The following is a 487,587-nucleotide window of genomic DNA, read 5'->3' on the forward strand; positions in this document are numbered from 1 at the left end:
TAGGTGCTATTGTAAGAGACATGATTCCTAAAGGGCAACATCCTTATAGTGTCTTTCAAACTCTGTCTCCCTGCAGCATTTTTCACAAAAAGGTAAAAGACTTTGAATTTTTTCCTTTATGAAAAAAAAAAGTACCATATATTTCTGCTGGGAATGGCAGTATTTAAAGACTCTCCCGCTGGTCATTAATCCACAAGGAAGGCCCTTTCCTTGATTGTTATTGTTCCCATAACTGCTTATCTGTTCCACACCAGACAGGTGTTCAGTATGAAACTAGGAAGTGCGTCAGACAGAGATATAGCATGACTTGCTGTAAGTACTCACGTTTATTAAAAGCAGCAGGAAATCTTAGCTGAGAGAAGAGAAATCATTTGCAGCTGTCCCTGGTAACAGCATTAACCTGTGTGCAAAAATCAGATGAGATTTTATTGCAAGGATGGTCACAGTTTGGCCCAGAAACTATTTTTCTCGGGGAGCTATACAGTGCAGCCTGCAGCTCCTTTCATCCTTCAAATCAATTTGTGTCCCCTGAAGACTTCAGTGACCAGCATGCAATTCTCCATCTTGTTCCAGTAGCCAGGTCAAACTGCATGATGAGACCTATAGTCTTGATGGACCTCAATGCCAAGCCAGACACCATAAAGGAATTAAGTTACTTAGGGCGAACTGAGATCTCTTAACTTTAGAGTGGAATGTGTTTTTTTCCTCAGGGGAAAATGGTATTTGAAAATTATTATATTCTTCTATCAACTCCTGGCTGTTTGCAAGATTTCCCCCCATTCTCTTCCTACTTAGATAACAAGAAAGGGCTATAGAAATTAGGAAGGATGTTCCTCTCTGGAAGGATCCTTGGAATCTGGAAGAAGTGAAAACAGGTAGAATAAATGTGTTCAAAGTAAAGTGTGTTTAGCATCCCATAATCTGGGCAAAGTAGGAAGATACACATTATGGATCCCTGGTATGCCCATCCTAATATTCTTTGTTTCTAAGACTCTTTTTCTTCAATTAACCAGGGGCTGCGGCCCATACCATTGTGGAATTATTAATTGATTAAAGTGGTTTCTATTACTACTTTTTTTGCCAAATAGTTTCTTGCTCCCCTGCCCTCCCCCTTCTGCTAATTTCAGTCTGCTGCTTCCCTTTACAGTCCATGTACCTATGCAACAATCTGTCTGTTTTCTCTTTGAAATGCAGCAATCATATCTGTGCTATTGTAGAGACTGCTGGGAGATCCAAAACCATCCTGGGAAGGAGAGATTGACAGGCAGCACCTTTTTGGTTTAGCAGGCATGTCACTCATTGAGAGGAAAAACGTATCTATTATGTTCTTCTACTCCAAGCACATACACAATTGCAGTATCCTGCATGTCAGTTCTTCTGCAGAGGATTGCTTTGGGAATCTTTTGATGTTAGCTAGAAATGGCCAATTATTTATTATGACCAGAAATAATTTATTTCTCTGGCTCACACTGGTATTTCTCTCATAAATGCAGATTCCTGAAACCTAGTTCCTGCCTGGAGAGTTCAGAAGATGTCCACATAAGTCCTTTCCTTTTTATATTTCAGTAATGTACAATCCAAATTCTACGCATGTGTGAATATTCATTGTGCATCTCCTGTAAACTGTTTTTAATTAATCAAGCCATGTACAGGTATGGCTAAGGAACAGAAGGTGACAATAACAGGTTGCTTCATTGGGTTTGGAATTTGTTTGTTTTTGATTATCTGATAACTGTTTCTCTAGTGAGAAAGCATTTCTGGGGAGAAAGCATGAAAAGGGACATACATGTGAGACACTCAGCTGTGCAACCTTTGATCCTTGCATGAAAGGAGAAAGCTGGAATAGATCTTGATTGCACAAAGAACTGGAAAGTCCCTATTACCATCATACTGCTGCTGTTCAGACCCTGAGTGGTATTTTCTTCCAGATTCTGTTTGGCAGATTCAAACATTAACATAATGACACTGCTGTGTTCAATCTGTAATCCCAGGCATGTTAAACATGACTGGAAAAGCATTAATTTAATTTTTTTTCGAATTAAATAAATTTAATTTTAGTATAATATAAGGGCTAGGCTCTGACTAAGACTATCCAACTGCAAAAGGGTGCAAGGAAAAGTTAGAACACCCTTACACCTCTGTGTGAGCTACCCTGACTGTGGGTCCAGCCATTCAGTAGTAAATCAGCAATCCAGGCCCACTGCTCTGCGCCTTGCTCAGAACAGGTGGGAGTGGTCAGGCAGGAGCAGGGAGTGGGCAGAGCTTTTCTTCTGCAACTTGCAAGCCAGCACAGCTGAGTCAGCACGGGTGGTGTCACATATGATATAGGCTAGCTACAGCTTACAGCCACCAGAGCAAAAGGGAAACAGGGAGGGAACTGTGACTCAGTTTCCCCAGCAGCTCAGCCACCACCTCTTGCTCACAGTTGTGCTTCAAGGCACATTTGAGTCTAAACAGACTATGGACCTGATTTTACTCTCACTTACACCAGAGTAAATTAAAATTAACTTTACTAAAATCAATGAAATTGCAGTAGAGTAAAGCTGATATTTTGGGGAGAAGAGTCAGGGGATGTCCTGACTGTAAGGCCTGATTTTTACATTGCAAACATAATTATGATTATTGCATATACAACTTATATGTGCAAATGAATGGAGTTTTGTGTGTGAATTCCTTAAAATCATGGTTTAGAATTAAAATAGTAATAATTGTATTTTCATTAGACACATACATTTAATTAATTGCACAAAATTAGAGATGGGTCCCAACAAGATGTGAACTTTTCTCTACTTTGGGGGCATCTGGATCTGGGATTCTGGTTTGACCTAGTTTGGAGATAGAGATCTTCCAACATTTAATATAGAAACTTTCTCAAAGTCCATGAATGTCTGGATCCACAGTTTTGAGTCAGACCCCTGCCTTTTCTGAACAGGACATTTGAAAACCATTTCCTTTGACAGTTAGCTGTTACCATTAAAGAACTGAGCTAAGAGACTGTGGTTTCCCCTGCAAAAAACTGATATTGTAAACACATCACATAAATTGAAGAAGTGCAGGAAATGGCTCTTTTTCATGTGCTTCGGGGTCTCCTTATTATTAATAAGCTATCTAATAAATCAGAGTCTTTGCCTGATAGTTAGAAACCTATGAAAACATATGCCAGTACCAATGAGGAAAGTGCAGCTGATCATATAATACTATCTGCCAATAGACGTTTTTTGTAAAATACTCCCAGAGACTGAAAGCAACAACAGAGCCCAGGACTGATGAGAAGCATAACACACCACAGCCATCTCAGCATGCAAAACGATTCAAGACAAGGAGAACCCAAACATACAATCACTGGAGCCTAATTTTGACTTTGCTTAGCTTAATAAATAACTTGATTATATTTCTAAACTGCAGAGTGTGCAGACCCGTTAGGTGCCTGAAACAGTTGGCCTGCAATGAAATACACCCTTTGGCACCTAACATTGGCACCAACAGTTGTTGGTCACAAGCCATAGCCTGCCTATGCTTTACTCTGAAAGCAGATGAAGGCTCTTCCTGACATGAATCGCACATTGGGGTATATTGCATTGCACCTAATTAAGACAACCTGAGACCTCATGACTAGATTGCTTTTCATCAGTGCTGTGTGACATACACGTGCTAGAGATGTGGAGAAATGTGGCCAATACACTGAAGCAAATGGTGCAGGGTCATTTCAAGGTGAACTTGGGAGTAAAGAACCTTGGGGATGAAGCTGTGTCCTTAAGGGCCACTTGGTGCCACCTGACAGAGGGCCCAACATATTGTAACTCATATGAGGCTTGACACACTCATTAGTCTCAACACACTGTTGTCATAATATGTAGGGTGACCAGATAGCAAGTATGCAAAATCGGGACGGGGGGGGGGGAATTGACACCTATATAAGGCAAAGCCCTATAAAATTGGGACATCTGGTCACCCTAATAATACGTATCTTAAAGGTGTCCGGTAAGGTATCATATGTCAACTGGTGATACACTGGTCCTGAAAAATCATTGCATGATGTATGTATAGGTTGAGTACAAAGAGTTATATATGTGGGCTGGAAATATGTTCTTAAAATGTGCTTGGGAGGCAGCGCATAAACCCAGCCTGCCCTAGGCAAAGGAATGTATATTTACCTGTCTGACCAGCTTGATTACTGGCAGAGGACAAGGAAAATACATTTACACATATGGTAAATAAAGCTATCAAGTTAAGAAGCAGCAGTTTAGCAAGAACACTGGGGGTCAGAGTCTGGAAGCCAGGAATCCTTCCAGGGTCTTGAGGCAGACACAATGGACTTTGAGTAATATAAGGAGAGCAGAGAGACATTATTTTTATCCATCACTTAGCAAACAAAGGGGCCAGCACCCTTTGATTCCATAAACATTGGGTCTCCTGGGCTGGAGATGTGGGTAACAATGTACAAAAACTGCTTGGGCAAAGACTGTAACTTGCTAAGATTAAGTTTTAGAAAGCATGTTTTATTTTGTTTGTAACCATAACTCTCTCCTTTTCTCTTGCTTAGTATCACTTAACTCTCTGTTCTTTGTTAATAAACTTATTCTTCCATTACAAAACCATCTCAGTGCTGTGTATTAAAGTGTGAGTTTTCAGCTAACCTAACAGGCTGATGTGCCCTTTGTGAGTTTGGAGGCAGCAAACGTAACAGTTTCTCTGTGTGTCCAGTAAGAGGGACTGGACACTGCAAGGAGATGTTTCTGGGGAACTCAGAAACTGGGGTTCACTGGTTGTTATCTGCAAGGCAAAGTTTAGACTCGCAGAATCTTGAAGAATTTGTGAGCACGCAGACAGGCTGGTGTGTCAGAGAACCTTCACAGCAGTAATGCTCTCACTCTTGTTAAGGCAGGGGGGTAACACAGTGCTCCTAGTTCTGTGTGTCTGAGCAGGATGTCTCACCATCGGTGGGGGAAAATGCATTATCTTCAGAATTAGGACTTTTAGACTTCTGCTCTGGCACTTCATTTTCAAAATTAGTTGGAGACTGCCACAAAGTCAGGTGTGATATGAAAGAAAGAAAAACTACTGCAGTATTGAGAATGTACAAGATGGACGTAATAAGGTCTGTAGGCTTTGCTGGAGCTCTAGGCATGGCTAAAGAGTATGAACCAACAGCTGTGTATTAGGGTAGGCCTTGTTAGAATAGTAATGCTGGATGTCAGCTAACCAAGTAAGCACATTCCTGACCTGAGAGGATGGTGCAGAAACACACAGAGTTCTCAGATAATTACATAAACACATTCTCAAAAGATGATACAAGAACACACCGACCCCTCGTAATGATAAAGAGAGGAATGACAGGATAATGGATGAGGATGTTTTGTTCAAACTACCAGGCACAAGGATAAGGGTGGTAACTAACAGCATCTGGAGTGTAATACATAACTTGTTTGTATCAATGAATAAAAGGAGAAATCATAGGAGGGGCATCTTTGTACTAGTCTGGGGACAGAGTCCTAGTGTGCTGACCTAACTAGTACCTTGTTGTGAGCATACATGAGTTAGTGTACCTGCAGCTCCTATGGGGTACTACTACAGTGGTTTGTCAATAATAAACCTGGCTGAGTGCCTTCATCACTGAATCGAGCCTGGAGTCTTTCTTTATGATTAACGTTGATGTCTACTGAATCAACATGCTGCACTCTCCGCTAGTATAGCTAACACTAGAGGGCCAAGAAAAGCTACACTAGCAACATTAACAACTATGAAGCACTAACAACAGGGTCTGCTATAGTCAGATCAGCTTATAGAAGCTTCTTAAAATATAATTCGGGGGATTTGGAATGTGTACAATACACAAGCTAAAACTCTTCCTGGATCACTGGGTTTTGAAAGCTATGTTAATGGCATTAGATGAGTTTCTCCCACTTAATTGGCAACAGCGTTTCAGTTTTTGCATATATGCACCCAGTGTCATAATCACTTGACCATTCTGAAGGTCATCCTGCAGTGTTCCCAAACTATTAGAAGCTGAATGTTATATATGCTAAAAAGACGATTTCCTTAAGATTTGCCATACAGTCTCAGTTTCAGCCTCTCAGCTCAATGACAGAACAATCTGGATAGTCTAAATATACCCACTTATCTAATGGGTCCACCTGTATCAGAGTATAAATCTTATAGCTGGGATCATAATTAATCAGTGTGGAATGAACAGGGCCAGCCTTGCACACCAAATTTATTTCTTACTGTGAGTTTGGGTCAGCAATCCTCAGGTACTCATCTAGGTCACACTTAAAAGTTGGTTCTGTTGTTAGAGATGTTTCTGGTTTCAACAACATTCCCTGTGTTAAGTTTAGGACATGTCACTCAAATGTGTAGAATCTTTCAAAACTGCATGAACTTTTTCAGTGTGACGTTTGTAAATAGATCTGGTCCCCTTATGACAAATTAGTTTTATGAGAAGCAGACTTTGTAATTTTGAAAAGGTGACATTTATATATACAAATACTCAAATGTGTGATAGCATGTATGCTGACAGGAATGCTTGAAAACGACCCAGATGCCTCTTTGGAGACCCTTTGGAAATGTATTCCTGTATAGTAAGAAGGCCATCTTGCCAAGATATTTGTTGAGAAGACAAACAACAAATGCAATTCAGAAGTATAGAATTCACTATAAAAAAGAACAAATGAGTATAACTCTATTCTATTCTCCTTCTTAAGCCATGCCCATCTCCATGGTATCTAAGCACTTTCCAAAAATGCATTAAGCAATGTGACTAGTATCTCTCACATCTGGTTCTCTTTTTCTACCTTCTCTAGAGGGAAAATTATGTGAGAATTTTTTTAATGTTTATTTATTTTAGGCAAGGTTGAAGAAATTAATCTGGCACTTTGATGGACAGAAAAAGGGGTCATTCAATGAAAATGAGAAGTGACATTCAAAACTGATGAAAGCAACTACCTTTTTACATTATATGTAATTAGTGAACTCATAGTCACAGGATACTGTTGAGGCTAAGAACTTAGCAAGATTCAAGATTCCATATAAATTTGGAAAATTAGAATATGCAGCGTTATAAATAGTTAATGCTAAAATTTTTAGAAGGGATATAAAATCTCATGCTTCCAAGTTTATGCTAATCTCTAATTATTAGGGATCCTTTTGGGGCAGATTATCCCACATCTGACTGTTTCATAGTTTCTTGAACTGTCCCCTGTAGCTGGCAGCTGTTGGAGACATTTGGACTATGGGTCTGATCCAGTCTGGTAATTGCTATGGTTTCATGTTCCTATGTTTGAGGTTGTAATAAGATGGTAATGAGGACTTGAAACGTTAACTGCAAGACATACTAACATAAAATATCAAAAAAAACAAGGGATTCAGGTAATATTAAAGAAACAGGTATTTTTTTGGAGATTGGGTTGTGATTTTTGTTTATTTCATTATTTTGACTCTATGTTACTAGTTAGTCAAAAATCACCTCCTGTTTTCATTGCATAAATATGAGGAAGGCACAGTTTAAGATGATGGATACTGGCCCAGCTTAGCTTCGAAGAACTGTGCTGTTGTCTCTGTGGTTTTCTTTGTAGTGTATGTTCATCAATTGCTTTCCCCCAGTCCTTTCTGCAGCCTCTATTGAGAGCAATGACATTACAATCTCGACTCTCACAACATCAATATTCTTTTTATACCCTTTCCTATGCTTGTTAAATCTTTGCCATCAAAATGGAGAAACTGTCGAAACAATGGATTTCTCTGCAGTGTTTTTTGTTCTTGTTATAATCAGTGTTATAAAAATGCGTTATTTCATGAGTGCGTAATCACAGGTATCGTCTTGTTCCCAAAGTATATTATTATGACAACAGCAGAAAAATAGCACCTATAATATTCTATTTCACTGGCATACTGAAAACTATACAGGAACAAACTGAACACAGACTGTTTAAAAAGTTGGCTGCCACAACCCTCCAGAGATGGTGGAGCCTTTTATCCTTTGCTATAGGTTCCAACTTTCACGGATGGTTGGACAAATGCTTTTTTAAAAGTGGAAAATAAATTTGCTCTTGCTGGTGCTGTTCAGTCTTTCAGAGGCTCTCCATTTATTCACCTCTTGCTCTTTCTTTCATTTCTTTTTCATGGTGGGGTGCAGTATGGATCAACTGGGCCAAGTTGACACACGATGGAATGTCCAAAATGTTCCTAAATCATTCAGATGCTTTGAAAATCCCACTCAGACTCCTTCAAATTATGATTTTATTATTTGATTATGACTTAGGTCTTCTACATATTCATCTTAATTCCACACCTGAAATTTACCAATATCTTCAGAAACTCAGTGGTTAAGAAGTTACTAGGTTTTTGGACTTTAACTACACTGTTTTATTTTTAAACAGCAGGCTTGTATTGCTCCAGTCCAAACTATTTTGGTTACCTGTAGTTCAGACACCTCATTCAAAATTATTTATGACTGACATAATTTCTTGCATCATTAAAATGTCGTCATCTGAAAGAAGGCTGACAAGGCTCAGTCTGTCTCTCAATGAAATCTCATAATTGGCCCAGAGTACACATGCTTTAGAGCTGTAATTTTGTTACCACTATCAATGTTTATCTCACAATACATTTTGTACTTTGTTTTAGTGGCTTGCTTGGCTTCCTTACATTTGCCTGGAAGCCCTGGGCAAAATCCATAATAGCTACTAATGGGAAAACCTCAAATGTTTGACTATGCCCCTTAAAAATCAGGATGTCTTTTGGACCTCTTCTTTTCTGCACTTTTCATTCTTCCAATTCCCCTCTCCAGTTACAGGGATCTGATTTTGAAAATGTTACAAGCGCAGGGCTGCACACAATTACGGCAATGGCATACCCAAATTGGGTGTTGATTTGTGCACACTAAGTGGCCAGTTGAATGTTCAGTTGCATGTGTAACTGCCCAGTTTGCTCATACAGGTGCAGTAACTGCATTTGCAAATTAAGCACACAGCCATTGGCATGTGATGTGATGAAAATCAAGGCCTTTGATTTTAAATTCAAGTGTCTATCTGAGCTCTTTGCTGTGGTTTATTCCCTCTGACAAAGTATCTTTGGCCACAAAAGCATATTATGTATTATATTTGTAGTAGGTCTGTCACATAATACCCATTTTTCTTGTGTTGTTAATTTAAAAACTAATAAGGCATTGCTCTTTCAAATAAGCCACTGGTTTCTCATAGTCTGTACCCATATATCATTTGTTCAGCAGTAATTTATTATTTCTATAGAGCCATCAATGTACATAGCAACTTACAATCACCAACTATATGACAGGAGAAAGATTTCAGTCAATCACAGCCCAGAACAAAAATGCCATTGCTCCAACAAAAGTGGATATATTTATTAGCATTGGACTGAATTCATTCGTGGCATAACTACAGTCACACTATCTGGAGTGGTTCATGACTGTGAGTGCCAACCTCAAGCCAGACTGTCAAAAAGCAGGGCAGACGCACCAAACTGGTCATATGTTTTATCATTAGATTTCACCAACCCAGTAACAAATGTGAACTTCCAAGGTATTACAATAGTCTTCTAATGGCACCACAGACTGTCCTCTTGGACATTCCCGTCTATCTTGCTACCCAGGCAAGCTGGACTTAGTCATAAATGGTCACAAAATATTCAGGTTGCTTCCAGTCCCAAGAGACTAGTTGCTTACCCCAGATCAATTTGTACCTTAGATCTCGCACCAAAGACAACACTGGTAACCAATCCTACAATAAACTAATTAAGAATTTAATAACTAGGTAATATAAATGAAAGAAGTATTTACAGGTTAAAGCAGGCAACATATATACAAAAATGAGTTCAGTCCATTGTTCCAAAAGGTGACAGAGATGTAGTAATCTGTCAGCACTGAATGTCTTTTTAGGGCTAACCCAGGTTGACCCTGGGGAATCTCTACTTCTTGTTTCTTAGCTCCAGCCATGGTCAGAGTCCAAACAGGGATTTTTATCCCCTCCACTCCAGAATCCAAACTGATGGAATGAGTTCATCCATAGGTCTCTCCTTCCTGTAGAGAGTTAGGAAAGCAATCAGCAGGGCCCCTCTCCTTTGATGCTACACAATACCTCATTTGCCTTCAATGGACCAGCTTGACCGCGTTACCTTAACTAATGTTTCTTTTTCTATTTGGTGAGTTACACAATTACAGAGGTTTACAATGCAAACACTCAATATGACTTTATATCTTGGGTTATAGAGATTATAAGTGAAATCAATACATATAGCATCCTACAAGCATTTTGTTGAGTCTAAACACATTCTTATTAACTTAGCATTATCAAATAGATAGATATTAGATGTTAACACACAGGCAAGCAAGACTAATTTCAGCTATACCTTTGTAAGAGTTCAGTGAGGCCTGCAGCCTTGGCATGGACTGGCACCTGGTCTACCAGCATCACAACTACATTGATTTCAATGGCTTTACAACAGGGATGAATTATGTGCCCAAATACCACCATTCTTTATTGACACAGACCACTTTCTCAAAGAATTATTCACGGTTTATTTCTGCCCTTTCGCAATTAGCCATCAAAACTTCATGGTACAGCACTTAGGATAGACTCAGAGACTTCAAGGCCAGAAGGAACCATCATGATCATCTGCTAGTCTGATCTCCTGCACATTGCAGGCCACAGAACCTCACCCATCCCCTCTTGTAATAGACCCCTGACGTCTGGCTGAGTTACCGAAATCCTCAACTCATGATTTAAAGACTTCAAGTTACACAGAATCCACCATTTACACTAGTTTAAACCTGCAAGTGACCCATGCCCCATGCTGCAGAGGAAGGCAAAAAAACCCCAACTCCTGGGTCTCTGCCAATCTGACCCAGGGGAAAATTCCTTCCCAACACAAAACATGGCAGTCAGTTAGACCCTGAGCATTTTGGTAAGACCCAACAACCAGACACCGGGAAAGAATTCTCACTAGTAACTCAGAGCCTTCCCTCCCCTCCATCTAGTGTCCAGTCACTGGGGATATTTGTTACTAGCAGTCGCAGATTGGCTACATGCCATTGTAGGCAGTCTCATCATACCAACCCCTACATAAACTTATTAAGTTCAGTCTTGAAGCCAGTTAGGTTTTAGCCCTCCCTGCTTTCCTTGGAAGCTGTTCCAGAACTTCTCTTCTCTGATGGTTAGAAACCTTCATCTAATTTCAAGCCTAAATGCTAGCCTGGTAATTGGAAGACCTTGGTTCAATTCTATGATCTGGCTCAGACTTCCTACATGAGCTTAGGCAAGTTACTTCGGATAAGTCTCTACTGCACAGACTCTGTTGCAGGCTAGCAATCCAAGTTCATATTCACGGTCCCTCGTGAGCTTGTACTGGGACAGTGAGCCCGCACTGAAGCCTGTTTCTCCAAGCCTTCACTACGATTGTTACCCCTGTAGCTAGATTAAAGTTAGCTTGGATATGCCTACCTGCTCTACAATTACACCTTAATCTGTGGTGTAGATGTACTGTTAGTCTCACTGTGCCTCATCCCATCTTTAAAATGGGGATAATAGCACAGTGTGATAGGAATAATGTTTGTGGAGTGGAACTATAGTTTTACTTTGGTGTTTAACCAAGTACAAAAGCTATTAATTTCCTATTATACTCCCCTACTACAATTACTATCTTAAGTAAGTGACCCCCAAAAATCATGACAGTGCACAGAAATCTACTGGACAATGCTGTTCCTTTGGACTGGTCTTCTAATGGGTTGTCCTTATATTAAATCTAGCACTGTGAAAAAACCATGATTTCTTTTCAATATTAATTTCCTGCTAATTGCTATTTATATTTTGAATTCCTTCCCTATTAAAATTTGCTTTGCTGATGAATTGTTTATAGAATCACTCTGGATGGGTGAAAGCAAAAGTCAAGACTCCTATATTCTGCTTTTGGAACAAAGGAGCATTACAATATCTTTCAGCTGGAGGTTTTTGTCCATCTAAAGAGGGCTACAATACATAAAGGGCATGCTTATCCAGCCTGCTTCTTTAGCAATGAGATATCCAGCATCTTGTCTTGTACAGTGAAGTTCATCACTATCTGTCTGACTTTATTTGATTAATGTAAATGATTTACCTGCAGCAGTCAGACTGTTTGCCAGGGTAGTCATTATACAGTGACAGAGATTAGTCTAGTACTTAATCAAAAAGAGCAGTGATTGATACTCTGTCAGGTTTGGTCTTTAATCAGTGAAGCTTTCCTCCAATCATCAGCCATTAAAGACTCTCATTCATCTGATTACTTTAGGGCCATTGGACTTTAAAAAAAAAGAAAAATAAGCTACAGAATTTTTGTCACCATAATCAGAAATATGACAGCTGTTGTTTTTCAGCTTTTTGTGACTCCACAAGAATTTATATGGGAGTGGATGACTCTGGGGTTGGCAGTGGGACACAGAGCCTTTTAATTCTACTGTAGACCACTGATTGAACTTAGCCTCAGGTCAATAGCGACCAAAGTCAGAATGATCTGATGGTTCTTTGGAGACATATTTGAAATGAGATGGTGGTCTCAGCCCAGCTCCCAGAGGACAGCAGTGTTGCCAATAATTTGGTCACCTTTTTACTCATGTTCCCAACATCTTTACAGACGCAAAAAACAACACACCAGCAGAATAACCCCAGGGAGGAACTTGACGCAAAGACTATATGCCATGTAAAAAGACAAAGTTTAAAAACCCCTTAATGAAAAGTACCTGTAATAAATTAAGTATATAAATGTATGTAGCAGTGTACACATTCACTGCTTGCTGAGTCCTCCTGCCTTTGATGAGTCAGGCCAACTATTTGATCCTCTAGATCTCCATCCCTTGCAACAATAGAAGGACTCTCTAGTTTCTTCTTCTTCTGAGCTTCTAGTATTGTTGAACTTTGGCTATATAGTCACCCCAATACCGCTGCTCCTCAATCCAAATTTCCTCCATGTCCAATTCCTCTGTCAGGAATTGGAAGATCCAGCTCCACCCTTCTTTGACCTCCAATATCACATCACTATAAATCTACCTATTATCACCTCGTGACCATCATCTATCTCCGTCAACCTCCTTCTGAAATGTTTGCTTGGGCTGTCATTTCCTCTCATATGGGCCATTGTAAGTTTAGGCGGAGTGAACCAATAGAAAAGATAACTTTTCTATTTCTTTAAGAAGGAGATTTTTAATTTAATGCATGGCACATAGCAAGAAAGCCAGCACACACATTATTTCCTGTGTCAGCTTGCTCTGCTTACCAGGAGTTTTCTTATTCAGCAGGAAAACAGTGGAGGTCTCCCATGCTATATGCCATGAAACTATACAAATTCCCAGCAACTCTTCAAGAGCTTCCAGTTTCCCAGGCACTGATGAATTACGGTATCAGTCGAGCCTAAATGGGACTGTCAGGTAGTGTAGAATAATTACAGAGAAGTGCCCACAAAAGGGGAATACAAGTGCAGTTGCCATGAACGGTGACATATAGTTTGGTAAATCTAGATTTCTATTTAGAACCCATATTGTATCAGTAGCATACATTTTAAATAGTTCTTTGCTCTTGGAAGCATTTACATGAAACACAAAAATGTTATAGGCCTGAATTTTGCTTTTGTGCACTGAATCATGCTGGGGATGGGTGAACACCCGATGGTCCCCAGCAACATGGGGAATGGCACTGAATATGGAGGTCACACCTTAAATGGTAAATGCCTCTAAGGATCCCAGCGGGAACACAGTGTTCAGTGGCACTTCTGTTTCTCTCAGGACTGGAGTCTCCTTTCACTTACATCAGTGCAAATCAGGAGTAACTCCACCACAGACAATGGAGTTGCACAGGTGCAAAACCAGAGTGTAAAGAGAGCTTGTATTCATCACCAGCTCAAATTCCACTAGACTTACGTTGTGAGGGCTCTTGGGACTGGATTAGCAGGGGATGCTGCTGGCTAAGTGTGAGGTACCTTAACATTGGTGCAGGGTTCGACCCCCAAGAGTGGAACAGCATTGTGTGCTCTAGCTTGGGTTTGAATACAGTGATGGAGCTACACAGGATTGCCACACTGGAAGAGGTGGGGCTCCTCCAGATCAGGAGTGTGGTAGAATTGAGCTGAAATGTTTGGACAAGTGTAGACTGTCCTCACCCCTGGTGCTTGGCAGTGTGTGGGGGGTAGGGCAGCAAGGCCATGGCCATACACACTGCAGAAACACTCCCTTTCTAATGCTGCAAGCTATGTTAACCTCCCTTATAGACCCTCAGTGCAGCCAGCCAAAGTATTACTGCTGCTTTCCCTGGCCCCCTCCACAGGTGTATTGGGAGGAAGGGTGCCTTGTACTCTCCCCATTCTAGGACACTCATTCAAGTCCAGCAATAATTTGGCTCAGAGAGTGCACGGATATATATAGCAAACAGGCATTTCCCTAGCAGAATATGAGTTACTATTCTTGGGTCTGTGCTAATGGAGAAAAGATGTTTTGGCACCCCTAATACAGGTAGGTTTGGGGCTTTAGAGGGGAAGGGGGATTTGACCGGGGGGTGCGGGGGCAGATCCAGCTGTAAGATTGGAGCTGATAATTTTGATATATGGCAGATAGAATTTATTCACACCAACTGTATTCCCACTGCTGGGATAAAAAGGTGATTATGTTTAGAAAGGAAAGCATGATTCTTCTATCATTGTAATTGCCCAAAACAATGAATATAAATTGATTTGAAGAAACCAGTAATATTTCTTTCACCCAGAAAATAATATAAGAAATGTGCAGGTCCCCTAGGTGCTATCATTTGGAATAAAGAATGGGCAGGATGAAAACTGAGTGAGTGGCTCTGCTGAATGGTTAAGGGATAGCAAACTCATTCGGTGCTAGCTGGCTGGTTGAACCCAGACCGAGATAGCAGTGACGAAACATTATTTCCTCACGATACTTACTTGAGGATCTCTGTGAAATGAAACTGATGAGATTCAGTCCAGCTCCTAGTGGGCAGGGGTCTGATTCTGTGCTCCCTTACACAGGTGTGGATCAGGAGCAACTCCACTGAAGTTAGTGGACTTATGCTGCAATAAAACTGGTACAGAATCAGAATCATCAGCTGGAAAATGCTGAAGTCAATGGAGCTAGGCTGATTTATACCAGCTGATGATCTGGCCCCCACGCCTACCTGTAAAAATTAAAACCCACTACAAACGATTATTATTATTTATTTGTATTGCAGTAACATCTAGAAACCACAAGCATGGACCAGGACCCTTGAGCTAGGTGCTGTACTAACACAGAGCAAAAAGACAGTCCCTGCCCCCAAAGTGTTCATACTCTAAATATAAGACAAGAGGCAACAGATGGATACACACTAGTGAGTGATAGTAAAATCCTCGTATTTTTCTGTCTCTAATATCCCTAGACGTATTGCATCCATGTGAGGATATGAAGCAGATATGCAGGTAATGCATGGGACGCTTACATTACAGTTGTCAGCACTGTACTACTGTATAGATATATAGAAGACTTTAGTCTCTAGGCTTGTCAGGCTAGGCCAGATACAGCACCATGCATACAGTCCATGTTCCACTTCTACAAACTCAGTGAGGTATTTTTCTCTAAGGTTCTCTACTTCCTATTAGCCATCAAATTGTTACTGCTTCCCACTTCTCAATCAGCCAGGGCCAAAACATAGGATGTATGACAATATTCAAAATGAGGGACACAAAATAATTATTTATGCAGGAAACTTAAAAAGCTGTGGGAATCCTCCCTTTCTTGTAAATAAACACTTTCTATAACCTCAGTCTTATGATTCTTTATTATTAATAATACCTTGTTCTTTTATAGCACTTTACATCAGTAGATCTCAAATCACTTTACAAAGGTTAGCATCGTTATACAGCTGGTTAAAAATTTTCCAACTGAAAGTTTTTATTTCAGGGTGGGGTTGCAAGTGTTTTGGAGGATTGGATTAAAATTCAAAATGATCTGGACAAACTGGAGAAATGGTCTGAAGTAAATAGGATGAAATTCAATAAGGACAAGTGCAAAGTATTCTACTTAGGAAGGACCAATCGATTGCACACATACAAAATGGTAAATGACTACCTAGAAAGGAGTACTGTGGAAAGGGATCTGGGGATCATAATGGATCACAAACTAAATATGAGTCAACAGTGTAACACTGTTGCAAAAAATGCGAACATCACTCTGGGTTGTATTAGCAGGACTGCTGTAAGCAGGTCACGAGAAATAATACTTCCTTTTTATTCTACGCTGATTACGCCTCAACTGGAGTATTATGTCTAGTTCTGGGCACCACATGAATGCAGGGGACTGCACTAGATGACCTCTCAAGGTTCTTTTCAGCCCTGTGATTCTCTGATTTATTGAAATTTCATGTGGGAAGTATTGATTTTGTGCAAAATAAATATTTTTAAACTAATAGTGATAAAAACATTTCACTAATGTTGAAATGTTCTGTTTTTATATTTTTGGAATGGAATATTTTGATTTTTTTGTTTTGAAATAACTTATTGTTTAGAATTTTCTTTTATATTATTAAAAAGATTTAAAATACCAAAACTGAAACATGATATTTCAGTGTTATTGAAACAACACATTTCAATTGACTCAAAATATGGGGTATTTTTTTTCAGATATTTCATTTGGTAGGAAATTTTGAAATTCTTCCTTTTCCTTCTGTTTCAGGACAGAACACATTCTGAAATAATGGAATTTCCAGTTAAATGGAACACACAGCTCTAATTTCTAAAGTAAATAATTGTAGAAATAAAGTGAGGGGACATCAGGTTTGTGTGGAAGGTAAATATCTTTGGCACTAAAATGAGCACTGTCTTAAGGGGAGGGACAACTGAGAGGTATAGATTACTTGAGAATCATGAATGATAGCAAAACATTTAGGCACAGATTTTTCAGATGTATGCACCCGAGTGCACAGTACTTTAGAGAATGATATCCTTGATACCCATGTGTAAGCCCAGGGCTGCATGCGCATATACTTGTATTGCATGCCATGGTACAAGCCCAATTTACATGTGCACAGTAGCCCAATTTGCATGTCTAAATTCATAATCTGTAAAAGTGCACACACATTTAAGGTGCAGTAGCAAGGTCTTGTGCCTTAGGGGCACATGCATGTACTATATGTATCACAGTGTACCCTTAAAACGGAGAGGTTTAATCACAGGGCACATGACTAGGAGCAAGCATGTGACCTACAGTAAGCCAAATCTCTCTGAGACAGGGGGAGCAGACTGGAGAGATCCAGGGTGACCTCTAATAGCCAGGAAGGCAATAGTAATCCATTCTACCCCATGTGATGGCAGGATTCATTTTATTATCCCTCTCCAGATCTAATCCTTAAAAATATCCCCAGTGATATTGGTATCACAACTGTCCCTTCCATCTTATTTCATTGCCACAATTTAGTTATAACATTTTCCATACTGTTTAAACTGCATTTATCCCTGGTGCGTTTCAAGCCCATTATTTCTCATACCATTGGCTGTATCAGCCTATTTACCATATTATGCTTAATATGCAGGTAAAGAATGGAATAAATTCAGAGTTGTGTTCTCCAGTATTCCACTAATTTTTACATCAAACACTTTACGAAGAAAAGCGATTTTAAATAAGAGCCAGTAAGAAGAGGGTTTATTTTTCTTTAGGAGATGTTGTAACATACATGGTTAAAAATAGCATTAGCAAATTTTTCCTTCAGCCCTCCAAACACTTTGGCATTTATTGCTATTGGCACCAAATCTGGGCTTATTTTCTTTATGGCTGACACTTACATTTATGAAGTTTTAGTAAAATGCCTCTGAAAGAGTAAAGACTTCATAGCATTCCAACATGCTTGTTAGTAACTAGTTGAGCAGGGTGAACAATTTGCAGTGGGGCCCTGATCTCAGCTAGGTCCTCTTGGCACTAATCTAATAAAAATAAACAACAATAATAAATGGGTCCAATTCAGCAAAGCATTTAAGCACATGCTTAAATCCCTCCCTATTAAGCAAAGCCACCAGAGTGAGATATTCAATAATATTCAGCACTGGTTTAACTGCTTCCATCAAAATCAATGGTAAAAATCCCATTGACTTCCGTGGGATGAGAGTTAGGTCGGTGCTGAGTGCTTCTGAATCTGGGACAATACTAGTACTGCAGGCTACAATTAACTCAATGTTAGGTGGTTGTATCAGGAAATACCAAATCTGTAATTTATTTTGCTGCAAATAGAATATGCTGAAATTTGAAAGGAAAGGGAGGGATAAACGTCATAAATGTCAAGGCCACCTAGACTTTCTGGTATCAAAAAATCACAAAAGAATCCAACTTTTTGAAAATTCTCTCCTGTTTTGTGGTCCTTCAAATGCCACCTTTGTACATGGACAAGCTGATAAACATTTTTGTAAGCAGACATGCATTATGTATGGCTGCATCAGTGACACTCCTACTATAGTCAAGATAATTAACTAGCTTGCTAACCCTGGTGGAAAGGAATGTTTGTGGCTTTCAAATAAGAGTGTCACTGAAAAGGGGAACTGAGTAATTTTAAAAAAAGAAAAGGAGTACTTGTGGCACCTTAGAGACTAACAAATTTATTAGAGCATAAGCTTTCGTGAGCTACAGCTCACTTCATCGGATGCATTTGATGCTGTAGCTCACGGAAAGCTTATGTTCTAATAAATTTGTTAGTCTCTGAGGTGCCACAAGTACTCCTTTTCTTTTTGCGAATACAGACTAACACGGCTGCTACTCTGAAACCTGAGTAATTTTAGCATTTGATCTGCAAATGAGATAGTACTCCAATTTTATTACTTCTTCCGACCAAACAGTGAGTTACAAAACAACACAGAAGAGTTATGGAAATCATTTCAGTTTAAAATAAAGGGCCAAATTTCAACCCAGGGTAAAAGGGATATAGCTCTCTGATGTCAGTGGAATGTCACCCACTCACAACCAGGTCTGAATTCAGACCAATAAGATTTTTGCTCTTTCAAAAAAAAAAGGGGGGGGAGAAAAGAAAAGAAAAGAAAAGAAAAGAAAAGAAAAGAAAAGAACCACCACACATCTGCAAGCCGATTTTGGGACTTGCAATTTGGTGAGAGGACTTTAGCATATAAAATAACCTGACCCACACCTTCTGAGTTTTGCTCTTCATTATGTACCATGCAATTAATTGTTGAACTCTTACCCAACAAATCAGTGGGACTTACAGATCACACATACCTTGCAACATGCAGCATGACTCATGAATTCAGGATCAATTTTGCAGGTCTTCACACCTCACTATAAAGACTAGTCTCAGCATATTTTATCAGACAAATGTAAGGAACCTTAAGACAAGTTAAGTTTCTTGGAATTGCTGAGAAGATGATAGATTATGATACGGTGGGGCATCTACCAATGTACAATCACAAATTTTCTTTTAAACTGAATAGATAAATATTGTATCTACTGTGCATCCTGGGACTGGTTTTCTAACTCATGTGGTTCTAGCAGAGAAAGAATAAAAATGCCTTAACAACTTCCCCTAAAAACCAGCAACTCACAGGCATCATAGAAATTGCATTATTAAATCCTGTCATTCTAGACAGAGGCGTCTGTTCTTGGTACCCTGATGGATTCCTAATAAAAGTGAGGTGAGAGACTTTTCCACAGCTCCATCCTAAAGCACAGCAGGTTAGTAAATTATTGCTTTTAAGTGCAATGCTATGTGACATAGTTTGGATTGGAGTTGTTGGATCTTGCACAGTAGCAGTAATGCTAATGATGCAAAAAGAAAAGGAGTACTTGTGGCACAGTGAGCTGTAGCTCACGAAAGCTTATGCTCTAATAAATTTGTTAGTCTCTAAGGTGCCACAAGTACTCCTTTTCTTTTTGCGAATACAGACTAACACGGCTGCTACTCTGAAAGCTAATGATGCAGACAATCTTCTGAGTTTGAGAGGAGCTTTTCAAGGAAAACTCAGGATTTTCATTGTGGCCTGAGGAAAAAAGGTACAAATTGAAATCTCAGGGCACCACAAAATATAGCTACATGTCACTGACACCGTAAAGCACTAGTTTCACTGAGGAAATAATTGAGGTTACTGCACAGTTGGACTGTTAGTTTTATTGATTGGGTTTCTGCATGCATTCTAAATGCAAAGGAGGTGGGTTTTTTTTGTTTGTTTAAAAATTACTGGGGACAAAATTCAGGATAACATATTTACAACTTTAAAAATATATACATAAAACAAAAAATGACCCTCTGTTGTTATTACTACTCATAATTTTTGAAATGTAGTAGTCATTAAGATGCACACAATAACAAAAAAAGTGAGGAAGTATATAAAGGAAAAGTTTCAGCTTGATTTCAGATCACTTAAACTTGGGGCACAATTATGCTAGTACAAATACAGAGTCAGAGGAGCAGGCTGTTCATTGCGGAGATGGGAGGAGGTGGCGGGCATGCCATGGAGTAAAATCTTATGCGTTCTGACAAGTCCAGAATTTTTGTAAGTGACACTGTCATTGTTTTTCTAAAAGATATTGCCAGAATGAATAAGTTATAAGCTAGATACCCAGACACCACAGACACAAGAAGAGTATCCACAGACAGAGCCCAAACTACTAGTGCAGTTTAATAAAATGAGTCAGCACCAAACAAAAGGGAGAACACCAAGGACATTAAAAAGCAGAGTTTCAAACACATACAAAAGATTGATGAGGCCTTATTTCCAAAGTCAACTTCAAAAGTGGCACCCAACATTTTATGAATGCATGTTTAATTAATGTTATTTCAGTTCTGGATGAGATCCTTACTTCCCCCTTACTTTATGCCAGGTGAAAAGGACCAGGGGGTGAACACAGGATCTAAAATCTCCGGATCCAGCTGGAGAAGGATTTGCCCAGTGCAAGAACTGAGGAAGAGAGCCATAAGGTTGTCTTTAGAGGATCCCCTCATAAGCCCTGGCATAGGAAGCAGGTGGGGAGTATTGGGAGCAGATCCACAGTTTATAGCACTCAAGAGATTCCAGGCATTGGTGCAGGCCATAGGCAGCCAAGGACAGGCTGTGTAATTATCACAGCCACCTTCCACCCATGGCAGTCTAAATTACATTAGGGGCCACTAAACAATACAGAATCATAAAGGGGCAAAGATGGCTTAAAGCCACTTTAGCCTCCTCCTCTCCACCTGGACTGCTAATTCTGTGTTTCATCTCTTAGAGAATCTCACCCTAAGCATTTAGCCAGCTAACACAACTGAGCTGAATGCACAAATGCAGTCTTTGCATGCACAACTACTTGTGAACTTAACACTTGAAAGCACAATTTTGGAAGTTGACAAATTCTGTGTCCTTAAATTTTGACAATTTCAAAGCAAATGGATGGTATGTATTTTGGTAAATCATGAGGACATTTTTCTGTGAACAACTGAGCTCCAGTTGATGCTAATTTTACCATTTTCTGCACTTTAACACATTTGTATTACTAGTGTAGAACATTTGAAGCTTGAACCTGCAAATACTGTAGTCAGTGGGAGTTTGGCCATTGCCTTAACTAGAGCAGACTCAGGCATTTAAGATACACAAAGGTTTGGAGAGTCAAGAGAAACCTGCTTTCATGGTAATACCAAAACTGGGACTAGAGTTCAACTGGACTATAACTGGTTTTAGTTTCATGAGCACAATACGCATGTGTGTGTGTGTGTGTGTGTGTGTGTGCAGGTGTGATGAAGTCATTGGCTTTGGACAGGTTGAGTATATAAATTAGATGAGGATACTGATTTGTCAGATGGGATAGTTCTTAGGAAGAGGCATCAGAAAGGGTGCCTATGTATGAAATCTCAGCTTCTTTAGCAGTTTGAGAGACTCAGATGCCTACAGCACTTAACATCCAGGTTAATGGAAGTTTTGGAGCTCATACATTTCGAGAAGTGATTGTGTTTCTAAGAGCAGGAGGGTCTGCAATGTATGACTTGGAACTTGGAAACTAAGTTACAACTGACCTAGGAAAGAAGACGAAGAAAGATATAGTAATGCTGGAAGAATGGAAAAGAGGGTCTGAGTTTTCATTGGCTAGTGACATTATGACTATCATTGCCATCTTCTGGATCATGACTAAAAATATATGTATTAATTTACCCTTGTTCTAATTGGTATCTAGATACTTACAGTAAACAGTCCCCATAACAGTAGTATTTGAGCACCTCCCAAACATTAATGAATTTAACTTCATTGTAGTGTTGTGGGAAGTACCATCATCCCTGTTTTACAGATAGGGAACTGAGAATTTCAGTGATTACCCAAGGTCACCCAAGCAGCCTGAGGCAGAGCCAAGGATAGAACCCAGATCTCCTAAATCCCACCCCAGTCTCAAACCACAAGTCCATCCTTTCTCTCAATTATGTCAGTTAAACTAGTGGCAATGGGGCAGCAGTCAAGGAGACTGTAAAGAAACCAGAAAAAAATCCAGGAAGAAACATACAGAAGAAGAAGAAATGGCTAGACAGGGAGGACATAATTAATGAACAACTAGCAAAAAAGTAAACATTAAAAAAAATTCAGAAATAGCTGAGATTGGAGATCCTGGAAGACCTAAGCAATAGATATAATTATAGCTCAAACCTACAGGGCTATGAAGAGAGCAAATAGATAGCAGAATTTCGTACATACCATCTGAGCAGAAGGATTTTAACATTGAGATGGTAAATTGAATCCCAAAAGGTTTAAAAATTTATCAGTGCAAATAGGAAGATTTCAGCTAGCTAGACACAACCTGAGATTGGCAGGGCCAGATTCTTATCTATGGATACATTTACATTGCAGCTAGGAATGTGCTGCTTAGCTTGCGTAGACAAACTCACATTAGCTTTGCTTGAGTTCGCACATTGAAAATAGCAGTGTAGCAGGGGTAGCACGGGCTCGCTGCCTGTTTACAAACCCACCTGGACCCCGGGTACCTACTCGGATGGTTAGCCTGAGCTGCCGCCTGTGCTACTCACGCTGCACTGCTATTTTTAGCACACTAGCTTGGGCACAGCTAGTGCACGTCTGAACTCCAGTGTAGAGAACATGGCAGTGTAAGTCCCCTTTACAACGCTCTGGCAGTACAAAGGGACTGCACAGTGACTGGAAATATAAGGCTTCTATACACTGCCAGAAAATTATAAAGGGGACTTAGTGTAACTGAAAATCATGTCCTTTAAGTAGTAAGAACCTCATGCTGCAAAATAAGTATGTGGCTGTATCATAGGATTCATTACTTAGGATGTATCCAAATACAGGAGTTTAAGAGTTCATTCTGAATATAAGAAAAGGAGTACTTGTGGCACCTTAGAGACTAACAAATTTATTTATTTATGCTCAAATAAATTGGTTAGTTGCTAAGGTGCCACAAGTAATCCTTTTCTTTTTGCGACTACAGACTAACACAGCTGCTACTCTGAAATCTGAATATAAGAGAATCTGACTAAGCAGCTAAAGAATTAACTGGGTAGAAATTAGACCTAGAGAGAGAAACCAACACAAATCCCAAAGAGCAAATTTTTCCACAGAGCAAATTTTGGTAAGATGTGGGAAATGGTGAAATGAAATGAACAAAGCAGTCAAAGTGAAAAGAAAGTACATGAAGGTAAATTAAGGACTGCCCTAGCCTTATGTATCCCACAACCAACAATAAATATACTAGGATTTAAAAAAAGATCAATATTTATGAACAACAATGTGCAAAGAGTAATCAAGATTATGAAAGAAGCTGTGGGGAGGTATAAAACATAAGACAGCAAGAACTGGAGAGGTGACAGAATGGAGCCCAGAGTATAAATATGATAAGAAAGACTAAAGTGGAGAAAGAAAGCAAGATTGCACGTACAATTAAGATAAATAGTAGCACATTTGTCAAGCACATGAAGAATGAGATGTCAATGAAAAGGGGAATAAAACCCTTGAGACATCTAGCATAATTTATCAACAGCACAAGATAATACTGTTAAAATATAATTACTTAATTATTTGCATCCGTGTTCACAAAGGAGGATTTGTAGAGAACTATCAGACAGACATATCACCCATTGGAATAAAACAAAACTCTGAAGGAAGTCATCTATAAAACCAAAACATATGGACCTCAATCCTCAGCTCTGGCTGCACCGCAGACAGCACAGGATCTTATGCAGAGGGCAAAGGTAGCTATAACCATGTTTGCCCTCCTCCAAAGTCCCCGGCTGCTGGGAGCTGATTTGGCCTCCAGTGTAAATTAGAGCTATCTCAGGGTTGCTGTAACTTAAGGCAGACTGCAGCAGATCTCAAGGGGACATTGAGAGAACCAGATATCAGAGTGCATTAGGCCCTAGCCACATCCCTTCCCACCTCCTATTCCATTAGGAATAGGATGGAGTGGTATAGAGTCAGATATACCATCTTTACCTCATCCAGGATTCCCCTATGCCAGGGGAATCTTCAGCTAGCCAGACACTTAGACCAATTGAAACAGTGCAATGCAGCCTCATTGGATCCCAAAATCTGGCCCATTAAGAGTCAAAATTCCATATTCAAGAGGAAGTCACCAAAAAGCAACAAGAACCTTTAAGAATCTACATGTTATTCCTCTTTGGGATCAGAAAATGTACCAAATAGTGTGGTGAAATCTGAGTGTAGCTCTGGTGTTAACATGTTAATTTCACACACATCTGGAAGGAGACCAAACTGTGATAACACGAATTTCCAATATTATTAATGGAGTAAACACTTCCTCACTCCAAAATAACGTTATTTTGTTGTGAGTGTATAAAAGTTACAGACGCAAGTAAATAATTTGCAAAAAATAATTTATCAAATTATGATCACAGAATGTCCACAGATTGTTATTATCGTATGCTTATTTGACAGAATTTTGTATAATTTTCATTCCCTCTGTGGCAGTGGTGGGCAACCTGAGGCCTGAATGCAGCCCGTCAGGGCAATCCGCTGGCAGACAGCGAAACAGTTTGTTTACATTGACCGACTGCAGGCACAGCCACCCGCAGCTCCCAGTGGCTGCAGTTCGTCGTTCCCGGACAAGGGGAGCTGTGAGAAGCAGCGGCCAGCACATCCCTGTGGCCCACACCACTTCCTGTAGCTCCCATTGGCCAGGAATGGTGAACCATGGCCACTGGGAGCTGCGGGCGGCCATGCCTGCAGATAGTCAACGTAAACAAACTTGCTTGCAGCCTACCAGTGGATTACCCTTATGGGCCACGTGCCACAGGTTGCCCACCACTGGCTTAAGTGCTTTGCTGAATAGGGAGGGACTGCTGCAATGGGGCCTTCAGCTCCTAAGGACTCCAGAAATATTATGCCAAAAAAGGGGGGAAAGGGGATTGAGGAAGGAGGCAGGAAATTCAAAATGTTTTCATGAAGAAAATACCATGAATATAATGAACATAAATAAATGAAGCAAATAACATTTAAAAATAAGCATTTAAAATAAATGATTCTATTCAGATGTTTATATGAATAATAAAATGTATTAATAATTCAAAATGTCACCATAAGAAGATAATAATTACAAAAGAAGAAGAAACAAGTACAATTATACCGCAATAGGTATTTCAAAGAGTAATTGGATATATATTTTAATAATATTTGAAGAGGGCGCAGGTAAAGCATTCTATCATGTATCAGGCTTTTATATTTAGCTGAGGGTTCCCTCTCCTCCCATCAGAAACAGTCCCTGACACTTTGAATTCTTAGGGTACAAGACAGATCACTGTTACTCTGACAGTCACAAAAAGAAAAGGAGTACTTGTGGCACCTTAGAGACTAACAAATTTATTTGAGCATAAGCTTTCGTGAGCTACAGCTCACTTCATCGGATGCACAGTTGCTTAAGGACTTGCTCTCTCCATTGTTTATTTTGCAGGATGCTAATAAGCCCCACCATTTCCGGCTGCTTTCTACCCCCCTGTTGACTGCTGATTTTTAAAGCTTCCTTCTTCCCCTCTTCCAAAAAATCTACATATGATGCCTGGAAAGTGGGGCGCATCTTGGCCTTATTAGATAACACAAGAGGAGGGTGAATAATCCAGCAGTGAAGAAGTGTATTCAAAGGAATAAGGGGAAAAACATCCTCTTTGGCAAGAAAAGTGTCTCAAATGCAGCACAGCAATAAAGAAGCAACTTTCTCCCTCATACATCCAGTGCTGATCTTATTGCTGTAGTAGGGACAGAGGGTGGTGATTGTTTGAAGAGACCACAATTAAAGTGAGAAGCTGCACAGTTGTCTTTGTATTAATATATCTTCCTACTTAGTTGGGAGCCTAGTTAGATGAACACACTGGTGCCCTGCACATACAGGAGAGAAACAACAGAATTTGAATCTTTGGTAATTGCAAAATAGAGTAGGCAGGTTTTTAATGCTCAGTGACATTTTTATTTCCTCCTATGCCTTAGGGACTTTAGTTATCCCTATACATAATAGTATTTACCTACCTCACAGGGTGTTTAGAGCAGTGGTGGGCAACCTGCAGCCCACGGGCCAAAAGTGGCTCATCATGGTAATCTGCTGGCGGACTGTGAGACAGTTTGTTTACATTGACTGTCCGCAGGCACGGCCCCCGCAGTTCCCAGTGGCTGCAGTCTGCCGTTCCCAGTCAATGGGAGCTGCGGGAAGTGGCAGCCAGCATGTCCCTGTTGTCTGTGCCACTTCCTGCAGCTCCCATTGACCAGGAACAGCGGATTGCGGCCACTGGGAGCTGCGGAAGGTCAATATAAACAAATTGTCTCACAGCCCGCTACCGGATTACCCTGATGGGCCACGTGCGTCCTGTGGGCTGCAGGTTGCCCACCTCTGGTTTAGAGGATCAATTAATGTTTCTAAGGCACTTTGAAGAACTAAAGTACTATCTAGTCAGAGTACTAATTATTGTTAGTATTGCAGTACCTGGGTCTTATGAAACAACAGATCCACTATAGGGAATTACACATTTTTAAAAACATAAGTGGTGTTAGATCTCTAGTTTTTCCTATGAAAATAGTTTAGAGTGTACATGTAAGAAAGCTGTCAGGGCTATGCAGTAGGGAAAAATAATTGACCAATTCAGGTATAGTTTCTGCACCTGATTTACATTTCTGTCCATTTACCTAGCATAAATAACTCACCCATAAAAACATACGTGCATCCATTCTGGTATATTGATCTTCTCCTTTTCTACTGAGGGACTCCCAAGCTGTAAGGCTGGGATGATCTGTGATAATAGTTTCAGGCTAGGTAGGGTGCAGTATGTTTTTATACTGTATAGAAATGAAGATGTGAGGCAGTCTGTAAATCTGACATGCTCTTGGGTTATGAGGAAAAATTGAAAAGGGTTGAGCAGTGTCAATTATTTAGTGCTGACTGCAATGCTCTTGGTATAAATGTAGATGATACATGGCAACTTTGGCAGGAGATGGATTATCAAACAGTTCAGTGGTCACACTTGTCCCAATAAGGGTTCAAATATGGTCCATAATCTCTCATTTGCATTATAGATTTAACAAGAGGATGTCCAAAGGGAGATTTGCACCCAAGACAAGTTTAGCAAAGTTCCTGCTCCCCTCAACCACAGGATGTTCCTTTTTGGTTCTCCAGGCGGGGCTAGCTACATACAGACCTCAGGAGTCCCAGTTTGTGGAAATGTGGAAATGTGCAGGAAAAACAAAGTGGACCAGATACTCTTCCCACACCATTTGTATGCCAAGACCATAATAAATCAACTCCCTTTGGTGGAATAACTCCTGATTTACACTGCCATAGCAGAATGGAGAATCAGGCCTCAGAGCCTGGCCATGAGACTCTGTAATAGATTAAAAGCCACTCAGCAGTCTGGTCACCTTGTGGCATACTGAAGTTTTAAGAATTTTTAAGTCTGAGAGGATTCATTTTAATACGACAACACTCTCCTTGTGAATTTAAAATAGAATTTTTCTCACATTTTTCATGTTTCATGCATTCCCAGGCATGCAGACATTTGGTTGCACAGCTTTTCCCTGTAACCCACAGTTCCTCAGGCAATGGAAAATGCACTGATGCATGTGCATATCCCAGAATCTGATTTAGCAGCAGTTTCAATGGGAGTTTTCTTGAGTAAGAACTTCAGGATTGGACCCTGCAAAGGAAAGAGTCTTCATTTGAAACATAAAACACAGCCTCTACTGTACAGCTCAAAGGATGCCTTGGGGTTGCAGTTCTAGAAAGGACTCTTCCTACAGATGTATTCAGATTTCTCTTGAGTAAAAGAGACTGGTCACAGTGCTTCCACTATCCTCCTGGACTTGTTTGAGCACTGCCCATAGAACTGAAAAATCCCAGCTTCTCCACAGTTCTTGTGCCTTTTGCACTAGGATTTTACCACATAACACCACAAACAACAGACTTCCCCATTCACCAGTCTGAAATTAGAGTTCTGTCTTTATGAGGAGCTAATGTTCAGCTATAGAACAGGCTTCTATTGTAGACTGGTCAGGGAAATGTCAGACTTCTAATTTTACCCTTACTTTTCGAGTAATTGGCTACAGGTCACAAAAGGTTATTGTTCTTTATTACAACTGTCATCAAGACTTCAGGTAAATAACATTCCGTCTGATACCCTCAAATTCTAGGGGAATTTGGGATTGACCTTGGGTAGAAATCCTGCATTTCTGAAGCAGGTCTAACCTTCTTATTGGAATCTTTCTCACAGAGAAGCCTATGATGTACATTGCAGCTTTATTTCCGTCTGAGGCCGCTGCTTCTTCAGCTGGCATTTGGGTGTTCGGCAATTTAAGTCAATTTCCCAACAGCATGAGAAATAGGGCCTGATCCAAAGCCTAATGAAGTCAGTAGAAAGACTTCCATTGACTTCATTGGGCTTTGGATAGGGTTGCCAACGCTCCAGGATTGTCCTGGCGTCGCCAGGAATTAAAGATTAGTCTTTACTTAAAGATTATGTCTTAATGAAATCTCCAGGAATTCCTCCAACCAAAGTTGGCAACCCTAGATCAGGCCCATACTGAAGAATTAGGGAGAAAAATAATATGCAATGAAAACACAGTCCAAAATATTTGGCAGAGTGCAGAGCAAATGGATGTGCATTCATTCATGCTGTGTCTCTCATTAACAGATATACAGCTAGTTGCATTTAAAGTGCTATTGGTCCTACATTTCTTTGCCACCTTGTAAGCTTTATTACTGTTGGGTCAGATTTTTAACTGGCATACACTGAATAGCTCCATTGATTTAAATAGGACTATACCAATTTACACAGGCTGGGGATCTGGACTATTATTTCTAAAACAGATTAAGGCCCCCATTTTAAAAAGTATTTAGGCATTGCTGCATCAACATTGCAATGCCTTACTGATTTAGGAGCCTAAATCTCATTTTCGTTTAGGAGCCTAAGAGTATGTCTACACTGGAAACTTCAAAGTGCTCCCATGGCAGCACTTTGAAGTGCGAGTGTGGTCACGCACAAGCGCTGGGAGAGAGCTCTCCCATCACTCCAGGTAATCCACCTCCACGAGGAGCCTGTCTACACCAGCGCCTTAAAGTGCTCAGACTTGCTGCGCTCAGGGTGATGATTTTTCATAGCCCTGAGCCAGCAAGTTAGAGCGCTATAAAATGTAAGTGTAGACATACACTTAATCCCATCAACTGTCAATGTACTTCAATCACTTTTGAAAATGAGCTTTAGGCTTCTAAGGGTACGTCTACACTATGAAATTAGGTCGAATTTATAGAAGTCTTTTTTTAGAAATCGTTTTTATATAGTCGATTGTGTGTATCCCCACACAAAATGTTCTAAGTGCATTAAGTGCATTAACTCGGTGGAGTGCTTCCACAGTACCGAGGCTAGCGTCAACTTCTGGAGTGTTGCACTGTGGGTAGCTATCCCACAGTTCCCGCAGGCTCCGCTGCCCATTGGAATTCTGCATTGAGATCCCAATGCCTGATGGGGCAAAAAACATTGTCACGGGTGGTTCTGGGTACATGTCGTCAGGCCCTCCCTCCCTCCCTCCCTCCGTGAAAGCAATGGCAGACAATCGTTTCACGCCTTTTTTCCTGAGTTACCTGTGCAGACGCCATACCTCAGCAAGCATGGAGCCCGCTCAGCTCACTGTCACCCTATGTCTCCTGGATGCTGGCAGACACGGTACTGCATTGCTACACAGCAGCAGCAACCCATTGCCTTGTGGCAGCAGACGGTGCAATAGGCCTGATAACCATCATCATCGTGTCCAACGTGCTCCTGGCCGCCTCGGTAAGGTCGGTCAGGAGTGCCTGGGCAGATATGGATGCAGGAACTAAATTAGGAGTGACTGGACCAGGTCATTCTCTTTAGTCCTGCCAGCAGTCCTATTGTGGCGAGCAGGCAGGAGATGAGGATGGCTAGCAGTCCTATTGCACCATCTTCTGCCGAGCAGCCAGGAGATGTAGATGGCTAGCAGTCCTACTGCACCGTCTGTTGCCAGCCAAAGATGTAAAAGATAGATGGAGTGGATCAAAACAAGAAATACACCAGATTTGTTTTGTATTCATTTGCTTCCCCCCACCCTACCACCGTGAAATCAACGGCCGACAATCGTTTCAGTAAGGTCTGTCAGGGGCACCTTGAAAAGTTTAATGGAGATTCAGTCCTGCCTGAAATACCAAGGGAGAGGGATAGTTCAGTGGGTTGAGCATTAGCCTGCTAAACCCAGGGTTTTGAGTTCAATCCTTGAGGGGGCCATTCTGTGTGACAGTTGTTTTTCTTTCTCCTTGATGTAAAGCCACCACCTTTGTTGATTTTAATTCCCTGTAAGCCAACCCTGTAAGCCATTTCGTCAGTCGCGCCTTCCTCCATCAGAGTAAAGGCAGACAATTGTTCTGCGCCTTTTTTCCATGCAGATGCCATACCACGGCAAGCATGGAGCCCACTCAGATCACTTTGGAAATTAGGAGCACATTAAGCACCACGTGCATTATCCAGCAGTATATGCAGCACCAGAACCTGGCAAAGGGAAACTGGGCGAGTAGACGATGTCAGCAGGGTGACAAGAGTGATGAGAACAGGAACACAGACTTCTCTCAAAGCACAGGCCCTGCCAATGTGGGCATCATGCTGCTAATGGGACAGGTTCATGCGGTGGAATGCAGATTCTGGGCCCGGGAAACAAGCTCAGACTGGTGGGACTGCATAGTGTTGCAGTTCTGGGATGATTCCCAGTGGCTGTGAAACTTTCGCATGCGTAAGGGCACTTTCACGGAACTTTGTGACTTGCTTTCCCCTGCCCTGAGGTGCAAGAATACCAAGATGAGAGCAGTTTTTAAGTTTTAAGTTTTTCACAGTTGAGAAGCAAGTTGCAATAGCCCTGTGGAAGCTTGCAACGCCAGACAGCTACCGGTCAGTTGGGAATCAATTTGGAGTAGGCAAATCTACTGTGGGGGCTGGTGTGATGCAAATAGCCAACGCAATCAAAGATCTGCTGATATCAAGGGTAGTGACCCTGGGAAATGTGCAGGTCATAGTGGATCGCTTTGCTGCAATGGGATTCCCTAACTGTGGTGGGGCCATTGACGGAACGCATATCCCTATCTTGGCACCGGAGTACCAAGCCGGCAAGTACATAAACTGCAAGGGGTACTTTTCAATAGTGCTGCAAGCACTGGTGGATCACAAGGGACGTTTCACCAACATCAACGTGGGATGGCTGGGAAAGGTACATGACGCTTGCATCTTCAGGAACTCTGGTCTGTTTCAAAAGCTGCAGGAAGGGACTTTATTCCCAGGCCAGAAAATAACCGTTGGGGATGTTGAAACGCCTGTAGTTATCCTTGGGGACCCAGCCTACCCCTTAATGTCATGGCTCATGAAGCCATACATAGTAGTCCTGGACAGTAGTCAGGAGCTGTTCAACTACAGGCTGAGCAAGTGCAGAATGGTGGTAGAATGTGCATCTGGATGTTTAAAAGCATGCTGGCGCAGTTTACTGACTCGGTTAGACCTCAGCAAAAACAATATTCCCATTGTTATTACTGCTTGCTGTGCACTCCACAATATCTGTGAGAGTAAGGGGGAGACATTTATGGCGAGGTGGGAGGTTGAGGCAAATCGCCTGGCTGCTGGTTACGTGCAGTCAGACACCAGGGTGGTTAGAAGAGCACAGGAGGGTGCGGTGCGCATCGGAGAAGCTTTAAAAATCAGTTTGATGACTGGCCAGGCTATGGTGTGAAAGTTCTGATCGTTTCTCCTTGATGAAACGCCCCCACCCTTGGTTCACTCTACTTCCCTGTAAGCTAACCACCCTTGCCTCCTCCCTTCGATCACCACTTGCAGAGGCAATAAAGTCATTGTTGCTTCACATTCATGCATTCTTTATTAATTCATCACACAAATAAGGGGATAACTGCCAAGGTAGCTTGGGAGGGGTCGTGGAGGAGGGAAGGACAAGGCCACACAGCACTTTAAAAGTTTAAAACTTTAAAACTTATTGAATGCCAGCCTTCTGTCGCTTGGGCAATCCTCTGGGGTGGAGTGGCTGGGTGCCCAGAGACCCCCACACTGTGTTCTTGGGTGTCTGGGTGAGGAGGCTATGGAACTTGGGGAGGAGGGTGGTTGGTTACACAGGGGCTGTAGTAGCGGTCTGTGCTCCTGCTGCCTTTCCTGCAGCTCAACCATACGCTGGAGCATATTAGTTTGGTCCTCCAGCAGCCTCAGCACTGAATCCTGCCTCCTCTCATCACACTGCCGCCACCTTTCAGCTTCAGCCCACCACCTCTCCTCCTGGTCATTTTGTGCTTTCCTGCACTCTGACATTGTCTGCCTCCATGCATTCGTCTGTGCTCTGTCAGTGTGGGAGGACAGCATGAGCTCAGAGAACATTTCATCGCGAGTGCGTTTTTTTCACCTTCTAATCTTCACTAGCCTCTGGGAAGGAGAAGATCTTGTGATCCTTGAAACACATGCAGCTAGTGGAGAAAAAAAAAAGGGACAGTGGTATTTAAAAAGACACATTTTATAGAACAATGGGTACACTCTTTCACAGTAATCCTTGCTGTTAACATTCCATATATATAGCACATGTGCTTTCGTTACAAGGTCGCATTTTGCCGCCCCCACCGCGTGGCTAGCCCCTCCCCCCTCCCAACCTCCCTGTGGCTAACAGTGGGGAACATTTCTGTTCAGCCACAGACAAACAGCCCAGCAGGAACGGGCACCTCTGAATGTCCCCTTAAAAAAAGCACCCTATTTCAACCAGGTAACCATGAATTATATCACTCTCCTGAGGATAACACAGAGAGATAAAGAACAGATGTTGTTTGAATGCCAGCAAACATACACTGCAATGCTTTGTTCTACAATGATTCCTGACTCCATGCTACTGGCCTGGAGTGGTAAAGTGTCCTACTCTGGTGGACGGAATAAGGCTGCCCTCCCCAGAAACCTTTCGCAAAGGCTTTGGGAGTACATGCAGGAGAGCTGCGAATGCCAGGGCAAATTAATCATTAAACATGCTTGCTTTTAAACCATGTATAGTATTTTAAAAGGTACACTCACCAGAGGTCCCTTCTCCGCCTGGTGGGTCTGGGAGGCAGCCTTGGGTAGGTTCGGGGGGTACTCCAGGTCGAGGGTGAGAAACATTTCCTGGCTGTCGGGAAAACCTGTTTCTCTGCTTGCTTGCTGTGAGCTATCTACAACCTCATCATCATCATCATCATCATCATCCCCAAAACCTGCTTCCATGTTGCCTCCATCTCCATTGAAGGAGTCAAACAACACGGTTGGGGTAGTGGTGGCTGAACCCCCTAAAACGGCATGCAGCTCATCATAGAAGCGGCATGTTTGGGTCTCTGACCCGGAGTGGCCGTTTGCCTCTCTGGTTTTCTGGTAGGCTTGCCTCAGCTCCTTAAGTTTCATGCGGCATTGCTTCGGATCCCTGTTATGGCCTCTGTCCTTCATGCCCTGGGAGATTTTGACAAATGTTTTGGCATTTCGAAAACTGGAACGGAGTTCAGATAGCACAGATTCCTCTCCCCATACAGCGATCAGATCCCATACCTCCTGTTCGGCCCATGCTGGAGCTCTTTTGCGATTCTGGGACTCCATCATGGTCACCTCTGCTGATGATCTCTGCATGTTCACCTTTGCTGATGAGCTCTGCACTCACCTGCAGCTTGCCACGCTGGCCAAACAGGAAATGAAATTCAAAAGTTTGCGGGCCTTTTCCTGTCTACCTGGCCAGTGCATCTGAGTTGAGAGTGCTGTCCAGAGTGGTCACAATGGAGCACTCTGGGATAGCTCTCGGAGGCCAATATCGTCTAATTGCGTCCACAGTACCCCAAATACAACCCGGCAAGGCCGATTTCAGCACTAATCCCTTTGTTGGGAGTGGAGTAAGGAAATCGATTTTAAGAACCTTTAAGTCGAAAAAAGGGCTTCATCGTGCGGACGGGTGCAGGGTTAAATCGATTTAACGCTGCTAAATTTGACCTCAACTCCTAAGTGTAGACCAGGGCTAAATTAGTTAAGCTTTGCAACACTTCATGCAGCAACACTTAATTAGATTTAAAAATCTGGGCCTAAGAGCCTTCCTCTCAAGTAAAATATTACCTCCCATGGCAGCCAATTATACACAAGAGAGAAATAGGAGTGCCTGCCCTTGTGTTAAGTATCTCCACTGGTCTGATCAAGTTAAGTCAGTTGTGAAACTGATCTCTGGAGCCTTGAGTCAAGCCAGGAGACCCTCCACCAGGTCAAGGCTCCTAGGCCTCTACAGCTCATAAAGCATCATTTCTGGCAGTAAGAAATTTCCCCTATGTTTATATCAAATATGTTGTTTATTATTCTTGTTTCTCAAATTCTAATCATCACATATGTATTTTGAGGTCAAAAATGCCATTTTTAACAGCTCAAATGGGACTCTGGCACTGCAGAAAAAAAGGAAAAAAAACAACTTGGTCAAAGTCATTTCTCACTTTTATTTCCATTCCTTGGGGCAGGATCTGCCAGCTTTTGGGGCCTTAAGGCTTTCTTCAGAGTAGTTTTTCCATGCCGGAGAGAAAGCGCAGACTCTAAAACTCAGCCATCCTTGTCAGGGAATTACCCATCTCCTAGAACTTTGTAGGAAGGCAAGGGCAGCAGCAACACCAGAAAGACTTTTTCAGAAATTGTTATCAACAGGAGCATGGTCACTGAGATTCATTCTCACTGTGTGAAATTCATTCTCACACAGTCTTTTCCTCTGTAGTTTGAAGCACATGTAACAGTACTGAACTACAAAGACTTTCTCCTGGGACTGTCACCAACATACTCGTTCACAATGCATATAATGAGTATGAGGCTGGAGTCAGTATTCCTAAGTTCTAGCTTTAGCTCTGTTACTGGCATGCTGGCAGCAGTGTTCCTTCTAATTTCTTACGTCCATGTGCGGAATTAATTTTGTTATGTGCACCAATATGGAGGTGACACATCACCATCATATTGGTGCACATAACAAAATTCATGTGGGGCTGAGGGGTTCGGAGAATGGGAGAGGGCTCAGGGCTGGGGCAGAGAGTTGGGGTATGGGAGGGGGTGTGGGCTCTGGGATGGGGCCGGGGATGAGGGGTTTGGAGTGCAGGAGGGGGCTCAGGGCTGGGGCAGAGGGTTGGGGTGCAGGGGCTCCGGGGTGGGGCCAGGGATAAGGGGTTTGGGGTGCAGGCTGCCCTGCGGCTGCAGTGGGGAGAGAGGACTCCCCCCAGCCCTCTCTCGCCATAGCAGCTTGGGGCCAGGGGAGAGGCGCCTCTCCCTGGCCACAACTGCTCCGGCAGAGCTGGGCTGAGCCGAGGGAGGGGCTCCTCTCCCTGGCAGCTCCAGCAGGCCTGAGCCTGGTTGGGCGAAGGGAGGAGGGGTTCCTCTCCCCCAGCCACAGCAAGTCTGGGGCAGGTCTGTGCTGGGGCCAGTGGGGAGGGGCGCCTCTTCCCGATGCGGCAGGTCCATGCTGGGGGGGAGACATTTCTCCCCATCACAGCCCTGAGCTCCTGTGCAGGGCTTAATAGGCAGCTGCATGGCCATACAGTTTAGAGGGAACTTAGATGCTGTGTGAACTTGAGGAAGTCACTTCGCCACTCTGGGCCTCGGTTTCCCCATCTGCCACAGTAGGACTAGAAAAGTGTAACTAATCAATATTTTTGAAACCTTGTGAAATTCCCAAATGAAAGATACTAATACAAGCCTAAGTAAGGGTCCTATACTTAAACCTGAAATTTGCTTTTTGCTTGCTCACTGAGGTGCAGGCCTTGTTCCGACTGAAGTAAAGGACAGAACTTTCTTGAGCCTCATACAAAATGTTTAGCTATGTTAGTAGGAATTGTGCACAATAGACTTGTATGGTTTTTACTGAATTTCAGGTGATGGCCATCATTGCTGACTGAAGCAAGAAAGCACTCTGTAAGAAAACAAATTAATAAAATATTGCTGGGACTGATATAAACAGGTTAGACCTGAGCCCTTCCTAAAACCATGAGAGGGAACAACTGAGACAGCCCCAGCTCCAATGGGGATTTGAAGATTTTTCCTTAAGTACCACTCAGGGCTGCTTTTCCCCCTACAATCTCGCTCCTTTCCTTGGGTTCTCCATATTATGAGGGCAGTCCACAGGTGTCACTTGAACTTGTTATGGAGAGAGATATAGTTATTGTTTATTTGTATTGTAGTTGCACTCACAATGCACAGTACTCACACATACATATATCAAGCCACATTCCCTGATTTATTAAAGTATCAAGGCCACAGAATTTCATAGCCCTTGATGACGTCTGCACTTCTGGAAGGTAAATTCCATGGAAAACAAATGTAATGGGTGCATAAAATCAGTGATGTTGGCTCTGGCCTAAAGCTAAAAAAAAGATCATAGATTGCATTGAAACCTAATTTGGTTTTGGTTCTTTTTATAGCTTTTAAAACTTGATTAAGCATCTGAGTCATAGTTTAGTGTTAGATAATGAATACACTGTAGAGCTATATATTTGCAAATGGCTCAGTTTATATCGATATACAGTATATACTAAAGGTACCATATATGGATTTTCCTTGGGATGCAGTATTTTAAACCTGGAGATTAGGGTCCAAGAAAAGCCTGTAATAAATCAATGGAGTGTAATGAAAAAGTCTCCTTTTGTCTATGTTTTGCTTTGTACCATAATAAAACTAATTTATTAGACTCAATTGAATGTTAGAATATTTTTTTAAGACTTGACATATACAGCCTATACTGCACTCTTGAGACTGAACTTTCATTACTTGCTCTCCCACTCAGTTTGAACACTGAGACTGAAAGAGTAGCTGTGGGTTTATGAAAGCTTAGGATGCCAGGCAATGAGGTAACTCCTTTTTTATGCACATTGGGGAAATCCAGTGGGATTTTAAACATCGACCATATACTTATTGAGATGGCAGTCATAAACCTCTGGAATGGGATTTTACATTGGCACTACTAGGGTGTGGGGAAGTTTTATAACACTCCACAGCCATTTAGCCACCTCTGGAAGCGGGAGCGCAAGATGAGACTTGGTTTAAAAAAAGAAAGCAACAAAGTCAAATTCATTCCTGAAACTTCACTGGAGTTACAGGCCCCATTACATTAAAAAAAAAAAGATATTCTTGGAATAACTGTAAAGGGAAGTTGGTGCTACATAATAAATTTACCTCTTTAGTTTTGAAATGTAATATTGTGCCATGCATGTAAAAATAACAACCTAATTAGGTAACAATTTCAGTCACCTCTTGCACAATTAATTATAGTTTATTTATAAGTGAAAAGAAGCTTTCTTAAAAGCAATTTGTTTTTGTGCAAGTCCAAGCTGAATAAATGTCATATATTATCGGATGGGATCTTACTGTTTCCCAGATCTTTAGTGGTCCCCAGGTTGATAACCAAAGGAGACAAACCAGCTGTCATGCTTTGAATAGTGTTTTGGAATATGCTGAAATCATAGAGGAAGTTTGTTAGTGTAGCACTATATCCTATTCATTATCTGCCAGCTGAGATATTGCAGAGTTTGCATTTGTTGTCATGAAGATAGATGGCTACTAGAAAGAATCTATTACAACTTTACACCATTCCAATCTGCACTGTCCCTCCTGTCAGCTTACTATGGAGCTATTTCCACAACAACTGCCAAAGAATTTATTTGTATCCTTTCTGAATACACAACATCGTTACCTCTGCAGCCAAAACAACCATTTGACTGAAGATCCTTCTAGCTGACAAATTATTACACATTTAAGAAGGGCAGTTTAGAGTTTACATGGCAACAGTTCTAAGTATTTTCCCTTTTATTTCTAACCTGCTAGCTGATGGGGCCAGGGATGGAGGGGAGGATATTTTTTGCATTTAAAATGTTCGGTGTTACTATTGCACTCATATTTACATTCCCATTTTGCGCACTTATTGAAGTTGTGCATTTCAACCTGGTAAATTCACAGGCAGTCAGCTAATTAATTACATTTGCAGTCATATATGCAGTTGCACATATAATAATGGAAATGGCATGTACAAATTACACACAAACATGTGCATTTTTACATGCCTTTGTGCATGCCCGGTTCTAAACTCTTGAATCCAATGTTATTTTCTTAACATATTAAAATTCATAAACATGGAGGTTTTGCTATATATTTTTTAGCAACTGGTGATTGAAGTTATTGTACTAGAAAGCGAGATTTGAGTCAAGCAAAGAACGTACCCAGGCAGCGACCAAGCTTCCCCACATAGCTCTGCCAATGCACCCCAGTGCTGATTTTCAGCTCCCCCCTTTCTACTGGCCTTATGTCTCTGTAATGCCATAAGAGTTCTTCTGCACAAAGCCAATTTACTTTGTGTAAGAGAATTTGGCTGTATGGGAAGAATTTTGGAGCAAAGCCAGAATACTGCACACCAGACCACAGAGGGTATTCTGGTGCCCAAATCACCGTGTAGGCTGCCTACGCTCCTCTCTCTCTCTGAAAGGAGACACAGACTGTACTATGCACAGAGGTAATCTAACTGTGATATGCAGGCAGAGTAGGAATTAATGTGCTGCCTGGTAACAGTGGTGTTAGGGGTTTTAATGTACTCAATCCTTGATGCTCATGGAAATGTTTTCCCACTCCAGGGAACCTAAACACGCCCTGAATAAAAGATTAAAACAACATTAAACTAATATCATCACTGTTACTGAGCACACTGAATTCTGTTCTACCTGCAAAGGACAATTAGATCAGAATAGCTTTTAACATTGCAATTTCCTTCTCCACTCAGATGTAGAAGATAAGGAGGTACCACTACTCAGACAACAGACAGGCATAGGTATCCTTGGGATTAACAAAAAGGATGGCATTACACAGCCTAAGCCCTGGCATCCATAGCACAGACTCCTTTCCAAACAGCAGAACCCCTCATAGCCTTGATTTGACTCTGGCCAGTGGATGTAACTTCTCCTGTTAAACCATTCTAGCCTTGAACTTAAATATCTAGCCACCCACAGCTGCTGATGATTTGTTGTCACTTTATCCCGTTTGTCAGGGTCCAAATGTGACTTTTAGAGTCAAATTCAGCCCTGGTGTAAAGTGACCTAACTTGATATCTAAACAGCCACGGAAATCAACATCGGTGAGGTAATAACTTTTATTGGACCAACTTCTGCTGGTGAGAGAGACACGTTTTGGAGCTACACAGAGCTCTTCTTCAAGTCTGGGAAACAACTCTGCATACTGAAATCAATGCCAGTCAGAATATATAAATGTTATAAACAGCATAATAATGTATGAGAGGAGCCAGCCAGAGACTCCAGCCAGTAGGACCAGAAGCAGCCAGAACAGGGCCCTTTGGATATTCAGAGAACTTTCTACCGTTTGACTGGATTTTCTGTCCTGTGCTGTTAGGCTGTTTGCACCACCCTCCTCTTCCCTCACAGTCACTGTTACAGATTTAGTCAAGCTCCCTTTCCTGGATGCTCACAGACTGTGATGGGATTCAAATGTTGAATCCCTGTAGGCTTTAAGCTTCCGGAGTCTGTTCAGAGTCCAAACACTACCCATAGCTTAGCGTATCTAGGCACACCTTTGGGGTGCACATCCTCTGTCTAGGCCCTCCTCTTGAGAGCTGAGACTTCCACAGTCCAACTGCCTAGCCTCTGGGACCAGTACTGACAACCCCAGTCTCCTCCATAGCTTAAAAACACCCTTTTTCAGAACTCCAGCTGTGTGGGTGTTCTGGGCCCACAGGTAAATCTTCAAGGGCACACAACAGGTGCAACATGACACACAGAGAGACTTTGCACAGGATTCCAAAACTCTATTTCTCCTTACAGATGAACTAGAGCACAGCTCATATACAACACAACAAACACCCTGAATTAAATGCCCCGCAGTCTAGCTCACCCTTTGTCTGTGTTCAGGAATGCAGGATTGCCCCTGCCTCATCAGGCTCCTGACACAACTTCCCTCTGCTTGAGGTGGTGACAATCGCTGAAGACCCTGAATAGATCTTCTCCTGGTCTTCTATAATCTTCCAGCCCTTCTGTCAGGTGATCTCCTGATAGGTTGCCAGGCATCTGGTTTTTGACCAGAACGCTCAGTCGAAAAGGGACCCTGGTGGCTCCGGCCATTAAAAATCTGGTCAGTGGCACAGCAGGGCTAAGGTTGGCTCCCTGCCTACCCTGGCTCTGCGTGGCTCCTGGAAGAGGCCGGCATGTCCCTACGGCCCCTAGGTGTAGGAGCAGCTGGCGGGCTCCACGTGCTGCCCCCACCCCAAGCGCCAGCTCCACACCTCCCATTGGCCGGGAACCAGAATTAATAAATTGTACAGATTCCCTTGTATCCCACATACCTCCTGGATGTGGTGTTCTGTCCCCTCTAGTGGAACTGAGACCACTTAGAGATTAATGAGTCTACTACAGCCTTAACTAAGAGCCATGTGGCTTTTAGCTCATGCAGTAGAGGCTCCAGAGGTCCCAGGTTTGATCCTGCCCGCCGACCACCGGGGTCTGTTGGTGCTAGATCCTAAATCAGGGCACTCTTCTCCACAGCTGCCAATCTTACCCTTTCTGCCCTGCCATGTCCACCTCATCTTCCTTTTCTTTCCATTCAGCTTATCTCCTCTCCAAAGTAACCCCAACCCCCCAAAAATCGAGGAACTAGCACTCTGTTTACTCTGCCTCGTGCATGCAGTTGTGGTGACTATGCATGCAACTTTGGCATGCCTCTGGCATGGAAGTAGTATGTGAAAAGTACTCAGCTGTCTATGGGGGTTCCAAAGAATGACAAGGTCGATGTACATTGGCCACCTGAGCTGCAACCCAAGAACTGCTTTATTATTATTATTATTATTATTCTGCTATTGAGAAATATTGTTTTAACCTCTGGGCTATATAAAATTACTGGCCATGGTTACTCAGTCTGATTATTGACATTTAATTTATACAAAACAAAGAGCAGGATGAAATACTAAATGAACTGGCCCCACTGAAATCAGTGGCAAAACTCTCCTTGTCTTCAGTGGTGCAGGATATCACCCATAATCATCTTCTGACTCAGTGAGCTAAAGCACCCCTCTCCCTTTGGGCCCTCATGGCAAGCAAGGTTAGCAGGATGCTCCAGCGCATGTTGGTGCAGCTGGCAGCCTATAATCAGTGGAGAGCCTTCACTTCTATCACTTCTCCTACTGGTGTGACAAGTATGCTAATCTAGAGGGAATCAGCCTATTTCCCATTGGGTTTAGGGAGTTTAAGCAGGATGATGCCTGCATCATTAGGCAAATGTCTTTTTTCATTTGTACTCTGTGATGGTGATGATGACTACAATGTAATACCGGGCATTTATATAGCATTTTTCATCCATGAATCTCACAACACTTTTGTAAACTAGCAACCTTACTCAACAGCCTGGGGAATTATCAGCAACATCCAAATCAGTCTTTACCCTTTCCCTCTAGGTTCCATTTATTATCCAAAGCATCCACAAACTCTCACAGGAAAACAAAACTTCCAGCTGCAGCTTTCTACTCAGTCACAATGCCCAGAGTTTCCCATACAGCTTCTCTCTTCCTCAGGAACTAATGCAGAAGATCGACCAACTGACCCACTCCCTGAAGCTTCATGCAGCTCTTTTATAGGGAATAGCTATCTTCTTCTCTGGTAGGTCTGATTAGTGACCAGGGCCCCAGGCCTCTGGGCCTTAAAGCAGGTTGCCCTCTTACAACTGTATAAAGGAAAATAAGTATCATTATCCCCATTTTACAAATGAAGATACTTGTCCAGCATCACACAGGAAAATAAAGGCAGAGCTGGAAATAAAATCTCCATCTCCTGAACCATCAGTCCATTGCCCGAGTCACTGGGCCATGCGCCCTCAAATAACATTCACTTTATTAAATAATGCACATGTACCCTCTAATGAATTATTGACACATTTTAGAAATCTAATCTAAAAAAATAAAACCAAAAATCTTTTATGGAGTAACCAACGGCCATAAAATAGAGGGCTGTACACATTACCACTAGAAACCATATTGTTCAAGAGTGTAATTAAACCCATAAAATGTGCTTTGTTTATTTATTTGTATTTTTACTATTGCAACACCCTAGTGCCCCCTGGCAATCTTATAAAAAAGTAATAAAATGATAATACCACCTACACTTCTTTAAGCAGCGCTTTTCATGAGTAGACCTCAAAGTGCTTTATAAGCAAGGTGTCTCATTATAGTCTTTAGTCATAACCACTCAAATTCATGTCTGTATCTTTATAACTATGTTTGGCATGTCACTGCTTTTCACTAACCATGTATTTCAAAATTATTACCTAAAATAATGTTTAAATAGTTTAAAAATGTATGCACTCTGTACTTTGGTACGTTCCTCGTATTTGGTTTGCTAAAGTCTGGATGAACTGATGAAAAAAGGTTTGTATGCTTCAGAGCTGCCAAGAGATATGTTGAATCTTCTGCATTATGGGATGGTTAAAGCTTATGCTCTAATAAATTTGTTAGTCTCTAAGGTGCCACAAGTACTCCTTTTCTTTTTGCGAATACAGACTAACACGGCTGCTACTCTGAAACCTGTGATTATGCAAGGCACTGAATTTAGCCGTATAGAGTGGAAATCTGTCAACTTCATGAAAAAACTCGCACAGATACAGACAGACATCATCTTCCTCTCCAAATGCAAACAGATGGACATCATACCGAAAGGACTGAAGGTAAAAAATCCATTACAATCTACATACCACACAGACTATGCTGACAGCTTGTGCCACACACTCTCAAGGAAACTGCGGAACCACCTGATCAACATCCTCTACAGCAAACAGGGAAAGATTAAGAATGAGCTCTCAAAACTGGATACTCTCATAAAGAACCAACCTTCCACACAAACTTCCTCGTGGCTGGACTTTACAAAAACTAGACAAGCCATTTACAAAACACACTTTGATTCTCTACAAAAGAAAAAGGACACTAAGCTATCTAAACTACTATATGCCACAAGGGGCCACAAAAATGGTTCCCGTAACCCACCCAGCAATATTGTTAATCTATCCAACTATACTCTTAGCCCAGCGGAAGAATCTGTCCTAACTCGGGGCCTCTCCTTTTGCCCCTCCACCCCCCACGAACATGATACAGTTCTGTGGTGACCTAGAATCCTATTTTTGACGTCTCAGACTCAAGGAATATTTCCAACACACCTCTGACCAACATATTAACCCACAGAGACCTTCCTGCCAACACTACAAAAAGAAGGATTCTGGGTGGACTCCTCCTGAAGGTCGAAACAGCAGCCTGGATTTCTACATAGACTGCTTCCGCCGACGTGCACGAGCTGAAATTGTGGAAAAGCAGCATCGCTTACCCCATAACCTCAGCCATGCAGAACACAGTGCCATCCACAGCCTCAGAAACAACTCTGACATCATAATCAAAAAGGCTGACAAAGGAGGTGCTGTCGTCATCATGAATAGGTCGGAGTATCAACAAGGGGCTACTAGGCAGCTCTCCAACACCACTTTCTACAAGCCATTACCCTCTGATCCCACTGAGAGTTACCAAAAGAAACTACAGCATTTGCTCAAGAAACTCCCTGAAAAAGCACAAGAACAAATCCGCACAGACACACCCCTGGAGCCCCGACCTGGGGTATTCTATCTGATACCCAAGATCCATAAACCTGGAAATCCTGGACGCCCCATCATCTCAGGCATTGGCACCCTGACAGCAGGATTGTCTGGCTATGTAGACTCCCTCCTCAGGCCCTTCGTTACCAGCACTCCCAGCTATCTTCGAGACACCACCGATTTCCTGAGGAAACTACAGTCCATTGGTGATCTTCCTAAAAACACCATCCTAGCCACTATGGATGTAGAAGCCCTCTACACCAACATTCCACACAAAGATGGACTACAAGCCGTCAGGAACAGTATCCCCGATAATGTCACGGCTAACCTGGTGGCAGAACTTTGTGACTTTGTCCTGACCCATAACTATTTCACATTTGGTGACAATGTATACCTTCAAATCAGCGGCACTGCGATGGGTACCCGCATGGCCCCACAGTATGCCAACATTTTTATGGCTGACTTAGAACAACGCTTCCTCAGCTCTCGTCCCCAATGCCCCTACTCTACTTGCGCTACATTGATGACATCTTCATCATCTGGACCCATGGAAAAGAAGCTCTTGAGGAATTCCACCATGATTTCAACAATTTCCATCCCACCATCAACCTCAGCCTGGACCAGTCCACACAAGAGATCCACTTCCTGGACACTACGGTGCTAATAAGCGATGGTCACATAAACACCACCCTATATCGGAAACCTACTGACCGCTATTCCTACCTACATGCCTCTAGCTTTCATCCAGATCATACCACTCGATCCATTGTCTACAGCCAAGCGCTACGATATAACCGCATTTGCTCCAACCCCTCAGACAGAGACAAACACCTACAAGATCTCTATCATGCATTCCTACAACTACAATACCCACCTGCTGAAGTGAAGAAACAGATTGACAGAGCCAGAAGAGTACCCAGAAGTCACCTACTACAGGACAGGCCCAACAAAGAAAACAACAGAACACCACTAGCCATCACCTTCAGCCCCCAACTAAAACCTCTCCAACGCATCATCAAGGATCTACAACCTATCCTGAAGGATGAGCCATCGCTCTCTCAGATCTTGGGAGATAGACCAGTCCTTGCTTACAGACAGCCCCCCAATCTGAAGCAAATACTCACCAGCAACCACACACCACACAACAGAACCACTAACCCAGGAACCTATCCTTGCAACAAAGCCCGTTGCCAACTCTGTCCACATATCTATTCAGGGGATACCATCATAGGGCCTAATCACATCAGCCACACTATCAGAGGCTCGTTCACCTGCGCATCTACCAATGTGATATATGCCATCATGTGCCAGCAATGCCCCTCTGCCATGTACATTGGCCAAACTGGACAGTCTCTACGTAAAAGAATGAATGGACACAAATCAGACGTCAAGAATTATAACATTCAAAAACCAGTTGGAGAACACTTCAATCTCTCTGGTCACTCGATCACAGGACTAAGAGTGGCTATACTTCAACAAAAAAGCTTCAAAAACAGACTCCAACGAGAGACTGCTGAATTGGAATTAATTTGCAAACTGGATACAATTAACTTAGGCTTGAATAGAGACTGGGAATGGATGAGTCATTACACAAAGTAAAACTATTTCCCCATGGTATTTCTCCCCCCCACCCCACCCCACCCCCCACTGTTCCTCTGATATTCTTGTTAACTGCTGGAATTAGCCTACCTGCTTGTCACCATGGAAGGTTTTCCTCCTTTCCCCCCCCCCTGCTGTTGGTGATGGCTTATCTTAAGTGATCACTCTCCTTACAGTGTGTATGATAAACCCATTGTTTCATGTTCTCTGTGTGTGTGTATATAAATCTCTCCTCTGTTTTTTCCACCAAATGCATCCGATGAAGTGAGCTGTAGCTCACGAAAGCTTATGCTCTAATAAATTTGTTAGTCTCTAAGGTGCCACAAGTACTCCTTTTCTTTTTGCGAATACAGACTAACACGGCTGCTACTCTGAAACCTGGGATGGTTATGGAAGTCAATTGCCATTCAGATGTCCATCCGTCTTGTGCCAGGTGAGAAAGCAACATGGGTCTGTCTCCTTTGAGATAATAAAAATGAAGTTAAACTTTTTTAGTGGTTATAAGATTCCAGCATTTTATAGTTTATCAAACCAATTTCTGTATCTAGAGATCCTGCGGATAAAATTTATGTATCAAACAACAGAACTGTGATTACTACACAGTAACATTTTCTGAAACATGACCAAGCTGGCTTCATGTGAAATAAACATAATCCTCAAACAGGACAAGATTTCAGCAGTTGTCAAATTGCACTACAATTTTAACGAGAAAATCAAACACATTTTGAGTTCTATTTTATTTTTATCCTACTGGTAAGTTTTGCTTGTTGCATTTGTGTTTATTCATAACTTGAAGCAGCCTACTAGGGATAGGTGAGGAGTACTGAAATCACTCCTGCTATGATGGCAGGGGATGGACTGGATAATCCAATACAGATCTCACCCAAATGATCACTTGTGTTTTATGTTTGAAAATATTAACATGTGGTAACTTTGCTGGGATTCTAAACAGCATCATTGCAAAGCCATTTTAGCATATGTTTGTTTCTAGGTATTGATATAAATTATTTTCCTTTTTGGAGGGCTCTGTGCAAAACACTTCCAGATTAATTTTATTTACACCAGAATATTAAGTATTTTTTGTTGCCATTTCTCAAGTTAAAATGGATAACAAAATTACTAAGAGGTGCAGTTTTGTGGTCTGGTCACAGGACTAGGAGCCAGGCTCTCCCGAGTTCTAATCTTTACTATGATAATTGCTCCATCTGCAACCTTAGACGGATCATTTAATTTCCCCGCCTCAATTTCCCCATCTGTAAAATGGGGATAATGTATACTTATTGATCTCACAGGGTTGTTGCAAGTATTTGGTCACGTTCATAAAGTGTTTTGAAGATGAAAATCATTATGGCTCCAGTTTATCTTCACATTCAAGTCAGTTACAACTTTAATCCTTGGATGAAGACCCCAAAGAACGGTCAACATTGCTAACAAAATGAAGGAAAACTGAATACCACAAAATAATAAACAAATAAAATCTATTTTGGAAAGCTAAATAAAATGTCAGGGTAGGCATGTGAAGCATAGACACCTGTAGTAGAGGTAACCAATCCAGAGGTCCTGAAAATATAAGCATTTAAAATAATGAAAGAAAAATCTTACAAAGTTATTACTATACCCTTGTGAACGTCACTGTAAATCTTATGCAATGAGCAAGTCAGCTTAAACCAAACCAATAGAGTAGAAATTCTTCAGAAGAAGGGTTTTACTTATCTGCTGAATTAGTTTTAAAGAATCTATCTACTTTAGGATTCATACCATTTCAACTAGAATAAATGTTCTTGGATGTTATAGATTAAGGAAGGCTGCATCAAGCTTCAACGGTGCTAGAAGCTAAAGGACAGGCCTGCCACAGTGCATCAGAGGGAGCCATAAAAAGTGCTAGATTGCAGGCACACATTCAAAAGTAGATCTTGCAAAGTTTACAGGATCAGTTCAGAGTGGGGCTGTGTGGATAACTGATTTTTCAGTTCTCCAGCAATTCAAACAAACAAACAAAAAATGGGGAGGGGTCAACCTGAAAATGATTTTTTTTTAACATCATTTTTAACAACATTTAACATTGATTTTTTTTTTCGAAAAATGGGGGGAATCGGTGCCTTTTAATTTTGAGTTTTCCTTTTTATTTTTATTTTTTAAATTAAAAGTAATTTCTAAACAAAAAGTTGTTTCATATAGAAAAGTCAAAACATTTTGTTTAGAAAATGTTCAAATGAAATGTTTTTGACTTTTCTGGAATTTCTTTAGATTATTTGCAACTGAAACAATCTCCCAAAATCCACATGAATTTACAAAATCTTTCAGTTGGCCCAAATCTGTATCTCTCTCCACAAAAGGGTTTGGTAGAAAATTTTCACCCAGCTCTAGTTCAGGGCTTGAAGTGTGCCTTTAAATAAAGCCATTTAATACCTATGGGGAAAAGAGAAAGGAAAGTTTTCAGGTTAAATATTTACCGGAGATGAGACCAGACCAAAATCCTGGATTCAAAGATGCCCGCTTCGATGGGTGGAAATTTCAGAGTGGGACTATAATGGAACTGAACTTTACAACTCAGCCATGAGCCTCTCATGTTCTTTCCCCAATGTGTGAGACCTAGGAACCAAACTGGTTCCCCCTTGTACTTATCTCCACTCCTTCTTCCACCTTTAACTCTGTCCCCCAGGGTGAGCAGGAGCTGCTTTGAGATGGGCAATGCTGCTTGATTCAGAGTGATATATACCATGCACCTGGGACTCAGTTCTGACACTAAGGGTATGCCTACACTGCAATCAAAAACCCATAGCACCAAGTCTCCAAGCCCAGGTCAGCTGATTCAGGCTCACAGGGCTCAGGCTGTGGGGCTAAAAACAGGAGCTCAGGCTAGAGCTGAGACTCAGAGCCTAGGCTCCAGCCTAAGTCTGAACATCCACATTGCAAGTTTTAGCCCTAGTTCTGCCAGCCTGAGTCAGCTGACCTGGGCCAGCTGCACCAGAGGTATTTTATTGTAGTAAAGGATGCTGTTAGTCACCTGAAGGAAACTTTAGAGGGGCCACAATTTAGTGTCTTGCTGCTGGGCTTTTCTCTTGTGCTGCTCTCACACACCTCTCCATTGGAAAAATATATATCATTTGGGATATTCAGTCAAGCACAAGAAGTTGAATCAACATTATTGCTCCATAAGGAGCAGTGCTTAAAGTGGGGGGTGGAGAGTCACAAGGGTTTTCACACCAGGCCAAAAATATTTCCATTTGAGCCAAGTTGCTGAGAGGTGCACTGTTTTACCAAAGCTGCCGTTCCCAGGTTAGGATACAATCCACATATACTTTTTTCAGACCACTTTAAGCACAGACAAGAAGCGTATTTTCTTAACAATAATATGGTGTTTTCAAGGGATTACGCTGGCAAACTGTCCCTTTGCCTGGGGCCTAATCCTGCAAGACGTTGATGCAAATGGGATGTGGGCACATGCAGCACTTCACAGGAGCTTCCCAGAGTTTTACAAGATGGGGCTTTCACCTGAACCACTGCACCACATGATGGCTGCAAATGCTGATACTGAGCTAGCCAGTCATGCACAGCTATGCAGAGAAGCAATCACATCTTGAATACATTTCATTACAGAGCTTTGAATGCATATTTATTACAAATGAACCTTTCTGCTTGGTTTAAAGAAAAAATGGTTATGACATGAGTGGTAATGGAGCACATGAAATAAATGGACCTCCAAAACAAACATTTTACATGTGTTTATGTTGGATGCCAGTATAAGATCACAATAATCAGCGAGTAGAATTAAAAAAGGAAAACATACAGAAATAAATTATCCCCCAACTAATGCCATGAATAGCGGGAGTAAAGATGAAAGTGGCAGACCTGCTGTGTAGTCAAGAGCCTGCTCCGCCTGCTCCCAGTGAAGTTAGTGGGAGATTTGCCATTAACTTCAATGGGACCAGGATCAGACATTGAAAGAAAAAACGTCTGCTAGCAGTAAGGACCAGTGACATGTAAAATGACTCATCAGAGCAATAAATATCCTTTAATTTCTGGAGCATGATGATTCAAAGAAAACTTAATATAGCTATGATAGAAATAGAGATATGTTAAAACAAGAGCAGTTTATCTGATTACCTTCTTTTCCTCCACTTCACAACTTTGGGTGGTTCAAATAAAATGAATCTGTACAAAGTCACCTTTTATTTGAGTTTGCAAAATAAAACTACAATTAACCAACATTTGCAAACAAACAAGCCAAAATGAAAAAACCTAAAAGCACCCTCCTATTTTTGCCCATCTCTCCAGTTTCTAGTTAAATGGATATAACTAACACTCTGTTTTGGAGTCATTTGGCAATCTAGTATCAGATTTTCAGGGGCACCACGTTAAAACATTTTAACAAAAGATTTGTAAGTATGCTGAGTATATCCCCTCCTTCCGTAACAATTATGACAGATCAGATGTAACCATTTGGGTATAAGGACAAAATATGCTGGATACGTTTTTTAACTATGGCTTCCAATAATGCAGGCGCATTTTTGTAGTTGCATAGAATGGTGCTTGGCAATTTTGTTCCCACGGTTGGTAGCACTTGGGCATCAACTTTCAGATACTTGATATGCAGGAGCAAACAGACAGACAGTTAGCATTTAGTGTTACCATTTGTGCCTGCAAAACTATGGGGTATATGTTATTTCAGGTGCAAAACTCCACTCACAAAGTGCTGAGGCTTGTGAGGCCTAAAAATCAGACACTAAGTCCAGTGGAGAACAAACTGTCATGAAAATGATAGAGGAAACAGTCTAATAAATGAGTAAAGGATTTCAGAGTATGGACAGATATAAGAGCTAAGAGCTACATGCAGAGATCTGAGAGGAAAATGTTGCTCCATGTAAGTAATCTCCAATCACTATGGTGAAACAGACACTGGAAGCCTACTTTTCTATATAGGATTTCCCTACTGGGGAGGCATCGGATGTGTGGTACATGGGACAGAAAGAGTTAATAGGAAAAGTCTTAGTGTATGCACTTTCTTTTCGTGATGCATTAAGAAACATATTCTTTCAGTATAAGGATATGAGCATGTGACTTTAGGCAATACAAACATGTATTGTGTATGACAGAAATCCCAGGGGACAGAACAGCATACAAATAGGGATCACATCTTGCTTTATCAACTCAACTATTGACTGGCAAGAAAACTTTACAAAAGAGAAATAATTTACAATAGATTGGAAGCTGTTAATTTAAACTGCAGAGAAGAAAAATGTGGACCTGTTATAGGCAGAAATACTTCCCAACAAATCCTCATCGAAAGTTCAAAAATGTGCAGCAGATTCTGATTTTCTTCCTGTAATGTTTGGAAGCCAAAGACTTCCATGATTAATAAACAGCCATGTTAATAAAACAGAGGAGTCAATTCATTGCTTCACTGCTATTAGGCCCATAAGGAAAAATATAGAATTAAAACCATCCTAAATTTGTCCCTTTGCCAATTTTGGATCATGCTTTTGGAGCAGTCTTGATCTCAGAACTGGTTTAATCTCTCAGGTTTTTTCCTCTGAAATTTCAGTTTTGCTTTCCCTCCTAAATTTTGTTGCTAGACAATCAATTGAAAATTCAACTGTGCCATGTTATAAGATCTCATGTGGATCCCTTTATTTTCTTTTCAGGTACTTATACTGTGCTTATCACCTGTAGTACTGGAGCACCTGTTATCCACACTCTTCAGGGAACTCATCAGGAGCGTACATTGGATCTGATCAAACAATGTAAAAAGACTTCACAAATCAATTAATGTAAGAGAATTTCGATGTGGCCATGTTTGTAATCCTTCCATGTTCATGCTTCTACACAGGGCTGAGTAAACCACTGGATCAGGAGCCATGTAAATGGTTCATCCAGAGCTCATCACTAGCACATACAAGCTGGCTAGAGAGATTACTCATTCACTCCTCCCCCACCACCATAGAGATTGAGGGTTTTATTCTCTGAAGCTTTCCCAATTCCTGCTGGCCCAGGAGCAAGGGACCAAAGCTCAACTCCTAAATTTACCTGTTACCAATACAACACAACACACACAACCCTGCAGTTTTCTGAATATATTATGTGGCGTCTTTTTACCAGCATAACATGGCATTTCTGCCAAACCACAAATAAGTGAAAATCAGCTGTATTAGCAACATATGCCAAGTCTAGAATTTGCATCAGCACATGCTATTAGGAGTTTTTGGTGGTAACTAGCCACCAAGGAGAAAATCAAGAGTTCTTTACTCTTAGCCATAGCAGCCAGCTATCACTATTGAATGTGACCTGCATGTTCTGATTTTATAGGGACAATCCTGATATTCGGGGCTTTTTCTTATATAGTCGCCTATTAACCCCCACCTCCTGTCCTGATTTTTCATATTTTCTATCTGATCACCCTACCTGCAAAGGATAGTTTAAGAGTAGCCTATTTTGCTTCTTTATAACAGATAAAGAGGACTTGAAGAGATTTATTATAAAAGTGGGAGAAGTAGCCAAAACTCAGATATTTTCCATAAATTATTTACATATGCAGAGAGATATTATATACACAGACTTTATATATAAACAAACCAGATTCATATCAACATAAATACTACTACAAACCAGAGGGGGTTTTTTAAAATAAACTGTTGAACCTATTTGGGCTGGTCAGGAATCAGTTTGTGCAACTAATTACCATGCATCTTTGCTGGAAGTTGAACTGGGCACATGTTTCCACAGTAAGTTTTTTCCCCCAACTCACATCAAATTGCTGTTGCAATAGAGTACGAGAAGCATCCTGCCAGCTCGTTAAGTTGGAGATGTCCTTTCCATGCTATGCTTTACACTATGCTGTAAATATATTTGCATTAGAGTAAAATGCTTCTCAGATTTAGATACAGAAAACCATTGGATGGAGAGGTAGAGTTATCGGGTAATTTCCTCTATCCTATCCTTCAATACAGCTCAGGATGGTCTTGCTCTGATGCAACTTTTGTTTCTACATAGCAGCAAAAGTCTTTAGCTAAAAAAGCCAGCGGTATCCCTTTTCCCAATATGCTTGACTGCCTATTCTAAAATCGATTTAGTAATTAATCATTCTCTATATCATTTCTATATACCTACTGAAAACATACTAATGTACCAGCTAATCCATGGGTTTAGGATTTCTAACACCCTTTGTAAAGAAAAGTAACAAGACAGCAATGCAGATCAGGGAAGTTCAACTTGTTTTTGTTCTAGCACCTAAGCTCTCAGTATTCCCACTGTTAACTCCCCCCCAAACACCCTCTGTGTTCTCCATTTATGTTTACCTGCTACCCAATTAATTCTCTATCAGCAATGCATACACCTGTAATGGATTTAACTTCAGTTCAGGACCCCTTAGCCATTAATCCTCCACATTACAACCTTGATTGGAAGTTTTAGTTCTGTGGTTAGGCTTCTAATTGGCCACGTTCATGAACGCTCAACATGAGTATATGTTTAAAGTGGTTTCATTAACATGCAGTTCTTTTACCACAGAAAGAGGGCATTTTGTCAAATACCTATAAGATGTCTTTATATACATGGGGTGAAATTCATTCCAATGCTGTTGTGTAAGCCCCTTTGCCCCATTTAGGGCCTGATTCAAAGCTCACTGAAGTTAATATAAAGACTTTAATGAGACCAAGCATGTGTTGAAATGCTTTGCTGATCAGGGCCTTTGTCAAGCTCTTAAATTCTATGACCTGGACAGCTTTGCACTTGCATAACATTTTTACAATGAACCATCAGCTATGGATTCTTGAAAGATAGGAGTCATCCAGAAAAGTATCTGATTGTAATGTGATCACAAGCATATAAGCTCAACAACCAAATTTGAAAATCTGCATGGCTTACTCCCCTCATTTCTCAAAGGCAGATGCACATTGAGAAGAGGGAGGAAGGAATCTACACTAAGAACCAACATCCTGAAAACACTATTTGGTTTGATGCATTTTTTCCCCATTAGAAGTGTCAAAGAAGCAGAAAGACAAGGAGAAGGAAAGCTTGGAATGCTCAATGTAATACTTCACAAACCCAACAGCCACAATCTCAACACTATATTTCATGAGTCAAGTTATGCTAGAAAAGTAAAGCTGCCTCTAATTATTGTGCAGCAGAAAAAATCTGGCAAATTATCTTTTTCCTGGATACAGGGAAACATGAACATTCCTTCCTTTTGGAAGAAAGAGTCTGCATTGTTCTTTCCCCTCTAACCCTGCTGAAGCATTAAGACCTCTCAGGAGTTCAAGCCTGCTATGACTTTATTGTTGCCATTATACAATACGCTTCCTGATATAATGGCATGATAAGGCTCACCAGCAAGTCAGCTCTTTCAAATTAATGCTGAATTGAAGGAACATATAAATAATGGTTCAGGAATGAAAGAGTTACTGGAAAAACTGACTCAGGGCTTATATGTTTCTGAAACTTGAAAAATAAATTACTTCTCAGTAGAAGGAATTTCACTTTAGCTATCTGGCATGCTGCTATTTAATTTTTCAATAAATAATTCAAAACAGTTCTTTATACTGAAGTTGCAACAAAGGTAACTTCTGCATAACAAATTGCTTTGATATTCAATTGATGATGAAAAGAGAGATGTATAACAGGATCAAGGAAAATCTTGCTTACCTGTGGCAATTTCATCTCATTTCCTGTAAATGGAAAGATGAAGTCATGCTCATTAAAAAACAAAAACCTGACGTGATTGAGAAGTATCAGAATTTAATGTGAGGCTCTTGTAAACAGCAATTCTGACCAAGAGGGGGAAAAAATCCTAACAACTTTTTGCTGAGAAAGATGGGAAAGGTTCTAAAAACAAAAAAGGTTGCAGAATAAACAGCTTATTATAACTTTATTTATGGTACTAGAGACATGATTATAAATCTAAAGTGAAATTACTACTGTAATATGTCTGTGCAACTGTGTCTAGTGGTTGTATAATTTCCATTAAGCTAAATGTTTTCACAATTTTAAATCTTTTTCTTAATGGTTTTGAAACAACAATTGCATTTTATTTGTATTAAATGGCTCTACATTCAGCGCCAGCTTCAACATTGCTGTAATGGAATATGTGGAGCTCTTAAAGGGTGCTTAAATGAAAAACACTCTAAGTTCAATGTGATGTGCATATTTCTTAGTGATGATAAAAATCTCACAAAAGTACAGTGAACACAATGACCCGTTAGTGTTTCAGTAACTAATGTGTCACTGCCAAGACATTAATCCTAATTCCATGGTGACTCACTGTCAGCAGAGTTTTGATAAAACAATAAGCAGAAACAAACAAAAAACCAGATGAGAAAAAGCCAAAAGGAGCATGAGCCAGATTTCCAAAAAGCATGCATGCAAATGCATAGTCATGCATGCACACTTTTGAAACTTGTCTCTGAAAAATTAAAATTACATTTACAAATAATCTGCAGGTCCACAGTAATAGGCGTAGGTCTATGATGAGACCTTGTATCACATGATTAGACAATGGGTCTGGGAGTCAGAATTCATGGAGTTCAGTCTCTGCTCCTGAATCTGTGAATACTTGTGCAAGTCATTAAGGCAAATATTGACAAATATGGAAGCCTAAAGTGATGCACCTAAACATGTGGATTTATTTTCCATGAGGCGAGCAACCAACAGTTCCACTAAAATCAGTGGGGGCACAGCTCTTTTGAAAATCAGTCCAATTATTGAGCCACCTAAATATGGACATAGGCCCATAATTAGGGGCCTACCAAATTCATGGTCCATTTTGGTCAATTTCATGGTCATAGGATTTTAAAAATCGCAAATTTCATGATTTCAGCTATTTAAATCTGAAATTTCATGGTGTTGTAATTGTAGGGGTACTGATCCCTACAATTGTAGGGGGGTTGCTGTACTGCTACCCTTACTTCCGCATTGCCGCTTGCGGCAGTGCTGCCTTCAGAGCTGGGCAGCTGGAGAGTGGCAGCTGCTGGTCGGGAGCCCAGCTCTGAAGGCCGAGTTGCTTCCAGCAGCAGCGCAGAAGTAAGGATGGCATGGTATGGTATTGCCACACTTACTTCTGCACTGCTGCCTGCAGAGCTGGACCCTCAGTCAGCAGCCACCATTCTCCAACTGCCCAGCTCTGAAAGCAACATAACAGAAATAAGGGTGGCATGTTATGGTATTGCCACCCTTACTTCTGTGTTGCTGCTGGCGGGGTGCTGCCTTCAGACTTGAGTGTCCAGCCAACATCTGCCGCTCTCTGGCAGCAGCTTTGAAGGCAGCATAGAAGTAAGGGTGGCAATACCGTGATCCCCCTAAAATACCTTCTGACCTCCCCCCCCGCCACTACTCCCTTTTGGGTCAGGATCCCCAGTTTGAGAAATGCCAGTCTCCCCTGTGAAATCTGTATAGTATAGAGTAGAAGCACACAAAAGACCAGATTTCATAGTCTGTGACACATTTTTCATGGCCGTGCATTTGTAGGGCCCTACTCATAATGTTAGGCACTCAGTTTTGAAAATTTTGATCCTCACCATTCAGAGCTTCAGTTTATCAGCCTATGAAAGGGAGGGAATAATAATTTCTTTCTTCAAATGTATTTCCAGTTGTGCCTCTCAGGTAGAGCTCTGTAGGTGCTGGACACAGTTAAAATCAAAATAATGAAAAGTATCTATTAAAAAAATGGAAAAGGCAAGCCTCCTGAAAGGTCATCTCAACCCCCGAGACAAGGACCATTTACCATATTGCTTGTTAAGTACCAAACTGCCTGCCATAAAATGTAAAGGCTGTGCAACACAGCTGAGTTAATATTTCCATCTTAATCTTAACTTTCATATTTTCTGGCTTCTTCTGGATTTTAACTGAACAATGGCACCAGTGTTTCACTAACACATTTTTTGGCATTTGGATTTGATTTCCAAAGATGGCCTCTAATTGTATCGGTGTAATTTTATACCCATAGAAAATAGCACCCGTATCTTGGCACCCGCAACAAATTGCAGGTGGAAATTATAGAATTTAGTCATCTAACTACTTGACTGTACTGGCAATATGGTGCTTAGATACTACACATTAACGAACATAGGGATAGTCAAACAGATTGACAGAGCCTGTCATTTGCAGGCATAATTAATGGAAGGCAGAAAAGTGCACCTGTGAAAAGGTGAGACTGAGTTGGAGCCCATTAAAAAAGTTAGCCCAATATGTCCAAGGTTCTTAGGCCCAGCCCATTGTTCAAAAATGCCTTGTTTTATAAAACAGCAAGTCACTGCGACTCTTAGTCAATCACTGCTGACAATATGGAGTTCATGCAAACCATGTTCAATGGATGCAGAAAACACCTTCATATAAATCAAGCATATTCAATGTTCAGAATGAGCTGCAGAGCCGGGGAAAGAAAGGCTTTCTAGAAAACAGGGATCCCAGAAGTCAACTTATTACTATTTTTGTAAAGACTGGTATTTAATTCAGGTTGCAGCAGGAATAATTGCCTTTTGCAGCTGTATGCTGAGAGCCATTTTTATTCACTGACTGCCTAGCTCAGGAAAATCTAGATTCTCTAACAAAATAAAAGCAGAAATTTTGAGCACTGATTCAGGCCATTATGTTAATATTTATTATGTTGATTTCTTTAAGATTTTTTCAGTTGATATATATCAAGTGATTTGCTACCAAGTACCTTTAGGGAAATCTAGCCCAGGAAATGAGATCAGAAGTCTTCCTAAAGTCACATCTAGTGAGCATATTGTATATATCCAACATGTTTGTTGAAGTTTGAGAAATAATGCAGGCAAATGGCCACCAGGAAGTTTAGACTTGAAATTAGACGAAGGTTTCTAACCATCAGAGGAGTGAAGTTTTGGAATAGCCTTCCAAGGGAAGCAGTGGGGGGCAAAAGATCTATCTGGCTTTAAGATTCTACTCAATAAGTTTATGGAGGAGATGGTATGATGGGATAATGTGATTTCGGTAATTAAATGATCTTTAAATATTCAGGGTAAATAGGCCTAATCCCCTGAGATGGGATATTAGATGGATGGGATCTGAGTTACCCAGGAAAGAATTTTCTGTAGTATCTGGCTGGTGAATCTTGCCCATATGCTCAGGGTTTATCTGATCACCATATTTGGGGTCAGGAAGGAATTTTCCTCCAGGGCAGATTGGAAGAGGCCCTGAGGTTTTTCGCCTTCCTCTGTAGCATGGGGCACGGGTCACTTGAGAGAGGATTCTCTGCTCCTTGAAGTCTTTAAACCACGATTTGAGGACTTCAATAGCTCAGACATAGGTGAGGTTTTTTGTAGGAGTAGGTAGGTGAGATTCTGTGGCCTGCATTGTGCAGGAGGTCGGACTAGATGATCAGAATGGTCCCTTCTGACCTTAGTATCTATGAATCTAAATACTGTTACAAAACCATGTCTCCATATAATAGAGAAAGCAGCCCTTGTGGGCACAGTGGGATAATACAGAGTTTTGGAGAGAAGTCTTTGGAACTTCACTGTAAAAGAAAATGCAACATTGCGTCTGGCTTGTGGCCACTAAGATCAGAGATACAGATAATGCAGTGTGGGTTCTGGGAAGTAACTCCTGTGATTTCAAATGTGTGCCTAATATGTGAATATAATATTCCTAAAAAGTCAGTGTACGTTATTCCAATGTCACTGCACAGACATGTGTATTGCTATGAGCGAGGTGAAGCCTGGCTATAGGCTGAATTAAAACCTCATTCAAACTGATGTGTGAATGTGCCCTCCATTTAGGAGAGCATAAGAGACAGTTAAGGGACCACACCTAAAACAAGGTCTAATAAAGTCTGCCCAGAAACAAGCACCACATAAGTGCAGGGTTCCACTAGCTATTGTGAGCAGGTATGTGTGTGAGAGAACACACAGAATCTGAGAGCAGACAAGAACACAAACATGAGAGAGGAGAAAAGCAAGAAAGCCAAGCAGCAGTCTGTGAACACAGTGTGATCTATCCTAGGAAAAGCTAGCTAGCTAGCTAAAAGAGAGCTTTTAAGTCTGTTGGCTAAAGAGGCTTGGAGCTCTAAGCTACAAAACTGCTCCTTTTGTACTTGATTCTTCCTGAGTTTAGAGAAACAGGACTTTGAATATTGTTTGTGAATAAACAAAATGGTATCAAAGAGTTTACTAGACTCCATTGATTTCCAAGTGGAACATCCCCAAAATTTGACTAACCATTCAGGTCAAAAAGGGGCAACAACATTCTTTAGGTCTTTGGGGAGAGGCATAAGGGAAGACCAGGAAATGTCTTTCTTTTCTCTGACCATGTGTTTTTATCCCTGAGAAAGAGAGATTTTTTTTTCTCTTGAATTGGAATCTGATTCCAGCACTGCCCAAAACACAGAAACTTGGAGGGCTTGCAGAAGCTTGGTCAAAGTCACCGAGTTCTTATTTTGTGGGAATAGGGAAAAAAAGGCCTGCTCCTGCTCTCACTGAAATCAGGAGTTTTATCATTGGCTTTAGTAAGAAGAGTGTTGAACCCAAAGACTTAAATCTCTCCTAAGGGCAAATATCTTCCATGACGTCCACAAGTAATGAACAGGAAAAAAATTATAATGTACAGATAATCTGTCTTCTGGGCTTCTCAGTGTATCTTGTTCTTTCCTTTTCTTCTGCTAATATTATAAACTCTTCAGAACAACATTTGCCTTTTTTCAGTATCTGCTGCCATGTTGTTGGTGATTTACAAATGCATTATTTAGGAATTACACACACACAATGTTAAAAGAACATTATTTAGTTGCAAAATCAAGCATTCAGGAGTTAGGAAATTTTTATTTATTGCCCATCCAGCCTTGATTCATCCCTCTTCTGTGACCACCGTATGCACTGAATAAGGCAGGGGTCTTTTGGGGAAAAAATGTTATAACGTCATGACAGATTGTATCACAATGGGGCACACAGGAGCAGAATTATGGTTAAATGGGCAATCATAAAACTGGCATTTCCTAATTTTCAAGTGCTGGATTTTGCAGTCTAGCTAATATACTAGCTTTAACATACTTTATGTGTGTGTTTTTCTAGGTTTTTTTGGTTTTGTGCTTAAAGAAAAAGGTAAAAATAAATTCTAGACCATTTTATCAGCAAGCCTTGAACCCTGAACCCCCAGCACTACAGTATAGACTATGGGTATGTCAATACTTTGAGCTGGGGGTGTAATTCCTGGTTTGAGGAAACGAGCTAGCATGTTAAAAACAAAGTGTACTTGCAGTGACAAGGGCTAGCTGCCCCAGGTACATGGTTAGCATCTCAGGCAGATGTGTACTCACAGCAGATAGCCTCTCCCTATGCTCCTGCCTCTGTGGCTACACTCTAATTTTAGCATGCTCGCTAAGTCGGAGCTAGTGCAGGTATGTCTCCTCAAGCTGGGAATTGCACCCAGCTCGAAGTATAGACATGCCTTAGGACCGTTTGAGCTACAGAATTAATGTTAGCTGGCAGCAGGGGCATAATATTTTCACCCAAAGGAACAGGTAGGTTGCTGGGTTTAGGTGTTGGTTCCAGGGGAAGTTGGGGTGAAACCCAGCCTGGCCTGACTCTCTTTCTCTCTTTTCCCTTGAGTTGGGGGAAGCTCCTGCCCTATGTGTTACCCCAGAAGGGGGATTGGTGGCTAGTGACATGCCATGGGCCAGGGAGTGGTTAGTCATAGAGTTTATTGCCAAAAAGGACCACCAGATCATTCAGTCTGACCTCTTGCATATCACAGGCTACCAATGCTATCCTGCACACTAAACCCAACAACCAAAATTAAGCCAAAGTTTTACAACCCCAGGAGACTAGACTACTGTGTGTCACAGGCAGAGAATAGGTGGGACCAATGTGCACCAATGCCTGATGCCCCCGCAATGGAAGGGACATGATAAGATATACCCAGATAATCTTGGCAAGTGACCCACACTCATACACTGCACAAGAAGGCGAAAACCCCCCAATGTCACTGCCAATCTGACCTGGGGGAAAATTCCTTCCCTTAGATCCTGAGCATGTCGGCAAGAATGCATCTGAGAGAGAGAATGCTCTGTACTACCTCAGAGCCCTGGCTCTCCCAGTCCAATGTCCCATCTCCAGCTGTGGCCATCCCTGATGCTTTAGAGGATGGAGATCAAAAAACCCTAGGATGCTGAGTCCTGCCCTCTACCTTCGAAAGCAACTGCATCATACAATAGCATTCATAAATTTGTCCATCTCTCTCTTAAAACTAATTGTGTGCCCCCACAACTCATTGGGAGGCTATTCCAAAACCTCACCCTTCTGATGGTGAGAAACCTTCTTCTAATTTGCAGACTGATTTTTTTTCATGGCCAGTTTATATCCATTTGTTCTTGTGTCAAGTTGTCCTTTAGTTTAAATAGCTCTTCATCCTCGCTGGTATTTACCCTCCCCACCATAGGTATTTATAGAGAGCAACCATATCACCTCTCACCCTTCTTTTTACTAATCAAAGTCTTCCAGTCTACTCTCATAAGACAGGCCATCCATTCTCCAACTGTCCTAGTAGCTCTTCTCTGTACCAGTTCCAGTTTAAATTCCTCTATCTTGAACACGGATGACCAGAATTGTACATAGTATTCCACATGAGTCTTATCAGTGCCTGTACAATGACATTAATACTTCTCTATCTGTACTGGAAATGCCTCGCCTGATACATCCTAGGATTGCATTTGGCTTTTCACAGCAACATCACATAGGTGGCTCATAGTCATCCTGTGATGGACCCCCACACCCAGGTCCCGTTCCTCCTCTGTCGCTTTGAATTGATGAGCCCCCAGCTTGTAGCAGAAATTCTTATCAATAAGACCTTAAGAACTTTTACTATTGAATTTTATCCCACTTGTATCACTTCACTCTTCAAGATCCCAAGATTATTCCTTGAGGAACTCCACTAGTAATATCCCTCTTGTCTGATAATTCACATTTCAGAACGACTTCTTGTCTTCTCCCCTTTAGCCAGTTCTTTATCCACCTCACTGGTTTTGTACTGATCTTCCCTAATTTAACTAATAATTTCCCATGTGGTACTATGTCATATGCTTTACTGAAGTCTAAGGATATTAGCTCTACTATGCTTTCCTTAGCTAAAAATATCCGTTATTTCCTCAAAGAAGGAAAGAAGGTTAGGGGGCTTCTCAAAGAATCCTTTATAATGGAAAGCGCTAAGCAATCTAAATATAGCTATCTGCTCCCCCTGTAACAACAGTTTACATAAATAGTCTAACTGATCTATTGTGCCCACATTTTCAGAAATTTGCTCATATTTGTTTGTCTAATTTGCATACTCAGTTACTGCAATTGCACATGTAGTCCCAGAAAACACAGCAATAAATGCATCTAGTTAACTATTTGGAAATATACTTATCTGATTTGCTTGCACACTTACAGTAATTGCACATGAAAATCTGACCCTTAAATTTCTAAGGAGTGTGTATGGGGGTGAGAGAACAAGTGTGCAGAAAACTTAGCAATGTGATTTTTCAGGACACAACCCTGTGAGGCATATGAATCGAGCAGTTTCGCATGTGATATAGTATTTGAGATTATTACTCTGCTTCTTGAAACTTGTTTCATTTGGGCTGAAAGTACAGAAGTGTCTTGCAGGCATAAAATAGTAACTCAAGGATCCAAGGATTGACATTCAGATCAATAATGCTGTCTAGCACTGAATCTTACTGTAATGCTAAACATTTCCTAGAACAGGGATCTTTAAAACACGTGTTAGCATCAATTAGACACAGTGGCACAATTTTAATCTTGGCTTGTAGCAATACTCTATTGATTGTATTTAAACACCCTAATGGAGATTGTGAAAATATTCTGATAAATAAAGATCCAAAGTAGCTTCAATATGATATGAATTATTCAGAGCTTTCACACCCTAAATGTAAAGCAAATTGTTTCTGTCTTTCATGGTGCTTTCACAGATAGTCCCTTCAGTGTCATTTACCCACTTAACCAAGGAAGTCTAAGTGTCGATAGCCAGGTAATATATCTAAGTATCTGCTGCCCTTGGGAGTTCATTATAGTTATGACTTGTCATATCATATTACATTACTTTCAGATGGTTACTATATGGGTAGCTTAGTTGTACAGCAGTAGCACAGAAGCTTTTTGAGGTAGAATAGTAAATGAACCAGAACACTTTTAATGGTTGAGCCAAGTGATGTTTTGGTTTGTCAAAGACAAATGACATTGTTTCACCACACAATCTGTATTTTACATGTATTTTAGGTCACAGCATAAAATCCAGGAGATGCATTTTCAGCTCTATTTACTGAAAAATCCTTGGATAAGGTTTTCCACAACATACAGTTTTCTGTTAGAAGAAAATTCTATCTTGATTTTAAAATTTCCAGTAATTGAGAATCCACCATAAGTTAGTCCAATAAGTAATAACTTTCACTGTTAAAAATTTTCACCTGATTTCTCATATGAATTATCTAGCTTCTACTTCTAGCCACTGGATCTTGTTATACGTTTGTTTGCTAGATGAAGAGCCCTCTATTATCAAATTTTTGTTCTCTAAGTAGATACATATAGACTGTAATCAAGTCACCCCTTAATCTTCTCTTTGTTAAATTAAACAGATTAAGCTCCTTGAGTCTTTCACTATAAGACATGTTTTCCAATCCTTTAATTATTCTTATGGTTCTTCTCTGAACCATCTCCAATGTATCAACGTCCTTCTAAATTTTGGACACCAGAATGGGACACATTAGTCCAGCAGTGGTCACATCAGTGTCAAATACAGAGGTAATATAACGCTCTACTCCTACTTGATACTTCCCTAATTATACACCCAAGAATTACATTAGCTCTTTCGATCACAGTGTCACACCGGGAGCTCATGTTCAACAGTTTATCTCCCATGAATCACAAGTCCTTTTCAGAGTCACTACTTCCCAGCACAGACTCCCCCATCCTGTAAGTATGGCCTACATTCTTTGTTCTGAATTTTGCACTTGACTATATTAAAATACATAGTGTTTGCTTGCACCCAGGTTACCAGGTGACTCAGATTGTTCTGTAACAGTAACCTCTCCTTATCGCTATTTTGACAATATCCCCGATCTTTATGTCATATACAAATTTTACCAGTAATGTTTTTTACAGGTCATTGATAAAAATGTTAAATGTCCGCACAAGATCCTGTGGGACCCCACTAGAGACACACCCACTCAGTTATGATACCCATTTACTATTACATTTTGAGACCTATCAGATAGCCAGGTTTTAATCCATTTAATGTATGCCACGTTGATTTTGTATTGTTCTAGTTTCTTAATCAAAATGTTGTGCAGCACCCAGTCAAAACTACCTTACAGAAGTCTAAGTGTATGACATCACTATATTACCCTTATCAACCAAACTTGTAATAATCAAAAAAAGATATTGTGTTAATTTGACAAGATCTATTTGCCATAAATTCATGTTGAATGGCTTTAGTCCTATTGCATTCCTTTAATTTTGTATTAAAGAATTACGAAAACAAAATTAATCAGGGCTCAAGGCCAGATGACACTGGTATATAATTTGGTGAACTCAAAAATTAGGAAAATGAAGGATTAATGGCATTAGCTATGCCAGGCTATGCACCAGGCCTATGTTAACCAATTTTCATAAGGTCCGGGCATGCAAATGTGTCTAATTTGCATACATAATTCCAATTCTATAGACAAATCACAGTGACTCCATGCCTGAAATCTGTAATCTGGCCCATGTGGCAGGTGGGGTCAATATTCCTGATTGCTGAGCTGCACTAAATATCTTTACACTTACCCCCACTCCCACATACACACTCAGTTCCGGACCTCCTCTGCTAAGCAGAAACTGTACATTTTTTTTTCTCCTTTATTAGATCTGGAAGGGATTAGAAGAGCACAGTTAGGAGCTGTAACTTAATAAACCTATATTTTCCTTTCTGTAACTGAGTCCCAATCAGATATGAGTGCTATTCTCATATGAAAACAGCATGAAGGGCTCTGCACCTTATGGCATATGGGACCATCAGAGAAGGATCTACACAGTTCTGAAAAGCTTTGGGCACCTGCCTACTCGAGTATTTGAGACTGTACTGTAAATTGCCTACTGAACCAATGCTTGGTGCACCTTGGCATTATGCTTCGTGAAGGAGGTAGATACTCACTAAGTATCCAAGTTACAGTGCAGGTAAAGTCAATATAATCAGCTGTAAAAGAGCACAGAAGGCTTCTGATTCTGCCTTTATACCATTTTATCATTGGCCAAATGTACTTTACTGGAGCTCTAAGCAATTAGAAGAGATTCTAGTGACCACTGTGTGATTACTTAGTACAGTGTTTGACTAAAATGAGTGTGTCCTAAGGCCTACAGCTCTTTCTGCATGCATGTGGAACTACTCAGCTGAGTTTCATGCTATATCTGTAAGAGAATCAGATACAAATACAGCTCAACTCCAGCATGAAAATTCCAGGATGAAAGTTGCATTATGCATGCTATGCCTGGGGTCCATTTTTCTGAACCGTGTAGTCTGTCTATATAGCCGTAGAAAACCATTAACTATTTGAAAGTTGCGAATATAAGTATATACACACCCTCAGAAAGCTAGCAGTTTGCAACAAGCCAGAATACTAAGGGCTAAACCCACATGGTGTTTAATTAATTGCCAAGTGCATATTAAATCTCCTTTTTTATCTGTTGTTGCTCCTGCATACAGGTAGAGCTACTAAATATCCATAGTAGTAGCATTATTATTGCTTCTGGGGATTTTTTGTGCTGGGCATTTGAAGTCCCATCCTCCTTGAGACAATATGCTGATAAGCAATTATCTTGGCTGATACTTTTTCAGAGATTTCAGAGTAGCAGCCGTGTTAGTCTGTATTCGCAAAAAGAAAAGGAGTACTTGTGGCACCTTAGAGACTAACAAATTTATTAGAGCATAAGCTTTCGTGAGCTACAGCTCACTTCATCGGTGAGCTGTAGCTCACGAAAGCTTATGCTCTAATAAATTTGTTAGTCTCTAAGGTGCCACAAGTACTCCTTTTCTTTTTTCAGAGAGATTCAGTGTCTGTAGGCAGAGGGTGAAATTATTTTCTTTTTTTTTTTAATACCGCTGCCTTTGATCTGATTTGCTTTGTTATGTAACAGCATCGATCTTCACCTTCGGTAATGGATGGAGAGTTGGTGTGGCAGGATAATATGACTAACAAACATGTTACTTGCACTGAGATTGAATGTTTTGCAGTATCCACTCTCTTGCAGTACCTTTGTCTTTGAATTATCCAGAAGGAATCTGACAGCTTCTCTCATTTGGAAGTGTTTTTAATTAAAGAAAAGGAATTTGGTTTTTCCACTCTATCTCATTATTTTTGAGCTCTCATTTATTTAAAAGGTAATGTGAGAGAAGATGAAACAAGTGCTGCAGAAACTAAGATGTCTTACTGCAATGGCACTAACAATTCTCACAGGGGGAAAAAGCTCAACCTGTCAGTCACTGCTAATACATTTTGACAGGAAAGTTTTTAACTAGGATTGATACCATGGGACACAAACATACTCCTTGCATTTAATTAAAAAATGTCATTAGACAGCTGCTTCCCAGCCTAGACGATCTCAGCTAAACTCCTAGCATCTCAGGATTTTCTAGCTCACTCATCTAACAAAGAGAGTTTGACCATCAGTGCCTATGGACCACAAGAGTCTTGACGTTTATATCAAGTGCAAAAATGTGTCGGACATACACAGACACACAGATAATTAAGCTATGTGATGGGACAATTGCACTTGAGTATTTGGCCACCAGTTATACCTGGTAGCCACTTAGGCAAGGATTGAAACATCATTTTTGTCTCTGAGACCTGAAGCTGAAAGGCAGAACATGTATTCAATGAAAAACAAGAGTAAAAAAGGGATGTATTTAAAAATTGCAATCCAAGGGAGAGTGAAAGATAGACAGAGTGGTAATATAGATAGCTCTGCTAATGATATGTTTTCTGATATGGCTTTTTCTCACTGGCAGATCTGTGAGTGACTGCTGCTGTGGAGCTCACTGGCCAGCTCTCACACACAAGTCTATGTTTCAGTAATTGGGACTTCTGCTTTAGCTTAGGTTTCAGAGTAGCAACCGTGTTAGTCTGTATTCGCAAAAAGAAAAGGAGCACTTGTGGCACCTTAGAGACTAACAAATTTATTTGAGCATAAGCTTTCGTGAGCTACAGCTCACTTCATCGGATGCATTTGAATGTGTCGCATTAGGAATAGGCTAAATAATAATCTTGAAAATATTATAAGACCATTGTATCAGAGGTAACCCTCATCTGAAATACCGTGTTCAGATCTGGTTGCACCATCTCAAAAAAAGATACAGCAGAAAAGAAAAGTTCAGAGATGGGTGAATGACAGTGTTTAGAACAGTGGTGGGCAAACTATGGCCCGGAGGCCACATCCAGCCCTCCAGATGTTTTAATCCGGCCCTCAAGCTCCCTCCGGGAAGTAGGATCCGGGGCTTGCTCCACTCTGGTGCTCTAGCCGGAGAGCAAGGTCAGGGTCTTGCCGCATTCCACACAGCTCCCGGAAGCAGGGGCATGTCCCCGCTCCGCCTCTACGCGTAGGGGCAGCCAGAGGGCTCCACACGCTGCCCCCGCAGCTCCCATTGGCCGGGAACTGCAACCAATGGGAGCTGCAGGGGCGGCACCTGCGGACAGGGCAGTGCACAGAGCTGCCTGGCCACACCTCTGTATAGGAACCGGAGGAGGGACATGCCGCTTTTTCTGGGAGCTGCTTGAGGTAAGTGCCGCCCAGAGCCTGCCCCCCTGAACCCCTCCTATGCCCCAGCCCTGATCCCCCTCCCGCGTTCCGAACCCCTCAGTCCCAGCCCAGAGCCCTCAACCCCTCATCCCCAGCCCCACTCCAGAGCCTGCACACCCAGCCTGAGTCCGCCCTCTAACCCCCAATTACATGAGCATTCATGGCCCGCCATACAATTTCCATACCCAGATGTGGCCCCCGGGCCAAAAAGTTTGCCCACCCCTGGTTTAGAAGCCTGGAGAGATTTATGTATGAGGCGAAACTTAAAGGATTGGGACTATTTAGCTTAGAAAGGAAAAGAAAAAGAAGGAATACAGCAGAAACTTCCAAGGTGCTGAGCACGTACTTGGAAGTCCTGAGAGTCCTTAAAGTTCAATGAGCACTGTCATGTAGGTCAGGACTGTAGGTCTGTGGGAATTGAGGGCACTCAGCACTTCCCAAAACTGAGCCTGCAGATTCACAGTTCATCTTTGCTCTGTGATCGTGGAATGTGCTCTACCCTTTGTTTATTTCCACTGCTCTTTCTAACTCTCTTTCCTCTTCAGCATGTTTATTGCAGCTTTTATTTGTCAGAGCTGATTTTTTTGTTTTTGTCTTCACGGCACTATTCATCTGCTCAGCTTTAACTTTAGTGACTGAGACAGCCACAAATCCACCTTAAAAAAAAGCCCAAAACACATCCTTTTGGAGGAAGAGGAGTGAGTGTTTGTTTATTATTTCCTAAAGCAAATACATTAGGCCATTCAAATGCAGTTCCTCAGCGAGACTGAAAGGCTCAAGAAACAGAAGTTCCTAAGTAAAGGAGCATGGGGTCTTCCAAGGGGATAGCTATATTCTGAGGACATTTAAAAGGCCATATTATCAGCTGGTGTAAATCAGCACAATTCAATTTACTTTGACTGAGCTATGCTGATTCACACCGGCACAGAATCTGGTCTTCCATTTTCAGGAGGACAGTAAGAGAGATTTTTCTCTGCCATACATGTGAAAAGTGCATACACAAACCCAATCAAATGGGGACAGGATCATATATGTGCATTTAATCCCACAATCAGTTTTACTTCTCACAATTGCTAGACCCTGTCCAATAATGTTAACCTCTCTTGTGCTGGATGAGATTAACACACTTAGAGAACTCATGTTTTAAAAACAGCTATGAAGCACTAAATTGTCTTCAGTGTACAGTAAGGGAAACTTGTATAGTGTGTGGATAGATGCGCTTCTGGTAATAATTCTATTCATAAAAATAAATTTTATCACTCCTAATTACAAAAAGAGAAGGGAACATTTTGCTATACACAGCAATGGCAACCTGAAGAGAGAAAATGGCATTACAAGTTTCACAAAGTAATTAAGTTTCCTCCTGTGAGTTTCTTCCTACATTGCAATGGCATTTGCATGAGCAGAGCCAGGATTTTGCCATTATCTCCACTATATTCCTTGACCTGACTACATTTATTCTGATGTGAGTTTTAATTTTTTTCCATTTCTTGTTTCACAGATCCTACAGGAAGCCTGTTATGCAGTCACTCCTGTGATCCTCTGAAGTCTGATATTTGGTCTAGTAATTACATCAGACGGTAACTGACACCCTTTCAGAAAAAATTACAATGAGAAGAAACCAGAAGCCAATAGGCAGAATACATTTAAATATTAATTTGCAAATCAAAGTTGTGGTGACTAATTAAATTACTTTCTAATTGTGAACACCACACTTTCAGACTTTTTTTGAAAATGAAAAGAAATGAAAAGGTTGGATGGATGCCAAGCATGAAATTTTCCATTTAGTTTCTATTACATTTTAATCAGTATGTGCTGGGTTGCTAGGGACTTCTTAATTAACATTCTATTGCTTTCTCATATATGAATGCAGTACATACTTTTAAGGTTACCCTTTACAGATCTTGCCAGTGAGATTTCCCTGCAGATGTTTTTCCTGGTTTCACATCATTTTCACAGCTGTGCTACTTCCTATACAATGAGCTCTGTAAACCAAAATGAATCCCAAAACAAAATGCTGAAGAATGAGAAATGCAAAGCCTCACTTAGAAAAATAGCTTCCAGGTCAATACTTATGTCATTTGTCGAAGCAACAGAGAATATGAGATCCACAGAAAAGAGATTTAAAGCTTCAAGTCCTGACTGACAATTTTGCAACACAGTCTTTTTCATAACAGACAAAGGAGTAGATTTTCAGTGTGTATATATATTTGTACATGGAGCCTGATTCTGCTGTTACTTACACTGATATGAACCAGAATTAACTCAATTGATTACTGAAGTTACACTGGTGTAAAACTACTAAGTAGAGCTGTATGACATTTTTCAGCTGAATCTTTTTGGGGGGAAATGTAGATTTAGCACCACCAAAATGTTTAATGAATTTGTGTTGGTTTTGCCAAATTGTTTATGTAAAAAAAAATCCAAAGAAGTCTAAACATTTTCAGTGATTTCAAAACAAAATATTTCCATTTTTCAGTTTGCAATAACTTCATTTAAAATGTCCTTCAATATAATTTTTTTAAAAGATGAAAAATGCTTGAAACTGAAAGAAAACTTTTAATTTGGGGATCAAACAAAATATTTATTTTCACCCAAATTATATTATTATTAATATTATTTTACTTTTTGACTCACCAAAAATGAGTCTTCTGCACACAGAGCACTTGTAGAATTGGGCTCTTATTTTGGTAGTCTAAATAATTCTTGTTTCATGAAACAAAACAATAACAAACCAAATGAGAAATCTGGGACCACTTCTAAGTTTCACTGAAGGGAGATCAAGTAACAAATTCATGTGCAGAACCTCTAACACTGCACAGGGCCAGATCACATATCATGTAGTATCCAAGTACCACAAAAGTCAGTTACCTCCATCTTCTTCTGTGCTGTCTAAAAGAGTACTACTTAAGAAAAGGACACCAAAGAAGATCAGTGAGATGTGAGTGAGTGGGCTGATAACATACTTGAAAAAAGGAAATGTGAGCCAAATCCACCCCGGTGACATTCACTGCACATTAATTTGGCACTCAGTCAGTGTGTACAGATGGTTGCAAAGGCCCCAACACAAATATATTTAGAAGGAAAATTGGGTTTCCTAAACTGAAAGCTAAGGAGCTGTGTCATAGGTTTTCTAGTAAATGAAAGTTGCCTTCTGTTGCCTTTCCTGTTTTCACTTGACCCTTCATATGAACCATCCAGGGCCTGTCATTGTTGAAGCAAAATACAATTTTCAGCACAAAGCTTTGAGCATCTGAGCAGATGGTGACCTTATCCCTGAATGTCGTTCACCAGGCCATGTGCAGCAGGCTTTCACTTTAAAATTTAATGGAGATGACCATAGAGATGTAGAACAAAGTGGTTTCGAACAGGCATAAAGCAAACAAGGGATGTGTCTAAACCTGGCAGATTTGACAGGCTGAAAAAGAAATAGCTTTTGACTTGTTCTTAATACTTCTATTGGCTTCTCAGAACTAAAGAAAAATCCCCCCTGGCAATTTAATATATATAGTGCTAGCAATGTCAAATTCTCAGCTTATCGAACTGGCAATTTTTTTCTTACACGCTGTGGCATTCTTCAGATGATTACATTAAAATGTGCATCTTAAGGGGGTCCTGCAAATTCTGAAGACTAAGTAATTTTCACTCTTTAGGGTTTTAGACTAAAACACCTCAGTTAGAGACAATAAAAAAAACCCCGTCAGTCCTCTACCCTGTTGCCTACCTGGTGGTGAAGAGGCTAGTAATACTCACAACAGCACTCCACAGTATTATGGGGCCAGATCCAGTCCACACCTAGGCCTGAAGCAAGTCTTTAGCAAACCCCAAATCATTGTCAATTCTAAGATGGCTTTGTGCCACATATAGGCATGTCATAGTTCTCTCTGGGTACATTTGTTTCATATTTCCCTGAAGGTGGGAGTCCCAGCAGATGGGACAGGGATGTTGCTACCTGCATGACCATTTAGCTCTGGACTCATGCCCGCAACGCTACGCGATGACTGGAGAAGAGTATCGGCTGCCAATGGACATGGTACCAGGAGCTGGGAGTCCTGGTGTCACAGGTGAAGAATACAGATCACACTATGATCACTCTGAGAGCTAGAACCATGCTAGAGAGGACCCTGAAGGATGCCATCTGCTGCCAAAACATGAAAAACCTGAAACCGAAATGGACCAGGGCAAGGCATTCGAGATGATGTGCAAGTGGGATGCCAGCAATCACTTCCTCCCCGTGGGAGCTTCACTCAATTTGCTGACTGGAGGTTCATCCACAGGACCCGGTTAATCAACTGCGTCCCACTGAACGGAGCCGTCCGCCACAGGAATCAGGACAAGTGATTCAGGAAGTGTGGCTACGCCAACAATACACTACTCCATGTCCTGTGTAGAGGCAAGCATAGGCACCAACTTCTCCTGGCACTGGTGGGTGCTCGACCCCCTCATCCGCACCCTGACTCCACCCCTGCCCTGACCCCATTCCAACCCCTTCCCCAAAGTCCCTGCCCCAAACCCGCCCCCTCCCTGACCCATTGGACTCCTTCCCCAAATCCCTGCCCTGGCCCCGCCTCTTCCTCGTCTCCTCCCCGAGCGCGCCATATTCCCGCTCCTCCCCGCTCCCTCCCATAGCTTATTATACCACGAAACAGCTGTTTCGTGGTGGCAAGTGCTGGGAGGAGAAGCTGGGATGTAGCGCGCTCAGGGGAGGAGGCAGAGGTGGAGCTGAGCTGGGGCGGGGCAGGGAACTTGGCTGCCGGTGGGTGCAGAGCATTTTTCCCTTTGGTGCTCCAGCCCCGGAGTACCCACGGACTCAGCACCTGTGGCTGCAAGCCCCATTCGAGAGCTTGGCAACTGCAATACAACGCCATCTAAGATTGCCTGGCCAGAGCCATTCCGCCACCCATGGGGAAGGTTGTTGTTAACTCCACCATCCCTGGAACCAACAGAGAACTGCGACAGGACATCATCATCACCAAGAAGGATTGGAAGAAGATCGTGGTGGATGTCACAGTGCTGTTCGAGAACAGGATCCCAGCCTTCCACAATGCCCGAGCTTGAAAGGTAGAAAAATATGCCCCTCTGGCCAAAACCTTGAGAGCTAAGGGTTACCAGGTCCAGACACACACACTGATCGACAGAGCCCTAGGCGCATGGGACCCCAGTAACGAGCGAGTGCTGAGAGAATGAGGATTCAGTCAACTCTATGCTCAGCTTATGTGGCAACTCATGGTGTTGGATGCTATCAGGTGGTCGAGGGACATCTACATAGAACACATCACTGGACATTGGCAATATCAGGAGGGATGAGCTGGAGTTCCGATGAGAAGCACAGTCAGGAAAGTAACAAATACTTTCCTCATGGATTGTATTTCCTAAATGGACAACCAACCTAATTCTCAATTACTGAGGGATAATCTCCACTCATTGTTATATTTTGCTTTCCACAACCAAATTTCTGTACAATTTTTCATGAGTGATGTACCCAAGTATTCAAATTCTAATATCTAAACTATTGTTAAATCTATTCACCTAAATTTGGGTTATTGCTGATTATGTATTCTATGTACCATATGACTTTTAAAAACTAACTTTATATTTGTGGATAATCTAAGCACTATACCCAGATGTACAGACACTCTTTTCTCAACCTATGTATTATATATTTTTAACATTTGCTTTAATAACATTTTAAAATCTGTTTCTAGAAAAAGCGTTAATAGTGTATTGTTAGCAATCAGCAATCCCATCCATAACTGCTTTGTGCGTATCCGACCTTACAGAGGCCTTATGTGTTGACACACACAGCACAGGCTATGTGAGTAAACTGGAAGTTAGAGAGCCAGAGAGGACCAGAAGTCACCTACTACAGGACAGGCCCAACAAAGAAAACAACAGAACGCCACTAGCCATCACCTTCAGCCCCCAACTAAAACCTCTCCAACGCATCATCAAGGATCTACAACCTATCCTGAAGGACGAGCCATCGCTCTCTCAGATCTTGGGAGATAGACCAGTCCTTGCTTACAGACAGCCCCCCAATCTGAAGCAAACACTCACCAGCAACCACACACCACACAACAGAACCACTAACCCAGGAACCTATCCTTGCAACAAAGCCCGTTGCCAACTCTGTCCACATATCTATTCAGGGGATACCATCATAGGGCCTAATCACATCAGCCACACTATCAGAGGCTCGTTCACCTGCGCATCTACCAATGTGATATATGCCATCATGTGCCAGCAATGCCCCTCTGCCATGTACATTGGCCAAACTGGACAGTCTCTACGTAAAAGAATGAATGGACACAAATCAGACGTCAAGAATTATAACATTCAAAAACCAGTTGGAGAACACTTCAATCTCTCTGGTCACTCGATCACAGACCTAAGAGTGGCTATACTTCAACAAAAAAGCTTCAAAAACAGACTCCAACGAGAGACTGCTGAATTGGAATTAATTTGCAAACTGGATACAATTAACTTAGGCTTGAATAGAGACTGGGAATGGATGAGTCATTACACAAAGTAAAACTATTTCCCCATGGTATTTCTCCCCCCCACCCCACCCCCCACTGTTCCTCTGATATTCTTAAAAAGAAAAGGAGTACTTGTGGCACCTTAGAGACTAACAAATTTATTAGAGCATAAGCTTTCGTGAGCTACAGCTCACTTCGGCTGTAGCTCACGAAAGCTTATGCTCTAATAAATTTGTTAGTCTCTAAGGTGCCACAAGTACTCCTTTTCTTTTTGCGAATACAGACTAACACGGCTGCTACTCTGAAACCTCTGATATTCTTGTTAACTGCTGGAATTAGCCTACCTGCTTGTCACCATGGAAGGTTTTCCTCCTTTCCCCCCCCTGCTGTGGGTGATGGCTTATCTTAAGTGATCACTCTCCTTACAGTGTGTATGATAAACCCATTGTTTCATGTTCTCTGTGTGTGTGTATATAAATCTCTCCTCTGTTTTTTCCACCAAATGCATCCGATGAAGTGAGCTGTAGCTCACGAAAGCTTATGCTCTAATAAATTTGTTAGTCTCTAAGGTGCCACAAGTACTCCTTTTCTTTTAGAGAGGACTACAGCGTCCACCTATGTCTAGTAGCCTCAAGAATCCTCATGACATTCTGTACAACTGAGTCTTACCTCTTGTTTTATCATTAGGGACACTGCAGCTATCTTAGGCCTGGGCTACATAGAGTTTTTATACCAATATAATTATTTTGGTAAGAGGTGTGATTGTTTTTACCAAAATAATTATATCAGTACAACCCCTAATATGGATGCATTTATCATGGTGTAAAGGTGCCTTTTACACTATAGCTTATTCCCATTCCCCCAGGGATAGAAATACTTGTAAAAAACATCTTTATATTGATACAACTGCATCTACTCAAAGGGGTTGTACTGCTTTAACTATACCAATATAGTCTAAATCAGTGGTTCTCAACCAGGAGTACGTGTACCCCTGGGGGTATGCAGAGGTCTTTCACGGGGTACCTCAACTCATCTAGATATTTGCCTAGTTTTATAACAGGCTACATAAAAAGCACTAGCAAAGTCAATACAAACTAAAATTTCATACAATGACTTATTTATACTGCTCTAGCTCCTATACACTGAAATGTAAATATGTTTATATTCCAATTGATTTATTTAATAATTATATAGTAAAAAGGAGAAAGAAAGCAATTTTTCAGTAATAGGGTGCTGTGACAGTTTTGTATTTTTATGTTTGATTTTGTAAACAAATAGTTTTTAAGCAAGGTGAAACTTGGGGTTTCGCACGACAAATCAGACTCCTGAAAGGGATACAGTCGTCTAGAAAGGTTGAGAGCCACTTGTCTAAGTGGTACAACTTTTCCAGGTACACAAGCCATAGTTTTGGCACACCAGAGTCCAAACGGGGCACATCTGTCAGGCATATGGGTTGGGGACCATTTATGGGGCCAGTTGGCAACATGTGATATCCAGAACCACATGTGTCAAGCAATATGTTAACATTCTTCCACATAGCACTTCCTAAGCCATCCTGTCTTACACTGGCTAGATACATGGATGATTCTACTTCACAACTACATCTTTTAGCCATAGGATTTCGTTCTTAGTTTAGTGACCTTCTGGGATCCTATCTACACAGCAATTAATGGGATAAATGGAAAGAGTATCATTCCCTCATGCTGTCCAGGTAGTTACATATGGAGGGACAAATTTTCAGCTTGCCACAACCCAGCTTCCAAGTTTGCAAATATAAACCAAACATTTACACTAACAAATCTATTTATGCTTGGGTATCTAGTTAGACCAATTTGCATGCAGATGTGTAGAAGAAACAGCTGAAAAATTGTCCCACAACATTTTGAACTAAAATGCTGCAGAATGTTCTGCTGTAGCATTAAACAGGTAACATGTTTCAATGTCTTTAACTGAATCTTTAAATTTTGTGAACTAGCCGTTCTCTGCTCTGGCAGACATGGCTGAAACTTTTCAATAGCAAATAAATAAAAGATATTTTTAACAACTGAAACAGGGCAGCTATGGGTAATCAATCCTTTTACAGTGGCAAGTAATTCTAAAACCGGATTATTCTTCTAAATGCCCTTCTGTTAATTGCTCTTCTTGGAACAGTTTAAAAAGGCATACTAGTTAGCATCAAATTAAATTGATCACGCTGCTTCGTATATCGTATAACATAATGTGACAGGAGTGACACCCCACAAGAAAATGTTCAGTTTTAAGTGTCTTCAACTGAAAATGTAGCTTGCAAACTTTCAATGCCCCAAAGAGTAGAAGGATTACAGCTGGCAGTGTTCTCAATTACTTTATTTGCATGTGAAAAGGCACAAATTCAAATTAATTATACTGGAGACACAAACCCAAGATATGGATATTCATTTCTCATTAGAAAGCTTTGGCCTTTTTTTTTTTTTAAGATTCTTCACATCAGTGATGTGTAAGGAGTGGCAGAAAAACATCTTGCTTAAACAAATAGATAAAAGTAGGACAAATATTAACATCAAAATTGCTCTGGTGTGAAGGGCCTTGTTCATTCCAATACTACTTAGACAAATAGTCTGCATATCTCTCACTCTGCCAGATGCTCACTTGATTTCCCATAAACTTATGGAACTATTAATAAAGAAGCCTATTTAGTCATAATTTACATAAAAATAAATAGAACATCAAGAAATCTGCCTATATTTTGCATAAAATGTTTGGCCACGCACCAGCTTCTTAAAGAGTCCTCACATCCCTTTTCCCATCTCCATCATAGTTCTGGTTACATACAAAAGACCTAAGCCGTAACTAAGTTTGTATTCTCATCTACCCTATCAATGAACTACATTGCACATTCATTTCAGTCAGTCTCCAGAAGGATTGATTTTTTTCAAGGGGGTAACTCTGGAACCTTTCACCAGAGCACGCAGCTTCAAATAATCTTATTTCTCCAAATATTTCTTGTACAAATCTAGAAAACAATAAAGCTGCTATTTCTCTTCCTCTGACTCTTTACTCCCTCGCCCCACTCTCTGAAAGTTCCACAAAAACATTATGCTTCTGCCACCTGCTCTGATCCAACCGTCAGTCTACACAAGGGAGACAGACTAAGCCAATACCTCAATGCTTTTATAACCCCTTAAAAAGTATCTGATATCCTGTCTCTTAGGTATTTTACATGGGCTGCAGGTGAAGTTTTGGAGAACAAATCCACTGGTTTGTTTGCACTCCTGAAGAAGCTTGGATGATGATTCTGCTCTCTTTCCCTCCCAAAATGAACTTGAAAACAGATGTGTCCAGTGCCAGTAAGAAGCTTGTTGGGAGAAAAGTAATGAAAATAAAACAGAAATCTTGGTAGGTCGTTTATTGTAATAGCTCCTCCTCTACCTGCTGGGATTAGTGGTTGAATTGACCAGGAAGGCAGAAATGTTGAAAGGTGAGATTCTCTGCTTTGCTTCTAAGAGGCAAAGTGCAAAATCCATAGCCCAGGACAGGGAGCTTTAAGCCATCTTTTGTAATGCTTGGTGGCCAAGGAAGGGCAGTCCAGAGCCATAGTCAAGGGTATACCAGTGATCAGGGAGCTGGCAGGTCAATCTGTACCAGAGGCAGTCCAGAGCAATGGTCTGAGTTTTCACTGGGGTCAGTAGCTGGAAGATCCAATGGAAATGGCCGGGTCAGTGGGTTGGGGAGATAAGGTTGGGCGAGGCAGCAGGACAACAAGACAGGGTAAGGCAGAGCAGCAGCACAAGGCGGTCTAGGCAGCAACCAGCAGGCAATGGCCTGTTGCTCAGACAACTTCCTCTTCCTATTGGGGCCTTTATACAATCCAGGTACCCACTGAGAGTCCTGCCTGTCCATCCAATTGGGGCCTGAGGTGTGTCCACTGGTCAGGGCAAGCAGCTCAGTCATTGCTGTGGCACAGTGGCACAGGATGCCACCTAAGACCTAGTAGGCCTGGGGTCCTGACACTTTTGAATCCACCTGATCCAGGGATATTCCAGAGGCTGGAGAGGCCTGCAGCAGAATTGAGATACTCAGTGTCTCAGTTATGGCAGCATCCCCAGGCTGCTGAAAATCTCCACAAGCACTGTGGTGCTGTGGCCCAAATCCTGACACACCCCTTCCAGCCCAGTCCCATGCCTAATATGCCTTCTGTGCCAGGACATGTGAGGTGGTCCTCAGGAGGCAACCTTACTGCTGTTGTCTGTAGCCCTGCACTGGGGGGATCTTCTCCCAAATAGTTATAGGGCTTTGAGAATCCCTTTACAGCCCTTTATCAGAGGGGTAGCCACGTTAGTCTGGATCTGTAAAAGCAGCAAAGAGTCCTGTGGCACCTTATAGACTAACAGACGTATTGGAGCATGAGCTTTCGTGGGTGATTACCCACTTCGTCTGATGCCTTTTATGCAGTATAAAGGAGCCAAAAAAGGTAGGAGAGGATCTCTTCCTAAATCTTTTTGACTCTGTTTCCAGCTCTCCGTAACTTGTTGGTTCCACTTTGCAGATGTTGATATGAATATTTTCTTCTGTTTACAAGTTTCCATCCCTGGATCTTTCTTTTAATGTGGTGTTCAATTGGACCCAAACTCTCAAAGTAAAATTCATTCAAAACCATCACACTTTCCCTTGTTTCACATCAAGACCACATGAAACCACCAGTTTTGCACAAATTCAGTGGAAAGCCATCAAATGGCTCAGTTTCATGAATCAAGGGAACTTTTTGACAAACCTGAGCTGAGTTTAGCATTTGTATCAAAAACCTAAAACAAATACGTTTCTCTGTTATATGTTTCCAGAAAATATTTTTTTTCATTTGTAGTTTCTGTTTGTCCTTTTGGGCTCTGGTTATGGCACACAATCACTGCATCAAATTTATTTAATACAAACAAACAGAATGCAGCCATAGTTATTTAGTAAAATTCTCATCCCAAGTTTTCCAAACTGGGACAAAATTTTCAAAAACGTGCCTAAAGTCAGGCTCCTAAATGCATATTAGTTTCTAAAATAAAAGTGGCATGATTTTTTTAGACGTGTTGAGCCCCACTACCTCAGAGGGATTTTGTGGGCACTCAACACCTTTAAAAGTCATGCCACTTTTAAATAGGAGCCTCCATATGGATTTAGGAAACTAACTTTTAAGTATCCAAGTTTGAAAATTTTGGCCCTAGTATCTTTTCTTTCCTAACGTGTTCTCAGTTTATAATCCACTGCAAATTGAATCAAGTTATTATTATAAGGCATGATGATGGGTATGTTCCACAGCTCTACATAAAACTCCATGCCGCATGGTAGGATGCATCCAAACCCCACCCTCAGCCTGAATCTGAAAAGGAGAAATATTGACTATCACAAATTATGTGAAGTGCTGGTTAACCTTTTCCAGAATTAACATCATTTCCTTTGGGACTGGAATGGAGCCTGTCATAAGTAACAGCTTTTATCCAGCACAGTAGATCTCATGCAGTCTGGCAAAGGTTCTTCTTTGGCAATTAATTCCATGTTTTATTCATCCCAGAATTCGAGCAGAGTACATTGTTGACCACATTATGAAGCTCCAGTATTGCAAATAAAAGGTGCTTTTTGCATACCAATCAGACTGTTTCTTTTCAGATAAAATGAATTTTGCTCTGTATTTATCTCACTAATTGCATTCATAGCATTATAGACAAAATATCTTGCACCTCAGATTAACATTATGCAAAAAGCTAATCTCTGCAAGTTACTAAACCAAAAGTGCACCATACGGCACCTCCTGAGACCAGAAAATACATGGTTAGAATTGCCAATCCATATAAATTAGATTTATCAGGAAAAAGAGCTAAGATACCATAAACTATCTGAGAATAATCACTTCGGCCCAGGTGTGTGCTGTAAATTCACTACTTAGTATAAAAGTAGGACAGCTGACAAGCATATGTTGCTGAATTTATGTCCCCACAATAATTATAAAAATGAAGAGACAGGAGTCTTCTTCCCACTTGAGTTATATTAAAGAAATAATGTAATATTCCCTGGGACTGTGAGTGCACTCCCACCTGACTCTCCCAAATACTTCTAAGGCTCCGTACAGTTCATAAGCAAGGTTAGTGGGTTTTCATTGCCCCACTGCAACCTGAAAAATGGAAATCAACCATAAAAAAAGTTTATAAAGTATGTCTCAACAGCCAGACAGGCTGGCTGTTGTAGAGACAGTTACAATTCAGGGGCCAAGACTTCATTCAAGCAAAGCTCCCATTGACATCAATGGGTGTTTTCCTTGTGGCTGTTCTGAATAAAGATTGCAGGACTGAGCCCCAGGTTGAATGTTGAAGTTTGGGAAAAGTTGATAGTGTACTTTATGTAGCTAAGCATTGCCATGGATTTTTAAGTACTGGTTTGTGCTGTAATTGGTGTTCACAATTCTACCTCCTTCTCTATCAGCTTAGTCAGTGTGTAAAGCACACTTAGTGTGTATCTGCAACAGAACAAAATGAGAGTGCCTTAGAGACAGTGTTTTCATACTAAAAATTCTTTCATTTTTAATTCATTGTAAAGGTTCCTGATTACTGAGATGACTCAGGGTTGGTGCATCACTATTTCACAGATCTTATTTCAAAGTGTCAGCTATTTAGATTCTTGAAATGAAACAGTGGCAGATAGTGAGCCAAAGGTATCCTTTGTGCAGGTCTAACTGTTTCCTGTCTGGCGGACTCTGTGCCACCATGTGCCTGGCACCTACATTTATGCTATGAATGGCAAAGACAATGGATACCTGGGGGATTCTGGCACAGACAATATCAGCAGAGACGTAAGGAGATACATTGGAGAAGGTGACAGTGGTGGGTCATTTGTGTAGATAGACCAAATGGGATTTATAAAACTGCCCACCCTGCTGGCATGCACACAAACCATAAACTGCACAAGTGAACTGAAATTTGCATGTGCATATCTGCATGTGTGACACAAATCCTAACTTGCATTCACAAAAGTTTTAAAAATCTTTCCCTTAATTATGTACTGTTGGGAGGCCTTTTGTCTAAATGTAAATCTTGTAATGAATGAATTTATTTAGGTAAGTCACTTTTTACGGCACTCATCATTGACCTAGTATCTAAGAGACTCACAATGTTAATGAATTTACTCAACCAAAACCTCTGAGAGGTAGGGAAATATGATTATCCTCATTATAGAGTTGGAGAAGCGAAGCACAGAGAGATTACCAGAACTGTCAGATGTCACTTAGGAAGTCTGTGAAAAGCTGCAAACAGAATCTAGGTCTCCTGTTTCCCTATCAATTGACTTAACCACAAGGCCATCCTTGAGGAAGCAGAATAGGCAGGGAACCTAAGATCTCTCATTGGCAGTTAAGTTTTGAGGAATATTTAGAGACTTACTAGCAAATTCGGTATGGATTGAGCTAATGTAGCTAAAGGAAATTGTGCTCACTTTCCCCAATGTTGAGTTTTTCCCACAACAGGAAATAATTTCATTGACAAAATACACAATCAGTTTGCATTTTGTATTTTTATACAGTATTTGTATTTATTTTTATCTCTGTGCAAGCTTATTCCATAATAAGCCTCTCTTTTGGGTAAACAACATTGATTCTGCCTCATTAATGACCCAAATGAAATGGAACATTTCTGTTCAGGGGATGCTCAGTGGACTGGAATCACTAACAAATGTTCCTCTGCAAAACAGAAATGTGTCCAGTCCTCCCAAAGCAAAATAAACCACTTTAATCACTCTGGCATTGAAAGAAAGAAAGAAAGAAAGAAAGAAAGAAAGAAAGAAAGAAAGAAAATACATTGTCCAAAAAAATTATCATTCAGCCCATTTGCTTTAGAGAAACCAGGGGAAATGTTATGAATATTGGTCCGTTTACCTCTGATAAGCTAATTAATGCAAATATCACATATATATTCCATCCCATCTTCACAGATTTTGTTTATTTGTTTTATTAGTCTGAAATCCTATTTAATATGCATTTGCTTTGACAAAGAAACACAAAAGGTGAAAGAAATGGAGGTGCTTCTGGTTCTAAATCAACTTTGGGATGTCTACTGTAGCCTCTTATGTACAGTCAGTTTTGAGTAATTCATTAGATATACTGCACTGACTTCAAAATGTCATCTCAGTAAAATGTAAATGCATTGTGATCTTCAAGGGAAAATTTTCTGTGCCACAGAATATTTTCTCCACCATGCAACATTTAGGAAAGACTTACAAATGACAGAAATAGGCACATTTGGAAAAGGGAGCTGGAATTGCTTGTATATCAACATTGTCTACAAGAATTTGAAGGGTTTAAACACTAAGGAGAGAGTTGTCTCTGGTAGGCCAAGAGATATAAATTGAATGTATAAGGTCAGTGGAGTTAAACCAAAGAAAAATTTGGACCAATAGGTGAACTTTTCCCCTCTCAAACTTTATATCACACTTTCTGTCATGCACTTCTAGCCATTTACTAGTTCCCAAGTGTTGTATGTTGCTGTTAATATTGGTTTCTTCCTTCATATCTACCTACTCTGTAGTTTTGGAAGTCAGTCTGAAATGTATGGAGCATTTTATGCTGTGATTAAATGCGTCCATCAGATCATAACCTTCATACTAATGAAGCAATAGGAATATCTAACTCTAATATAGTGCTTTTAATCATTAGATCTCAAAGCACTTTACCAAGGAGGTAAGCATCATTATCCCCATTTTATAGAAGGGTAAACTGAAAGACAGAAAGGTTACATCACTTGTACAAAGTCAGCCAGCAAGCCAGGGTCTGAGCCGGAAATAGAACATATGTCTCCTAAGTCCCAGTCAGTGCTCTATCCACTTAGAAACACTGCCTCCCATCTCTGCTTTAAACTAGTGATTCACTGCCCTTGATATCCTGGCAGGTTACCCACGCAGACTGCAGCTATGCAAAGTGAAATATGAGTGAAATATCCTTTTTCATGATTCTACTTACAGTTTAAATGGCGTAGAAAGCATGAAAGGTCAGGAGCAAAGTTATGCCAGAAGGATTTGAATGTTGAAGGGGGAGCTAATGCTGTGCATCATTTCAAGGTAAGCAGCAGCAGGCAGTGTATTGGGATTTTGTCAGGAATGGCACATTAATTCGACATTACCAGAAACCAGCCCTGGATGAAACTAAATGGATCATAAAAAGATTAATAAAGGAGTGTCCTAAAGATTAAGAACCTACTATTTTCTTTTCAGAAATAAAATATTTAGGTTTAATAAAATGAAAATATTTAAGTGTCTTTTCATGTACACTTCTTTACATTATCTTACAGTTCTTTTTCCCATGGACCGTATGTGGCTGCTAAGAGGCTTGGTAATCAAGATCATCAGATGTGCATAGGATTTTTTTTTTTTTTTTTACTACAGGACAGTGACAGGTTTAGGAAAAAGCTAATTTAAACTTCATGGTGTCCATTCATTTTGATCCTCCCAGTAACAGCTGGGTGAACTTTTCACAGTGAAGAGAACAGTTTAACTAGTGAAATTCATCCATTTTTCCCCTCCACAAATAGTTGGTATACACGCTTGATTTTTACAAATTTTTAATTATTCAATCATTCCATGCAAATAAATTTCAGCCTAGAGCTGGGAGAATACAACAAAAAATATATTTGTGAACATTCTTGAGAATAGAACCCACTGATGAACTTTGCTACTATTCACAACTTCTTTTATTTTTAAATATTAGGCTGAGAGGTTTTATCTGCAAGAATATTCGTGAAAAGCAAAAGTTATGTGAATACTAGAGTAATGATACAAATGCTCTCACATCCATTCTGAAAATATTTATTATTTAATTCATAAGATTTGTTGAACAATTATGAGTGTTTAAAAATGTGTGTCCAGATGGTCCTTTGAAAGATATTTTCAAGTATTTTATACAGATTTTAAAATTATTTTATTCTCTCTCCTGGATGAAACCTTCTTTGGAGCTTAAATAGAACATTTATTTCCTATTGATTCTATCTTTTTGTATCAGCAGAGTGCTAGAATTAGGGTGACCATACATCCAGTTTTGGCTGGGATAGTCCCTTTTTTAAGCCCTGTCCTGGTCGTCTTTTTTGGCAAAAGTGGGCATTTGTCCCATTTGCTCTTGCCAACTGATGATTAGTTGGGCACAGAGGAACCTTGGGGGAGCAAGTGGCAATGCTAGCCCTGCAGGGGAGGGAGAAATGAAACAGGGCTCCAGCAAGCAGCAACACCAGTCCCACGGCGTGGAGGTAAGTGGGGATATATTCACTTAGAAACAATTAATCCAAAGCAAGGTGAAAATGTGCAGTTGTTATTGGAAATATGTAGAGTGAGCTGAGTATCATTTAAGTACTGACGGCCACAGGTACTTGCAGAGACTGCAGGTGGAAGGCCACTTAGACATACCAGTCCACTGGACATCTCACCACCCATAAATAGGACCATAAACCTACCGGGGTTCCCACCAAACTTGCTCAAGTGAGACTGTCCCTCAAGAAGCCTATCAGGGCCATCCCTAGGATTTATGGGGCCTTATGCAGTATTATTAAACTGGTGCCCCTATGCTCCACTGAAGGCAGTCCCCAGCCGGCGCCGCTGACCCCAGTGTGTCGAGGGGGCACAGCCATCACCTCCAGAAGCCCCCTAATTTCAGACACACACTGAGCTTCCTATGCAGCAGATGCTGTGGCAGTGGCTCAAGGCAGGCTTCGCGCTGTTACATGGGGGTGGCATCTTGCCTGAGCCCATGGTCCTCTTTCAGCCCCTCACCACGAGCATTTTGATAGGAAGTACCAAGCAGTAATAACAACAACAATACAAGTGTATGTGTGTGTGTGTGTGACAGAGTGTATGTGTGTATGGTGTGTGAGAGATAGCCAGGGCATGTGAAAGAGACACAGAGAGAGCCTCTGTGTGTGTGTGTGTGTTTGTGTGACTGTGTGTTGGGGGACTGTGTGACAGAGCGTGTGTTGGGGATTGTGAGACTGTGTGTGTGTGTTTATGTGACAAACTGTATTGGGGGACTATGACTCATGAGAGGCAGAGTGTATGTGGGTGTGAGAGCCAGTCTGTATGTGAGAGAGACAGTGTGTGTGTGTTAGGGAAGTGTGAGAGCCAGTGAGCACATTGTCACTTTAAGTCCCCGCCTCCTTCCCTGCCTCCCCCACTTGGCCTGGCTTCCCCCAGCTGACTCACATGGAAGTTTTGCTCCTCCTGTCCTGGCCCCAGCCCAGCCCCCGCCGGAGACCAAGCAGTGCAGGTAGGCAAGATCCAGGGAGGGACTCTGCTCTGGGCGGTGGTGGGCCGGGCCACCACGCCAGCAGTAACTGGCCGTGCTGCTCTGGGCTCCCCGGGGCTGGCATGGCAGAGCCAGAGGCTGATGCCCTCAGCCAGCCAGCTGAGGAGCGAGGGAGGAAGGAGGCGGGGTTTGGGGTGGGGAAAAGCCCGCCAGCCCAGCACGGGGGAGGGCTAGAAAAGAGAGGATTCCAGCCATGGCCAGCAAGAAGAATGGTGTCCCAAATTTTTGGGTGCCCTACACAGCTGTGTATGTTGTGTATGCCTAAGGACAGCCCCGGAGCCCATGCTCCATTCCCTTCACACTCACATAGTGAACATTCTTCTTCTCTACGAAAGCAGAGTCATGATCATTCTGGGCACATCAGACCCCATCTACACAAAAGAGTCCCATGTCCCCAAATGTATGTATCAGGGGTCGGCAACCTTTCAGAAGTGGTGTGCTGAGTCTTCATTTATTCACTGTAATTTAAGGTTTCATGCGCTAGTAATACATTTTAACGTTTTTAGAAGGTCTCTTTCTATAAGTCTGTAATATATAACTAAACTATTGTTGTATGTAAAGTAAATAAGGTTTTTAAAATGTTTAAGAAGCTTCATTTAAAATTAAATTAAAATGCAGAGCCCCCCAGACCGGTTGCATCAAGAGTTTATTCACAGATTCCCAGGTACAGAGTTGAGACCCTGATAGGTTATCAAAGCTCAGAGATGATTTCTAGTATTCTTACAATATCACCAGTTTGGATGGGATTCCTCCCTTTCAACTTATCTTTCCTGTGTCCTCCTCTCTCTCTCTCTCTCTCTCTCTCTCTATGAGAGAGAGAGAGAGAGAGAGAGACTGAAAACAAGTTGTGCAATTGTCAGATTCAGATCAGCATCTCCTTATATGCATGTGCAGAGCCAAACACATCATTAGTGCTCAGCAATTCATAATAAAGAAGATATAATAATGATTAAGGGTGCAGTTCTTCTCTCAGATCTGCATGGTGAATCTTGCCTCTGATATTCTCCCAATGAGGGCGAGGCACATGTAAGGAGATAAGAATATAGGAGTCAAGACCTGGCATGTGGATCAAGAGGAGAATTTTGCCAAAAGAGTCTATTATTTTCTGTCCAGAGGGGTAAACCTTGTCTGACAAAATTGCCTTGTACACTGTTAGGTTTGCATTAAAGACAGTAAATCACATTTACAATGTAATGAGTTGAGTGGATTTAAACAACCAGGGTTAGGCAGTTATTAAAGTGAATAACTTGGAACAATTTTTTTTTGACAAGTCAAAATCCATCTTCTTAAGCTCCTTTTTTCTTGCACATGAACACAGCTGTGACACTGAAATGGTAAAAACATCAATATAACATAAGCCAGCCTCAGGGAACTAATGCCTGGAATAATTCAGGGGACCAGACTTGACATTCTGTGCTCAGTCTGGAGAGGCTATCTGTAGAATAACTTGGCTAGCAAATTTGGGGGAGAGAAAGGGGAAAACAGCACAGACACTTATTGTGGTGCAAACTCCCCATCATGAGATGTTTCTTCATTCCCTCCTACCCCCTGCCATCACCAAGATTCTAAACTGGGGTCTCAAACTCAATTTACCTTAGGGCCAGCGCCAGTCCTCAAATCCTCCCAGCGGGCCAATAACGTGACTGAAGATGGTGTTCAGAAAAGGAAACATTTATATTGTATTTTTTATTTTGAATTTCTTAGAAATAATAAATCTATCATACAACTTTATACAATTCTTCATCTGCCAGAGAGTTTTTAGTGTTTGCCAGACACCTGGCAATGCTTCAGTTCTGTCAGTTTCTTGATGTTTGGCCTCAGTGACTGAGCAGTTGAAACCTTCAGAATTGCAGCGAGGTGTGCATCAGAGAGTTGTGTTTGGTATTTTGACTTGTTTATATTCATTGTGGAAAAAAATGATGCTGCCTCCATGGCTGACTCTGCCCGGCAATTGATGATGCTGCCTCCATGGCTGACCCTGCCTGGCAACTAATGATGCTGCCTCCATGACTGACTCTGCCCGGCGACTCGTGATGCTATCTCTGACCCTCTCCCCTAGCCAATGGGAACTGTGGGGAGTGGTCCCTGCAGCAGACATTGCAGGCAGCGTGGCTGCACGCGTCTCTTCTCTGCGGGCTGCAGTGGGGAGGTTCTTGGGCTGCAGATGGCCCTCGGGCTGGGACTTTGAGATCCCTGCTCTAAACAACTCCTGCTCCACAAACATTCCCTCCCTCATTCCTCCTTCCATATTTCCACTTTCTTCTCCCTTTACACCAAATAGCCCACCCTCTCCTCACCCCAAAACACAGCTTCTCCTCCCCTAGCCAAGGTTCTTCCTAAGCCAGAGTTCCCACCCTACTGCCCCCCATCAAGGTCCCACAGCACACAGCCTCAAGTGTATTCTCTTCTTCACAAGGTGCAGTTTCTTCCTCATACTTGAGCCCATCGCTTCTCTGGAGCTGGCTCAGGCCCCCATGTGCTGTGCACCCAGAACCATGAAGGAGGTCAGGGAGAGAGCTCTGACATGAGAGTCAGCCCATCGAAGCAGGAGGCTCAATTGCAGCTTCCTACTGCCTACCCCGCTGACCAGAAAAATAGGCATATATAGGGCACCACATAGCTCATGCTCATAATCCTAGTAATTTGGTATAATTTACACTCTGTGGAGCCAGAAGATGTAAATTAAATTTCCCCAGCATGTAAGGGGGAGCTGGTAACCATCATTATATGACCTTACACTTTCTAGGATAAAGGATTCTTGTGACCCACCTCAGCTGTTTGCAGCAGGACTTTGCTATGTGTCAGGGCAAATGCCCTTGGGGCTACAGAAAAGTTCCTTTCTTATGTTCCATGAAATTCCATTCAGATTTAGTGAGATGTTAGGTGTTAAAAATCACCATTTCCCTTCGCCCAATCAAGACAATTTTGGCCAGTGCCAAAATCACTGACCATCCTTACGCCAGGCACATGCTACCACCAAAGCAGAAGCAGTAGTAGCATACACTGCACTGGGAATGCCAGGGAGCTGGCAGAGCAGCTGAGGGGATGTAGCTTAGAGAAGAGACCACAGCTGAGTCCCTTCCCTTTGTAAACCCACAGACTCAGCATATTGCCCCAGTGATCCAGTTACTTCCCCATCCCCATCCCAGGGGCACCATCTGGGGAAGGAGCTCCCCCAACTCCTGGGCATGGGGTGGGGGGAAAATATGGGCTGGGCTGCATTCCCATCAACCAGCCAGGTGCAGTGTGGGACATGGGTCACTTGCTGGTTTGACTAGAATAAATGGTGGATTCTCTGTAACTTGAAGTCCTTTAAATCAAGATGTGAAGACTTCGGTAACTCAGCCAGAGGTTGTGGCCTATTACAGGAAGGGGTGGGTGAGGCTCTGTGTCCTGCAGCGTGCAGGAGGTCAGACTAGATGATCATTATGGCCCCTTATGGTCTTAAAGTCTATGAGATCCAGCACATGTCACCAGCAGCCAGTCACCCCTCTGAGGCAACACATGAGGCAGGAGATCCTGCAACTCAAGGCGCAGTGGAGAGAAAGAACCAGATTAAGCTGGGATACCCCTTGACTGGTCCCTCAATCCAGCAACCCATCTCCTTGCTCTCGAAAACAACTTTCTCCTACTGCCAGCTGTTGTTAGATCTGCAGATCAAGAAGTAGTAGTTTGTGTTGCAATGATGAGTTCCCAGGGTTCAAATGCTGATGCAGCCAAGTGGAGGGGTTGTTACAGCTGTACGTAATATAATTTATTTGAAAAAGAATGTTATCTCTGTTGCAAAATCAAGCACTCACACATTAGTACTTGCCAGATTTATGGTTGCCTGTGCAACCGTAATCCTGCACTCTTGCACATATGCGTTACAATTCAGTCTTTAATTACCTGATAACATATTATTTTTTCCAGAGGACCCCGCCTCAGTCAGTGCACAGATGCACAAATGGGCAGAATTCAGGTTGCGCACACCACTATAAATCTGGTATTTCCTAACTTTTAAGTGCTTTACTATGCAACCTAAATGACATTCTTTTAACATCGTTTTTTGGGTGTACCCTGCTCTTATACAACTATAGAGTGAATGTACATAGCTCTAAAGGAGTCTACTTTATAGTGTATTGCCAGAGCCTTTCTCCACTGCCAGAGTCTTTTCCTGCGATAGAGAAAGGCTCCAGCAGCTGGGAGGCAGCAATACACTACACAGCTAAAAACAGAAGTGTAGCCAGGAAGGCATGACTTGGGTGAGTGGAGAGTTGCATAGGGTACGTACTCGGCTATATGACCACACCCTTCAATGTCTGCATGCTACTCATCTAAGTTGGGCCTCACCATCTATACCGTTACTTAAACCAGTGCCAAAGGGGCTACCTGAGTACATACTCTACACACCATCGAAAGCAGCATGCAATGCAGATGTAGCCTCAGGAAGTCTAAATAAGTAAATAAATTTAAAGGTGTCTAAGAAAGTCTTAGTTTGGATAACATATCCATTAATGGCACCAGAAGAATGAGCAAATTACATAAATTTAGACCCCATCCACACTTGTTTAGATTCCCATTGAAATTCACCCGATTGGTGCTGGGGAGAGGAAAACCTGCAGGACTGTCTGCAAGGCTGCTTTAACAGCTGGTGCCAGTCAGCCTGGGGAGCTTAGGAGATCTAAAAGCACAGCAAGCTGGCAGGGAGGGAGGAAGCCTGCGTAACTCAAACTCTTCCTGCAAGAGAGAAGAGGAAGAAGCTGTTATGCCCTTCCACAGCACCTTTCATCTCAGGATCTGAAAGCACTTTAACATTAATTATACCTCACAACACCTCTGCAAGATAAGGGCAGTGAAATGCATAAATTTCAGTACTGAGCTATTTGTCCACCATCACAGACTGAATCAAGTGGCAGATTTGAGAATAGGTGGCACTGGTCCTGTCAGCTTATCCCTGCTCAAATCCCTTTGCTACACCTTTTTCCTAATAACCTGGCACACAGATGAAAGGAACCACTTGTATCAACAACAGCACATCAGTCCCTTGTGCACCAAGTTAATAGTCAATAGCTGATAGCTGATGAAGGAATAGAGCTTTTCCATCTCTAATATCTATGACTGACATTCACTGATCAATCTTCTAATCAGCCATCATGAGCTCTCTCTCTACAAATGTTTAATTGAAACAACAATCTCTTTAGATTAATGGGAGACATAACATATTGCTTATTTTTTCATGCCATTTTAAACAGTTAATGTACTAGCTCTGGATTCAGTGGCTCCTTTGCACAAATGACACCTATCTGGTTTCATGCAAGTTTTGCATTCTTCCACATGCAAAGCCAGATGGCTCAATCAATCACTGCCTGGCAGGTGGATTCTACTTACAAAACGGGGAAATTCCAGCCTTCTTGACAGCCCTGATGTCCTACTATCTCCACCTCTTGGCTTGAAATTTATCACAGGTGAGCGAAGAAAATCACACTCGAAGCCTGTGCACAAAGATTTTTTGCATTTTTCAGAGTAGCAGCCGTGTTAGTCTGTATTCGCAAAAAGAAAAGGAGTACTTGTGGCACCTTAGAGACTAACAAATTTATTAGAGCATAAGCTTTCGTGAGCTACAGCTCACTTCATCGGATGCATTTGGTGGAAAAAACAGAGGGGAGATTGATATACACACACAGAGAACATGAAACAATGGATTTATCATACACACTGTAAGGAGAGTGATCACTTAAGATAAGCCATCACCAGCAGCAGGGGGGGGAAAGGAGGAAAACCTTTCATGGTGACAAGCAAGGTAGGCTATTTCCAGCAGTTAACAAGAATATCTGAGGAACAGTGGGGGGTGGGGTGGGGGGGAGAAATACCATGGGGAAATAGTTTTACTTTGTGTAATGACTCATCCATTCCCAGTCTCTATTCAAGCCTAAGTTAATTGTATCCAGTTTGCAAATTAATTCCAATTCAGCAGTCTCTCCTTGGAGTCTGTTTTTGAAGCTTTTTTGTTGAAGGATAGCAGTTTGGCCAATGTACATGGCAGAGGGGCATTGCTGGCACATGATGGCATATATCACATTGGTAGATGCGCAGGTGAACGAGCCTCTGATAGTGTGGCTGATGTGATTAGGCCCTATGATGGTATCCCCTGAATAGATATGTGGACAGAGTTGGCAACGGGCTTTGTTGCAAGGATAGGTTCCTGGGTTAGTGGTTCTGCTGTGTGGTGTGTGGTTGCTGGTGAGTATTTGCTTCAGACTGGGGGGCTGTCTGTAAGCAAGGACTGGCCTGTCTCCCAAGATCTGTGAGAGTGATGGGTCATCCTTCAGGATAGGTTGTAGATCCTTGATGATGCGTTGGAGAGGTTTTAGTTGGGGGCTGAAGGTGATGGCTAGTGGCGTTCTGTTATTTTCTTTGTTGGGCCTGTCCTGTAGTAGCTGACTTCTGGGTACTCTTCTGGCTCTGTCAATCTGTTTCTTCACTTCAGCAGGTGGGTATTGTAGTTGTAGGAATGCATGATAGAGATCTTGTAGGTGTTTGTCTCTGTCTGAGGAGTTGGAGCAAATGCGGTTATATCGTAGAACTTGGCTGTAGACAATGGATCGTGTGGTATGATCTGGATGAAAGCTAGAGGCATGTAGGTAGGAATAGCGGTCAGTAGGTTTCCGATATAGGGTGGTGTTTATGTGACCATCACTTATTAGCACCGTAGTGTCCAGGAAGTGGATCTCTTGTGTGGACTGGTCCAGGCTGAGGTTGATGGTGGGATGGAAATTGTTGAAATCATGGTAGAATTCCTCAAGGGCTTCTTTTCCATGGGTCCAGATGATAAAGATGTCATCAATGTAGCGCAAGTAGAGTAGGGGCATTAGGGGACGAGAGCTGAGGAAGCGTTGTTCTAAGTCAGCCATAAAAATGTTGGCATACTGTGGGGCCATGCGGGTACCCATCGCAGTGCCGCTGATTTGAAGGTATACATTGTCCCCAAATGTGAAATAGTTATGGGTGAGGACAAAGTCACAAAGTTCAGCCACCAGGTTGGCCGTGACATTATCGGGGATACTGTTCCTGACGGCTTGTAGCCCATCTTTGTGTGGAATGTTGGTGTAGAGGGCTTCTACATCCATAGTGGCTAGGATGGTGTTTTTAGGAAGATCACCAATGGACTGTAGTTTCCTCAGGAAGTCAGTGGTGTCTCGAAGATAGCTGGGAGTGCTGGTAACGTAGGGCCTGAGGAGGGAGTCTACATAGCCAGACAATCCTGCTGTCAGGGTGCCAATGCCTGAGATGATGGGGCGTCCAGGATTTCCAGGTTTATGGATCTTGGGTAGCAGATAGAATACCCCAGGTCGGGGTTCTAGGAGTGTGTCTGTGCAGATTTGTTTTTGTGTTTTTCAGGGAGTTTCTTGAGCAAATGCTGTAGTTTCTTTTGGTAACTCTCAATGGGATCAGAGGGTAATGGCTTGTAGAAAGTGGTGTTGGAGAGCTGCCTAATAGCCTCTTGTTCATACTCCGAGGTGCTGTCGTCATCATGAATAGGTCGGAGTATGAACAACTTGTCCTCACCCATTACTATTTCACATTGGCCAAACTGGACAGTCTCTATGTAAAAGAATGAATGGACACAAATCAGACATCAAGAATTATAACATTCAAAAACCAGTTGGAGAACACTTCAATCTCTCTGGTCACTCGATTACAGACCTAAGAGTGGCTATCCTTCAACAAAAAAGCTTCAAAAACAGACTCCAAGGAGAGACTGCTGAATTGGAATTAATTTGCAAACTGGATACAATTAACGTAGGCTTGAATAGAGACTGGGAATGGATGAGTCATTACACAAAGTGAAACTATTTCCCCATATTATTTCTCTCCCCCACCCCACCCCCCACTGTTCCTCAGATATTCTTGTTAACTGCTGGAAATAGCCTACCTTGCTTGTCACCATGAAAGGTTTTCCTCCTTTCCCTGCCCCTGCTGCTGGTGATGGCTTATCTTAAGTGATCACTCTCCTTACAGTGTGTATGACAAACCCATTGTTTCATGTTCTCTCTGTGTGTATATCAATCTCCCCTCTGTTTTTTCCACCAAATGCATCCGATGAAGTGAGCTGTAGCTCACGAAAGCTTATGCTCTAATACATTTGTTAGTCTCTAAGGTGCCACAAGTACTCCTTTTCATTTTTTGCTTTGGCATATCAGCTTAAGGAAGACAGCCAGAACAACTGTATGAACTATGCATTTCTATTTCTCTTTATTTTTGTTGTTCATTGTCAATTTTTTAATTACCCAAAGTAATGCACATTGGAAAAGATAATCCCAACTATACATATAAAATGGTGGGGTCTAAATTAGCTGTTACCGCTCAAGAAGGAGATCTTGGAGTCATTGTGGATAGTTCTCTGAAAACATCCACTCAGTGTGCAGTGGCAGTCAAAAAAGCTAAAAGAATGTTGGGAATCATTAAGAAAGGGATAGATAATAAGACAGAAAATAACATATTGCTTCTATATAAATTCATGGTATATTCAAATCTTGAATATTGCGTGCAGATCTGGTTGCCCCATCTCAAAAAAGATATATTGGAATTGGAAAAGGTACAGGAAAGGCCAGCAAAAATGATTAGGGGTTTGGAACAGCTTCCATATGAGAAGAGATTAATAAGATTGGGACTTTTCAGCTTGGAAAAGAGACAACTAAGGGGGAATATGATAGAGGTCTATAAAATCATGACTGTTGTGGAGGAGAAAGTAAATAAGGAAGTGTTATTTACTCCTTCTCATAACACAAGAACTAGGGGTCACCAAATGAAATTAATAGGCAGTAGGTTTAAAACAAACAAAAGGAAGTATTTTTCCTCACAATGCACAGTCAACCTGTGGAACTCCTTGCCAGAGGATATTGTGAAGGCCAAGACTATAACAGGATTCAAAAAAGAACTAGATAAGTTCATGGAGGATAGGTCCATCAATGGCTATTAGCCAAGATGGGTAGGGAAGGTGTCCCTACTTCGTTAGGTTTCCACTTCTGCTTAAATGAAGCAAGATTAAAGACAGGTTAAAACAACACAAGAAGCGAGAGTCTCAGGCTGAGCTTTAAACCACTTTTCCACTCCCCTGATCCTAGGTTCACAAAAGACTATTTCAGCCCCTAACATAATTTGATAAAGCCTATAGGCAGCTCTAATGTATGCCATCTGGAACACTGGCTTCACCCTCTCCTGTCCCTAGCATACTCCTTATGCTGAGAAGAGGGGAAAAGCAGGTGGTGTCAGGTCAGCACAGTTGGCTGTATACCAGCTGAGAATTTTCCCATGTTCAGAGAATTCTCAATAGCTCCTTTAGGCCTGATTTAAGATCCCTTTGTGCCACTCTGGCAGTGCAAACAAAATTTAGTAGAAAGTGAGTATCTGGGCCAAATTTTACTTAAATAGATCATTCTTAACAGCATCCTGCTGTTAACCGACAAATTCCTCACCCACTTCAGGAAGGCATAGGTTGTGCAGAACGCTGATAACAGGCATCATTCTTCTAGCTAAGGAGGAGAGTGTCATTACAATGCGTCCGATCAACAGCAATAATACCAGTCCCCATGCAGAAATATCATGAGAGCCTTTTTCTGTTCCGTCACACCTCTATTTATTATTATTCCCTTATCAACATGCTCAGGCTCCAGAAACAAATGAATATATTGTTATAAAATATTTTTATAAAACTTACACCATGACTAATGTAACTGACACATATTGTGTATTTGTCAATTGGCCAGAGATTCTTAACAGATATAATACATTGAATAACATTGCCAGTTTTTTTATTTTATTTTTCAGCGAAGAGACAGTGCAAAGTTAGGTGAGTTAACTGAAAATAGTTTAAGACATGTATATGCAGTGTAGTTGTAGCTGTGTCAGTCCCAGGATATTAGAGAGACAAGGTAGGTGAGGTAATATCTTTTATTGGATCAACTTCTGTGAGAAGACAAGCTTTTGAGCCACACGGAGCTCTTGGGAGCTCCTGTCTGTCTCACCAACAGAAGTTGGTCCAATAAAAGACATTATTTGACCCACCTTGTCATTCTAGGACATGTATAGGCAGGTAATATCACATTTCTGATTCTGCTGTAGAAAGCATTACATTCCTCATTCTGCAGCTAACTCAAAGGAAGCAGGCACAGAGTGTAGCCTGTTATTCCCTTACTTAGACTGCTCAGGCAAAGAGCCACAGCATCTCAAAGCTGCTTTCATTGTCAGACTAAAACTAGAGGTGATTTATTAGACATGCTGGTGGCATAGGAACAGTACAGTGTATCCCCAACACATAAAATCCTGTGGTTACCACGCAGATAATAAACTCACTCTTTGCACACTTGACTTGGCATAGAGAGAGCCAAGTCCTGTAGCCTAGTGGTTTTAAGTTTTTTCCATACCATGAAACCACATTAGAACAGAAAACGTTTGCTGCTGCTGACACAGTTCTGGATCTCCCCTCTCATTTATCCATAAAGCCATGAAGGGGGATGTGTTCACGACACCCCTGGAGAACCTATGGTTGAAGCCCGCAAGCAGGCCTTATACCAGAGAAACTCTCATTGGACTCAATCAGAACAAACTTCCACAGAATAAAAACAGGGACCCAAGTCACACCCTTAAGGCTTGTTTCCACTAACCAGGGGATCGACATGCAGCAATCGATCCACTGGGGGGTTGATTTAGTGGGTTTAGTGAAGCACTGATGGCTCTCCCGTCGACTCCGGTACTCCACTGGAATGAGAAGCATAAGGTAAGTCGATGGGAGAGTTTCTCCCGTCGACCCAGTGCAGTGTAGACACCGCAAAAGGTTGACCTAAGATATGTGGACTCCAGCTACATTATTGTCATAGCTGGAGTTGCATAACTTGGGTCGACTGAGCCCCACAGTGTAGACCTGCCCTTAGATTCTGCACAGGAATGCCCTACATAGAAGGAGCAATGGCCACCTCTGCAGCACTGTCCCTTCTTTCCCCAGATGATCTGGATTTGGCCAGGTTAAGAATTTTTCAAATTTGACCACTCCAACTGCATGGCAGCCTCTGAGGATTAACCCACACGTCTTAGGTTGACAGTAATCAGAAGAAATGCCCAACGGTAGCATACAGGTTTTCTCTGAAGAATCCAATTCCCTCTGAGGAGGATATTGTTAGCCGGTGTCCCTGAAGGTCCATATGTTGGAGGCAATTTGGGGAGGAGGGGGAGTTCTCAGCAGGAAAACTTATTTGTCACCTATCCTGAGCCCCATCATTAAAGATGGCCCAACTATCTGTAGTGAGCAATATATATGACACATTTAGACTGTTTTTTCTGCTGAGCTGACTGCAATTTGATGTTGATATTTACATATTTTCATTATGCATATTTATTTGATGAACATATTACAGTCTCAGGGTGTTTGGCAAATGGTCACCTCCCAATGTTTTTAAGTATTCGTTAGTCTTTGTTGTGTGGTTGGTCACCTAAATCACATGGTCTAGTGTTGGTTATTCCAGATTGGATAATGGGAACTTTAAAAGCCGAGGATAAGCACTTTTGGCATGAGTAGCTAGTATTATTGTTCTCATGTGAATATAGACATTCCGATGAAAAACAGACTTCCTCCCCTAAATTTTTGGTGAACAAAAACCTATTTGCATGAATCCACATGGAAAATGAACAAAAAGGGTCCAAATATGACTGAATTGACAGCATTGGAGTGAACATTCACAAATACTGTTTCGCAGTATTTACCCACTATCCTTATGTTAGTTTTATGAGGACAATTTCCCTACTACAGAACTGTGAGATACCGAATTCTGCTCTCATTTAGGAATTGTTTTGTCCTCCCAGGCCCAAATACACTGGGTTTATATGGTGTGTAAATCAGGGCAGACTATTGCCCAAGTTTTTTCATTTTTCAATGCCATCCTATTTTAAACAGTAGAACTACTTCAATCTGCATTAACTAGCATTGGAGTCTGTGCATGAATATCTATGCATGTTCTTCAAGTTAGCTCTGCCAAAGCCAACTTGCCAGCTAGCACTGGTCATTCTGTCTCCATTAATATGAGTACATCGGCTAACTCATCTGGATGTTACATCCAAAAATTAAACTTTTGGCTTGAGCTGTCCCTTCAGTACAATCGTATTAGCTCTCTAATGTTTATCTAACTGCTTGACAACTCTTTAGACATGAAGATGGAATTTTGCCAACCAAAATTTTGTGTTTCATCCTTAATATAGACATTTGCTTTGAAGTACTCCACATTTATTGAATGAACAAATGAACTTGTTTATGTGAAATATTCAGGGAAAATTTCCACATAATTTCAGTTCATAATTGTTGTTTGTTTTCAGACTGCTACAGCACATCACCGGGATTAGATTGATACATTTAGAGGGTCTTCAATGTGGTACTTTCTTTATACATCTTAGAACAGTGCTTACTTAGGACGGTAACACTGAGGGACTAGGAAGATTCAATTAATGAATGAAATGAGGTGAAACCAAAATTTTCATGTCTGGATGCCTTAAGTGAAGCACTTATATTCATACTTAAACATCTGATACATCAATATTATTTTTTAAAAAGTGACTTTACTTTCAGAGGTACTGAGCACCCACAACTCCCACTGAATAACCTGTTTGTCAGTCAGTGCTCAGCACCCATGAAAATGAGTTTACTTCTATTTAGATACCTTAACATGGAGTTAACCTACTGTTAGGCATCCAAGTTTGAGAATTTTGTCCTTTCTCTATAATGCCCCAATCCCAAAAACACTTCAAGTGACAGAAACTACTCACAGTTTATAAAGGTAAGTATGTGTGTGACTTTCTGGTGAATAGGGAGACAGGAGGTAATGAGGAGAAAAGACAATCCTGTGGGTAAGGGTGAAATTCACCCCATAAAAGTCTTATACACCACTTACATCCCACTTAAAGGTCTCCTCCTGCTCCCATTGAAGTCAGTCGCAAAACTCCCACTTGCTTCAGTGGTTGAGGATTAAGCCCTTAGTCATTAAAAAAGGGGTAAATGGAATGTTGGCCTTTTGTTCTGGCCCTCTGCATAGAGGTTAATTATATCACCCACAAATCAGAAGTTTATTTAAAAATATATATTGTTAATTGATTTTAACTATGAAAGGGAAAAGGCAGCAATTAATCAAAATTATGAATTCAGCACATGCCATGGCACAGTATCTATAAATCACAACTAACTTTTTTGGTCTAGATTGTAAAACCCAGTAGCATTGGCACCAGTGTGAGAGCACATTGTTTCTAGTACAGTATTGTGTGCTATTCATACCACCTTTTCCTGTTTAATAATTCCAGCACTCAGCACAAAACATTTATTTTTACCTATTGCCTCTGCAAGCTGGGCTCGATTTATCTTCTGTTTATTAGGTTCTTCTGGTTTTGATGGGCGAGCAGTAAAGTGATATAAATTCATTGTGCACCGCTGAAGTTCATTTTCATTTCTTTTGATTGGGCCATAACATAATTCAAGAGTGAATTTACAACCCCCCCAAAATCAGGGCTGCCAAAACAAGAAAGTCACATCACAGACCATGGAGGAGCAACAGGAGTGTTCAGTTCTTGCAAATTTTCCCCACTGGGAGGAAAAGGTAGCCTGGCTGTTGGTGACAGATATGTACTGTTCCTTCTTAATAACTTCATATTGATCTGGTGACATTTTATTTTTAACACACGTTTCGGTTCCTTGAATTTCAAGTACAATGTTTTCTTCCAATTTTTAATGTTAAAATACATAAATCAATTGTTGAGCTAAGTCAGCTACTGTCTAGGCCCTTTAAACCCAGAGATACTGCAGCACAGCATCACATTCTAAAATGCCAGAGGAGTCTGTTCCCATGTATTCCATGAAAATGGAGGGAGGGAAATCTGTCAGTCTTCTGCCACCGAGGATGGGTTCCAGCCAGACTTGAAGTCTCATCAAAATGTGGGAGTAACAAAAAAAACAGGTCCCTCCCAACCACGACAGGAGTTGGCAAGTACAACTGTCTCTCAACAGATCAACACTTGAATAATTTCCTACTATATAAGAATATTATTTCTGAATATGTTTCATTTGTGATTTGCACATATGTTGACTAATTCCAAGTTTCTCTCTACCAGAGCATGCTTTGTTAAATTTATGAAACCAGCAGCAAGATTAATTGCACTACTGTTGTATAAACTGTATATTTCAAAAGTTTTTTATTTTCAAACTCAATCAGTGTGACAAGCTGTATCTTTATGTTCACCCTTTTTACAAGACTATGATAAATTTTGTACAAGATATGCCTTGTGAGCTATCATTTGAAAATACATAATTTGCTGATCATCATTGTCCTGGTAAAATATGTGTGGCAACCGTAAAGTTATAAAATTCTATTATAAGACATTGCTGAGACATGTTCCAAGTTTAGAAAAGTAGGCACAAACCAGTTTCTCAGAGACAAAAGCCAAACTGATGCCTCAGCCAGGTATCAACAAAACCAAATGGATTACCATCTGGTTAACCAGCCATTCTTTGGCAGGAAAAAGGGTGTGAACAAGAAATGTATATTTTGGCAATGAAACAGTTGGAGGTTCCCATTCACACATACCTTCTGTCTCCTGAAACTCAGCTGGAGATGATAGTCAAAGAAAAAAAGAGGACTTTCAGAAAGGGGAACAGATGCCCTAAAATACTCTTCCCTTTCTATCTGCCCATGGCATCAACAACACCTCAAGGACAAGGAAACTAACACTGAACTGGAGGAAGGATCCTGTCTGAAAGGATTCTTCCACCCTAGTTTCTCATCGCAGTCTCATTGGCCTCACTAACCAGTCCCAGTCTCCGCTCCACTGGCTTCTCATCTGAGTACCAGTGTTCTTGCACAGCAAGTCCTAGTCTCAGCCTTCAGGATGCCCCATCCTAGTTCCTCCTCACAGCTTCTCATTTTATCTATCTCACTCCCCCACCCCGGCCTCCAGTCCCCACCCCACCCCAATCTTCCTCCCCGGGATCCTCATCCAAGTTGTGTCCTCCCTCAACCAGCTACTTGACCCATTCTCTTTGCCCAGCCAGTGCCAGTTTTTCCCCAGCTCCTAGTAGATCCATCTATAGACTGCTCTAACTTACATCACTGGATTATGTGCCATTCATTATGCCAATGGAAAATCAGTGAATGCAGCTATACCTTGCCTCCTTTCTGCCTCCATACACCAGGGATGGGGAGGAAGCAGTTGGCCCAGGGCCAACCTCATCAGCTTTACACCAACATGTTCCCCTCGACCAGGGGCATTCCCTGTGGGACCCTCAGAGCCAAAATCTAGACCCTTTGCTCCACCTAAGTGGTACAAAGGAGCTAGCTCATAATCTGGAATCTAGCCCCATATCATTTTACACTTGTTATTCCACAAACAAAGGGGCCATATTTAAGTGTTGTTTCAAAGTGCTAGATTTTGCATGGGCTGCAGAACTGTGCAGGGCTCCCTCCTGATTCTTCTGCATTGGCTACCCAGATCTCAGGCCTGGGCATTCCAGAGTAATCAGCACTACGGCCCAGATTGGATCAATGGGTGTTATGTACCTAAATATCTTTGAAGATCTGGCCTGTCCATTTTCTCCCTACTGGAGTAAGCTGGTAGGGACAGGCCAGAAATATTTGATCCTCAATTGCCCCCACCCACCCACGCATATAATCTATCACAAGATAGCCCAGCAGTAGATTACTATCCCCTCCCCAAGCTGTTTAGCACCTCAGTGCTTTGTTTCTCTTCCTCTATGTAAAGGATACCATGGAATTTGCTTCTACCAGCATGTTGTTGAATCCAGTATTGCAGATGGGCCTGAAAAAAGAGCTGGATAATTTTGTGAGCTCTAGTCAAATGTACAGCCATGGAAGACAATGATGAGGGTATTCAAGCCTTATGGCTCTGGAAGGACTTCATGACCTGAAGAATTTTTTCTCCCTTCTTTAACTTCTATTACTTAGCGCTAATGATGAAAAGGAGGAGAGTTCGTGTTCTGGTTCACTTGTTTGTTTGCCTTCCTCTGGAATGTCAAGAACTGGGCACCGCCAGAGACAGAAGATTGCACCAGATAGGTCAGTGGTCTAATATCCTGCAACAAATCCTGCATTTAAGAAATCACAGAACCACTTAGGTTACAAACAGAAACAAATATATTACTACTACAAGGGAAGTGCTTTCAGACAGACTGCCCCCTTTGTGATAGCCTGGGGATAGGTATCACCCCTCCCTTCCTGTGCCAGCATGCCAAGCTTTGGAACAGTGTCTCTACTTTTTCCCTATCCATTTTATTTCTGTTTTCCACTTCATTTTTTTTTTGCATCTTACTTTTCCTCTTTTTAATTATTTTTGTTCTTTTCCTCTTATTGCCTCCTGTCTCCCTATTCACCAGAAAGTCACCTGCTGCTCAGTGGGTGGCTGCAACATCATCCTACTTGCTTGCACAACTGAGCTGAGACACAAGCCTGTTTTCCCAGCTTGTAGCCCTAGATGCATGAGGTGTTCCTGTGGCCGGCTGTGCTAGGATTGGTTGCAGGATTATGAGAAGATAGGCAGGTTTCAAGGCTGCCCACCCCTTTAACCCCCACTTTCAATGCGGAGTCACCAATGTCCTTAGCCCCACTGATTCTGCCCTGTGCCCCGTTAGATTAGTCTGGTTCCCCATCCCCTCGCCCCCAAGAATGCCTGCCCTTCAGTCTGGGAAACTGTGAAATCACCCTTAAAATGACAATATTTGCCAACAGCTCCAACATACTAGTTGATGGAGTGGTATATGGTTTCTCTTACACCAAGGACAAGAAATAAGTGCCATGTTATAACTTTCATCCTGCCTAGCTCACTCCCCTCCATCCTGTACCTTCTCTCCACTCATTGGGCCACATCTAAAACACAGACCATAAACTCCTAGGGACAGGGACCATGCCTTTCCATGTCTTCTGCAACGTGCCAGGCATACTCTTTGGCCATGATAAAACAATACCCAACAATAACAATAGGAAGTGTTGGTAAATGGTGACTTCTTAATAGTCGGTGGAAGTGTGCAAATGAAGAGGAAAAATGTGCTCAGTATTGAGAGAGGCTGCTCAGCTCAGTGTCAAAGCCAGCCAGCTCCCCTTCAGCTGGCAAAGAGACTGCAAGTATAAAGTCCAGCTTACAAGGGTCTTTTGGGTCTTTGGCAGCCACAAACAAAAGCACTCGGTAACATAAATCAAAAAGAATTATACAAGTTCCAGTTCTCCTGAGCGCGTAATAAAAGCCCCATCTCTCCCGGCTCAACTCTTTGTGCCAGAGCCAACGGTAGCAAACCACCAAGGAGAAGAGAGAGGAAATACTCACTCCCCAACCCTCGCCCTTTTATATCTTGGTCATCTTAATTGATCCCAGTAGATTCCCTCATCACTGAGTTCCCTCAACCAGTCTCACCTACTGGCACTTGCTTCCAATTCCTGGAAGCTGAGGCAACAAGTTCCGATCCTCTTGCTCCACAGAAAGATTTAACCCCCTTCACAGCCAAGCCCTGTGTGGAGTTCCAACTTCCTGTCACAATCACTAACTTGGTTCCAATTTAAAGTAGGGAACTAGCCTGTTTATGTTATAGATGCAGGCAACTTTTTTGCTCTATAGAGGTTTCTCTTTGACTTTAACTTGTTCGGACTGGACTTATTTATTCAAATAATTTGAAAAGCTAATATTATTAAATAAATCTTTTCCATTCATCAGTCTAAGTGGCTGATCTGTTTGGACATAACTGAACCATGCTCTCTTTATATGATGGAACTGCTACTTGGCTCTCCCCATGTGCAATTTCTTCTTCAAAAAATTTGCTTTTAAATAGGTTGTTTTTCTTTGCTCACATTGACTCTGTCATGAAGGTAAATGCACAGCTAAACTTAACACACATTTTCCCACGGAAGAAAGTCATTTATCATCGCAAGAACTATAGCTGAACTAAGAACCATTAATAGCAGGCTAGCCAAGTGACCTACATATGGCAGGACAAGACCGCAGTCAGCACAGGAGATTCTACAAATGCAAAGCAAGCATGGTTTCACTTGGTTTGAGTTGCCACTTTGGTCCTCTCCCCTTCACATATCAACAAATTTGCTCGCCTCCTTGTCTGAATGTATTCTGTTATCGCCTGACAATAGTGTGATTGCGCACCACTAAATGCATCCTTACACTACTATGATTACGTGCCATCAGAAGGGGCTGAGAAGTCACTGAACATGTGTCAGTATCAATAAATTAATTACACTTTCTCCAAGTGGCAACTCTAGAAATGACATGAATACAGTGAATTGCACTGCCCCACCCACAGGAAAACACAGTCATGGCTTGGGAAAACACATTCCCTTCTCATGTGCCACCAATAGAGTGACCAGATGTCCCGATATTATCGGGACTGTCCTGATATTAGGGGCTTTATCTGATATGGGCAACCTATTACTCACCCTCCCTCCTTTCGTCCTAATTTTTAACACTTGCTATGCGGTCACCCTAGCCAACAAGCCCTGTTCTCATCATGTGTCAGCAGTCTCCTATGACCACAGGCATCTGAATCTATCAGGACCCCAGTAACATCTGTGATGTTATGTTATCTGGATACTGAGACATTCCTACTCCTCTATAACTGTACTCATCCATGAAAAACTAATGATATGGCAGAAGGCACCATGTGGTGCTGTTACACAGTCTTCCAAGTTCTTTTCCTTAGCGTGCGAGATAATGTTCAATACTGGGAACATAAACTGTATGTTGGCTTTGTTATACAAAGTTCTGGGTAGAGGGAGCTCTGCAAGCAGCAGAAGAGGTTTGTCTCTGCCTTGGTCTCTGATTGGAGTCAATTTTTGAGGAAGAGTTGCTCCCTAGCAACTGGGCAACAGATTCCTGAAAGAAGGAACTGCCTGCATGCGGTTTGTGACCACTTCTGTTCCATGACTCATGTGTCATGTAAAACAAAACAAGTTACATTTGGAATACACCCAGTGTATGCATCATTGATTTTTCCTCCACTGGGAAGCCGACGTGCAAGGCCCTGAACATTTGCTACCACTTGGCAAAGGGGCCAACCCTAAATTGAAATAGGGGACTGGGCTCAACCAAGTTATATTGAATTATTATGTATTATTAATTATTTATATTACCATAGCGCATAGAAGCTGGGTTTGGTTTAACCTGCACCATCATGCCTATATTGAAGCACATACAGTAACTCAGCAGATGATAGGGGCCAACAAGAGTCACTTTGATACAGTATGTCAAACTAACTCCATTTTGCTTCTTAGATCAAAATGGTGCACACTCGATCTTATATATAACCAAGCATTCAATACACATCAGCAACCACTGGAAGATACCTAACATCCAGATTTTGGAGACCCCTCCAGTGGCAAGGCACAGATGTTTTAATTGCTGGACTAATGTAAAATGTTTGAGGTATGTCCTAGTAGAACACATCTGGTGTGCTGTAGAATGTGTAGGATGCAATGTAACAGTCTAGCGATCACAATGGAATGTTAATATAACAATGTCAATGCAGCTGCTACAGTGGTGGATTAACAGTTAATACAAAATCACCTGCCTCATGGGCCAAGCAATTCACTAGTACAACACAGAATATAAACAAACGCCCGTGAAATGGGAAGCTGAGCAGGCTATAAAAGAGTAACATATATTAACTCCCAACATACAGGAAGGCCCAGATTTTTTTTTTAAATCGTGTGGGTAATTACCAAAATTGCATGCAATATATGATAGATAGAAGTCTGAATCTTTGGCCTAAGTATGCTGGTGTGACTATAGTGTGCTCTCCCTGCAGGTGGCATAATTTAAAAGAACACTATCCTTCAATAGTTTTAGCATACATCAGGCAATCACTATGCAGCACTCATCTGGCACTTCATACTGAGTGTTTGGAGAGGGGCCCATAATTGTTTTCAAATCAGTGAAGCCTGCAAATGACTCCTGTGGTTCTCTCCTGTTGCTTTCTCCCCTCCTCCATCCATCACCTTGGAATGTCTCCTGCTCCCTCATCACTGGACAACATTTGAATAGTAGATCAAATGCTCAGAGCATTGAAGTTTTGTATATTTTCCTGAGAATTGCTGGTTTCCCCTCCCAAGCGTGTTTTCATGCTGCTCAGTTTGGCATCAAATAAGATCTTTTGCTAATTTGCTAAGGCCAATTCACCTGTAAGAATTCGGAACAAAATAAGATGACATTAGTGGCCTGTAAATATACTTATTCAGTTCTCACAACCTAAGCATGTGGTCAGAACCCACATGGGAGACCTTCAACGAAAAGAGAAAGTTACTCACCTTGTGCAGTAACAGAGGTTCTTCTAGATGCGTGTCTCTGCGGGTGCTCCAGTTTAGGTGTCGATGCACCCCTGCGCTCATAACCAGAGATTTATGGTAGCAATGCCCGGTTGGGCCGCACATGCACGGTCCCCATCTGGTGCCGCTTCAAGCGGTTAACTGGCACTGTACGACCAACCCCCCGCATGTTCCTTCCCTACTGCAGGGTCTGGTTGATAGAACTCCGAAGCAGAAGAGAGGAGGGAGGGTAGTGGAGCACCCATGGGGACATACATCTCGAAGAACCTCCGTTACTGCACAAAGTGAGTAACTTTCTTTTCTTCTTCGAATGGTGTCCCTGTGGGTGCTCCATGTTAAGTGACTTCAGAGCAGTGCCCTCCGATGGAAGGAGGGGGCTTCGGAGTTGCAGTCATAGCAGATGAAAGCACCATGTGACCAAATAGGGTATCAGAAGATGTGTGTTGTTGCAACGCATAGTATTGTGTAAAAATTGTGTGGTGAGGTACAGGTTGCAGTCCTACAGATTTCCGCAATAGGGATGTTTTGAGAAATGCAATGGCGGTTGAAAGAATCCTAGTAGAGTGTGTACAGATCCCTATAGGGGGTTGTCATTCATACTGGAGATAACAGAGTTTAATGCAATCTGATATCCATCTGGATAGGCATTGTTTGAAAATGGCATTGCCTTTGGATCATTTGGTGATGGAAACAAACAGTTTTGGAAACTTGCGAAAATATTTTATTCTGTTGATATAAAAGGTGAGAGCCCTGTGAACATCCAAGAAGTGTAATCTGGATTGTTGACTGTCTGTATGTGGTTTTTTGGGGAAAAAATGTAGGTAAGTATATATTTTGGTTAAGGTGAAAGGATGAAGCCACCTTAGGTAAAAACTTAGGGTGAGATCTGAGAGATATTTTATCTTTGAAAAAGATTGTATAGGGTGGGTCCATCATGAGAGCAGCTAGTTCTCCCGCCTGCCTGGCGGATGTAATGGCCACTGGGAATGCAACCTTCATAGAGAGGTGTAGTAATGAGCTTGTAGCTATGGGCTCGAAAGGGGGCCCAGAGAAGGTGTGTAGGACTAGGTTGAGGTCCTATGGCAAGGTAGGTTTTCTCACTTCTGGATAGGAGTTGTAGACACCCTTTAGGAAGCACTTAGTAATCGGACATGTGAAAACAGAGAATCTGTCAACTTTATGATGAAATGTCATGATGGCTGACAGGTGCACATGGATGGAACTCATGGAGAGGCCCGTTTGAGTTCCAGTAGGTAATTTAAAATAAGAGGTAAGGAGGCGGACACAGGTGTACTCTGTTTGCGTTGGCGCCATGATTCAAATAGTTTCCACTTATGTCCGTGTTTTGGGTAGTTGTCCTACAGCTGTTTAATAATATGTTATGTACTTCTGAGGAACATATCATTTCAGATCCTAAGAGCCATGTAGTATCCAGGCTTTGAAATGGAGTTTTTGGGGATCCAGATGGATGATGCAGCATGCATCCTGTGATAGAAGCTGAGGCAGAAGTGGGAGTGTGCGTGGGGGACAGATTGACATGTGGAAAAGGTACGGGTACCATGTTTGTCACATCCATGTGTGGGCTACTAGGATCACTCTGGATCCGTCTTGTTTTATCTCGTGGAGTTCACAGACTAGGACAGGGTGGGACAGAAGGCTTACAGAAGTGGAGCATTCCACTTAATGAGGAAGGTGTTGCCCAGAGAGTTGCGACCAAGTCCTGCTCTGGAGCAGAACTGGGAGCATTTGGAGTTTTGTGTGGTTGCAAAGAGGTCAATTGTTGGGAACCCTCACATCTGAAAAATATCTCGGATGACTCGTGTGTTCAACTTCCATTCGTGGTCTTGATAAAACTTCTTGCTCAGGGTGTCTGCTGTGCTGTTCTGGCAGCAAGGTAGGTATGATGCTACAACATGGACGTTGTGTTTGATGCACCACTGCCAAAGATGCATGGCTTCCACACATAGGGAGTGTGACCATGCTCCTCCTTGCCTGTTTATATAGAACTTACTAGCTGCATTGCCTATGAGGATCTGTACCATTTTGTTTTGGACTAATGTTAGGAAAGAATAACAGGCAATTCTAACCGCTTGTAATTCCAGCAGGTTGATATGAAGCTGGGACTCTGCTGGAGACCAGTGGGCCTGTACAGAATGTGTCTGTAGGTGTGTCCCCCAGCCTAGGAAGGATGCGTCCATGGTGATGGTGAGTGCTGGTGGATTCTGTAGAAATGGCATGCCCTTGCAGGCGTTTTCTGGATTGGTCCACCATAACAGGGAGTCCTTGACTGCATTGGGCATGGTGAGGAGTTTATGCAGTGCCTACGGGGAACGCAATTTGTCCATAACCAGGCTTGAAGACAGCGCATTTGTAGCCTTGCATGTTGGACGATGAAGGTCGTGGCAGCCATGTGGCCTAGGAGTTTTAGGCAAGTTCTGGCACCTGCGGACTGTTTCGCACTGTTGAGATCAAGTCGGTTAGAATCAGAAAGCGTTTTGTTGGAAGGGAGGCAGTTGCTCCGAGGGAATTGAGATCTGTGCCAACAAACTCCAGGCATTGGACAGGTGTTAGAGCGGATTTTTGTAAGGTTATTTGAAGTCCTAAGGAGGTTAAGAGATTTATCGTACGTTGGGTGGAATCTATGGCTGTCTGTAGTGTTGGTGCTTTCAACAGGCAGTCGTCTAAGTACAGGAATATCATTATTCCCTCTCTGCATAGGTAGGCCGCTACTACAGCTTGTACTTTGGAAAATACCTGTGGCACCATGGAAAGGCCGAACTGTAGAACTTTGTAATGGAAGTGGTCCTGTGCTATTGTAAACCGTAGAAATTTCTGATGTGAGGGATGGATAGTTGTATGAAAATGTATCCTGAAGGTCAAGGGCTGAGAACCACTCTCCACTCTCTAATGCTGGGATTATGTTGCTTAGAGTGACCATTTTGATCTCTGTGTTTTTACAAACTTGTTGAGTCACCGTAGATTGAGAATAGGTCTCCAACCTCCTGTTTTTTAATGTGTGAGAAAGTACTGGGAATAGAACCCTTTCCCCCTGTACTAGGTTGGTATGGGTTTTACTGCTCACAGAGATACAAGATGGTTTTCCTCTTCTCGCAGTAGATATTTGTGAGAGGGGTCCCTGAAGAGGGACAGGGAAAGGGGATGGAGTAACCAGTTTTGATGATTTCTAATACCCATCTATCCATAGTGATGGATTGCCAGATGGGGTAGAATGGAAGTAGGCAATCTCCAAAAATTTTGCCAGTTGTAGATGGTGCCAGCATTGAGAAAGATTGGATTCTCGAGCCCTTGACCAAAGCTTCAAATCTGTTGCCTAGAGGTTGATGGCTGAAAGCTAGTAATTGAGGAAGTGGATTGCCGTCTCCTCTAAGTTCTCTGTTTCTGCCCCCATTGATCATAGTACCTACTGCATTGTGTATACGGAGGGGGTCAGAATCTTTGAGGAGTTTAGTAATTGGTCTGCCATCTCTTGTGCTGAGGGGTATGGATGCCCAGAGACGTCAACGTGGCCCTCGAGTCTTTCAAGGTACGCAATGATTTCTCCATTTTGTCCACGAAGAGTTTGGAGCCTTTGAACAGTAAGAACTTCTACGTGGACTGTACTGGCTTTGGAAAACCGGAGAGATGAAGTCAAGCGGTTCTCTGTTACTACAGATCTTGCTGTGGAATCAGCGGAGTCAAGGGCAGCTTGTAGCACTGTTCTGGTAATAAGGTGACTCTCTGTGATGAGTGCTTTGTACTGATCCTTTTTGTATTCTGGAATAAAGTTTATAAATTCTGAGAGACTTGCATAATTATTGTGATCGTACTTTGCCCTTAGGGCCTCATAGTTGGCAATTCTTAATTGTAACGAATAAGCTTTGTGGCCGAACAGGTCAAGCCGTTTCCAGTCTTTGTCATACAGGGTGTTTCTATAGTATTGTTGCCTACCCCATTCGTTGACCACGTCAATAACCAGCGAATTTGGCATTGAATGTCAGAAGAGGAATTCAGTGCCTTTTGCTAGCACATAATATTTCTTATTAAACCTTTTACAGGTAGCTGGAATCATTGCTGGGGTTTGCCAGAGCAACTTCACGGGGTCCATAATCGCATCATTCATTGGAAGGGCGATTTTGGAAGAAGTGGACATGTGTAGTATGTTCACTAACTTGTGTCAAGATTCCTGGACCTCTCCCTGAGAGATGTCCAGTGAAGTAGCCACTCTCTTGCAGAGATCCTGAAACTGTTAGAAATCGTCCACTGTGGTGGGACGTGGAGGCACAATTGTGTCATCTCGGAGGATGATGAAAATTGAATATCAATTGGGTCCTCTGGGTCTGAGAATTCCTCCTGTTCTTCGGGGGTCCTGTGCCTGTGGTGTTAATATGGGTTGTTGATGTGTACCAGTTATGGGCAGACCTACTGCTTCTGTTGTGGGTATGGAGCCCATGGCTGCCACAATGGCCATTGCAGTTGGAAGGTCGCTGTGGGCATCCAGGGTTGGCCGTACCAGGGTTGGTTCGTAAAGTTTGCCAGGAAGCCCATGCTTGGTGGGGCACTGCTACCATAAATCTCCAGCTACGAGTGCAGGGGTGCATCAACACCTAAAATGGAGCACCCACAGGGACACCACTCGAAGAAGAATCCAGGGTTTTGCATGAAATAGAGACAATTGTTCTGTAGATGGGAACCTTCTCTCCAAGTCCAATCTGAACCAGTGCCCCACATGGTATTTCAAGTAAAACATAGGACAGTCTACTCTTGTTAGCTTTTGAGCCAAACTCAGTATACACCTTGAGCTATATTTGTCCTGCTGGAAGGAATCACACACCAGGGAGGAATTTGGTCCATTATGTCGCCAACTGCTATGACATTTCAGTATCTGATTTTGCAGATGATTCCTGAATACAAACTATGTCACTGAGTCACTGTGTGGCAGCTTATGGTCAAAGGGTCAATAAAAAGATTGATTAAAGGGGTGGGTCGCGGGGCGATGACTCACTGCTGCAGCGCCTCCTGCTGGTTGGCCAGGGAATTAGCTCTTTTCAGCCAGAAACACCCTCTGCCGGTTGGTGTCTCGCCTGCCGCTGGCCCCATGCCCCTCCCAGACCTGGTGCCCTTCTAGTTTAGGGTTCTGCCCCCTGACAGTACCCCCTCAGTCTGAGTCTCCACTCCCCAGGGGAACCCCCAACCTCCTATCCCTCCCTTGCCTCAGTGGCTACTGTCAGTCATTATCTACCCCCACTCCCTGGGGCAGACTAGTCTGTACCACTCATCATCGGCAAGGGGGGGTCAGACCAGGTGCCTCTGTCTGGGTCTGGGCTGCTCCTCTGCAGCCTTAGTACCCCTTTGTGGGCCCTTACCTAGGCCTGCAGCCTGGGGCTCTGCTAGGCTGGAGCTCCCCAGTTCCCTCTGCCCTTCCCCAGCATTGCTCTGCCCTGGGTACCCTCCTCAGCTTCCCAGGAGGCCAGATCCTCCTATCTCCATGTAGCTAGAGAGAGTGTCTCTCTCCTTCTGGCCCAATACCCTCTTATAAGGGCCAGCTGGGCCCTAATTACACAGGCTACAGCTGTGGCTGTTTTCCCAAACAGCCCAGCTTTTTCCCTCTCAGCCCTCTCCAAGGGCTGTTTTAAGCCCTTCAAGGCATGGTGGGGGGACCACCCTGCCACAGGGTGCATCTTTGCTTCTCTGTTGTTTCAGAATCTTTTTTAATACACTGCTCTAGATCTGGTTGCTCTGTCTCAAGCATAAGATATTTATCGTTTGTACTGTATTGCTGAGATGTTGCAATAAAATAAGCATTTATGCAGCGTATCCTGCAACAACATTTTGTTATGTTGGCTTCAGTGATCGTTCCATAGTGTTTAACCCTAATGATTTGCATTGTTGTGTGTGTGGTGCCTTGGGGAGGAGGAATTTGGTATTGACAGCTCTGAAGAATCAAATTCTCCCTCTGTCCACAAAGCAGGTATAGCAGAGGCGGTGGCAGTGCAAGACTCAGACAGCACACACACCCTGACCCCTACCAATGTGCCTAACGCCTGACCTGGATAGAAGGCACTTCAGCCTCCTTGGTCCAGTAAGTCCTTGACTTTTATGCTGAAACTGTCATCACGGCTGCCAATTAGTGGCAATGCAGTTGAGCTGGTGGTTTTTGTGGGTGACCAAAGGATGAAAGACTTTGTCGCCCATTGCCAGTCTCCTGTGTGAGCTAGTCCTACCTCTCCCACCCACTTCTGATGTACTGTACAGATGTAATCATTTTAACTGGTCTCTGTTAGTGCAGCAGTGACAGTTCCTCACTGTTGACCTGCCCTTTTCTCTACGGCTTCAGACAAATGGCAGCGATGAGCTTCAGTCACTCTGAGACCTGCTTACCCTTAAAAGAGGTGTTCATTAAAAGATTAATATAGATTTAATTGATAAGTTGGATACTAATTGACACATGGGAGAGGGGGCTTGTTTGTCTGTTTTTGTTACATTTACAAATACTCACATTGGGACTCAGACACACTAGAACTGAGCCCCAAGTTCAAGATGATGGGCTGAGATTGTTTACGTCTCTGGGAAGTTGGCAAACGCCCCTTCCCACCCAAGCTGGCATCCCTTGGTCCTCCAAACCCCTCCCTCCAGGGCACTCTCCTGCCAACCCCTCCTGGCCACAAGCCAGAGGAACCCACAGAGGTGTCTTGAGTTCAAAAATGGTCTAGGAGGTTCAAGGCAAAGAGGACACAGCTGGGGCAGACAGAGAAGACCCAGCAGGTAATTATAAAAAAAAAGATATGATAATGACGCAAGAATCAGGTGTGGGGGCAGCAAACGGGAAGGAGAAAGATAGAGAGAGAGAGAGAGAGATGTGGAGGGAGGGCAATGACTGTGAGAGAGTTCCCCAAGCCTCCAAGCCACCGTGCAATGGGTTGGTTCACTTCCAACCTGCAGAGTTTGTTTTATGATTCCTTTCAGAAAACACACCCTGCAAAGACCGCATCATGCAAATTAGGACCCACTGTCTATTCCTCAGGTCTCAGCATTTCCGTTCCACTTGAATTCCATCATCTTGAAATGTCTTTTCATCCCAAATCAGAAAGAAAAGTTAAAATTATGAAATCTCCTGTGAAATGAAAATTCTTAAAAATTTAGTTTAGGAAATATTGAAACAACCTTTAGTTTTCCCTTTTATACTATATTATTTATAATTTATAACATAACATAATACTTTTACATTATTCTCACTGAAGCTGGTGGGTGTAACTACTGCCTGTTATTCAAGATAAATGTAAGTAACGATCAAGTTCCTTTTTGGAACCAGATAACTAAAACAATAGGAGCCACCACACAAAACACAGGCACGTGGCAAGATTTCTGTAGAAGCTGAACTATGTGGCCACCAAGGAATTTTCTTGGAGACTGACAGAGCAAGCGTTGGGGCTGGGGCATTGATTAGTGGAGCTGTGTGTGTTTGCGTGTGCAAAAAGCAGCAGAAATGGACAGAAGTACACAGAGAAGGAACAAAGAAACTGTAGGCACAGCCAGAAAAGTCCTGGTAGTGTGACCTTAAGAAAAAACCTAAAAAAAAAAAGATCATTTGGGTCCAGTGCTGTCTGAAAGGGGCTTGGAACTGTGAGCAAAGAAACTATATCTCCTGTTAGATTCTTGCTGTATTCAGGGAAAGATGACTTTGTACATTCTGTCAAAATAAACAGGATTGCAGCAAAGAAATACCAGAAAAATCATTAATTTCTCCTCCTAATGGAAACAGCACACGAGACCCTGAAAATTGACTAACAACTGAGGTCAAAAAGAGGTAAATATTATATTATAAATTACAATATAAAGTCAAAATGATAAAGTCAAAGTGAACGACCTTATCAAAATGCTGTGTAATTTTCATCAAAATTTTTGATGAAACTGACACGTTCCTGCAGAATGTTTTAATTTCATTGCATCTGCATTTCTTGATTTCATTGGAAAATTTCTGACCAGTGCTACTTAGAACCGTTTATAGTCCTTAAGAACAGAGCCACCAGATCTAGAGCGGTGTATTTAAAATTATTTTTAAAAAACAGAGAAGCAAAGAAACACCCCAAACAGTATCTTGTCCAGAGATAAGAGAAATGTGAAGAGAACCTATTGATATTTTTCTTTAAACCAAAGTTGGTGGCTTTCCCGAATCCTCTCCTCTCCTTTCCTGCTCCTACATTAACACAGCCTTCACAGTGAAAAACCTCTCACCAGCACTCATCACATAATAGAACTCTGTGTACTAAACCAGTCAAGCAGGATGTAGGTTCCAGCAATTTTAAATAGATCTCCCAGTAATATGCTAACAGAATTTATTTTCTAGATATTACCCAGCTTGCCAGAGATACCCAAAGTGCCCCTTAATTACATGCAAAAAAAATCAGAGCCTGTTTTGTTTATGTACATGGAAATTTGCCAGAGACAAGGTCTGAAGTGATTCATTTCATACCTCAAATATTTTATGAAGTGAAGAATCTGTTTCTGAAAGAGATTAAAAAGTTATTTCCCTTTAGGTCTATCTGCTCGTGCTATTGCAGGGCTGGGAGGTGATTAAGATGAATGGATGGGATAACAGATACTCCTTTATGAAGAAGCAGCATATTTTAGTGTACTCAGAAAAATACAGAGAAGTATATTGTCCCTATGTATTTCAGCAGCACTTGGAGAAGCTTCTCCTGACACTTGCTGCAGGTGATATGAATAAATAATACTGTTAACACAGGGTATGGCAATGCTGCATTACAGCAATTTTATTGTTGTACTGAGACTTTTGGCAATTATTTCCAATACGCCCATGTCACCTGGCTAATTCCTTTGGTGTACTCTATGCCAAACGTATTTCCCAACAATCCTACCTCTCTATATAGTAATACAGCCTTTCAATTGCCCTTGTTAGCAGTAATCTGCAAACAAAATGCTGTATGACCAAACAATCTCCAGATCAATATGTCAATTATGAAAGAAAACTGTCAGGCTGACCTGATTTTGTCATCAGCTGAGCATCATTTCCATAGACTTACATTAGTATTGTTAAATTTCTGATTGATATCAAAAGCGATCGTTTAAAAATTAATCCTCTCTCAGTGTAAGAAGTTCTTAAATCCCTACCCAAATAGAGCTCTCTGCCAGGCTACAGCTAAAGGGTGCTAAGTTCAGATGAGAGGATAGATGGTCTTATGGTCTAGGCATGACAGCAGCTGGCAGGAGACCTACGTGGGCTCTATACCCAGCTCTATAAAAGGTGGATAATACTACTTAACCCAACTCCCAGTGGTACTGCATGACTTAACTAATGTTTTCAAAGTACTTTGAAAGTGTTGAATAGAATATGCAACATGTTATCACTGTAGATATTTAAGGGAGTCTACAATGGCAATGCTAAAGCGCTACCGCAGCAGTGCTTTAACGTGGCTTGTGTGGTCGTGGCAGAGCACGGGGAGAGAGCTCTCCCAGCGCTCTAAAAAACCCACCTCTACGAGGGGCATACCTCTACCCACCTCTACAAGTGTGGCTCCCAGTGCTAGTGCACTGTCTACACTGGTGCTTTTCAGCACTGAAACTTGCTGCCCTCGGGGGGTGTTTTTTCACACCCCTGAGCAAGAAAGTTGCAGTGCTGTAAATTGCCAGTGTAGACAAGCCCTAAGTTAAATACTTATTGAAATCTTACCAAGAGACTCCAGTTCAACTAATCAAACCAATTAGCCAACATGAAAAGAGATGATTAGTTATGAAGTTGTTTGGAATGACACTATTATCCAACACCAGAGGGGTAGCCGTGTTAGTCTGGATCTGTAAAAGCGGTAAAGAGTCATGTGGCATCTTAAAGACTAACAGATGCATTGGAGCATAAGCTTTCGTGGGTGAATACACACTTTGTCAGATACATGTAGTGGAAATTTCCAGAAGCAGTTATAAATATGCAAGCAAGAATCAGGCTAGGGAGGTTAGTTCATCCTCCCTGATTGAATTAACCTTGTTATCCCTAACCTGATTCTTGCTTGCATATTTATACCTGCCTCTGGAAATTTCCACTACATGCATCTGACAAAGTGGGTATTCACCCATGAAAGCTTATGCTCCAATATGTCTGTTAGTCTATAAGGTGCCACAGGACTCTTTACTGCTTTTGTTATCCAACAGTTTTCTTTGCCAGACCTCAGGCACATCAGCACCTCCTATTGTACCAACACACTATATAATTATAGAAATGTAGGGCAGAAGGGGCCTCATGAGGTCATCTAGTCCACCTTCCCTGTGTTGAGGCAGGATTAAGCATACCTAGATCATCCCTAATAGGTGTTTGTGTAACCAGTTCTTAGAGACCCTCAATGAAGGGGATTCTACAACCTCCTTAGTTAACCTGTTCTAACCTATCCTTATTGTTAGAAAGTTTTTCCTAATATCTAACCTAAATTTCCCTTGCTACAAGCTAAACTCATTACTTCTTGTTCTATCCTCGGTGGACCTGGATAATAATTGATCACTGGACTCTTTATAACAACCTTTTACATATTTGAAGATGGTTATGTCCCTCCTCGGTTTTCTCTTTTCTAGACTACACATGCCCATTTCTTTCAACCTCTATTCACAGGTCATGTTTTCTAAAACCCTTATTTTTTTGGCTCTCCTCTGGACTCTCTCCAATTTGTTCATGTCTTTCTTAAAGTGTGGTCCCAAACTGGACACAAAATTCCAGCTGAGGCCTCGCCAGTGCCAAGCACAGCTAAACAACTGTCTCCTATGTCTTGCACTCTTGTTAATACATCCCAGAATGACAATTGCCTTTTTCTCAACAGCATCACATTGCTGACTCATATTCAGTTTGTGATCCACTATAGCCCCCAGATTTTTCTTCTGCAGAACTGCTGCCTAGCCAGTTATTCCCCATTCTGTATTTATGCATTTAAGGAAGAAACCCATAGGTTTTTTCCTATGTATTTTAAAGAGTTTTATTTTAGATAGATATCAGAGTTTCTGGCCCAATAAGAGTCAAAAGCCCATAGAACGCTCTGGAATACCATTTGCCAAGATTGCTCTGTCTCTTTTTGCTGCAGGCACACAGCCATTCATTTGAGTTCAGATATTTGGCAGGACAGAGCACAAAATGCCATTCTGCGCAGAAGAAGCTGAGTAACATCACAATACATTTGAGTTTGCTAGGTTAAGTATGTGTATGACTAGCAAGACACCAACTTAGTATGATGCTGTTTGAAGTTGGTCATTTGCTTTTGCTTTTCTGGACAGATAGGCCCCTTCTTCTACTTCTCCCCAAGTCTTTGAAGACTTTGGGTCTCCCATTTCAGCAACACCATACAAAATAGTTTGCTAATACCACAAAAGTCTGAACCATTGTAAATGAAACAAAAATGAATCTCTGAGGTTCAAATGCAAATTTCAAGAAAACCTGTGGATTCAGAGCTCACAGATTCTGTACCAGACTCTATTTTTACACTGAAAATTTGTGAGCACAAATAATTACAGATGCAATCTTGTACCCACAGTTATCAGTGAGAGCAATCACAATTACTTTCACATATAATTATCTGTTTTATTAATGCAATCAGGTATTTCAGCATACAAATGATCTGAAGGCACCAAAAATAACTGAGGGTAGTAAACTGATCAGCAATAATTTGCACCCTAAAATGCAAGCACAAAAATGACATTCTAGTTCAAGCTATCCTGAATATGTGGTCCTAAATAAACATGATTTGGGTTCACAAGGAAAATAAAGGATTACAGAAGAGACACCTTCTCAAAACACTGAATCTTCATCCTGCTGATAGGAAAAGTTGTTTTTCATTTAATTGCATGAAAAGGACAAAATTGTCCCTCGAGAAGAAAAAAACGGAAGAGTTATGGAAACAAGAGGCAGAGCACTGAATAAAGGTCACTGAACTGCAAGAGAAGGAATGGGCAGAGATGGAGATGTGTGTCCACAAGAGGTGACACATTTTAGGGATTGTCTTTGTGTTCCGTGTTTGTACAGTGCTTGGTATAATGGAGTCCTGATCCATAACTTTTTCTTCTTATAATAGATTCACTGTAAGGAAAGCACAGGGGTACTTTTTATTGTTAAATTTCAACTTTCCAACCTGTTACTCTCCTGCCCTTCAGTTTTAATCAGTTCTCTCCAAAATACAGCCTAAGTAGCTGGGCTAGGCACCAGGATGAGGATGGATCTGAAGAGAGAAGGAAAATGATTGCTACGGCACCCCTAAGGAATACGGTACTTATCCTGCTTTGGGATGAAATATAAAATCAAGGTCTGGACTTTTTGTGGTCAATTAAAGAGCCTATAGCATATTTTACAAAAGTCATGGTCTTAGCCCCTTGTTCTGCCCATAATCCAGCTCTGGTAATTACATTCAATCTATTAAATTTGCCCTGCAATATCAGTTGAATGCATTGCATTCTTTGTTTTCTGTCCTAAACTGTTGTGTGGACTATTAGACAGTTGCAATTATCCACCGCAGAGGTGGCTGTTTTTAAGTGGTGGGTAACATGATCTCCATGCAGAGTCTGCATATCACAGCACTTCTCTTTAAAAATACAATATTTATCCAATTACCACACAATGGCATCAGAGATACCCGTAGCACACCAAAATTTGGAACAGGAAATAACCCTAGAATCCCAACACCACTGTGTGGTGACTATTGATAAAAACTGACTTTCTGAAGGTGAACACTGTATATCATTTTAAGTTGGCATGGTGTTAAGGTTCTCTGCAGGATGAGAAATGCTACATCATCATTACATTTGTTCAATAAAATTGGAAAGTGGACAGGCTTCATTTCACTTAATTATTAACACAATTGTGTTCTAGATCAACAGATGGTAATACATATAGAACCTATGAGGCTGTCAGACACAGAGTCAGTATGTTTGGAACACAGCCGAAGAGCGAGAATTTTCTGTACCCAAATGCTCATCTATTTTTGTCTTTTTAGAGGGGGGCAGGGGCAGCCTGTTTAATTTGCTGTGAATTTTAAATTATTTTTCTTTCCCCTTTGTGTTGCTATCCAAAAACAAAAAATATATATATGTTTATGGCAGAGCTTCACTCACAGCTTGACAAGGAACATTTAAAGAATAGATTTTGATTTTTTTTTGACAAGTCACTAGGTGCAAAGCGGTTAGTTTCCCACAGACGAATTGAAACCCAAGGATAATTTATTTCCTGACCATTTTAGGCAACCAGTGACCTGAAAATAACCTGATCAGTAGATATTCAAATGTATCCACAACATCATTTGCAGTGGACATCAAAAATGGCTAGAGCTCTTATCAGAAGAGGTGGAGCATGACGTAGAACAGAGATTGCTCTTACATTAAATACAGATCAACTAATTATAATTTACTGTTTAGTAACCGTGACACAGAGGCCTATTTGTGGTTCATTGCTCTGTGTCAACAACTCTTGTCAGGTCTGACATACTCACCACACTAGTGTAATGATATTTATTTAAAAGGTGGCATGTAGTATATCATTTGAACTCTAATAACACAGTGGTCAGTAATGTCTCTGAGAAATGCTTGTAACAATGCTGTAGACGAAATTGTGGATACACTCTTGATATTATGTCCTGGAGACTGTAAACAGACAAAATGATAAAACAGCTTTCTTCTATATAAAGGGGAAAGAAAATATAGTGGCAGATGCCCTGTCCAGGAAAGAGGGCTCTGATCTGCTATCTCTGGGTCAGCCAGTGACTAATCCTCCTGCAGCTCTGTAAGGAGGGAGGTGTGACCCTAAGCACCCCTGTGTTCACACCCTACACACAATTTTAATAATCTTTGTACAAAATATGCCTTGTGAGGTATCATTTGAAAATTAGTAACTTGCTGAACACTAATATACTTGCATGATGTATGTCCACGGTGTTAGTTATGGATATATGCTGGAATTATTACTAAAGTATGTTTAAACCAGTCATGGCAGGGAGATTTGGTAAACGGGTCTGCCCTAGACAAATAAATATGTTTGCTTCTCTGACCAACTGCCAGAAACAGTGGAAGCTACACCTACATAGAAATCAGCAGGGGGATGGGAAGACTTCAGGAAGGGAAGAACAGCATGAAATCATCCTGCCACTTGAAACAATTTCACTGAATTTTGGAAGATATAAGTAAGGACAGAAACCACCTTTGGCATCCATCACTAGGCAGACACAAGGGAACAGAGCTTTTGCAAACTGAGAAAGATGGGTCCTTCAACCAAGGGAGGAGCTGAAGTCTCTGGAAACTAAATATAGGAGAGAAACCTGTTTAGGCAAAGGGACTGGGGGTGTGTTGGGGTCAACCTGGAAGTAGTAACCCAGGCTGGTGGATGCCAGAGTGGAGCTATAGACAGGCTGCTGACAGGGGTCAGAGCTGCTGAACCAGGCTGTCTAGCACACAGACTCTTCAGGGTGTGACCTGTATGCTGTAGGCTGATTGCAAGCATCCCAGACTGAGCGCTACAGCAAAAAAGCATTGTAAGACACCCAAAGTTGCAGGGCAATTGCTGACACAACCCCTTTCTGGACTGGATTGGACTCCAAACCTCGTGACAGTAACCCAGAGTCATTTATTCATCACATCCTACACTACCTAGCATGTGACACTGCGATGTGTCACTAAGAAGCTGTATGGGAAATATACAATACTACTAATACTCTAAAATATACTTATGTATATTTGATATTTTTGCACAAATATAGGTATATTTGCATTACTATTTGTGGCTGTAGAAGAGACCAATGAAGGGCTAGACTTCTCAGTGGCTTAGGAGTGGGATTTGGAAATTTTCACCTCTTGGCTTCAGATTCAAATACAGCCTAGATCATTAATGAATGAAAGCTCTTAACAGCTGATGGCTATTACTTGACTTATTCTGTCTCAATAGACAAGTACCCACACCACAACTGGCACTAATTAGAACCCATATTGTGACCATTTTAGCAAACCGAAGAACTGAAGGGCTGGAGACCAGATCAGTGGTGAAGCAGTTGTCTGAGTAAGGATCGCAGCAGGGTAAGGTCCGATATGAGTCCCTATACATATTGTATTGCCAACCCCAAGCCTTCAACTATCAGGAGACAGGCACCCTAAAATCATTAGTATGGCTTAAAAATCATGAGATTTACAAATAATAATAATACATTTTGGGTTTTTTATTTACCTTCTGGTTTATGAGTCTTCAGGGTTCATGTTTTCAAGCTTTTTCATAGTTCTTTACCATTCTTCCTTAGCCGCTTCTCTCTCTTGCTCTGTCTCAAATACTATCTTACTCTCACAACAGATGGGCCTGAATCCATGTTTCCCCAGCTAGCACATCAGTGAGTATGACATAAACCATCATGTGATTTTCAGAGGTGATGCTTCCAGGGGATAAAATCGCAACCGGAGATGAATCAGCACTAACCCCATCAAAACCCCAGCAACAGGGAATGTAAATCCAAACACGGATCCAGATTCAAGTTTCGCAGCTGGGATCTCTCTGTACACTGAGCTAAATCAAGCACCCCTACAATCCCTAACACCTATCCCCAACTTTGGACTGTTGAAAACCCACATTCAACTTCTGCAGCTAAGACCCAGTCAATATTAACAATACTAAACTTTCATTTCACATAGACTTTGATAGGCCCCATCCAACGTATCTTAATTTGCAGGCTTTTCCCTTTGGATAGTGAACATGCCTCAGAGGCAGCAGCTAGAGAGACAAGCAAAACCAGGGATAGGTCCAAGATCCAGAAAACAAAGCAAGTCATAGCACTACCATCAGCCATCTACTAACTAGAGCCCCAAACGCTTATTGAAGCAATTCCAGTTGAGAGCTAAACACACTTGAATCCCAGATTGAGCATAGGACTCCTCAGCTGTTTGTAAATTTATGTATGCAAATATTCCAGGGTCTGATGGATCTAGGAGCCTGATTCTCCATTCAGGGTATGAGTAACTCCCAACTAAGTCAACAGAAGATCGGGTCCATGGGCATTAATGTGCATAGCAATTCCTGTGCAGGACATTGAAAAACAAGCTGTTGTCATTGAGATATGTTGTGATGAATGGGCCTAATTAGGGTTCACGCTAAGTGTGAGCTCAACTGTAAAAACTGTGAGAAACTTTATAAAGCAGCACAATAACGTATAATAATAAATATTGATGAGAAAAGATACAAAAAGGGAGACAAATACTGAATTAGTCTAAGCAAAAAGGCCTACTGATAACATCCAAAAACTATGTTCATATCACGACTGATAAACAAGAACAGTGAAGGACTGGAAATCAATAAACCAAATTTGGCGTGTCAGAAATTAGGTCTAATAGATAGACAAAATAATGAGGGGATGGACTAGTCCACCCAGCATTCCCTTTGGGGTTCTTGAAAAGAAAATACTTGATGGGGGGGGATTAGCAGAAAAAGAAGCCGTCTGCCAACAACTGTTGCAGCAAACTCTACCATCATAGCTGCCTTCCCCACTATTTCCTGGAACCCATGGATCTATTGTAACATCATTGGGTCATCTTCATTCTAATCCTGAGAAATGTCCTGACTAGTGTGGGCCAGAGAGGAGGACCCAGATGACATCACCACCTCAATCAGCTTTGGCTAAATCCTAACCACCACTTGGGATGTGAGACTGTGTCATACATCTCTCTCCTTGTGTGTTCTTTTCCTTCCCCACCTTTTCTCTTCTTTTTCCTATCCCTCTTCTTTTTTCCTTCTATCAAATGGGAATCTGTCTTAGCCATCTAAAACTTTATATTTTGCAGCACTGCTGTAAGCCTGTGACCAGAACAAGGCAGCTAAATGCAATGCCCTAAACAGCCTGATGCTGGAACAAGTTTGCTAGGTCTTGGAGTGGCTGATAGACCATGTTCTGGGCCTGTGTTTCTCCAGCAGTGAGGTTACACAAGAGACTCAGACTCAACAGCAGAGACAGAAGCTGCATTTTCTGTCTTTGTTTTGTGTGTGTTCACCTTGATTTGTCTTTTAGGAGACAGGACTGGATTTTAACAACAGCAACGGCAACAGCTCCAGCCCATCTCTACTAACTGTTTCTCCTCCCACCCTCTCCCACCCCAGGACAGTTACTACTATCTAAAAGACTGATAAACAAGGATTGTGGGTTTTTTGGGTTTTTTTTCTCCTAAAAACTCTCTTCCACTAAAGGGAAGAAGGAATGTCATTAAAAAGATAACCTTACTTAAAACTTAACATTGCAAATGCTTTAACTGTTTTCCTTTCTTTTCTGTATCTTTAATAAAATATTTAAAAAGGATTTTTAATAGTATTTGCCATGGTACTAAGGTGGCTGAGATCTCTGTATACCGAACCATGTTTAAAACAGTTTAATATTGGACAGTTTCAGGGCTATGTTAAGACACTGACTCTTTGGGCCCATATATTCCATTTAAATTAATTCAACAGAGCCTTATCCCCATGAATCATTTCCATTAATAAGCTCTCTCTTTTGTACTCCAGTCTGTCTGGAATACTTTCTGCTTCCCAACTGAACAAGCACTCTGTTACATATGTGTAATCTGTGTGGCTTCACAAAGTCCACTTTTGGAGTCCATCATCTCAACCCCTACATTTGAGACACTTGCCAGATGCACATGCAGTGTGTCCCTACTCCCCCTCCCCGCTCCCACCCTAGTCTTCACTGCAACAGTTAGTTCAAGTTACTGCAACTGAATTACTCCACTTGAGCTAGTTTAGCTCAGGTGAAAGCAGTCTCATTGCAAAACCACACTGGAGCTACAGAGTGATTGGATTAGCCTCTGATGAGTTGTGCGGACTCAAGCTATAGCTGCATTCCCCCTGCATTACTAGCTCGGGCATCAACAACACTCGAGCCACAACCCAGACCCCCTGACAAGCCAGCTGGCTTGAGTATGAAATAACATCTAACTCAAGCTAGATATTCTGGTGTGTGGATGAAAGTTGAGTTAGGGGCAACACTCGACTTACAGCGTGAACTAATGCTGCAACAAAGACAAGACTCAACTCTCCTGGATAAACACCCATTCCATGAAGCCTGCCAGCACTAAACAGCCCTTCTTTGGTTGTTACTTGTTCATGGATTTAGTCTATGAACTCTCTAGAGTGAGAATTTTGAAATGACACTTAAAGGGCAATACAAATAATAATAGTTTCAAAATCCACCTTTAGTTGTTCGTGAATTCATAGGAATTCAATACATCAGGCCACAGTCCTTACATTTCCCACTAATGATGCCAGGTGAAATGTATCCCAGTGCAGAGGGAATAAAAATGCTTTATGCTCCATTTAAGCTCCACTTAAGCCCTTCACCTGGGATTTAAGCAACACAGAGGTCCTTGTGTGGGTCTTCATTTGATAGATAAATAATAATTGTTTGCTGGTTGACTTCACTGGTAATGAAACAAAAAAAGAATCTATATTCATGGAAGGGGTTGATTCAGCTCAATGCAAACAAACAATATGCACCAACAAATATGATGAGTTTGTGTGATTTTAAAAAAATGTAAATATATTAGAGATGAATGCCAGCTACAAAATTCAAACCCAGATTGAGTGTTCATAGACCCCAAAGTTCAGGGGCTTTGGATGAGGGGTCTGCCTCGGCTCATTATAAAGATAATGACCAGTTGCAAAATTGAGATCTGGATCCATGTTTGGGTTTTCAAACACCTGCAAAGCTCAGTGATGATCCAGTCCAGGCCTATATAATATATGTATACACAGATCAAGGGTGGCCATGAGCCCCGGGCAAATGGCCAATGTAAAACATTCTGGATGTTCCTATTTTATGCAACATGATGAAAACAGAACCCTCAGAAGAATCTCTGTCTGTTTTGGGCCATTGACAGGCAATGAACACTGGTTTTGATTTAAGTGGGTTTGTGAGGGCTTGGGAGGGGGGAATAAAAGGAAAAACAAAACAAGTTAAATTGCAGCCCAAGTTTGAATTACACTATAAAAACAGAAAAAAACCTTCTTGTTTGGACTTTAAAAGGTACATTGAAGTTTGACTATAGCATTTCTAAAGCCTGAAAAAACAGAATGCTCCCCAAACTGATAAGAAATAAATATTATTCAAATGCCAAAGTATTTGTGCAGTACCTGCCAGGTTGCCTTTTCCATAAACATTAACACAGAATTTGTGCCAAAAGACAAGACTCTGAGACACTCATAAAAGGACAACAGTTTAAAGCAAAGCAGTGAAGTTCAGGAAACAAAGGAAGTTAATGGCAGTTTGGACCTTAAATTAATGTTGATTTTTTTAAATGTGAAGAAGCATCTCTTGACATGAGTAGATATTAATCAGAAGCACATGCTTCCCTCTGCTAGGGAAGAAAATCTCAGATTTCATACTTAACAGGGAGTTGTTTGCAAACAGTAAGATATACTTTCTAATTCATACTGAAGGAGAATTTTGAATCAATCTGATTCAGAATGGTACTGACTAATCTTTCAGACTGCAGAGAAATTCTTCAGAGGGATACCCCTGGAGAAAATGGATTAATTATACAGAGAAAATTCTCAACTAGGTCATTTTAGAGTCTCTCTCACACATAGAGATTTGGTTAATTTACCAAAAATTATCAGCCATGATATAAAAATAAAGATACAGTGCAACACATTTTATATAGTAAATATACCAAATGGGTTTTAAAAATAAAATTGTACACTCTGGGCCTGGTTTTGATACACTTACTCCACAAGCAGTCTTACTGAAGTCATAGGAGTTACAAGTAGAGTAAGCTGCTACTTGGCATGAGTAACAATATTACAATCTGGCCCCTTAATAATAACAGGAGAGAGAAATGAACACACGTGGTCAAGGGCAAAAAGATGTTTTAAAATTAATTTGAGAAGCTCTGGAGGCTTAGAGAGTGATACAAGAAAGCTGTTCAAGGCAGTAGGTGCTGCAAGGGAGAAATTTCTTGTATGAGCAGGAGCCGGAGCATGTGAAAGGACAGAATGGAAGTCAGGGATATTGTAGAGAAGTGGAAAAAAACTAGAGATAGATGCAGTGTCCATCACATGAGTTGGGGCAAGTCTGTAGAGAATTATGAAAACAAGGAGAGCAGTTTTGGATTAGACAAAAACAAAAAGCTTCCTGCCCCCTAAACCTGCACTAACTTTAATCTTTTCAGACTGAAATGGAGGTTTAAACTTCAACTCACCGTGGAATAAATAATCCCTAGAGTGAGATAAAAGCCCTTCATGCTTAAATGCTTTGGACAGAACCTGGGTCCAGTCATCTTCATAAATGTCACAGAAACTTGCTGTCTAAACAAGGTCTGCTTGAAGCTCCATGAATTATTTCTTGGCTAAAAGCTTCCTCGTTACCGTTAAATTAGATTATTCTAGGATGCTGAAGAGATTTTTTATTTTTTAAGGAGTGACACTGAATTATGTTTTTACGGTGGAAACATCAGAACAAAGGATATTGATATAGTAAATTTAACAAACTATATCCATGAGAACAAACTGTTAATTGGAGTATCAGCTGCATCCAGCCCCATCCTTTCAGTGTAATGAGCCAATCACTTAGGCATTTAAAAATCTATTTAAACTTGTTTTAACTGTTTTGATGGAGACAAGTGAAGTGTGAATTCCAAAATGTTAACAGTGTTAAACAATTGGCTAAAACTTGAAAAGAATCATTGACCACTGTGTTATGACAAATAGATCCAAGTGGATGGGGCGGTGGTGGGGGGAAAGCCAAGTTCGAGAGAATAGTAGGTGGCAAGAGAAGTTAATGGCAACAAGCCAAGTTTGACTATAAGTCAGCTTGGAGTGATTGATTGATTCATTTTAAAAAAGCTACTCTCCTCAGATCAGCAGGAATAATGCATGTGGATTTTGTTTGTTTTTGTCTAACCCCAGAGACCTGGTCCCACAGTTGTCTTGGAACTGACATGGAGTAGATGGTTGGAACCAATAATGTACAATCTATGTTTTCATAGGGTCTTTGTAGGCCATGAAAATAAGACGAGTTGAGAGTATCTGCAAAAGTCACTGTCTCTCTGTAGGTCAGTTGTTCGAAAAAACATGCATGCCATTTGTTTCCTAGCCAGAGTGAACGCATCAGAAAACAAACTGAACCACATCATTTTGGTCAGTTCCAAAAGCCATTGTTTTCACGCCTCAAGTGACTAGAAGAGTTAAGTTTCTTAAAAGTTCAGCTACCTGAATCCCCTCTTTTCTAGGTATCGCCAGACAATTTGCTCTGCATATATGAAATAATAAAAACCTTGCTAGCCTGCTAAGCAATGTACAAGCCCCCCGAAAAGTCATCTTTAGACACAGCCACTGACAAACTTGTTAGTTAACAGCCAGAAGCAACACCAAAGGGAACAGCTAATGCACTAAGAAGCCTGTCATTAGCTGTGATAATGCCCAATTCTGTGAGGATTACAGCAGTAATAAACCACATTCAGTGATTTTACAATACCAATAATATATTAGAAAGTTAAGCACTGTTTGGTGGCTAGAGTACTGAGCTACACAAAATCTCAGTCAACATTGTACAGGTAACGACCTATTTTTCTCTCTCAAGGCAAGAGAAGATTTAGTTCTGGCTTTAATAATTCATACACAGCTGGGTTAAAATTCTCATTTACCATATTTCTGCAGTTACACTGAATACACTCTTACAGTCACAAACTATAAGTGGGAAAGCAAATTATAAAACCCAAACACCTGACCATGAGTGAAATTGAAATGAAATGCAATTCTTCCAGTGGTTAAGGTCTGATTGTTAGTAATTCTTTCCATTTTCTCCTGTTAACTGAACAGTTTCTAATGGATCTGAATAGTTACCTGATCTTTTGACTCACTAGAGTAAAAATCACCGGAACAGAGGCAGAAGGACTGCACTGTGTTGAACAATAAAGGTGGCATTTTCAAAGCCCTCTCAGGGATGTGTAGGATTGTAATAGGAATTACACAATCAAATCTAGGCTCGAATTTTCACAGTTGTCAAGAAGTCTAGTCATGTAGGTTGCAGATACTGATTCCCATTGATGGCAAAAAAGTCTAGTATTAGATGTCTGGAAACATATCTTCAATAACACACAAACTGGTTATAAAGGAGATGGTTTCAAATAAAGGTTTAAAACATCATATAATGTACATTTTTTTAATAATTAATGTACTAAGAGCAACTTACAAAATCATTTCTGCCTAGTTTTCCATCTGGCTTCTTTGGGAGTTATGTATTAACATACATAAACATAGTGTTACAGTTTAAACTTAGCACCAACAAAAATATCATTGTCAGCAGCTTCCTTTACTCTATATCAATTCAGCACGTTTCCCCCCATCTATCAGCAAAGAGCACAAAGAGCTATGAAAATATAGCAAAATAAATTACCCCTATCAATTTAAGTTAATTTGTTATGGCTGGCAACACCAATGATGTACACTAGGCAACTGCTAGGTTCAGCTTGAACAACTGATTTTCCATGGCAGGAATAATGCAGTGTCTCTCAGTCCCTGGAGCTCTATCCCTGTCAGCATGACATCTGTAATGACCTTCTACCTTTACTAATACAACTTGGGTATAGTGATGGATTAAATAATAGCAACAGCTGCCTGTTCAGACATGCAATGTGTTGAAGCAGTGCCACCTTTTGGCACTTTGGAGACATAGGTCCACATTGTCCGCTACACCCAACTTCAACTGAGAGCAGCAAATGAAAGCAGCTGAAAAGGAGCTTGTTACAGCTCCCTGATCTAGGGGTTGTCACTAAACCGACCTCAGCCCTAACATAGACTAGAGCAGCCTAGGAGCTTCTCTAATTTATGTTGATTATGGCCACACAAGGGCCTATACACCAGCCAAGGATAACCAGAGAACAGTACCTCCTCACCCCTCACATATCCTCACTCCAGGGGTTGCAGGGGGTGGGTAACAAAGGAACTGACTACAAGCTCTACAATGGGGAAATCCTCAACTGGGGAGATTGGCCAATATCCAGTTCTTGGAGTGGCACAAAAGAGATGCTCCTTTCCTTCCCTCACAGTATCTCCAAAACATTTGAGCCTAAAGTTGAACTTTCCAATGTACAATGTTTAGTTGGGTTCAAAATTAGTTTACCCACCACTAATGACTGCTCTTTATGGCAGTGAACATTAATGAGAGGGATAAAAAAATCAGGGAGATTACCAGTAACCATGGCTATTTGAGAGTTGTGGGGAAAATGAATAGCCTTTTGGAACCACAGCGCTTTGGCTACAAAAATTTGTTTAGATTATTGTCTAAAATATTTAGACAGCTTATTTCCATGACTTCCAGTTGACCAAAATCAAGTAAACTGATGCCTTCCAAAACTTGGAAATCTTTGGCACATCTCAGTTAAAACAACTGTTTAGACATGAAATGGGTGTCACGGATAGATTGGCAAATTGGGCATGGTAAGGATTTGCCTCTTGTAAACTTTCCCCCAACATGACTCTACTTAATGACACATGCTTTTATGTGGGTTGTGTGGTTTGATTTTTAGGGAGAGAGCCAAGGTTTTAGAGCCCACAGAAGATGGGGAATCATTTTGAGAGTGAACAACACATGGTTTTTATTGGCTTCACATTTCCAAAGCTAGAGTCATTGTGAGTCTCTCAGCAGAGGAGGTTGGAGGGAGAAAATTATGAGACTCCAGAATTGGAATATAGAAAATTTAAGTTATAATAATCATTTTAATTTACCTAGCGCCTATCTACAAAATCCTGTATCACAGACAATTTACAATTAAACACACACAAAATGACAGGACTGAAGGCGGCATGATTCAGACTGCAGCAATTAAAGAATATAATAATAAAAATAATAATAAATAAAATAGGCTGATATCTTCCATTTGGGTATCTTATTATACAGGAAGCACACAATCTTGCTTGCTCCTTTTATTCTATAAGGATTCAATTCTGTGAGGTGCTGAGTGCCTTCTGGGATATGCTAAGCAGCCTTCACTCTAACTGAAATCCTGCTGACTTGAGGACTTTCAGCACCCTAAAGAATGAGGTCTTAGGTAGATATACATTTATGAACATGAGGGCTAAAAATCCCTAACACAATCAAACCAGACAACCAATCATATTTCTGCCTGAGGTGCCTAAAACATAGGATGTGGATGTAGAGCCTGATCCAAAGCCCCACTGAACAGAGCTGAAATGTTTTTCCCAGATCTCCAAAATTTTCCCCATCTTGAATAATGATGAAAAGTCAAAAATCTTGAACATTTTCATGACCTCCCCCCCACAAATTCAGATCAATCAAAAAGTTTTGTTTCCATTATTTCCAAATGGTTCATTTTGATTTTGACTTTTGACTTTTTTTTATTTTTGCTGTAGTTAACTTAAATTTCTAAACAAAAAGTCATTTAGAACCAGGAAACCAGAATATTTTTTTGTTTAGAAAATGTCAACAATGAAACATTTAGATAATTTTAAACTTTTCTAACAAATTTTTGAGTCAAGAAATTAGTTAAGAAGACCTTTCCCACAAGAAGTGCAGGTTTCAACTAATCAGCATTTTTTGACAAAAAAAGTTTATTTGAAAAATTGCCAACCAAGGAGCAGTCGAGTTAATAGAAAGAGTCCCACTGAATTCATTGGGCTTGAGATCAGGCCCCTAGTGTTTATGAAAGAGGCCAGACTGAAAACCCTGACTTGAGTTTTGTTTATCCACAGAACAAACACAGTGCAAGCAGTAGCATATAAACTTAACCCACTCCATGCCCCGCTACCAGTAGGCCTCAACATTTAACTGGAAAAGGTGAAAGGAGAGATCAGTCTTGGTAGCGCATTCAGCCCTTTACCTCTCTGCTGTGGCTATCAATTACTGCCTCATGTTGCGAGGAGACGTTTTAAACTACCAACATTCAATTGAAACAGTTTTGCAACAAGTTAAAAAAATGTATTTGTTATTTATTCCAGCCACAGCTATGCTACTACAGCTAACTAGGCCAACTGGCTTTGCAGATCTATTCATGAGGTTATCCTATAAAATAAACAAACCAGAAGTGTCAGCAATCCTGATACTGTCTTGACCCTTTGGGTTTTCATTTGGTCATATTTCACGGTGTGTACAGCAATGTAGTGAGAACAATCATCACTAAAGGCCCAGATTAGGGTGAAATTCACCAATGCACAGAGGGGCCAGCATAAGCAGAAGTCCCGCTTAAGACCTCAGAATAGGGGTGCACAGAAGTCTTGTGCTACTCTCTTCATAATGGTGAATTTCACCAATAGTGAATGCATTTTCCTAATGCAAGTGCAGTAAATAAGGCATTTGGAAGATATAACAGGCTACAATCCCAGTTGATCTCCTATATTTTTTTAGATTAATTATTTTTTTAACTTATCTAACTTTCAAGTGCATATAAACTTCCCATCCTGTAAAATGTGGATTTCAGTCAAGCATTCCCTCCTGAAAATTCCTGTACAATTTAAACAGGGTTCTACAGAAATTATTCTAAAAACCTATATATTTTTTTAAATCTCACAGAATGATCTTATTCTGTATTAACACAATCCTATAGAATCCTCTATCAAGGATAGAGTTATCTATTAAATACTATAGGATGTGTCAAAAAGGCTACAGAAAGCCTGTAATTTTCTATTCAGTTCTATCAGACTTTCCCATAAGGGTCTCAGCTAAGTTCTCACTGTGCAAGACCTGGTCTTTCCCATATCTTCCTTCTCTCTCTGTACTGATTCATTTCCTCTCTCTACCTCTCCCCCCATGCTCCACCCCACCACCTTTGTCCCTTGTGGCTGCAAATTATCAGCTCAGAAGCAAAGAACACAGGCCTTGCGTATATAACCCACAACAGAGTTGACAGAGCTCATGCAACATGCACAGGAGAGTCATGTTCCTTGGCTCGATGAACGGTTTTTGGGCAATTGACATGAAAGTTGGCCTTGCACAAGGGTGTACATGGTTTCAGGAAAGGGTTTCTGGCAATTTTCAAGATGTCAGCTAGCTTTCCAAACACTTACCTCATGCTTCCAGCCTTTTACCACCTATCCCTGACACAGGCCACAAACTGAGCGCTAGAACTGCAGCAAAAGAAACTTTAGAATGTACAGATAGACTCAGTCTGAATACCCCTCATCCACTCTCCAGCTGAAAGGGAAAGGAAATGTGTGCTTGAAAACACAGTGATGTGCTCATCAAAGTTTCCACCACATCTTCCCCCTCATGGATAGGGGCTGTGTCAAACTTTGCAGAGAGCAAAGGCCAGGAGCCATTGCAAAGCACTAGGCAGCATGGAAAAAACAGGCTTCATCTTGGGGTCTCTCCATCATGCACCTCTGGTGTGGCCTCCCACCTAGTAGCCCCTTTGCACTCTACCACTCTTCTCCACACACTTTGGGGTACCGTAAAAAACACTGAAAGGCAGTTAACACTGACTAGAACCATATTGACACCTGAACCAATTTCTGTTGGGAAAATTGCCAGGACACAGAGTAGCATGCTGTGTAGAGGCGGCTGCTCTTTTGTCTCTTCCCACCTGTATATATATTTTTATACTTATCTATTGAAGGAGGTCAAACTGTTATACCAATAAAATAAAAACCAGCAGGATCTTATTAAAGGGGAAAAGGCAAAATACCACATTTATTGTGAATACAGAAAAAATCATAGTAAGCAGTTAGTTATAGCTATAACATTCCATTCAATTTCATATTTATTCACACATTCATTCACACACACACACACCCAGGTTCTGCAAGGTTGTTATCATAGTTACCAGCCTTAGAGTTGCTCATGCCAAGCCCTGGCCAGGTGGCCTGGACATGAGGAGGGAGCAGGGCCTTGTCAGATGCTCATCTGATGCTCCTGGAAGTTGGTTTGCAGAATCAGACCCCAAAGTTCTCACTTTCTAGAGTCCATTTTTATAGGAATTTCTTCCTATGCCAGTCTATGGGAATTGCTTCATCATGTTGTTGCTGAATCAATCAGCAGATGGCACATTCCTGACTGCTCCGTGCTGCCAGATGTTGTTATCTTGTTCTTTGGTTCTCCCATTCTTGAGGCTGTTCGGTAGATTCCAGTCTGCCCTCCGGGGGTCATCTGGTTATTTCCACTTGATGCTTTCTTCAGCCGATGGACACTGGATTCTTAGGCTGGCACCTCCCTGATCATTCAGTTATTATCCACACCAAGCATTCATCCACATACATCCTCTATCTCTATTTTAATCACAATTGTTAACAAAGCGAGATGAATACAACAAAAGGGCGAGGAGTCTCTGGGTGCTGTTTCTATTGTTACAGAGTATTGCTTTGAGTCTCTCTCTGTGTTAGTAGTTGTTGTTACATAGAATTGCTTTGAGAACAGACTCTGTCTTAGAATGTACTAACACAATTAGCAGCTTGCAAGTTTCACACATAGAGGGAGAGAAACAGTACCAAAAACCAAGAGACCTCTTAATTAGTAATACCCTGGAATTTATACTATGGGGAATCAAATTCATTTGATACAGAACTTCTTTAATATGATCCAACAAAACCAGAAAAATCACAATCCTCCCTTCTGCCCTTATAATCTATGAACATAACCCCCATTACTACAGGAGTGCCTCAATCCTTAACATATTGATCCCCACAGTACCCCTCTGAGGTAGGAAGTGCTATTATCAACATTTTACAGAGGAGGAACTGAGAGATTAAGTGACTTGCCCCCAGTCACAGAGGAGGCCTGCGGCAGAGCAAGGAATGGAACCCAGGACTCCAGAGCCCTAGGCTAAGGTCCTAACCACTTCAGTTCTCTGCCGTCCACTGCTTTAAACCCCTTCTTGTGACTCACGAAGATGGGACAGCATGGTCATTGCAAGCCTGGAAGCAAATGGAACCAGACAGCAGTGTGTCTCCTCCCCCTTTGCTTCTGCATTTTTTCCACGCTAGTTACCCGTTCTTTTGCTGCCCTCTTCTGGCAGGAAGAAGGTGAGCATTGGCCTGATTATTTTTATGGAAAATATTGTTTAATATTTACAAATTATTTTGAAAATCTTTTTTTAAATGTGAAGTGAGTTTCTAAGCTAACAGAGATCTTCAAAAATTAAATCTGCAAATACTTGCTGGAGTCAAAAGTGAATTTGCTCTCCCTATGTCAGGGCCCCTCTGAAACTGCTATGACCATGCGGCAGGAGCACCCAAGCACAACCCAGACAGATTCCCATTCTCTCTCCAGGATACTCAGATTTTTCATCATCTCTGATTAATTTAAAGATTCTGTTCCACTTCAAGGGAGGATTAACAGATCTTTGGGATCCTAGCCCAGAGTTCAGAGTGGTCCAACGCCCAAGCCAGGCACAACGTCTGGTAATGAGTCAGAGCAGAACAAGGGAGAAACTAGAGCTGGCATGCCTCCAAGTTGATAGCTGCTGGTTGGAGGGATGCCTGTTGCTAGGAAATCATAATTAGGACCCAACGGGTTATGGAAAGAAAGGAACTACACCAATCCTAATCTACAGCACTTTTTACCTGAGGGAAGGGCAAGGCAGAGCACCTTCACAGCCAATTGCTACTATAGAAGAGGAGCCAGGGTAGTGGGAACAAGCAAAGCATGGATGCAGGTTTTTCCTTTGACCTGACAATATCAAGCCATGCCAATTATGCAAAGGGATGACAGGAACAGGTTGTGGTAGCTGGGTGACTGTCATGTGACTGAGTCAGCATGGTGACCACACCCAACCTCACCCTGATCTCACCTACATGGGTGTAGACCAGGTGTAACTACTTCAAAGCCAATGAATTATATTCATGTGGGATCAGAATTGCGCCCACTACCTTAAAGAAGTTGAGGAAGTATGAGCTAGCTGAAAGCTGAATGGACAGCACTGAGGAAGACAAACACACCAGTGGCACCCGAGGATGAGAAAGGAAAGACTCCCAACTGCAAGTCATCCACAGTTTGATGGCAGCTGGCCAGAGAGGAGGCCATCTCCATGGAGAGACTGTAGAGCAAGCACCACTCCTATCCAATATGAGTTAAACTTCAAAGAGTCAGAGGAAAGTCAAAGAGCCTCTCTGAGCTAAGGGACAGTATATAGCAATGTTCCTTCTGAAGTGGGGATCTGCTGGGGGTGACTGAGGAGTCCCAAAATTGTGATGGATTTTGGTCCCATTTAGCCTTAATCCAGCCAGGCTCATTGTACTGGAGTCACTTAATAAACAAAGTTATTTTCCCATCTCAGTCTTCAAGTCCCACTATATTGTGACCTCTGAGCCTGGCCTTATTTGTTGGAAAACCATTTGGACTAAACTCTCAAAATGATGTGCCTGAGTTATATATGCAAAATGAGCATTTGCACACCTACTCACAAGAGCAAGAGCACTTGAGCATTGCACACTTTGAATACTGTGCACACTTGAATATTCTCAACTGGTTCAAAAACTATTGCTGGTCTAAACAAAGAGATCAAGAATGAGTACCTGGAAATGGCCATTTCAAATCCTCACCCAGGGCTTCATCTCCTCTAACCTTGCCACTCTGCTAGAATCACTTTCCCATCATGGGGTAACTATCTGCCACAGCATACATGCAGAATCATAGCTGGCAGTTAACTGCATGGTGGAGCACAGAATGTGATACACAAGAAGCCATGATGAATAGAACACGTGACCTCTTGGTTCAGTAAAAACCCAGGGAAATTAAAAACATCTCAATTAGCTCAGTCATAAGAGGGGATGCATGAACACATGCGCAGGCCTGATATACTTCATCCAGTAGAGACATACAAGTGCACACACAAGTTGACATATTCCAATGACATGGCACTGCTGGCACACCAAAGAATTCCAGTCACCTCTGCACTACTTTAAGATACAGCTCCATTATTCTTCTATCACAGTCCTCCTTCTTTATGGAAGTGGTCACTTCACCTCTTGATGTCTATAGTTTATCCCTATAAAGCTGCAGCAAGTCCCATTGCATATGCCTGCCCATTCTTTGTAACAGATGAGATCACAAAAGGTGAACTCAGTCATTTATTTCACAAAGCAATTTCAATGGCATTTGAATCCACGCTTACTGGATCTGTCTTCATATATGTAAGTCTGATATGCATAGGAGAAAACAAAAAACAAAACAAAAAAAATCCCCCCAGCAATGGGTTTAATATCTAGGATGCATCATGTGTGAGACAGGACTTGATCCTACATTCTGACATCCTCTTTTCATTTCTTTCCCCAGTATTGCTCTCCACTGTAAATAGAGTTCTCCATATGGAGTAAGTGTCAGATAATTTAGAGCAGCTCTCCAGATGCCAATAGCATTTTGATTATCTGGAATCTCTATTGATTTTCCAGTGCAAAGAAGAGTATGTGTGATCTGCACAGCAACTAGACTCACAGTGATGGGCACCTGATTTTGAAGTAAGTATCAGCATGGGCTGTATCGTTCCCTTTCCTGGCACTGTCGTCATCTTCAGTGGAGCACTTTCCACTGATGCCTAAGGGTTTAGCCAGGATGATGCTGGCTCAGGATTCTCTCACTTCCATTATTTCCTTATTCTATACAGCCCTGAGAAACTTCTATAACAGCAATCCCCAAACTGTGGTCTACAGGGAGCTAACCTGCCACATGGTGCCTCCACATTTCCATAGGATCTCCTAGAGGTCTGTGAAATCAGCTAGAAAGAAGGAAGAGGTGCCAGTTCAGTTGCTACTGCTACATAAAAATCAGAGGAAAGGAAACAGCCAAAAGCTGCCCTCAGAGACTGAAGCCAGTAGTAGAACTGGTACTACTAGATACCAGTTGGAGCTGCCAACCAGCAGTTGGAGAGAAGAATCTTCTAAGGGAGAACGAATCGAGGCAGCCAGTCAGGAAGTGCATGCCGGGAAGACACCAGATAGGAGTGGGAGCTTACAATACATGAAGAGTAAAAGGAGATCATGTGATTAACTTATTTTCCCAAGGATAAAGCAGTTGTCATATTAAAGACAACATACTATGACTTCTTCATAACCACAGGCCTGTTACATGATCATGCATGTGAGACACTCGCTATTATGAAGTACTCCGCATTATGCAAGTTCGAGAACTCCTGGCTCTCTTGTTAGACCTCGGCTCTTGGCTTCTTCTCTCAACATTGAATCAGGATTGGTCTCCCATTTGCTCTCAGTTAAATCATCCAGGAAGCAGAAGCCAGAATTAAACTACAGGAATGAGCAGGACTGGTTCTGACACTGTCTTCCTGGGTAGCCTTAATCAAGACATGTAACCTATCTGCCTCAGTTCCCTCATCTTTTAAATGAGACTGCTGCTTACCAGCCTCACTGCAGTGATGCTAGATTAATAATGTTGTTATTAAGGCTGTGAGTTGCGGCTGGGAGGGAAGGTAACAAGACACAGCTATAGACTATCCGTGCCTTACTGAATAACCATGTGGTCATCTTATTGTCCCTTTCCTCTTCTCTCCCCTTTTCCTCCTCCTCATGTCTATTTGTGACCCTCATTTGAGTCAGCTTGCATTTGGACTGTATGCACATTAGGGCCAGGGACCATGGCCCTAATCCACTTTGCTCTGACATGAATATTTACACCCTTCTAAAGCCATTGACTTCACTGGAGCTAGTCCTGGTTTACACAGGTATAAGTGAGATCAGCTACAGACTCAGTGCCTTTACCAGTTTTGTGAGACACCCAGCAAAACAAAAATAAATTGGGCCACCTGTGCCCTAAGCAGTTCGGATGTACAGAAGGGCTTTGATGTGTTGCCTGAAAGGCCTTCAGTGACCTTGTCAGCAAGATCCATTGCAAGGAGGAAGAGGAGTCTCCTGGGCTCCCCTTGTCCTCTTGATAGCATAAACACAGTTGCCTCACTCTCACATCTAGGAGAGGTGGTCAGTAATTTCTAACATCTGGCAGTTTTCATGATTGATCTCAGTTTGTTTTGTCTTGGCTAATCAGCCCTGGGTACTTCATTTAAATTCTGCTCTTCCCCGTGCACATCTGACAAATCATGGTGTGTGTATTTTCCAAAGCTTTTACAGTCCCTTTCCCTTCCCTTGGCATGCATAAGTTGCATTTGAGGATTTCACTCAAACCATTGAATGGAATGTAGTCCCTTCTTATGTCTTTCTTTCCTGTTTTCCTTGGAAACCAATGCCCATGGCTGATACAAATCAGCTGGTCAGCAGTTTCTGTTATGTAGTAACAATAGTTCATCTTCTCACTCACGTTCCAGAAGAGCAGAATGGTTAGTTTTATTCTGAAGTTTGCCTTGTCTGGTTTGGGATACCAGTAATCAGAATTGAAATGAAGAGCCCTCACAGAAAGAAGGCGATGATTTTGAAGCCTTTCTATCATCTCAAGGTCATTTTCTATCAGGTTTTTCAACAAGTCCCCCACTGCTTTTCACAGAACATTTCAAACTGTAACTCCAAAGGGATGAAATATGATTGGAACAGTTTTCTGAAGATTCCCCAGCAGCTCAATGCAGGCTCATTTTTAAAGAAGGGTTTTTAAAGCTTCTGTTTAAGCCTTCTACGAGTGCAGAGGTGGGCAAACTACAGCCCGCAGGCCACATCCGGCCCGCGGGACCATCCTGTCTGGTCCCTGAGCTCCAGGACCTGAAGGCTAGCCTCCGACACCTCCCCTGCTGTTCTCCCTCCCCTGAAGGCATGCTGCCGTGCAGCACCGCCCTGAACAGTGGGGCTGTGTGCTCACGCAGGGCAGCGTGGCAGCGTGTCTGGCTGTGGCCAGGCAGTGTGGCTCCCAGACATGCTGCTCTGAGCAGCATGGTGGGGGGCCAGGGCCGGGGGATTGGATAAGGAGCAGGGAGTCCCAGGGGGCTGTCAGGGGACAAGAAGCAGGGGGCGGTTAGATGGGGGGGACAGTCAGGGGATGTGGGTCAGTCAGGGGACAGAGAACGTGGCAGTTGGATAGGGCAGAGGTTCTTGGGGCGGGCAGTCAGGAGACGAGGAGCATGGAGGGGTTGGATGGGTGAGAGGTTCTGAGGGGGGCAGTCAGGGGGCAGGCAGTGGGAGGGGCAGATAGGGGGTGGGGGCTAGGCTGTTTGGGGAGGCACAGCCTTCCTGGCCCTCCATACAGTTTCGCACCCCGATGTGGCCTAGGGCCAAAAAGATTGCCTACCCCTGTACTAGTGTGAGACACAGAGAAAATGCTGCTGGAAATATATTTTGTCTGGCAATGTTATACAGCACAAAAACACTCAAGGCCCAGTTCCACAGAACTTACTCATCATGTGTGAGCCCAGTTTCAGTAAGGTGGCAGAACTGGGCCATAATAAGAATATGAAATAAGATAAATCACCTAAATCACAGGCCACATGCAAGGCAGGGAGAGAGAGAGTCACAAATGCCACAAAAGCAGACAAAGAAGGAAGTAGAAATCCAAGGTCAGCAGAGACGCAATTGTACTGTGACCCTGAGAGAAAGCTGAGAGAGCTTTTGGGGTTGAATGATGGCTGGAAAGACAGGCTTGGAATACTGAGCAAAGAAACTGTCTCCTGTAGTTTGACTCCTCCTGCGTTCAAAAAAACAGGATGACTTTGTGTACATACCTTATAAATAAGCAGGATTACATCAAATAACTAACTGACTATAACCCATTTCTGCTCCCAATGAAAATAATCTGCAAGACCCCAAATATTGGCTAAACACTTTGGTCAAAAGGGGTAACAATAATTTTACAAATTTAACCTTTTTCCTGTTAGCAAATTAGCCATGAACAAAGTGATTTTTGCACAATGTTTGCTATTTGAAATTGTTCTAACACACTTTACGTTGAACACATTTCCACCTATGGGTTCCTCGCAAACTATTGGCTTAGCCTAGGTCTTCAGCCATTTGCTGTTCCCTATTCATGGTGTGTGACTGGTCACCTAAGTCAGAAAGTTTGGTTTCTGCTTCCAAGTTGGACAACTGAAATTTTCAGCAACAGGAGAAGAGAAATTGATATTTTACGATTGCTGCGTGACTGCTTCCAATCTGAACATAGTAGCCTAAGGGTGGCCAAACTTATAGACCTTCCGAACCACATATGACAATCTTCAGAAGTTCAAGAGCTGGGGCACACCTGCCAAGGTGCAGTGCTTCAGCCCTGTGGGAGGCACCTGCTGGGGCTCAGGGTTCAGCCCTGCACCCTGGCAGGTGTGCCTGGATCTCCAAGACCCCCCCCCCGATGGGCAAAAGCCTCACCCCCACTGCCCTGCTTCAAGGCAGAGGTCCCAAGCCCCCCCCCCCCCACACACACACACACTCTAGGAGGTGGAGAATGGGTGGTTGTGGGGAGCTCTGCGAGCTGCACTTTAACGGTAGAAGAGACACACGTGGCTTGCGAGCCACGGTTTGGCCACCCCCACAGTAGCACATGTATTCACAAGACTTACTTTCCATAAATATCGAAAACAAAAAGGTACAGAAACAAAGTATGAAGTTTCACAAAAAGCCAATTTTAAAAGGTAATGACTACAGACAAAGTAAATCTGTCTCTTTAGGGTTATTTTAATGTTTTGCGTTGATAAAACTTTAACATTCCATTTTAATTTATTCATATATTTATTTAAATAGGGAACATTGTTCTTAATGTGAATCCAAGTACAGGCTGATAATATGTATGTGGCATCTGAATAAGATTAATGTTAGCATCTGTGCCTGTTTACATTTGGTTCTTGTGTTTAAGTGAATACATTTTACAAGTTAAATCACTGGACTAGTGTGCACACCCATGTATGTGCATGTGTTAAATTTTAAGAAGAGCCTGTTGAGAATTTGATTAATTTTTTTGATTGGAAAATGCCAATCGATCAAAATTGAAACTTTTTGCTAAAACATATCGCTTCAATGAAACTTTCATCAGGAAGGTTTGTCAAGTCCAGGATGGAATTTCTGGTCAACCAGACAGTGAAGCCCACCTCAGAAGTCACCTGGGATGTGGGAATCCCATATTCAAGTCCCTGTTGCCTGATTCAGAGCAGGGCTGCTCCGGGTGGGGTTCTCTCTCCGTTAAAAGTTTTGAAAAGTCTTAATTTTTCCCCAATACAGAACAAACAAAACACCAAAACTTTGACATTTTTCACAAAATCTTGTTTTCAGCCCAGCTCTAGTTTAGAGTGATATCTGATCAAATCAATACCTGTGACTTTAAGGCATTGGCCCACTGGAAGTCACACAGAGCAGCCTATATCTTCTTACCACTCAGGTGAATAAAAGGACTGCATTTCTGACTGGTTCCTACACATAGGGGACAAAAGGCGAGAAAGGTTCTTTCTGGGTTAGTCACAATCAGCCCCAAAATATTTCACTTCTGAATTCTGCCAGATAAGTCATAATATCAGTACACAACTTTAACAGTTGCTTCGAGAAATATCATAGTAACCTGGCAAGATTCAATGTGATCCTTTACTGAGGGCAGACTAAAAAATATTACTGGAAAAATATTTTCAAAGTCACATTCATGAATATTCATTGAAATCATATTTTAATTTGCAATTGGAATTATTTGTGCAGCACTGGAAGTGCTAGTGTACTCCTTCAATCAGGGAACAGACCAATACCGTCTAACTTATCTGACAAATAACTGAGAGATATAGCTTGAATGCTGAATCTTCCCCATTAATCCACTGAGTGACAATTTCAAAAAGATATACACTGAATAAATTCAAATAAACACTACATTTGTGGCAACATCATTCTGCTAAATTTGTTGAATACAGTATTTGTGATGAATTACCTACTCACCATTGCTTATCAAGTGTAATAAAAGTTAATATCTTAAACTCTTAAAGCTTTTCCACTGGATCAACAAACATCTGTCACAGCATTCAAGCATCTCCACACAAGGTTCATACAAAGCATCCTTTGCTGAAAAGATACAGGCAAAACCCCAGCAGTCCCTAGAGAATTCTGTCTAGTTTGCTTTCAATATTCTTCCTGCAAGTCCCCATCTCTGGAAGACAAAGGAGGGGAAATCTTCTCCATGATGCTAGTGTGAATGTAGCCTAGGCCTTTGTGTCTCCATGGAGACAATGTAAACACATCTGTTTTCTTTTGCCTTGTGATGAAAGCATCCTACATAGAATTCATAATCATAGGGATGAAAACATTATTTCATTCTGGAACATTTCAGAAGCTGAAATCAGAAATGAAGAGAATTCTTCTGCACAATGAGTGGACGTGGTTCAATTTAGCTCCCCCCAGTGATCAGTGTCACCAGAAGAAAAGACTCACAAGCCCAAAGTCACAGTTTAAGATTTATCGGTTTAAAGGATCTTATTTGAATTTAATGTTTGGTAAAGAATACTAGATATTCAGCTGATGTCAAGAGGGAAGAGAGAGAGACTCAACTGTGGAAAATTAAAGGCTATCAGGTGTACTGTGCCCTTCCACCACTCTGAAATATTAATACAAATTTAAAATTCTCCTGTAATTGCCAGGCACAGTTGCCCCTTTGTGTGACATTTTCAGATGAATGCATCTGAAGGCTTCTTAATAATTTCAATTCTGCTGTATTATAGAAGAAGTTTTAAATATAATCTGTAAAAGAAGCATCAGTTCACTTTTTTCTTATGCATTTCTTTCCCAGTTAGTCACATGCAATTATTTCAGACAAGTTTATATAGTTAGCACCTTATATTATGTGACTTGAAATTTCTATGAGATATGCAATGGATTATTACTGGTCTAAGTTAGAGAGGAAAGGGCACAGTATTATGCCAAATTTCAGGGCCTGGTAATTACATCCCTTTTCCTTTGAGTTTCCCCCAAATCTTCCATTGAATATCGTCTTTCTTTATACACTTTTCAAAACAATTGTGGATGCCACTTTGTACTGCTACATGGTTAGTATGTTCCATTCTAGAGGGCGGAAGCAGGAGTGTATGTGCATGTGTGTAACTCCTGTTTATCAGTTTCTCATTTGTAAGGTGCTTTGGGGTGTTTTGAATGCAGGCATTATCACAGCTAAACATAAAGTTATTACTTTCATCTTTCTGTAACTGAATACTTCTAATACTCAGAGAAAATGAAGACAAAGAAATATTCTTCTTTCCATGGTCTGTGTGAGCCCCTGAATTAATGAGATTGTTAAAGAGTAAGTACTTCTTAATGACAGATTTCAGAGTAGCAGCCGTGTTAGTCTGTATTCGCAAAAAGAAAAGGAGTACTTGTGGCACCTTAGAGACTAACAAATTTATTAGAGCATAAGCTTTCATGAGCTGTAGCTCACGAAAGCTTATGCTCTAATAAATTTGTTACTTCTTAATGTTTACCATTTCAGTTGCCTGCTATTTTCTTCCTTACTTAAGAAGCCCATAAAATGACTGAAGATGAGATTTTGCACAATTACTTTTGTAGCTCTAAAAGGACAGAAATCTTGCAAATCTTTTTGCTTTACAAGTCAGGCAAGTTGCAAAGTTTGACAGGCTAAGGAAACTAAATCACTCAGACCTTCAGAACATTTCCTCTATTCCGCTCTCTTCCCCCGCCCCCAGCTTCTTTCTTAGATAGTAGATGTATCATATAATTAACATAAGCAAACTTGTCATCTAACATAGCCAAGAGAGTGATAACCAATAGTGAAGCAGAGACTCTAGACTGCAATAATAGATACTCTAGGTAGTAATAAAGTGTACATTAGCGGCTTCTATGAGAGCTTTGACCCTTCAGTTTATAAGAAAAAAAGGATATCCTGGCTTCCCTCAGGTGCATTTCTATATGCTTTGCATCAGTTTTAGAGGTGGTCTCATGCTATATCTTGTCAAGGAAGCTAAAATCAAATATGAATAGCTTCACATAGGGAAACTATATTTGAACACTGCAGGGTGGAGTTTTAGCTAGGCCTCTGATCGGCTTCCACTCAAATGGATCAGAATTTCATAAAATCTGTACCTGCACTTTATGGGGTACATGGTATAAATAGGAATGGTCCCATTCTGTTGATTTCAATAGATCCATGCTGTTTTACACACCTGTTTGAAACCTGGCCCTGTGAGTGCAAGCCCTTGTTAACTATATCACCTTGAACACTAAGTAGTAAACACTGATGTACTTGGGGCCTGATCCAAAGCCCAATAAATTCAAAGGAAGTCTTTCCAATAACTTGGATGGGTCTTGGATCAGGCCTTAAAGTATTAGCATCAGGGCCATCCTTAGGATATATGGGGCCCTACGCCCAACAGCAGCCCGGGGGGCAGGGATGAGGCAGCAAAGGATACCAAGACGTCCAGCCCATCTCACGATGGCGAAGAGTCACAGTTTCCCGCAGAGACCCCCATACCCTCTCCCTCACGCAGAATGCGCGGTGCTGGCGCATTCAGCTGCGAATACAGCCCCTACCTAAGGACACTGCAGCGCGTGCCGGGTATACAGGAGCCAACCTGCTTTTACCTGCTGTCATGGGCAGTGGGTGAAGCTGCCGCTTGGGGAGGCTAGCTCCCCAGCCCACCTCTTCTGCCTGTGGACCAGCCCATACTCCACACCAGGCCCTGCCCCCACTCTGCCCAGGCCCCGCCCTCTCCCCACTGTCTCCCTCCTCTCTTCCCTCCCCCACCCTGCTTACCCCCTTCCAGCCAAATCCATGAACCGAAACAAAGCAAACTACATTTGAAAAAAAAAAAACACTCTTCTGCAATTTTTTTCTAAAGAAAATGGAGCATGTTTTCCACTGCATGCCAGATGGTGAAGACTGGACATGCAGAAGGTACCTAATTAAAAGCACTAAATTTGGGAATAAAAAATGTCAGTCACAGGTTTTTTGATATGCCCTGAAGTTTGTCAGATTTATTTGCAAAAACTTTGTACTAAGGACAAGTCAGCTGTCTTGCTGAATAAAACATTAAATATTATGGAATACATGATGCAGCTCTTCTCTGGTTTACATTTTCTTAATCAGAATTTCTAAGCTGATTTTATATTTTAAATGTATTTTAAGTCTTCATAAAGTAATCATTTCAGATTACTACATATTTAACTCACTGAAACAAAGACATTATTTTAAATTAATCAGTCACAGAGGTTTAGTGTGTTCACTGCTTTTAGAAAAAGGGAACACTAATTTACTTTGTGTGATCTCCATAACAATAAACATGTTCATGAAACTTTACCAACTTCAAAAACAAAATGTTTCCAAAGATTTTAGGCATAACAAAGGATTTTATATCTTATTAAGGTACTGATTTTGCTGGAGGGTTCTCTTAAAACTAGTTCATCAGATAGTCAGAAGTAAAGAAAGGGAAACTCTTTGTCCAACTATCTGGAAGGAAAGGAGTGTTTTTCCTTTAAGGGCTCTCTTCAATGGGGGGCAGAATGGTGGTGAAGAGAGAAAGGGATGGACAGAAAGGACAGGAAGACTTTGTAAGCAAGTTTTTTTTTTACTATAGTAATTAAAATTAAACTTATTTTAGATAAGGGTGGTCTTTTGAAGGATTTATTTAAAAAAAATATGTCCGAAGATCCAAGCATTTAAGGCTAAAGATGATGCATCTACTGCGATGGGTACCCGCATGGCCCCACAGTATGCCAACATTTTTATGGCTGACTTAGAACAAAGCTTCCTCAGCTCTCGTCCCCTAATGCCCCTACTCTACTTGCGCTACATTGATGACATCTTCATCATCTGGACCCATGGAAAAGAAGCTCTTGAGGAATTCCACCATGATTTCAACAATTTCCATCCCACCATCAACCTCAGCCTGGACCAGTCCACACAAGAGATCCACTTCCTGGACACTACGGTGCTAATAAGCGATGGTCACATAAACACCACCCTATATCGGAAACCTACTGACCGCTATTCCTACCTACATGCCTCTAGCTTTCATCCAGATCATACCACTCGATCCATTGTCTACAGCCAAGCGCTACGATATAACCGCATTTGCTCCAACCCCTCAGACAGAGACAAACACCTACAAGATCTCTATCATGCATTCCTACAACTACAATACCCACCTGCTGAAGTGAAGAAACAGATTGACAGAGCCAGAAGAGTACCCAGAAGTCACCTACTACAGGACAGGCCCAACAAAGAAAACAGAATGCCACTAGCCATCACCTTCAGCCCCCAACTAAAACCTCTCCAACGCATCATCAAGGATCTACAACCTATCCTGAAGGATGAGCCATCACTCTCACAGATCTTGGGAGACAGGCCAGTCCTTGCTTACAGACAGCCCCCCAATCTGAAGCAAATACTCACGAGCAAGCACACACCACACAACAGAACCACTAACCCAGGTACCTATCCTTGCAACAAAGCCCGTTGCCAACTCTGTCCACATATCTATTCAGGGGATACCATCATAGGGCCTAATCACATCAGCCACACTATCAGAGGCTCGTTCACCTGCGCATCTACCAATGTGATATATGCCATCATGTGCCAGCAATGCCCCTCTGCCATGTACATTAGCCAAACTGGACAGTCTCTACGTAAAAGAATGAATGGACACAAATCAGACGTCAAGAATTATAACATTCAAAAACCAGTTGGAGAACACTTCAATCTCTCTGGTCACTCGATCACAGACCTAAGAGTGGCTATACTTCAACAAAAAAGCTTCAAAAACAGACTCCAACGAGAGACTGCTGAATTGGAATTAATTTGCAAACTGGATACAATTAACTTAGGCTTGAATAGAGACTGGGAATGGATGAGTCATTACACAAAGTAAAACTATTTCCCCATGGTATTTCTCCCTCCCACCCCACCCCCCACTGTTCCTCTGATATTCTTGTTAACTGCTGGAATTAGCCTACCTTGCTTGTCACCATGAAAGGTTTTCCTCCTTTCCCCCCCCTGCTGCTGGTGATGGCTTATCTTAAGTGATCACTCTCCTTACAGTGTGTATGATAAACCCATTGTTTCATGTTCTGTGTGTGTGTGTGTGTGTGTGTGTGTGTGTATAAATCTCTCCTCTGCTTTTTCCACCAAATGCATCCGATGAAGTGAGCTGTAGCTCACGAAAGCTTATGCTCTAATAAATTTGTTAGTCTCTAAGGTGCCACAAGTACTCCTTTTCTTCATGGGGAAATAGTTTTACTTTGTGTAATGACTCATCCATTCCCAGTCTCTATTCAAGCCTAAGTTAATTGTATCCAGTTTGCAAATTAATTCCAATAATTTAGGCTTGAATAGAGACTGGGAATGGATGAGTCATTACACAAAGTAAAACTATTTCCCCATGGTATTTCTCCCTCCCACCCCACCCCCACTGTTCCTCTGATATTCTTGTTAACGGCTGGAATTAGCCTACCTTGCTTGTCACCATGAAAGGTTTTCCTCCTTTCCCCCGCCCCTGCTGCTGGTGATGGCTTATCTTAAGTGATCACTCTCCTTACAGTTTCAGAGTAGCAGCCGTGTTAGTCTGTATTCGCAAAAGGAAAAGGAGTACTTGTGGCACCTTAGAGACTAACAAATATATTAGAGCATAAGCTTTCGTGAGCTACAGCTCACTTCATCGGATTCTCCTTACAGTGTGTATGATAAACCCATTGTTTCATGTTCTCTGTGTGTGTGTGTGTGTGTGTGTGTGTGTGTGTGTGTGTGTGTGTGTGTGTGTGTGTGTGTGTGTGTGTGTGTGTGTGTGTATATAAATCTCTCCTCTGTTTTTTCCACCAAATGCATCCGATGAAGTGAGCTGTAGCTCACGAAAGCTTATGCTCTAATAAATTTGTTAGTCTCTAAGGTGCCACAAGTACTCCTTTTCTTTTTTCACTTTTAAGTTACTAGATCCCCTCTGGAGTAAGAGTCACCAGGCTGCAGCGGCCAGCTGTGGGAGCTTGCAGGGAGAGTCAGAACAGGGATAGGAAGAGCTGTGCAGGTGGACACTAAGACCCAGTGGTGCCCCAAATTTTCAGGTGCCCTACGCAGCCATGTATTCTGCGCATGCCTAAGAACGGCCCTGGTTGGCATTCACACATACAGAACCAATAGTTAGATTGATGCTTTTATGTTTTAATTTTCTGTAGTTAAAACACCTAGCAACAATGGTGGTAAACTCTACAGAGTTAAACTTTACTCCATCTTCTTTGCACAGTGTTCCATCTCCTCCACTATATTCAGTTCAAAATATTTTATCTCCCCTTGGTGACAGTTTTTATTAAGTGATATATTCTGATTTATATCCCACTCCATTTCCTTCTAATTTTGTTACATGCTTCATTCAATTTGTTATATAGCCAGCTCCACACAAATAAACTAAGGTTTATTACCATGATGTCATCTTAATGGATTTAAATACATCTGAGAGAAGAGATGCTTGCAGAAAAAGGATCAGTTTCAATCTCAATATTTTAAAGTGCTGGTAATTAATGAAGAACAGTGATATGGGCATGGTAGCCCTTTTCCAAACCATGTACAACTATAAATCACCAACACACTAATCAGAGGTGCATTTGGGGGAGGGATTTTTGCCTTGCTGGCAAAATAATGACAAGATCATTAGCAAGAATTAAAGTAACCACATGCAAAGAAAGAAGCCCAAGCAGAAATGTACTTGCACAATGTTTTGTATAAAAATATTTGCAAATGATGAGTAAAGTTAGCCTGTCGGTTATGGTGCAATATGAACAATGACAATGTCTTTTCCACTGAGTAGTTTGACTCGCATCCCAAGACACTGCTACAGCAAGGAGTGCTTAGGATTGCTTTGCTTGAGCCATAGGAAGCATGCACTAGACTTTCTACCCCACCCCATTGCACATGCTGAGATGAAAGAGGCCTTTGTTCAAAATGTCCAGAATTTACCCTAACCTGTGTTGACTGGACTCGATGAATGTTCGGCATCCCAGCAAAGCTACATCATGTTGTGCTAAAGCAATCATCAATGGGGAAGTGGTATTTCCCAAACAATAAGAGATACAATTTTCTGGAGCACTATCACTAATGTATAATGCAGTGGTTCTCAACTGTGGTCCGTCACTTGTTCAGGGAAAACCCCTGGCATGCCAGGCCTGTTTGTTTATCTGCCACGTCCACAGGTTTGGCCGATCGTGACTCCCACTGGCCGCAATTTGCCATTCTAGACCAATGGGGGCTGCGGGAAGCTGCAGCCAGCACATCCCTCGGCCCGCGCTGCTTCTCGCAGCCCCCATTGGCCTGGAGTGGCGAACCGCAGCCAGTGGGAGCCGCGATCGGCCGAACCTGCAGACACGGCAGGTAAACAAACCAGCCCGGTGTGCCCGGGGCTTTCCCTGAACAAGCGGTGGACCACAACTAAGAACCACTGGTATAATGCTTACCAGCAATTAAACTACAGAGGTCAAAAAATGAGCATTTACTTGCAGTTAAAAGTACTGGACTAGGAGTCCATACATCTGGGTTCTGGTCCCTGCTCCGTCACTCTCACTGTGTGACCCTGAACAAGCCATTTCTCCCTCTCTGTGCCTCCATTTCCCAGTCTATAAGTTGAGGGTGATTATACATACTGAGGACTAGATTCACAAAGGGACTTTGGTGCCTAACTGCACTTTAGGTGCGTAAGTCCAACACTTATGCACCACTAGCATTCACAACCCCCCCCTCCCCCCCAGCTACTACCTAACTCTGTAGGTGCCTGAAGTCTCTGGATGCCTTAGTTTCCACCATTAAAGTCCCTGAGGTGCCTAAATTTTGGCTGCAGGGCATGCACACAACTGCTTCAATCCTGACACCACCCAGCGCCTAATTCATACCTATGCCCCAGCAGGATTCTCACACTGTCCTTGCCTATCTTGCCTGCAGGCCTGATCTACAAGGCATGCTCAGAGCATGCCTAAACTCATACAAAAGACGACAGAGCAGGTGAAGGATTAGAACTTGGGTCCACCATATTGCCCTCACCACTGGGCTATTCTGGAGCAGCTGTCTCCATCTCTCCTGTTGAAGCTGTCCCATGGTGTATAACTACTTAAAACAGTCATTTGGCCACAGAGAGTGAGAATGACTTTAAAACCTAGTGGTTAGGGAGCTCACCTGGGAGTTCAAGTTCACATCTCTGTTCCACATCAGGAAGAACCCAGATCTGCTGAAGCCTGCGTCAGAGCACTGAAAGTTATCAGAGGGGGAACTGGCACCTCTACCACCCCCTCAGTTGTATTTAAAAAACCTGGCTTAGGCTCCTAACTCTAGAAGAGGGTTCATGGCTGTGAATCCCAAGTGTAGATAGGCACCTCTCTCCAGCCTGTAATTAGGTGCTTAAGTCCCTTTGAGGGGCAGGGTTTAGGCCACATCCCTCCTTTGAATTTTCTATTGGCTAGTTTAGGCATCTCCCAGCTAAGTGTGCTGGTGTTTGTGAATCCCATTCTTAGGGGACCTAATTCAAGGTTTCAGAGTAGCAGCCGTGTTAGTCTGTTTTTGCAAAAAAGAAAAGGAGTACTTGTGGCACCTTAGAGACTAACAAATTTATTTGAGCATAAGCTTTTGTGAGCTGCAGCTCACTTAATCGGATGCATTCGGTGGAAAATCTCCCCACTGTATTTTTCACCGAATGCATCCGATGAAGTGAGCTGTAGCTCACGAAAGCTTATGCTCAAATAAATTTGTTAGTCTCTAAGGTGCCACAAGTCCTCCTTTTCTTTAATTCAAGGTTGTGAATTCCACAAGGTGGCAGGGCACCTAGGAGCATTGCAACACCTTTGTAAATTTAGCCTTCAACTTCCTCACAGGAGTGTTGAGAAACTAATCCATGAACATTTGTTTAAAGCACTTTGAGATTCCCTAGATGGGAGTTTCTATAGAAGCGGAAAGTTTATTGGGGGAGATTTTCCTCTGCCTGGTACATTGTGAAGACATTTACACCTGTGCAAAGTGAGAATAAAAGGCTACAGAGCAGATTTCTCCACTCACTTTTACCAGCACTTGCTATTCATCTTTGGTTTACGTAAGGACTGTGACAATTAGCTTAATTTTTGCTATATTTTAGCAAAAACTTGGCCAGTGGTAGTAGATAGGAACACATCTTTCTTACAGAGCAAAATGGTATTAATTGTTTTATTTATTTTCCATCCCTAGGAATTTAATTTTGCTACCACTAAGTTATAGATGCATGTCTGAAGAGGAGCCAAACTAATATCAGAAGGTTATAGTACTCACTTGCAATGATTTAGAGATATGCTAGGATCAAAACTCCCTGAAGAGCAACTTCTAAAAGGCAGTGTTTCCACAAGTGATTAATTTTTAATGTAAGATTCTCAAAACAGATTGTAAAATCGAAGGACCTATGCCTTCAGTTATAACTCAGGGAAAAATTTCCATTGGCTTGGGCTCCAATATTCTTTGAAGACCCTCCATTTTGGAAGGGTTTGGCCTAATTCTTTCAGTCCCATGAGCACTGCTTTCTTGGAGGGAGGTGGAGGCTTCTGTTACTTCTGAGAATGGAGACATTAAATTTGCTGATGGTTCATGATTCAGCAGAGTATACTCCCTAGCCGTAGGCTTCCCAGCAAAGCATTCAAAGTTCATCAAAACCATTATGCCGCAATTCTAACATAAATCTATCTTTCCCCCTCCACCCCACCCCTTTAAACCTGTTATTTTCTTTCATGAGTCACAGATAGAAACCACACCTTGCTTCCTGCATTGAAAGGAAAAAATACCTAGATCATCGAAATGCAAGTTTTTATGAAGAGCATCCTATGTTAATTTCAACCTGATCCATAGCTCCCTGGAATCAATAGAAAGACACTGACTTCAATGGCCTTCCAATCAGGGCCTAAGTCTTCAAACTGTGAGCCCAGCATGCAGGTAATGAGACAGCAAAATGTGTTCTGTATGTTTAGAGACAGGCAGGCAATCAGACAGTCAAATGTCTAGAATCAGACAGGCAACAAGACTAGCAGAAAGCACAGGAGCTAACAAGGAGAATCCCTTCAGTTCAGATAAGAGGCATGAAGTTTGTTGTTTGCCAGTTTACTGCTACTAAGACAGGTCTTTAAAGCAAGCTGTTGCTTGAACTTGCCTTTAAAGAAAAGCTTACCACATTACAAAGGTTTGTAAATGAGTTTCCATGAGCTGCAGAAGCCTGAACAGCATCCCACTTCTTTCTAATTAGCATAAAGAAAAACTGGAAAGTGAGATTTTGCTAGTCCAGCTTCAGCACATAATACACGTTTCCTTTTCCAGACAATAAAAGGCACCTTATGAGCAATTCATACTTTTGTCAGAGTGCTGGGTTTACTCATTTAAATGCTTCCATTTAATTGCATTTCATTTGCGGCTGCCATTGTTTTTAACCTGGTTAAAATAAATATTGGAACTTGAGATAATAAAAGATGTACCAAATACTTCACAATGAGAAGCTCCCAAACAAGAAGCCATTCAAAGACATTTCCAATCGCATGGTGGTAGTTTAACTTTTTTACTGGCCCGTTCTGGATATGCATGATGGGCTAAACGGTTCCAAAAACATTTCACAGAAATGCATACAGTACTACTACTTCAGAGGTAGATGATGAAAGCTGAAGTCATTAGTCATTTCACAACTTGTTTGGGTCAGCTGTGGCATTTTATGCCTTTCAGAATAGTTAGCGAAAGGATTTCATGACAGGGCAATACTTAGTGCGAAAAGGGCACAGTAATTAGTTTAAGGCAGGGGTCTCCAAACTGCGGCCCGTGGGCCAGATCTGGCCCAGGGCTTCCATTTGTCCGGCCCTCCAACCAACAGGAGACAAGCGAACCGTTGAGTAGGCACTTCGAGCAGGCAGGGGGAGGTGCCGCCGGCAGCAGCTCACGCGGGAGGGGAGTAGTTCAGCTGAGCTGTGCAGTGGGGTGAGTGCCTCTGGGAGCCAGTGTCCCCCCAAAAGTGAAGCCAACTTAGGGGAGAGTTGTTGCTGCAGCCGAGCAGGCACGGACCCCTGCCTTAGAGTAAAAATACAAGCCAGATGCTTGATTACATCTCCAATAAATGGAGTAAAGAAGATGGAAATTAACAATTTCATAATGGTTAAATTTTAACTACAGCACTAATAGAACCAAACAGTCCCAACCCACTGAGTAGTATAGTGTTGTTTTTTTAACAAGTTTGCATATATTTAATTTCTTTCACAGCCGCTTCGGCCCGCAAAGCCCCTTCATAAATCTAATATGGCCCTCGTCTCAAAGTTTGGAGACCCCTGGTTTAAGGCATGGAAAGAATTTGATTTTATGTCAGCTTTTTGACTGCATCATAAAAGGGGCTTGTAAGCATTTGTTTTGACAAAAATACAGTGGTGTAAAATTATAGTTGGGTAAAAGCTCATGAAAACTTGTGCTCTAATAAATTTGTTAGTCTCTAAAGTGCCACAAGTACTCCTATTCTTTTTGAGGATACAGACTAACACGACTGCTACTCTGAAACTTGATTTACCTTATGTTTCTGTAGAACAATTCAAAAATTACAATCTCTCAGACACCCAGTCTGGTATATCCTCTGTCTACTTATCTGTCTATCCATCCATTTCCTGTTTGCCGATTTTTATTGATAAACTAATGTCTCTCATTCTCAGGCATCAGGCCCTGGATTCCCACATCCAGGACGCGTAGTGACTAGTTAGCATTTGCTGACCAAGCTAATTTTTCCTGCTTTTGAGCCATATCTGCCTCGCCTAGGCTTCTGGGCATTCACCCAGCTGGTATTCTTGGACCATATTGACTGTTATCCTTTGTTCAACTTTGCTGGCAATGTATCAACACAGATCTTGGGCAGGAGTTAATCTACTATATAAATATATATACAGTGGAATTCTTCCTTAGGCAAAGTCACTATTTTCACAGAGCAGCTTTACTTTAAATGAAAGTTTCACTGGAACTGGAAGTGGTATTTGCTCCCAGTTCAGGACATTCATTCTACTTAAATTGCTAGAAATGGAGTTTCCCTGTAACCAACTTCACTATAAATGGCTTCTGAGTAACAAAGTTTTATTGTATATACTGTACATCATCAAAATATTTCAGGTAGAGCTGGACAAAAAATTTTGAATTTGAAGAAATTTGAAATTTCAATATTAAAAGTTTGAAAAATTTAGTGACTCCTTCTCACTACCATTTTTCAACTGACTGTAGAGTTGGTAAAAAAAAATGTAACTGGAAATTTTTGAATTAAAGAAAGGATTCCCTGTCTCCCCATAATCTCTAAATTACAAAAGTAAGTATTTTACAAACAGGGAAGACGCACAGAGAGGGGAAAAGACATAGCCTGACTCTGAGAAAGAAACCAAAATTCCAGACAAACAGTCACCTGTTCTAACTACTAGATGAAGTGGATGCTGCCACTCATGATTTGCAGAAATCAAATTTGGAAAATTTCAACCCAAACAGTGAAAGTTTGATAAAGTTATAAACACCTGACAACAGATTCTTTTTGATTAGGCAGCCTTCAGTATAGGCACACCACAGTGCTCTCTGCCTATAATATTTTTGTCTGCCAGTTTCAGAATCACTGGGGCAGACTGTGAGTGAAATCCTGGCATCACAGAAGTCAAAAGGCATTCCTATGTTTTCCTCTATATGCCATGAATTGGTATTTTGTGTGGCTTTCCATAAAATGAATAAACCACCTTAACCTAATTTAAAAAAAAACTATGGGATGGCAGAAACCATCTCATGACTATCTCTGATATATTATCATTATATATTATTTAGAGGATGGCGACATCCCAAATATCCTAGTTCCTTTCCAAACACAGAATATGTCCACACAACCTAACAAAAAAAAAAGTAAAGTAAAGTAAAGTAAAAGAAAAGAGTGAAGAACTTTATTGCTAGCCTCCAGCTTAGGACTGAGAATGTCTTCAAGTTCCAAATGTAACACCTTGTATATCATCAGCATCCAATTAATAAAATATAATAAATACTACTGATCAATGTGGAGTCTTGATACACTGATACTGATCTGGGGATTGGTGATGCAGCAAGAGAGCTGAGTTTTGTGAGCCCTTCTGGAGAGGTGATTTTACAGCTGTTTCTCACCAGCTGCTGTCTGTATGAATCTTTCCCCGTGTGGCTTTCTAGCAAGTGCTCTGTGATGTCTCCATCTGGCAGCCTATATTAAGTGATTATAATTTCTTGTGTGAAAGGGAGTTTCCTATTCAAATCCAAAACTGCTGCAGTGATGATACATTCAAAGACCTGAACAGATCCTTCAACTGTTAGAAGTAGGGATTTGGGTCACTTTCTTTCAGCACATCTTTCTAGCTTCCTAATGGGCAGTATAATTTGGAAGGGGCTTCTCTGTTGCTTGGGGTGAAAGCCAGAGACGTTGAGTTACAGCTTCAGCTGGTGTAAATCAGCAAGGTGATTTACACCAGCTAAGGATCTCACTCATGGGCTCCTGTTTTATACTAAATATATGGTCAGTATTACTAAGAGTTCAGACAAATAAATGAAGTCTAATGTTGACGTGTAGTTACTGTACACACAAAATTGGGTAATTGTGTGAATACGTGGCTAGTTCTGGTCATTTGTGTGTGAAGTCACGGCAACTATCCAATTGCATGCCTAGAATTTTCAAAAGTCTGGTTAGTACATTGTGTAAGAGATATTTAGAACAGATATGCCTTGAATAATTAAAAACTACTGATTCCTTCTGGCCCTCAAAAATTAGAAAAGCTTTCACCTCTGATTATCCAAAAATAGGACCCACCTATTTACTTTAAGAAGTAAAGACAATAAGAAAATGCTCACATCACACCATATACTTTGTCTAAGGATCCACACATCAGCCAAAGTCAGGTGTTTCTCTCCGCAAGAACGGAAACTAAAATGGCTAAATTAGAGTTCTGTTAACCACCTAGACAAGAATCTCTCATAATTTGTTTATGGATTAAATCTCTTTCTCTCTCCCAACCTACCTAAAAAGAATGCCAAATTACCAAGCAAGAGTCACCCCCTGATTTCCAATGCAAAGTGGCCCACTGCACACTGTGAGTGGATCAAGATATGGGTTGGGAAGCTGCAGGCTAAGCAAACTATAAATGACTGGCTGTAAGATTGAAGGGCAAATTCAGCAAGCTACCTGGTATCCCAAGAAATCCAGGTCACAAGTTTTCACCCCAAACTATACATTGTTCTCCTTGTAAATCAAATATACCATGGATAATCTTCTTTCACCCCAGATTAAAAGCTGCCCATGTCTTTGCCATATGAGCCAGATCTACAGCCTTCTCTATGGGGAAACTATAGATCACCCAGGATCACAGAGGACATCTGCAGCAGGAGCCAGGCTGTGAACCAAGACTTCACAAGTTCCAACCCAATGCATTACCCATTTTTCTTCCTAGCACTTTGGAAGAAGACAGACACACATGCCAAGCCCTGGAAGCAGATATGTCAGGATTCTGGGCATCTTTTGTTCTCCCATTCCTAATGTTATGCAGCAAAAAAAAAGCTGCTCAATATATGAACTAAATCTTTAAAAAGGCCTATAGTGCCTCCAGGCACAACATGGTGTATCCCAGGGAGTGCGTCATCTACGCACTGAAGGGTCCACAAAGAGGGCATTTTGACAGAGGAAAGGAGAGCATAACTGACAGCTGACATGGGCACCTTTAACCTATACCAGTCAGAAATGGTGGCTAACACAGCACTCATTGATCCGCTCTCTGTGGAATCCCTGCCAGTCATGATCCCATGCTGCATATCGTAGATTCATAGAGTTTAAGGTCAGAAACTTCCATTAAATCATCTAGTCTGACCTTCAGTATATTTAAGGCTTTTTGTTCACAGTTTTTCAGAAACATTCCCACGTTTTACAAAAGCTATTATTTGGTTTCTACCAATTTTCACCCAAATTCAAGTACAAGAAAAGTTCTAGAACTCCATGGACCAGGTTCTCCTCTCCAGAAGGAACGATGGTGCTTTGGTAACCTGGGTCCGGCCTCTGGGGGACTCCCCTGCATTAAACTGCTTTCACTTTTCATATTCTTACTTTTCTCTGTTGCTTTTTTCTGCCCTCCCATCTCCCAATATTAACTCATATTTACCCAGAAAACTGTGAAGTTAATTTTTTGCACTGATTTTCACCCATTTTTTCATTTTTTGTAATAAATATCTATAAATTCTCAAGAAATTTTAAAGAAAATATAAACTGAAAGCAAAGATCCTTAAGAATATCACAGTGCATTAGACATTATCTAGTTACACCTGTATACAGCCCCAATAGCTTGTGTCTGATTAAACATCAACACCTGCACCAGTTTCCAGAATGTGATTTCTGCCACTACCTTTGCAATGTTTCCATCACTTGTCATTGACCACATCTGGCCATTATACTCAGCTTGTGCTGTCTGTGAACCTATCACTTCATCCTTATACCCGGGGGATGGCTGCCAGCAAGATGCACTCCCATTTTTCTGCACTTCTGGAGGACTGCTTTATGCACATATGGAGCAACAGGGTCCTAGCAGAAGGCGTGGAGGGGAAGGGGAAAATGAAATAGAAAGAGAGAACACATGCAAGAAAGAGTATACACAGAACCAGTTTATCTACCAAACCATCTGTTTACTGTGCTTAAAGTGATACAAGGCAATTTGTAGAGTAAGATCCCTCCATTCCCCACCTTTCACTTCTTTCAGAGTATATAATCATCATTTTAAAATACTAAGTCCTTAAGGAGTGGTTGTATCACTGCTACAAAAGCAGAGGGGAAAAAATACATTCAGACAATATAGCATCCCAGAATTCAGGCTTCAACTTTGAACAGATGTTGTCTGAACAGCTAGACTCTGGCAGGAGTATCAGTCTGGAAAATAAACTAAAGAAACAGATGGATCTGCACACTGGTCAAGCAACCCCTTCAAAGGCATGCCAGCTGCAACACATGTAAGGTGAACCATGAACCAACATCTGTGCTGCACACTTCTGAGACTAGTTAAGGAACCAGTTTGAAGCTGGATGTGTGAAGCTGGGGAAGGACGCTAATTCTGTCATGCCACACTTCGATCCGACCCTGCCCAAATTAATATTGACATAATGTGTTGCTGGCCACCAGAGACTGTTCTGTGCCAGAAAGAATGCTATTTCAGTCATACCAAGATGACACCTTGTGACCCAGAACAAGTGGTGACCTTTTGGTACAAGGTTCTAGGTGATGACAGTGATTCAAATGGTCAGATACTCCAGGGAGGGCTAAAGTAAAAGCCACACACAAATATAGGAATTGTCTCCTCAGAGAAGTTCTAAGATGATGGCAGACTGAATAAACACACACATAGGCAATGCATCCTTATGTAATACCATTGGATGCAGTGTAGTTACATCAGGCATGAACTGGACCCACAGACAGGCTGCTCTTCTCAGTTCAGGGAAGAGGTTCACAATGGAGAACTGTGATAACAGAGCTACTGCTTGATTCAGGGAAGTTTAAAGATGGAGATAAATCAGAGGCTGCTGAAGTGTATAGCCAGGCTATCGGCTATTCTGGGGAGATAGATCTCTGTCAATCTCTCCAACTGAAGTTGCTCCATTTTGTATAAACAGTGGGCCAGAAAAAGGGAGCGAGAATCACTTGATAGCATGGTGATTAGGGCACGCACCTGGGAGGGGAGAAACGTGAGTTCCAGTCCCTCCTCCAATGAATATTCATTTATACAAGGTGGAACAGCTTCAACAGAAGAGACAGAGAGACCCACCCTCCAGAATACCCTACAGCCTGGCTTCTAGAGCTCTCACTTGGGGGAAGTGGAAATCCAGAGCAGATTTCAAAGCTGGGTGCCTGCATGCCAGGTGAATGCCTTAACACTACTGGAAAGTAAGGGGAGTGGCATCTAAACCCCCTTTGAAACATTTCAGAAATGTCAAAATAAACTGTTACCACGTTTCCTAAATTGCTTCAGTTGAAATGAAAAACCAACAAGAGGGAGGGATAGCTCTGTGGTTTGAGCATTGGCCTGCTAAACCTGGGGTTGAGAACTCAATCCTTGAGGGTGCCATTTAGGGATCTGGGGCAAAAAAAATTGGGGATCGGTCCTGCTTTGAGCAGGGGGTTGGACTAGATGATTGCCTGAGGTCCCGTCTAACTCTGACATTCTATGAACAGCGAACAGTTTGCTGAAGTTGACATGAATTCACAAAATGTGTCAGTCAATCCAAATCTGCATTTTTAGGTGAAAAGAAAAATTCTGCCCCCCTCAACGACAAAGTGACTGCAGAGTCCTGGAAACTGCATAATGCAGCCACTGGGACTGACTAAACTGCTCATTTGGAAAGAAAAAAAAAGGAAGTGAAAATGTCTGGCTATTTGGGTAAAACAGACATGTTTGATAGCTTAATGGAGGACTGGCCCATCTATATCAAAAGACTGGTATGGTATATAATAGCTAAGGGTATAAATGATAAACAAGTGACAGTTTTACTTAGTGTAGTGGGGACTAAAACACAACCTGCTGTGTAGCCCAAGAGCTCCTGACAAACCCACAGACTCAGACTTTAAGTGGAAGTTCTACAAAATCACCTATCTTCAAAGCCACTACTGATTGGAGAGCATTTCTGCTTTTATAAATGGAGTCAACAAGAAAGTGAAACAATTTCCGAAAATGTGACTAAATTCACCAAATGTGCATTGCCAGTTTGGAGAGAGTTTAAATGATGGTTGGTGTGTGGTACACAGAGTGAAGCCATCTAAAAATAGCTATTGACTGAGGCTGATTTGACCCCAAAATGTGCATTAGATGCTGCTAAATCAAGACAGTGATAAAATATTACATGATGCTGTTGTAGCTCCTTGGTATCTGTACAACAAATAAACTGGGAGCTGAGCAGAAAGCAGAACATGGATAACGCTTAAAAAGAGTGTATGCTTTCATTGTGGCAAATGATCTCACAATGCAAATGATCACTGGCTCAAGGACAACCCCAGCAGAAACGGCAGCAAACTGGGGCACACACAGAACATGTGCTTTTCTCACTTAAGAGGGCATACTAGTGGATTTTGGATCCATCAACTTGATGATGACAACATGGAGTATACTGAGAATGTTATAGCATCTGTACAACTGTTTAATTTAGAAGACAACAAACAACAAGTTATTTGGATTTCTTTACCAGTGGAAGGAGAAAGACTTAAAATGCAGCTTGATAGAGTCTGCTGTGTCTGTAATTTCATAGAAGGATTATCAGAGATTACTTAAAAATGTGAAGTTGCAGAAGACTGTAGGGCTACTAACAACATATATAGGAGCAGTCCCCGGGTGTTATTACATAGAAGGTAAGATAACTGTAAATATCACATGCTAAACTGCTATGTCATGAAGCAAGGTGTCTTGCATTCCGTGGTAGAGAATGGCTGAGAGGGGTTCGGCTAGACCAGCAAAGCATCACATGGCTGCTGGTTTAAAAAAAGTAATGAACATTGTCCCCAAACAAAACTTAACTGAACTTTTTAACAAGGAAGCTTATGTCTTTCAGGATGGTATTAAACATATAAAAGCAACAGCTGTACTTGAAGAGGAAGAAATTCCTGAATTCTGCAAAACTCCTTCAGTAACATATGGGCTATGGGCAAAGGTAGATACAGAACTTCGGCACTTACCCAACTCTGGAATTATATCCAAGATGAAATGGAGAGAGTGGAACACCCTTGCAGTGTCAGAAAAAGAATTAGGCTGTCCGTATTTGTGGGGGTTTCAAATATTGCAGTATCCTTTATCTAAAATAGAAGATGTATTTGCATTAGCGAGTGTCAGTTCCCCAAATCAGTCTTATTGCCAATTTTTGTGAATTTTGTTGCTGTGTTTAATATGAAGGAACCACACAGGAACAGTGGGGCCCAAATAATTCCATTTACTAAATATATACAGTGTGCAAGGGCTGTCTTCATACCCAAACTGCTAATATGGCATGTTTCTAAACACAGAACAGTGAGAGCCACTAGAGGGCTAACTAAATTTTTAAAGGTTTCAGAGTAGCAGCCGTGTTAGTCTCTATTCGCAAAAAGAAAAGGAGTACTGGTGGCACCTTAGAGACTAACAAATTTATTAGAGCATAAGCTTTCGTGAGCTACAGCTCACTTCATCGGATGCATTTGGTGGAAAAAACAGAGGAGAGATTTATATACACACACACACACACACACACACACACACACAGAGAGAACATGAAACAATGGGTTTATCATACACACTGTAAGGAGAATCCGATGAAGTGAGCTGTAGCTCACGAAAGCTTATGCTCTAATAAATTTTTAAAGGTATGCTACCCAAGTCTTATACCCTATGTTCCCCCCCATTTACAGTCATTCCACTTCTTCCTTGGCACTCTAGATGAATGCTGCTCTCTTTCCACAAACAAACTCAGCTATACTATTTGGTGTCAAGTAGTAATCTGTGCTTTAATTGAGTTCCTGTTTCCACTATCTTTTTCTGCAGATTTTTCCAGTGATCTTACCTAAGCTCTTTCTTAACTTGTAATCATGACCAGCACTGGTGTCCGGTATTATCCAGTGAGGGATATATACACTCTGGTAAGAAATTCTTGATAGCAGAAAAATAGTATCATAGAAAGGTAAGGCTGGAAGGGACCTCAAGAAGTCATCAAGTCGAGCCCACTGCACTGAGGCAAAGCCAAGGAAATTTAGACCATCCCTGACATGTATTTGTCCAACCAGTTCTTTAAAACCTCCAGGGATGGGGATTCCACAACCTCCCTTGGAAGCATATTCCAGAGCTTAAATACCCTTATAGTTAGAAAGTGTTTTCTAATATCTAACCTAAATCTCTCTTGCTGCAGATTAAGTCCACTACTTCCTGTCCTTCCTTCATTGAACATAGAGAACAATTGATCAATGCTTTATAACCGCCCTTAACATATCTGAAGACTCATCAGGTCCCCCCTCAATTTTCTCTTCTGAAGACTAAACACACCTATTTATTTTTACCTTTCCTCCTAACACAGATTTTCTAAACCTTTTATCATGCTTAGACTCTCTCCAGTTTGTTCACATCTTTACCAAATTGTGGCACCCAGAACTGGACAGAGTACTCCAGCTGAGGCCTCACCTACCAAGTAGGGTGGGACAATTATTTCCCATGTCTTACTTCTGTTAATACATCCCTGAATGACACACTCCAAAATATTAGCCTTTTTTGCAACTGCATTCCATTGTCGACTCATATTCAATGTGTGATCCATGATAACTTCCAGATCCTTTTCAGCAATACCACCACCTAGCCAGTTATTCTCCATTTTGTAGTTGAGCAGTTGATTTTTCCTTCCTAAGTGAAGTATTATCCAATTATCCTTATTGAATTTCATCCTGCTGATTTCAGACCAATTCTCCAATTTGTCAAGGTAATTTTGAGTTCTAATCCTGTCCTCCACAGTGCTTACAACCCCTCTCGGCTTGGTGTCATCCACAAATTTTATAAGCATACTCTCCACTCCATTATACAAGTCATTAATGAAAATATTGACTATTACCGGACCCAGGATTGATCCCTATGAGACCAAATAAATATATCTACTCAGATTGACAGCAAACCATTAATAACTATTCTTTAGATAGGATAGGATAGGAAGGACGACCTATCACCCTCACAGATCTTGGGAGACAGGCCAGTCCTTGCTTACAGACAGCCCCCCAACCTGAAGCAAATACTCACCAGAAACCACACACCACACAACAGAACCACTAACCCAGGAACCTATCCTTGCAACAAAGCCCGTTGCCAACTCTGTCCACATATCTATTCAGGGGACACCATCATAGGGCCTAATCACATCAGCCACACTATCAGAGGCTCGTTCACATGCGCATCTACCAATGTGATATATGCCATCATGTGCCAGCAATGCCCCTCTGCCATGTACATTGGTCAACCTGGACAGTCTCTACGTAAAAGAATGAATGGACACAAATCAGACGTCAAGAATTATAACATTCAAAAACCAGTTGGAGAACACTTCAATCTCTCCAGTAACTCGATTACAGACCTGAGGGTGGCTATCCTTCAACAAAAAAACTTCAGAAACAGACTCCAAGGAGAGACTGCTGAATTGGAATTAATTTGCAAACTGGATACAATTAACTTAGGCTTGAATAGAGACTGGGAATGGATGAGTCATTACACAAAGTAAAACTTTCCCCATGTTATTTCTCTCCCCCCACCCCACCCCCCACTGTTCCTCAATTGTTCTTGTTAACTGCTGGAAATAGCCTACCTTGCTTCAGAGTAGCAGCCGTGTTAGTCTGTATTCGCAAAAAGAAAAGGAGTACTTGTGGCACCTTAGAGACTAACAAATTTATTAGAGCATAAGCTTTCGTGAGCTACAGCTCACTTCATCGGATGCACCTTGCTTGTCACCATGAAAGGTTTTCCTCCTTTCCCCCCCCCGCTGCTGGTGATGGCTCATCTTAAGTGATCACTCTCCTTACAGTGTGTATGATAAAATCCATTGTTTCATGTTCGCTGTGTGTGTATATAAATCTCCCCATTGTATTTTCCACCAAATGCATCCGATGAAGTGAGCTGTAGCTCACGAAAGCTTATGCTCAAATAAATTTGTTAGTCTCTAAGATGCCACAAGTACTCCTTTTCTTTTTGCTAATACAGACTAACACGGCTGCTACTCTGAAACCTATTCTTTGTGTATGGTCTTTCAACCAGTTGTGCACACACCTTACAGTAATTTCATCTAGATCACATTTCTCTAGTTTGCTTATGAGAATGTCAGGTGGGACTGTATCAAAAGTCTTACTAAAAATCAAGACAAGTCTAGTGCTTTCCCCCACCCACTAGGCCAGTAACCCTGTCAAAGAAGGAAATTAGGTTGGTTTGGTATGATTTGTTTTTGACAAATCCATGTTGGCCAGTCCTTATAACCCTATTATCCGCTAGATGCTTACAAATTGATTAACAATTTGTTTCATAATAATTTGATCGTTTCTATTCCAGTCCAAGTGGACTATATTAATCCTTCTGGGAGTTTCTGATACTCAAACAATAAGAAAAAAATCTTAATATGGTGATGATTCCTTAGGACCATTTAACTCCTGAGAAAAATGCTTTATTACATCACAAGGACACAGAATATGCTTCCTTTGCCATGGCTCTATATTCAAGGAGATATTCCCCTAATTCCCTCTCTCTCTATGATCTATCCATCCATCCCAGCTTTTATACCAAGTACTTGATATCTGAGTGTTTGATCTTCAGATTTCTTCTAAAAATTTTTGCACCAAACTAAGATACTAGATGTTTCTTGTTCTTAGAACCATACAGAAGGGGAAAATCCTCCCTCTCCTGAAAATTAACTTAAGACTCCTGACCAAAAAAAGCCTGTAAACGTATACAGATTAGGTGGAAAAGCAAAAAAGATTAAGACCCAGATCAGCAGCTAGTGCAAATCCATTCAATGGAGCTGTAGCATCACACATGCTGTGGTTCTGACCCTAGGTTCACAATATTTGGCCCAGCTCCAAAGTCCATTAAAATCAGTGGGAATTTTTCTGTTGATGTCAACAGGTTTCACATCAGGCCCTTTATATCTATCAGTCTTTTTCTCCTAGGACATTGAGGTGCATTACAAATAACTTTATGGGGTATAAACATAGCTGCTTAAGATTCTAATGGGAGTACTGTACCTGGTTTTCATAAAAACTGCACCCCCATATTATACGTTTCATTTAACTCCATTTATAGCACAATACCTAATTCAGAACAAAATGCTATGCTCCTAAAAAGATTTTGCATTTTCTCTCCTTCACCTGCTGAAGGACTGATACTCCTAGAAGAATTCAGCTCTATAAGATAAGTGTTAATACATTATTTCTCCAGGGCCTGAAATTTGAATGTAATGTGAACTGAATAAAATCATTTGCTTTTTATCAGCATGGTCCATGAACCCTGGTTTGACGCCAATACGTGACTCTAAGGAAAATGAGTTTAGCTCCAATGCCCTAATCCTGGCGTAAGATCATAAAATCACCACACACCACTCAGCACTGTTTAGCAAGAAATGACTGTCTCTATAGTAATAATAAAACAATGAATTACAGTCCCTGTCCCCTCAAAAGATGAAGGCTCCTGCAAGTTCAGGTAAGGTCCATGATTACATCTGGATTGTCGCATTGCAGAGGCTACACAACAGTGAAGTTCTGGCATTGCTAATGCTTGATTTCCCCTTGACAAATATCTATTTTAAATAGAAAAGACAGCAATCTTTTTTATGAGTAACAGACTCACTCTCAATTACTTTGGGGTAATTCCAGTATAAACAATGGGGTTATTCTAGATTTACACTGGTGTAACTGAGCTGAATTCCATGGTATAGTTTACACCCTTTATTTATATACAGTCATGTACACTCAAATATAGGAACAACTGCCGAAGTGGTTAATAGATGAAGTGAGCTGTAGCTCACGAAAGCTTATGCTCTAATAAATTTGTTAGTCTCTAAGGTGCCACAAGTACTCCTTTTCTTTTTGCGAATACAGACTAACACGGCTGCTACTCTGAAAGAAGTGGTTAATGTGTTCTATCTTACAGATGCTAGAGATGGACAAGACAGGAGCCAAACATATACTGAACAATATTTCTATTAATACTAGTTCAAATTTATTGACACAGTTGCTTCCTTGATGTTTCCTCCTCCATTTTGTGTTCACTTTCTGTTAACATGCAAGCAATTGGATTTCACTAGTGCAGGGAAAGCATATCTTTAAACGTCCACTCAAATGCCCATGGATAATGAACTTTCACATCAGAAATGCGATCATAAGAGTAAAACTCTTCCAATCAAGAAGCAAAAATAAAACTATGCAGCCAATCACAACTTAGCTCAGATTTTGGATTTTCAAATAGCAAATCAGAGAGTAATTGTTGTTCAAGACAAATTTCATTGAATAATCTTGGATGACGAATACATTTGAGAAAATTGCAATCTGTTCACTCTTTTACACCCTGAAAAGAGAAATGAAACATTTACCGAGGTCTGTACAGTCTGTCTAGACTATCCATCCACTTAGGGCAAAACTCCACAGAACATTCTCCATTTCTCTCTCTGGTGCAATTTTAAGTGTCCCAAATTCCATTCCATAATGTAAATTTTTGACAGGTTTCAGAGTAGCAGCCATGTTAGTCTGTATTTGCAAAAAGAAAAGGACTACTTGTGGCACCTTAGAGACTAACAAATTTATTAGAGCATAAGCTTTCGTGAGCTACAGCTCACTTCATCGGATGCATCGGAGCTGTAGCTCACGAAAGCTTATGCTCAAATAAATTTATTAGTCTCTAAGGTGCCACAAGTAGTCCTTTTCTTTTTGTAAATTTTTGAGGAACTTTTGCATTGATTTCAAAGAGCTTTTGATTAAACCCCTAGATATTATGGACATGAGTGTTAAAGAAAACCTTAAAATAATCAGAATGACCAACCGACCTCTATTGCTGGCCGGAAATTTTCCTATTACTCAGCTGGATACAATGAGCCAAATTCTGCTTTTGGCTTCAGTGTAAGTGTAAGCAGTGCAAGTCTGGAGCAACTCCACTGACTTTAGTGTAATTACTCTGGGTTTCTGACTTAAGTGGAATCACTCCTGATTTACACAAGCATAACAGAGCAGAATTTTGACCAACATACTTGTAGTTGTTTACTGGCTCGTCTACAGATGTTGCGGCAGTTTATCTTAAAATGAGATTTTAAATTATTTTGTTAAACCAGTGCAAAAGTCTGTGGGGATGCTCCAATTTTGGTTTAAACCAGGTTTAGATTAATTTTGATTAGGAACAGGCTTAAAGTAAACAACTTTTAAGCTGAAATAAATGTGTCCACACAGGGATTTGCGCGGTTTAAACTAAACTGGTGCAAGTTTGGGTGTAGACTAGGCTTGTGGTGTTTATGACTGCCAATTGAATCTGAATGCAATGATTCAAATCTGGTCCCAGCTCTCATTAAAAAGAAGCTGATTTTTCTATGAACCTTGGGCTCCTGATAAAGACATGATGGGGCCTTCAAGCATAACCTTTATTTGTTAATAAAAAGATGTGAGGTGAGGTCCAAGAAGGCATAGCAGGGAGTTCACGTGGTGATATTATACAAAATGTATTATTTAATGTACTGGATTAAAATGAATGTTTACTCATCTCAATGATGTAAGCACTCAAAAATGTATCAATAAGTATGAATATGTAATTATCATATTATTAATATAAATTAATTTGTGTGGAGTTTACATTAATATGCTGTAGAAATTTCTGTTTCAAAAAGATTTACTCAGGATCTAGTGGTACCCAACATCACCTCCACACCTTCTTGTGCCATAGCTTGGTACCATGTCTTGTTTTCCCTCTTTTCTCTGTTTTATCATATTCTCCTCCCACCCCAGCCCCCAAATCTTGTTTCGTGTTTGCTTCTTTTTTACTTCTAACTTTTATTCATTTTAGCTCCTCTCTGTTTTGGCATCCCCTGTTCATTCCCCACACAGCAGAAGGCCAAATGCTGCTCAAAAGTGGGAATGGAGAGGGGTGTCCATTGATGCTTTTCTAGAGCCAGAACACATGTTCTCAGAGATCAGGGTGTGTTGTGAGAGGCACAAAGCTTAAGCAAGTGAACTTCTTTCTTAGTCTGTAGCCATGCATGCATGAGCTGCTGATGTGGCCAGCTCTGTTAGGGATCGCACAGGAGCAGGGAGCTTCAAAAAAAGCTTTCCTACATTTAAATGAAGGTATAAGAACAACCCTTGCTAAGATTAAACATGTTGGACCAATCACATGCATGATCAATCACCAGCCTGCCAATACACATGCATGAATAGGGAATTTGTGCATGGACACAGCTAGGCATGGGCAAAACCTCAAAGATGCATGTACTTTTTTGTATGTATCCATATAAAAGTGAGTAGTCATTGAGGGTGTATCCTGGGAAAGAAAGAAAGAGGCAACACTATCCATTAGCATTATAAACAAGAAATTACAATGCAGTAGCACATGCTACAAACAGTTCCTTACATATTTCAATTCTTTGGACAGCAAGTGCCATATCGTTCATGCTGTAACTCCATCAGCCTCACTGGAATTACATCAGGGATACATCTGGCTCCCCAACACATTACATTCCTAGTTGTCAGGATCCTGACAAGGGCAGTCAGGACCAAGGGTCACAGCACGGTCACAACTGAGGCTGAGAGTAGCAAAGAAGTTCTTAGATAAGTTCCAGGCCAGGGTTGACACCAATGATTAGAGTCCAAGTCACGTTTAAGGGTCAGGAGGCGAGGCCCAAATCAAGCCAAGGTTGAAACCAGGAGTTCAAGACCAGAAACCAGGAATGGTCATGGCAGCTACAGGAGATCTGCACTATTTTCTGGGCACGTTCTGGAATGCCTCTTGTGTTTATTTAGGATGGGGAGTCAATCAGGAGCCATGAAATTGCTGCCTGTCAGACCCATTGAGGCGGGACTTCCTGTGGTCTGTGTCTGCAGTAATGTCGCAGGTAGCAGAGCGCAATCTGGTTACAGAGTAGAGGTGTTTAATGCCTGACAGTTCTGCAGGCATCGAGACCTCCTAAGCCTTACGCTAGCTGACAACAGAAAAGAATTCCACAGTGTTCAGCTCAGATATGGATGTGGGAAAATACAGAATATTTTCTTTCAAACAGAAATCTAGGTAGAATTTTGCCATCTGAAGAGAGACTGTTCCTGTATTGCCTTTGGGAACAAGTTGATTTTATATTCAAAAACATCATCAGAGAATGTACCTATTGATTTAGGTGAGTGGAAAAAGGAGCAAAACTACTTTTTTTCTTTTAGCTCAAGTAAAAAAGGATGAAGCATTTAGCTAGGAGGTTTTTTTGTCAGTAGATGTTTCGGATTCATGGAGCACACCAGTATTACTGCACTGTTAAATCTCCTCAGATACAAGGATAGGGCATAATGTAGTATAAAAACTCAAAGTGAGAGAAGAAAGAAAAACAAGGAAAATTACTAGATAGGACGTTTGAATCATTATTATAAGACAGCAAGGCAAATTTTTCAAGTAAGAACCACAAATTGTGTGCAATTGCACACTTAATTCATGAGTGAATTTATTGTGATTGCCGCTCAAATCACATCATTATCCACATAAATGTGGCCAATAGGTTATTAGCATACTCCATTACCTGATTTGTACATTAAATTTCAGTGACTGAGCGTGTGTACAAATTAAACACATCACTGCACTCACTTTTGCCACATATGACTAACTAGTTTGATAATCTAGCCCAGTGTAACTTTACTGTAATGTTTACACATCTGTGATGTAAATAATGTATGAGGATGAAATAACACTACGGTGCATGTGGACAGAACTAAGTTTGGGTGTAAAAGAGAAGACTGCCCTCATGATAGTAGGACAAGCAGCAATTACTTGGAGCTAAGGATTAAATTCTCACATGAAGATTGCATGTGGCTGACACTAAAATTAACAAATATCAAATAAAAGAATTAGGCCCCCAAGGAAAAGATTAGGTCAGATGCTAGGAAAAAACAGTAAAGAGCGAGGACAGATGGACAGTAGAAGAGACTCCCCAAGAAAAGGTGGATCACTGCAGGTATGCAAGAACAGTAAGATTTTAGTAGGAATTATATTGGCAATAGTCCTAAAAGCATTTGCAGGGAGAAAGGATGGGATGCTATTCATGATTCTGTGCAACAAGGGGAAGCTGAGAGGTCTCTCTCTAAATTAGGGTGACTGGGGTTATCAGTTTATTGTAATTATCAATGATAGTGATGTCTCATGTAAATCACATCTAGGATCAGAGTCAAGATACCTGAAATAAATGTCCTCCGTAGATACCCGATTTGTGGCACTCACTCTGGATACTTTAGAAGAAGACAAAAAGGCTGCACTTAACTTTTGGCATTCAATCTTAGGTCTTCAAATTTTACAGGGCTGCTATGCTGAACTATTGAGCTAGTCTTAGTTACAAACACCAGACACTTGATTGTATCATGAAAACACAAAAATGCTTTCCGAGTTTTTCTAGAAACAGGAATTATGGATTAAATCCAACAACTAATGAATATATCTGCTCTGACCAAATCCAAATGGCACCTTATAAACATTTCCAACCCTGGCACAAATATCTCTAACAAAACACACATTAATCCACAAGCTGGTTGATGTGACTGAGCCAAGGGTCTCTGAAAATGTCATTTTCCTGGCACCCATAGACAGTTTTTATTTTTCCATCCTATTGACCCCGTTGTTGGTTGATAGGCAGATTATGTGGCTCACAAGGTTCTAAGTAAAATAGGCAACTAAGGTTTGAAGTACCAGCATGCTGAATTGTTGAGAAAATGAGCAGCCCACTGTACTGGTCTGACTACTGGAACGGGAGCCAGGAACTCCCGAGTTCTAATCATGGTTCTGATACTAACTGGTTCTGTGGTCATGGGCAGTTTACTTAATCTCTCTGCCTCTGTTTCACCATCTTTAAAATGGAGATGATAATTATCTACATCACTGAGAGGGGTGGGTTGCAAAAGGGGATTGAATAACTGGCTGAAACAGCCAGTAGATTCTGCTAAGCAGTGGCCAGTTGGCTCCCTCCCTACGGGGGCAGGGGCATATTGAGGATGGGGAAGGAGGGATCAGGGGCACGGCCAGAGCATGCTGCACCCTGAAAATCCCTGGCTCACAGAAAGTCCTTTGGGGGCTGCTGGAGAGCTGAGGCTATTACAAACAATGATCTCAGGACAGGCAAACTGTAGTGATCTCCTGGTGGCGCTCTCTTCTCTGTGATGTCCAACAGGGACTGGCGAACTAGAGGATTGATCCCACTAGCTCCAGTGAGGAATAAAGGCAGTAAATAAGAACAGAGTTTCCCTTTGGCTGAACTCACAAGAGTCATTGCAGGATCACCTGTGAGATATGTTATCTTTCACCTGCATCAGAAATCCTGAGTATCCCAAGAATGTGAATGGATGCACCTGCCATTCCTCCCATGATGCTATGCACAACCACAGGCATCTACCCACACAGATTCTTTGACCCTGCCTTCTGTAATATGTAGCAACGTGTGTGTGTATATGTGTTTGTGAGAGAGAGAGAGACTGTGTGCATATATATATACACACACACACACACACACACACACACACACACACACATTATTTTAAAAATCTAAACCAAAACAATCTACTGCAATATACTTCTCCCCTTGGGGAGAGAATGAGAGAACAGACATGGAACAGATGCTAGTCACATTGCTTAATGCACGTCCGATACTGTGGTGGTAAGTGTGGTATAAGAACATACCTAGAATAGCATGCATTCAATTGCAGGATCAGGACCCAAAACTATTTCATTAGGGCCTAATCTAAAGTTCACTGAAATCCATGAGAAACTTTCCCTGTTCTTCATTAATAGCAGCCGGTGTTTCTTCAGCTGCCAGTGAAGATGGATTAATGAGCAGAGGGCAGGTGAGGCTCCCAGGTTGAAGAGCTGAAAATGCCTTGTAGCTGTAGCATATACCATGTCTATGAGATTGATGGCTTAGTCTTCTACCGTTATGTAATATGTTAAAAAAAAATAAAAGAGTGACAGCCTCCTGCCTATTCGTAAATGTTAGTATTTTGTTAAGGAAGAAAACTATCCACTCAGATACAAGTCTGATGCATGATGGCAGCCTCCATCCTGCAGTAGAGAGGCTCCAAATTAGTCTTTTTTGTCATGTCAGGGTTGTACATCTGTTTGAATGTTGCAAACATTTATGAATATTAATAACCATTTGTTCCAAAGAGCTGTAAATCAGTTAATTAGGAACCTGTCATCATGTTTATATTGTCCTAAGGAAAAACCAACAGCAGCAGCAGCATATGAAATTAAGCTAGCATTTAGTTCATGAACACCATTTACAAATAAATTACCTGGCCTGCTCACATTAGAGTCTGCACATAACAGAAAGCAGCATATATTTTCTCCATTACTCATATTCTAATGGAGTGATTACAAGAACTGAAAGATATATTGTCCATTGATATTCCATTAATAGTGTTGTGGGGTGTACATTAATGTGCAATCTCTGAACCAGGACTCGATCCTTCAGAAGGCTGAGCAACTCCTGGAGATGCTGAGCACCATCTGCTTCATCACCTTGTAGGATAGAGACCTCAATCATTATGAAAACTAAATTACATATAAATAAATCATATACTGAAAAACAACAGGACTCACTGGCAAATATGTAATATTAGAATTCTCCTTTCTACAGGTCCTCTCCCAATATTTATTAAGCTAATAATTTAAATATTTTATTAAGGCAAAGTACTCTTCCACCCACATTCGCTGTTATTTTTCTCTCCATAAATAATGATGTTTTGCACCAATTACCCTCGGGATATTTTGCATATTTTCAACTACCTCTGTTTACAATGAGCCTTACAAATATAGCATAAATGAGTTGGTGATATCCATGTGATAAATTGCAGAACCATGCAACAAATGTCCTTTCAAACTCCTCATCTGCATTCTGCCCAATAATCATATCTCCTGAGATCTGTCTAAAATCTCAAACTGTGTCATATTGCTGTCATTTCTTTAAAAAAAACCCCATAATATAATTTCTTCCCTGCCGATGTGAAATTTTCTCAGGAAGTTACCTCAGCCTAAAACCTAGCACAGGAAATATTTAATCCTGGACTAGTGAGAGGCTGAAGGCCTCGCATCTTGTAAATCCATATGATCTAGAAACAGGAGACCTGTCATCAGTGTAATGCCTCCTGATTTACATTATTTAACAGGGAAGAATCACGTCTAGCAATTATTACTACTAATAGCAAAGTGAGACTCCCATATTTCCAACAGAATTCATAGAATTTCCTTCTAGCCCTGATAGAGACCAAGATACCTGAACCTGGTAACTAAGGTACCTGGCTAAGAAGCAGGGATATATCAAATGGAGCCATTACATTTTTAAAAAGACACCCTTCACTTTTTTGTAAAACATGTTTTTTCCCCCACTCATGTGGAAGACCTGTTTAGCTCACCCATGTTTTATTCACTCATGAAAAATATGGCCACCTCAAAGTCACACTTATGAAGTCTTTTTACTACTCATTCTTGTATTCTCTCTATATATGGAGCCTGGCCAAAAATCTCTGAAGCCAATGACAATCTTTCCATTGATGTTAGTGGGTTTTTGGATCAAACCCTTAATACCTACAAATGCAATGTCAAACAGGAGGGTCAAACATTAGTGTAATTTACTTTTCAATATTTGAAATGCCTATCTGTGTGTTTGATCCCTCCTAGATTTTCAGACATTTCTACTTGAATAAGAACACACAACCCAGCATCCATGTCCTTCCTAATCTGCAAGGAAATCACTCCTGGTGCTGCTCTAACAATGTCATACTCTGTGGCCATGAAAAGGAATGAGATGTCACGGGCTCAGCAATGTGATGTCAATGCAGGATAAAACAACAGGAGGAGAGAGGCTGGTAGGAGGGGCACTCTCTGTGTGAACATAGATAGTCCAGTATGGAAAGTGATGGCAAAGATATGGCAAGATATCAGACAGCAACACTGACCCATTTTACTTACTGTAGACTGAGCAGTAAATTAGGTGTTGTGCTGGATTTCAAATTGATTTAGACTTGAATGTGTTCATACCCATTTTTATTTGTTTTCCACAAACCCTTGTGTGCACTGGATTGTGATATTAAATCCAGCAGGTATCAAAAAAAGCCTAAACGGATTTTGAAAGCATCTATGAAACTAGTTGCAAAGTTTCAAATTCTAGGCATTAGCTCATGGAGAATGCACTCTATAAAGCTATAACTCATCTTTCCACTGCATTCTGAGAGCGGTAATGCAGTCCATAGAGGGAAATAGAGGAGCAAATGTCTTTTTTTCTCCTTGACTGCAAATGGGACATAAAAGCAATAATGAGCTCTGCACAAGGTATTTCCCAGGAATTAATGACCAGTTGAGGTTAACGACCGCTGCCTATGCTTTGAACTATCAGCTATCCTAGCTAGTCATCCATCCCATGCCCAGTGCCTCAAAGGTAATTGCTTAATAGATAGGAAAGCACCAACACCACAGAAAATGGGCAGCCTCATACTAAATGGTAGAGCCACTCTGAGAATATTTAAAATGTAGGAGTCAGCCTAACGATACAGAGATTACATTTCCCTGCTTTCTCTTCTACCTTTAAGTCATTCTCCTGCCTTAGTTAGAACAACTTGGAAGGGGAAATAAATCAGAGGAGACAAAAAGCTGCAGCAATGAACCAGCAGGTCGTAAATAAATTCCTCCTGCCCCCACTCCCAAATGCCAAACACTTTTGTTTTCTTTTTTTTAAAATCATTACTCACCCTGACATGAATCCTAATTAAAATTTTACACAGTGTGTCTTTTAATTAGCCGTGGCTGGAGTGGTGAAAGCTATCAATATTTAGCAGGATAATTGTGTGAAATGACTTTTCAAAAATGAACAGCAGGCATGAATCCACTCAACAGCAGGAGGTTATTCAGACACACACTGTGCAAGATGGGGTGCCTCAGATAATGTGCAAGAGATAATAATGCACACAGGGAGTGACACATGCTGCCATATTTTGTGCTTCATTGGTTTTCTGCGAATAACATTTGGCTCTTGTTGCACTCAGGACATCAGGGTTCACACAAGCTGCAAGCTGGTGATTTTATCTTTATGTTGTTGATTTATTTTATCTTAAATAGAGGGATGTGTTTAATAACAGTGCACACAAACAAAAGGCTGAGATGTAGCTCCCTGTATGACCTAGTTTCATTATGCGATCCACGGGGTAAAAAAGAACAGCTCAATAGCACAGGATTTTTTTTTTTTTTAGCTCTCTCTACGCTGGCAGAATAGAAAGTGGTAAATGTATTTCTGTTTTGTGTTGCACAGAGTAAATGCATCCACAGCTTAATTTTACAACAGTTTCACAACTGCTTCTTACAGCCTTCCCTTTTTCTCCCCCCCTTTTTTTTTTTTTTTTAAATTTTTGGCTTTTCCTTTTTTTGTTCCTTCACTTTTCTTTTCACAGAAAAACTAGGTTAGGCAAGTTAATATATAGCAGTTTAGACAGTTTCAATTTATTAATGATTACTGCTAGTGTTTGTAATTGTGCCTATTATGGAATAGCCACCTGTAAATATTTACTACATGTGCTGAGAAATAGTTCCGCAAATCGTGCAAAATGAAGCTATTTTTGAAGCTGTTTTCACATTGCAATCTACTCATAAACACAAATCCTTAATATTGTGTGCACCCACATAAGTCCCAAAATGCAAATATCCTATTTGTGCAGCCACATACAAACTCCAACTTGCAAGCAGCATAAGAGTTTGTGTGCATTCAAGTTGACTCTGTGCAAAAGCATAAATGCACTCTTGCAGACCTGAGAAACAGCAAAATCTGTGATAGTGAAAGTCCATTTTCAGGATGAAATTTCCGAACTGAGTAATCCAACTACTACACAAAATACAGCATATCCTTGGAGGTGAAAATCTATTTTTCCACATCAAGCCTATCTGGGGAGTCATTCTTCAGCCACCCAGGAGAAAAATTAGAAGGGCCCCTGCGCAGCTAGGCCATGGTTGCTACTAAACTCCTGGCCCTGTACTAGCATCCACAGCTCTCTTAAGTCTCTCCCTGCAGGATTTATGGCAATGGTTCCATGCAAGCCAAACCATTGTCCATGCCAACTCTGCAGTCCACCTGCAAACCCCATCTATATTTCTATGGAAAGAACTACCATGAAGCTCCACAGAACAAACTAGCCTACAGTGTCAGCTGGCACAGTTTCTCCACTTCATGTCCCACCTCTTTCTATGTTTTGCCCTTTCATAGCAACAGAGAGGCTAGGAAGATTTGTGCACAATGTAGCATTTCAACAGGGGCATTAACTACATCTTGATTAGAGCACATTATACAGCATCAACTTCTAAGTGTCACGGAAAGATGATATTATTTGATCCAACCCCTACCCATCACTCTTGACTCAAAGACCAAGACATTCAGTCACAGTTTATATCATCTCAAATACACTGCAGGCAGGGTCAGGAGAACAGAACAATTATAAGTCTGCTAATGGAATCAGATTGATGGAAATAGCAGTTTCCAAACAGACCAGTAGGAGAGATGGATCTTCCTGGAATTTAACGGAAGGGTAACACACTTCAGTTTACAGCATTACTGCCACTAATGGTGCTGCACCACTGGGGAATTATGGCTATGAAGCCCAATCCACAGGTTACTAATGTAATAGGAGACCTTCCAATCACATCCATTAGCTTTGGATTTGGCCTCAAGATGGCCATTGTGAACACAGCCCAAGAATCCTGAATTCTATTCTCGGCTCTGCCAGAGATTTGCTGTGTGACCTCAAGCAGTTCATTTCCCATCTATGCCTTAATGTTTCTCTGTACAATGGGGATAATCATTATTCTTGTTGGAAGTGTTGAGAAGGTTAATTCAATAAAACCTGTTAAGCTCTTTGAAATCCATGGATGAAAGATACTATGTTAGCGCAAAGTTTTTTTTAAATGATAAATGACAATTAAAGTGTACAAATTAACAAGTAGGGGATACACAAGAAATGTCAGAGGGGCAAGAAATGAAAGCTTTGGGGGTTTTGTTGGTAGTCCAAAAGTAAATAATAAAGATAAACAGCAAGAGAATTATAATTTCCTCTTAAAGAGGACTGAGGACTTTTTCCCATTTACTTGAAATGAGAGAAAGGAGCTTGTTATTTTTACTTACTGAAATTTACCAAAAACACTAATTAGAAGTTCTTGCCTGGGTCAGAGGAGAATACACCCAACAAAGTTGTATCCAAAAAGGAAGTGAACATGTTTAAAAAACTTATAAATTATATGGAACATATTGTTTAATTTTCCATCATGTTTATTTGTTTTTTTTCCTTGAATGAAATCTTTTTCCTTTCAGGCAAAGCTTCCCCTGCTCCCCAATTAAATCAATTCAGCATTTATAAGGAAGTGCTAAGCGTGATGTTTATTATATCCTGTAAAACATCATCTTCCAGATAATATTAGTTTCACTGAAGCCTTACAATTCAAATCAAGGCTAATTTAATAAATTCCCAAGGCAATCTAACCTGGGTGGCAAAACTTTTCTATAATAGTAGACAATTAATCCACTTGCTTAACTAACTTTGCTTATTGATTTTAAAAGGCAAACAATATTTGCCCAATATTTTAATAATCTGCTAATTTAACTACTACTTTATATCTTTATTTGTTCTGTTTGGTGTATAGATGCCATAACACTCTAACACCACTATGATGGGCATGGTATAATAAAACAGATAAGAAATATTATGATGTTTTTCTCTTGGTTTTCCAATGTGCAATACCTCCATAGGGGAAAAGGGTCATGAAAGCAAAAGAGAAAGGCTTTCTTATGAAGAAGGCAGATATAGTGAATTTAGCATAAGCAGGATGACATGATTGATAGTGGAGGGTAGACAGATGTGTGTGGGAGTCACTGGTTTGACACAAGGTAACAAAGGTAACAATAGGAATACAAAAAGAAAAGGAGGACTTGTGGCACCTTAGAGACTAACAAATTTATATGAGCATAAGCTTTCGTGAGCTACAGCTCACTTCATCGGATGCATCCTCACGAAAGCTTATGCTCAAATAAATTTGTTAGTCTCTAAGGTGCCACAAGTCCTCCTTTTCTTTTTGCGAATACAGACTAACACGGCTGCTACTCTAAAATAGGAATACAGGTAACAGTAGAATGTGGAGGAGTACTTGTGGCACCTTAGAGACTAACAAATTTATTTGAGCATAAGCTTTCGTGAGCTACAGCTCACTTCATCGGATGCATGAAGTATGCATGGAGTAACTGCTGACAGTATCACAGGTGGACAGACAGTGGAGTAGCTAATAGCGCTGAAAGCTAGAAGGTATCAGGATTGGCAGTAGACAGTGGTAGTAGCAGTGATAACAGAAGAACATGGTTACTGCAGTCTTATGGTACTGAGAGTGGAAAAAGAACAAGGTTAACAATACTGACAAGTTAATATTTGTCAAGAGTTTTTAAGACGAAAATGGCTTGCTATTAACATTATTACTCCATGTAGTTGTAGACTGAAAACATGTGGGCACCAGAAACTTACTCCCTGCATTAAAAATCAGCAACAGAATGAAGTTCTCTTTTCCATGATAGAGCCTGTTAATATCTATTACATATACCAAGGGGTGCAGCCTACACTCCTACACAGTTTGTAACTTTCTGTCCACCCAGAGCTCCTGCATGCCCCCACCCTTACTCTCCCATTTCCTACAAAAATAAAGTAGAAAAAAACCTACATGTGTTAATCTACCCAGAACCAGGAGCAGCTGTATTACATGAAGAACCCCCCCCCCCAAGATCATGTTACATATGCACATCATTTACAACATATTAATCTTGCTGCCAGTAAAACTAATTGCTTAAGAATTAAGTAGGGAATTTCTGAAGGAACCTTCCCCTTCATGTAAATGAAAGCACTGTCATTAAGTGAGCTCTGCAAAAGATGCAGTAACTGAAGGGACATTTGGATTAAATCTGAACATAAAGTTGGACCTTAAGGGAATAAATCTTTCACAAGTGGGAAAGGTAAAAGAACTACTGCAGTTCGTAAACCGACAAGCTCTCTCTCTCTCACCAATGTTAATGGGAAATGGGTGTCTAAATCTCTTAAAATTTCTTTTAAAAAAAAGCACAGGCTAAAATAATAGGGCCTAGATTTTCAGGCATGTTAGGTACACAGTCCTGGAAATCTGTGTGTGCAGTTATCCTTATCTTGTTCACTCAATCTCACCAGCTGTGTGTGCAAATCAGTCATGCAATTGGAACCCTAGTTTTTTGGGGAACCAGACTTAGGATAGGCAGGCACTCAGCAATGAGAGTGTGGAAATTATTCTTTCTGAAAAGAAAAATAAAGTGCAAGTATCTTCTTTACAATACAAATACTTTCTAACAAAATGGTCGTTTAAGGTTAGTATCACAGCTAATGAATGTAAGAAGCATATTCATGCATCATGCAATACTGGATTTTGATTCCACTTTGTTCGATGGGTTCGATGCTATTAATTAATTGAAGACAGATTTGTTTCTCCTTGTTTTTTAAATATGAACATGCCTCACCACAATACTTGTTAACTATCATTGCTGCCATAATCACAAACCTTTGCACGTGACATGGACCCTTATTAGACTTTTACTAAGAAACAAATGTATTACGATAAATATTCCAGGCACAGTCTGCAGACCTTTATTCCAGGGAACAAGAGGGAGAGGGAAGTGAATTAATATGTATGTCAGCTCCCACTGCCAGTCTGTTTGCATAAATGCTCAGAGGGCACCACAGGCCTGACTTCAAGGGAAAGATGGTTGGGCAAGCAGGCAGTTGTCTGTGAAAACAGACATCAGACTGGGGTAGAGGGAACCGATCATGGAGAATATAAGAGAGATGGAATCACTAGTGTGTAAGTAATCTGGAGCACCCACTGGGGAATCAGAAACTACTGTGGGCAAGAGGAGAACTAAAAAGCACCAAAGAGCACAGAAGAATCTTCACTAGGAAGAAAGAAAAGCCATGACGCCTTGGGAAAAGAAACCAGCTGGCCCTATTGTTGTAACCTTACCTTTTATTGTAGCTACAAGACGTTCTTAAACCTCTTTTCAGGCACTGATGGAGCAGCTTCAGACCATGAAAGAGAAGAGTAGTTAGATGCAGTCATGCCACCTGGGCCTTGCCAGTCTCGGGGAACAAAGGGGACTAAGCCATGAGCAATACTACAGCTGCCTCCAGCGTATGAGAAGATCAGGCAGTGTTTGAGAATTTGGAAGATTTCATAACACTCACAAGGTAGCAGAGGCCAGCTGCACAAACATACACATACACACACACCACTCCAGACCAGAGATGGTACCTCTGGGATATTTGAAATCTAGATCCAGATCTTGGTCTGAATTTTGCAGCCTGAGCCCAGCTCTATTACAAATACAAACGTTTTTGGGTAACGCCGACAGTTCAAGAGTAGCCTGCAAGCTACTGCTCAGTAGAAAGCAAAGAACTCAGATGACATCAGGTTGGATCATTTTCTGTTTTCCAGCTTGTCCGACATATCATAGCCCAATTACTTTTATAGCCTTTTCAGAAATGGTCACTGAATTTGTAATCCTTCCAGTGAAGAAAAATATTACCAGGACCCGAGACTGCTGGAAAAATCATAGAAACCAAACAGGATTCAGAAAGGAGTCTGGCTCTTGTTTTAAAAAGCTCCAAAGTCTCAAGCATTTGTGGATACTAGTACCCAAGAAAGTCATATTTAAATATGTCTAGTTCCCTAATAAAGATTGCCTTTTCAAATTCCACCAAACATTATCTGAAGGATTTTTAAACAAACATTCATTTTTCAACAGTCTTGCTAAGAGCAAGTTTTCAATTTTTATAAGCTACCTTTGATACAGTCTTTCATTATGCAGGATTTTAACACTCCACACTAATAAGCAATCACTATATTGATACTCTCATTGTACAGTAACACTGAATGCTGTGAAATCATGTCATTAATATCAATGACTGTGAAATGCTTTTCACCAGTATGTACAACTGTACAGCCAGGCTGTGTAGATGGTTTCCTATGTTATATGAACATGTGTGCAAACATTACTTGACACTAATTGTAATTAAGATAAATGGAAAAGGAGATATTGAGATTCAGATAGTTCTTCTGATAGGCGTAAAATTGTTTGGTAATTGGAGAAAAACACTCATTGCCTTCTGGGTCAATGTAGTGAGAGCATCAGGCCAGAGAGCACTGGTGACACAGCTCTGCAAACCGTTTGTCATGAAAACACAAATCATGCAAAAATCACTTGGGTTGGACTTCATGACCAACTAACAACTCAGGCCAAATTTTTCAGAAGGTTCTCTCAGGTTCATGAGACTATTTGAGCAAACTAAGTCCTAGGGCCAAGCAGTTGTGTCAGACTTCCCAGTTTCACTTTGATGGAGAATCGGTAAAACACAATGGCTTTGATTGAGTTTCACTGTGAGAACTGGGTTTACTCAAACCTGACAGTGAAACCACAAGACTCAAAGATGAAGTTATTAGTATGAAATCATGTGAAATTGCTGAGTTTTATAGCAGATCCTGGAGTTTTTTGGCAATGCTCAGTCTGCCAGAGGGTTCATTTTGAAGAGATTTGTTTTGTTTTTTAAATGGACCATATTTCTCTCATTTACCATCATGCAATCCCCACCCCCACTGAATCTATTCCTTTTCCCACCTCCACTTTCCCACTCCCCACTTAACACAGAGAAGGATTTTAGGTCCATCGTGGAAAGGACATTGAGAAGTCAGAAAATTTTTAAAAACCACTGTATTGATTATGGGCTTTGGGGAAGGGACAAATAAAAGTATGAGCCTTGGGGATAAAGTGATTGAGAGATAAAATATATATCACCATATAAATATTCTGGAAGAAAATCTGAAACAAGGGAAAGGAATGGACAGTTTCCTGGAGTGATATGTCAAACAATAATGATAAATTATCTATAACAATCAAAGGGAAATTCCGGGGCAATAACTGGCATTGGCAGATGCATCTTCATACAGGAAATGGGATCCATTCAAGGAAGATGAACCAGGTTTTCTTACATAAGTGCATAGGACTTGGCTGAGGTTTGAGGTTTCTGTAGACAGAGAAAGTATATGAAGAAGAAGCACCACGAACTACCAAACACCCACAATTCTCATGCTGAGCTGCTACTGATTTAAATTTGCAGTTCAGAGTTGTGACAGTTGAGTTACTTTTTGGTCCCCTCCTCCCCATCACAAAATGTGTATTATACCTTCAACTTGCATAGCAGACACACTGAATTCCTTTGACTATCAGTTCTCTGCTCTAACTTCTGAACCTTTTAATTTTTTACAGTTTATTCTTGTTTGGATGCACTTCCTGAATTCCTCAGAAAGATAGGGTCTACCTCCTACTTTATGTTGCACCTTATTCTCTTGCACTAGTCTTTTATCAGGCCAAACTTTCCATTATTTTTAAGTTTCTCTACTAAAAGGCTGTGGATGGATCAATAATCCCATCAGTTTAGAGACTGAGCCAAACTCCCTCCTTCTGTAGCAGCATAAAACATATGCTCTCCCAGTGTATGCTGTCCCAAGCCCAGCTAAATATTCTTCCTGAATCTCCCGAATTCCTGCCAAAATCTCTTCTACAGGCCCTTAAAGGGATGCAATTGAGAGATCACTTGCAGTGAAGTACTGACTTCTGTTGCCAGTTTTTCTGCAGCCAACTGGATGACTATAGTGGTTCTTCGTCTGGTCCAGGTGCCAGAAAATGAAATTTAGACAAAGTGATAGTAGTGTTATTATTTCTTTCCGGCATGTGTTGTGCATGTCCTTAATGTCATGCTTTAGGTCTGGGAAGTCCACAAGGACATATCAGGCTCATATGCCATAGGAATTAGATTTCTCAGATTATTTTATTAACAATCCCTACCTTTATCTCATTGTCAAAGAGAAAACAATCCTTTCATCCTTTGGCTTTTTGTCTTTCTTCTCTTAATCACTATGCCTACTAGTGAATAGAAGAATTTGAGGAAAGGTACTTATATGCTTCACCTTTCCTCAGGAAAACCATGCTACATGAGAGAGTTCACAGGGCAAAGTTCAAACAAAATATGTACTGAATTTCCCATCCTCTTCCCTGACAACAGCAGTGAGGTTGTTATCAAAGAAACATACCAGCCCCACATTTTAATATACCCTGTAAAGGAGTAGGTTCCCTAAGCACCTTCTCTACTTCTCTAGTGATTAATTAAATGCTAGGACTTTCTTATACTCAATGTATGTGCTGCCAAGCACAGAATGCACAATGTGCTCATGCCACTCAGCATATGAAACTAAACAGATTGCCCCTCTCTTTCTTCGCTTAAAGGGAACCTTTACTACTTTCCAGTGTAGCCCCTTTGATGACTGAATCTAACTGTATATCTGGCAATCTCCTCTGACCTTTGAAAGTTCAACTCACTAATTCTTCTTCTTAAGATACCTTAGCTCTAACAACCACAGCAGCTCTGTACAAAAAAAAAAAAAAAAAAAAAAACACAGAAGTATGAAAACAGAGTATTAAGTGGATTTGAGAACAAATTCCTGCAGACGGAGCATCCTGGACTCACATAGGTAAACCGCAGCCATCACTATCAAAAGCCTATATAGCCCCATGACCAAAAAAGAGGGGCAACGGTGGGGGTTAAATATTCCCAAGGAAGTAGTGCCCAAACGGTGCTTCCTGTGACTGGCTAAAACTTCACCAGGATAAAGTCACTTTCAGAACTGGACTCTAGATCATTCAGAATCACCCAACGCTATTGGAATGAGGCATTCTTCCCCCTTGCCACATTTCTGGAGCAGGCACACAGCCACCTTGCTATGTTGCCAGAGCAGGCATACGGCCTAATCTGGTTTTGCATGCCAGGAACACCATTCACTGAATCTCCTGCAGAACAAGGCGGGTTGTGCTACATTTTCACTTCCACCATCAGTTCAGTCACTAAATGACATTAAGTGAGATGCGCAGATGCTTTTTAAATTGTAAGTTATGAAAGGCTGCTGGCATTCTCAAATTAATTTTGTAAACCAGGGAGGCTTGTGCTGCTTTTTCTGGAATATTACAACCCTGCAGGTCTTTGTTCGGCATTTTTTTTTAAGGCTGACTTGCCATTTTGAATGACTCAAGGACACAAAACCAATGCAAAAGCGCTGGAAGCCTCTCCTACTGAATCAAACAGTAGCTTAACAATGTTTTTCCAAAGGGGCCTCACTTAGTTCACATTGATGCTTTTTATCTAACTGCATGCTCTGTATACTGCTCTCCCTTTTGCTACTCTCTTTGGCTCCAATTCAAAGAGGGAAAGGCACAGAGGCCTTAATTTAGCACAGCACATACACATGGACAGGCCAGTCCTTGCTTACAGACAGCCCCCCAACCTGAAGCAAATACTCACCAGCAACCACACACCACACAACAGAACCACTAACCCAGGAACCTATCCTTGCAACAAAGCCCGTTGCCAACTCTGTCCACATATTTATTCAGGGGACACCATCATAGGGCCTAATCACATCAGCCACACTATCAGAGGCTCGTTCACCTGCACATCTACCAATGTGATTTTTGCCATCATATGCCAGCAATGCCCCTCTGCCATGTACATTGGTCAACCTGGACAGTCTCTACGTAAAAGAATAAATGGACACAAATCAGATGTCAAGAATTATAACATTCAAAAACCAGTTGGAGAACACTTCAATCTCTCTGGTCACTCGATTACAGATCTAAGAATGGCTATTCTTCAACAGGTTTCAGAGTAGCAGCCGTGTTAGTCTGTATTCGCAAAAAGAAAAGGAGTACTTGTGGCACCTTAGAGACTAACAAATTTATTAGAGCATAAGCTTTCGTGAGCTACAGCTCACTTCATCATCAATCTCTCTGGTCACTCGAGTGACCAGAGAGATTGATGATGAAGTGAGCTGTAGCTCACGAAAGCTTATGCTCTAATAAATTTGTTAGTCTCTAAGGTGCCACAAGTACTCCTTTTCTATTCTTCAACAAAAAAACTTCAAAAACAGACTCCAACAAGAGACTGCTGAATTGGAATTAATTTGCAAACTGGATACAATTATCTTAGGCTTGAACAGAGACTGGGAATGGAAGGGTCATTACACAAAGTAAAACTATTTCCCCTCTGCCTCCCTCCCGCCACCCACTGTTTCTCAGACGTTCTTGTCAACTGCTGGAAATGGGCCACCTTGATTATCACTACAAAAGGTTTTCTTCCTCCCCTCTCCCCCCTCCCCCGCCCCATTGGTAATAGCTCCTGTTAAGTGATCACTCTCCTTACACTGTGTATGATAACACCCATTGTTTCATGTTCTCTGTGTATATAAATCATCTCCCCACTGTATTTTCCACTGAATGCATCCGATGAAGTGAACTGTAGCTCACGAAAGCTTATGCTCAAATAAATTTGTTAGTCTCTAAGGTGCCACAAGTACTCCTTTTCTTTTTATGTATTTTAGTGTATCCCTGTGCAGCAGGGTGTAGAGTTGTTATCAATTTGCAATTATAAAATAAAAAGTTTACTGGTACTTTAAAATCCCCAGTATAACACTTAATTTGTTGCTGAGAGTTGTACAGACAGGTGTTGCTGGCTTGACTGCTAGGCTCCAAATAACAACATGCTTCCACTAATAAGGCCCATCTCAGAATGATTACCCCATACAGCACTACAGGTAACTTTGGTTCCTACTCCAAAATTCTTACTATCATTACATCTTTTTTTAAAAACTAGATACATAGAAGGTAACTAAGTTTGAATTTTTTTATTTAGCTATATCCTTAGAGTCTAGAACAATTATTCTCTGTCTAGCAGGTTCTCTCATCACTCTGCCTTTAGAGGTAGTATCATTGTCCCATCTTTTTTTCTGTATTCAAACTGACCACTTGAGACTCAGATTCAGTAAAGGGGTCCATTTCTTGCATTTATTGCTTGCATTTCTGAGCTGGATATTGAAACAGTTTGTTTGTGCCATATTTTCATTCCCTTCCTGCACAATCCTTTCAAAGATCATAAAATCCTCTCTGTTTCTTCTATAGACATATCCTTCCTCCATCTCAACAAGATAAGATCTTGTTGTGTTGGTCAATCACTTGTGAAGGCTTCCAGTCTCCTTTTACATGAATACAAACAGTCTCTCCATTTTCCAATGGTGATAAAGGGTTTGTACCTTCGTCAAAGAAATATGACTGCTCTGCTTGTCTTAATTTTAGGCTAGGCCATGTCTACACTATCACTTACGTCGTCAAAACTTATGTCGCTCACAGGTATGAAAAAAACCACACCCCTGAGCGGCATAAGTTTCACTGGCATAAGTGGTAGAGTACACAGCAGTATATTGGGAGGGAGCTTCCCCTGCCGACATAGCTATCACCACTCATTGGGGGTGATTTAATTATGTCGATGGAAGAGCTCTCTCCTGCCAGCATACCGCGGCTACATGAGAGATCTTACAGCGGTGCAGCTCCATTGGTACCGCTGTGCCACTGTAAGGTCTCTATTCTAGACATAGCCCTGGTTTGTATGTCTCCTTGTATCAGCCTGTGTTACAACAATTATGATGAAGTGCTCCTTATATGATTACCTAGAGTAGCTCCTGGCCGGCGTGCACTGGGGGCAGGGCAGGCTCCCCAAGTGCCTGCCCTGCCCCCGCGCCACTCCGGGATGCGGCCGGGACCTGGGGGAAGGGAGGGGGGGCACAGGGGTCAGTGTGTTGCTCTGACCACTCCTCCAGGTACCTCCCCCGAAGCTCCCATTGGCCAAGAACAGGGAACCGCAGCCAATGGGAGCTTCGGGGGAGGTATCTGGCGGCACGGCCAGGGCAACACACAGACCCCTGTGCCCCTGCCTCCCTCCAGGTCCCGGCCACTTTCTGGAATGGTGTGGGGGCAGGGCAGGCAGGCAGGCAGGCAGGCAGGGAGGGAGCCTGTCCTGCCCCCAGTGTGTGCCAGGCCAGACCCGCCCCCCGAATCCCTTCTGCAGCCAAACCCCTGCCCTGAGCCCCCGCCACACCCCACATCCCTCCTGCACCCCAACCCCCTGCCCTAAGCCCCCTGCCACACCCCTCCTGCACCCCGACCCCCTGCCCTGAGCCCCCTGCCGCACCTCACACCCCTCCTGCACCCTGACCCCCGTCCTGAGCCCCCTGCTGCACTCCACACCCCTCCTGCACCCTGACCCCCTGTCCTGAGCCCCCTGCTGCATCCTGCACCCTAATCCCCTGTCCTGAGCCCCCTGACACACCACGCATCCCTCCTGCACCCCCTGGGGCCAGGGAGGGGGCAGAGTTGGGGTGTGGATTTTGGGGAAGGGGTTGGAATGGGGGGCAGGGAAAGGGTGGGAAGAGGTGGTGCAGGGGAGGGGCCTCAGGGAAGGGGTGGAGTGGGGGCGGGACCAGGGCAGCCGTGCGGGTGCTGGTCAGTGGTGCGGCCCTCGGGCCAATATACTAGTCCTCACGTGGCCCTCATGGTCATTTGAGTTTGAGATCCCTGCTCTAAAACTTACCTCCTTCACTATGCAACATTTATGCACTGGATAAAGCATCAGCAATTGCTAACTCTTTCCCTGGCCTGTATCCAATTTCCAATTGATACTTCTAGAGCATTAGCAACCATCTTTGAATCCTTGGTGGAGCACTGTGCAAAGGTTTAATGAAAATGGCCTCAAGAGGCGTGTGGTCTGTATTCCCCACTTCTTTTTCCTATAGATAATCTGTTAAAATTGAGTACAGCCAAAAAACTATTCCCAACATGTCTTTTTCTATTTGGACGTAGTTCTGTTGTGTAGTTGTCAGTGCTTTAGAGGCATAAGCAATGGGAGAGCCCCATTTTGCAGCAACATCACCCTTAATCCGGTAGAACATGCATCCACTGACAGAGTAACTGGTTCTTTGCCAAGAAAGTACTTCAGCATAGGTGCCCTTGTAAGCAGTTCTTTCAAGTGTTCATATGCCACCTCATGCATTGGAATCCTGGTGAACTTGACATCTTTTCCCAACAGTCATCAGTATTGACACGTGTGGGATAAATTTTCCAAAGTAAGTAACAATTCCAAGAAATCATTGCAATTCAACCTTTCGGGCTGGTATAGCCATTTCAGTTATTGCCACAATTTTTGAGTTGTCAGGTTTTAGACCTTCTTTTGTCAAATGATGTCGCTAATATTTTATCTTTGTCAGGACCAATTTGCATTTGCTCTTGTTCAGTCGCAGGTTCCTTTCACAACACCTGTCTAGAACTCTTGAGCCTTTCATCATGTTCTCTTCTGGTATTTCCCCACACCATTTTGTCATCTATATAACATCCAACCCTTTCCAGACCCTTAAAATATTGGTTGATATGCTTCAGGAGCTGAACAGATGACAAAAGGAGGTCTGGTGAACCTGTATCTGCCAAATGCTGCGTTGAATGTGCATAAACTAGAATTTTTGTCGTTCAGTTGTATTTGCCAAAATCCACTCCTGACATCTAAGATGTGAAAACTGGAACTTTTCTAACTTGCTGATGATGTCTTCTGCTTAGTCAATTGAAAATGTTCCTTTCATATTGCTTTTATCATATCTCTTAGTTGCATGCATATTTTTATTTCATCTTAACCTAGTTTGTCCAAAATCACTATAGAATTGACCCATTTAGGTTCTTGCACTTTTGTTATTATCTGCAACTGTTTCATGCGGTGATATTCTTTTTCTACTTTGTACCTTAATGCCATGGGAACTTTACAAGGGGCATGAATTACATTTGGCATTTAAGAGCTCATCTTTATGATATGCTTACTTGGCAAGAAACCTAAATCTTCAAATATATCCTTGTTTTCTTTAAATATATCTGTCACCTTCTGGTCCTTTACCGTATTGACTCTTTGCACTAAATTTAAACTTGTCACAGCCTGCAAGCCTACTCAAATGCCACCATCTGAAATTCCAGCAATTCTTTCTTATCTCAATACTCACAGCTGAAGTTGCAGTTACACGTACATGCAGATTTTCCTCAGGATAAGTTATCAGCTGGATACTCAAGCTGCGAAGTCGTTCAGCCCATAAAGTGACTATAACTTTATAGACATGATATTGACCTCTGACCCAGTATCGATCTTAAAGCTCACAGTTTTGTGACCATTAATGAATAAATCCATATTCTATTCATCTTTGGGAGGCTCAGTACTCAGCAAACTGAGGAACAGATCTTGTGAGTACTCATCTGCTTCTGTGAGGGTAAACATCAGTTTACCCTGGGATTTTTCCTTTCCAGAGTTGCACATTTTGGCAACTTTTGCCACATCTCTGGCATTCTTGCCCATACGCAGGACTATTCCTTATGGCTTGGCTATGGCTGCATTTATAACAACCCTTACTTGCCTCTGACTGCTCTTTTTATATTTCTTTTGATTGCTGGCTTTTATTAGCTGCAGAATGCCCTCCAGCCTATGACTCCATGTCTGGGTGCTTCTTAAAGGTGGACTTATGCTGCAATGTATGCACATGGGTTTTTTGGTTCACCCAGCCATTCCAATTGTTTTGCAGTTGTTTTATCTGCATGACATCTGTCCACAGCACATTCAAGGGTTAAATAAGTCTCCTCCACAACATAGCTTTGATGCAATACCACACACGTGGTCCTTAATGAGGGATTCACACAGTTCTCCAAATTTGCAAGATTTGTCCTGCCAGTTTTAAATCAGTCACATGCTCGTCTATGCTTTCCCCATCTGTCTGACTTCTGGTGAAAAATGTGTGCCTCTGATACATGACATTTCTTTGCAGTGCACAGTATGCTTCAAACTTATTCTTTAAGATGTGTATTTTGTCTAAGTACTGCATCATGAAATTGAGAAGTATTAAATATCTCTCTTGCTTTGTCTCCTGCCACATGAAGAAATCATGTTATTTGCAGCCATTCATCATTTTTGTGGATTGTGAGCATTTTAACTGAGCAGGGGGGGAGGGATACCTCAGTGGTTTGAGCATTGGCTTGCTAAACCCAGGGTTGTGAGTTCAATCCTTGAGGGGGCCATTTAGGGATCAGGGCAAAAATTGAGGATTGGTCTGAGCAGGGGGTTGGACTAGATGACCTCCTGAGGTCCCTTCCAACCCTGATATTCTATGATTTTTGTCTATGCCACTCACAATGCTTACAGTTCAAATCCTTGCTTCCACTTTCTCCAGTTTTCTGCTGCATCTCCTTCAACCATTAACTTTCCTGGAGGCTTTAGTTGGCACTTTTTTTTTTTTAAGGTTTATTCTTCTCTTTTCTTACTTATAGTTTTGTTCTGACACCATGTAATAGCTGTTGCCAACTTGCCATTATACAAGAAAAGATACTGCAGGCTTTTTAAGTAACAGTAAACACAATTTGTTGCTGAGAACTGTACAGATAGATGTTGCTGGCTTGCCTGCCTAGTTTCAAGTCTTTCAAGTGTTTCTGCTAAGAAGGCTCACTACATAATGATTCTCCGCATAACACTATTCCAAAGTTCCCACTATCATTACACATGGTGCTTAAACATGTGTTTAACTCCCATTGCCTTCAATTAGACTGAAGCATGTGCTTAAGTGCTTTGCTGAATCTGTTTCCCTCTTGCAAAGTCACCGGGTCATCTCGACGCTTAGTGGTCATCTCAGAAAACATCACCTTCCCAAAGGTGCCTAGGTATGACAGGGACTGGAGGTTATAAGGCTCTGTTAGACCAGAAGAGTTCCATAGCTGAAAATGCCCTGCCACCAGCTCCTCCCTTTTACACGGTTAACTGAATTGTCACCTCTAATCACATATATGTAGCTGTCAGAGGGAGAAATGGTTGGCCTTCCCTCTCCCATCTCTAATTTAAGCCATCAGCATTTTCTTTAAAAAAAGAAAAGGAGTACTTGTGGCACCTTAGAGACTAACAAATTTATTAGAGCATAAGCTTTCGTGAGCTACAGCTCACTTCATCGGATGCATTTTGCAAAATGCATCCGATGAAGTGAGCTGTAGCTCACGAAAGCTTATGCTCTAATAAATTTGTTAGTCTCTAAGGTGCCACAAGTACTCCTTTTCTTTTTGCGAATACAGACTAACACGGCTGCTACTCTGAAACCAGCATTTTCTTTGTGAGTAACACACTACAGTAGTGATGAAAACACTGTATATGTACAGCTACAGCTACAAGGATAACACACTGTATATATACACCTACAGCTACAAGGATAAAAAAAGCACAATAGCAACCTAACACTTGTTCTAACAAATTGGGTCCTTTCTTTTCTATTAACTAAGCTTATATATTTTATGGCATAGTATTTTCTTCCTTCACAAAGTAACAACGGGCAACCCGTCTTCTAGTAAGAGTAGAAGCACCTGTATTTTAACAGCTTATTTTAAAACATGCTAAATGTTACAGCTTTGCAGTTGCCAAACAAGTAAATTAAGTGTCTAGTAAAGGTAAACAGAGACATTTTAAAATGCAGGGACTTATTTGCATGCACTCAGTCATGTGTGAGCCTCTGTAAACTCCCAGGTTTTGTAAATTTGTAATGTTTTTTAATAAGAACACTCCAGTAGTCCGATTCTCTAGAAATGAGTGATTCGAATTACATTAGTGAGTATCTTTACATAATATATTTATTATATTTAATAATAATAAAATTTCAGAAATATGTATATATATTTCTGAAATTAGGCAGATACCACAGTGATGAACGCTATATAATGGCCTACATAGAGAATAGAGCTGCTTGGGAAATTATTCCCTCCTCCCTATGCTTCCCCCAACAGACACACAAATTTAGATAAAAAGAAAAGGAGTACCGGTGGCACCTTAGAGACTAACAAATTTATTAGAGCATAAGCTTTCGTGAGCTACAGCTCACTTCATCGGATGCATTTGGTGGAAAAAACAGAGGAGAGATTTATATACACACACACACAGAGAACATGAAACAATGGGTTTATCATACACACTGTAAGGAGAGTGATCACTTAAGATAAGCCATCACCAGCAGCAGGGGGGGGAAAGGAGGAAAACCTTTCATGGTGACAAGCAAGGTAGGCTAATTCCAGCAGTTAACAAGAATATCAGAGGAACAGTGGGGGGTGGGGTGGGAGGGAGAAATACCATGGGGAAATAGTTTTACTTTGTGTAATGACTCATCCATTCCCAGTCTCTATTCAAGCCTAAGTTAATTGTATCCAGTTTGCAAATTAATTCCAATTCAGCAGTCTCTCGTTGGAGTCTGTTTTTGAAGCTTTTTTGTTGAAGTACAGCCACTCTTAGGTCTGTGATCGAGTGACCAGAGAGATTGAAGTGTTCTCCAACTGGTTTTTGAATGTTATAATTCTTTACGTCTGATTTATGTCCATTCATTCTTTTACGTAGAGACTGTCCAGTTTGGCCAATGTACATGGCAGAGGGGCATTACTGGCACATGATGGCATATATCACATTGGTAGATGCGCAGGTGAACGAGCCTCTGATAGTGTGGCTGATGTGATTAGGCCCTATGATGGTATCCCCTGAATAGATATGTGGACAGAGTTGGCAACGGGCTTTGTTGCAAGGATAGGTTCCTGGGTTAGTGGTTCTGTTGTGTGGTGTGTGGTTGCTGATGAGTATTTGCTTCAGATTGGGGGGCTGTCTGTAAGCAAGGACTGGTCTGTCTCCCAAGATCTGTGAGAGTGATGGCTCGTCCTTCAGGATAGGTTGTAGATCCTTGATGATGCATTGGAGAGGTTTTAGTTGGGGGCTGAAGGTGATGGCTAGTGGCGTTCTGTTGTTTTCTTTGTTGGGCCTGTCCTGTAGTAGGTGACTTCTGGGTACTCTTCTGGCTCTGTCAATCTGTTTCTTCACTTCAGCAGGTGGGTATTGTAGTTGTAGGAATGCATGATAGAGATCTTGTAGGTGTTTGTCTTCTGTCTGGAGCCCCGACCTGGGGTATTCTATCTGCTACCCAAGATCCATAAACCTGGAAATCCTGGACGCCCCATCATCTCAGGCATTGGCACCCTGACAGCAGGATTGTCTGGCTATGTAGACTCCCTCCTCAGGCCCTTCGTTATCAGCACTCCCAGCTATCTTCGAGACACCACCGATTTCCTGAGGAAACTACAGTCCATTGGTGATCTTCCTAAAAACACCATCCTAGCCACTATGGATGTAGAAGCCCTCTACACCAACATTCCACACAAAGATGGACTACGAGCCGTCAGGAACAGTATCCCCGATACTGTCACGGCTAACCTGGTGGCTGAACTTTGTGACTTTGTCCTGACCCATAACTATTTCACATTTGGTGACAATGTATACCTTCAAATCAGCGGCACTGCGATGGGTACCCGCATGGCCCCACAGTATGCCAACATTTTTATGGCTGACTTAGAACAACGCTTCCTCAGCTCTCGTCCCCTAATGCCCCTACTCTACTTGCGCTACATTGATGACATCTTCATCATCTGGACCCATGGAAAAGAAGCTCTTGAGGAATTCCACCATGATTTCAACAATTTCCATCCCACCATCAACCTCAGCCTGGACCAGTCCACACAAGAGATCCACTTCCTGGACACTACGGTGCTAATAAGCGATGGTCACATAAACACCACCCTATATCGGAAACCTACTGACCGCTATTCCTACCTACATGCCTCTAGCTTTCATCCAGATCATACCACTCGATCCATTGTCTACAGCCAAGCTCTACGATATAACCACATTTGCTCCAACCCTTCAGACAGAGACACGGCTGCTACTCTGAAACAAATTTAGATGAAGATTTAAAAAATTGTTCTTCATCAAAAACTGAATTTTTCTGTTTTCTTTTGCTGGATAAAAATGGGAAAAAATATGAGAATGTGTTATGTCAAAAAGAAATTCTCTCTCAAAAAGATGTCTCAATGGAAAAAAAATTTTTTCATCAGTTCTAAGACAGGATTTATGTAATGCAATGCACATGTTCTGTCACCAGATAAAGACATGAATGACAAAAGGCTTTGTGGTTTAAGCACTGGACTGGAAAGCAGGCAATCCATTTCAGTTCCTGGCCCCGCCACAAACTCCCTCTGTGGCCTTTGGTATGTCACTTTATCTCTGTGCCTTGATTACCCAACTGTAAAATGATTATCATAATACTTAGCAGCTGGCTATTGAGAGGATAAATCCAATCAATTTAGATATGCAGATATTGCAGTGACAAGTGCCATGTAAGTAAATGGATTATGGAACTCTGGACACACTATCAGCAAGGAACAGTGTATCCATATATAAAAGTACTCAGTGATCCACAGGTTGTGCTCTCATGGAATCTAACAGAATCTAATAGAAAACTGAAAAGGAGGACTTGTGGCACCTTAGAGACAAACAAATTTATTTGAGCATAAGCTTTCATGAGCTACAGCTCACTTCATCGGATGCATTCAGTGGAAAATACAGTGGGGAGATTTATATACATAGAGAACATGAAACAATGTTACCAGCAGGAGTGCAGGGGGGTGGGGGGGAACCTTTTGTACTGATAATCAAGATGGGCCATTTCCAGCAGTTGACAAGACGTTCCCCCTCCCTCCCCCGCTCTTCTGCTGGTAATAGCTCACCTTAAGTGATCACTCTGGTTACAGTGTGTATGGTAACACTCATTGTTTCATGTTCTCTATGTATACAAATCTCCCCACTGTATTTTCCACTGAATGCATCCGATGAAGTGAGCTGTAGGTCACGAAAGCTTATGCTCAAATAAATGTGTTAGTCTCTAAGGTGCCACAAGTACTCCTTTTCTTTTTGCGAATACAGACTAACATGGCTGCTACTCTGAAACCTGACTATATGCACTGTATTGCTCCTGGAACTCTACCATCTATTTCAATGCTAATATACCTAAACATATCACAAGGTGTTTTTGAGTCTGATTTATAATAGTGTCAGGCATGTAAAAGAATGACCAGTAGTGTGCCAAATTATGGCACGTTATCACCACATTGCACTCAAGTAGACGCTCCTAATTAGCCACATCACATCCAATTACCTCATTTGCCCAGGTAGTCTCAGGAACTGGGCATACAAATTGTTTGAGAACATTGTCCATTAGCTAAAACAATGTGCCCGGACTGTAACTTTTTAAAAAAAATTAAACTCTAAACCCTTATGGCCCAATACTCCATAATATGGTTCCCCTCCTCCCCAAGTCAGCAAGGATAATTGTTACTTAATATTAATACTTTGAACCTAAGCACCTCATAGCATTTCACAAACATCAGTAGTAGCCTTATGAGCTTGGAAAGTATATCTATTTTATAGCTGGCAAAACTGAGGTACAAGAGAGGTGAAGCAACTAGCCCAAGATCACACAAAGTCAGTGAGAGAGTCTGGCGTGAAAACTAAGAATTCTGTCTACCAGTCTGCTGTATTAGCCACTAGTTCACACTCCCTTCCCACAAATAAACAACTTCTCAATTAAAAGAAACATAATTTCATCTATAGAGTCATGTGACAATGGCAATACCTTTTACTGGGTGACTCTCTCTTCAAAATGCTTATCTTTACCAAAAGACAGGCACTACGTACTGCTGAGCATGCTGATCTGGAGCTTTGTTTATTAAAAAAAAAAAAAAAAAAAAAAAAAAAAAAAAAAAGGAGAAGAAGTCCCCAGGAGGGTCAAGATTTGACCTCAATTTCTCTTTTTAAAAGGAGTGTACACAGGTGAGAGGAAGTTTTCTGAACAGATCCCCAACTGTGAGCCCTTTAAGATTTATCCCTTTACCAACACCACCAATAATTTATAGCTAACATATGGAGATAAAAAGACAACTTCATCCTAGCAAAAACTCCTTCAAAGAGCTTTGAGGGGAAAAAACTCCCTCATAGAGAAAGTTTGCTTTTTAACACAAATTCCATCAAAACATTAACAGGTAGTGAAGAAAAAAAACTCAAAACTAACTTCACATGTACTAGGTTAAAAGCAAGACTATGCAAGTGCAATGTTTGTACAGATAAAATATTGTTTAATTTCTATCCCTGAAATGAGGCTGAAGCAAGATTTCAGGACCACACAGCCCTTTCGTTGTGAAAGCAACATTACCATGGTTGATGCAGTGGGGAACATGCAGGTCAGTTTAGAACCTATGATAATCTTTAGTAGCTACAGTAACATTTTATGTGTATAGCATCTGAAAGAGACAGTGCACATGCACCACAACTAAAATGCTGTCTCCTCTAGTGTAGAGGGCAATCACCAGCCAGCATACAGCACACTGCAAAGCAAGGGAAGGATAGGTAGGGGAAATTTTTGTCTAAGATTCTGGATCTAAACCCTGCACTTATAAAAAATTGACATAGAATTATCAGACCCAGATTTTCAAACACAAACTACAGTCGATGTGCACACTCAGTTACCGCACAGGCAAATGACTAGTTAGATAAATTTTCAAATACAGTTATCCATCATGTATGCAAAACTGGTAACCATACACACATTCAGCAAGTCAAATTATATGCCAAGCATATTGCAAAAACTGGCCCTTGAAGCCTAGGCAGAGAAGGAAAAGCAACATGCAGAATAAACTACTTAGAACTCAATACATTTGCCCTGGAGGAATGAAGAGCTGAGATGACCCTGATGGGGTCATGAATAAGTTAGGCTCATTTGCGATAATGGCATGCTTGGTTTCATTGTTCATTCACTCACCATGCAGGTGTGTTTGCACCCTACCAAGAGTCTTAATTTCTTGAGTTTACCTCGACAAGCCAAGGTGCTCAAGCTGCCAGCCTCCAGATTTAACTGCGAGAGTCCTTTATCTGGAAAACACTTTGCCCATTGGTATGAAAGAGGCCAAATTTCATAGGCTATTGTTAGTGTAAAGCAGGGACTGGTGGCGTAACTGTCTCTTTTGATTTTCCTTTGATTTTTGGTTATAAAGCAATAATTCCATGTTATTTTGTAGCCCAGAGAGTTCATTAGTAGGTGCATTCTGTAAATAAAAATTGTAAAAGGTAAATAGTCTGCTTCTGGATGATCTACAAATGATGCTTGGTTAATACCAAAATATTAAGAAAAATACATTCTTTATTTAGGAGTTGTGCCATTACTTCAGTGAGAGCAAGACTAGACCCATAATCCCTGTCCTGGAAGAATGAGGTTTACATATAGTAACAGACTTGAACATAGATATTACAGTGATTGTCATCCTGTATGTACCATAGATAGACCTAATTAGACAAACAATATTTAGGGTGAAACCTACCCCTGATGACTTAAGTGGCACATAGATCCTCTGCCAGTCATCTATGAAGGGGTGAATTTCACCCACCAAGCATAAAGTACTGGGTTTTTTAATTTAAAAGAGCTTTTATCAATAAATAAACTCTTTTGTGGGTAGTGGGTTAATGCTACTAGGCTTCACAGAGGAAGTGTGCCCTGGAGAAGTAACTGAATGAAGTGTTTAGGTGCCTGGTCCAGAAGAGCTGTAATTCAGAAAGCTTTTAATGCACGTGGTTAAGGGCCATTGGAACCTAACTTTACAAAAGATTATATATAGGTCAGTAAGATCATTTTTCCCTTGATCATATTTAACAGATATTATACAGAACATTCCTTTACTGAAGCCTATTTGTCCCGAACATCAAAAAACCTGATACCTCTTCTGTGATATTGCAACAGTGTATCACTTTTTACATCACAGCATTGATACACTAAAGAAGTGCAACATCAGGATGTGAGTGTTGGTTCCAGCTGAAAACAGCGCTAGAAACCAGAAGTCACAGAGCAATTTACAAAATAATCATCTTTTTACAGGTTTCAGAGTAGCAGCCATGTTAGTCTGTATTCGCAAAAAGAAAAGGAGTACTTGTGGCACCTTAGAGACTAACAAATTTATTAGAGCATAAGCTTTCGTGAGCTACAGCTCACTTCATGCATCCGATGAAGTGAGCTGTAGCTCACGAAAGCTTATGCTCTAATAAATTTGTTAGTCTCTAAGGTCCCACAATTACTCCTCATCTTTTTACATGCCTACTCTTTCTCTGTAGGCCAGAAAATAGAAGCAAGGTAATAACCTTCGATTTCTAAGTGCCAGCTAAATGGACCAAAGCTGAAAGGGTAAAATCTGGCCACTTTGAAGTCAATGGGAGTTTTTCACCATTGACTTCAGTAGGTCTAGGATTTCACTCAAAATATTTCCATGAAAAGAAGTGAATGGAGGACTCTAAAGTAAGCAAACAGACAGATATCAGCAATTTAGCCTTTCTTACAGCACAACATTAAAATTGTATTGTGTGTAGCTTTTTCCATATAATTTGTGTTCCGAAGTGGAAATTATACTATTGCACAGGTCAGTAACAAATAGTGGAAGTTGGTAAAACAATTAAGAGGACTACACAAAAGAGAGAAAAATGTTTTCCTCTGAGATTTGACATGAGATGGAGAGGAACAGAGAGGCTCTTCCTAATACCCGCAGCTATAGAAGAAAGGCTCTTGCAAAAACAAGGTTCAGAGTAGCAGCCGTGTTAGTCTGTATTCGCAAAAAGAAAAGGAGTACTTGTGGCACCTTAGAGACTAACAAATTTATTAGAGCATAAGCTTTCGTGAGCTACAGCTCACTTCATCGGCTGCATTTGGTGGAAAAAACAGAGGCGAGATTGATATACACACACAGAGAACATGAAACAATGGGTTTATCATACACACTGTAAGGAGAGTGATCACTTAAGATAAGCCATCACCAGCAGCAGGGGGGGAAGGAGGAAAACCTTTCATGGTGACAAGCAAGGTAGGCTATTTCCAGCAGTTAACAAGAATACCTGAGGAACAGCGGGGGGCGGGGCGGGGGGGGAGAAACAACACAGGGAAACAGTCCCACCCCGCACAATGACCCACGTTGCCGGCTCTGTCCGCGTGTCTGTTCGGGGGGTGCCGTCGTGGGGCCTGGTCGCATCAGCTCACTTCATCGGATGCATCAGATGCACCTTGCTTGTCACCATAAAAGGTTTTCCTCCTTTCCCCCCCTGCTGCTGGTGATGGCTTATCTTAAGTGATCACTCTCCTTACAGTGTGTATGATAAACCCATTGTTTCATGTTCTCTGTGTGTGTATATCAATCTCCCCTCTGTTTTTTCCACCAAATGCATCCAATGAAGCGAGCTGTAGCTCACGAAAGCTTATGCTCTAATAAATTTGTTAGTCTCTAAGGTGCCACAAGTACTCCTTTTCTTTTTGCAAAAACAAGGGTAAGACTGTGTGGAAGCCAGTGGAAGCATAACCCAATGTAGGAGAGTATGGGTCTTTGTCCTCCCCTCTCCCACATTTGATCCATATAAGACTAAAAGAATACACTACAACTGCCAGCTAATAGAGTTAATCCTCCACCTCAAATGGAAGCAGCTCATTATATTCTATACCGAAGGTGGTAGGTTCAATCAATTTTTGCTCGTGTCAAGCAGGGGAGGGGAGTGGTTATATAAGCAACACGTGATGTAGAGAGAGACAAATATTTTGAAGAGTGATTTGAACTGCTGATCTTTGGTTAAGGGGAATCCTGCTCCTCCCCTAAGAGAACTGGTGCTAAAATATATGTTATTTGTGCAGAGTGAAGGTCATCTGGATTTCTCTGTTGACTTAGCCACACCTGTTCAGTGGGCCAAACCCTGCTCCATTAAGTCAATAATGCAGAAAGACAAACACAGACAGTGCATCCTGACCAAAAAGTTTTTAATTTCAACATAGGTTCCCTACGTTTTATTCCCTATGCTCAAGGAATAAAAACCTCATATGGTTAGAAAACAAATGATAATATTCCAATGACATGGAGTATTTTAGTAAAGCTGGTTAAATAACTCATCCACTTTTCACCCCTACTGTATTATGAACCACGTGTTTGCAGTTAAGTACAACAACCAAGGCCATTTAAATTCTTTCCCAAACAGAACCAGTGTTTGTCCAACTGGGAAAAAAACAAATAAGAAGAGGAAAATGGCAGTCAGACATTGAAGAGGATGTTAAGAAAGCAATGGAGAGCAAATAAGGAGGGGGGGGGGGGACCAAATGACTTTAAAACAGTCTTTGGAAAAAAATGTTGAAACTCATTCTATCTACAGAAACAGCTTGTTCTGCATGTTACCCCTATAAAAAATGCAGTAGTCATGGGAGTGTATTTATTGCCCTTATGACGTTCCATCCATCATGATTTGTTAGAACCTTTACAAAGCGTTTGACTATTTTACCGTCAAACTGTCCTTTGTTGTCAGTTCCAGCACTCTGAAGATTTACTCCAATGGTGACATGTTATGGCAGCAGGACTCTACTCTTTGTGGATAAAAAGAACTGCCTGATCCCATAACACCTGGGTTCATAAACTAAAATGGTAAGGCTAGGAATAGTAAATCTAAAGGAGAAATTAAACAATTCAATTTAAATAGAAGAGGGATATTTGGGGGCTGATCTTAGGCGTGCTGAGCACCTGCAGTTAATGAGATCAGATGAGATCAACTTGGAAATGGAACCAAAGTTCTAATCCTGTGAAGTGCTGGGCTCCGCTCAATTCACAGAGAATTGAACATACTCAGCACTTTCCCAGAAGCATTCAGTGGATTTTCAAAGATTCACATTTGTACTTAGAAAGTCACAGTGACGACGTTTGAATCATGAGCAGAAAGCTGCTTTGAAGCCTGCTCAAAGAACTGGGGCTGTACACTATGTAATCATTTCCCATCTTCCTGCTGTCCAAAGAACACAGAAGGCAGTTAGAGAGATGATAGAACAGGAAGTCTCCAATTAATACTAAAATGGGTTTTTAATATTGCACTGCCCACCCACCAATGCTTTGGAAGTCTATTGGGAGGCTTTGTGGAGATCTTCTACATTACCAGATCTATTAGATGTCCACAAAGAAAACAAAACTTGCATAGTTCATCCAGGGAAGTAGAAGGAGCTGCCACCTATAGTAGAACCATCAGGTACTTTTTGTAACTCCAGTTTAACTTTAAACTGCTGTTGCTACCATAGCTGTAGGGAGTTCTCTCATTGTGTAAGTTATCACGCCACTTACACGGGCTGCCATAATAAAAACTCATGGTCAGCAATCTACTATTCTAATCTATCCTGACAGCAGAACCCTGGCAGATAAAAGCAAGATATGTTTCCCTTTAAGAGTGATTAGCTTTAGCAGTGCTAACTGGCATTCCCCAGGCTCTGGCTTAAGGTGGTCAATCCATAACCCGCTGTTAGTCTTCAGCATATTTATGCTTGGGCTAAATAAAGCATGAGCAAGCAGTTCAACGCATACATAATAAAATAGCAGGAAATCTCCATGCTCAGTTTTCTGAAAGCTTTCAGCATATGTTAGACTTACAAACTACCCAAAGAGACTGCAAATATGATCAAGGATTCTCTCTGAAAATTTGCCAGCTGGATGAAGTAATGTAGTGTAGAGCCTGATCTATGGGGCAAAATACCCCACTGACATCAATAAGAGTTGGATCGTGCCTATACTTTGCAACACTAGCAGCAGTCTCCTGTTGGGGAAGCATTCAGGTATTATTGGGTATTGGACATCATTTGTCACTTCAGCTAGATGAAAGGGGTAGAGGGGAATATCTATGGCCAGGAGACAAACAAATTTGGAAATCTGAATCATCCTGAACACAGAACTAACAGGATATCTGAATTAGATCAGACTCTGATTTTACAACCTAAGCAGAAGTATTGATGAACTGTCATTCTACCAGCTGGAGGTTTTATTTCCTAAAATACTTTTGTCAAAAAGAAACAATTAAAACCCACTTTGAATCCAACAGCTGCCATTGAATCAAAATGAATCATAAATGTGTTTATTCTTATTACTTGTGTCATACAGCACCCTAAACTTGACAAATGCCTGTTGAGCTATTTGTATTAGGGAAGAAATAAATAAGCCGCATTAAATTTATTTTTCTCTCTCTTCCTGCAGGCTACCAATATATCCAGCTTTTGCCCTGAAATTCCTTTTGTTAGTTTATCTACATTGTAAAAAAGAAAAGGAATACTTGTGGCACTTTCGAGACTAACAAGTGCCACAAGTACTCCTTTTCTTTTTTGCGAATACAGACTAACACAGCTGCTACTCTGAAACCTATCTACATTGTTTCATTGTAAATGAAACTTGTTACTGGTCTTTCTGAGGGGAGGGGGGCAATTAATTGTTTGGTTGGTTGGTTGGTTGGTTGGTCTGTGTTTAAAAGAGTTATTGATTTTATTTTGAAAGTAATTTAAGGTGGTAATACAGTTCTTATTTGATAACTACCAGCTTAATGTGCTCTGAGTAAACAAATGTTATAGTTCCAATTTGTTATTTTTGTCATCAAAATCGACCAAGCAGAGAATAGCATTTGTGTGGGTGGATTCAGGGACTAAATGTTGTGTGGAGCAATAAGTAACATTAATAATTCAGTGAAGTGTTACCCAAGGCTAAATAATTACTAGAGATGTGGCATAATATTCCTTAGTGGTACAAGATGCACATCATTGCATTACACCCTAAAGGGGGTGTATGTGTCTCAGCAAAATTAAAGATCTTAAACTTTCAGAAAGGCAATACTTTTCTTAAAAAGAAAAGGAGTACTTGTGGCACCTTAGAGACTAACAAATTTATTTGAGCATAAACTTTCGTGAGCTACAGCTCACTTCATCGGATGCATTTCATGAAGTGAGCTGTAGCTCACGAAAGCTTATGTTCAAATAAATTTGTTAGTCTCTAAGGTGCCACAAGTACTCCTTTTCTTTTTGCGAATACAGACTAACACGGCTGCTACTCTGAATACTTTTCTTATTACACTGTGTGGACTTGCTTCTGCTACAACTGGAGTTTGAAGGAACTTTGCATTCATTTCACTGGAGTCAGTAAGCATTTTGCAGGATCACTCAGAAACTGCTGGATAGATTGGCCAAGTTTTATAAAAAGTACTTAAAGTTAGTCTTTTCCAGAGAAAAGGGGGTGGGTAGATGGCAGAAGAAAAGATTAATTTGCATTATTTTTTTAAAACTTCTAGCATTTACACAATTCAGAAATCTATCCAAGAATGAGTGAAGATTTTTTTTTTTTAATGGATGCCTAAACTTATGCTTCTAAGTCCACATTTAGGCATCTGAGTGTGGCCTGATTTTCAAGAGTGACGAGCACCCAGCAATTCATCTTGCAGCTATGAAAGGCTGTTGGGTGCTCAGACCACATATTCTGATGCCCAGATATGGATTTAGAAGCATAAGTTTAGGCACCCATTTTAAAAAATCTTGGCAGATTCTTAGATAGATTTCTTAACTGTACAAATACCAAAACTAAAAAAAAAAAAAAAAAAAAAAAAAAAAAAAAAAAAAAGGAAAAGAAACCTCATTCTCCCCTTCTTTGAAAAAGCCACAAATAATAATTGTGGATTTCCAACAACCCTTTGTTCATCCTGTGAAGAGAAAACAGTAACAGATGTATTTCTCGATAAAAAAAGAAAAAACATATTAAGGACAACTGAATTGAAATACACATTCAATAATTAACATGCAAAAAATAATTATGGGTGGAAAATGAAACTGCCTTAATGCTCATACTTCTGACATTAATGTAACAATTAATGCAATCACAATTGTAATATTTGACAGCATATTTATATTGTGTTCAGCAATGTGGTACCAGAGAGCTGCCATAAGGCATGTGCTTTTCATACCATGCTGATTATTATTAATTAGTATTAACAACACCAATAATGAAACAGTAATACAGCTCTACTTTTTCATTTATTTTGAATGCTATATTGCAATGTATCATCAGTAAAGTAGAGTAGAAAATATCTGGTTAAAAATAATATTGGGCAAGAAAGTACAGTCACTGTCCTGTTGTTGGACAAGAACACAACATAGAATAACTGATACTGCCATGTGGCCCCCTTCCTGTTATGAAGGAAGGTCCAGTAGGCAATACCTGTTGCTTTTGCCTAAGAGTAATCACAAAAGGTGACTACCGTCTGAAGATGAAAGACAGGAGATACGGCTTATGTTCTACAATTAACATAATTAAGCTTCTAGTTCCACTGTAAATAGCAGGAAATAAGATAAACATTTGGAGAACTTTTAAACAGATATATATAGAATGTGCTTCTCAGCAGCTGAGCCAGCTAAAAAGGCTGATGAGCAGAGTGCTACACTTTGTTTAAAACCCCACCTATTTGAATTCTGTACCGCCCAAACCAACCTGTATGGCTAAAGCATCCCACTGAGTCTCGGCAAGGGGATGGGGACAACACTCCTTTTATGCCACGGACACAGTCTCCAAGGTGACTCCACACAGACAGATGTGAAGGCTGCTGCTGAGGATAGGTGGAGGGGAGAGGCCAGAGGATTTATGGAGATGGTTTGAATAGACCATGCAAGTGTGGCAGAACTGCTACCTTGAATAAGCAGAGCAATGAGAAGAAAGGAAGGAAACATTCTATCTAGCAGTTGTGCTGTGCTCTCTTTTGAAATGCAACCAAGAGATAAAAGGAATCTTTGCTTTAGTGGATATTTATGCTGTTATGTCCATAACTGATACTTGTCAAGTAGAGTAAAAATTGTATGTGCCTGAAACCTAAATAAATCAGTATTTAAGTGTTCTTCCTTTTAGGAGAAGACTCTCCCTGACACTCCCAACATTGCCCTTTCACTCATGGAGAGCAGTACAAGTTTTGTACATGTGCATTAAAATTTTAAAAGCACTTCAGTAACTAGTTTTGTGTCTTAAAGCTTCTAGTAGCATCTCTGGCATTTAATGAATAATGAAGTGGTCCCTTCATAGCATCCCAATCAAGTTATCTTGCTAGCCTCATTAAAATTCTTCCATCTAGAATACTGACCCTTTGATAATATCTCCTTAGTTTTGTTTTCCATCTGACAGCTGTCACAGAGCAATGGATAGAGTATTCAGATATTTTTGCTGCAAAGGAGTCTCTCTGAATCACTTTGGTGATGGTATATGACATTCTGGATAAGTTTCAGGTCCTACTAACAGCTTTAAGTGATCAACTAGTCTTGTGTAGTCTTAGTAAGGCCTGGTCTACACTACAAAATTAGGTCGACATAAGCTGCATAAGGTCGATTTTAATAATGTTTGTGTCTACACTACCAAGTCCCTTCTGCCAACCTAACTGGCCTGTAAAGTTGACTTCTGTACTCCACCTCCGCATGAGGCGTAGCACTTGATTCAACATCCATGGGTTGACATGGGGATAGTGTAGACACTGTGTTGTGTAATTCAAATGAATTGGCCTCAAGGAGGTGTCCCACAATGCTCTGCTGTGAGCACTCTGGAGAGCATTTCAACTCCATTCCACCTCAGCCAGGAACATAGGAAACAGCCACCCTGCTCTTAAAGCCCTGGGGAACTTTTGAATTTTCATTTCTGTTTGATCAGTGTGGAGAGCTCATCAGCACAGCTGACCATAGAGACTCAAGGCAGCAAACGCGTTCCAGCATGGAGTACACAGGTGGTGCTGGATCTTATTGCTGTGTGGCAAGAATAGTCTCTGTAGGCAGAGCTCCAATCCAGCAGAAGGAATGCTGACATCTATGCCAAAATTGCACACAGCATGGGGGGAGAAGAGCTACACCAGGGACACACAGCAATGCCGCATGAAAATAAAGGAGCATTGGCAAGTTACCAGAAGACAAGGGAGGCGAACAGTCGTTCTGGTTCTGCTGCTATGAAGAGCTGCATGCGATTCTTGGTGGCGACCCCACCACTACTCCAAAACACTCTGTGGATACCTCCCAGGAGCCTTGGGCAACCTCGAGCAACAACAAGGAACACGTTGTTGAGGAGGAGGAGAATGTGAGGCAGGCAAGCAGAGGATCCATTCTCCCCGACAGCCAAGAACTGTTTTTGACCCTGGAGCCCATCGCCTCACAGGACCATTTGTCAGCGGAGCGTGATGACAGGGAAGGCACTTCTGATGAGTACACATTTCCAATCAAACTGTAGGGATTACATGCTATTATTTTTAATGTTTAATCTGAACAAAAAAGTAGGTATACCGGGTTTCAGTGGCCATTCCAGCTACACAGAGGGTGCTTTCTGAAAAAGACTGTTTATGTGCATGGGGATGACCCTGGAATCCTCAGTGGAGATCTCTAGAAAGCTTTCATGGAGGTACTCTGCAATCCTTTGCATAAGGTTTCTGGGAAGGGCTACCTTATTTCGTCCACCACAGAAGGACACTTTCCCACACCACTCCAGTATTAACTCTTCTGGCATCATTGCGGCACACAGCATTGCAGCATAAGCACCAGGTCTGTATCCAGACACTTGCAGCATCTGCTCCCTTTCCACCTCTGTTACCCTCAGGAGAGTGATATCACATATGGTCACCTAGGGGAAACGTGGGAAATTTTAAATGCTAGCCTTTAACTGTAAGCAATTCAACAAGTGCATCCTCTCCTGTTTGGTGAAATCTGGGTCACACAACTGCGCTTTCCCAAGTGTGTCATGGTTGGGGTAGGAAGGGATCACTGTGTATTGCAACCAGGATTAAAAAAAGCAGGGGGAGGCAGCTTTCTGTATGTTTCCCTCCTCCCAACCCCCCCCCCCAACCCAGTGCTGCTTTTGTAAAAAATCAGACTATTGGGGGGCTTTACACTGGTGTCTGTCCTCAAACAACATCCAGGTTGCTAGAGGAAAGGACGTTGTGCAGAGGTTGCAACCAGTGATCCCAAGGATGTCTTCACAAAAGCTGCAGCACAAGGCCTCTTGCCCATGCCTCATGGCCTTACTCACCATGGCTGTAGCAGCAAACCAATTCTTCCAGTAGCTAGCAGTTGTGATTACATTGTGGCTTGCAGTGAAGTGCATTGAGGAGGTGTTTCTTTTATAAAAAGAATTAACCTTGCACTAGAAATAATGTATGCACTGACAATGCTACCTTTGTGCTCTGCATTCCTTGCAGTGGAAACCTTGTCAGCTGACGCATCCTCCACACTGGGACAGAGACTTTCCCAGATTAGAAGGTGGAAAAAGAAGACTCGGGAGGACATGTTCAATGAGTTAATGCATGCCTCCAAGAATGACGAGACGGAGCTCAGTATGTGGAGGATTACACTGTCCAAGAACCTGGACATGGACAGGAAAGCTTGCAGGGAACAAGAGCATGCCACGTAGGATGAGATACTGTGGATTATGAGGGAGTAATCGGACATATTGAGGTGTCAACATGAGGTGTCTTTATTCATTCAGCCCACTGTGGCTAGTGGGGTGGGGAGTGGGGGAGGTGGAGATTACAGGAGAGAAAATGCAATGAGGGGACAGCTTGGTAAGGAACAATACAGATAAGTGTCACATTACTGTGGATAATTGCTGAAACTGGTTTTCAAAGCCTCATGGAGATGCAAAGCTCCTCCATGTGCTCTTCTTATTGCCCTGGTGTCTGGCTGCTCAAAATTGGCTGCCAGATGATCTGCCTCCACTCTCCACCCCGCCGGAAACTTTTCTCCCTTTGTTTCACAGATACTATGGAGCACACAGCAGGCAGCAATAACAATGGGGATTTTGCTTTCACTGATATTGCTTTCACTTTCTAACCTAGAAAGCAAACACCAGCAGCCTTTTAAACATCCAACGGCACATTCCACCACCATTCTGCATTTGCTCCTCCTATGGTTGACCCAGTCCCTATTGCTGCCAGATTGCCTGTGTACGGCTGCATGAGCCACGGGAGTAAGGGGTAGGCTGTGTCTCCCAGGATCACGATTGGCATTTCAATATCACCAATGGTTATTCTGCAGTCTGGAAAGGAAGTCCCTACTTACAGCTTTCTGAACAGATGGGAGTTCCTAAAGATGCGTGTGTCATGCATCTTTCCTGACCATCCCACGTTGATGTCAGTGAAATGGCCCCTGTAATCCACCAGTGCTTGCAACACCATTGAGAAGTACCCCTTTCGATTTATGTACTCTTTAGCAAGATAGTCGGGTGCCAAGTTAGGGATATGCATTCCATCTATCGCCCCACTGCAATTAGGGAGCCCCATCGTGGCAAAACCATCCACTATGTACTGCACATTGCCCAGAGTCACTACCCTTCTGAGCAGAAATCTATTGATTGCCCTGGCAACTTGGATCACAACAGGCCCCGCAGTAGATTTACCCACTCCGAATTGATTCCCCACTGACCAGTAGCAGTCTGGCATTGCAAGCTTCCACAGAGCTATCGCCACTCACTTCTCAACTGTCAGAGCAGCTCTCATTTTAGTATTGCTGCACTTCAGGGCTGGGGAAGGCTCTTTGCACAGTTCCATGAAAGTGGCCTTAGGCATTTGAAAGTTCTGCAGCCACTGCTCATGATCCCATAGCTGCATAACTATGCAGTCCCACCAGTCAGTGCTTGTTTCCCGGGCCCAGAAGCAATGCTCCACCATGTCAAAGTGATGCGCAACTGTCACCAGCAACTGTGAATTGCTCCACTCCATGGCTTCCAGCAGAGCTGCTTGCATGGCATCACATTATTCCATGCGGCGGCTCCTGCTTCGGCTGAGCAAATACTGCAGGATAAGGCGTGAGGTGTTTGTAATACTCACAACAACAGTGTTCAGCTGAGCGGGGCCCATACTTACTGTGATATGACGTCTGCACGGGTAACCCAGGCTTAGGAAAAAAGGTGTGAAAAAGGCTTGTTTTTTTTTGCTGTTGATTTCAGGGAGGGAGGGAGTGAAGTAAATGCATCATGGGAAGCTAATGTCATGTTCCCATAACCACCCGCGCAAATGTTTTGGTCCCATAAGGCACTGCAAGCCCAACCCAAAATTCCACTCAGCTACAAACACTGTGGCATAGCTACCCACAGTGCACCCCTCCGAGCATCGATGCAAGCCCTGCTAGTGAGGATGCACTCCCACCGACACAATAAGCATAGTGGGGACATGAAAGATCGACTTGCTTAAGTCGGAGGCTCAGTGTTGACTTACATAAAATCGACTTAACTTTGTAGTGTAGACATGCCCTAAGTCTACTGCATCAAGTAGTCCGACATGATTACTCTGCAATATTTTTGAAGACTGATTCTTTTGAACAACACCATAAACATCAGATTCTTTGTAAATTGTAGACTCTAGGTTGTTACCCATAGCATTTTCCCATTCTTAAATATTTTATTTATTAAGTTTGATTTATGCACTCAACTGTTTACTAGAGGTAGATAAAAAACAGATAATAATGAAATTCATAATGTATCAAAAAGGCATTAAAATGAACCTCCCTAAAAGACCTCTACAACCTCCAAATCTACTACTCCCATCATCCATCCCAGAACTGCAATTAACCCTATATCTAGAGCTCTAGACAGTAGTTTTACAGGAAAATTACTAAGTTGGGGACACAGCCATAGGGCCTAAATAGGATTTAAGTAGACTATTTCACCATCTCCAAATGTGCAGAAACAATTCTGTGAACTCAATTCAAATCAAACCAAAGAAGGAAAATCAGTTGATTCACTTCATCTTCCATATACATTGATCCATTCCAAACAGCAGCTAGGTTTGCTAATTCTGTGCATTTCCTAGCTACAGTACAAGAACCAGTATTACCACTTTGAGTTGCTGTACTTTAAATACAATTCTGCAAGCGTGTGGATCATTACGCTACTGAGGTAGCATGGCAAAGCACTGCATGAATTTGGAAAGCAGTGGAGAAGACAATCAGATTGTGCATGGTAGCTGACTGCCAGCATCAAGAATTGCTCTGTGTAGCAGAGAAGAGCATATTTTACCATTAGGGTTTGCTTGGAGTTTTTGTTGAATAATTGAAAAACTGAGCCCCAAGTTCAGCTGTCATAGAATGCTTGACACTGCATACATCAGAAGTCTGTGACTTCAAACAAATTCAGATTATGAATTAACTATTAAAGTGGAATATTCCAAATACAGTTCCTTCAGAATAACATTCTACATTGAAGGTGGGACTTTTAGAAGCACTCAGCATTAGTCTAACTCTGCTCCCATTGAAGTCTGACTTCAGGGAAGAGAATTAGGCTAATGGAGCACTCTTGAAAAATCCCACCCTGAATTTAAGACCTAGATTTTTTACAAACAGGGTTTGAAACAGTCTTAATGCTAGTCTTAATGTTCTCTGTATCTGTCTGCATGTGCTTCTGATTGTTTCCTCAACACACATACTAATAGCTATTCTTCCACTTATTAATTGGTGGCTTTTAAACACACAGAGCATAAGAAAGGATATGAAGTATATTTTAGCTCATCTATGTGCAGTACCCAAGATAAAACTTACATTTATAATGTTGGCAAAGTAGCAGTTTGAATAGGTTGTTGGGATTGGTGGTCATTCCTAGCGAGAAGCTTTGTTAGGACAGTTAGCAGAGGCAGTCTAAAGGCAACTGATAAAACCCAGAGCTTCTTTTTTCTTTATTCCTCTGTAAACATTCTTTGTTGGAACTTGGGAGGTGAGCACACAAGTGATCTTTTAACCAAAATAGACCCATATATAGAATGTCTAGTTACACATTTTTTCTTTATCCAAAAGCGTAAGCTTCCCTTACTGATTCAATCAAATACTGATCAATTCAAATCAGTGAATCCTAATAATGGTTCTTGTGTGTATAGATATTTCCTCTGGATTCCGCACTTTTAGCCCTAGGATGGTAAATAAACGATTTACTTGGCATTGTTACAGGTGCATTTAATTTTTCACAGATGCAAAATTATCTCAATCCTATCAGTAGAGAGGCAGTGGATGCAAAGTCATGCACAGGCTTTTTCTGTAGTGTATTTAAACTGATTCCCCCAAAAGATCCATAAATTTTTCATATTTGGGCCCACAACCAGTTTTTTATTTTAAAATTTTTAAATAATGTTTATCAGAGGCTCTCTACGCCACTTCCTCAAATCCCATTTTCAAGTTTAGCAGGAAATTCATAGCACTTGCCAAAGATAAGCTTGGTGTTTTGTTACTTCAGAGTTCTGCTATAAACAAGAATCTCATCCAAAAGGGCCAAGCACACACAACTGATAAAGGATGGAATATGTGATTCATTAGGGTTATTAAACATGGTGAAACATTAGTTAAGCCAAAGGGCAACACCAGCAATTCAAATCATCTGTAAGAGGCTCAGGCAGTGTTTTATACACCTCTGTTTATGTGATGATCAGCCAGCCTTAAATCAAGTTTAGAGAGAAAATTTGCTCCCTGCAATCACTCAAGTAATTTATTCACATTGGAAAAGATGCTTATTTTTGATAGCTGCTTTCAATATTGATTACAAAGCTCTCTGAATTCTCAGCCTGTAACAGAAATAGTCCGGTGTGCCCCCAGTTTTCATTAGCATTTCTAAGCTCATCCTGTTCCCAATAAGTTCAAATGTTCTGCCTGGATCCAATCATTAAATCCATGACCAAAATTCTCTTTGGTGGGTAGATTCTAAGGCAATAGCACATCTCATATCCAAAAGGAAGTCACACTTATTGTTTGTTCCACTACTACTACTTTTTTTTGACAGTGTGTACAAATCAAGGATCACTGACTACAGCTTAGACTCTTTTTAAAGATATTGAAACTATCTCTTTGGTTGAGATTAGCTTCACTGAGCAGAATTTAATACCAATTCTCTTCATACAGATGGATATCATTAGACTTCCAGTGACAATAACTGATTCAGAATTACCCAGTCATACTATTGTCTTTCACTTAAGAAATGAAGTTCGATTTGTGGCAGACTAAGAGCCAGCAAGGCATGAAAACACCAATCAACATCCTTACAATGTGGAAGGGGTATTACATCAGGACTGAGGTCTGTTGAATTGTCAGTGTTGCCAGAGCTAGAACCTGTAAATCAAACCTGAAGAGTCTTGTTAGAGATGACCTCGTACTAGAATAGCAAGGGAAGCAGCTGCAATCAGGATTCTAGTGCATAAGCAAAGCTGTTAGACATGCCAGGAGTCGAATAGCAAGGAGTATTGCTGATAGGGACAAAGATAGCTTAGCAGAACCTTCAGGGTCTCATGCCTCTGAATTGTTAAAAACTGCAGCAGGACAGCTCTGAGCTACACTGACAGAGTTATGTGAAGAATTTGTACAGATGCTGCCAGTTTGATAGTTTTATATTCCTGAAGTCCAGCAATGTCAGCCTGAAGTGGCTTCTAACCTAAGGCACGGACTCGGACACGAAAAGCACCTTGGGATATAGTTTAGCAAATGTGAGAGCAAATTTTTATTACAACTGTCAGTGATAATCTTTTTTTAATTAACTGTGCATATTGGTTACTTTTCTCAGCTACAATATTTAATTGTTAAGATTAAAAAATTAAACCACAGTACAACTGCCTGACAAAGTGACCAATGAATTTGCCAGGTCCATTAAATTAACACATTGTCAAATGTACAGGATGTATGTTGGACCCTATGCAGAGCTCTCTGCAGAAGACTGAAATAGAAGTGTGTTGGATCAGCAACAGAACATGCGCTACTCAAACAGCTGTATAAAAAAAGAGGCTATTACAATGCAGTTTAAAAATACTAAGTGTCAACAGAACAAATTTCAGATGGCAGCTCAAACCACAGATTTGGGGAAGTAAGCTGCAAATGAAAATATGTAAATCCTACAAGACAAAGGAGACATGTGAGGACTCAGACCATCTAAAATCTATAGAGCAAAAAAGCCTTCATATTAATATAATGTATGTTGACACAGTCTAGCCACCTCAGACAGATTAAGGCCACACTGTGCTAGGGACTGTGTAAACATGACCATACCTGACCAAAAGAGTTTACAATTTACTATGGTAACAAGATCAGAAAAATATTGTGGAAGAAATTCACCCAGGCTTTCAAAATGAATTCAACATATTTTTCTTCACGATTTACAAGTAGAACAAAGGAAGCATGTTGATTGAGTGCAGCGAATCACAAGGTCCCACACTGGATTAGAAGAGCTGCTCTCAAATCACTGTTTTAGAATGTTTGTATGTCGTATTTTCAATTTATCTATGTGGGTGCCAGTTGCTGGGTTTGGACAGGAGTACTTCCATCTGGGATGGTTCTGAGAGTTTTCAGCAACAAAAAAATCAAGCCTCATTCTGAGAAACGCTTTACTTAGAAAACAGAAGCAAGATTCAGCCTTAATTGCAATATCTTCAAAACAGAAATGATATTGTAACAGTTACACTTTTTTTCTTGTTGCTAACATAGTAGTTTCTGTTTCCAGTTCTGATATGCCAGGGCTTGGTCCATTTTTGAGTGGTTCTTCATACCTATCCTATGAAACCCCCTCGGTATGGCATTTTGCTTAACTGTGATTTCTGTCTAGTGCTTGTCTGGGAGCCCATTAAACAGAGAGGTTCAATAATCCAGTCTTAACCCCCAAAGACATAATGAAGTGTTCTCACCTCAGGATCTGAAAGGCAAGGCTTCCACCTGGCATCATATGTAAGGTGATGAAATGTGGGTCTGGGAACTCCACCAAAGGCATTTACTGAGATCTAAATGGGATCATCTTGAGATGCTTCTCTCAAGTGAAATTTACTAGTGGTAAATTTTCCAAGCAGTTCGGTTTTATCTGCTCAAGACATCCCTATGGTTATCCTAGCCTTGTATCCCTGCTCAGCACAGATATGGTATAAGAATATTGCTGTATAGGAAAGCAATAAGGACACTTGCCATTTTATATGGCAATGAAAAGCAACACCATGAGATTCAAGCACATTACCCAAAAGCAGCATGTACAGGTGAAATATGAACAAACCTCAACATTTCTGTAAGCAACTCAGACAATTGCCATGATCCCATGTGCCAAAAGCGGTGGGGATGATAGCAATTAAGGTAGTACAGAATCAGAGGCAAGTGAAAAGTCATAAGGCCTTTTAAGGAGTTTTGGCACCAACTGAAGTCAGACTTTAAGCCCTTCAAAAAATATGTTCCTGACTAGCACACCTGCCACATCTGAAAGTCCATCACCATCTCCTCCAAATCTACTGGAAAAAGAAGAGGTTTGAAAATAGACAGATAGTAGTGAATTATGTGGAGAATGTAATGCTGCTCCAGATGTGGTGGAACAAAGGTTGAGATCAGTAAGTAAAAAACCATTCCAGACATCACAAACCAGGGAGAGCATTTGCTAAAACAGCATCTGATGAAGTGAGTGTAGCTCACGAAAGCTTATGCTCTAATAAATTTGTTAGTCTCTAAGGTGCCACAAGTACTCCTTTTCTTTTTGCTAAAACAGGGTGCAGCAGGCTCCCCTATGGGAGAGACGAGGCCCCCTACTCTGCACAAACTTTCTTCCCTGCAGCTATCTCCCTGTACAAAGACTGACTGCAGGGCTTTGCACCAGCCCTCTGCACTGAGGTGGTTTTTCCTACCAAATTAATTGTTTCCAGGGTGTTATCAAATGAATGGTTAATGGCACTGCAGTAGATTTTAATGCAGTGTAGAGCTGGTCTATTTTGAATAGTTCACTTTGTCCCGGGGACAATAATTTATAAGACATAGTTCATCTCAAGAGTAAGTTCCTGAATATTAAAGTTTTGCACAAAATCTGTGCCAATCTAATTCGGTTTTCTTAGCTGCATGCTTGCTATAGGTTATATTTGTGCCCTGATATTTCTTCTGAAAGACAGAGAAAGTCCAAAATATCCTTGTACATAGGTGTCTTTTGCAGCACAGAAAAATTAAACAGGATTAATGTAATTGTGTGGAGATAATTTCATATTAAACAAACAGTTTAATCATTGGCCAGTCATTTATTTATGGAAATTTTTTCTCCACTTTAGGTAGCATCGTAGCACTCCATCATCAAAGGCAGTGATAATATTTAGCACTTATGTAGTTCATTTTTCCTTCAAAATATGATGTGCAAACAACTAGGCCCCTCAGCACCCTGGGAGATAGATAAATATAATTATCCCCTGTATTAAGGATGGAGAAACAATAGCACAAAAGATGAAATGACTTTTCCAAGACCACACAGCAAGTCAGTCACAACCAGAGTTAGGATCTATTCCTTGCCCCATGTCCTTTAGACCATGCTGTTTTGTGGTGTAACACTACAGCTGCATAGTGCTCTGGCAATATGGCAATCACCCCTCTACATAAAATGTTATTGGCAGCAGGAGGTACAAGGACTCAGAGCACATGCTTCTGCAACTAATTTAGCTTTACTAGCCATTGCAGATGAGCATAATTTTAATTGTGAAGGGGAAAAATGTTCTTAAACTTATAATATTATTATATTTCCAGTGCCCAATGGTATATTTTAAGAAGTTCCTACTTAAGTAATCACTGCTTGATTTGCTTGTCTGCCTTTGGCATACCCTCACAGTTATGAGAGAGTTAACAGAGATACAAAAGACATGAATGCAAACCTTTGTCCAAAACTTTAACTTAAGAGTTAAACCAACAGGGATTCCACTCCAAACAATCATATTAGAATAGCAGCATAAAAGTACCAGCACACTGCAGCACTAATTAGCCAACTCCCAAGATATCTCTTATCGTCATGAGTCTGAATCTTTATTGCAGTTGGGAAAAGTTAGTTTAGTTCTTCAGTTTTGTACCTCTCAGCTTCCCAATTTGGGACAATAGAAGACCCTGCAATAGCCAGTCAGATAGGCCATTCCACACCTATAACATCACAAGCAACGAGAAGTCGGTATTCTACATTCTGATTTGTTAATCTTACATTTTATTCTAATTTTAAATCATTGTTACAGCTCAAGTTAAGTCTGCTGTGCTTCTTCTACATACTCATGCTCTGCACTATACAACTTTCTCCTAATATGCAGTAAAAGTGAACATTTCTTTTCCTAACACACATCATCATAATATATGCCAGAACTTTGGTGCAGTTATTAGAAGTGTCATTTCAGCCTAGTGCAGGCCTGAACTGACTCAGACACAGTTTTTTCTCATATGAAGGAATATCAGGTGGCAATTATAAAATCCTGAAACTTTATACCTGGACATTTTCTGAGGCTTTTAGACATCTGGAGCTGTGGTTAAGAATCCAGAATGATGTATCATCTAACACCTAGTACTATGTTAATAATAAATGAAAGTAGTATTTTTAAAAGCACTTGTGTTTTATACCAAACTTAATAGAAAATGCATTCAAATGTTGGCCTCATTACGGGAAATAGTACATGAAAAATACTCTTCCTATAGGAAAAACTGGAGAGAGGAAATGTGCCATATTACTAAGTGGTTTTGATGAGGCATGATATTGCGTCTCATCTTACAGGAAATGCACTTGTTTCTTTTTCTTTCAGATACTAAGACTCTTGGAATTCCTACTAACATCAAACAGCAAAGTCTCACATCTAATCACCAATTTGAGTTTAACATATGTTTTCACTCATTGTTCTTATTCCTCCAGATACACCAAACCTCTTCTCAGTCAAACAGTTCTAAATGAGATTTTTAGTTTGTATGAATTTGCAAACAAAGATTTTGTAACGAGCACCCCCCTAGTTTCTTTGTATCTATTCAGTCTTCCATGGAAAATATCATGATTTCCAATGCTGTTTCACTTTTAAAGTTAAAATTAAGTGATGCAGAGACAAGCCCAGTGGTTTCACATCTCCTGGAAAACTTTCCAGCAGATTCGATTCACCCAGTTTTGCTAAACATTCTCCATACCCCCATCCTGCAAGTTTCCCTTTGAACTTCAGATTTCCAGAAACACAAATGCTAGATGCAGTGCACACAACTGGAAAGTTTCACTGAATGTTTCCTAATAAGTGAGTTTTGTCAGTTTAATCAGTGCATTTGTACAATGTTTACAGGTTTCTAGCACACTTCACATTGAAAGTCTCTTTTCTGCTGTCTCTGTAATATAGCAGGAGGACTCAAAGAAAGTCTCATATGAATCTTGGCTGGCTTGGTCTGCAGACCTGAAACCTGAAATCGGCCTTGTTTCATGGTTTGTTTGGCAAATAGTACACAGCTGTAATGGGCCAGGTCCTCAGCTAGTGTATATCAGCATATCTTTATTGACTTTAAGGGAGCTACGGCAATTTGCAGCATCTGAGGAGCTGGCCCACAATATTTTGCTGACTATTAGTAATTTAAGAATGACAAGACCATGACTGAATAATTCTCTTTCTTTTTTCTTCAAAGAACTCAACGGTTCAGTCTCCAGCTGCCAGTTACAACTCTGTTCTTTTAGTACATTTGGGATTGGGATGCAGATAAAAAACAGGAAACTTATAAACTTGCTGTTTCACTCTTACGAACTCCATCTTAATGCACTTTTTTCTGCCCTTAAACATCCAGACCCAGTGTCCTATTCACAATGACTATACTGATTTACCCTTTGGGAACAAAAAGTAGGCTTTAAAGTTGTTGCTGTCAATCATTGCCAAGAGAAAATGTGCCAAATGTCAAGCCAACATGGGATCTGCTCATGAGTGGCTGCGCAGTCCAAACATTTAGCATAATTGGAATGATAGATGCAGACCAAAAGAAAATTTTATGTGAACTTCCAGAAGCTTATGAAAAGCAGTTGGCATTATCCAGCAGCTCTCTCCACCTCCCTTTTCTCCACCTCACTGAATGTGTCACTGGATTTGTGCTCATCTGCCCCCGTCTCTTCTCTTCTGACTACCCAGGGGTATTTAAAGAAACTAACCATGGCTGAGCTGATATTTACACCAGTTTCAATAAACCAAATGAATCTTTTGCACAGTTTTAAAGGGATCAGGAGAGAACTTTAAGTATTTTAATGCAGACTATATAGCTTTTGTTTCACACCTTCATATGGCTTAGCAACCCTACATTTCTAGGGGTGACCATTATAGACCCAAAGTTGCTCTCTGCCACATATACTGAGCATTATCTCACTTTTCGGATAAATTCAGAATCATGAATCTGAGGTTGTATACCTTCTCCCATCTGCACTAAGGCATAAAGTGTCTTGCTTTAGTCTGTTCAACATATCCCCGACTTGAGCCTTGGCAGATCAAAAAATCTGCTTGAGGGGAAGGATATTCTTGTGGTTAAGGCATTGGATTGGGCCTCTGAAAATCTAGTTCAATTCCTAGCTTTGGCACAGACTTCCTGTATGACCATGGCCAAATAATTTAACTTCTCTATGGCTCTTTCTGTATATTTCCTCCTTCCCCTTTTCTGCCTTGTCTGCTTAAGCTATCTGGGGCAGGAACTATCTCTTGCTATATGTCTGAACAGTCCCCAGCACAGTGGGGCCCTGAGCTCTGTGGTAGCAGCTAGAGGCCCACCATACTATGTCTTATTATTTGTATGTTCCCATATTGTTTCTCCTCTGTGGAAGAGTATGGATGCTACTGCACAGGAAAATGTAAAGCTAACAAGAAGACCACTGTAGGGTTTTTATTCATTGTGATGTTCCTCTCCAGTTGCTTTGATAACCTTCAGGTGACGCCTACATTTTTTTCCTCTATTTTCTCATTGTGATTAAGTAGAATTTACAGGCTCAGCTGGGACTACATTGTCTGTTCAAATGCTTACATCTGTATAGTACAGCCTTTCTTGGTTCCAAAGGTTAATCCTGCTGAGGTGAAGTAGCAGGGACCACTTCCGCTTCTCTAAACACTGATCAGTATACAAACCAGGGGGATATCTTTCTGGACACTACAGACCAGATCCTCACCTAGTGCAAATCATCATAGCCAGCAAAGCTACACCATTTACCCCAGTGGAAGATCTGGCCCATGCCATTTAATAGATAGTTTGTGAAATTATACAATACAGAGCAGCCCATAAATAGTCCTGAAGAGGCTGTCATAAATCAGAGTAACCTCTGGGTGCAGTTCTAGCACCCAAAGCTGGCCAGAATCCAGACAGCGCAAAGGTGTCATGAAGTGACCTTTGCCCCACCTTTCCTGGGCTGTATCTTGATCTTGTGTTCATCTCTCTGAAGAGATGCAACAAAGACTCTAGTCCAGAGAGTGGCATGCACAAATAGAGGATCTAGCTGCACAAATAGAGGGGTTGAGCCCTTGAAACTCAGAGAGTAACAGATAGGACTGTGGAAGTAAAGTGAAAAAGATATGGAGCCTTTGAAGCAGAGGAAAAGGCCTTGAAGACAGATAGATGACCAAGAAGTGAGTTAGGAGGTAGCCCAAGATCTTTCGGCCTATTCAATAAGGCTGTAAATGTGATGTATATTGTAAAGAGTGTTTAAAAACAAATCCGGTGATCAATGCTAAGCATTTCTGTGTCTTTCTGTGAAGTTTATCAGAGCCTGGTGGCTTTTTTAAGGTTCTTTCATCCTTAGAAGCCAATGTTTTCTCTCTCAAAGCTGTGGGGAAGCAACATTTAAAACAAACAGTTTATTTGGGAAAGATGAGAGCATACCTCCTTCATCTGTAACAGAGGCTATGAGGCTTATGCCTGTATTTCCCTCCAATGAACACCACGGTCCTGGCTGCAACGCAAGTGTAAGGGGACTGTTGCCTCCTTACTAACATTCACTGGGGGTGTTTTAATTGCTAGCTCCCAGTACTAAAAAGGGGGAAGGGTCGATGGGGAATCAGGACCCTGAGACTGACAGCCCCCAGGAACAATGGGGAGAGGCCAATGCTCCAGGTCAGCCTGAATGACAGGGTTAACAGGCTAATCAGGGAATCAGGAAGCCAGGGAGGTCCAGTCCTCAGTGTGAGCTGGATTTGCCTGGGTCAGAGAGAGTGGGGCCAAGCTAAGGAGAAAGCAGGGGCCCAAGCTAAGCTGGGGAGCAGAGCTGTGCCAGATCCAGAGGGACCAGAAAAGCAGCCCAGAGAGAGCAGACCTTGTCCTGGGAGCAGAGTGCAGCCCCAAAGCCAGAGGCACAGCCCAGAGAGAGCAGACTTTCCCTGGGAGGATAGCTGCAACAACCAGAGCCAGAGGGGCCAAAGAAGCAGCCCAGGGAGCTGGAGGCAGAGCAGCAGCAGTGCAGAGACAGAGTGGTGCAGCTGGGGCTGGAGCACTCTGGAGCTGGGTGCGGTGAGCAGCTGGGGAGACCTAGGGGGACCCTGAGCAGCAGGCCCAAGTTCCAAGAGGCTCTGCAGGCCAGGCTTGGATCATAACCCTGATGGGCGGGGGCAACATTGAGAAGAAGGGTCCTACCACTTAGAGCCTGAGAGCGTGTGGCCATCACCAGAGCAAGTGTCCTACTCACAGCATCCCTGCAGCACAGCCAGGGCCTGAGAAGAAGGCCTGGGAATTACAAGGACCAGACTGTGAACTGCCCGGACATTCCAGAGACGCTGTTTGTGATGTTCCCTGCCACAGGTTGGGGTGATGTGTTTCCTTTAACCTTTCCCATTTTTCCTTATTCTTTTTAAAATTAATTGTTGATTAAATAACTTGCATTTGCTTTAACTTGTATGTAATGATCAGAGAAGTGCCCAGGGCAGAGAGAGTACCCCACAGTGGGAAAACCCTAGCCCCTGTCCTAGGTGACCACAGCAGGGTTGGGGGTCGAGCCCCCCAGGAATCCTGGGCCCAGCCTTGTTGGGGTTACGAGGACTCTGCCAGACAGGAGAGTGGAAGGGGAGTCCTCAAGGGCAGGGAGGCCACTGGGTAAAGGAAGTGGGAGCGAGGACTCAGATCCTTTCACTAGCTCACTTCACCGGGGTAGTACAGAAGCCAGGAAAGTTCCCCACAATAGCAGGATTATTCCCCTGCTTACACAAGACATACACACATGGATCCCCACACCTCTTACACACACAGATTCCCTAACTTGAGAATTAACTCAGTATCTAAAAGTTAAGCTTGTATTGCACATGTGAAAACAGGCAATTGCACATCTAATTACATTTGCATATATTTGTATTAGAATAGTGCCTAGAGGGTCCAGTCAGGATGAGGCCCTACTGAACTGGACACTGAACAATCAGTGTAAAAGATGGCCCCTGTCCCTGAAACCTTACAACTTGTACATTGATTATTTTTTTAAAAAATAAACCTTGAGAACATTACTCCTGCAGCAGGATCTATGTTTATTCTTACAATTGTCTCTACCTCTCAGATGCCACTAATGAATTATTAGAATCCTAGATAATTAAGCTGGAAAGATACCTCAGCCATTTAGTCCAGATCTCCCTGCATAAGCCAATATTCTCCTAGATGGTAGTTCCAAGTGTTCTCTTTAACCTCTTCTTAAGCACCTCTTCTGATAGGGCCTTACCAGTCTCCTCAGGAAGGTCATTCCAGCAACTGCATTTCACTTTTCTCCCCCTATGGTATCAACCTACCTTTTTCCTTCTCACTTTTCTTTGCTCCATCAACTTCTGTAAAGAAAACCTCTACTTCACTCTTGAAGCTACCACAGGCTATGCAGGCTTCTGCTTTTTTATAAAATTCTGGCCCATTCTCTCAATACACACTTGATAATTTTTCTTAAAGTTCAGGTATGCTGGTCTCTTTCCATACAAAAAACAAATCCTTTTAAAGTGACTGTTTCATGTTAGTATTTTGCTAGGGGCTGAGGTTTATGGTGGCCTTTGAAAATAGGCTGGCCAGGGCATCTGTTTTCACAAGAAAATTAGATAATTACATGTGCAAATGACAATTTGCCTACACAGCTCTGCATCTGTGTGCACACTTACCCAGTTGGCTCACACTAACAGGTAATTTTTGCATATGTAACTGCTCACAAGGCCTGAAGGCTCATTTTCAGGGACTAGCTAACAATTTAACCTAAAGTCATTTTGGTGCTGGCTCTCTTCATAGCTAATACATTGAACTGTTCTGCCTCCATCAGAGCAACTGGACCCTTCCATAGACATTCTTTGATAGCTTTCACCTTCTTACTCTCAAAAGTGACTACTGCTATGTCCAGGATCAAAATGAAAGCTTAGCTGGTCCATTGCACTTGTAATTTAGTTAGCTCTAATCAGTTTGAGAGGCCTAAGTTTCTAGCAGCATTTTCTAACATGTTTTCTGACAGTTGTAAACCAAATTTTTTGTAACCTGTTCATGGTTGAGCAACCCAAATTATCAAATCACAAATCTTTCATCCTAGATCATAAGGACTCAGAAACCTGTTTGTCTGACATTGTCACACAGGGAAAAACATGCTGAGCTGATTTATTTGTGCTTTTATTGGAAATTCAGTTGGTGGAATCCCTTTGTATGTAAAGATAACATACTAATTGTCATGTCTGCTATCAGAATCTGTTAGCAACTTCAGGCTCATTAGTAAATCTCTGTCTGCTCCATCTGCAAGTGAGAAGGATTTATAAGTGTACAATAGCTCATCTAAATTTTTGCTAATGTAGTGAACTTGTGAGTATTTTTGGTAATTAAAGCAAAATTGACTTGATACTTGAGAATACTGCATAACAAGGAGAGCAAATATCTTTAACATTTACTTAATGAAAATTTTAGAGATGTAGAATTTAGATTTAAATATTAAGAACTGTAAACTGGTATTGGCATTGAATCAGAACTTTCTCCCTGGAGACAAATGCAAAATTTAGTCAGTTACAGCTGGAGAAGAGAGCTCTTGCAATTAAAGCAATGAAAGACTGGTGGGATACAGCATCATCTGTGTTCTTATGAAGAATCTGTCCCCGAAAAGGCCGCAACCCAGGAACCCATCAGATCCATGGTCAGCATTCCACCACTTGAGTTAAACACAAATCTCCTCGTAAGCAGTTGGTAGCAGCAGCATCTATATCAGTCTTTTAGGCCTCTAGTCCCTAATACGGCATGAAGGTACTAACTTGGACAAATCATCTTGCTCCACTGAGAACCTGAGCAACAAATAGTGGAAAGGTCACCAGTCATGTATTGATCACATCTGATTTCAGTGGTGGAAGAAGTCACTGAAACCTATAAAGGGCTTCAAGAGTGAAGTAGTGAAATAGTGTCAATTTTCTAGTAGTAAGCAAGGTACAGTGAAGATCAAACTCTGAAGGACTGAACCAACTTGTAAAGTGAATCCAAGATACAGCAGCAGCTCAGAGGCAGAGACTACAAGAGGACTCGGAACTTCAGAACAAGTGCGGAAACTTCGCAGAACTGTGAAAATGAAAGCTTCGAGGAAGTGGGGTGCAAGAAGGAATACAAATTTCTGGGCAGCCCTAGTAATTGCAGTAGCTGATATTCTGCCCATGAAAAGGAAACCAATTAAATAAAAAGAAAAGGAGTACTTGTGGCACCTTAGAGACTAACAAATTTATTAGAGCATAAGCTTTCGTGAGCTACAGCTCACTTCATCGGATGCATTTGGTGGAAAAAACAGAGGAGAGATTTATATACACACACACAGAGAACATGAAACAATGGGTTTATCATACACACTGTAAGGAGAGTGATCACTTAAGATAAGCCATCACCAGCAGCAGGGGGGGGGGGAAAGGAGGAAAACCTTTCATGGTGACAAGCAAGGTAGGCTAATTCCAGCAGTTAACAAGAATATCAGAGGTTTCAGAGTAGCAGCCGTGTTAGTCTGTATTCGCAAAAAGAAAAGGAGTACTTGTGGCACCTTAGAGACTAACAAATTTATTAGAGCATAAGATTTCGTGAGCTACAGCTCACTTCATTGAAATGCATCCGATGAAGTGAGCTGTAGCTCACGAAAGCTTATGCTCTAATAAATTTGTTAGTCTCTAAGGTGCCACAAGTACTCCTTTTCTTTTTAAGAATATCAGAGGAACAGTGGGGTGGGGTGGGGGGGAGAAATACCATGGGGAAATAGTATTACTTTGTGTAATGATTCATCCATTCCCAGTCTCTATTCAAGCCTAAGCTAATTGTATCCAGTTTGCAAATTAATTCCAATTCAGCAGTCTCTCGTTGGAGTCTGTTTTTGAAGCTTTTTTGTTGAAGGATAGTCACTCTTAGGTCTGTAATCGAGTGACCAGAGAGATTGAAGTGTTCTCCAACTGGTTTTTGAATGTTATAATTCTTGATGTCTGATTTGTGTCCATTCATTCTTTTACATAGAGACTGTCCAGTTTGGCCAATGTACATGGCAGAGGGGCATTGCTGGCACATGATGGCATATATCACATTGGTAGATGCGCAGGTGAACGAGCCTCTGATAGTCAGCTCTCGTCCCCTAATGCCCCTACTCTACTTGCGCTACATTGATGAGATCTTCATCATCTGGACCCAAGGAAAAGAAGCCCTTGAGGAATTCCACCAGGATTTCAACTATTTCCATCCCATCATCAACCTCAGCCTGGACCAGTCCACACAAGAGATCCACTTCCTGGACACTATGATGCTAATAAGCGATGGTCACATAAACACCACCCTATACTGGCAACCTACTGACTGCTATTCCTACCTACATGCCTCCAGCTTTCATCCAGACCACACCATACGATCCATTGTCTACAGCCAAGCTCTACGATACAACCGCATTTGCTCCAACCCCTCAGACAGAGACAAACACCTACAAGATCTCTATCAAGCATTCTTACAACTACAATACCCACCTGCTGAAGTGAAGAAACAGATTGACAGAGCCAGAAGAGTACCCAGAAGCCACCTACTACAGGACAGGCCCAACAAAGAAAATAACAGAACACCACTAGCCATCACCTTCAGCTCCCAACTAAAACCTCTCCAACACATCATCAAGGATCTACAACCTATCCTGAAGGACGACCCATCACTCTCACAGATCTTGGGAGACAGGCCAGTCCTTGTTTACAGACAGCCCCCCAACCTGAAGCAAATACTCACCAGCAACCGCACACCACACAACAGAACCACTAACCCAGGAACCTATCCTTGCAACAAAGCCCGTTGCCAACTCTGTCCACATATCTATTCAGGGGACTTCATCATAGGGCCTAATCACATCAGCCACACCCTCAGAGGCTCGTTCACCTGCACATTTACCAATGTGATATGTGCCAGCAATGCCCCTCTGCCATGTACATTGGTCAAACTGGACAGTCTCTACATAAAAGAATAAATGGACACAAATCAGATGTCAAGAATTATAACATTCAAAAACCAGTTGGAGAACACTTCAGTCTTTCTGGTCACTTGATTACAGACCTAAAAGTGGCAATACTTCAACAAAAAAACTTCAAAAACAGACTCCAACGAGAGACTGCTGAATTGGAATTAATTTGCAACTGGATACAATTAACTTAGGCTTGAATAGAGGGTGGGAGTGGATGGGTCATTACACAAAGTAAAACTATTTCTCCATGTTTATCCCCCTCCCCCCCCCCCCGTTCCTCAGACGTTCTTGTCAACTGCTGGAAATGGCCCACCTTGATTATCACTACAAAAGGTTCCCCCCCTCCCCCACTCTCCTGCTGGTAATAGCTCACCTTAAGTGGTCACTCTCCTTACAGTGTGTATGGTAACACCCATTGTTTCATGTTTTCTATGTATATAAATCTCCTCACTGTATTTTCCACTGAATGCATCCAATGAAGTGAGCTGTAGCTTACGAAAGCTTATGCTCAAATACATTTGTTAGTTTCTAAGGTGCCACAAGTACTCCTTTTCTTTTAACAAGAGTGTAGACACATAGGTCCTAATTCTGATTTCACTTACCGCTGATTTACAGATGTTGAATCAGAATCAAAGCTAGTCAGTTCTATAGTTCATAGTTTATTAAAGCTGATATTTTATCCTTCTTAAAAAGTATTAAACTATTCTACAGTAGATCCAAATCACTACAGTTTAAAACAATGATACTGCACTGTTTGGGGCTATCACTGTAGGATGCTGTTGAGATTTCTTTTGCAGCAGGTGGGGGAGAGGTGAAGTGAAGGGCAAAGTGTTTTTTGAAGGTTACCCAGTTGAATGGGGAAGCTGTGGCAATGTCTCAAAAGCAGATAAGTTGGCAGATGTGATTATGATGATGATCCTGGTTTCTTTCCAATACTGTTTCCGATTTTTCTTTTACAAGCTATAATTTTACTCATATGATTTTCTCCAGTACCAGTAAAAGTGCTAAAGTGTCATTTAATGTTATAAATTGAAGTATGTCAGCTGGTATCAAAAGGGACCCCAAAAATAATGTAAGGGAAAATGGATCTTCTGATATAAATTCCAAAAGAGTTTCAAGCTACATAACATCATATTAGCAATTTCTCTAGACAGTTAATAGTCTTCTCAATATGATTTACATTCTAATATGCCTTTTTATGTTGCAAAATATGCTTACTGCTTACCTTCTCCCGACGTTGACCTGTCTGTTTGCAGTTTCCAATTAATTTCAAACCCGAGATTGATACGTTCCTCTGTAATGAGTCACTAGAATGGGAACAGCAAAACTTGCAACTAGACCACAGATATTTGGTCCTGAACTGCTAGCAAAATGGTGGAACTCACCACATTTCTTAAAGAGATTTGAAAGAATCACATATATACCAAATAAATCTTAAATCCGTTCAAGGACATTACCAATATTTAATGTCTCATCTTTTCCTGCTACTTTCACTAAGTTATAAAAGTCTGTCTTGATTTCCACTAAAATGCTTCTACCCCCAGCTCACTTAAGCCAGACACTCCTGTTATAGCCTGAGTTTGCTCTTATTTAACTACTTTTTAAAAAATTTAGTTGTGTGATCTCCCATTGATGTTGATCTTGTCAAAGGTATATGGGCATTCGTTCTACAAATGCAATTTGTCACATGCATTATACTGCCCATAAATTTAGCCACAGATGGGAAGAAGTTGGTGAATGATTTATTAACAAATGCCCTAAGAAACATCTGAACAAACTAGAAGGCCCCTTAGAGCCAGTCTGGGTCATGCACTTGCAACAATAACTAAATGTACAAACATGTATTTGCACACACAGAATGGATATTTGAACTGCAAATGTACCTGCATGCTCAGGTACAAATTCTTGTGTTGTGCATACTAACATGTTTTGTATGTAAATTCCTCTTTACAACTGCACCCATTTTTAGGATGCCATTTACACACCAATTTAAAAAACATGGCTCACTTTATATGTTTAGTATCAGATTTGCAGCACCCACCTACGTGCTCCACAATGCAAAAACAATTGAGATCACCAGAGTACAGTAATCTTAATCTATGCCCCCCTCATTCACCCACTATGCCCCTAACATAAGAATGGCCATCATCACAGCAATGCCTGTCATACAATCCCCCTCATAAACTTTTTTCACGAATTCATAGTAGAGAGGGATCAACATCACAAAAAGCACCACCACAATTACACAAAAAGTACCATCACAATTACAGCTCATTAACACCCTTGCCGGCATCTCAACAAAGAGGTCAAGGATTCAGTGAAAAGAAAAGGAGTACTTGTGGCACTTTAGAGACTAACAAATTTATTAGAACATAAGCTTTCGTGAGCTACAGCTCACTTCATCGGAAATGCATCCGATGAAGTGAGCTGTAGCTCACGAAAGCTTATGCTCTAATAAATTTGTTAGTCTCTAAGGTGCCACAAGTACTCCTTTTCTTTTTGCGAATACAGACTAACACAGCTGCTACTATGAAACCTGTCATTATGCAAGGATTCAGTGAGTCACTGAGATTGAATTCTAGTGATCCTTCCAGCTCAGAGTTCAGGCACATTCCAATGCCTTGCACTATCGCTGTTTGTATTGTAACTAGAGTAACTGGGCAGGAAACAGTTTTCACATGAGAATTTTCAAGATTGTGAATTTTTCACCCATACTAAATCGGGATGAAAAATCAAAATCTTGTAAATTTTATCCAACTGACAATCCAAAATGTTTCTTGGATCAGTTCAACTGAAATGCTGTTTTGATCATTTTAAAATGTTAACTTTTTTAGTATAAATTAAACTAAAATTTCAAAAGGAAGAAATGGTACATTTTGACATCAAAACTTTTTATTCAAAAAATTCACAAATGGAGAGATTCATCAAAACTGACCATTCACTGCAAACAGTTTTGGTCTTTACTAATTAGCATTTTCCAATCAAAAATCATTTCCAATCATTGGAAAACTTCTGACCAATTCTATGTGTACCTGTTCTACAGATAAACAGTAGACTTCATTCTCCAGACCTGTCAAGCCAGCATCTTTCAAAGGCAATATAACATTCTTCCTTAACAAACAAATCCATCCTATCAGTTTTACATTATTTTCATGGAAGGCTCTGTCTGCACCGGAGAAAGCTGTGGGATAAAAATTCTTTGCACCAGAAATCTTTTCAGTACATATTTAGTAGATGAAATCACAAATCATTCTATAATCAGTATTAGTTCCTCTCAGCATGTGATAAGAAAAGGAGTACTTGTGGCACCTCAGAGACTAACAAATTTATTAGAGCATAAGCTTTCGTGAGTTACAGCTCACTTCATCGGATGCATTGAAGTGAGCTGTAACTCACGAAAGCTTATGTTCTAATAAATTTGTTAGTCTCTAAGGTGCCACAAGTACTCCTTTTCTTTTTGCGAATACAAACTAACACGGCTGCTGCTCTGAAACCTGTCAGCATGTGATGGAATTGATGAACTAAAACGGTCAGCAGGAAAACCTTTGACAGTGGGCAAGATTCCCAGGTATAAATCTGGACTTATACCCATTTGCAGCAAAGGAGTGTGTGACCCCACATATTTAGGCGGAGTAAGTGTTAAACACGCCCCTTATGCAGGTTCCCTTCCCCACCACTCTAAAGCTATCCACAGTACAAATTCATTTATCTAGATAAAAACTTAGCAATAATATCACAAGATATAGAAGTCTGTAAGATAACACATTTTAAGTTAGTTCATTTCTGAACAGCCTGGCCAGACTGGTCATTGGAGAGCAAAAGCAGTATAACTAAATGGGTCACTTAAGAGTACTGAAAGATTAGTGGTAGTCCACTAACCCAAACCTACAAGCTAGGTTAAAGTACAATAGTGCTAAAGGCTAAACACAGAAGGCGAGCAGATCGAGGGACGTGATCGTTCCCCTCTATTCGACACTGGTGAGGCCTCATCTGGAGTACTGTGTCCAGTTTTGGGCCCCACACTACAAGAAGGATGTGGATAAATTGGAAAGAGTACAGCGAAGGGCAACAAAAATGATTAGGGGTCTAGAGCACATGACTTACGAGGAGAGGCTGAGGGAGCTGGGATTGTTTAGTCTGCAGAAGAGAAGAATGAGGGGGGATTTGATAGCTGCTTTCAACTACCTGAAAGGGGGTTTCAAAGAGGATGGCTCTAGACTGTTCTCAATGGTAGCAGATGACAGAACGAGGAGTAATGGTCTCAAGTTGCAATGGGGGAGGTTTAGATTGGATATTAGGAAAAACTTTTTCACTAAGAGGGTGGTGAAACACTGGAATGCGTTACCTAGGGAGGTGGTAGAATCTCCTTCCTTAGAGGTTTTTAAGGTCAGGCTTGACAAAGCCCTGGCTAGGATGATTTAACTGGGACTTGGTCCTGCTTTGAGCAGGGGGTTGGACTAGATGACCTTCTGGGGTCCCTTCCAACCCTGATATTCTATGATTCTATGATTCTAAGGAAGAAGCTTTGATTAAATCCACTTGACCAAATTCATCTCTAATGTAACTGCACTGACCAAATTCAATTTTGGTATAAATGCATTGCCAATGCAGTTACAACAGGATGAAGTTGGGGCTCTGAATCTTTTTTATATATGGACATTAAGCCATAGCAGAACACTCATGTTTCTATTTTTCAGCATCACACTAGTTTGGACTGTAGAATGTTCCAGAAAGCTAGAAATACTGTAGGTAAAACTATTTTCTATTACTAATTCCTCTTCCACATAGGAATGTGGCACAGAACTAGACGTGCATCTCCAACAAATTATTTTTGTTTATATTACAATCACATCTAAAATGTGCTAGGGGTTATGCATTGTACAGGCACACAGGAAGACACAGTCCCTGCCCTGAAAAGCTCAAACAATAAAAACATATGAAGGGATATAAGCAGAGTGGCACATCTTGTTAATTCCATGGGGTATTATTTTTACTAAGAGAAGGGCAGTGATGACTGTAAGTAAAAATAAAAAATGTTGATGTTGACTAGTTTTTTGCAGGTGACAGGATAGAAATCAGTCGCCAGCAAGTATTTCAACAAGAAGGCATTGCCCCTTAGATAATGAAGGGCATACCAAGTACAGTATGGATAAAGCACAGAGAGGTTTGTTGGAGAAGCAGACTACAACAGCCATCCACCACAGAGAATATGAGAACACAAGAGGTAGCCCTACAAAAGGGTGCGTGTAGTAACATATTTTTGTTAAAAAAACAAAACAAAAAAACCCTTATTGGATTCCACAAAGTTCTCTATGGGAGAAAGAAAAAAGTAGAACCAACTGCAGGGTTAGCTCTTCTGGTTCCCCGTCTAATTGCCCTTATCTTAAAAAAAAATAGACTCGCCTTGGTGAATTGTTTGTGGTGTGATCTTTCCTCTGGAGCCAGGGGAGGCCAAGCCATAGCATTGACTGCTGCCTGTTAGATTCCATTTTGGGTCACTTGTACAGACACTGCTATTTATACCTTTATACCGCACCATCTGGTGTTAGAAAAGTAATATTGCAAGGGAGGCAGCACTGTAGCTTCCCATTAAAACTGTCTTGAGTAAGGTGAAGGGGCTGATTGGCTAAAACCAATAAGGGGTGGAGCCTAGGAATTATAAAACTGGTCATTAGGCATAGGAATGTGCTGTAGTCTAATAGAAAAAATGAGTTTACTCTAGCCTAGAAAGGATCTGACCCAGCTGCTGTCTTGCCCTTTAACCTGAAAGTGGGAGTTATGTACCTTTATCAGCTCCTGGAGCTCTACAGTGGGCGTCTAAGGGACCCTACCACCAGTACTACAATGATAATGGCTGCCAAAGCCCTGTGGCTGAATTCTCAGCATGCTTAGAATCAGGGATGGGGACAGAACAAAGTACAAGCCTGACTGACACCAACAGGAAAGCTTCTGCATAAGGTGATCTGCCCTGAGTATGTACCTGTGGTCTTGAATGCGATCATACTCCGGATAGCTAGCCTCTTTCACTGCTTGCATTACCATAGGTAGGTTTCCATTTTTGGCATTCTAGCTTGATCAGAATTAGTGCAGGTATGTCTCTTTGAGCTGGAATTTACACTTTCCAACTCCTAATGTAGACATATCTTATAACTCACAACAGCCTACAACTGTAGTATGATTCATGTGGATGGGCTATCAAGACTTGCAATTATACATCTGGGATCTAAGTAAAGCCAGTAACAAGTATCTAAGGCCTGGGCTACACTGGGGGGATTCGAACTAAGATACGCAGCTTCAGCACGCTATTTGTGTAGCTGAAGTTGAAGTATCTTAGTTCGACATACCTGGCCATCCTCATAGCGACAAGTCGATCACAGCAGCTCCCCCGTTGACTCTGCTTACTCCTCCTGCCGAGGTGGAGTATAGGCGTCGATTCAGGGATCGATTTATCGTGTCTAGACGAGATGCGATAAATCAATCCCTGATAGATCGATGACTACCCCCGATCCAGTGGGTAGTGAAGACGTATCCTAAGCATTGGAAAAGAATTAGCTGTTCCTATGGGTGCCCACACAAGGACTCATTACTGAGTTAAACATTCATCTACAGAGGAGGAAATAAGCAATCACTTCAGAAGTGTGATTGTGTAAAATGTAAAGGAGTACTTGTGGCACCTTAGAGACTAAATTTGTTAGTCTCTAAGGTGCCACAAGTACTCCTTTTCTTTTTGCGAATACAGACTAACACGGCTGCTACTCTGAAACCTGTGTAAAATGTGAAGTACTGGGGAGGTCCTAGCAGACTGTGTCCTGTTCCTCAGTACCAGATATGGACTATTCACAGAACTTGCTTATCTACACCACCATGGGCGGTGGGTATCATAGGCCAGGGAAAGCTAAGCCTCCCCTAACCCAGGCCATAGCTCTGCCCCAAGGCCCTGCCCTCACTTGCCCTCTCCCCTGAAGTTGGCAGGGGCTCAGCTCCAGCCAGTGGTCTGGAGCTCAGGGCTTGGGCCACTGGCCAAGGATGGCTCAGGCCAGCAGCCCAGGAGTTGAGCTGGCTGGTGGCACGGTACTTGGGCCAGTGCTTGGGCTGGCCAGCAGCCCAGGGGTTGCACAGGCCCGGTGCTGCGGCTGGCCTACATGACTGGGGCCGGCTGGCCAGTGGCTTCGGGCAGCTGCAGGAGGCGGGCCAGAGCTCCTCTGGCCATAGGCGTGGGGGCAGCTCAGGTGGAAGGGATGGGGCCGGGGGGCTAGCCTCCCCGAATGAGGGGTTCACCCACCACCCATGCACACCAGATGTCTTTATCATAAGATTCTTTAATGCACTGCCAGGTATAGCTGAGGTTCAGTTAAATAAGGTATTTTATACACAGTGCCACCTAGTGTCTGAACTGTATAATATAGTTTAGCATCCATTACATCTCCCCCTTTAAGTTCTACATTCCTACCATTTACAATATTTACACTATCATGCTGTCTTTGAAATTCAGTACATATCAGTTTGTTAAGTGTCTCTGAGTCATTTTCTAAGTACACTACCCTAACATGTAACAACTTGATCATCTAGCTGTTCATTAGTTGCAAAGACTGACTGTGGTTGGTTTGGAATCCTTGAGTTGTTCTTGTTCTGCAACTGCCATCCATAGAGTTTGTTCTGTTGATTGTTTTTTCTGAGGAACAAACAGTAGAGATTGATGGTTTCTGTTGAACTCTCCACATTCGGTCTTGATCACATATGATCATGGTTCTGAATTCTTTCTCTTTTATGACAGCTGGAGTTGTCCGTCTTTTTTCCTCCATCCAATTTGACATGAACACAGTCACCAGGTTCTAGACCCAGCAATTTGTTAACTAAGTGACATCTGTTTTAAAAGGGTTCATAAGCTCTTTTAGCTTTTCTGTCCAATTTGGCTACTCTCTTCATGTCTGGCCACTTTGGAGATAGATGCTTTTCCAAATTTGGAACAGTAGATCTGAGTTGTCTTCCTATCAGGACTATATCCAGTAGCTCAGAGGTGGGCAACCTGTAGCCCATGGGCCGCATGCAGCCTGTCAGGGTAATCCACTGGTGGGTTGCGAGACAATTTGTTTACATTGACTGTCCACAGGCATGGCTGCCTGCAGCTCCCAGTGGCCACAGTTTGCCATTCCCAGCCAATGGGAGCTGTGGGAAATGGCATGGGTCGGCTGCTGCTTCCCACAGCTCCCATTAGCCGGGAATGGTGAACCACAGCCACTGGGAGCTGCGGACAGTCGATGTAAACAAACTGTCTCGCAGTCCGCCAGTGGATTACCTTGACGGGTCTTGTGTGGGCCACAGGCCGCAGGTTGCCCATCACTGCAGTAGCTCCTATTGGTGTTGATCTGTAACTCAGAAGAGCAAGGAATGGATTTTCCTATTGTAGGATTCTCTTGCTGTCTCTACAATTCTCTCAGCCTCTCCATTTACTTGTGGGTAATGTGGGCTGTTAGTAATATGATCAATATCATATTTCTTTCTAATTGTGGCCTGTTCTCCATCACTTGTTGCTCTGGAATACAAAGTGAGAAAAAACACACTGCAACATGTTGTTTTTCAAATATATTATTTCTATATACCTGGAAAAAGAATCCATGGTCACCAGTGATGTCTTCTGTATTTGCATAAATCTGCAGCTAGTGTCTTCCAAAGTCTCTCTGGTAGATGTGCTTGTACACTGTATGGCTCATCATTGTGTCTTAAGTTGATTTGTACTGGATCTCCTTTCAAAAGTCCAATATCATCAAATCCTTCATCATGTTCTTCTAGTCGCATCCTGGCTGCCATGGTGCAGCTGAGGAAGTTGCTGGTCTTTGATCCATTGATCACATGCACTCTGAATGCATAGCTTTTGTCTTCTGTAAGTTGTTTCTGTGGCCCATGCAGTTCAGAATACCTCCAGTCCTAGTCAGAGCTGTGTCAGGTGACTTCAGCTCTGGGAAGGGTTGAAGGTAATTGTAAATCCCTTCTTAGATGACCGTGACATCAGCTCTAGAGTCAATTTTCAAGTCCACTGTCTTGCCATGAATATTTAATTTAATTCTTCAGGCAGGCTGTATGTCAGTGGTTCTCAAACTTTTGTACTGGTGACCCCTTTCACATAGCAAGCCTGAGTGAGACCCCCCCCTTATAAATTAAAAACACTTTTTTATATATTTAACACCATTATAAATGCTAAAGGCAAAGCGTGTATTGGGGTGGAGGCTAACAGCTCGTGACCCCCCATGTAATAACCTTGCAACCCTGAGGGGTCCTGACCCCCAGTTTGAGAACCCCTGCTCTATGTCATCACAAGTGATTGATCCCAGAAATAATGGCTCTTGATTGCCTGTAATATGAGTCAACTGCTTGACTGCTTTGGTGCAGCAAACAGCTGAAAAATGTCCATATTTCATGCATTTATTTTACTATGTACCTTTGGCTGGATATGCATCATCTGGGTATATGACTTTTTTTATATCTTGTGCACATAGGCTGGAATTTTTACCTCTTAATCTCGGAGTTTTCTCTCCTTGCCTCAGGGTTTTTTTTGATAATGACTTTTAACACTCAAGTGTCTGTTTACTGTTTCTAAGTTAGTTTCAGGTTTTTCAAGTTAGTCAAGTTTCTCTAGGTTTTGCTGTTTTACCAGATCAGACTGTTTTGCTATTTGAATAGCTGTGGCTAGGGTAAAGTCTGTCTTCAATTGTAGCTTCTGTGAAAAGTTTTTATCTGTTAACACAATAACCTGTCTTCTCTGATATTTTCATGTTTTGCATTCCCAGAATCACAGTTTTCAGCCAATGTATGGAGAACTCTCATAAAACATTTAACATTTCCCCCTGGTTCTTGAATTTTCTGATGAAAACATGTTCTTTCCTAAATCATATTTCTCTGAGGTATAAAGTATCAAAGTATCGAGTATCTCTGAGGTATCAAACATAGCCAGAACTCTTTCATAGTCATCGTTGTGACTGTCTTCAGTAAAGTCAAAGGATTTGAAGATATGCTCTTCCTGCTTCCCCATAGCATCAATTAAAGAAGATACCTGTATATCTCCAGTTTCTTTATGGAGTTTGTTTGGAATTCAAAATCTTGCAAAATAGTGCTTTCAGTCTGTCCCCTGTGAAGGTTTGTCAAATCTGAAGTTATTTGGGGCATTGAAGAGTGGTATATGCTTCTATGTTGATGAGAGCCTGCAAACTTTGTTGCAGTTCCTTCTGCCTGCAACCTTTACTGCTGTTTTCCTTCTGTTTCTGTTCTTAGTTAGCACTCCTTACACCTTGTCATGTTGCTCTGTACCAGGTATGGACTGGCTACAGAACTTGCTTATACACACCAGATGTCTTTATCATAAGACTCTTTAATAATTCAATACCAGCTATGGCTGGGGTGCATTTAAATAAGGTATTTTACACACAGTGCCATCTAGTGGCTGAACAATATAATAGTTTTCCATTACAGACTTGGTAACAGGGCTATAGAAGTCCCCTTAAGTATATGAAAGGTGCAGCACTGATTGGGGTGGTTGAACAATATGGGTCCTATTCTACAGTCCTTTTATTTAAATAATCTAAGATTGTTAGTTTGTTTCTAAGGGAGACTCCATTTTAAAAGACAATGGCTGAGATTCTCAGCTGTGTCTGAGCTGGAGGCCAAAGGTGGCTTTAAGCCAGCTCTACACCAGCCAGGGATTCCCTCAGACTGGGGAAATTTCAGCTGCCAATTTAGGGAAGCTTTATAGCCCCTTCTCAATGCAAAGGAGTTGGCATGTGACCCTGAATATTGCTCAATATTTTCTTCTAGCTAAAAGAATATTGTGATATTTATTAGAAATAAAAAAATCTTGGTGAAAGGTAGACAGGCACAAGTTGGAGTTCTATGTACAGGTGAATCATTAGGGGCCTAATAATCCCTTCTCTTGAACTTTTTATAATATTTTATATCTGTGTGTAGTGGACACAGAATGCTACTATTTTGATTAGCACTTCACTTATCCTTTGGGCTAACTTTGAGCACGTGCAAGACAGCAAAGAATCCAGATTAAAATATTTACTTTAACAAGAAATTTTATTTTCCTCTTCTCTCTTCTTGTTTTTATCACTCTTGCTATTTTTTCACTCTCCTCTTTCCCATTTTCATTGTGTGCTGCTTTTGTTCACAGTCTCACATAAGCTAAATGTAAACCCTACACAGTTACACTATCAGTGGAATGGAACCCTTTAGGTTCAATGGAATCAAAACAAGTCTGTCCATTTTGGAAGGAACTATGTCCAGCTCTCCTCTGATGGAATTAGAAAATCCTTCAGGAAAATCCTGAAGGAGGCTGATAACTTGTTCACAGCATAAACATACAGATCAGGACTTCTCTGGTTATATTAGATCAGGTGTATATTGTTCACAAACACAGATTTATGGCCAGCAACAAGATCTTGCTGCATGTTAAAAGAGCAACAAAATTCTTGCTTATAAACATGCTGTGTTAGCATTAAAGAAAAGAATGGAGGGAAAAATTACATGAGCTCTGGAATGGAATAATCAAGTACTTTTGGTGCCATTGGGATTTCTCCTTTAACCTTATATGTTCTTTACATGAGCAAGACTTTATTATTTGGAATCACCAAGAGGGAAATGAAACCACTGCACATGGGCTTGGATTGACCTGAAGAGCCTACATCATGTCAAACCTCAGGGAACTTGGAGAGGAGATTTTCGGCAGTCAGTTACACTGACACAGTGTCCTGCTGCTATAAAAAGACAGTATTTTTAAAAAATTGTAGCACACCAGAGCATGGAGAAGCTGAAAGGTCAGACACCTGAACTCCAGAGTACAGCTGATTTGGCTATAGTGACATGGTGGTGCCTAACGTTTAAAATGCCATCTGGAAAAATCTTTGGATTGTGTTACTTTATATTATCCAGCACTGAGGTACCACAGTGGATGTGGCATAAGAAATAAAAGATATCTAGGCTTTTAAAACCACATTTTCAAAAGAGAATGCAATGGATGCAGCTCAAAAATGCACATGTACCCACTGAATATGTTCAGCCGGCCATTGTCAATGTATATTTGTGGGTTTTTACAGATGTGCTAATAGCACATAGATTTTTGCAGGCACACCTTCAGTACCCTCATTTTGACAGTAATTGTTTAAGAATTGGTAGTCATGACTTTGGAATTCTAATGATTAAAGAGAAGCAAGTGTGGGAATTGGACAATTAGCTTATATGTCACTCTTTCCCATGTTATATTTTTGCCTGTCACCCACAGAAAATACAGAGGCAAGCAATGCAATATACCTGACTGAAATATAATGCAATTTTGTTTAGATGCAATTCACCATTGTGTTCTGTTCTCCTATGCATGGTTCTCTGAAATAGTTAAAAGAAACCTGTAACCAGACTGGTCAGGCATAAGGCTGAAAGTTCAAAAAATAAGAAGTACTTGGCAGAAGTAAAATGTTATTGGAAACTTATTTTTAATTACTATGGTATGCTGGATTGTGCAGTTTTCCTTCAAACTGCCTGTCACAAATCAAAATGCTTCATTTATGTAACCTTCTCATTTAGTGTTTGTTAATGATTTGTAGTAGTGTTTACACACCCAAAAATAGTCCAGAAAGTGTCACAAGCCTTTATGAGATCCCTGAATAATGGATTTGGCATTTGTGTCTCTTCAATAGCTGAAAAACATATAAAATCACATGTAACTAGACAACTTCCTATAGGCTACAATCTGAGAAGGCTCAAAATCAGGGCATGTTAGGAATGAACTTAAATCCCCCTTCCAGTTGCTCCTAAAAACTTGTTGCCTTCTTTGGCCAACCTTCCAGAAGTATATTATGAATTGGGTAGTATCCTTTCAATAGTTTGTAAGCCATCTAGGGGCCCTCTCTGTCTTCTGTGTTTCAACCCTGCCAGAACAGTACTGTATGTATGTAACTAGGCCTTGCATGTTGTATGTAGTTAATAACCATGATTATTTGGCCCAACTGTGCCCATGTGGTTCATTCATATTACACATTTGTTGTGTAACAAAAAAAAGAAACAGCACTTACGTGGCTGACCTCCACCCCAGCCTTCTTTCCTGACACTGTCTACGAAGAGTAATACGTTACATTTAGTTTTACTTTAAAAATTTACAATATAAAAATAACCAGATCTATATGTTATCACAAACACATCCCATGACTCAAGAATGCTGTAACTCTCTGGTTCTCCCTTACCCTTCCTCATTCGTTTTTGTTATTGCTGTTATTGTTATCGTCCATTGCTGTCTTTTGTCTTATTTTATGGACCAATCCTGAATATGTAAACTCCAGTACAAGCAATGGGCGCTCCTGTCTGAAAGGGTGCTCAGCGCACTGAATGATGTGCCCTTGTATTATAATTTCCATCTGGTAAGGACTGTAATTTTCTGTTCGTCTGTAAAGCCCTACATGCTGCTATAGCACTAAGGAGATAAATACGCATTATTACAAATCATTAACTGCTTTAGGTTCTGCCAGGTTGTGTTGGCTACATAGGAAGAACATAAGAGTTATTTTTAAAGGTAAAAAGCAAAATTTTAGCCAAGCTATGCTCCCTATGGATGCTGTGTTAGTGTGGAGAATGTACGGAACTAACTCTCGCTGTGTAACTTTTGGAGGATGGCAGAATACTATTAAATATGCAGTATGTTTATGACTGTAATATTTTAAAAAGGATCCCATGTAGTAAATAATAATTGAGGAAGTAGTTGAACTGGGAAATATAGCAGAAATTTGTAAGTTTGCAGGATGTGCTAGACAAAGTGACATTTACCTGCTTCAAACCCAGATTTTACTCTGGGAAACTTCCACCTATTTCAGTGGGATTTTGCTTGGGTGAGGAATGAGTTAAAAGTGAACAATGTCCGAGGCATTTAGCCCACAATGCAGTTTCTTTCATAACAACCATATAATGAAACCTCCGGGTGGTTTCTTATTTGCAGCTCCTTCTTTCTAGAAGCAGCACTGCTAAGCCTCTTCTCCCCTTCCCCCCACATTTGTAGACTTGTCTCCCTGCCAAAGAACGTTAAAACAATGCTTTAAAATTCATACGGTTAAGGCCTATAGCATGTGATGTCACTGCAGTGGCAGCAGAATTCTTTTATTATCATCTCTTTAAACGAGAAGAAAGCTATTAAAATCTTTGATCATTTTCTGATTCTGCACATCAACATGCCATGGAGCAAGAAGAGCTCAGCATGGGATTGTACACTTACATTCTGCCTAAAGAAGAACGTACACAAAAGAGGGCATGTTATTATGGTGTCTCATTTGTGCCAGATATTTGTTTTACGCTTGGGAATCTGACTTATATCCAAAGCTGGCTTGACATAAACCGAACACTTGCCCATACTTTTAAAAGACATGTTTATATGGAGACCTATTCATTAACATAAGGACTGTTAACAATATTTGCATTTATACTATATCTATATCTCTAAAGGGCTTAAAATCTGTATCAGAGTATCCATCTGTTTTTAACTTCTGGCCCCTAGCAAACAAAAAACAATTTAAATACCCTCCAGCCTAGGAGATTCAAAGTTTGGATCCCTATATACAGTAGAGATGTGCCTAAGATGCACAGTTCAGGTATGGATCCTGATTTTAAGCCCACACATGTTGTGGGTGGGTGATTTTTTTACTTGGGTTTTTGGATTGCTAGGGGCCAGCAGCTAAACACAGATGTGATCCTAGTTTGCATTTCAAGCCCCTTAAATCTCAGGGGGTGTCTGGATTTAGGGTTTTGGTTTAGGCTCAGTGCTAACAAACGCACCTGAAGTATATAAGCAGGATATGCCTTGGTAACACAGGCGGCATAATCTTATTTATTCTTGTTTAAATGTTTAAACTTAGTTTGAGTTAGGGCATCTAAAAATAGGAGCTTATTGATGGTGGGCAGGGAGTTTGGTATTAAACACAAATTGCCCTCTTTATGCTGATGACTCCAGGTTCTATCCAAACCTAAACCTTCTATCTAAAATTTGGTCTGTCTCGGCCATGTCCTTCTGAATGTCTAGCCATCAGCTCAAGCTCAACATGGCTAAAACAGAGTTCCTAATCTCTCACACACCCCAAGCCCTTCCTGCTACCTCCATTCTCTATTTCTGTGGACACTACCACCATTTGGTCAGTCACTCCGGCCTGTAATCTGAGTGTCATCCTTGACTGGGGCATCCCTCCAGGTCCTCAGATCCAGGCTATATCTAAATCTTGCAAATTCTTTCTGCATAACATCTCTAACATATGACCTTTCTTATCCAGACACACAGCTAGAACTCTTGTCCAAGCTGTCATCATCTTGCACTTCAGTTACTGCAGCATCCTTCTCTCTGGCCTTGACAAATGCAATCTTGCCCCACTTATATTCTTTCAGAATGCTGCTACAAAGTTAAAGTTCATAGTCCATCACTTTGACCACGTCACCCCTCTTTGCACAGACTAACCCTTCTCTATCACATCAAACATAAGCTGTTTATATTTACTTCTAAGGTCCTTCAGAGTCAATCCCCACTCTGCCTATCATCTCTCATTCTCTGACAAGTTGTCGACTCCTGCCTCCGATTAGCCTATAATACCAGCCTCTGTTGCCCACTTCTTAAATATTCAAACAAGCACCTTCATGCTTTCTCCCATGCTTCCCCTGATAGTTGGATGATGCTCCCCTTAAGCATTCACAAATCTTCCAGTCCCTCCTTAAAACATTCCTTTTCAGTGATGCCTACCAAAATACTTGACAACCATTAGGCTGTTACTGTGCTGAGACCACTGTCTATCATGCTGGTCAGTATTGTCTCATTGTTTCCTTGGGTTCCCCCATCTGTAGTCTCTACCCTCTTGTCTTAGGCTGTAAGCTCTTTGGGGCAGGGACTGTCTCTTTGTTCTGTGTTTTACAGCCCCTGGCACAATGAGGTCCTGGTTTATAACTAGAGCTTCTAGTAATATAATAAATAATAATAAAAGATGAGGAATATGTAGTTTACTTTAGTACATTTGCAGATTGCATTCTATTGGTGAATATATCAGATACAACTGTAATGGCATCAGAGTTGTGGCAGAAGACTTATAGGTAAAATGAGAAAGTTTCCCTATCTAGGGCCCAATCCTGCATGCCCTCTGAGCACAAAAATCCCACTGAAGTCTGCATATTGAATACTGCAAGACTGGTGCCACTGTGGAAAGAGCCATATAGTGGGCAAGATACATGAATGTGCAACATACAGATATACTCCGTGCATATCCAATAAATGCTGTACATATACACATATGTATATATAGCAGGTGAATTATAGTAATTTCACAATTACTGCATGAGACTGCAGTAAATCTTGTGATATGGTTTGACAAGACTATTTCAGTCCCCTTGTGCAAAAGGAAGTCGTCAATCATAAGATCTTAAGATTTTGTGGCAAATTTCAAGGTGTTATTTGACCTTTCTCATAAAAGCTACACTTGAAGCATGTCACTCCTGCATGCACATTGCGTACGTGCATAGAGATATGATCTATTGGTACTATCATAATTTTGTGACTCTAGTGAAATTACAGAACATCATTAGAATGAAGAAGACAGTGCTGAGTGTTTTTTCAGTCTTTAGGGGTTCATTTATGCTGTAATAAATTCCATATTGCCATCTGAAAGGTGGAATCTAAACACTGTAATACAGTAATATTGAAGTATTTGTTTTGCTTCCTCTTTTCCTTGGCTGAAATGCCAGCAAGGGAGTATTTTTCTGCTTGGCAGGCAGCCAGCAGTTTCCCAGTAAATAATATGAACCCTGTCCTGCAGACTAAAGCTGTACATCACTTCAGAAAACGTCCAGGCCCCTGGAGAGCTCAAGGAACCCTGGCTTACAAACTGTGTCTGGAGAAGATTCTTTTCCCAGCAACTTGCCACATTTTAAAACTATGTAAGGTTTGCTTTCCTCACCTCTTTCTTCCCTCGCCCCCACAAAAAATGACTCCTTATACTCCTCATCCTTACTAATCATTATGATCTTTTCCCTCCTCTTCCAGTGTGAAGACAGAAAAAGATTGGCCACTAAGACCCAGAAAAAGAACCCTCAGTAGCTGCATCCTAGCAAGGCTGGGCCAAATCTAACCCCCATCCACATTCATGTTGGTACCTCTCTCTTGTGGTGACAGGTACCAACTTAGTAGCTGCAGACAGCCTGCCTACCCACCTGCTCAGTCAGTCTCAGACAGTGACATCGGCAGGGATTGGTTGCAGTTGATGTAGTTATTTTGGTTTTTGGTAATTGTGGTGTCATGAGTAGACTCCTAACATATCCGAGAAAGTCTTTTGAGATCATTCAGGCCATTCCTCTGCAAAGGCAGTGTAGAGTCCTTCAGCAGAGGGTATATGAATACTAAATTGATATCAGAGCAACACTAAAGGTAAGGCCATGAAAGCAATCGATTCTAAACCTCTATCCCTTAGAAGATGAAAATATTCTAAACCTCTATCCCTTAGAAGATGAAAATATATATATATACAATATATATATATTTTCATCTTCTAAGGGATAGAGGTTTAGAATCGATTGCTTTCATGGCCTTACCTTTAGTGTTGCTCTGATATCAATTTAGTATTCGTATACTAAATATTTGATATCAAGACTGACAATCCAAGTGGCTACATACATACATATGTGGATGCCCTGGGCAGGAAAAGGGAACTCCTACACCATGAAGGTCACAGTTACATGTGACTTATGCTGGCTTCTGTTTGAAAACTGACACAAGAAACTTCAAGTTTAAGATGAACAGAAGTGGACAGATCCTGTCTGCTTCTGCACAGGTGCAAAAGTGGGTAGGGGAAAAGTGGTGGTGTATGTGTAGGGGGCAACAAGAAGAAGCCTGGTGCTTGTGCTTCTTGTTTGCAAGCTGTAGGGGAGCAATAATTTTGGCCAGATAGGCAATACACCTCAAAGAGAGGTGGGCTTATTGAGGTAGATAATCAGGGTGATATTCACCTCTGGCACCTCCAAAAAGATTTAAGAGCCACTCCTAAGTCTATTCTCTGCAATTTCCCAGGCAAAATGCTTCCAGCAGCTGCTGCTTCAGTGTTGCACCTCTGCACACATTCCCAACCCACAGCATAGCTCAGATTTTAAAAGCCACAAAAGAGCCCAACTGTTTAGTGAAAGGATTGCATGCTTGCATGGACTTGAACACAGAATAGATTAATTAATCAATGTTTGCAAAGCCCTTTGAAACTGAAAAGTGCTGTAGGAGTTACAGATTGTTATTACTGAACACTTCCCAGTTAGCACTGAAGTTACAATGCCTTTGCCCATACATGTTCCCAAGAACTAGATGGGAAACATGAGGCTGCAGTTGCTGACAATCACAATCATCAAAGGATATGTGAGGGCAGAAAGTGTCCTATAGCTATCCTTACAAGGAAAGACTTATCTTGAAGTCAAGTTGGCAACTGTCTTATCCTCCAAGGTCTGTAGACAGCTGCTTCCTCATGTACTTGTAACATGTTGTTGTTTTTTTCAGCTAACATACAGTTACCAGTTGCCAGAAAGTGATGTGGCCCTATGGGGGGAACACAACAGTTCGCTTATCTACTGGCACTTTCAGCAGTTAGCACTGTCCATCAAGCATTTTTGCCTTCTCAAAAGGCAGGACCCAAATGGCATCCCATGTTGTTTCCATTCTGCTTTCTCTGAGAATGAATTTGCTTCCTTAAGTAAACTTACTACACTAGAAGAAAAGGAGTACTTGTGGCACCTTAGAGACTAACAAATTTATTAGAGCATAAGCATCCGATGAAGTGAGCTGTAGCTCACGAAAGCTTATGCTCTAATAAATTTGTTAGTCTCTAAGGTGCCACAAGTATTCCTTTTCTTTTTGCGAATACAGACTAACACGGCTGCTACTCTGAAACCTGTTACCACACTAGCTAAATCTAGGCTAGGGTCTTGCAACACACCAAACACCTTCACTTTCTTTAACAGTCATTACTAGTGTGAAAGGAAACTTCATTTCCCACAGTTTGCAAAAGGCATTAGGTTTCAAATATATCTGCCTTATCTTCACAGAAGCATAGTTCTCTTAGAATTGGGGCATTTTTCTGATGATCAGTATACTAGGTTTTGCATTTGTTCTTCTCTCTCTATTTTATACAGAAAAGCCTGAGCTGCAATAGTCATACATCTTCGTCCCTCACAAAAACGTCTGGAAATGTTCAGATCTGGTGTTTTAGGTTGGCTCAACCTGAAAAAAGCCAGCTGTAAAATTCAGAACTGAATCCAAGTTTAGATTACAAAATGCCCCCAAATTTGATGGGGCATTTGGATCTGGGTTTTTGTTTTGGGTTCACTGCTAATACCCAGTTTCTGTAACTTGATAGTATATGTTTATTGGTCAAGGCAGTTGGCAGGTACAATCATATGTGAAGACTTTAGAAAAACATTTGATTGATATAGCTGATGCATATCAATAATTCTTTTCAAATTTACAGAGAAGTCATCAATATCTTTCTTTGCATTTCTGTGAACTGTGTATGAACTTGAAGGGGAAACTTGTACAATGACTACATAAAACACACACACGAATCCTTGTTGCTGGTACTGACTTTCAAATGCCCGTTAAAAACAAAATTCCAAATGCTAAGATTTTGTGTGTGAATGTGTGCGTGAATGGCAAGAGGTGTTCTTTTCCTGATGACTGGGTCCTGCAGAACATCTGCCGCACATGGAAACAACACCAAAATAACACTTGCTTGAATAGTTTTCTTTGGAGATTTCAGATTCTGTTCTCTATAAGATGCTATTAATTAGGCACTGAACTCTTTTGAATGAACAAAATATAAAGCTTTTCATAGATACATTGCTCTTTACTCTGAATACAGGGGAGGACTGTTTATTCTTGCTGCACAGTCTTTGGTCTCATGAACTGTAATTGCTTACAGCTTTACCTCTGTGCTTACTGATAATGCATTGCTTGACCAATTAGTGAAATCAGCTCATTCTTCATTCTAAGAGACTTTCAGATAGGATCTTAGATGTGTCTTTGAAGATTTTGAGATGTTTGTTAAGAACAAGGATCATGTTTAACATCCCTTTTAACTCTCTGTATGATGGCTTAATCAGAGCTTTTAAATAATATTGATTGTCAAGTGTTTGCTGCCCACAATGAATCAGGAGATAATTAATATCAATTATGATTAACAATGATTAGTGATGTATGAAGAGATTATTTACTAGTGCATATATGTCTAAATACATTAACAAGGTTATTAATAATACTTTGCACTTATATGCACTTTTTCATTTAAATACTTTTATTTCCAGTTTCACAGATAGGAAACTGATGCACAGACAGGTTAAGTAAGTTACCCAAGGTCACAGCAGTCTAACAGAAGAGATTGGCCACTGCATCAAAGAGCTCTAGTTTTACTCTGCCTGGCATGGTGATGTTGTGGATTCTCCATGCCTGGATTGCATTAATACAATATGTGATACTGATGAATTATTCAGGGAGAAAGTTCATATTTCTTCATGCCACATGTTTTCAATCCTTAAAACTAAAGAGCTGTAGAAACCTAAGTAAATGATCATGGGGAAAGAATGTACACTGAAAACAAGCTAAGAAACTAACTTTGCAACACGCATTTTACTTGCTAGGTATATGGCTTTTTAGAGAAAAAGTTTAAAACATTAAGCAAAAAGTTTAACAGAACAGTAGATTTGTGGGTAAAACAGTGGATTGGGACTCTACATATCTACTACAGACTTCCTGTGTATGACTTTTGGCAAGTCATTTAACCTGTCTGTATCTCAGTGCCCAGTCCTCTGCTTGTATGTATCCGATGCATCCGATGAAGTGAGCTGTAGCTCACGAAAGCTTATGCTCTAATAAATTTGTTAGTCTCTAAGGTGCCACAAGTACTCCTTTTCTTTTTGCTTGTATGTTGTATCCTTTTCTTCCCTCCTTTGTCTGTCTTGTCTATTTAGAATGCAAACAATTCAGGATGGTGAGTATCTCTTACCATGTGCGTATCAGCAGTTAGCCCAATGGGGCTCTGACATAGTAATAATAGTAAAAGCCACAGAGTGGTAAGACAGACTATGGCACTACATTGGCGCAGCTGCACCACTGTAGCGCATCTGGTGAAGATGTACTATGCCAATGGGAGAGATCTCCCATCGACATAGTGCCAGTGTGGATAGTGCTTAAGTTGACGTAACTTGCATTTCTCAGGGGAGTGTCTCTTTCACACCCCTGAGCAACATAAGTTACATCAACTTAAGCGGTAGTGTAGACCAGCCCCATGTCTCACAAGGTAAAAACAGGTTAGGTAAGAGAGGTATATGGGAATAATGAACAATTGGGAGTAGGCTTGCAAACTGCATGGAAGACATTGATATTTTGTAATTTTACTAACATAATACAAGGCCAATTTCTGTTCTCAACTGCCAAAAAATCAACAGGAGTTTGTCATGCATATCTGAGGACAGAATTTCATCATTCGGAGTCTCACCAAATAAATGCAATCTGTTTAGTTTCAGAGTAGCAGCCGTGTTAGTCTGTATTCGCAAAAAGAAAAGGAGTACTTGTGGCACCTTACAGACTAACAAATTTATTAGTGCATAAGCTTTCGTGAGCTACAGCTCACTTCATCGGATGCATCCGATGAGGTGAGCTGTAGCTCACGAAAGCTTATGCTCTAATAAATTTGTTAGTCTCTAAGGTGCCACAAGTACTCCTTTTCTTTTTGCGAATCTGTTTAGTGTCTCTCAAAATCACAAAGGTATTAGTAAATTTTTATATCTAACCTGTGCTGAGACCTTAAGAACATAAGAATGGCCATACTGGATCAGACCAAAGATCCATCTTGCCCAGTATTCTGTATTCTCACAGTGGCCAATGCCAGATGCTTCAGAAAAAATGAACAGAACAGGTAATCAAGTGACCTTCTATAGCAGTGATTTTCAACCTGTGGTCCGTAGACCCCTGGGAGTCTGCAGACTAAGATCTCCAAAGGGATCCACACCTCCATTCAAGTTTTTCAGGAGTCTGCAAATGAAAAGAGGTTGAAAACCACTGTTCTATAGCAATGTTTCATCCCTCAGTAGGTAACAGGTACATGCCACTTTGAGAAAATGCCTGCCTACCAGTAATAAAATATTATGCCTATTACTATAAACATTACTGCAGTAGAGTGAGGATTGAGTAAACCATTTGGCTTAGTTTCACTCATGATACTTTTTCTGCTAAACAGGACTGAAACCTGTTGGTCTTCTAGACAGAGTGCAGTCAAGAGCTGGGATAATGTGGGTGTCAGTGAGAGTGAACGAGCTTTAAGATGTAGACTGGTGTCACTAGTACAGGAATCCAAAAAAGCATTTAAAAAAAAAAGAAGGGGGGATATTTTTGTACCCGATTTGGATCTCACTTGTTCTTGTTGTAAAATTTAAAACCAGAGTCAAAGTTAATTAAGTTGCTCTGGATTTCCACTGCTATAAGTGAGTTCAGAATCTGGCCCTTTGTTTTTAAACATTGCACCCAGGACTCAATATCTTTTGGTAGTTGTGTAACATTTATAATAGATATTTATTTGTTTTGCTTAATTCCACAACAGGCAGCACAAGGAAATACAAGCCTGTTTTATTATCTTTAAATTGTTTAAAGCCGCAAAGAATTTGCATAATTCTCTTGACTGTTCTTTTGTAAAAAAACTGAACCTGGTACTGTGTAAAGGGCAAAATTCACTGCCCAGATCCCATGGGTTTTGTGTGGAGAAGCAGATGGAATGTAGGGAATGGCATAAAAAAATCAAAAGAAGTAAAGCCCCCCAAACTGGGGCAGGCCCCTTAAAGTAAAACTTACTTAAAGACAAAATTTTAAAAGATCCATTTTTCTTTATGTATTGTTTTCTTCTTCTCCTGGTCCCCATACAGTTAATTTCTGTAAGGAGCATGCATAAAACAAATGAGAAGCCACAGAGGAACTAACAAGAGAGAGGGCTCACGTACACACTTAATATCTGAACCTGCCACTGCATTGATCAAAACAAAAACCCAAAATGAGGGACTCTACATAAATTATGCAGACAGCTTTTTTTTAATGGAGGATTTGTCTTCTAAAAAGTAACACTTTCTCTGGACTCACTTTCATGATTCAGCATCTCTCCCATAGAGCTAATTTGCAATGCGGGAGAGTAGTAAATATACGCTGACTGGACCTTTGCTCACAACTTTTAAGGTTAAAAAATGCAGAAACCCTTAATGCTGTGTGAAAGATACTCTTGAAGCAATTTTACCAGTACTGCAGAACCCTGAGATTTTGGGAGCATCCTCTCCACATGAAATCACCAAAGTCTAGCTATGTTTGGATAAACTTTTGCTGTGTGCTTATTCAAACCTAGGGTAAATCTCTGCTCACTCTAATACCAGGTGTTGGTCTTTGCCACATGATACGGGCCCTATTTTTTGGGGGAGTAGGTAATTTAATTAGTTCAGGGCCTGGTTCTTGTTCTCTCTGGAGTAGAGAGGGTGAGGCACAAGATACAATTCTTGTTTAGTCCCTTTTCCCCTCCCCACCCCGCCTTGTGCAAGGCTAAGCACTAGACTAGCATAACAAGTGATCACAGGAGGCAGTGCAATTAGGCCAGTTGACACTAGTGAGGACTATGATTTCACTGGCCATTTGCTCAGGTGATTGCAGTTACAAGGTGCATATTAGCACAGGCTTCCTTGTACTTTTAATTGCCCTTCCACCTGCTAGGCTTCTTCTTCAGTCCCCCTATCCCGCATGTATGTGTATGTTCAGAAAAGTTCCTACCCCAAAGCACCCCTGGGGATCAGGGGAGATACAGGAGGGAGAGGGAGAAAGAAAGAGGAGTGATGGGAGGGGGAAGTAGACACCAAGTGGGGTAGGAAAACAGGGTGTAATGGGGGGGCAGAGTGGAACTGGGGCGTCATGGGGGGCTGGGATTGGAAGCGGAGCAGCTGAGGGAAGAGAGGTCTGGGATAATGAACAGGGGAGGAAAAGCCGGGGACAATAAGGGGAAACGGGGGGGGGGGGGGTCCTCATTCTACAGCCCCGCCCACGCCCTCTCCCCGCTGCTGCAGGCCGGCCGGCCGCTGGGCCGGGGGTGGGGATGTCGCCTCAGCACCCCGGGCGGGGAGGCGCCGCCAGGGCAGCGCGTGGAGGAGGCGCCTTGCAACGGATGGGTAAAGGCGGCTCCTCATTGAGTCCCGCATTGGCCGGCGGCGGCGGCGGCCGAGCGAGGCGCGGGGGAGCCCCTCGCAGGGAGGGAAGGAAGGAGGCGGGCGCGGCAGCTGTGTGGTCCTGCAGGCAGCGGCGCGGACCACCCCCAAGCCCTGCTCGGGGAGGCGAGGCGAGGCGAGGCGGCTGCCTGCCCCCAAGGGCCGGGGGAAGCTGGAGGTCGCTGCCCTTGCTGCGTCCCTGAGCCCCTCGGGGCCGTCGCTGGCCGTCTCTCCTCCCCCGGCGCAGTCAGTAAGCTGCTCTTCGCCTGCGGCGCCGGGGCCGCCGGGGTGGGAGCGGGGTGAAGAAGTTGACGGGTCTTTCCGCGTCTGGGGACCCGGCTCTTCAACGGCTGCATTTGCCTTCTGCGTGCACTTGAGGCAGAAGAGTCAGGGCGGCTGATTCCTGGGTCCAGCGCTGAACTGCTTCTGGCGGCGTGAGCTGCAAAAACGGGGGCGCAGCAGAGCCCAGTGCCCGGTCAGGACGCAAACCCGTGCAATCCCTGAGGCTGCAAGAGGGTCCCCGTCAAAAGGACGCTGTCCTCTGATTGTGAAGGATCGGTGCCCGTTGTAAGTAATTATTCGCCGTTCTCCTCCTCCAGCGTGCTTAACGGAAAGGGAGGGAGGTTTCTTACATGGGGAAACCGAGATGCAGTGAAGGGACTCGCCCAAGGTCACACAGCAAACCCCGGGGGGTTGCGCTGGATTAGGTGCTCGGGTAGAGTAATGTGGGCTGTATTGAAAACTTTGATTCCTAGTTCTGTGCTCTAACTGTTAAACCACGCTGTGAGATGACTGCTGGAAGAATACATTTTTGTGAAGTAGTTTTCTGAAGCATTGTGTATAGGCATGAAACCATGGACAGAGTGCAATGCCAGTTCTGTGGCTCATCTCCTCCAGGTTTGCTCTTTTTACTATCTGGTGGTAAGTATTAGGCTCCATAAACAAGGACACAAGCCACTGAAGAAAGAACCATTGTTTTTTTTCTTTCTTACTCACTATCACCAGGCATTTTAGTGCCTCTTACACTGAATGTTTTTCCCCCAAACATTTTAAAATACCCTAGAATTTAATACAACCAGGAATTCAAAGGCCATTACAAATTACAATAGTTTCTTGTTGTTCATAGCTCCCTGGCCATTTGCACAGTAATTCAGACAAGCCTAAACTACAATTCCCTAATCCTGAATCTAGCTATTTTATGTCCTCAAGCTGCCAATTTCTGATCTCCTCAGTTAGCATTTACTCTTGGTATGTAACTTCATCCTTGGCTTCAGTTTGGTCCCTTGTCACATGGAAGCAAAGCTGAGACCTACTGACGCTTGGAAGAGTGGTGTCTCCTTATGTTGAAACTTGCTGTCATGGGCACTCAAGCCAGTTTGTGACTCTAGATGTCCAGTCTAAAGTGGCTACCTGCCAGAGCCCAAGTTAAAGATGCTATGGCTCAGTTGATGATGCTGGATGCTTCAGAGATAGGAGGAAAAAACAACACAAGACAACTGCAAAAGCTTTTAACATGAGGGAGAAAATATTCCTTTCAGATCTTCAAAGGTGGTGATGCGACACACTGGAGCATGAGATTCACTTGCCTTTTTAGCAGTTTTAGCTTGCATAATGGCCACTAACTACTGCAAATCTCATTCTTGTCCTTAACGGAATCCAGTCATTACCCTTTATTTCATGTTGTGGGGTAAAAAGCATCTAATGAGATTTCATTGTATTAATTATTTTGTATACCTCAAAGTTTCCTCTGATTCCTCCCTTATTCAGGCTAAATAATCCTAGTCTACTCTATATAAGAACCCTTCCCCCCGCCCCAAACTTCTTACTAGCCTTTCCCTTTATCCAGTAGTAATTATTTGCCTGTCACAGTAGATAGGTACAAAATGGCTTGTGCAACGAACCTTACTTTTATAATATAGAATATATTTTCACAGAATTTTGTGGAATTTTTAATGTATATTCTCCTTCTGTCAAAATTTCTTGAAATAATTCACACGCTCCCTTTACCCAGCACTAGGGTTCTCAGGTACTTCCCATCTACATCTAGTGGGTAAAATCTGGCTCTGCATACTGTTCTCTGATCACTACCTAACTACTATTTGCACCTTATGGTTGGCATGTGTAACCTCAATAGTGCAAGAACGAGCTATTTTTGTTTTCTCATTTCTCAACTTTGCTTCCCATAACTCCTCAGGAAGCCATTGCTTGCACACAAAAAGCAATGCCAGAGCTAATGTACAAAGAGCAAAGAAGTCACCATCATCACCTCATTCGCTTATGTTCCTGGTACAGATGAGAATAGGCAATACAGAATGGCATGCTCATTTAACAGGGCATTAAGTTACTTATGGAACCAAGGGGGAAGAGAATTTTGATCAAGTGCGCTGGGGAAACCCATGGTTATGAAAAGTGCTCCCTGTGACTTTTAATGACTTCTACATTCTCATCTGCAGTATCTTTAATTGTAGAGATAGTCAGGAACTTTTTGAAATATGTTCATAGAAATATTTAGTTTCATCAACACCAAAACATTTTGCAAAGATATATCCATTTCAACGAAGGTTTTGTCAGGACAGTTTATCAGGTCCAGTGTGGACTTTTGAGAGGAGGTGGGGAGAGACTGACCTATTTGATCTAAAGTGTCAAAATGTCTGTTTTCAGTTTCCCAAAAACCCTTCTAAAGGTTTTAGGTTTGTTTCACCATGGAATGAAAATGAATTTTGAAACCTTGAAAGTTGTTGTGAAAAGAATTTGTCTTCCTGCCAGCACTACTTAATAGATTTGAAATAGTTCTTGTTTTTAAAGTGTAGCAGTTTCCAGTGTTTTTGGTGTTCTTTGGTCTCCTAGTGTACAGAAAATATAGTGTATAGAGAAACCTGCAGAGATGAGGCAGGTTTGATAAGAGAGCACTGAAGATAACTGTCAACTAATAGTCTTTGTATGGGGGGAGAAGATGTAATTTGAGGTGTTTTATTTTACAGTCTGAGTTGTTTAAATAAAATGTTATCACTTGAAATTAGCTTCAGACTTGTACTGTTGTTAGTTTCAAAACCTTTCTGTAAAGAATATTAAAGTTATGCAAGTCTGAACAACAATTGAGAAAAGAATTGTTGCATTCACTTTTGAATAAGCAGGAAGGTGTTTGCTCCTGTTATAGTTTGGTAAATTAGAGATTTTATTACAATTTCTTCTAAGGAATCATGCCTAACTTCCAGTGCTCACATAGGCAAATGAAAAATCTATGCACATTTTGAGTGGTCCCAAGTGGTTGCTTGTTTGGGATCCTGATCTGTACACACTGATGCCTACCTTTGTGTGTATGTTGCCATAATCATTTGGAGCTTTGGAGACGCATCTTATTACAAGATCACAAAATAGAATCGTGTGAGTGGCACTGAAATTGTGCCCTAGATGTCAATTGAACAGCTTAACTCTTAACCCTGAATAAAACTTTTATGTACTTAAACAAACAACCAAAATCCCACCAAATATCTGTTCCAGATAAAAGTTACTTTTCATTTGCTAAGCCCCAGTGAACAGGATTTTCTGTAATGATAAATATTGATGAGCTTGCACCTCACCAGTCTGGAACATTGGCTGGCTTCTCTGCGGGTTGGTTCTGATGTGAATTTGGTTTTGGTGCCTAGCAGGAATATATGTGTGAGGGGAGGAAAAATAAATAACAGTACTACAAAAGATCTAACTACCCTGCTTGTAGGGAACATAAGTATAGAGGGAACTCTGTTTTAAAGCAGGTTGAAAGTTATGAAGCTATTATTTGCTTATTTTTTGTACAGTTCCCAAAAGTGTGTATGGTGCCATTGTAGTACAGATAGACAGTTCCTGCCCTGGCTTTAACCTAATTTTAGACACGAACAACCAATTGGAATAACAGAATGGTATGTGGCAGGAGATATTGGTATACTGATGTCTCTCCCCTGAAATTTCAGTTATAACCACAAAGATGTTCTGTGGGACATGCAAAGAGTCTCTAGTAACATTCTCTTGTTAGTAATGAGTTTGTTTAAATTTTGTTGCTGTTGGGGGACGAGGGGAGGAATGGAAAGAGATGGATGCTCCTTTGCCAACAATAGGGAGCAAGAATCTCCAAAGGGAGACAGGAGTGACTATACTGCACTCGTCTCCCCAACCCACCTGCAGTGCTCCTTTGTAGAAACTCTGGGCAGTTAAGGCTATATGGGGTTTAGAGTGGGGAGCAGCTGGTCTGAGTTCTCTGGACAACTGGGGATTTCCAAGTGGGAATCCATTCAGCAGTTAATATCTGTTCATTTGTACATTAACTATCCATAGCTCCCCACCCCCTCTGTAGGCATTCTAACCACTCTCATGAGCCAATTTGCCATGGATTAAAGGAGGGTTAATGAGAAGCAGAGTGGGGCATGCAATCTGCCTGGACTCCCCAAGATAGGTTAGGTAGGGATGAGTTTTCCCTGGGAATTCTCTGGCTCATCACAGTGAGAGTGCCACAGCTCCCTACTCCCTTTGTGTGGGTACAAACCCCTCCTGAAGGGGATTCCATCAGGTTCTTCGCCCAGCCACCTAGGCAGAGTTCTCCCTGTATGTATGCAGCTTTTTCCATAGAATGGTAGAATCGAGGCCAAAGTGATCAATAGTTCATGTTAATATGCCAATAAGATTTTTATACTCAACATCTTTCAGCTTTATTATTGGCAGCCTTCCCCAGCACAATCCGGTGGCTGGGCATGAATTGTATAAGAGTGGTGGTTGTTGTCACAGAACTGCAGCTTACCCCTAGGAAAGATTTAACGCTTCAAAACCAGGAAGCACAAGATGCGCAGTTATGGATTGGGCACTAATGTGTTTAGTCCTAAAGGACCCAATTGACTGCTGACCTGTGGCCTCTTTGCACCATTTGGTGACCTCCCCCTATTAGTTGTACAAGGTGTTTGTGGGTGGAATGGGGCAGAGGAAGGTGGGGTGGATCTGAGGCAGGTGGAGGCATGATGGGGTGGATCTATGCTCCAGCAGTTATGTACTCCTACCATAGGCCACATGGGTCGCTGAAGCTGGGCTGTAATTTTGAACAGTCCTCAGGAGTGGTTTGTTTGCAGCCGGCCCTGAATAGGGGAGGAGGAGAGCCCCTCTCTCTCTGCTGTTAATTCTGGTCCAGAGACTCAAGTGGAGGTACTCAGAGGAATGAGGGTAGTAGGATCAGGATCTTACTTTGCTAGAGCACTGAACTAAAACTCCTCTTTATCCCTTCCCTTGCACCCTGTTTTCCCCCTCCCCAAACTAAGTTAACGTATTAATGTTGGTTCATCTCTATAACAAGGTGTGGATTTTTAATTGTGGTGCTGGAATCTATTTAAAATAAGAGGACTCATAAAATATAAATTGAGAAGGATTTTTTCATAGATTTAGTTACACAAGCCTCTGATCTGCATTTGAGGATAGTCATTTTGCAGGGGTGCATGAGGCTTGGGATAGGACAGAATTTGCCTCGCTAGTCCTCGTATGTTTGTATTGCTATATGCTCTCCAGTGTAATTAAATATTCCACTGTCTATTGTCTCCTAGATGATACATCCACGAGCAGAGCTGTAGGTATCCCTAAACAATGATTAATTTCTTCATCATTTCAATGTCGCCCCCCCCACCCCTCACTTAGCACATATTGAATTTAAATAAAATTGCTCACTTATTTGCCTTGCAGGTTGAGTATTGTGTGCCTACCTCCTAACTGGTTAATGGGGACCATTCATAAATGGATCTAGTATGCGTGTTTAAAATCTCGTATCCTTGAAAGTGCAGCCATGGTCTGAAATATGTCTTGTCCCCAAGATTCCATTTTATGTATATTAGGTGTTCGTAACACCAGTGTCAAAATTGTGAAGTAAAGATTTTTGAGTCAAATTCTGGCCCCAAAATTTTGCACCTGCAACCCAATGATTCTGCAAGGGGGACACTGCCTGGAGCATGAAGTATAACCAAATGGCAAATTTTGCCTGTGGTGTAGCAAGTTCCTTTCTTTTCTCTCAGTAATTGCATAGGTGTTTCTGTCAACTGTTTGTGCATACTTTTTCCCCATCTTGGATCAGTTACACCGGGCAAAGAGATGCATTCCACATTGATTCCTGGAATTGTCCTAAAATGATTCCCTTTGGGTTTAATAATATTAAATCTTAGTTTTTGTATTTAGCTATGTAGTTTAACACTATATTGTACATTGTGATCTGCGCATTTGTTGACATGTATGAACTAAACTTTAAAAGTGGAAAACTTTTTTTTTTTTCTTCAGCTTGTTTTTCTTTTGCCTAAAGTCTCTTAGGGGCATGAAGATCTATATTTAAGGCATAAGGAGTAGTCACTCTTTCTTTGGAGCAAATTGTGTTCTCAAGATACAAATAGTTTCTAGATTGCTCTATGCCAGGCAGATTGTTATTCTTTCATTAGGCTGGAGTTTGAAATCCTTTTACTACTGCAGACCTCCAGATCTGACTGTGCCAGGTGCATGGTATGTGCCTTGAGGTTACGCTGTTGGGAAGACAGATTTGTTTCTAGAGACTTCTTAATGCAGGAAAGATAAAGCTCTGTTTCATATATGGGTGGGCTAGGGTGGGTGACAAGAACAGACTAATACAAAACTAGATGGATTATCCAATGAGACGTTTAGTTCCTTTGGCGCAGACTTCAATACTGGATGTCTGGAATGAAGTCAGTGGGATTCTTTCAACTTCAATGGGTGCTGGATCAAGCCCTGAATAACTGCCACTGCTCAGCAAAAGCTTTGGCGTATGAAGACTTTCCTTTGTGACTTGTGGAAAAAATGGGTTCTGAAGTTACATTTGGTCCTAAAATAATGCAGAATTTGATCTAGAGTGGCTTACGTTCTTTTCAACACTATTGAGATAAAGAGAATAGCATAAATTGTAAATTAGGATAGAATTTGGCCCTTTAAATACAAATGTCATTATTCAGGTGGGGTCAGGGAAGGAGAGGAAGCAGATATCAATGTCATTAATTGTAACATACTACTTTAGTATCGCCAACTTGTTTGTGTTACAAACAAATATATTGCAGGTATTTCTGTTAGTGATCAAGATGTTGTTCATATCCAGCTGTGAACGGTTGTTTGCTCCCATTGCTGCAAGAAAAGAGTGGGATTTTTCCTCTCTAATTTTGTGCAACAGCTAGTTGCATGCATTTATAACTATACATTCACACAGAGTTGGGTGTGCATATCATTAACATTTTTTAAATAGTTGTGTTTTAGTTCATTTCTTTGGGCAGAATTAAAAAGAAATGTTATTTTTCCAAACTGTTTTGTTCAGTAAATAACTGTTTTGTTTCATTTGTCACAGCACTAGCAGCGTTAGAATGAGGGACTTTAACAAAGATTTGGTTCTACTACATCACTCTTTGTTCCAGGTGAGAAATAGTACAAGACTTCAGGGTTTTGTGGAAAAATTACACAGTATTCATACCTAGAAAAGTTTCACAGCTGGCAAGCGTGTTTCAGATATCACTCATTATTACATCGCGATTTCTATTTGAAGCATATCTGAAAATTTGTGTGGAAGGGTGAAAATACATAGCTGGCACTGGTGGTGACTTTGCAAACTTACACTTTAGCCATGTGTATCATCTGGTACATCTGTGAATTCCACTGTATCTCCAGAAAGTAAAACAGAATTAAAATATTTAGGACTGTCAAGCAATTAAAAAATTAATCGTGATTAATCGCATTGTTAAACAATAATGGAGTACTATTTATTTAAATATTTGTGGATGTTCTCTACATTTTCAAATATATTGATTTCAATTACAACACAGAATACAAAGTGTACAGTTCTCACTCTCAAATGTCAATTTATGATTACTAGTTTTTACAGTGCAAATACTTAAGAAATAGTATTTTTGAATTCACCTAATACAAGTACTGTAATGCAATCTCTTTTTAAATTTGTAAGTTCAACTTTCATGATAGAATTATTTAGGAAAAAAAACCTGCATTCAAAAATAAAACACTGTAAAATTTTAGAGTCTGCAAGTCCACTCAGTCCTACTTCTTTTTCAGCCAATCGGTCAGACAAGTGAGAACAGGCATTCTCATGGCACTGATGTAGCTGGCATTGCAAGATATTTACTTGCCAGATACACTAAAGATTCACATGTCCCTTCGTGCTTCAACCACTATTCCAGAAGAACTGTGCCTATACTGATGATGGGTTCTGCTCGATAACAATCCAAAGCAGTGCAGACAGACACATGTTCATTTTCACTATCTGAGTCAGATGCCACCAGCAGAAAGTTGATTTTCTTTTTTGGGGTTCGGGTTCTTTGTTTTCCGCATCAGTGTTGCTTTTTTAAGACTTCTGACAGCAAGCTCCATGCTTTATTCCTCTCAGATTTTGGAAGGCACTTCAGATTCTTAAACCTTGGGTTGACTGCTGTAGCTATCTTTAGAAATCTCACATTGGTACCTTCTTTGTGTTTTGTAAGATCTGCAGTGACAGTGTTCTTAAAATGAACAACGTGTGCTGGGTCATCATCCGAGACTGCTTTAACATCAAATATATGGCAGAATGCGGTAAAACAGAGCAGGGGACATACAATTCTGCCACAAGGAGTTCAGTCAGAAATTTAATTTTTTTTTTATGAGCATCATCAGCATGGAAGCATGTCCTCTGGAATAGTGGCCAAAGCATGAAGGGACATATGAGTGTTTAGCATATCTGGCACATAAATACCTTGCAGTGCCAGCTACAAAAATGCCATGCAAATGTCTGTTCTCACTTTCTGGTGATGTAAATAAGAAGAGGGCAGCATTATCTCCCTTAAATGTAAACAAACTTGTTTGACTTAGCGATTGGCTGAACAAGAAGTAGGACTGAGTGGACTTGTAGGGGTGGGCAAACTTTTTGGCCTGAGGGCCACATCAGTATTGCAAAACTGTATGCAGGGTCAGGTAGGAAATGTTGTGCGTCCCCAAACAGCCTGGCCCCTGCCACCAACTGCCCCCCCAGGACCCCACCCCCCATCCAACACCCTCTGTCCCCTGACTGCCCTGACCCCTATCCACAGCCCAGCCCCCTGACAGGCCCCCTTGGGACTTCCACACTTATCCAACCCCCCATCCTCTGACTGACACCCAAACCTCTTCCCAATCCAACTGTCCCCTAACTGCCCCCGGGACCCCCTGCCCCTTATCCAACCCCCCTTCTGCCACCTTACCATGCTGCTCGGAGCAGCAGGAGCTGGCAGCCCTGCCACCCGGCTGCAGCCAGCCATGCCACCTGTGCTGCCTAGCAAGGGCAGTGGGCCAAATTGCTGGCGGCGTGGCACGGCACGTTGAGACTGCGGGGTAGGGGGGATAACAGGGTCAGGGCCAGGGGCTAGCCTCCCCGGCAGGGCGCTCAGAGGCCTGGTAGGACGGTCCCGCGGACCATAGTTTACCTACCTCTTCTCTAAAGATTTACATGGTTTTTGTTTTTGAGTGCAGTCATGCAACTTTCAAATGTCAATTTTTTTTTGTTACATGTTCATGACAGATTGCACTACAATACTTGTATGAGGTGACCTGAAAAATACTATTTTTTATTATTTTTACAGTGCAAATATTTGTAAGCAAAAATATACACTTTGATTTCAATTACAACACAAAATTCAATGTGTATGAAAATGTAGGAAAACATCCAAAATATTTAATTTCAATTGGTATTCTATTATTTTACAGTGCTATTAAAACTGTGATTAATCACAATTAATTTTTTTGAGTTGATGGCATGAGTTAACTGCAATTAATAGACAGCCCTAAAAATATTATATCCCTGTGGAAAATGACATGATGAAAACAATTTTGATGCAATTTACTGAAATTCTTATTGTGCCAAATGTTGGTAAGCTGATAAAAGTGGAGGCAAGTACAAGAGGGCTTGATAATGACAATCAGCAGATCTAAATGATCTAGTTTTGGTCACACTAGGTATTTACCCAGTAGTCTAGATATGGAATAAAAACCTCCTTTTTAATCTCAGATTAATTTGCTTGTGTGAGATATTTTATGGGTTATTTTGTCTTCAGAAATCTCTGCTGGGTAACAAATTTGCAACCAGTGGAGCTCAGTTATGATGTAAGATACTGTAGCTTTTGTAGATGTTCACAGTGTGACATTAATGGTATTAGATTAGCAGTATCAGCAGTATTAACTAATTTCCTCATTGAAACCGTGACATTTGTTTGGTAAAAGGATCATTAAACATATGCAAACATTCTTTGTGCCGTATAAGGTCTTTTGGCCCTGACAAATGATAAATGAGAAAATTATAGGTTGCAGGAAAATGTAAATATCATTCTTTGTAAATCTGTCCCCTGGCAAGAGAGAAATGTTCCCCTCTAAGCAGTGAAGCATTCATTATATTCTTTTCACATCAGTGAAGAATGCCCAGACTATTTTACATATTTATACATATCTTGATTTGCTTCTTACTTTCTTTTGAGCACTGCTGTTGTATTGGGATTTGTCTTGGTTTTGTTAAGCAAGTACTCCAGCAGCGCACTGCAGAAAGAAGTACCCTAGCTTCAATTAACTCCTTCCATAATCTTTTGAGCAATCCAAGGATCATCTCGTTATGTTTTTCTTATTAACAGTCATGAGTCATTCACTAAGCATGCCATTAAAGAATTACACACTGGATTAAAGGAGAAACTCGCATTGTGGTTACTTTTCCATCAGATGACTATACATAACTACAAACTTATGTTGATAGATAGATAGATTTATCATGAGGAAATTTTCTTAACGGAGCTAGATTTAACTAAAAGTCACTATAGCTCTTTCATTTGAAAGTATAATGTCCAGACACTGATACATAGAATTTGCAATACCAGATCACAACATTAATGCCTCAAATCTAGTGGTTCAAAGACACCAACAACATAGCATTCCTGCAGTAGCTGATTGTCTAGTGCTGTCCATGGGCAGGGTTTTCTTTCTAACCTTTATAGTGATCACCTGACACCTTGAAGCATGACACAGTACTCCAGTTTAATGTCATTCAGCTCATTATAACTGCGGCTAATATTTGTGGTGTTATCACATAATCAAGCATCAATTGTGATTTCTCTGATAGTTTTTTTTTTAATACCTGCAGTTTCAAAACAACTTGAGCTGAAACTTATAAATTAAACAGTTATTTCATTTATTAAGTTTTCAGATGACTTCAGATACTTTTGCCAAACTCTACAGGAAAAACTGTTTTATGCAAGCAAATTTTTCAGGCCATTAATCCCTAAAAAGGACCTTTATAACAATTGACACACATCTTGGAACAGCTGAGATACTTAACTTTGCATATTAGCTACTGAGCATATTTCTCTTCCCTTCCTCCCAAAATAATTATCGTTGCTAACAGCATTCCCATTGTAGTGAATGTAAAAGAGGGAAGAGAACCCTAATCTTTCCAAAAGGGTCCCATCAATTATATTGCCTAGAATGCCTGCCACTTCTGATCTTGATGAGCACACAGTCTTGATACTTGCTCATGTTAATCTTCTAGGATATAACTTTTAAGCAAGTCAGGCCTGTAGTATGCACAATTATCATGATTGATCAAAAATAGGTAATAGTGTGCTTAACTAGGTATGGACTTGCACTATCTCATGTGGCTACCTGATCTGTGTGTGCAGTCTAGCAGGAATTCTAGGTAAATAATGCTGCCCACTGCTTGTTTGAAAATGAGGTTATAGAATCATTTATCTGAGCAAGGGAACTAGGATCTTTTCTAAAAGTCCCAAGAAATATTTAACTTCCAAATTGTCACTTCCTAGACTAAAGGTGGTAACAGGGCTGGAAAGGAACCTCAGTTTAATATCTCCTCTAATGGTGCAACACCAATCTCCTGGTGTGGCACTGTAGCATTAGTGCTGAATTAGAGTTAAAGGAACAGGAATGAAATCCTTGCCTAACTTATGTCAATGGCAAAACCCTCTCAGACTTTGATAGGGGCAGGATTTCACCCCAGATCCTCAGGTGACCACCAAAAGATCTAGCCCAAAGTTGAATTTACATATTCTTGTGCAAGAGTTAGGAGTGCTATTAACGAAACTAGATTGGCACTTCCGTAGTTGCATGCAGAAAGTCTTTTTTGTTAGCATCTTGCATTGAAAAGTCCTGATAGCATGACACTTTTAATTAAAATTTACTGTTATATATAATTTTTTTTCTGTCAGTATCAAAGCAGTTTAAGAAACAATAGTAATATATATTTGTGGTGCGGTTGCCAGGTCCTGTACATTTTGAAAATTGTGGACTAAATTACACCCTCTGTTACACTTGTGCAATCCAGTGACAGACAATAAAGTTGCACTGGTATGATTTAAATGAAAAATTTAGCCCTTTATGTTGTGATTGCTTCAACACGTTTTAGAAATGCATCTATATCTGGGGTGGAACCAAATATCTGTTCTATGATTGCAACATAACACAGCAGTATTTAATGAGGGGAAGTGAAGAACAAAGTATCCATTTAAATGTTTGAGGCTATAAGTTACCAGAATTCAATTACAAGAGAGTCATTATGTTTACAGTAAAGTTATTCTTTCACCAGATTTCTGCAAATAACTCTTTGTATGACTGTTCCCTTGGAGTCATTTTTAATAAATACCTTTACCTGTGCTGGTTACATAATGATGTATAATTTAATTTATTCCCAGTTACAAGCATGAAAGGGGGTTTTATAGTTTGAAATTGCATATGGTTTTTACTGAATGTGACATTTGAACCCATCCTGAGTTCCTCTGTCTCAGTTGTATCCATTTTTCTGAGAATGGCACTTCTAATTATTTTAATCCAAAGATGGAATTTTGGTCGTTATTTTTATTTTATACCTTTTTAGGAGGAATGAAACTCTGGTGTTACTCCTTCCCTTTAACATGTATAAAGATAACTCTTTTACAGAATTTCATGTAGGTTATTCCCCTCTAAATTTTCCTTAATATTGCTATATTTAAAAAAAAATATAGAACTCAAGCTTCAGAAAAAGAGCTTAAATCATACAGAGAACAGTAATTCTGTCTAATTCTGAGTTAGGTACCTTTAGAGAGGTTTATTTACTCACAATTCTAATATCAGAAATGTCTGAGCATTTAAAAATATTAGTTGAACTCAGTCAATGTATTAGAAGGTTTTTTGTTTGCTTGGGTATGTTTAAATGAGGTGCCGAAGAACTGGATTCTCAATTGGAAATTCCCCCTAGCTTCCAAAGGGTGCTTTTTACCCTCATGTCATTTTTGTGAATAAAGGAAATATGAGGGTGACTCATTTTAATATACTGCCAAAAACACAGTATAACATTCTCTGATAATAGATTGTACTGCATGGGCAGATTTTTAATTTATTTTATTAAAGCATCCTGTTGTCGCTTACAACATTAAAATAAGGTGATCGGTTTCTTAATTAATGAGATTCTAATGTCTGATGATTGGATGTCATGGTGGAAATTATAATTGTTTTCTTTGTCATCTGTATGTTGAACTCTGCTTATCTGTCCATGCCCAAGGCTGCTGGGAGCTGTAATGACAGGTTTCATAGTAGCAGCCGTGTTAGTTTGTATTCGCAAAAAGAAAAGGAGTACTTGTGGCACCTTAGAGACTAACAAATTTATTAGAGCATAAGCTTTTGTGAGCTACAGCTCACTTCATCGGATGCATTTGGTGGAAACAAATTTATTAGAGCATAAGCTTTCGTGAGCTACAGCTCACTTCATCGGATGCATTTGGTGGAAAAAAAAACCTTTTTTTTTCCACCAAATGCATCCGATGAAGTGAGCTGTAGCTCACGAAAGCTTATGCTCTAATAAATTTGTTAGTCTCTAAGGTGTCACAAGTACTCCTTTTCTTTTTGGGAGCTGTAGTTTCTCTTGTGTTCACTTCTATTAACCTTGGTACATGAGCCTATCTACTCTCAACAGCAACAGCTTTTTTTTTTGCGTGTGCGCTTGCAGTTGGTACAGGATGCTTATGGCTTGATAGGAGATGAAGGAGAACGGCATCTCAGGATCTCTTCCTCGGGGCCTCATCTTAATGTTCAATAAGAGTCTTGTCTGCATGTCAAGTAACTGGGAGTTTTGCCTGTGAGATGGAGACTGCTAGATGGAGTCCTGAAAAGTGAAGAAGAATATCATCATTGATTTAATATAGTTAAAAGCTACATAAGGCTATGAAAAGAACTAACTCTGGGATTTTTCATGGTCTTATTGTTGTTATGGTTAAAGTTAAGTGAGATCTTGCAACTCTAAACCGTTGCTATTTCCTTAATAATAGCAAAAAACCCTTTTTGGCTCTAATTTCTGTTTATCAAACACTAGACAAACGAATTAATTGGATATAAAAAGATAGTTTATGTTTTACATCTATCATCTCTCCAAAGTGATTCTGACATTTATTTATTTTATTTATTCTAAACTTTGCAGAATGATGTAGCACACTAGAGTAACTTAAAAGTCAGTTGGAATTAAACGGTTATGCTGAAAAGATGCCTTATAGTTCTACTTTTAATACTGCTGTGGCATTTAGCACATATTTATGGTTTTGCAGGTAGTGGTCCTTTCTAGATCTTGGTTTTATAAACATTAAGTAATTGGTATATCTAGACCACTCTGACGCAGCTTGAAACAGGATACAACATGCAGCAATCGGGTTTTTTTAACCACACTTTATGGGAACAGCATCAACAACACGCAAAACCCCACATGTTTACTGTAACTCTCCATGAACTGATTGCCTGGAAAAGTGCAGATCCGGGGAGAGGCTTGTGTTTGAAAAGACAACTGCAAAATTTCATAAAATAAACAACAAGAATGTTTAGATAAAACTCAAGATTTTTTTTCATTATGCAAGTGCTGTACAAACATTAGCTAATCCATCTTCACAACAACTGTGGGAGCTAAATAAACATTTTTTAGCTCTATTTTACAGATGGTGATTGAAGGCAGAGAGGCTAAGCCAACATTTTTTCTAATGTGGCACCAACTCTGTATATAGGCCCCATTCTCCCTTTGGTGAAACCCATGTGGATGGACGCTTAGCACCCGCTGGGTCCCATTGTTTTCAGTGTAGCTACAAATGGGTCTGTTTGCCTGTATGCATCTGATTGCAGGATAAGGGTCTAAGGCATGTATGTAAAAGTGGCCTGACTTTTTCAGATGTGCTGAGCACTTCCAACTCCTGAAGTTGATGGGATGCACAAATACTTTTATTGTTCCTGTGGGAGTTGCAGATGCTCAACTCCTCTGAAAAATCAGGCAACCTTACAAGTCTGGAATCTGTGGCATATGCCTCTTAAGGGCACGGAAAGGTGTTAGTGTCAGAGCTGGAACTAAGACTCAAGCGTCCTAGTTGTCAGTTTTGTGCTTGGACCATTGAAAACCATCCTCCGCAAGCTACCATTGAAGTTAATGAGAGATGCAAGCGCTCATCACCTTTTGAGATACAGCAGTCTCTTCTTTTTTGAAGATCCCACGTTGATAACAATATGCATATCCGCTGCCTCTCACTTCATCCCACATTGCAAATTTGGGACACGCAAGTCTTGCATCTCTTTCATTCCTCCATAACATCTGTCCATGTCCCCAATCCATGTGTGCTCAGTTTGTTTTTTGTCTAGGGTGCCCCATACTTGTTGCTGTGCAGTGATTTCTTAAATAACATTAAGGCAGAAATTACCGCTATGCATTTTAAACTTGCGTAAAATGTGAAACTGTAATTAACTTAAACTAAAATAATTAAAATAAAATCCTAAGTATGAAGTGGCCTGAGTGTAGCTTGTGGAAGAAGGGCCTATATTTATCCCTTTACAGAACTTTTGAGTGTTCAATTTGGGGAGGGAGCTCACATAATACCTAATGACAGACAGCAAAGGTTGCTATACAAAAAAGAGCAATCAATAGTATGGGGAATAGAGCTACTGGGGAATGTTATCAGGGAAGATGAAAAGAGAACTTGATGCACTGTACTCAGATCTTAAAGATGGCAGCTGACCTCATAAAGGACCATAATAGAGACAGTCTGTCCTAAACATCCCATCTCTTTTTCTTTTATTGTAAGGTTGCCGCTTACCAGCTAGCTATTTTGAGGATAACAATGGCATGATGTGGTAGATATTGACTTTCCAAGTAGGCTATTCATTTCTCCCCCCCTCCCCATATATGTTTTCACTGTTCACAGTAGAATGTTTTGTATGAATCAATTTAGAGAGATTACCAACTCTTCTGCTTTTCAAATAATGGCAGAATGAAAGAACTGTACAAAAAAAACCTATCTGATTTCATATTAAGAATTTACAAAATGGGATTGCTAAAAATAAGCTACTTAAAAACTGTTGGATATTTTCTACAAAACCAAACATGCATGATGGCTTAATTAAAAGACGTCACTTGAACTTAGTAATAGTTGAATGCCTCTGTATGTCTTTAATGTAAATGTGTTTTAAAATTAATAAAAATAAAGCTGTTCTGTGAGCCATTTCTGCCTCACATATACATACCCATGTAATTCCCAGTTTGCCTTACTTGTGGTCCTGTGGGTTTATCTGCAGCAGAATTTTGATCTATGTATCTCAAAAATCAAGTTTTCTTTAAGTTAAGTGAGTTGTGTTCAGGTGATTTTTTTTCTTATTATTCATATTTTAATTTGCATCAGTGGCATGTGAGGATATGGTAAAACATTACCTATTTCTTTATATAATTTTTCCTCTTCAGCCCAGTAATGCCAATGTGCTTTCCTGTTTTGCAAGGAGTGGATATGTATATATTTTAGCATTTGCTAGATTAGCGAGGTAGTGTAATCCAATGGATAGAGCACTGGATTGGGAGTTAAGAGACTTCAGGTGAGATCTGGGCCCCATCAGTCAATAGAACTCCTATTAACGTAATCCGGGTGAAGATTTCACTCTGTTCTATTCCTTGTTTTGCTACTAAATCATGGGGTGTGACTGTCAATATATCACTTAAGATCTCTGTGCTTTATCTTAAAAATGGGAACAATTGCATTCACCATATTTGCAAACATAATGTTTGTTTTTATATATGATTTTTATTTATATAGAATCTTCTTTAAGACCATATTGTGAGGCTTGATTATTTTGGGGATCTATAGTGCTATTTTCACCCATCCTTGAATAGCCAGTCACAAGAATCCAGATAGATATTTGGATTTTCCTAGTAAAATTGCATCTCAGAATCTGTAGCTACCCTACAGCTGTGCCTGAAGACATTGTTCTGTAGTTTATCTTTACAATTAGTTTGAGAGTTGGTGCTAGATTACGCCATTCTGCTATTCTCAGCCCTATCTCTGTTGAACAGTCCTGTCCCTGGAGAGGTTTGTCTTTAGTCTGTCAGAAGGTGCAAAGTGAATGCCTCGTAACAGTTCCTAGGTACTGAGCAAAGTGATATTTGGTTCTTTCCCCCTCCTTTTTGTACAGATTCTTATATTTTGGGTCTTTAGAAAGAACTACTCAACTTTCCAAATGCTAAATGGTCCAGAACTGAAAAGGAAGTGGTTAATGCTGACTAATACAGAAGAGTTTTTAAGTGCAGATGATCCCTGTTAGGTTTAACAGAACATGCTTAGAGTGCTTTGCTTTTAATGTTAAGAGGCACACAGCACTTGTTTATAGCATCCCGCTATTCACCACCTCCTGGAGATTACCTTTAAATTGATTAAAAACTACAGAATGGTGCTAATGTCTTTCTAGACAGGGAAAATGTGTAGAATTAAGGACATGCAGCACCATGTGATTTACTGTCCCCATTTTATGATTATAAAAAATCTTGCATCTTGAAAATTAAAAATTGTGACAGAAAACCAAAAATATCAATGTCTACAACTCAAAGTGCAAAAAGAGACATTGATAGTTCAGATTTTTTTAAGTAATAAGGCAGAAGTTGTAATTCTACAAATAGAGTACAACTCAAATGGGTCTATTGGGAATTATTCATGTATCAAGAGGAGATGACTCTCCCACTGAAGTTTGTGGTAGTTCTATTCCAGGCTTCAATAGGAGCAGATCAGGTGCTGGATCCGCTAGTCTTTAGTGACAGACGAGAACCAATGATGCTTTCCTAGGATATTCAAAGCCTGCAGGACCTTAAATATCCACTTCTTCCTATTTAGCAAGCTAATTACTTCATTTCATAAAGGTTCAAATCTCCAGTTTGGAAAAACAATTAAACAGGGGCTTAAGTCATACTGACGTCAGTGGGACTTAAGCAGGTGCTTAAATACTTAGCCCAATTGGAGTCCTACATTTTAAAACTTTGGCAATTAGGTTGATTCTGCATTATGCCCTCCATTCAGTCAAGTATCTACCTTTAGCCACGTGAGTGGTCCCATTTACTTTAGTCAGCCTCAAGTTGGCATATATTTCTTGCAGAGCATATATACGTACTTACCTGTTTTGCATGTGTCTATCTGTGCAAAGGAGGTCTTGCATGTACAAATACCTGCTCTTGGGTACGTCTTGTTTTGTGTATGCAGCTCCCTGGTTCTATGTGAATATGCTGGCTTCGGTTTTCAGCCAGGAGTCGTGTAGTTTTGCAAGAAATTTGCACCTGCCTCCTCCACTCCCCAAAAAAGCACGTTGACATATTGTGCCTTCATTTTATATGCCTGCAATACGTATTGAGTGAAATTCACTATTTTGCAGAGAGCCAGTACAATGCCTACATGACACAAGTGTGCTAAATTTCACCCATTGGCAGTTTTCTCAGAATACACTCTGAGAGCTGATGTGTTGATGTAAGTAGGAGCTATTTTTATGTGGCCAATTTGCTGGCTTTAACGGGACTTCATTTGAAATATGAGAAATTAGTGATTGGTACATCAGGGAAAGAAACCAGATGCCATTAGGGAAAGATGACAGTGGTGTAGAAAAATAGGAATGTCACAAAGAGGAGAAGGAGAAATTGCTTTCTTTAGGCAGCAATGTTAAGTCAAAAGTTAATCAATTTACAAAAAAAAAGAAATATTTGTATACTTAAAATTTCTTTTAATTTGTAAGAATGACAAGGGATTCAGAATCAATTTTCAAATTGGCAGTAAAATAATAATTTCTTAATTTGGGGTCATAGCAAGCATCTGTTGGTAATGATAGAGATGCTTTTTGCTTCACAAAGAGACACAACACAGTGGGGCATTGATTACATAACTTCCAGGCCTATTATTTCTATGATTTTTGGAGTATTCATAGTGACTGATGCTCAAGATTAATGGATTTTCCTTGAAACTGTGGAGCGTAGACCATCTTAATAGTAGATGTTGACTAAATCAATGGTAGTAATCAACAGATAATCTTTCGAAAGCAATGTGTGGTAATGGCAAGTCAATATGATTTAGGTGACAAAATATGAGAGCAAATTTCAAGTTAATCAAAGTGTTACTTCAGACTGCAGATCTTAGACAATGAAACTGCTTTCAAAAAACAGAAGACGAATTTAAAACACAAAATGGGGAAACTATTGTTGTATATTCTAATGTGTGGGGAAGATTGAGCTGGTGGCAGTGCTAGTGGATTACATGCTGTTGTTTCATACATATTCTGCTCTAGGCACCACTTCACTCTTTCTACCAAGGAGTCTGAATCTTCATATGGTAAGAAGGGAGGAATGAACATCATGCCCTCTAAAGGCTAGTACAGAATGTAACTAAGAACTAGAAGTTTTTCAGTTTCTGTATTGGACTTTTGATGTGAGTGTCAACACAGGAAAACATAGATGAGCTTGAGGCTCTGAGCTGCATTACTGCTCTGTAGTATTGCAAGAAGTGATTCAGGACAATTCTGGCTCCCAGCTTCTAACTAATGGGTTCTATTTCTGTCCAGGAAAATTTAGCACTCAAATTAGGTTATATTTAAAAAATAATTTTGGTGGGAAAAGTAACTGTAGGTGAATTTAAATTTTTTTTAATGGAATCTTAAAATGGCTGTGTCAATTTTGTGTATCCTATTTGGTCCAATTTTCAAATCTTTAATTCAGCATACCAGGCTGAAGCAAAAATATAGTATTGCCATACCCACACATTTAAAAAATCAGGAGTCCCCTCCTCCTGCCTCCCCCAATCATTAGTTTGGCTTAAAAGCTGAGACTTTTAAAAAATGAATGGGGTTCTTTTTATTTGCCTCCAATCTATGGTTCACATTTTCAAGCTTTTTTTCTCCACAACCATGTTGGCTAGAAATTTATTTAAAATTTTGTGTATATATACCTATTTAATTTTAAATTTTTCTAGCCCATGTGTTGTGGAGAAAAAAGCTCTCTATATATACAGTTTCTCATATAACTTGACTCCAGGAGTTGGAACTTTAAGAAAAGTATCAACTATTCTAAGGTTTGGCTCCACTGACACCTTTAATTGTAACATTGTGACTGCTATTGCTGATAGTTAATGCTGGCATACACCTTGGCCCCTGCTCTCCAGTGATGTTCTGCATCCTTTGATAAATTGAGTGTGCAGAAATTTTACTATACAAAAAAACCCAGTGAGAAGCTTGAGGCATGTGCAAACAGTTTTTTTTTTTCTTAACAAACTGCGCCTTCGGTTTTTGTCTTCCAGTGTGTACAGCTTACTGTTCTGTTCATGACCACAGGAAAGTTTTAAATAGAACCTGCCATTTGTGCCCCTCATGAATCATGCATTCATCATGTGTGAGATACATTATTAATCTCTAATCTGAGGAATTCAAGTGTTGTCACTGAGCGCATGCGTCTGAACATATTTTGACAATTTTAAGGTAGGAAAAATACCTAAAACATTAATTACGCTCATTTTTCATATCAGTGGTTTAGATGGAAATCCAATCATTCTGTTCATGTATTTAAAGCTTATTTACTGGGACCCAGCTAAACAAATAATATTTAGATGGGGGGAAAACAGACGCCAGCATGATATCAATGCTATTCTGCTTTTTAGAAATGCATATTATTTGCTAAAGCTTGTGCTCACAGAGCAAGAATTTTATTCCCTTTTGTCAGTACAGCACAGTCAGCTTTACAGAAGGACAAAGAATACATCCAGTTTGGGGAGGGACAGAAGAATACAGTGTCTTATTGTAGTGTACTAAGAAAACCATCAGTAACACTAATTGATATTTCCATACTTACCATAATTCTGTAAAGAGCGAAGGTCCTGAAAAAGGAAAGCTTAAACCCTACAAAATTCCTGTAGGCTTTTCAAATGAAATGGACCCTTCTCCCTGATTTTTAACTACCACCCTTTTCTACTCATCCCCACTAGTTGCAAGCTAGTCTTCAGAATTGCTGTGTATAGTTACTTCTATTACAACTGTACTGGTTGGTTGGCCTGAAAACCTGGTAATTTATACTTGTGGGTTGTGTGGGCTGGAGGTTGAACTTTCTAATTCAATTTAGCTTTAACTGCAATTCTGCAATTCTTTATTTTATATTGGTGTTTAGAGGGCAACTTAATCCCCCCCCGCCCATATTGCATAGTCCAAGAAACTCTATTCATGGCTCATAAGGAGAATACAGAAAAAAATTGTTTGTAGCTGAGAGCAGTGACATATGGTCCAGTCCTGAAAAGTGCCAAACTCCCCCTGTAAGCTGCTCCTGCTGATTGTAGTGAGTGTTAGTTGAGATGCCTCACTCAGCAACTTGCAGGAGGAACTCAGCAGTTTGCAAGATTGGGTCAATAGAAGAAATCTACATCGCAGTTTGAGAACCAAGAATAACTTTTGAGAATCGGAACTTATTGCAGAATGCAAGTGATGAAGATCACAGTGGATCTTGATGTTTGGAGCTAGTCTTCTGCCATAGGGCCTGCATTAGTGGAGGATGGAGGTCAGTCACCAGGTTACTGGAGGCACACTGGTGAGATGCCCAAAAGGTGATGGTGTCAGAACTTGAAACTCAAGACCTGGACATGGCCTACACTAGTAAGATATTGGACTCTGAATTGGCATAAGTTTTAATCTGCCATTCTACACACAGGCAACATGAAGACTACAGGGTGGGTGAATTATGATGGTAGAGGCTCAGAGCAGTGAGAAATGTCCACCAGCATTCTGAGCAAGTGGCAACACGGAGGAGCTGTCCTGGTCCACGCTCTGTGAAAGGCAGTGCAAAAATTGTTCCTTGTTTTTATAACTGCTGTTATTAAAATAAGGGCTCGGCTTGCACAGTTTGTGTTAAGTGTGTGTGTGTGTGTGTGTGTGTGTGTGTGTGTGTGTGTGATGGGGATGGGATAGCTTTTCCTCATCCAACAGCACAGTAAAGGGCATGACCAAAAGTGAGACCAAGATTTCTAATCTGATTTTACCTCCTCCAAAAGAAATCTCCTCAAGAAGCAGGGGTACAGAAGAGGAAATGTTCAAAGTCTGAGCATTTCTATTTTCGTGGGACTCAAGGTGAGGTAGCTCCAACACCTCTAGGTGGCAGGGTTGTCATCCAGAGTAAGGACAAGCTTGCAGGGTCTATGGAACAAGAGAGATGAGAGAGATCTGAGGATACTCCACCTTATGTTTTAGAAATGATCTTGCCAAGAGTCCTGAGATCTGTGTTGAATCAGAAAGGCTGGATAGATCCTTGAGTGACGCTGCATTTCAAATCTATGGGAGATGAGTCCTTCTGTACTGCCAACCAGACGACATTTTGAGACACCTAGATTGCCGAAGCAGCAATCCATGGTCACTTGCATCAAAAACTGCTGAGAAGTCCAAAATGGTCAAATGGTTCTCATCTAAAACCAGCAGAAAACCATTCATGATCCTTGCAAACATGGAGCCAGACCAGAGCCAGACCCATCCAGGATGTCACTGGCATCCAGATGTACCTAGATGTACCTTTTGAATAGTCTCTGCATTCCTAAGCATCTTCCCCAGAAACAGGATGATGAAGGGTAAGCACTCCCATACCAAGAGATTACTCCATTTTGAGGAAGGGCCATACCTCTGCTTGATTGATTATAATCAGTGCTAAGTGGGTCATTGATACTGCCTGCCGGTAGCAGTGCTAAAGACATACTGCTTGCTATAAGTAGCTAAGAGGCAAAACTGTGGATGGCAGGTCTCAGGGAATCTGGAAGGTCATGGATAACCTGATGATAAACCACTGGAAGAAAATCCTTCAGAAGCCTACAGTTTTCACACACTCAAATGGCCTACAGAGACCAGAAGATAAATCTTGTTCATGAAGACTAACAGATTTGTTGTACTGACCTCTGGAAGGAACTCCTGGGTGAGTGAGTGAGGCAGGCTATAAGCTACTTAGTGTTCCACTAGACAAGTTCCTGGTGGTGTCTGTGGCTGACAAGTAATATCTATCCCTAGGTTCCATATACACCTGAATAAATCATTGTACAGACTCCAGGAAATCTCCTCTTCCAACCTGTGTCCTATCTGCTGCATCTCCTGGAGATCACTGTTTAACTGCAGTGGCTTCCAAATGCAAGACACAGCCAAAGTGCTGGAATGAAAAGTCCCCTTTTTAACAGCTGATTAAAGCTATTGGTGAGCTGGAAAATCTCCCTGTTGGAAAGAAAACATATTTGCCTCAGCACCAATAAGGGCACCACAAAAAGCCATAGGATTCAATAGTCTCTGAGGCTGTGCAGAAACAGACAAAGCTCTTGCTGTAGATATAGATGTATAATAGATCTAATGTAAGAGATGTTGATTGGAACATGTCTACTATTCTGTTTTTTTGATTATTGGTTGACTAAATGTCATTTGAAAAAATGTCGCTATGTCACTTTGAAGAAGTAGGGACCAAATGGCCTGGCACTTGAACAGCAGCACTGTTCATTCCGATGACCAGGGCAGTTAGATCACACACTCTTTATCTGTAAAGAATCCCTGAGAAAACTTGTCCCCTTCCAATTGAATAGTGAGGCAGAAATGGCCAGAAGATTTGCTGTTGAGCACATGAGGTGCTCTGAATGTTGAGATTTTTGTGTAACTCAACATCTTGTGCAAGCCCAGGAACTGAATCTAGGTTTTCTGCAAAGTGTGTTACTTGCCACTGGGTCATTTGAACAAACCATTTGTGTGCAATGCTTTTAAAATACGGGTTTATCTTTTGTTTTAGCCCTAATGATCCATTACTTAAATCTAGACTAGTACCATAAAAATATGGTTATATTTTAGCCATTACAGTGTAATTGGAATATGTGCTGTTAAAGCATCAGGCCAAATTGTTCAATTTTCAGTTATGAAGAGATGATTCCCATTACTTGAGATACATCAAATGAAACTGAACAAAGCTCTGAAGAACATGCGCAGTGGACGATTGGATGCGGGGTGAGCTAGATGAACTAGATCTTCAATCTCCAGTTTCTCTGAGAACTAGCTATTTTGTGTCTTGGTAACAATCACATCCTGTTATGCATTAGCATAACCTTATTTTAAAAGGCGAATCAAATACACCTGTTTAAATTTGGTGTAATGTTAATAATGTTAATTTGCTTGCTTTACTCATAATACTAAAATGTAATGGGAAATAAATAAAAATGTGTCCAGTTCTCTGCTCTGCTAGGGCCTCCTTCTACAAGTCTCTCTAAAGCCTGAGGATCTGCCGCTGCATAATTCCCTTCTACCCCCTTTCTTTCCTGTGTATTGGAGTTATCCGATAGATGTCCTAACAATTTCTACATCACTGACCTAACTTTCTGTATACGGGAAGTATCCTGGGGAAAGGATTCCTGTCTGCGGAGTCCCTATGCCCTAGCAGTCCCTAGCTGCTGAGAATCTGCCAGCTATATAGTGAATGTTACTGCTGCAAGAAAAAGAAATGTAGTAAGGTTTCTACAAGGTGAACTGGGCCTTTAAGTGGGTTTCAAGTCTGGGAGTGCTTGGCTGCCTCCCAGATTATAGGACATCCACAAAGCCGCCTTGGAGAGGAAGTGGGAATAAAAGCCAAGCCAAGCCACTGTCTCAGTGTGGAAGGAGTCACAGCCTGTTGTGGATTTCCAGAGGGAAGCTAACTGGCTTGGGAAGGGTCTGCACTGGGATTTCTAGCTGAAAGGGGATCGGGAATGGAACTATTGGAAGGGGCTGGGAGAACATGCAAAGTAAGGCAGGGAACACACCTGGGTAAAGCAGAATAATGAAGATGGAATTGATGGTGGCTGCTCTTCTCAGGGCCCAGGACAGAGGGAAGGACAAGGCTTCCCTGCACCTCAGTTCCACCACCAGGAGGTGGTGAGCAGATGCCAAGCCCTGGATAGCAGGGGAGGGACTGCTTGGAACACTTGCAGTCCAGGGGAAGCTTATTCAGATGATGGCTTCCCCTAGCAAGGAAGACTTCTGTTCTTGACGATAAGACTCAAAGCAGCATATCGCTCATTTGCTAAGCAACCAACTTCCTGAACTGAGGGGGAACGGAGACAGTGACTGCACCTGACACTAGACTAAAGAGGCGGACTTGGCTTCTGTCTGGCACACTAATATTTTTTTTAGTACAGTACATAGTTTAAGAAAAATTAGATGTCAGCTTGAAGTTGGTTGAAAATGTGTATCTAAATGACTCCACTGGTGAAAGGCTCCCAAATGGGTATGGTTGAGCTTGACAGTAGTAATGGATGCTACAAATAGCTTGTTGTGTTATATTTTGTGGCATTACAATACCGTAGTTTTTGAGTGGACAGCATTTCATAAGTTAGGTTTTTCCCATTCTATCTGCCTTCTCCCCATATTTAATAAACAAATTGCTTATTTTAACAGATGAAACTGTTCGCTCTATTATTCCCTCAATTCAAGCCCTGATTAGCCATATGCAGATATAAAACTATAATTAGCTGCAGTCATGGAATACTGTAGCTCTGGTTACACTAGGAGCATTCTCAAGAAATCAGTGTCTGGAAAGAAATGTTTGGCTTACAGTACATGTTACTGTAGTATGAATTACTTGGTAGGAACTCAGATCAGCTAGAGCAGCTCTACGATACAACCGCATTTGCTCCAACCCATCAGACAGAGACACACACCTACAAGATCTCTATCAAGCATTCTTACAACAACAATACCCACATGCTGAAGTGAAGAAACAGACTGACAGAGCCAGAAGAGTACCCAGAAGTCACCTACTACAGGACAGGCCCAACAAAGAAAGTAACAGAACGTCACTAGCCATCCCCTTCAGCCCCCAACTAAAACCTCTCCAGAGAAGCATCGAGGATCTACAACCTATCCTGAAGGACGATCTCACAGATCTTGGGAGACAGGCCAGTCCTTGCTTACAGACAGCCCTCCAACCTGAAGCAAATATTCACCAGCAACCACACACCACACAACAAAAACACTAACCCTATCCTTGCAACAAAGCCCATTGCCAACTGTGCCCACATTCAGGGGACACCATCATAGGACCTAATCACATCAGCCACACTATCAGAGGCTCGTTCACCTGCCCATCTACCAATGTGATATATGCCATCATGTGCCAGCAATGCCCCTCTGCCATGTACATTGGCCAAACTGGACAGTCTCTACGTAAAAGAATAAATGGACAAAAATCAGACATCGAGTTATAACATTCAAAAACCAGTTGGAGAACACTTCAGTCTCCCTGGTCACTCAATTACAGACCTAAAAGTCACAATACTACAACAAAAAAACCTTCAAATACAGACTCCAACGAGAAACTGCTGAATTGGAATTAATTTGCAAACTGGACACCATTAAATTAGGCTTGAATAAAGACTGGGGAGTGGATGGGTCATTACACAAAGTAAAACTATTTCCCCATGCTTATTTTCCCCCCTACTGTTACTCTCACCTTCTTGTCAACTGTTGGAAATGGGCCATCCTGATTATCACTACAAAAGGTTTTTTCCTCCGGCTGATAGCTCACCTTAATTGATCACTCTTATTATAGTGTGTGTGGCAACATCCATTTTTTCATTGTGTGTGTGTGTGTGTGTGTAACCCTACTGTATTTTCCATACATGCATCCAATGAAGTGTGTTTTAGCCCTCGAAAGTTTATGCTCAAATAAATTTGATAGTCTCTAAAGTGCCACAAGTACTCCTCGTTCTTTTTGCTGATTCAGACTAACACGACTACCACTCTGAAACCAGCTAGAACAGTGGTTCTCAACCCGTGGCCCAATTAGCACAAAGCTGTGGCCCAGCTGTGTGCTTTAAAAAAAAAAATTTCAAAATTTACCACTCTGGTCTGGCAGGGGGTGGGCAGCCCTGCTGGAGTGCTCCTGCCAGCAGCAGGCTGGTGAGTACCACAGGGTGGGCAAGATGCAGGAGACTGGGTCTCTGGGGAGGTTTTTTTGGGGGGGGCCTCTGGGCAGTGAGGAGGGGGGCACTGGGCAGCATAGGTGCAGGAACTAGGGGTGTACAGAGGTGCTGCAGCACCCCCAGGTTTTATGTGGGCTTCTGCTCCTGGCCCTGCTCAGGGGAGGGGTCTCTGGGCGGGGGATGCTGGGCATAGGGGTTGCTGGGGGATTTTAGAGAGGGGGCTCTGTGGTTTTCAAATTGTGACCCATGTAACACATTGTGGGCCACATATGTGGCCCACAATTATCAATAGATTGAGAACCACTGAGCTAGAGTCTAGCCACTGGCCTCTGTAGAAATACAGTATATATGCTGCTGAACTAGAGAAATTTGCCAGATGCTTAGTTCTTTAGCCAACATACTGGCTTATTAATAATGGGGTCTCTTCTGTCTAGTTTTGGGGTTTAGAATGCTGAGTAAGAATTTGTCATTGTTTCTAGCCCAGTACTTGCTTGTAATTTTTTAGCTGAAAAAGGATGTGGTGGCTTTTTTTTTAACAAACTAGTTAAAGGGACACAGTAAACTTAAATCTTGCTCTGCCTCTGAGGAAGTTTTGCCTATTAATGTAAATTACATTTTTCCTTCTGCTCTATTTTGTTCAATTTGTTTGCTTTGTGTGTTTAACAGCGCTCTTGATATAGACCCTTTCACTGTTTACCCGATTGGGAGTTAATTCTCTCTGTTGGGTGTGGTCTCTTAACCAGAGTGAAGAGAAAAGCACTTCTAAGAAATAGGATAATACGACAGATTGGCATGGGGACTAAGAGACATGTAGTACCTGAAACTGTTTGACTCATTTTGTAATTGACTAGACTTTGAGTTGACAGTCCCTTTGAATTAGATGTACCAGAAAACTTGCTTTTTATTTGTGTGTATGGTGTTATAGCTCATGTAATCTTTGTTTTGTTGTCTGTCTCCATCTTTAGTTCACTTTTTATTGAAATGAAATATAAACTGAAACCATTGGTAAGATGCCAGTCATAACAGTTCAGTTCAATTAATTCTGTTGATTCCTTCAGTATTTGTAAGGGTTGGTATTGGGCTCTTCCCTCTACAGCTGTTCAATTTTGGTCACATTTTGTTTTATGAAGAAAAGTTACAAGATATAAAATTCTCTTGGAGCAATACTTACACAATTTGTCATTTAGGAACTGGTAAAAATTTATATTTAAACCAATAGGAGTCAATTCAGCTATGTAGTTCATAAATAATTTTTATTAATGGCTTTCTGGTTAAATATGTACCATCATCTGGTTTTGGTCATAAAATATATACCATAAACGGTATACAAATGCAGGATGTGCAGTTTGTTATAAGAATCTTAACATTTGCAGATCCTAACTTATTTTATTTGACCTGTCTAATATAATGATGCATTCATGTCATTTTTAACTTATTTTCTTGCTTATTTTGAGGGAGAAAGGAAGGAATTGCCTATGCATAAATATATTAATAAGCATGCTATGTGCTGTGGAATATATTGCATATTGTATTGAATGCGTATATGTATCTTCATGTTTGCATACGAATTACCTTTGAATGTGTTTCAGAGTAGCAGCCGTGTTAGTCTGTATTCGCAAAAAGAAAAGGAGTACTTGTGGCACCTCAGAGACTAACAAATTTATCTGAGCATAAGCTTTCGTGAGCTACAGCTCACTTCATCGGATGCATTTGGTGGGGGAAAAAAAAAGCTTCACGAAAGCTTATGCTCTAATAAATTTGTTAGTCTCTAAGGTGCCACAAGTACTCCTTTTCTTTTTTCTTTGAATGTGTGTATGCGTGCACGCACATGTTTATATACTGTACAACTTTGCATCAGAACAATGTGAAAGGAGTAAAAGGTGGTATGAATCATAATGACAGGCTTGATGCCTGGTATCCAAGATACTTTAACATGCTGATAAGTTACTTGTTACCCTGCTGTGAGAACTGGTTGCTGTATTTGATTCTTCGGTTGAATACAAACTAAATTAAATCTGCAGTGACCTGTATTGTGCTCCAGTTAATGACCCAGTTAACCTCTGGTTAATTTTCTGTCTCTTGGTGTCCTGGGAACGGGGACATGTTTATCTCAGTTGTGAAGAACCTTTAGAAATGTGCCACTGGCATTTATTATTCTAGAGCTGTGTGTTTTAACAGAAATTAGCTAATGAGCCATGGGGATCTGCAGTAGTTGCAGATTGCCAGTGGGGGGCTGTCTTTCTGTTCTCCTCCAACCTGATTTACATGACTAGGCTGCTTGACTTTTTTGTTTGTTGGTTGATCCGTCTCTCGTGCAGGAAACAAACAGTTTGCTTAATGTGCAGGACGTTAATATCAGCAGCTTCCCAGAATCTGACCCTCTGCAAACTGAAATTAAACAAGAATCATGCAGATATTGTCAGAGGGTTGCAACGGCAATGAATGTGATCATTACAGGGTTGTGATATGTAAATAAATCTGGACGTAATCATAAAATAATAATGTTGAACTTGGCAAAGGATGGACCTCCTTAACAAGGAATAACTTCTCTCTCCAATGGGAATTTGATTCCGCTCTAGCTGGGAGGGCCTACATGTGACAGTTTGACTTCTTCTTCGGGAAATGACAATGGACTCAGTGCCAGGCACAATAGACAGGAATGGGGTGGGGATTTGCCAGATATATACTTGTCTATGCTGGAAATGCTCATCCTTAATTCGCCGTAGCCTTCATCATACTTAGATTGTAAACAACTCAAGGAAGGGATTGGTCCTGTTTCTGTATTCATAGATTCATGGATACTAAGGTCAGAAGGGACCATTCTGATCATCTAGTCCGACCTCCTGCACAGTGCAGGCCACAGAATCTCGCCCACCCACTCCTACGAAAAACCTCACCTATGTCTAAGCTATTGAAGTCCTCAAATCGTGGTTTAAAGACTTCAAGGAGCAGAGAAGCCTCCCTCAAGTGACCCATGCCCCATGCTACAGAGGAAGGTGAAAAACCTCCAGGGCCTCTCCAATCTGCCCTGGAGGAAAATTCCTTCCCGACCCCAAATATGACAATCAGCTAAACGCTGAGCATATGGGCAAGATTCACCAGCCAGATACTACAGAAAATTCTTTCCTGGGTAACTCAGATCCCATCCATCTAATATCCCATCTCAGGGGGTTAGGCCTATTTACCCTGAATATTTAAAGATCAATTACTTACCAAAATCACATTATCCCATCATACTATCTCCTCCATAAATTTATCAAGTAGAATCTTAAAACCAGATAGATCTTTAGCCCCCACTGCTTCCCTTAGAAGGTTATTCCAAAACTTCACTCCTCTAATGGTTAGAAACCTTCGTCTAATTTCAAGTCTAAACTTCCTGGTGGCCAGTTTATACCCATTTGTTCTTGTGTTCACATTGGTGCTGAGCTTAAATAATTCCTCTCCTGTATTTATTCCTCTGATATATTTATAGAGAGCAATCATACCTCCCCTCAACCTTCTTTTAGTTCGGCTAAACAAGCCAAGCTTCTTAAGTCTCCTTTCATAAGACAAGTTTTCCATTCCTCGGATCATCCTAGTAGCCCTTCTCTGTACCTGCTCCAGTTTGAATTCATCCTTTTTAAACATGGGAGACCAGAACTGCACACAGTATTCAAGGTGAGGTCTCACCAGTGCCTTGTATAATGGTACTAAAACCTCCTTATCCCTACTGGAAATGCCTCTCCTAATGCATCCCAAAACCGCATTAGCTTTTTTCACAGCCATATCACATTGGCAGCTCATAGTCATCCTATGATCAACCAATACTCCAAGGTCCTTCTCCTCTTCCGTTACTTCTAATTGATGCGTCCCCAGCTTATAACTAAAATTCTTGTTATTAATCCCTAAATGCATAACCTTACACTTCTCACTATTAAATTTCATCCTATTACTATTACTCCAGTTTACAAGGTCATCCAGAGTCTCCTGTACAATATCCCAATCCTTCTCTGAATTGGCAATACCTCCCAGCTTTGTATCGTCTGCAAACTTTATTAGCACACTCCCACTTTTTGTGCCGAGGTCAGTAATAAAAAGATTAAATAAGATTGGTCCCAAAACTGATCCCTGAGGAACTCCACTGGTAACCTCCCTCCAGCCTGACAGTTCTCCTTTCAGTAGGACCCGTTGCAGTCTCCCCTTTAACCAATTCCTTATCCACCTTTTGATGTTCATATTGATTCCCATCTTTTCCAATTTAACTAATTCCCCATGTGGCACGGTATCAAATGCCTTACTGAAATCTAGGTAAATTGGATCCACTGCATTTCCTTTATCTAAAAAATCTGTTACTTTTTCAAAAAAGGAGATCAGGTTAGTTTGGCACGATCTACCTTTTGTAAAACCATGTTGTATTTTGTCCCATTTACCATTGACTTCAATGTCCTTAACTAATTTCTCCTTCAAAATTTTTTCCAGGACCTTGCATGCTACAGATGTCAAATTAACTGGCCTGTAGTTACCCGGATCACTTTTTTTTTTCCTTTCTTAAAATAGGAACTATATTAGAAATTCTCCGATCATTTGGTACTACTCCTGAGTTTACAGATTCGTTAAAATTCTTGCTAATGGGCTTGCAATTTCAGGTGCCAATTCCTTTAATATTCTTGGATGAAGATTATCTGGGCCCCCCCAATTTAGTCCCATTAAGCTGTTTCAGTTTCGCTTCTACCTCAGATATGACAATATCTACCTCCATATCCTCATTCCCATTTGTCATGCTACCCTTATCCCTAAGATTCTCTTTAGCCTTATTAAAGACTGAGGCAAAGTATTTGTTTAGATATTGGGCCATGCCTAGATTATCTTTAACCTCCACTCCATCCTCAGTGTTAAGCGGCCCCACTTTTCTTCTTAGTTTTCTTCTTATTTATATGGCTATAGAACCTTTTACTGTTGGTTTTAATTCCCTTTGCAAGGTCCAACTCTACTCGACTTTTAGCCTGTCTCACTTTATCCCTACATGTTCTGACCTCAATTAGGTAGCTTTCCTTGCTGATCCCTCCCATCTTCCACTCCCTGTATTCCTGTGCTCTGTAGCAGAGAGGGGCTTTGAGATCTTTCTCAATTCTCAGTTTCTAGGCCTGCCCAGTCCCCAGTCTGTTATAGCAGCATTAGAGACTGGTAACAGCCCCTTAGAGACCATAAGCAGTCAAGAGTAGTTGAAGTACCTTGTGTCTCTGCCATGCTCTCTTCCCATCCCCTGCCCACCTCCTACCCACTCCAGGTATAGTCCTATGCTGAAGTCTGTAAGGCAGCAGAGTAGAACTGTTCTACCAACTGGCAAACCCCAGTGCTAGGAGTATTTGTCTCCAGTTTCCTATAGCCTATTTACTTTCTTGTACAAGCTGAATCAGAACATCAGTTATTACACATCATATACAGCTACAGTTCTGACCCAGAAGGGTTGCTGTTTAAATTTCCCCAGGTCATTTCCTCTGTCTGGCTCAGTACTCTGTTAGATCTTCCTTAACGCACCCGTGCTGTTTTAGTCCTGCTTACCCATTACTGTAATATGTTAGTGATTCATTCTCAAACTGTGGCTTACGAGCAATTGGACGTTTGTGAAGTGCATGCTGATGGCCTATGGAGTGCTGATTAGTCACATGGTGCTGGGTCTTTTTCCAGCTGCTAAACTGTATTAAAATAACTAACTTTTAACAGAGCTTACATCCTCTCTTAATGTTATACTTTCACATAAGCAATTGCTGTAGATGGCACAGAGATGTTTTCCAGTAGTGAATGGGAAGGTGGTGAATTCATGAATTGGTGGTGAGGTGTCCATGAAACAGTCTCCTTATTAAGCCCTTGGTCCCCACTATTAAAAAGTTTGAGACCTTTTGAATTGGAGACTTGAACTCACTCTTGAATTCTGTATTATTAAACTTGGTCTGTATCCAAACACACTCTTAACTTGGGAAAGGGCTGGATCTAGATATGAACTTTGCAACTATCACCTCTCTCTGTAATGTGCAAAACGTAATCCTTAGGTCTGCACTGACTAGCAATGAACTCTCAAGGAATTTGAGTTTGGTTCTGGAACTGAACTTTACTGTTTAGGCTGATAAGCTACGAACAGAACTGCTCGGAACTCTTCAAAATCTCACTGTAAAGTTTTTCCAGAATTGTTTCAAACTGTAGTAGCTGTACGGTTAATTTTTAGGTCTGTCTTGAGATTGTTCCTTAAGGATATAGAAATAGACAGTAAAGTATACATGCAATAGTTTTTCATCCAACGTTCAGTTCAGCAAAAGTCCACCTTCTCCAAATGTTTTAGCATTCAATTTTCACAACAATCTTGCTGTCTGAATGGACTTATCTAATTGCAGTGAGCCCCTTACTCAGCCTGTTTTGTCAAGGATCTGTTGAAAATAATACACTTCCCTGAACCAGCCAAACCTTGGCAGCATGTGGGTTACATCATGGTTACAAATTGAGGCTCTGGGACACAGGTGTCCCAGAGCTGATCCTTTCTGTCATTAACACATTGCCCGTCCACTGTAGTTCTTACCTTTTGGGGGTGAAATGCTCCATTATTTTTGCTTTGCCCAAGGCAACAACAGGAATAAGTGCAAGCAGCAGCTTGTGCGCTCAATCGTTCTGCAGTGGTATTGTTGCTGTGCAGATAATGGCCTGTGGAAACATTTTTATAGCAGTGTTTAGTTCTGTGCTGGCCACACAGACAAGGACTACACGTGGGTTTAGGGCAGAACTTTAGCCACTTATGTGCAAAACTGTAGGATGCCAGTTGAGAGGTCAATTTTTAGACCTAAGAAATTGAGCTTTTTTTTTTTTTTAAAGCAACATTCCCTCCCTCCATATCCCCCTCTACTCTCAATCTCTGTGAGGATTGCCTCCTAGAGTTTGTTCTATGGCATTTTCACGCCACGCAGAATGAGCCATGGGGCTGACCCCAAAACGCACAGATCCTGCGGGTTGTCCAGGAGGCAAGGGTAATCTTCACTAGCTCTGGAGCCTTGGGATTCCCTGCCCCAATTCCCTGAGCTGTCTGATCCCATTCCCCATATTTAGAGGGGTTCCACATTGTATAAGGATATCCTTGGAACTGGACTGTGTATTCTTTCACAGATAATCTCCATAGTCCCACCTGCACCAAGCAGGGCTGTGCATGTTCTCTACACTTGTCGGGCCCAGGCTCAACTTCTCTGTTGATTTCCCCACAGGGGGCGGCGGGGTTGGGGGGGGTTGGTGCTAAAGGGGCACAATATGGCCCTACAAAATTATTAACCATCGCCATATGGGAAGTACATTCAGTGACTTTGTAAAAGCATCTGTGAAGCCTTACCTGAGTTAAAATAACAAAAAGGTGTTCTGAAGTTTCTGTTTTAAAAGAGAAAAAAATAACCTAGTTTTTATTTTTTTAGTGTTTCTGAAATACTCCCTCTCAGAAAATAAATTGTGTAACAATCCATAAATTGCAAAAGTAATTTTAAGTCTCAAGATACTAAATCTCTTCCACTTTACCAGCTGGAGTATCTTGAAAACAGGAGCTTTTTTCTGTCAGTCATCAGTCAGAGTACAGGGAATTCTGCATATGAAGGCAGCTACAGTACCCCACAGCTAAGTCCCTAGTCTTTTCTGTTTATGAGCTTATTCTGTCAGGGTCGGTTTAGTTTTGGTATTGTTAGAGGTTTAACAGGATTTCAGAATTCTTGGTGGTCTCCATTGGTCCTTTTCCAATTTCACCTCTCAGTATTCCTTCTGCTGAGGGGGGGAAAAGTAACTGTGACTGAGAAGATTTGAATTACACAGGGTGTAATTCCTTTATCCATAAATTTATAAGGGATTGCTTCTCTCTTGGTTAGTGGTTTAGAGATAAGACCCAAATTCGAAGGTTTTGTCAGAAAGAGAATATAGACTTCAGAATTTGCAATATGAGATTGGTATTTGGTGCCTCTTCATTTTATTGGTTTTTAACTGACAACCCACTAAAATATGTATATTTGTATGTGAATGTGGTAATTGGTAAAACATGGTACTATACAATATCATATACACATTAATAATTTTGTGCACACAATTATGACCCATGTTGCATATCTACAGAACTGAGCTGGTATGGAGGGCAAAGATCTGTCAGAAAGGGCTAGCACAAATTACTTCCAAGAACAAGGGAGGGCCATATTGTGACCAACTGTAAAGTCCCTGGTGAGCGCCTGAGGCAGTGCAATTATGCACTGTGCATCTTACTTAAGACTCATGATGAAACCACAATCTAGCCTTTTGTTAAAGGTAGGGGCAGTAGATTAATTCAGTTGTCTGGGATTATATGCATCCAGCCAAGGAAGCTGTTCTAAAGAAATCTGAACATGACTAAGGATGGCTCACTCAGCTATGGCCTCACTTTTTTTTTTTTTTTTTTAAAGGATGCGTGAGGGAAAAGTGATATCACAAGATGTATGAAGATGTGACTGAATACCGGATTTTTTTCCAAAATGATTCCTGGATGTGAATTATGGGAAGTTAATGTTGCTGGCAAGAACAAAAGTAAAGCTTATGGAATATGATGATGGCAAAGACTCTTGCAAATCCCCTGGATGGGAAAAAAGATGAATGCCTATGTTAGAAATATTATGGGAGGGGAGCAGGTCCTGATGTTGGAAATTGGCAGTTGCAACGGTATGTACTTGTCACATCAGGCACAGAGATGGAAATAACCTTGAGAATGTTATTGTGGAAGGTGGTTGTCATAGGAGATGATCAGCAAGAATATGGATGGATGGTGTGTGGCAGATCACTGTGAAGTGTTCAGAGTTAGCCAGGGGTTATGAAGGCTTTTAAAAACTTGTTCTATACTGTTACCGATACTGAGACATGAGTGTATGGATTGACTGACTGACTTTACTTAAGAGTGTGTGACTGACTTTTATGTATTTGCGTGGTTCCTAGCACATCAGCACCTTGCTCCGTGACTGGGGCTCCAAAGCTCTGCTGCAAATAACTAACAATAATAAATTAAAATAAAAAATAGCAATAAATAAAAATTTGTCATTCCTGATTGACATTGACCCATCAAGTCATGTACTGGCCAATACCTGATGCTTCATAAAGAGATTAAAGAAAACATGAGACAGCTTTTCAGAAATCTTACTCCCTGAAGCATGGGGCTTGATTATCTTTGTTAGCTTGCATAATTACATGTCTGATTTACGTTTTTGATTTTATTTTAAATGGTGTGGTAAATCACTACAAATAAGAGAATATTTCCTGAGATACCCAGTGCTCACCTTAGTAAATCACACTTTCGAGATGTTTTTGATTTAGGTAAAACAACATAATTCTCTTCCTAATATTTAAGTTCCGCAAGGCCACTACCCTTTCTGCATTTAATTTCCTCCCAAAGATGCACTTTTCTGGTAACCCAAGAAACTAACTAGCTGATTATGTCTAAGTTGTAAGTACTTGGGAACAATTTCTGTATCTTTACAAAAAATATATACTTTTATCTCCTCATAAATGACTGAACAGATTTTGTTTCAACTTTCCAGAACAGCTCATCTTGGTACTGAGAATTTCATCCCAAAATATCTAGGAAAGTTATGACTACATTAAAACACAAGAGTGGCAAAGGTTCATATTTTTTTTGTAGTTTTGAAATCAAATGTATAAATTGAGGATTAGGACCTGATCCTGAAGTAGTTCGATTGACTAAGATCATAAGTCCAATTATTCTTTTTTGCCAACATAGCAATATCTATATTTAAAGCAAAACCTAAATCTGAGTTGTTTTGCAACTTTAACTATATAGTGGATACAACTGACTAATAATGCCTGTTGTAATAGGCTTGGATTTAGATACCCTTACTTGCACTGAGTAGCACGTTACTCCGCTAAGTAAGAGCATCAGTATGTCTTCCACATAATGTAAATCTCCCCAATATATTGCCTTGTTTATAGTATGTTTTCATGACTATACTATTCTTCTAAAATATTTGTTCATGTGTGAATACGTAGTAAAGAGTGATACAAAAGCAATATTTTATTCAGAATACTTGCAGAAGAATGTTAAGCATGACTGCATCAAATTTTGCAGAAGAACTAATTTTCAAAGATTCAATTCTTGAATATAAATCAAATGATTTTCCTTTCTCCTGCAGGTTACTCAAAAAAACTGACATATCACCTTTATCATGACACCTCACTGTCCGGGTGAAACATAACACTGGCAAATACAGTACATGAAAGTTTACTTTTTAAATTAATCTGAAAGTGAAGGAAATTCCTCATTTGGACATAGGATAGCCACAAACCCAGCCAAGTCCATTTATACAGCTCACGTTGGGCTGTATTACAGTCTCATGCAGATATTAATTTGCAATAACTCAATTGACTTCAGTCAGTGTAACAGAGGAAAAACTGGGCCCTTTTATGTATTTTTTCCCCTTTCTTTATTTAAACAACTATTAGTTCAATAGGGTCCTTTTTATACCATCAGAGAGGTGTCTGCAATATTACATAGCATGTGCATTTTATATACTTTTTTATGTAACCAGTGCTTTTACCACTTGTAAAGTCTTTGTTTTTGTTCTAATAAGATTTTATTCTTGGGGTAGATGGGGCACAAATGAGTGAAGATTAAGGTTCTCTTGTTTAACTGAGATGTTCCCAATTTAGGAATGAACTTTGTCGCCCTGGGGGATGCAGTGCTCTTGAGGCTGTGTTCACTTATTCTTAACTGTCCATGTCCCCTAGGGGCCATTGTGTTACCTTCTTCAGCATCTCACAACACAGCTATGAATGAGGGCTGTCAAGCAATTAAAAAATTAATTGCAATTAATCGCACTGTTAATAATAGAATACCATTTATTTAAATATTTTTGGATGTTTTCTACATTTTCAAATATATTGTTTTCAGTTGCAACACAGAATGCAAAGTGTACAGTGCTTACTTTATATTTTTTATTAAAAGTATTTGCACTGTAAAAGAACAAAAGAAATAGTATTTTTCAATTTACCTCATACAAGTACTGTAGTGCAATCTGTCCTGAAAGTGCTACATACAAATGTAAATTTTTTTTGTTACATGACTGCATTCAAAAATAAAAAAACCTAAAATTTTAGAGCCCTGCAAGTCCACTCAGTCCTATTTCTTGTTCAGCCAATCGCTCAGGCAAACAAGTTTATTTACATTTGCAGGAGATAATGCGGCTTGCTTATTGTTTACAATGTTGCCTAAAAGTAAGAATAAGCGTTCTCGTGGCACTGTTGTAGCTGGTGTTGCAAAATATTTGTGCCAGATGCACTAAAGATTCACATGTCCCTTCATGCTTCAACCACTATTCCAGAAGACATGCACCCATACTGATGATGGGTTCTGCTTGATAACAATCCAAAGCAGTGCAGACAGATGCATGTTCATTTTCATTATCTGAGTCCGATGCCACCAGCAGAAAGTTGATTTTCTTTTTTGGTGGTTTGGGTTCTCTAGTTTCCACATCAGTGCTCTTTTAAGACTGCTGAAAGCAAGCTCCGCACCTTGTCCCTCTCAGATTTTGGAAGACGCTTCAGATTCTTAAACCTTGGGTCGAGTACTGTAGCTATCTTTAGAAATCTCACATTGGTACCTTCTTTGCGTTTTGTCAAATCTGCAGAAAAAGTGTTCTTAAAATGAACAACTTGCAGGGTCATCATCCGAGACTGCTATAACAGGAAATATATGGCAGAGTGCAGGTAAAACAGAGCAGGAGACATACAATTCTGCCTCAAGGAGTTCAGTCAGAAATTTAATTAATGCTTATTTTTTTTAATGAGCATCATCTGCATGGAAGCATCTCCTCTGGAATAGTGGCCAAAGTATGAAGGGGCATACAAATGTTTAACATATCTGGCACATAAATACCTTGCAATGCTGGCTACAAAAGTGCCATGCAAATGCCTGTTCTCACTTTCTGGTAACGTAAATAAGAAGAGGGCAGCATCATCTCCCTTAAATGTAAACAAACTTGTTTGTCTTCGTGATAGGCTGAATAAGAAGTAGGACTGAGTGGACTTGTAGACTCTGAAATTTTACATTGTTTTGTTTTTGAATGCAGTCATGTAACCCAAAAAATTCTACGTTTGTATGTTGCACTTGCAGGACAGAGATTGCACTACAGTACTTGTATGAGGTAAATTGAAAAATACTATTTCTTTTGCTGTTTTTACAGTGCAAATGTTTGTAATAAAAAATAATACACTTTGATTTCAATTACAACACAAAGTACAATATATATGAAAATGTAGAAAAACATCCAAAATATTTAATTTCAATTGGTATTTTATCTAACAGTGCAATTAAAACTGTGATTAATCACGATTAATTTTTTTGAGTTAATCGCGTGAGCTAACTGCGATTGACAGTCCTAATATAAACAGAATTCAGTGCTTTGAAATTCACTGATAAATGCAATTGCAATAGTGAATTAACATACAACCTTATAAACTCTTATAAGACAGAACTGAGACTGGTGGCACCTTAGAGACTAAAAGTACTCCTTTTCTTTTTACAAAATGCTTATTATTGACCTACATGCTTCTTGCATTTCATATTTTAACCCCAGTCTTGTATTCTATATCTTTTCTGACACTTACAGTAAGTAGAGCATGAAGAATTTTCTGTATTTTGAAAAAATTAAAGATTTTTATTAGACTTCAGGCATAACAAACTTTCCCAAAGTTTAAGTTCAGATATGACCTGGGCATGTCTTAGGTATTAGATACACATCAGTAGAGAGAAAAGGGGGCCATGTTCAATATAAATGTAAAAAAGCTTTAGACACATGTGATTATCTGTCGCTTTGCCTGAATAACTACAGCAGCTTGCAAATAGGAAGAATTTGGCAGGGAGACCAAAATTGCAAATCCTTTGCAACAGCACTATGCTGAGATTAAGTTCCTGTGAAATATTTTCTCAGTCGCTCCAGGGACGGAACTGTGAACAGTTTACAGCATATAAATCTCATTTTAATAACTGCTTCCTTGAGCCTTATTTTTTTGGGATAGTCACTGTCTTTTTTGATAAGAAAATGTTTAATTCCTTTACAGTAAATGTAGTAGAGATTGTTAATCCTCTTTTATTTTATAATTGTAGACATTCTATGGTAATTTTGGAGAATGTTGGGAGAGTGAGGCTTGGTACATCATATTCCGTATTTACATAATTTTCCAACAGTGCAGGTTCTTTTACTGCAGTTATGCACAGGAATAGAACGTGGGGTATCTTAACATCTGTTTTGCCTTTATTCAGAAAATAATACATGGCTTTTCAGGACATTTTGTATATGAATGGGAAAGGATACAAAATAACATGTTTGAAACCTGAAGCACACTGTATGAATCATTACATAATAAATGGGCACTGCGGGCCAAATTCTGTTCTTATTTACACAAACGCAACTGTGATTTGAATCTGGCCTAAAATTTAGTAAGTGAAATTACGCTCAAAAGTAAGATTATGAATTGCTCAACAAACGTAGCCTTAAAATTGAGAAAAATCCAGTAATTTCAAGACCAGAAACATGAATCATAAATTAAAATTGGAGTTGGAGAAAGCTAAAAAAAAAATTTGTTTTGCGGGGTGTGAAAGGGAGAAGATTTGAGTTTGTTCTTATGGACCTGAATTCATTTATTTCACTTCTCCCTATTGGAAACGCAGTACTATGTCCTCCCCAAGGGCAATGGTGGGACTTTCCTGCTGATATCTGATGATTTAGAGCTGACGTCAACAGATGAGAAGAATTGTTTCTAAGAGAGAATCCATTTCCTTGCTTCGTTATCAACCCTGCTTCTGGGAAAACTTGTAAAACAACGCTCCTAGGGGAAGTGGGTAGATTGCCACATGCAGTGTTGCAGCTTTTTACTGGGGTTGAAAGAGAGCTTCCACTTTTTAAACGAAAGCCCACCTTGATTATCGATTGTCCTGAACATCAGCTCTCTAATAGTAATTATTAAATTATATTACTTTGCACTTCATTGGCAACACTTATCTGAGACTATTGAGCACTTTGGAAACATTTAGGTAGTGAAGCTTGGCAGTACCCTTGAGAGGCAGGCAATCTCATCGTTCTCATTTTCCAGACTGGGCAGGTTGATGGAGTTGCCCAAGGTTACAGAGGAACTTGGTGTTAGAACTAAATATAAAACTGAATGGTAAAAACTTTCAAAGTAGTTCCTGGTAATTTAGCATTAATTTTTAATATACGATGGATAGCTAAATTCCCCTACACAGCTTTCAAAATCTCAAGCAGGAGTTTCTAACTGCACGTGACCTGCGTAGACAACACTCTCTCTGAACATTTTCACTGTTGCGAAGAAATTGGAGAGGGGAATTATTCTTTCTTTCCAAAGCATAGAGCAGGCAAGGGATTTTTCTAAAGCTGGTTTTATTAAGGGCCACTGGCACTCGGTAAAACTGAACCTGTAAAATTGAAGTGAATTAACTAAAATATGGCATTTTCCTTTTAAACCAACTGCTTTTTAAAATAATACTTGTGACAAATCAAGGCAAGGAGCTTGAGGAATGTAAGAGTGACAGTAAAATTCCAACTTGATTCCTAACTCATCTAAAAGAAAAGGAGTACTTTTGGCACCTTAGAGACTAACAAATTTATTAGAGCATAAGCTTTCGTGAGCTACAGCTCACTTCATCTAGTTGTACTTCTCTAGTACAAAGTTTTTGGATTGCTGCATGGCTTGTGCCAGATCTATGCTACTCCAGTGGTACATAGGGCCCATAACCAGACCCACTGTGCAGAGGAACCCTCAGGAAGGTCCCTAGATGATCTAGAGCTGATTTAGTGGCTACACAGTCTCTTCCCCTCTCCTCTTGTCTCCAGTGCAGGGAATGTGGCCACAGGGACAAAAAGTATAGAACTTGTGTCCCAGCAATCCCCAGCTCTTGGAAGAGCCTTCTGATGCTATATGCAGCTGATTTGCAATGAGGATCAAACTATGTCCCAGTCTCCAGGTTTCATATTTGGGGAGCTGAAAAGGGTGAAGTAGCAGGACAGACCAGAAAATCTGGCTGTTTTATGTGCAGTAGTTCGGAGCAACAATCGGGGGGGGGGGGGGGGGGGAGTTCAGAGTGGAATGGCAGTATGGCCTTTTGGCTTTGACTTCAAATTTGCTGACTTTTTTTGGTGGCGGCGGGGTGTGTGTGTGTGTGTGTGTGTGTGTGTTTATCATTACCTGCACATTAATATGCCAACTTTTAAAACAGAATTTTCAGTCTATTAAGAATATTACCAGGAAATATCACTGGGAAAGATGCAGCGTAATGAAGCTCACATTTTTTGAGATGTGGTCCCTAAATCTGTATTCTGTTATAATGCATGGGTGATAAATTTTAATGTTACTTCTATTAGCAGCTGTTAAACAGAGAAAATGTCATAGAGAACTGCACATTACAGTAGAGCTTTTAATGTTTACCACTGAGCATGACAATAACCTAAAGAAGGATTTATTCTAGACTCCTCAGTCTCATGTTTGCATTTTTATAAACATGGGTGCTAAATTGATGGGGCGGGCGGGAGAGAAATGTACTAAAGTGAAGAGACTTGGTCTGTAAAAGGACACTGATAAAAGCTTGACTGGTCCAGGAATGAGGCAGAAAATGAATGCAAGACCAGACTTGGGTCAGGATACTGTAACTTCTGACTATCCTACTGGAAAACTGACCCAAAGAGATGAAAATGAGAAGTATGAATGCCCAGGCAAACAAGTTAATTTTAAGCACGTTCTAGACTCAATAGCAAATTTTTTACACTGAACAACTTCATGTAAATAACCTCCTAATACCAGATGTGAAGCAAAAGCAGAGGCAACGTAAATTTAAAACTATTGCATCTTTTATCAAAACAATGGCAAATATTGAGAACCTTTCTTTGAGCAAAAGAAGGTGTTTATAGGTAGGGCTTAAGGAAATTGTTCGTTGGAATGTTTACTGTGAGGGATACCCTAAATACTAAGGTGCCACAAGTACTCCTTTTTTTTTTTTGCGAATTCAGACTAACACGGCTGCTACTCTGAAACCTAAATACTATGTTTTGCTCCTACGTAAGCAAGCATTCACCTTTTTTTGCATCACAAATTTAAAAAATTATTTCTAGATTATTTTCAGTGAGCGTCATTTCATGTGAGTGTCTTGTGAGGATAAGGAGACTGTATAGTGATTGTATTAATCCTGTTCTCCATTAAGAGCTAGGCTTTCGAAGTTGTCTGACATGTTTGTGCAATTGCAGGTAATATACTACTTGTTATGTTCCTTTGTTCATCAACAGCATTTGTGGTGTTAAACACTACTTATATGATGGGAGTCTGGCTAGTCAGTGCTACCCTGTTCTTCTGTAACAGCTGTTTGTTTTTTCTTCTCCCTGGGAAATCACTCATTTTATGGAATTAAAATATCTTAACTCTCTAAAGATGGCCACACTGTAGTCTCTTCAGCATCAAAAGACACGAGGCATAGATGATGATGATTACAAAAATGAAGCATAAGAGTTGCAAGATATTTTCATGGTGACATTAGAAATGCACTTAAGCTAGTTTCATTTGGAAAAACAAACAGACCATACATGCTTTACTTCAAAGCTCTACTAAGAAACAAAGGATAATAAAAACAAATGGGCAAACCAGAAAAAAGAAAGGAAATGTATATTTTAAATTTACAAACATGTTAAGGGCATACTTTAAAATTTGCAGATATGTTTAGGCCCAAAAGATGGGGAGAAATGGTGTACAACATAGGAATTATATTTAAAATGTAAAATAAATTCTTGTTGCACATCATTTCTGCCTCTCTTCTTGGCCTGAAGGTGTAATGTCTGTTTTAGGTCATATGCTCATTGAAGAAGAGTAGTGTTGCCAACTCTTGTGGTTTTATTGTGAGTCTGATGCTATTTGATTGCTTTTCTTAAACCCCTAGAAACTAAAATCATGTATACATAAGGATTTCAGCTTTTTTTTTTTTTAAATGAAAGTGCCTAGCTCTCATTGTTGCAGAGGGAAGCTTGAAAATGTGACCCCCCCAGGTGCAAAAGCCAGAAAGCAAATAGAAGAATTATAAATGCATTTTTAAAATACAACAATTTTTGGGAGGTCGAGGGGATGGCACAGATTCCTAATTTTTGAATGTTTGAGGCTTGGCAGTACTGGGGAACAGTTCTCCTATGGGTCACTATATTGGCTCACCTGATTAAATGCTTCCTAAAGGCATAGAAAACACTTATCCCACAGTAAGAAACCCTGCTCCCATGTGGGACCTCAACCTTGTTTTTCGCTGACTCGGGGAAAACCATTTGAACCCCTTGCAATTTGCTCTTTGTTGCACTTATCCTTGAAGATTGCTTGCCTCATTGCCATCATGTCCGCAAGACGGGTGGGAGAATTAGGTGTACTAATGGCACACCCACCTTATACAACTTTCTTTAAAAATAAAGTAATACTACAACCACATTCTAAGTTCATACCCAAGGTCACCTCACCATTTCATTTAAATCAATCAGTTTATTTATTTTATTTATTTTCTTCGAAGCCATATGTGGACAAGAGGGAGGCCTCACTCCACATGCTGGACTTTTGCAGAGCATTTTCTTTCTACGCTGAAAGAACAAAAACATTTAGAAAATCACCTAGACTATTTGTTTCCATAACAGAATGCTCAAGGGGTCAAACCATCTCAAAACAGAGAATATTCAAATGGATATCTGGATATATCCATTTGTGCTACCAAAACAACAATCTACAACCTCCACTGGGAGTTCACACATGCACTCCACCAGAACGCTGGCAGCATCTGTGACCTATCACTGACATTTACAGAGCAGTTTCCTGAGCATCAGTCCATACTTTCACTAAATCCTATGCTTTAGAACGACAATCAGCAGCGGATGCTCACTTTGGACTTAGTGTTATCCACTATCGATAGACCAACTCTGAAGCCCATCCACTTCACTGAAGGGCACTGCTCAATAGTCACCAAAAGTGGAGCACACACAGGGAAACTCCTTGAAGAAGAGAAGGTTACTTCCCTTATGCAGTAACTGAGGTTCTTCGAGATGGTTGTCCTTGTGGGTGTCTATTTCAGCATTTCAGGCAGTTTTTCTGAGGCAGAGAAGGAACTGGGGGAAGGCTGGCTGCATGCCACTTTGTAACCGCTCAGAGCGGTGCGAGACAGCTACTGCATATGGGTGGCCCAACTGAGCACTGCTACCACAAATCTCCAATTTTACAAGCACAGGGCATCAAGACACCTAAAGTGGAGCACCCACAGGGACAACCATCTCAAAGAACTTCAGTTACTACACAAGGTGACAGGTTTCAGAGTAGCAGCCGTGTTAGTCTGTATTCGCAAAAAGAAAAGGAGTACTTGTGGCACCTTAGAGACTAACAAATTTATTAGAGCATAAGCTTTCATGAGCTACAGCTCACTTCACCAAATGCATCCGATGAAGTGAGCTGTAGCTCACGAAAGCTTATGCTCTAATAAATTTGTTAGTCTCTAAGGTGCCACAAGTACTCCTTTTCTTTTTACACAAGGTGAGTAACCGTCTCTTACAGGGTTGGCAGTTACAGAACCCCTTACTGGTCTGAATGATCCACAAACATGTCCTAGTCAAGTCCAGCCCCCCTGTGCTAAGCAGACCAAGTAAACCTAGACCATCCCTGTCAGGTCCAATATGTTCTTAAAAACCTCCAATGATGAGGATTCCACAACCTCCCTTGGGAGCCTGTTCCAGAGTTTAATTACCCTTGTAGTTAGAAAGTTTTTCCTAAAATCTAACCTTAAAACTCCCTTTCTGCAGATTAAGCCCACTAATCTCATCCTAGCTTCAGTGGACATGGAGAGCAATTGATCTCCATCCTCTTTATAACAGCCCTTAACATATCTGAAAACCGTTAAGTTTCCCACCTCGGTTGTCTTTTCTCAAGACTAAACACACCCAGGTTTTTTTAAATGTTTCATCATAAGGTTTTCTAAACCTTTTATCATTTTTTGGTCTTTTCTGGACTCTCTCCAATTTGTTCACATCTTTCCTAAAGTGTAGCACCCAGAATTGGACACAATACTCCACTTGAAGCCTCACCACTGCCGAGCAGAGCAAGACAGTTATCGCCTGTGTGTTGCATATGACACACCTGTACAAATAAAGGTGATGTCTCTCTAAGAATTGAGAGAATTTATGCCATGAATTAATGTGAGTATTTCATTTGAAATTATCTGTCTTTATTTAGAGGAAGAGACCTTTCTCCTGTTAGAAAGTAGAAATAATTTCCGGTTCCAGGCATGAAACAAGTGTAATTGCCACTCTCAGATCAGCAGCAATGCTGTGAAAGCTATGTTAATGAGAGACCATATTTGGAATGGCCTTGGTCCCATGTGCAGCTCCATTGTAGAATACTGCCAGTAGGAGTACTGTAATTTGCTCAGGGGAGGGGTGCAGGAGGTTGAATCAGAATGTGAACATACTGATTGTCGCTCTGACCACAGACCTGCCCTGGAATTTACTGGTACTTCAGCATCCTTGCAGAGTGACTCCTCAGAGTAGTGTGGTGATTATTTTTTTTTTTAATGGGACCAGGTGTTCAGTGTGATCTGTTTTTACCCTGTGGATCCTGCCCTGCTCATGGCTTTACAGGCATATGAGATGTGTGTCCTGGACTTAGAATTTTTCCTCTTAAGATGACTTACTGAGGATCATTTTCTCAATGTAAGGTGGCCCAACTACAAGAAACCCACAGCTCTTTATGCTTATGGACATTGTAGGCCTGTCCTCATTCATGGCAACATCCCTTCATGTTCCATGTGGGTTACCCTCAGGTGAACCCACAGGGGACAAGATTTGACAAAAATTCTTACTAGGAGTGCTGCAGATAGGATTCCTGCCTGTGACACAAGAATTGCCATACTGGTTCAGACATGGTGGAGAGGGGACATCTGTCCCAGTATCCTGTCTGTAACGGCAGCTACTACCAGCTGCTTCAGAAGAAGGAACCCTGCAACAGACAGTTATAAAGTAACCTGCCTCCAGGGAAAGATTCCTTCTGACTCCCACCCAATAGTTAAAAGTTGACATACCACAAGAAATGAGGGTTTGTATTCCTCTGCCTCGAGTAGCTCGGAGAAGAGTGCAACACAGGTATGTATACTCTGTTATGAGCATGCATGCCTCTGTCAAAAGTGCAGTGCCGATAGCTGATGGGTTGCCCATTTGAGTAGCTGCAATTTTAATACTGTTGTAGCCTTTAAAGGGACACTTTTTTAATGGGGTTCATTTATTAAATTGTCCTAGGGGTAATGGAGAGTTACTTTCATGTTGGACAGTGATGCTCTAACTTAAATTACTAATATAAATTTATAATAGGCCTAACAATGGGTTAAAATAACTTTATAATCATATTTAAATATAAATATCAAAAATAACTAAATTATATTTCATAACACCCAGACTTTAAAATTGCATGTAAAATGTATGTCCATTTTGTTTGCCAAATTTGCATATGCTGTTACTCCGCCTCCCCAACTAAATGCAGTAGGTAATTACACATACAGAAGAACAGAAGCATATCTAATTTGCCATCTGTGTGTGAAGCTACCACATTTGTGAACTCATAAAGTTATTTGTCTTGTTTAACAGCCATGGGTGCAATTATCCCCTACAAAAAGAAAACCCACCTATAGGGCAGAAATCGTTACAATTTCACCTTGTAGCGATTTATTCCTATTTTGTTTCTTCAGAGAGCACATTGTGATAGTTTTGACTTCTCCTCTCCATGTTAGTGCAGTGGTTTTGAACCTATGGTCTGCAGACCCCTGGGGATCTGCAGACTATGCCTAAGATTTCAAAATGGGTTCACATCTCTATTTGAAATTTTGTAGGGGTCTGCAAATGAAAAAAGATTGAAAACCATTGTGTTAGTGGAGAAGAGAACATGGTCCAGTGTTTTTACAGTCTGTATGGTGATATTGAAATGTGTAAAGCATTGTCTGACAGGAAACAATGACACATTGGTTTCCAGTTTCAACCAAATAGCTAAGAAGAATGGTATTTACTTCTTCCTTTAGTAAAAGCCTGAAGCAAATTCCATCTTAAATTTGTGATGACGTGTTATAATAAAAGAAGCTTCCGTGACATGTCTGCACCAGAGCCTCTATCGGATTTTTCATGTTAATTTTGCATATTGTTCCAAACCTTACCCAACAGGTGTCTGTCTTGCTGGGTTATGAATGTGCATATGAGCTGCATCCTGTAATTCTTATTTAATCAAGCACACAGAAACATAAAAGGAGAAATGTTGTTGTTTTCTCGGTGACCATAACTCTTCAGAGTTCCCCCTGGGCGTTTTAATATCACACAAATATTTAAAACAATCACAGACAAAACTGAATAGATTAAACTGGAAATAATTGACAGACTTTCTAAGGTTGCAAATTAAGTTAGTCCCCAGAGAAGAAAAGCAGCAATTTTCTATATCTTAATTAAAAGATAAATAGAAGATAATTAGAGATTGGCATTAAATGCATTTTTGTTTGGGTTTTTAAAATGTGAACAATATACAGTAAAATATAACCAAATGAAGGCACTTAAAAATGTATTGTAAAGAGGTCAGAGAGTAGTTGGTTTTAAAGCTTTAAATTTTTCTTTCTCACGGGACAACCAGTTCTAAAAGGGCTTCTAAATTTAACAACCAGCTCTAGCAAACTGGTGCGAACTGGCTCCAGCTCACCACTACATATGGAGATACAATATTGCCACTAAACAGGATGAGATTGTTTGATTGTTATACTTTAGGAGCCCTTAATTTATGTGCATTTCTTGGGACTGATGAAAATTTTTTGTATTGTATGAAATCTTTTATATATTATTGATTATGCATTACATAACTCAGTAGGTGGTTTTCATTCCACAAGATTAAATGTGCTGGCACTTCTTTAACTGGTGGAAAAAGTATCTCTCCCCCCGCACCCCCAAACTATTTTTAATATCATACACTTTTAGATTAAACTTAAAATGCAAAACATCATGGCATCTAGCCTCAACATTTAAAAATACCACCAGAGTTAATTATCTACTGGAATCATACAGAGCTACCACCATGTAGTTGTTGGAAATGTGGAGCTCACCATGAGATTTTGTCCGTTCCCTTAAAGTTATACAAATACTTAGTACTTTTTGTAGTCTGCTGTTCACATTGACATGTTTTTCCACTGATAACTATGTAAATAGGGGAAAAGTCTATTAAATGGGGGGGAGGACATTCAGGGGGGTGCAGTGCAGCCTGGGCCAGCCCCCTGGGGAATAGGAAGGGAGCACCACCAGCTCCACTTCGGTGCTGCCCCCAACCCCAGTCTGTGGCACCACTCCCAACCACAACTGCAGCACCGCTCCCAAGGGCAAATTACATTAGGGGCAAGAGGGAGGAGGGATGACTTAAAAAATTTGGGAATCTTTGATATGAATTGATGTAATGGCCTTTTGACTAAAAAAACCTCTTAATCATAATTCATCATTCCCTGTTTCATGGTCACACTAAGCAGTCCTTGTAAGAGATAAGGCCTTTCTGGAGCATTATAGGACTGCCCTGTCAATTTTCTCCAACCATCTCTAGTTTTAAACATAGGCATCTCTCCATCTTGCTGCTTTTTTGGCTCTTCTGAGAGATGCCTTGGTGAAGAGGTAGGAGATTGCAGCAGGTTATAAAGCTAGCAAGCATGGACTCCTCCGCAACATATGAGAAACTGTCCTAGACCCATGAGTTTCTGGTAGAGAAGGCTCCACTTCCTACTCCCTGAAGCGTACATGGTGCTCTATTATTCTTAGTGTCTCAAGATGGGTCCGTGAAGGAAAGATGGTCTTTGAGATGGTTTGGACTGATCCCATTCCAGGCTTTGTTAAGCTAGTATAAAAAGTGGAAATGGATCTGGTAGTCAACTGAAGCCAGTGTAGGCTACGGGACACCATAATAATGTGTATTCTTTGGCTTGTCCTAATGCAGAGAGGGTGCTATGTTGTGAATCAGCTGAGAGGAGTGGATTAAATCATCTTGTCTGAGGTAGATGAAAAGAAAGTGCTTCAAGTGATTCGATGTCTGGGTTTCAAGGATGATGATGAGACTAGCATGAACCCAAGGCTGTGTACTGTCATGACTGTGGTGAGGCAGATGCCTTCAGCTGAGGTGGTAAGTGTGTCAGTTCCTAGAAGGGCTTACTTTTTCCAGTTGGCTTTGCTTCAGTTTTTTCCTGGTTCAGTTTGAGTCAGCTGTTCTTCATCCAAGCAACTTTTTACACTGGGCTAATATACACATGGAATGTATTTCATCATTGGCTGCAAAAATAGATATCTACTATAGAAAATGTGGTTGACAAAAATTAAAGAATTAAGAGAAATGGTGCAACTTTCTTCCTGTACTAGATTATCAACTGAGAAAAGAGGTTCACTGAGATTAAGTGGTTTAAAAAAAAAAAACAACTTGCAGAACTTCTTATAATGGCTTGAATACATTTTGTAATCCATGATTTATTCTCGCTGACTCTGCTGTGTTCCCGATCTTGTATATTGCATCCCCCCTTTTTTTAACTGTTTATTACATAACTAAAAATAACTGTTACATATAATGCCATGCAAACACCTGTTCTCACTTTCAGGTGACACTGTAAATAAGAAGCAGGCCGTACTATCTCCTGTAAATTGTTTGTCTTAGCGATTGGCTGAAAAAGAAGTAGGACTGAGTGAATTAGTAGGATCTAAAGTTTTACATTTTGTTTTTGAGTGCAGATATGTTAAAAAAAAATTGTAAATTGCATTTTCATGATAGAGATTGCACTACAGTACTTGTATGAGGTTAATTGAAAAATACTATTTCTTTTGTTCTTTACAATGCAAATATTTGTAATACTCTAAAGTGAGTATATTCTGTGTTGAAATATATTTTTAAAATGTAGAAAAATATCCAAAAATAGTTATAATAAATTTAAATTAGTGCAATTAAAACTGTTTAATTGTGACTATTTTTAATCTAGTTAATTTGTTTTGTGTTAATCGCTTGAGTTAACTGTGATTGACAACCCCACACAGAATATAAACATTTTCTTAAATTATAATCACAATTACTCTTGTACAGAGGAACTGCTTGGTAAAAGTAGATATGCATGTGCTAATGTCTTTGATACCATTACATAATGCTAAAATGTTGAAAAATAAGCAAATTTGTGAAAGGTTTTCACAAAAGCAATATTATACTCCATAATTGTACCTAGATGTCAAAATCAATATGCAAAGCATGTGATTAAAAGACAAGCACAGTTGGCATTTGAACATCAGTTTTCATTGAGGCTGCTCCTACATTCTGTATGCTTCAAGGAAATTAATGGTGGTGTTGCAACCCTTCAAGAAAAATTAATTATCCTTGCTGATTCCCAGTACCAATACTTCCTTCCTAACCTTGCACTCTTGTACCCTAGCAGATTTGGAGTGCAACTGTTTACACATACAGAATATTTCATTGCCTAGAGCAGGTTGTGGGCATTTAAAAATTTATCAGCTGTTTCAGGTCACTTACAGCATAGCCATCTCTTTCCTTTTGAATGATTTATTTAGATGGCCTCTCATTGGGTTGTCAAGGGTCTGCAGAGACTGTAACCATATGAAGAAAAGATCCAATCTGTCAGCTCAAGAGAAGGGGAGTTGTTTGTAGTCAGAGGGAGAAGGGAATTAGTTCATTTTTTTGAATCTGACATGTAGGTTCTCCCCAGGTGCAATACTGAAAGAAGGATGGTTGTCAGCCAGGCATTTCCTGATTAGAGATGGAAGGGAGATGAAGAAAGAGAGTGAATGTGACACATTAGGAGAAGGCAGCAGAGATTGGAATAGTTTTTCTTTTCTGTGTTCAGCAAGACATGTGAAATTGTGTGTGCAGAGATGTGTGCATGCTCTGTGCTTCTGAGAGGGGAAACTAGTGGAAGTTGTCAGAACTAAGAACATAGATGAACAGGAGAAGTGATGGAATTAGTAGCCTGCCCCATGGCCTAAGTAAGAGGACACTTGATGAAATTAAAGAGAAGTAAAATTTTATACATCTTATAGCCAACCCATCAGCTGTAGCAATTCGTGGTCACAGGAAATTACCGAGACACATCATGCAGCTGATTTTTTTAATTAAAAAAAAAAGTGAGATCAGGTTATGACCATTAACAACATTGCAGATAATCTGAGGTTAATCTCATGCTTCAGGGTAGAAGCTGATCATCTGCAGAGATCAGAAGGGGTTGGCATGTAAATTTCTGCACAATTGGCTGAATGCAATATCTGGAGAGGAGGGAATTTCACCTTCCTCTGAAGCATTAAATCTTGGCGACTGGAGGAGGAAGATTAAAAGATTGTCTGTCTGATATTGTAGCCAATCTGCTAAACCTAATTTGGTGTTACCTTTTAAAAGATTAAATGGGTGTGATTATCTATGCGTTCAAAAACAACAAAAAGTTGACACACTGGAGTTGGCAACTTTTTGAAGGTATCCCTTTTAATAATGTACAATTCTATATTTAAGTAGTGAGTCAAATTCTGTTTTCATTTGCATCAGTGTAAATCTGAAGCATCACCACTCTAGTTAGTTTTTGGTACACTTTGTAATTTTGTCCACTGTAATAAGATGAGGTATATGTCTATAGTCTGTATATGTCTTGTTTAAAACATTGCTATTTAATTCTGTACAGTACTTGCTATTTAAGATTTTTGCTTTGATCAGTAATAGAATTTAATTTTTCAACCAGCGCTTTTCATACATGTATCTCAAAATGTACAAAATAAATAGCTTATCTTTGAAATTTGTGGGGTATAAAAAGCAGAGTATGAAATCAAATTCTCTACTCCTCTGTTATGGAAAGACATGGTAAGTTTTTAGCTTTTTGAATACATTGCGAACACTATTTCATTGGATGTCAAAAGATCCAGATTTTTTTTACTTATTGATTTAAACTTTGAAAAATTGATTTTCAATTTGTACTGCACAAACTTTATGCACATGAAAAACTCCCCATTGATATTTACAGATGGCATTGAGGGGAATAGAATGGGTAGAAATCTAAAACCTGATCTAGCAATGCTGTTTATAGTACAAAAGTGTTTTTTATAAAAACAGAATTTTTTTAAAGAACATTTCTTTAAAAAGCAGGAATTTCAGGATTTTTAAGAGATTTGGGTCACTTAATGTCCATCTATGCTTATAATGGTATGTGAGCACCTACTAGCATGGGTTAATTATGAGAACTGATAATTTATGTACAGTAACTTGAGACTATTAAAATATAGAGCCTATATTTTTAAAATTCTCATGCTCATTGTGTCTTCTGTGATTTGTATGGGATCCTGAAAATTTGGTATTTCTGTATCTCAGAAAAAAAGACAGTTGCTGGACTTGAACTGTATTCTAGGCCTTCTTTAAAATAGCCAGTAATTAAATCAGTCAACTAGGTGTTAATATACCATAGTCTTATATAAACCTTTATTCTTTAGTGTGATGCTTGAATATATATTCAGCTGATTATGTTGCTGCCATAAATCATCTTTTGGTCTCTTTAGAGGTCTCCCTTTTCTTCTTTTCAGTCTGTAATCTGTTTCTGTAATAGAGTTCTACTCAGCATGTGCACTGTATGTTTACAAAATAGATTTCCAAAAACAAAAAGGTCCTGTAGGCTTCTATTAATGGTATTTTTTAGCTTACAACAGGAAGATGCTAATATAAGTAGTAGTATAGCCAATTGTTTTCCATCAAGGTGATTGAAAGCTTTCAGAGTTGTTTTCTTTTGCCTGTAGGGAGCATGTAGAAAACTCCATCAGTCACCATCAGGTGCTTGAGCATCATGTGTTTCTCTGGATGTTAACCCTTCATGGGTGAATAAGAACTGGATGGTGCTTCATTCCTGAACTCTGCACAGAATCGTAGTATATTTGCATGATCAAAGGAATTCAATGAGGTTGTAGAGTGGTTAGGCAGTCACCAGTGAAAAGGATTTTACAGTATACAGGTGCACAAACAACTTATCTGAATTGCTATTGATTGACATGGTTATTGGCAGCCTTGGCGTGGAGATCAGGAATCAAATGGGCTATGAAGAGCTGACTTACTCTTTTCCCCCTGGGGTGCTCTCCCTTGTTCTTCCAAGGCTGGTGCTCTTAATCACTACTAAATTCACCTTAAAAATAAAGACACATTTTCGAAATTGCATGATGTGCATGTCCCTATCCCTCCTTCTGCCTCACCAAAAAAAAAAAAAAAAACCCCACTTCTTGGACACAATAGCCCTTGTTTGTTGATCTTGGCAATGTGTTACGATGCACATCTATCTGTCAGGTGTTTGAGAGAATTAAGCTTTGGATAGAGTGGTTCAGGTGGTTGGATTTGGATTGGGGAGAAGATGAGGGGTTTGTGGAAGCTGACATGGGAAAGAGTGCGGTGATTTTATTATTATTATTTATTATTTCAATGGACTTTTTGTGGCAGATAACGGCTGGTGGTTTGCTACTGCTATCTTTTGTTATAACTGGAATTGTATTTTTAATTGTTTGACTTGGGATAGGAGTTCTTTTTAGGTTTTGCTGGACAATATCAAAATAGATAAAATAGTTTGCTTGTGCAGTGACTGACTGCATGAGAACATGTGATAGAAGCATACAGAGATGGCAGCTAAACATTGAACTTCTTGCATGCATTTGTTGCAATTGTGCATTTAGTCACTGTATCTACACATGTAGCTGAAGACCATAAATGAAGCTTTGACAACCTGGGCCAGAACATTTAGAAATCATACTATGTTTTTGTAGCAGCTGGCAAGAAATGGTTTTATTTACTGTACTTATCTCATCCGTGATGCAGGACAAGGTGCCTGTTACAAGGCATGTAGATACTATCTGATGAAAAGACAGAACAAAACAACCTTCCAGATACAATGTAGAACAAAAGCAGTGGCCCTCAGGCAACCGTAGCCATCACGTCTCCCTATATAATTAGGTGGGAAAATACAATGGTGTGTCTGTCTCTGTCTCTGTCTGTCTCTCTCTCTCTCTCTCTCTCGCATATAAAAGGGCGAGGGATTTCCAAAACACTCAGGCCAGCAGAAATCAATGGCTGGCAGTGCGCCTTGTTGTTAATTTAGAAAGACTTGGGCTTTGGCTTATCCTAACCAGTTTCTTTCCCTGTGTTCCACCATTGCATTTGAAATCAGCTGAGCCTTTTCTTTGCTGTCATTGCATTTGAACATCTGGTACGTTGAGGTGCTAAATAGAGGGCCCTTTGCCATGAAATTAGGTGCCCTTCTTAGTTCTCTAGAGCAGTTGACTGTCAGGCCTGGTGTACAGCCTGTCTTTTCTCCTTGTGAGAAGGAGTGTTCACTGTAGTCTTGTTTTGTACAGGAGTGGGAGGAACATTTTTATTCAGGTAGTTGTGTTTACAGTTTGATACAGTATGCTGTGACTTTGTGTTGGGCACTTCCATAAAAAATAAAATAATCAGTAAGGGACAGCTATGATCTCACTCTGAGAGGCCTCAGCAGCCAAAACAAATAAACATCTTTCTGGTCCATATTTAAGGAAAAGACCAAAAGCAAACTAGCCTTAATCAAGGTCACCTGCCAGGCAAGGACAAGTGTGTGTAGAATTTAACTGTGCGGAGTTTTAAGTTGTCTTTAGCTCTTATTTGCCCATGCATAAAACACTCAAAAGCTTTACTTCAGAGTTTAACTACTGTATGGAGATTGATGCTTTCTGAAACAACCATGCATTTGCTTTTGTTCCCATTAGAGTAGCAGGTCTCTCCTAGTTTTTGTAATAGATTGCTCTTTGGTGGAGCTGCTCTGGAGTAAAGAAAAAAAAAATAAACTGAAAGATAAATAACAGTTTACAGCCAAACCAGTCTAGAAACTGCCACATCTGTCTTAATCCACATCAGAAAGGGAAGGGAAATTAAAACTGTAAGTAATATACAGAGAGAGAATATGAAGTGTTACTCATCACATCTTGTATTTTTTTTTGAAAGCCACAGTTCAACTTGATGGTAGTTAGTGACCAGGCAACTCTCTTAAGCTGTTCTGCTGAGCAAATTGCTGTGTGGGTCTCCAGCCTGGGGCATAGTCAGTACCATGCTAGCTGGTCGTTGGAGGTGCCAAGCTTCAGAGCACAGAGAAGGCTCCTTTGTGAATTCTTTAAAAATTGGCTGTGACTAGTCTGTGATTTATCCAGATATTCATCATAATAAAAGCCACTGCTCCAATGTGGGAGTGACATTATGGGCCCAGTCCTGCTCACCTTACATGCACAGCTCCCGGAGGGAGTTTCAAAGAAGTAAAAAGAGAGGAGGATTTAATTCTATGGACATGCACTGTAATGGAGAATCACCTGGACCAAACCATGACAGAAATGGCTCTGTGTGTGTGTGTTACACTTAGTCTTAATCTACAGTTATTTTATTAGAGCAATTCTTGTGCACAGAGCAAATATCTCTTTTCAGATGTTCTAGCTAAATTTTGAAATGCCATAAAACCCATTGCCATACAGGATTGCCAACTTTCTAATCGCACAAAACCAAACCCTGCCCCTTCTCTGAGGCCCTGCCTCACTGTCTCCATCCACCCTCCCTCTGTCGCTCGCTCTCCCACAGCCTCACTCACTCACCAGTTTTCACCAGGCTGGGGCGGGGGTTGAGTGCAGGAGGGGGTGCAGGCTCTGGGGTAGGGCCAGAATGAAGAGGTTTGGGGTGTGGGAGGAAGCTCTGGGCTGGGATAGGGGGTTTGGGTGTGGGAGGAGGTGAGCGCTCTGGCTGGGGGTGCTGGCCCTGGGGTAGGGCCAGGGATAAGGGTTCAAGGTGCAGGAGCAGGCTTCAGGCTGGGGCAGAGGTTTGGAGCACAGGAGAGGGTGTGGGCTCCCTACCTGGCTCCCCATGGTTCCTAGGAAGCATCTGGCATGTCCCTCTGGCTCCTAGGTGGAGGTGTGGCCAGGCGGGACGGTGTGCGTAGCCTCCGTGGCCATCCCTATTCCTAGGAGCTGGAGGGATATGCTAGCTGCTTCCCAGGAGCCAGGTAGGTTCCCAGCACCAACCGGATGTTTAATGGCCTGGTCAGCCCTAGCATGAGCTTATCACTTTATATTGACTTTATGCTAAATTGTGGGGCTTTCCTGGTCTTGGAATAATATTGTAGTGAGATTTATCATGTTAAGATTTTTCCCTTCTAATGTCCTACCACTTTCTAGTTTTGTTCTCTGTTTAGCGGGCTGTTGATCTCTTCTTGTATTCCAGAAAATTGGTTTTAAATTTTACTTTAAATTTATCCAGCTCCTTGTCCATAGTCTCCCTACCGAGCCAGACGCAGTTCATCTACTCTTAGCATCTCAAACAATCTCTCTTCTTCCCACCTCTGGCCTCCAGTCACCCCACTGCCAATCTCACTGTCTTCCTTCTTATTCTACCTGCTGTGAAATGGAGGAGGGCATACAGATTAGTCTTTGAGGAAAATAAAACAATATATTTTAAAAACCCCTAGAGTTAATTTACCTCAGTATCAATGAAAGGGAAATCATGAAAAATTCCTCTGAAGTCTATGTAGTTACACCACCACATGACAGAGAAGAATCAGATTCACATTCTAGGATAGTGGCCCTTAAATTTTTATCATTCCCCATTTCACTCAGATAACCTTCTGGAAGGAAATCACAATTTCTGGATTTGCTAATTGGTTCCTCCAAGGTTAAGAAAATGTCTCTAGGGAAGCATTTAGAGTTGTTTTCCACTTTCTCAGTCTCAAAAATGAATCTAATTCTCTGAACTAGAATTTATAAAGCGAAGGATCTGAACCAGAATGATCCACATACCAGAACTCTTCCTCTACAGTTCTAAAGGGATTTCTCAAAAGTGTAACATTTTGTCCGAAGAGCCACAACAGATTGTGACTGATGAGAGTGCGGAAAACAGAGCTTGCCCCAGCAAGGGAACTGAACAATTATTTTTAAAACCTCACCGATTTATTGCTTTGGTTGGCTTCAAAGCATTGAAAAATGTTAGATGAAACAACAAAACTGATAGTGGCTAGGGCTAGACTGTAACTTCCCCATGTGCCCTGAATAAGAGGTAGCGCATAGCAGGAGCAGAGCAGAGAAGGAACTGATGTCAGGATAGATTTACTCTGCACTCATGGGATGCAACGGCAGCTCCTGTAGACATACCTGAGCTAGCTTTACCCATGCTCGTATGGTGAAAAATAGCAACGTAGATGTGGCAGGATCGGCTTCAGTGTGAGCTCTATAAGCCTATTGGGGACATACTTGCGTTGCTGAAGCCTATGCTGTTGCATCTACAGTGCTGTCTGTAGTTCTAGCTGTCACATGAGGGAGTGCAGAGGGAAGCAGGCAGAACTGGGACTCCCCGTTCCATTTTTCTCCTCACTTGCACGCAGCAAGGGGCACCAGGCAAGTAGTGCCATATGCCCCCCACTGCAGCAGGAGTCACAATGTAGCCAAGAAGAGCAAAGAGGGGGAATCTCTACAGCCCTGCTTGGCTAAGTGTGGCCTGTGACAATCTAGCCCAGAGAGAATGAACACAATAACCAGTGCACAAATCTTCTCTGGTCCTATCATCCCCTCTGCTCTTTGGGTGGCAGGGACAAAAACCCTGTGTACTGCCTCCACCACATCATTCCCCCTTCCCTTGTCTCAAGGAAAGTGTCTATTATTAGTTCAGGCTGAATAGAAGGACTTCAGTGGGGTTAATTATTGTAGTACCTTGTACATGTTTGTGTCATTCAACCTCATTGACTTCAATAAGAATTTTGCCTTAACAACAACTAAGTAAAAACAGTTTTGTGTAAATACTTTTAAAGTTTTATTATACTTTCAAACACACACAATCTAACTTGGGTTCTCTCTGACTTCACTATGTCCCCCTTTTATATCCATTACATTAAAAAAATCCATCTTACAAAAATTTACACTTTTACAACATTTAAGGGGGACCCTTCCCAATGCCAGTTGACTAGAGAACGTCAGTTCTCTATGTAAAAATATTACATCTGTCTCAAACACCAATTTTGTTTCCTTGCTAGAGGTCTCAATACAAGAAGTAAATCTAATCAACATTTTCCTTTTGTAAAATGGGGATAATACCATCTCCATCTCCTCACCTCGCAGGGATGTTGTGAATATAAAGTAATTGAATGTTTGTGAAACGTTCTGATATAGTGATGATGAGCAGCATAGAAAAGCCCATGAGGAAATTAATAATACTGTTGCAGGGTTGGAGTAGTGTGCAGTAAATAAGGCATGAGGCCACACACTGAACGAGGAGGAGCGGAGAAGCAAAATACTTAATGAGCAGCTATTCAATAAGTATCATTTATTCTATGCACTCCATAAGGCAGTGGTCCTGTGGAAAAAAAATAGTATATGATTGTGTAATTAAAAATTGCATTAGAGTGTGTATGCATGAGGGGGCCAAATTAAGATGGAACTGGCAAACCTAATTCTGGTATTTCCTAACTTTTGAGTGCTTGACTTTGCAGCCTTAATAGTGTTTAATGTAAATTATGTGCGTAATATAAATATATGGAATCTTTGGAGTTTTAAATAACGTTTTATTGCTCTTTGTCATGCTCCTAAATATGTACTTTTCAAAAAGCGTAGGGAAAGGTTGTACAGCCTCTTTCAGTCATAAGGATGTCTTATGCTCTGTAATATGTTAATTACTGATTTACGGCACTCTTAATGTGCTCACTAAAATATTTACTGGTATTTCAAATGCGTGTCCATGAAGTAATTATTATATGCAAATGGCCTGGGAAGCTTTAAAAACAGTCTGCATTCTCTTTAAAGCCATCCCAAGACACACTTTCCATTTGCTTTACAATGGAGCCTCTCTAATTTTCTATTTACTAAATTGCAAAACCAGTAATACTCACAAATAAATCGTTTTGTCATCCCATTCTCATGAAAGATTTAAGGGCAGATGACAGATGTTATTTCTATGGCATTAATACTTTATCAAATCTACTTGCCAGTACTGTACTGCTATAGTTTGAGCTCTAATTAAAATCAAACTACTCTTTGCAAAATAAATTAATATAGCACATTTCATAATGTGGCATCTTTGATATTTTTGATCATTTTACTCATTTAGTTGCTAATTTGTAAAGAATCTCCCATTTATTAGTATGAATTAGTGAAGTTCTACTGCAGCATCTGGCATAACAAAAGTGGCTTCATGTCAAGATGTTTTAACATCTGCCGAATAATAATCAATAAGACATTCTAAGCCTGACATCTGGTAATCACAATGGTCTAGACCAGTGGTCTCCAACCTCTTTACGCCCAAGATCACTTTTTGAATTTAAGAGCAACCCAGGATCTACCCCGCCCCACTCACTCTATTCCCCCCCCCTTTCTCCGTCACTCGCTCTCCCCCACCCTCACTCTCTCACTGGGCTGGGGTAGGGGTTCAGGAAGGGCTCTGGGCTGGAGCTGAGGGTTTGCAGTGTGGAAGGGGGCTCTGGACTGAGCCTGGGGGAGGGGCTTAGGGTGCAGGAGGGGGTGAAGGGTGTAAGCTCTGGGAGGGAGTTTGGCTGCAGGAGGGGGCTCCGGGCTGGGGCAGTGCTGGGGTGCAGGAGGGGGTGTGGGCTCTGGGAGGAGGCTCTGGGCTGGAGCAGAGTGTTGGGTGCAGAAGGGGGGTCAGGCCTGGGTCTTGTGCTGCAGGAGGGGGTATGGGGTGCTGGCTCTGGGAGAGGGCTCAGGGCTGGGGGTTGGGGTTTGGCCTCCCTCTGGGCAGCACTTGCCTCCGGTGGCTCCCAGTTGGTGGTGGAGCGTCGCAGCCGCTAAGGCAGGCTCCCTGCCTAACCTGGCTCTGTGCTGCTCCTGAAAGGAGTCAATGTGACCCGGCGGGGGCAGGTGGCACATGGCTCCTCGTGCTCCCTCTCTCTGCAAGCATCACCCCCGAAGCTCTCATTGGTCACATTTCCCCATTCCCAGCCAATGGGGGGCGGCGCTTGCAGGCAGAAGCAATGCATGGAAAGAGACCCCTGGCCGCAAGGCCGTGCTGGCCGCTTCCGGAGCGGTATGGGGACGGAGCAGGCAGGAAGTCTGTCTTAGCGGCAGCCTCGCTGTGCTGCCAGAGATCACGAGCGATGGGTTGGTGACCACTGATCTAGACCTAGTCAGCCATTTATAACTGTGAAGAACAATATGTGCAAGCATTTGGCAATTGATAACCCATTTTGACAACAGAAGGAAATAGCAGCATTTGTGTATCTGAATGATATAAATTCTTCCACATGTCAAATTACAGAATTGGAGAATGAAAATACAATAATTGTAATTAAACATACTATTTATAATTCTGTTTTCCACACGTTGCTGTCAATGTATTGCAGCTTGTAAAGAAAAAGATATTAAATATTTATTTTGCTGCAACTTGTTACTCTGTCTACATAAATATTCAGTGAAGAGATTCCAGGGGAAAGACACTCGACAATGTGATGAATGTTGCTGAGGTTTAATCTTGGGATGACTATGTACAGGGAATAATTCTAAATTGTGCTTCACATCTCCCAAAGACTTACACTTGTGACCACATAAGTGTTAGAAGCATTTGTCATATGCAGACCTTACTTCCACACGAACTAATCACAGAAATTTGGAAGAAAATATGCATTTATTTTTCAAATATGCAATTTCTTTTTCTAACAACGCCTCTTTTAAAAGGTAGCTGGAATCTTAAAGTAAAATTCTTAGCAATGTACATGAGACACTTTTTTCTAGTCACTGGAAAACCCATGGCCATACAAACATGATCAAGAGTTTGTTTTATTTCCCCAGTTCTGCACCTGTTACCCCACTGGCTGGGAGATTTTATCAAGTTGTATCCAAGTTGGAAAAGTTAGCATTGTCTTCCCTGTTCATCACAGGTGTTATCTGCATAGATGGTTTTCAGTGTGTCATATGTAATCTATCTATGGGATTAATGTACCATGCTGTGCAGTCCTAAAGCAATCAACTATTGTAATTCAATTATTGGCTGCTAAATTTTTCATAATATTTCTACAACTCTTAGCCATATATTCATATTTTTTTATTTCTCAATACCATAGCTCATTCACATAACAGTAGGTGTATTGAATGATGGACAATTGATCAACATGAATTAAAGCAAGATATCTTGTAAGTTCCAGAGCTTTAAAATTTATAAACAGATGCTAAGCAAGACTAGGTTGCCATGGAGAGATGATGGACCAATCCCAGTATTTTACTCCAAGGACTTGCAGCATTCCTCTGATTAGCAGGATTAACCAAGTCTTGGCTGTGAGGCAGAAGGGTTGACCATCCTGCTGCCAGTTTGATGTTTTAATGATGCTTGTTTTTATTTATTTTTTGCATCAGTGTCTCCAAAATTTATTCCATCAGCTTTAAATCTCAGTAGAGCTATCAGAATGCAAATGACAATCTTTTAGTGTGCACGAGTGCAAGGTGGTTTCTGACTTAACAGTGGAAACCTGTCTGATCAAGGTCCAGGCTAAGATGTAAATAACACTCTCTCTCAAAGGTTTCAGAGTAGCAGCCGTGTTAGTCTGTATTCGTAAAAAGAAAAGGAGTACTTGTGGCACCTTAGAGACTAACAAATTTATTTGAGCATAAGCTTTCATGAGCTACAGCATCCGATGAAGTGAGTTGTAGCTCACGCTCAAATAAATTTGTTAGTCTCTAAGGTGCCACAAGTACTCCTTTTCTTTTTACTCAAAGATAAGCTTAATGGTTCACTTGATTGATCAGATGCTAGAGATGGATAATTATATATTTGAAAGAGAAGGCTTTTTTGATGCCATGCCTTTTGACCTTTATGATAGACTAAGGGGAATCAAGAATGTTATTCAAAACAATGTTTTCTCAAGATCCATGTCTGAGTGTACTAACAAAAACTTAACACAAAAAATAGTATCAGTTAAATGTGTGGGCTAATGCAGAAAAGTGCTTTAAGCAATATGCTTGAATTTGAATTTGCTGGAATTAATGAAGCCTTGAGCAAATCTCCCCTTTATGAAAGTTACCAGGAACCCATGCTGTGGTCAACAAGGCCTTCAAGAACCTTGATCATTAACAGGCCATCCTCTGAGACTACAGAACAAATGAATGCAGCTCATGTCCTTATTTTTCCATTGTGTTGAAGTTGTACTTTCCCTGTTTAGATAGTGGGAGAAATAAGAACTTGACCTATAATTTGCAAATCTTGTGCTCCCATGTTTGGGGTGCTGGATATCAAAGTTTATATTCTGGGTTTAACACACTTTGTGGTTTGTTTCCTTTTCAGGCTCTGTCTTCCACCTCGAGTTCCTACCTCAACCTGGAAACAGAAGTTAAGACCCTTGTCTTTTCCTACCTTCATGCCAGCCAAACTACTCCAGGGTACTCCTTTCTTGAGTGAGTTGAGGGTATGTAAGGATAACAAAAACAGTACCAGATGAAAAAGAAAAGGGACCTTCTGTGTTAGAGGATGTTTGTTTTATCTTATGACAGCATGCAATGTTGCTTGGAAGTGTTTTGGATGGGGTGGGAATAAAACCCTTCTATTTTGTTAGCTTGGGGGGGTTAGTAAATTAGTGGTGAGATTGACAGCAAAAAGCAACAGATTCAGTAAAGGAGTGATCTAATTTGGGATTTAGAATGTGGCAGTTTACCATAATGCTGCTGATTCACACTTTTACCTGACTGGGCTTACTCAATATATACATATTCTATTGCCCAATATATTGAGAGGTAGCAGATCTCTTCTAAAAATGGCTGCTTGCCTCCTTTCATGGCTGGACTGAAGGTCTGAATGATCCTGGCTATAGGAGCTATCTGGAAAGGGTAAAAATACAATAGAAATTATGGACTGAAAATACCAATTAAGTCACCTAATCCATTACGTTGCTCAGGTTCCAATCAACCCCCTGATTGCAGTCAATTTTCCTAGTGCTTTGTCTAGCGTAAAGTAGTTTCAAATGTCTCAGGTGATAGGGTTTCCATTTGAGGGGTCTTTTCCACATTGTGCCCTGATATTCAGCCTAAAATTCCTATTCTTTGATTCCCTCTCTTCATAGGTCAGGGATGAATCCTGCACCCATTAAAGCCAGTCATGGTTTTTGTCAGTGTTTTCAGTCAGAGCAGGAGTGGTCCTTGGAGCTTTAAGGAGAGCAATGACTGATTCCTGGCCAGGCTGTCTTCTCTGTAAGGAAGCAGAAAGTTCCTTGTGCACCTCTCTCACCGCTTTGGGCACTTGTACAGAGCCAGCCATGGTCTGGGTCTAAGTCTAATCAGCTCCATTGATTGCCTTAATCACCTTTTTAATTACCATGCTAAGGTAGTTAGTCACTTTGTAAAGAACAGATGAATTGTCCTGCTGAAATTTATGAGATTACTCATGTGAGTAAACTACTCATCAGTATGTGTAAGGAGTTCATAATTTAGCCAACTGGTATTAAAGGTTTCAGTGGATACCAATGATATAGAGCCAACAGGACTCTACCTGCCACAAATACCAAACATAAAAATGCACATACCTGCCTGTTGCAAATTTTATTTCCTGCTTTGCCCTCATAGCTGAAATTAAATTGGAGCAAAGGGTTTCCAGGTTTTATTTCAGAAGAGGAATTGGAAACTCTGCTACACTTGTGTAAGATAGAAAGTCTATAAAACATTCCTCCTAGCCATTGATAAATCTATTAGCAAGGGAGAACCATGAAAAACTCTGCTTTTGGATTAGAGTAAGCTGTCAAAAAATAAATAAAAGCTGCACATACACTGATGCTAACACTCCAAAAGAGCCCTGATGTGTGAAGCTGATGAGAATTTTTTGCTACACTCATGATCTACAGTGGCTTAGGGGATAAACAATTACCATAGAGTATATTGGTGTGGGAGTCTTGCATTGAATAAACAAAATACCAAGGTTGGAGTGAACCACAGTAGTCTAGATAATTCATTGGACAGAGAAGTATCACTGCGGTGTGGGTAGCCAATTTGCTTCAGCTGTAACTTGTATTGAAAGTTAACTAAACAATATCCCATATAAACATACTTTGAGTATCCTGAGAAAAATGTCTGTTTACCAAGTACTGGCTTCAAAATGTCATCTGGACCAAATCCTTTTTTTTTTTTTTTTGGAAGAATTGTTTGAGAAGTAGATTACCCAATAGAATTTTTTTTGCCATCACAGATACCATCACTTTGAATATTCTGCTTTCACTTAGGGTTATCAGACTCTGCTTAATCTCTGTTTGTATTATTTCATTTGTGAATGACTGGAAATGCTGTTTACATCTAGCAGAGATCATTTCTAGGTCTCTCATTTCTTCAAGCAGCCTGGTTTCTGTGCTGCGCTGTACAATATGTCTCTTCAGTAAGAGCATTGTTACACGCTGTGAAACCAAAAAGTGAATGCAACGTCCTGACTGGAGATTTTTTTTGTTGCAGACTTGGATGAAAATGAAAAACACACCTGTTACAGTGGATACATAGACTTCATGTGGTTGAACCCTTTGTTGAACTCAGTCTTGCAGTACTGGCTTTTCATAGGATATTTATTGCAACCTACGAACAAACTTGCCAAACATTCTAATTCATTGTAATCAAACACTTGAAAAACCACAAAACCTACCTCTGAAGAGTAGTCATTAAGGGACTGACCCTGCAAACTGAGCACTCTCCATTCTCATTGAATTCAGTACTCATTCCCTTGCAGGATCAAGACCTCATTGCCTAATAGTGAAAGGGCAAATATGTAGCCATCCTAAAGCAATGTTTAGTACAATAGGTTAATAAACCACTTACTTCAGAACAAGATTATTCATTTTAAAGTTTTCAGCATCTTCGTATATTCACTAGGCTGCTTTCTCATGGCATCTATTACCATTGTACTAGCATTTGAAATAGTTTGTTGTCCTGAGTTGGATGGTAAAAGCACGCTGATATAGATAACACTCTTAACATCATATTGAATAAATTATCTGTTCTTGGAAAAATGTAATGGATTTTATATTTTAGCATATTTGATGTCTCTTAATCAGAGTTCTCTTTAAAATTATCTCCCACTCATACACACAATTTACATAATTTATTTGTAACATTGTAATAGAGTTTGAAAGTGAGTTCATCATACGTATTGTGTTAGAGGCACAAATATATAGTGCCTGATACTCGGGTGCTCTACTAGAGTGGAAATTAGAACTAAAAAGTGTGTATTCTACTATGAAAACAAAAGATAAGCAGATGTGAAAAATGCCAAAAAGGTACATTAGACAGCATTTGCTGCCACCCACCAATTCACCCTTGTTCTGTTCCGGAGGAAATAGAAGACAAATCCTATCAAACAATGATGAAATTACTATTGGTATAGCATCACTGAGAAGGTTTTCTGACAGCTACAGTCGCTCCTGTTAGTAGCCAAGGACAGATGGGATGGGTCCAAATAGATCTTCTCCTTTCTTTAATTCCTATGATTCTGTGGCGCAGTGTAAAAAACAAGAAAACACCATTACAGCAGATAGGTTTAAAAGAATCTTTCCTTTTTCTAAGTTTATAATTTCAAATTGGGAACAGAGCACACACAAATAAAATTTAAATCAAAGGTTTTGAGAAACTGTATCTCCCTCACAGGGTTGGTTGCATGTTTCCATGAGCAGTTGATAGTATTATACATCTCGTTTCCCCTGCACTATTTAGGTATTGGAGCTCCCGAACAAATGACACCTGAACTAAGGACTTGTTAGTGAAGGAGGAGTGAAGGAGAATGTGAGACCATTCTTAGGGTTGCGTAAGAATTTTTTCTATTTTACAGGGTCCCCATAACAGTGCTTAATGTTTCTCAGAGTCCTTCTTTGTAAATATGCCACGGGGAATTTGAACCAAATTCCAGCCGCTAATTTAATGTGTGTGTGAAATGATCTCCAGTGTGTATTTTATGTTTTTTTTAGGAATTTTGGAAAGACTGGAATGTCAAAAAAAAAACTTGATTTTCCTAGTTTTACCCCATGCACACTTACTGCCCCTGCATCTGCTCAGCAGTAATATTGTGACATGAGAGATAATCAGCCACTCATCACGCCCTCCTTCCATTTCATTTGCATACTTGGGGAGAGTCACTATTGCCATTCTCATGGCAGCAGCTGCCTTTGATAACTGACTTATCTGAGACTAGGTTATAAGAAGGGTCATGAGGAACTGTAATGAAATCGTACTGTTTTGATAAACTCCTTCTGTGGTCCTTTAGATCTGTTGGTAGTAAGTTATATTGTTCCTTTTCAAATGGTAATTGTTACTTTCCTGAAGTGTTATGGGAAAATAAGATACAAAATTATAGCTCCTTTTCATGTATATTGTTAGGTGCTTCTTACAAATAGGGGACTGTGGCTTTCTGAAAATTTACCTTTTTAAAAAAGCAAAAATTTATAGATGAGTCCCTACTCAAGTTTTCTGTTACACAATTTTTAAGAGTCATTTAGAAACTCCAGTAAAATTGAAGTTACAGGGGAAAAGCACACAAACCATGTTTTGTCTTAGTACAGTTTAGTTTAATTACTGTCAATATATTGGTTGTCATGGCACTGAGTGGTGAAATATGGCACTTCACAAAGAGAATAGAGTACCGGTATGTTTTCTGTAGACATCTGCCTCATTTGTTGCAGAAGTTGGAAGGTTTGTAGTGAATGAAATGGGACTGCAGGAAGAGAAAGGATGGTCTCGTGATTAGGACGGTTGAATGCCTTGCCCTGGAGTCTAGAATTCTATCCCTGCTTCTGTCACCGAGTTCCTTTGTGTTGCTGGGCAAGTCACATACACCAAACTTTTTGCAGGTAGTCACTTCTGCGTGTAATTAAGTGCTATATCATGAATGCGTACACACAAAAAGGCCAAATTAAGGTTGAATGGGCGCTGTTCATTTTGATGTTTCCTAACTTGAGAGTGCTTGACTTTGTAACCTTTTAATCCTTAACTTTGTATTGCCTATTTTTTTATTTTATGGGTGAGTTTATTGATGAGAGCAACCTTAACTAACACCAAATGAAGCTCTTTGTCTGTGGATTGTATTAAAAGGCTTTTGCAATTTTGAGGCATGATTTCAAGGAAGCCTCTACCAAAGCACCCATAGATACCCCCAGTGAGCCCAGTCATATCATCCTCGTACACCAAAAACTCCCATTAAAGCCAACAGACCTAAGCCAAATGTTTAGGAACCAACCTATCAACCAAGAAATCATTTCACAGATGTGAAAAATGCCAGGTAGCCTTTGCTTATATGTTAGAATTTCCTCATTTAAACATATTTGCCCTCAACTTCTGCCAGCCTCAGATGAAGAGGTTTGCCAAATATGTATCTTAAGCTTTATTTTCAAAGTGCAGCCTTTAAAAAGATCTTTTCCTAAATACTTCCCAGGCCAGCTTTTAATAAATGTAATCTTGTCAATGGATCAACATAATTAGTTCTTGATAACACTGCTTGTTCCTTCAGAATGACCTCTCCCATGCAACAGAAACAAGTTTGATTTAATAATCACAAATAGACTATGCTCTGGGGCTGTGGCACTGGAAATCTCCTGGACATGTTTGCATAATTTATGCTACTGTGAATAGTAATTCTGGAGGGGTGGAGGGAAGGAATGATACCAATCTATGGCCAGAAACCTAATGAAATTAGACCCTCTATTGTGCTTAAAGGTTATTTTATAAATATTTATGCAACTTCATATGTTTAACAGTGATTGAGTTTCTGCTGAACCTTGTGTTGCAAGTCACTAGCAATCAGTATGGATGTCAGCACAATTAGACTATCCATAGATCGGAAACTATCCAGTGTGATATCGCTACACACATGAGGAAACTGACCTAGAAAAATGGAACAGTCAGAAATCATTACTTCAAAAGCAGAGGGGCAGATTTATGTGGTGGGGCGGGGGGGAGAAGAGAATATTCTTACGCTGCTAGAAACGGAGATTAAAGAGCAGCACTATAGGTTTAGCTGGGAAACTTCAACCCTACATAACTTAAACTAAGAGAAGTAGTCATGGTCACAGATTATTCTTTCATACTAAGATTTTTTTTTTTAAATCCTAGGATTAAGAGTTAGGATGTTCCCTAAATTAGCAGTCATTGCTACAAAGCTTAAAAATTTCTGAAATAAAGCAAACTATGACCACTTTGGGGGAGCAGAAGGAGGCAAGGCATAGCAACAGATTTATTTTACGTTTGGGTTTAGTAATGGAATTTGGGGTGATTAACTAGAACCTGAACAAAACCCATTTTGCCTGGGCTTGTGTACGTGAGAACATCAAGGAAGCTTGTTGACATTTAAATGAAACTCTGCATACACAGCATCAAGGCAGCATAGAAAAAGGAAGTCGGTGAAAACCAGTTAACTACAGACTGATTAGAAGTGCTTTTTTGCTAGAGAAGTATAAAGGTGTAGTTAACCATTCAGTACATTTTAAATTTGTGTTAACCTTCATTGCAGTTAAATAGAAAACTGTATTTTTTCTCATCTAATAGTTTTTCTGTCCTAAGTCTATTCTCAGTAAGTGTATTCAACTTCCTCATTTATGTTCCTCTTTCAGTTTATAAATTAATTTGTGGAAGTATTCTTGGTCAGACAGATGCATGCTCTAGTCTATATCTGTAACATGCTTGCTATCAATGTTGGAGATGGAACATGGAGGCTCAGATGGAAGGTTTCACTCTGATATAAAAGGCACCTTTTTAATGTGTCTTTGATGTAAAAGAAAGCTCTGAGGACCTGAGAAATAAGAGGGTTAGAATTGGTCTTAATTACATTAACACTGATTGAATGTTAATTCTTCAGAGTCTTCAGATCTCCCTGTATCTTCTGATGATAAATGCTGCTAAGAAATATCAATTTTATCCTCTAACCTCTTTCATGCAAACAAAACTAAGGGTTTTTAATGCTGGGAACAAGTTGAAGAACATAAACAAAATTAGTAAGTGTGCTTGAGTAATAAGTTGTTGTTGTTGTGTATAAAATCTGCTTGCCAGAATTATCTATTTTGTATTTTTACCAAAAAAAAAAAAAGTTACAGTATCCTTGGTTTTTTCATTTGCCAAAATGATTTAGCCTCCTTGGCTCATATGTAGTTGACTGTGTACAGTACATTTGTTTATCTACATTTGCCTTGCCACAAAACAACTACTAATCTTCTAAGGAGATTGTCCTTTTTTTTTTTTTTTTAAATCTTGTCCTAGAACAGCTGCAGTTTCTGTAGATAAGGGCCAATGATGCACAGTACAAGCAAAATCTTAGACCTCTTTCATCAGGTGCAATATGTGTGTTCATCAGTGGTGTCACCTCAATAGAACCAGGAATGTGGAGTCTCTCCTGGGAGTAAAAGACAAAAAGAACAAATACTTAGAAAGCTGTTTTGCTTACAGTTCCTCTTTTCAATTTGCTGGGTTTGTTTCTCAAAGCATGTTGCAAAATATAATTTAAATGTTTTTAAAGCAATACTTTTCTGACATTAGTAATCTCTTATGGTGAAATTCACCCCTGTGCTGAGAACTAGTACAAGACCTATGCACTACTGAAATCCCACTTGAAACCATCCTTTGAGGAAGTAAGGGATGCATGGGCCATGTGCTGATTCTAAGCACGGGCAAATTTCACCATTAGTGCTCACCAGGTTTCATAAGCCAAAGTAGAGTTGAGATCCAGCCAGTACTGGGATGGAGACCTCCAATGATACTGTAAGAAGTCGCTTTGATCCAGCAAGTGATGCAGTCAGTATTGAATTGATGGCTATGTTCGATGCCAAAGACCACTATGTTCTGCAGATGTAGCTTTGGGAGTAGCATGTTTAACCTATGGCTCTGGCACTTAGAGTAATTTAAAACTTGATAGGTTTCAGAGTAGCAGCTGTGTTAGTCTGTATTCGCAAAAAGAAAAGGAGTACTTGTGGCCACCTTAGAGACTAACAAAAGCTCAAGTTTAGTCTCTAAGGTGCCACAAGTACTCCTTTTTTTTTTAAACTTGACACTTTTCACATGAATTAGAGAGTGGGTCTTGATGTCCTGGCTCAGTTCGAATTGATCGATTACCTGATGCTGTCTAAAATTCCACTCTATTTTCCTTTTGAATGTGGTATTCATCTCTTGTCCTGAACTATTGTCACTTTGCTATGATGTGTTAAATTACTGACCTTGAAATGGCAAGGAAAACAGGAAAAGAAATTGATGATTTTCCCCTTATGTTTTACATCCGTTGTAGCTGCTACCTTGTCATCCAAAAGTGCTGCAATTCAGCAGCCGGTGAAGTGATTCAGACATATAGATGGATCCTTTTTGTGAACCTGTTAATGCTTTAAACATTGAATGAAAGGTGGTTAGAGATTGTGTCTGATCTTGCTCCACTGCAGACACAGAGCTTAGCTATTGACTCCAATCGGCACAAAATCAGGCTATAATCTCCATTAGTAGTTACATTAGTACATTTTATTTGTCAGAAGTGTTGTGCTGGCACTGGATATAGAGGGTGAGATTCTGTCTGTGGCTAAGAGAGGTATCCCAGTGGGAGGATGGGTGAAGTTGGCTTTATGCCACCTTTGACCCATTCAATTCTGGACTGTCCTGGGGGTGGTTAGGCAGCTTCCCAGATATGTCTATAGGCGGCAGCACTCCAGTTCCTTCACACCCAACCCACCCCTTCCTATTCCTACCCTGTCCCTGTAACACTGTTGGTGCTGTGGCTTGTAAAGGGGTACTCAAAAGACAGTCTGTGTCTGTCTTTGACACTTGCTTTGCTGGAAAATTCTCGTCTGATCAGATTTGGGGTTTTAGGTCCCCTTGATGCTTCTCTGACCCTTTTGCTTGTTGTTCAGGGGCTGAAGCGGGGATGAGAAACTCAGTCTTTCAGACTTCCTATCAAATACTCTAGTAAATATGGTAAAGTACCCTACTCTAGATACAATGCCTACATAATCAGGATACCTGAACACCGGCAGTTTCTGAAATCATAACCATTGAAGGTAGGGATGACTACTTGATAAGCAAAATGTGTACCTAAACTGAGGCATGACTTTTATTTTAGATTAACTGAAGAATACACATCAGGAAAGAGAAAATGTGCTTAATGCTTATTTCTGGTGATCATTAACATTTACAAGGTTGCTTTTATTATCCTGTGCTAATTCTCCTACACTGGAGAGGAATGATAAATACAATAAACAGGCTTACTCCATGAACTGAAGAATTTATGGAACACTAACAGTCATGAACATCAATGGCAAAGCCCACCCACTTGCCTGATGGAATTTATTATCTTAGCCCATTTGTAAGCTATGTACTATCTGCTACATCTTTAAAATCGTAAATGAATAAACATGCTTCTGCTTTATGGAGCTTTCCATAAAACTCAGTAAAGTGGTAACAATCCACAAATAATATAATAATGAAATATATGTATAGATTATTTCCATTATCTCACTGTTACCTAAAAGGCACACTTCCCCTCCCAATTCTGGAATGAAGAAACTGTAGGAAATTCTTCATTACATCTGACTTCCACTGAGGGAAACCTTGGCTTCATGAAGTCATTAGTTTTGCCATTGACTTCAGTGCAGACCTCAGTGTTTGTCCCTTAGAGAGTTCAGGAAGAAGAGAAAGAAATGTCCCTTCATAATCAGACCAAAGCAATAGCCTTTAAACCAGCAACCAAAGATGCAGCTCAGTGAGATTGCAGGTATCTTTTGCATCCTCTGGCTTTTTAAGTACTGTTTTCACCATAACTTTTTCAGAGAGAGAGGGGAAGTGGGAAAGACATTCCCATCTCCAGAGCTTTAATTTAGTTACGCTGAAACCACCCTACCGCCATCCAGAGACTTGTCATTTCGGGACAGTTAAACTTTTTGGCACACTTACCTTTTAAAGGTGTTTGTCTTCTAGATTTGCAAGTTGGTAATCAGAGTATGAATATTATAAATTGCTTTGTGCAGTGAATAATTACCTGGACTGAGACTGGTAAATACTTTCCTCATAAATTGAGTCTAAACTCTCATCCAAGAAAAGCAAATGCTAGTTTGCCTTGTGAAGTTAGCACGGAAATTCAAAATGTTGGTTGAATTTAGATTACATTACTAGGGTTGTTGAAGTATTATAAATTTTAAAATAAATAGGTAATAGCCAGGGCTTTCTTTCCTATGTCTCATTTAAAAAAAAATCACCTCTTCCTCTTACAGGCTTCAGTGTATCTCAGGATATGAAAAGGACCATAATTACTTTGGGTGTTCCCTATAATAAATATTGTTACATTAAGAACTGTAGATTCCGTTCCACTCTGTCTAGACAGCATGTGTAGTACTGTAATTGTGCTTATTAAAATCATGATTTGGCATTTTCATTGTCATGCTATAAAACTTTGTCCATCTCCCTATTATAAAATACACTTTTCTTTAACTTCTCTGACACCAAACTGAGGTTTTTTTTATAGAAACAGTGGAAGATTTCTGTACTTCTGTGTTTGCCATTCTTTTACTGGGATAGCGACTTGTCACTGTTACTTCATATTATAATAACTAGATGAATGGGAAGGCATGTGAGAATAGTCATTCTAAACTAAATATTTTAAAAAACAAACAAAAAAAACCTGCATGCACCTTGTTTTGTTGTTCACATCCCCTCTACACAAGTATCAGATACTGCCCAATTAGAATGGCAATATTTAACCCCATTTTCTTTTCATTTCACACAGATGCAAATGATTTCTTATCTGTATGTTGCATCTACATGGCCATGTAGATCAAGCCCCATTGTGTAAGCAATATACAGAGTGAGACAGTTCTCCTGCTCCCAAGAGCTTAAATTCTGAGGATACAAGATGCAAACAGTGGGGAATCAGCCCATAATTATGCTAAATATAAAGTACTATAGTATAGGATCTGTTTTAAGACTTTCTCTCCATAGTATTTTTTTGAAAACAGATGATTTTAATGAGTCATAAGGTAACATTTTCCATAGCACTAAACTGATTAGGTACCCCTCCCTCAGAGCTTGACAACACTTTGCCCTGTCCCAGTTCTATTTCTTCTCCACTCTGGGCTCCTTGTCCCAGTCCCATTCTTGCTGTCCCAGTCCTCGGCTTGCTGTCAGAGTCCCAATCTATGCCCCCTCCCCATACGCAGTCTTTTTGCCCATTCAGTTCCAGTTGCCCCTTCCTGGCTCCTTGATGATGTCTGTCCCCTGCCACCCTCTTTCCCTCCCTCCCCCGCCCCCCGGATCCCATCCTAGTCTCTTCCCAGGCTCTTATTTCAATCTCATTCTTTCCTCCTACTTCTTCCCTGGCTCCTTGCCTCGATCTCCCCCATTCTGGCTATTTATTTGTTCCAATCTCTGTCCAGCTAATTCAAATTCTCCCCTCATACTCTAGCTTCTTGTCTGATCTCTCTCTTCTCCCCCCCCCATTCGCCCATATTTTCCCAAATATTGATTCCGAGTTCCAGTCTCCTTGTCCAGCCAATCCCAGTCTTCCCTCCCTTATCCAATCTGTGTTCCCACACCCACCCAGGCAACCGGTTTCCAGTCTGCTTCCCATCTTTTCCCTCACTGATTCCTGGTCCCAGTCTCCTTGCCATGCCACAGTTTCTCTCTCCTTTCTCCTTACAGTCCCAGTCTCACCAGACTCCTTATCCCAAATTCCTCCTTTTCCCTTTCCCCAAGTCCAATTTTTGTCCTCTGTGCACTGGAATGAGAGAGCTTCCTCTGCTACACTGAACGGGTGGAAGTCATGGAGAGACGCTCCCTGATATCCGTTCCAATGCATGTACAGTCCTGTCATATATAGGAGCTGTGAGGGTTTGGAGCTTGTTCAGTAAATGTTGGGATAGCACATGCACAGTCTGGTCAGCACTAAGAGCTGTGAGGAGTTCAAGGGTGTTCAGTGAGGATGGTATCTTCAGAGATTTTTAAGCTGCTAAAATCAAAGTTTCTATTGAGCGTGTGTGAACTGGAACTTTTAAGGCTTATAACTTGGCCAAATTTGGGGGGATATCCATGAGGACTGCCAAAGGCCCACATCTCAGACAAAGGCGCCGCCTGTCAAATTCCAAGCTCCTACTCCAAAGGATGGGGACAGTGGGGCTTTCAAATGAAAGATCAATGGAATTTTAACGTGGGCAAAACCGTGTATTTTTCTCCAATCTGGTTCTTGGGAAATGGCCGAAACCATTTTGGTTGCACTTTCCTTTTAAAAAAATAAATAAAATGTTTAAAAAACCCACCCACAACATGTCAATCTGAGTTAGACACCAAGCATGGAACTTTTCAGCCAAATGGTAAAAGTTTGGCAAAGTCAGTTATAAACAACTGAAAACATGGTCTTATAATGGGAAGTGTCACACAGCCTCAATAATAGGCAGTATTGTCAGCCTTGCCTATAATAAAACTTCATCCACTGTAGTGCCTTGCCACAATGGGTTCAGAGTGCTTCTAACAACTGAAGAAAAGAAAGAGGCCATATAACTCCTCGTCGCTTCTTCTGCCTATGGGCTAGATTGTCACAGCCCTTATTTAATCTGTGCAGGAGAGAGAGGGTGGATAAGCCCCGTCCCTCCTCTCTCAATTATTTCCTTGCTTGGCCCTGCTCAGATTATGACTTTATCTGGTGCATGGAGAACAAGGGCTGCTCACTCCACTGTGAGCAACTGGTAGGGAGTGGAGGTCAGAGGGTCAAGGGACTGGGAATAGCTCTTATTCCACATTATTCTCTTCTCCATCCTGCAGCAAGAGGGGAACAGGGAAGGAATTGACTCTGACCATTCATTCTCTCTCTGCTCTTGAGGCAGTGCAGCTAGGGACCTCCTCTTACTCAGGGCCTGTGGTAAAGTTACAGCCTAGTCCTGTGTTCCTAATGTTTGCATCTTGTAATGATTTTTTTTATTGTAGCAGCTGTGTAAAAAAAAAAAAACACCTCAACACTAGGCAAAAATGGTAATTGGTGTTTATTGGCTAATCAGTTTACATATTTTGTATCATTGTAAGAAAATTGCTGGATATAATTTATCAAATTGCTCATAAAAAGCAACATGGACACAGTAAACCAGGGGAGAGAGAGGGCTAGTAAAGTGAAAGCCAGGAGTGAGCTGTAAACTGTTTACATCCTCCTCTGATTGCGCGGACCAGTTACTTAGTGTAGTTATTTTTTTATGGCTTGCAGCCATGGTGCCTCAGCCTGTGATCTTGTCAGATCTCAAAAGCTAAACAGTGGTTGGCCTGGTCAGCCCAGTGCTGAGGTCACTGCTGCAGAAAGTAGCATCTTTGAGGAAGAGATGCATAACAGAGGGCTTGTCCACTTTGGTGTTCATTTAAAGTCTTTTTGCTAGAGTAGGGATGTTAGCACTGTTTGTTGTGGCCAGATTCCAACAAGATTAATTATATTCTGTCTCCTTAAATTCCCCCTCTGGTTTAACTGGACACATTATTCATCCCTTGTCCTGAACTGTTGCTGTTATGTTGTGCAGAAGTTCTTGCTGAGAGAATGTTTATTGTCTCTGTAAATTCTTTAGGTCCTTCTGGGATATAAGGTTCCATATAAATAAGATTACTAGTAAATAATGAAATTTTCTTTCCCTAGAAACTGCCATCACATGTAGTTCATATAATTGTTTTCTTTTGGAAGCATTGTTATGAAATAAGTTAGAAAGCCACTGATGTATTTTTACTATAAAATTGAACTCATTCAAACATTCCAGTTGAGTGAGTTTTTACATATATGGTTCATGCTTTGCAGCACATAAGAAGCACCGTCAGTTGATGACTTTGCAAGTGCAACATGGTTTAATCAGGATGAACAAAATGTAATCATATAGGAAGCATGCTGTTTTTGGATAATTATGCTGACTTGAATCATTTGTGAATTAAATCATTTAATACACAAAAAGGAAAAAGGCCTTCTAATCTTCTTTTTGAAATAAGCCATGAAATGGGATCTGTGATACTGCCTGAAGTGTGAAGAGGTTGGCATGGCTTAGTTCCAAGACTTTTTTTTTAAGGAGATATTGGAAGATTTGCACTAGTTGCATGCCTTGGGGTGTGGCTGTCATAATTTTCTGTAAAATAACAATGTATACCTGAAAACATCTCCCATAGTCTCAATGAAAGTCTTCGAAGCTGAAGTCCTTTTTGAAAGTGCTATTGAAACATGTTTCTTTGCAAAAATACTATGTACTTGGCCAGAAGGAACCACTTTTAAGTAGAAGCCCAAGACAGTCAATTCACTATGTTCAGTGTCTGTAGTCACAGCTCTTTCTTCAGCAAAGACTGGCAAATGCTCACTCAGGTTCAGAACTCATCTCTGCTCTAAAAGAGACTTCAGTGAAAACAATAGCTCAATAGATTATATACAGTTTCTATTTCTGTGGAGAGAAATTCTCATTATTTCAGCAAATGAGAACTGTTGAGGTGAGCTGTAAAACTTTCATTAAATAAATACATATTGTTTTAAGAACCTAAACCAGGGACAAAACAAATGTAATGGACATAGAATCATAGAAGACTAGGGTTGGAAGAGCCCTCAGGAGGTCATCTAGTCCAACCCCTTGCTCAAAGCAGGACCAACACCAACTAAATCATCCCAGCCAGGGCTTTGTCAAGCTGGGCCTTAAAAAATCTCTAAGGGTGGAGATTCCACCACCTCCCTAGGTAACCCATTCCAGTGCTTCATCACCCTCCTATTGAAATACTGTTTCCTAATATCCAACCTAGACCTCCCGCATTGCAACTTGAGACCATTGCTCCTTTATCTGTCATCTGCCACCACTGAGAACAGCTGAGCTCCATCCTCTTTGGAACCCCCCTTCAGGTAGTTGAAGGCTGCTATCAAATCCCCCCTCACTCTTCTCTTCTGAAGACTAAACAAGCCCAGTTCCCTCAGCCTCTCCTTGTAAGTCATGTGACCCAGCCCCCTGATCATTTTTGTTGCCCTCTGCTGGACTCTCCAATTTGTCCACATCTTTTATGTAATGTGGAGCCCAAAACTGGATGCAATACTCCAGATGTGGCCTCACCAGTGCCAAATAGAGGGGAATAATCACTTTCCTTGATCTGCTGGCAGTGCTCCTACTAATGCAGCCCAATATGCCATTAGCCTTCTTGGCAACAAGAGCACACTGCTTACTCATCCAGCTTCTCATCCACTGTAATCCCCAAGTCCTTTTCTGCAGAATTGATGCTTAGCCAGTCGGTCCCCAGCCTGTAGCGGTACATGGGATTCTTCTGTCCTAAGTGTAGGACTTCGCACTTAACCTTGTTGAACCTCATCAGATTTCTTTTGGCGCAATCCTCCAATTTGTCTAGGTCACTCTGGACCCTATCCCTACCCTCCAGCCTATCTACCTCTTCCCCCCCCCCCCCGGCTTAGTGTCATCTGTGAACTTGCTGAGGGTGCCATCTATCCCATCATCCAGATCATTAATAAACTTAAATAACTTACAAGACATCCAAACACCCGGTTTGCCATGTTGATCTCCTATGCAACACTAATTTAAACCCCCTTTCTCCTGCATTACATGACTTATCTGTAATAATCTTCTCACATAACTGACACTTCTGTTGTGTTGTGTTAAAACTGTATTTGTAGCATTTTAAATCTTTTGCTTTTTCCAATGCCCCTCAAAAAGAGAAACTGTTTTTCACAATTACAAATGTTCATTTTCACAGAAGTTAGTTGCTCTGTGGTGACTTTGTTTAAACCTACAAACTGGAACAAAGTAGGTGAATCATAGTCACAGTAGCCACTGTGAACACAATTTTCTGTAGTGCTGATCACTTGTACTTCCTATTCCTCACCTGCGTTTGTGGGTGCTTAGTACTTTTGAAAAGTACACTCCAAAAGCACAACTCTCAGTGCTGAAATCGGTGTCCGTGTACACAATGCTCCTGCTATGATGCTAGCACTGGTGTCACAGTGGCCTAGTTTGGTCTATTGCTCCCTGAAAGTGTACACCTGCAACACCAGTGACACTGTTCTTAAGAGTAACGGTGAGATTTTCTCAACCCTCTATGCTTGTTCTGCAGGAGCAGCAGGATTTGGAAAAGCTATCCTGGTATCAGAGCTGGGGATTACCCCAGTGGGAATAGTAGAGAAACAAGGAGTACAAACCAGTTTCGGGAAGACTTTATGAATTAAAGCAATTGTGTTATGATTCATTGGTGCATGCCTACAAAAATAGGCGAGACTGCACATGTCCAATCTAGAGTGCGAACTTCCTTGGGCAGAGAATCTCACTTATTTTTTTTCTTTTAACTTGTATAAACAACTAGTACAATGGGGCCCGGATCTCTGTTTGGGGGTTCTAAGCACTGCCATGAGTCAAATTTATAGTGCCTAGTTACTGTGATTCCTGTGCTGAGTGCTGGTTACCTGTGAAAGTGGACAGTGTGACTGCCAGTCCCTCCATCATGCAGAACCCTTCTAACATGCATTGGATGGTCTTACACACGTTGCGTAACAGGCAGTTAACTTGTACTGTGGACTAACTTTTCTTGGTGTTTTGAGGGGGAAAAGTGTGCTTTGGGGCTCAAGGTAACAAGCAACGATCTAAAATGGGGGGGAAGGGAGAGGGATTGTTCCTGAACAGTTTTATTCCCACCTTTTTCACTGAAACTTAAGCCCAAAAAAAAAAAGTCTAATTGCACAGAGATTTTACCAGCTCTAGTTAATGCCTGTATGGGAGTTGTTCCTGCAGGTGCTGTGCAAAATGCCGCTGGTGATTCCATGGGTGGAATTCTTCCATCGGAGTCAGAACCAAATCAGTGTCTCCACATGACAGAAGTGCTGTCTTTTGGACAAGACATAAAACTAAGACTTGTCACCTAGGACCTGATTTTCATTACTGAACTTATGTGACTGTATGTGCATATAAGGACAATTACAGTTGCTCTCACACTTTCTTTGTGCAGAATGTTTTACATTCATGCTTATGAAAAACACATTCTTAAAGCTCTAGTGGCCATTTCTATAAGAGTAGGGGTGATAACTGGCAAAATTGTAAGCTGGGCAATTACCTAAAATCCTTTTGCACTTTCAGGAGGAGAAAAATATTTTTAATTTCTTGTCCTAAAATGTTATGCTGTTGTCTGATGCTAAACAGGTGATGTTGCACCCCAAAGGGGAAAGCCTTTTGTTGCTGAGTGAAATCCTTGTTTTAACTTGTATAGCAGCTTCTGCAGTGTTTTGGGATGAAATATGCAGTGCAAATGCAAAATCATCATACCAATTTAAAGGATTTGAGGAATAAGTAAAAACTGTGTACACCCCGACCCCATTAAATCATATGCTTTCTCCTTATAGTTTATTTTTGGTAATATTTTACAGCTGTTGCTGTTGGATTCTTGTCCATTACGCTTTTTGGTGTTGGTCTAAAGAAGACCAATTGCTGATCTTTGTGAGTACAGAAACCTCTTGTACTATGTTAATTGGCACTTGTTTGCAGGTAAGGATCAGATTCTCAGCTGCTGCAAATTAATGTAGCTTTACTGAACTCAATAGATCTATGCTTATTTACCCCAGCTGAGAATCTAGCCAAAATTGTTTTTCATATTGGGGAAAAAATATTTCCCTGGCAATTTAAAAGGGATGGCGGCCCCTGGGCCCTTTTAAATCACCCAGACCCCTGGGCAATTGTCCCTTTTTCCCATCCCCCTGTTGGTGGAGATGCCCAACATACCTCTCAACTCTCCCTAATTATTAAAGACTTTTCTTGTTGAAGAACCATGGACCCACATCATTTTCAAAGACACAAATGTAGGTGTCGTCATGACCGACAGGTCTCAAACTCAGGCCTGCAGGGTTCATGGGAGCAATCATGCTCCAGCTCTCCACCTGGCAGCCTGCTGACAATAGTTTGCCTGGAACCCACAAAGTCCAGCACCAGTGTGAGGCTTTGCCCTTCTGTCCAATTGGTGGAGGCCCAGAGTGGCTGAGTGGCTTATGTAAACCAGCAGCAGGAACTGATAGCTATTCGAACAACTGGGCTCCACTCTGCTCTGGACTGTGTGTCTCTGAGTTCTGCTCCCCTGGCCTGACTTCTGGTATCTGACTCATGGTTCTGATCTCCAGTTTGTCTCCTGCTGCTGACCTCTTGGTATCCTGACCCAGCCAACTCTTGACTTATGTCTTGTGACAGCCAACTCTGGCTTTGACTACTAGGTCTGATTGCCTGTGACCCAGCCACGAGCGTAGGGCTGGAAGGGACCTCAAGAGGTCATCAAGTTCTGCGCTGATGCCAGATCAAGTATACCTAGACCATCCCTGACAGGTGTTTTGTCCAACCTGTTGTTAAAAACTTTCAGTAATGGGGATTCCACAACCTCCCTTAGAAGCTTAACTACCCTTATAGTTACAAAGTTTTCCCTAATATATAACAGACATCTTGCTTGCTGTAGATTAAGCCCATTATTCTTGTCTTACCTTCAGTAGACATGGAGGACAATTGACCACGGTCCTATCTCTGTAACAGCCCTTAATGTATTTGAAGGCTATCGGAGCACCCCTCCTTCTACTTTTCTCAAGATTAAACATGCCCAGTTTTTTTCAACTTTTCCTCATTTTTGTGGCTTTCCCTGGATTCTCTCCAATTTATCCATGTCTTTCCTAACGTGTGGCCCCCAGAAGATCAGTCTGTTTACCTTTTCATTAGATTTTTATTAATTACCTTAGACATGTTTGTTTAGACAAGCTATTCATGTCTCCGTAACTTTCCACCCCCCAAGCTTGCTCGTCTGTCTGTCTCTCTCTTTTTGTATTTTTATTGCTTCTATCGTGATATTATGCATTATGCTGGACAATTCTATAACTTGTCATTTTTGACACTACACTGGTATAGGACAGTGATGTTACAAACAGGGGCTTGCTGTTTTCCTGCTGGGCCAAAGTGAAAGAAAACTGATGTGTGGATGCTCTTGGAATGGAGTCAGAGAGGTTCCCCCCAACACTTTTGTATACTGTCCTGACCAACAGGAGCAACTATAGAAAGGGATGTGACCTGCCAGCCTAGAGGCATGGCCAGCCTCGTCGCTTCTCCATGTATGCTGCAATTAGCAATGCTTGTTAAAGTAACACAGGCTGCTTCTTTTACAGTCAGCAGCTAGGTGAATTATATAGCGCAGGTCATCCTCTCTCCCCCTCTCTGTACCAGCAAGGTGTTTTTAGGATCCATCTTCACTTTCCTCTTGTTCTAGCTCAAACTCATAAGGGCAAGACTTTTCCCCAAAAAACTAAACAAAATGGGCCACTAATGCTGGATTTACAGGGATCTAAGAGGAAATTTGTATTTCTTCCCTTTTTTGTTGTGTGCGGCTTTATCCATCATGCAAAGGGGTTTTGTTAGAGTATTACATTTTATGTAATGCTGCATATAGGGAAAAACTGAAAACCGACCCAACATGGAAAATTTTTGATAAACTGGATCAGGTATTTCTTTCAGGATCTTAGTTCTTTCCAAAGATGTCATCTGAGAATATGGCTTTAGCAATGCATCCTTACCAGCAATCTTTTTTGTCCTGTGCATTTTTTATCTGGTTTATAAAAATTTGGTTCAAAACTAATGGTGACAAAATCAATTAGCTAGAGTGGTTACCAGGCCACATATCTATGGGGGAAAATATATGGATGAGATTATGATTTATAGGTTTTCTTAACATGGTCCTAATGGAATTCAACTGCTTTAAGATGGATTAATAACTAATTTTGATTCTTTATTACTCTTAGGCATTTTCCATTTAGAAATCAACTTGAAATGAATCTTGATTCTTTGCTGGTCTGTTCAGCAGATTAAAAAAATAGTTTTGATTCCAAAATACTGTATGAAATTAAAATATATTGATTAGGATTTCTGTATTATTTCTGTGCCTTGTTCTTAGGCAAGAAATACACAAGCCTGTTTTTAAAAAATAGTATCTTTGTGGCATATAATATTCTGGGATAACAGCTCTCCCCTGACCAGAAAACTCCCTGCAATGTCAAGTGGTAACAGAGTGCATGAAAGATGCAATGTCAGCTTTTACTTTGAATTTGTCTGGGTTTTGTTTGGTTGTTGGGGTTGGTATGGGGGGAGGGAGGTATCCCCACATTAAAGTATAAAGATTATTCTCTCAAAACTATTTCATCATTTGAGATCCTACAGTTAGTAACCAAATATGTGTTGGATTCTGATTTCAGTTATTTCAGTGCAAGTTCATTGATATCCATGGAGTTGCTTAATATTTACACTGAAGAGCAGAAGAGTATTTACACTGGGAGCAGAATTTGAATTCTGTATTTAGAAATAATCTTCACCTTCCCTTACCTTCTGCATTCTAAGATCATGGCTCTGTTTTCTCTGTGACAGGTGACGATATTCAAACAGCTAACACGAGAAATGTTCTCAAGACTTCTATCCATTTTCCCACCTCACTTGAAGTCTCTTGCAGTCTGGGGCCATCCATCACAGAAAACCAATCCCAAAACAATACCCCTTTTCCATCAACATTAGTCTTTATTATCTGCCTACCTCCTCAGATTCTTGAGTAAGTAAATCAGCTACGCCGTATGCTGTGAAGGTTGACAAATTCAGGCTATTTTGAGTGAGGATGGGAGTAGATTACAAAGTTTGCCATGCATGCTTTTTTTTTTTTTTTAAATGAGCTCCAGTTTGAGCATCTTTGCTGATTGCAGCTGTGGTGTATGAGATGTCGATAAAGGTCACCAAGTTTCAGCTGTTAGCACACCCAGTGGGGAGTGCAGCACCTCCTTCCAACCTGCTTTTTTTATTTCTTTAAACAAATTTTGCCTCCTTGCGGAGAAACTTGTCTGCGTAGCAGGGTGGGATGGACAATTCTGTAATGGACCATAATTTCTATTCTTTGTAGATTAGCCTTGAAGTTAAAGTTTGTGGCAGAAATGACATTTGTCATCAGTACTATGATTGCAACAAAACATTTTTATCATTGGAAACTTCAGGGGGAGGCTAGCTGGAATATCTAATTGTAGATGACCAAGCCCGTTGAACAGTTTGCATTAATATTTTGATTAGGGCCACGTGGGTTATGACAATAAATAATGAAGAGTTTTGAAATTGTGCCTTTAGTGACTTCAATGCAAAATGTTATGAAAACTCATTTTATAGATGCAAAGTACATGAAAAATTACATTTTCACATGTTTAATACACAAGGTAATCTTTATAAAGTATTTCAGTCCAAAACAGGATCTTTTTCTTTGACAAATTATTTAATACAAAAAAATTCTACCATATTGTTAAAGTTATTTTGCTCAACTTTTTTCATAAAATTGGACTAATTTTACAAAATGGAACAGAATGAGGAAACTTCAACTTCTAAGGCTTTCACCTTTCACTGTGAATATTTTGCACAACAAGAATTGTTATGCTGGAGCTCAAGGAAGGCAGTTACACAGCCACTGAGCTCACTCTTAATCGGATACAGAGCAAATGCCAAGCGCTGCAAAACTTGCTAATCAAAATAAAATGATTTACAATGCTAATAGCGGATGGTAAGAGAAGCTGAGAGTTCCTTTTATTGCTGTTCCGGCATAAGGAATTTGGAGCATGTAAGACTCATTTTTACTATGGCTACAGGCTTTGGCAATATTGTAGAGATCGTGCTCAGTCTTTCAGAAACTAAAGAAATAGAAAGCAGTTTTTGACATAAAACAATGTTAAGTGTTTTCCTCGGGTGAAGTACTTATTATTGACCTAACGCTGATGGAGGGAAGAAAAAAAACATTGCTTATTAACTCGCCATTGTTTAGAGAGAAAGCTAATGTGGGTTTAATTTTAAATGATTCAGAGGCACAACTCCACTGACCTTCCCGTTGCATGTGACTTTCAATAGAATTGCACTTTTTGTCATGATTGTTTCCTCAGCTGCCCTAGGAGCCCGTTTCCCTCTCTTTTTGTACTGAGGGCTTTAATGGAAGGCAGTGGTACATTTGGCTCTGGTTCTTGGTCTTCTCCAGCTGTAAGTGCTCTTAGCTGGCGCTACCATTGTGGACTGTGGCATGAGCAAATTTAGCACCATTTTTGGTAATATATAAAACTTTTTTCTAGCAAATGTAAATATTCTGTTCTTATTCACTGAAAAGTCAATGGTTATCCTAGAAAAGATTGTGATAAGTTTCAAGGGGAACTGATTGGCTTGGGGCAGGGGGTGTTAATGGTATATGCTAACTTTTATGTCTGGGTTCCCGGTTTGAATTTGGGTTCCTGGAAGTCATTTAACATTTCGTGGTCTTTAACAACCAACATACAATTATATTAAAAAAACAAACAAAACCACTAAACCTACATGAAAAGAATGTTCTGCTTGTAAAATCAAGTTAAGAAACACCCTCATTAAGATAGTCCAGGCAACTGTAATTCAGCCCCCTCATGCGTATTCATTATGACAGTCTTTAATGACATGATTACATACTATTTTGTTTTCACAAAAACTCTTCCTCGTTCAGTGCACAGGATGGATGGTGCAGATGATAATTATTAAATATTTATTTTTATTCTCCTCATTCAATATGTGACCATAGGCCTTATTTATCATACACCATCCAAATCATGTGCTTAATGCAGAATTATCAGTGTTTTCATGGGGTTTTTTGTCACTCATCGCTGTAGCACCTGAATGCTTCAAAAACACTAATGAATTCATCTTCACAATTAATGAGTTGGTATTACTAAACCCATTTCAAAGATGGGAAATTGAGGCATGAAGAAATTAAGGTCAGAAGTATCAGTTAACTTTGGTGCCCAACTTAAGACTTCTAGGACTTGATTTTTAGGGTACTTGGCATTTTTTTAGCACTTCACATGTTCAAAACATGGTTGTCCTTGACTTCGCTTTCAGATAAGTGTGCTGAGCACTAATGTAGATCAGGCCCCAGCTGTCTCAAGCTGAGCACTGGAAAATGAGGTTGACTTAATTAGTGGCAAAATGTGAAAAGTATGGCTTAGTGTCTTGTCCAGCATCACATAGGAACTCTGTGGCAGAGGCAAAGTTAAAATCCAGTTTTTCAGGACAATATTAAACTATCTTAACTAGGAGACCATCCTTTCTGTTACTGCAACCCCCTGCTTAATCACTACACACGTTCCAGCTTCTGAAGTAAACAAGGCAGAGCGTGTACTGACAATAGTCCCCTTCACTACACAACCTTGATTCCTCCCCAAAGCACCAACTATCCTGTGCATTGAACAAGGCAAGGGTTCGGGGGGTGGGGGGATGTACTTGTGTAATTAAAGACTATATAATAACGAATATGAACTAGGGGGCTGAATTAAGTTGCACTGGTGACTTCTAACTTTTCAATACTTTATGAACACTAAGGGTGTGAAATTTGACATATATTTTTCTTAATGTAATTTCATAGATTTTTTTTAAAGTAGTTGTCAAGGTTCCTTCCCCACTCTGAAATCTAGGATACAGATGTGGGGACCTGCATGAAAACCTCCTAAGCTTACTTTTACCAGCTTAGGTTAAACATCCCCAAGGTTACAAACTATTTTACCTTTTGCCCTTGGACTTCACTGCCACCACCAAACGTCTAACAGGTATTTTTATTATTAGGAAAGAGTCCGTTTGGAAACGTTTTTCCCCCCAAAATCCTCCCAAATCTTACACCCCCTTTCCTGGGAAGGTTTGATTAAAAATCCTCACCAATTTGCATAGGTGACCACAGACCCAAACCCTTGGACCTTAAGAACAATGAAAAACCATTCAGTTTCTTAAAAGAAGAATTTTAATAGAAGAAAAAGTAAAAAGAATCACCTCTGTAAAATCAGGATGGTAAATACCTTACAGGGTAATTAGATTCAAAACATAGAGAATCCCTCTAGGCAAAACCTTAAGTTACAAAAAGACACAAAAACAGGAATATCCATTCCATTCAGCACAGCTTATTTTCTCAGCCATTTAAACAGAATCTAATGCATATCTAGCTAGATTATTTACTAAGTTCTAAGACTCCATTCCTGTTCTGTCCCCGGCAAAAGCATCACACAGACAGAGAGAGAGGCTTTATTTCTCCCTCCCCCCAGCTTTTGAAAATATCTCGTCTCCCCATTGGTCATTTTGGTCAGATGCCAGCGAGGCTATCCTAGCTTCTTAACCCTTTACAGGTGAAAGAGTTTTTTTCCTCTGGCCAGGAGGGATTTAAAGGTGTTTACCCTTCCCTTTATATTTATGACAATAGTGGACTGGAAAAAAACAAAATTCCATATTGACTTGCATATGGATTATTAGCAGAGTTGGAACTTTTAGATCCAGAGCACTACCTACTTCTTGAGCTAACCCATCAGTGGGTTTCACAGGTATTTGCTGATGGGAGAGAACTGTTGGGACTTAAGAATTCTGGGTTCAATTCCAAGTTCTGGAGTGGCATGTGAACTAGTGGTCACAGAACCTGCTATCCCTCTGCCCTCCTATACCCCCCACCTCTTATTCCCCTCTGTTCCTTGTGGCCTCCTAGAGGTGATTAACAGCATAACAAACTAAAGCTTCACTCCTGATGGAGATCAAACAGGTTAAAGAAGTGCACTGTTTCGGCTCAGTGCCAGTAAATTTATGGAGCATTTCAGATCAGTTCTGAGGGTAGCATATAAGATATAGTTCACTAGAGACTAGTTAAAGATCTGTACTATTTTAAAGCTTCATTAGTAGGCACTTGGAGGTTGAATGATGATAGATGCATTGCAAGCCACAATTAGAGTTGGTTTTCCTTCCCTTTCTTTTTATTTGCTGCTACTGTATATCCTTAGAAAACCATGCCATGATAAAGAAAAGTAGTTAACTAATTGAAGATTGTTAGATGGAAATGCACCCTCAGTTGCACTTGTGCAGGCCATGTCAATTTCAGCGTAATGGAGAGCAGATCCGTATCTTCAGCAGTGATCATTATTTCTATGGAACTAAAGTGTCAGAGGTTAATAATTATTACTGTTTCTGTGCAGTCCAAATCTCTCCCTGCCCCCCATTTCTCTCTTGCGCACACACATTAACTTCACATCATTAGAAGAAATGCTAAAATGTAAGGTCTAGTTCTTCAAACACATCCAATTTACATCCTTGAACATAAGGAGAGTTAGGTAGCCTTCAATTAATACCGAACAGGGCGATGTCCTGCTACAGCTCCACACACGTTACTCTGTGATTAGTGGGAATTTGCTACTCAGATACCAGCCAAGATTTGGTCCTCATTCCTTTTTTAAAGGTGCTTTTGTTCGTTGCACAGCAGTTTCTGTCAAACTGTTTTTATGGCCTCTTAATCTCAATTATGTTGAATCTTGAACCTTTGGGAGGGGAAATGTAAATTTATATCTGGACAAAATCAGTTATTAAAAAGAATATTAATATTGATCATTTGTTGGATAGACAGTATCCTTTGTACTATACAGAATAAAGATGATACATAATCACTGCCCCAAGGAGTCTACAATGTAAATGATCAAACAAGACCAAACATCTAGAATATAATTGGATGGTGTAAATGTTGCAACAGGATGCTTAGTAAGAAGCTTTTTTTTTTTTAAATGACACTTCTGTGTGGAGAGGACAAAGAATAGAAGGCTTATGGACAAAGTGTGTTTTGAGGAGGAATGTGAAGAAAACCAGGGGAGAAGCATGATATGCTGGGCCAGGAAGATATTCCTAGGAAGAAGGAGCTCCATGGAAGAATGATGAAAACTAGAATGAGCGAACTTTGCCCAGACGCCAGCAAGCCCCAGGGTTAGCCCAAAGTGGAGATGTAGGCAGGAACTGAGGTCTTATACCCACTACAGAGTTTTGTTGACTCAAGTTAAGCCGACAAGCAAAAACTGGTATAATTACATCGCTTGTGCATGTTCACACAATGCTCCTTCTGTCGGCAGAGCGTGTCCACAGTTGGTGCTCTAGCATTGGCAGAGAGAGCAGTGGGTAGCTATCCTACTGTTACTCGCCATCCTCTGCAGCTAGGAGTTGTGGGAAGGCATTACTGGGCACCCGCCATCTCTGTCTAAAGTATGGATCCCTCACTACTCTTCATTGTTGTGGTCACTGTTATAAACACATCATGGATGGTCATGTAGTATATCATGAGCGCCCAATCTGATTAGGAATTGTGTCATGGAAAGAAACAGCACCAGATTACTTCTGGCAGCCAGGGAGCAGCTGAACTTTTAGTGGAATCGTAGAATATCAGGGCTGGAAGGGACCTCAGGAGGTCATCCAGTCCAGCCTCCAGGACCTATCCCCAATTTTTGCCCCAGATCTCTAAATGTCCCCCTCAAGGACTGAACTCACAACCCTGGGTAAGGCCAGTGCTCAAACCACTGAGCTGTCCCTCCCCCAAAGATGGACCATTGCTTTTGGGCCTGGGAAACAAGCACTGAGTGGTGGGATTGCATCATTATGCAGGTCTGGGATGACGAGCCGTGGCTGCAGAACTTTCAGATGTGGAAAGCCACCTTCCTGGAACTATGTGCAGAACTTGCCCCACTGCGGTGCCAGGGCACCAAAATAAGAGCTACCCTCTTGGTGAAGAAGCATGTGGAGATTGCTGTGTGGAAGCTGGCAAGTTGAGACTGCCACAGTTCTTGGCCAATGGGAGCTGCGAAGCCAGCACTCTGGGCAGAGGCAGTGTGCAGAGCTGCCTGGCCACGCCTCCATCTAGCAACTGAGCGAGGGGAATGTCACCACTTCCGAGGAGCCCCCCAGCTAAGCGCCGCCCAGAGCCCTCCCTCCCATGCCCCAACCTCCTCCCACACCTAAACTCTGCTGCTGGGGGAGTGCGGTGGCCCAAGCCAGGCGCACCGGCCACTGCAGAAGTCACGGAGGTGAATCCATGACCTCCGTGACAAACCTGCAGCCTTACTCACGAATCCTTACACAGGAAACCTGGACAGCAGCCAGGAGCACTTCAACAATAGGTTGAGCAGGTGCAGAATGACCGTAGAATGTGCCTGTGGCAGATTAAAAGCATGCTGGTGCTGCCTTTATGGCAGGTTAGGCCTAAATGAGGAAAATTATTCCCATGATCATAGCAGCCTGCTGCATGCCCCATAATATTTGTGACACTAATAAGGGTGAAAAGTTTCCCCCAGGGTGGAGCGTGAAGGCATATCACCAGGCTGCTGAATTTGGGCAGCCAGGACTATTACAGGGACCCAATGGAGGGCTATTCGAATCAGGGAGGCTTCGAGTCAACATTTTGACAAAGAGCACCAGTAATGTGTGTTTTCTAAAACCATTCTGCCATGCTTTAACTTGCCGCTTTGTGTGTAAATTGTGATAATTCCTGACCGGGATTTGTAGTCGGCAAATCATCAAACTGCCACTATGTATTACTACTACCAGCAGCAACCACCATGTTTAGGAGACAAATAAAGACAGGTTATCTTTGAGTTTTTTGTTTTTATTAAATATCAATTAACACACACAAAAGGCTTGGTGAGAAGGGAGATAAGAGGTGCAGGGCAGTGCAGGCTGTCATAGCTGTGTGTAAGTCCAGCTATAACTTTGGAAGCTGTCCGAAGAGGTGGAGTGAATGGGATACTGAGACATTCTAGGAAGTTGCAAGGAATGTGTGGGAGGAGTTTGGGGAGGACATGGAAAGCAGTTGTATCAGCTGCAAGGGGTGGGGGGTGAGCACATGTGTTCTGCCTGGAGCGTGATTAGGGACTTCAACATCTGTTTGCTCCTTCATCACTTTTATCATCCTTTCTGGGCCCTTTACAATATGATCCTCACTCTCTGTCCTGCTTTTCTATTTTAAACTTTTCCTTCAGGGTCTCTTGCCACTCCCTGCATTCTCGTTTTTTAGCCTCTGAGGATTGGAGCACTTCTTGGAGCATGTCCTTTTTGCTCCACCTTGGTCGCTTCCTTATCTGGTGGAGGTGCTCCGCCGGTGTGTAGGGGGTTCTGCTGAAGATCACATCTGCAGAAGCACAAAAACCAATAAACAGAAGCAAGATAGTTCGTTCATGCACAGTAATGAATCATTATAGTAAAATATGCCTCTTTTTACATACAAATAACGCTGTTCCCTGGCAAGCACTCATCTTGGTGAACACCCTAAATATGGTGAGTTCAGTCTGGGGGTTGGAGGGTTGGGCATTGAAGATGGGGTAAAGTGTCGGTGGTGGTGGTTTTTTAAGGGAATCACTGCAGGCGACTAGGGACAATACTGTAAATTCTGCCACCATTTTTTCCACAAGTGTGTCATTGAAGCTATTTCACTTCTGAGGGTAAACAAGGGCGCATCTCTTGTATGTGTGCAGCTTCAGACCCTATCCCTATGCTGATCGCGGTGTGTCACTTTGGTCCTGCACAAGTGATTGCCAATTGATGTGGGAAGGTGTCCTGTGAAATCTGAGTGCATTAACACACTGTTCCGCCGCACTGCTTAACTGCACAAGGGAATTGGATCACACTCAAACACAGCTAGTCTTGTACATTTCCATTCTTTCACCAACTTCTAGAATATACAGAGCAAAGGACAGCTCTTCCTTATATAACCGAGCAGCATCAACTCAAAAATATCTCTTACCAGGACTCTTCTCTTCTGTCTCATGCGTGCCAGAGAGGGACTGCTGGGACTGGCTAGACCCCTCAGGAGTGGAAAACAGGTTCTGACTCGCTGTGTCACCAGACGCCCCTGTTGTGTGCTCCATATTGTCCTCCAACTTGTCCTCCTCATCCACAACTTCGTCCTTGGAGTTGGGTCCACTGTCCACCACCTCCAGTGCCACCGAAGTATCCACGGGGATCTTGGTGAGTGAGGTGGAGTCACCACTAAGGATGCCATCCAGCTCCTTATAGAAGCGGCAGGTCTTTGGTGCAGCACCAGAGCAATGGTTTGCCCCCTTTGCCTTCTGGTATGCCTGCCTAAGCTCCTTTATCTTCTATGTATGTACCATTCGTAGCCCTTATCCATCAAGCCACGAGAAATCTGACTGTTGGTATTGAAGTTCCTATGGCTGGAGCAGAGCTGGGACTGTACAGCCTTCTCTTCCCACAGTGCCAGCAGATCTGACAACTCAGGTGTGCTCCAAATGGGAGAGTGTTTGCTCAGCATGGACAGCTCACATTGCATCTTCTCAGTTGACGATGGCAGCTCCATGCAGCAAACAGGAAGTGGAATTTCAAAAATTCCCAGACCTTTGCCGTAAATGCCTCTTGTTGAGGTGGTTTTGTTTTGTTAGCAAAACAAGAGTTTTGTTGGCAGAAGGAGCATTGCAGTGTGTACACCTCTACTGTTTTGTTGGCGAAAACTGACTTTTGTCAACAAAACTGTGTAGCGTAAACAAGGCTTGAGTAGGGCCATGAAGACAAATAAAAGCTGGACTGAAAGAAGCAGTAGACTGTGTGTTCTATAGAGCAGTCCTCCCTTGCCAGGAGAATGCATTGGGTGACCTAGTAGCATAGCTGAATTGAGGCAGCTGTGGCCTTAGACATAATTTAGATGGGGCATCCCTGGAGGGGGAGCAAGTTTCAGAGTTGAGTAGATGAGGCAGTTCACACCTCTTCTGGGCTTGTTGTTTCAGACTGCAGACTCAGGCAGGTATCAGTTATACTTGGGTTGCACTTTTTCAAGATTTTCTTTGTATCCAAGAGATCTGGAAACATGTTGTTTGTTTTTCAAAGGAAACTGAAGTTCTGTTTTCATGTGACATGAAATCTGAAGCTCAAGGCATGAAACTATAGTGCTTTGCCTTAATCCACCTCTGCATGGTAGGTATGTATTTTCATATAGAATTATGGGCTTGTAGTTGGTCATGTATTGCAGAAGCTCTCTAGTTGTTAGAGATTGATTTTTCCTATGTTCGCTTACTGAACTGATAGGTTTAGGAGAATATCAATAAAGTGCTGTTTCTGTAGCTCTGAAGTTCTAATTAATTGCCAAAGCACTAATGATGAGGTCCATTCTGTTTCAGAACATAAAAATAAACTGTTTGTTACCTGTAATGTCATGGCTTGTTTCCTTGAACAGTAATTGATGTCAATTGCAGATGATGTCCATGAACTTGGAATTGTGTTGTTTACTTGCTAGGGACCTTGGGTGTGTGATTTTCTAACTCAGACACAGCAGTATAGATTACATGTGTAGTGCAAGTATTGTCAAGGGACATAAATTACAGCAATTAAAATTAGCTAGAGGAGAGAGAATGATGCATTATTAATTGCTGTGGTCATTAAAGGGCTGCACAGAACTTAAAAGAAATGCAATGTCAATACTCTAGCACCAGAGGTGACAGACTGTGTGCACAAAACCAACTATTGTATTTGGAGCCTGAGGTCATTAAGACATGGACAATTATACAGAGCTTTATGACTCTGCGGGTGGAGTGAAACTCATTCCAACATAGTCACAATATGTTGAAATGGAAATTTTATTATTTTTCAAGAACAGTTATTTTCAGATGCCTACTCTCAGGGCCTAGATAGTACAATTTATTTCCTCCAAAAGAACATTTAGATTTTTTTTCTAAAGAAGTTTTAAAAAAAAACCACAGCAACAACCAAGAAATAAACCCCACACACCCCGTACAAGCAATCTGGCTAACTTAAGCAGAAAATGAACATTTCACAGAGTAAATATTACAAAGTTTACAGTAACATGAGCCTATATAAACAAGAATAAAACTTGCCATATTGAAGAATGAAGATTTAAATAAGAGACTCTTTATACTAGAGAAACAAAGCCTTGCCAGTATCATGCTGAGAAATGACAATCTGAACCATAAGAGTCTCGTGGTAATGTAGCTGTACATCACCCACTTAATTATTCATAAACATGCTTCTGAGTGAATTTCAGTGCTTCACTTATTACAAGTGAGTTTTTTATTCCAAATATTATTTGTCTTATCTAATAGTGAATTCATTGTGCCATAAATGTAGATAAAACACTGAAAAGGAAATGTCTTACGTCAGAAGTTTAATAATTGATTCACAAAGCAAAATAAATTGTAAGTACCAAAAGTGTTAAGGCAAGGACATGTGTGTTTTGACACATAATGGAAAAATGTACATATGGTAGTACTGATTAGTGAATTAAAATTCCTAAGCAGTTGTTTGCTTTTTCTCAGTGCTAAGTAACACCAAGGATTTTTTTTCTTCAGGGCTTACAAATACTTTTGCCATTATAGTTTCAGAATTTAGATTTCCAATTAATTTAATTCCCCTCCCCCATAACCTCCAGCCCCGGAAGTTTAAGCACAGTATGTGATTAGCTTTGCTGTGCAGTTCCCAAGGTGAATAGTGTCTGTAGCTTCAGAGAAGCTGAGTAATGTCAGAGTTCAATTACTGTGTTTTCATTAAGGCCTCTTACTGCCAAAGGGTCTCCTCTCTTAGCTGGTTTATTTTCTGGGGGGGAGGGAGGACAGGAAATGTGCCAAATTCTGGATCAACATGCGGTTGCCTCAAAATGAGCATATATGCATAAACACTGAAAAAGCAGCATAAATGTGCTTCTATGTTTTAGCTAGAAGCAGCCACCTACACGCTAGTCCTTCTGCAGGTAAATAAGGGTTATCATTTATATGCCTCTATTTGGCTTTGTTATATTCTTGTTTGTTTAGCTAAACCCCCGTGACAAGCAAGTGCCCTTCTGAGAAAATTAATGTACCTGAGAAAAAATATCCAACCTTATACCCCACTTTCATTTATACTTGGAAGACCTAAGGCAAAAGTCTGTTGTATAAGATGACCATTCTCCCATTGGGTCAAGGGTTCCCTATCCTATAAGTCAGTGGGAGAATAGTCCCTCTAATCTTGTTGAAAGACAAAGAGCAACACAAAAGAACCATAAGGTCAATTCACAAGGGAGATATGTTCCCATCATCTCTGAGGTAGTTCACTCTGATCTTTTATCTCAGATTCTCTGGGTCACTATGTAATAAATCAAGCACTTAAAAGACAAGATAAAAGGTTTTGCCATATTTTTTTTTCCTCCAAGCAGTCTAGGTGAGCTGGCTTCACTGACATTTGCTGCTTTTAATAGTATGAACACTGAACATTTGTGTTCAAAATTATCTTGCTCTTACATTAATTAATAAGTTGACTAAATGCTCTTCTTTTGCAGCAGAGTGCACCTCATGACTTCTGATTGCAACAGAATCAAAGAGCATCACTACAGTAACAGAAAAGCAGCTATCATAAAGAAAATGGTTGTCTTAGTTTTCCAAAGTTGCCTCCTCTTCCACTGTGAAGATTCAAAATCATTCAGAGCATGAATGTGGGGTTCTGAAATACAGGATTGTAATGGTACACCCAATTTTTCATTTTAAAATTAAATCTGTAAAATTCAGGAATTTACAACTGTTTGGCCAGAAACATCCATTTTTGAAAATTAGGAAAAAATCTTGAGTAAATGGTGCAAAATTCTGTGTGCTTGTGCCTTACCTACTGCTCAGTAGAAGAATAGCCATGTGGCAGCGTTGTGTATAGCAATGGAGTCAAAACTGTTTATCTCCACACAGTCTCTATGCGGGAGCAAGTTGCAGCAGCACTGTCAGTCAGTTGGAGTATATAGACACTCCAAGTGAGATGCTTGTCAGAGCCAATGTCAGTTTGCATTGAGCATGTTCCATCCTCTCACAGCCCCTGGGTACCGACTGGATTGCACATGTGCTCCCTGCAGAGAGACCGAGTCTGGCCCATCTCAGGGCAGCAGGGTTTAAGCAGGACTTTCCTGCAGTTGCTTCCCTAGCTGCTGGGTGCCACTGTGGAGCTAGGCACCAGAGCTGAGAACAGGGGTACAATGGTCTCTCCTGTGCTCTCAATATTCCTCCTCTTGGAAGCCAGGCAGTGTTGAGGAGGAAGCAGCTCAACTGAAATGCAGAGGGATGAGAAATGGATGTGTGTGTGAGGAAGAGTTGGAGTAGAATGAGAGAGCATGAGGGGATCAGATGGAAGGGAGGCAAATAGTATGAGGTTGTATAATTAGAGACAATATCATAATGCATATGCACAAGGAGTCTGAATTAAGATTACACAGGCATTTAATTCTGGTACTTCCTAATTTTTGATTTTGCAATCTCAGCATTCCTCTACTGTAGGGCTGTTGTTTAAATGTAATTACTAATATAACCTTGTTAGTGTTCATGGCAACAGTAAATAAAATAATGCTCCTGCCCAAAGAAGCTCACAGTCTAGTCCACCACAGTGTGAGTGACTGACAGCAGAAAGAGAAAATGTAGGGATAAACATCCAAGATTTTAGAAAATGACTAATGATTTTAGGTGCCACAGTTTTGATGTGCTCAACTTCAGGTGCTTTTTTAAAGGAAGCCTGACTTTCAGAAAGTGTTGAGCACCCACTCTCTGAAAATTGAGTTCTCCCTGCCACACCGTGTATTTGTATCTAAAGATTCATCATTGCTGATCTCCCCTTCCTAAATATCTGTCGTATATCAAATTTTAAAAGATCAGAGCCTTCTGTGTTCAGAACTTGGCTATGATCTTCATTTAATTATGTAGCTTTATTGTTCCCCAGTAACATCCCCACCCTTTCTTTTTATCTTTCCTGCATCCCTAGAGCCAATTTTTCAACTGCTCTGTGGCTGACACACCTTCATTTATTCACTCCCATCTCAAATGTGGAACTTTGTCAGAAATGTTTGTCATGCTAAATAATTTGCAGTTGAGTTCTTCCAAAATACCTTTCTTTAATCTCCAATTGGAGACCTCAGAATGGGCTCTGGCAGATGACATGAATTTCCTCCAGCAGATTAAATCTAGAATAAACAGCCGTTGACAGATAATTGGTGTAGACTAGTACACTTGACTGAACATTATGGGTAAAAATTAGTGACACTCACTTTCCCGCCCTAACCGGAGGTAATTTTTGCAGTTTCAAGAATAGATTTTTCTATATCCTGAAATATCCAGTGATTCGTAGGGTTTTTTTCCCCTGTTTTGGCAGTTGAGGATAAGCGCTGATGGGGAGTTGATGTACTAAACAATAAGATGGGTTATGATTAGAACTATCCAGCAGCATTGCATTGCATAGCAAAGCATGTGCTGCTGAATTAGTGGCTTGGTTTATGTCCATAGTTCTTGTTCGATTGTAGGCAAAATATGTTGAGTTGAAACAAAGTTATTAGACCTGATTCTCCACTGCATCATAGCAGTTTTACACTAGCGTGTTGCTTTTGTCAGTGGAGTCACCCCCTTGTAGAACTAGTGTAACACGGTGGTGTATTAGGCCCATTGCCTGTCTCCCATTTTACAAGCTGAGAACCCACAATGTTATCTGGCTTGGTTGTAAGAACTCTGCAAAACTTAGGAACTAAGTAGGCCACAGATAGAGAAGATGCTGAGAAGGAGAAATATCATTGTACTTCAGTGTTGGGAGAGGTGTGTGGGTGGGGGTGTGTGTGTGGGGCGGGGGGGGGTGAGATGCAATGGTGTTTTCACTCCCAAGTTCCAAAAAATGTAGAGCAGTGCTCCATTGTAATAGGACAGAGACAGAGGGCATATCCTCAACTGGTGTGAACTGTCATAGTTCCATTGAAGTCTCTTCAGTGGAGCTTATGTCAGTTTACATCAGCTGAGAATCTGCCTCATGAGGTTGAAGGAGAAATCTCAAGCTCTATTTTTTGGTTTTTGGAAGGAGTTCTCTTTATTCTTGTTTTCTTAATATTTGGGAATGATCCATTATTTCATTGCAAGAAAACAATCTTTCAAAGGAATAGCAGTACTAGTAATATTTAGGCTTAATAAAGCAGTTCACATCTTCAATTGCTGCACAAACAATTCAGTAGGTGATTATCATTGTCCTTATTTTGCAGATGGGGAAGCTGAGATAGACAGGTCAGTGGCTGATTTTTCAGTGATGTGGTGTTACCTGCAAATTCCACTGAGTTTAGTGGAGTTCTTAGCACACCTGAAACTCAGGCCATGAATACCCAAGATAACAGAAGGAGATGGTACTAGTGCAAGATTAGAATTCAAAACTTCTGGCTTCCAGACCTTCCTCTCTGTGTAAAAGTACTTCCTTTTTAATCATTATTTTATTAACTATTTTTGAATTCCTCAGTGTGCTAGTCCCTAAAAAGGTGCTATTTTGCTCACTGTCATTGTGGTCATCTTTTCTTTTCTGTTTTATGCATTGTTACTGTGTTCACAGCTGTACCATGCCAATGAAAATTTAAAAGTAAGCTGGCCAGAGAACATGTCCTTATTTCCTTTTTAATGAGAGAAATATCAAGAGCTCCTTCTTTTGAGTTCAGGTAGTTTGAAAACTGCAGCTAAAAAGAACATGGGTACCACTATGTGCTATAAGGATGGGCTAACTGTGTCCCAAGTAATGAGAATATGAAGCGACTCAGAGAAAAGTGCTGGCAATGATTAATTATCTGTTGGTGTGAATGACCTTGTTTAACTTTGTTCAAGAATTTGTCATAGTTGTAGTCAGGTGGCTCATTCAAGCCAAGCTCTATCAATAAGAACGTAATTTAAAGGTGCTTGTTTGAGGTGATTGTTCCTCCCTTTGCCTGGTCTGAACTGTGGCTAATTGGCTGACTACAGTGATAAGGGTTATATGCTAAAAATGTGTCCAGTGGGACCAAAGATGATATGGGTACCTGAGAGCACGGGATTATCAATGGAGCTATTTTTAAAACAATTGAAGCCAGTGCAAGTGAGATGGACTAAAAGGCGACCATTGTGCCAGCAGCACCAGTGCTGTGCACACAGATTACTCTTACTGGGTGGGAAGAGATGAGCATGATTTAGGGCACTGAAACCTACAGAGTGAACTAATAACAGGTTTCAGAGTAGCAGCCGTGTTAGTCTGTATTCGCAAAAAAGAAAAGGAGTACTTGTGGCACCGTAGAGACTAACAAATTAATTTGTTAGTCTCTAAGGTGCCACAAGTACTCCTTTTCTTTTTTACAAAGTGAACTCACTCATTGCATCATAATTACAGGCAGACCTGTGCTACATTTCCTTGTGGTAATCCACTGAAAAACCATAGGATAGCCAGATTTCTCATTTTGTGCCTGGGAAAGTTCAGCAGATCCACTGTGGGCTACAGAACCTGTTTGGTAACTGGTTCAAGAACTTCAGAAAAGGGCTTTGTGAATGTTGTCTGTAAGGCACATCTGCCTCACTTCTAGCTTTTGATCTGTTTCTCCATTGCTTCTGACAAGGGGCCACATTCTATCAGTTATGCTGGTATACTCTGCTGAAGTCAACAGAATAATACTGGTCTAACTGAGGGCAACAGCAGCTAAGCAATAACAAGGCAAAGGTTATTCGGCTGGCAAAGAAACGGTAGTGAGGATTCTAGGAAAGAATTATATAAACAAGTTGGGTCCCTTTTAAAATTTGGAAGACAAGTCTCGCCTTTTTGGGGGAAAAAAAACTTGCATAACTGCAAAAAATTGGACATATTTAGCTACTGTTGGATATGTTTTCACTTTTTTCCATCTGTGTTGTATGAAGTGATATGTGACTGGTATTGCTGTGTAACGCATTGATTTGGGGTTGATTGTGTGGTATGCAGGTTTATGGTAGAATGCTTTGCTTTGCCAGATGTCATGGCAGAAGTTACAGGAAAATTATGATTTTAGTTCCTTCTCTCCCCCCTCCCTCCACCCCCCTCACCCCGTATTTTTTGGACCCAAGAACAAAGGCCAGAATTGTTTGATTTTTATCTACGTTATTGGATTATAGGAAACAAGCCTGCTTATTAAAACATTACAATATGTGCTACCTTATTTACATAGGTTTGCCTATTGAAATGCTACAATGAAACCCTTTATTTTGGGTGAAAATTAATTATATACAAACAAGAATACATTTCAGTTTGAATTAAATTGTCTAACACTGCATTGACAGAAAATGCCTTCCATTTTTCTTGTTGAAGTTTGAATTTGTAAAACTCTCTCCATCACCTCAGTCTCATCTTTCCAAGAAACATTTGTTGCTAAGCAGAGCACTGCTTCTTATTTTATGGTCTCCCAGGGGTATCCACTTTAATTTTCAGTTTATTATAATTTGCTTTCTTTGTTGACTTTTCATTTAATCATAACTTGGTTCATTGTCTGGCTATTTCCCAAGGTCTGCAGCCCCCCTGCCCTGTGCATGTCACTTTTGATTAAGCAGTTACAAAGCCCTTTACCCACCTTCTAAAGGGTAAAAGTCAAAAATCAATAATGTGCCGGTCCTTCCCAAGTGCAGTAGCAGTCAGAGGTAAATGAATGATTAAACATGATGAATAACAGTGTAATGGAAGACACAAAGTAGGGAAAAGTGCTCACTTTAGCCTAAACTCTGAGATTTATTGCTGAGTACTACAAATAATGGAATCATCAATCTTCCAAGGACTAAAAAAGGCATCCACTGCAGCAAGTTTAAAAAGCAGTGTAAGAAATCTCATCTTCTCATCCTTACCTGCTGTGGTCCAGTTACTCTGCAATATTGCATTACCCATTGCATAAGTAACCAGTGTGTAAGCTTTGAAGTGAAAACAGAGTGCTGTTTATACCATTTCCCTAGATAGGTGGTAAGGGGATTTCTAGCTGCAAACAGGGTTTTTTTTCCCCCGATATTTTTCTTAAATATTTTTCAATTTAACTTGTACTTTGCTGCTTTAAGTTCATTAGTTTTTTAGATAGCACAAAGGCCAGTGGCTGCTGTTTTGCCCTCTATTATAACAAACGTTAAATAGACATTTAAAATAAAACACCTAATTTATATAAATATATTTAGCAAAACCGCATATTGAAAAAAATACCAATAATTTGTAAACTCTCGTTCTTCACTTTTGCTCTGTGGCTGATTTAAGGGGCCACAGTGCAGTATGCCAGCTGTGGGATGGCAGGGAGGGGTTCACAATAGGTGCAATAAAATGGAATAAAAAAACCCGTAGTGTTTCCACAGTCCAGTTTTATTTTCTAATTCCAGGGTATTTAATGCACACAGACTTTTTTTTTCTCACTTTTGCTGCTGTAGTTCTGTGTTACACTGGTGTGACACTTTTGAATTCAATTGAGTAAATGAGGAGAGAATTGGGCCCATTATGGGTTGAATTCTGATCTGTTATCCTTGCCTAAATTCAGAATTCCACATAAGACTTCAAAAGATTTACTCTGATTTTAGCCTGTGGTAACTGAGATCATAATCTGTCTTAATGAAATTTAGTTTAAAACTAAATTGCTAGAAGTCTATTCTTATGTGCAGCTTGTATGGCTATTGTTCATGGGAAAATATTAAAAATATTTCAGTTCAAGTGCACATTCAGAGTATGTTCGTTGGGGTAGAAGTTAATATAAATGAAAATGCATAAAGGACCTGGAGATATGCGAAAGGTATGAGTGATACCAAATGGCAAGCACAGAGTATAACATGAGGCTGAGGCAGGGTAATATATATATTGTACATGTCAAAGCGGAGAAGAAATTGAAGATTGCCCAGGAAGTAAAGACATAGCATTTTTTCAAGGCTGTAAGGTGTAGAATATCATTTAAAAAATTAGCAGAGCCTCTAAGAGAGAGTGGGAGTAATTTAATGATAGAAATGCTAGACATTACTGAACAAATAAATTAATTCTCTGCTTGCCTTTTCACGAGAGAGGATGGAAGACTATTACCAGAGTCAGAAATGTTTTCTGAAAAAGAAAAAAAAAAAAAAAAAAAACCCCTGAAGAAACTGAGGCTGTCAAGAATGCATGATAAATAAGATTTGTTGAAGACTGCAGACATAGCACTTCAGGCTGAGATCTCCTTAGATCTCTCTAGTCAAACACTGTCTGTGCTGGGATGGAAGACTTCCAAGGAGTACCAGCTGCTACAGGAAATGCTGCTGAGGTAAAAAAAAGGCACAACAAAGAACTCGCAACCCAGGAGGAGAAGTGTCTAAGGTGGCGTTAAGCTGACCTGGGGGCCTGTCTGTTACTGTTCCTGTTCCTGACCACCCGTAGGGCACGGTGCTGGCCAGAATTTCCACAGATCTGTGGACCCTACACCCTTTCTGCCCCATCCACCCTTCCCACCATACCAGAGCTTGAAAGGGAGCCTCAGGCTGTCCTTTGTAACCCCAACACTGAGGGAATTCTTCCCTGGCCAGATCCAGGATTTTTCAAGCCTCCTTCATGCTGCTTCCATCTCTTTTACTGGCACCACCCCTTCAGTCAGTTAAAAACGAATAGCCAGCATTGTGCTAGGGATCACTGTGCTTCTTCCTGGAGTTGTTTTGTGGATGAAAACTAAAATCGCAGTTCCCTACCACTCTTAATCATTGAGTCCATGGCACTTTTTGCTAGTGATGTCATGTCAGTTTCTACTTCCTCGTCAATTTCTGGCTTGGGCACTTGAATCTTGTCTGCTTAAATTCTCCATGCACTTTTAATTGGATACAGCATTATTATGTAGGTACTTGTTACTTCCATCCCCATGTCTCCTCTGTAGAGACCACTCAACCCGTTACATCTTCCACTGAAAACACTTTCACTCCAAGGTCCTGTTATCCTTGTGTCTCTCCTGACCTATTAGCCCCTTGTGAACATCTCTGTAGTGATCCATTAACTCCATTTCCCCCTCAGCACCTTTATAGAGTCCTATTACCTTTTTCATATCTCATCTGCAGTACTCTTCTCTTCTGTGAGGTTTAGGAGATAGGCTATACATTTAATTTTGTGCTATGGTTCTCTCAGTTTTAAATCTGTTTCTCGGAGAGGTCAGAGAGCTAGTACAGCAGTGGGCTATGGTCTGTTCTCTAGATCTCTCACACAATGACATTTCCCAACAGTCTGGTAAGGACTTCTGCCATTTATTGCACATGCTATTAATTTGCCTTGGATTCTGGTATGGATGTTCCAGTCCCATTAAAGACAGTTGTTTTTAACCCTCTTCTCCTGGAAGAACAGAACAAGATCCTGAAGTATTTTGCAATTACTGCCTAATGGTTAATCTACCCTTTCTTGCTAATGTGCATGAGAGGGCTTTAGGCCTACACATGTCTCACCACTTTCCTGATAAGTCTATCAGGATGGCTTTCCAGTGTTGAGGAAGGTTGTGAATGACTTAGCTCTTAAAGCTGCAGAGTGGGTGTTTATCTATTATGTTTCTGGTCAGTCCAGTTATGTTTGATACGATCAGTCAGGCTGCATTGTTGAAATTTTAGGTCAGTGTGATTGGAAAGAAACTGCTTTGGATTAGTTTTAGATTATATGCAGTCTGTTTCTTGTTGGCTTTCATTCTCTACTTGTTTCTTCCATCTTTTCTGGTCACCAGTAGCCTGTGCCAGCTGCTGTTAAGCATTTACATGAGAAGTGATCAGAACTCATGGATTTATTTTTCCAGTCTTACATACATAGACAATATAGATTTATATGATGATTAACTGTTCCTCCACTTCTGACATTTCAGAATATCACTGGGACAAATATGTTCTAGCAACTTCAACCCTGCTTTAGCTTTGTTGCAGTCAGTGCAGTAACACCAGAGATAAACTTGACCTATGTTTCTAAAAAAATAAAATTAAGAGTGCAGCTTTAGCTGCGTTTTATTACCAGGCAACAACTTCTGTTTCCTTTCTTGCTACACTGCTTCTCTCCTCATTCATCACTAAAGAGTAATGCCCTCCATTTCCGGAATTTGGAAAGTGTTATTGCTGGAGGCTCCACCCTTCTGCTCAGACCACCAGATTTTTCTGCCTCAGGTGGTGGTACAAGTTAGCAGTTCAGTTTCGCTCGACCATTTTGCTTTATAACTTTAATTTTTATTTGTTATCATGCAATTGTGACAGATCAGATGAGCTTCTCTCCCGAGGTGAGGAATCACTGGGATATTGAAGATCTACACCTCTAGCTCCTCCAGTACAGCTCACTTCAAGCAGGACTCCCTCTGCCCCTTGCTGCAGCATCCAAGAAACCCTGAGCCAAGTCAGAGGTGCTATAGGTGGTTTTCCAGGAGCCTCGGAGGGTGAGAGATGCCCTGCTGCCACCAGCTGCATACTCCCACTCTGCTACAGTATGGGACTTGAGAGGGTGAGCTATATACCCCGCTGCTGCAAGCTGCTGACCTTTGTTCTGCCAAGGCATGGGCTCAGTTGGACGGGGTAGAGGGCTACAGTGGCGCTATGGGAGGCTCATGGGCACGAGGAGTCCCACAGAGGGAACTCCTCAAGCCTGCTCAGGGGTAAGTCTTGCAAGCTCTAGAGACTCCTGGTGCCATAAAGACCAAAAGCAAGCGTCACCTTCATAAGGCAGCGATCTGTATTATTAATGAGCAAGTGGTGTAAAAATGGTGTTTAAACCCTTTCTCCTTTGCCTTGCCACCCAGTGGGAAGTATTCCCTGCAGCTTTTCTCCTCACAAAGGAACTTTTGCTGTGCTCTGTATCAGGATCACTGCATCTCACCCACCTTGCCATATGTCTGGGCATCCAGAGGAGCCTCTCTCTCCTGTGAAGCTCTGCCTCTGGCTGCAGTGTAATGGGAACTGGCTGACTTTCAGCTCGTGGACCCTTGCTCTGTCAGGAAAAGTCTCAAACTCTGAATGTCGGGGGTAAGGTGTCTCTACCCTTCCCCCTCTCCATGCACTGACTCCACATTAAAACATAAGGAGCAGTCTGTGGCCAGACCAGAGGCCCGCAAGGATTTCATTCCCCACACAGCTGCACCATCATGGGATTACAGAGGGGTATGTTCAAAGTGACCCCTGACTTACTGAGTAAAGCGCTGAGTGGTACTAGATCACTGCTTAGGCACTAACATGGGTGCTGCCCAGCCTGGGGGAGCAAGAAGGCATCCTTTCAGGCTCCTAGGCACAACTAGCCCATTATTCCCACAGTCAGGATATTTGGCCCGGTACCCCTCCTTGTTTAAATGCTCCCCAGGCCCGGACAAATAGCCTGCTGCCTCTGTCCTGTAAACAACCACAGGAAGTACCCTACATACACCACCAAAACTTGTGCCCAAACCTTCCAGGACAGGATTTGAGTGGATTGCAAGAAACTCATTAGTATTCATAAAATATCTTCACTGTCAATCATGATTAGATATGTGGCTTTCCATAGACACCTCCTTAGAGGACATCTGAAAATCTGGTGTAGACTTCTGATTCAAGCCATCTAAAATGTTGTGAAATTTGTTTGTTTTTTCATATAAGTTTGGGGAGCCTAAGGTTGGTGCAGAAGTGGTCCAACCAGTGAAAGAAATAGTCACACCTTAGAAGGAGACGCCCAACAGATCCTGTACCATGGGAATGAGGAGACACTACACAATGCGTCAAAGCCTCAGATATAGTCACTCAGATGAAAAAACTTTCTTATATTTAGTAAAGAAAAACTTGGTGAGAATCATGTGGCTCATCTTGGGGTATGATCCTTGCTTGGAGTGAGGCGTCTCAGTTCTAACCTGGTCAGATCCTAGGTATGAATGATTTCTGACGATCAACGGCTCCTAACTCAGTGCCTACAAGGAAGCTGTGTTACACCCTTGAGTAGCAAACAATGATCCTAAACCAATAGCTTGTTCATTCAAATTAACGGGTCAGAGACTTAAGAGGAATTAGTAGCTGACATTACAGAGCGGTGTTGAGCCCTCACTATCAAACTCAGCATAGCAATCCATTGGTTGCTATTAATACCAAAGGTGTTCAATAAGAGACTGTTTCCTCAGCAGAGGGAGAAATTTGGAAAAGCTTCCAAGGACACCTAGATACATTTTCTTTCTAAACCCACAAAGTCTTTAGCATGACAAAAACAAAATGAGCATTTGTGTATGAGAGCTTACAATTCCTGTACAAGAATCTTCCTTTTGATTTACCCTCTGCACCCAGAGTCCTAAGATATGGCTGATAGTCATAGTAAGGCAGATGTTGGAAGTTATATACCTGTACCCATGCATAAACCATATACCAATTCATACCCACAGTTCTTCAAAATCAAGAAGAACTTTTAAATCCAGTGGAGAGAATTGTTCACTCAAAAACTGGCATGGCTCTGGCCATAATTTTACCAACCTGGTAAAGATCCAAAACTTCATTGCATCAGTTATTTCCTGACAGCTGTCATCAGTAGCCAATTATCTCCAATGACAAGGATTGCTGGAGCTGAGCATTAGTTTCATTAGTTGGATTTCTCAAAATGTGCCCCCAGAAATTTCTTCTTGGGATGTGAAATCACATACCTGATGTAATGCAAAATTAGATTAGTACACCTGGAAGACAAATTTTAGTTTACTTTAACAGCTCAAGCAGTGGTGTATCTGAACAAAATCACAGATGTGACCATATGGAGTCACAGTGGTCCACAGAATCCAGTATCTTATCTGACAATGGCTAGTGTCAACTGCTTCAGAAGGAACAACCAGGTAGAAGGCAATTATGGTGCTCACGGGAAGTTTCTCCTCCTACTTCCCGTCAGAGGTTGGCTTGTGACTGAAGCATGGGTGCTTATATTCATTCCAAAACCACAGAGTTAAGAGGTCAGAGTTTCTTTGTGGCAGTGCAAATAACGTTCTAGGCAGAGAAGAATCTGCTTACTGTCAAGATCATTCACATAAAGGACATAAAACAGAGAGAAAGGGTTAAAGTCCTCCTCCTAGTTCTCCACTGGCCCAGATTAGTGGTACTTTACATTTGGTAGACAGCTAAGGAACGGTCTCAGGTGCACCTGCAAAAAAGACGAGATCTCTCGAATCAAGAACTCCTTCATCTGAACTTGGACCACCTGGGCATTGGAGGAGAAGTGTAGGTCAGTAAGGATCTCCACAAACCTCATTAATGCATTTTGGCATCCAAACTGCACTCAATCACTACATTTCATTCACTGAGCTGGTCAGATTACATTTCTGGTATGAGTGAAAATGGAGAGCTCACTACTCCAGGGTCTGTGTCTTTACTTGTACATTGCCCAACACAATGGAGTCCAGGTCTCTAGATGCTATAATACAAATAATAATCACAAAGTTCCAGTGATATCAACTACATTAAAGTTTCTCCAGGATGGTTGATTGGAGTTCTACAATCAAGCACCGTAGAAAAGCGGGTACTAGCCCTAACAGTCGTCTTTAGGCAGGCATATTGGTCTCCCCATCTGAGAACCACCCAGTGTAAAGAGTAGTCAGAATGGCAGATAAGACAAACCTGTGGCCGGCTTTTGTCGTCATACCTACAAAAGACAGAGCTTGAAATTGGTCCTTTATCTATGCAAGAACCACACTGATGTTGTAATGAGGAAAAGGTGGTTATTCTAGTTCCAGAAACATTTCTGTTCAAATTAAGGTCTTTCCACAAATCCTGGGAAGTCATTCTCCCATCATTTTGTTCTAATCTCCGCTTGAAGCTTGTGACATAATTGAGGCATTCATAGCACTCCAAAGATTCATCCCAAGCACATGGTGTGCACATGCCAGTTGTACCTTGTCCATCTCATTCCATCCAAAATGCCAGGTCCTCAGACTTGCTGCAGGTAAGAAATTAAAATCCTGCATCAGTTGGCATGCTTTCCATGCTTTGGCATGGAAAACTTTCTATGAAGTAGGAATCAAGGCTCCCTTTACAAGATCCCTAGCGGTGGTGTGGGGAAAAGTGTGCGAGCCACATCTGAGGAAGATTTGCAAAGGAAGGTTCCATTCTTCTGCAAAGGCATCCTTTTGGTAGGACTGTTCTAGTGGGTTGGTTCCTGCATAACTTAAATTACAAAACTCCTTTATTTTGGGGGAAACTTCCATTTTCTGCCTATTACTTTGCTATAATAATTAAAACTCTACTCCTACTCTGCCCCATACTTCTGTGGTTCACTGCTTGATACTTCACATTAGTGATAAATGAAGAGAGAAGCTGTGCAACAGAATGAGAAATTTCTTATCTGATAATTTTCTTTCTGTTAGCAGCTTCTCTCCTCTTTCAACCCATCCTAGTAGTCTGGTAAATGACCAGAATACAATTTATAACATTTTTCTCTATATGGAGCTTTAGACATAATTGCCTTAAGATGAATGTATTATATCAAGTTGTGTTAATGCTAATAACCAGTGTTGGTACAGCTTCAGAAGAACTCTACTTGTGTCTTGAGCTGAAAGTGAGGGCTTAGTCCAGCAACATTTGACTGCATCCAAGTTCCACAAGTGGGAACGTTATCCATTAATGATGAATGAAGAGAGAAACTGGTAAGAGGAAAAATTAAAAGGTAATAAATTTCTCATTCTCCCTACCTTGCACTGATATAGTCATCTGTGTAAAGGTTCTTGAAGTTGATGGATTCAGGCATTATTTTCACATCTATCTCTATATAAGTGAAATCAAAATTTGTATTACCTGATAAACATGAGCAAAATTCAGCCTCTCCTTTCCTGATGCAAAGATCTTTACCTATATCCTTTTCTTCTCTTAAATAGATTACTGCAATCCCAACATATGACAGGAATCTTGCTACAGATACTCATTACCAGCCAAATTTCATTTCTGTACGTTTTTATATTGAGTTATAAAGTCCTTCACAAACAGGAACAGAGTTGCTTCTTCCTCTGCTGAATGCCAGCTGTAGTTACCAGTATGTCTGTGTCTTCATGGCTGCTGCAGTAGTTTGTAGGATTTAGTTAATTTTGTTCAGCCTGACCTCAGGTGCATAACACTTTAGAATAGATATTGTTTCAGCATTCCTTCATGATGACAGCACTTCTGCACAAATGCAAGGTCCATTGGTGTTGAGATGAATGTCATCTCAACACCAAGGACTTGGAAAACATGGTCATGCATCTTCATCATCATTTATTTGTCGATATGCTTGTGTGTGCCAACACCAATGGATTTTACTAGATGCTCATCAGGATGCCTCTGCATATTGGAGGGGAAAGCTCTGTTCCTAAACATTTTAGTTATGGATATATAGTGGTTTATCATTAAGTTAGCTTGACAGGTTCATTATTCTTTCCAGAGAAATATAAACAAAAAGAGTTAGGGGTTCTGATCCTTTGAGCAGTATTTAGTGAGTGCTTAATTCATGTTAAGATATTTCAAAAGTGTGCTTCTGAGAGCTTAAATAATTAAGGAAAATCATTTTCACACACACCTATTGACGTTCGAGCTACTACCAAATGACTTGAAATAAATAAATCATTAAAACTGTCTGATACTTCACAGCAGTGTGTGTATTGACAAACATGGTGCAAATTAATTCAATTAGGGTAGCAATGAGCAGTATTGGGTTTGACAGCTATGTGCAGAAATGTATCATAGCACATTGTAGAATCTGCCGAAATAAAATATCAGTACATTTCAAAGGGCCTATGGCATGGACTCCCAGCTCACAGGTGTACCATTTATAGCTGTTACTGTGATTTTTACACAGTTCTGTTCTCCAAATGATGATCATGTATATTTCAGTAGAGCCAAAGAGGCCCCAATTGTGAATGGGGTTCCATGATGCTAAGTGCTGTACAAATACACAGGAAGACGTAGTTCTTGCCAGGGTCTACTTGATGATGAAAGATAAACATAGGGGTCATGTATCAACCAGTGAAGGCTGAATTTTAATTACTTTTTGTTAGTGCTCGCTGTCTGCTATACGTACCCAACAAAGCTTTTGATCAGGTATTTGTTAACCAATATTTTTAAGGGAACAATGCCTCTACTTACAGATGCACCAAGGAAGGAAGGGAAGCTGAATCATGTGAATATGTGAAAAGAATTTGCTACATAAGCCCAAGTATGGGAAATAGTCTATCATGTAGGGCTTCAGAGTTCCCTCTAAAGGCCAATACATATATACACTATGCATCCGATGAAGTAAGCTGTAGCTCATGAAAGCTTATGCTCAAATAAATTTGAGTCTTGAAGGTGCCACAAGTACTCCTTTTCTTTTTTTACATATACACACTGTTATGCTTGTGCACAGCAGGATGGTTTATATGAATTTAAACAGATTGGTGTGTTCTCTGTAAAATAACTGGCATGTGTTCGCTATACAAATCTCTGGGGTGCCTCATAAATATGCAGTATTAGGTACATTTCTTAAAGAAACATTGGCATTAATCTGGTGCCTTTTTGAAATTAAAAAAATCTTTCTCTTTAAGCTGCCTTTCAAAAATCCTGTTAGGGTTTTTTTTTTAAAAAAACTTTTCCCTCCTCCTCACTATTCTATGGCTTGTGCCTCTTGTCCTTGACTCTATTTATTTATGTACTTATTTATTTAAGAAATTAATAATTTTATTAAAGGCTTCAGTTCTTCTCCAGCTGGAATTTTCTAAGCTAGAGTTGCACAGAACATCTTGCATATAAACTTTGGCTCATTTATTGAGCTTGTCAGGGCATATTTCCTTTGAAAGCTCCAAAAGGGCTTGCAGATGCCATATTTCTCCTTCAGACAGAGCAGTATGTGATGACATTTGTTCCTGGAGAGGTTCACTGGACAAGCCATGGGTCACTTTTCTTGTAGATTCTAAGCTCTTGTTTTTCAGGTGTACAAGATAGTGAAATGTGTTAACTCTTATTTTACAAGTCATGCTGTTTCTGAAGTAGAACAGTGTTACAATCCATACACGCATTCATCCATCCAGCTGCTTACTGCTCCATGTGATGTTCCAGAATAGAACAAACAATCTGGGGCTGCGAAAACACAAATCTCGACCTTGTGACCTAAATGAGCAGCTGAATTAACTGAGACAGCAGACAAAACTGATACACACTTGCAGTAGAGTTTCTTACTTGGGTTTGTGGCAAAAATGCTGCAGATGCCTAACACCTAATCCAGGTGTTAATCTTCACTGGTAATAGGTACAGTAACACCCCACTTATTGAATATAATCGAGTCATCCTGGACACAGTTTTAAAAAAACAGAATAACCCTCTCTGGATGAAAAAACAAAAGGAGTACTTGTGGCACCTTAGAGACTAACAAATTTATTAGAGCATAAGCTTTCGTGAGCTACAGCTCACTTCATCGGCTGCATTTGGTGGAAAAAACAGAGGGGAGATTGATATACACACACAGAGAACATGAAACAATGGGTTTATCATACACACTGTAAGGAGAGTGATCACTTAAGATAAGCCATCACCAGCAGCAGGGGGGGGAAGGAGGAAAACCTTTCATGGTGACAAGCAAGGTAGGCTAATTCCAGCAGTTAACAAGAATATCAGAGGAACAGTGGGGGGTGGGGTGGGAGGGAGAAATACCATGGGGAAATAGTTTTACTTTGTGTAATGACTCATCGATTCCCAGTCTCTATTCAAGCCTAAGTTAATTGTATCCAGTTTGCAAATTAATTCCAATTCAGCAGTCTCTTGTTGGAGTCTGTTTTTGAAGCTTTTTTGTTGAAGGATAGCCACTCTTAGGTCTGTAATCGGTGACCAGAGAGATTGAAGTGTTCTCCAACTGGTTTTTGAATGTTATAATTCTTGACGTCTGATTTGTGTCCATTCATTCTTTTACATAGAGACTGTCCAGTTTGACCAATGTACATGGCAGAGGGGCATTGCTGGCACATGATGGCATATATCACATTGGTAGATGCGCAGGTGAACGAGCCTCTGATAGTGTGGCTGATGTGATTAGGCCCTATGATGGTGTCCCCTGAATAGATATGTGGACAGAGTTGGCAACGGGCTTTGTTGCAAGGATAGGTTCCTGGGTTGGTGTTTCTGTTGTGTGGTGTGTGGTTGCTGGTGAGTATTTGCTTCAGACTGGGGGGCTGTCTGTAAACAAGGACTGGCCTGTCTCCCAAGATCTGTGAGAGTGATGGGTCGTCCTTCAGGATAGGTTGTAGATCCTTGATGATGCGTTGGAGAGGTTTTAGTTGGGGGCTGAAGGTGATGGCTAGTGGCGTTCTGTTATTTTCTTTGTTGGGCCTGTCCTGGAGTAGGTGACTTCTGGGTACTCTTCTGGCTCTGTCAATCTGTTTCTTCACTTCAGCAGGTGGGTATTGTAATTGTAGGAATGCATGATAGAGATCTTGTAGGTGTTGGTCTCTGTCTGAGGGGTTGGAGCAAATGTGGTTACATCGTAGAACTTGGCTGTAGACAATGGACAATAGACACACCCCTAGGACCCCGACCTGGGGTATTCTATCTGCTACCCAAGATCCATAAACCTGGAAATCCTGGACGCCCCATCATCTCAGGCATTGGCACCCTGACAGCAGGATTGTCTGGGTATGTAAACTCCCTCCTCAGGCCCTACTTTACCGGCACTCGCAGCTATCTTCGAGACACCCTTGTTAACTGCTGGAAATAGCTTACCTTGCTTGTCACCATGAAAGGTTTTCCTCCCCCCCCCCCCCCCCCGCTGCTGGTGATGGCTTATCTTAAGTGATCACTCTCCTTACAGTGTGTATGATAAACCCATTGTTTCATGTTCTCTGTGTGTGTATATCAATCTCGCCTCTGTTTTTTCCACCAAATGCATCCGATGAAGTGAGCTGTAGCGCACGAAAGCTTATGCTCTAATAAATTTGTTAGTCTCTAAGGTGCCACAAGTACTCCTTTTCTTTTTGCGAACACAGACTAACACGGCTGCTACTCTGAAACCTCTCTGGATGCTCACCTTGCTCAGCTGAATTTCTACTGGGTCCTTACTTGGGTAAACTCCTATTGAATCAAGTTTGTAAACTGAATTTAAACTGAGTTAGTACCTGGGATTTTTGGCTTGTAGAAACATTATTTTTAATTTTGGTCTTTCTAAATCTGTGATAAAAGGGACTGATCTGCTATGTGCTATTGTTGTTAATGTTAGTGTGGCTTTCTTTACACCTCTCTAGTGGCTGTACTATTCTGCAACAGCAGTTATTTAGGTGAGCAGATTCCTGTCTGCGCTCAATCTTTATATCTGATTTGATCCTACAGTGTTTAGAATAAAATACTAATTATAGCCTTAGTACTTGCAATCTGTTATGTGCTAAAAATATGCTGTTTTACATTCTCTCATCCACAGGTGCTACTTAGTTTGGAAAATAAATGGTGGGTTTTTTTTAAAGCCATAGTGTGAGTTATAGAAAAGGTTTGAAAGTGCTCGGTTGTGAGAAATAATGGCTATTAATTAAAAGGCTTGATATTCAGTAACAATTAATGTAATCAATAAACATGTTTTATACTCAAATAATGGTAAAAAAGAAGTGTTTTGTAATGGTTAGAGCTTCTTAGAGTGCTGAGCAATAGACATGCTTGTTAGATCAGTGGCAACCAAACCTTTTTAAACTGTAACCTAGCGGCTTCCTAAGATGCTGCAGTATTAAATCAAAGCCCTACTGGAATGCAGAATAGGAACTAAATAAACTTGGTCTGTGAGTATGGAACGGACATGGTCTTTTTTACATGGAAGCTCACAGGGCAAGCTGAATGAATCTCAGGTATTTGCAGAACTCTTCTGTAGCATATAGCACATGTAGGAGAATAAGAGGACAGAATGGAGGAGAAGAATGGAGAGGAAATATAAAGGTACATAACTAGGATACAAATGAATTCCTGCTCCCAAGGTATTGTGATAAGGGTATCACCTTGTGAATGGTAAGGGTGAGGGAAAGCAGAATGAAGCTGAGTAGATTTGGCATCTCTACAAAACAAGAGGGGTCCCAATATCAGTTATGCTGTAAACTTGTTTCTTGACTTGTTTTAGAAGAGTAGAGCAGGTATGTTGGAAAGATACTGTGATGTACTCACTTGTGCATTTAGATCTGTAACAAATATGGCAGCACCCTGGCTTTGCTGGCAGTGGATCCACCCAACAGAGGAGCGGGGATTTTAAGTGTTGCAACCAGACTAATCCTGTTCCTGTTTCAGTTGTTACACTACCTGCAACATTGTATTAGTTGAGCACCTTCCAGTAGTGTGGGTAAGCACCATAAGTAACGTTTTATGTGTAGTTCATTGTGCCTGTCATCCTCTCCCCAGGTAGAGAATTGTTTGTGTAGTGTAGAAGTTTATTTTGGTGGGATTTTGTTTTGAGGTGGCTGTTTTAATGTACACGTAGCTTTATATTTTGTTAGAAAAGGCAAGGTGAAAGAAGTGCACTCAGAGCAGAAGGTGGTGGTGATTGTGATGGGTCCAGTGAGAAGTGCTGTCTGGAGAAATATGGTGCAATGGAGAGAGTCTGGGACAGGGAGTCAGGAACTCTTGGATCTGGTCGTTCATTGCCCTGCACCTTCTATAATTATTTACATCACTGCATAGCTAGTGTAAAATGCTGCTATTCTGATTTTACGCTGACTTTTCACCGGTATAAATAACTACTCAAGGTGCAGGGCAAGTTCTTCTGCTACATCCTGACATTGACTTCATCTGTGTGTCAGATTTTCCATCTGTACAATGGGGATAATAGTAACTTGCCTTCATCCTGCGGGTGTCCCGTGGATTGATGGTTAAGGTGTGTAAAGTAATTTGAGAATGAACAAAAACTATGTAAATTATAATTTTGGAGACAAAGGCTAAAATTGTCAAACTTGAGCACTCTGTCCATATTTAGGCACCTGAACAAGAGGTTTGGATAGGGGAACCTAACTTACTCGGGCTTGATAATTTTGGCCCAAGGGGTTTTTTCCCCTCTTTGTTATCGGTGATGATGATTAATAAAACTAGGTTCAGTGAAATTGTAAGCTTTGCTGGGACAATGTTTCTTAAATGATTTTGCTGCTCTAGTCAGTGGAACTTGGTAGCCTACATTTCGGTACCAATGTACAGCACTGACATTTTAGTGGCGTCCTACCAGATAAGCTGGGGCAGCATTAGTGAAGGTGTGTCTTACAGTACGTACCTGATGGGTTAAGCAGCACTGGTGGTGAGGGAAAAATAGAGTAATAAAGACAAATAAGAATCAGGATGCTGTTTTAATATACCATCCACCTTTCTCCTAGGCTCAGTGCTCAGGTTAAAAAGTATATTCTTGGTTCTGAATCTATTAACTGAATTTTCCCCTTAGCAGAGAACTTGGGTTTCAAGGTAATATGACTTCTCTTTCCTCCTTTCTGCTTTACTCATATTTGCTGATGTCCCCTTGACTGGCTAAATTCCAAGCATTTGGGGAAATATAAATATTTCCGGAATATATGCCTGACCGGAGGATTGGTTTTCTAGCCTCTAGTTTCCTAGGCTGCATTTCTTGCCTGTGCTGTCCCAGTTGGCTCTACCTCTCCCCTTCTGGAAGTGCTCCTTTCTTTCCAAACTGGCCTTCCCATTGCATCTGCATCTCCCAACAGGCTGCAAACCAGGACTGGAGCAAGGATCAGACAGTCAAGCTGTATTAGTGCAGCTCAAGGAAGACAAATATATTCACCCAGTGCTTAGTTTGTGCCGGGGCTGAGCAGGGCTGGCCTTACCATGAGGTGAACTGAGGTGGCCGGCTTAGGTACCAGACTGTGCGGGGGGAGGGGCACTAGGACCACAGTGTAGAAAATTGTCTGCTGCTGCTGCATGTGTATTCTCTCTGCTCTCAATGCACAGAGATGGTGGAGTGCTGTGCTGGAGGAAGGAGGGCACAAGAGACATAACGGGCAGGCAGGAGAAAAGGTGAGAGGGAATAACAGAAAGCAGCAGGAGCTGCAGAGAGAGAGAGAGAGAGGAGGAGGAGCCCCTTATGTACCTCTCTAGCACCCCCAAGAGTCTGGACTGATTAACACCAGCTTCTCAGGGAGCTTCCTGTTTCCTGCTGCTTCCCTGAACTGACCTGAGGCAGTCAACTGAAGTAGGAGGAATCATAGAATCATAGAATATCAGGGTTGGAAGGGACCCCAGAAGGTCATCTAGTCCAACCCCCAAACCAGTTAGACCCTTAAGATGCTGATACCTTCCCTCAGTCAGGCCCTGCTACCAGCCTACTTATTTGATCCCTTCAACTGAGTGTTGAGACCTACTATAGCTGGCACAAAACAGCAGTCATGAGTGAAAGAAGAAAACATCCCTCTGGGGCAGCATTCAGAAAAAGCAAGCAAAGGAAAATTTTCTATCTAAGCAGGAAGGAGCTCTCCTGAGATACATAGACACAAATGTTCCCGGTGAGCCTTCCAGCCCCAGTGAGGATGAGAGTGGTGAGGAGATGGCTGATCTTCCAGTTAGTCAGAGTGCAGGGGACTTGGCAGCTACTGCAGCATCCATATCTCCATCTCAAATGGACGTAACCATGCACATTCCTGAAGAAAAGTGTAGATCAGAGAAGAGTGTGGTGGAGGCGCAAGAAACAGCTGCTGCTGAGTTTAGTTCCTTAAGTCAAGATGATCTAGGACTGTGGACCCACTTGAGCAGTAGCCTGAGGGACTTCCTTGTACTGCATGGGCCACAGCAAGTGAAAAACTTCATGTTCCCCAAAGATCATGAAAATAGAAGTTTCCATCCAATATGTTACTGATGTGAAATCCTCAATGGTGACAAAGTGGAGAGGCCATGGCTTATGTACTCAAAAACCAGAATTCTGTACACTGTTTTTGTTGCAAACTCTTCCAGTCTAATGTTCCAGCCACATTGGGTTCTACAGGAACAGAAGACTAGAAAAATCTGGCTAGAAATCTGGCATGCTGTGAGAAGGCAGCAAATCACCAGAGAGCATTCCATAGGTGGAAAGAGCTTGAGATGAGACTAAGGTTAAAGGCCACCACAAATAATGAGCATCAAGAGAAGATTGCATTAGAGTCTCTTTACTGGCAAAATATTCTGAAAAGGCTCATTGCCATTGTGAGAATGCTTGCTACCCAAAACCTAGCACTGTGTGGCACTTCAGATCAGCTGTATGTGCCAAACAACGGAAACTTCCTTAAAATTGTGGAGCTGATGGCTGAGTTTGATGCTGTACTCCAGGAGGATCTAAGAGTCACCACCCAAGAAATGTACACACAGCACTACCTTGGAAAAACAATTCAAAATGAGATCATACAATTACTGGTAACAAAAGTCAAACAGAAGATTGTGGCAGATCTGAAGTTAGTAAGATATTACTCTGTTGTTCTGGACTGCACACCTGACATCAGCCATATGGAACAAGTGACTTTAATGGTGCGTTTTGTAACAACAATGGAACCTAGTGAAAATGTCCCTGAAATGCTGACTGTCAGAGAGCATTTTCTAGAATTTATTGACATTAATGGTACTACAGGAGCTGGTATGACAAATGTGCTTCTTAAAAAGCTGGAAGATACGGGAATTGCAATAACTGACATGAGAGATCAGGGCTATGATGATGGTGCCAACATGAGAGGAAAGAACAGAGGAGTGCAGACACGAATCTGAGAGTTAAACCCTTGACCTTTTTTTTTTTTTTTTTTTTTTTTGTCCCATGCAGTTCTTGTTCATTGAACTTGGTGGTCAGTAATGCAGCATCAGCTTCTAGTGAGGCTGCTGACTTTTTAATGCAATTCAAAGCATCTATGTATTTTTCTCTGCATCAACTCATCGATGGCAAATTTTGAAGCAACATCTGGGAACATCCTCTCTGACACTGAAACCACTGAGTGCCACACAATGGGAAAGTCGAGTGGAGGTGATAAAACCTATCAAACACCAAATTGGGAAGATAGATGATGCCATAGTTGCCATTATGGAGGATAATGCTATGACAGGAACAGTTTGTGGGAGAACAGTGGCAGAGGGAAATGGAATCACCAGAAACATACATAACTTCACATTTCTGTGTGGCTTAGTGTTGTGGCATGACATACTGTTTGAAATAAATATTGTAAGCAAGAGACTCCAAGATGTTGACCTTGATATATCTAGAGCAATGGAACAAGTGGACAAAGCAAAATCATACCTACAGTCTTACCAGTCAGATGAGGTATTTCAAAATGTTCTGAAGAGTGCACAGAAGTTGGCAGAGGAACTTCATACTGAAGATATTTTCCCACCCATTCAAGAATACAAGAGTCACCAAAGAAGATGACATTTTGATTACAAGGCATGGGATAATCCCATAAGAGACCCCAAACAACAATTCAAAGTTGAATTCTTTAACCAGGTGCTAGATTGTGCAATACAGTCAGTTGAACGTTTCATGCAGCTCAAAGAACACAGCAGTATATTTGGAATCTTGTATGATAGTCTAAAACTCCTCACTATACCTGAAGAAGACCTACACCAGCAATGCAGGACACTAGAGACAACGTTGACACATGATGACATGTGCGATATTGATACGAGTGATTTAGGTGATGAACTGAAAGCCCTTTCAAGATACATTTCAGCAGGATCAACTCCAAAGGCTGTTCTGGAATATATGTGCACAAACAAGATGACCAACCTCTTTCCAAATGTTTTTGTTGCTCTGCTCATACTTCTAACACTTCCTGTAACAGTTGCCAGTGGAGAACACAGCTTCTCCAATCTGAAGTTAATAAAAACATATCTATGCTCCACAATGACACAGGAGAGGCTGGTCGTCCTTGCAGCCATCTCAAGAGAGCGTGAGCTGGCCCAGACTGTGGACCTTCAGGAAGCAGTTCAAATCTTTGCAGCCAAGAAGGCATGAAAAGCACCACTTTGATTATTCAAACAGAAAAAAATGCCAGTGTTTACTATGCAGACAAGAAAAGTTACGTTCACTGTTTAGGCGTTTGAAAGTTAAGTGTTACTTAATTTTTGAACAAGGCATTTTAAGTTTAGTTCTCCTTTATTGGGATAGGTAGCAGAGCAGTATCATGAGAGGAGTAGAACAGGAAGAAGGCAGAATTAAGACCTTTCAAAGTTTCGGCCCAAGCAAGGGGGCATGGGGGCATCATTTGAGCTTCCTGCCTCACGTGCCAAAATGTTGTGGGCCGGCCCTGGGGCTGAGCCCTGGCACCTTTTAGACTTGGCATTTCATAGCCCCAGCATTTCTGGGCTTGCCACCTCGGTCCGGAAAGCGTAAAGATTGCTTGGCACCTCTTTCATTAGAAATTAAGCACTGCATTCACTCCCTTGCTTTAAGGGGGCACAGTGGGTTCTTGATACAAATTAAAACTGGTCTGAAGTATTCTAAATCTATTGACGACCATACATGCTACAAGACTCATCTTTTTAAGGAAGCATTTGGAGCTGAAGATGTTTGAGGTTTGATACTTAGTGAAGGATTGGGGTTTTCCTTTTTATTTTGATGTCTGGTCCTGCTTCCATTGAAGTATGTGGGAGAACTTTTATTGATCTCAAAAGTGCAGGATCAGACTCCTGGTTCCCATTATACTTTGTGGGTTTGCTGCTAGTTCTCTTCCATTTGTATTGGCTGTATATTTAATGAATTGTCAGGGATGCCTAGAGTGAGAGAAGTGTCTCTTGTGGACTTAAAAACCTGAAGTTATATTTAAAACTCTTAAATAAATATTCAGCACACCTTAACCAGAAGATGGCCTCTATAAGCTGTCAACAAGCCACCCTCTCTTATTTCACCCAGCTTTCCCAAAACTATAGTAACTTAACCCATTTGACCATTACACTCATGGTAAGACAGTTCCCATGTGTACAATTAAGCCAAAGTAGATAGAGAAATATTTAATAAAGCTGTAGAAATCAGCGGTGTTGGACAGTACTTATAGGGTTTTGATAATGCATCACAATTGATTTATGAAGCTATTAAAACTTGCCATGTAAACACAATGTTGTCAAGTTTGTGAAAATCACAGCCTTATTGAAATCAAGGTAGCAAGAGATACGAGGACACTCCATGCTTATGTCAAGTAACTTTGTATGTGTACAATATTGCAAGAGGGTATTGTTTGAATATTTTGGTTTTTAGGAAAGCACAAGACGATGCAAGTTTCACAAGATATACATTTTAATTGCATTTGAAGGATTTATAATGCTGTATGTAATTTGTCAATTATATCAATCTTTAGAACAGAAACTGCTGCAAAGCTATTTGTCATTTATTTTTAGCACTAGGTCAGCAAGAGGACTTCTGATACCCAGCTGTAGCAGAGATAGGGGTGGTATGCTTTACTGTACCTACCAACATCAATCTTGTATGCAGCTAATATTATGCTCCTAGGAATAGCCATCTTCGCTGTAATCCTCAGACTTTGATTGTGTGTGAGGATGAGAGCAAAATACTTCAATGCTTAAATTACACAAGGAAGCATCTTATAAACACAGATGTAGAATGACCTGTCAGACTATTTTTAAATGCAGTACATTCCAGGTTGTAAAAACTACTGAGCCTGATTATTCTTATCTTTTTTTATGTCACTAAACATAACCCAGCGTTTCATGTGCATTGCCCGAGACCAATGTAAATGGAGCTTATAGGTTGCGCAATATATTTTAACAAAGGTCGTGTAGTGTGCTGGCAAATGCAAAGATAAATGGGCTGCTCCAAGCTCACAGGTTATTAGGATATTCAGGCGGAAAGTATCTGGAGAGTTGTCTAAAAATACAGTGAAAAGAACCTAGATGCCATAGGCCCAAAAATCTAACTTTAGTAACTACTACTAGGCATATCCTATAAGTTCTTTGCCATAGCATTTCCTCTCCATTTATATTGATCAAACACCTCTCAAGTTAAGAACTCACTTTGGTTAAGCACCACTGAAATCACTGGAGGAATTCTGATTAACTTTCTTTTCTGAGTTCATATTTGTCTTAACTTATGTAGGGACTAGTTTTGTTGCATGTATTTGGGTCCAATATAATGCTTCCAGAATACTGGGTGGAAATAGGAAAATAAAGAATTGAAATGTTATTTAGCTTTATCCTTTCTGAGAGGCTTGAATTGCTATTTAAAAAAACACAAAAAACTATGGCTGAACTTAGTTACACTATCCTTTGTCTGACACCAAAAGAAATTGAAATAGTGTTTTTCTCTAAATGTACAGAGGTTCTCACAGACACAGAAACAATAAGTACTGAAGGTATAACCGCAACAACAGGTTAAGTCCTGTAAGCAAATGCCAATTGTGCCACTCCCTTGAGCCACCCCAAAAGCAGAGAAAATGTCAAGACTCTCTACAGCAAAGGTTTGCCTCCCCTCATGTTGGAATTATACCATAGAACTTGTCAACCAAACTGATTGCAAGGGAAAATGCACCAGCTACCCCACTGTTGACACCCTCCCCCCCCAAAAAATAGAATTAGTCAAGATTTTTGAGAGAGAAAAAAGTCTTTAATTAAAGAAGAGAAGCAAGGTGAGGTTTAAAACGAGAATAAAATGTGTTTACAAAACTCAGTGCAGGCTCTTGAGATTTTTTTTTATCTTTAATGTTGATCACCAAGTAAAAAAAAAAATAATGTACTGAAGATGACAACTTTCATTAGCTGCTGTTAGCAACGGTGGCATTTCTAGAGTACTTGATAAAAGGCTCCTGACACTTGGGCATCAAAACATCCTCAAGACATTTGGTTGTCAGGCAAAATTTGTGTGTAGGTATGCAAATTTCAGTGAGTTGTCACCACTCCCTCTTAGCAGCAACACAACAGACAAATCTGCATTATGTTTAAGTTTAATAAATGTTTTATAGTCTCTTAGGAGCTGGTAAAATGAAGATGCTAATTACAGACTAGCACTAAAGGAGTTCAATGAGTGAGAACATGGTGATTCTTCCTTCTATATCTTGAGAGCCAAACGGTAAATTCTTTTCTTCTTATGTCTTTTCTTTGTTCTTGAACTTGAATAGCCCCCATGATCCCTCGTAGATCAAGGCAGATACACTGGTGATTGTTTGGTATAATAAGAACCTCAATCACACGTTTCCATCTGAAATGTGTCTTTTCATAATTGCCTTCTTTGCAAGATGGACAGGGCTGGAATAAGGCATAGATAGCATATGCCTATGCCCCCAGGTCCTGGAGTCAAGTGATTACATCAGAATCTCAGCTTTCATTTAAAAAAAAAAAGTCTAGCTCTGGTGATTGTGAAGAAAAACCTTGAAAAAGTGACCAGAGTGTCACCACTGTAGTGATATCTGCCTGAGTCTGCAAGCAGCCTAGAACAGTAAGTCTGGGAAGTGTGAACTACTCCAAGAGTGTCTATGCTGCTGCTGGGGAGGGTGTGATTCCCGGACTTGTTAGCTTGGCTCGAGCTAGTGCACTAGAAACAGCAGCATGGATGCTGCATAGATTCATAGATACTAAGGTCAGAAGGGACCATTCTGATCATCTAGTCTGACCTCCTGCACAGCGCAGGCCACAGAATCTCACCCACCCACTCCTATGAAAAACCTCACCCATGTCTGAGCTTAAATCATGGTTGAAGTCCTTAAATCATGGTTTAAAGACTTCAAGGAGCAGAGAAGCCTCCCTCAAGTCAACCATGCCCCATACTACAGAGGAAGGCGAAAAACCTCCAGGGCCTCTCCAACCTGCCCTGGAGGAAAATTCCTTCCCGACCCCAAATATGGCAATCAGCTAAACCCTGAGCATATGGGCAAGATTCACCAGCCAGATACTACAGAAAATTCTTTCCTAGGTAACTCAGATCCCATCCATCTAATATCCCATCTCATGGGGATTTGGTCTATTTACCCTGAATATTTAAAGATCAATTACTTACCAAAATCCCATTATCCCATCATACCATCTCCTCCATAAACTTATCAAGTAGAATCTTAAAACCAGATAATCTTTTGCCTCCACTGCTTCCCTTGGAAGGCTATTCCAAAACTTTACTCCTCTGATGGTTAAAAACCTTCGTCTGATTTCAAGTCTAAACTTCCTGGTGGCCAGTTTATACCCATTTGTTCTTGTGTCCACATTGGTGCTGAGCTGAAATAATTCCTCTCCCTCTCCTGTATTTATCCCTCTGATATATTTATAGAGAGCAATCATATCTCCCCTCAACCTTCTTTTAGTTCGGCTAAACAAGCCAAGCTCCTTAAGTCTCCTTTCATAAGACAAGTTTTCCATTCCTCGAATCATCCTAGTAGCCCTTCTCTGTACCTGCTCCAGCTTGAATTCATTCTTTTTAAACATGGGAGACTAGAACTGCACACAGTATTCTAGGTGAGGTCTCACCAGTGCCTTGTATAACGGTACTAAAACCTCCTTATCCCTACTGGAAATGCCTCTCCTGATGCATCCCAAAACTGCATTAGCTTTTTTCGCAGCCATATCACATTGGCCGCTCATAGTCATCCTATGATCAACCAATACTCCAAGGTCCTTCTCCTCTTCCGTTACTTCTAATTGATGCGTCCCCAATTTATAACTAAAATTCTTGTTATTAATCCCTAAATGCATAACCTTACACTTCTCACTATTAAATTTCATCCTATTACTATTACTCCAGTTTACAAAGTCATCCAGATCCTCCTGTATAATATCCTGATCCTTCTCCGAATTGGCAATACTTCCCAGCTTTGTATCACCTGCAAACTTTATTAGCACACTCCCACTTTTTGTTCTCCTTTCAGTAGGACCCGTTGCAGTCTCCCCTTTAACCAATTCCTTATCCACCTTTTGATGTTCATATTGATCCCCATCTTCTCCAATTTAACTAATAATTCCCCATGTGGCACGGTATCAAATGCCTTACTGAAATCTAGGTAAATTAGATCCACTGCATTTCCTTTATCTAAAAGATCTGTTACCTTTTCAAAAAAGATTAGGTTGGTTTGGCATGATCTACCTTTTGTAAAACCATGTTGTATTTTGTCCCATTTACCATTGACTTTTAATCGCTATTAATTGCAGATTTAATCACACTGTTAAACAATAGACTACCTATTGAAATTTAATTATTTTTGGATTTTTTTTACATTTTTCAAATATATTTCCATTATAACACAGAATACAAAGTGTACAGTGCTCACTTTATATTTTTGCTTACAAATATTTGCACTGTAAAAATGATAAAAGAAATAGTATTTTTCAGTTCACCTCATATAAGTACTGTAGTGCAATTTCTTTATCATGAAAGTGCAACTTACAAATGTAGATTTTTTTTATGCTACATAACTACTCTCAAAAATAAAACAATGTAAAACTTTAGAGCCTACAAGTCCACTCAGTCCTACTTCTTGCTCAGCAGTTGCTCAGACAAACAAGTTTGTTTACATTTGCAGGAGATAATGCTGTCTGCTTCTTATTTACAGTGTCACCTGAAAGTGAGAACAGGCGTTTGTATGCCAGTTTTATAGCCGGCATTGCAAGATATTTACATGCCAGATATGCTAAAGATTCATATGTCCCTTCATTCTTCAACCACCATTCCAGAGGACAAGCTTCCACGCTGATGACGCTCGTTTATAAAAAAAAAAAAAGTTAGTTAAATTTGTGACTGAACTCCTTGGGGGAGAATTGTATGTCTCCTGCTCTGTATTACCCACAATCTGCCGTATCTTTCATGTTTTATAGCAGTCTTGGATGATGATCCAGCACGTGGTGTTCGTTTTAAGAACACTTTCACTACAGATCTGACAAAATGCAAAGAAGGTACCAATGTGAGATTTCTAAAAATAGCTACAACACTCAACCCAAGGTTTAAGAATCTGAACTGCCTTCCAAAATCTGAGAGGGACGAGGTGTGGAGAATGCTTTCAGAAGTCTTAAAAGAACACTCCTCTTATGTGGAAACTACAAAACCCAAATCACCAAAAAATAGTCAACTTTCTGTTCATGGCATCTGACTCAGATGATGAAAATGAACAGGTATCGGTCTGCACTGCTTTGGATCATTACCGAGCAGAACCTGTCATCAGCATGCACGCATGTCCTCTGGGAATGGTGGTCGAAGAATGAAGGGACATATGAAACTTTAGGACATCTGGCATGTAAACATTTTGCATTTCCGGCTACAATAGTGCCATGCGAATGGCTGTTCTCACTTTCAGGTGACATTGTAAACAAGAAGTGGGCAGCAGCATCTCTTGCAAATGTAAATAAACTTGTTTGTCTGAGCGATTGGCTGAACAAGAAGTAGAACTGAGTGGAGTTGTAGGCTCTAAACTTTTACATTGTTTTATTTTTGAATGCAGTTATTTTTTGTACATAACTCTACGTTTGTAAGTTCAACTTTCATGATAGAGATTGCACTACAGTACTTGTAATGGGGGAATTGAAAAATACTGTTTTTTTTACAGTGCAAATATTTGTAATAAAAAATAAATATAAAATGAGCACCCTACACTTTATATTCTGTATTGTAATTGAAATCAATATATTTGAAAATGTAGAAAACATCCAAAATATGTAAATGCATTGTATTATTGTTTACCAGGTGATTAATCATGATTAATTTTTTAAATTGCTTGACAGCCTAGTTTAAATTGACCACAAAGTTCAATGATCCCAAATTTGAACTGCATTGCAATCTGGTAATATAATGTCCTGATGTAAATGTCATCTTCTTGCAATGTCAGTTGAACATTCTGGTTCGTTTGGATTGCAAGAGCAAGCCAGCTGCATGGGGAAGTGCCTGGCCATATGCTCCTTATGCTCTTGAATGTCAGTCCAGAGCAGCAACTGAATCTTCAGAACCCGAATTCAAGACATTTGGGTTCACTTGGCAGATCTGACCAGGGCATGTTCCAAAAGACTGAGATTTCTTTTTGTGAGGCATTCACACACTCTTTACTCCAATACTTTAACTTTGTCTATAAATAAGAGATGGTCTCAAATCAAAACCCTGGGTCTGAACTATGGAACTGAATCAAAACTTCCAGTTCCTTTGGCTGCAGAAGAAGGAATTGTAGATCTGAACAATACTGACCTTGGGATGTTGAATCCCAAATCAAACCTTTGTCATGGTTCGAGGTGTTGGAATTGGCCAGTTTTAGAAAAAGTTTTGAGCTGTAAACTCTGCCCCAAACCCAGCTGGAGTTCAGATCCAAGGTTTTGTTTCAGGTCCTTTGGTTATCTATGGTGGAGGAAGAAGGGGGAGTTATCTGTAGGTGTTGGGGCACCCCTGTGTCCTTTTTGAAAATCTTTTACACATTAACTGTATTTATTGTGGAGATCAAATCTCTGGTTTGATATTGTTTCTTGTACTGACAGACATATAGGTTTTATTTTCAAAACCCCTTTTAGGGGAACAGTTTGTATCCACAGTTGAATTGTGGGTACAGATCTAGGTACACATGCCACTAACTGCATATCTAAAGGTGCATACTCAAGGCAAGTACCTAGAGGCACGAGTTGCTCCTGTAAGAAGGGAAGCTGATACTCAGCTGTCTGACAATATACTCCATGAAGAGCATGAGATAAGTGTAAAATGACACCAAAGGCTTTCACATCCATTTCAAATGATAACATAATGTGGGGTCATAGTCATTCTTTTTGAGGTTTTTAAAACACTATGCTGAAAATAAATGCACTGTATAGGTGTATAAAATTTGAAAGGAAGATAATAGATCCACTCTTGCTTTTCATCAATGTTTAATATGGGTCCAATAAACATGGATTTTATGGCATGCTTTTATTGTATTGTAGTAAACTATTAATATCCACAAAAATTTAATTCTTTACTTTACTCGGTTGTTGGCATATGAAGTATCAGTAACTTCCTTTCAGCAGATTACATACTACTTTAAAATTTAAACATCTACTAACTTATACAGCATTTAAAAACAAACATTCTGGATAGGTAGTACCTGATATAATGCACTGTGCTTCTGACTCAGTCAACTAGAGATTGTGACATTATTTGCATTTCTTTCTCCATTTCTCTATCTAGCATGTAGAAATGAGACCTGTATGTTATGCCCAACATTGTTTTTTAAAAAGTAAAATTGCTTTAAGTATTTTATAGGTTTTTAAATCATAAAACTGGACTCAATCTTGAATACGTTCTCATTTATAGAGAGAGAGCAGGAATCATGGTATTTTAGTGAAATGCATACTTCACTGTTTGAAACACTTTATTTTTGGAACTAGGGTAATGTAATTACTCTGGATTTACCATGGTGTAAGTGGAAACAAAATTTGGCCCATCTTTCTTTTGGGCACCTTAGGTATGCAAGCCAAAAATCTGGAAATTTCAGGTTGAATTACATATTGCCAGATAGCAACATTCATGTAAAATGTTCCACATAGGCTCACCAAAGAGGCTTTATCACCCTCTGTGTATTTAGATGAAAACTGTCATTTTTGAAATTTGTTTTGACCAGTTCCTGTGCAGAGAGATCAACCAAATGAGCCTCCATTTTCCAACTCATGACTGTACTTTATACTGTATCATAAACACACATATAATACTTTACAAAACAACCTTTAATCAACACTCAAATAGCAACAATAACATAACAATCCTAAACTTAATTTATGTAACCTTTAGATAATTATACTGTAAGCTACTTGATGATATTTTTGTTTTGGTTATTGCTTAGCGAACCTATAGACCAAATCTTCAAAACTGGATTCTCAATTTGCACCCGTGATTTGTACCTACAGATCAGGCTGAAGGAAGAGGTATGTCTGGCTGGGGCTTGCTTCAGCCAAAAGTATCAACCCAGCCATGTCTCCTAGCAATGAGAAAATCTCCCTCATCCCTAAATTATAGGAACCCAGTTTCCATAAGTCATAATTGTAATCAAGCAGGAAAGTGATAAAGGTGAAAGGAGGAGTCAAGCTAGCTGAAACGAAAGATATAAGGATGTGTAGGGCCAGATTTGAAAAAAAGCTCAACTATTATTTAGGCATCTAAACAGAAGGGGGTAGATTTTCAAAACTGTTCCAAGTGGGTGGTAAGCATCTGTCCACTTCATTTTGGTGTTTAAATGGGACCTGAGTATATTTGAAAAGTCTGGCTCAGACATTCACAGGGAATGCACAAGACTTTTCAGTGATAGATATATGGGCTCTGATCTTGCTCCCATTGACTTAAATAGTGCAAGATCAGACTCGTGGTTCTCAAGTAATAACTGGAATCTGAAATAAGACCTATTCCAAGCCAGGAAGGGCAGCTGTGGTATAGAATAAAATTTAGAAATCAGCAAAATCATGTTTGAAAGGACTAATCAATCTCATTTTTTGGCCAAATACAGTTGCAGTCATTGATGTTCCCTCTAATGATGATGAGTTACATTTTTTCAATAGGCAAATAAGGAGACTGCTCATAAATCTAGAGAAATGACTTAGAGCTGAGTATCACCTTATCAAATGAAAAGAGAAATTATAACTACAAATAACTCAGTGACAATGTAGAATAACAAAAGGGCTCAGTTGGAGTCTGTAATGTTCCACACATTAAGAAAACCCAGTTAGATATAAATCACCCAAATGGGTAATTATGCAATAAAAATAATAAACGGTTGGAAATAAGATAATTACATGGAGGATCAGGATCTTAGTCAAGGCAGAGTATAGGAATCTGTATGACTGACTATTGTCAAATATGAAAGAAAGATCTAATAGTTTAGGTGATAATGCTGTACCCTGATCAGAGAAGGTGCCTGAAGACTTTTTTTTAGTGCTTTGGACAGTTTTATAACCAAACTGAAATTGCTTGTGAAGGATTAAAAAAAACCCCTCATTCACATGACTATCTCAAGCTGCTGCTGCTTTTTTTTTTTTTAAACAGAAAAGGGGTTGGGGGAGAGATCAGGTTTACAATTAAAATGTCAGAGATCACCAAAGGAATGAATACTTTATTAAATAATAATGTAATCGTAGCATGTCATCTTTATTAAAAAGCAAACAACCTTCGTGATCATATCCCAGCATAAGGGAGTAAAAGTGTGATTACCCTAGTTAGTGGTTTCCAAGAAGTTGGAAATGAGTGCAGAACTCCAGCCTAATGTCTTCAGGCTTTTTAAAAGATGATACAGAGGTGCTCCAAAGTTACTCTACCCTCGGGATCCAAATGAATGTCCCAGAGCAGAATCAAAAGGATTACTCGTTTGTAAGGCCAAAAATATCAAAAATTTTCAAAACCCTGGCCCACAAACTATGATAGGCGTGCAATTGTATAGCTATCTTTGCTGAATAATTACACATTACTATGTACTAAGAGTTGTGTAATTGCCATGATTGTGTGTGCAATTTTATGGTAACTGTGCAAGAAAATAGCTTGACCAGATTTGTGCACACAAGAGTTTGTGACAGGTTTCAGAGTAGCAGCCGTGTTAGTCTGTATTCGCAAAAAGAAAAGGAGTACCCGTGGCACCTTAGAGACTAACAAATTTATTAGAGCATAAGCTTTCGTGAGCTACAGCTCACTTCATCGGATGCATCCGATGAAGTGAGCTGTAGCTCACGAAAGCTTATGCTCTAATAAATTTGTTAGTCTCTAAGGTGCCACGGGTACTCCTTTTCTTTTTACAAGAGTTTGTGCACACACTTCCCTAGAGTTTGTTAGTTTGGTGCTTAAAGTCCAACTAAAAGCTGTAAACCTTTAAACAGGCCAGAATATCCATCTCTGTTGCTGTAGAAGGTATGAGATATCCTTTAATGTTTTGGGAAGCAGGAAAAGGAGAAGGGACAGTTAACTTGATCTGAACACATGAGGGTAGGCTATGAGTAAATAAGACACAGTTCCTCATTTGAACAGAAAGAAGACTCCAATGATATGTTTGTTTAGGGCTAATCACATAAGTTTCAGCACTTGTCTACATCACGCAGCTTTTAGTGACAAGGCTGTGTCGACATGCTCTTAGTCGGTACTTTGTTGGCACTTTTGCTGACAAAATACTTCCAGCCCCGCAAGCGGAATTAGCTTTGTCGGCAGGAGAGTGTTCCTGCCGACAAAGCCACGTTCACACTGCTGCTTGCCTCGGCAAAACTTTTGTCTTTCGGGGGGGGAGGGGGAGAGGGGAAGCGGGGTTTAAGTATCCGTGAAAGACTAAAGTTTTGTCCACAACTTCACAGTGTAGACGTACCCTCAGAGAAATGTAGAAAGAGAGAGTGAGGATCAAATGTTGTCAGTGGCTTACGCTGACAAGTGAAGATGTTAAAAAGCGTGTTGTAATGTGGTTTTGCCGTTACTTGAACAGATCAAGGAGATGAAGTCTTGTATGCAAAATTGTATACTGCTTTAGTGTGTGATGATTGAGTCCCCCTCCCTCAATGGGAAGGGTCTGGGTCAAAATAGCAGGGATGAGACAATGCCCAAAGAGAGGGTGATGTGAGAACTCATGCTTGGCAATGCAGGAGGTGGGCCCTTCCTCCTCCTTGGACCCTCTGCCCCCCATTTGGTCCGTCTAGGGGGACTGGTTGGGCTGATTGGCTCTCATATGTTCCCTTCTTCCATCTATTTACATTCTTCCCCAGGTTTTTGAATGGCCTCTTGCCCATTTAGCTGCCCAGCCTCCATCCTCTTAGTTGTAGTATAGGAGATGTTTTTTTCAAGATTCTGCGGGTCTCACTGATTACCTGTTTTGGGATCAAGAAGGAATTTTTCCCATTGTGCCAAACGGGCTGAGGTCGGATGGGTTTCCTTGCAGCATCATGGAGGCATAGTTGGGTTAAATAGAATAGGACTTGAAAGTTTAATATGAGGAACGGTAAGACTGCTTAGCTTGTCACAACTTGTGGCCGATGTCTAGTGAAGATAAAGGCTAAAATGGTCAGTTTCCAGAAGTGTTTCAATAAGAGATGGGGAGACCTGAAGTCTTTGCAGACTGAAGTCTCTCCTTAGTTCACTCTATCACCCCACCACCACCATCTCCCGTGGCAGGAAGGTGAGAGGATTCAGAAGTGAGCAGAGTTGTAGGCTTAGTCTGAACAGGCTCTACTCTGAGTTATTGGTTGTGTGGTGGGAGCTCTGTAACCCTGCACTGGACCCAGTTAAATGCCTAGTATGTGAGAGTGGAGGGTGGACACACAGTGCCTCTCCCCAGTGTTAGTTGTTAAAGCTGTGGCCTGCTGCTTAAATCCATCCCTGGTTCTGTCATTCATTCAACTGTGCGTCCAGATCGATTCAAATCCGTCTGACACTTGGTATCAGAGGAGTGCAGAGCAGTGTTGCACTAAGAGTTATTTATTATAATTTTACGTAATATGCATGTTTAAATAAAGGTGCCATTATGGGCCTCTCTATTGCACTTCTCTAACAAAAATCTCTCTTAAATGCTCCTACATCTTGCAGTCATATGCCACCAAGTGACGAAGCAAGGAATTGCAACTAATCATTTCCCATCCATTAAATGGTTTCAGAGTAGCAGCTGTGTTAGTCTATATTCGCAAAAAGAAAAGGAGTACTTGTGGCTAAGTCTCTAAGGTGTCACAAGTACTCCTTTTCTTTTTGCATCCATTAAATGACACATCCATTAAACACTCTTGGTCCACTGTTCCATATTTGCAGCATCCAAATGTCAAAATAATAGGTAGAATTTGCACCCCACTGAATTGTGTTAAAAATAAAATTGGATTCAGCATTTACAAGAAAATCTCCGTTTCTTTATCAAATCATCACGTTAGCTAGCCTGAAAATGACTCTTAAGACAATTTGCAAAGGAAAAGCAAAACAGTACATACCCATAGAGCTCACTTTTTTGCAAATGAAATACCCCCTTTTTTCCTTTTATGAAGCTATTGGACCACCAACAGCCCATTGAATCTACATTCTATGTATAAATTTATAGATGCATCTCTGAGCCATATTGATCAGTTTCATACTCAATTTATATATATATATAGTGTGTGTGTACACTAATGTTTTTGTATTTAATCACAGTAATGTTTTACATTTTTTACATTTCTAGAGAAGATTTATCACTGATTTTTTAAGCAACTAGATGAATTGTTATTTTATCTATGTTCTTAGTGATTATAGCTTTTAGTGTGATTACGCAAAAAAGAAAAGGAGTACTTGTGGCACCTTAGAGACTAATAAATTTATTTGAGCATAAACTTTCATGAGCTACAGCTCACTTCATCAGAAGCTTATGCTCAAATTTGTTAGTCTCTAAGGTGCCACAAGTACTCCTTTTTTTTTTTTTTTTTTTTTTTTTTTTTTGCGAATACAGACTAACATGGCTGCTACTCTGAAAAGTGTGATTATGGTCTTCCCCAACCTCTTCACTATCTGATTATGATTAATTATCATCATTCCTTGGAGTAACCTATGCATTGTTTTGGGTTATCAACATTTATATTTGCTTAATTATGGCTTTTTTACCTTGCAAACTAAAAATATATTAATGAAAATGTTTTAGGTATCAATATCTGAATTGTACCATATAATTTGCAATTAAGTAAAAATATTAACTATATATAATTTCTATGTATGTAGAAGATAGGAATGCATTATGTCAGAGTGCTAAATCGGTAGAGCAATGTGAAACTTTTTCCTTTACTCTTGTTGGCTGTTTAGGTTTTCCATTTTCTTAATACCTCAAAACATATAAACAGATTTTTCCCTAATATGATTGCATTTCTACAGATAGCACAATCTCAGTCTAAATGATAATACTAGAGCTATTGACCACAAAATTATATGTAGTGGGATGATCTTAGTCCACAGTCTAAAGCATATGCAACACGTGGGATCAAGGAGCTGAGCAATTAGCTCTCAACTCATTTTATTTATTTCTTTGTAAAAGCATTCTGACTTGCTATGCTTCTGATTTATATTAAAGCAATGTTTATACTTACAGACCACATATACATTGTATTCATTAGAAAAAAAGTAAAACTCTATACAGGACCTGATTCTGATCTCACTGGTTCTAGTGTGAATCAAGAATAATTTCATTGAAGTCAATGAAACTACACTGCTATAAAACAGGTGTGAGATCAGAATCAGGCCCTAGTGTTAGTTTTTTAGTGCAAGAAACAGAGGGGAGCCTGTAAAGGTGTAGAGAAGGGTGACCAAAATAGCTAACTGTTCATTGGGTTTATGTATGATGAGTGGATAGCAAAGAGAGGGTAGATCACCCAAGATGGAGAAAGATTAGAGGGGAATTGACTGAGGTTTTTAAAATTTGGAGGTCAACCTTTACATTCTATCTTCTTACATAATGTGAGAAGGCAACATTCAATGCATTTAAAGAGTAACAAATTTGTGAACAATGAAAAGTAAATGCTTTGCATCAGGGATTGCCCCTCCTCACCTGCTGTTCATCCTTTGTTTTTATGACTGCATAGTTTTTTGGTTCTCCTTTTACTTCCTGCTGATGCTTCTCCATCTCCTTGGGTCCTCGGCTCACTCACATGGTTCCAACTGTTGTCTCTATGCTGATATCCAAGAGAGAGGGCAGTTCTATCTCAGATACTTATGTTAGTATCTGAGCATCTCTCAACATTTAATGCATTAACCCTCACTGGTGAAATAAGGTGTCACAGAGAGAATTAGGGACAGATTGCTAGAAGTGTTTGGGTTCCGAAAAAATGCTGATAGGAACCTAGTAGGCTATGTAAAAGCTCATATTGATTTCATTAGGAGATAGACACCTAGGTTTCAGAGTAGCAGCCGTGTTAATCTGTATTCGCAAAAAGAAAAGGAGTACTTGTGGCACCTTAGAGACTAACAAATTTATTAGAGCATAAGCTTTCATGAGCTACAGCATCCGATGAAGTGAGCTGTAGCTCACGAAAGCTTATGCTCTAATAAATTTGTTAGACACCTAGGTATGTCTGAAAACCCCACCATACATATATCTGCATCTTTAGATGTCTAAATACCTTTTGGAAAAACTGGCCCTAAGTGGCTTGCCCAAGGTCACAAAGTGTATAGCAGAGCAGGGAACTAACCACTGGATTATCCTTCCTCTCCCATAGGAGAGGCTTTTTCACCGCCAGTACCACCCTTGTCCAGTGTTGCATCTTCACAGAGATGTCCTCCTATCTTCTTAAATATGGAGACAAGAGTGCCTTCTCATTCTAACCTTCTCTACTCCCTTTTCCTCCTTCACTGTTGAAAACCCCACCATCTGACCCGTCACCCAAACAGGGGTATCCCATTTGAGTGTTTCCTGTCTTCCAGGATCTTGCTAAAAGTATTACTTGTTCTTTCATTATAGCATATCAGAAGTTTAGATTTCCCTTTCTCCTTTCCCACAACAGCCCCTCTGTCCATGCCTTGGCATCTCTCTTGTGGACTGTTGTAACCTCCCACTTTCTGGCTTACTCGCATCTCATCATGCAGCCTTCTACTTCAAATATACTTCTGTTGCTGAAAATGGCTCTGTCACTCCCCTCTTTGAATCCTCTTCCTTGCTCCTTCTCACATTCAGGTCTCTCATCCTAATCATCAAGTCCTTGCACAAAACTGCCACTACCTATATTTCTAATTTCAGTTAATTTCTTTCCTCAACTCCTGCTGTCTATACACTACTCCTGTGCCTCCAATGCTATGGCTATAGTTTATAATGGACTAAATAATTTTTAGGTAATTAGTAACTTGCAGCTAGTCAAGCTGCAGTAAAATAATGACAGGCAGTCTAATTAGAGACTCAAGTTAGGTGGGGTAATACCTTTTATTAGACCAACTTCTGTTGGTTGGAGAGACAAGCTTTCAAGTTTCAGAGCTCGAAAACTTGTCTCTCTCACCAACAGAAGTTGGTCCAATAAAAAGATGATATACACACAGCTTTTCTCTCTGGTATCCTGGGAACAGCAGAGCTACGCAATGCTGCAAACAGTGTAATGGCATACTACACGATGTTAGTCAAATGTTTTTATTCTGTCCAGTGTTCCACAATGAGATTAGGTGCATTATGGGAGCAGGAGTAGGAGATGTTGCTCTTTTGTTTTTTGAACCATCAAGTGTTGGCTACTTTTGGAGGTAATATAATACCAAAGTAGCTGGATGAAGGTCTGATCTAGTGTGACCATTCTAAATCACCATGAACTATCTTCTCCAATTGGTAAATGGAGAGAAATTCTTCCACTTAAAAAAGATGTGAATAATTTCTTCCCCTGTGCACCTGTATGATAATAGAGATCATTGTTTTACCAAGAATGTGAACTTTTTGTTCCTCGAAACTCCTGATGAACAGTTCTAAATTCCTTTAAAACCGTAAAACAATCTAAGCTCTTTTTGGCAATGAAAAAAATAATTGAAATCACCAAAATGTTTAACTTTGGAAAACTATTCAGTCTACACATAGCTTTTCCATTGTGGCTTGTAACAGCGCCAACACAAACTCCTTTTGAAATACGAGATGGAAGCACCATCCACTTCAGCGTTGTCACAAACCAGAGGATATATTATTCTCTTAATGCACTTTCATAACTTCCAATAACATTAATGGGAATTGCATGCAATCACTGCGAGGAGAATATGCCCTTTTGTTAAATTGGGAGATCCATTGTGACGGATTTTCTGATGATGTTAGATCATATTCACATCATCGCTTTATTATTATCCTTTATTGGTCACCATTTTATTTTAATGAAAATTCCCCTCATGAGCCACTTTCCTATACAAGATAGGGCATACTATTATTAAAAATAATAAAGTTGGTTTAACTTCAGCCTGGTCTACACACAGTTTTAGTATCTGCATAACTGGTGGTTAGGGGAATTATTTTTGTTATTAATTGATATAATTATACCAGTACAACCCCTAGGATGGATTCAGTTACACTGGTTATAAAGGTGCCTGCACTGGCATAGCTTAGTCCCCTTCCTCTATGAGCATTAGCTATACTACATTTATAGCAATATAACTACATTTACAGGAGGAGGATTGTACTGCTTTAACTGTACCAATATAGGAAAATTATATCCTGTCCATTTTCAACTCTACTGGTATAGCTTAAAGCAAATACACGCCCCTTCTGTTACAGGATGTTGATCTATTAAGCCTACCAAATAAAGTCTGAGTTAAGGCTGTCACCAGTTTAGTGGGTTGGTGTTTCGGGTTGGGGGGAGGCAATGCATTCGGTTTATGTACGGTTTGAACATGAATCTCTTGTTAAAACCCTACATGACTTTAAAAATATTTGATCATCTCAGTCTCTAGTTCTTTCTGTGTCTCAGGGTTATGAATTGCCGGCTATCACCATAGTATTTTGAGCACTTTCTATATAGAATAGATTAGCACTAGTGAAGTTCTTGGTAGACTTCCTGGAATGTATGGGTTAGTACTAGTAAGACATTTTCTTTGAGACATTTGTAGGAGTTATCACTGTTTTCTCTCAGCTTGATCCTGCTTCCATTTAAATTAATGCATGTTTTGCCATTGATTCAATGGGAATAAGATGGGGTCGTCTTGCTCTAACCTTTTACTTACTCCTGTTCATTAATTGTTCTCTTTGAACAGGAAAATTATATCCTGCCCATTTTCAACCACAAATAAATCTCAAGTGTAGCACCATTTTACGGTAAAAGTATGGTAGCATGTTAAACATGAACACAGAACGTCATTTTATTTTCAGATGCATATATTTGATGCAGTTTTCAGCTATGAATGCCAGTTTAAGATAGTGAAAATTTATTCACATATAGGTTTGAGTTTGGGGTCTGGTCTCATTTGCAGTGAGTTCAGGATGAGATTTAATAGCAAATGCTATATTGTTTTGAGATAAACATATAACTGTATACAGTGCAGCATGGGGATGCTTGAAGACCACTTTGAAAGCAGATTAAAAGAACATTTATTAACACAGCGACTCTATTCTGGAAATGATTATAGTTAAGAACAACTCCTCATGGGATATACAGCCTATCCAGTAAAAACTATTTAATATTTGTCACAGTAGCATCTAGATATTCTTATCAGAATAGTGTTTTCAGTGTTTGTACAGTGACTAGTGCCTATACTATCCTATCTGAACTATCTTACTCAAGATTTTTAAAAATTACAAACGTTGTTGGGCACCTTAATTTTTACATTCCCAAAGTGAGACACTCCAGAAAGGCCTGAATTTCAGACGGTACTGAGTACCTACTCTTTCAAAGGGCAATTTAGGCATCCCAAAGTGCTAGTCATTTTGGAGTACTTTAGATCTGGGAAATGCTTACTGCTGTGGGTATAGCGACATGAGCAGTCCATTGAACTTAATTACTCACGTGAGTAAAATTAGATGCATGACTGTTTGCGGGATCAAACCGTACCTAGTACATTTTTTTTTTTTTGAAACACAAAGCAGATAAAAGTAGGGCAGCGTGTTTAAACAGCCTCTCTCTTTTTTGTGCAGTGCCATTATCCCTGGGTGCTAGACCCAATAAACTCCATCCGTGCTTTGACTATTCGACTTGTTCTAAAGCCTTTGTCTATCTTGCTGCATTAACGCCCTCCCGCCTCTCTCCTTCCGAATGGAAAATGTCTTTCTTTAAACTCTAATTCGGCCACGTGGGTGGGTGTCCATGCAGAGAAACGGAGACCGAGCGAACAAGCTTGTCTGTTGGGTGAGACCAAGCCAAGTATGACAGAGCTGTGAGCGGCTGGACTTTGAACAAGTGCTGGTGGAACAGGTTTCCTCCCGCTCTGAGCCGCTTGGGGATTGCGTCAGTGCTGGGAGGAGGATTCTGGAGCTAAATGAACTTTTTAAATAATTAAAAAAACAAACAAACAAACAAAAAGCACCCCACCCACACCTCTTCCCCTCCCGGGTTGGTTTGGAAATGGGCTCCAGCTGCTGCCCTGTGCCAGGGGTTAATCACCTTCTCCCTAGCCCTGCTCCGCACCGCCGGGGCTGTGGCAGGAGGACAGAGCTGGCTGCCGCGCCGGGGACCTGGCTCTGCTGCGTGTGATATTTAAACCCGGCTCTGTGCAGCAGCCTGTAGCATAGCTAAGCTGAGCTCCAGCGGCAGAGCAGCCGCCAAGCATCCGGCGCAGCGCGTGTGTGTGCGCGGTGCGGGGGGAGCAGGCAGGAGGCAGCACCGCCGCCCGGGGTGGGGGGGGTGGAAGGAGCCTAACCTCCGGCGGCTGGGGGAGGCCATGCCCGGCACTGGGGGCTCCTGGCGGCCGACCCCAGCTGCTGCTGCAGCGGGGGGGCTGAGCTGCTCCTGAGGCGGAGGAGGTGCTGGAAGGGGACATGCAGCACCCAGCCGCCAGCTGCTGCGGCGCTTTCACTGCCCGGGTAAGTGGGGCAGGGGGTGGGTGAGGGGGAGCTGCCCAGAGCCTCCCTTCAGAGCCGGAGAGGGGGCGAGCCCAAAGTCTAGCGGAGCTGCGGGGAGGGGAGGGTTGGGGACAGGGAGGAGGTGAGAGCAGGGGTTGGGTGGGGGATAGGGGAGGAGATGGGAGGGTTGGAGAATGGGGCAGGGAGGAAAGGGTCAGGGTGGGGAAGGAAATGGAAGTAGTTGTGGGGTGAAGAGATGGGAAGGGGGAGGCTGGGAGGTACTGCCAACCCTCCAGGATTGTCCTGGAGTCTCCAGGAATTAAAGATTAATCTTTTAATTAAAGATTATGTCCTGTTGAAAGCTCCAGGAATATATCCAACCTATATTGGCAACCTTAAGGGGGAAGATGAGATATAGGGGTAGGGTGATGGCAGGTGGGCTAGAAGACAGATGTGGGCTGGCAGATGGGTCAGACTGGGTAGGCGGGGAGCAGCCTGGGCACTTGGCCCCAGCCTAATGGGGGCAAGAAGAGATGCTGCTCTGCCTCCTTCGGCAGGGTGTTGCGGCTTCCCAAGAGCTGGGGGTCTTGTGCCCTGTAGGGCAGGGGTCTGGGGCTGTGGGCCCTCTGCACAGCCAGAGGGCTCCTGGCTGGCACTGTTGAGGTGCCTGGCACCCTGCTCAGTGTGGGTGGAGTGTGTTAGCTGCACTTGGCAGTGATGGGACACATTTAATCCGATCTGCCCTTGATATGGCCCGGCTGGGCTTTTATAAAAGCCCAGGATCCTCAGTGATTTAAACTTGTACTGGAAGGGGGCTGCACAGCCCTCAACACTGGGGAACGACTGGGGCGGCAGGAAGACGGGCAGTTTGTTTGCGCTGTATTTATCTAAAGATTCCACGTTTAAACCTTCCCTGGTTTGGGATGAAGTACCAGATGTTGGGAGGTATCTGTGCAAGAAACAGTTGTTTGTAAAACAACTGATGCTTGGCATTTAGTTTTTCATTTAATAAATTCATATGTACTTTGGGGTTTAAAAAACCCACCTTGCATTAAAAATCTAATTTTTCTGTATACAATAATATAAAATCTTTAGTCACTGAATAGATTTGTCTCTGTATGTTTGTTTGTTTGGTTTTTTTAGACTATCTTTTTTGTGGCATACTTGCTCTATATTCGTTCACTCTTCCCTTGTGGTATTTTCAAATCTCCCCTCAGCTGCAGTAAATATTAATTTTTTAAATTTATTCTTAAAAATCAGCCTAAAGTTGTACTTAATAAATATGCAAATATGGGTGTATTTAGGGGAGAAATAATACTTGTCCTCTCTGTTAATTTGTTCTTGGGACAGAAGTAAATGTGCTGTAAAAAAATGTTTATTATAATGGACTTCAGTGGACAGGGGAGTAAAATAAAACTCTAACCTTATATGAGGACTAGCTCATACCAGAGAACCTTAGTGTGAGTTCTTTATATTGTAGCTCTACTGAATACTAATATAGAATAATGTGGTATTTAACAGTAAAGCACTTCTTACAAAAAAAATGTAACTGAACATTAGAGTCACAGGAAATTTTTATTTAAAATAAAGGTTAGTGAGCCCATGCTCACCAACAAAACAAAAGTAATTCAAAACAATCTGTTTAAATATGTAATTTAATGTTCTAATAAGCATTTGGAGCTGTGACAATGTCCTGGCTCTCTAAGGAAATGTTTTCACAGAGAGGTCAGATATAGAGTGATCAATCAGTCCTCATTCTCATAGTAAACCTGCACAAAACTTTCAAAAGCCGAGCCTGGGACCTTAAATTCATAACTTTTGCTAGACACTAAAAATCATGGTCTTAATAAAAAGAAAAGGAGGACTTGTGGCACCTTAGAGACTAACAAATTGATTTGAGCATAAGTTTTCGTGAGCTACAGCTCACTTCATCGGATGCATCCTATGAAGTGAGCTGTAGCTCATGAAAGGTTATGCTCAAATAAATTTTAGTCTCTAATGTGCCACAAGTCCTTCTTTTCTTTTTGCGGACACAGACTAACACGGCTGCTACTCTGAAACCGGTCTTAATAAAGAGATGATTTATAGTTTATTACAACAATCTGTAACCCACTAACCCCTCTATTTGTCCTATGGCTACAGGTGTGTTAGTGGGCCACTTCACCTTGAATGGTCCCTTAGCATAAGTCCTTAACATGTATTCTAAATTATCTGTTCAACCTTGTATTTAGCTGCATTTCCTTTCCCAGACCTCTGTGTAACTCAAAAGCTTGTCTTTCTCATGAACAGAAATTACCTCACCCACCTTGTCTAAGGAAATGTTAGACATTTATCCATAGTTCATGCATGTGCTACGGATGTAACCTTCAACAGTCAAGGTTAGCACTGGGTTTGGGCTTTGGCTTTTAGTATCCTCTTTTAAGTTTAAATTTGTGACTTTTTGAAAAAAATATTTAGAAAACGTTAATCTTAAAAAAAATAGTATGATGTGTTGTGAGATTACAACACAAATCATGATTCAGTAGGATTTTTTTTCTGTGAGTCTATTTGAATGCAAACAAGAATCCTCCCTGTCTAAGTGTAAAATGCAATTTTATATGTAGGTGATATAACTTGCAAAACATGGTCTTAAATAAAAATTGTAGCTGATTGAAGGCATCAGTGAGAAAGAGTTGTTATGCATGAATGCAAGGATCTGCAATAGTGGTCCAAGAGTTAATAGACCAGAAATACAGTTGAAATCATTTAATTGGCAACCTGATAAACAACATGCTTATTTAATTGGGAAGGCAGGTAGGGAATGGATCCCACACAATGCATTTCCATGTCTCTAAACATGACATAAATGGAACACCTAAATCTACTTAAATAACACACCTGGTGTTGGCTCCAGACATATTCAGAACAGTTATCAAGTGTAAATGACTGTTTGCTAGCATATTTTTCCCATTATGCAGCTACCCTTTGTTCCTTACACGCTGTTTCCCTGTTTATGACTGCTAAATGAGTCAAACATGCCTTAGCTGCTTTTTTTTAAATTACTGTTTTGCATTATGCTCATTTTTAAAGCAATCTAATAAATAAAAGTGAATTTGAGATGCAGTTACTTTATAAATCTGCTTCTAGTTATGTCAAATTAATGGCATTATAACCTCAAAAGAATGGTTGACATGTATTGTTTCTTTTTTCATAACAAAATAATTTGTTCCATGTTGTATATTATGACTTTGGCAGTACAACATGAGCCAGATTCTGTTCTTAGTTGTGATGAGGGTAAATCCAGATTTGTGTTCGGTTTTTTTTGGTTTTTACTTTAATGGAGTTACACTAGGGTAATAGGAGTATTTATGCTAGGTACAGTTGAAATATTTCCCCACGGTCTCTAAGGCTGGTTCAGTTGCACCATTGGTAACTGCATAAAGAGTGGTAGGTGCATATAGCCCAGCATTATCCACTACAGTTTTCAGCATAAAGAAAAGGAGTACTTGTGGCACCTTAGAGACTAACAAATTTTATTAGAGCATAAGCTTTCGTGAGCTACAGCTCACTTCATTGGATGCATTTGGTGGAAAAACCCACCAAATTGGGTTTTTTCCACCAAATGCATCCGATGAAGTGAGCTGTAGCTCACGAAAGCTTATGCTCTAATAAATTTGTTAGTCTCTAAGGTGCCACAAGTACTCCTTTTCTTTTTGCGAATACAGACTAACACGGCTGCTACTCTGAAACCAGTTTTCAGCATAGTAGCTGTTAGACTTGTGCAAAGTAATTTTAATCAATGTGGTGTAAAAAAACCAGCATTTGAAGTCCAGAGTTAATACTGGTGCTCTCAGGACTGCCGGGTTGATGATCATGGTGGAGGGACATTTTTCAGAAATTTCTCTAGTGGAGGCAGCCCTCAAGAGCAGAATTTGGATCTGTGTTCTGTTAATAGAATAAACACACTAAAAGCCCCTTCCCGTCAACATTTATAAATGTGACTTATTGCAGGTTCTCAACCTTTCTTTCTGAGGCTCCCACAACATGCTATAAAAACTCCAGAGTCCACCTGTGCCACAATAACTGGTTTTCTGGATGTAAAAGCCAGGATTGGCATCAGGGGGTAGCAAGCTGGGCAATTGCTGGGGGCCCCATGCCACAGGGACCTCCACAAAGCTACATTGTTCAGGCTTAAGCTTCAGCCTGGGTAGCGGGACTCGGGGCCCTGGGCTTCAGTCCTATGTGGTGGGGCTTCAACTTTCTACTCTGGGCCCATTGAATCTAATGTTGGCCCTGCTTGGTGGCTCCCCTGAAACCTGCTCACGGCCCCCCAGAGGGTCCCGGACATCTGTTTGAGAACCACTGATTTAGTAGTAACATTCTGCATTACCAGACGGGAGAACTGAGTTTGCCTGTAATCTTGCTCCCCAACTGGCAGGATTTTAAGAACAAGGGAGGCATCTGTATCCAATTCAGCCTATGAAGGGAGGGAGTGATTTGTTACTGCAAATAGGGTGGTGATGAGGAGAGAACATTCTTCTTCTTTTCTTTTTCTTTTCTTTTTTTTTCCCCCCTGGGCCTCTCTGTGTTGGAGATGCTCACAGACTTACCACAGCTCAGTTAGCTGTCTCTTTTGAAAGAAAAACTTCTAGGGTTTTGATGGTACTTGCATATAAACAGGGCTGATCAAACTTTGCTACATTTGGATGGGTAATTTAGGAGAAACTAGGAGGCACACCTAATTTCATAAGAAACAGCACAGATTAGAGCTGTCCCGATCTGTTACATGGAAATGTGGCCTGCAGCGGCTACAGGTCTCAGCACATAGAAAACCAGAACACCTGGGCCATTGAGATAAAAATGAATCGCTACACATAGATGCACCATATTAACAATGAAGGCAGACATTATAGAATTCCGTGGGCCCCTCTTTGGCCAACATTGATACACACAGTAAACCAAACCTCCAAACAGGAATGGGAAAGAATTTTAATCACTTGCCTTTGACATATTGTTTCTTACACCAAGTTCACTAATAATTGAAGAGACGTTGTCAACTGTGACACTTTGCTAAGTATTGTCACAATTCAAAGACTACATCTGACCACTATGAATGGGAGACACTTCTGTTGCCATTTTATAAGCTACTTAAAGCTGTTCACTCCACATTTTCTGTGAAATCTAATTAGCAGTGGCCTATCTGTCTTGTATGAATGCACACATTTCAGAAAATAGAGGATTATTTTGTAAATTGCTTTAATTTTTTTACCCAGTTATGAATATGAGTTTTGGACATAATTGTGTACGTTGAGTTGGTTCCAGGGGGTATCTATGAGGAATTCTTATCCTGATAACAACAAAGACATAACATATGAGAACAGTTTAAACATCTGAAGCAGAGAGGGGCAAAGATGAAAGGAATTATTTTGGTAGAGATTGCCTGCTGAACTTAATATGCAACATTTTTCATATCTTCTTGGAGATAAGGGTAACTTTATAACTGTCAATACATTTTTGTAGCTAGAAAAGTTGTGGAGACACCTCTGTGTTGTTTTTTTTCCTCCCCTTAGTGTCCCAAAATGTACGAAGAATTTTATAGGAAGACATAGTTCCTGGCCCAAAGGGCTTACTGTCTCATTTTAGAGGTAATGCAATGAATGAGGGTAATAAATAGTAGGGAGGAAATGGGCTGGGGAGCGGAGGAGAGAAGAGAGTACGACAACGAGGTCATATGGTTATTCCCATGCATTTGTTTTAACGAAGAAAGAAAATGCAAGATACACTCGTGCATAAATCCCATATCCAGTTAAGGGGGAAAGGGAAGCATGGTGAGATATAACAGTAACAGACAGCCTTCAGTTGGCTAGTCCCAAGGAAAAAATTAAATGATCCCTTGTAAATCCCATGTCTTCAGAAAAACACTGGCTATGTAATGGGAATGGACTGATCATCAGTTTTGTTGGGGGAGGGGGGGGTTTAATACACATTTCTGTTTATCAGAATTTTTGTGTGTCTTCAGGAGGGAATATCTCTACTAATGTGCACCTCCCAACTTTTTGATTCCTCTTCCCCAGTGAACAGGGTCTGCCTCTATCACTGCCTTTGGCTTTCCCAAGTAGGAGCTGCACAGTGAAACTGGCATGATTCTTGCTTGTTTCACTGCAGCAGGCAGAATTCTGAATATGAGCAATGAAAATTGATAAGAATGGTCAGTGTGTACTCTCATAGCTTGGCAAAGCTCTGCGTGGAGCAAAGGTACTAGAGCTGTCAGCCTGCAGTTTTAGAAGACTTCCCTCCCCCACCACATGGGCTAGAATTTGTTCTTTTAAATAAAATCTTAGATTCTGCAGATATTGATTTTAATTCACTCATGAATCCGTAAAGAAAGTTGCTGAGGTGAATAATTAGGTTGACTTTTCAAGCCTAGTCTATGTATATGAATTGGAAAATAGCCCTTGCTAAATATTGCATCAAAGTACAACTAGATATCTGCTGGTTTAAATATAAGAATCTTGTGCTTTCTCTCCCCCCCCCCCCCCCCGTCCCCCGAATATAGAAACTGTGTGTAATTTCTCAGACCAATGGTTTTGTTATGGCTTGAGAACAGTCTTAATCAAGGTTTATCCCAAGAAACAAATTCCGGTAGTGATGATCTGATGATATTGCTATGCAATAATCTACTCAGGGAGGGACAATTTCTAACTTGCTTTATGGACAGAACATTAAGCTTCTTTCACTGAGTAAAGCATACTGTGCTGGGCTTTTTCTACTTAGCCACTTCTGGTCTTTACAAAAGGCAGATAGTTTCTCATGTGTTACTTTTAATTGATTTCCACTGCATTATGTGAACTCACTGGCACAAGTCCAGAGAAAGCCAGTACATAGGGAATTAATCAAAAATTGACTCATTGATCACTTGATGGAATGAAATAATTAGCTCTTGATATTCTCTGTATAGTTTCTTATGGGTGCTTTGACATCCATTAGCAAAAGAAAATTCCTTTAGGCCAGAAGATTATCAACCAGCACTGAAATTTAAGAAATGTCTCAATGTTCATTCATCTAGGGCAGTGGTTCTCAAAGCCGGTCCGCTCCTTGTTCAGGGAAAGCCCGCTTCTCGCGGCCCCCACTGGTCTGGAGCGGCGAACCACGGCCAGTGGGAGCCGCGATCGGCCGAACCTGTGGACACAGCAGGTAAACAAACTGGTCCGGTGCACCAGGGGCTTTCCCTGAACAAGCGGCGGACCGGCTTTGAGAACCACTGATCTACGGCATGCCCCTGCTTGCTTAGAAAGCCGTGGGAACTGTGCTGTTGATTCCAGTGGGAGCAGGATCAGGGTTTTAAGAACCAATCCTGTAAACAGTTTACCTTTGGGCATAATCCTTACTGCCATGAGCAGTTCTAGGCAATAGGACAATTCTCAATGTGTCTAGTGATAAGAGTTTGCGGGGCTAGGCCCTTAAATTGTAAATACAGAACGTGCTTGTTTAGTACTTTAACAGAAAAACAACAACGGCAACAAATTTCTGTAAAACCTCCATATCCATTTTGAAATAACATGACTGCCACCCACAAAGCCAGGAAGTTCAGAGTTAGTGCTGAAACACTAGCCTGAAATCATCCTGTCATTTCTAGGCCTATGCAGCCAAATTCAGCCCTGGTATAAAGGGACATGCTTTCCAATTGAAATCTGTGAGTTGCAGCAACTTGTGCCAGATCTGAATTTGGCTTGTAGTTCATGTCCGTTGTGACTTCACAAGACAAACTTATTGTTCACTCAATAGGTTTTACCACAATCTTGGTAAAAATCTCTATTTAGATATTTTGTTCCTTTAAAGGTGATTTTTTTGACGCAGTAAATAAAATTACATCAGTCAAAAGTACCCAGAGGGCCTTAAATTTACATTATGGTTAAGTACCCTGCACTATTGTAGCTCCCAGATCCAGTACTCTCTGTATATCTTTTTAATTTCTGATTAGTTGCACCTGGCTAAAAAAATTTAAAATGATTTTGTTTAAAAAAAAAAAGAAAAGAAAAAAAAAGAAATGTTCTTTCCCTTCTAGGTTCCTTGAACTTTTTGCCAACTTTCAGCACTCAGCAAAATGTCTCAAAAAATTTAGATAAACTCTTGAAAATTGTGAATGTTTCTACTTCTAACAGGTACCAAGGGGGTTTAGGTTATTTTAGGTATATGTGGCTTAGCCTTTTAAAAAGAACCTCCTTGTTCATTTGAAAGATTTTGATAAATGGGAACATTTATTTATTTATTTATTTTTGCATAAGTGCTTACCTGCTTTCCCTCTTCCCATGTTAGATCTGCAAGTAAAGAGGAAATAGAAGACATTAACCCTTTGGAGAGAACGCAAAATCAGCACAATATGGCACATCCTAGCATTGTCTTTGGATTATTCATAATGACTGTTTTATCAATGCTGGATGGAAGTTCAGCTTTCCTATTAAATCAGCGTCTGAAGGGAAGATTTCAAAGGGACCGCAGAAACATCCGTCCAAACATCATTCTCGTTCTTACTGATGATCAGGATGTAGAACTTGGTAAGAGCCAAACAAAGAGTATTTTAGTTCACAAATATGGCATTGCTTTTGCTTCGGGCTAGATTCTGCTCTAACACTCTAGTGTAAATGTACATTTTGACCAGTGCAGTACAGAACAGGATATAATCCCTAATTTACAGAAGAATTTTTTTGTGTGTGAAATGTACAATAGAAGGAACAAGTGGTGAAATATTGTGAAAACGTGTGTACGTGTAATATGCTAACTCATTGACAGCAAATGTAACATCAGTTTAAGATTTGATACATTCTGTCTCTGGGGTTATATCCTGCTTTGGTGGGGAAACAAAACTCTGTTTTTAAATGTTTATCTTCAGTTTGCTTATTACAGTTCTGTGCACAAACTGGGAAGTTTCACACAAAGATGGGAGGTTTAGATACATAACTGGCTATTCATGTAATTACCCAATTTCCTTGTGAAACTGCAGTATTTGGAGTACAAAATTGTTTTTTTAAATCTCTAAATTCCGTTATTAAATAGTATTACAAGAAATTAAAACTAATTTAGGGATTTTTCCCACGAAGATAAAATATTTGATTACCGCCAATATCATTTAGAATCATAAGAGTCTACTCTCTTACTCAGCTGTGATCATCTGTTCCACTAGTTGAAGTTGTAATTGTTGAGGAAAGAAGATTAAGCAAAGAAAGTTTGTTTAATCTTAATGATTTGGCATAACAATTAAGTTGAGAAGCTTGCTGAAAAATTAACCTATATCTTTGCAGAATCTTGTGTACCAGAAAGCAGTTTTATATGAGTAGTTTTTTAGGTACATTTAAAAATGGGTTTATGAAGCCCATATCTGTTTAAAAATTGAGGGGATAGAATCTGTTTTGTGTTTCTTTTGAGCACCATTAAAGCAAATTTCCAGTATAGTAGACTAGAAAACAAATTGTGGGGAAAAGGTGAAGCATCTTAGTAAAATGAAGGAGCTTTGATTTATGCAGGGACAGCTGCTGTTCTAAACCAAAAGCGTATGATGGCGTAATGGCAATGCTTTTATAGATACTTTCTTTTTAGCCGTGTTTCTGCATGTCATAGGCTATATCCCAGTTGTCACTTGGTTCGAAAGGTAACTAGAAAGTTTTCTGGTGTGACAGGATAAGAAATAAAATATTAGCTTAAGTGAGTTCAGAAGTTTGTTTGCTTGTTTTTGGAGTGATGGTTATGTTTTTCACAATTAGACAGACCAGTTTCAATAATGCATATCCAAAAAAGCCAAGTACATTATCTCTGTCTCATGTGACCAAAATCCAGAGGTTCGTCCTAAAAAATTTATCACTCTCTATTTTATGCTCGCCTGCCCGTCTCTGATGCAATTGTTAATGTCCTCTGGGCAATATACTACTTTTCTCAGGTAATCTGATGTCTCTTTCCAATTTCAAGCACAGTGGGCAGCTGTCCACGCAAATTAGGGTCCGGCTGGAGAAAATGCATTTGATGAAGTTGAGATTTGATATTTATCATATTTCAGTTAATGGCTTCATGAGACCAGATATTTGTTTGAGGTCATTTTTTATTCTTAAATTGGCCAATTTTATCTATCCAAACTGCTGTTTGTGAGTATTGGAGTTAATGCATTCAGGAACATGGAAACAAGATGTCAGTTGCAGTTTGGTTTACAGATTGCAAATGCAAGCTAACAAAAATTTGGAAATTTTAAGAGGTGCAGTTTAGAAAACGGAGCACAGCAAAAATTACCAGTATTTCTGAGGAAATTCAGAAGGAAGCTGTACTTTTGGTGGGTAGAGCTGGCATGTGACTTCTCATTTTGTTTTTCTGCTGAGATTGTTTTGTGGCTATTTCTGATGTGAAAGGAGAGAGGATACAATCTCAGGCTCTCTAACAGCCCTCCCCTTATTTTAACCTAAGGTGAGTTTAACAATATAGCAATAACAGGTGTGGTTTGTCGAAGGAGATGCAGAGCATTCAGGAAAGAGGCTTAACTTCCCTTTTATTTGTTCTGCTGTTAATCATGCATTTTACTCAGGAAACCAAACCCTAACCATGGATTGAAACAAGGGAGGGTCTGATGAAAAGACTGCACGATGCTTGGGTCAAAGGAGTTGGAGTGTGCTGTGCTGGATATAAACAAGGGAAGATAACTGCTTTCTTCTGACCTCTCTTTACCTGAAGACCAAGAAGGAGTTTAGTCAGCTATTGGAACAGGCATGCTTAGTGTCTTGTCTTCCTAATTATGAGAACTGTACTGAGTAGTGAACAAGTTGGTATACGAGTAAGAAGAGGTAAAATATACTGATGGTAGAAAAGGCTTAAATTACACCCAGAGATTAATTTTCCAATTAGATTAATGAGAATCCAAGCTGTCCTAGTGCTGATGTCCAACGCATTATAAATCCCAGCATCTCCAGTTTAAATTGGACTGAGGTTTGGATATCCTATTACTGTAGTTACAGTAGATCAGTGGTTCTCAACCTGCGGGCCGCTTGTGGCCCAATTAGCACACAGCGGTGGCCCATGTGATATCCTCAGGGCCATAAATGGGGAGGGGCAGGAGGCCAGGGTGATTAGCACCTCCCACCCTGCAGGATCCATGGATCTAGTGACTTCCACTGAAGCAGGCTCCATGGCACTAGGACTGCCGTGGCGGGCAGGCAGGATAGGTTGCATAGCTGAGCTACCTGCAGCCGAGGTAGGAAGCCAGCAGGCGTGGGGAGAGGTGCAGGGGCTATGGCGAAGGGGGTGCAGCCGGTGCATGGGGGACAGACTCTAGGTGGGTGGCTGGGGGCAGTGCCTGGATGGGGAGCTAGGTACTGGGGCATAGTCCCTGGATGGGGGGGGTTGAATGCTATGGGGGGGGCAGTCCCTGGGGGAAGGGAGTTCTGATCTGGACAGAGCACCCTGTCTCTGCAGGACAGGCATCATGAGCGATATGTAATGGAGGCTGGAAGAGGCTAAGCCTCCCCAAATCTCATGCCGCTTGGGGGGCAGGCACAGTGGCAGATTTTGGGGCCCTGGAAAAATCTCCCCCCACCATGGCGCCAGGGCTGGAGGAGTTCTCGCTTCTCGTGGCCACGGGGCAAAAAGGAGCAAGTGGCAAGAGGCTCAGGGGGAGGCGGAACGGGGCAGGGCTGCAGGGAAAGGACAGAATGGGTAGGGGCCATGGGCGGAACAAGGGAGAGGTTCCGGGCTCGCTGCTCCAACCAGGGCCAAGAGCTCTGCCTTGGTCCTGGCCAAGGCTGAGAGCTCGACCCCAGCTGAGGCTGAGCTCTCAGCCCCTCCACCCCCCGAGCCAGGGCCATGTGGGGTGTGTGCCTTGGCCGGAAGAGGTGGGACAGAAGGCTAGCCTCACTAAGAGGAAGCTTCAAGTGCTGCCCATGGCAGGCACATGTGCCAACCCAGTGTTGGGGTGGTCTGGATGCTGCGGGGGACAGTCCCAGTGGGGTTGGGTGTTGGGGGGGACATTTCCTGGCTAGGAGACAGTCTGGGGAGAGGCTTGGGGAGAGTCCCTGGGTGCAGGTGCTGAGTGCATGGCGGACAGTCCAGGACTGAGTGCACAGGGGACAGTCCCTGGCTGGGTGCATGGTGGGGCTGAGTGCATGTGGGACAGTTCCTGTCTGGGAGTCACCCCATACCAGGCAGGGCTTCCCATCTTTGCAGGCAGGCTCCAAAGTCACGTTCTCTGGGTGCTCGGCCTAGCTGCACCGCCAGCAGCAGCACGGAAGTGATGGTGGCAATACGCCATGCCATGCCACCCTTATAGTAAATGAATTAATTTTAACAGTAATGTTTTGACTTATTTTGCTAATTTAAAATGCTCTTTGTAGACAATTGCTAGTGTTGAAATGAAAGGTAGTATATTGATTTGAATCATATTGCTGCCGTATAACAAATACTAAACCTTATTTTTGTGTGTGTGGGGGGGGGGGGTGTGGCTCTGGCCCACGTAACAGATAGAGAGCTGTATATGTGGCCCACAGTGGTAAATAGGTTGAGAACTAGATCCCTGCACAGATACAAATTTATATCTGTGGTTATAAATCGGTATCTGTGGGACTGCAGCAGCGAAAGGAGAGAAACGTGGGGCCGTGTCTCCCAGGAGCTAGCACTGTACCGCCCCAAGCCCTGCCCCATCCTTTCCATGCAGCTGTCTGGGTCTCCTGTCTGGGGAGTGGTGTCGCTGGAACACAAGAGCACAACCAGGGACAGCTGCCGGTGATCCTGGCGCCCACCCCATGAGCGGGGCTGGGGGTGGTACAGCCGCGCCGGAGGAGCTGCCGGCGCAGAACGCTGGCTCCTGGAAGCTGCAGCCCCAGGTTCTGCTCCTTTCGCCACTGCAGTTCCACAGATATGGATTTATATCCACGGATATAAATTTGTATCCATGCAGGACTCTATTGAGAACCCCTGCAGTAAGTCATTTGGGTCAGCTTACATAACTATCTCATTCATAGACGGAAGTGACCTAGCTGCCTGGGAGATGCTTTATTTGTGTTAGTGAGATCGGAGTAACCTGTTGATATATGTTCCATTGAATAAGTACAAATCTGGAGCAAGAAGACAATGTGCTTGGCAGTTTTCCCACATAGAGAGGTGATTTGTTAGCAGCTTTTAAAAGAAAGTAGTACAAAGAGGGAAAATTGGGGAAAAATAGTATGTAAGATGAAAATAGAAATAGAAAGCAAGCATAGGGTTTATCAGAGCATTTATTAACATTCCAGAGGTTGAATAGACATGTCCACCTACAGGTATTTCTCAAATTTAACTTCAAAACAGATGAATTCACTTGGGGATTAATTCAAGCTCTTTAACAAGTGAAACTGCCAAAAACGGATGTTAATTGCTTGATCTCTGACAATAAAATGCTAGTTAATGAAACATTCAATATTAGATCTTCAAACAGCTGCTAACGTTTATTTATATTTTATTTATTTATTTATGTTGAGCAAGTTTCTACTATTGACTTGTACTGAAGAATTCACAATAAATCCTGTTCCTGCAGACAACTATTTATTTAAATTCACAACCAGGATTTTTATATTTCTCTTTTCAATATTTATATATTTTAAAGATGTATTTTAACACGTAAAGGGAAATCTAATTTTTAACGTTACACACCATTATTGTTTAGCTGGAGAGACTTGACTGGATCTCACTATCATAGTACAGGAAAATAGTTTCTCATGCACTAATATTTTAATTCTTGTATGACTAATACTCTTTTTGTACGGTGATCAGATCTTTTGCAAAATGTGATCACAGAGATAAACTTTGCTATCGGTATGTAATAGTGAATGTACTTGGACAAGTCTCTAGAAGATGGTCCAGTCATAGTGTGAATATTTAATAAATACAAGCAAGCAGGGGATGTGTGGGGAAACAGTATGCAGTGGGGAATATTTTTAAGGCGTGGCAAAATGTGTGCACAAAAATATGTGCAGTTGTATGCGCAGAAAGGCTGTGTTTGTGTGTTTTAATCTCTTATAATTACCTCTCTTTTCTATAGTCTTCAGGCTTGTGCACAAATGCCAGTTGTCATAGGAAATGTGAGGTTTTAAGAAGCACCTGTTACAGCCTGCTCCGTTATTGTTTCAGTACAACAAAGCACTCTTTCTTAATATGCTGTGTCATGGAATAGTATTTGAAGAACTTTTGATAAATGTCCTACATGCACACTCTTGGGATCTAGTGCTTCTATCGGCCTTACCTTCTATACTTCCTTTGCACTTTTCCTCATAATCTTTGGATGGATAATAGAGTCCTTCTGTGATATGCATTTCTCAGATTCATTATATCCCTGAAAGATGTTGCAGGGCTCATCATAAGACCACCATCTACTCTGAATGTTAAATTGTGCTGCAGACATCCCAGGCCCCAGGAAGCATATATGTTAAGATGACAGTTGTAGGGATTTTCTGCATCTCTGTTCTGACCATTATAGCTCTTCTGTCCTCCATTTACAGTGGAGGAGAAGATAAGGGGCTCTCTGACACACAATGCAGGGAAAGCTTCCTTCTCAGATGGTAGGGGATAGTTATTAGTACACAAACAGAGTTGTAAAAAGGAATGACTTCTCAGTGTCTGCCACAGAGCTTGCACAGTTTCATAGTGTTTCCTCAGTGTCAAGGCCTCACTCAAAGTCTCTAGAGAGTTTGTCTGTGAATTTTCCACATTATAACATTAGTTTAAACAGTGACAGCCAAAGTAGAATAAAATCTGAAGAGAGATCAAGCAAAACAACTTGTTGCAGCTGATGTCACATGAAGTCCAAACAGAACTTCAGCTTAGTACTATATATCTTTTATGCTTCTCTTTGTCTACTGAACAGCTGAATGCATCAAACAGATGACTCTCAGCACACAGTTACACCATAGATTTTTCTTACAGTTCTCCAAAAAGCACACACTTACAAATAAGGCAACTTTATTATCTATGATTTTAGACTTGTAACAGAGACCTTTTTCTGAATAAAATGTTGACACTTCAAAGTATAATGTCTCTTAGCACATCAGAATCTAATGAATAAAATCCCGGAAGGTTTTCCCACTCAAGAGAAGATGGTTTGCAGAGATTCCAATCACTGATTAACACACAAGTGATGTTCGGCCATAGTAGAATATAATTTCTATTTTCCTTTAATGTCACCAAGTTTGTGTTGGAGGCAGGATGAAGAAAATAAGTTTTGGTTGGCTGGCTCAGTGTTGTTCTAAAATATTTAAAGCTGGCCTATTTAAGATTGCATGGAAGGGTATGCTTGGTTTTTGCCTTCCACTGATCTGTCACTCCGCATTAGTTCTCAAGCTGGGGAAGCAGATTAGATCATATGTTTTTGTATTAAAGACTGTTGATATATAGGCTCTTGTCATTACAGCAGTTTTATTAAAGAAGGTTACTGTCCCCAAGGGGAAACTTAACATGTAGGGTTATTTATGCACAGATGCCTCTGTCATTTAAAGGGGTTGTTAAAATTGTATTTTAATAGTGGAATGACAAAACATTCCTTCAGCCTGCTTTATTTATTTTTGAATTAGCTCATAAGACAGAGCAGTGCTAACATTTACAATTTTTGAACCCACCTACAGTAAAACTTGCTGTAATAATTGTAAGTGAAGTTAGAGGCTTTGAAGAGGGATGCTGCTCCCAAAGTACAAACTTTTCTATTTTGTGATTGTAAAAAAGGTCTTGTCTATTTTTTTTTTTACGATACTACTTTTTTAGTATGTGCGATATAACAGGTTCTTTTACAGGGGAGTCAGTCTTACAAATGGCGTTTCGTTCCTGTGATGAAGAATTACAAAGAGGAGTTCTGATTAGCTGAAAAGGTTCCTAACAAAATGATCTCAAGAAATCTAATGCCATGGTAATTTTAAAATGAAAAGACTTGCAGTAGAAATTCTCCTTCAGGAACCAGGGACTCAGATTTCCTACATGGATTGCAACCATTCTCACCACCCTGTAGATTTTGAGTCATGGTGTATCAATGTGCCCTGTATCAAATCAACTCACTGTTGCAATTTCATAATGAAGTCCATTCCTAAAGAGCTTAGAAGAAACCTAAACCCATTATTGACAGAAACAACGTACAGTTTGTGCCAGATGATTGCAGCATACATTGATTAAAGCTGAACTATTAATCCAACTCAATTTTGGGTAAGTTAGCTTCAGCTCCACTCCAGCATGAAACCTTATGCTAATCCTGATACTGTCTGTAAGGTACTTTGCTCCCATTCATAACAGGATGGGTTTGATGATATGTAAAGTTTTGTATTTATTTGGGATTTTTTTAAATGCATGTCGTGCTAGTGGCAGGTGCGAATTAAACTGTCTTCTAGATCAGGTATAGTCCAAACAGCAGCATTACAAATTTTCCCCATCAATATGCTTTAATTCTAATCTAGAGGGACCACCTTTACGAGTCAGAGGAAAACTCATTCTCCATGTCTTTTCAATCCTTGATTTCTCTGCACAGAGAGACAATGAGTGCCAGTTGTGATGGTGGCTTCTTCGAAATGGATGACTCCCCACCAGGAACTGGGTTGAGTCCAGAACAATGTCACCTAGGAAACAGGGTAGCCATCGATAACAGTGGCTTTTGGACATTGTTGACCTTGGTTGTATTTGAACCATTGAAGGAAGGAATGAGAGCAGCAGAATAAGGACAATTGACTTAAAAAAAACAGACTTTAACAAACTCTGAGAACTGGTAGGTAAGGTCCCATGAGAACAAAATCTAAGGGAAAAAAGAGTTCAGGAGAGTTGACAGTTTCTTAAAGAGACTATATAAAAGGCAAAAATGCAAACTATTCCGACGTGAAGGAAAGATAGGAAAAATAGTAAGAGTCCAATATGGCTCCATCAGGAGTTCTTTAATGACCTTTAAATAAAAAAGGAATCCTACCAAAAAGTGGAAACATGGATGGATTGCTAAGGAGGAATACAAAAGAATAGCTCAAGAATATAGGGACAAAATCAGAAAGGCTAAGGCATAAAATGAGTTATCCCTAAGAAGGAACATAAGAGGTAATAAGAGGTTCTTTAAATAGATTAGGAGAAAGACAAAGGGAAGTGTAGGTCCTCTACTTAGCAGAAAAGGAGAGCTAATAAGTGATGACATCAAGAATGCTGAGGTGTTTAATATCTGATTTGCTTCAGTCTTCACTAAAAAGGTAAATGGTGGCCAGATGCTTAACACAATTAATATTAACAACAAGGGAAAAGGAGTGCAAGTCAAAATAGGGCAAGAACAGATTAAAGATCATTTAGTTAAATTAGATGTATTCAAGGTGGCAGGACTTGCTGAAATTCATCCTAGGCTATTTAAGGAACTAGCTGAAGCAATCTCAGAACCATTAGCAATTATCTTGGAGACCTGATGGAGGTAAGGTAAAGTCCTAGAGTACTGGAGAAGGGCAAACATAGTACCTGTCTTTAAAAAGGGGAACAAAGAGGGTCTAGGGAACTATAGACCAGTCAGCCTAACTTTGATACCTGGAAAAATACTGGAACAAATTATTAAACAATCAGTTTTCAAGCACCTAGAGGACAATAGGGTTATAAGGAATAGCCAGCATGGATTTGTCAAGAACAAATCATGCTAAACCAACCTATTTTCTTTCTTTGACAGGGTTACAGACTTAATGGATGGGGGGGGAAGTGGTAGATGTAATGTATCTTGATTTTTAGTATGGCTTTTGATACAGTCCCACATGACATTCTCATAAGCAAACTAGGGAAATGTAGTCTAGATGAAATTACTGTAAGGTGGCTGCATAACTGGTTGAAGGAACATACTCAAAAAGTAGTTTATCAATGGTTCATTGTCAGACTGGGAGGGCATATCTATTGGTGTCCCGCAGGGATCGGTCCTGGTCTGATACTATTCAATAATTTCATTAATGACTTGGATTAGTGAAGTGGGCTGGGTGGGGTAGCAAGCACTTTGGATGAGAGGATTGGAATTCAAAATGACCTTGATGAATTGGAGAATTGGTCTGAAACCAGCAATAGAAAATTCAATTGTATGTGCAAAGTACTTCACTTAGGAAGGAAAAATTGAATGCACAACTACAAATGGAGAATAACTGGCTAGGCCGTAATGCTGCTGAAAAGGATATAGATTACTATGGATCCCAAATTGAATAGGAGTCAACAATATGGTGCAGTTGTGAAAAAGGTTATCATCATTCAGAGGTGGATTAACAGGAGCGTCATGTAAGACACAGGAGGCAGTTATCCCACTTTACTCGACATTGATGAGATCTCACCTGGAGTTCTGTGTTCAGTTCTGGGCACCATGTTTTAGGAAATTGGAGAGAGTGCAGTAGAGAGCAATAACAATGATCAAAAGTTTAGAGAAACTGACCTATGAGAAAAGGTTTAAAAAAAAAAAAACCAAACCTGGGCATGATTTAGTTTTTAGAAAAGACTGATAACAGTCTTCAGATATGTTAAAGGGTTGCTATAAAGAAGACCGTGATAAGTTGTTCTCCATGGTCACTGAAGGTAGGACAAGAAGTAATTGGCTTAATCTGCAGCAAGGGAGATTTAGGTTAGATATTAGGAAAACTTTTCTAACTATAAGGATACAGAGTAGCAGCCGTGTTAGTCTGTATTCGCAAAAAGAAAAGGAGTACTTGTGGCACCTTAGAGACTAACAAATTTATTAGAGCATAAGCTTTCGTGAGCTACAGCTCACTTCATCGGATGCATTTGGTGGAAAAAACAGAGGAGAGAAAGCCTAAGTTAATTGTATCCAGTTTGCAAATTAATTCCAATTCAGCAGTCTCTCGTTGGAGTCTGTTTTTGAAGCTTTTTTGTTGAAGTATAGCCACTCTTAGGTCTGTGATCGAGTGACCAGAGAGATTGAAGTGTTCTCCAACTGGTTTTTGAATGTTATAATTCTTGACGTCTGATTTGTGTCCATTCATTCTTTTACGTAGAGACTGTCCAGTTTGGCCAATGTACATGGCAGAGGGGCATTGCTGGCACATGATGGCATATATCACATTGGTAGATGCACAGGTGAACGAGCCTCTGATAGTGTAGAGTGGCTATACTTCAACAAAAAAGCTTCAAAAACAGACTCCAACGAGAGACTGCTGAATTGGAATTAATTTGCAAACTGGATACAATTAACTTAGGCTTGAATAGAGACTGGGAATGGATGAGTCATTACACAAAGTAAAACTATTTCCCCATGGTATTTCTCCCTCCCACCCCACCCCCCACTGTTCCTCTGATATTCTTGTTAACTGCTGGAATTAGCCTACCTGCTTGTCACCATGAAAGGTTTTCCTCCTTCCCCCCCCTGCTGTTGGTGATGGCTTATCTTAAGTGATCACTCTCCTTACAGTGTGTATGATAAACCCATTGTTTCATGTTCTCTGTGTGTGTGTATATAAATCTCTCCTCTGTTTTTTCCACCAAATGCATCCGATGAAGTGAGCTGTAGCTCACGAAAGCTTATGCTCTAATAAATTTGTTAGTCTCTAAGGTGCCACAAGTACTCCTTTTCTTTTTGCGAACTATAAGGATAGTTGAGCTCTGGAATAGGCTTCCAAGGGAGGTTGTGGATTCCCCGTCATTAAGAACATAAGAATGGCCATACTAGGTCAGACCAAAGGTCCATCTATCCCAGTATCCTGTCTTCCAACAGTGGCCAATGCCAGGTGCCCCAGAGGGAATGAACAGAACAGGTAATCATCAAGTGATCCATCCCGTCACCCATTCCTAGCTTTTAGCAAACAGAGGCTAGGAACACCATCCCTGTCCATCCTGGCTAATAGCCATTATGGACCTATCCTCCATTAACTTATTTAATTCTTTATTTGAAGGTCTTTAAGAACAGATTGAACAAACACCTGCCAGGGATGGTCTAGGTCTCTTTGGTCCTGCCTCAGTGCAAGGGGCTGGACTTGATGACCTCTCAAGGTCCCTTCCAGCCCTACATTTATAATCTTCTAGTAAGAATCTATAATCTGTAATATTATATTCAGAAATCTTGTGTTCCTTATTGGGCTTGTTTTGTCTAATAGATGTCCTTGCCCACTTGCAGTTTGTTTTCTCCTCCTCTGCCTGACACTGATAGACTTACCATGTGAGCTTGTGGCTTGTTCTTTTAACTGAAAACAAGAAAAACCTTTTGTAAGCTGCTGATGGTTTTCTTCTTTTAGGTTCTATGCAAGTGATGAATAAGACGAGGCGGATCATGGAACAGGGAGGCGCTCACTTCATCAATGCCTTTGTGACAACCCCAATGTGCTGCCCATCCCGCTCCTCTATTCTCACAGGGAAATATGTTCACAACCACAACACCTACACCAACAATGAGAACTGCTCCTCTCCATCCTGGCAAGCTCAGCATGAAATACGTACATTTGCAATATACCTGAATAACACAGGATATAGGACAGGTAAGACCCATGTACCTAACCATCTCTCCAGCTGCTGACTTGTGAACAAAAAACACCAGGCACAGATCTCGGGGCAAATAGAGAATGTCCTATCTCCTAGTTTATTCTTGCAAAGAGCCACAGTTTAGCAGGTTGGGGAGTTAGAAATAGGAGGACTCACTCCAGGAACAGCATATCTTTTGGCATGGAACTGAACCCAAGACATGACATACCACATACAGTGCTTACATACTGTGCTGGTAAATGATACTTTGATGCTCCTAAGGTGGACAAGGCAGAACCTTCAGTGAAGAAGGAAGAAACTGTGAGAGCGCCAGGGCCTAGACTGAGGGAAGATGGAGTTCCTCTTAAAACAGATAAGTTAGTTTAGTAAAACTAGGGAAAGAAGAGAAGAAACGTCACCTTAGTCAGTGTGTGTGTGTGGATTAGGGTGGAGTGACTGGTTACTGTGGAAATGATTTTCCAAATAGAGGATTAAGAAAAAATTTGAGCTGAGGACTAGGTAGCAGGAGCAGATGAGCTCTTGAGAAACAAAAGATCCTGTTTGCATGCAAATTTAAAGAGCCTAGGAATAGGAATGCAGAAAGTATGAGATACTGCTTCCAGCCCATTTCCTTCTGGTGTCCACAAACCCTGCAGTGCAAGACCTCACCTACTACTTTGAGTTTACTAGCACTGAGCTGCTCATTAGCACCTTGTAGGTCAGGAAGCATGATTTCATACAAAGTCCTAGGCCTGCATACATTTATGTAGCTCTTTGGGGCAGGGACTGTCATTTACCATATGTCTGTATAGTACCTAGCACAGTAGATTCTTGATCTGGTTGATGCTGCTAGGCACTTCTGCAATATTAATGTTAAATAGTAGCCATAATATTTTCTAACCACTCACATGGGCACTTGGTGCTCAGACAGCAGGGAGTGGTCTTCAAACAAACTGGATATTTCCTTGCTTTGTTTTGCTCAGATAGAGGCTTGAATTAGTCTTGAAATTGGGGAAGTGTGGCTGCCTAATTACTCGATAGAATTTCCTTTTATTTAGCACTCTGGCATTAACATCTATGACCCTACAAAATGCACATGACGCTAAGGTCATGTTTTCCTCTTTATAATGCATTTGTCCTTTGTTTGCTGCTATTAGATCATGATTTGACCGTTGAATATTACAACAACAATTACAATGAACACTTGCCATTCTTATTGACTTCAATAAGAATCATAGATGTTCATCTCTTAGGATTTGGACTCAAATTTAAATAGGAAGTTCAAGTAAAAATAAAAGGAGTACTTGTGGCACCTTAGAGACTAACAAATTTATTAGAGCATAAGCTTTCGTGAGCTACAGCTCACTTCATCGGATGCATTTTTTTTTCCCACCAAATGCATCCGATGAAGTGAGCTGTAGCTCACGAAAGCTTATGCTCAAATAAATTTGTTAGTCTCTAAGGTGCCACAAGTACTCCTTTTCTTTTTGCGAATACAGATTAACATGGCTGCTACTCTGAAACAAGTAAAAATAATCAGTTTTAATATACAGTAGACCTAGACACAATTTTCAACCTGTCCCAGTTTCAAGCTGTTCCCTGGTACAATCCAAATTTATTGTAACATCTGTTGACATGCAAAACTTACCACTTTTGTGAATGCAAATAGAACAATTGTGTGGCTGACTTTCTGGTATGAATGAAATCCCCATTCATGCAGATAAATGCAGGGTTTTGTTCATAGAAGCAAATTCGACAGTGGCCACTAACGAAGGCTGGCTGAAACTAGACCATGCTATTCATTTATGATGTCTGGCTTGAATTTACTGATAAGGAGGTGTATCTGCTGTGTGGCAGTGCATTTTACTTGCTTCTTCCAGAGATCTTATCAGATTTATCTGCTTCACTAACTCATCTCAAGGATTCACATTTTAGAAGCTTGGCTATCACGCTCATTATCTCACATTTCAAGAAGAAGCTGCTTAGGAGGGTATTTTCAGCTGTGACAAGTAAAATTTTACTGCTGAAATGTGAGGTCCTGTTTGAAAATGGCTGCAGCCCTGATCAAAGGCCCTGATTCAGGAAAGGCTCCCTGTTAAAGAAATCATGTAAGCACATGCATAAATCTCATTGAAGTCAAAGACAGTAACACTGATTTGCTCTGAGACTATATGATGATTGTATTTCATGTTAGACTTTTCATTTGAGTGGGGACCTTAAGGAAGGAAGCTCTCGTACATTCACTTGCAAATGGGCAGATTCAAAACTTTAAGGGGGAGGTTTTATTTTAAATATTTTATTTTGTAGTTCCTTTTAGCTCCCAGTCCCGTTTTTCCTCTCTCTCCTTTATAATTTCTTCCCTCCTTTCTCTTCTTCACCCTCTTCTCTCCTTTACCTTCCTTCATTTCCCTGCATCTCCCCTTTTCCACCTCTCTAGTTTCTGTATGACTTTGGCCCTTCCCATTGTGGTTTCAGTGTCTATCCCTGCATTATGTCCCTGTTGCAGACTAGGATTCTCACCATTCTGTGGGATCTTCCTACCTGTTCTCTTACCTGTACTGTGGTATTTTTCAGTGGCAATAGAAGCAGTGGTTTGGAATTGTTCAAACTCAAGCAGTTCCAGATAGATTTATGCACCTGCTGCTGACACCCCTGGAACAGTGCCACTTAAGTGCAGGCAGGAAAACCAGCATGACGCAGGATTCTCCCACATTTGATCGAGTGAAAAAAGTGTAGGAGGGCAAGAAAACAGCATGATAGTCCCACAATCACTTCCTGAGGTTCAGTTTCTGTTTGTAGTTTTTAAACTCGCTACCAATCTATCATATTTATAGAGCACCAATCAACATTGCTTGAACACCATAACAAGACAGTGAAATCCAGGCTGTATTGAAGCCAATGGGTGGGTGTTTTGTTACCGAATTCAGTAGAGGTAGATTTCACACAGAGTGATAAGATTCAGGACTGAGCTGTGTTTCGCCCTTCTGTGAATCAGTTAAAATAAGCACTGGGACGGTACAGAGCTTGGCTTTTCCTTTCCTTCTGCCACCAAGCCTGTAGCAACTAAGAGTATATATGTGTGTCATCATGAGCATTAATCTGGCTTGCAGTCTGGAAAATGCTCGTGTCGTGAGGGGTAACTATAAAGGCTGCCTTGTTCTGTCTGTGCATCTCATCCGTGCAGACAGTGAGTTCCTGCTCTCTGTACATCAAACAGTCCAACTCAAGAGCTTCTCATATCATTGCCTTATTACACATAGTGGGAAATTATACAGGAAGGACAATTTAGGTAAACACATTAAGTCAGTTGAAGATTCATTTGTGGAAAAGCATGGTGAAAAAGCTGTGATGCCTGAATCATCATGATGTGAAATAGTGGGCACTGAGGCTCAGACCCTGAGTAGGAGACGTCTAGAATGGAGGGAAAACAAAGAGATCTTGTGATAAACATTACTGAGTGTCTGAGAATTGACTGCCAAAGATTCCGTGTATAAACATTTACAGAAAGAAGGTTCTGTTTTCCATGAATACACACATCTCTTTCAAGGAAGCGGCACTTAAAATGCAGGATCCACTGTGTGGAGGTGTTTTTTTTCCTAGTAACAAATATCAAGCTATTTGATTGTAACACTAACCTAAACTTTTTTCTCTAGACATTAATGAGAAGGTTTTTTTTGTTTGTTTTACGGATTAGGTTTTAACATTGGTGACTCACTTCAGAATATTGCAGGTTTTTTCAGTCTCATCTACAGTCAGGAAATGAAAAGGCTTGTGTATCTAATTAAATTCATCAGTGATGGGAACAGTGGGTCAAATTCAGCTCTGGTGGAAGTGGGTATTGGCTTCAGTGGGAGTTATGTTCACTTACATCAGCATTTATCTTGGTCCAAAATGCAGCAGGTGCAACACACATTTATATATATGGGCCAGATTAGGGTATCCTCACTCATGTTAAGTAGTAACCTACTGCACATATAGCCCAGTGTTTTAAGTGGGGCTATTCACACAATAAAAGGCTACTCATTTTGAGTCAGGATGGCAGAATCTGGCCTAGTGACATTAGGCTCATACTTGAATTCTACAAAAAAAATTAATAAATACCAGTTTACATCATTCATTTTTTATGAACTTAGAGAAATATCATTTTAGGAGGCCTAGCTCTGCTATTACTTGAGGTTTCCTGGGAATAAAAGTAATAATCATACTTAGCACTTTCACAGGCCTTTACAATAATTAACTAATTAATTCATTAAAATTCAGTCACAATGTTCCATTTCCTCCCGTTAGTATTAGACTAAACAGATACAGTAGCTGACTGCATTCAAATAATTATTTTTCTGCATCATTGTCTGAGGCTTTGACATTTCAAAATAACTTTAACATAAATTTAATTCTAAGAAATGCTATTGGTAAATGTTTATTAAGGGAGGAATGAACCCAGAAAAGATGTTACTGGATTATAAGAGCAACATTTTCAGATTCTCAGTTTTTCTCTGCAACATCCTGCTTTCCAGTGTTGTTATTTATTACTTCTATTATAGTAATACTTGGAGACCCCAACTGAGATTATACAGTGCCTGGCACAGTGGGGTCACAAATGCACAGTAAGACAGCCTGTGCCTTGAGGAGCTTATAGATAAGACGGACAAAGTTAGGAGGAAAAACAGATGTCGAGTGGTGATGTGATTCGCCCAAGGTCACACAGCAGGTCACTGGCAAAGCTGAGAGCAGAAGCAAGGTTTTCTAGCTTGCAGTCTGGTGCCCTAATCACTAGACCGTGCTTCCTCCCACTGGGAGTTCTGTGCATGTTAGGAAAGAAGGTATCCCAACTCAGATAACTCCCTGAACCCAGGAAAGCAGAATTTTGTACTAAATGAGGAACTTGGATTAAAATTTTCAGTAGTGCCTAAGTCACTTAGGTGCCTAAATTCCATTCTCAGACGTCACTTAGGCACTTAAGTTCCTAAGTCCATTGACTTTCAATGACTTTCAACAATTATTTGCCTAAGTCACATTACTCTCTGTTTTGAAACATCCTAGCAGGGGTTGTCAGACCAATAATACCCCATTTGTAGGCAGTTTTGGAGATCTCTACGCTTGAAAATAATCTGGACGGAGGATTTTTGCATATAAAATTTACTATGGTAGCCGTTATTGCAGGGAGCAACCGGGTGCCATGTTAAAAGGAACAGAAGTGAAGGGCAGATCTATAGCCCATAATCCACTGCCTCTAACTACGTTATTTTCTCTGGCAGGCAGGGTCTGTAGCAGTGCAGCATAGGGAGAAATTTCTGCAGGGAAATTAGGAAGAACAAAATCTTCCAGGAACAGTCTCTAGGATTTCTGGTCTTCTGTGTATTGGAGTCAGGAGAGTGGCTCCAACTCTCGCCTCATGTAACTGACTAGAGCGGAATCTGGCCTCCTCCACAGTGTATATCGACAGGGCTCTGAGCATTTGTAACTTACTATGTAAATGTACTGTGAGCTCTTAAGAAATTAAGAGGGAACATGCTATCTGGAATTCTGTTTTCCTGGCTCCTCCCCCTGACTGAATGACCGAACCACAGCTGGGCTTCATGCAGAGGCTGCAGAAATGAGGCATCTGTACACTAGAGAGGATTCCACTGCATAGCCCTCTGGCTACCTCCTATGACTTATTCTACAGGCTTCCCTTTGCATTCTGTAGTAGAGAGGAGCATATGCCCGTCTATAAATATTTTTCTAACTTTGATCCATAGTGTAGTCCAGGGTCCAACAATGCTTGTCTCTGTACCTGACATGAAAACATCCATGGCTGTAGAAGTAAACCAAAGAAAGTATCTGTGGTTTCCTTTTGCCTAGCCACATATCACTGGCACCTCTCCCTTTCCCTTTTGCCTGACTGGATCTGTTTTCAGCATTAGATATTTTAGATTGTCAGAAACGCCTCATCTTTTTTCCAGTAATTTACGCATAATAGGATGCCAGTTCTAGCATTTAAAGTATAATGGCTTTGTCATATTGATTTATCATTTCTGCCAAGTAGCAATTTTTTGTTATTTCTTAAAAATAGGATTCTTATCTCATAGCCTTCAAAATGGCAAAACGTTATATAGAATATTTGCACATTATCAAAATGCTTTCAAAATCCATGTTACATCATTTAGGACCATAGTATTTACAGATTGAAAAGACCTATCAGATTGTTGTCTGTCTCTTTAAAGGGTAGCATATAGTTTTCTAACAGAGCATGCACCAGATATTAGGCAGGATTTTAGCCAAAAGACAGAGCAGAGATTTTCCCCATATTGTCTACGATCTCTATCCATCTAGGCATGTATTCCACACTCCTCATTATGATAACTGAATACTTCCTTTCTAATGGTATTCTCCAGAACTCTGTCTTTTGCAGAACTGTCATTTAGCTTTTCAAAATCATATTGAGGCACAACATCTCTAAGACACCCTTATTTTTTATGACTGCAGAGGCTAATCCACAGAGTGGTAAGGTTACAATCAAACTCCAAACTCTAATGCAGCTTCTAAAGACGGCTTTTCTAAGTGCTCAGACAGATTGTATGTGGCCCATACTGTTTACAGACTCATCCAGCGCAGCAGCAACATGTGGTTTGGTAGGCAGTGGGAAAGTTTGACTTGTTGTATCCAACTCAAAGACAAAGCAATAGATTTTGTGAAATCTCTTTAATGGAAGTGTCTAGCAGAACAGAACATGGTACAGTAACTCCTCACTTAGTCGTCCCGGTTAACCTGGTTTTGTTAGGTTGCTGATCAATTAGGGAACATGCTTGTTTAAAGTTGTGCAATGCTCCCTTATAACATTGTTTGGCAGCTGTCTGCTTTGTCCACTACTTGCAGGAAGAGCCGCCTGTTGGAGCTAGCTGGTGGGGGCTTGGAACCAGGATGGACCAGCAGCCCCATTATCAGCTCCCTGCTCCCCTAAGATCCCTGTGTGACAGCAGGCTATCAATTGCTGGCGGTTCAGCTGTCCCTCCCCTCACTGCCATGTGCTGCTCCTGCTCTCTGCCTTGGAGCTGCTCCCAGGAGCCTCCTGCTTGCTGTGAAGGGGAGGGGAGAAGAGGGGGGGCTAATGTCAGGTGTCCCTTTCCCCCCTACTCCTGCCTCCCCCCCTCCCCCCGCTTATCCCTTCTCCATATAGAGCAGGATGGGCACAGGGCAGAGAGAGATTGCTGGCGCAGCTGCTATCTCAACTTCCTGATCTTTTTAAAGGCAATGTACTTAGAATGGTGTCAGGGACAATGCGCATCTCTCTCTCTCTCCCACTATTTCACATCATGATGATTCAGGCATCACAGCTTTCACCATGCAAAGAGGAAATCTTACATCTGAAGACTGGAGGATAAATCCTAAGAATGTGATTCTTTTTGGGCTTGTGTTGCAAAAAGAGATAGTAATGCCATAGGTCAGTTTGTAATGTACTATGCTTCTAGGAGTTTGGGGAGGGGGGCAGAGGGGAAGAATTCTGGGAAAGTAGCAAACTAGAATAGTCACAGCTGGTCATCAAGATCTATAAAGGTTTGAGTGGACTGACCTAGTGGCAGGGCATTGCATTGCTAAATTGAGTTCAGAATTACATTTCCAATGTTACTGCTTTCCACCTCTGGCATCAACTGAGGGAAACAATGTAGTCATGACATTCTTGGCAATCTCCTATCTAATCTTAAAACAAACCATTTTGAGAATATGGCAGATAGGGCGTTTCTCCATTCAGCACATGCTGGTTTATTTCAGGAAAAGGAATCTGGGCCTTACAAATGTAATCTTGCTCCCTTTACTTGAATAGTCCCATTGGTTTTAATGGGAGCACACTCTGTCCCATTGTTTCCATTGGGATTACCTACCTGAGAAAGACAAACAGGAGTTGGCTTATTATCTGCATTCTTCTGTTTTAATTCCTTGTTGACCACTTCAAAATATTTTGGTAAAATTCTTCTCTTTTAGTTGGCTCCACTCACCGCCCCCATCAGCCAGCCTGAGCCAGTAAATAACCACTGGGACTGAGCCTTGGCTGCAGCTGAGGAATGTGCATTACAGACTCAGGAGGGTGCACAAAGATATTGTAAAACATACCTTTATGTTCCCTTAGGTGTGTACCAGACCCGTCCTCTGTCATAAATTAGAGCAGTCTAGAGGCTGCTGTAATTGCACTGGCTGCCGATGGCCCCCTAGGGCTTTTAGAGCAATCAGGAATCAGCTGATCATCAGGATATCCTTTTTCACTCCAGCCCCAAATTCTAAATCAACTTCTGGGAGAAGGGGATGGGTATCAGCCCCAACCCCTACTCGAACTCTATGCCAGTAGAGGTTTCTCTGCAGTGATGGGTGGGGTACACAAGCTTTAGGGCAGCTTTGTGCCGACAGCATACTGTAATGCAGAGCATGCAACAGACTTTTTAAAGAATGCACCTAATACTTCTCTTTCTTTAATCCTAGCTGACTGTTAATTTCCTCAAAGATTTCATCATTTTCAAGGACTATGTGGCAGATGCACTAAATCTCTGATTTCCAGCAAACATTTCCTGGTTTTAAAAAAAAATCCCTCTGAGCCAAATTGTGCCATTGCTTATAACCAAGAATCAATAGAGTTGGATGGGGTTTGAGGTGCAAAATGTGGCCCTAAACTCTCCTTTTCATCTTTTTGTGGATTTTGTGTACAAGAACCTATTGTATATTTTCTATGGGTCATAAGATTTATAACCATTACTGAGCTAATAATACTTATGGCCAATATTTTAACTTTTTGCAGCAGAGCTACAATTCCTATTATTGCTAAATGCTAAGGGTCAGATTTTCAACGGGTCAGTTCAACACAATTTTCAGAAGAGCTCAGGAGCTCAGCTTCCATTTAGGCACCTATTCAAAAGGCCAGATTTACAGTAGCGCTACCTAATGTACTGAGGTCTTTTGAAAATCTGGTCTTTTATTTTGGTGCCTAACAGAGCTGAGCTCTTCTGAAAAACTGTCCCTGAGGGACAGATTTTATACTTACTACCATTGGAGTAAATGGCCACATTCTTAACTGAGATCTATCAGTGTTACACCACTTTAAATCCATTCACTTTGTTGGAGTTAATCCTAGAGTACACTACCAGTGTGAGTGCAGAATTTGGTCCGATGTGAGTGCTGAACTTGACCTTGAGAATTTGTGCTTATTAGTGCACATAAATACCCTGCCTTGCTGAAAACTCTCTCACTTACACATGATTTTATCTGAATGCCTTTTACAAAGCAAGAAAGTGCTACAAAATAATTTTGGCTAGATGCATAATAGGAATCAGAGCAGAAATGCTGCTTTTCCATTCAAAACTGAATAGTTGCAAATTTGAGCTCAAACACTTGACCTGGAAAAATTAGAAACAGAAACAGAAATGGAGCAACTCAGAGGAATAAACAAACTGGTATGGAAAACTTTCAAACTGGCAGCTAAAAACCTTAACAAATGGTTGGAAAGACGGCTACTAAAAATATACCCGAATGAAAAGTTCTACAAAGTACTTGACACGTGATATCCGATTTGGGATATAGAAGGTTAATGGTTATGGCATGGAGATTTGAAGTTAAAGACACTGCAGGTGTATGCGGTTTAACAGGGTGTTAACTGGGAAGCAGGTGGATATAAATAAGTAGCACAGGGGGTATATAAAGAGTTTTCAGGAGAAGTAATAGTATAAACTCTTAGCTCTTGTACCTCATAATAGGGAGAAGCCTGACTTTGCTTTTCTGAGCTTCAGTCTTCATTGCACAATTCTGTTAACAAAACTATTTAGAAATACAAATCTGTATGCTAAAATTTGGGAATCACGTAAATTAAATTAGAGATGAGAGAGCCCTATTAGGCTGTTTCTAGGTCATCCAACCCAGGGCAAGAATGCTGCTTATAATATATTTTTCTAGTGCATAATCCCAGCGTAGGCTTAAATATCATAAGAGATTTAGCTTTCTCTGCTTCTCATGGGAGAAACTATTCCATAATGTAACATATCACTGTCAGGAAGTTATTAATGATATTCCACCTGTGCATTTGTTTCTTAATTTCATCCTGTTACCTATTCTAAAGGAACATAAGCACTCTGATTTTATTGTTAAACTGAAGTGCATAAAGATTCTTGATCCCTACTTAACAAAAACTCATCTAAATAAAAAAGAAACTACGATTATATAGCACTAAATATGACTTGAACTCCATTGTCAAGGCGAGTGAGTGAAGAGAAGTAACTGTGGCCTTGATTCTGTCTCTCACCAATTTTACGTTCGTGAAACTCCATTGACGTCTGCAGAATTACTCCCAATCTGAACTGGAATAAGTGAGATTAGACTCAGGGTATATCTACACTACGAAATTAGGTCGATATATAGAAGTCGATTTTTAGAAATTGATTTTATACAGTCGATTGCATATGTCCACACTAAGCACATTAAGTCGGCGGAGTGCATCCTCACTACTGTGGTTAGCATTGACTTACGGAACGGTGCACTGTGGGTAGCTATCCCACTGTTCCCGCAGTCTCTGCCTCCCATTGGAATTCTGGGTTAAGCTCCCAATGCCTGATGGGGCAAAAACATTGTTGCGGGTGGTTTTGGGTACATGTCGTCAGTCTCCCCTCCCTCCATGAAAGCAACGGCAGACAATTTCGTTTCGTGCCTTTTTTCCGCACAGACACCATACCACGGCAAATGTGCAGCCCGCTCAGCTCAGCTCACTGACATCGCCGCTGTTGTGTCCTGGGTGCTGCTGGCAGCAGACGGTGCAGTAGGGCTGCTAACCATCGTCATCCACCGCTTCCGCTGCAACTCTGCTCTCCTGCAGTTTGGGGGATCCGTTCTGGTCCTCCTGGGTACTGCTAACCGTCGTCAAACAGTGCTTCTGCTGCAACTCTGCTCTCCTGAAGACGCCATAACATAGCAAGCATGGAGCCCACTCAGATCATCGCGGCAGTTATGAGCTTTGTAAACACCTTGCGCATTATCCTGCAGTATGTGCAGAACCAGAACCTGAAAAAGCAGGCGAGGAGGCGACGGCAGCGTGGTGACGAAAGTGATGAGGACATGGACACAGACTTCTCTCAAAGCAGGAGCTCTGGCAGTTTGGCCATCCTGGTGGCAATGGGGCAGGCTCATGCGTTGGAATGCCGATTCTGGGCCCAGGAAATAAGCACAGACTGGTGGGACCGCATAATGTTGCAGGTCTGGGATGATTCTCAGTGGCTGCGAAAATTTCGCATGCGTAAGGGCACCTTCATGGAATTTTGACTTGGTTTCCCCTGCCATGAAGCACAAAAATATCAAGATGAGAGCAGCCCTCACAGTTCAGAAGCGAGTGGTGATCTTCCTCTGGAAACTTGCAACGCCAGACAGCTACTGGTCAGTTGGGAATCAATTTGGAGTGGGCAAATCTACTGTGGGGCTGCTGTGATCCAAGTAGCCAGTGCAGTCATTGACGTTCTGTTATCAAGGGGCGTGACTCTGGGGAATGTGCAGGTCATAGTGGATGGCTTTGCTGCAATGGGGATTCCCTAACTGTGGTGGGGCGTTTAGACAGAATGCATATCCCTATCTTGGGACCAGACCACCAAGGAAGCCAGTACATAAATCGCAAGGGGTACTTTTCAATGGTGCTGCAAGCACTGGTGGATCACAAGGGACATTTCACCGACATCAACGTGGGATGGCCAGGAAAGGTACATGACACTCGCATCTTCAGGAACTCTGGTCTGTCTGAACAGCTGCAGGAGGGACTTACTTCCCAGACCAGAAAATAACTCTTGGGGATGTTGAAATGCCTATAGTTATCCTTGGGGACTCAACCTACCCCTTAATGCTCTGGCTCATGAAGCCATACACAGGCACCCTGGACAGTAGTAAGGAGCTGTTCAACTATAGGCTGAGCAAGTGCAGAATGGTGGTAGAATATTCACTTGGACATTTAAAAGCACGCTGGCGCTGTTTACTGACTCGGTTAGACCTCAGCGAAACCAACATTCCCATTGTTATTGCTGCTTGCTGTGTGCTCCACAATATCTGTGAGAGTAAGGGGGAGACATTTATGGCGGTGTGGGAGTTTGAGGCAAGTCGCCTGGCCACTGATGGCGCGCAGCCAGACACCAGGGCAATTAGAAGAGCACAGCAGGACGTGCTGCATATCACAGAAGTTACATGACTGGCCAGCCTACGGTGTGACAGTTCTGTTTGTTTCTCCTTGATGAAAACCCGCCCCTTAGTTCACTCTACTTTCCTGTAAGCCAACTGCTCTCCCCCCTTCGATCACTGCTTGCAGAGGCAATAAAGTCGTTGTTGTTTCAAAATCATGCACTTTTTATTAATTCATCACACAAATAGGGGGATAACTGCTAAGGTAGTCCAGGAGGGGTGGGGGAGGAGGGAAGCACCGGGTGGGGTGGTGGAGGAGGGAAGGACACGGCCACACTGCACTTCAAAACTTATTGAATGCCAGCCTTCTGTTGCTTGGGCTCTGGGGTGGAGTGGTTGGGTGCCTGGAGGCGCGCCCCACCCCCACCCTGCGTTCTTGGGCGTCTGGGTGAGGAGGCTATGGAACTTGGGGAGGAGAGTGGGCAGTTGCACAGGGGCTGCAGCTGCAGTCTGTGCACCTGCTACCTTTCCTGCAGCTCCACCAGACGCCAGAGCATATCAGTTTGATTCCCCAGTAGCTTCAGCATTGCATCCTCTCTCTTTTATCGCGCTGCCGCCACCTCTCCTCTTGCTTGTCCCTCCTATCCCCGCGTTCATTTTCTGCTTTCCTGGACTCTGACATTGTTTGCCTCCAAGCAGTCTGCTGAGTTCTTTCAGTGCGGGAGGACTGCATGAGCTCAGAGAACATTTCATCGCAAGTGCATTTTTTTTTTCCCCTTCTTATCTGTGCTAGCCTCTGGGACGGAGATGATAGGGGGAGCGTTGAAACATTTGCAGCTGTGGGAGGGAAAAAAAGGGAGAGTATTATTTAAAGAGACACATTTTAGAGAACAATGGGTAGACTTTCACGGTGAACCAAGCTGTTAACATTACACAGCATATCTGCTTTCGGTACAAGGTCGCATTTTGCCTCTTGTATTGAGTGCCTGCCGGTTTGGTGTGAGAGATCACACACGCAGGGCCAGGCAACAGAATTCAGCTTGCAGGCAGCCATGGTAAGCCACAGTTGTTGAGCTTCTTTAATGTTTATAACATGTGGGAATGGTTTCAAACAGCAGCACCCTCCTTTCCCATACCAAGCACCTTTTGGGTTGGTCATTAAAAGGAGGGGCTGTACTGGCTGCGAATGGATCCCAAGTCTTCAGGGCAAATTAATCATTAAACATGCTTGCTTTTAAACCATGTATTATATTTACAAAGGCACACTCACCAGAGGTGCCTTCTCTGGCTTCATGGTCCGGGAGCCCGTGTTGGGAGGGTATTGACTCCAGGGTGATAAACAGTTCCTGGCTGTCGGGGAGAATGGTTTCTCCACTTGTCTGCTGTGCACTATCCTTGTCGTCGTTGTCCTCCTCATCCCCAAAATTCTCATGCCTGTTGTGTGAGACTCCCCGCTTGCAGGTGTCCACGGAAAGGGGTGAGGTAGTTGTAGGGGCACTCCCTAGAGTTGCATGCAGTTCATCATAGAAGCGGCATGTGTGGGGCTCTGACCCAGAGCGGCCATTTGCCTCTTTGGTTTTTTGGTAGGCTTGCCTGAGCTCCTTAATTTTCACGCAGCATTGCTGCAGATCCCTGTTGTAGCCTCTGTCTATCATGCCCTTCGAGATTTTGGCAAATATATTGGCCTTTCATCTTTTGGAACGGAGTTCAGATAGCACGAATTCGTCTTCCCATATAGCGATCAGATCCAGTACCTCCCATTCGGTCCATGCTGGAGCTGTTTTGCGATTCTGGGGCCTGCATGGTCACCTGTACTGATGAGCTCGCCACACTGGCCAAACAGGAAATGAAAGTTAAAAGTTCCCAGGACTTTTCCTCTGTACCTGGCTAGTGCATCTGAGTTGAAAGTGCTGTCCAGAGCAGTCACAATGGAGCATTCTGGGATAGCTCCCGGAGGCCAATACCATTGAATTGCATCCACGCTTCCCCAAACTCGACCTGGCGATGTCAATTTCAGTGCTAATCCCCTCATTGGGGAGGAGTACAGAAATCGATTTTAAGAGCCCTTTAAGTCGACAAAAATGGCTTCATCGTGTAGACAGGTGCAGGGATAAATCGATCTAACGCTACTAAATTGGACCTAAACTTGTAGTGTAGACCAGGGCTAAGTCCCTCTATCCTTAGCTCCCAGTGTTGGGCCTTGGCATGACAGCCCAGGTGGGATGAAATGAGATGAATAATTTCCCCCATCATTCTAATGATTCAGCTAGGAACAGCCTCTTAATTTCCACTTGAATTTAGAGCCATGGAAAGAGATTTGAATATCCTTTCTGTTGTAACATTTCATTTTTTGGAAATTTATCCTTAAAATCTAAAAATGATCATAAAAAAGCCTTGTAAGAATGGGTAGGGAGGAGCATTGACTTGAGAGTTTGCCATGGTCGTAAATGCACTCTTTTAGATCATTTTCAAACTGAGAAGTCTGTTCTTTTGGTTTTGCTCTGTAGACTGCTTGTTGTCAGGCCAGATTAACTTTTTAAACCATGAATTTGGGGACCCAATATATTTATAAATTAATTGTTATCAAAAGAAATCTTTGTATCCATTCACAACAAGCAGCAAATTATTATGTGCTCTGTTCTTGTTTTTTATCCTTCAGCAAAATGTTTCTTCAAACTCTTGCTGCAACTCCAACATGCACTAAAAGCTCTTCCAGGTGGTTGGGAGTGGTGGAAACTTTGGGGAGCCGAGAACTTGGTAGGGTCATAAAATCTGGCAGGAGAAGTTACCTTGTATACAGGACTTGTCATTTAGTTTCATCCTATCTGCCGTGGACCCTGCTTCACCTATTCATGGGAGAGACTATATTGTGTTGTCATTTTTTTAAACCCACTTTATTATTATTACATGTATAAAAAGCATTTTAAAACCATCTGGATATATTTTTACAGTTACTTCATAGACTAGATGTTGGAACACAGCTGTGCATATATAGCTGTGGTCCCTGAAAATGTTTACTAATGAAATCCTGGAGCAGTCTGGAGCTGGATGCACTGAAGGCTTGCATTTTCCACTGAGCAGCTGTCTATTTTGATGGGCTAGACTGAAGCAGAAAAAGAAAATTGTGTTAGACAGAAGCTTTACACTATGAAAGCAAAATCTTCCCCAGCAGAAAAAGAGCTTTACTGTAGCCCCATATTCTGTAGCACAAAGGAGCAACGTTCAGAAGAGTTTAAATAATGAGCTTTTTAAGGTTCTTGAGAGGAAAGAAGGGAGAAAGAGAGATGTGAAATGGAAGGTTAGAAACAGTAGAGAAAATTACTTTGACATCCATGAAAGATTATAAAGCCGTCCTGAACATACAGTGGTGGATATGCAAAAGGTGCTGGAAGGAACTTCCCTCCGACTTTCCTTTAATGCCTCTGCTGAATGACAATGAAGTAATTCTTTGCAGAGTGCTGCTTTCCTGTGTTCTTTAGCTGGCTCAGCCAAAGGCTTGAGGAACTGACTGGTAAACTGGAAACTGGGCTTCCATGAATGGGGTGAGGAGCAGTGCCAAATTTAACTCTGTTTGGATATAATATATGAGTGAGGCACAAAAGCCTTTAGACTGCCTTGTACATACCTGCCAAGGTAGACAACAGTCAATATCTCAATCCATTATCCCCTGATACTGGGCCAAAACAAAACAAAATCTCCTGCTCTGTTTAATTACCCACATATCATTGTGGTTTGCCTTTCACTTTCTAAATATTGGATGTTGCTCAGAAAGCAAAGTTATTTGAGAAAGTATTTGTGCTGTACAATCCTTCTAAACAGAGGTGGGCTAAACTAAGGCCCGCAGGAACATCTTGCCTGGCCCCTAAGCTCCCGGCCAGGGAGGCTAGCCCCCGGCTCCTCCCTCCCCCGCAGTCACGCTGCCGTGCGGGCAGCACTCTGGGCAGCGGGGCTGTGCGCTGCTGCTGGGCAGCACGGCAACATGTCTGGCTCCGGCTGGGTTGCGCGGCTGCCAGACATGCTGCTCTGGGCAGCATGGTGAGGGGGCCGGGGCAGGAGGTCCCAGGGGACAGTCAGGGGATGGGGAACGGGGGGGGTTGGATAAGTGTGGGAGTCCTGGGGGGGCTGTCGGGGCGGGGGAGTGGATAGGGTTGAGAGGGGCAGTCAGGGGACATGGAATGGGGGATTGGAGAGGGGTGGAGTCCTGGGGGGGGCAGTTTGGGGAGTGAGGTACTGGGAGGGGGCGGTCAGGGGACAAGGAGCAGGGCAGGTTGGATGGGTCAGAAGTTCTGAGGGGGGGCAGTCAGTGTGGGAAGTGGGAGGGGTCAGATAAGGGGCAGGGTCCAGGCTGTTTGGGGAGGCACAGCCTTCCCTACCCAGCCCTCCATACAGTTTTGCAACCCCAGTGTGGCCCTTGGGTCAAAAAGTTTTCCCATTCCTGCTCTAAGAGGATGTGACGATTTTTATCCATTTACAGTAAAATGGATTTTGCTTTGCTAGTTGCTGTCATCTTAGTTTGTCTGATTTTGGTGACTGTGGTCTCAAAAGTGGGAAGTGTCATCTGTTGATTAGAACAGGGGAACTGGAATTCTTCACAATGCTGCTGACTCAGTCACAGACTTACAAGAGAGAAGGTGGGTGAGATAACATCTTTTACTGGACCAACTTCTGTTGGTGAGGGAGACGAGCTTTTGAGTTTATACACAGCTCTTCTGCAGGTCTGGGAAACATAGGGCTTGTATTCACCTACAGAACTACAGCAGTGCAGCTGCGCCATTGTAGCACTTTAGGGACGACACATTTATGCCAATAGGAGAGCTTCTCCCGTTGGTGTAGTTAATCCACCTCCCTTGGAGACAGTAGGTGTGTCTACAGGAGAAGCTATCCCATTGATGGAGCTCTGTTTACACAGCGGGTTAGGTTGGTATAACTGTGTTGCTCAGGGGTGTGGGTTTTTCACACCCCTGAATGATGTGTATATATACCTATACAGATCTGTGGTGTAGACCAGGCCTCACTCATGTCACAGCTAAATACAAAATGGAACAGATTGTTTAGCATAAATAACTAACACACATTTCAAGGGCCCATTCAAGGTGAAGTGGCCCATTAACACCCCTCGGAGAGAAGAGGAAGTGGGGAGGAAAAGCAGAGGGGCATGGTGGGGTGGTTGTAATAAGGCATGAATCCAGAGTCACTAGTCAGTCCATGACTTTTAGTGTCTAGCAAAGTTATGGATTTAAGCTCCCAGGCTTGTCTTTTGAAAGTGTTGTGCTGGTTTCCTTTGAGGATGACAACTTATAAGTCAGATATAGTGTGATCGCTTTGTGAAAAGTTTCATAGTAGCAGCCATGTTAGTCTGTATTCGCAAAAAGAAAAGGAGTACTTGTGGCACCTTAGAGACTAACAAATGTATTAGAGCATAAGCTTTCGTGAGCTACAGCTCACTTCATTGGATGCATCCGATGAAGTGAGCTGTAGCTCACGAAAGCTTATGCTCTAATAAATTTGTTAGTCTCTAAGGTGCCACAAGTACTCCTTTTCTTTTTGTGAAAAGTGTTCACCCACAGGTGATGTGATTTTTTTTTTTTTTATTTTTTTTTTTTTGTCTTTTATCATTTTCCTATGTGAGTTCATTCGAGAGCGCAGTGATTGTCTGGTTTTACTCACATAGTTGCTATTGAGGCATTTAGTGCACTGGATGAGGTACACCGCGTGTTGTGATAGGCATGTGTAGGACCCATGGATCTTGAAAAATATGTTGTGGTGGTAGTTGATCACTGTAGTAGTGGAGATATGACTGCAGGTTTTGTGCTGTGTCTGGTACTGCATTGAGTTGGTGTGTCTTGGTCTGTGGGAAGCTTCTGATGATGAGCTTGGAGAGGCTGGGGGGTTGTTTGAAGGCAACAAGAGGGGATTCAGAAAAGATTCCTTTCAGGAAGGGGTCACCCACCTTTCCTCGAATATTCTGGGATCAACATGGCTACGACACCTCATACAAACTTACAAATCAATTAACCCCCCTGTGGCTCAGTTATTCATCTATAAAATAGCAAAAACAATGTTAACCCACCTTTGAAAAGTTGTTTAAGCTCCTTGGATGACTTTCAAAATATTTACTATATTTATTCATTCATGTCTCTTCAATGGATCTTCTATCTCCACATACTGTCTTCTGCATATTGGACCATAATTCTTTCAGCACTTCCATCTGTTTTAAAAGATCTCAGATTTTGACTCCATTAGTCATGGCTAGGGAGACACATTAGTTGACCACCTTCATTTTCTGTTGAAGAGGATGATGGATAAACTTTTTCCAACTACATTTTGAAATTCTGCTGTAGCTCTTCAGGTCGGATCTTATTCACTAAATGTCCCTGGGAAGTTGTCCATTTATTCACTGCTTTGAAATATTTCCATCTTTATTGCTAGTCCCGTGTTCCCCATTGTGCTAGTTCCACTGAGTTTTTAGGTCAGATTCTCAGCTGGTGAAGTCAGTGGAGCAATGTCAGCTTACGCCACCTGATGATCTGTCCCTTTTGTCCTCAGGTACATCTTTTACCCATTATTTTTTTTATCATATCTAGATTGTGCACTTTAACTTCTGTGTCTTATCAAGTAGGAACTGTGCTATTTGTGGATGATAAAGGGATCTCTCTCATGTTGACTTAATTCCCTTTGGGAGAAAGCCTTAGATGGTGCAAAAAATCATATCTCCATTGACTTCATTGGAGCTGTACCCATTTGCACCAGCTGAGAATCTGGCCCACCAATTTCAGTGAAAATTCTCCTGATCTGCACAAATATAAGGGAGGTCAGAATCGGGCACTATTGCTAAGATTTTCAAAACTACCTAAGGAATATGGAATCCAATTCCCAATAAAAATGTATGGGAATTGTGTATCCAAATCCCTTAGGCTCCTTTGAAAATCTCAGTCTACAGCTTTCGGGGAAGATGCTGATCTCAGATCACACCACGGCAATCTTCTGCTCTCTCTGTATACACATACATGTCAATTGACAAGAGCATCATCATGGGTTGCCACATTCATTGTTCAGTTCTGGGTTAAAAATCTGTAGAATCTAAAGAGGAATGAGTGTGATAGTCTCTGCTTTAGCCCACTGTGGGTGTCTTTATTCATATAGCAAAGCATTAACAGTTGAGATCCCTGGGAATTGAGTATGAAAAGTGAGTGGGTCGTCATTGTCAAGATCCACTCTGCAGATTTTTGACAGCAGAATATTGCCATAGACCTTATCAGAGTGGATAGAGCATTGGTGCATTTCAGTACAGCAACCTTACATTTGTGTAGTAATTAGACAATAATATGTAAATTTTTTAGTGAAAAATGTGTGCTGTTAACTTTTAACATTTAAAAACTACTGTAGCAGGATAGCATCACTGGGGGTATTATAAGATCCTGGTGAATTTGTGCTTTTGCTGTATAATATTAATATTTTGCATTTTTCTCCTCCATTTTCTGTTAAGTAATTTGTGTCAGTGCATCTGAGGCTTACAGGAGCCTGGTCAGTCTAAATAGCTATTCCAGGAGGAAGACTCTCACACCTGCATAGCTTTCTTTAGTGTCTCTTATACTCTTCATTTCTTCTGCCAAACAGGCTGCTGGTCCATTTCTTTTAAGCCTTTGGTTGAAACTTCATCACTTTGTGAACCGCCTCGTTTGTTGTTGTTGTCTCCCACACCAGCCTGATGCTGCTGAGCACTTACTTAGCTGGAGATCGCTTAAATGTGTGTAACCAATATGAAGAGGGCAGCTAAATTGGGTTGTTCAGGGTAGGATGAGGTAAAGTGGCAATTGGCATTATTTGAGACATGTTGTGCTCAGTTTCACTGACCCTGAATGTATCAACCACTATTATAGGTACTTTAAATGCAGTTTCAGTTATTAGTTTGGTCTGGTTTATTTCTTATACAAGTGGTGTGTAAATGCAAATGAACTATAACATTAGAGAGCTCTGAAATTCAGGGAAGGCTGTACACAGAATTTCGTAAGACGTCTCACTATGTGCGGTCCATGTTAAATGTACCTGGATGAAGACAAAAACTGAAGTGTGTGGTAAAATGTGGTCTCTGAGGTGTTTGTATTATACCTACTTATTCTAGCTCTCCTTTCTCTCCTCCAGCTTTCTTTGGGAAGTACCTTAATGAATACAATGGTTCCTATGTGCCTCCTGGCTGGAAAGAATGGGTTGGATTACTTAAAAACTCTCGTTTTTACAACTACACGCTCTGTAGAAATGGTGTGAAGGAGAAGCATGGATTTGACTACTCTAGGGTAGGTCCTATTGATTTATTTTGAATTTTTTCCTTTTGGACATGATTGCAAGAAGAATACAAACACTTTATGGATTCAGTCTAAATTAAAGTATTCTTTTCATAATTGAAAGACAGTGCTAGTAAAATCTGCTTCAGCCCCTAAGGCAGCTCCTTTGGACCATACATTATCTCTTCACTTCTGGTGGACATGTTACTTAAAATGTTCTTAGCAACTACAAGAATATAAGTTACACATCCTAAGGCTGTAAAAGCTTCAATATGTCTTACAAGCTGAGAAATGGATTTAATTGCATCAAGACTGGTAAATTCCACTGCTCTGCACTTCAGTTAACACTCACGGGGCCGGCCTCTGGCCTGTTACACTGGTGTACAGCTGGAGAAATAAAACTACACTTCAGTGGGGTTTCACAAGTGTAAATGAGATTAGTATCTGATTCCTTCTACTTAGGGTGGATGGGTGGATTGGTTTGTATGCAGGGGTGAAAGTAAGTCGAGTGACTTACCGGTGCTCTGGGGCCAGCTCTGGCCCCCGGAAGGGGCGGGGCCTAGTGCGGAAGGGGCGGGGTTGAGGGGGTCAGAGCCAGCCCCAGCCCACCCTGTAAGGTAAGTGCCCCCCCCACTGGGGTAGCGGCAGCAGCCCGGGGCTCCGGGGGCTATTTAAAGGGCCCGGGGCTCTCCTCTTCTACCACCCTGGCCCTTTAAATAGCCGCCAGAGCTCTGGGGAAGTGGTGGGGCTCCAGAGGCTATTTAAAGGACCGGGGCGGCAGAGGCAGCTGGAGCCCCAGCCCTTTTTATAGCCCCTGGAGCCCCTGCTACCTCAGGGCTCTAGGGGCTATTTAAAGGGCCTACTGCTCCCCTGCTTCTACCCCCCTGGTCCTTTAAATAACCGCCGGAGCCCTGGAGTAGCAGCGGTGGGGCTCCAGCGGCTATTTAAAGAGCCTGGGCGGTAGAAGCAGGGAAGCCCCAGGCCCTTTAAATAGCTGCCGGAGCCCTCAGCCGCTACCCCAGGGCTCCAGCAGCGGGGCTGTGGAGGCAATTTAAAGGGCCTGGGCTCCAGCCACTGCTGGGAGCCCCAGGCCCTTTAAATTGCCCCCTGGGGAAGCCGGGCTGCCCCAGTACGGTGCACCGGATCTTACCGGTACGCTGTACCGGGGCGTACCGGCTTACTTTCACCTCTGTTTGGATGGATGGATGGATGGATGGATGGATGGATGTATTAAGTGAAAGCCTGTTTCATGGTCACAGTATGATAATTCTGGGGAGTCCATAGTGCATCACACGTTAAAACTGTCATTGCCATGTGAACACTGTGGATGTGTAACTATTACATATATCTCTTCCTAAAGTACTTGAGGATACTCTACCTTGACTTAGCTCACTAAAATGTTCGGCACCCATCTCCCAAGCACAGGCCCCACCACTTCCCTTTCTCATCTCACGCTGTATAATGCCTACTAACAAGGAGAATGTTTACTTGAGCAAAATACATGCATTTGTCAAAGCAGCCAGCTTGTGTGATTTCCTGAAGTGGGTTGCAGAATCTCTGATTTATGGCTGTAAATAATTTATTGGTAAACTCCTTTGGTTAGAAAAACTGGAACCTGAAGGAAACAGTTCAAGAGTGAAACAGGGCATTGTTTGAAGGAAGGGGGGAAAAGCAAATAGCTGCAAAGTGACATCATGTAGTTCTGGATTTAGAAGTAAAAGGTTATAATTATAGTTAAGTATAACTATAGTTAATTCTCACTGTAACATCGTAATCATTTGTAAGATAGTGGTGGATCGATCAGTATTGGAAACATGCTACTGTATGTTTCCTTCCTGCCTTTTATGTTTTTTTTTTTAATAACTAAATTGTCCACTAAGAGACAAGTTGAAGTAACATGACTTCAGAGAGTGTGTTTTAATGACCCTTCCACATCATAAAACAAATACCTTTTTGTTTCTAACATCTCTGGCACATAAGTTAGCAAAGCCCATTGGTGCTTCCTTGAGCTATTGACCTCTTAGTTGTACAAATTAAATATTTGAGATCCTAATTTAATACAAAGTTCATATTAAAGGATAACTGTCATGTTAAGAATTATATTTTTAAAACATAGATATCTTTATTAAAAAGTACCATTAAAGAAAAATGCCATTTTTAATATTATGTGAGTTTACTTTTTGTTAACTCTTATTTTGGACAATTAAGACCACGATTTTCAAAAGTGAGTATTGGGCACTGTTCCCTCTAAGCTGTGCGTGCGCACGCACACAGATCCTAAACCCCGCGCACATGGCAAAACACCGCACACACAAAAATTTACACAGAAGCACAACAGTTTGCGCAGAATAAATTTTTTGTGCACATGGCCTGTCAAAAATTAGAGGGAACATTGGTAATGGGTACACGCTCTCTGAAAATCAGGCCCATTAAAAATATTTCAAGCTTGGCATCCTACAAACTGATGCAAACAAAATCATTATTCACTTTTTACAATCTAAATATTAGCCAGAAAACGTACTAGTCAGTTACACTTCTTCTATCAGTTTCTTATCTATTTAACTTTGTATGCGTTAGCATAATTTCCCATATTTAGGTTTTTTAAAACGTTGCATTTAATTTTTGAAATTTCTCTTAACTGGAGGCTTAAATAAAAAATAAATTTATGGCAATATTTCCATTTGGTCTTAGGTTCTGCAAATACTTACTTTTACAAAATTTTAATTTTGAGGGCAATTTTGACCTGTCAAGTGCCCTTGCCCTTTAGAGTGGAACAGAAATCCATATTCTCCTCATAGGCCAGACCCAAGAACAAAAGGTCTTTCTGTCTTCATTATGTCTTACAGCAGGCTTAGGAAATACATATATGTTTTTAGTTAAATGTGAGTATATTATTACTCCAGGGTTCCCTTTTAGAATGTTGACTTTCAGTTCCTTAATGGACATTTAAGAAGAGTTTTTCAGATATAGTGGTCAGGTCCTCAGCAGATAGGCCTCTGTTGTTTTTGGTGGAGTTATGCTTATCTACATAGGCTTTCATAATTGATTTGGTGGTGTCTGCTTTGTCCTCTGTAGATAGTTACTCATCTCACAAATACACCACATAATTCAGAACAGATGGCAGACTTGGATAGGGTAAACCAAGGATTGTAATAGCAGGAATGCTTCAAGTCAGGACTGATATGCAAAGGTATGTATTTGAGACTGGTCAGCCTGGTTCTGGGAGAGGCAGCAAGCAGTTGTGCTAAGTTTGAACAAAGAGATCAAGTGAGAGAGGCCTCTTTTGAGTAATGAAAGCTGACTTTCTCTTGCATCTCCATGGCAGGGGTGAAGAAGATTGAGAAGGTACTGACTGTACTGTACTTGATTTGTTATATAGCAAAACAGAGTAGTTCCGTCTCCAGGACTGTCAGTCTGATGCCTTTGCATTTCCTTTACTCTATAAAAGGGAGGTGCACTGGGAAGCAAGGGACTGGGCTGATGAAAGAAAGCTGTGCTTGAAGGGAAAACCAGGGAGGTATTCCATCCTCTGTGATGTGAGGTATTCCATCCTTTGTGATGTGAACCACGCTCATACTTGGTGACTTGACAAAAGTAAGACACTGCATGTGGTTTTATTTTGGAGATGAAAAGCCAGTCTCTCTTGTGCTTGTGTTGTTTTACAATAAATAAATAATACCATGCTGATGTCTGAAACTTATGTTGGTGTATAGAGTTTTCTTGATATGCAGTGAGTGTCACAAAGACACTGGCTTCAATCCACATGCTTCCAGTATCACAACATGTACTTGATACTCTATAGGATCACCAAGGATGTTCAGTTTGTTTTCCCAGGGGACTCTACTGAGTTTTCAGATTTGTTTTTTGTTGGAGACGTCTACTTACCTACCTACCTTTACATTCTTATGTTGCAGCCATCATTATGGTATCTGAGTACCGCTTTCTGCCATGCTGAGTCAGACTATTGATCCAATAGTCCAGTATCTGGCTGCTAGCCTTAGTAACTACCCGATGCTTCAGAGGAAGGCAAACCCTCTCCCCCACCCCCAAATCAGTTGAGATTTCCAAAGCATTCTTTCAGTGGACAATGTGCCTAAATCTTCTTGCATGCTTTGAAAAGCTCAACCTCAGAACACAAACAATCCTGTAATTATACGTTACCTTTAAAAAATCCAGCTATGCTATTTGACTGACCCTCTGAACTAGTGAGTTCCCCAATTTGGTTAGACACGTGTGTGAAGAAGCTTTCCTAGTTTTTCTAAATTTAGCTGCCCTTAATTTCTTGGAGGGGCCTGTTGTTTTTTCCATATCCTTGGATAGAGAGGAGGGAATGATCTGTTTTTTTTTTAATTTATTGTTCATAATTTTAACAACCTAAACTTAATCTCTCATTACTCTTCCTTTCCAGGCTAAATAATCTGGTTTCCCCGGTCTCTGGTGATACCCAAGACTATTTAGGACTCTAATTGGCTGTTGGAATATTTTATTCAACTTTTTCCTCCTCTTCCAGGATTATCTGACTGACCTGATCACCAATGACAGTATCAGCTTCTTCAGAATCTCAAAGAAGATGTATCCCCATAGGCCAGTATTGATGGTTCTCAGCCACGCTGCTCCTCATGGTCCTGAAGATTCAGCTCCTCAGTATTCACAACTTTTTCCCAACGCTTCACAACACATGTAAGGAAAAATAAAATCCCTGTATTTCCAGGCACAAGAAAAAAGAACTGGATACATCTGCTGGAAAAACATACTTTGGAATCCTTAGACTCTTGGCATGTGTTTATCACAGTTAGTAAGAACAGAAGAGTTGGGAATTTTTATATGCATATTCAGAATACTGTAAGCACCTTCAAAGTAGAGATCATATCAGTGGGCCTGAACCAAAGCTCCTTGAAGTCAGTGGAAAGATTCACATTGATGTCATTGAGCTTTGTGTCAAATTCTATGGCCCTGATTCTATAAAGTCCTTTTACACTGCTCTGGCCGTGTGTATCTACACAGCCTGTGACAGCGAGCATCCCATCCTGGGTCGAGAGACTCAGGTTTGCTGGGCTTGCACTAGCAGTCTAAAAATAGCTCTGTAAACCATGCTTTGGAGTTGCAGCTGGGGCTGGAGCTTAGGTTCTGAAACTTAGGGAAGGGGGTGGGCTTCAGAGCACTATCATCAACCCCGCAAGCTCAAGTCAGTTGACCCAGGCTGGGAGGCTCGCTGCTGTGGCTGTGTAGACATACCCCAAGTGGGTGTAAATTTGACTTCAGTGAGACTACTTGGGAGGTATGGTGCTATGCAGTGTGTTTTAAGATGAATCAGAACATGTCCCTTAAATGGTAAGCTCTTCAGGGCTTCAGACTTTACTTCTCTGTGTACATGTGCAATGCCTAGCATTTTGTGGGTGTTATCATAATACAAATAATAAGTAATGTTTATTATTATCCCCATTTAACATTCATACTGTCAGCATCTCCGTTTCCCCATATGACTTGCCAAAGTCGCACAGGAAGTTTTCAGCAAAGCTGACAAATAATTTAGGTCTCTTGATCTCTAGCCTTGTGCTGTAATCAAAATTCAGTTTTCTTCCTATGTAGTCAGATAACACAGTGATTTTAGATTAAAACTAGTTTGGCCCACTTAGCTTTCAGGGGCAGAGTAGTTAATTTCATCTTTGTGGAGGAGGCAAGGATTGACTGTGTAAGGTGATCATCAAACAGCAGTTGAGGACACCTACCTCCTTGCAGGGTTGGGTTTTGGAACAGACTCTGTGAGAGGGTTTTCTTTGTTTTAGATTCTGGTTATTAGAGAGCTAAGAGTTGTATATTTTGTTCTGCTGCACTGTGCCACTAAAGAGAATCTCTCTCTTGGACCTGAAGCAATGCAGCGTTTCACCTTTAAGTTGTTTGCAATCCCATGTTCAATGTTTTTTTCCTTTGAAATGAAAATTACATAAGCTCAAAATGAATAATGTCTGCTATTGCTCGTACACAGAGTTGACCTCAACCTTATTAGGAATGTTTATGGAAGACACTCTTATCTCAAAGATGTAATCATTTTCCACGCAATCCTCGACAGCAATTTAATTATGATGATGCAAAAGAGAAAGGGGTAAAGGGATCTGGGGAAGGAAGTGGATGAAATGCATCTCTGTATGTTTTTTTTTTTTCTCTTTCACATTGTTTACTTCCCCCCCCCCCACCCCAGTCTAGTTTATTTTCCTGACTGGAAGATCTTTTTTATGGAAATTGCTGCAGGATTTTATATCAGCAGTGAATTTCATTATTACTATTATTAATAATAATCTGTTAATTTATAGACAATAGTACTTTGCAAGTAATTTATTAGTTCATAAAAGATTACATTATCCCAATAAATTAAGCATTTTTTTCTTCTTTCAGATGTGCATATTAAGTAGCCTGCATTATGTGTATTTATGCAGAGAACCTGTCTTTGGTTATTTTAAACACTTTTTATAACACAATATGAAACTTAAGCTATTAATAAAAAGGAACACCAAGAAAAGTGTTGCTTTCCGAAATGCATCAGTATCTCTATAGAGCTAATCTGCTATTAATGCATTTACATTTATTAAATTTTTAGATATTTATCTGTGTATTGTATTGAGCATGTATGGCCTGATTTCCAAATTAAAGTTACGTACAATTGCTTGTCTAATTGGAGTGCACAGTCCCCACAGCTGCACATGCAAATCAGGTAACTGCACGTGCAAATTAGGCATCTTGTTTCACATTCCCTCCCTCTGACTTCCCAAGCTACCTGGGAGTTCGCAATCCCTGGGTATTGTAATGCCATCAAAGCTGTTCTTGTGCCATCCCTGGGGCACGGTCAGCGAAAAGGTGAGATATGGGTGGAACACTACTGTGCAGCTTGAACCAGACTCGAAGCTGCTTTAAGTTGCACTGGGGATTGGACTTGGTCCTTGTCTAGTCCCAGAATCAGGAGCGACATATGCCCCCAGCTTCCTCCTGCAGCTGTGTCAGCTGAAGCACTAGAGCAGCTGAGGATCTGGCTCTTAGTGTGCAGTTGCAGATTGAAAATCTGTCCCATAATTTCGCCCTTGCCCCATCCTCCCAGCAAATCACTGAACTACATTAATAGTTTCCCTTTTCTGCTCCTAGACTGATAGTTAAACAGGATGGAACAGCTGGGCAATTTCATATTGGCCTCTAATGTTATTTCCGTAAAGAGTACATGTTTTATCATGACTGTTTTCCAAGGTCAAATACAATCAGGATTTGTAGAGCAATCAAGATAGCTTTCCCCCTATCCCTGACCTCCCTCCTTTTGAATGGAATGTGAAGGGGTTATTTTGTCCAGCTTCCAAGGATGTTATATCTTATGTATTTGGCTATGAGAGAAATAAATCTGTTAAGTGTAAGAGGGTTACATTTGTAGTAATCAAAAGAAAAGCATGGGCTTCAGGTGGATTAAACAGCAGGAGATTTCAAATCAGCCAGGAGATCACAAAGCAAGCTGAAAAGGAGTTTGCCATTCTAGGCATTACATAGCAACAGTTTCCATAACTGTCAACATATTTATAGGAGCAATGTCATCATTTCAGCCACAAAAACATTCTGAAATTCAAGAGACTATTAGCATTGCACAGAGAATAAACAGAGCACCTCTCCTCCCCAAACAGAGAAGCTCGCTTCCCTGTCTAAGTGCATTTTTCAAATAGGCTCCCACATAAAACTTTCCATCAAAAAAATTGTGGAAATCCAATTATTATTTTCATGTTTATTTCAAACGTGAATTAAACTTTTAAGAGCATTTAGCACCAATGACATTCAAAGATACGCCGGGTACATTTCAAAGAGGAAAGCTTTCAATTTATGTTGCTATTATTTATCCTGATTTAAGTTACCCTGCTGCTGTGTTGTGTGCACAAGACTAGCAGTGGCTTTTGTCAAGACGTAAGTATAATTAGCTAGAGATTGAATATTGGGATTCAGAAAGTAACTTGAGCAAAGTCTGCAGCTCCTTGCTGTCACAAGGCCACCATCTTGGGTTTTACAGAAAACTTGTGACATTGTGTTAAACATTAGCACTGATCTAATACTTTGAACAGAAGGAGAAATCTGAAGAAATCTTTCATTTGGGTGAAAAAAAATCTCTTTGTGAAACTGGCTTGGTACAAACCATGCATAATGTACCAGCTAATGCTAAAAACAATAAAAAAGGACCCTTGGTCTTAAATGGTGATAAGATAGATAAATAAAACAATAGCTTCTCTTGAAAATGTAAGAGAAAGACATATGTAAAGAGTACCAACCATATTATAACCTAGAAAAGCAAGTCCATTGTGGGCTTTAGCTCCAGTTAGTGTGGAGCAATGTAGTTATGAACAAAAAAGCAAGCTCCATAACTCCCAAACAAAATGAAATAAAGGACCATCAATGATGTGCCTGCTCATTGTTAACACTGATACTTTAATGGAACTACAAGATCATTAGGAATTAAAGAGGCACTGATGCTCTCATAAGGTCATCAAATCCAGCTCTTGACTTCTTTGTCAGGGTCCTAAATTCTCTTTCCATAATGTGCACTCACCAGAGTGTAATGTGAAGGTTTCTAATGCTCTCAGAAGAGTTAAGGCTAGAAAGTACCCAACTCCTATTTCCTCCCACCTCTGCTTTTTTTTTTTTTTTTTTTTTTTTTTTTTTGGGCAGGTCTTTAAAATGCAGCTTTGTATCCACTTCTGCTTGCCATGAGCTCACATGCAATTTAATACCACCAGGTAGGGTACCTGTGCTCCCCTGGGTATGAGTGCTGCAATATTAACATGGCAGTCATGCTGAATTCAACACAGTTGTTAAATAATCTAGTGGAATCTTTTCAGCAAGCTGGACAGTTGTTATTAAGAGCCTGATCACGCTGTAATAGCCTGTGTTAGTATGAGCAAAATGAAAGTGGAGCAGTTACATCAGTGAAACTCAAGTGCATATGTTCTTGGTTCAAATAATGCTTCCCAATTGTGGTGTTAGACTTCTAAGGTTAAACTGCTGGCATTGAAATGTATCCCTACTAGTCTGAAGGATACTGTTAAACTAACACGGCTGCTACTCTGAAACCTGTTAAAAACAATGTATATTTACTCTTTTAAATAGGTTTTACTTCCAACAGAGTTATTTCCATGCTCCCACCTTTGATATAAAACATAAATGAGGTCACAAATGTAATATTTCCTACACACCACAGAAAGTTAGTCTTGCAGTGGTGGTCAAATAAAGTTTATTGGCATGCACTAGTTTATTATTTTTTCATAACAATGTGGTGGTCTCTGTTTCCCTTATTGCTCCTTAGCACTCCCAGTTATAACTACGCTCCCAACCCAGACAAGCACTGGATAATGAGGTATACGGGTCCTATGAAACCTATTCACATGGAGTTCACGAACATGCTACAGAGAAAGCGCCTACAGACACTCATGTCTGTGGATGACTCCATGGAGACGGTAAGATTGGTGGTCCATTTTCAAGCCTATCAGGTACTTGTTTCTTGAGTTAAACTCTAAAATGTTTGCACATTTAAAAAAAAATAGTATATTCCTACCCTGCATATAAGCTAAGCACCTCCAAGCTAAACATGGCTTCTTTTTACCACTACCTCTGAACTGACAGCTCTCCCAGATTCTCTGGGTTTGTGGCATTGTTGTTCCAAGTAAAAAAAGGAACATAATGTAAAGTCCAAAAGTTAGCAGAATGTTTCCAGATACCTACTGCTGTCCAGTTAAAGAAAGAAAAATGAAACATGGGGAAAAAAATTGTAAAGCATGAATTTGATTTGAACTAAAAAGCGTCAACTCTCACCATGTACTAGTTGGAAACTAATAATCCGAACTGCGGGCATAGTGCACTTCTGCATTACTGCCTCTTTGTTCGAAAAGCTCCAGTGAAATTAATGGGGTTACATCATGGGGGAGCCTGAGTAACTGGAATATCTCAAAAGGACTTAGGTGCCCAGCTGCCACTTTAGGTGCCTAAACCCAGAATCGGGGCCCACTGAGATTCAGAAAGACCCCTCTCAGCTGGCAGCAAACCTCAGATGTGGGGCTTCTTCAATCACTCATGTTGAATTGTTCCATTGTGAATAAATCATGAACAAGTCACTGGGCCAGAGAGAAAGAAGGCAAGCCTGAGACTGACTCTGCAGCCTTATGGTTAGAGCACTCATTTGGGAGGTGGGAGACACCCAGAATCTAGCCCCCCACCTTCAATGACTTTTTAAATTGTTTATCCAAAGTGGAACAGTTTTTACTTCCAAGACTGAAGGAGCCCCACATCAGACTATCCCACAGCTCAGTGGGTAGGGCACTCAAATGAGAGGTGGCACAGCCCTGTTCAAATCCCTTCTTGCCCTCAGACAGAGGGAGGCTTTGAGCTGGATCCCAGGTGAGTACCCTAACCACTGAGCTGAAAGTTATGGGAGAGCTCATCTTCCTCCTTTCCCCACCACCCCCCATTTAGGTACTGAACACTCTGAGAGGGGTGTGGCTTACACATTCCCCCCTTTCCCTCTTGGCATCTTCCATTGACTAGCTTAGGTAGGAGCTGCCTAGCATGCTGGCTTTTGTGAATCCCATTCTGAGGTGCCTGTTTCTCCGCATTCATTGTACAGGGAACCTAGGTGCTTAATTCAGGCTTTGTGAATTCCAGTGATTTTTCTAAGTGCCAAAAATTAGGCATGGTGACACAGCATTTCCACAGCTAAGTTCCTTTGTGAGTCTAGCCCACAGTGGCACATTGATTACACATATTTTAAAAAACACAGGCAGACTTTCTAGATTGCCAGCATTGTGTAACAATAAGATTTCTGAAACCTCACAGTGCAAGCTGTGTGTCAGTGGGCCTTGAAAAGGAACCTATGGATCAGCTGGCTGCTACTGTGGAAAAAGGATGGGTTTGTTTCAAAGTACAGAAAGGCTAATCTTGAAGATATTGCAGTTTACTGCTTCATATCTCCTGGAAATCTTATCCACAAAAGATAACAATAAGGGGAGTCCAATAAGGCAAGGATGAGACTTATCTGTTAGTAATGTATTATAATTACTAATACTTAATTGGGCATAATAACCCAGGAAAATATGCTCGGTCCTGGTTGCTAAAAATATGCTTTGGTCGGTCAGACACCAGTTTTAGAGAAGCCATGTCACAGAGTCACCTGCTAGCACCAATGTATTTAGGGTGTGCTAGTTAGCAAGGTGGTTTCACTCCTGATGATTTTACTGGGTGTACATTTCACTCCAGACTGAAACTTAATCTTTTGTAGTTTTAACCACAGTTTTTAATGAAATTGTACGTACCAAACATCCCTTAAAATGTCTGTTCATATTTTGAGCGCATGGCAGATACCAATGGCTCTAATAGGTCACTGTGGCTTATTTAAACAGATTGCAGTCAAAACGTTTATAAGAATTTGTCTTTATGTGAGTCTATACCATTTCCTCATGGAACGTCAAACACATTGATTCAGGCTAACATCTCAAAAAGGAGTCACATTTTATCTTTAACATTTTGTCCATATTATCACATACTATTACTGGTCTGACTTCATTTACTCTGATGAAACTACCTTGACTCCAGTGCAGTTTTTCCTGATACACACAAGTGTGAGAGCAAAATCAGGCCCATATTTTCTAATCACAGATCTCAGATGTGGGACAGGGAATGATATTACCATAAAGAAAATCTGCTGTAGTACCACATTGCTAAATCCGCATGAGATGATGGAAACTGACTAAACCTTGAAGATGAAACATCAGGTGATGACCGGTCATTAGTGCTGTGCATTGATGCACTTCAATATTCACTTAAAGAGGCCCATTTAACCCCCCTAAGAACAATAGGATTCAGAGTTAAGGTTGAAACACTTACTTTATCAGATAGCAAGAGTGAATGGCAGTATCTGCTGTTTAGTTGGGAGAGTTTGCGAACCTTCTATGTAAATGGAACTCATTTGAATGGTCGAGTGGCATTTAACCAAGTATTAAATAGGTGTGAAATTCTAAATGGTTTCATTTTAAGAGAGTTTGCCAAATACAAATTTAAAGAAGATAAAGGGCTAGAATTTCAAAAGAACTCAGTATGCAACAGCTCCCAATTAGGCACCTAAATAAGTGGCCAGAATTTGAAATTTCCAATGGAAAATGCTGGGTGCAAAGTACTTTTGAAAATCTGTCAACTCAAATTAGATTCCTACATAGGAGCTGAACTTTTTGAAAATCTGACCTGAAATGTGTAGTCACTATTTTCATTCAGTAAAGTATTATTCTATTGCATTTTAAGTATTTATAGATTGTTCTTTCAAAGAAAATGGCCTCTTCTTTTAATCAGGATAGTTGCTTAATGAGGGTGCTTCGATGTCTGTTAGAATTTCCTAGTTAAGAACATCCAACTCTGTTATACAGTATATATGTGTACACTTTTATGCACAGAATTATTTCAAATATTATTTATACTGTTGTTTAGTGCAAATTTTTTTTTTTTCAGATTTATAATACATTGGTTGAAACAGGTGAACTAGACAATACCTATATAATATATACAGCAGACCATGGCTATCATATTGGGCAGTTTGGACTGGTGAAAGGGAAGTCCATGCCTTACGAGTTTGATATCAGAGTTCCTTTTTATGTGCGAGGTCCGAATGTGGAGGCCGGCTCCTTGTAAGTCTTTGTTTTTCAGCTCCTGAATTGCTTTTGGTTTATTGGTCTGATAATCATGATTGATATGCACAGGAACATGAGGTCAGTGGCCGTGTACCAGGGGCTTAAAAACACCATGCAATGAAGTACAACTGTGCAATCAGATTTAAAAATGTGCTGAGTTTGAGACAGAGAAAGATAGAACCTTTGTTTTTTATCAGCTCATTGGGCATGATAGTTAGGGGAGTGTGTAGTTCACTTCCTTTGAGTACACCAATGCGAGCTTTGCATGGACATAAGAGATTGTGACATGAGACACATCCCTGAGCATTGGGTAGCTCAGAAACTGCACCGTCCCAGGAGGCATTGTGACTCAAAGGCTAGGTCTCCACTTCTGCAGGCATAGCTATGTCAGGTGTGATCCTGAAGGTGCAGTGGTGCCAAAAAAAGCCCCAAGTGTTGATGCAGCCATACCAGCGAAACTGTACATTTTTACTAGTATAACTTATAGTACTGTCTACTGGCAAAGCGCTCCTAGTGTAGACCTGGCCTAAGAGAAATTCCTGCATCACAGTCCTTCTCCTGCTTCCTTCTTGCCCTGTGGGTGTAGTAATTTGCTGTTTTCTGTACCAGCTGTGAATTGACAACCCCTGCACTTTCTCAGCTGCACTGGCCTGTGAGTGGGGAGATGGAACCAAGGTTCTGCCCATTCCCTGCCCTTCCTCATTCACTTCCTGGTCACCTCCTACATGATTCAAGGACCGGTAGCCCATTCTAGTGTATAACCAGGTTTTTACAAACTCTGGTCCCTTGCCCAGGTGAGTGGCCCAAGTTGCTGTGCAGCCCTTTGGCTGGCATCCAGTCCAAGTTTGGTGTGATATGGCATGGAAATGCCTAGTCCTTTCTTCTGTTCATTTCAGTCAGTCTCTTGGCCATGATATTTGCCAGGTAGCCTTACTTTATATGTTCACTGCCACTGTAGATAGTTATCCGAGATTAATTAATGGATAGAATAGAATCACTATGCTTTCCTGTTGCAGCTTGTAAAGAAAAATGAACGTAGTATTTTCCATATATGACCTCTACAGAAAGTTTTCCTTTGTTTATCCTTTGGGATTACACAGTTAAGCTGTTTGTCCGTGACACATGAGAATGCAGAATATGACTGTTAATTAAAAAGGTAGCTTTGATCAGCTAAGAAATTATGTAAATATACTTTCTAAGCAATTATTTTAATAGCAAATATTTTCACTGAAGTAATGATTTGGGACAGAGTGCCATAATTTTCTGCCTTTTATTTATATCAATGTGCATGTTTTAGCATAATTACCACAAATAAAATCTTCCTTCCACAAGTTTTTTCCCCTTCTACTACAGAGGAAAAGCTATAAGCAACTAATATTAAGAATGTAATAGAGTAGCAAATCTCTTTAAAAATATCCTAAAGGTTTTATTTAGTTTACTGATTAATACATAGTATGAGAAAAAAGGTAAGAAAGTTTTAAATATTCTAAGTGTCATGCCAAAATCCCTTGACATGGAATTATTACTTATTTCTGCAGTAGTTGTGCATGGTCCCTGTCCCAAAGAGCTCCTAGTATAATTTTAAAAGCTAATACTTCAATAGCAACACAGTGGCCTAATTTTCAGAGGTGCTGAGCAGACAATTATGTGAAAGACATGGGTTTTAAGAAGAGATCTGGTGGAGTGATATGTCTGTGGAGCAGGGGCATAACTACAATTTGCATAAGGAAGGGGCCCAGAGATCTTCCCCACCATACCCTTTCCCCACTGCCCCCATGCCCAGTCTCTAGTGTTTCCCTTTGCTCCCTGTCCTAAGCTCTCACACGTTGCTTCCACTCTCATCCACATGCTCTTCTCTCCCCACCACCACTGCCCTGCACCCGGCTCTGAGCTCTCCTCCCTGTACAGAGCACTTACCCAAGGAGCTGTTCAGGCTGAAGAGCACCATCCCCACCGGGGCCAGGCTGTTCTGGGAGCCCCAGATCCCATTCGCCTTCTGCGTCTCTGCCCCTCCAGGAATCACCAAAAGCCCAAATCCAATCTCCATCCCCCTACCCTACCCTTCTGGGGACTGTGCGTTTTGGTGCCCCCGCTCCACTTCTCTCTGGGGATACTGGAAGGACTGCAAAGGTGGAGGGCCCAAGTAGGTGTACAAGGTTGCAGAACCGTCACATTTGGACTGGCTGCTCTTCCGTCAGGGTGGGGTGGCTGGGTCAAATTTGAAGCTCCGGTCAGTGGCTAAGGTGGGGTTCTCCCTTCCCCCCCTCCCAGTTGTGTCCCTGCTGTAATGAAGGAGGGGAGGATGAATGGGGAAATAGAAAGCTCTTCCAAGCTTTAGAGGTGGTATGAAGGAAGAGGTGTGAGGCCATGAGTGTGGGGAGGAGACCAAAGGAGCAGTTAGGGGAGACAGGCTTGAGACAAATGTAAGGCACAGGAAGAAGAGTGGGTATGAAATGAGAGATGAGGATCCAGAGACTCCATGAAACGCATTAGGGACTTTGCTGTTGATTATATGTGTAAGATGCTTAGATAGTACAGTGCTGGAGGACGGGGTATAAAAACCATAAGATAGATAGAGGAAGCCAAGCCCTGTATCACTTGGAGCATTGGCTGGAGAGGTGGCTGTGTTAAGATTGTGCAGCCTTTTTCCATATTAAACAGGGCAGACCTCAGTACACTCCTGCTTACATACATTGGGATGTTAGCTGGCACCACTTCCTCTCTACTATTAAGTCCTTTCCTTATCATTCCAGGGGAGGACCCTTTATGGTGTTATATTGGGCTCCACAGTAGATTATCTAGGTAGTAGGGTTAGTATGTCTTGAAGCTCCCTTTGGCCCTGATAATTAGGTAGGAAGGTGGGAGATCTGTGGCTTGCCTCAGTCTTAATACTGCTATTTCCTTTTGAACTTCCTTTTAGTCTGGTGATATAGATGCATTTTAAATCACCAGTGAATGACACCTCACAGAACCCATTGGGTTTTCTGTTTGAATACCTTTTGATGATAGAAAATATTTTTATTAGGAACACAGGAATCAGACACTGAAAAGACCTAATTAGAGCAGAGTTCATCACACTAAAAGAGAAAAATGAAGTCCCGTGGAGAGAGGCTGTATTAGATAGGAAATTGATGCTGTCATTGAGCCTGTATTTCCATATATAGTAGAACTTTTTTAATCTACACTTTGCTAATGAATACATATTATGTTTCTTACAACATAATTGCATTCTCTCCCCTCCCTTATCAGCAAAGATTTAATAGCAGTCACTGTAGTGAGGTGTCATTACTAAGCCTTCATTACTACCACCGAGTATACGACACAACATTTACTAGTAATTAATATAAAATGACGTGTATCAAGAAAATGAACAAATGTAACATCCTTACTCTTATCATTGTCTTTTCTCTTGCTAAATCTCAAAATTCAGTAATTCTCAAGTGGTCTCTCATTCACTAGTCTGAATTAGCAAGGTTCTGCTGTCCTTTATTTTAAACTAAAAATCTACTCCAAGCTTTGTAGCTGCCTTTATGGTACTATCCTTATTGTATTTTGTCTGCAAAGCATGGGGTCAGTAATTCCTGGTCCTCAAAGCCACAAAAATAGATTTTCTGCATAAAAGCATTTTTGCTTTTTTTCCACTTTTTTGTAGTGTCTCCATTTATTTTTTTTAAGTGATACCAAGTGTTCATAAGAATAAGAAATGATGGGAAAGCAGCAAACAGTACATGCTTTCATGATATTGTAATTGTAACAAAAGTGGGTCTTAAATGTATTTAAAATAAAAGTTTATTTTCTGAGGTGTGGCACCATTCAGTTAGTGAGAAGCACTCTAGTGATGCCTACAGAACCAGGTTGAAAGTAAGAACCTAAGAACGGCTATACTGGATCTAGCCCAGGACACGGTCTTCCAACAGTGGTCAGTGCCAGCTGCTTCAGAGGAAATGATCAGAACAGCACAATTATCGAGTTAAGCATCCCCTGTTGGCCACTCCCAGCTTCTGGAAGTTTGAGGCTTAGGACAACCAGAGCATGGGGCTGTGTCCCTGCCCATGTTAGCTAATAGCCATTGATGGACCTCTCCTCCTAATTCTTTTTTGAACCTGGTTATAGTTTTGACCTTCGCAACATCTTCTGGTAATGAGATCCACAGGTTGACTCTGCAGTTTGTGAACTAGTAGTTCCTTTTGTTTGTTTTAAACCCGCTGCCTATTAATTTCACTGGGTGACCCCTGGTTCTTGTGTTATGTGAAGGGGTAAATAGCACGTCCCGATTCACTTTCTCCAGTCATAATTTTTAGACCTCGATCACATCCCCTCTTAATCGTCTCTTTTTCAAGCTGAACACTCCCAGTCTTTTTAATCTTTCCTCATACGGAAGCTTTCCATCCCCCTCGTCGTTTTTGTTGCCCTTCTCTGGATCTTTTCCAATTCTAAGATACATTTTTTTGAAATGGGGCAACCAGAACTAAATGCAGTATTCAAGGTGTAGGCGTACCATGGATTTATATATTGGCATTATGATATTTTTTCATCTTATTATCTATCTCTTTTCTAATAGTTCCTAACATTGTTAGCTTTTTGGACTGCCGCTGCACATTGAGCAGGTTTTCAGAGAACTATCCACAATGATTCAAAGATCTTTCTTGAGTGGTAACAGCTAATTTAGACCCCATCATTTTGTATGTACAATTGGGATTGTTTTCCCAGTTGTTACCCAGGATTTTCAGAACCCACAGCAGTGGTAACTTTAACTGTTTCACTCCAATGAGTGTCAGGAATGACTTAATGGGGACAAGTAAGCGTGCTGTTTATCTAGAACTACAGTTTATTAGATTTAAGCACACACAGATGCATGCACTAGGTTTAGAACATCCCATATATTTATCTAAATTCTGGTACAGTATTGAGTAATTGACAGCAGGTCTGTAGTGGCTAGTTGCTTACCTGCCGGGGAGAAAAGGTGTCAGAAAAAAGTGCCTCTTAGGATAGCTTCAGAGGACTTCTCCAAAGCACACTATATTATCTAGTCCTTTTTATAACTAACTATTACAAAACACAAAAACCATAGTGACCCCCTACTGGGTCATCACTTTTCCTACCTTTCAGTAAACTATTTATCAACAAACATTCCTAACAATCTTAGTCATAAAAAACTTTATATCAAAGGCGCCCAAATTCAAGGTACTTGTCCACTTATCCTCTTTCAGTCTCAATTGTTGACTTTTTCTCTTCCCTCCTCCCACTCTGTTGAGCGGAAACTGCAGCTAGTTTTGACCTTGCCTCCAGAAACCCTGCTTTTAAATTAACCATTAACTATGTGGTGGTCTATTTTATTAATTCATGGTGGCTGAATGCAAATAATATGATTGCAATAGGCTTAATCACATTCTGGGGTAAACGCACCCCTCAAATCCAGGGTGAACACAATATGCCCTACTTTACATTTATCAACATTGAATTTCATCTGCCAGTTTGTTGCCTAGTCTCCCAGTTTAGTGAGATCCCTTTGTAACTCTTTTCAATCTGCTTTTGGAGTGAGATGAAGGAGTACATTACTAAATTGTTTAACTGCCCTAGTGGCACTGAATGCCTGACTGTATCAGTACTTTGCAGAATGAAGAGGCTGGTATATAGGATGGCTCTGTTATTACATTTGAACTTTCACAATTGGAGTTATTCTGCTCTATTTTCCTTTTGCCTCCATCTTGTCTATCTTTTGTCTCTCCCTCCCTCTCACACACTCTTAATTATAATAACCAATCCTTTAGCTGTTCCCTTTGCGTAGTGAGACAGGATATTTCTTCTCCCTACTCTTTCTGTGTAGCAAACAGTTCAGTGCCATAGGCCCAGATATTTGTTTTTGTGATATATGTTGAAATAGACAAAGTGTGTTCTATTTGCCAGGCTTTATTTTTAATAAAATCATCACTTTAGAGGACTTGCACATTAATTCTCTAAGACACCACAGGAGTTATCATGTGCTTTTTAACATTTCAGAATAGTGTTGAACCCTTCCTTTTACTCATTAACTTATTTTGCCTTATAAACCTTTTTTCATATTCAATCTGAAATGCTATTACTTTAGAACTAAGTCTTCACATTAGCCTCTCTTGGGGTTATGCATCTGGGGGTAATTTAAATATTGTAATATTGTATATGTTAATCCGTTTCAATACCCGACTTGATTGGATAATATCTCCCTTTGTTCTGTGCTGATGTCACAGATTAAGCTTTTTTCAGATCCCATATCCTCTGTGGAGGGGCTGGGGTTAAGCTGGTAGTTCACAATTTCCACAAAGATTCTCTAAGCAGGGTCTTTATATATTTCTTTCAGGAATCCTCACATTGTATTGAACATTGATCTTGCTCCTACAATTCTAGATATTGCAGGCTTGGACATTCCACCTGACATGGATGGTAAATCCATTCTAAAACTGCTGGATTCTGACAGACCAGTTAATAGGTAAAGAAAAGAAGTTTGTGTCTCTATGTGTATCTGTGTGTCTGTGTTCAGCCATCTGCAGACAAATGTAAGGGGAAACTAAATGAATTACAGATATAGACTAGACATGTTTCATAGGAAAATCTACAGACCTGTTCAGCGCTATTTAACTGACTTCAATTTTTTAGTTGGCCAGATGAATCTATTCGCTATATAACATTTGCCTTTCTGATAGAAAAACATAATGTGTGTGAGTGTGAACTGGCCTTTGGTCATAGGGATATTTCTGTTTGCACGAGTTACAGATTTTAAATGTGTCTGTGGCATCATTTATAGCTATGTCTTTTAAATGAAGCCTTTATTATTGTTTAAACTGTAAAAACTAATCATACATCGATGCTTTATATAAAGTCAGATTCTGTGTTGTTTATATTGTTATTGGAAATACATAATTATTTTCTGAGACGTACCCTCAACACCTCCACCTGAAAAAGCTCGGGGAGAAGATTCACATGGGTGCTTGTGACAGGCAACTGGAGAAGGAGAGAGGGAGTGGGGAGATGTGCGCTTGTGGTGGAGGAGAGCATTTGGGTCAGGAAAGGGCTTTTGTCGGGGCAGGAGGATGGTTTTGCAAGTAAGGCACTGACCTGGAATCCAGAAAATCTAAATTTAATTACACACATCCTTTGTGACCTTGGGCAAATCACTTAATCTCTCAGTGCCTCAGTGGTTTTTGTATAGAAACCGTGACTATAGTCTGTGACTCCATTGTGGATTTTGTCCCCATGAGAACAAATCCGTCCCACTTTCCTTTGTGATTAACACTGATGACACACATCTGTCTGTTTTGTACAGTTACACGTTCCTGCGGGAGAAGTGGGTTGTGTTTCTGGAGGAGCAATGGGGAGGAAGGGAGGAGAGGCTGGTTTTCATGAGAATTTTGTTTTTATAGGTTCCATTTTAAAAAAAAGATGAAGGTGTGGAGAGATTCATTCCTTGTGGAGAGAGGGTAAGAAGGAAAAAGTTAATCACAGAGCTCAGTCGCTCTAAATAGGAGAATCCTGCATGGCTGGAGCCTCCTGTGAAAGCCCATGGCTATGATCACATCCCTGCACTGGTAGTGGCATTGCTGTCATACCCCTAATGCCAATGAGTCTATGATAGGAGAGACTGTATGGTAGCTTTGTGCTAGCCCTGGTCCCTGCACACAGCCGGCATAAGTGTGCTGCGCATAGGTTTGGTGCCAGTTCTGGGGTGAAGAGGAATGAATCCTTGCCCCCTCCTCGCTCCCTGCATACCAGAGAGTGGGAGCAGCTCCATGACTGCTATCCCGCACCCTGCATGCGAAGGGGGTGTAAGCTGATTGATGTTCCTAGTTGCAGATCGATTAGCCCTGCCCCCACATCTGTCCTGCCCCCAACTTCTGTGTTTACGTACAAGGATGTACACTGAGCACTTGCAGAGTATAGCTCCATGGAACCCAGGAGGGTATGGTCACCTTGAACCAGTACCTCTGCAGATCAGGCTTTTGTGGTCAGCTGGGTTTTTGAAGGGACTGCATCATTTTATTAACACTCCTAGCTAGAGAGAGGCATTCACCAAGCTTCTGCTCTGCGTTTGGGGTCTGGATTTTGAAACTCCTCCTTCCATAAAATGTGGGGATGTTCTGATTTTAGGGTTCTTACGTGCACCCAGCTCTGTTAACTGTTGTAGTTATGCATGCTCTTATTGGATTAATCAAATCTCCCACTTGAGGAGGCAGCATGGGTCACAAAAGGAGTTGGTCTCACCTTCCCACATTTGCAGGATAGCTCTAGTAGCCTGGTGCATTTTCAAAGCAAATGGGAGAAGTGGAGTGGACTCAGTTTCTTCTGGAGCGTTAGATTTTGGCCACTGGGAGAAGCAGGACACCGACAGAGATGGTCTGAGCCACTCCGGCAGACCCTGTGTAGTATTTCAAATGAGTCTTAATGGAATGCACTGTTTTTTCCCCTCCAGTAAATTACTGCATAAGAGAGAGAATGAGAAGGTGGATGGTCAAGAAGAAAACTTCCTGCCCAAATACCAGCGTGTGAAAGACCTCTGCCAGCGAGCCGAGTATCAGACCGCCTGTGAACAGCTTGGGCAGGTGAGGCATATTTAGCACACAGTGCAAGAAGCTATATCAAGAGCTAAGTTTAACACCACTTGCAAACTGTGATAACGTCCTTCACCTCATTCTCAATGTCGGCTTATAAATCAAGTGACTCATTTTTGTGGCCTTTGCTCAGAACTATATTACAGCATTTATGAGATTGACTGGCAGTCAGGAAATTGCTTATTCAAGTGCCTATGTATCGATTCCCAGCTACTGTAAAAGAACGGCCTAGATTATTTTAACGTTCTGTTCCCCAAACGGAATGAAGTTCAGGATACGTTAGTGTTGAAAATTCACATTGAACACCACAGGAAAAATTATTCCAAATGTACATAGTTCCCTTTGCTATGATCTCATATATATTTTTTTAATTATTTGAATTTGAATTTAAATTTAAATATACTAACATAAAAAAAGTCTAATCTGGGCTCCATGTGCCCCATCACTAATACAAATATACCATGAAAACCATAGTTTGCATACACAATTACCACGACTTCATGTGTTAACTGTGTGTGAGAATGAATGCTTAGCTGTCTGATTGGTCAATTGTGCTTGTGGTTTCTATGACTGTTAAGTAACTTTGCTATACAAACTGAAAATGTCCACAGCCCAGACCCAAATTACATAGAAGAATCTCGGCAAATGATTATAGTACACCATTAGGAACAGAAGGCATATCCTCAGCCCCATATAAAGTTGCTTTGTGCAGACACAGAGTGGTGCAAAAGTACCACAAGCCTGTCCTAAATAGGATTCCTCCTGGTGTAGAAGCCAGAAGGGGGTGTTCCCAGGGCTAGGATGCACTGTTTCTAGTAATAGGTTTAGTAAGTTTCACCAGAGTAATAGCCACTAGGGGGCCAGTATGAGTTGGTACATGTTACATCAGCCCTGTGGATGCTTTAACTTGTGCCAGGGGGCAGTCCTAGGATCAGGAAGGACAGTAAAATGTAGTGTAAAGCCACCCTTGGCCACCTCTTCCCCTACTGACAGCTGCACCAATCTTGTGCTCAGTGCACCTGTGAATTGACCCATAGTTTCTCAGCTGTTTGGATCTGACTCAGATGATCAGAAACGTTCAGTAAGAACCTTTCCCAGAGCTGATTTTCCAAGCTTCCTTTTCCTTCTATGGCTTCTTTTTTAGGTCTAACTGCACAAGAGGTCATATTCCTCTCTTTTTCAAAGTCCAAAGTACTGAAGTCTCACTGGTATGAACTTTGGTGCAGCTGATTATTGCCATCATTTCTTTTGAGCTGGTGCTCCACATGAATAGGAACAAACAGTAGATATTTAAAGTTGTCAGGCTCTTGAAGAAGTCAGAGGGAATGTTAGCTATTTCTGTTACAAAGTTTCTGGGGAAACTTAGCTATTCTGTTCCCATCACTATGTATCCTGCGAGGGCTGTTTCAACTTCTTTCTTAGGCTATTCTCTTCCCTGTGGCTTGGAACTTTGTAGTAGGGATTGAAGGGTCAAGATTTTTCACGCAAGTTCAGATAGACACTGGAACTGTCTCCTTGTAAGAGGTTACATAGCTGCATGCACGCTTTTTTCCCTGAAATTACTGCATGTCACTGTCCTTGGTGGGGGTCAGTCTGTGTATGGTAACACACATGCATGTGCACACACTTACGTATTTGTGAATAGTAAAATACTTTTGACATCAAGCAAAAGTGAGAAAAGGGGTCAAATCTCTACCCAGAATTCTTGGTAAATTGAGAGGAGAGGTGTGATACTGGGAGATGGGTTTGCCATGTCCATGTAGTCAGAAAGGGAAATAATTGTTTTCTGCATTTCAGTAAGATGTAATTGGAAGTAATGAGATGATATTGAGCAAAAGAGAAATTAAGTTGGACATCAGGAAAAATTGCCTAACAGTCAAGTCTGTTAGACCCTGGGATGCTTTCCCCAGGGAATCTCAATCTAGTCAACCCTTGCTATAGAGAACATGCCCTAGTGCTCTGTCTAGGCAGAAAGTGCAATGGGAGATGAATATGTTGTCTATGGGCAGAATTTGTCCCTAAATATGGGTGCATCTAAGTGACTTCAGAATAAAGCAAGACAAACCTTGAAGAGGGCATATTATTATTTGTTTGGGGCTGTTGATATAGACAGCCCTGCACGATAGGTAAAATATGCCAAATGCATAACAAATCCCAGTCCTGAGAAGTTTAAAGTGTAGGTGCAGTAGTTACAATACAAACACATGGCTCTTCTACACAAACAATTAGTTTGCAGCAAGCTGGGGTGTGAATCTACCCAGTACTAGCTTGCTGCAGACCAACTGTCCTTGTGGACCCTGCTGCCTTGCATTAACCATTCATTTAGTTTGCTTTGATCCAGTCGTCTTTGGTCTGGGACTAGATCAAAGTGAAGAGGACTAGATCAAAGCAAACTAATGAATTGTTAGTGTGTGGCAGCAGGCTAGTGCCGGATAGATTCACACCCCAGTTTGCTGTGAACTAAATGCTCATGTAGACACGCCCACGGTCCTGGTCCCATAAGGTGGATTCCCAATGAGAGGTTGAGGGCATTTAATACTAAGCAGCTCCTAGTAGCCAGAGTGCTTCATAGAATAGGTGGATTTTTTTGAGATCCTATTATAAAGGGTGGAGGAATGTAGCTTGGTCAGGATTAGGGCCTTGGCCAAAGTCCACTGAAGTCATTGGGAGTCTTTCACTGGGTTTTGGACCAGGCTGTTAATAAGAGAGATGCTCCAAGCACAGAGGATAGTAGGAAAGGTGGTAGGAAGTCTTGAGAAGGAGACAAAAGAAAAGCTAGAAGAGAGGCACAAGTAGATCATTAGGACCAGGCAGGAGGTGTAAGAGAAGAGGAGGATGGAGTTCTGGATGGAGGGGAGGTAAGGAGAGTGTTGAATGCAAAGTGGAGAGCTTATAATTCTCCTTTGTATACACAGCTACCATCACTACAAATAGCATTTTGCTCCAGTCCCTGCAACCCTGAACTGTTAAGTCATTTCTCCCCCTTACAAAATTCTCCTTGAACGGTAATCAGATTAATAAGAGGGCACTGAGACCATTTGTGTCGTTAAAAACCCTTGATACAAAGTCTCTCTTGGGTGGGGGTTTGACACTAGTGAATGCAAATACCCACAGAGTGCTATGGGAACGTATGTAGCAGCCTTCCGGGTTTTCTTTTGCAGCTAGTGTTGCATTAGTTATATCCAACAAAGGACAACTGTAGCCCCAGATGAAAGAACAGTTCAGAATTCATATTCAGAGATCTAAAGGGGGGATGAGCTCTTCCTTCTCACAGGAAATAAAAAACATTTATCCAAACACCTAATGGCTTGCACACAATTTCTTTCTCTTCTTTGCAATTCAGCCTTACATTCTATACTGACTTGGTAAGTGGAAGCTGACCCACTTTTATCTACCGGCCTGCATTAATATGCTTTTGTGGAAGCCAATTATGATATCAGCATTGCTCTGTGGAGTAATCCCAGCAACTCCTCAGTATCATCATAACAGTTGCACAAAGGACTCCCATTTGAGTAATTACACACATTTGCTTAGCGTGTTTCACCCACTCAGCTAGAAGATCACTAGAGTGAATCTAGTCCATACCTTTAAAAAATAGCACATTTCCTTTTTAAATAATGTGATGTGGGATAATTGTGTTTAACCATTTGCTAAGAAAAACAGATGTGTGAGTTGGCAGTATTTCCTCTTCATCCCCTGCTCTTTCTTTGTTGTGCTACTTTTTATGGCTCAAAATGTCTTTGTGTAGGGTTAAAAAGCTTCCTTTTGCACTGATGTTTTCTCCAGGAGAATTTAGAGTCCATCTCCAGTTCCCTCCCGCATAACAGTTCTGCGTGTGGAAGGCTAGTTACTCAGCCCTCCCTCTGGCTGTCTTGTGCTATGCAGGGGGTGCTTTAGATTCCCCTCTTGCAGAGGTTCTCAAACTTCATTGCGACCCCCTTCTAACAATAAAAATTACTACACGACCCCAGGAGGGGGGATTGAAGTCTGAGCCCAAGGGTTTCAGCCCCAGGCAGTGGGCTTTGACCCAGGCAGTAGGGCTTGGGCTTCAGCTTGGCCCCAGGCTTTGGCTTCAGCCCTAGGCCCCAGAAAGTCTAAGGCAGCCCATTAAAATTGGGTCCCGACCCACAGTTTGAGAACCGCTGCCTATTGTAAGAAAATACTCAGGTGGCATAAAGGTAGTAAGGTGATCTGTGGCTGGCAGAGCACTCCCTAGGGCTTTATTCCTGTCAGCATAATTATTATGTTGGAGGCTAAACTGGCCCCTGACTGGCCCCAGGATTAGAGAAGTAGAAAGGTGGCTTAGACCTCCCTTTTTCCCTCTGTTCGCTGGTTCCTGCACCCTGGCAGAGCACATCTTGGCTGTAATTGGGAACTGAACCACAGTGCACAGCACTCTCCTTCAATAGATGAAAAGAGTATACACAGTAGGGCATCTATTTGTCTGTCTTCGTGATGTTCTGGCTCACGGAGATTAATCCTGGAAGTTACTCAGGAATCTAGCCTCTGTAGCAGTATGGCATGTGTGACCAAGTGAGCTATCAAGCCAGTGGAATCTCCTCTGAAGAGTTTCTGAGATCCATGATGCTCAATGTCTCATAGGATCTGGGCCTTAATATGTGATTAAAACAAGAAATAACTTGTTCAGATATTAAAAATAATGAGGCATTGTTGATTGTTTCCAGTCCCTTATTGAAAATTAAAATCACAGAGATTTCCTAAATGTTGTTTTCAAGGATTATCTATCTATTTCTTATTGCAGTATATGATCAGTGGGGTTGGGAGGAATTATCCCCCGGGTTAGATTGGCAGAGACCCTGGAGGTTTATCGCCTTCCTCTGCGCATGGGGCACGGGTCACTTGCAGGTTTAAACTAGTGTAAATGGTGAATTCTCTGTAATTCCAAGTCTTTAAACCATGATTTGAGGACTTCACTAACTCAGATGGAGGTTAGGGGTCTATTACAGGAGTCGGTAGGTGAGGTTTTATGGCCTGCAATGTGCAGGAGGTCAGACTAGATGGTCATGATGGTCCCTTCTGACCTTAAAGTGTATGAATCTTTTCTGTTTAGCCAGAAATAGCCCATAAAGATATATCCTCTGTTGATAACCATTATATTACTTGTATTGGGTTTTATTGTTGACCTTAACTGCTTCATGGAACCTAGATAACATTTGTACTTCCTGTTAATTATGGGATGTGTTTTTGAATCCCTTTCAGTAAAGATAACAGGAGCAAGTTACTGGCCAAAGTCAATATAATTCAGCAACAACAAAACCCAAATACCCTGACACAAATAGCAGTGTGGTGCAGTGGACAGCATGCTGAGCTTGAAAGTCAGGCGATGAGGGTTCTAACCTCAGTTCCATCACTTGCCTGCTGTGTGACCTGCGACATGCCACCTCACCTCTCTCTGCCTGATTCCTCTCCTACCCTTGGTCTTGCCTATTTAGATTGTAAGGTCTTTTGCTTAGAGGTTCTCCTTCATTGTGTTTGTCCAGCACCTAGTTCAATGGGAGGCAGTTGCATTTGGGGCTTCTTGACATTACCATAGTACAAATACTAATAGTCTTAATAAATTAATTATAGAACGTCAATATTTAAATTCAGACACTGAGTAAATTTTCATTCATGGTCATGTGTTGATATAGCTGACTGTAGCTAACGGCTATTTCATAATTATGCCAAGAAGCATCCTAAATTTCATCTTCCTGTCTGTAAGTTTCCCTTCATTCATCTTGTATTTTTAAGGTTTGAATTGTATGCAGTGCTTGATGAAGCTGAATTTGAGCTCAGAAAGATTACTGGTCAGGAGTTTCACAAGTCATCAACCAGTGTAAGGGAATAGAAGCCAAACGGAATGAAGAGCAGGAAGTATTATTTCTGTACTGATGATTTGGAGGAAAGGAAACTTGATTCATCCTTTGCTGATAGAGAAATTGGTGGGAGTGCACAGGAGAGCAACAAAGATAAAAGATTTGGAAAATAAGACCTGTGAGGAAAGGTTAAGGAACTGGACATGTTCAGTCTAGAGAAAAGATGGCTGAGGGAAGAGATAACTGTCTACAAGTATCTAAATAGATGCTGTACACAAGACAGACCAATTATTTTCAATCAGCAAGGACAGAAGAAGAGAGAATGGGTATGAAATAGAGCAGGGAAAATTCATTTTAAGGATTAGGGGAAGTTTGATAGCACTTGGGCAACAGAACAAACTGCCAGTAGAGGCTGTAGATTTACTTACATTGGAGATATTTAAGTGAAAATTAGAGATGCATGGATTATGCATGATTTAGGAATCATTAAATCAGTCCTGCACAGGAGGGTGGACTAGGTGACTCATTCCTGTCTAGCCAGAGGATTTTGCCATATTATCCTGATTAGTCCAACCCACCAGGGAGGAAGGATTGTAGCTATCTAACTGATCAGAGATGGAGTTGCACTTCTCACTTTACTGCCTGCTGGGATGTCATCCCTTCCGTCAGCAAAAGAAGAAACCCCTGAAACACACAATGCTGACTTAAGGCTTAGTCCTGGAATCCATGGGCTTCAGGGAGAGTCTCACCTGATAAGGATTGTGTGATCAGCCCCTTTTTCCAAAATAAAAACATTGTCAATTGAAAGAGAGATTCACTAAGGAAATAAGCGAACTGCATGAAAAAACCTACTGCGAAGATCACAGCTATTTATTTCTGATTGGAGCCCCAATAATGACTTTGAATTAACATCTGTAATTGCTCTAGTGACAGGAAAGCTCTGAAGCACAATAATGCAAAACCACTTGATGGTGATAGGGAATGGGATGGAAATTAAGATTTCTTGATATGAATACAAAATACAGCATGCATCTGCCACTAGGGGTTACGTGCATGTTAAAAGAGGGTAGCTTCACTGAAGAAATCTAAGACATTATTGTCTGCATGTGTCAAGGAAAAGTATCTGTTCCTTATACATCTGCTGCTAGATTTGTGTTTTAGTGCCCAACTATTTCTACATGTAGGAGATACTATGGGCCTTTGTGAAGTGATATTCTAGGATCACTTTTCCATAACACTGAAGTTGCCCATTCAACTGTGGGCTCGGTTTCTCCAAATCATGACGGCTGTGATTAGTACATGTGGGGGAGGGGCTGAGAGCACTTGAGTATGCCTAGCTAAATAGGTGGCAGTGGGCGCCAATGGAGCTGGTTAACTGGCACCATTGCCCAATATGGACAATATCGAATTCCTCTACTAGAGCAATATGAAATGAGACATATGAAGAGTTGTTAACTTGATGGCTTCCAGGCCACACTGCAAAAGCCTCTTATTTGAATATGTGTTCTGTGGGAGTGCACCCTCACTGATCTCGTGTTAACTAACTCCTAGTAAGTAATGTGAGCTTGAAATCCTAGTGAAGACAGGTCAGTTTGCACGTATCATGTCACTGTAAACCCTAGGCTCCTGCACAGCAGGTTGGGATAGACCGTAGTGGAGCCTAGTGTTCACAATGACTTGCTAATGTTGGTTAAAACTACAAACTGCCCATCTTCACTAAGGTTTTTAAGATGTTAATTACCATGAGTTAGGTCATATGAATTAAGAACACGCCAGATTTTTCCTAGTGAAGACAAAAAAGAGGGTGTGGTAAAAGGGGGTGTGTTGCTGCTTGGATTTATTGGCTAGCTTCATTAACCTGTTATTTGTAAATGATTATGTTTTGTTGTTGGGCGGTCATCATTTGTGACTGTGAGCCTAATTTAATTGTTAGGGCACCTACCGCTCTTTGTCTGGGAGTTTGAATTGTTTAAATCACCCTCCATTCAAATACAGAAAGTTGTACTCATTTCCCTCAGTGTGAACGTGCTCTACAGCAGACAGGAATGATGGCAGCTGCTATTATTGCTTGACAAAATGGGTGTTAATGCTTAGAAGCAGGCTCAGGGTGTATTGCAGGATCCATGGGGAGCATGCCACTGAGTGTACACACACCTCTCTGGAAAAAATAGAAGCAAACTATTTCTGAGCATTTGTGGTTTGTTCTGAACTTCTCTCTTTGGTGCAATTGTCCAATGTATGTTTCTGAAGAGTTTTGCTCAGTATCTTTGTGCATTTATTCAGCAAATAGGCCTATTGATTACAAATGTGCTTTTGTAACAAAGCCTTCCAGTGACTTTCACAACAGCTCAAAACTCCTCTGTGGAGATTTTTAAATGCACCAAATTAACGTAATTCTCCGAGTTCACATGGAAGGAGAAAATTGGGCATTTCTTGCTTTCTTGATTAGAGATGAAGGAAGAAGAGAATAAATTGTATTGGGGTACACATTGGGGCACTTATATACAGCAGTTACCATCTTGTCATATTAACTTCTTCATTGCTGAGTCTATGAAAAAGGCTCTCTTTACTGATGCATCATTTTTCTATAGCTGAGTTCTACTAAGCAGGAAATGTAGCTGGTCTGTATATTTTCCAAAACAAGGTTCAGATGAATCAAAATGATTCAAAAATATAGCTTTCTTCAATGTAAGAGCTGGTATTAAGCAAACTGATTTCTTAATTTAAACTTGGGTAGTTACATTTTATCACATTAAGTAATTTTAAAAATACTTACCTGGCGATTTAATCTTCAGAGCTTTTTTCCTCACACATCCTGGGAGGTAAATTTATCCCACTTTAACAGAGGAAGAAACTAAGGACCCAACCCTGCAAATGCCTAACTTTACAAATCTGAGGAGTCCCATGAGATTCTGCGTGTGCTTAATGCTAAGCAGGTGCGTAAATCTGAGTAAGACTGAGGCCTAGGACACACCCACAACTTGTCCAAATCCACAAAAGGTGTCTGTGTCCAGGCCATAATTACAACTCAGGAGTCCGTAGCTCCCAGTCCACCAGACATGCAACGAATTCTTGAACTTTTAAAAAAAAATTAAAGCATACGTTGAATGTGGAGAAACAAGCTCTGGTTGGCCAGGACTGTGCAAGGTCTCTAAACTAAGGTGCCACAAGTACTCCTTTTCTTTAAACTCCTTCTGCAATACAAGACTGGGTTGCTGTTTTCTGCTTCGCTGTTGTGCAAATAGTGGTATAAATTTCAAAGGAAAATGAAAGCTTTGTTCCCAAGTCCCAGAAGCATCTCTCTGTGGGAATTGAGTTATTCTTCCTCATAGAGCAGCAAACTGGTTGTAGAATATTCTTTCACTTGAGAGCTGCTGCTGGTTTGCGGGTTGTTTTTTGTTTGTTGCTGTTTCCTTTTGAAAATATCCCAAAGTTCTGGTGAGGCCTGGAGGCTCAGATCTAGAGACCCTGTAATAGAGGAAAAAATGGAATTTTTCTCAAGAAAAACTACAAGATGAACGGGGGTTTTCCGGTGATGGTAGATTTGGGACAGTAACTGACACCTTTCCGTGTTTTAAAAATGAGCCCTTTTCTTTTGCTTTATTGCAAGTTTGTTGTATTCCTCCCCCCCTCCCCCCCGATACCTATTTCAGTGGTACCAAAAGGCTCTACAGGTCAATTTTTTACAATTTGAAAATACACAAGGGCTTAAATAGAGATTGGATGGCATGAGATTGTATCCGTCTTGGGTGGAAATTAAGACTTTCACTTTATGGTAGTCTAGTCCTGCTCCATTGACTTCAGTGGGAGGTAGATCAAGCCTGAAAGGTGCAGTTGAACACTTTTTTTTTTTTCATGATCTTCCCCCAGTGCCAGAGGTCTGGGAGAAGTATTCCTTAAAAAGCTACTGAGATACACACTTGGTCAGGGTGTGCCTACACTGCAAAGAAAAACCCTCTGTGTCCTATCTCAGTTGACTTGGGTTCAGGGGGCTTTGACTGCGGAACTAAAAATAACAGTGTAAATGTTCCTGCTTGGGCTCTGAATCCATCGATTTTGGAATCCAGGCTGTAGCCCAAGCGGGAACATCTACACTGATATTTTAAGCCCTGCAAGCCCAAGATTATTGGCCTAGGCTCTGAGATTCGGTGCCTCAGGTTTTTCTTTGCAGTGTAGACATATCCACAGGTGCATAGACTGAGGGAAGGGAGGTGGAGGTCTCAAAGAAGTTGCTTCTCTCCTTGTATTGTGTGGGGTGGGGCTATGATTACACACAGGGTTGCCCTCCTGGACTGATGAAGTAGTATTCTGTCAAGCTGGAGAATGCTGTGATTTGTAGGAAGGGAGAGCATTAAAGGAAATAACTTGCCAGTCTTTTAAAGTTGGGACTAAACTTCACTTCTCCATTGCCATGGTCCCAAGATTTGTTCTCTCATTTCTGGGACTGGTCTCCCTGTTGTGAGTTATTTTGTGTAAAGTCCGCAAGGAAACGGGCAGCAGGCTAGAAATTAGGGAGTCCCTCTGCCAGACTTGATAGACTGTGCATTCCAGGTGTAAAGGACAATCGTATGGAAGGCAACTGGCCAGTTAAAAGCTTTCTAAATCTTTGATTTATAACTGTGATTGTTTTGTTACATTACAGTAATAAGCCAACTGTCCTCAAGCTAAATAAAGTGCATAGAAAATATGGCAACTCCCTTCATTCTACTCACCCAAAAAGCTTGCCTACAAGCAAAATCAAATGCAAAAACAGAATAAAGAGGATATGCGTTGAAAATGGGAATGTTGCAACAACCAGTGTATTTTGAGTGTAGATAATTTAACAAATGGCATTTATCCTGGGCTGTTTTTAGCATTTTGGTGAGTCTGGTAAATTTGTGTTGCAGACATGTTGTACATTTGCATTTGTTCAGATGTTGCTACTGACCCAGCCTTTTGCAGATCCACTTATATGGAGCTTTATACTTTTGGTAAGACCCTCAGTGACCGCAGTGATGGGCACAGTATTGAAAGATAGTTTTCGCTAATGACTAGCTCTGTCTGTCTCTTTGTATCCTGTCTGTGGCATGGTGGCAGTGTTCTAACAACCAAATGTAACTTGCAGAAATGGCAGTGTATAGAAGATGCCAGCGGGAAGCTCAAGCTGCACAAGTGCAAAGGGACGGCTCACCTGGCAGCTGCGAGCAGCAGCAAGGGGCTCTCCAATCTCATGCCCAAGTATTTCAGCAGGAAAAGTGAAGACTGCAACTGTGAGGAAAACGAATACAAGCTGAGTCCTATTGGACAGAGAACGAAACTCTTCTCTAAGAAACGTAAGTGACCACACTGCCTCTTCTGTGTCTGTCATAGAAAAAAGGCTTGCTCTTTGCTCATAGAACATTCTCAAGCTTGGGTGCCTGATGTTAGAGTACCTGGATCTGTATGTAGGCACCCGAATAAGTGATCTGATTTTCAGAGGTGCTCAGTGCTTGCAGCTGTCACAGAAAATCAGGCCACTGATTCAGATGTATAAATACAGATTTAGGTGTTTAACATTAAACACCCAAATTTGAAAATGTCCTCAACCTGTGGAACACAAGGATTCTTTGGGAGTAGAATGTTTTGATGCTTTGCCATCCAAAGCAGGGCAATACGGTGTCTTCAGTGGGACTAGGAATTGCCCATCAGCATTTAGTGACTGTGAATTTGTTTGATCATCCTGTCTGGGTGGAGCATGTATTTTATGTACATCCAGAAGCTTCTCTTAGGGATGTGGTTATGGCTATCAGCTCCTTGGATGCATATTGTGGCATGAGAGAAGCCTAATGAGTCTGATTCCCCACTGCCTTCACCTTGTTTAGTCACTTACACCCATACAAATGGAGTGTAAAGCACAGCCATTTGGATTCAGCAGGGTTTGTACCTTATTTGCTCACGTGCAAAGCCTAAACGAGATGCAAGTCTATGATGATTCAGGCCCATTGCCTGTAGCTGCGCAGGGTACATTTACACTTCAAAAAAAACCTGCAGCAGCAAGTCTGAGCCTGGGTCAACTGCTCACAGAGCATGTATTATGGGACTAAAAAAAGCAGTGTAGATGTTCCTGCTCAGGTTGAAGCCAGGGCTATGAAACCTGGTGAGGACGGTGGGTCTCAGAGCCCAGGCTTTGGCCCGAGTGGGAATCTCTACACTGCTGTCTTTAGCCCCATAGAGCAAGCCACCAGTCCCGGGTTTACAATGGTGCCATGGAGCCAGGCTCATGCTCAGAAAGGACCCTGGTCTGCTCCGGTTGGATTGTGCCCCCAAGCCCCGCCAGCCCGCTAGCTCCCCCTGCCCATCTCTTGCTCCTTTCTTCCTGCCAGCCTGCCAATGGCTCCTTTCTGACCCCTAGCTGGACCCCAGTGCACCTCCAGCTCTGGGCAGTCTCTGCTTCCCACCACCTGTGGGGCCCTGCCTGTCTCCCCAGAGCTGAGCCACTTGGGACTGGTGCAGAAGCCTGGCCAGTCTCAACCAGTTGGGGTGGGGCTGGAGGGGCTTAGCTGGGCCCCTCCAGGCGAGTGGGTCCTAAGGAAGCCCAGCTGGGGCAGGCACAGGCCTGGCTGACCGTGCCACTCCCAAGGGGCTGGAGCGATTCCCTACCCCGGGACCAGCCCTGGTTGCGCTGCTGATGTAGTATATTAAACTGCTCACCGTAGGAATGTGCTGCTACTGGTAGCAGTTGCTGATGCACGAGATTGTAAGAAACTGCTATTGTACAAAACTGCTACCTGAAGCAGCGAATGCCTACAGGTAGCAGTTTCTTGCACTATAGTATGTGGGAAATTGCTACACTAGCTCAGCCCGGCAGATACAGCAGGGCTGGTGAGTGCAGCCGGAGGGCAAGGTGTGGGGGAGTGGGTCTCTGAGGGATCTGGGGGGGGTGCTGGGCTGTGAGGGGGCAGGGGAGATGTGTGCTGGGGCACTAGGGATTAGGGGGTTCTGTATAGGGTGCTGGGCAGTTGTGAGCTGGGGTGCGCTGGGCAGGGGTGGTGTTGTGCTGGGCACTGTGCATTTGTGGAGGGGGTGGGGTGGGCATAGCAGGTCCGGGGGGGGGCTCTGACTATAGAGACTTGGGGAGTGTTCGTGTTGGGCAGGGGGGAGCTGTGTGGCATAGCATGGGCCCGCCCCCGAGGGGAAGGGGCATGCTGGCAGCAGAGGGCCAGGTGGGCCACTGTGTATCTGGCTACTACCAGTTTGTAAATAGTGCCCTTGCACTGGGCTGGGCAGAGTGGGACTGCCCATGCCATGTCATGCACCATTGCCTCTGGCTGGCCCCTCGCTCTGGGGCCTGGCCTCCCTGTGCCATGGTCCATTGCCTCCATGGAGGCACACAAATATGTTTGGAGCCAAGCCCACAAAAGGTAAATCCATCTATGCAAGCCATGTGAGCCTGAGTCAGTTCACCTGAGCTCTGAGATGTAGAGCTCTGGGTGGTTTTTGGCAATGTAAGTGTACCCTCAGAATGACTGTGTCAGTAATATACCCACCATTGTGTCTCCTTTTGATGCCTGAGCTGGTGCTGGGGGGGAAATATCAGTTTTTAATCCATTTTTAAAAAAGAATTGTAGTATTAGTGAAGGCACTGTCCTCACAGCTCTGGGGAATAAAATTTTTTATTTATGCACCAGCCAAGAAAGGCACTCGACGCTCATGTGCCTGAGGACCAGCAGGGAGAACCTCTTTGTGCTTCCCTGGAGTCAGGCCTCCTGACCCTATTCTGAAAAGAGCACCTCCAGGTCCCCTCTTGGTCTCTCTGCAGCCACTGCTAATTAATTCTAATTGTTTGTGCTTTTAGTGATGAGGACACTCCACTCTCCCAGTGGAGATTTGCACTGCAACCAGTTTGTTGATTTTTATCATTCTTTTGAAAAATACAGTAGTTTAAAAAAGAAAAAATAGAAAAGAAAACAAAACATTCAGCTAAACCATTGAACATCAGAGCGACTGTGCCTGCAGGACCTATACATTTTCAAATGGCATCCATGATGCTGTACCATATATTTTCTTTACTATATAAACTTTTTCAGAGAAAAAGTATGTGTAATGACTCCCCATTCTCTTCTACCTCTGCCATGGGTTACCAACTGAGAATGAACCTAGGACCTTCAGCATTAAAAGCCTGGGCCTTTACCACTTGAACAAAAGGAGTAATTCTGTTAGCAGTAGTAGGCTTTTATCCTCTTCTGTATAACAGTTACTGCAGTGATTTTATTTTTAATAAGGGTCTGTGCCCTCTTCGTTCCAGAAGCTGCTTACTTCTAATGTCTTTTCCTCACGCTCAACCAATGGTGCCAAGGTTGACTCTTAACCAGAGATTTAATCCAAAGGGGGTGACTCCATTTCTAGTTTCTGTGGCACAGATCAGGTGCTTTTCCACAAAGCCCATTCACTGGCTCTGGTTTAAACCTGAGTCAGACTAATATATATATTTGAAGTACATAGTCTAATTATAGATTAAAGAGGGAAACGGCAGCTCAGAATTATTATTCGTCTGTAATGTTGCTTTTGTCTCACTCCACAAATTCAGTGCCTTAATTATTTAGCAGATTAGTCTTTCTCTATAATGACCTGTTTCAAACGGAGAGTTTGAATTGATTTTCTCCCATTATATTTGGCTTGCAAGATGGTTAGTAATTACTAAGATGATTTTTAGGTGAATAAAATTATTGGTTCCAGGATGAAATTACACAGCTACACTTGCTGTTTAAATATGTGGCACAGCAGATAATCTTTAAATAATACTAGAAGTTGCAGCTCAATTAACTTTTTAAAGGCACAGAAAAGAAAGAGTTCAGTTACAGGGACAGGTTGAAGGCTCTTAATATGGAGAACAAAACAATTATATTTAAGTGGGGACAACATAATACTATTAAATACATCTGCACAGTACTTCATAGACATTAAATAATCTTCACAACATCACTATATGGTGGTTAAGTGTATAATTATATCTCTTTTACTGATGAGAAAGACAAAGGCAAACAAGTTAAGTAAGGTTAGGGTACAAGGGAAGTTGGTGTTAGCCCTGGGATTAGAACACTGGAGTTCTGGTTCCCAATGATATGCTCAGAAGAGGGAGAGTTTTTACTAGATGTTGAGTGATAAGACATGGAATTAAAGTTAAAAAAGGAGAAGTTTTAGCTTGCTAACAGAAAATACACTTACCTACGCAGGCCTGGAAAATGTATTACAGCTCTTAGGAGGTGCTCAGAATGAGATGGATAAACTAATAGAAGGAGTAGAGTACAATCTCCCTAGTGCAAATGAGATGATGGACAAGTTCATAGATTCATAGATACTAAGATCAGAAGGGACCATTCTGATCATCTAGTCTGATCTCCTGCACCACGCAGGCCACAGAATCTCACCCACCCACTCCTATGAAAAACCTCACCTATGTCTGAGCTATGGAAGTCCTCAAATCGTGGTTTAAAGACTTCAAGGAGCAGAAAATCCTCCCTCAAGAGACCCCATGCTACAGAGGAAGGCAAAAAACCTCCGGGGCCTCTTCCAATCTGCCCTGGAGGAAAATTCCTTCCTGACCTCAAATATGATGATCAGCTAAACCCTGAGCATATGGGCAAGATTCACCAGCCAGATACTACAGAAAATTCTTTCCTGGGTAAGTTGAAGCTAATTAGATCACCTCTGAGTCAAAAGGACATACTGAACTTCTTTGTTAGTTCAGTATGTCCAGGCATAGGATATAGAATCCAAGTTTAGGAACATAGGCCCCAAGTCAGCAAAGTACTTTAGTATCTGCTTACGGCAATAATTGGTGATTTTTTGCCCCCCGAACCTTCTCTTTATTTAAAAAAAAAACAAAAAAAACACCCACATGACTTTAAGTTCAGGTATAGTCATAGTCCGGTATAGTCATTGTTTGAAAAATGAATTGTTAATACAAAAACAATTTTTTTTTAAAAGTGGAGTGGGATTGTGGGAATGGAGACCCTAGTGACTTCTCAAGTAAATGGGATCATTTGCAATTTTAAAGCCATTTACACTACTGTAGACCTCAGTAGGGAAGCATTTTCAAAATAATCAGCCTAGGGAGACTAACTGGAGTTTAATGATCAAGTTATCACTTCTTGTTTCTTGAGTAAAACAACCGGGCTTTGATGCTTTACGTTTCCCACAGCCAGTCTTAGTAGGGCATGGTGTTCAATGGAACGGGTGAGCTAGTGTCAGTTGACATGGATTGTCTGGAATGGCATCAGGAATTCTTGCACATGCTGTCACAATGTGATTTATTAGGTAATTAATGTGTGAGTGGGCACAAAGTGACACAGGTCAATGTAACTTTCCGGTTTGTTATTTTAAACAGCCTAAGTGGAAAGCTGGCTCATAGGATTGAAAATGGTTAGGGCAGGAGAAAATGGTATAACTGAAAATTGAGCCTTTTTCTCCTCCAAATTGGTAAAATGCTGCAAAAAGGGTGATCCAGATGCTAGTGCTGGGTACTTGGATTTTTATGACATATTTCATGTTTCTTAGGATGGGAACTGGAAAGAATATGTACTCTTTGACACACTGGGCTGGGTAGAACATTATATCATGAGGAACAATTTCATCTGATGGAGAACATATACAGAACTATTGGGTGCCCAGGGCATGCAGGATCAGGCTCCAAGCCCATTCCAGTGCCTAGCAAATGCTGCTCACTGAAACAGAAAATACAAGTTAAAAAATTAAAACAACAATTCCAAACTGAATTAGACACCTGACCTACCCCTGTCAGCAAGAGCGAGTATATTCTGGGTTAGTGATACTCAGCTGCTAGGCCTAAAATCAATCTGGGAGAACCTATAAATTTATAGCTAACCTGAAATTCCTTCATATATTGGGAGCAAGGAAAAAGGACTTTCAGCAGTGTGTGTTCTCTGAGTGTACCTGCTTTTTAGTGTGAGTCAGGGGATGTTCTTTGAATAATTTGTATTTCTCTGTCCTCTTAATTTCCTTTGGGTTTTAGATAGCTTGTGATTTTGTATTAAGAAATATGAAACAAAGCTTTCTGGAAGTAAGAACTTTTAAACATTAGTGAGACTATAATAAGCAATATTACACAACTGTCTTATGATGTATAATGTTACTATGTATAACAAATGTGGTATAGATCTGACCCTATTGTGATGTTGAAGTGCATATGAATAATTCAGTTATAAATATGCATGGTCTAATTCCACTTTTCTGCCTATAACTTACTAAACTGGAAGGAAAGAGTGTTGTACAAAACGTTAGTGTATTTTCATTGTAATGTCCATGAGATTTGTTTTGCTTGAAGGTCAGATTCCACTGCTGTGGCAAAATCCCAGTGTTTTAAGACAGTCTGATATTATTAGGAAGAAAAAAAACCCACCTGAACATCAATTGCTTAAAGACAAAAGATTTGGGGTAAAATTTTCAAAAGCATCAAAGTCACTAGGGGCCAGATTTTAAGATATTTTGGCCCTTAAAGATGCAAATAGATGCTTTTGAAAATTCTACTAAGCCCCTAAGTGCTTAATTCCCATGGAAAATCTCAGTAGGCATCTAACTGCAACTTTAGATACCTAAATAGTTTTAAAAATCTGGCTCTAGGAGTCTAAGGCACTTTGACAGGTTTCAGAGTAGCAGCCGTGTTAGTCTGTATCTGCAAAAAGAAAAGGAGTACTTGTGGCACCTTGGAGACTAACAAAGTTATTTGAGCATAAGCTTTCGTGAGCTACAGCTCACTTCATCGGATGCATGTAGTGGATCCGATGAAGTGAGCTGTAGCTCACGAAAGCTTATGCTCAAATAACTTTGTTAGTCTCTAAGGTACCACAAGTACTCTTTTAAGGCACCCTGGTACTTCTGAAAATATTACCTTTCTCCAAAACTCTGTTAAAATATATTGATGATAATAATAGGAAACATTTGGCTGGTATCAGATTTTTTTTTCCTTATGGCCCATTCAAATAAAATAAATTCCCCATGGTTAGAATCCATTAGCAGAATACTTGCTCATCGTAATAATGTAAAAGACTTTTTCCATGGTCATTTAGGAAATGGAAAATGCATCAGATCCATGCAGAACATACCTATGCAGAACAGGTAGCATCAGGGAAGTGCAAGTGCTTTCGCCCTTTCACTAATGCCTCTGCTATGTAGCCAGGCTTCTGCTTTGGAGAAGTTGCCACATACAGCAGATACAGTACGCATTTATCCTTGAGAGAACTATCATTCCTAAGTGATCTCAGTGCTAAATCATGACTTTGGCAGGTGGAAACTAGTAATAAGGCTTGAATGATGGCTTGAGGGAAGATAATATTAAGCTGAAGGCTGTGCGTGCTTTATGCCAGATATGAAGTTTATGGTTTTATAATAAAACATTACCTCGTTTCTTTATGTAATTGAATAATTATTTCAGGTGCTGCAGTGCATCTTCACCACCCATTGCTGAAACCTCAGATGCTGCTACTTTTTGCTACCAAAAAATAACTCATGAAAGAATGGACTGGTTTAGTCTTCAGTCTGGCTGAGGCAGACCTAGCTGGAGCTTTGTACCTGCCCCCGAGAGAGAGAGAGAGAGACAGACCCATGCTGAGGGACACAAGAAGAGAAGGATAGCAGTTGTGGAGAGATGTGCAATGATGAGTGATTAGCTTCCTTTAGCATAGATCGATTTCTCCAAACTCAGTTTCTAGATTCAGCTTTGAGGATGTAACCATATAATAATACAGGCAAGAAAGATATCAGCCAGCTTCTGAGGAACAGAGACGGAGAAAGGTGTGAGATTCCTGGGCCTTTCTGGAGCAGAGGCTGCGAAACCTGGTAAGAAAATTATGATGACAAGGGATTGTAGGCATTTAAGGACTAATATTCAGAGCCCTGCACTCACGAGTGTGTGTGTGTGTGTGTGTGTGTGTGTATACAGGCAAATGAATTGGAGAGCAAAACTTGGAAGTTGTGGGAGCAAATCAGGTGGTTAGACATGTAACTATCAGAATTTGTGCCCACAATTTGCTTTGCAAACATGGAGACCCAGCTGAAAATTCATCACTTAAAATATTTTAACCATTCCTCTTGGAATAGATGGCATTTGGGACAAATCACAGTACTAAATGCTCTGGTCCAGCACTGTGGATAGTGAATGACAAAAACATGACTTGATTTGTGAGCTCTCTTATACCAGATTGAGTCATTCTTCATCAGGTGAGACTGGGAATGGCTGCAATGGAGAAGTTCTCTCCTGCATTCTGAGTGTAAGAGGATTCTTCAGGGACACTTGTAGGCTGTGGTTCCCTGCAGCTGCATGCTAAAGGCCTGGTTGGGTACGTGAAGTTCACAGGGACTAGAAATTCTTGACTGGCAGAGAATAACAAGATGAAATAAGAGAGCAACTAAAAAAAAGAAGAGTTTGCATTTTGAGTTTAATCATTAGGGTGTAGCTTTTTGGAACATCCTTCTGGTATTGAAAAGATGGGAGTTTCCTCCTCTTATTCAAACATTTCCTGAATTGGAGCCTAAAATGTTTTTTTTCTTCTGCTATGATTCACCTGGCTCAATATCAGCAATACATTTTGAGCCCCAGGTGGAAAAAAGTGCAGAGCTAGATCATCCAGCTGGTATTCTGCTTTCTGTAGCACATCAACTGGAATTAAGTGCCAGAAACAAAAGCTTAGTGCTGGGAGGAGAGAGATGTTTCTCTTGCTGTTGAATGCCCACCAAGATTCATGAATGGGTCCTGAGCCTCCTGACTAAATTCACCAGGAAATCCGAGATGGGCCCCCAAAACAGGTCCTGTGTCAATTATAGGACATAACTCATTTGAACAGTCCACCTTTTTGGTGAGACAACACACTGGTTAATGTTTCCCATTTTTTTCTCCTCTTCTGTATGGGGGTTTCCCCTGTTGAAAGATCTGTTTTGAGCATGTGGGGCTAGTTTTTTTTCATGCCACAGCAGCAGATCTCTCTTCATCAGACTGCAAAACAAAAGTCTCATTCTTGTGGGGGCGCACTCTGCTAGCCTTCAGCTTTGGACACAGAGAAGGAATCTGGAAGAGACTTGATTCCGGTGAGTCCTGAGACAACCACGAGTCCCTTGATGCTCAGGAAAGGATCAGGCACCAGCAAGGAGAGGGGCCTTTCCGTGGTGGCTTCCAGTCAGGTTGTGCTGCTGTCATCCCTTTTTCTGCAAGGGCAGGATCTGGATGTAAACTTGGATCCAGCTCTAGAATCCCTTGGGTTTTGAGCAGGGAAGAAGAATCTTGGAAAGCAGCAGTACCAAACAGATTGATGAGTGATTGTGGGCAGTTCATAGTGCGGAATGGTAACAGTGTGAGTTTGGGCTGCGTACGGAAAGGCAGTGTGTTATAAGGGACTATGTGGCACTGGAGAGACTGTAGAAGAGGCAGTCAGCTCTGGGCACCTCAGCATCAGAAAGATATTGGCAAACAAGGGAATTTAGGGACAAGAAATAGAAATGAGGAAGGGCCAGGCGGGATTGATTTGTGGGGAGAGGTTAAAAACTAAAATAGCTTGTCTGGGAGGAAAAAGGTGAAATTGAGAAAAAGGGTCAGTCTGAATGCTGGGAAAACTTTCTGAGCTCTGTCAAAACAGTCTCTGTGGGATGTAATGGGAGTTTGATTGCCTGGGAACTTTAACATAGACTGGACAAAGCCCAGGAGCACATGCTGAATGGAAAAAGCTGTAGTGGTCTGCGCGGGAATGACCTAGTACAGTGCAACTCTTCTATTTCTACTGATCCGGGTTATTTTTTGAGCTTTTGCTGCCACCTGGTGACTCTCCCAGTAAAAACAATTTTTAAAAATGAACTATGTTCTCTCTAAACCATATTGCATCTCTTCCTCCCCCCCGCCTTCTCTGTGCCCATCTGCCCTCACTCTCTCCTGCTCCCAGTTACCCATCTGCCCGTGAAAGTGCTAGTGAGACAACAGCTCTGAGGACAGCTGCAGCAAACACCAAACCTGGAAGATGGGCCAGTTAATTCCAAATGTCACAGTTTGGCTGGTGTCTGAGGAAGGACCCTGGCTTAAGCAAAATCAAATTATAGCACACATTCTCTCTCCCTGTCTTCCAGAATACAAGCCAAGCTATGTCCGGAATCGCTCTATTCGCTCTGTGTCCATTGAGCTGGATGGAGAGGTTTATAATTTGGGCTTAGAAGATGGCTACCATCCTGTCTTACCAAGGAATATCACCAAAAGACACAAGACAGAGGGGGAGGCTGCAGGAGCAGAGGAGGATAAGGACATCGGAGAATACAGTGGCACGGGCAGCATCGCAGAGTATATGGCCCCTAATTTAATCAAAGTGACTCACAGGTGAGTGTGTACAGTGTGTGACATTTGCCCTTGTCACCCATCGGCAGGTTGGGAAAGAATAGGTACATTTCTTTTGGTGAACTAGTAATTTGGATGCTGACACCTGGCCTCTGACTTTCCAGCTTGGCAGAGTGAAAGTGCTGCAGAAATCGTTTATTTGGGGAGGAGGGAAAGAGCAGGAGAGGAAATCTGCCTAGGTTCAGCCAGTGTCCCTGCAGAGTAAGGGTTCGGAGGTGGAAATTTTCCAAAACTCTCAACATTGGCCTAGCTCTGCTCCCATTGAAGTCAGTGGTATAACTCACATTGATTTCAATGGGCACTGAGTTACACCTTTTGAAAATCCCATTCTGACTGTACATTTAAGTCCCTCTTTCTCCTTTCTCTGAAATCCCCATCCTTATCCTCAGTAGCATTAGCTTTTCACAGTGGATGATTTCCCATCACACAGGGAATGGTGTGTGGCTGCAGAGGGCTGCCCCATGCTCTAAGCTTTGTCTCCACTGGAGACTTGCTGCCATTTCACCCATCAGTGATTAGCCAATTCAGACCCCTAGTGTAAACAAGCACAACTACTGTTTGCACCAGGAATGCTCATCCTTATTTGAGACCAGGATAAGCTGTACAGTGGAACTCATAGTGATTCACCTGGTCTGTGCAAGGGGTTGGCTGTAACTGGGGCAAGGCCTTAGTTGAGTGTAACTGCTTATTCCAAGAACGCAATTGGAGTTCTAGGGGAAGCAGCTGCCTTTCGCACCTCCCTCTTGCCAATTTTGTGAACGTGAATGCTGGACTGAGGAAAGAGAAGCATTGTGAGGTGGAGCCTTGGAGGGGGGGGAGAGGGAATTACCTGGGCTGTGAAGACACCGTAACACCACTGGGAAGAAAGAAATCTACTCCTGTGTGTGTAAACTCTAGAGCTGTTTGCAGTTAAATTTGTGTTTGATTAGCTTAGTTACGGTCTTCTTATGAATTTTCCGCAGACAGACATCTGTTATCAATGTGTTTGTTATTTTGAATTGTTCACTGATTAGCTCATGTAAACACGCTTCAGTTCCTGCTTCTAGGGCTAGCTCCTCTGCTGGTGTAAGGTGGCATGGCTCCATTGAAGGTAGTGCAGTTGAGGATCCCTACCTGTGTGGTCATGAGTCAGAATGTGCTGTTTGTGCTGTGTGAGTGGCCTCTTGAATCAAACGATGTTAATCCTGCTCCCTGATTAGGTGGCTCCCAAGTCCATACAAATTGCTGGTTGTGCAAACACTGCTGCAAACATGTACCTGCCTGAGGAGTCCTACCGCTTCCTTATCCACAAACTTTCTTGTGAAAGCTGGGGCAGGGAGTTCACAGCCTTTGGTCAAATGACACTTCAGAAATACCCATCTGTGGTATTTACTAAGCTCCTAGTGTAAAATTTTCAAAAATGCCTAAATCCCATTTTTAACAGTTACTTGGGATTCTAAATCTCATTAAAAGTCAATGGGACTTAGAAGCCTAAGTCACTTAGATGTTTTTGAATTTTATCCCGTTGTAAAAGCTGTAAAAGTTCCTTCTCTTTGAAGCCTGACATTTTTTCTGGGGAATCTCTCGTGTCTCTTTCATAGATCATTCAGTTAAGTGTTAACAGATTACTGCTTCCAAGAAGCTTTTAGAATTCATTACATGCTTGATAAGTAATGTAACGACATGCTACATGTTTGATAAGTAACTTAGAAGTCTGTGTAGCCCAGTCTGAGCAGCAATAGGAAATAGCCAGTATGTGGGGAGGGCCAACTCTAGGCACCAAGTAAGCAAACTGGTGCCTGGGGCAGCACTCCGGCTGTTCTAGGGGTGGCACTCTGGCAGCAGCCCCGGCAGCAATTCAGCGGCAGCTCCTCTCCATCGTTTCCCGCGGCAGCAATTCGGCGGCGACTCTTCTGACTCGGATCTCGCCTTCAGTGGCAATTAGGCAGGTGTTTTTTGCTGCGTGGGGCGGCAAAAAACGTAGAGCCGGCCCTGTTTACAAAGATATTCAAAGTGATTGATTGTTTATTACCCTCCAGTTAGTTTTCACATTGGCTGTGTGTTATCATGGTAAATTTGTAACAAATCTCCCCCCCCCCACTAGATTATTTAATATTGCTGAATTGGTATCATTTGCTTTTTGGAGCTTTGGAACTCAGGCCTTGTCTACACTACAGCGGTAAGTCGACCTAAGTTACGCTACTTCCGCTACATGAATAATGTAGCTGGAGTCTACGTAGCTTAGGTCGACTTACTGCAGTGTCTACACCGCGCTGTGTTGATGGGAGATGTCTCCCATTGACTTACCTTACGCCTCTCATTCCAATGGAGTACCGGAGTCCATGGGAGAGCGCTCTTCATTAGACCCGCTAAATCGACTCCCACTGAATCAATTGCAGCAGCATCAAACCCGGTAAGTGTAGAGATGGCCTCAGAGTTATCAAAAGCAGATGTTTCTATTGTTGGCTCCTCTGTAATAAACTTTTATTCTCCTGTGGACAGATGCTATATCCTGGAGAACGATACTGTTCAGTGTGACACAGATCTGTACAAGTCACTGCAGGCTTGGAAGGACCATAAACTTCATATTGACCATGAGGTTAGTGATCTTAACAGCTGTATGTATGTAATATGCTGCTTTATTTTATTATTTTTAACTTTTGCGTTTGGGAATTGGGTTAGTTTTTTCCTTGGTTTGTGGAGATGAGGGATTTGGAAGAGAAGTTGTCATATGAGGTCTCCCTGCAGACCTATGCATTCAGGCCAGTGAATATTTAGCCAGTCATTGGGGCACAGGGAGATGTTGGGGAGAAAAAGCTGAAACCCAAAAACATTGCAGAGTACAGGGAAAGGAGCTCTTGTAATCACTCAGCAAATCATATCTGGGAATGCTTTTACACTGAAAATCTTGCACAGGCTATGGGAGATACTGAAGACCATATTAGTTTTGGTAGTATACTAAGGGGCAAGCTTAAGTCAAGCTTCTTCAGTATCGTCCTCTTGTTCCAGCTCTCTGTTTTTTAACAAGCATGTGCAGTATGGAATGCAGAAGAAAATTGCCTCGTCTCATCTCTCTCCTGTCTCCTCTGTTTCTTGTATAGGGTCACAGGGCAGGATCCTTTGTGTACTCCTCTTGAGTTCTGGGTCCACCACATGTACACCAGCCTGTCATGCTGCAACTGCTATTTAGTGGTGGTGGGGTAGTAAACTTTTGCTCAATCCTGGATGATATGTTTGCATTGTCTCCCCATGTAAAGAGACAAGGTGGGAGCCCTAGACCCATCTCTTGAGCATGTATGTGCACTGCGAGCTAGAGTAAAGAATACCAACACACTAGCAACATTACTGCCTTCAATTACAGGGGAAGGAGCAGATGATGGTCTGGCACTTCGCTCCTCTCCCACAAATGCATATGCCAACACAATCAAACTAACCACTGCCCTGTGCTCCATGCAGCCAGAGGTTTCAAATGATTGTAATGTAAAATGGTGGAGACCTGTCACTTCCTCTTGCAATCCTAAAAGGAGGGAAATCTGTTCCTGTTTCAAATTCACGATGGGCCACACCTCTCCAAAAGGCTTCAGTTGGACTTGTTCCTTTTGCTAGGTAACATCCAGCCTTTTTCAAATCTGAATGATGGGAGGAAGTTGTATACAAATCAGAACATAGCCATATCTTTCCCCTGCTAGAGCTCAGTATGGTGGTTAAGACCTGCCCTAAATAGGTCATGGTTGGTATTTTGGGAATAGAAAGACTGACTTTCCTATAGCTCCAAGCTCGGGTTTCCATCCTAGGCAGCCAGAGGAAGGTTTGCTCCTGGGCTTTAAGGGGGAGTAGTTTTGGTAATTTTGATCCTGTGGCAGAAGCCTAGAAAGTATGTGCAGGTCCATCAGAGGAGCCACTGCAGTCTACTTGGGGTAGGAGCAAGGTAAGAGTGGGGAAAGAAATTTTTTTATTGGACTAGAATGGATAGGAGAAGATAGGAACCCAACCAATTCATTCTGTGATTTTTGTTGTTAGATTGAAACACTGCAAAATAAAATAAAAAACTTAAGGGAGGTCAGAGATCATCTAAAGAAGAAGCGACCAGAGGAGTGTGACTGTAACAAGATAAGGTATCTCCACACATACATTAAAGTAGCAAGTTGTAATATGCAACGGTGGCTGATATGAGTCTTGGCAGGCAGGGTAAGAGCCTGTTTTACCAGAGTTAATGCTGATGATGCTAACAGACCATGTCCCTTTAACAGAAAAGCAGTACCATGAGTATGTTCCACCTGCTAATGTCCTGTGAGAGCTGGGTTGCAGCAGAGGAGCTCTTAATCCCGTGCCCAGTTTAGCTGAGGCTTCCCTCCCACCTTTCTGTTACGCAGGAATGGTTATGAATCTGAAATAATCAAAGTGACACTCAGAGAAGCACATTTTAAAGCTGGGTCACGAAAGCAAAAGATGGGGACTTTTTTACAAAGTGATAGGTCTTTTCTCTGGCCTCCTTCTGTCCCTTTACTCCAACAGTTGTAGTGTTTGACTGGGAATGTCCTGCTCGTAATTACTCACTTCTCTTACAGTGCAGAGCTAGCAGAACTCAGGCATTTCTGTTTCTCATGAATTAATTCAGGACTAATCAATGCCATTTAAAATGATGGACAAGGTCAAGCTTCTAACTAGCTTTTAAGCTGCCCCTGTGGTCTAGCGTTGGTGACCTAAGATCATGGGTAAGGCTCTGTGTTTGTCACGGAGGTAGCAGAAGTCACAGATTCCGTGACTTTGTGTGACCTCTGTGACTTCTGCAGCGACGGGTGTGGCTGACCCCAGAGCTGCGCAAGCAGCTGATCTGGGGAAGGCCACACTGGCTGCTGCCGGAGCAGCTCTGCAGTCAACCATATCAGCTACAGCTCTGGCAGCCCGCCCCGGGGACTGCCTGAGCAGTGGCTGATGTGGCTGGCCCCGGGGACCGCTTGAGCAGCAGCCCTGTGGGTGGTGGAAGCTGCCACAGCTCAGCGGCTCCCAACAGTGATCCAGGGTGGCTAGAGCAACGCCTGGCCCCGGGCTCCCCGCCCGCACCCCATGGCAGCTGGAGCAGCTGCTGGCCTCCCTGCCCAGCAGTGGCGGTGGGAGCCACAGTGGGCCCCCCAGGCGCCCCCCACCCCAATTCAATCAGGGTATAAGTCATGGACAGGTCATGGGCCTGTGATTTTTTTGTTTTCTTGCCCGTGATCTGTCCATGACTTTTACTAAAAATACCCATGATTAAATCTTAGCCTTAGTCATGGGTTCAAATCCAGCTGATCAAATATAGCTCTGCTCAGATGCAGTGGTGGTGGTGGGGTTATATGAGAACAGAGATGATTTATTAAGCACGTTCTGACTTTAGACTTGCTTTTCTAAAGGGGAGCAGTGTCACTTTCTCTGCTTTCAATAAGTATACTGCACAAATGGAGTAATACAAAGGTCAGATGAGAACAAATTGCTCCCCCTTCAGTTTAATCACTGGCATCGTAATCCATTTCCTCAGACACCAGCAGTAAAATGTATAGCAACTGCTAGCTGGAAGAAACAGGCATTTTCCAGCTAGTAGGGAGCACCTGTAGCTGTACAGCCAGCACTGGTTTAAACGTACCCACACTTTTCTTACTAACTGAATTCTAAGTGCAATAGTTAAATGTCAAAACAGTGATTGTGCATCAGGGACTCTGCACAGTTAGCTTTTAATGTGCCCAAGAATTTCCAAAAGAATTGTAAGGCAGCACACACATTGCATAGGGAGAGCATTTAAGAGCTTCCTGAGGGCTTCAGGCAAACAAGCATAGCAGAGAATCTTGTAAAATCAATTGTTAAAGTACTTGAATAAAATTTGCTTTCAAGAAAGCTGCTCAGCAAAGCAACTTAAGAGTGCCAGAAACAGCTGACAATACGGCTACTATTGAGTTTGCCAATGAGCCAGGTGTCACCATGGGAATATCGGCCATAGATCTGCGGTGGCATTGTGTGTGCTCTACAGAGCAGATGGAGCAGGCCTGTATATTTAGAGAAACCAGACAGCAATTCCACCTCCCATTAATTAAAGTAGCTCAAAAAAGGTTTTTCAAAGGTTATTAAAAGAAAAAATACTGTGAGATGTGCCCTATAGAGGCCTTCGGGGGGGGGGGGGGGGATTTTTTTGCTATTATGATGAACAGGCATCTCTGCCTGAAGAGATGGGCAGGTTTGACACATCACCTCTTGCAGTTGCTTCTACAGGCTGAGCTATTCAGAATACACCCTTCAGCTCCCTGGGTTCACATTACATGCTAGCTAACAACTGTGAAGTGCACAGTCTGCATAGTGTTTGTTAGCTGATGACTCTGCAGTGCAGTGGCCTGTAGCTGAAACTATACAACAAATGTAGCATCGTTTTTTAATATTCTCTGGTATCGCCAAATAGTACGTACAAGTGTGGCATAAAGTAGGAACCTATGTAATGTTGAATGAAGAATGAGATTTGTGTGTAATCTGATATATAGTGATGTAATTCTAAGTGGTACAAACACTCCCTTTTACATGTGTAATATTTTCCAAAACACAGTATGAGACCATGAAAGCTTACATAGCCCTATAAAATCACTGGTTTCAAAGAGTAACATTTTAAAAACTACTGTCAAGGACAGATTTTATTTTAATATTTACGGATGAACTTGTTTATGTGGAGAATGTTTACACACCTCTTCTCTGCAAGCATTTACACAAGTGCATATGTGATTCCAGTGAAGTCAATGGGACTACTCATATGAGTAAAGTTTCAATTATGTAAAGCTACAATTCTGCAATAAGAACATTTATTGATTTAGAATTAGGTATATACTTTGTGTGTGAAATGTAAGCTTGCAGAATCAGACTAGTTATTTGATAGTAATAGTTACCTTATGTTGATAATTGGCCTTTTTAAAGCTCTGTGGCACTCAGATATATTCTGACATTTTATTTGAATTACATTACTTTTTTTATTTGTCTGTTGAAGAGTCTATTAGAACCTGCACAAGTCTGACAGAATTCAGTCTGCTACACTATTTAGATTAAATTGCAAAACTTTTTAAATTGGCTTCCAATTTGCAAGGCTTCTAATGGAGGGCATGACAATCACCAATAGTGTTACAATTAACTGAGCTTTTATTCATTTTAAAAAATTGTTTTATTCTGTAATTTGTGTATGCAAAAATCACAAAGACCACCTTGCAAAAACTTGAATAGCCCTAATTTTTTATAACACAGGAAAGGGAGTTCCAAAAAGAGATCTAATCAGGTAGACTAACTTGTTTAAAACCCAACACACATTTGCCAGGATCCTGTTGAGTACATAGATCTCCAGAATAAATTAGACGCTGGTACAAGCCAGAATGTTAGTTGCAACGCTATCTTGTATCTATTTCCCAGGCACTACTAGCCCGTAACAATACAGCAAGCACCTACAAGTCAATTTATATTGATTTTTTTTTTTTTAACTACAAGAGAGGAAAGGTTATAGACATCTGGCAACTCTCCTATTATCAAAATAAGTTCATAAAAATTTACATGAAGAAAGTACTAAAACTGGAAATCTAATTGTTTTAGCTGACAGATGTATAATTTTGGCGCTCATATGCACAGGACAGGTAATGTTGAAGCTGCAGTATCTGAAATCACTTGCAGATACATGTTGAAACACACCACAAGATGTCCCTGTCCTCCCATGATTTTGTGGAGACAGCAGAAAATGCAGAAAAATGCTTAGAAGGGTAGATTCCAGTGCAGCTAGGTTGCACATTGCTAGTGAATAACTCAGTAGAAGAGGTGACATTTTCTGTTTGAATGCAGTGTGCAAATTCTGTATAAACAGAAGCAATTGTCTTTTGGTGTTCTTGATTGTGAGTGTTTTTTTTGCAGTTACCATTCCAAACATAAGGGCAAACTGAGGCACAAAGGATCTAGTCTCCATCCTTTCAAGTAAGTGCAGGCCTCCTTCTCTGGAAGAAAAATGCAAGATGCTCACAGGTTAAACTTTGATGAATACACACTACCCAAGAAGTAGTCAAATGCAACAATACTGCATCTCTCCTCTATTTAAAAGACATTTTACATCTAAAGAAAGGGCAGTGAATAAGAGAGTGGGGTTCTAGTGGTTCAAGCATGAGACTAGGAGCTAGCAAATTCTGAGATCTAATTCCTGCTCTGAAAAGGACTCTGAGACTTTAGGCTAGGCAATTAACCTCACTGGCTGTTTCATCTTCAGTAAAATGGGGTAATAGAACCCACCTACTTCCTGAGCTGTGATAAGGACTGAGTAGATCATGTCTCAACTGTTTTGAACAAGAACAGGGCTATAATTCCCAAGTATTTTCTCAGCAGGGCCTTTTGGAAGTAAGGCTGTTTCTTTAACAATGTGAATGATTAATTTTCCTTCCAGTTCATGAAGCAAAGCCCATCAATTTTGTAAGCGACTTTCAAGTCCACACCGCCCCCACCCCCCCCTTTTTTTTTTTTTTTTAAGAGTTGGGTGCATTGTCCTAACTTTCCTTGTCTCTTGGCTGTAGGAAAGCCCTGCAGGAAAAGGACAAGTTGTGGCTGCTTAGAGAACAGAGGCGAAAAAAGAAGCTGCGCAAACTGCTGAAGAGAATAAAAAACAATGATACATGCAGCATGCCTGGCCTGACCTGCTTCACCCATGACAACCAGCATTGGCAGACTGCCCCCTTGTGGACATGTAAGGATCCCAGTGACTGAGCAATAACCAGGAAGGTGCAGGTCACTGCCTGGGACAGGATTCTGTCCACCAGGCAGCGCCCTGCTCCCTCATTGTTAGTATCAGTCCTACAGAGAGCACTTTATAGTATATGGTATATTGACCAAAGTCACAGGAATTTCCTCATAATATACAGCAATGCATTTACGGTTGGTATTACCAATCCAACAGGATCGGGAAAAAACGCCATCTTTTTCTGAAAAGTGAGTTAAAAGTGGAGGCTAAAAATAATCTGTTTAAATCAAATAGGTGTTTTTTACCAAGGTTTTCAGATAATGGGATCCAGTTTTGCATACGAGCCTCTTACAGAATTTGGTGTTCTTTAAGTATTTGCCTTACATGAAATAACTAATCCTTAGGAAACATGCCAGTTTGTAGTGGTCTGGCACATGGGGATTTGCTCATTTCCAGGGTTGGGGAAGAGGTGATCCATGGCCACTGGGAGGATTTGTTGGGTTGAGAATATAGGTGGGCCAATTTATTTTATTTTATTTTTATTGCAAATAACACATTTGCCAAAAATGCAGTTTGATTGACTGAAGCTGCAAATTCAAGCTGAACTCAGGAAATAGTTTCAGCTGCAAAAAAGTCAATGCTTTTTCATTTCAAAGAGACATTTAGTTTTGAAATTTAGCTAGATTTAACTTCAAAACAAAAGTGTAAAAAAAAAAAAGGTGGGGGGGATAAAAACCACTGAAAGCCAAAATAACCCCTTCCATTTCAGCCAAAATGAGGGGTATTTTTGGTTTTTCATTTCACTCAGGAAAAAAAAATTCCAGATTTTTTTCAGATGTCAATGAATTTAAAAAAAAAAATTATTCATTCAGCTCTCATTGACACTGCCCTCTATAAGAAGATCCTCTTCTTGGAGAACAGAAGGGCCCCTCTCAAGAACTATAGTATGGCAGGGAACATGGAGAGGGCAGAGAGGAGCTGTCTGGGAACTTTCACATTCTACAGGTGGAAAAGGTAGGACAGAATAGAACAGAGCATGTGCACAAGTTTCAATTGCTAGCTGCGCCCTCTACCTAATTTTTGCATAGGGCAACAATATTCCTAAAGTGAGGCAGAAGGAATGCTAACTGAATACACATTTTAGAATAGTGTCTCACCAAGCTGCCATAGAATTTTGCTATAAGCTGGGGCACAGAGAAGGAGAAACACCTGGTTGAGGACTATGAGCCACCAACATGATCCAGTTTTGAGGAAAGCCTAATTCAATACTAGGATGCATCAGGTATTTTCAGTAGGGATAGGGAAGTGTTATTACCATTATACAAGGCACTGGTGAGATTAAATCTGGAATACTGTGTGCAGTTCTTGTCTCCCATGTTAAGAAAGGTGAATTCAAACTGGAACAAGTACATAGAAGGGCTACTAGGATGATCAAAGGAATGGAGAACCTACTTTACAAGAGGAGAGCTTGGCTTGCATAGCCTAACCAAATGAAGGCTGAGGGGAGATATAGGTGCTTTCTATAAATACATCCAAGGGATAAACACCAGGGATGGAAAGGAGTTATTTACAGTAAGGGCCAATGTTGGCACTAGAACAAATAGATATAAACTGACCAAGTTTTAGGTTTGAAATCAGGTAAAAGTTTCTACCCATCAGAGGACTGAAGTTCTGGAACAGCCTCCCAAGGAGAGCAGTGGGGGCAAAAAATCTAACTGGTTTCAAGACTAAGCTTGATACGTTTATGGAAGGGATGGTATGATGAGGTTGCCTACAATCCCATGTGGCCTGTCCATAACTGATAGAAAATACGTCCAATACCTGGAGATGGGACACTAGATGGGGAGGGCTCTGAGTTACCACAATGAATTCTTTCCCAGGTGTCTGGCTGGTGGATTTCACCAAAATGTTCAGGATCTAACTGATCACCATATTTGGGGTCGATGGAATTATCCCCTGGGTCAGATTGGCAGAGGTCATGGGGTTTTTCACCTTCCTCTGTAGCATGGGGCACAGCTGGTTTGAACTAGAATAAATAATGGATTATCTGTAACTTGAAGTCTTTAAAACATGATTTGAGGATTTCAGTAACTACAAGGTTATGGGGTCTATTACAGGAGTGTGTGGGTGAGGGTCTGTGGCCTGCAATATGCAGGAGGTCAGACTAGATGATCATGATGGTCCATTCTGACCTTATAGTCTATGAGAATAGTGAAGTGCATGCCTAACACTGGCTGAATGCGTCTTATGGTTTTAAGTATCTCAACCTTTCATTTGCAGTGGGTCCTTTTTGTGCCTGTACCAGTGCCAACAACAACACATACTGGTGTATGAGGACAATCAATGAGACACACAACTTCCTGTTTTGTGAATTTGCTACTGGCTTCCTGGAGTATTTTGATCTCAACACTGACCCATATCAGGTACCTGAACAGAGAGCAGAAATGGAAATACTGAAAACAGACTAGTAAACTCTCTTCCCCTTTCAATATGAAATAACTTTTTAAATTGCTAAATAAGTAGCTTTTCATCAAACAATGCACATTTGAAAGAAATCTCCTAGTATACACTAAAACAGTGATATAAGGCAGTGACTTGATTAGGAGCTGCTAATTCATATCATAGCAAGGCAGTCTTTGTTCAAGAAAAATATTGCACTTTCCTGGTTAAAAGTGCAAGTGGCATTGAAGCAGATAATTGTTTTTTGGGGCAAGTAAAAGTGTGTGTGTGGGGGGGTGCCTTCTTCCTGCCTTGGGACTAGAGCTGGCTCTGCACTGACCATACACTCTCACATCTGGTCACAGATCAAAAATAGGAATGAAAAGCTTTTGTCTTATGTCTGAGGCCTTTGACTCACCCTGGTGTAAGCGCCACTAGTGCCAACCCCTACCATAGATACACTGAACTGCCTTAAGCTATGACTTCCACCCATACAGTTTACCCTGGTTTTAAACCTCTCTTCTGTATTTAAATATCTGTTTATAGAGAGAATGTCTTTAATTGATTGTGTGGTGCCAGGAAGCCCAAGTTGAGCCATGTAGTTGCAAAGTACTGCTTATACATTCTAGGATTGTATGGCTATAGCAATACTGGTGCAAAACAAGAGCTACTTCATTTGACCTAAGCAGCTTTTCCTTGGTTTACTTACTTTTGGAAACAAACCATGTGTGTTCTTTGGGTGAAGCTCTCAACTTTTTTACAAAAAGAAAAGGAGTACTTGTGGCACCTTAGAGACTAACAAATTTATTTGAGCATAAGCTTTCGAGAGCTATACCTCACTTCATTGGATGCACTTTTTTAAGAACACTAACAACCCCTCCGTTGTTAATAAGAACATTTTATTTATCTTTAGTTGATTAATGCAGTGAATACACTAGATAGAGACATTCTCAATCAACTGCACATCCAACTCATGGAATTAAGAAGCTGCAAAGGATATAAACAGTGCAACCCAAGAACTAGGAACATGGATCTGGGTAAGAGTCTTTTACTTACATGCTCCAAATCCTCAAGTGAAAAGGGTTTTCAGTATACCAATGCTAATTTTGCACAATTGCAAATGGATTTCTAATATTATGACTAGTTGCCCAAAAAGTTAATATGCTGTTAATTGTGGACTGTCTTTAGGTTCATAGTTGCATGCATTGGATTGTGTCTCAATTTGCTGTACTTACAGCATTTAAAGAACTATCCATTTCTGTGAATTACATAGACATAGTTAGTGTATTAAGCAAATGTAAAGCTGTTTTGTTTACTTTCCTAACATATTTAGTAGATATTTGAGGGGAAAACTGAGCAAACAGTAGAAGAGTACAATACTAAACTTAGAGAAGCTAAAGATCTCACGAGTTGAACTCTTATAGAAATGTATAAAATCCCATGTGTGTTTAGGATCCTCAGTGTAAGTCTTGTATTAAAGATTGTATAGGTAAAAGGGGAATAAACAAAACAGTTGTTCCCAACCCCCACAGCACATGCTGTGGTACCACAGATAAAACTAGCTGGCAATTTTCCAACAAAATATTTTTCCATTGGAAAATGTTGATTAATTAAAATCTTCAGGCTCTGTGGCAGTCTGCCAGGTGGGCTACCATGGAGCCAAGACTTCCAAGCTGCTGAATTGCCAGATGCTTGGGAGCTGTAGTTAGGATGTGCTCCCAAACTTCCTGGCAGCTTGTTTGTAGGGATGACACTATCTTAGGGACCATGGGCTCCCAAGCAACCTGGGGAGCACATTTTGTTTAGAAAATGTTCCTAGTATGTCAACTGGAAATCTGCAATATTTCATTTTATTGGGAAATTGAGTATTCATCCTAAATCAGTATGAAGAACTTTCTAAAAACTCCAAAAGTTTAGAGGAACTGGAAGTTGGTTTCCTAGCCAGCTATTATAACAGGACACAATAGAGTGGATAACCATTTATCCTAGTGGGAGTTTTTAAAATGTGGTGAAGAGTTCTAGACTGATAGTACTGGAGACTTTTGTCTATTAGTTATCAAAAGAAAAGGTACACCCCAGGAGTGCACTGTTAAAGAGGAAAAGGAAAGTGCAGTCTCGTGTATCATTCAGACTTTGCCCCCACTCTTGCTACAATGAGCATGAGAGCCAGTTAATGATAGGTACAAAACTGATTAGGAATGGGAAACCAACAAGCACCCATCTGTTAATGGTTTTATCCCCACCATAGTGCTGGTAGCAAAAGCTTTTGTATCCATTTCAATTCACCCACTTCCCTCGATTAGCAAATCTTGTATTGTTGCTACTGAGATGACTTTTCTTGTTCTAGATGACAATTATCTTCATCACCTTCTATTGCTTACATTGTCTGATTTACTGAGAAAATTCAGAATTCCCCACAACTGCATTTCAAGTAAAAACAAAAAATTGTATGTGTGTGTAATTCCTGCTTGTGTTTTTCAATAAAAAATTCAGGTCTTGTTCCCTCTAGAACACACAAACTATTATGAATAAGCTAGTGAAATCTGAGCAGTTGAGAGGAAAGGGTTTTTATACCTTAGAGAAAACAAATTTAATTATATTATCTTTATTATATAATATGAAAATTGTTTCATTATTGGTAGGCTTTTACACCCATGAGTGTTAAACAAGTGTTAACCAAAGCATTATCTGAGTGTGCTGCAGCAGTAGTTGTGAAAAGTTTCAACTGCCCAGTCACTGCACTGAGGTATATATTTTGAAACCTACTATTGACACTTTAATTCTGCCATTTACCAGCAGTGCCATAACTGAAAATGTGTTTATCCTAAACTTCATCCCACTGTCTTGGTGTGGGGGATTTAAAAATAAATAGTATAGGGGCTTCTACACTTATTGTATCTGTGTACTTACTTAGATATTTCTACTATATTTATTTAAATGAACCTGCCTGTCTGGATAATAACAGATCAGAGTACACACTACCTAATTTGAATTTTGTTACATTAATTCACAAGCCATTTTTGGAGGTAGTAGGGGGTTCTCAAACTGGGGCTTACAAGCTGTCTACCTCCACTCCCAAATCCCGCTTTGCCTTCAGTATTTATAATAGTGTTAAATATGAAAAATTGTGGTTTTAATTTATAAGGGGGGGCAGCGGTTGTACTTAGAGGCTCTCTATGTGAAAGGGTCACCAGTATAAAAGTTTGAGAACCACTAGGTTAGAAGGTTCTGAGACATCACAATTGTTTGCATTGTGCCTTACCCAATACCTTATTCTTTTGCAGGCATCAGTTAACTATTTTTTTTTTTCTTATTTAGGGCTTAAAGATGGAAGCTATGAGCAGTTCAGGTACATTTTTATCAGGACACACTAAGCAATGAGGAATCTGGGGCTGGGAAAGCAGAGGAGGGACTCACTTGTCTGTCAGGGATACCTTTGATGCAAACTCTCCCTCCAGCCCTGTTAATTTGAATTTCTGTAGTATTCCTATTTATTCACTGGCAGAGCATGTTCTATTTCCTGTTGTTCAGATTCAAGCTAAAATAGTTTCCCATCTTTCAGACCATAGTGCTGGTGGTTTTCTTGGTGATGGTTAACTTTTTTTCTCCTTTTGCTGCTTGATAATTAGGCAGTTTCAGCGTCGAAGGTGGCCAGAAATGAAGAGACCATCTTCCAAGTCGCTGTGAGTTGGGAGTTAGTTCATGAAAAGCTTTAGCTTAACGTTTATTTTTCTCTTTTTGCATGCAGCATCTATTCTCAGTTACTGTTTTCAAATAGGTGATCCTCACTTAAAGATGGTAGTGTAGTTCTGTTAGTTTAAGTCAGCATTGTGTTCAATTAAGGGTTATTCTAAAATTGCTGCAGTGAAGGAGGCTAAACTTTTTCTACTATGCGTACCTTGAAATGAAGGTACACAACTTTCACCAAAAATCTTCAGCCTTCTGCCTCCTTTCAGTTAACCTAGGGAACTGACTCAATATTTGCACTAAGAGAAAGGTGCTTTATGGCTAACCCAGCACCCAAACCATTTAAAAGGTATATATGTTAAAGCAAGCACCTTAAATTATTTAGAAAGAAATTAGAAGCCACTGCAGAGCACAAATGTAACACACTCCCAATAAGAAATGCCACTGAACAAGAGGGCAGCCCTATTCTGTACCAGCATGTTTCTGAATAGGTTCAGCTTGCAGTCCCATAAACCACATGCAGTTTTTCAGTCTGGAGGTGACACAGATACCTAAAATCCCTTAGTCACAGCTGCCTTCTGGGCATCCAGAAGCTGCCAAGGATAGCAGAATTGCAAACATAAGCAAATGAAGGCAGGCTAATTCCCTCACTTGAAGGATCAGATTTTTTTTCCCCTGGTACTAGCATAATCTCAGTCTTGTCTAAATTAAGTCTCTGCAGCTCGCTCACTCTCTAAGCTATAAACTCAGACTGGCCCTGGGCAAGCCTGTCAACTACATGAACTGGATCTGACAAAGCAGTGGCTGCAGTGGGCAAAAAAATAAACAAACAACCCCTACGTCTCAGGGGCTGGTACAATCTCACTATTCCCCCAGTGGCCTCATGCATACTATGAGCAGGAGGGGACAAGACTGAATTACCCATACTATTCAGGAAAAATAACTTTACTGTAAAATATACTTAGACATTCTGCTAGAATCCAGGGTTTTCTTTTTGTTGAGTTCATCTTTCTCCATTAATGCAGTACTGTCATATCTCAGAGTCTGAAAGTGGGGACCAATCTGCAAGAAAATTTAAAATAGCGTGAGGTTTCTGTATGACCTTGGGCAAATCGCATCGCCTTTCTGACTCTGTTCCCCATCTGGAAAAGAAATAGCAATAATAGCACTTCCCGACCTTGCAGGGATGTTAAGATGATAAAGCCCTTAAAAACTGTGAGGCACTCAGATACTATGGCAGTGGAGGCCATATAAGTACGTTCGATAGATCAAGTTAATTCCTAACTCTACCCTTAGTTTTGTGATACTTTTGCAATTAAAAAAATGGTGACAATTACATCAGAAATCAGCTTTAGAACTACAAGGAGTAACAAGTGTTGAAATAAGGGCCAACTAAGAGTACTGCTTTGAAGAATGTTTCAAACTTAAGCTTCAATTTAAGGGTATATGATCAATACGACACTTTATTTTAGCTAACAATTTTTTGGGCCTCGGTTTAAGAGGCTATTATTTAGCTATACCATGTTCTCCACAAAACAGATTTTAGGTGGTCCACAGATAAGTAGCTCCACTATCTTTTCTGCATGGCAATACTGAGAAGCAAACTTACATTTGCAAATACCTTACATCCCAGCATATGAGAAGACACGTACACTAAAATATGTTTATTTCATTTAAAGAGGACAACTGTGGGAAGGATGGGAAGGCTAACCTCCTGCAACCGCTGGACCTCAATGAGGAATCAAACCGTCCAGAACTTGAATCCTTGTACAGACTTAATGTATATGATTTCAGAAAATTATAATGTTAGCCTGGAGGACTGGATGAACTTTGAGGTTGAAGTAGATAGAACGTTTGCACTGTTGAGTGTATTAAATAGATAGTGAATTTTGGGGAACTACTGTCAGGAATATAGGTCCCTTTTTGAAGTCCACCTGCTTTTCCTTTGGATTATACTTCATGAAGTCACCCTTAACACTGTTCAAGGGATTGATGGGAGAGAAAATGAGGCTAACACCATGAGTTGACTGACACCTCAAAGCACAGAGCAGCCACAAAATTATTTCAGTGGGAACAAATTAAAAACCTCTCTTAGCTACACCATCAAATGTCGTTAGAGGTGGAAATTTTTGCTTTTGACTGGGGCAAATTAAATGAGGACAGTGGTAGAAAATTATTATTTAGAGATTCAGGAATTCAAGCCAGCAGCACTGAAGAAGCAGCAGCTGAAAATCTCAACAGCACAATACTTCGTTTCCTCTAAGGATATCATTGTAATTCACTGTCTACATATTTAAGATTTTTCTTACAGCTGGCAATAGCATGGCTAACAAAAAAGCAGACTGGAGTGGTTCTGTAAATACTCAATGTCTTGTTCAAAAGAAATTCCTTCAAGTTGTGAAGAATTCTGTTAATAAAAATTGTGGAATGCCCAACTATCATTTCTCAAAATGGTACCTTGTTACTTAATCATTACATAATACATTTCTAAAAGCACTACAAAATTTCAGTTAATGTATGTCTTGAATTTTAATGAACTCAGACTGTATGAAGTCTTTTTATGTGGTAAAATTGTTTGTTCAAAATGAAAACAATTTGTTTGAGAAAGCACGTTTGCTTAATGGTATAACTTTTACATTTGTAAAAAGCAACAATCTTGGCCAATAAAAAAAAGTTATAGCTCAGTGTACAGGAAACTAGAACTTTTGATTTAATGTCTAATCTGCAGTAAGTATTAGTAAATGATTGGGGATTTCCCTTCCTAAGTAATTTAAGTGTCTGTGAATATTTTCATAAAGAGGAGGTTATTAAATACACTCCAAACAGGCTCTGCAAATGCACTAAATGTTAGTTTTCATATTAATCATATACAAAACTTGAAATAGGGGGCTCACCATGATAGATGCCGTGTGTTGAGTATAAAATCAAGTGGAAGACCAACAGAAGGAAAAATCTGAATTTGTTTAGTAATTCTTCATTCTGACAATAAGCAAATTTGTTTTGAAAATCTCTCTAATGTTTAGCAGGCCAGCTGTGCAAAGTATGTAGGCACTTTAAAAAAAAAAAAAACACACCTAATAGGAAGCTTCAACAGAGATTACTTGCTGAGGACAGAGACATTATATGATAACCGAATAAAGTATTGGTGAAAGAGACACTCTCAAGGGTGACACTGGTCTGTTGCTGTATGTTTTCAGTGAAGCTAGGAAAAACAAATTCGGTTTAAGCCTGTATTCATCTCATCTCATCCCTGGTCAGATTTAATATATTGTCCAAAACTGTCTTGTCAGAGTTTTGTACTTCATAAGTAGAGTATGTGTGCTGGGCTAGGAAATGCAATCCAATATTAGCTTATACGGAGTTTAAAAACA

At 41.0% G+C, this 487,587-nt stretch overlaps 1 protein-coding gene and 1 long non-coding RNA gene across 12 annotated transcripts; one reads left to right on the forward strand and one right to left on the reverse strand.

Annotated features, from left to right (window-relative positions):
* Window positions 1-247,686: 247,686 nt before the first annotated feature.
* On the forward strand, window positions 247,687-486,648 carry SULF2 (sulfatase 2). Of its 11 annotated transcripts, none has more exons than XM_043495703.1 (23): window positions 248,171-248,429; window positions 264,269-264,336; window positions 311,786-311,906; window positions 394,474-394,712; window positions 406,365-406,604; window positions 426,835-426,986; window positions 431,485-431,654; window positions 436,294-436,444; window positions 439,479-439,654; window positions 445,995-446,123; window positions 447,055-447,111; window positions 448,101-448,230; window positions 459,160-459,367; window positions 469,140-469,383; window positions 471,883-471,979; window positions 473,401-473,495; window positions 477,280-477,339; window positions 477,927-478,096; window positions 480,371-480,513; window positions 481,443-481,566; window positions 483,848-483,878; window positions 484,159-484,212; window positions 485,896-486,648. In XM_043495703.1, the coding sequence occupies exons 4-23, from the start codon at window positions 394,538-394,540 to the stop codon at window positions 485,924-485,926; spliced, it is 2,637 nt and encodes an 878-aa protein (XP_043351638.1). In that variant the 5' UTR covers window positions 248,171-248,429; window positions 264,269-264,336; window positions 311,786-311,906; window positions 394,474-394,537; the 3' UTR covers window positions 485,927-486,648. The 11 variants fall into 11 exon arrangements, with proteins under 11 accessions (XP_043351636.1, XP_043351638.1, XP_043351637.1 ...); XM_038369009.2 differs by lacking the exons at window positions 248,171-248,429; window positions 264,269-264,336 and adding exons at window positions 248,450-248,750; window positions 283,846-284,098; XM_038369010.2 differs by lacking the exons at window positions 248,171-248,429; window positions 264,269-264,336 and adding exons at window positions 248,450-248,750; window positions 283,846-284,098 and having other exon boundaries at window positions 311,786-311,895.
* On the reverse strand, window positions 296,306-303,624 carry LOC122456422. The gene is made up of 3 exons (XR_006275341.1): window positions 303,612-303,624; window positions 297,383-297,390; window positions 296,306-297,095 (listed from the first exon to the last, which is right to left on the reverse strand). It is a non-coding gene; the product is annotated as an uncharacterized LOC122456422 (long non-coding RNA).
* Window positions 486,649-487,587: the final 939 nt, after the last annotated feature.

The sequence above is a fragment of the Dermochelys coriacea genome, chromosome 13 (assembly GCF_009764565.3).
Source record: "Dermochelys coriacea isolate rDerCor1 chromosome 13, rDerCor1.pri.v4, whole genome shotgun sequence".
In the NCBI taxonomy this organism is placed as follows: domain Eukaryota; kingdom Metazoa; phylum Chordata; order Testudines; family Dermochelyidae; genus Dermochelys; species Dermochelys coriacea.

Excerpts from the sequence above, each read along its gene's own strand:
- SULF2 (XM_038369001.2), top strand. The coding sequence starts at position 298,574 with ATGAACCCAAGGCTGTGTACTGTCATGACTGTGGTGAGGCAGATGCCT. Across the intron at positions 298,634-311,785 it reads AGATGCCTTCAGCTGAGGTG|GCTCTGTCTTCCACCTCGAG; the intron begins GTAAGTGTGTCA and ends TTTCCTTTTCAG. Across the intron at positions 311,896-394,473 it reads CCAGGGTACTCCTTTCTTGA|ATCTGCAAGTAAAGAGGAAA; the intron begins GTGAGTTGAGGG and ends TTCCCATGTTAG.